At 40.4% G+C, this 576,716-nt stretch overlaps 13 protein-coding genes, 4 long non-coding RNA genes, 2 other non-coding genes, 2 pseudogenes and 9 gene segments (V, D, J or C); 15 read left to right on the top strand and 15 right to left on the bottom strand.

The window, feature by feature from the left end:
* Nucleotides 1-1,813: 1,813 nt before the first annotated feature.
* Nucleotides 1,814-3,667, bottom strand: LOC109255657 (T cell receptor alpha variable 13-1-like). The segment is given in 2 exon segments: nucleotides 1,814-3,197; nucleotides 3,360-3,667. Coding segments are annotated over 2 exon segments (387 nt in total).
* A 5,216-nt stretch (nucleotides 3,668-8,883) lies between these two features.
* LOC109255663 (T cell receptor alpha variable 22-like) lies at nucleotides 8,884-9,721 on the bottom strand. The segment is given in 2 exon segments: nucleotides 8,884-9,350; nucleotides 9,538-9,721. Coding segments are annotated over 2 exon segments (489 nt in total).
* An 8,586-nt stretch (nucleotides 9,722-18,307) lies between these two features.
* LOC109255649 (uncharacterized) lies at nucleotides 18,308-21,720 on the bottom strand. Of its 2 annotated transcripts, none has more exons than XR_008416937.1 (3): nucleotides 21,162-21,720; nucleotides 19,416-19,564; nucleotides 18,308-18,727 (listed from the first exon to the last, which is right to left on the bottom strand). It is a non-coding gene; the product is annotated as an uncharacterized LOC109255649 (long non-coding RNA). The 2 variants fall into 2 exon arrangements; XR_008416938.1 differs by lacking the exon at nucleotides 21,162-21,720 and adding an exon at nucleotides 19,770-19,882.
* Nucleotides 21,721-22,134: 414 nt separating this feature from the next.
* Nucleotides 22,135-23,245, bottom strand: LOC109255648 (T cell receptor alpha variable 8-3-like). The segment is given in 2 exon segments: nucleotides 22,135-22,883; nucleotides 22,992-23,245. Coding segments are annotated over 2 exon segments (387 nt in total).
* A 10,604-nt stretch (nucleotides 23,246-33,849) lies between these two features.
* On the bottom strand, nucleotides 33,850-34,733 carry LOC109255799 (T cell receptor alpha variable 8-3-like). The segment is given in 2 exon segments: nucleotides 33,850-34,339; nucleotides 34,464-34,733. Coding segments are annotated over 2 exon segments (441 nt in total).
* A 14,021-nt stretch (nucleotides 34,734-48,754) lies between these two features.
* LOC109255647 (T cell receptor alpha variable 6-like) lies at nucleotides 48,755-49,421 on the bottom strand. The segment is given in 2 exon segments: nucleotides 48,755-49,125; nucleotides 49,317-49,421. Coding segments are annotated over 2 exon segments (423 nt in total).
* Nucleotides 49,422-60,865: 11,444 nt separating this feature from the next.
* On the bottom strand, nucleotides 60,866-61,655 carry LOC109255646 (T cell receptor alpha variable 22-like). The segment is given in 2 exon segments: nucleotides 60,866-61,302; nucleotides 61,490-61,655. Coding segments are annotated over 2 exon segments (489 nt in total).
* On the bottom strand, nucleotides 61,563-63,769 carry LOC109255794 (T cell receptor alpha variable 4-like). The segment is given in 3 exon segments: nucleotides 61,563-61,784; nucleotides 62,744-63,035; nucleotides 63,491-63,769. Coding segments are annotated over 3 exon segments (435 nt in total).
* Nucleotides 63,770-66,799: 3,030 nt separating this feature from the next.
* LOC109255792 (T cell receptor alpha variable 8-3-like) lies at nucleotides 66,800-68,780 on the bottom strand. The segment is given in 2 exon segments: nucleotides 66,800-68,282; nucleotides 68,414-68,780. Coding segments are annotated over 2 exon segments (648 nt in total).
* A 2,105-nt stretch (nucleotides 68,781-70,885) lies between these two features.
* LOC109255795 (uncharacterized) lies at nucleotides 70,886-79,023 on the top strand. Its single transcript, XR_002075353.2, has 4 exons — nucleotides 70,886-71,075; nucleotides 73,050-73,383; nucleotides 75,487-75,674; nucleotides 78,760-79,023. It is a non-coding gene; the product is annotated as an uncharacterized LOC109255795 (long non-coding RNA).
* On the bottom strand, nucleotides 78,283-79,451 carry LOC109255793 (T cell receptor alpha variable 2-like). The segment is given in 2 exon segments: nucleotides 78,283-78,940; nucleotides 79,339-79,451. Coding segments are annotated over 2 exon segments (360 nt in total).
* Nucleotides 79,452-116,003: 36,552 nt separating this feature from the next.
* On the top strand, nucleotides 116,004-116,951 carry LOC109255728 (olfactory receptor 4E1). Its single transcript, XM_019430514.2, has one exon. It carries the CDS (start codon nucleotides 116,004-116,006, stop codon nucleotides 116,949-116,951), a length of 948 nt encoding a protein of 315 aa, XP_019286059.2.
* Nucleotides 116,952-121,681: 4,730 nt separating this feature from the next.
* Nucleotides 121,682-122,821, bottom strand: LOC109255662 (olfactory receptor 1509). The gene has a single exon (XM_019430476.2). It carries the CDS (start codon nucleotides 122,804-122,806, stop codon nucleotides 121,868-121,870), a length of 939 nt encoding a protein of 312 aa, XP_019286021.1. The 5' UTR covers nucleotides 122,807-122,821; the 3' UTR covers nucleotides 121,682-121,867.
* A 13,192-nt stretch (nucleotides 122,822-136,013) lies between these two features.
* Nucleotides 136,014-137,029, top strand: LOC109255645 (Y-box-binding protein 1-like; annotated as a pseudogene).
* A 7,017-nt stretch (nucleotides 137,030-144,046) lies between these two features.
* On the top strand, nucleotides 144,047-170,483 carry LOC109255801 (olfactory receptor 10G2). The gene is made up of 4 exons (XM_019430654.2): nucleotides 144,047-144,148; nucleotides 159,942-160,035; nucleotides 167,001-167,058; nucleotides 168,947-170,483. The coding sequence occupies exon 4, from the start codon at nucleotides 168,961-168,963 to the stop codon at nucleotides 169,996-169,998; it is 1,038 nt and encodes a 345-aa protein (XP_019286199.2). The 5' UTR covers nucleotides 144,047-144,148; nucleotides 159,942-160,035; nucleotides 167,001-167,058; nucleotides 168,947-168,960; the 3' UTR covers nucleotides 169,999-170,483.
* Nucleotides 144,049-149,620, top strand: LOC109255802 (olfactory receptor 10G2). Its single transcript, XM_019430656.2, has 2 exons — nucleotides 144,049-144,148; nucleotides 148,381-149,620. Exon 2 carries the CDS (start codon nucleotides 148,399-148,401, stop codon nucleotides 149,434-149,436), a length of 1,038 nt encoding a protein of 345 aa, XP_019286201.2. The 5' UTR covers nucleotides 144,049-144,148; nucleotides 148,381-148,398; the 3' UTR covers nucleotides 149,437-149,620.
* Nucleotides 170,484-188,327: 17,844 nt separating the features above from the next.
* Nucleotides 188,328-189,269, top strand: LOC109255735 (olfactory receptor 10G3). The gene has a single exon (XM_019430519.2). It carries the CDS (start codon nucleotides 188,328-188,330, stop codon nucleotides 189,267-189,269), a length of 942 nt encoding a protein of 313 aa, XP_019286064.2.
* Nucleotides 189,270-224,374: 35,105 nt separating this feature from the next.
* SALL2 (spalt like transcription factor 2) lies at nucleotides 224,375-240,190 on the top strand. Of its 3 annotated transcripts, XM_019430634.2 has the most exons (4): nucleotides 224,375-224,481; nucleotides 235,346-235,663; nucleotides 235,784-238,173; nucleotides 238,622-240,190. In XM_019430634.2, the coding sequence occupies exons 1-4, from the start codon at nucleotides 224,409-224,411 to the stop codon at nucleotides 239,027-239,029; spliced, it is 3,189 nt and encodes a 1,062-aa protein (XP_019286179.2). In that variant the 5' UTR covers nucleotides 224,375-224,408; the 3' UTR covers nucleotides 239,030-240,190. The 3 variants fall into 3 exon arrangements, with proteins under 3 accessions (XP_019286179.2, XP_019286177.2, XP_019286178.2); XM_019430632.2 differs by having other exon boundaries at nucleotides 235,346-238,173; XM_019430633.2 differs by lacking the exon at nucleotides 224,375-224,481 and adding an exon at nucleotides 234,542-234,957 and having other exon boundaries at nucleotides 235,346-238,173.
* Nucleotides 240,191-248,746: 8,556 nt separating this feature from the next.
* METTL3 (methyltransferase 3, N6-adenosine-methyltransferase complex catalytic subunit) lies at nucleotides 248,747-263,176 on the top strand. Its single transcript, XM_019430539.2, has 11 exons — nucleotides 248,747-248,994; nucleotides 257,287-257,504; nucleotides 257,599-258,003; nucleotides 259,127-259,302; nucleotides 260,294-260,510; nucleotides 260,736-260,923; nucleotides 261,297-261,335; nucleotides 261,517-261,625; nucleotides 261,749-261,814; nucleotides 261,954-262,066; nucleotides 262,946-263,176. The coding sequence occupies exons 1-11, from the start codon at nucleotides 248,895-248,897 to the stop codon at nucleotides 263,055-263,057; spliced, it is 1,743 nt and encodes a 580-aa protein (XP_019286084.1). The 5' UTR covers nucleotides 248,747-248,894; the 3' UTR covers nucleotides 263,058-263,176.
* A 519-nt stretch (nucleotides 263,177-263,695) lies between these two features.
* TOX4 (TOX high mobility group box family member 4) lies at nucleotides 263,696-277,132 on the bottom strand. Its single transcript, XM_019430536.2, has 9 exons — nucleotides 277,018-277,132; nucleotides 276,738-276,806; nucleotides 270,729-270,971; nucleotides 269,628-269,888; nucleotides 269,044-269,274; nucleotides 267,430-267,510; nucleotides 266,293-267,036; nucleotides 265,150-265,313; nucleotides 263,696-264,409 (listed from the first exon to the last, which is right to left on the bottom strand). The coding sequence occupies exons 1-9, from the start codon at nucleotides 277,021-277,023 to the stop codon at nucleotides 264,349-264,351; spliced, it is 1,860 nt and encodes a 619-aa protein (XP_019286081.1). The 5' UTR covers nucleotides 277,024-277,132; the 3' UTR covers nucleotides 263,696-264,348.
* Nucleotides 277,133-277,264: 132 nt separating this feature from the next.
* On the top strand, nucleotides 277,265-293,388 carry RAB2B (RAB2B, member RAS oncogene family). Of its 2 annotated transcripts, none has more exons than XM_019430542.2 (8): nucleotides 277,265-277,473; nucleotides 277,700-277,771; nucleotides 280,570-280,637; nucleotides 285,784-285,866; nucleotides 286,077-286,169; nucleotides 290,155-290,266; nucleotides 290,828-290,896; nucleotides 291,745-293,388. In XM_019430542.2, exons 1-8 carry the CDS (start codon nucleotides 277,428-277,430, stop codon nucleotides 291,850-291,852), a joined length of 651 nt encoding a protein of 216 aa, XP_019286087.1. In that variant the 5' UTR covers nucleotides 277,265-277,427; the 3' UTR covers nucleotides 291,853-293,388. The 2 variants fall into 2 exon arrangements, with proteins under 2 accessions (XP_019286087.1, XP_019286088.1); XM_019430543.1 differs by lacking the exon at nucleotides 277,265-277,473 and adding an exon at nucleotides 278,125-278,204 and having other exon boundaries at nucleotides 277,694-277,771.
* A 3,413-nt stretch (nucleotides 293,389-296,801) lies between these two features.
* CHD8 (chromodomain helicase DNA binding protein 8) lies at nucleotides 296,802-358,066 on the top strand. Of its 6 annotated transcripts, none has more exons than XM_019430562.2 (38): nucleotides 296,804-296,903; nucleotides 316,587-317,646; nucleotides 318,499-318,870; nucleotides 319,594-319,979; nucleotides 321,380-321,494; nucleotides 329,000-329,182; nucleotides 329,263-329,331; nucleotides 329,692-329,747; nucleotides 330,260-330,377; nucleotides 333,962-334,045; nucleotides 337,474-337,611; nucleotides 339,151-339,272; nucleotides 339,428-339,671; nucleotides 340,506-340,682; nucleotides 341,698-341,841; nucleotides 342,073-342,328; nucleotides 342,911-343,121; nucleotides 343,371-343,566; nucleotides 344,041-344,208; nucleotides 344,405-344,584; nucleotides 344,731-344,841; nucleotides 345,162-345,358; nucleotides 345,559-345,758; nucleotides 345,863-346,019; nucleotides 346,110-346,199; nucleotides 346,469-346,572; nucleotides 347,796-347,925; nucleotides 349,024-349,099; nucleotides 349,568-349,622; nucleotides 349,790-349,997; nucleotides 350,903-351,111; nucleotides 351,203-351,922; nucleotides 352,158-352,309; nucleotides 352,592-352,894; nucleotides 353,705-353,818; nucleotides 354,008-354,187; nucleotides 354,585-354,701; nucleotides 357,087-358,066. In XM_019430562.2, exons 2-38 carry the CDS (start codon nucleotides 316,804-316,806, stop codon nucleotides 357,651-357,653), a joined length of 7,752 nt encoding a protein of 2,583 aa, XP_019286107.2. In that variant the 5' UTR covers nucleotides 296,804-296,903; nucleotides 316,587-316,803; the 3' UTR covers nucleotides 357,654-358,066. The 6 variants fall into 6 exon arrangements, with proteins under 6 accessions (XP_019286108.2, XP_019286107.2, XP_019286105.2 ...); XM_019430560.2 differs by having other exon boundaries at nucleotides 345,839-346,019; XM_019430564.2 differs by having other exon boundaries at nucleotides 296,805-296,903; nucleotides 316,587-316,634; nucleotides 345,839-346,019.
* LOC128773334 (small nucleolar RNA U6-53/MBII-28) lies at nucleotides 348,377-348,486 on the top strand. The gene has a single exon (XR_008417601.1). It is a non-coding gene; the product is annotated as a small nucleolar RNA U6-53/MBII-28 (small nucleolar RNA).
* On the top strand, nucleotides 353,419-353,504 carry LOC128773335 (small nucleolar RNA U6-53/MBII-28). The gene has a single exon (XR_008417602.1). It is a non-coding gene; the product is annotated as a small nucleolar RNA U6-53/MBII-28 (small nucleolar RNA).
* On the bottom strand, nucleotides 353,824-358,873 carry LOC109255749 (uncharacterized). The gene is made up of 2 exons (XR_002075336.2): nucleotides 358,183-358,873; nucleotides 353,824-354,240 (listed from the first exon to the last, which is right to left on the bottom strand). It is a non-coding gene; the product is annotated as an uncharacterized LOC109255749 (long non-coding RNA).
* A 324-nt stretch (nucleotides 358,874-359,197) lies between these two features.
* On the top strand, nucleotides 359,198-398,543 carry SUPT16H (SPT16 homolog, facilitates chromatin remodeling subunit). The gene is made up of 26 exons (XM_019430588.2): nucleotides 359,198-359,383; nucleotides 372,668-372,760; nucleotides 373,873-374,043; nucleotides 374,824-374,976; nucleotides 375,771-375,917; nucleotides 376,347-376,498; nucleotides 377,690-377,862; nucleotides 379,646-379,736; nucleotides 380,915-380,988; nucleotides 381,126-381,238; nucleotides 383,199-383,264; nucleotides 383,379-383,474; nucleotides 383,583-383,698; nucleotides 383,788-383,941; nucleotides 384,645-384,772; nucleotides 385,234-385,369; nucleotides 385,475-385,601; nucleotides 385,856-385,974; nucleotides 386,668-386,793; nucleotides 387,123-387,235; nucleotides 387,551-387,626; nucleotides 387,968-388,137; nucleotides 395,432-395,561; nucleotides 396,221-396,350; nucleotides 396,473-396,550; nucleotides 397,211-398,543. The coding sequence occupies exons 1-26, from the start codon at nucleotides 359,318-359,320 to the stop codon at nucleotides 397,354-397,356; spliced, it is 3,144 nt and encodes a 1,047-aa protein (XP_019286133.1). The 5' UTR covers nucleotides 359,198-359,317; the 3' UTR covers nucleotides 397,357-398,543.
* Nucleotides 397,432-486,551, bottom strand: RPGRIP1 (RPGR interacting protein 1). Of its 6 annotated transcripts, none has more exons than XM_019430580.2 (25): nucleotides 486,452-486,551; nucleotides 480,179-480,298; nucleotides 461,287-461,419; nucleotides 458,565-458,830; nucleotides 457,189-457,288; nucleotides 456,544-456,675; nucleotides 454,049-454,154; nucleotides 451,054-451,077; nucleotides 448,760-448,906; nucleotides 448,210-448,283; nucleotides 446,218-446,363; nucleotides 444,201-444,361; nucleotides 443,602-443,745; nucleotides 443,020-443,137; nucleotides 440,511-440,963; nucleotides 440,198-440,349; nucleotides 439,378-439,720; nucleotides 437,734-437,918; nucleotides 437,223-437,426; nucleotides 436,263-436,401; nucleotides 423,361-423,458; nucleotides 413,993-414,185; nucleotides 405,389-405,473; nucleotides 402,374-402,504; nucleotides 397,432-398,930 (listed from the first exon to the last, which is right to left on the bottom strand). In XM_019430580.2, the coding sequence occupies exons 2-25, from the start codon at nucleotides 480,195-480,197 to the stop codon at nucleotides 398,818-398,820; spliced, it is 3,666 nt and encodes a 1,221-aa protein (XP_019286125.2). In that variant the 5' UTR covers nucleotides 480,198-480,298; nucleotides 486,452-486,551; the 3' UTR covers nucleotides 397,432-398,817. The 6 variants fall into 6 exon arrangements, with proteins under 6 accessions (XP_019286125.2, XP_019286126.2, XP_019286128.2 ...); XM_019430581.2 differs by having other exon boundaries at nucleotides 436,263-436,398; XM_019430583.2 differs by having other exon boundaries at nucleotides 440,511-440,630.
* Nucleotides 417,337-423,280, top strand: LOC109255757 (uncharacterized). The gene is made up of 2 exons (XR_002075339.2): nucleotides 417,337-417,475; nucleotides 423,006-423,280. It is a non-coding gene; the product is annotated as an uncharacterized LOC109255757 (long non-coding RNA).
* A 19,022-nt stretch (nucleotides 486,552-505,573) lies between the features above and the next one.
* On the top strand, nucleotides 505,574-561,500 carry HNRNPC (heterogeneous nuclear ribonucleoprotein C). Of its 10 annotated transcripts, XM_053889248.1 has the most exons (11): nucleotides 505,576-505,719; nucleotides 506,343-506,388; nucleotides 510,000-510,163; nucleotides 510,494-510,519; nucleotides 532,518-532,795; nucleotides 539,058-539,172; nucleotides 539,771-539,818; nucleotides 559,815-559,975; nucleotides 560,515-560,628; nucleotides 560,871-561,031; nucleotides 561,131-561,500. In XM_053889248.1, the coding sequence occupies exons 5-11, from the start codon at nucleotides 532,555-532,557 to the stop codon at nucleotides 561,212-561,214; spliced, it is 924 nt and encodes a 307-aa protein (XP_053745223.1). In that variant the 5' UTR covers nucleotides 505,576-505,719; nucleotides 506,343-506,388; nucleotides 510,000-510,163; nucleotides 510,494-510,519; nucleotides 532,518-532,554; the 3' UTR covers nucleotides 561,215-561,500. The 10 variants fall into 10 exon arrangements, with proteins under 10 accessions (XP_053745230.1, XP_053745228.1, XP_053745227.1 ...); XM_053889255.1 differs by lacking the exon at nucleotides 510,000-510,163 and having other exon boundaries at nucleotides 505,574-505,719; nucleotides 539,058-539,133; nucleotides 560,874-561,031; XM_053889253.1 differs by lacking the exon at nucleotides 510,000-510,163 and having other exon boundaries at nucleotides 505,574-505,719; nucleotides 560,874-561,031.
* Nucleotides 561,501-575,381: 13,881 nt separating this feature from the next.
* On the bottom strand, nucleotides 575,382-575,649 carry LOC109255733 (small nuclear ribonucleoprotein G-like; annotated as a pseudogene).
* Nucleotides 575,650-576,716: the final 1,067 nt, after the last annotated feature.

The following is a 576,716-nucleotide window of genomic DNA, read 5'->3' as shown; positions in this document are numbered from 1 at the left end:
ATGGGAGAGAGTGTGATTAGAAAGTTACAGAACAAGGGATTTGGCTGGAGCAATGAAGTCATTCTGTATCATGATTGTATGATGCTTAGATGAATCTAACATATACTTTAAAATTAGGAGGCACCTGGGTGGCACAGTCGGTTACATGTCTGACTCTTGATCTCGGCTCAGGTCATGATCTCACACGGTGTGAGTCTGAGCCCTGCATTGGGCTGAGCACTGATGGTGCAGAGCCTGCTTGGGATTCTGTCTCTCCTTCTCACTGCTCTTCCCCTACTTGTACTCACTGTCTCTCAAAGTAAGTAAACAAACTTTAAAAAACATTTAATTCAATATTCACAGATATAACTGTACCCCAAAGAGTAACTTTTTATATAATTTCTATAATAAAATTTTTAAATACTAAAAAAATAAAATAACTGCAGTGGTTTCTATTTTCATGATTGGAGTCTGCCTAACTTGTGAATTATTTTCTCAGTTGGCAAAGAAAGCACTAGCTTTGCCAACTGTGATAGGCAAAATAAGGAACAATAAATTTTAAAATTTCAGGTGAAAAAGGAGGGGACAAAAACAAAAAATATACCAAAACCTTGAAGATATGATTAAGAGTCCACAGATGAAGAGATAATCCTGGTTTATATGGGCTTAAATGTAGTCACACGTGTACTTTTAAGAGGAAGCAGAGGGAGGCTTGAAGACAGGAAAAAGAGAAATCAACAAAACCATGGAAGCAGAGGTTAGAGTGAAGTGGTCACAGGCCAAAAATGCAGGCAGCAACCAAAGCTGTAAGAGGCAAGGAAAAATGTCTCCCCTAGAGCATCTGGAGAGGGTACAGCTTATTGGCATCATGATATCATTCTGGAGAAATTAATTCAACTTCTGGTCTTCAGAACAATGGCAGAAAGAATTTCTGTTGTTTTAGGCCACTGAGCCTGTGATAATTGTCCAGAAGCAGTACGAAACAAATCTGCCAACCATGATGAAGGTTTAAAGCCTGAATATATTTAAATCTAAGCTATGTACTGACTCTGAACTCTGACTAGCTTTTTCTTTTCTTCTGTTGAATACATTCTCGCCTAAGTATGAGAAAGCAGTTGAGCTAAGAATAACTGCGCCCCTTCTCTCTTCTAACTCGGTTTAAGAAGAAAGAAAACAGTAAAATATAAACTGCCCTTCCCTCTGACTCCTTATCAGGCTTGGAGGAAATGGACCAATCAAGAGTCGCCTTCCTTCTGCACAGGAGCTGGTGTATAACCATATAATCAAATAATCCAAGCTGACTGAGGTGTTGGGCTACAATACTGACCTTTCTTATTCAGATATTTTAAACCTAATTTAACCTAATGACTTTCCCTACAACAACAAACCAGTTAGCTTATAACTGACCACCATAACTCAGCCAAGAGGGATCATTCTCACCATACCAAATCACCAATTATATCCATCTTTAGGAAGAATATGAGATATCTTGAAAATACCCTGCCCTTGAGCAGGGTTGGGAGAATTAGGGAATTAACTATTTATGCAAATTCTTTCCTTACATTGATTCTATCCTCAACACTAAAAGAATTACCTTAAAAACACCTGCACAAATAATGTTTAATTCCATCAAAACATGAAGCAAGTTATCTACACAATAAATGTTAATCTAAATGCCTTCCTTCTGCAATCCACTAGTAAGACTTAAGTAAGGTGCATGATGAATGTATATGACAAAAATTCCCACATATCCCACAAAGAAAGATTTGAGTCATGAGGAACAATAAAAATTAAGTGTCTAGGAATAAGTTCTTTTCCTTAAAACAATGGAATTTTATTGAAAAAGACATAGATAAACAGGTAAATACTATATTCTTCAATAACCAAAGACTTTTAGTTTATTCTTCACAAGTTATAAATTTAATGTAATCACAAAGCTTAAATAAAAATTCTAAATAAATAGCAGAATTCACCTTTTCCTTCTTTCATTAATAAACATCTACTGATGATCAACTATGTAAAAAAGTTTGTGCTATATAAAAATTATTAAAAGATACAACTTTCCCTTCTAAATTATTTGTGTATAGATATAAACACATACTAACAAAATTTTGAAGAGTCTAATTCTCCACTCAAATTCTTGACTAAAACACTTCTGCTTTTAATTTCCCTCAAACACACATAAAATGCATACCATCACTGGGCTCTCAAGAAAATCCCAAGTCACATTATCTCAACAAGCAAATAATCAGAACACACAGAAAGGACTGTCAAATATGCCAGAAAGAGAGAAGAGTAAGGAAGTTAAAATTATAAGTGTGACCCTTGAAAATCTCTCGTGGAGCTATTAAAACTCAGGTGTTAGAGGAGAATGCTCAATTCAGGATATAACATTGAGTGGAAAAAATCAGAATCCAAATTACATTAGGATTTAAGAACAGAGTAAATGAAACATTGATAATAAATTAGCTGGGTACACAATCAATTTCACACTTTGCTTTTTACATATTTTCTATATTTAGCACACAATGTTTTATAACAGAACAAAAGCAACATCTGCAGTACTGGAAAGATAAGAGTTGAAAGCTAATGCATGACAGGAATGTGACAATTTACCAAGAAGTTGTTTGTATGACAGGAGTCTGAACAGCAAATGTAAATCAGCTTTAAACCTGAATTGCAAAATAAAACCTTACTAACTCCCTTCAAAAATCCAATAAGCAGCAATGATTCAACAAAATGTTCTAACCCTGTCTGGGTCATCTCGATCCCAGTTGTCTTAAGTTATGCTTTAATGTCTAACACATTAGCTTCCGCCTGCAGACAAACAATAGCACAAACGATCTACTTGAAGTTCTGTGTCAAAGGACAGGGGTTGCCCAGTCACAGGTTTGGGTGCAGGCAGCAGGTGTCTGGGACGCAATGTGCACTTGCTGCACAGAAGTAGACAGCTGAGTCTGCAGGCTGGGCGGCTGCGATGTGCAGGGACAGATGCTTGGCCGTCTTATTCAGTAAAACAGTGAGTCTTTGGTCTTCTTTTTTGGCCACACTTGAACGAATGTCTATAATGAGCTGGGGACCTTTTCCAAGTTCTTGCTTATACCAAGGGAAGTAGTCTGAGACACTGTCTGAGTAACTACAGGTGATAACAGAGCTGTTTCCCTCCTGGACACTCAGGGTGGAAGGACTCTGCTCCACATTCTCTCCTCGGCTGAGCCCTGTGCAGAAAGAAAAGGTCAGAGAAAGGAGAGCAGTTCCCGGGTTATTATGCTTCAGAATTCCCCTTTTCTCCACTACCTGGAGGCAACCTGAGTAAAGCCAGTCTTGACTTCTCAAGACTATCCACTAATTACTCTGTTTCTCATAAACACTCAACTCACAGTGCAGTGGCAGCCACAAGAGCGTGATGAAAGCCCCCTCGGATGTCCTCATGGTTCCTCCCAATTACAATTACAATCACTTTCAGAATTGCCACCTCCAGCCAGCACAGCTACTTCTAGTACCGGCCCGCCCTTCTTTCCTGCATCAGTCAGAGTGGTTTCCCACGTGTCCACCAGCCAATAAGAAGACGACTGTGCTTCTGCCAGACCTGCTCATGCAGATGCTCTACCATGGACCCTCCGCCTGGTCTGCGGCAGCTCAGGTGCACCCTCCTGTGGTCACATCTGTACTGAACTCACTGGGGAAAACTTTCTTCCCCTACCCCGTGCCTCTGAGGGACTCAGACGCATAATGGCAGCAATACGTCAAACAAATTACATCCTAGACCAGAGACTAGATGCACAGGAAGAATGTAAACATTAAGATTTATACCTCTGCACACTACTGAGTCACTGCTAAGTTCAAAAGAGTAGATCCTGTTGCTGTTTATTCAATGATGGGCCTCATGTACATGTTTGAAACGAGGAAGGAATCATGATTCACTGTCTTAAACAAAGAACATAGAAAAACTTCCCTTTCTGCCAAATCTACCAGCCTCATTTGTCTGTTATGGAGAAAAAGTTTCCTAAAAGGAACATGTAAGCCAAAGAATAAATATTTCAAATGTCTCAAATGTCTCTTATCTCTGACTCTGCTCCTCTGAGCTGGTCTTGCTTGTGACCTGGCAATCTCCAGACAAGTGACATTACCAGCAGTCAAAATGCGGAATCTTCGTCAGTTAATATGACTGTCATAAAAATGTCAATGATAAAAGAGCAGGGGGACAAGTCCATGAGTTAGGAAGCAATTTGACCCATAGACTTGGTTGATTTGTCATGGGAAATCTGACATGCCATAAGAAATCTACTCCTATTGCTACGTGGATTATATACTGCAAAGTATTGGGGGAAAGAATAGAAATTCTCACAATACATGGGGCTTCAGTTTCAAAACATGGGGCGCCTGGGTGGCGCAGTCGGTTAAGCGTCCGACTTCAGCCAGGTCACGATCTCGCGGTCTGTGAGTTCGAGCCCCGCGTCAGGCTCTGGGCTGATGGCTCGGAGCCTGGAGCCTGTTTCCAATTCTGTGTCTCCTTCTCTCTCTGCCCCTCCCCCGTTCATGCTCTGTCTCTCTCTGTCCCAAAAATAAATAAAAAACGTTGAAAACATGTAGCTATATGTAAATTTATTCTACAGATGTTTTTATTTTCTGATATCAAAAGGGTTTCCAGGTCCTAAATGCAGTAAGTGACTCAAATCCTTAGTGGAGGTTCCTCTAAAGTTTAAGCCAACTCTGCTGGCATAGATTTCTGCTGCCTTGGCCAAGCTGAACCACTGCTGGTTCAGATTCCATACTCTGTCATTTTTCTCTCAAACTCCACTGCCATGGAGAATTTCCCCCAAGATATTGATAAAGTTTTTAGTCCTGTAGATTTTCTGTAAGAAAGACAATCTACAGAAGCCTAAATATTGCCATGGCTGCCCAGAGGCGGAGTACAATTAGCCTACTGATCCTGAGAACTGATCCCTGAGAAATCAAGACTGCCTCACCTACATTAAGTGGAAGCCCTTTTCCTGAAATGGTACTCACTAGTCCTCTGGAGTTTTTCAGGATAAATATAATCCTCATCCACATTTGACACCCTTAAAACTTTAGGGACAACTCCCATGAAGAATCAAAATCAACATGTTAGTTTCTTTGTAAATATATTTGTGTGTGTTTTCATATGTAAATTTTCTCTATGTTAAGAATCCTCCTCTATTTACTCATCCATCCTCCATAGAAATAATTCCCAAATCCTTCTTTGGGTGAATTTCTCTCTTCTTGGAGACATATACTTTAAGTCAATATTTTCCCTTTTGAGTTATGTTATCCAGAACTGAACGTTATAGTATAAGTATGCTCTATTTAGCACAATGTCCTATATATGAGCTGTAGCACAAGAATAATCATCCCCTGGGCAAAATTCATAGCCCCATGATTATTTCATTGAATATTGCCTGACTCATCATCAAAAAGTGTTGACCGGGAAAGGCTTTTTCTAATACCTTCATGGACGGCCAGCTGCATGAGGACAATATTCCCCCGTAGTCTCCCGATAGCAGTGATTACAGTTCATAACAATGTATTAGTAATGCTCTATATTCACATCTTGCCTTCAAGAGATGTCCACCTGGGATATACATATATCTGCTGTTTTTAGGAAAGTCCTTAGAATTACATGTAGATGTTAACATGACACCAACACCTTTGGCTTCCTCTTCCAGAAACCAGTGAGTGGGAGATGAGTTTGCTGGTAGAATAACAGTGGTTCAGCCTGAGTCTTCTTTCCTGCCCAAGGTGTCAGATATTTACACAAATTGCAACTCTCCATTAAGGCAATTAAACTGATTGGACTACAGCTCTCCCAGACCCAAACTGCAGAGATCTAAGTGGCTGGGCTTGCATTAGACACAATCTCTTTACCCAGCAGGATGGCCCTGCAGCATGGAGGCAGGGGCGAGAATGCCAAAGAGGAAGTGAGGAAACCCAGTTTCTTTCCCAGCTCATTGACCACCTAATTGTTCCATAGTGTCATCTTGGATACAGCCTCTGTTTTGTAAAATGAAGTGGACTAAAGCCTTTCTAAGGGCTCTGCCAGCTCTAAATTTCTTTTATACTATGTAACAAAGCAAATATTTTGAGGACTGGCTGCGAGCCATGTGGACTGGTGTGAGAATGGGGAGAAATGGCCTGCGTTGTGGAACCCCAAGCCCATTTCCACAACCACATGTGATCTTGTGGGTCTGAGGTTGCTCCTAACCAATCCTAGGGCCTCATCAGAAACAGAGACAGAGTCTTCAGAATAAGATCCTCTCTGGGTTTTCTTTTCTTCTGGGAGACCAAAGACAGTTCAGGGGGGATCTCAATCTGTAGGAAAAAATGGAATAAAATGGAACTTTACTCACTCTGTATAAAATTTACCACAGGCAGGGGCACCTGGGTGGATCAGTCGGTTGGGCGGCCTACTACAGCTCAGGTCATGATCTCGCAGTCTGTGAGTTTGAGCCCTGCATCAGGCTCTGTGCTGACAGCTCAGAGCCTGGAGCCTGCTTCCGATTCTTTGTCTTCCTCTCTCTCTGCCCCTTCCCTGCTTGCTCTCTGTCTCTCTCTCTCTCTCTCTCTAAAAAATAATAAACATTAAAAAAAAATTTTTTTTTTAATTTACCACAGACAGTGAGATGGTGTTGGCTCCATAGTGGATGAGCTTACTCACACGTATGTAAAGCAACAAATACTTTCTCATACAGCCTGATTGCTTTCTGGCTTCTAGTTCCCTTATTCCAGTTTAACTTGGGTGTTCAAACTTCCCAGGCAGAGCTGGCTATGTAATTGGTGGCACACAATGAAACAGAAAATTTGTGGCCCCATGTTTCAAAAACAGAAAGAAGTATTACATTATGTAATAAAATATAAAGAAAGCTCTCTTTAAAAAAATCTTCTTACTTATCAGGGTGCCTTGGTGGCTCAAGGGTGCCTGGGTAGCTGAGTCAGTTAAGCATTTTGATTTGGGCTCAGGTCATGACCTTATGGTTGAAGGATGCAGCCCCAAATTGCACCCTGATTGGGCTCCGTGCTGGTCATGGAGCCTGTTTGGGATTCTCTCTCTCTCTCTCTCTCTCTCTCTCTCTCTCTCCCTCTCCCTCTGCTCCTCCCCCCACTTATGCTCTCTTTCACTCTCTTCCAAAATAAATAAATATTTTTAAAAATCTTTCTACTTATAAAACACAATAGAACTTATAATAATACATAAGCAAAAACATAAATTTACAATATGCAAAAACATTGTTAGAAAATTTGCTAAATAAAAAAAGTTTCCAGGGGTGCCTGGGTGGCTCAGTGGGTTAAGCATCTGACTTCAGCTCAGGTCACGATCTCGCGGTCCATGAGTTCGAGCCCTGCGTGGGGCTCTGGGCTGATGGCTCAGAGCCTGGATCCTGTTTCGGATTCTGTGTCTCCCTCTCTCTCTGCCCCTCCCCTGTTCATGCTCTGTCTCAAAAATAAATAAACGTTAAAAAAAAGAAAAGAAAAAAAAAGTTTCCATAATACAATATACAATAATATTGTGGTAGTATATTTTTTTAATTTAAATAATATCAATCACATTTGTCATAAGATTAATATTTTCAGTTATATAAAGTAAATTGCAGGATTATCTTCACATCTTGGAAGTGGATCTGTGTAGTGGGATGGTATCCCAATACTTTTTCTTCCCCAATGAAACTACTCTTAACTGATATTTAAAAACGCAGTAAATGGTAGCTACGTATTGCTATAAAGTTATTTTGTCTTTTGTAATATAAAATGTATGAAAGTGTATTGTAAGATACCCAAAAAACCAAAAATGTTTCTATTTCTTAAGAATCAAATGCATGGGGAGCCTGGGTGGCTCAGTTGGTTAAGCCTCTGTCTCTTGATTTTGGCTCAAGTCATGATCTCACAGTGGTGAGATTGAGCCCCAGGTTAGGCTCAAAATTGAGCGTGGAGCCTGCCTGGGATTCTCTCTCATTCTTTCTCTCTCTCTCTGTCTATCCTTTTATCCATCTCCCATTCACTCTCAATATAAACATTAAAAAAAGAATCCAATGTATATTAATCTATTAAAATAGGTTAATATAATAAATATATCAAAACTATTAAATATATCAAACACTAAAAATAGAATAATACTTTGGTAGTGTAATATCTTGACAATAATAATATTTTTCTGCCTTGCTTTACTCCAAATTAATTTATTAGGTTCTCAAAATTTATACTCTTATTAACTTCACTTTAATCAATATAATTGAAAGCAGTATCATTGTTGGTAACTGTAATGCTACAGACAGAATTTCTGATAATTTTTAATTTTGAGAAGAATATTTCTGTCGTTGCAACTGATATTACAGACCTTAAAAAGTATTTTACATGCTATGACAAAAAAAGCATAGATATATGACAAATTAGTTGAAATATAAATAACGTAAATCTAGAGCTGATGCTTCTAGGGGAAAAATTTCTCTATATATGATTTAACTCTGAATACCATTCAGTTTCATGTAAATCTGAATTTAATTTTAAATGTAAATTTACACAGCAGCATTTTATTGTTTTCTCTAACGTTTTCTGTAACTTTTGAAAGGTGTATATGAAACTAAAAAGTGACTTCATGATTTGTATATAATTCAGAATGCTGGTCTATGCATCTTACTACATCTTAAGTTACAAGAAAAATTAATTTCATATTATCTTCTGTGTTAATAATGGGTTCATTGGATAAGTTCAAACTTCATATGAAAATGTTAGTCTTCTCCATTGAAGCTCTCCTCTTTATCTTAAATTTCTATTTCAAAGCCTACGGATCTTTGCTTTCCCATGTGGCAGCAAGTTCCAAAATCAGAGATTCTAAACATTTTAAGAACTAACATCCCTCCAATATGCTTTATGCAATGTGCACATACACACTTTAATTTTGAAACAATTTATTGGCAAGGTTTACCGCCACCAGCTTTGAGCCTGCAAAGCCCCAGATGGTCCCAAGCACGCTGTGCAAATGCGGCTGCACAAGGAAGGCTTCCTGGTGGAGGAGCCTGGGCTGGGAGCCCAGCTGCAGTTTGGGGACAGGCTGCAGAGCAGCAGGGAGCACTGTGCCTCCACAGCACACAGATAGGTGGCTGAGTCTTCCTGCTGGGAGGCCCTGATGTGCAGGCTGCTGTGCTGGTCCTTAGTGTTCACCGTGCAGTTCAACCTCCCATCCTGCTTCATCCCTGAAACTATGTAAAACAGCCGGGTGAGGCTGCCGCCTCCGGGGTTCTGTCGGAACCACTGCACGTTGGTCACCGAGCTGGAAAAATTGCACCTCAGGGTAGAGCTGGCTCCCTCCTGGAGGCTCAGGGCTGCAGGTGTCTGCTCCACGTCCATCCCTCTCACCCCTGCTTGGAAAGACAAAACCAAACACAAAAGAAGTCACTGCAGAGCCACTGAGGCAGTTTTCAAACCCATAGAGTATTCCCGGGAACACCCGCTGAGGGTGTAGACCCTGCAGGAGCTCTGTGCCAGCTCCCCCTCCACTGCGGGCTGTGAACCTCCCCCGCCCCCATCTGGGACGCCCCCACTCACAGCAAACCTGCACCCACAGAAGCCCCAGCAGGGCTCCCCGCTGTCTCTTCATGACTCCTTGTCTGGTCGCTGACGTGCCTTCACCCCTACTCTGAAGAGTGTAGAGTCTTGGGTCCAGAGAAGTTGTGTTGTCAACAGTCACCACGTCCCTCCAGAATCACTGAGCACCCATCACACCTGAACCCTGTCAGTCCCGGGACTGAGACTCCACCCACAGCGGCCCAGGGAGACTGCAGAGTAATCTGTCCAAAACTGTGCTTGCCAACGGTGCAGGGAGGTAGGGACGGTATTTCCAATATATGCACTCATAAGGGCTTTTTTTTTTTCTTAAAACATGTTATGTGAGAAATTTGTAGGTTAGTGACTGAGGAAAGGTGAATGATATTTCTAGAAGAGTCAGTGTCTCAGTGAGTTACACAGAACCTTGGAAATCATAGAGAAGAGTGACCCCATTTCCCAAATTGCATAGTTGGACAATGTGAGAATTCAGTTATAAGAAAATTCTGACAAAGGAAAACTAGCTGATAGCATGCATTTTGTTTTGTTTTGTTTTGTTTTAACGTTTATTTATTTTTGAGACAGAGAGAGACAGAGCATGAACGGGGGAGGGTCAGAGAGAGAGGTAGACACAGAATCCGAAACAGGCTCCAGGCTCTGAGCGGTAAGCACAGAGCCCGACGCGGGGCTCGAACTCACAGACCGTGAGATCATGACCTGAGCTGAAGTCGGACGCTTAACCGACCAAGCCACCCAGATGCCCCTGATAGCATGCAATTTGTATTGCAGAAGCAAATACAATTTCTTGAAATCAGAGAGATCTAGAATCCAATACATATAGTCACCACCTCCACGGAAAATGATTCCAAGGGGCACCTGGGTGGCTCAGTTGGTTAGGCATCTGACTCTTGATTTTGAGTCAGGTCATGATCTCATGATTTGTGAGTTCAAGACCAGTGTGGGGCTTCTCACTGAGCGTGGAGCCTGCTTGGTTGGGATTCTTTCTCTCCCTCTTCCTCTGCCCCTGTCCTGTTTCCTCTCCCTCTCTCTCTCTCAAAATAAATAAATAACCTTTTTTTAAAAAAAGACAATGATTCCAACCAGAATTTGGATGGTAAAAAATAGGATGTCTGCATAATGTCTACCCTGATTTAATTTCCACCTCTCTACCTCTCCTGTGCAACTCATGGGCACCTTGCTCACCCACAAAGCTGATTCTGGGCAGGCCACACAGTACTGGTCAGAGTAAATTCTGTCATCTCCCTTTCCTTTGATTTTTCTCCTTATTTTTATTCTGTTTTCTTCTCTCCATTCTTCTTCCTTCCATTCCCAGCCAAGATATATGAAAAGGTATAATACTGAAATAATTTCTAAGTCAGTGGTTTGGGAGGATTTTACTCAAAACAATTTGAAAATTGTAAACACATCATGGGACATTTTCTGTTGAGCTACCTCATGCGTGCCCAGAAATATTATTTCCATACTGTGCTCAGAGAATCACCCCCACAGTGGTGTATAGAGATATAGCCTACAACCTCTTGAAGTTTATATGGAATAGCAGAACTGAACACCTGAGGTCAACTTTACACAAGCACGTTTGCCCCTTCCCCCTCCCCACCTTTGCTATCTATAATTTGATTGACTTACATGTTTTCTGTTCTTGTCTCTTCTCCTACCATCAGAAAAAAAAAAAAAAAAAAAAAAAAAATCTTTTTTTTTTTTGTAAAGCCTAGAGTGCCCCCTAGTGGCCCAATACAGTCCACAAAGACCACTTCAGACCCCGCAATTCAGCAGGCACCCACCTCCAGCCCCATTCATTCTATGCTTCCTGATGAAGCAGATGATCAGAAAACAAAGTAACTGCTTAGACTGAGTGGCTATTAAAAGTGAACCAAATCCTACTTTTAAAATGGAATTTAATGGAGGTCAATGTCATAAAATAATTTGGCAATTCTCATCTTCTGTTATTTGATTTGTTTTACATGGCTCAAAAGACTTGCATAAACATTTGCTGAAGTTTTACCATAAATGAGGGAATTCACCAGGTGTTAGGAATATGTAAAAGGGATGAGACAGTAGATTTCAATCTACTGGGGAAGACAAAATACACATAACTAGGGTAGAGTCAAAGAATAGGACCCTAAGAGGAGTATGAACTAAAAAGAAATACTTACGTGTGGGGTGGTTGGACAAAGTTTATGAAGAAGGCGATTTTTCTCTATTTTCCTCCTTTTTGATGAGAGGAATGGAGGAAAATATAAACCTTTATAGGTTATTAGTTGTTACCTTATTGTTATTAATATTAAGGACAAGAATTCATGGGCACCTGGGTGGCTCAGTCATTAAGCATCTGACTTTGGCTCAGGTCGTGATCTCACAGTTTCTGAGTTCCAGCTCCGCATCAGGTAGCATTTGCCCCACTTTGAGCAGGCTCTGCTTCTCTCTCCCTCTCTGTCTCCCTCCTCTCTCTCTCCCTCTGTCTCTCTGTCTCTCTCTCTTTCTGCCCCCAGCTCACTTGCACCCTCTCCCTTTCTCAAAAAAGAGATTTCATGAATATGTAAATTACTACAGGAATGAAACACTACATAAAGACTAAAATCCCCTTTGACTACGACTCTCAATTCTTACCTTTTTATTATTCACCAATTTGACTTGATGCTTCCAGGTGTTTTACTATAGATTTACACACATGTACCAATACATGAATCCACAGAAAATATAAGTGTAGTTTTATTTACAGGCTTTTAATACAAAATGACATATATTGTGCATATCTTTCTATAACTTACTTTATAACCTCAATAATGGGGTGTCTGGATGGCTCAGTCGATTGAGCGTCCAACTCTATTTCAGCTCAGGTCATGATCTTAGGACCCATCCCCATTTCAGGCTCCATGCTGAGCATGGAGTCTGCCTAAGACTTTCTCTCTCACACACACACTCTGTCCTTCTCCCCGACTTTCTTGCTCTCTCTTAAAAACAGAAAGAACTGGGGCGCCTGGGTGGCTCAGTCAGTTAAGCATCCAACTTCGGCTCAGGTCAGGATCTCGCGGTCTGTGAGTTCAAGTCCCGCGTCAGGCTCTGTGCTGACAGCTTGGAGCCTGGAGCCTGCTTCGGATTCTGTGTCTCCCTCTCTCTCTGCCCCTCCCCTGTTCATGCCCTGTCTCTCTCTGTCTCAAAAATAAATAAAACATTTTTTAAAAATTTAAAAAAATAAAAATAAAAAATCAATAAAAAATAAACAGAAAGGACTTTGGGTACCTGGGTGTCTCAGTTGGTAGAGCATTCAGCTTCGGCTCAAGTCATGATCTTCAATTCATGAGTTCAAGCCCCACCTTGGGCTCACTGCTATCAGTGCAGAGCCCACTTCAGATCCTCTGCCCCTCTCCCACTTGCACTCTCTCAAAAATAAATAAACATTTTTTTCAAAAAGGAAGAAGGAAACTAAACTCAATAATAAATCTTGGATGTCTTATTATGTTAACACACATACATCCTTCTGTCGCATTGTTTTCCATGTTATGAATATACCACCATTTATACACCCCTTCTTCTACTGATGAAGTGTTAAGATGTTGACTTTTTTATTATGAAATATAATACAACAATAAGCCCTTCTGAGCATTCTTCTTTATTCACATGTTTCTCAAGGTGCTGAAACTAGGAAAAGTGAAGGAATAAACCATGAGGCTAGTAAATGAAAATGACTCCAGGCAGAGGGAAGGGCAGGGATGCTGTGCACGGGGACGGCGGCCACACACTCCCTTCTTCCCCACGTTGCTTAAGGGTCAAATGTATATCAAAGTGTTAGGATGTACCATTTACCTTAGAACTTTTTCAACACAGACAATAAGATATCATATATGTGTGCCACTTAAATTAAGCTTCAACTCTACGGAGAGGCAATGGCCCTCATCAAGAAAACAATTTGCAGAGGGGGTATCAGCTTGCATTGTGATGGAAAGCCATGGCACAGGAAACTACGATTCAGCTATCCACATCTTGAGCAATACCTGAAACATTGCTAAATAACAGAGCATGATGGATATTAGGTTTTTATTGGCAAAAGTAGTGGCATATTAAATACCAAAATGAATGTTAGACATGGGTCTTTTTTTTTAAGTAATCTGTACACCTAACACAGGCCTTGAACTTACAGCCCCACGATCAAGAGTTGCATACTCCACCAACTGAACCTGCCAGGTGCCCAGACATGGGTCTTTAAATAAAGGTATGTAAGATATATGTTTTGGCTAGAATATTTTTTTAATTTTTTAACATTTATTTATTTTTGAGAGACGGAGTGAGTCAGAGCACGAATGGGGGCTGGCAGAGAGGGGGACAGGGACACAGAATCCAAAGCAGGCTCCAGGCTCTGAGCTGTCAGCACAGAGCCTGACCCGAACCCACGGACCACAAGATCATGACCTGAGCCAAAGCTGATACTTAACCGACTGAGCCACCCAGGTGCTCCACTGGCTAAAATATTTTAGAGATACATCCTACTCTTTCACCAACAGAATATAAAATGTGAGGGTAGTCTGTTCCTTGAAACTTTATGAATGGAATTAAAGATTTCACCCTTAATAGATCTTGTGTCCAGCCAGTGGTGGATACAGTTGAATGGATAAACAAATTGTGATATATTCATATAATAGGATACTCAGAGTAGAAAGTATAGAATGACTATGACTGATACACACAAGAACATGGGTGAATCATGTTTAATGAAAGAAACCAGGTATAAAAGAGTCCCTACCATATGATTTCCCTGATTTAAAGTTCTAAACAGGTAAATTAATCTATGGTGATACCAATAGTAATCATTGTCTTCAGGAGGGGGGGTGACTGGAAAGGGACACATGAAATCCTGCTCAGGTAAATGGAGTATTCTGTCTTCAGACTGTTTTAAAACTATCTTTGCCTTCCCATCCTATTTTAAAGACAGAAAAAAATCAGAAATAAGGATATAATAAGGAAATTACACAGAAGAAGGTGATTTGGAATTACAAGCTGCAGACACATTCTCATTAGTGAATGAATACCCATTTGTGTTTTAAGCTAAAGTAAAACGTTGTCAAAAGTTGATTAGAATTCACTTCTGTGGTATAATGAAATTTTGTGTCAAATATGGACAAAATGTGAAAAACTGAAATTACGTTTACTGATAACTCACATAACTCATATGGTATTTCCAAATTCCTCTTTATATAATCCTTTATCATGGAAGGTTTCTCATATTTATATAATAATCATATAAAACAATAAAGAAGTCGAATCTGCTTTGACGTCTCAGGCAGAGTTGGGGAAGAGAAAATGGGGGATGCTCTCCAGCTGCTTGAGTGTCCTGGTGAATGAACAAAAGTGGTCCATTCAGGAGAGAGAAACTGCACAATAAATTGACTAGGGGAAACTTAAAAGAATTATTAACTACAACGGAATATTGGAGTAAAAAGGGAATGGCTAGTAGGAAGGAAAGAGGACTCCTACAGGAATAGGGGATGTAAAGTGTAGCCACTGCTCAGGGATACAATATGCAGGAAGAGGTTCCCATCCACTCCAGGGCTGAGACTCAAACTTTGGAGAAGACACACTTGTGGCTCACTGGATGGCAGAGAAGTCATTATGGTGCTCTAACAGTGGAACTTGCTGGATATCTACCCTTTAGGACATGCCAGAAAGCCATCCTTTGGAATGCTGGGAAAAGACGTTCACAAGAACATGTCTTATGGGAGGCACTCTTCTACAAACCCACCTAAAAATGGGGGTGCTAAGGGAAGCTGCTATCCCCTGGGTGCTGATGAACACTGACTTCCCTGCAGGAAGCTGGTGTGGGTGCTGGCATGGGCTGGTCCCTGGAGACTCCCCCATGCTGCAGGAGCTTGCCAGAGGGAACACAGACCAGGAGGCAAATCTCTCTCCCTGCACTCTCTACTGAAAAAATCTAACGTTGTGCCAACTGGCAAAGAAAATATTTGAAGGGCCCAACTCTATTTTTAAGAGCAAGCAAAAGATGAATTGAAGCTGAGAGTCAATAAATCAATCTCACACCTTTGACTACTCAGCTTCTATATGTAACCTTCTACACATATTTGAAACACATATAACAAGAAAACAACTCAATATTTTTACCTCCTTCAAGATACTGCTATCCTTCTTAGCAAGTGATAATTTCTCACCCCTTCCTCAAAATGAGATGCCTGGTTACAATTGTGCCACCACTGATGATATTAATAACTCTTCAGATTTAGAGCCCCTCTAAAATATTCTGTTACTGATACGCTAAAATGTAAAGTTAATTTCCAATAACTTGTATATAAAATGAAAGTGAGAAGGAGAGTAGAAGGAAAGGTTTCACACATACAAATAAGCCTACATAGACAACAAGCAAATACAAAATATGGAAAATACTATGACTTTGACTACACTTCACATGGTGAGCTTTGAATGACGTATAGAATTGTTGAATCCATATGTTGTACATATGAAACTAATCTAACATGTTAATTATACTTCCATTTTTCAAAGTACTAGAACTTTGCTTCTGTAATTAGTTACAAGGCTATAATTGATATCTGTGGCTTCTTTCATGAATCTCTACTCTATATTTCCCCCACCTCAGCCAATTTGGTTTGAGTGGCTGTAGTTTTCCATTAGGCTTTAACATTGGGCATGAAATTACTAAGAGGCTTCAAACATAGTTTTTCTTGCTTCCGTTGTGTAGAAGCAACCCAATATCTTCTTAATCAGGATAAACCACTTCAGCCAAGAGATACTTTTCTTCATGTTGGTTCAATGACTGAGCTCAAAATGTCCAGAAGTTACTTTTATCATCCATTGAGTAGAGCAATTTTTTTGTCTCCTGGCAGAAGAATTTGTCTGTTAAGACTAAGTTCTCCAAATATACATAGCATAAACTTGCCAAGATGGGAATATCAAAGTCTGATAGTGGGTTGTTAGCTGCAGTAGTGACAAAAGCCACTCCCACATCTACCTTTTGATTCCAGGACCCATGGATTCTGGCTATGTGAAAGACAGTAACACATAACACAAACTTCTCTGATTTGAAACACGTGTTAATTTCTACTAACAAAGTCTCATCAGTCAGGGTGTATCTCCCAACTGGCATTGTAACCCAGTCTTCAGTAAGATATTCTGTCTTTCAATTAGGTTAGCCACTTCTGAGTGGTGAGGTATGTGGTAAGACTAGCTAATTACATGAAAAGTCAGAATTATTAGCTTGATTGCTAAAATACCTCAGCATTCCCACTTTATTCTTAATATAATTCTTTATTGTAGAAAGTTCCTCATAACTATCATATACACTCATAAATAAATAACAAACTATTAATAAAAGGGAAAAAGGGAAGGAGGGAGGGAGGGAGGCAGGCTTTGATTTTTCTGGCAGAATTAGGGTTGGGGAGGTGGGGGTATGATCTCCCAACTGCTCAGGGTCCTTGGTGTGAAACCTATTTTTTTTTTCAAACTCAGCTTGAATTCAGAATCAAAAGAAATTGGTAATTCTTCTCCTACTAATCTGCATAAAGTGCCCACCACAGTCCCTTTGGGCAATGTAGTTGAGCTGATAACAGCGAGTCACCTGAAAATAGAGGTAGGAGAGATTATGGTCCAAAAATAAAAAGGGACAGAGAGAAGAAGGACATTAAATGAATACACTTTTTTTATTCCAGATTTTGTCTCTAACACCTCCATTTACATTCCTTATGACTTCAAGCAATCACTCAAACACATTTATTACATATAACCATATCACCAAGTCCTAAAAATTACTGTTGATCTCCTGATGTATCCTTGGTGACCATCTACTTAGTCTGTCTATATTTTGAGGGCTCCTGGGCACTTATCTTTCTCTACATGACAGAGTAAGCCAAGAAGCAGTCTGAAAGCTCCCTCTTTCTCCTTCTCCCCTCTCTGCAGAGTATTTGTTATCTCCAAGACTTCAAGAACACAAGGACCATAAAACCTTCTTACACAACTCTTTCCATCCTACACAAAACAGGCTTATACTGAGTTATAAGCTTATCCTGGGTCCAGCGACCCCTATCTTCTCTGCAATTCTTATCAATATTTCTAGCAGAGTTGGCATTGCTAAATTTACTACATAATTAATTAGAATGATGTTAACATGTAAGAATCAATCTGTAGGGGCGCCTGGGTGGCTTTAGTCAGTTAAGTGTTCGACTTCAGCTCAGGTCATGATCTCACAGTTCATGAGTTCAAGCTTTGCGTTGGGCTCTGTGCTGACAGCTCAGAGCCTGGAGTCTGCTTCGGATTCTCTGTCTCCCTCTCTCTCTGCCCCTCCCCTGCTCTCACTCTGTCTCTCTCTCTCAAAAATAAACATTAAAAAAGAATTAAAAAGGAATTAATTAAAATTTTAAAAAAAGAATCACTTTCTCATATTCCAACAATGAAATCAAACAAGAACAGACTGAAAGCATTGAGAAAAAAAAAAGGGTCCATTGCTGGACACAGCAAAAGAGATTATATCCACACCGTTCTGGTTGTAAATTTGTAGAATTTAACTTACAAAAGTTGAGGTGTCTGGGTGGCTCAGTTGGTAGAGCATCCAACTCTTGTTTTCCACTCAAGTCATGATCTCACAGTTCACAGGATGTAGCCCCATGTCTGGCTCCACGCTGACAGTGCAGAGCCTACTTAAGATTCATTCTCTCCCTCTCTCTCAGCACCTTCCCTGCTCGTGCTCTCTCTCTTTCAAAAATAAAAATAGGGGCACCTGGATGGCTCAGGCAGTTGAGTGTCTGAGTTCGGCTCAGGTCATTGTTAGAGTCAGGTGTAAGGCAGGGTAAAGATAGGAGTCAGAGGCTAAAAAATTTTAGCAGTCAAAGGCTTTATTTGGGAACTAAGCTCTCGGGCGAGGTTCCGTGACTCAGAGAGAGAGAGAGGAGTCAGGGAAGTCACACCCAGGTGTGGTGGGGTGGGGTTTTTAAGCTGCAGCGGTTCTGGGTTTAGGTCCGGGTGGGCCTTTTTCGCATCAGGTCATGCTGTCGCTCGGTGATTGGTTGACCTCCAATTCATTCTGGCGCGCTGTTCGGGGCTTTTCATTGGGTTGCCCTGGCAAGATGGCCGTCCCCTCTACTGTGGTTCCAAGGACATCCTAACATTCCAACCTCTTATTGGTGATAATGGGCGACGGATCTGATCTGGCTGCTTCCTGTGGGTGTAAGGGCAACGTCATGGTATGTGGGGTCTGAGGTTGGAATGCGGGAATATGGCTGGACCACCTGGGAAACTTCATGAATTCGTTTTTGTACAAAACAGAGAAAACAAGGTAAGAGCATAAGTATTATACAGATAGCAACTAGTGGGGTGACTATGGTGAGGAGCCAAGTTAGGAGGGGTGATTGCCACCAGGAAGTTAGGGGGTCTGAGGATCCTGGGAGGGCAGATAGAGTTTTTTGGATTTACTTTAGGTATTCTACATTGGTTTCAACTAAGCCTGATTCATTGAGGTAGTAGCAACATTCCTCCCTCAGGAACAGGCATGTTCCCCCTTTTTCTGCTGTCAGGAGATCTAGGGCTCGTCGGTTTTGTAGAGTGACCTGTGCTAGGGCGTTGATCTGCCTTTGTAAGGTGGATAGGGAGGTAGCTGAGGCTTCTAATTTATTGAGGATGTCTCGGCCCAACAGGGGGATGGGGCAGGAGGGGATGACTAGGAAGGAGTGGGAGAAGTGGAAGCCATCCAGGCAGCAGATGAGTACCGGTGTGCATGGGGGAACGGAGGGGGTGCCATTTATGCCCATGACCGAAACGGAGGACGGCGTGGTGGGGCCAGAGTAGCTCGGCAGGACGGAATAGGTAGCCCCCGTGTCCAAAAGAAAGGAGATGGACTTACCCGCTACCTGGAGTTTTACCCTGGGCTCAGCGTGGGTCACCGGAGTTACTGAGTCTGGGCCTCGTCAGTCGTCATCCTCCATCTCCAGCAGTTGGAAGGCAGAGTCCAATCGGGGTGAAGCCTCGCCATGTGGGGGCCTTGCGAGTCTGTCGTCCCCTGGGAGAGGACAATCGGATTTCCAATGGCCCATTTGCTGGCACAATGGGCATGGACTGGTAGGCTTTTGGGGATGGGGACACTGACGAGACCAATGGCCTTCTTGACCACATTTAAAGCATGGCCCCGGAGGGGGCCGTGGTCTGGAGGGCTTTATTGTGGCTGGCCTCAGGGCAGCTGCCAAGGCTTGGGTCTGTAATTGTACCTTTTGTTGGAGACTGGCCTGTCACTGTTGTTCTTGAGCTTCCTCTCGGCCATTAAAAACTTTAAAAGCCATCTTTACCAGGTCGGCCATAGGGGTTTGAGGACCATCTTTGGCCTTTTTTAGGTTTTTTTTGAGTATCAGGGGCTGATTGGGAAATAAAGTAGGTGGCCAATACTGTGGCCCCGGCGGGGGTGGTAAGGTCTAGTCTGGTATACTGGGTAAGTGCCTCTGTGAGCCGGCTAAGGAAGGCTGCGGGTTTTCATCGGGGTCCTGTATTATTTCTTGAAGTTTGTTAAAATTTAGTGATTTGGTTGAAGTTGCCCTCATGCCTGCTAGTAGGCACTGGATCATCTGGTCCCGGCGCCGGTGACCATTGCCCGCAAGTTGGTAGTTCCAGTTGGGGTCGGCCGCCGGGACAGCATCGGCCCCTACAGGCATAGTGAGGTCGGTCATGTGGGTTTGGTCTGCATGTTCCCTGGCTAAGGCCTGGATGTGCTCCCTCTCCTCAGGGGTGAGGGTAGAGGTGAGGATTACATGGATGTCGTGCCATGTGAGACTGTAGGCTTGGGCAAGGTATTGGAATTCCTTAGTGTATTGGGTGGGGTCAGCCGAGAATGACCCTAGCCGCTTTTCAATGGCGGATAAGTCTTGGAGGGAGAAGGGGACGTGAACTCAAACTAGACCTTCAGGTCCTGCCACCTCAGGGAGAGGAAAGATGTCCGCTGGGGTCTGTTCGCTGGGAGGGGCGTGAGCACCAGTTTGGGATGATATGGGAGGCGAGGGCGGGGCGGCTGGGGGTTGGGAGTACAGAGGGGGTCGAGGACCGGTGGGCAGCGTGGCTAGATCCTCTAACAGGTCGGAGATCGGAGATCAGGGAAGTTGGTGAGGTGAGGTCGTTGGGGTGGGGGGGGGGGTTGTGGGCGGGCAAGGAGCATGCATGCAGAGGGGCAGGAGGAACATAGGTTGGGGCGAGACCTGAGGTCCCAAAAGGCCATGACGTAGGGTATTTCTCCCCATTTTCCCAGCCGATAGCGGAAATTGTCCAGATCAGTTAAGATTTGGTATTGTAAAGACCCCTTGGGAGGCCATTGAGGATCATTATCTAATTTGTACTGAGGCCAGACTACAGTGCAAAGGCAGATGAGTCGGTTACAACAAGCCCAGGAGCCAGAAGTTTTTTAACAGACATTGGGGGAGGGTAAGAGATGGAGGAGGTTTAGACTCGTTACTTGCCATTGGTGTGGCAGGGCGAGGCGTCCCTCGTGCTGCAATAAGGGGCCTTTCGGCGTGTGGGCCTTGCAGCATGCAGAGGAAAGGAGACTGACTTGCCAGACGTCTCTCGTGGGTGTCAGCCATAGTTGGAGGAGGGAAGGAGGGGTCTGTCCTACTTACTGGCTCCTGTAGGTGCTTGAGAGTAGGGTGGTTGGCCTCTGTCTTGGCAAGGAGGGAGCTCAGCCAAGGGAGGCGAGCTACTACCTGCCCCTGGGTTTCGGCACCAAATGTTAGGGTCAGGCATAAGGCAGGGTAAAGATAGGAGTCAGAGGCTAAAAAATTTTAGCAGTCAAAGGCTTTATTTGGGAACTAAGGTCTTGGGCGAGGTTCCGTGACTCAGAGAGAGAGAGGGGAGTCAGGGAAGTCACACCCAGGTGTGGTGGGGTGGGGTTTTTAAGCTGCAGTGGTTCCAGGTTTAGGTCCGGGTGGGCCTTTTTCGCGTCAGGTCGTGCTGTCGCTCGGTGATTGGTTGACCTCCAATTCGTTCTGGCAACTACTAGGGGCTTTTCATTGGGTTGCGCTGGCAAGATGGCCGTCCCCTCTACTGTGGTTCCAAGGACATCCTAACAGTCATGATCTCACGGTTCGTTGGTTTGAGTCCCACATCAGGTTCTGTGCTGACAGCTCAGAGCCTGGAGCCTGTTTCAGATTCTGTGACTCCCTCTCTCTCTGCCCTCCCTCTCTTGTGCTCTGTCTCTCTCTGTCTCAAAAATAAACATTAAAAAATTAAAAAATTAAAAATAAAATAAATAAATAAATAAATAAAATTAAATAAATAAATAAGTAAGTAAGTAAATAAATAAATAACCAAATGAATAGGAGGCTACTTTTACAAGTGAGACAAAATCTTTGGGTAAACACTGATGGGCTAAAATCTTCAGCTTCCTGCACTATTTTAAATAGTTCCCAAAGTTAACATGACCATGACAGTTTTCTAAACCTTTCACAATTCTAATCAATCTCCAAAAACTGACCAATAATTTTCCAGAATCCCTTTTAAATGAGGAACTGACACGCAAAATATTCTGACACATTCTGACCAGCACAGTGAGATCTTTGAGGTGGGGGGTGGGGGGAAGAAGTTGAGGGGTCAAATTCCAAGAAAATGATCTGTGAATGAATAGAGAAACAAGCAGGCAAACTTTTCTGGGAAAGAACATGAGGAGTTCATGTTTTGTTTTCTGGGTTGGCTGACAGAAGAAATGATAAATGAAAACTCATATAGTTAACCTTGAGGTCAACCTCAAGGCCAGTCTTTGAGCATCTTGGTATTGTATGATCAGAACACTATCTTCTCCATCATTCTGTAATACTATTTATTATCATGTAGTTTCTACAAAGACCAAAAACCTGCTAAATTAAGTTTATCAGACATGGAGTTGTAGAATTATATAGAAATATCTGAGTCTGCTCAGCTCTATTTGCCTCATTTGGCATCATACAGCAAGAGATCTCTGATAATACCACAGGAAGAGACCATCAGTCTCCAAAAACTCCCCTACCATGGTGGTTTGTGTTCAGCTCCCCCTGCAGTCCCAGACACTGTGTCACGCACAGCACAGAAGTACTTGGCCTCATCGCTGCCAAGGGCTCGGGATTTCCTCAGGTGGAAGGTGGTTTCATGGTTCTTAAATTCAGCCTCAAAACCTTTGATGCCTTTAACCAGGGTGTCCCCTGAAAAGTACTTCAGTAGAACCTGGAGTCCTTGGTTGGGGTGCTGCATGTACCAGAAGAGATAAGGAGTTCCACTATAGGAATAGTTGCACCTCAGCTCCAGAGGGGCTCCTTCAGAGACAGTGACATGGACATCAGGCTGCGTCACTGACTGGGCTCCGGTGTCGCCTGCAAAATCAGTGTTGTATCAGTGAAAGCAGTGCACACTTCACAATGAAAAGTCAGTATTTCCAGCTGAATCTGTAGAACTATAGACTAATATGAAATTTTACTCACGCGGGGCAAATATCCCCAGTGTTGAGATAAGCAGCAGGAACATGGCCGAGCAGTAGAAAGGCAGTGGGCTCTTCTCAGGAAAATCTCCCCCTGAGCAGACAGGAAACTGGCTGAGGAAACCAAGCCCTCGGACATAAGAAGGGTGGAGAAAGTAAAGTTGGACAGGTTCCTTGCTGAGATAAAAATGCAAAAGCTGCTGCGATGAGCCTGGAGCTTTCTGACAGATGATTCTAGTCCCTGTCTCTGTCTGCAAAGAACTCAGCCAGCTGCAGGGGGGAGGGCGTGAGCAGATGATGTTGACAACAAGATCTCTAGTTTGTGCAGCATCGTCCCCTGGAGGCCCCTCCAAGAACTAGTTTATGTGTTCCTTCTGTTTTCTGAGGTATGAAAAGTTCTGCACAATATATTTCTTCCTTCCCAAACCTATGATGGTGTATTCTTCCTGGAGTCTGTTAGAAATGAGGTGTCATATAAAAGTAGACTAACAAGTAATTTCACTGAAAAATCAGTTTTTTTAAAAAATATATCAGACTCAGAATTCAAGTTACAACCCAACATTTAAAATGTTTAAGATGCATTCAACCCTTATCAAAATACCACCAGCATTTTTCACAGAGCTGGAACAAAAAATCCTGAAATTTGTATGGAACCACAAAAGACCCCAAATGGCCCAAGCAACCCTGGAAAAAGAACAAAACTGGAGGCATCACGATTTGGGATTTCAATTATGTTACAAAGCTATAGTCACCAAGACAGCTTGGTATTGGTATTGGTACAAAAATCAACATGCAGATCAATGGAACACAATAGAAAACCCAGAAATGGACTCACAACTATATGGTCAACTCATCTTCAACAAAGCAGGAAATAATATCCAACGGGAAAAAAAGACAGTCTCTTCAACATATGGTGTTGGGAAAACTGAATGGCGACATGCAGAAGAATGAAATAGACCACTTTCTTATACTACACACAAAAATAAATTCAAAATGGGTGAAAGACCTAAATGTGAGACAGGAAACCATCAAAATCCTAGAGGAGAACACAGGCAGCATCTCTCTGACCTCAGCCACAGCAACTTCTTACTAGACACATTGCCAAAGGCAAGGGAAACAAAAACAAACGTGAACTATTGGGACCTCATCAAGATAAAAACCTTCTGCACAGCAAAGGAAACAATCAACAAAACTAAAAACCTACAGAATGGAAGAAGATATTTGCAAACAACATATCTGATAAAGGGTTAGTATCCAAAATCTATAAAGAACTTATGAAACTTAACACCCAATAAACAATAACCCAGTTAAATGGGTCAAAGACATGAATAGACACGTTTCCAAAGAAGACATCCAATTGGCTAACAGATACATGAAAAGATGCTCAACATCACTAGTCATCAGAGAAATAGAAACCAAAACCACCGTGAGACATCACTTCATATCTGTCAGATGGCTAAAATGAACAGCTCAGGAGGGAGCAGATGTTGGCTAGGATATGGAGAAAGAGGAATGCTTTTGCACTGTGGTGGGAACACAAACTGGTATAGCCACTCTGAAGAACAGTATGGAGGTTCCTCAAAAAATTAAAAATAGAACTACCCTATGACCCAGCAATTGCACTACTAGGAATTTATCCAAAGGATACAAAAATGTTGATTTGCTGGGGGGAGGGTTCACATGCACCCAAATATTTATAGCAGCACTACCAACAATAACCAAATTCTGGAGACAGCCCAAATGTCTATCCTCTAAGGAGTGGATAAAGAAGACGTGGTATATATATACAATGGAATATTACTCAGCCATAAAAAAAAAAGAATGAAATCTTGTCATTTGCAATGACATGGATGGAGCTAGAATGCATTATGCTAAGTGAAATAAGTCCATCAGAGAAAGATAAATACCATATGATTTCACTCATATGTGGAATTTAAGAAACAAACAGACGAACATATGGGAGGAGGGGAAGAGAAGAGAGGGAAACAAACCACAAGAGACTCTTAAGGTTAGAGCACAAAGGGTTGATGGAGGGAGGGAGGTGGGGAGTAGGCTAAATGGGTGATGGGTATTTAAGGAGGGCACTTGTGATGAGCACTGGGTGTTGTATGTAAGTGATGAATCACTGAATTCTACTCCTGAAAGCAATATTGCACTGTATGTTAACTAACTAAAATTTAAATTTAAAAAAAGGGTGAAAAAAGATGCATTCCAAAATTATTCAGCATACAAAGAACCAGAAACATTGACCAATATCTAAGTGAAAGATAATCTACAACTGCAAATGTCAAGATGACTAAGATGCTGGAACCAGTAGACAAAGAAGTGAAAGCAACTTTTTAAACTGTATTCCCTGAAGTAAAAGGAAGCACATTTGAAATGAATGATAAAATGGGCATTCTCAACAAAGAAATAGAAATGACAAAAAGAAGCAAATGGGAATTTTAGGACTGGAAAATACAATACATGAAATAAAATCCCACGGTAAGGGCTCAATAGCAAAATGAAGAGGACAGTGAAAGAGTAAGTGAACTTGAAAACAGATCAGTAGAAATTATCTAACTCAATGATTACCAATGAAGGATGACTCTTCCTCCCCGAAGGAGACATTCCTTAAATCTGGGCACACTTTTGGTTGCCACAATTTGGGGGGTAGAGTACTAGTGGCACCTAGTGGGTGGAAGCTAGGCATATTTCTAGGAAGTCTGACAATTAGGGAGGACAGCCTCCTCCCACAATAAAAAGTTATTTGACCTAAAATGTTAATAGTGCCAAAGCCAAGAAACCCTGATCAAAACTTCAGAACAAGAAAAAAAAATTGAAATAAAAATGGACACAACCCTGAAGACCTGTGCAACAATATCAAAAAGTCTAAAATATACGTCAGTAGAGCCCCAGAAGGAGAGGATAAAGAGATTAGAGCAGAAAACATGCTTGAAAAGGGAATCGCCAAAAACTTGCCAAATTTGATGAAGAACATAAATATAAAAATTCAAGAATCTTGGCAAACTCTGAACAGGATAAAACCAAAGAAAATTGCACCTAAACACATCATAACTGAACTATTGACAAGCAAAAATTATATAATAATATATATAATATATGCAAAATAACATACATATAACATTGGCTAGAGAATATATATACATATATTATATATATATATATATATCAAGTATGTGCATTTTATTGAACTTCAATTATAGATTAGCAAAAGGCAAATGCCATACCTAAGATTGGTCATCCAGTCTTTATGTATATATGTGTATATATTGCAGCTAGAAAAGGAAGCAAGACATTGTACATTATATTGGAGAGCAATTATTTTAATGACCATGGATTTCTCATCACAAAACTCGCAGACAGTGAAACAGCATCTTGAAGGCACAGAACAACAACACCTATCAACACAAAATTACAGATCTGGTGGAAAAACCTTTCTGAAATAAAGGTGAAGTAAAGATGGTTTCAGTTGAAGAACAACCAAAAAATATAGATTTATTTTTTTTAAGTTTTAAAATGCATACAGCTATTTCAAGCAAATATTATAACATTCAGTGGTAAGGTTTTCAATGTGTATAAATGTGATAAATATGAACAACTATAACAAACTTCAGGACTGGTGGATAAAGAGCTATATAGTGCAAGATTTCAACATTTTACATGAAACAGTATATTATTAACTCTCAGTAGTCTCTGAATAATAGGTATATACATTGTAATCTCTAGAACCAACACTCAGAACATGCAAAGAGATATAGCCAACAGCCAATATATAAAACGGAATATTAGAAAGTATTCAAGTAATCCAAAAGAGTCAGGAAAAAAAAAGAGAAGAGAGAACCAAAAAATAAAGATAGGTCATGAAAAACAATAATAAAACAGAAAAACAGTAATAAAATAGTATGCATGCAGTACCTAAATCTATGAAAGTAATGCACAGCAACAGAGAGAAGATGATTTTCTGAGGTCACAGGTAGAGGGAGAGAGACACCCACTGGGGATGATGGAAAGGTTCATTACCTTGATTGTGGCATATACATAAATTGAAACTGATCAAATTGTACACTTCATATATGTACAGTTTATTGTACTTCAATTCTAGATTAGAAAAAGACAAATGCTGTACCTAAGAGATTGGTCATTCAGCCTTTACGCTTACCAATTTGTGTCCCTTCTACAATTCCCAACACGAATCCCGATGAACTAAAAATTAACTCTAGGAGGGCACTTGTGATGATCACTGGGCGTTGTATGTAAATGATGAATCATTGTTCTACTCCTGAAACCAATATCACACTGTAGGTTAACTAACTAGAATTTAAACACATTTTTTAAAGGAAAAAAAAAAAACTGTTTTCCCCCTTCTTCCTACTCCAGTCTCCCAAATCCTAAGGAAAATGTGTCTTGGGCTGTTTTGTATTAAACTCATTAAAACTCTCCACTATTTTGCAACAAAAATGAAGCCAGAAAACACTCAGGAGGTGCTCAGATGTGTCTCCATCTTTCCTCCAAGTATACTGCCCAAGCCTGCCTCCAAATCTAGCTTCTCTACCCTCCATCCTTTTCTGCCACATGATAGGGAGAATCCAGTCTACTACTGCCCTGCTCATCAGAGACCAGACTTGGCTCTGCTGCATATATTATATCTACTCAAAGAGTCAGGATGCATGTGTGAGGAGAAAAGCCAACAGGACTTTCTTCAGTCAGATCTACAGTTGCTCAAAACTTCTGATTAACTTCTTGTTCAATCTTCTCCTTACAACTGGCAATGTGATCTATGTACATCATTATATAATATAGAGTGATCTACGATCTATATATATAGAGATATATATCTATATATGTATATAGATATATAGATAGATCTCTCTCTCTATATATATATAACATAGTACATATATATGTACTACTATATATAATATAGTGTATATATAATATAGAGTACACATATATAATATATAGAGTACTATGTATGTAATACAGAGTACTATATATATACATATATATGTGTATATATATATAATATAATATATGTATGTATATATAGATAATATAGAGTACATAAGTATTTTATATTAAAACTTAAGACATATGCTTGGAGAACCTGCATTTGAGTTCTGGCTTTGCTACTAACAACCTTTGAGATTATGGATAAGTGACTTAAATTCTTTGTGCCTCAGGATCCTCATATATACAAGGAGCATAGTTATAGATATAACAATTTCTGAGAGAATTACATGGTATGATGCACATAAAGGGCTTAAAATAACGGTAAAAGGAGTGATCCCTCAGGATATAACCTAACAAAGGGCAGCAAATTTTGTCTGTTCTATGTATTATTCTTTGTTGAATAGATTTGATTAATGAAAAAAATCAGTAGCTTTTTTGTGGTAGCAGTAATGGGTTTTCCTACTCATTTGTTAATTTAGCAAATATTTGAAGAGATTTTACTATGGTGCAGGCACTATTCCAGTTGCAACAAATATAACAATTTGACTTTAATCTGCATGGAGAACATCAGTTTAAGTCTGCCATGTGAATTTCCCGAAAAGATAATGTAAGAAATGTTACAACTTTTCTTTCCACATGTGGGGTCATATGTAGGACTCTCTGCTCCTCCTTTATTTCTTATTTTTCTTTCTTCCTTTAAGAATCTATTGTTTCTCATAAAAGACTCTTAAATCTAGAGAACAAACAGTGGGTTGCTGGAGGGGTTGTGGGAGGGAGGATGGTGTAAATGGGTAAGGGGCATTAAGGAATCTACTTCTGAAATCATTGTTGCACCATATGCTAACTAACTTGGATGTAAATTAAACAGTAAATAAAAGGGGGGGGAAAGAATCTATTGTTTCTTGGGCTGCAGCTTCCCTAGAAATCATTCTTTTTTGCCCCAGCTTGTCAGGGAGACTTAAGGTATTTGCAACCTCATCTGTTATGGGTGTGTCTTTAAATATAATGTTTCCCTGGATGACCTGGAACAAGGTCGAAGGGCTAGAATTTCATGCAAGGATGAACACATAGACCATTACATTGATCCTAATTTTATACTTTCAAAAGCACAAATTTCAGCCATGATTGAAGAACTATGGTGACAGACTTGGTTTTGGCTCTCACCATTGAAGGCCTGTTTACTTCTTGTTTTTCCGCTGTGTTTGCAGAGTTAATTTGGATGACTGTCACACCAACAAAAGCACCTGGGGTGAACAGCGGGTGACAACAGAGTAGACTCTCTCCTGTTTCCTAAACCAGAGTGGACGATAAGCTCAGACGCTCAGCATCTGGGCCCCTGTTTTGCTCAGAGTTTACGCTTAGCTCCCTCTGCAGTCCCTGTCACTGTGTCCCTCAGGGCACAGTAGTACACAGCCGAATCTGACACTTGCACTGAGGATTTCTTCAAGTGGAAAGAATTTGGTTCTTTGTGGTAGGTGGCTTCAAAACCTTTGCTGCTTCCCTTCTCATTGGCTTTCGAGGCTTTCAGGAGGAGCTGTGGACCTTCTCCGGGATACTGGACACACCAGAAAAGGGCAGGGTACTGTGTGGTTTCATAAGAGCAGTTCACAGTCAGAGAAGCCCACTCTGAGAGGGTCATCTGGCCTTCCATCTGGGTCACTGAATCTCCCTTGCTTCCTCCTGAAACAAAAACAAAACAGTAGTTCTGGTCACCTCAGGCATGATCTGGGTTCTACCTCTTACAGAAAATTGTAGTTAAAGACGACACCAATATAATGGAACGAAAGCTTTTAGACTTTATGTGCCATCTTACCTACCAAACATTAATAACAGCACAAGCAGTGATCCTGGAGAAGAGCTCATTCTTAAGATCTGTGGTGTCCTTGCGTCTTGACTGCTTAGTGGGAGAAAAAGTTAAGTTTACAGAGGAGGATGAGTGTGAGCTCAGAATAGAAGCAGGAAATGTGTGTGTGTGTCTGAGGAAGATGCACCCCCCTTGTGGGCAAGGTAATAAACTCAGAGCCATGTTAACCTATGAACTTGTTCTCCTTTCAAGAGTCTTATATCTTCACCTCTGGCTCTATTTTTATGACACCTCTTAGCTATCAAGATGGTCCTTTGTAAATCTAAAGAATAGTTGGTATTTTTCATAAATCTGTTTTTTCCCAGCACACTGCCTAACATGGAAGCTCCAAACTGAGACATTTCCAAGAAAAATTCTATTTTACTTTTTCTCTTTTAGCCATTTTGAGCCTCTTAGTGATACACTGAAATATTATGTAAGTTTTAGGTTAAAGTCAGAGGAATGTCAATAACACATATTCAGTCGTTAATAGATTTGGGATGGAAGAACTTAAACTTTTTTTCACTACTCTATTCCCACACCTAGAACAATGTTGGACACTTAGCAGGTGGCCAACAAATTTCTTAAGTGCACAGATAAATGAATAGACAAATGGTTGAGGAATTCCTGCTACCCGAATTACAATATTGCTTCACATCTAAGACATCAATTATGAGACACACAATTTAACAAAAGCTTCCAAAAGGAAAAGGTAAATTTTATATTTATATACATTAAAAAGTAAAAAAATATATAACTCTGAATTGGAGAAATATGATTATTAAAGTTATGGAATATCCATAAAACTATCTGGCATTATTTTCTTCTCCCTTGGGATTTTAAGGATTCTCAGATAATCTGATTGGTCTGTGTACATCAGGAGAAATGCTCTGACACTAAACTTTAAGTGGAAATTTTGCCTCAAGCATGCTCTCTGCATATGTCCATCTACCAACATTATTGGCCAATATAATATATATAAGTTCAACAAAATTGCTTTTACCACAGGATAGGATATGCAGATAATATGGATTTGCCTCAGAAAACAAAAGGATGAGCTCAATCTCAGCTTCTAGTGTTGGTAGGGACATGTCTGATGATATACAGAAACATTTTATAGCAAGGGTGAGACTTCTCTGTAAATACAAGTCAGTCGGGGGACATCTGAGGGGCTCAGTCAGTTAAGCGGCCGACTCTTGATTTCAGCTCAGGTCATACTCATGGTTCCTGAGTTTAAGCCACAAGTTGGACTCTATGCTGACAGCATGGAGCCTGCTCAGGATTTTCTCTCTCTCTCTCTCTCTCTCTCTCTCTCTCTCTCTCTCTCAAAAATAAACATTTAAAAAATAAAAATTAAATTAAAATTTAAAAAAAACAGTTGGTCGTCAACTCAAAAGTACAAATTTGGAGAGCTCTCCACTTAAAAAAATCACAATCTCTAGAAGTTAGACTTGAGGAAGTTAAAAATCTCAAGTGGTTTGTGATGGAGCCAATATCAAACAAATTGACAACATAACCTTTAGGAACCCTGAACTAAGAGGACATTTGAGGTCTCTGTGAAGCATTTCTGGGGTCAGCAGGAGAAAACGCCTCCATTCTTCACAGAATTTTAAAACTGTTCTCTTTTCATGGTAGTATTGATGTCGCAGCTGCAAAAACAATTACTGCTTACTCTCACTATTATTGCCCATTCAACTTAGAACAAAAACTCCAGATGTTCCCAGGACAAACTTAGAGAAAAGGATGCCTTCTATCTGTCAAGTCCCGTTAATATTTATCATTGAACATGGAAGCCTTTTTTAGTGTACTTCCTGGAAAACTTCCCCTCCATGAATTCAGAGAAGGCAGCTACATGGTCCTGTATCAAGCTATATGTAGTAACAAGCTTCAGATTCGGGTAGAAAATTTAGATCTGGATATTGTTTCAGTTCATAATTTCTTCTCTCTCTTCCTTTTCCCATCGACTCCATGTCACATCTCTGTGAGCAAGCAGTGTCTCCCTCCTTTGTCCCTAGCCCTTTGTCTCATGCCTCTACCCTACTCCAGCTGGAGTCAAAGTAGAAATAACCCGCAAACAGTCTCGGCTTCCATCATTTCCTTCACTTATTCAAGTCAACCTTGCCCCTTGCTTTTGTTGTGTCGCAAAATGAGGGAATCTATCATCCATACCATGAGTTCGTCAGTAGAGGAATGTCATAGAGGAATTGTAGCAGTAGATTTGAGTGGAATGTGTCAGAACTGTGTGATCATAATGAAAATTGCTTAAAGCTAACTACTAGCTAATAACAGATTTTATTCAGACGTCCTGACTTCAAGAGCACAAGCTCTGCTTAAGGAACCTAGATTTACCCAAGTGTATTAGTCAAAAGTCAGTCAGGAAAACAGAAACAAATCCAAATATTTTAAGTAGAAAGAAATTTAACACAGTGCATTAGACATATAGACATTGGAAGATCTGATGAAGCAAAGATGGCAAGACTGATGACCTGAAACTCTGAAGTATAGTATTGCAGAAATGCTTCTCAATTACAGAACTTAAACTAGATGATAAAAGAAAGGGATTGTGGGAAATGTAGTTTGGGTTTCTCCTCAGCAAAGTGGGGAAGTGTATTATAAAGGGATAAGGAAGGGGCACCTGGGTGGCTCGGTCGGTTAAGTGACCAACTCTTGATTTCAGCTCAGGTCATGATCTCATGGTTCATGGGATCGAGCCCCACGTCAGACTTCGTGCTGACAGTGCAGAGCCTGCTTGGGATTCTCTCTCTCCCTCTCTCTCTCTCTGTCTCTGCCCCTTCCCTGCTCATGCTCTCTCTCTCTCTCTTTCACTCTCTCAAAATAAATAAACTTTAAAAAGATAAAATAAAAATAAAGGGATGAGAAAGATCTGATGGACAGCATACAGAGAAGTACTTCTGTTAACTCAGTCCTTATGTAAACCTAGAGGCACTAGCTGAACTGTGTTTTGGAATCAGAACTCTGCAGTAATTAGACCAGATAGCAGCTGAATGTGGAGTATGACCCCTATAACATTTCATAATTGTCATTTAGAATTTTTGTCACTTTTTTCAAAATAGGGGGGCTGAACATGAAAAGAACCACCACACATGAAGAGCAGGAGTTAAGCTAATGATAAATACATTGCCTTCTATTATTACATGAAAGTCTTAAGCCTTTATTTAAAAAACCTCACAGTGAGTTTAGAATTCTTCACTAATTGAAGCTCCTGAAGTTAAGTTTTTCTTGTCCTGTCAATTCCTCTCAGATTTATTGTCTATTTGCTAAAAACTCTAAATGTTGCCTGCCTTGGTCATTTCTTTAGATTTCAATTTCATTAGTAGGCCTCCATGGACAAGTAATAAAATTCTGGATTTTTTTCTCCTGTTAATGTCTCGTGTAAATTTAATTATCTGTCCAGCTGGAAGAAGCTTGGACCAGGAAAATTTCTTCCTCCCCTTCAAATGCCAAACGGTAAGAAACAGTTTTTAACATTCTAATGGTAAACTCATTTGAAAATAGAACAACAGTAAAAAAAAAAAAAAAAAAAAAAGAAAACAATGACATCATTTGTCAGAAAACTGGCCAAAGTTACTATCCCACCAATTTTGAAGATTTCTGATACAGATTTGTAGAATTTAAGATACCAAAACAATGGAAACCTGTCGTTATAATTGGTAAAAATAAACGATCTTAACTTTAAAATAAGTAGAATCTGGCATCTAGATTGTCTCCTGCACCCTTAACAGTCCTTGAAGAAATACTAAAAAATATGCGTTATTCACCATTCTTTCTGCAACATTCCCGGTAAGTTGCTAAAAATCTCCATAAGTACACTGTATTCTGAGCTACTCACCACCCCAATCAACTCCTCCCTCCTAGATGGGTGCCTAAAAATGAGGGGAAATACCAGCGCAGAGTGGATCCAGGAAGAAAGATTCCAACAAAATGATCTTAAAATTACCAAGTTGGGAAGGCAGTAAGTTTGTAAGAAGGAAATAAGCTACGAAAGGAGTTCACCTTGTTCAGTTTATTGAAAGATACAATTATGAATGAAAAGTAAAATGCTCCCGTGCTGTGTCCCAACTCTCATATCCAACAGGTTGGAGCAGATCTGCCCCACACTTGCTCAGCCAGTCCCTGAACGCCTCTGTACTGTGTGTCCTACTATGTCAGAATCCAAAACCTTTCAGATGCACTTAGCCTCCTTAGTGCCTCAAGAGGTTTGTGTTCAGCTCCCCCTGCAGTCCAAGGTACTGTGTCACTCGCAGCACAAAAGTACTTGGCCGAGTCACTCCAGTGGGCCGAGTGTTTCCTCAGGTGGAAGGAGGTTTCATTCTTCCTAAATTCAGCCTGAAAACCTTTGATGCCTTGAACCAGGACATTTGGTGGCCCTGAAAAGTACTTGAGGAGAAGCTGGAGTCCTTGGTTGGGGTACTGCACGTACCAGAAGAGATTAGGAGTTGCCCCATAGGAGTAGTTGCACCTCAGCTCCAGATGGGCTTTTTCAGAGACAGTGACATGGCCATCAAGCTGGGTCACTGACTGGGCACTGGTGTCTCCTGCAAAATCAATGCTGTATCAGTGAAAGCGGTGCAGATTCAGTTATGAAAAGTATTTCTACTAAAATTTGAGTAAGAAAAGTTACTTCTGTAGAACAAGGGACCATAATAGGATATTACTCACTCAGGGAAAAAAGCATCCCCAGTACTGGGATGAGCAACAGGAGCATGGCTGAGCAGTGAAGACACGGCAGGCTTCTTTCTGGAAGATCTCCCCTGAGCAAGCAGGAAAGCGGCCGTGGAACCCAGCTCTTGGAAATAGGAGATGTGAGTAAGGTTGAACTAGATAAGTCCCTTGTTTAGGTAAAAATACAAGAACTGCTTAGATGATCTTGAGTATTTTCTGACCTCTGAATATCTCACTTGTCTTAACCTCCAAGAACTCAAAAAGCGGGCTTCAGCCCCCTAGCTCCAGGGAGGAGGAGCGGAGGGGAAGGTGCTGAGAGCTTCAGCACCTCTAGTTTGTGCAACATCGCCCACTGGAGGCCAGACACAGGACAGAGGCTCCAGACAGCCTGCGAAGCTAATCTGTGCTTCCCTTCTATTTAGAGACACATCAAAAACTTCCACTGAACAGATTTTCTTTCTTCCCTAACATATAATATATTGTCTTCTGTAGTTGGTAATATTAATCCTTGTCTCTGTGAATAATAGGGCCTGTAAAATAGAGGAGTAATTTACAGAGAAACTGATTATACAGTAAGACTATCAGACTTCAGAATGCATCAGAGTTTTCATGTAGTAGCTGTGGAGTCATTCTTTTTTTTTTTAATATTTTTTTTTAATTTTTTTTTTTAACGTTTATTTATTTTTGAGACAGAGAGAGACAGAGCATGAACGGGGGAGGGTCAGAGAGAGGGAGACACAGAATCTGAAACAGGCTCCAGGCTCCGAGCTGTCAGCACAGAGCCCGACGCGGGGCTGGAACTCATGGACCGTGAGATCATGACCTGAGCCGCAGTCGGACGCTTAACTGAGTGAGCCACCCAGGTGCCCCTTTTTTAATTTTTTTAATGTTTATTTATTTTTGAGAGAGAGAGAGACAGAGCACGAGTTGGGGGGTTGGGGCCTGCAGAGAGAGAAGGAGACACAGAATCCAAAGCAGGCTCCAGGCTCGTAGCTGTCAGCACAGAGCCTGACGCTGGGCTGGAACTCACCAACTGTGAGATCATGACCTGAGTCTGAGTAACTGACTGAGTCATCCAGATGCCCTGGAGACATTCTGTAAGCAGAGATAATCAGATTAGTGTCCCCAGGCTGAGCTTTGGATAGCCTTACTGGCAGTAAGCCTCAGGCTGAGAAGCCAATATAGTAGGATGCTAGAATCAAGACATCCGCAGGACTGCTTCTTTTCTGAAACCTCTGGGGGTAAAATTGGTTTTTTACATTTCCCAGGTTCTAAAGGCTGCCCACATTCCTTCACTCATGGTCCCTTTTTCCATCTTCGAAGCCAGCAGTGCTTCATCTCTGATCATTCATCCAGAGTCCCATTTCCCTCTAACCAGTACAGGGAAGTTTCTCCAATTTTAACTACCCATGTGATTAGACTGGATCTACCTGAATAATCCAGAGTGATATTCCTATCTCAAAGTCCTTAACCGAACCCTCTCTGCAAAGCAATTGATTAAAAAACAGACCAATTTAGGGGCTCCTGAGCGGCTCAGTCTGTTAAGCTTCCAACTCTTGCTTTGGGCTCAGGTCATGATCTCACAGTTTGTGAGTTCAAGCCCCGCATCAGGCTCTGCGTGGACAGCTGTAAGCCTGCTGGGATTCTGTCTCCCTCTCTCTGAGCCTCGCCCTCTTGCTCTCTATCTCTCTCTCAAAATAAATAAAAATAAACTTAAAAAAAAAAAAACAGACCAACTTAAACAATGACACAAAAGGTACCTAATAGGTGCACAATCCTTCACTCATATGGTATGAAGGGACAGCAAAGAGGATTAGCCATAAGTAGATGTAGGGGCCACCAAGGGTAAGCTGCCTCAAAATGTACCATCTGAGCATGTTGATTATTTTAAATAAAGATTACTGAAGAGACAGCCTGTGCAAGAAGGACACTCTTGGGGTACCTGGCTGCCTCAGTTGGAGGAACGTGCTACTCTTGATCTTGGGGTTGAGTTCAAGCCCCACATTGGGTATAGAGATTATTTAAAAATAATATCTTTTAAAAAAATAAAACAGAAAAAAACAAAGGACACTCAGACCCTCCTCTGTCCCCCTGAAAGCTGGAAATAAATCTCCCATGTGAAAGGCGCCCTTCCTATACCAGGAGGTAAAGAGACATCTTATCACCAGAGATAGGAAATTAATGGACAAGGATGTTATATAAACAACGCTTGTTACTTTTTACTAATTTACTGCCCAGGCCAAATTCCATTTAGAATTCCTTACTAATGGAAGCTCCTAAGGTAAGGAGTTTCTCCTTTGTTGTCAATGCCTCACAGATTTATTGTCTCTTTGTCTAAAAAGGATATAAATGCCTCCCTTGGTCATTTCTTTCAGTCTCATTGTAACTGTTGGACCTCCATATGCATATAATAAAACTCTGGGGTTTTTCTCCTGCTAATCTGTCTCATGTAAATTTAATTCTTGGTCCAGCTGGAAGACTTTCAAGGGGAGAGAAAGAATTTTTCCTTCCTTCACAGTACAAATGATAAATATCAAAACAAAACCAAACAAAAAGTCGGAAAACCTGACACATAAGGAAACAAAATTCCAAGAATGAAAAAGACTGTTCAAAAACATCTAAATTAACTTGTCTTGAAAAAAATTCAACAGCAAAGTTTCAACAATCAGGAAGAGCTCCTGGAAACTAAAAATATTGTTGCCAACCCCTTTTTAAAAATCAGAAGTGCCTGGGTGGCTCAGTCAGTTAAGCGCTGGACGCTTGATCTTTGCTCAGGTCATGATCTCACGATTCATGAGTTTGAGCCCCCTGTTGGGCTCTGTACTGATAGGAGTCTGCTTAGGATCTCTCTCCCTCTCTCTCTGCCCTTCCCCTACTCGAGCGCGCTCTCTCTCTCTCTCTCAAAATAAATAAGCTTTAAAAAAAACTTAAAAAAAAAAAAAGAAAAGAAATACAGAATTGCACCAAAACCCCCCTGCCTTCTCTTTGTCACCCCCCTCCACCTTCAGATGTCTCTGAAATTCCCTAACCCAAAAGCTATCTGGTTCAAAGCAACCAGAGAGACTATCTTCAATTGTTTTCTATGTTTGAGGGTAGCTTGTAGTCTAGTCTTTCCAATCCTTCTGTTTCTTTCCCACCTGCCCTCTACACCTGGTACCATTTTCCCAGAGTGTAATTGGTGCTTCAATTTCTTGGGCATTACCAGAATGCTGCAGCATAAATAGAACTGCCTCCTGTTGGCTTTCCTACTGCAGCCAAATATTTTCTCTCTGCCAAACCCCTTATCTCTTCTCCACTTGCTTTCCATCCTTGAAACGTCATCTTGATGTCTCCTGTGCTGTCACCATCTTTCCTGGTTGCTTTGTGCTTGTGTGCTTATATATTTTGTGAAATTCTTTTTTTTATTATTTTTTATTTATTTGTTTATTTTAGAGAGAAAGAGAGAGAGAGTATGCAAACAGGGGAAAAGGGCAGAGCGGGGAAGAGAGACAGAATCTTAATCAGGCTACATGCTCAGCACAGAGCCCATTGTGAGACCATCACAGAGCTCAGTCCCACGACTCTGGGATCATAACCTGAACCAAAATCAAGAGTCGGGCACTCAACCAACTGAGCCACCCAGGCGCCCCTTGAAATTCTTTATTAACATTTTAGTAGACTTTCAGGAGGCTGCAGAGAGAAACGTGAATATTCAATCAACTGTGTTCAACCACAACTCTGAAACTTACTTATTTTTTTATTGTATATCTTCTTGCTGTCTTTCAGGTTTTTTGTTTACCAGGCACATAGATTGTTTTTTCTACAAAAAGGAATTTTAAACTGTAAACCAAGAAGGAAGAACTAATAATTTTAGAATTGAAATGAGAGAAGGGTTATTGCTTCAGCTCATTCATAACACTGACAGAGAGGGCCAGTGAGAAAAGGAAACATTAGAAAAGACTCCGGGAAGGGAACGGAGGAAAAGAGAAAGTGAAAGGGGAAAGGACCCTTCACTGCAATTGACATTTTCAGTATCTTTCACAGCTGCCTTCCACTGCACTTCCTGACTTACTGAGACACACTGAATGCCTCTGTCACTCTTCTAACAAGGCCCCTTCTCCCTGAAAATCAAATTCTTTTTATGGATCAAAATAAAATAATAAATAAGTAACTATTCACCCAGTGGCTGCAATATACGAGGAAGCGAGCCCCATATGTGAGGAGCCCCCAGAACTAGATGCAATACAATCCAAAGTTCCCTTTTCTTTCTTCTCCACTCTTTTCCTCTACCCACCCTGTGACCTTCCACTTCTTCATTAGTCTCCTTGAGGATAACAAAAAGAGTTATCCTCTTCTGGATAAGGAAAAGAGTTGAGGGAGCTACATGATTTCCCCCAACCACCATTCCTGAACTGTGATCTGATGAAGAATGTAAGCCTGACCGTTTTTTCTCTTCAGATGATACAGACACTGCCCCCTCTGTTTCGGGTTGCTTTAAGAAGCCGGCTAATCAAGATATAGTAGGGAGGAGAAAAAGAGGGCAGGGAGTGTGCACAGGATTTGGACATGAGCCATTTCTTCCAGTATGTGCTTGTGTCCACTTCTTTGGAGAGCAGCAGTCCATGACTGCTATTTTGTTTGCAACAAAAGAAACTATGATAAATATAATTTTCCTTCCATTCTTCTTGTACATGTGGGAACTGTTTCTCCCTCCTCCCTTTGGTTCTTTCCTTAAGAGCCAGTTGCTTTGGTATTTGGTATTTTCCTCTGTTCCCTAGGAAATAACCCTCTCTGTGTCAGGAGGACGTTATGCAGATGCAACCCCATCTATCTCACGCTGTGTCTCTAAAGAGAAAATCATATACATCTCTAATTGGGGGGATACCCTTGACCAAAGTCACAGGGTTTGACTTTGTCTGGAAGGAGGAGACAGAGATCACGTCATTGATTTTTTTTTTCTTTTTCAAGTTTTTATTAAAATTCCAGTTAGTTAACATAGAGTGTATATTAGTTTCAGGTGTAGAATTTAGTGATTCATCACGTACATCTAACACCCTGTGCTCATCACAACAAATACAATCCTTAATGTCCATCACCCATCTAGCCCATCCCCACCCACCTCTCCTCCAGCAACCCTGTTTGTTCTTTATCATTAAGAGTCTTTTTTCTGGTTTGCCTCTTTTTTCCCCCCATGTTCATCTGTTTTGTTCCTTAAATTCCACATCTGAGTGAAATCATATCGTATTTGTCTTTCTCTAACTGACTTATTTCGCTTAGCATGATACTCTAACTCCGTCCACCACTGATCCTTGATGAAAGATGTCAGACCCTGTTTCTCATTTCTACAAAGGGGTGTTAAGTTCAGGACCTGGTCAGTTCCTATTTTTCCGCTGTGTTCTTGAAGTCAATCTGGGTGATCTTCACACCTGCCAGGGTACCTGAGGGTCAAACCATAGTAGAATTTCCTGAAACCAGAATGAGTCATGAGCACCAGTCCTCAGCAGATGGGTCCTGACTGGTCCTCTGAGGGCTTGCGCTTGCCCCCCCCCCCACCCCCACCCCGCCAACAGCCTTTCCCTGTGGCATCACTCAGCACAGCCACACACTACCCTGTCTGACATATGGACTGAAAGTTTCTCCCAGTGAAAGGGGGTTTTTTCCTTCACTCGTGGCTTCAAAATCTTTGTTGCTTCCATCTCATTTTCCTTTGTGGCTCTCAAGAAAACTGCACAATTTCACCAGGACAATGAACGCACCAGAGAAGGGAACCGTACGTACACTGTGGCAGCACAGGAGTGCTTTACGGTAAGAAAAGCCTTTTCTGAGAGGGTCACTTGTCTTTCCATCTGGGTCCCTGAGTCTCCACTGGGGAATAAAAAGTATCGATATACTCCATAAGCCACCTTCTAACCCTGACACTGCACTTCTCTGAGCAATAGGCAGCAATTTGAATTGAGATGAGCGTTTCTCAAAATCTAACGATTGCAGTCTAAGGTTCGATGGCATGAAGAGCAGCCCACATCCTCTGGAGATCCCAACAAGTCCTGCACATGTGCCTTTGGTCATTAGTACAGTATGGAGATTCCTCAAAAAATAAAAATAGAACTGCCCTATGACCCAGTAATTACACTACCGGGGAGTAACCCAAAGGTAATGAAAACACTAATTCAAAAGGATATATGCACCTCTATGATTGTTGTAGCATTATTTACAATAGCCAAATTATGGAAACAGCCTAATTGTCCACTGATAGATGAGTGGATAAGGAAGATGTGGTACGTGTACACAAAGGAATATAACTCAGCCCTAAAGAAGAATGAAACCTTGTCATTTGAAAGAACGTGGATGGATCTAGAGTGTATAATGCTAAGTGAAACCAGTTAGTCAGAGACAGACAAATACCATATGATTTCACTCATATGTGGAATTGAAGGAAAAAACAAATGAACAAAGGGAAAAAAGTGAGAGAGACAAACCAAAAAACGGACTCTTAACTATAGAGAACAAACAAAGGGATCCCAGAGGGGAGGTGAGTGGGAGAAACAGGTAAGGGGATTAAGAATACACTCATCATCAGGAGCACTGAGTAATGTATACAACTGTTGAATCCCTATGTTGTACACCAGAAACGAATATCACATTGTGTTAACTACACTGGAATTAAAATTAAAAACAATAAAAATAGATTTAAAAATATGAGATCTTACTCACTGAGAATTACTAGCAGGACCGCCACATGCATTGAGCAAAAAGCAGAAAACATGGCTGTTTGAGCTGTGGAAAGAGAAAATGGCTTTGTACCCCTAAATATACCAAAGCTCATAAGGTGCTGCTCTATTCTGATTTTGGATTCTGGATAGGATCTTCTGGAGAGTCCTTCCTCCTTTGGAAAGAGAACAGAATATGCCCAGAGAAGTAGGGCTGAGGAGTGTCAAACCACCATCTGACTGTGGGAATAAACATCTGAGGAAAAGAGTGCCCCCTTGTGGTTTTCCCTGGACATTAAAGTGATGTCATTAATGTTGGGTATTTACAGTATAAAATTTGTATTCATGTTTATATTTAACTTACTAATTTTAATTTTGAGCATGATAGAAAATTGTTTGACTCATGGTCATTAATTTTGTCATATTTTTCCATTTTAAAAATAAATTCATTTTTAATTTTGGAGCCCTTATCAAGATGGCTCGTTCCAGGCAATGAAGCACCTCCAAAACACCATACTGAAAAAATTTTTAAGATTAACTAAATGCTAGGGGCGCCTGGGTGGCGCAGTCGGTTAAGCGTCCGACTTCAGCCAGGTCACGATCTCGCAGTCCGTGAGTTCGAGCCCCGCATCAGGCTCTGGGCTGATGGCTCGGAGCCTGGAGCCTGTTTCCCATTCTGTGTCTCCCTCTCTCTCTGCCCCTCCCCCGTTCATGCTCTGTCTCTCTCTGTCCCAAAAATAAATTTAAAAAAACGTTGAGAAAAAAAAAATTAAAAAAAAAAAAAAAAAGATTAACTAAATGCTAAAGTCTTCAGACTTCAGATGCAGAAAGTTCTCTTTCTGATAATAAACCATTGCAGGTAGTTATTAGAATATATGTCATAATAATTTATATTATATATATGCTAAAACTGCTTATGGCCATTGGAGCTACAACTACTTGATTTTTTCTGAATGTGATTTGCCTTTACTATCATATAACATATAATACCTCAACTTTCGTACCATTTTTCTCTGTTCTTACTACTGCAGAACATCTCTATGATGCAGTATGATAATATTTGGCCCTCAGTTGACATCACACAATTATACCCACATTAGGGTATTGAAATTGCATGACGGTACCCTAGTACACCATGGTCTTTCAAATGATCCAAAATATCCTCCTTGTGTGTGTGTGTGTGTGTGTGTGTGTGTTCCAATAAAGATTATTTATTTATTTACTTACTTATTTACTTATTTATCTTTAATTTTTTTATTATTCTTTTTAATTTGCAAGTTAGTTAACATACAGTGTAGTCTTGGCTTCAGGATTAGAACCCAGTGATTCATCACTTATATATAACACCCAGTGCTCATCTCAAAAAACACCCTCCTAATGCCTATCACCCATTTACCCAGCCCCTCCCACCTTACCCCCAGCAACCCTCAGTTTGTTCTCTGTATTTAAGTGTTTCTTATGGTTTGCCTGCCTCTCTGTTTTTATCTTATTTTTCCTTCCCTTCCCTTATGATTATCTGTTAAGTTTCTCAAATTCCACATATAAGTAAAATCATATGATATCTGTCTTTCTCTGACTGACTTATTTTGCTTAGCATAGTAACTTCCAGTTCCATCCACCTTGTAGCAAATGGCAAGATTTCATTCTTTTCCATCTCCCAGTAGTATTCCATTGTGTATACATACCATATCTTCTTAATCCATTCATCAGTTGACAGACATTTGAGCTCTTGCCATAATTCAGCTGCTATATATAATTGTTGATAGTGCTGCTATCAACATTGGGGTACAAGTGTCCCTTCAAATCAGCATTTTTATATGCTTTGGATAAATACCTAGTAGTGCAATTGCTGGTTCACAGAGTAGTTCAAAATGATATTTTTCAGGATGCCTGGGTGGCTCAGTCAGTTAAGTGTGCAACTCTTGATTTCAGCTCAGGTCATGATCTCACAGTCATGAGATCAAGCCCCAAATAGGTCTCTGTGCTGGGCATGGAGCCTGCTTGAGATCCTCTCTCTCTCTGTCTCCCCTGCTTATGCTCTCTGTCTCTGAAAATAAAATATTTTTTGTCAAGTGTTATCCCAATCAAAACAGAAATGTTTCAGTGTTTCTAGAACTCTGATACCCATAGGCTCGTGTCTGCTACCACCCGCAGACTGATGACTTTCAATTTTGTATCTTTAGCCTGGCCCTCTCTCCCGAGGTCGAGACTTGTATTTCCAAAAGGCAACTACTCAAACTTTGCACGTCACGGCTGAACTGATCTTCCTCTCCCTGTGGCCTAGTGCCCACAAGCCTACTCAATCTTCCTCATCTCTCTTAATGGCAAGCCCTTCTTTCTATTTGTTTAGGTCAAAAAGTTTGGAGGCATCCTTGATTTTTTTTTCACATACCCACACAATATGTCCGCAAATGTTGGGTCTACCTTCAAAACATAGTCAGAGTTTGTTGACTTCTCAGCACCACCACTGCTACCACCTTGGTCCAAACCACCATCATCTGGCCTAGATTATGGCAATAGGTTAACTTTTGCTCTGAACTCCCAAGAGTTTATTCTCAGCACAGCATAGCCTGAAGCCCTACCTGGTCTGGCCCTTGCTACTTTTTTTTTCTTTTTTTTTTTTTTTTTTGGGACAGAGAGCGACAGAGCATGAACGGGGGAGGGGCAGACAGAGAGGGAGACACAGAATCAGAAACAGGCTCCAGGCTCCGAGCCATCAGCCCAGAGCCTGACGCGGGGCTCGAACTCACGGACCATGAGATCGTGACCTGGCTGAAGTCAGAGGCTTAACTGACTGCGCCACCCAGGCGCCCCTGGCCCTTGCTACTTTTGTGATCCAATCTCTTATTCCTCTCCCACTGGCGGCCCTCCCTCCAGCCACACTGGCCTGCTTGCTATGTCTGGGACAGCTCCTGCCTCAAGTGCTTCACACTAGTTGTTTCATCTGCCTGAACTGCTCTCCTGAATGACTGTATGGCTTCCTTCTCACTTCCTTCTGTTATGCCCAGAATTCGTGATTCCCAAAGACCACCAGGGAGCCGAGTCCGATGCAAAAGCAAAAGAGCCTTTATTCGAGCTAGCTCGAGCTCAATCCCCCATCTGCACCGAGGCAGCGGTGAGATACCAGGGAGAGAGAGCGAGTTTCAAAAGGACAAAGGTTTTATTGGGGCCAGGGGCAGTTGGTGAGGTAATGGCTATGGCCTCAGCCAATTGGCTGGGGAAGGGTCTGAGTCCTGTTAGGCAGGTGAGAGGGAGGGGTTACTCAAGGGGAAGAGGTGTGGTCAAGGTGAAGGACACAGAACAAGATGGAGTCGGCCGGCGTAGGCCCGCCCTTTCACTTCATATATTTATTCATAGAGGACAACAATGGTCCCTTCTTCCTATTTAAAATTACAACCGGAGTCAACTCCAGCTCAATGTTGCCAATTTCCAATTCCCTGCATTATTCTTTCCATAGCACTTAGTATCTTCTAATATACTATGTGATTTATTATTTATCACTTTTTAAAAATTATCTGTCTGCCTTGATAGAATGTCAAGTCCACTAGGGCAGAAATTTTTACCTGATTTATTCACTGGTGAATATTTATTGTGTATAGATATCTATATTGTATATGCATGGGACATAGCACGTACTCAATAATATTTGTTAAAGATTCTAGGTCATGAAATACAGATTTACATACTGGCTTATTTTAAATAGATTTTGAGGTGATTTGCAATAAGATTAATGAAATAGAAATACGAAAGGGTAAATTTAACATCCATAGCAGAGAGTTTAAGTCTGGACTTCCTGGAGGAAATGAGAAAAACAACCATAAAAAATGAGTATCTGTTGAATACCTAATCTACTAGTGTACTTGCTACTATCAGAGTCGATTGGAACATAAATTAAGCAATAAATCAGGACCTTAATAAATGTCTGTATGTTTATTTTTGGAATTTTGCTAAATCCTAACAATAATCTTATTAAATCCTTCTAATTACTAGCCTTTTACAGAAGAGGACATTGATGCTCAGAGAGCTTGAGACACTTGTCCAAGACTAACTACATAGCTGGTCCATTAGGATTTGAACAGTGATGTGTTAGACTCCCGCGCCCATCTTTTTTTTTTTTTTTAATGTTTATTTTATTTTTGAGAGAGAGAGAGACAGAGCGTGATCGGGGGAGGGGCAGAGAGACTGAGACACAGAATTGAAGTGAGCTCCAGGCTCAGAGCTGTCAGCACAGAGCCCAATGAGGGGCTTGAATTCACAAGCTGTGAGATCGTGACCTGAGCCGAAGTTGGCACTTAACCAACTGAGCCACCCAGGCACCCCAACCGTGCCCATCTTTTTAAATACTGTACTGCCAATTATAACTTAACCTCCCATGTATTACAAACTGGAAAGTATGCCAGTTCCTCGTGGGAGAAAACAATTTACTCAATTCTAATGTAATTCTTTTACATTCAATAATTTCTTAGTTCCCTCCCCATCCCTGTCCTGAGCTGCTGGCTGATTCTCCATCCTTCTCTCAACCTCCTTTCCTGACATGACTCTTACTCTTATCCAAATTCTCTGGATCTTTTATGTCTCATCAACACCTTTCAAAAATGCAGTGAAAATTCCTTCCAAATAACACTTATGCCTCAATAACACACACCTATGTTCAATTTCAGGAGGCTCATGAATCTTCAATAAGTCTAACCATGGTTAACAATCCAGTGTTAGGTCTCTTCTCTCTAAAAAATCCCGGATGCCAGCCCTCAGATCCAATTATTTCCTAGCTTCCTAATGTTCCTAGCTTTTTCTATTATATTGATTGTGATTAAAATTAAGGATTTGGACAGTAGGACTACTAATGTACATTCTAACTCTCAAATTCTACTTTTATCATTTTATCATTTTCTTCCTCTGTTCTTTTAGCGTCTCTTCCCTACACTCACACGCAAACAACATAATGATAGCACCATGATGGCAATGCTCCATGTGGCTCCGAGTAGACTGAGATATCAACCATAACCCCAAACTGAGTCAGCCAAAAAACCCACAATTCTGCCATCATTAGTATTAAAAAGAGTCACAGGCCCAAGGTGGAGTCAGCTGCATCCAGGACAGCAAACTTAAGACTTAACTGCAGTTTCAACCTCTCCATGGGTGGAATTTTAAGCCAATCAATCTAGAATTTTGTGGTCAGCACCAATGAGATAATCTGTCACGTGGGCCCTCTTTATCCCCCACCTGTCCCCCCCAAGAAAGATGACGTAATCTGCATAAAACCCCTGCCCCCCCCGTAGGTGATTTTGCCTGAAACTATCCTTTTTTTATGCTAATAACTTTCTGCCCCACCCTCCTTCCTCTTAAAACATTCCATTGTATACAATTCCTGGGAAGTCTCCTTTACTTGCTAGATGGAATGCTGCCAGATTCATGAATCACTTCATAAAGCCCACTAGATCTTCAAAGTTACTTGGCTGAATTTTCTTTATTTAATATTAGTAACTGAATATGCCATGACATCTAGAGTCTGTCCTTTTGCTAATTAATAAACTGAAAATGGATCAAGAAAGGAGGTAATATATGGATGAAAGGGGGGGAGGAAAAATAATTTTCCTTCTAATCTTCTAGGTTCTTGACTGAGACAACCTCCCCTCCCTTCCCTGTAACAAAAGATAGATCAACAGAAGAAAAACAAACAGCAGTTTGATGGTATGTACATTTCCCGTATTCCTGAGAGAGACCCAGGAAAACTGAGTAACTCCCAGAAAAGACCCAAACCATCACCTTCAATACCATCTTCAGCTAAAGACCAAAGAAAGATGTTGGGGGGTGAGGGATATGCCAATTATGGAAGGTTTTCAGCCAAAGCACAGTAAACAAAGGGTATGGTGGTTGTGCATATTTAAGGTGCTATCTTCTTGGGCTGCCTGGGGGGCTCAGTCGGTTAGGCATCCAACTCTTGATTTCAACTCAGTGATGATCTCACAGTTCATGAGTTCAAGCCCCGAATCAGGCTCTGTGCTGACAGCTCAGAGCCTGTTTGTGATTCTCTCTCTCCCTCTGTCTCTGTCCCTCCCCCACTCGTACTCTCTCCCTCTCTCTCTCTTCCTCTGTCTCTCAAAATATATAAACTTAAAAAAAAAATCTAGAGCGTTTTTCTGCTCCCTTTCAATAGAAATGGCAGTGCAGCGTTCAAAAAAAATAGAGAAGTCCTCAACTCAGAACCCGTGCCCAGCATGATAAGGTGCAAGTTACTTGTATTAAAAAGTTAAACATAAGGGCACCTGGGTGGCTCAGTTAGTTAAGTATCCAACTCTTGATTTTGGCTCACGTCATGACCTCACAGTGTGAGTTCAAGCCATGCATCAGGTTCTGTGCTGACAGTGCAAAGCCTGCTTAGGATTCTCTGTCTCCCTCACTTGCTGCCCCTCCCCAGCTCTCTCTCCCTCTCTCAAAAATGAAAATAAATAAACATGAAAAAAATTCTTTATATAAAAAAAAGTTATACATAGACACACTCACTGATACCACACACACAGTAAACAAAGGTTCTAAACCCATCTTTACGAGACTCATGACTTAATGGCCTATTGCCCAGTATGGTATGGTCCTCCATTCACAAAATGAATAACAAACAACATAGGTATGAAAAAGAAAACTGCATGACCATAATGGAGCCACTTGTGGCTCTAAATCAATAAATCAAGATTTAATAACTAACCTAACTGCAGTTTCAACCCCTTCAGGAATGTACCTTTAACCAGCCAAACTGGAATTTCAGGCAATCCCCTGGAAGACCCCTTGCCCCTTAGGAGGGGACCTTACCTAAACATCGCATTCCTTGCTAATAAATTCTTTTTTTTTTTTAATGCCTTCTCTCTGCCTTTAAAACCCTTTCCGTTCCTGCAGCTCTGTGGAGCTTTCTCTTCTGCATGCTGGATGGAATGCTTCTCTGGATTCACAAATCATTTAATAAAGCCAGTTAGATCTTCAATTTTACTTGGCTCAGTTTTGTTATTTAACACAGGTCAATTTTTTTATCCTTACCATCATCATCATCATCACTTGGAGTTCAGTTTAGAAGGGTCTCAGAAATATTTAGACAGGGGTATTTTGTTTGTTTTTGTTCTTTATGGAGAGGAAACTACAGTCTCTGTTTAAAAGGAATGTGTTTAACCCTGTCTACGTCTCATGCTGTTCTGGCCTAGTCACAAAAATTGGGCAGAATCAATTGTCCTTAAGCTCATACACACACACACACACACACACACACACACACACACACGCACATGTGTGTGTGCACGCGCATGCATGCAAATTCTCTTTTCTTGCTCTCTGGCACTCTTCAGGGCATATTCATTTTTCCTGAAAAATTAGGCTCTGAATTTCAGAACTGAGACAAACTTGAGAATCCTGTGGTAAGCCCTTCATGGTCCGATGAGGAAACTGAGAACTGCAAATCTCACCAGTTGCTTAAAGTCACACAGTGGTATCAGCAGTGCTCAGGCTGGGAGATGGATCCCCCACTCCCTCATGGTCAGTCCAGTGCTCCTTCTCACACCCTTTAATCTTTTCAAGTACCCCCATTTAATATGCCAGGAGCATATTAAACCCTTGGGGTCAGCGCAGCCAGCAGCTCTGTTGACTGCGAGAGTTGTTAGCAGAGTTTGGGTACAGGAAGCAGGTGATAGGACCCTGCTGTGTGTTTGCAGCACAGAGGTAGGTGGCTGAGTCTGCAGACTGCGGTTCTGTTATGTAAAAGGAACTCTGTTTGATGGTCTTATCAAAGGTGGCCTTCAGTCTTCCTGTCTGTTTTTTACTCTCATTTTCACGTATTAGTAGCAAGAAGACAAGGCCTCTTCCCGGATCTTGTCGGTACCACTGGAAGACCACTGGAGAAAAATTTATGCAGTTACAGGTCAGAACAGCCTTCTCACCCTCCTGGATGTTCAGGGACCGAGGACTTTGTTCCATCTTTTGGCTGCTTACCCCTAGGCAGAAACACAATACCAGAAACAGGAGGTTTAGTCACTACACTATACTCTTAAGAGTCATATTTTCTTTCCACAACCCCAGATATAACCAAAGATGAATCAGAATGGACCCTAGCTCTTCCCTCTCCATCCCATGGCCTGGATCTCTGAATCTCTTTGTTCTCATCACCAGGAAGCCTCCAACTCACAGTCCACTGGAAGCCACAAAATCACCAAAATAACTCCCAGGAACAGTTCCATCCTTCTCCCCAACTATAGCCTGATATGTGGACTCAGTCTCCTCAATCAAAAAGCCATTCTCTTTAGTCTGGTGGGTGTTACTGGGGTTCTTCTATGGGAGGAAGTCTCTTTCCTACCCAATCAGTGACAAGCTTGTTCAGCCCTCTGCAGACACACACTGGTCTAATCCAACTTTAAAGAGAACTTGTTTCATGGGGCGCCTGGGTGGCTTGGTCGGTTAAGCATCTGACTTCGGCTCAGGTCATGATCTCACGGTCCGTGAGTTCGAGCCCTGCGTCAGGCTCTGTGCTGACAGCTCAGAGCCTGGAGCCTGTTTCAGATTCTGTGTCTCCCTCTCTCTCTGCCCCTCCCCCTGTTCATGCTCTGTCTCTCTCTGTCTCAAAAATAAATAAATAAATAAGTAAGTAAGTAAGTAAATAAATAAATAAATAAATAGAACTTGTTTCAAATCTGAGAAAGGATCCCAATAAGATAGTAAACACCGCCATCTCGTGTTCAGAAGCTTTTTGACAATAATAAAATGTGCTCCAGACAAGTGCTTCTCACGTGCATACCAATTACCTAAGGATTTTGCTAAACTACAGATTCTTTTTCATTACGTAGGGGAGCAAGAATATCCTGTTCCCTTCAAGGTCTTTCTAGCCAGAGTAGGAATCAAATGGTGATGAAACAGATTAACAGGAGAAAATCAAATATGATCTTGTACTTAAGGGGAATCCACACAGACATGGAAATTCCAAAGACAAGCAAAATGAGGTGTATATCTCATTCTGAACTAAGGAGAAGGAGGCAGGGGTCCAGAACTTCAAAGGGAAGGAAAGCAATTCACAGGAAGATGAAAAGGTACATATTTAGTAAGCAATTTGAGCCACAATGGACACAGAGGACTTTGACAAACAGGCTTTGTTAAGTTTCTCCCCATCTATCACACTTAGTTCATAGTATAATATAGTTATTTATGGTGGAAACTCTCTTCCTGGAGCAGGTGCTCTATCTAAATTCTTTTTAAGCAATTATTGGGTAGGGGGGGAGGTAAAAAGCTTTTCCTGAATCTGCTGGGTTTTGATTGCCTTTTAACTCAAAATAATCTTGGTGCCAAAGTGGCCTGTCTTGGGGCAGCCAGCCCAGGGTCTCGACCATTAGGTCCCTGGTAGGACTGGATAGTCTATATTTCTTTTTTTTTTTTTTTTTTTTTTATTTATTTTTGAGACAGAGAGAGACAGAGCGTGAGTGGGGGAAGGGCAGAGAGAGAGGGAAACACAGAATCCGAAGCAGGCTCCAGGCTCTGAGCCATCAGCACTGAGCCCTACACAGGGCTCGAACCCACAAACTGTGAGATCATGACCTGAGCCGAAGTTGGACGCCCAACCAACTGAGCCACCCAGGCACCCCTGGATAGTCTATATTTCTAACAGGTTTCCTGGCGATGTCGATGCTGCTCATTCTCAGCTCACACTTTAAGTCATAAGTCTAGAAGAATGCTTTTTGAGTCTCAATCCAGAAAAGGGAATTTGAGCATTAAGGTTTGATACAGGACAAATGATCACGTTTCCCCAGGTGTCCATTCCACTGCCCAGTCAGGCTATTCTGATGTTCCCACAACAATTGCCAGAGGCTGCCACCGGCTGTAGATAATGTAAGGCACAAGACAATGCATGGCTGAATTCTAGGGAACTTTCTCAGAACCGGGAGTGAACCTCCTCTCTTCATCCTGACTGGCCTCCCTGAGGCAGGGAAATTATTGCTTTGACTTCAAAAGGTTTTCTTCTTGATCTTGTTGGGCTAATGTAAGTAAACACTCACTTTAAACCCAACAGGAACTCAGGGTGCCTGGGTCGGTCAGTCAGTTAAGTGTCTGACTTTGGCTCAGGTCAGGTCATGATCTCACAGTTCATGGGTTCAAGCCCCACTTTGGGTTCTGTGCTGACAGCTCAGAGCCTGGAGCCTGTTTTGGATTCTGTGTCTCCCTCTCTCTCTGACCCTCCCCTGCTCACGCTCTGTCTCTGTCTCAAAAATAAATAAACATTAAAAAAAAAATTTTTAACCCAACAGGAATTCAAATCAGGGAAGTTTCCTGGTTCATGAAGAACCAAGCTCTCTGAAAGGTAAATTGTTATTTTTAAATACAACAGTACTTTGATTGCATACATCAGAATTTCTTTCTTTTCTACTTTGCTAATGCTAAGGTGGGTGTATTGTAGTCACTTTCTCAGATACATTTAGGCCATTCTGTAGCCTAAATGATGGATAGATAAATGGACAGCCAGATAGGCAAATGAATGCATGGAAAGAAGAAAGAAGAAAATGGGCTAGGGGATGCTGAGAAATGAAGCTGGAAGGAAAATTTGGGTCAAGAAGACAGAAGATTTTGAATGTTTGGATTTGTTTGTAGGTTATTTATTAGCAAAACACCTACTGAGGCTTTTCGCCAAGTAAGTAATATTATGGAAATTCTGTACATTTAACCTGGCTGCTTGCCCACAAGAGTAATTTGGAGACTGAGGTTGATAGGCATTGTAGAGTATGTTCCAAACTCAAGCCATTCCAGCTCTGAAACCTACCCTTACATTTAATCTCTGACGGAGCTTGAGCAAGCTACTTAACATCTTCAAGCACCAATTTCTTTGTCTTTGAAACAAGAATATCATCAGGATGTTATGAGGAGACATAGATAAACTGACGTCCATAAAACACTTTGTACATACATCATGCACAATGAGAACTCAGTAAATGTGAACTCTTAACTCTAAGAGAAGGAACTCAGGGATGCCTGGTTGGCTCAGTCCCTTAAGCATCTGACTTTGGCTCAAGTCATGATCTCTTGGCTCATGAATTTGAGCCCCACGTCGGGCTCTGTGGTGACAGCTCAGAGCCTGGAGCCTGCTTCAGATTCTGTCTCCTTCTCTCTCTGCCCCTCTCCACCCCAAAAAATAAATAAACATTTAAAAAAAAAATTTTAAGAGAATGAATACAATGCAGGCTGCACAACCAGCCTTCTCGCTGTGAAGTATAGTGACTGAACCAGGGTTCACTGCACTTCAGAGCTGGGAGGAATTTTAGAGAATTTGCAGAAAATGATGGATTAGAGATACCTTAAATCAAATAAGACTTATACTTTAGAAAATATGAAAAAGAGAAGAATCACTACTTATCCTATTAAGCAAGGATATACATTACCAATATCTTGGTGTCTTACTTTCCAACCTTTGTGCTGCTCAGATTTTCACTAAGTAGCAATATTAAGTAATAATCACACCAGTAATATCTTGATTCTTTTCAGTGATCACTTTTAAATAACCATTATAGATTCTCTTTCATAAATACCATTTATTCACTATCTAATATTCCATTTGGGTGGTTAAGCCCCTCCCTTTAAGATTAGACATTTTGGGTTTCAATTTTGGGATACTATAAATAATTTCCCAAATAGTTTTGTAAATAATAATTTTCATATGCATGGAGGATTTTCCGGAAGACAAATTTTCTAGGAAAAAAATTACAAGGAAATTAATCTGTTTTTAGACCAGGAAGTCATGCTTTTTAAATTACTTTCCAAAATAGCTTACAAAGTTACTATCCCACTAGTCTGTTTATTTCACAGCATCCTGCTCAAGTTCTCTATTCTTTAAATCACTATTAAATTATTCCTACAACTCCCTAATGGTTTTTTTTAAGTTATTTTTCTACATTTCTATGAATACCAGTGAGCTTAAACATTTTCCATGTGTTTGTGAAGCATGGTAATTTTTCCTGTGTAAGCTCCCTCAGCGTACCTGCTGAATATTTACCTATTTCAATATCAATGTGTTCCTTTTTACACATGTAGAAATTATTCAGAGATATTATTAATCTATTGTCACATTAGCAGCAAAGTAATAGTAAGCTGTGGTTTTAATATAATTTCTGTCATGTTTTTCATATAATAAATTAGCTTTTAATATTTATGTAATCAAATCTATTTTTCCCTTGATTTCTTCCATTGCTCTTAAGTTTAGAGAATTCTTCTCCCTTCAGTTTCTTGATTAACAAATGCATTTGCATTTTTTACTAATAACTGTGACTTAATTCTTAATACTTCTGGAATTTATTTCATCATGTGAGGTACTTCATTTATTTGTTCAACCAACATTTACTGATTGCCTCATGATTTTGCAACACTTTTGTTTTCAAATAGTCAACTCTGTGCTTCTCAAATTAGAGGACTCTTGTCCTCAAGACAAAACATGTAGTAAATATAATGCATCATCTGGGAGCACTAATATTACTGAAAAATTGGAGAATAGGTAAACTGGTAAGTGATTTACAATTATTAAGCTCTAAAATTAATATGGGTACATAATGCATTAAAATAAAAATGATCACCCATAAATTTTAAAGTAAACATGCAACTGTCTGCACTTTCACCAGACTGCTTTGGGCTATAGTGCCCTCACCTCACATCCAGATTTCAAAAAGGAAAGTCACGTTTGTTCTCCCTGCTCTATAGGGATGCTTTGGGGAAGGTCTGAGAACCTCTGACCTGAACAATTGATACAACATAATTTGAGGATAATCCTGTTCTTCCCCATTAATTTAAAATTCTCCTTTTGTTTTTTTCAAAGTCTTTCATATTCTAGTCCATTTCTTGTTTTTCCATTGTCTTTATACTAATTATTACTATTATTGTTGTTGTTATTTTAGCTACTACACTTAAAAAACTGTTTTAAGGGTAAGGTCTGAGTTAAGAAAAATATTGTTTTTCACCAAAATATAAGGGAATGATTACAGAAACAAAATGGTGACACTGGGGTGCCTGGGTGGCTCAGTTGGTTGAGCGTCCAGCTTCGGCTCAGGTCGTGATCTCGTGGTTTGTGAGCATCAGGATCTGTGCTGACAGCTCGGAGTCTGGAGCCTGCTTTGGATTCTGTGTGTCCCTTTCTCCCTCTCTCTCTCCTGCTCAAAATAAATAAAAATTTAAACAAAAATAAACATTTAAAAAAAGAAAAAAAATGATGACATAAAATCACTAATAAAAGCATTAAAAGTTCAATTTCATAAGATTTGGCAAATGTGAAATGCTCAGATTATGATATAACATTGAGTGGAAGTAAGTCAAAATAGTAGTCTGTGTGTTTCTAGGTTTTTTTTCAGTTTCTTTTTATTTATTTTTGAGAGAGACAGCGTGAGCGGGGGAGGGGCAGAGAGAGAGAAAACCCCCAAGCAGGCTCCACGCTGCCACCACGGAGCCCAATGCAGGGCTTGAACCCACAAAACTGTGACATGCTCAACCAACTGAGCCACCGAGGTGCCCCTAGTGTGCTTCTAATTTTTAACAAGAGTTTAATGAAGAAGGTATACCAGATGTTAGCCGTGATTTATCTGTATAATAGCATTATATTTTGACTCTATATTTTATATATCTTTTTGGTTTTCTTCTTATAACATAGAGTTAATATTTTTATAATAACAAAAAGTTAATAAATGCTATTATTAAAAGATAAAAATCTTCCCATCAAAAAGAACACTCTCTGACATTGACACCAAGATGTCCTTGGTAGAGGAGAACTCTGAATGATACTCATAAAGTCAATCTTAAAGTCTAGATATTTAACTAAGAAATCACTAACTCCCTTCAGTATTCATTCCAAATGTTCTGACACTTATCGGGTCACTTGAAACTGGCTCTTCAAATCATTTAGAATGTTTATATGTTTAAAATTCAATACAGCAAAATCTCTAACTTGAAGGCTTGTGGCAAAATAAAAAGAGTGAGGCTTCCACCCCAGTTTTAGGTTTGGAGACAGGCTGCAGGTGCTTGGGGACCACTGTGCTCTTACTGCACAGAAGTAGGTGGCTGAGTCCCCAGGATGGGTGCGTGTGACTTGCAGGGAGAGATGTTTGTCCTTCTTATTCAATAGGACAGTGAGCCTTTGTTCTTGTTTCTTGTCCATACTTGAAAGAGTATATATAAGCGACTGGAGGCCTTTTCCAGGCTCTTGTTTATACCAAAAGAAGTAGGTGGAGGCACTGTTAGTGTAAGTGCAGTTGATAACAAAGCTGTCTCCCTCCCAGACACTCAGGAAAGAAGGGTGCTGCTTTACCTCTTCTCCTCTACTCATACCTGTGCAAAAAGAAAAGCCAGGCAAGAGCATCAGGTCGCCATTCTCAGAGTTTGCTTTTTTTTTTTTTTTTTTAATATTTATTTATTTATTTTGAGACAGAAAGATAGCGGAGGGGTGGAGGGTCACGCAGAGAGACAGAGAGAGAGAGAGACAGAATCCCAAGCAGGCTCCACGCTGTCAGTGCAGAGCCCGACACAGACTCAAATTCACAAACCATGAGATGAAACCAAGGGTCGGACGCTTAACCAACTGAGCCACCCCAGGTGCCCCTGCATTTCTTTTTTGCTGCAGCAACTTCAGGAAATTTGGAAGAGGCCAGTCTCCCATATAGACTTCTAACGAATATTTACTAAGACACCCTGTTCCCAAAAGCTTTCCACTCACAGTCCAGCTGCAGCCACAAGAACAGGAACAAAGGTCCAATGAGTGTCTTCATGCTTCTTCCAATTGGGACCGGCAGTCTCCAGCCAGGAGAGCTACTTCTGTTACAAGTTATCTCTTGATTTCCTCCAAAGCACAGTGGTTTCTTAAACTGTCTACACAGGCATCTGCTTCTGTCTTTAGCCAACTCTTACAGAGTCAACCAAAAGGACCCTTTCACATATCTACATTAGCAGAGATGCTCTGCCATCTGGTGGTCGGGTCCCCATCTGCTAAACCAGCTGGTCAAATCCTCTCATCCTGTATCTATGGGAGACTGACACACAAAACAATAGGTTGAATAAATTAAGTTCTTAGTGTGTCTCCAGTCAGAAGTTACTGGATTCACAGAAAGAAAACGTAGTGTAAATGTAGATTTCAGAATTCCATCTCATCTCAGCACAGCATTGAGTCATTTTAAATAAATTTGAAGAAGTTACATGTTTTCCACGTTTTTTCAACAGGTTTAGTCTACTTGAAATCGGACACATGTCAACATATAAACACATAAGGAAGATGTGGTGTATATTATATAATGGAATATCATTCACTCACGAGATGGAAGGACAGCTTGCCATTTGCTACATGGATGGACCCTGAAGCATTATGCCAAGTGTAATATGTCAGACAGAGAAAGACAAATGCTGTATAATATCACTTATATGTAGAATCTTAAAAAACCAAACTCATATAAAGACAGTTGAATGGTGCTTATCAGGAGCTGGGGGTTAGGGAGAGATTGTTTAAGGCTACAAACTTAGAACTAGTAGATACGTAAGTCATGGAGATCTAATGCAGAGCACAGTGATTATAATAAAAAATACAGTATGATTAACTTCAAAATTGCTAAGAGACTAGATCTTCATTGTTCTCACCATAGAAAAAGAAATGATACATGACATGACATGGTGGTAATCACATTGCAATATATAAACATATGAAACCAAACTCTTGTACATCTTAAACTTACACAATGCTATATGTCAATTATATCTCAATTTTTTAAAAAACCTGATGGCAGAAATAAATACATCTTCTTTATTAACTGTTTTTATTTGTGTGTAGTTGACACACAATGTTACATTAGTTGCAGGTGCACAACATAGTGATTTGGCAAGTTTAAGCATTACGCTGCACTCACCACGACTGTAGATCCCTCTGTCACCATGCAACTCTACTACAGTATCATTGACATATTCGTTGTGCCATGTTTTATTCCCGGTGACTTACTCATTCCATAACTGGAATCCTGTATCTCCCACTACCCTTCTGCCATGTTGCCCCTTCCTTACCCACCACCCCTCTGGCAACATTTGGCAAATACATCTTTTTTTTTTTTTTAAGCTTTTATTTATTTGAGAGGGAGCACGTGTGCACAAGCCTGAGAGGGGCAGAGAAAAGGAGAGACAGAATCCCAAGCACACTGTGCACCATCAGAGCAGAGCCCAGTGAAGCGTGAGATCATGACCTGGGCTGAGGTCAAGAGTCAGATGCTCAACCAACTACACCACCCAGGTGCCCCTTGATAAATACATCTTGAATGCAGTCACAAATTCCAATACTCACCACCATAACCTTAATCCAGGCTATTACCCCCCTCACCCGAACCACTGCAATAGTCTTCTCAGTAGTCTCCTTTCTGTTTTTGCTCTCTACAACCCATTCCCTCCATAGCAGCAAGAGTGACAGCACTAAAACACTAATTAGATCATATCATTATGGAGCTTTTATTCAGTCAATGGCTTTGACATTACACTTAGAATAAAATCTACACTCCTTATAAGGAAGGATCTGCACAGTCTGCCCCAGACTACTTCTCCTATCTTTTCTTATACTCCAGATCCTCACTCCCATGAATTAACTAGCTTTGCCTAATTCTTTCTTATTCTTCAAGGCTCTGATTAAAAATCGTATTTTTACAAACTTGTACACAAATGTTCATAACAGCGTTATTCATAATAGCCCAATAGCAGAAATGACCCAAATGCCTATCAACTGACAAATGGATAAAAAAAATGTGGTATACCTATGTAACAGAATATTACTGAGGCTTAAAAAGGAATGAAATTCTGACACATGCTACAACATGGATGAACCTGGAAGACAGGCTGCAGTGAAATAAACCAGACACAAAAGGATAATTATTGTAGGCTTCCTTCCACTTACAGGAGGTACCTAGAACAGGCAAGTTACAATGTACATCTCTGTATATTTCAAACCTTGATTCTCTTCTTCTACCCACATACTTAAGTACTGAGGGTCATAGCCCATGTCCAAGCCACTTTTGTGCCATTTCACGTCTTAATGCTTGGAGAGTGGACACAGTAGGCAGAAGAAATATTCCTAAAAGCAATTCTTACACTAGGAATGATTAGCAGAAATTTAACTCTACACAGAAATCACTACAAATCACATAAATATATCTCACCTAATGTGAACTAAATGTGTCCTCAACTCCATCTCACCTTAGCCAGAGTCCCAAAAATGTCTGAAGCCACTCCAACACCACCTAAAACAAGGGAAGGCCTGATATAAGGGTAGTTAGCATGGGAAATTGGTTTTAACCAATTGCTATTAAAATAACTTCCTTTTGAAATCTTCACAAAAAGAAAATGTGACTATATTATAGGACCCCTCCCAGAACTTGGCCTCCACCAGGTTTCATTGGGTCTAGGAAGCTCTTTTTGTCTTTGTGCCATAGTCTTGCCACACGCTTCCCCCATGAGCCATTCCTCAGAGCATGGACTGTGATCCTTCTGAAATATAAATTAGAACACCTATTTAAAACCCTTCAGGGGTGCCTGGGTGGTTTAGTCCGACTTCAGCTCAGGTCATGATCTCGAGGTTCGTGAGTCGGAGCCCCATGTCAGGCTCTGTGCTGACAGCTCAGCAGAGCCTGATTCAGAATCTGTGTCTCCCTCTCTCTGCCCCTCCCCTACTTGTGCTCTGTCTCTCTGTGTCTCTCAAAAAATAAATAAATGTTTAAAAAAAATTTTTAATAAAATAAAACCTTTCAAATGCTTCCCATTACATATAGAATAATAGGCGAACCTAACCATAATGGTATAAGGCCACATAACGACTGGACCCCTAACTCCCTTTTTGACACATCACCCACCAGTCTCCTTCTCACTGCCTTCTGGGAACATCAGCCTTCTTTCACAAATACACCAAATTTGCTTCTGCCTAATGGCAACTGTTGCATTTGAAAACTCTTCCTTACCCCAGGTTTTAACACCTTGTGTTTTGTCATTTTCATTACTGAAGGTTCAGTTCAAATGTCACCACTCCAGAAAGCTCCATGACCACTGCGATTCTCCTTCACGTTTTATTTTCTTAATATCACTTATATTTTGAAGTCATTTGTTCAGTTGTTTCCTTGCCCTATCTCCCCATCGTACAATAAAAATTCCATATGTATGGGAGGCTTGTCTGTAATGTGGAATCAGATATCTTCAACCTCCACATGAGTGCTTGTCACATCATGCTACAGAATAAATACTTGTTGAGTGAATGTATGATTTTTGTGCTTTTTAAAAATTTTTTTAATGTGTATTTATTTTTGAGAGAGAGAGGCAGAGCATGAGTGGGGAAGGGGCAGAGAGCAAGAAGGAGACACAGAATCTGAAACAGGCTCCAGGCTCCAAGCTGTCAACACAGAGCCCAATGTGGGGCTCAAACTAGGGAACAGCGAGATTATGACCCAGACTGAAGTCAGATGCTTAACCGACTGAGCCACCCAGGCGTCCAGAGTGAATGTATGTTTGAATGAACTCCAATGAAATAATTTTGACTACTTCTCTTTTGGGAGAAAGCAGATTCCCGATGGCTGATAGGGACAAGGTTTACTCATGGCATGAGTCTGGTCTCATTTGTCTACTGGCTTTTGCTGCCTGGGTCACTGAGACTTGCTAGAAATGGCAGTGGGTGCTTTTGTAGAACAGATAACAATAGGGGAGTCATCACTTCATAGAGGACCTCAACAACTAACTTTACCTTAGATGTCACTAATTAGAAATTGTCAAAATATGCTTCTTTATTCATTGACATGTATGAAAACATTCTGCATATTTATCAATATTAATAATATCAATATTAAATAATAATATTAAAAATCATATTAAATAATTTGATTTAGAGGTTCCTGAAAAGGTAGTAAGAATGTAGGGATTAAGAACATGGGATCTGAAAAAAAAAAAAAGAACATGGGATCTGAGGGGCACCCAGGTGGCTTGGTCAGTTAAGCGTCACACTCTTGATTTCAGCTCAGGTCATGATCTTGCAGTTCATGGGATTGAGCCCCACATCAGGCTCCTCTCCTCACTGACAGTGTGGAGGCTGCTTGGGATTCTCTCTCTCCCTCTCTCTCTCTCTCTGCCCCTCTCTCACTCATGTTCGTTCTCTCTCTGTCTCTCTCAAAATAAATAAATAAACATTTTAAAAAAGAACATGGGATGAAGTCACATTGCTTCTCTTCCAATAGTGGGTCAGCCAATTAGCAACTTGGCCTTTCGAAGTCATTTACCTTTTTACTTTTTAAGCTTCTTACCCTCGTTGTAAAACTGTAGGGGTGGGGACAACACAGTACCTGCATCATAAGGTGTTATGGAGGTGACATGGTAATAAAGGTGTTTGTGTGGTGCTCATTGCACATAATGTTCCCTAAACATTAGCTGCTTTGCTATTATATTTGTTATTCGGGACCTCTAGGCACTAAAAGTCATAAATACAAGCATGACCAAGTAAGACCAGGCACTTTTTTACCCTTCCTAAAAGCTGAGCTACGTGTTCACATTAACAGGTGAGTTGTAGCAGCAACACGTAACATGTGTGGACTTCACACCATAGTAACCTATCTAGTCTCTGCTCATTGAAGCTCTAGCTTTGACCCTGAGTTGGACATTTCCACTATTTACTTAAACGTGGCTTTGAACCTTGCCACTGTGTTTAGCATCTCTAAGAGCTCCATGTTAGCATTATAAGTTTATAATTATAGACAGAATTAAAAGACTGACAAAATGAATAACGAAACATAAGGCTGTGCAAATGAAACTGAGCCAGGAAGCCTTCCTGGTGGAGGAGGCTGGGCTGGGAGCCCAGCTGCAGTTTGGGGGCAGCAGGGAGCACTGTGCCTGCACCGCACACAGATAGGTGGCTGAGTCTTCCTGCTGGGAGGCCCTGATGTGCAGGCTGCTCTGCCGGTCCTTAGTGTTCACCGTGCAGTTCAACCTCCCATCCTGCTTCATCCCTGAAACTATGTAAAACAACCGGGTGAGGCTGCCGCCTACGGGGTTCTGTCGGAACCACTGCACGTTGGTCACCGAGCTGGAAAAATTGCACCTCAGGGTAGAGCTGGCTCCCTCCTGGAGGCTCAGGGCTGCAGGTGTCTGCTCCACGTCCATCCCTCTCACCCCTGCTTGGAAAGACAAAAACAAACACAAAAGAAGTTACTGCAGAGCCACTGAGGCAGTTTTCAAACCCATAGAGTATTCCCGGGAACACCCGCTGAGGGTGTAGACCCTGCAGGAGCTCTGTGCCAGCTCCCCCTCCACTGCGGGCTGTGAACCTCCCCCGCCCCCATCTGGGACGCCCCCACTCACAGCAAACCTGCACCCACAGAAGCCCCAGCAGGGCTCCCCGCTGTCTCTTCATGACTCCTTGTCTAGTCGCTGACTTGCCTTCACCCCTGCTCTGAAGAGTGTAGAGTCTTGGGTCCAGAGAAGTTGTGTTGTCAACAGTCACCACGTCCCTCCAGAATCACTGAGCACCAATCACACTCATGCTTCAGCTTCTCATTTTGCTTCTTTACAGGAAACTCCAGCAATGATGGCCCCACCTTGGCTGTGTGTGTAAGGTTTCTCAGGGGTGTCAATGTGTTGGGGGAGAGGATTCAGGCTGGAAGGGGTAGAGGAAGCAGTAAAGAGAGATATCCAACGTTCCCCACCTTTTTGTCTTGTTTTTCAAAACTGTTTTAGGTAGGAAAGATGGAAAGTTGGAATGGAGGGTAAGGAAAGTGACACGACAACTCAGACAGAAATAGGGACTTCAGGCCCTTGGGTGGCTCAGTCCGTTGAGCGTCCTACTCTTGATTTTGGCTCAGGTCATGATCTCCCAGTACTTGGGTTCAAGCCCCAAGTCAGGCTCCGTGCTGGCAGGGTGGAGCCTGCTTGGGATTCTCTCTGTATCCTTCTGCCCCTTGCTCCCACTCACACACTCTCTCTCTTTCTCTCTCTAAAAAAAAAAAAAAAAAAAAAAAAAAATGGGGCACCTGCGTAGCTCAGTCAGTTTAGCATCCCACTCTTGATCTCAGTTCAGGGCATGATCCCAGAGTTATGGGATGGAGCCCCATGTCAGACTCTGAGCAGACAGATCTGAGTCTGCTTGGGATTCTCTCTCTCCCTCTCTCTCTCTCTCTGGCCTTCCTCTGCAGGCATGTGTGCACTCTCTCTCTCTCTTTTAAAATAAATTAATTGGGGCACCTGGGTGACTCGATCGGTTGAGAGTCCAACTTCAGCTCAGGTCATGATCTCACAGTTTGTGAGTTTAAGCCCTGCATCAGGCTTCATGATTACAGCCAGAGCCTGCTTGGGACTCTCTTTCTCTCTTCCTCCCTCTCTCTCTGTCCCTCTCTTGCTTACTCTTTCTCTCTCTCCAAATAAATAAAAATAAACCTAACAAAAAAAGTAAGTTCAAATGTTTTTAAATACAAAAATGATACATGGATTTGCTAATGCCTTCTGGAAACAATAAAGTACAATAAACAGTTCAGAAGGCAAAACTCTTTGGGGCTTCCCCTGGGCTCTGCCTCCCACCCCACAGGGGATATCGTACAGGTGCAGCCCCATCTGACTCACTGTGAGTCACTCACGGTGCAGTAATACACAGCAGTGTCTCTCAGGGCAGCCTGGGGTAGGCTCAGGGTGCTGGATGTCCTGTCCGCAGAGATGAACAGGGATGCCACTTCATTTTCCACGTTTGTCTTAAATCCTTGAATAACAAACTGTGGTCCCTGGTTGAGGAACTGTCGGTACCAGTAGATATACTCACTTGTAGCAATGTTGGTATGGTTACAGGGTATGTTCACTTCTTGTCCTTCGTAGGACTCGATGAATACGGGCTGGGTGATCTTAGCGAGGCCCAAAGTACCTGTAAAAGGAGTCAACACACAATACTAGCTCCTATCCTGAAACTGGGTGAATTGAAGGTCCAACTCGGCACCCTCCAGGTTCTCTCTCACAGTCAAATCCACCCGCACATCCTCCTTCCCCACCATATGCAGACACATGCAATTTCCTTCCCATTTGTGTTTTAGGACACTTTTTAAAAATATTTATTTTGAGAACCCCAGGAACATGCATACAAAAGTAACAGGGGCAATATCTCCCATCCATGGAGGGGTAATATCTCCCAGGGCTCAGTTACCCAGAACATCTTTATTGCCCTGAGTCACCCCTTGCATGAATGGTGAGGTTCTACCTAGAGAAACACAGGACCCCACAGCCAGTCCTTGACATCTTAGGTAAAGAGCAATGATAACAGGCAAGAGTCCAGCATCTAGTCCCAGCCACACCCTAATTCCTTTTAATCCCAAAATAACTCACCCAAGAGCAAGAGCACAGTCACTCTTGTCACCTGCCTCATATCCTAGGTCTAAACCCAGCCCTGGGGTCACGGTCCTGTTGCAGAGTCTGAGACTGGCTTGGGACACAAACCAGAAAAGAGGCACAGCAGCAAAGCCAGAGCCACACTAGCAGCTGTCACCCAGGGCTGTCCCCAGCAGCTGTCATCTAGGGCTGTCCCCAGCAGGTGTCACCTGGGGCTGTCTCCAGCATAAGCCAATAGCACCGACAGCACCTCCCCAGATGAGCTTCCCCCTAAGGTTCAACTGAACACTCAGGAAGAAGAATAAAAGGTAAAAGCTTCCAGCACAACAGCACAGCAACCCCGATTTCCTTTTCGTTCTTTGAGAAGGTATAACCCCTTGTAGATTTGGTCTGAAGGAAGCTAATATATCAGAGGGTAGATTCCACCAGGCTCCTTATTCCCCATCACATCACTTTTCCCACAGTCCCAGAAGGCGGCCATTGATTGTAGTCAGTGTGATACTCATAAAGCTGAGAATGACCCCTGACCTGGTCCTATATGCCTGGAATCCTCTCCATTCGTCCTATGCAACCAGATGAACAGGAAATGCTAATCTTATTCCACAAAAGAGCCCATGAGCTTGTCTGAACTGGACCTTTCCTCTCCTGACACCCTGGTGTCCTTTTATAATCTCACTAAGTCCACATCTAACAACTGCATCTCAGACTTCACTTAACAATTGTTGCACAGAGGAGGAGACCCCTCACTGGTCCCTACTGACCAGATGGCCTAGGACATTTGATGCCGAATCATTCACCCAACCAGAGAGGAAGTGAGGTGATGAAGAAGAAAAGGCACTCAAATTCAGAGTCAGACAGACTTAATTTCAAGTCCTAGTTCTGCCATCTTTTGACCTTGAGCAACTTCCCTGGTCTGAACTTCAATTTCTTCAAGCCCTTCCTTCTCATCTGAATCAGTGAAAGTAGTTGTGCAGGATTATGTACATGTTTTTTAAAATTTTATTTAAATCCCAGTTTGTTAACTTATAGTGTAAGAATGGTTTCAGGAGTAGAACCCAGTGATTCATTACTTACATATAACACCCAGTGCTCATCCCAACAAGTGTCCTCCTTAATACCCGTCACCCATTTAACACATCCCTCCCACCCAACACCCCTCCAGCAACCCTCAGTTTGTCTCTGTATCTAAAAATCTCTTATTGGTTTGCCTCCCTCTGTTTTTATCTTACTTTTCCTTCCCTTCCCCTATGTTCATCTGTTTTATTTCTTAAATTCCACATATGAGTGAAATCATATGGTATTTGTCTTTCTCTAACTTTTTCACATATATCAAATCTTTATCCATTCATCAGTCAATGGACACTGGGTCTCTTTCCACACGTTAGCTATTGCTGACAGTGCTGCTATCAACATTGGGGTGCATGCACCCCTTCGAATCAGCATTTTTGTATCTTTTGAATAAATACCTAATAGCACAATTGCTGGGTTGTAAGGCAGCTTCATTTTTTTTTTTTTTTTTTTTTATTTTTGAGACAGAGAGAGACAGAGCATGAACGGGGGAGGGGCAGAGAGAGAGGGAGACACAGAATCGGAAGCAGGCTCCAGGCTCTGAGCCATCAGCCCAGAGCCCGACGCGGGGCTCGAACTCACGGACCGCGAGATCGTGACCTGAGCCGAAGTCGGACGCTTAACCGACTGAGCCACCCAGGCGCCCCGGCAGCTTCATTTTTAATTTTTTGAGGAATCTCAAAAAAATTTTGTTCAGAGTGGCTGCGCCAGTTTGCATCCCCGCCAATAGTGCCCAAGTGCTCCCCTTTCTCCACATCCTTGCCAACATCTGTTGTTTCCTGCGTTGTTAATTTTAGCCATTCTGATAGATGTGAGGTGAGAGCTCATTGTGGTTGTGATTTGTATTTAGCTGATGATGAGTGATGTCGAGCATCTTTTTATGTGTCTGTTAGCCATCCGCATGTCCTCTTTGGAGAAGTGTCTGTCCATGTGTTTCCCCCATTTCTACCCTGGATTATTTGGAGGGGGGGCGTTGAGTTTGATAAGTTATTTATAGATTTTGGATACTAACCTTTATCTGCTATGTCAGTGCAAATATCCTCTCCCATTCCATCGCTTGCCTTTTAGTTTTGTTGATTATTTCCTCTGCTGTGCACAAGCTTTTTATCTTCATGAGGTCCCAAGACTTCATTTTTGCTTTTATTACACATGATTTTTTAAAATAATGCCATTCACTCTTCCATCAAGATATATCCAATATAAATTCAATAATAGTAATAACTCATGCACATACAACACAAAAACAACAAACACCATTTAGGAAAAGAGACAAATCCCCAAAACACCTAATGTTAATGGAATCTGCCAACTACAATAATCAAAACATACTAGATACTCACATTGATGTGGTGTGATTCCTTGGCTCATATAATATGCGAATGGAAAATCACTAGAAAATATTTAGGAGGTGACTTTTAGGTCTAGAATTGCCCAATTTATTCTAAGTGAACAATTTTTCCATTTCCTCAAGTAAACATTAGTGAATGCGGATGACTTCTAGTAACATTTTAGATATCACAAGTCATGAATAAATAACCAACTTGCCTGCAGTAGCAAATGGAGGAGAAAAGAAGTATTTCAGGGGAAGCTAAAGACTCTAGAACACCTTGTACATAAATAAAGCAAAATAGAGTCAACTAATTACAACAGCGACCCCAAGTGGTCACTATACCTGGACAGAAGAAATGTTTCTCAAAAGTCAGTATGTCTCAGACCCAGCAATTTATGGAAATTATAATCTTTGTTAAACAGAGTAGCAAGTGGTTGGGCTTGGTCACATGGACTATGGAGTATATTTTTTACAAAGGAAAAAAAGACCCTGAATGAGGATTTAGACAAAGAGAATTGTAAGTGATTCTCAGGACTTGCTAGTTGTGTATTTAGTGTAAAGCATTTGTTCTCTTCATCTCTATGAGAGAGATTAAAAGATCAATTAAGTATGCATAAGAAAATTCTCTCTAAGCCTTAATGTTCTATACAAATGCAAACTATGTTTAACATAGGAAATCACAAGAAAAATGATCTTACTGTTCAGGTCAACAAATGTAACTTGATATCTCTGTGTTGCTATCTATTATCTTGCTCAGGGAGAACGTTACTGGATATCAAGCAAGTAGAGAAAGAAACACTAGTTTTCCCATGTATCAGTCTTTAGAATGAAAGTAATTTTTAATGGCTGTGGTGTTATGGGTTGAACTGTGCCCCCCCCCAAACACGCACCAACTGGGGCATGGGGGGGACTTGGAGTCTTAATCTCTAGCAAATTAGAATATGACCTTACCTAGACAAATTGTCTTTACAGAAATAATGAAGTTATATGAGGTTATTTGAATGGAATTTAATCCAACATGATTAGTATCTTTTAAAAAAGGGAAATTTGGGAACTCCAGGGTGGCTCAGGTTGGTTCAAGTGTCTGACTCTCTATTTCGGCTCAAATCATAATCTCATGGCCTTCAGATCAAGCCCTGCACCAGAATCTGCACTGACAACATGTAGCCTTCATGGAATTCTCTCTCTGCCTCTCTCTCTGCCACTCCCCTGCTCTCTGTCTCTATCTCTCCAGAAAAAGAAGAAGGAGGAGGAGGAGGAGGAGGAGGAGGAGGAGGAGGAGGAGGAGGAGAAGAGTGGGAATTCTTAGTTACAAAAGTTAGGTAAAGGAAAATATAAATATTCACTACTGGAGCCTCCAGCTGACTTGACCCTAACAGATTCCTACTCTCACTCCACTCTAGTAATCATCTCTGTCATATTAGCATAGCCCCTACCTTCCTCAACCTCATCCAGTGATGGATTGATGGAAATCTCAACTCCATCTTTTTGAGATGATGTTAAAATGAAAGAGCTGAGTAAATGACAGAAGCATTCACTAAAAATTCTCCCTGTGCTTGGTGATTTTATTTTATCACATTTTCCTCAGTCGCTTCCTCTAATATTAACCTTCCTCTTTCCATTCAGTTTTTCAAATAGGCACACACACAGATGGAATTATCTAGGATCTTAAGGAAAGTTCTTCAGTTAGGGGGAAGCTTAGCGTGTCCCTAGTGGATTACAACCATCGGCGTAGACTGTCATAGTACTCTCCTCTCTGGTCACAAGTCAAATGGCAATCACAGCACAAAACCCATCCCTGCCACTGTCCCATCCAAAGTGATTCTCTGAGCAAGTTCCAGTCTCCAGTCTGTTGGTGACATTGTGTTTGTTTGTTTGTTTTTTCATAAGTTGTCCTTTCCTCATGAATCCTGACTCTTGGAAGATTAGAACCATGTCTGCACAAGAACTAAGCAGTTTAGTCCCCTCTGTCCATCTTGTCACCATAGAACATAAGGTCTCACTGAAAGTGCCCCAGGTTGATCCCTTGAGTCACTGGAAGCCTCACATTCACCAGAAGTTGGTGTTCAGCTCCCCCTGCAGTCCCAGGCACTGTGTCACTCACAGCACAGAAGTACTTGGCCGCATCGCTCCACTGGACCGCGGGTTTCCTCATGTGGAAGGCCTTTTCACTCTTCCTAAATTCAGCCTCAAAACCTTTGGTGCCTTTCACCAGGATGTCCCCTGATATGTACTTCAAGAGAAGCCGGAGTCCTTGGTTGGGGTGCTGCACGTACCAGAAGAGATACACCTGAACAGAAGACGAATAGTTGCACCTCAGCTCCAGAGGGGCTCCTTCAGAGACAGTGATGTGGACATCAGGCTGGGTCACTGACTGGGCTCTGGTTCCTCCTGAAACATCAATATGCTGAGTCAGTGAGACCAGGAAAGACTTACCGATTAAGAAGAGGTGTCTCTCCTCAGAGTCCAGTTGTAATACTGTACCGGTAGGGAACAAGAAGATGAAATAGAATTTTACTCACTCGGGGCAAAAAGTATCATAAACACAAGCATGGGGACAGGAGCCAAGCTCATGGCTGAGGACTGAAGAAACTGTAGTCTCCTTTTTGAAGATCTTTCCTGAGCAAGAAGGAGTATGGTTGAGGAAACAGTACCCTTGGAACAAGGAAGAACGTGTATGGTGGGTGCCCTAGAATCTTCTGTAATTGTGTTCCAGAGACGTCTGGAAGAGTCTTTTCCTTGAAAATCTGGGTGTTTCCTGACTTCTAAATTCCTCATATGCCACCATCTATGAAGAGCTCCATCTGGACTCTTCAGTCAGCTCTGTGAAGAAGGAGCTAAAGGAAGGATGGTTGGGAGGGAGGGAGATCTTCAAGTATAATTCTAGTGTGTGCATCATTGCCCTCTGGAGGCCAAGCAGAAGTAGTTCTTCTGGTGAGCCGTGTGCCTTTACGCTGAGCAAACTTCTTTTTTTTTTTTTTTTAATTTTTTTTTGTTAACGTTTATTTATTTTTGAGACAGAGAGAGACAGAGCATGAACAGGGGAGGGGCAGAGAGAGAGGGAGACACAGAATCGGAAGCAGGCTCCAGGCTCTGAGCCATCAGCCCAGAGCCCGACGCGGGGCTCGAACTCGCGGACCGCAAGATCGTGACCTGAGCTGAAGTTGGACGCTTAACCGACTGAGCCACCCAGGCACCCCAGCAAACTTCTAACATCAGGTAACTCAGGAGCATTCTTCCCTTTCACCTGAAACCATGCATAATAACAATCCCCACAGATGCACAATTTTCTCATCCTTATGATTGCAGAGACGTGATGTGATTTGTGACTGTTCTGACATTTCCTCCTTCTGTAATATGTGAGTATGTGACCCTCCAAGGTCCATACTGTTCATCTCAGATATGAAGATACATAAGAAGAGAGAAACTAACAGCCTTCACGGAAAAATTGATTAGGCGAGAACAGTAGTCGTCTCAGTCATTGTCCATAACAGATTACATGGAAAACATCTAATAGTCCTTAGGGCAAAAGAATCAGGCCGATTGACCCAGGTTCAGTTTTGTTTATGGAGCTATTGGCAGGTTGAAATTGAGCATCGTGACAATTAAAACATACAAAAAATTACCTATCTGTTGCTAAAAGAAGAAAATAGGAAAGAAAAGTGCCAGGATTCCCCTTAACATCCCATAAAATCAATTCCCGAAAGGTAAGGCCATTTTAGCAGGATATGTAATAAAAACTGGGAGTTTTAAGCCAACAGGTGATAAAAAGTAAAAAAAGAAGGTAAGTTCTTCTCAGTAGATAAGAAATTAAAAGAATATAAACAATGAGAAAATGAAAGTATATTGCTCTGGCACACCTGGGTGGTTCAGTCAGTCAAGAGTCCAACTCTTGATCTCGGCTCAGGTCATGATCTCATGGCTCGTGAGATCAATCCCTGCATCGGGCTCTGCGCTGACAGCAGAGAGCCTGCTTGGGACTCTCTCTCTCTCTCTCTCGCTCTCTCCCTCTCTCTCTGCTCAAAATAAATAAATAAACTTAAAAGAGAGAGAGAGAGGCATCAAGTCCAGTCCCTCAAGGGTGTATGTAAGATGTGAGCAGAGGAGCCAAAAGCAGCCTGCATGTTTAAACTACATGTTTAAATTCTCCCTTGATTCAAATTCTCCTTGCACTATAGCTTCACCCTCTCCTTCCTTCACAGCAGAGCTAACCTGCCCCCTTCCCCATCGCACATCACATGTTGTGCCATCCTCTATCTTGGCACTTGCCAAACTGTTCTGAGTCACTGTTGGTTCACTCTACAGCCAACAGCACTCTTTTTGGCAGGAACCATCCCGGGAGTTTGGGCTGCCCCATCGCCGAAATCAGTCTCATGCCCTCAGAGATCCTTGAGGCTGGCAGAGCAGGGGAGCGGTTAGACCGGGCACCTGAGAGACAGACTGCCTGGGTTGCAACTCGCCGTTTCACGGTTTTGTGACTTGAGTGAGAACTTAAGTTCTCTGGGCCTTAGTCTCTTCACCGGCAAAGTAAACCTCATGCTAACAGTTGTGAGAATTACACTGGGTTCGTAAATGTTTGGAGATCACATGGGGCACATAGAAAGCAAGGATAGCTTCTTACATCTATTTGTCATCAGTGCTCAGTACAGTACCGAGCACATAAGGATTCATAAATATCTGTCCCATGAACAAATTCTGTGGCTTGAAATTGTAATTTAGTTATGATGAGTGACATATCCTAGAGCCACACCACCTTCTGTGGAGAGCCATACAGGCTTGGGGAAAACAGTTTCACTGTGGTACTCGGGGGTTTGTGCTCAGCTCCGCCTCCAGCCCCCACCACTGTGTCTGTTACAGCACAGAAATACACAGCAGACTCACTCCCAAGGACGGATGGTTTCCTCAGGTGGAAAGAGGTTTGGCTCTTATTAAATTCAGCCTCAAAACCGTAGTTGCCTTTGACCAGGTTGGCCCCTGTGATGTATTTCAGAAGGAACCGGAGACCTTGGTTGCGATGTTGGACGTACCAAAAGAGATACGGGATTCCAGAAACTCAATAGTTGCATTTCACAGTCACTGGATCCCCTTCGGCAACAGTGACCCGATCTGGCTGAGACACCGACTGAGCTCTCAGCCCACCTGTAAATGAATCCACACTCCATCAGTGAAGCTGCTGTAAAGCATGTGAGTGGGTAATACAAGTGGAAAATGGGGAAGGCATATTACTCACTCAGTGTGAAGACAATCGCAAGCATCGAGATGCATGCAGAGGCCATGGGTTAAGCCGCGCTGGCTGGGGACTCCTTTCCAGCCCACCCCAGCCGGAGATTGAGTCCCACCCCGGAGAACAGGCTCTCAAAGAGGGATCAGCACCCTTTTGTCAGGGCAGAGTTTTAATAAATGGCTCTGCTTTGGGGAACCTGTTGTTTCCTGGCACCTGTGTCTTTCTGTTGAGCAAGCTCTTGGCCCAGACTCTGCAAAGCTAGGTGAGGGAGCCAGACTGCTACTCCTCTTGCACCTGGAACAAGCCTCACACTACATCGCCCCCTAGCGCCCACACACAGACCCGGGTGACTTAAAAAAAATTTTTTTTTTAATGTTTATTTATTTTTGAGAGAGAGAAGGACAGAGCACAAGCTGGGGAGGGGCAGAAGAGAGAGGGAGACACAGAATCCGGAGCAGGCTCCAGGCTCTGAGCTGTCAGCACAGAGACTGATGTGGGGCTCAAACTCAGGAACCGTGAGATCATGACCTGAGCTGAAGTCCGATGCTTAACCCACTGAGCCACCTAGGCGCCCCAGAGCCTGGTAACTTTATCATCAAGTAGCTGGAGTTTCCAAGTCTTACCATCATAGGACCAGAATTCTGGATGTTTACACTTTCCATGAGCCACAAAGGGAGAATTTGCTGTTCAAGGAAAAGAAGCAGGAGTCTGTGAATCAAAGTGGAAAAAACACATGTCGAGTGGATCAAGCTTTCACTGGTTTGTGCTCTATTTAGATAACATAAAAGACAGAAGGGAAGTAGAATTTTTTAATAGGATGGGAAAATAAATAGAAAAGAGGAGGAAAAGCATAGCTTTGGGTGAAAAGGGAAAGAAAAAGAAAAATGAGAGATAAGAAAAGGCAAAATAGGAGAAGAAGGTAAGAGAAGAGAAATCAGAGAGGAAGAGAACCTTGTTCTCTTCAGAAATAAATTAGAGCCAGCTTCTATGTAAACCCTTTGGACTGAAAAATAATTGTTTTGTTTTCTAGGTTGGTCCTGTGGGAGAACCCTCCCCATAATGACCTTTAAGTAAAGATTCATACAAAATGAACTTGAACCCAGCCTTTAAATATTTTTAAGGAGAGAAAAGGAAGGGATGGTATTATATGCTCCTCCTGACACAGTTGTCCTGTTAAATAGTAGATTATAAAGACAAAAGGAAAAGCCCTCTGTGAAGGAGCTGAAAAATAGAGATTTTCCGCATGGGGAGGCTGTTTAGAACAAAGTTCAAAACTTGATGGTTAAGTAAGCTTGAGGTACTATGATGATAAAGGGCTCATTTCAAGGGGAGTAAAGTGTTGTACTTAAAAAATGCCACAATAGTAGCAGAGCAATTGTTCAATAAACTTTATTGAAATGAAACAAGTAAGTATCAATATAAAGACATCATTCCTCTGATATGCCTTATTTTTCCTTTAAATAATGTCCAGGAGCATTGGTGGCTCAGTTGGTTAAGCCTCTGACCTTGGCTCAGATCATGACCTCACAGCTCAGCTCGTGAGTTTGAGAGTTTGAGTCCCAAATCAGGCTCTGTGCTGACAGCTCAGAGACTGGAGCCTGCTTTGGATTCTGTGTCTCCCTCTCTCTCTCTGCCCCTCCCCTGCTCGCTCTCTCTCTTTCTCAAAAATAAACATTAAAAATAATAATGTCCAAATAAACCATATATTTGAGAAAGAGACTAGAAAATCTCTTTGCTTCGAATCAGAAGAAAAGCGGATCATAGCTGTTTCTGAAAGCTTTGCTAAGTATCTCGTACATAAATGGTTGAAACCTTAACACTATGATAATGTCTTTCTTTGGAATATGTAAATTAGCTTTAAGTACTCATCCTCAAACCGCAGGAGGCCTGTGATGAATAGGAACCTATAATAAATTCCTTCTCTTTCTGCCTAGCGCCTAAGAGGAGTGTTAGCCTTGCATCTTTGAGGGCCCTGGCAATCACCTCAAGAGGATATCTGGAACAAAGCTTAATGAAAAGGATATTTTAAACTTTTTGTGGGCAGATTTAAGGGAAACGTGGAAGAGAAGGTGAAGCACCCAGGGCCTAGCAACAGCCAGAAGACTGAACCACTTGTAGGCCTGAAGGGAAGGAGAAGGAAGAAATTACCGTGACCTGGGGACACCTGCGAATGAGGGCAACTACGACCCAGCAGGACCTACGGGCTGGAGTACAAGGAGGAAGATGTGGCCCACAGCAATGTCAAGGAGCTTCAGTCTGAGATCCCAGGTCCTTCTTTCAGACTGCCTACTGCCCTTCCCGTTGAACTATTTATAAACATCAGAATGCTGTAAATGTCACTGATTTCCCAGGAGACAACAAGAGAGGATTCATGTAAAATAATGAGAAAGCCCTTTGCAAACATCAGGCTCTGAAATGTAGGTTATATTCATGATAGAAGTATCAGAGAAAAATCAGCACAAGATAAAGTTACTGGAACAAAAAGGAAAATCAGTGGTTTTTTTCATATGAAACATGGGATTCAAGCCAACTAAGAAAATAATACTTATTTCACATAAATTAGGGAACTCTCAGAAGAAAAGGGGGAAACCCATGATTTAACTTCTCTCCTTCCAATAGAGGACACCATAAATCATTGACCCTCCTCATCTCCATAGACTGAAGAGATTTTCTACTTTCTTTGGGCCCAGTACTTTCCCTCACCTGGACCCAGTTTCCTTACTGATTCCTTTTAGTTTAATGATAGCTCAAGCTACGCTTGAGGTGTGTTGTAAGTTCTAGGAATTGTATTTTTAAAGAAATACAAGCCAACCAGAAACTGTTTGAGGTGTACAATAGAGAGAGAAATAAAAAATGTGGCATACCAGGCCCCTGGCTGGTTCAGTTGGTAGAGCATGTGACTCTTAATCTCAGGGTTGTGAGTTCAAGCCCCATGTTAGGTACAGAGATTACTTAAAAAGAAAATCTTTTTAAAAATGTTTTTTAAATAATTGGTTTTTTTAAATGTTGCATACATATAATAAACGGTTAGGAAAACAAATATTTACTATGGAAAGAAAAACTGCTCAGTGGCAATGTGAGATCTGGTAAAAAAATTATAAAGGAGACATGTGGGGGCACCTGGGTGGCTCTGTCAGTTGGACGTCCGACTTCGGCTCAGATCATGATCTCACAGTTTGTGAGTTCGAGCTCCTTGTCGGGCTCTGTGCTAACAGTGCAGACCCTGGAGCCTGCTTTGAGTTCTGTGTCTCCCTCTGCCCCACCCCCTGCTCATACTCTGTCTCTATCTCTCTCAAAAATAAATAAACATTGAGGTGCCTGGGTGGCTCAGTTGGTTGAGCGTCTGACTTTGGCTCAGGTCATAATCTCACAGTCTATGGGTTCAAGCCCCATGTCAGGCTCCGTGCTGACAGCTCAGAGCCTGGAGCCTGCTTCGCGTTCTGTGTCTCCCTCTCTCTCTGCCCCTCCCCCACCCATGCTCTGTGTCTCTCTCTGTCAAAAATAAATAAAACATTTTTAGAAATTTTTTTTATTTTTTAAAAATTTTTTAATGTTTTTATTTTATTTTATTTTATTTTTGAGACAGAGAGAGACAGCGTGTGAGTGGGGGAGGGGTAGAGAGAGAGGGAGACAGAATCTGAAGGAGGCTCCAGGCTCTGACCTGTCAGCACAGAGCCTGACGTGGGGCTTGAACTCACAGACTGAGAGATCATGACCTGAGCCAAAGGGATGCCCAACTGACTGAGCCAACCAGGCACCCCCCCAAAAATTTTTTTTAAATAAACATTAAAAAAAAAAAAGGAAACCTGTAAACTTTCCAGGTCCCCAAAAGTATAGAAGCCACAGGAGCACAGTGTGTTTGCTTCAAACTTCTGGTGTTTGCGGACCACTGTTGGTGTTCCTGGGCTCATAGATATATCACCGCAGTCACTTGGCCATGTCTCTATGTCTCTTCACATTGTCTCCCATCTGTACGTGTCTGTCTCTGTGTCCAAATTTCCCCTGATTCTAAAGACAGCAGTCATATTGGACTAAAGCCCAACCTAATGACTTCATTTTAACTCTACTGCCTCTAGACCCTATTTCTGAGTAAGGTCACATTCCGAGGTACAGGAAGCTACGACTTCAACATATCTTTTTTAGGGGGACACAGTTCAACCCATGACACTAACCCTTGGAAGAAAACGAAAGCTACTCAGCATTCCAATCTCCACTCATCCTCTTTGGTGCCCTGATCCTCAGACGTGCAGGAAAATCTCCCAGATAGGTCTGTGACCTTACCCACAAGAAGAATAGAAAACAGTGAGGTTAGAGAAGGCAGGGCCCATTGGAGGAAGGCAGGATAAGTCCTAATCTGAGAGTGATTTAAAGTCTTAGGTCTCTCATGGAACCAGTGGCAGACCCATACCCCTCTGAGGCAATCCTCACATATTGAAGAGCCGAGATACCGCCCCCAAGAAAAGTTTACCACTAGTGCCGACACAGCCAGCAGCTGACAGAGCAGACCAATCCAGAGAAAGGCTTCACACGGCTCCATGCCACCGGCATTGGCCTGTCAGGTAAGCTTTTCAGCTCTGCCCCCATGTTTATTCTCAGAATCCCCACAACAACTTTTTCACCTAGGAATTTTTTCTTTTGTTTTGTTTCTATGGGAAGTAAACAACATCAACAACAAAAGATGGCAATCTTTTACATGCATGCAAATCTCCAGAGTTTGAGAGTAAAGGGAATTGTACTCTCCTGTGGATTCTTCTGTTTTTTCCTCTTCACCATCAAACTGAATGAGAGCTTCATGATGTTATTCCTTTGGGGTTGAACTATCACTGCCATTGTCAAAGTAATTCCTCTCCCCTCAGCTGCATTTTCTTCTTCTTTTATTTCATTCTCTTCCCACTTTCCCCTTTGGGTAATAATGCCTCTGATGGTTTACAAGTGAGCTGGAAAAAATCCGTAGGAAGACTAGTTGTTGATGGTTTAAACACTAGAATCAAGGGGCGTCTGGGTGGTTCAGTCAGTTAAGCTTCCGACTCTTGATTTCAGCTCAGGTCATGATCTCACAGTTTATGAGTTCAAGCCCCAAATCAGGCTCTGTGCTGACAGCATGGAGTCTGCTTGGAATTCTGTCTCCCTCTCTTTCTGCCCCTACCCCACTTGTGCTCGCTCTCTCTCTCTCAAAATATGTAAGGATATAACTTTTAAAAACTAAAAAAAAAAAAAAATAGAGTCAAGACACCAATATAAAAGGTAGGGTTTTCAACACACCACACATATACTCTTCAGTGAACTGAAAAGAACCTCCTATATGACCAAAGGGAATTTTCTGTCTCTTTCCTTGTTTGCCAAAGCAATGAGAGGGCTATACACTTATTCACTATTTCCTGAGCAACAACAGTATACATGGCACTGTGCAGGACTCTTAAGAACACATGATTCTTCTTCCCAAATATTTTGTTTGGTTAAAAACATAAGACAACACCCTTTTAAACAAGCAATCACTGAAAATAGAATATGCCTAAAGAAGTGTTACTAACAATATGTTAGTAACAATATGTCAATTCATATTTGTATCCAATGGCGATATTTAGGTGTCATTAAGTTTTGGGGTTCAGATCCAAGCTATTTAAGACATCTTGGTAAAACTTTATGATATTTCGGGGCGCCTGGGTGGCTCAGTCGGTTGAGCGTCCGACTTCGGCTCAGGTCATGATCTCACAGTCTGTGAGTTCAAGCCCCGCATCGGGCTCTGTGCTGATGGCTCAGAGCCTGGAGCCTGCTTCGGATTCTGTGTCTCCCTCTCTCTCTGCCCCTTCCCTGCTCATTCTCTGTCTCTCTCTGTCTCAAAAATAAAATAAAAACATTAAAAAAAAAAAAAAAAAAAGAAAGACTATGCCACTAAAAAAAAAAAAAAAAAACAAAAAACTTTATGATATTTCCTATTACTAGAATGTTCCTTTCTTCTGTGGTCAGCAATCTGCCCTTTACTTTTTGTTCCATATAATATTCTGGTTTCTCTTCAAATCATATATCTTTCACTTTTTACTTTTTGTTCCATATGTAAACACCTGCTGAACACCTACTATGTAAGCAAACACTGGCACTGCAGGGACCACTTCCTGAAACACTTCCTTATTAATATAATTCCAAGTGCAAGGAAGTAGAGAATAGTGGTTAAAACCTCAAGACCTGGGGTCCAGAGTCCAGGATTCCCAGATCAAACTTGACTGAGCAGCAGAATTACCAGAGAGATCTTTATGGAAAATACAGACTCTGGGCCCCAGCCCTGAAAACAGATTCAATTAATCTGGAAAACAGCAAACCCCCCCTTTCCAAAAGTCCAGATACTTCTGATGAAAAGGTTTAGAAAACACTGGCCTACCCTCGGGCATCAGTCTATAAAGTGAGAGGGTCATATCTGGGGTAGTAAGACCAAGATAATTTAACAAGGATATGGGAAGAATAAATTACAACTTCCATTCATATCTATTTTTACATTAAATATCAGGAAAGAGATTGAGTTTTACAAATAGTTTATACACTGGGGCACCTAGGTGGCTCAGTCGGTTAAGCATCTGACTCTTGGTTTCAGCTCAGGTCATAATCTCACAGTTCCATGAGTTTGAACCACGCATCTGGCTCTGCACTGACAGCGTGGAGCCTGCTTGGGATTCTCTCTCTCTCTCTTTCTCTCTCTCTCTCTCTTTGCTTCTTCCCCACTTGCATGCTCTCTCTCTCAAAATAAACTTATAAAAAATAAAACTTAAAAAAGAGATAGTTTATACACTGATCAACACTGGCATCCTCACTGTGTCTGTATGTTAGATTCTAAGCAAGATACCCAGATGGCTGGATTAAGGTTCCACACTCTGGTCTGTTGGTAGAAACTACTCACTCATTTATTCCATTTCCACTTCTTATGATATTATCCAATGTCAACTAAACTATTCTTTTTTTTTTTTTAACGTTTATTTATCTTTGAGAGAGAGAGAGACAGAGAGCATGAGTGGGGGAGGAACAGAGAAGAGACACAGAATCTCAAGCAGGCTCCAGGCTCCGAGCTGTCAGCACAGAGCCCAATGCAAGGATCAAACTCACGAACTGTGAGATCATGACCTGAGCTGAAGTCAGATGCTTAACTGACTGAGCCACCCAGGCGCCCCTCAACTAAACTATTCTTTACAAGATGGACACATGTCTTAAAAATATTCCTGCAAAGAAGCAGAAGCTAGCAGATAACATTTAAAGGCAAAAATAATCTAGTGAGATCTCAAAAGAAAATCCTCAAAAGTGTTTCAGTTATCCAGAAAACTATTTGAAATACGGATCTGCAGCACCATTATTGAATCACCCCCTACAAGCATATTTTCCCATGTCCATCTGCTCTCACGTAGTGTGTCTGCACTCAAAATGTTTTCTGATAGTGCCAAGTGGACATGCTTGGGGCACGCTGAATCAGGGAGGAAAGCAGTTATGGCTCCCCTCTTTTCTGCCTCCTGCAAAGGCTATGCCCCTTCCTGTTTCTGCTCAGCTCTTCATAGGCTCCCTGCCTCTGTGCCCTCCAGAGCACAATAGTAAGTGGCAGCATCTTCCAGCTGCACATGGGGGATGAGCAGCAGTGAAGAGAATTGCTCATAAGTCATGTTGTAGCGTCCCTGCTGAGAAGACCTGGAACCCCGAACCAGGAGTCTCGGAGCGTGTCCTGGGATGTGAAGGTACCAGAAGAAGGTGTAAGCATTGGATATAGAGTGATTGCAGGAGATTTCCACCACAGCGCCCTCCGGAGAAGCCATGCCAGGAGGCTGAAACACTTGGTCCTTGCTCTCTGCAACTGCAGGAAACAAAGAAGGGCTGTGATTTTTGTGCTGCTATCGGGCTTGCTGATTGCCCCTGTGGCGCAGTGAGTATTAACAAGGCTGGTTTTTCTGTTTTCTTTTTTAAGCGAACCCAAATTGGGGCACCTGGGTGGCTCAGTCGGTTAAGTGTCTGACTCTTGGTTTCAGCTCAGGTCATGATCTCACGGTTTCATGAGTTCAAGCCCCACATCGAGCTCTGCTCTGACAGCATGGAGACTGCTTTGGATTCTCTCCCACCCGCCCCCCCGCCCCACCCCTCCCACATCTGCATGTCTGTCGAATATAAATAAAAACTTAAAAAAAAAAAGTGAGCCCAAATTTAAAACAGTGGCATGTGTTTTCCCAAGACCAGCTGGGGAAGGAGCCTACTCACCCTTCCAAGGAGAGCTGAGGAGGAGCCCCAGCCACACTGCCTCCAGAGCACTCTGCAAAACCATGGCCAGAGTGCAGCTGGTCTCACGCCCCAGCTGGAAGTGTGATCCTTGCCAGGAAGCTGATGTAAGGCTGCCTATTTTGCATTTTCTTCTTTGTGTCAATGACATCATCAGCTAGAATCTGCCAAGTGTAGAAGAGTGACTCCAGCTGTAAGGCTACCTAATAGCGACTTGAACGGAGCTCTTTTCTGAGACAGTGGTCTTATAGGGAAGGTATCCTTCTGGAGGTCACCATAGTTGGGCATATTCATTCTAGAACCTTGCTTTCCTTCTCTCAGGGTGTCAGAAGGACTCCCATAGTTGATGAAAGATGGCTTCATCATTCAAATTAAAGTGAAAGGGGTGCTTGGGCAGCTCAGTCAGTTAAGCATCCAAATTTTGATTTCGGCTCAGGTCATGATATCACCATTCATGGATTTGAGCCCTATGTTGGGCTCTGTGCTAAGGGAACAGCACCTGCTTGGGATTCTCTGTCTCACTCTGCCCCTCCCCTGCTCATGGGCTCGCTCTCTCTCGCTCGCTCTCTCTCTCAAAATAAATAAACATTTAAAAAACAAAACACAAATTAAAGTCATGTATTCCCACAACAAGTATGCTGAACTTATCGCACGGGGTACAATGACATGCGAGCATATTAAAATAATGATCAGGAGGGGTACCTGGGTGGCTCATCAGTTAAGCAGCTGACTTTGGTTCAGGTCATGATCTCACGGCTTGTGAGTTCGGGCCCCGCATCAGGCTCTGTGCTGACAGCTCAGAGCCTGGAGCCTGCTTCAGATTCTGTGTCTTCCTCTCTCTCTCTCTGCCCCTCCCCTGCTCTCTCTCTCTCTCTCTCTCTCAAAAAATTAAATTTTTTTTTAAATTTTGATCAGGAATTTTTAAAAATAATTTTAAATATTAAATTTAAATATTAAATTTAAAATTAAATTAAAAATTAAATATTAAATTTTAAATATTTTTTAAATAATGATCAGGAAATCCTAGTAACTGTGATGGATGAGAGTTGAATTTTTTAAGGCACAAAAATTCCTGTGCAAACATATTCATCAAAACATGATTTTGTGCATCCAAGTTTGTCTCTAAAAAAGTATGGAAAGAAATGCTCAGTTATACATTTCTGTAACCAAAAGAAATTGGATCAAGGAAACTCCAAAAGCTGCATTTCAAGATGACTCTTTCGGATGGTACCTATTCTCATTTTGTAGCATGAGACTGTGTCCTCTGTGATGAATGCAAGACTTAATAGCTCTCCTCCTGGTTTTTATTGTTTTATACAGATTTTCTTGGAGTTTTATTTTTAAAAGAAGAGTAAACAAGGTTTGTGGCAATACGAGTTTATACAGTAAAGAGTTTTATGTGCACAACCACCACCTAGTGGATGATGTGGGAACTGATGAAACATCATTTCCCACCCTGCGGCCTGTCTTTGTAGCTTCTCACATCTTGAGGTGATTTCATGCCCTTTGTTTTGTTCAAATTCTTCATCTTTATTCAATTTCCATAAAGATATAAAGGTTGACCAGAGGAAATACCTACCTTCTGGGAAGCTTTCTGGTTATTAAAAGATGTTCTCCATTCAGGTGAGTGGTTATTTAACACATACTTCCATGGAATGAAATATGTCTCTAAAGATGGTTGCTTTATTCATTTCCTTTCTTCTTCTTTTTTTTATAGTCTCCCTTTCAGGTCAGGGGAATCTGTTCCTTCCTTAATAGTATCTCATTTTTATACTGGGAGATTTTTTAATAATGATAAGATAATTATTTAGGCCCAACAGAGAAAATTTATTAATATTTTTGACCCCAAAAGGTTTCCAAATAAAACACAGAATTCCAATATGACTGTAGAATTAAGATGGGAAAATAAAACATAAGTGCAAGGACTAATATAGCTACTGGGTTTAATTTGAGCTCTGAAATTCCTGACAAGTGAAACATAAAAGGAAACACAAAGGGAATACAATTATACAAAGAAACTAATTAAGTGTTCAAGCAGCTTTTTCCTGAAGCCAAGTGACATATAGATATAGATAACTTAAAATTCTTTTTAGGTTACTGGTTACATACTCCCGATTCAAAGTTTCCCACAACTGCACAGTATTTTTGCGTGTGCTTCCTCCACATTTACTTATACAGTCCCTTAGTGGTGGACTCATAGGCTGCCTCCAAGTTCCACCAACACAGCAATGAACATATTTTGATATTTCCCCTTACGAAAGATGCAAGAATTTCTTTGGGGCATGTAACCAGCATGGATTGTGCAAACATATTATATACACACACTCAATTTCAGTAATTAATCATCCAAAGCAAGGGCACCCGGGTGGCTCAGTTGGCTAAGCATCCAACATTTGATTTTGGCTTGGGTCATGGTCTCACCTTTCGTGGGTTTGGGCCCCATGTCAGGCTCTGCACTGACAGTGTGGAGCCTGCTTGGGATTTTCTCTCTCCCTCTCTCTCTGCCTCTTGCCAACTTGCTCTCTCTCTCAAAATAAATAAAATAAACTATTGAAAAAAATCATTCAAAGCAGCAATAGCCATTTACACTTCCACCAGCAGTGCATGAGCATTCCAGTCTCTCTACATCCTCAACAGCATTTGGTATTTTTAAAATTATGAAAAAATATTATAAAACTCTAAATTTCGCCAATATGCTGAGTGTAGAGTCTCATTTTAATTACCATCACCCTTTACTAGTGAAACTAAGCCATTGGTCTTTTCCTTTCCAATATTTCCTATTCAAATGATTTGCCCATTTTTAAATTAAGTCTGTAGTTCTTTCCCAGTAAATTATAGGAGTTCCTCATAGATGAGTACCTTGATGTGTTCAACATACCAAGTACTTTCTTCTAATATACCCCTAATCTATTAACTTTGTGTATGATGTCCTTTTTTTAATGGAAATCCTTAACCTTGATGAAGTCAAAGTTATCACTTTTTTTCACTTATGATTTGAGGTTTAGGGACTTTGACTTAGAAATCATTCTCCACCCTAAGGCTGCAAATGTATTTTCCCCCATTTTATTTTACCATCATACACACACACACACACACACACACACACACACATATATATATATGTGTATATATATATATATATATATATATATATATACACACACACACACACACAGGTTATTTTATATTTTGGTTTTAATTCATCAGAAATTTTCATGTATATATAGTGTAAGAGGAAAGGCAACTTCATTTTTCTCCATAGAGCAAGTTTTCCCAACACTATCTACTAAATAATCCACGTTTCCCCCTCAGATTTGTGGTACCATCTTTATTAAATATTAAAGTTATCTATTAACTTGGTTTCTTCCTGAGGTTTATATTCTGTTTCATTAATCTAGTTGTTTCTTCAGCAACACTACCATACTGTGTTTATTATCTTAGCTTTATCAAGCAATGTGCTTTGTCAAGATTCCCTTTTCATCAGTCAGAATTCTAGATACATTTCAGTGAGATCTGCTCTAGCCATTTGAAACAGAAAAAGAATATATTAAGAGATATTACATAGATCACAGACTCTCCAGAAGAGGCAGAGTGTGAAATAGGGTTCAATGTTATACAGCCAGAAACAATGCTCAAACACACCACAGGGAACACTCTAATCAAGCAATCAGATATCATCACTGCTCAACACCAATACTACAGACTCACTCAACCAGCTACGAAGGCACTCAGTACTGAATATGCGAAGCTCTTAAATTGCTAGCCTGCTAGACACAGTCCCTGCTGCACACACCAAAGGATACATCTGCGCACCTATTACTAGAGGCTGATAATGAACAGAGGTAGTAGTGGCCCATCCTTGTCTTGCTTGTGACATAAAGAGAATGCATTTAAATATCCCCATGAGAGAGACTTCTTTCGTAGTTTAGGATATGCTCAATTTTGAGACTGTTCCATGTGGATTGGAAAAAAGTGCACTTTCTGCACATCTCACAAAGTTCCCTTTGAATATACCTCTATCAGCTTCTACTTCTAAACGCCTATCTCTACAGGGAGCTCAAAATCAGTACAAGAAGACTAGTGGAGGACAGATGCTATGCTTTCCCCCTCCACTCTTCTCTTTACTTTAGCCCCTTTACTCAGCAAAATTTTCTCTTTCCTCTCAAAACTAAAAACAAACAAACAAACAAAAAAGTCTCATGTTTATGAATGGAAAAAGAGGAATTCAGGTGTGGAAAGGAAGGAAAAAGAAAGGAGGAATAGGGAGATAGTGTTGATTTCATGGATAGTAGCCAGCCAGAATGCCTTGGTATAGACTCAACATATATTATGAAATGATCTATATATATCTCATCTAAGAATAACTTAAATATAATATTTATAACAAGATAAAATTATAGTCCTTTTGAATTCTTTCTAAGAGAATTTCAAGTGTTTAGGGTAGTGATTAAAGAAAATAAATAACACTAAGCAGGTTACAAAGAGGAAAGAATGTGCTTATTAGTTACAGAGAAGGGCACATGATGGTGGAGTGAGAGATAATAACTAAAGGAAAAAAGAGAAGGAAATAATGGTGAAGTCTTCAGATTGCAAAAGGCAGCATGCATGCAATGTGACCTTATCTGTGAATTCTTCAGATTCTTCAAATAGATTTTTATAAAGTCTATTAAAAATTAATTACTTATTGTAATTTTGTTTGGTAGAAAGTGCTGAAGAGACTGTGCTCTGTGACCCAGGTTGACTGAGTCACAACAAAACAGCATGAGCGAGGTTGGTGGAAATGGCAGGGTAAAGACCTCCAGAAAGTCACTCCTTAAACAATGAGAACATTGGTGAAAAAAAAAAAAAAATTGTCAAATTGAATTTTTTTGAACTCCGGAAGTAACCTAAGCCTGGCAACCATTGAAGGAGCATTTGTTAAAGAAAATTGGCTGAAATTTGGTAAGAACAGGGAAAAATTTAACAGCACTTTAACTTACCCTTCTCCCCAGCTCTGCAGTAGCCTTGAAAACCAAAAACCTCCCAACGTGGTGAAAAACAGCAGCCTAAAAGTCACTGGAGAAATTAACTGAAACTGGTTTGGAACTCTCCAAAAATGTATTCTCAGAGAATTGTCATTATTTGACCTGTTTGGCACATCCCTAAACTTCTAGTGGTAGGACTTGCATTTACTTGACCTGACTCAGAGTTCATTCATTTCAGACAAGTTTTTCCCCAGGGGCACTTATTGAAAATAATCAGTTCCAATTGTTTAATATTGCCATTGTCTGAGAAAATGACAACAGGGGGACAAACAAGAAGCTGACCAAAACACTTACAGAGAAAAAGTGAGAAATAAGATGTCTATGGGGGCCCTGAAAACTCCAACATATTCCTGGGAATCTACAAGGCCACACACAAGCATGGAGAAGGCCGTGTGAGTGCCAAGAACCATGTGAAGTCCCATGAAAGACCTAAGGAGGCCCTAATCTTTCACCTAGCACTGATCCGAAAGCTCCGTAAAAGCTAGAAGTGAAGGCTAAGAAAGAGTTGTACGCTACCCAAATATTGAAAGAGTGCCCAACCAGCACACAAAGCCCATTGGCAAATGGTAGGAAGCCTACTGGTTCCAGGCATTTAAGAATCTCTGTCCAGTCATTAGCTGACCCTTAAGCTTAGTTGGGCAGAAACGTCAGCAGCCACATACGACAAAAAATACAGACTTCACAAATTAGTTCAGAACAGTGAATAAACAAACCCATAACAAACACAAAAAATAACAACAAAATCTGGTTTCCAGTGTTGCTATATTACATTATTTTAAATGTTCTGTTTTCAATTTTAAAAAGTAATAGCACATGCAAAGAAACAAGGAGGTATGATTCATACAGAGAAAAAGAGGAGTCAAAGAAAAAAAGAGCTAGAGGAGGTTACACAGTAGACTTCCCAGACAAAGACTTTAAGTTAGCTACTTTAAATATCTTCAAAGAATTAGGAAAACCACGTACAAATAATTAAAGAAAACTCTAAGAATTATGCCACACCAAGTAGAGAATATCACTTAAAGAGAGGAAATTGTAACAAAAGAACCAAAAAAAAAAAAAACCCTAATAAATTTAAAAGGATTAAAATCATACAATTTCCTTTTATCACAATGGAATGAAATTAGAAATCAATAAGAGAAGGAAATTTGGGATATTCACAAATATGTCAATATTAAACAAGACACTCCGAAGTTAAACTGTCAAAAAAAATCACAAGGGAAATCAGAAAATAATTTGAGGGGCATGTGGGTGGCTCAGTTGGTTAAGCATCTGACTTCAGCTCAGGTCACAATCTTATGGTTCATAAGTTTGAGATTCCACATCAGATGAGCTCAAGCCCCACTTCAAATGAGCCCTGCTTCTCTCTCTGTCCCTCTCCCTCTGCCCCTCATGGGATTCTCTCTCTCTCTCTCTCTCTCTCTCTCTCTCTCCCTCCTTTCTCTCCCTCTCGCTCTTCTCCTCACTCACTTGCACTCTCTTTTTAAACTTAAAAGAAAGAAAGAAAGAAAGAAAGAAAGAAAGAAAGAAAGAAAGAAAAGAAAAGAAAAGAAAAGAAAAGAATTTGAGATGAGTAAAAATAAAAACATAATAAAATCCCACAACAAGGGGTGCCGGGGTCACTCAGTTGGGTAAGCAACTGACTCTTGATTTCAGCTTAGGTCATGATCTCACAGTTCATGAGTTCAAGCCCCAAATCAGCACTGTCAGCACAGAGCCTGTTTGGGATTCTCTCTCTCTCCCTCTCTCTCTACCCATCCCCCAGTCAAGTTGTCTCTCAATAAATAAATAAACAAACAAACAAACAAACGTTTTTTTAATCCCACGACAAAACGTATGGGATACAACTGAAGCAGAGTTGAGAAAAACTTATAACTAGAAACACCTATATTATAAAAAGAAAAAATCTCAACAATAACCTAACTTTCCACCATAAAAAAAAAAAAAACTAGAAAAAGAAGGGCAGACTAACCTTAAAACAAGCATAAGGGGGAAAAAACAAGTATAAGGAAGGAAATAATAGAGTATATAAATGAAATAGAGAATATAAAACAAAAGAGATTAACATACAAAACCAAAAGTTGGTTCTTTGTAAAAATGACCAAGAAAAAAGCAAAAGAACATTACAATTATTAAATTTTGGAATAGGAGCATTACTACCAACCTTACAAACATAAAAAGGACTGTAAGGGAATGTTATGAACAATTATATGCCAGTAAATAACCTATATGAAATGGACAAATTCCTAGGAAGATACAAACTACCAAAACCAACTCAAGCAGAAATAGAAAATCTGAATAGACCTATAACAAGTGAAAAGATCAAGTTAGTGGGGCTCCTGGGTGGCTCAGTCAGTTAAGCATCTGACTCTTGATTTCTGCTCAGTCATGATCTCACAGTTGGCGGGATCAAGCACTGCATCAGGCTCTCTGCTGACAGCGTGGAGCCTGCTTAGGATTCTCTCTCTCCCTTGTGTGCTTGCTCTCTCTCTCTCTCTCTTTCTCTCTCACTCAAAATAAATAAACTTAAAAAAAAGAAAAGATCAAATTAGCAATAAAAAAATATATCCCAGAAATAAAAACGCCAACCCAGATGGCTACTTAAAGAATCAATTCCAATCCTGCACAAACTCTTCTAAAAAACAAAACAGAAGGGAATGCTTTTTTCCACGTCATGATTATGAAGGAACAATGCTGAGCACTCTCATGATGCTGCCCAAAGCTAATTCTCCTAAAACTTCACAGACTATTCCTTTTTTACTCTCTTTCCCTGACTTTTCTTTCTTTTCCTGGGCATCTGATAAGATCCCATTCCCAGACCTTTACCTCCTGCCTTTATCTCTTAGCAGTATCTGTATGTCTGGTAGTTATTTCAAAGACAAAACTTTGGGGAAGTAGGTAAACTATTTTTTTTTAATGTTTATGTGTTTTTGAGAGAGAGAGAGAGACAGAGCACAAGCAGGGGAGGGGCAGAGAGAGAGGGAGACACAGAATCTGAAGCAGGCTTCAGGCTCTGAGCTGTCAGCACAGAGCCCCAAGCGGGGCTCGAACTCATGAACCGCGAGCTCATGACCTGAGCCGAATTCAGATGATTGACTGAGCAAGCCAGGCGACCCTATTTTATTTTTTTAATTGTTTAAATGTTTATTTATTTATTTTGAGAGAGAGAACAAGCACACACAAGTGGGTAAGGGCAGAGAGAGAGGGAGAGAGAGAATCCCAAGCAGGCTCCACACTGTCAGTGCACAGCCCAAATAGTGAGATCATGACCTGAGCTGAAATCAAGAGTCGGACACTTAACCGAGTGAGCCACCCAGGTGCCCCGATTTTTAAGTAACTGTCTAATCTGACAGGGCTCTGTATACGATCATGTAAGTGTGCACGGCCAACCCCCAGGAGAACTATTCACATCACAGACCTAGAGATGTGTGTCTCCATTACAATTTTTCAGCAAATGGGAGTAAAGCAGCTTGATTTCACAAAAATCAGTAATCTCAACCACCTTATAACTAATTGTAATTCACATGCAAAGGCCATGATGCCATGATTTTGATATTCCTAGTGAGTAAGGACCACAAAGGAAACTAATTATCTTTTAACAGAAAAACTTGATTCTCTTTACTTAAGACACATGATTATTTTTTTAATTAATTTAATTTGTAATTGACATCCAGGTTAGTTACCACATAGTGCAACAATGATTTCAGGAGTAGATTCCTTAACACCCCTTACCCAAGACACATGACTATTACTAAACAAGCCAAAATCTAACATCCTTTTCACGCAAAATCTGACTCCTTTCTGGACTTTCAATTTCTGTAATGGTTTCCTGAGCTGACCAGCCTCCCCTCACGGCAAGGAGTTTTACTTTTGCCCCAGTAATCTATTCTAAAGCATCACGTACAAATTCTACAAAGAGATTTTAATTGTCTGTCATTTCGTGTTGAGTGTTTTTGAAATCAAAGAAATAATTCTCAGGGTTCTTTTTTCATTTTTCTCCTGGAATTCATCTTTACACACTAACGGGTGTTCTCAGTGTGACGAGGCTTTATGATTCTCTGCCTCATGGATACATTCCGCGTGCATAGCTTGGTTCATTGGCCACACTGATTCATTTACATAAGTTAATCACCTTATAACCGCATCAGTTTTAATAAGGTCTACTGGGGAATCCAGCATGCCTTTGTTAACTACTTAGTCTTACCACAGAGAAACATTTAGAGACAGAGAGTAATCAGTGAGACAAGTGTTATAATGAATCGCCAGAGGCATCCTCTAGTCTTATCTGTGATATTGGCAGAAGCCATAGGAACACAGGAGATTAATTAAAAAGTTGGATTTTCCTCTGGGTCATCTTAAGAAGTGGTCCCTATTGACCTGTAATTTGTCAAAAGTAACCAAACTCTAGGCTTCTTCCTTGCCTGAACTTTGTGCGTGTTTGGATTATAAACGCCTAACCTCCTGAGTGCCATTTGACCCAGCAGAGCAGAAGCAAATTAGTACCCTACAACCATATTCCTTTGTGCACACCTCCCTTCATTATGAAGAGAAAACACAGTGTGCACAGAGAATTGTTCATCTCGATTAGAGTTGAATACTTCACCAGGGCCCTGTGTGGGTAGTTAGTCCATGCAATTCACTTACTCTTGTCATTTCCAGCTGAAATGATCTCTTGCCTTAGGTCCGGTGAGGGAGGAAATTCAAGATAATAAATTCTTATCATCTAAGAAATGTAGAACTGGAAGAAGTCATAGTACCTGCTTTGTCCATTCGTTTTACAGGAGAGAAAGCAGATGCTGCAGAAGTTTGTGATTGAACCAGGTCTAGACCTCAAGGCTTCTAGGTCAGCATTCTCCCAACGAAAATTGTAAGAGTGTCTGCTTCCTGAAGACAAGTCTGGAAAAGAAGTAAGAGATTGCTTTAACTGAACTGTGGTTAGGAAAATATGATGCCGTATTATTTCTTCCTTTGAAATTTTGAAATCTACTTCATAGTTTCCCTTTCTGTTCTATTCTCATTGCCATTGTTCTTATTAACTCATGCTCCTAATGCTACCACAGCCTCCTGCTTTGGCTTCTATATGGGAGTCATTCCTATTTCTAATCTAGCCTGCATATAAACTGCCAAATAATCTTCCTAAAAATAGATCATGTCCCAATGTATTTAATAAAATAAACTGTCTAAGAGTGCCTGGGGTGGCTCAGTCAGTTAAGCATCCGACTTGGTTTCAGGTCAGGTCATGATCTCACAGTTTGTGAGTTCAAGCCCCACATGGGACTCTGCATTGTCCCTGTGGAGCCTGCTTGGGATTCTTTCTCTCTCTCTCTCCCTCTCTCTCTCTCAAAATAAATAATAAAAATAAAGTGAAATAAAATAAAATAAAGTGTATAATCTTAAAGTCTTTGCTTTTTTTTCTGCTTCATTAATTTCCATAAGTTTGTCCCTATATCACTGATTTTTCTGCTCTGCCTCATCCATCCGAGATTGAAGCTCAGTTATAGCATTTTTTATTTCATCCTGACTAGCTTTTACTTCTTTTATCTCCACAGAAAGGGATTCTAATCTATTTTTGACCCTAGCTAGTGTTCTTATTATCGTGAATCTAAATTCTGGTTCAGACATCTTGCTTGTATCTGTGTTGATTAAGTCCCTGGCTGTCGTTTCTTCCTGCTCATTCTTTTGGGGTGAATTCCTTCATTTCATCATTTTGAAGGAAGAAAAGGAATTAATAAGGTAAAAAAATAAAATTAAAAAATTAAAAACACACACACACAAATCAAATAAATGATGCTAGATTCTAGGTGTGTTTTTGTCTGGGTGTTGAAAGGGGCTTGATAAATTAGAGAAAAAAGGGAAAAAAGAAAAAAAGAGAAAAACGTTTGAAAATTTGAAAAAAATGAATACAATGAAAATGAATAAAATGAAATGATGGAAGTAAAATAGAACTTGAAAAATTTACAAAAAAGTAAAATATATAGTAGAAAAAAAATTTTTTTAATATTTTTAATAAAAATTGAAAATGAAAATAATTTTTTTCTCTTTCTGTATTCAAGAAGAAGAAAAGAAATGAAAAAGAAAAGAAAAAGAAAATTGAATAGATGGACCAGCAAACAGACTGAAATACGATTGAAATTACATCGTTTTCCCCTAGAAGTCAAACTATGAAGCACTTTATAGTCTGTAAACTAAGCAGGCGGAGAGACTTGTGTTCCTGAAGAGCAAGGTTGGCCCATTTAGGCAGAGTTTAGTGTAATGGCTGTGTTCTCCACTAGATGGCGCTGCTTAGCTTACTGGGGTAGATTGTTGCTGTGCTTGTAGGTGCGTGTGCATATGCGCATGCGCGGGAGTGGGGAAAATGGCGTCACGCAGCTACCCGTTCTCTAGTATTGCAACTGTGCTCTCCCCGACCAGCAACCGAGCACCCGTCCTTTGTCTTCTGCTTCCGTCCACTTCCTGCTTTTACACAGTCCGTAACCAAGCACCAGGCAGCACCTCCCTCCTGAGTTTTGTCTCAGATGCAGCTGTTTTCCCCGGGCCCTTACTTCTGAGGGACTGCGGTTTTGACCCGTTCTGCCTCTGCGGGAGGGTCTCACCGAGAAATGGCCGGTTGCTCGCCACACCCAGGAACGTTCATGGGATTGTGCTGCTGCCGGTGCCCAGAGACTACAGCTGGGGGCCAGCCTGCCCAGAAAAATTTCATGCGATTGTGTAGCAGAAGGATTTCAGGGATTATGAAAAATCACAACACTCATCTGGCACCAGGCTTCATCCTTAACGACCTTGTTCCAGCACCAGCAAATGTGGTTCTTCTCTGGGGCCTGCTGGGGTGGCCATGGAGACTCTACCAAATGTCCCCCAGCAGGAGAACCGCCTCTCCCCATGTGGTCTGAGGACCTCCCCAGACTCCATTCTGCTCCTGGGGATTCACCCTTCCCACCAGAGCACCACCAGGTATTGGGCTGCAGAGTTTCAGACTCTGTGCTCTCCATTTATAGAGTCTTAATAGAATTTAAACCCCCTCCTTTCTCCTTTCTCCCTTTTTTGTTCAGTCCCTGCGGCTGTTTCCACTTTTCCACCTTCTCTCCAGGTGCTTTGGGGTGGTAGGTGCTTTTCCCATACTCTACCCTCCCCCCATCTCCATCCTCTCTCCACAAGCAAAAACAGCCTCCTGCCCTCCGCAGCTTCTCTCTCCCCCAGTTCACCTCTCTGTTCCGTGTACCTGCTGAGTTCTGTGGTTCAGGTTGTGCAGATTCTTGTGTTAATCTTCAAATCAGTTTTCTAGGTGTGCAGAATGGTTTAGTGTTTGTCTGGCTGTAGTTCATGGATGCAAGATGAAAAAAAACTTCCATGCTGTTCCACCATCTTGGCTCCTCCTGCAATGAAGTTTTTCATAACTGTTGCCATGAATGAAGTATCTTTTAATATATTTAAAAACCATTTTTATTTCTTTTCTTGAACTATTTAAACTTTCTCACTTCCCTTTATTCATTTGTACCTCATTTTCCTCGGAGGACCACTGTAAAGATAGCTTATCTGCATACAATGTCAAATACAGTGCCTGGAATGGAACCAGTACGATATATAAGTGGTCATCATCGTCATCATCATTTGTTTGTTTATATCCTCTACCCATGTCTCTACTGGGCTGTTGACCTGTCTTATTGCTTTTGAAAGAACTACTGAAGTGTAAGAAGGGTGAACATACACCCCACTTTGTCTGAAAAGTCCTAGAGTATGCCTATTACCCTATCATAATTAATAGTGCCGCTTTGCACTTCAAGTAGGTTGTGGTTTGAATGATATGTCCACTATCAGTTTGCCATTTGGTTCTCAGACTTTGTGGTGGTTTAGGCCATGAAGAACTTATTCTGTTTAAATGTCATTGCATTTGTCACTCTTTTCTTGCATAGCTTCTGAACTATGTGTCTTTTCTAGAAAAGCTTTAGGCTTCCAAGATTACAAGGATGGGTACTAAGGAGAGCACTTGTTGGGATGAGCACTGGGTGTTATATGTAAGTGATGGATCACTAAATTCTACTCCTGAAACCAATATTGTGCTGTATGTTAACTAACTAGAATTTAAATAAGAATTTGAAAAAAATAGTAATAATTGCAAAAATGGTCAGAACGAACTTTTTCAGAACTCCAGATATTAAACAAAGACTTGTAGTAACCCTAGGAGAAAAAAATATTACAAAGCAATTCTTCCATGTTTTCTTCCTGTACTTTTGAGGTTTAATTACCTACATTCTTTTATTCATTTGGGAATTTTTAATTAACAGTTTTATTGAGGTATGATTCACATGCTATACAGTTCACCCTTATAAGATCTAAAATGTGGTAGTTTTTACCATATTCACAGAATGATGCAACCATCATCACTTTCTAATTTAAGAACATTTCATCACCCCCTCAAAAAAACCCTGAACTCATTAGCAATCACTCCTCATTCTCTGCTTTCCCCAGATTCTGACAACCACTAATCTACTTCCTGTTTCTATCATTTGTTTGTTTCGGATGTGTTCATTGCTAGGGCTGTCATAACAAAGTACCACAGACTGAGTAGCTTAAACAACAGAAATTTATTTTCTCACTATTCAGGAGGCTAGAAGTCCAAGATTAAGGTGTTATCAGGGTTAGTTTCTTTTGAGGCTTGTTTCCTTGTCTTATAGATGGCTGTATTCTCCCCATGCCTTCACCTGGTCTTCCTTCTGTGCATGATTGTGTCCTATTCTCCTCTTCTTATAAGGACAATAGCCATAAGAGGCAAACCATAAGAGTCTCTTAAATACAGAAAACAAACATGGTTGCTGGAGAGGAGGTGGGTGGGGGAGATGGGCTAAATGGGTGATGGGTACTAAGGAGGGCACTTATTGGGATGAGCACTGGGTGTTACATGTAAGTGACGAATCACTGAATTCTACTACCGAAGCCATTATAACACTATATGTTAACGAACTTGGATTTAAATAAAAAAAAAAAAAAAAGGACACCAGTCATATTGGATTAGGGCTCACACTACTGGACTCATTTTAACTTAGTTGCTGCTTCAAAAACTCTGTCTCCAAATACAGCACTGGGAATTAGGATTTCAACATGTGAATTTTGAGAAGAGACAATTTAGCCCACAACATTGTACAATTCATTTAAATGAGATTGTACCATAAGTAACATTTCGTATGACTTCTTTCGCTTAGCATGATGTTTTCAAGGTTCATCTGTGCGGTAGCATATATCAGTACTTCACTCTTTTTTTTTGTATTTCATTATATGAGATATATTCCATTGTATGATATACTACATTTTGTGTATCTGTTCATCAGTTGAAGGGCATTTGTGTTATTTCCACTGTTTGGCTATTATCCATAATACCACTATGAATGTTTTACTTATAGGTTTTTGTTTAGACACATGATCTCAATTCTCGAGGACTAGAATTTCTGGATCATATAGTAATCCAATGTTTAAGTTTCTGAGGACTGCCAAATTATTTTCCAAAGTGGCTGCACCATTTTACATTCCCTCCAACAATGTATAAGAGTTCCAATTTCTCCACATCCTTGTCAATGCTATTACTGTCTGTCCTTTCTATTATAGCCATCCTAGTGAGTGTGAAGTGTTATCTTATGGTTTTCTTTTTTTTTTTTTTATCTTATGGTTTTCAAATGCATTTCTCTGATAACTAAATATGATGAGCATGTTTTATGTGCTTATTTGCCATTTGTATATCCTTGCTACAGAGCTGTCTATTCAGATTTAAAAAACTTTTAATTAGGTTGTCTTTTATTGTTGTGTTGTAAGAGTTCCTTATATACCCTGAGATACCAATTCCATACCATATATATGACTTGCAAATATTTTCTCCCATTCTGTGGGTTGTCTTTTTACTTTATTGGTGGTGTCTTTTGAAACACCAAGTTTTTCATCTTGAAGAAGTCCAATGTATCTATTTTTTTTTTCCTTGTGCTTTTTGGTGTCCTAAGAATCCATTGCCAAATCCAAAACTATAACGATTTATTCCTATATTTTCTTCTAGGAGTTTTATGGTTTCACCTCTTTCATTTGGGTCTTTGATCCATTTTGAGTTAATTTTATATTTATGGTATGAGGCTGTGGTCCAACAGCATTCTTTTTTTCTTAAAGTAGGCTTTACACCAAGTTCAGAGCCCAATGTAGGGCTTGAACTCACCACCCTGAAATCAAGACCTATGCTGAAATCAAGACTCGGATACTGAACCAACTCAGCCACCCAGGTGTCCCGAACAGCATTCTTTTGTATATGGATATCCAGTTGTTTCAGAACCATTTGCCAAAAAGACTATTCTTTTCCTCATTGAAAGACACTGGCACCTTTGTTGGAAATTAGTTTACTAAGGATGAATGGGCTTCTTTCTGGATTCTCAATTCTATTCTGTTGATCTTCATGTCTGTCTTTATGCCACCACCACCCCACCCCACTGTTTGGATTACTATAGCTTTGTAGTAGGTTTTTAAATCTGATAGTCTGAGTCTTCCAACTTTATTTTTCTTTTTCAAGGTTTTTTGGTCCTTCTGAGTCCCTTAAAATTCCATATAAATTTTAGGATCAGTTTTTGCATTTCTTCATAAAAGGTTGTTGGGATTTTAACAGAGATGGCTTTGAGTCTGTGAACGATTTTGAATAACATGGCCACCTTACGAATATTAAGTCTTTTAATCCATGAACATAAGATGTCTTCACATTTATTGAGATGCTAATTTCCTTCAGTGATGTTTTGTAGTTTTCTATGGTCAAGTCTTATACCTCTTGGGCTAAATATTTTCCTAAGTAATTTTTATGCTATTGTAAATGGAATTATTTTGTTAATTTCATTTTCAGATTGAAGTGTTTTATATAAATCCTGTGTTGATTCCTTTTTAATATTTATTTATTTTTGAGAGACATAGTGCAAGCAGGGGAGGAGCAGAGAGAGAAAGAGAGACACAGAATCCAAAATAGGCTCCAGGTTCTGAGATGTCAGCACAGAGCTCAATGCGGGGCTCAAACTCACAAACCATGAGATCATGACCTGAGCCAAAGTCAGATACTTAACCAACTGAGCCACCTAGGCACCCCTGTGTTGATTCCTTTTTAAATAATATTCCTCTTTAAATTAAGGGAGTTCTTCTTAGTCAAGCCATTTTTTGGAAGCTAGTGTGGGAAAGGCCTCCAAGAGTATTCTAAGCCATCAACACACAGTGCTGCCACAGTGATGCCATGGGTAGCACATACTTTCTGTCTGTAAAATTGCAAGGTGATCTGACCTTCCCTTGTGATTGGTTAATAAAGGAATAGCTGTAGAGCTGCTCGCCACACAAAATTCTCCTCCACAGGTGGCATGGTTGCAAAGATAGTACTTTAAGTTTTCTCATTCAACTCTGACTCTTCTGTCACATTGTGATGCCAACCAAGTAGGTTACAGAGATTCTTACAGCCATTTCTCATCATGTTCCCAAAGAGCAGGCAATTGTTAGCCTCTGTGGAGAAGTTTATGCCTTGCTGCCTCTGCCCCAACTCTGTAATGCTGTCATCCTGGCATCCTCCCTTACCCTGATCCAATTTCAAATGCACTGATTAGCATTTCTCTGTATGTTTTTGCATTTTGAGCGTTCCTTTTTTAATTAAAACAGATGATGTTCCCCCTTTTTTCTAATTGTCCTTGTATTCAGTTGATCTCAGAGAGAAAGACAATGAGCAAATAAGCCTTTAGCCTTCATCTTCCATTTCTAATTTTTCAAAGCTAACATTTGTTGAATGCATAAATATGTTCTATGGCTGTGCTAAGATTTTACATGCATTATTTATTGATCCTAATTACAACTCCATGAAATAGGCATTGTTATTACACCAACTTGGCAGATGAGGAAACTAAAGCTGAAAGACATTAAATAATTTGCTCAAGGTCACACTGATAGGAAATGGTGGAGTCAGGGCTTGACCCTGGATGCATTGAACTCCAAAGACATTCTTAATTACCATGTTTTTTACTCCCACATGTTGTTATCATCTCCCTCCTATGTCTGCCTTCTGGAGTTATCACTGAGGAAATCCAAATCCTACTTAGCAAGCTGTAGGACCAAAGGTCAGATTAAAACTACAGATGACTATTGCTTTCCTCAAACAATGGATTTTAAATGCTTTTAATCAATTAACAATATTTTTTAACTGGGCTATTTTTCAAGCAACTCGGGATTTCCACTCTTTGAAAAATCAGAAGATCTAGTAGGACAGGAACTACATATTCACACAGCAACAGTTAGTTTGTCCTGTGTAGTACCCATCCTTTTTAGAAGGTGCATTCACTGTCTGGTGAGCCATAGCTCCCACCCAGTTCCCTTGATTCATTTGTACTATCTGCCTGGCACCTGGTCATCTGAGTTTGTGACCCTTTGTCTCATTCCTCTTCCACAAGAGAAACCTCAAAATGTTTTTGAATCTCAAATTCTTCTCATCTTTGTAGGAAATGTCCCCTCTTCCTACAATCATTTTTCACATTGCCTCACTTCCAGACCCTTCATCTTGCTCATTTCCATCTACTGGAATTTCAAAATTTGTGAATATACTGGAGGCAAACTCATGGGGACAGAGTAACAGAATTTCTACCTCTCATTGGACTACGAAAGAGGACCATGCACATTCTCCACCAGAATTAGTTAAGCCCAACTCTGCCAAAACATCTTCCCAAAGAGACTTCCAGAAGCTATGGACAAATCGAAATTCAAATTCTACATTCTAACAAAATTCTTCTGAACCAGTTGTTCTGAAAGCGTGGTTCCCAGACCGGCATGAACATTACTTGGGAACTTGTTAGATACATGAATTCTCAGGCCCCACCTTAGACCTACTAAACCAGAACGTGGTGTTTTAGCAGGTCCTCCAAGCGATTCCAATGCATGCTAAAGTTTGGGAGCCACTGTTCCGGACTGCTGCTTTTGTTGTTGTTGTTTTCACCAATTTTTTAACATTTATTCATTTTTTGAGAGAGAGAGCACAAATGGGGAAGGGGCAGAGAGAAAGAGGGAGACACAGAACCCAAAGCAGGCTCCAGGCTTTGAGCTCTCAGCACAGAGCCCAATGCAGGGCTCGAACCCACAAATCGTGACATCACCACCCGAGCTGAAGTCGGACGGACGCTTAACCAACTGAGCCACCCAGGTGCCCCCTGGACTGCTGTTGTTTGAAGAAGCTGGTAACTAACAAAGCAAAGATTTGAACTCAGCTCCAGCATGAGCCCTGACCACAAACTTGCCTTCTCCTTTCCACTACTCCTTGCCAGCAGTCACTACTTTCTTATTAAATATCATAAGTCCTCATCTAGTAGATCCATATAGAAATGCAAAAGGGACTGATATCAAACCATGTGTGACTTTCTCATTAAAACTTCTGACATTTTTGAGTTTTGAGATATGTTTCCAATTCAAATCTTCTCACATTTCTCTTATTCTCCAGGATTTTTCAAAGATAAAAACAAAAGCCTCTTCCTCCTCAGAATCTCCCCTAGGCCTCCAGCGGCATGATCATCTGTGACCTGGCTCAGGAAGCTGACCAGCCACCAGACGGGACACCGGCCCAGCAAAGCCAATGCCAGACACCATCCTGAGTGGCTACCACCAGCTACCACACTTCCGAAGGTGCTCGGCTCTTCAGAGACCCTTCCCTCCCCACCCTACTGTGTCCCACCCCTTGGACTAGGAAGCAGCAAGGAGAGGAAGCGCTTGTGTTCTTTTACGTCAAAACAGCCAAACACCAAAAAGGAAATTTAGAGAACCCTGTTCTTTACTACCCAAGCCACAGATGAGCTTTCCTGATGTCCAGTTAACCATGTGCCTTGCATCAAATGGGAAATGAACTATCATCCAGGAAAACAAAAAACAAAAAACAAACAAACAAAAAAAACCCAAAAAACCAAAAAAGCAAAAACAAGCCAGAACAAAACAAATGTGCTTCTCTGCAAGCTAGCCCAGTACTCTGGGATCTATTTAATCTAGGCCTGGTGACATAGAACAATTTTCTCTTTTTTGTTGTTTATTTATTTTAAGAGAGACAGAGCATAAGCAGGGGAGGGTCAAGGACGGGGTGGGGGGCGGACAGAGGATCTGAAGGGGGTTCTGTAATGACAGCAGCAAGCCCCATGCAGGGCTGGAACTCAGGAACCGTGAGATCATGACCCAAGCTAAAGTCAGATGCTTAACCAACTGAGCCACCCAGGCATTGCAGGGCAATTTTCAATGGATAGGCAGTCTTAGAGTATCTCTCAACACAAGTGCCCTCCTTAATACCCATTCCCCACCCACATCCCTCCATCAACCCTTACTTGTTCTCTATAGTTAAGAGTCTCTTATGGTTTGTTTCCCTCTTTCCCCCCCCTTCCTATATGTTCATCTGTTTTGTTTCTTAAAGTCCACAAATGAGTGAAATCATATGATATTTGTCTTTCTCTGGTTGACTTATTTCACATAGCATAATACACTGTAACTCCATCCACATTGTTGCAAATGGAAAGGTTTCATTCCTTTTGGTGGCTTAGTAATATTCCACTGTATATATAGACCACTTCTTTTTTTGGGGGGGGGGGGGGACAGAGAGAGACAGAGCATGAACGGGGGAGGGGCAGAGAGAGAGGGAGACACAGAATCGGAAACAGGCTCCAGGCTCCGAGCCATCAGCCCAGAGCCTGACGCGGGGCTCAAACTCACGGACCGCGAGATCGTGACCTGGCTGAAGTCGGACGCTTAACCGACTGCGCCACCCAGGCGCCCCTATAGACCACATCTTTATCCATTCATCAGTCCATGGACACTTGGCTCTTTCCATAGTTTGGCTATTGTTGATAATGCTACTATAAACATGCATGAAGGGTGCATGTGCCCCTTTGAATCTGTATTTTTGTACCCTTTGGGTAAATACCTAGTAGTGCAATTGCTGGGTTGTAACATTTTACAATTTTCAGTTTTAGAAGGATACTCCTGATTTAGAGAAGTGTTTCCTAAATTTTTGTACATCATGTACATGGAGAAAATTATATTTGCACAGTGCACAGGAACAAACAGATACAACCAGGAATACCTGGTACAAGGATTCCACCCAGCCTGGACCTCACCCAGCTGCCCCTATGGCAAAGGGATCAATATTTCAGAACCCTTACAACACATTGAGGTTCTTCATGTGGGAGGGCACCTCAGGAGTACAGCTCTGACATAGAAGATGGAGCTCAGGCAAGATTAATAAATTATGCCAAAGCTTATCTCTTCCTATCTGTAATGAGTTTTACTTTGGTTTATTCTATATTAAACTTATTATTCTATTTTCACAGCTTCAGGAAATAACCCCATAGATACATTCTTGGTTACCTGTGACATCCTTCAAGTACACACACACACACACACACACACACACACACACATTTTGCCTTTTAAAACCTGATCTTAACAGGGGCTCAGTTAACCTGATCCTGGGTGGCTCAGTCAGTTAAGCATCCTACTTCAGCTCAGGTCATGGTCTCATGATTTGTGAGTTCAAGCCCCACATTGGGCTCTGGGCTGACAGCTCAGAGCCTGGGGCCTGCTTTGGATTCTGTCTCTGTCTGTCTGTCTGTCTGTCTCTCTCTCTCTCTTTGCCCTTTCCCTGCTTGTGCCCTCTCTCTCTCTCAAAAAATAAATAATATAAAAAAATTCTTTTTAAAATAAAAAATAAAATAAAATAAAACCTGATCTTAAAAGAGAAGCACTTACGCAATCATATGGTTGATATCTTTAGGTGTTTCTCCCTTTTCTTCCTTTATAAGACTGTCAAATTCTCATAATTTCTTACTACTTTCTTAATTTTTCAATTAGCTTTCCTCATTCCCAGGAAACTGTATCAACACCATAGGGGCCAAAGGCAGACTGCCCCAAAATGTTTGGCTTCTTTGGCATATTGATTATTTATTTTTATGATTTTTTCATTTTTTTAATGTTTATTTATTTTTGAGAGAGCGCAAGCAGGGAGGGGCAGAGAGAGGGGGACAGAAGATCCAAAGCAGGCTCTGTACTGACAGGTGACAGCAGCAAGCTTGATGAGGGGCTCAAACTCATGAACCACAAGGTCATGATCTGAGGCAAAGTTGGACACTCAACCAAGTCACCCAGGGCCCCTCGCATATTGATTCTTTAAAATAAGTTACTTAAGAGACAGTCTATTCAGGAAGAACACACAGACCCTCCTCTGTTCCCTGGAAAGCAGGAAATACACCTCCCATGTGAAAGGCACCCGCCCTGTTCCAGGAGGTAAGGAAACATCCTTATCACCAGAGATAAGAAATTAAGAGCCAAGAAGGCTGCATAAACAACCCTTGTTCCTTTTTACTAATCTACTACCCCAGCCCAAATTCTGTTTAGAATTCCTTACTAACTGAAGCTCCCAAAGTTAAGTTTTCTATGCCCTACCAATTCCTCACAGATTTATTGTCTTTTTGCCTAAAAAGTATAAAAACTGCCTGCCTTGGTCATTTCTTTAGGTCTCAATTTCACAATTTGGCCTCCATGTACTCCTAATAAAACTTTGCTTTTTTTTCCTCTGGCCAATCTATTTCATGTAAATTTAATTCTAAATCCAGCCAGAAGACCTTGGGGGTAGAGGAAGAATTTTTCCTTCCCTTCAACACATGATCTCTTCTAAGATTCTGACACTTTCCATAATGTGTAAGCTTCTGATTGCTGCTATAGCAAATTACCTTGATTAGTGGCTTAAAGCCATACAAATTTATTATCTTATAATTCTGTAGATCTGAAGTCAAAAACAGGTTTCATGAGGCTAAAATCAAGATGTCAATAGAACTATATTACTTCTGGAGACTCTAGGAGAAAATCTGTTTGCTTGAGTTTTCCAACTTCTAGAATGTACATAGCCTACATTCCTTGGCTTGTGGCCCCTAACCAGCAATCTTGTCATTCCTACCTCTGCTTCTGTCCTCACATCTCCTTCTCAGACTCTGCTACTCCTGCCTCCCTCTTTCCCTCAGGAAGACCCTTGTGATCACATTGGGCCCACCCCACTATTCCAGGACAATCTCCCCACCTCCAGGTCCGTTACCTAATCACATCTGCAAAGTCACTTTTGCTGTGTAAACTAGCATATTCACATGTTTCCCAGATTACAACATGAACATCTTTGGGGAGATTATTTTGCCCACTATACAAGACATTAAGTTCTTTCTTATCTATAAGAATTAAACACAGAGTAGCTTCTGGGTTTAATTTATTCTTCACTGTCTCTAAGACATTCTTGACAATAAAATGGTCAGTGAGTCAAAATTTATCAAATGTTTTATCACTCAGGATATAGGGATTTCAGTTATAGGGAACAGAAATCTCAACTCAGATTGAGGGGGATTTATTGACAAAACTTAACATGGCTGCTGCAAGAGGAGTAGGGCTTTCAGGGAAAGCGTAATGCAACAAAAGTCAATGACTGCACTTACTGACTTAGGTCAATTAGGCCTGTTACTGGAGCTGGGGAATGAGAGCGATCACTCAGTTCATTTATCCAAGCTTCATGATATAGCACAATAGCCCCAGACACCCTCCACCCCTCACCCAAGAGAAGCCTATGACTGCTTGCCTCTATTAGGGAACAAACTAGCCATACCTTCACAGAGCTAGTGACTCCCTTGGATAATTTTGATTCAAAACTATTTTTTAAGGGCCACCTGGGTGGCTCAATCGATTGAGGCTCCGGCTTCAGCTCAAGTCAGGATCTTGTGGGTTTGTGAGTTTGAGCCCTGCATAAGGGTCTCTGCCCACTATCACGTGGAGGCTGCTTCGGATCCTCTGTCTGTCTCTCTCTCTTTCTGCCTCTCCCATGTGCTCTCTCTCTCTCACTCAAAAATAGATATTTAACAAATATATTTGTTAATACTTCCTACTGTTTTTAAAAAACAAAATTGTTAAAGGTTATGCTATCTCAGCCTTGAATTTACTCTTAAAATGTCAACTTCTCCCAGAAATCAAATCATTTTTTAAAATGTTTATTTATTTTTGAGAGAGAGTGAGGTAGAGAGAGGGAGAGAGCAGGGTAGGGGCAGGGAGCAAGGGAGTCTGGGAATCCGAAGCCCAAAGCAGGCTCCACTCTGAGAGCTGAGAGCCCGACATGGGACTCAAACTCAAAAGCCAAGAGATCACAACCTGGGCCCAAGTCAGAGGGCCAACTGACTAAGACACCCAGGCGCCCCTCACCACTTGCTTTTAATTCTAGCCTTCTAAAGTAAAACAACTAAAGTTAATAGTTTCCCTTGTCTTTCCATTTCTTTCTCTAGATTCATACATACATACAGATTAACATATTATATTCCTTTAGATTAAATAAAAATATCTGATTGCTGGTAGTAAAATTCTCCCATCTCTTCCACAGTGCTGCAAACACCACCATCACCATCCCTACCCCCTCTCCCCCCCAACACACACACAATGTGCATAACCCATGTCTGATCACACCCCTGTTTCCATATTCTCCTGCCTTGGGAGAAGAGAAACTCTTATTATGGAGAAATGGACCACTTCTGCCTCTCCCTGTGTTATTCTTCCCACTTGTCATCTCTGTTCTTTACACACCATTCTACTATTCAATGTTCACAGAATCTCCTGGACTACAACCTATGGATTCACCAGAAGAAAATGTTCCTGCAAGGACACTGACTGCTCTAAGGGAACCCACAACTGCTTAAAGGAAGCTTAAAGTCACCTGTCAAGAAAGGAGCTTCCCACCCTGGTGTTTCTTCTGGGTTTTGCATCCAGATTGGGTTTTCCTCCCTCACCCCAGGGACCTTCTGCCGCCGGTTCCAGTGGCTCAGGCACCTGGGATGCGCGTACACATGCAAGCGCGCGCAAGCGGGCGCGCACACACACACACACACGTGCAAGCAGGGGAGGGGCAGAGAGAGTGGGAGACAGAGGATCCAAAGCTGGCTCTGCATTGACAGCAGAGAGCCCAACGCAGGGCTGGAACTAACGAACCCTCAAGATCGTGACCTGAGTCAAAGTCAGAGGGGCTCAACCAACTGAGCCACCCAAGCGCCCCCAGAAATCAAATCATTTTTAATGACTAGATTCATTGCCTTTGCCTGGACCTGCCAAATGACAAATGATAAAAGAATAAATATTTATAATGATAGTAGGTATGATTTTGACTTAGTATATGATTTCAAAATAATTTTAAAATGAAGAGATTCCTTGGCCACTATCAAATAAACAGAGAGGTGCCTGGATGGCTCAGTCATTAAGCTTCTGACTTCGGCTCGGGTCATTATCTCACAGTTGGTGGGTTCAAGCCCACCCCCCCCCCCCCCCATGTCGGGCTCTGTGCTGACAGTTCAGAGGCTGGACCCTGCTTCAGATTCTGTGTCTCCCTCTCTCTCTGCCCCTTCCTTGCTCAAGGTCTCTGCCTCTGTCTCTGTCTCTCTCTCTCCCTCTCTCAAAAAATGAAAAAAAAAAAAAAACATTAAAAAAAATTTTTAAGTGGACAGAGAGATATATGTTGCTATTTTATAAGAAGAGAGATGTAATAAAAGTGCATTTAGCAAAAATGCTTCACTATATTGTCCAAATAACAGGTAAATTGGCAAGGATATTTAACCAACATAGTGGAATACCTTTAAGGGTATAGCTAAAGATGTTTCCTATGCATGTTCTATATTGCAATGACATCATTCTGGCAAGATTATAAAAATAGGATGTGGAAAGAGTATGAACCAAGGCCTCAAGTTCCCTTTTGAACACCTCCAAATATTTTTTATATAAATGCCTACACATTTTATATAGATGGCCTATCAATATGTTCTGCTTATCGTTGTTTGTTCTCAGGATGAGTTGATGCTTTCCTTGCCATGTTAAAGAGCTGTGGTCCCAATTGTGGCCAAAGTTGCTTGGTTTTCTCTTCTCCTATCTGGGAAATTCCAACGTATCTTCCTAGTAACATAGTCACCTATTTCACTGGTACCATTATCAAAAAATTGTAATGCTTTTACTTTTACTCAAAACTCCACTATCCTTATCAACCACAAACTTCAGGAAAAGTAAAGAGAACCAATGAAATTATAAAACTAAAATTTGCACAGCTCTCAAACACACTGGAACTTCCATTAGCCTTGACAGCAATGAGATTGACCTCTACCTTCTCTGGTCACCTCCTGCTGAGCTAATAACAGGCTACTCCATTCATTTGAAAATCTTCCTTCTACACCTAGATCTTACCCTATTTCAGATTCATGTGACTAAAAGCCACAAAATATTCATTGAACAGTTTCTACCTGCATTCCTAAAACCCCCACTACAAGATCTGAAATCTGGAGATACAGTCTTCTGGAAAAGAAATCAGAGAAAACTGCCCTGGATCTTCGATGAAAAAAACCTTTGGCAGAGAATGTTAACTGACACAAGAGTAAAATCTTAAGGTGTTGGAGTCGTGCTTCCTAATGAAAAAAGACACATCTGTTTCTCGTGACCCTAGAAATACATTCAATTGAATGACCTCAAACTGAGGATTCTTATAAATGCTCCAGAAGCTGATTGCTATAGAAGTGGATAGCTGCTTCCCAAAACTAGGGAACAAGCCAGAAATAGTTTCCACCAAAGACAACAAAAATCAGATTAATTTTCTGATTCTTCACGCTTTTTCTTTCCCTTTCATCTACCATTAATCTTGCCTATTATTGTATTCTCACGCCCTCTATCAGCTGACTAAAATCTTCAATACGATCTCTCCTATCTTCACAGGATGGTCTTCTATCACTTAGGAAAAACAAATAAAATTCTTTGGTGTGTTTTTCTTAGACTATAGCTATCGCTCTGATTCAACTGATTGTCAGATTTATAATCCCTCACCTAATCCTACTGACAAAAATGTGTAAAGTGTGCCTTTAGACACCTCAGAGAGTAAATTTCCTTCTACACCTTTGCTCTGGTATAAGTTTTTCTCACACAAGTAACCTCAAATTTCAGCCTTTTAAAAATTGTAAAATTGTAAAAATTGGATTTTGATATTGTGTCAACAAAACGGTTCTTCTGAGGTCATTACAACAACAAAACCCAAACCAACAGAGATGGAAACTAATATTGGGGCTCTCTTTGCTACAATACTTGGTTTGTTCTCCTTAGAGACCCTCCAGCCTACTTTGCAGGAACTGTTTAACCACATTTTAAAAAATCTTCCTACCTGACGATAATACCAATGATTGTCTCATTCCTGTTGAGTTAAATAATACTTATATTCTCAACAGAGTCTGTGCTCCTCTAAATCAATACTGTTTATGAAAACATGACCTATGTTCTGGAATCGCAAAAGGCAGTTTCAATTTATATTCATTAGCCAGAGTTTTTATTCATAAACACATAACTCAACTTCCTCTTGGCTACACAAGGAAAATTTTATACTATAGCAAACACTTTTCATGCATCTATATAAATAGTACAAGTCAAGCAAAACAACTTGTGGCTATGCTAAAAGGAAAACCACTGGTTCTCTGGAAAAGACCAACTGGACTTTAAGTTATGTTCTCACTGCCTGAGTTTGAGCAGCTTCTGTCTTCAGGATTTATTACAAGTACTAATAACCATTTTGTTCTACGTAATTGGTTGCATTGCCATTAACCAGTGCACACTGTCTATATCCTTACATGCTACTGCAAATCCATTGTCATGTCAAAGAAGTCAACAACTTAGTATGCAACAGGAGTAAGAGAAACTAATCCTAGTCCAACTACAGAAAATATTCTCTGGACAACCTCTTGACGAACAAAGCAACAACTTCTTAGTGTGGCTAGGAACTAGTCCACACTCATAGTTAAGCCATAGTGATTTCATGTTAAGCATAAACAATTTCCCAAGACATCAATAGCCGATGAGGCCACTCTGCACCATAATGGAGCAAGATAAAAACAAGACCATTCCATAATCATGTCTGAACACAGACAAAAATGAAAATACATACCAACCACAAAATAACTAAATATTCCTCTACCTTGACTATATGAATAACTGTTGATTTTTAAACAATTAAAATTTTAGGTTTTCTCCATTCCTCCTGCTTTCCAGATGAGAATGATCAAGATACCCAATTAGAGAATTATCCCCATGTCTTGACAGCATTCATTTCCGAGGAAAGCCCTGCTTCCTTGAACCCTTCCCATTATCATCTAACCAAGGCCAAATCCTATAGTAAGTCCTTTCTAATCTCCTCTTACTCAGACTCCCCATGTTACCTATGATGTGTAGTCTCTCTCACTGAAAGGAATCAGTAAACCCAGCTTTGTTTGGTGGTCATCAGCTGAAGGTCATTGATGGCAGAATTAAGATTTGGAGAGTGTTCCTTTTTGGCAATGTGATCAAAGAAGTCTTCTCTCAAGAGCTGATTTTTTTTTTTTTTTCAACGTTTTTTATTTATTTTTGGGACAGAGAGAGACAGAGCATGAACGGGGGAGGGGCAGAGAGAGAGGGAGACACAGAATCTGAAACAGGCTCCAGGCTCCGAGCCATCAGCCCAGAGCCTGACGCGGGGCTCGAACTCACAGACCGCGAGATCGTGACCTGGCCGAAGTCGGACGCTTAACCGACTGCGCCACCCAGGCGCCCTGAGCTGATTTTTTTTTTTTTTTTTAATTGAAGGCTAACAAAAATGAAGCAGAGAGCCACAGAGGTAGAAAAGCATTCTAGGCAGAAAGAATAGCTAACGCAAAGGCCATGAGAAAAGATGTTTCTTGTGCTCAAGGAACACCAGGGAAGCCAGTGTAGCTAGAGTTGAGAGGGTATGAAAGAAGTATAGGGGTGGAGCACCTGGGTGGTTCAGTTGGTTGGGTGTCCGACTTTGGCTCAGGTCATGATCTCATGGTTCGTAAGTTTGAACCCCGCATCGGGTTCTGCGCTGACAGCACAGAGCCTGCTTTGGATCCTCTGTCCCCTTCCCTGTCTACCCCTCCCCCACTCTCTCTTGCATGTGCGCACTCATTCTCTCTTTCCATCTCTCAAAAAGAAACATTAAAAAATAAAAGGGATGCAGGAGCGGCTCAGTCTATTAAGCATATGATTTCCATTTAGGTCATAATCTCACAATTCGTGAGTTAGAGCCCCACATCAGGCTCTTTGCTCTCAGAGCCTCTCTCTCTGCTCCTCCCCTGCTCATTCTCTCTCTCTCTCTCTCTCTCTCTCTCTCTCTCTCTCTTTCTCTCTCCCTCCCTCTCTTTCAAAAATAAATAAACATTTTTTTAAAAAGAAAGAAGAGTAGAGGTAAGCAATGACATTAGGGAGAAAACATATATAATCTAAAACAAAGACTTTTTTTAACTTTTATTATGATGAAAGGAGGGTTTTGAGCAAAAGAGAAATGTGCTTTTAAAGAATGAATCTGGCTGCTGTGTGGAGAACAGGTTGTAGTGGGGCAAGAGTGGAAAAGAGATATAAATTAAGATGCAATCACAGTAATTATAGAGAGAAATGATGGTGTCTTACACTACAGCTGAGTAGTGATGTTCAGAATATGTTTGGAAGGCAGAAAGCATCTGTGTTTGCTCATGAATGAGTGGATGTGGGATATGAGAGAAAGAAAGAAGACAAGAACATATACAAAGTTAATTGCTTAAGCAATTGGGTGAAAGGTAATGCCAAGTTACTTAAAATGAAGAAAGATAATGACTGTATCACGTTGGAGTAGCATGAAATTAAGACTTTGGGTTTATGGTCTAGTTTTGTTTTGTTTTTAACTTTGGACACTCATTAAAAATCCCAGTAGACCACCGGGTATATAAAACTATAGCTCAAAGAAGTTGAGGCTACAAATAAACATTTGAGTTTTCAGCATAAATATGGTATTAAAACAATAAACTTGAATGAAGTCAATTAAAGCATAATCAGAGTAAAACAAAAGTCCAAGAACTGAGCTTGGGACACTTTATTTACAGGTCAGAAATGAAGGGGGTCCAGCAAAGGACATTTAGAAGGAGCAACTAGAAAGACAGCAGAAAAAATAGGAGAGTGTGCTGTCTTCTTTGAAAAAGAAGAAAGTAATTGACTATGTTAAATAATGCTGAAAGGTTAAATGAGACAAAGACCTAGAACTGCCCATTGAATTGGCAATATGACCATCGCTGCTGACCTTCATAAAAGCGGTTTTAGTGGAGCGATGGAGGCACAAAGACAGAGCTGGAGTAGGTTCAATAAAGAAATGATAAGGGGTGGAGTAGAGACAGTGAGTGTAGGTTATGCCTCTGAGGAATTTTATTATAAAGAACAGAGAAATCAGGTGGTGGTTGGAGAGGAATGTGGAGTCGAGGAAGGGCTCGTCAATACTGGAATCATTATTGCATGTTCGTGTGCTGTCGGGAATGATCCAACAATGGCAACATTTTGATGATGCAGGAGACAGAGAACTGCAGGAGCAAAGTCCTCGAGAGACATAAAGAATGGCATCCAAAATCCAAATGGTGGGGCTGGCCTTGGGAAGAAGAGGATATCCATTATAAGAGTGGGCAGAGTTTACAAGTTCAGATGCAAATCAGTGGATGGCTTTAGCAGGGGAATGGGGTGAAAGTTCTCTCTGCTTACTTCTATCTGTCACTGAAATAATAAGGTGAAATAATTACAGGTGAAATAATAAGCAAGTCTTTAGCTATTAAAAAAGTAGAAGGGGTTATTAAAGACAGTGTAAAATAGTCACCATGGAGTAAAAAAAAGTAACTTGACTCTGGAAAATGTAGTAAAATTGCCTATTTGAGGTAGTGGTCCAAACTTTAAGGTGAGACCATCTATACTGTCGTGTGGTTGAGGTGAGGCAGAGATCAAAGAACCGGGACAAGAGTACTGTATGGACCATCTCTGTACAAGATGACAAGTGCCAAAATGTTTGGAAATACAGAGGAATGGCCAAGATGGAAATTGAGGATACAACAAGAAAAAGTTACAGGTGGAATAGTCTGAAAAAATTTTCTTCAATGGATATGAATTGTCGCAAAGGAGAAAAGACAAATTATCTGAATCAACAACTGTAAAAAAAAGAGGGGGTGGGGGCACCTACTAAAACTTGAGGCCTGGCATAGGAGAAAAAATGTGCACTACTTAAGAAGGCTTAGAGCAGGAATACAAAGGTCATGTACAGAAAAGAGGTTGAGGATTCTACTTGTAAAATGCTAGCTAGAGAGCATAATGAAGTGTTTGCAGGGTCAGAGAAGGATATGAGCTTGATTCAGAAAAGTACCAAGTCCTAAAGAGATAAGGGTATGTAGGGTCGAGCAGAAGGTTCCAACATGCTGTGAATTGAAATGAGTAGGTAGACAAGAACTGATGAGATTAGACTGGCTGGTCTCTTTTGAGAGGGGGTAGATAGGTGATGAGTAGCTTCCTTCCAGGGTCTGATTTCTGCACAGTTGTGTGAAGGACAGAATGATGGTCTCACTCGGAATATGCACGTTCTGTTGATTTGAAGGTTGAGAAAGAAGTTCACTTTAAGGGCACCTGGGTGGCTCAGTTGGTTAAGCGTCCAACTTTGGCTCAGGTCCTGATCTTACAGTTCATGGGTTCAAGCCCCACATCAGCTCTGTGCTGACAGCTTGGAGCCAGGAGCCTGCTTCAGATTCTGTGTCTCCTTCTCTTGTGCTCTGTCTCTCTCTCTCTTTCAAAAATAAATTTTAAAACATTTAAAAAAAAAAGAAGTTCACTTTACATCACTAATTTTTATTTCATTTACTGACATCACTTCAATGTTTTTTTCAATGGGTTTCTTTGAATCCTAGGATAGAAGTCACCTTAATTCACTATATATATTGTAAATTCCTTATAGGAAAAAATCATTGTTCTTATGGATCTTTTTATCTCATACTATTGTAAGTATGATATTACATATACCCTGGGTTATTGACTGCTTATTGATTGCTTTTATCAGAGAGTCAGTGATCTTTTATAAGTGAGGACCATATCACTTTTCAAATGATCTTTTCCTTTTTAAAAAATTTTTTTTAATGTTTTTATTTATTTTTGAGACAGAGAGAGACAGAGCATGAGCAAGGGAGGAGCAGAGAGAGAGGGAGACACAGAATCCGAAGCAGGCTCCAGGCTCTGAGCTGTCAGCACAGGGCCCGACACGGGGCTCGAACTCACGGACTGTGAGATCATGACCTGAGCTGAAGTCAGATTCTCAACCGACTGAGACACCCAGGCGCCCCTCAAATGATCTTTTCAAATGAAGAGAATAAATAGAATGGGAAGAAGGAAAGAATCAGTAAGATCAAAGAATACCAAATAGTCCTCTTTCCCCTACACTGATGAAAAATCTCTATGTGATTCAACAAGCACATCTTTTAAGTGTTGCTGCTCTATGAGGTACAGTATCCAAGTGAGGTAATAGAGTAAGTTATCAAATTCAACAGCAGAAGACCTGAGCTCAAGCCCTGGTTCAGGTGCTTACCTAACATATAAACTCTGTGAAAATCACTCAATGCCAAGTCTAATTTTTCTATAACGCTCTTACCTCACGGGGATATTGTGAAGATCAAATAAATAAATGAGTGCAAAAGAGATTTGCAAGCTCTATAGTGCTAGGCAAGTGTAAACAATTCTTTTCATTTATTCTGCAGAGAGAATGGGAATACACAGTGTTGGAGCACTGAGGGACTTCCAGGGAGGAAAAGCCTGGGAGGGACACTTAAGTGGCAGAGAGGGAAACAGTGGGCCAGGGAGACAGGACTACCGAGAAAGGGGGAAAATACAGAAACTGTATGTTAGGAGGTCAAAAATTAATTTCTTAACCTTGCATGTTATCAATGACAGTGGCTAATGTAATTGCCCTATAATCAATTGAACATCATTTTCTATATTATCCTTGGTATATTTTACCTATGATAAAGTATCTCAGTTCCAAAAATACTTGAGAATTAGTACGGTAAGTATATCCTTCTTCCTAATGCATATCATAATTGTTAAAGTGACAGTATAATACAAGCCCCTCATTGACAAAGTAGCAATATCTGTAAGTTCTGGAAGCTCTGGGTTTTTCGATGCAGTCAAGTCTGGCCTCTGATCAATGGCAACAAATTCAACAAGAAAACTGGGGAAAAGTAGCCCAAGCCACAAGTCCTTAGGAATAAGAATTTTTGGTAATTTCTGACACTGTTCCTCCTATTTCCATTGTCTGTTCTACACACTGTTACATGAAGAGTCCACTATAAGGCTTACTTCTAACTCCACACCCTGGATTTCATATATCCTAACCATCCCACAAAAACTATACAATCCTGAAATTCAAACTCAGAGTATGGGGACACCCGGCTGGCTCAGTCAGAGGAGTGTGTGGCTCTTGATCCCAGGGTTGTGAGTTTGAGCCTCATGACGGGTATAGAGATTACTTAAATAAATAAAACTTAAAAAAAAAAAAAGACTCCAACTATGATCTTCATTCTTCTTCTTTGGATTCTTCTTTCACCAACTTAAACTACCAAGCTCTTATATCTAAACAGAGAAAGCCAAAGGGTAATTAGAGCAAGAGGTTCTACATTTTCATTGTATACAAAACAATGAATAAATGTTGCCAAAAGAGTTGGCTGTTAGTCAGTGGTGGCTTTTTTGTTTGATTGTTTGAATTGCATATTGCATAATTGTATTAACATAGGCAACATATTTGCCAAGTGCCACGTGCTTTGCAAAAACTTCAAGAGTTCTAAAAAAAAATTACCATTGCTATTCATGTTTTATGGATAAGACACTGAGGCCCAGAGAGGTTAAATAACTTGCCCAAATGCATACATCTAGGACATTGGAATCTGCACTCAGACAATCTGACTCTGAAGTTCAAACACTTGACCTCTCTGGCAGAGAGCCGATTAAAATCTCAACTCCATGGCCCATCCCTCATTTCTGTGTTTTTATATGGAGTAAATAAGAAAACACAAAAGCCCCTCACCTAATACTTAGCACATAGAAAGCAATCACTAAATAGTAGTTCATTTAATCATGTATAAACACATCCTAAAGATTTAGAGGTAGAAGTCTTGCTTTCCCATTAAATTCCCATAGTGACAATTGCAAGGTCTGTAACTTTTGTCCCCACAGAATTAACTTTTTCTAACTAGTGACTATAGCAGGCTGATGTCATTGCTTTAAAGGTCCCAAGGACATAAAACCTATATAATTCAGGTTAAAAAAAAACACCAACACTGCAGCTGCCAGCCCCAGCTGTTTTCTTCCTGGACAGATTTCCCTTCAGTCCTTGGTGGAATAATCCATCTGACGCTAGCAATATAAAACTTACACATAGAGCATGTGCTGCAAAGGAAACAGAATGCCTCAGTCACACTAGTTCTGAATAATTAGGTCCAGTTCTGTGCTAGAGGTCTCCTGGTAAATTAGCACGGCCCGCAAAAGTGGTTGGTAGCTACTTTTAATCATTCTGCCATCAATATCATCTGAAAAAGTGCAAAAAACATACCATGCTTACATCACATCTTCAGGTGACCAGAAACCAATTCTAGAAAATCTTAGGGCAGAGTTACATGCTCTACTTAACTGAAAAATATGATAATAATATAGGTACGAAGGGATGATTTTTGCACAAATATATTTACTGTGACTTACTAGCACTGAACAAAGCCCGAGGAAACTTTAAGGATTCTGGCCATCCTCATGGAAAAATCAGGGTAAATGGGGTTATTTGATTTGTCCAACTTTAAATTTGTGCTATTTCCACTAGAAAATAATTTGATATTGAAATTACAAGACCGTGACGATTCAGTTCTCTTTGGAGATGCTGGGAGCATTGGAAACAACCCAGGGTGAGTTTTTATAGACATTTTTGTGTTATTCTGTTTTTGCTCTTAATTGTTTTCCTCCATGTTTCTGAAATGTATGCAATAGACATTAGATTTTCCTTCTGTGCACTGTATTCTCGACCTAAACCAACACCAAATTTCTACTGCAGTTGGGCACATCTCCATTTTTCAAAGCATTTTTTTCCTATGGCTCCAAAGAAATAGAAAAACGATGATGATGATGATGATGATGATGATGATGATGATGGTGATGCTTTAAGGCTCTCAATCTGCACACCCTTTGCTATCTGTGCAGGTGAAATTCTCCATGTTGATTTTTTTTTTTTATGTATGAGCTTTAAATTTTTTTAATGTTTATTTATTTTTGTGAGAGAGAGACAGAGCTCGAGCAGGGGAGGGACAGAGAGAGAGGAGACACAGAATCTGAAGCAGGCTCCAGGCTCTGAGCTGTCAGCACAGAGCCCAACGCAGGGCTCAAACCCACAGACCGTGAAATCATGACCCGAGCCGAAGTCAGAGGCTTAACCAACATAGCCACCCCAGCGCCCCTCCATGTTGATTTAAAATAAACTCCTGGCTCCATTCTTGCTCAGTTCTTCAGCTTTCAATTTACAATCCTCCTTTTGGAACTTAATAAATTAAAAAGATAACAGATGTAAATCATTCAAAGTAGCTTTCTGGAGCAGAAGCTTTAAGTGAACACTCTAAGAAAAATTTCTAAATAGTAAAGTTAACCCATAACTACATTAAGATGTTACTATAAATATTATTCTAAGTTCTATACACCACGAATTTAATTTAAATGTTACCTGAAATACTTCTCCTGCCCCAAAAATGCTTTCTTTTCCCATGGCTCTACTTCGCTAGTTCCCTAATTTGATACTACCACAGTCTTTCCTCTGATATAGACAATGAAAAGGGCCACTGTCAGCAGACCAGCAGGATGAGTAATAGGAAATAATTGAGAAGAAAGATAATTAGAAGCAGAAGAGAAAGCGTTCTCTAGTTTTTTTCATAAGCAATGTGGAGTTGATTTATTTGTCTGGCAGAGAGCCTGGCCTTGAGGAATGAGGTAAAGCACCAGCAGTGATCAGTGATAGGAATAAGGTAGCACAGGATTACAGGGCCTAAGGAACCATGAGGGCGGCTTGCGTGGGTGGGCACCCTTGGCAGGCCATGCATGGAGGCAGCAGCATGAAGACAAGGGAGAGAAGAGAGACTCCCCACAGATGCCCAACCAAGCTGCCCTAGGGCACCAAGGAGAGGAAGAGGCAGGTCACCAAGACACATTCCACTTAGCACCCTAATTATCACATAAATGAGTCAGGTCAGAGTAGGGGCAGAGAGAGCCTGAGCTCCAGGCACAGCTCTTACTACAGTTCTCTGTGAACATGGGCCAGTTGCTTTACCTCTCTGTGCCTCATTTTCTCTACCTGAAAAATGAAAAAAAAAAGAAAAAGTGTCCATCGATTGATGAATGGATAAAGGAGATGTGGTATATATACACAGTGAACTGTTATTCAGCCACGAAAAAGAATGGAATTGTGCCATTTGCAACAACATTGGTAGAGCTGAAGAATATAAAGCTAAGTGAAAAGTCAGAGACAGACAATTACCATATAATTTCACTCATATGTGGAATTTAAGAAACAAAACAAAGGACCAAAGTGGGGAAGAAGAGAGAGGGGGGAGAGACCAACCAAGAAACAGACTCTTAACTATGGAGAACAAACTGATGGTTATTGTGGGGCAGGGAGGCAGGGGGAATGGTGAAATAGGTGATGGGGATGAAGGAGTGCACTTTTTGTGATAAGCATAGGATGATTACATTTTTAAAAATTCTAATGTTTATTTTTGAGAGAGAGAGATACAGAGCACAAGCAGGGGAGGGGTACAGAGAGAGGGAGACACAGAATCCAAAGTAGGCCCAGGCTCCCAGCTGTCAGCACAGAGCCCAACGCGGGGCTCAAACCCACGAACTGTGAGATCATGACCTGAGCCAAAGTCGGATGCTCAGCCTACTGAGCTACCCAGGTGCCGTCCTAAATTTTTTTAAATAGTGAAGCCTGGGTCAAAGGGAAACTAATTTAAAAGAAAATAAAAGAACCATGTTTTACTTGTGGGTCAGACAACAGAATTGAACTTTAAGAAGAGCTGAGGATAATCTAGTGAGGACGGTGAGGCTATTGGTCCCGGACCTTGATCTGCAGCTGAAGAATGAGCAAGTCTGCCCTCATCTGAGGGGTGGAGCAAAAGCAAGCCTCCATCACTCTCTCCAGATTCTCCAAGGTTTCCTGGGTTTTATCCAGCCTCCCCTAAAGAAATTGCCATATTGCTGGTTGTCCATCAGCTTGGTGAAAAGCCTCTGCCTTCTGAAAACCAGATCATTCCCATTACAGTCCCAGGGCGTCACGGCAGAAGCCAACAGAGGAGCAAGTAGTTTGCGGGAGTGAAAAATGCAGGCAACGGGCAATAAAGAAAACTGCTCAAAGCCAGGATTTGTATGAGTTTGAGCAAGTTATTCTCTTGGGGTAGAAAAATCTTAATTTTTTCTCCTGTAAAGATTTATAACTAAACATAAGCCCTCCCCTCTCCAAGGTTGTTTTATATCTCTTGGTGAATCATGATTCTACACACTATTATTCCAAAACGTGTGTGTAGCACCTACTATGTGTCCAGCATGATTTAAGGTGCTGAATAGGGATTTTAAAATAAGATACTGACGGAGGAAAAAGTCAAACACAGAAGAAATTAAGTGACCAAATGATTGATGCAGATGCTAAGTGTTATTTTTTTTTCCTAATTCTTGACAGGGTGTCCAACAAAGAGAATGGAAGAGGCCGGCCTACTCAATCAAACCTCTTCCATCACATATATACGACTTAGAGGCTTATCTGTAAATCAGAAGGTGCAGATGGCTGTGTTTGCCATGTTCCTCACTTTCTATGTCCTGACACTGATTGGGAACATCCTCATTGTCATAACGATTACCTATGACCGCCGGCTCCATACCCCTATGTATTTCTTCCTCAGCAACCTGTCTTTTATCGATGTCTGCCACTCCACTGTCACAGTCCCCAAGATGCTGATAGATACATGGTCAGAAGAGAAGCTCGTCTCCTTTGATGCCTGTGTCACTCAGATGTTTTTCCTGCACCTCTTTGCCTGCACAGAGATCTTTCTCCTCACCATCATGGCCTATGATCGGTATGTGGCCATTTGCAAACCCCTGCAGTACATGACAGTTATGAACTGGAAAGTATGTGTGCTTCTTGCTGTGGCCCTCTGGACAGGGGGAACCATCCACTCCATCGCACTGACCTCCCTCACCATCAAGCTGCCCTACTGTGGTCCCGATGAGATCGACAACTTCTTCTGCGACGTACCTCAGGTGATCAAATTGGCCTGCACGGATACCCACATCATTGAAATCCTCATCATCTCCAACAGTGGGCTGATCTCTGTGGTCTGTTTCGTGGTCCTCGTGGTGTCCTACGCAGTCATCCTGGTGAGCCTGCGGCAGCAGCTGTCCGAAGGCAGGCGGAAGGCCTTATCCACCTGTGCAGCCCACCTCACCGTGGTCACATTATTCCTGGGCCACTGCATCTTCATCTATTCCCGCCCATCCACCAGCCTCCCTGAGGACAAGGTGGTGGCTGTGTTTTTCACCGCTGTCACCCCCTTGCTGAACCCCATCATCTATACTCTTAGGAATGAAGACATGAAAAATGCCTTGAACAAGTTAATGGGAAGGTTGGAGGGGAGAGGGAAAAAATAACTATTTTTTTAAGTTTATTTATTTATTTTGAGAGAGATTGAGCAGAGGAGGGACAGAGAGAGAGAGGGAAAGAGAGAATACCAAGCAGGCTCTGCACTGTGAGCACAGAGCCCGGCATGGGGCTCAAACACACGAACCGTGAGATCATGACCTGAGCGAAAACCAAGAGTCAGATGCTTAACCAACTGAGCCTCCCAGACGCCCTTCAATGTCTAAGCTCTTAACATGCCTGGTGTTCCTAATCAAAGAAATGCCTTGCAAAGAATAAGGTACCTAACGTTCATCAGGCTAGATGTCTTATGAAATTGTCTTCTGGCCCAATATCTGACAACCATAGCAGTAGTTAGGATTTTTAATATCTTCCATATCCTGGAAATTGTTCTAGGCACTCTGCATTTACTCCATTCTCAGAACAACTTATGAGGTAGGTGTTATGCCTGTTTACAATGATGAAACTAAAGCTCAAAGGGAGCAGACAGCATGCCCTAGGTTACCCAGCTAGGAAATGATGGAAGCAGAATGGTAAGTCAAGTGTATCAACATGAACTCATGCTATTTTCATTACACCATGCCACTTTTCCTGCTTTTGTCTTAGGGTGATAAACAAAGTTTAAACAAACCTTCAGATTGCTGAGTAGCACTTGACCACACCATTCACTCAGAAGCTTGCCTAAATAGCTTGGCAAACACTAGTGAATCAGGCAAAGTGAGTTTGCTTATGACTTAGTGATGTAGAAAGATTGAGCCATTGAAGTTATTGATATCCTCAGGTGCTCAGGAAAAATCTGCCATCAGAGCAATTGAATGGGGATATCTTATTATTTATTCAATTGATAAATATTTACCAAGCACCAGGAAATGCAAGCTGGTGCAGCCACTCTGGAAAACAGGATGGAAGTTCCTCAAAAAACTAAAAATAGAACTACCCTACGACCCAGCAATTGCACTACTAGGCATTTATCCATGGAATACAGGTGTGCTGTTTCGAAGGGACACATGCACCCCCATGTTTATAGCAGCACTATCAACAATAGCCAAAGTATGGAAAGAGCCCAAATGTCCATCGATGGATGAATGGATAAAGATGTGGTATATATATACAATGGAGTATTACTCGGCAATCAAAAAGAATGAAATCTTGCCATTTGCAACTACGTGGCTGGAACTAGAGAGTATTATGCTAAGTGAAATTAGTCAGCCAGAGAAAGACAAAAATCATATGACTTCACTCATATGAGGACTTTAAGGGACAAAACAGATGAACGTAAGGGAAGGGAAACAAAAATAATACAAAAACAGGGAAGGGGGCAAAACAGAAGAGACTCATAAATATGGAGAACAAACTGAGGGTTACACGAGGGGTTATGGGAGGGGGGATGGGCTACATGGGTAAGGGGCATTAAGGAATCTATTCCTGAAATCATTGTTGCACTATATGCTAACTAACTTGGATGTAAATTCAAAAAAAATAAAAAGTAAAACAAGTTAAAAAAAATATTTACCAAGCACCTATTATGTGCTAAGGGCCTCTTTGACAAAATGACATTGAAGCTAAGATCTGAAAGATGAAAAAAAGCCAAGCATGAAAAAAAGAGAGTGATGAACATTCTAGGCAGAAGAAATGGCAGGTGTAAAGGCATATGTTGGAAAAAACTCTGGCGTGGTCCAAGAAATGATAGACCAATGGGGTTATAGTTTAGACTCTAAGGCAGAGAATGGTGACAGATGATAGTGAAGAGGTGAAAAGAATACTTTTATGTCCTCTCAAGGCTCAACTGACTTAAAAAGGTAACACAATGGGGAAACAAGTCTTTTTAAACGTACTGTATCAACTAGGTAGGTGGGAAAACAAATCTCAACCCTTATCTTGCATGATATATCAAAGTAAACTTACAATGGACCACAAACCTAAAATTTAAAGCTGAACTATAAAATTTCTAAAAGAAAACAGGAGAAAATCTTTGAGACTTTGGAGTAGGTGAAGATTTCTTAGGACACAAAAGGCATCAATCTTAAAAGTAAAAAATTGATAAATAAGAACTTAATCAAAATGTAAACTTCTGCTCTTCAAAATATATCATTTAGAAAATAAAACAGCAAGCCACGGAGTGAGAAAAAATATTGCCAGGACAAATGCAACAAAGGTCTTATATCCAGACTATATACAAAATACTGTTGTATACTCTTAAAACACAGTGACAAGAAGACAAAAAAATAATAAATGATCAAATATCTGAAGAGACACATCACAACAAAGATATATTAAAGGATAATAAGCAAACTGAAAGGTTCTCAGCATCATCAGTCATTAGGGAAATGACAAGTAAACCACACACTCACGAGAATGCCTAAAATTAAATATTGACAATACCAATTTGTTGGATGTTAAACTCGTATACTTCTGATGAGAGTATCAAATGATACAATCACTTTGGGGGCGCCTGGGTGGTTCAGTTTGTTAAGCATCTGACTCTGGATTTTGGCTCAGGTCATGATCTCACATTTTGAGATCAAGCTCCATATGGGGCTCCTCTCTGAGCATAGAGCCTGCTTGAGATTCTCTCCCTCCATCTCTCTCTGCCCCTCCCCTGACTCAAAAAAAATTTTTTTAATTAAAAAAATAAAAATTAGAAAATTCATACAACCACTTTGGGGGCACCTGGCTGGTACAGTCAGTGGAGCATGAGACTCTTGATCTCGGGTCATGAGTTCAAGCCCCATAGTGGGGGTAGTGTTTACTTAAAAATACATAAATAAAGAGGTGTCTGGGTGGCTCAGTTGGGCGTCTAACTTTGGCTCAGGTCATGATCTCACATTTGGGGAGTTCAAGCCCCATGTCAGGCTCTGTGCTGACAGCTTGGATCCTGGAGCCTTCTTCAGATTCTGTGTCTCCTTCTCTCTCTGTCCTTCCCCCGCTCATGCTCTGTCTATCTGTCTGTCTGTCTCTCTCTCTCAAAAAGTAAATACACATTAAAAAAATTAAAAATAGGGGTGCCTGGGTGGTTCAGTCGGTTAAGCATCCCACTTCAGCTCAGGTCATGATCTCACAGTCTGTGAGTTCAAGCCCCACGTCGGACTTTGTGCTGACAGCTCAGAGCCTGGAGCCTGCTTCAGATTCTGTGTCTCCCTCTCTCTCTGCCCCTCCCCTGCTCATGCTCTGTCTCCCTCTGTCTCAAAAATAAATAAAAACATTACAAATTTTTAAAAATAAAAACAAAATAAATAAAATTTAAAAATTAAAAATAAATAAATAATACATAAATACATAAATACTAAAAATATTTTTATTTTTTTAAGTTTACTTATTTTGAGAGTATGTATGCACATACATGAGCAGGGGGAGGGGCAGAGAGAGAGAGAGAGAGAGAGAATCCTAAGCAGGCTCCACACTCAGCACAGAGTCCAAAGTGGGGCTCATCTCACAACCATGAGATCATGACCTGAGCTGAAATCAAGAGTCGTTCACTTAACCGACTGAGTCACCCAGATGGCCCCTAAAATACTTTTAAAAGATCATACAACAGCTGTGGAAAACAGCGTTGTAGTTTCTTACAAGTTAAACATACACTTACTATATGATCCAATAACTCTACTCCTAGGTATTTACCCAGGAGAAACGAAGACATGAGGCCAAAGTAACTCGCAACTAAACATTTATATCTACTTTATTCACAATTGTCAGAAACAGACAACATCCAAATGTCCATCAATAAGTGAATGAATAAACAAAGTATGGCATACCATAAGGTATTACTCAACAATAATAAAACATAAGCTACTAACACCCACAAAAACATAGGTTAATCTCAGAAACAGCATGCGGAGCAAAAGAAGTCAGGCACAGAAAAAGTTCATACTGTATGATTCAATTTATATGAAGCTCTAAGAAAGACAAATCTAATTTATAGTGACAAAAATCAGATCTTTGGGTGCTTGGATGGGGATAGAAGGATTGGCTGGGAAGGGACTGCGGAAACTTTCTGAGGTGATGGAAATGTTCTACATCTTGATTGGAAAGATGGTTACATGGGTGTATATATATATATACCTTTGTGAAAATTTCTCAAACTGTACATTGAAAATGCATGCATTTTATGTAATTAAATTTTACCTCAAGAAAGCTTATTTTAAAATAAGTTTTTTATACATTTCCACCTTGATTTCATCAAATAAAAGTCCTATGAAAAATACAAAATAGATCCAGGAATAACGAGAGAATCACTTTCAAAGTAACAACTCAATTCAATATAAATCAGTGAAGGCTTAAATAAACACACTGAAAATAAATCTGAAAGCAAGCTTGAAACCACTATAATTTATAAAACATAGGTGTGATATATATTGCTTCCCAGAGGCAATAGCCCACAGAATCCACAAATCAAGAAAATGTGTTCTCTCACAACTGTACTTGTTCCTGAAACTGAATCCATGCCCCAACTTGTGTTCTTTTACTAGTGAAATCAGAAGCCTTCTTGGAACTTTTCCAGATTCTTTTTCCTTATTTGTTTCACCATCATCTTTTCCTTTATATAAGTAATAGTTAATAAATCCTTCTCTTTAATACAGAAGTCTGCCCTTCTCTGTGCCATTTTATTTATTTTTTAAAGCTATCATTATAAAACTTTGACACTTTCTTTTTTGTTGTTGTTGCTGTTTGTTTATTTATTTATTGGGGGGGGGGGCAGAGACAGAGGTAGAGGGAGAAAATCCCAATCAGGCTCTGCACTGCCAGAGCAGAGCCCAATGTGGGGCTCAACCCACGACTGTGAGATCATAATCTGAGCCGAAACCAAGAGTCCAATGCTTAACTGATTGAGCCACCTAGCCACCCCAACATGCCATTTTACCTATTAATTTTGTTCTTTACTTTTACTGTTAAAGATATGGCCATAATCATATTTGTAATTCCAAACCCATCATGTACCTGACTTCATGAAAAAACCTCTCTGTCTGAGATGCTTCATGGCACTTTTTACCTCCTCATTTCTCAAGGTGTAAATGAGAGGATTCAGCAAAGGAGTGACCACCGTGTAGAAGACAGATACCACCTTGTCAATGGAGAAGCTAGTGTCTGGCCGAGTGTAGATGAAGATACATGGTCCAAAAAAGAAGGCAACCACCATGAAGTGGGCTGAGCAGGTAGACAGGGCTTTCCGGCGCCCTTCAGCTGACTGTTTTCTAAGAGAAACCAGGATGACCGTGTAAGAGGTGACCAAAGCCAGGAAACAGGTGAGGGAGATGGTTCCACTATTAGACACAATTAGCATTCCCGTGAGGTATGTATCTGTGCAAGCCAGCTTGATGACAGGGGGCACATCACAGAAGTAGCTATCAATAATTTTGGGGCCACAGTAAGGTAGACGAATGGTCAAGAAGGTCTGCACCAGAGAGTGAACAGTAGCCCCCAACCAGAGAGCAAAGACAAGCTGTACACAGACCCTCATGTTCATCACATTAGAATAGTGCAATGGAGCACAGATGGCTACATAACGATCATAAGCCATAATGGTCAGCAGAAAGATCTCAGCACAAGCAAACAGATGTAGGAAGAAGAGCTGTGCAATGCAATTATCAAAGGAAATAGTCTTTATCTCTAAAAGCAAGCCCTCTAGCATCTTGGGCACAGTGACAGATGAGTGGCAGATGTCAATAAAGGACAGATTGCTCAGGAAGAAATACATGGGGGTATGGAGGCGTGGAGTAAAGACTATAGTAACTACAATGAGAGTGTTTCCCAAAAGGGTTAATACATATGTGACGGAGAATGCCAGAAAAAATAGTATCTCCAGCACCCACTTATCAGTGAGTCCCAAGAAGACAAATTCAGTCACTCTTGTTTGATTTAGAGCATCCATCCAATGAGTTTCAAAAGGACCTTGCAAGGGAAAAAAAAAGACATGAAAGCTAATTTAGCTTTAATAGTATACAAGTAGAATTAATTGAAGTGACTGCATTCCCATATGAGTTCTTTATTTATTATCAAGCCATATAAAATATAAGACCAACTTAAAAGCAATTGTTACAATATACCCATGATATATCAGGAGTCATTCCAGGCACTTTATATACACCATTCTATTTAATCACAACTGCACCATGGCATAGGCATTATTGTTTCTGGCTTGCAGATGAGATAAATGAACCTTACAGGAATAAGCAAGTTGCCCAAAATGCTTAGCCAGTAGTTAGCTGGCTTTTTCCATTTCAGTCTAATCCACAGATAATGCCAAATTAATCTTCCAAAATACGACTCCCAACTAAAATCATTCACCATTTCCCCCTTCCTATCAAATTAAAATGTACATGCAAAGCCTGCAACAGTCTGCAACCTATTTATTTTTCCAGTCTGGGATCCTCCTTTATCCCCCTATGTATTCATCTCTCCAGGCAAGCAGGTTACTACGCTTCGGCCATGCTACCTCCTCCTTTAAGAAAACTTTGCTGATACAACCAAATCCTATCTCTTCTCTTTCATACCTATTTCATGGTACTGAACTGTAAAAAAAAAAAGAAAATAATACATTTGTTTCTGTTCCCCCATTAAATTGAAATTTTCTTAAAAAGCAATAACTACATAAGAATTATCCTTTGTGGCACTTGGTACAGCTTCTTGCACACAGCAGGTGTTCGAAAAAAACACTTTTATTTGAACTGAACCTACCTTCTTAGATAACCTGGAAAAAAATACAATTCTTCCTTCACCATAAAGCTAAAAAATGACTTAAGAAACTTAATTTTTTTAATTCTGTAATATGATTTGTCCTCTAGGAGATATTGTTGTATAAATACTAAAGCTATTTTGCCCCTAATTTTCTATGTTGATTGGCCAGTCAAAAACTGTAACAGAGTTTAGGAAATAATTACCACAACCATAAAAAATATTTATATTCTTGATCCAACTACTTCACTTGTAGGAGTCTCCTAAGCATCCAAACTGTCAAAAAAGCTAAATGCAAGAAAGTATTAATTACAGCATTATTTAAAATAACAGTCACTGGATTTTTTTTGAAGCTTAAATGAATAGAGTGGAAGTTGAATAGAATTACATGCAGCCATTAAGAATGGTAGTAACAACAGATTGCCAATATGAAAAATTTTGAAATACTATGAAGAATAAGACATGAGAAAATTTGTTTATGCATTCTCAACAGTTTAAAATATATACAGCTTGGGTGGCTCAGTCGGTTAAGCGTCTGCCTCTTGATTTTGGTTCAGGTCATGATCTAACAGTCATGAGATCAAACCCCAAGTTGGGCTCCCTGCCGGGCAGGGAGCCTGTTTAAGATTCTCTCTCCCTCCCTCCCTTCCTCTCCCTTGCTTCAGTGTGTGTGTGTGTGTGTGTGTGTGTGTGTGTGTGTGTGTGTGTTCTCTCATGTGAGTGTCAGGTCACAGGGCACCTGGGTATCTCAGTCGGTTAAGCATCCAACTCTTGATCTCAGTTCAGGTCTTAATCTCAGGATCATGAGTTCAAGCCCTGTGTTGGGCTCCACACTGGGTGTGAAGCCTACTTTAAAATATTTTTTTTGCTAAAATATACTAGTGCCATATAAATTATCAAAATTCAAAGAGTAGATTAGAAGAAAATATTGTAACATATATGACCAAAAAAGGATAATATTCCTATTATTTAAAGAACTCTTAAAATATGACAAGAAAGAACAAATGACAATTAAATATGGGCAAAAAGTATGAAAGGGCACATCACAGAAAGAGAAATGCAAATGACAAATAAGTATGAATAAGAAAATACTCAACTTCAGCAGTGAGTTAAAAAAATGTTTTCTGTCTCTCTTCAGATTGGCAAAGGAATAAGAAGCTGAGTACGCTATAGACTGCTATTAGAAGTAGATATTATCAAGACCTTTTTGGAAAATGACCTGCCAGTACCTATCAAAATTCTAAATGCCCATACCTCTAACCAAGAAGCCCACTGCTAGGATTGTATTTCATAGAAATAAGGGAATAAGTAATTAAGGATAAATGTTAATTGAAGCATTTTTAGCCAAACAAGGAACTGGAAACAAATTGAATATTTATTAACAGAGATATAAGTAAATAAATTTTAGTACAGCCACAATTTGGAATATTATCTAGCCATTAAAAAGAAAGAATGAGTTGCATTGAACACACTGACTTAAAGCGGTGGTTGTCGATATGGCCATAGTTAGAACCACCTGAGGCGGGTGGAGCGGTGGGGGAGGAGGGGGGTGGAGCTTGAATTTTGCTGCACAGGCCTCACCTGAGACAATTAACGCAGGCTTTTTAAGGGTTGGACCTGTCAGTACTTTTAAAGCTCTTTGGCATTTCCAACATATAACCGAGATCACAAACTATTAACTTCAAGGTATGTCAACAATATATTTTTAAGTAAAATGGGTACATTATGAATATAATATGAACCAGGAGGGGAGGGAGGGAGGGAGAGAAGGAGGAAGGGAGAGAAAAAGGAAAGAAGGAGCAAACAAAGGAACAGAGGAAGGAGGGAATCAAGGGATGTGTGTGTGTGCGCATAGGCTCAAACATACACACACACACACACACACACACACATACACTTACATATTCATGAATTATGTGTGCATGTATTTATTCTTAAAAGAATAGAAAATAGGTGTGGAAGAATACACAGTTATTTTAACATTAGTTACTTGTGGAAGTATCAAATTGAAAGGAATAGTAAGATTTTATTAATTTTTATATTATACTCTATAACTGTTTAGGTTTGTGTAATAAGCACGGATTACTTTGTTGAAAAAGCAAAGTGGTAAAAGCATGTGTCTGGGAAAAAAGGAAAGGAAATGAAAATGCTCACTTCATGGGATCATGAGCACATTTTTCCTTCTCCACGTCTAAGAGTTGATAATCTGGTTATGTGTCTTCTAAGGCAGTATTCTTAAAATGGGGAGGATCTTTCCCATAAACTCCTGGTCAGCAATGCCCTAGCAGCAGAGAACCAAGAGCTGTTCTGCTTTCCGCTAGGAAAAAGAGGAAAGAGGCTTGTCACAACAGCACATTCAACGGATTCAAATAACTATGACCTTTGGCCTTCACCTCCCTAAACCTCAGTTTTCTGAGCTATAAAATAGGAACTAGGTGCATCTCTTATGTAGCAAATATACAGGTCTCCTGTTGAAAAGACTAAAAGAGAAGCAAGGAGATGGAAAGAATCTCTAGCTTCATTAGGGGCTCTGTAGCACAGAAAATGGTCGTTAAAAATTGAAGCTCATAGGCACATTTTGCTTTAGAAGAATCTAATGAGAGGCACTGAATCTTGGGATTGGCTGAAATTCGCAAAGCCAGGATAATTCCCTTGATGGCCTTAGTCTGTTTCCAGGGGCAACAGATGGTAGCTGCTACATTTTCAGACCAGAGTAATCTACACTGTGCTGGGAAAAAGAGTTTTTGCTCTTTTTTTTTTTTTTTTTTTTTTTAAAGGTGGGATAATGGGGCCCCTGGATGGCTCAATTGGTAGAGCTTGTGACTCCTGATCTCAGGGTTGTGAATTCAAGCCCCATGTTAGGTGTGGAGATTACTTAAAAATAAAATCTGGGGCGCCTAGGTGGCGCCTAGGTTGAGCGTCCGACTTCGGCTTGGGTCATGATCTCACAGCCTGTGGGTTCAAGTCCCACATCGGGCTCTGTGCTGACAGCTTAGAGCCTGGAGCCTGTTTCAGATTCTGTGTCTTCCTCTCTCTCTGACCCTCCCCCGTTCATGCTCTGTCTCTTTCTGTCTCAAAAATAAATAAAATGTAAAAAAATTTTTTTTAATAAATAAAATCTTTTTTAAAAATTAAGTAAATAGGGGCACCTGGGTGGCTCAGTTGGTTGAGCTTCCGACTTCGGCTCAGGTCAAAGATCTCACGGTCTGTGAATTCGAGCCCCGCGTCTGGCTCTGTGCTGACAGCTCAGAGCCTGGAGCCTGTGCAGATTCTGTGTCTCCCTCTCTCTCTGACCCTCCCCCACTCATGCTCTGTCTCTCTCTGTCTCAAAAATAAATAAACATTAAAAATAAATTTAAAAAAAAAATTAAGTAAATAAAAAGAGGTGGGTTGAGGTTTTAACTCTGGGATTAAGTCTCTTTAGAAAAATTGCTTAGCCTCCCTGAGCTTCAGTTTTCTCATTTGTGCAAACTCAAATTATGAACCTATTTCACAGAACTGTTACAAAAGTGTTACTACATATTGCCTGGCACTTAAAATGTATATATAAAAAGTCCATTCTTTTCACTGATACCTACCAATCTCTGTGAGAAAATATCCCAAAAAGACCAGAGAAAATGTAGATCATGTGTTTACACAACCTAAAACAAAGACCACAAAAAAGTTGATGAAAGAAAGTGAGGAGCCACTGATCAATCAAACACTATTTAGTGAATGCCCCAGCAGGATCTGTACCCAAGGAGCATTCTTCCCTCAGACCTTGTCATGACTTTTTCTGTCTCATTTTAAGTTTGTTTGTTTGTTTGTTTGCTTGTTTGTTTATCTATTTATTTTTTAGTAATCTTTACATCCAATGTGGGGCTTGAACTCACCACCTCCAGATCAAGAGTCACATGTTCCACTGACTGAGCCAGCCAGGCACCCTTATTATTCATTAATAAGATATTATCTCAAATATCACTCCCACGTGGAGGCTCTCCTGATGCTTATACCTAAAAGAACACTTTCTAATTACACAGTCTCCTAGTGCATCTCCTTTGTAGCACTTATAAATACCTGAAATCACCTGAATTATTTACATCTCTGTTTATCATCTGCCTTTCCAAATATAAACCTCTTGAGGGCAAGGACTAGATCTGCCTTGTTTACTGCTACATACCCAAAACTTGTGCTCAACAATGAATGAGATCCCAAAACCCAGCCCACACTACGTTGAGCCATGAGACTAAGACTTCCACGCTCCAAAACGACAGAGCCCCTCAAGAAATGCTAGGCAGTCTCTTCCCTAAAGGGTCCATAAAAACAGAAACATATGTGATTAAAACTAATAAGTATATTAAAAATAATAGTCATAAGTAATAATAATTAACTTTTTCTGAAAAGAAAAAGTATATAGTGCCTACTGGAAGTAGGAGATTTAGCACTCTCCTGATTTTTAAAGATTCCATTCTTTTCTCCTTCTGAAAAGAAGCAGAGAACCTCCTTCAACCTTCTCAATATGTCTTTCTCTACTCCTCTGAAGCCTTTCCCACTCCTTGCCCACCATCATGCTGGTCTATTGTGTCATATCTCTTTTCTTCTCTTTTTCCCATTCCCAAAAGGAAGAGGGCAAAAGTCTGGAGGGCTTAGGAAGCATAAGAAACAATGTGGACAAGTGAGGCACATTGTAATGGCCCAATAAACCTGAAGGAAAGAAATGTACACACAGAGATGTTATGAGTGATACCTGTGCAGTGCTCATTTGCTATAAACCCACCAAATTTCACTCATTCCCTGAATAATCCAGTAAACTCACAGATGGACTGATCCATGAATAATTTGGCAGATGGGGACTTTCAAGTGTAGAAAAAAGGACTCACGGCTTGCAAACTAAAGATGTCAAGTAGAAAATACTGAATTCAAATTATTGAGGTCAAATGAAAATTAGTTTTTAAATGCGTCTTTTATCGACTTAGTAGTGGGCTTTTTTAAAAAGAAAATTTCTTGGAAAAAAAAAAGAGCTTTTTTTTCTGTCGAATGTATCAAGATTTAAGCCTTGAGGTAAACTTTTATTTCTAATTCAAAGCTTTCATCATTTACTTTTTTTTTTAAGTGGGCTCCATGCCCAATGTGGGTGGGGCTTGAACTCATGACCCTGACATCAAGAGCCACATGCTCCACCAACTGACCCATCCAGGTGTCCCCAGGGCTTTCATCGTTTAGTCTACTAATAGATCAAAAGACTAGTTTCTTAATAAATGGAGTGTTGAGAAATTAATCACAGAGATAAGGTGGGAGTAAAGTGCCCACATTCTGTGAACACCAAAGAAAATTAGAGAAGAATGTCTACTTCCTCTGACATGATAACAGGTCCTTTTAGGGGTACATGCAACCTGTAACAAGAAGTACAGTGGTGGGAATAATTGTTTTCAGGCATCCCTTCTATACAAGCCCTGGACCAAAACCTCCACACAACCAGGAAGTTATGATGGTTGTACTTCTTTCTTACGCCAACACTGATTTGTCACGGAGTCTTTCCTAGAATTATGGAGATTTGATGGGATATTAGAGAAGTGTGGAAACCCACAAAGAAACCTAAATGATACCTCTCTGACCTTATCTACTACCACCCTCCCCTTCATTCACTCAGCTCCAATTACATGGACTCTTTGCTATTCCTCAAATGCTTGGAGCACATTCCCACCTGATGGCCTTTGCACTGGTTGCTTCCTCAGCTGGGAACCTCTTCCCCTAGATCCCATAGTCAATTCTCCCATTCCCTTAATGCCTCTCCTCAAATATCACCTTCTCACTAAGGCTTATGCTGATGACACTACAGAAAACTGGAACTCACCTAGAATCCCCAGCATGCCTGATCCCATTTACCCTGATCTACTTTTTTATTTTTTGAAAGCATTGATCACCTTCTAACATATATGATTGATCTACTTAATTAGTCTATTGTTTCTTATTGTCCATCTCCTGCTCCTAGAATGTCAACTCCATGAGGGCAGGAACTTTTTGTATGTTTTGTTCAATGAAGTATCCAAAGTATCTGGAAAATTACATAGGACATAGTATTAGTTCAATAAATACTTTTGAGTGATTATAACCTCTCCAGTATTTTAACTTAGTCCTTTAGGAATTGATCATTAGAAATGAACTTACTGGGGTACATGGGTAACTTAGTTGGTTAAGCAGCCAACTCTTGATTTTAGCTCAGGTCATGATCTCACAGTTCGTGAGTTCAAGCCCCATGTTGGGCTCTGTGTTCACTGTGTGGAGCCTACTCCAAATCTCCCTCATTCTGGCCCTCCCCCCACTCTATCTTTCAAAAATAAATACATGTTAACAAAAACGTTTTTAAAAAAAGAAGCGAATTTGCTAGCTTAAAGATTATGACTCAAAATAGTGTTGCCAAACTGCTTTCCGTAATGTTTGCAGGGTTAAGTAATTCACTCATGGTCACTCGGTTAGCAGTTGGTTGAAATGGGATTTGAACCTTTCAAGGCCTACACTCTCAACCACTGTGTCATGCTACGTAGAAGAGATTGAACCAATAAACATCAAGTGGTCTTTAAAGAACAAGAAATTACAACTATGTACCCCTTGAAGGGAGGGAAATATCTCATTCATTTTTGTATCCACATAGCAAAGTATCTGGCACAAAAGAGGAACTCACTAAATACTTGTTGAATCAATTGACAAAAAAATACTTTTAAAAAGCAACATTGCACATAATAAACATGAAAAGTCTCAAAATTTAGGGGGAAGTTGATCTGTGCATTAAAATCATTGCCCAGGTTTTTAAAGAAGTCAGTAGAAACCTTATCAACAAAGGGACAATTGAACTGAAAGGATCAGAATCCCCACTGGACATCAATAGTGTGTACATTAATGTGTATTGTGTACACTGGGATTCTTCATGAAAGACCAAAGGACATTGAAAATCTGTCCCTTTCTGCCCTTTGCTCTTTCCTCATACCTTTCACTCAAGGGCTGGGCAATGCCCATAGCAGCTTCACAAAGTAGACAGTAACAACTTGCCCCTTTTTGAAATCACTGCTCTGAAGAGTATAGTGATTTGCTGGGGATCCAACGTGATGAGCAGCAGAGTTGAATCCTTTACCTCCTAACTCCTTAATTTCAGCTTCGTCATCTCTGCCATTTCCTCAGAGACACCCCAAGTCTTTTCTCTCTGTTTCCACCTGACTGCTATTTCAGGACTGCAGGCTCAGACCTTGGCAAAGACATGCTTAGAAAAGGCTCCTTTCACTGAGAGGAACCTGAGTTTTCATCTTACTAGACCATCACCATTTCAGCCTCAAATGGATTTGATCTTGAGCTACCAAAATCTTTTTTTTTTAATGTTAATTTATTTTTGATAGAAAGAGCATGAGCAGGGAGGGGCAGAGAGAAAGAGGGAGACACAGAATCCGAAGCAGGCTCCAGGCTCTGCACTGTCAGCACAGAGCCCAATGCATGGCTCAAACTCATGAACCGTGAGATCATGACCTGAACCGAAGTTAGACACTTAACTGACTGAGTGACCCAGTTGCCCCCGAGCTGCCAAAATCTTGCTTAGAGGGATCTTGTAGGAGGGAACTCCTTGGCTGTGTCAACTGAATGCCAGGGGCTTAAACCCTAAAGAAGAGACAAGGTAGAAGCTCTTGGAACACACTGAAGTATGACAGCTTTATTTCTCTAATAAAATGGAATATGGTTAAGTTTCAAAGATATTTTATGGCTCGCCCTACCTTCGCATGGCAGAATCAGAATTCTGTCCCAAGTCTCCTGCCCTTAGATTTTTCCACTACTCGGCAGTTGCCTCTAGAGAGCTGAGGTAGATTAACTCCTAAATCTCTTTTAGTACATTGTACTTAGTTTTTATTTTTAAGATTTTGTTCTTTGGAGTTTATCATAGTATTTATTTTTTTTTAAGATTTGATTCTTCATAGTATATTATGATCTTATCTACTTGGTTGCCAACCAAAACAGGAAATAAACCTCTGAGAAAAAAAGTTGCTCTGAGGTTTTTAAAGGTGGAGAACCAAATGGTGTCTTCTCTGCATACAGAGAAAGCACTCAACAGCGCTTCCCCCATAGGTTACAGGTTTACACAATCTGTACACAGAGTTACGTCCCAGTGAGTGGCACTGGATTGGGAAGCCGAAGGGGAGCAGAGCTCTCATGCTTCAGCTGTACTCTTCCATTTCTTCTCCAGAACAGCCCAAATCTAATATGTATGCTGACTTTCAGAGCACCAGAAAGACAGGCTTTCTCTGGTGGTAATGAGGACTCTGTTGCTTACACAAACAAGCAAAGACTGAATGACCATCTGCCAGTAGAAGAGACTCATTCTTTCTTTGGAAGATTGTATCATATTCAACATTCATTCCACAAACATTTGTGAATGCCTAGCAGGCACTGTGCTAGGCAGAGGGAAGTGATGGTCTAAATCACTCTCAATCCCAATGGCTTTTTGATGACTAGAAAGAACAGGTGCTGTGGCAAAATCTAAAAGGTGACAAGTCATAATCCTAGACATTTTGAGGAACCTGGGAGGGTGTATGTATTTGTGGTGTGGAGGGTGCCTTTGTAGAAAGCAACACAATGAAAAAGTATACTGAGTCCTGAGACTGAAGAGAGATTAAAATAATTCTCATAAATTAAGAGTCCTTCTACTAGATGTATAAATACCACACCAAGTAAAGAGGTGGTAAAACTCACCAATTCTCTCCAATTACACAGGGGTGATTTGGCTGGCTCTTATAATGTTCTTTCTTCCATTTCTTCCATAATCCCTTCTGAAATGAAACAGAAAGAAAACAAACTGATTTGGTCATTAGCAGCTGGTTATCTGTTTAAATGGTCTCACCCTTTTAATGTTGGTCTCTGGATTTTTTTTTAATCTCTTTCCTTCTCTGTAAATTTTGCATTTGTCCGTTTCAATACTTCTTCCTTCTTCTAACCAAGTATGGTAGAACTAAGCCTACTTGACCTTGCCACTTTAATCAGTAACTACCATGGGCACCATTAGAACTATATTTGAACAGGTTCCAAAATCTGCCACTCAAAACCATTCCTTCATTCAACAAACAGTTTTATGGAAGGAAAGTACTTATTTTTTGTTAATATAAATAAATTGTATACTTTATGAGATATAAGCTAATATGAATTTAAAGCTTAAAATTTTTTATCAGGAAAATATAAGTGTTTTGATCATGGTACTCATGTCACAATGTACACATATATCAAATCATCACATTGTCACTTCAAGTGTATGTAATCTTTACTTGTCTGTCAATTACACCTCAATAAACCTGGGGGGCAGGAGAAAGAAAATAGAAATTTTCTGTGGAGTTGTGTCAAGTCAAAACCAGTTAGTCTTAGGTTCTATTGTTGTCCTGCTGAACTAACAAGCATTATTGAGTAAAGACCTATTTTGTGAAATAATATATCTAAAAATTTGAATTCTGGGGTGCCTGGTTGGCTCAGTCAGTAGAGTATGTGACTCTTGATGTCACGATCATGAATTCAAGCCCCGTGTTCCTCATGAAGCCTAAGAGAAAGAAAGAAAGAAAGAAAGAAAGAAAGAAAGAAAGAAAGAAAGAAAGAAAGAAAGAAAGAAAGAAAGAAAGAAAAAGAAAGAAAACTAATAATAGTTTTAAAAATTAGAATTCTGCTCTTTTTTTTCACTCCTTTAACAAACTGATCTATCATAATCCTGGGTACACTTACACAGGTCACTTGACTTTATTTTCGTTATCTGGAACATAGGTACTAATTTGATCCCTTTAATTATTGTGATAGTTAATTTTATATGTCAACTTGGCTAAACCATGGTACCCACTGTATGATCAAATACAGGTCTAGATGTTATTGAGACGGTGTATTTCAAATGTGGTTACCATTTAAATCAGTAGACTTTAAGTAGATTACCTTCCATAATTGGGTGTGCCTCATGCAATCAGTGGAAACCCTTTAAAGAAAAGACTGAAATCCCCAGAAAAAGGAATTCTGCTTCCAGACTCAAGACTGCAAGACTGACGCCTGCCATTTTCCAGCCTGCTGATCTGCCATGCACACTTCAGATTTGCCAGGTCCCACAGTCTCATGAGCCAATTCCTTAAAATAAATCTCTGTCTCTGTCTCTCTCTCATTCTATCTCTTTCTCTCTCTCTCCCTCTCTCTCTATATATATACATACAATTTAGTTTGATCATAGATGATAGATCAATTGATCAATAGATAAATAGGTAGGTAGGTAGATAGATAGATATCCTATTAGTTATGTTTTTCTGGACAACCCTGACTAATACAATGACCTCCCTTGCAATTGTCTTAAAGATGAGAATGTGGTTTAGGTTTAGGAAAGGTTACATATATAGGAAGACCATTATTCCTTTATCACTCCCAGGAGATAAACTTCTCCTGAAGATCTTATTATATTCTCTCTCCCTCCCTCAACATCTATCTTACCTAAACAACAATAGTCATTATTACTTTACAAAGGTGAGGCAGATAGAGGATAGGAAAACTCAGGGTCATCAAACCAAATCAATCAACCCACTTACTTTATGAAACTCTGACTCTCTTTAAAAGACCAAAGCAGGGGCGCCTGGGTGGCTCAGTCAGTTAAGCGTCCGACTTCAGCTCAGGTCACGATCTCACGGTCCGTGAGTTCGAGCCCTGCATCGGGCTCTGGGCTGATGGCTCAGAGCCGGGAGCCTGCTTCTGATTCTGTGTCTCCCTCTCTCTCTGCCCCTCCCCTGTTCATGCTCTGTCTCTCTCTGTCTCAAAAATAAATAAACGTTAAAAAAAAAAATAAAAAAAAAAAAGACCAAAGCAATATTCCTCAACGTATAATCAGTAACATTAATTCATAGTCTTATCTTGCTTGTTTGAAATAGATTTTCCACTAACATTAAACACTTACCACCTACTCCAAAACCTCCTCATTATTCAGTTGTCCTCTTATACCCTGTTACAGAAGCCCAGGATGGAAAATCCTATAGCACAAAATTTTACACAGGGTGGATTTCAGGCTTGAAAGCTTTGGGATTTTTATCTGTCAGACATAGGATTTTGAAGTGCTCATTGGATGACTATAATTGAACTTGCCATCAATGAATACTCAGGGGAACTATTAGAAGTTTTCCATTTCAATGAATTTCTTGTTATTAGTCTCATTCATTTAGCAGTTTAATAAGTGGACAATAAAACCAGCAGCCTCCAAATGTTGAAGAGTGCCAAACTTTTGGCAATTAGTATGACATCAGTTTGTTTAGCCACCGTACTAATGATTGCAATACACATCAGAGATTCAAAGTCCACTGACAAATGAACCTCACCCATGAATACTAAATAAATTAGTATCAATCCATGGGCTCCCAAAATACCCAATATGCAGTCTGGAACTCACTTAGTTTCCAGAAATAACTGACTCAACACGTCCTCATTTGTCTTTTCTATTGCTTGAGTAAAAAAGTCAAAGCAAAAAAATACAGTCGGCTCTGTACAGATTATCCACATAAGATAACCTCTTTATGTAAGGCAAAAATATCAAGATGTTTGGAACCAGCTAGTTTTTAAATCTCCTTAAAAGATTTTTGACTACCTAAAGGAAAAACAATAATGCATGGTGGAATTTATAATACGCAGAAATAAAATATACAAAAATAATAACAAAAAAGGCTGGGAGGAGGAAAATGGAAGTTTGGAAGATTCTTATGTTATACAGGCAGTGGTATAATATTATTTTATAATATACTGCTTTAAAGAGTATTCTCTAAATGCTAGAGAAACAGTAAAATAAAGTGGTATAGTTAATAATGTAATAGTAGAGATGAAATAAAATATTTTTAAAAACTGAGTTAATCCAGGGCACCCAGGTGGCTCAGTCAGTTAAGCATCTGACTTCGGCTCAGGGCATGATCTCGCTGTTCATGAGTTCGAGCCCCGTGTTGGGCTCTGTGCTGACGACTCAGAGCCTGGAGCCTGCTTCAGATTCTGTGTCCCCCTCTGTCTCCACCCCACTCCTGCCTGTTCTCTGTCTCTGTCTTTCAAAAATGAATAACCATTTAAAAAAATCTCACTTCATCTAAATGATAAAAAGAAAAAGAACATAAGAAAAATTAGGTTGGAAAACAAATAGCAAAACGGTAGATTTAAACCAAACCCCATCAATAATCACATTAAATGTAAACGGTCTACCTTATATCTAGAATATGTAAAGAACTCTTACAACTCAATGATAAAAAGACAAATAACCAACCTGAGAATGGGCAAAGGATTTAAACTGACATTTTCCCAAAGAAGATACACAAATGGCCAATAAGCCCATGAAAAATTTTTCAACATTATTATCCTTCGGGGAAATGCAAATCAAAGCCACAACAAGATACCACTTCACATGCACTAGGATGACTATAGTCAAGAGGCAGAAAATGACAAGTGTCACAAAGGATGTGGAGAAATTAGAACCCCCAATAATAATTGGTAGGACTATAAAATGATGCAGGCATTTTGGAAAATAATTCGGCAGCTCTTCAAAATGTTAAAGACAGACCTATCATAACCCAGCAGATCCACTCCTACACCCAAGAGAACTGAAAACATATGTCCACACAAAAATTTGTACATATTCATTGCAGCATCATTCATGCTATCCAAAAAGTGAGAACAACTAAAATGTCTATCAATTGACAGAAGGTTAAACAAAATGCGGTATGTTCATAAAATGGAATATTATTCAGTAATAAGAAAGGAATGAGGTACTGATACGTGATACAACATGTATCTACCTTTGCAGTGTAGGAGATGAAGAGACTATGAAGTTTGATGATGTTGAGGAGAAAAGAATACCGAGGCAACAAATGTCACGGGCCCTGGCAGAGTTCCATCATCGCAAAGTCAGTAAACACACAGCAGACTGTAACCATTTACAGATGCTTGGCCATTACCAGAATCACCAGAACAGTGAGAGTAGGAAAAAGAACAAGGGATGGGTGAGTGCTCCCGAAGTCCAGGCCCAGAAGCACCACCCCTACCTCAGGCCATGGGTGTCACCTTACTATATGTGTAGATTCCATGGGCCTTGACCGGACGATTCCAACGCTCTGGTGCAGGAAGTGATGGAGGATACTGACAACCAGGGTGCAGGACAGCAACGTGGACCAGTGAGACAGAATGTGAATCAGAGCTATAGACCATAATTCTTCAGGGCCTCTCTTCACCAAACACAGCCTAGTGAGGACAGCAACGAAAGGGAGATGAGAGCCAAGGTCAGCAGCCATATCGGGGTCGGTACCACAACTTCAGTTACCTCCTCAGATGCCCAGAAAACCCTAAACCACAACATGGCAAAGAGACAAAAGCAGTTGATCCACCAGCTGGAAATTCATCTGTTCCTGAGGCTGAGCAAGGTAGGGCTGAGTAAAAGCCAGCTTAGGACCTCTGCCAAAATCTAGTTTACTCATCCAACCAAAAGAAATGAATATAAAATTCCAGAAGAAGAAATTTATAAAATATTGGAGCTGATGCTGTAAGTGCTTGCTTTTTTGTCCATGGACTAGATAACTAGAACTATCTGCATTATCTGTGCAGCTTGGGGTTTTTAATATTTTTACCTAAAGCCCTTTACCCTATCTTTTGGGTAATGACAAACAAGTTTTTTTGTATTTTTTTTTTTAATGCCTGGTTTTTCTCAATACGTCTTTAAAGGTTTTTAAATTGTGGGGTGCCTGGGTGGCTCAGTCAGTTAAGCATCTGACTTCAGCTTGGGTCATGATCTCACCGCTTGTGGGTTCGAGCCCCGTGTCTGGCTCTGTGCTGACAGCTCAGAGCCTGGAGCCTGCTTCGGCTTCTGTGTCTCCCTCTCTCTCTCTCTGCCCCTCCCCTGCTCGCACTCTGTCTCTCTCTCTCTCTCTCTCTCTCAAAAAATAAATAAACATTAAAAAAAAATTTAAAGATTTTTAAATTGTTTCTTATCTGGCCAAGTTGAAATGACTAGGAATCTCACTTTGACTCTGTAACAAAAGTTTATAACTTGATTTTTTAAGTCAATTGTAATATTGTGATTTATATTAAGAAATACATATTTGGTCTTCATCCCCTTTCCAAGCACAGAGCTCCAAAAACCCTAGGAATTTCCTAAGTGATGAGAACGATAAAGGTGTCTTTTTTATGTTACTAAGATACCTTTGAAAACACCGGAGAGGGGAGCTGGTTGCCAGGAGAACCAACCTTGGTTTTTTTGTTTGTTTGTTTCTTAAAGTTTATTTATTTATTTTTGAGACAGAGAGAGAGAGAGAGAGAGAGAGAGCATGAGCTGGGGAGGGACAGAGAGAGAAAGAGAGAAAGAATCCCAAGCAGACTCCATACCGTCAGTGCAGAGCCTGACTCCAGGCTCAATCCCTTAAGATCGGGCCCTGAGCCAAAACCAGTCTGACACTTAACTGACTGAGCCACCCAGGTGCCCCAGAAAAACCGACTTTGTAATTAAAGATTTGAGACTTTCAGTACCACTCCCTGACCCCTGGGGAGTGGAGAGGGGCTGGAGGAGCAGGAGCAGGGAAGGGACAGAGAGAGAGGGAGACACAGAATCCAAAGCAGGCTCCAGGCTCTGAGCTGTCAGCACAGAGCCTAACACGGGCTCGAACTCGTGAACCATGAGATCATGACCTGACCCAAAGTCAGACACTTAGCCAACTGAGCCACTCAGTCACCCCTCTAGCTTGCCTTTTTTAAAATGAGAGCTCACAAATGGAATTATCAGGTAAAAGAAATATGAACATATTAATGGCCTTGATTTGTAATGTCAGATTATTTTCCAACAGGATTATGTCCATCCAAATTCCATCTCAAAAAAGTTCATTTTAGGCACCTGGGTGACTCAGTTGAGTGTCTGACTTCGATTCAGATCATGATCTCATGGTTCATGAGTTCAAGCCCCACATCATCAGGGAGCCCACTTCACATCCTCTGTCCCCCTCTTTCTCTCTGGCCCTCCCCCACTCATGCTTTCTCTCAAAAATAAAAGCATTTTTTTATAAAGTTCATTTTAGGGGCACCTGGGTGGCTCAGTTGGTTAAGTGTCTGACTTTGGCTCAGGTCATGATCTTACAGCTCATGAGTTCCAGCCCTGCATCAGGCTCTGTGCTGACAGCTCAGAGCCTGGAGCCTGCTTCTGATTCTGTTCTCCCACTCTCTGCCCCTCTCCCACTCATGCTCTGTCTCCCCCTCTCTCTCAAAAATAAGTAAACATTAAAAAGGTAATTGAAAACAAAGAAAAAAGTTCATTTTATTTATGTATTATATTTATTGGGGGTGGGGTAGAGAGTGCATGCATTCAAGTAGGGGAGGGGCAGAAGGAGAGGGAGAGAGAGAATCTCAAGCAGATTCCATGCCCAGCACAGAGCCCCATGTGGGGCTTGATCTCATGACCATGAATCACGATCTGAGCCAAAATCAAGCGTCAGATACTTAAATGACTGAGTCTCCCAGGTTCCCCTCAAAAGTTAATTTTAAAAATCACAATGAAAACTCACTTCTACCTCACCCAAAGACAATTCTGTTTAATCTTTGATTCCAAACAAATTGTATAATACATGGTTAACTATATCTTATATTAACTAGGAGCAGCCCTCACTTTTGATTTCCAAATAACCTACAATCTGAGCCTCAGAGCTCTGGTCAGCCTCATCGTGTGTGGGGACAAAGCTACATCAATAATCATTTATTTTCTACTCTAGCTAACAGGCTATAATGTTTAACAAACTTCATTGAAAATTTGAAGACAATACAAGGGAATTACAAAGCAGGAAAGGAAAATCTTAAAACTAACTAAAGATTTTTATGATTCTTAATGTCCAATGACCATGCCTTGCCATAGGAATCCCCTACTGGCTCTCTTTCCTCTCCTTGAATTGCAGCATATTGCCTATGCTTACTTTTCCCCCCATCTTCTATGGGTGATTATATCCCTGCATTCAAGTGCAAAGCCCTACACCTCATTTCTACCCTGCCTGATAAACTCCTAAAGTATATTAAGATTGTATCAATTTCTCAGGAAAGCATGTAATATCCTTGCAAAATCAATCAGAATATTTAACATCTCATTTTGAAGCATTTGGATCTGGATTTCCAAAGTTCAGGGTCTCCCCAAAAAGATTGACCACAGTGGTCTCTCCTGAGCAAATAATCTACCCCATATACAAACTCCATCTTGCAGCCTTTAATCCACAACCAAGAGTTGTCAGGATTTCACCTTCCACAAACCAGAGAAGAGAGAAACACTGAGATCCAGTCCCAGAACCCCTGGCACATAACATTTAGTGAAAGTTCAGGATTAGAAGTGAAATACCTAGGGACACCTGGGTGGCTCAGTCGGTTAAGCATCTGACTCTTGATTTTGGCTCAGGTCATGATCTCGCAGTGATGGGATTGAGCGCCCCATCGGGCTCAGTGCTGGGGGTGGGGCCTGCTTAAGATTCTCTCTCTCTTTCCTTCTCTCTCTCTCCCCTCTGGCCCTCTTTCGTGCTCTCTCTCTCAAACCAAAAACAAAAAGATGTGAAATAGCTAACACTTATATACCACTGAGTATGTAAGTTACATGTTACCTAGGTAGGTAGGTAGGTAGAAATAGAGATAAACATACATAGTTATAACTCACAACAACCCATGAGCCAGGGACTATTACTATTACTATTCTCATTGTATAAGTGAGGAAACTAAATCAAAGAGAAAGTGACTTACTCAAGACCACCCAGCTAGAAAAAAGCAAATTCAAATCCAGGCAGTCTACTCCCAAAGTCCCCAGTGGTAACTCACAGCAGGCATCCACTCAGCAAATACAGTTTCTCACTGCCAGGGTCACCTGTGAAGTTGGGTGCAGCTGAAGAGGCCTCGTAGCCACCGCTTGTCTCACGGCACAGAGGGCAGAGGCAGAGTCTGTCCTCTGCAGCTCGGCCCGGGAGGAGATAACTGGATGCATCAGAGCGACTAAGGAACGAAGGAAAACCACCTCTCCTCTCCCAACCATCCAGAACACTTCAGACACACGTGTGGGTGCTCCGCTGCCACGTTGCTGGTACCAATCCGGCCCGCCCAAACCAGACGTCCGGTTCGTGCGCTTGGCCCGCACCGAGGCTCCTTCCAGAGCCGTCCCCTCCGTGGGCTGCTGAACGCCTTGTCCCGCAGCGCCTGTGAGAACACGCGGGTCCTTGGCAGGGCAGCGCTCCTGGGAGCCACAGCGTTATTTAAAAGGAGAACACTGCCACCGCTGGAGGAGTTCCCTAGACAGACACAAGTGACAGTGAAGCGGCAACGGTAGTGATAGTGATCGTAGTGGTAGCAGCAGCCACGGTAGCAGTAGTAATACGGGGACGGTTAGCACCACTTCAGGAAAATGTGGATCAGAAAAGACTCCTTCATTACAAAGACCAGAGGTGGCAAACATCCAGCCGGTAGAAAATTATTTTGAAACCCCCCTGCAGAGTTCGCTACTGACTCGAGCCTTACTTCCCACCGTCAGGGAAACATAAAGAAGGAAATCTCCCCACATCTGCTGCGGGACACCCCGGGCCAGGCACTGCATCCCCGGTGCCTGAGCCGCTGGAACCGGCGGCAGAAGGTCCGTGCCCTCCCTGGGGCTGAGGGAGGAAAACCCAATCTGGATGCAAAACCCAGAAGAAACACCAGGGTGGGAAGCTCCTCTCTTGACAGGTGACTTTCAGCTTCCGCAGGAGCAGTTGAGGGTTCCCTTAGAGCAGTGTCCTCGCGGGAACGTTTTCTACTAGTGAATCCACAGGCTGTAGTCCAGGAGATTCTGTGAACACTGAACAGTAGAATGGTGTGTAAAGAACAGAGATGACAAGTGGGAAGAATAACACAGGGAGAGGCAGAAGTGGTCCATTTCTCCATAATAAGAGTTTCTCTTCTCCCAAGGCAGGAGAATATGGAAACAGGGGTGTGATCAGACATGGGTTATGCACATTGTGTGTGTTTGGGGAGGCGGGGGGAATAGGGATGGTGATGGTGGTGTTTGTAGCAGTGTGGAAGAGATGGGAGAATTTTACTACCAGCAATCAGATATTTTTATTTAATCTCAAGAAATACAATATGTTCATCTGTACATATGTATGAATCTAGAGAAAGAAACAGAAAGACAAAGGAAACTATTAACTTTAGTTGCTTTACTTTAGAAAGCTAGAATTAAAAGCAAGTGGTGAGGGGCACCTGGGTGTCTTAGTCAGTTGGGCCTCTGACTTGGGCCCAGGTCGTGATCTCTTGGCTTTTGAGTTTGAGTCCTGTGTCTGGCTCCCAGCTCTCAGCATGGCACCCACTTTGGGCTTTGGATCCTCTGTCTCCCTTGCTCTCTGCCCCTACCCTTCCTTCTCTCTTTCTCTCTCTCTGTCTCTCTGTCTCTCTCTCTCTTAGTAAATAAATAAATAAATAATCTTTTAAAAAATCATTCTTTTAAAAAAATTTTTTAAATGTTTATTTATTTTCTAGAGGGAGAGACACAGAGTACAAGCAGAGGAGGGGCAAAGAGAGAGGGAGACACAGAATCTGAAGCAGGCTCCAGACTGAGCTGTCAGCACAGAGCCTGACGCGGGGCTCAAACTCACAAACAATGGCAAAGACCTGAGCCAAATGAGCTCCCAAAAAATATTCTTTTAAGAAAAGATAATACTGTCATCTTGTGGCCAGATGTAACATTGCAACTTTATACACACGTGTGTGCGCACACACACACACACACACACGCACTAAACATTTTCTTCCCTATTAATTTAGAACTAAAAAGAATCTTAGAAATCATTCCGTCTCTGTTCAGACCCATCATTTTACAGTGAAGGCTCTTGAAGCTTATATCCCTCTCCAGGCTTCATTTCTTCACATTTAGCCAGTTGCCCAGTATTACTCAGATTAACATTAACTTTTATAAAATAAATACATAAATATCCAAAGTTATTCACACTGGCATATGCTGCCAATGCCTGCACCTGCATGTGAGAATCAATTTGATATCAAATCAACTTTTGGTAACTTTAAATCTGAGATTCATGTTTGAAAGCATGGCTTTTTTTCTCTGTCCATAGTATTTAATACGTGTGGGAGTTTCTCTTACTCCTTCATTTTTTAAGTTATTTATTTATTTTGAGAGAGAGCACATGCACAAGCAGGGGTGGGGGGCAGAGACAGAGAGACAGAGACAGAGAGACAGAGAGAGAGAGAGAGAAAGAGAATCCCAAGCAGGTTCCACTCTGTTAGAGCAGAGCCCAATGTGGGACTTGAACCCACGAACTGTGAGATCATGCCTGAGCCTAAAACAAGAGTCAGAGGCTTAACCGACTGAGCCACCCAGGCACCTCTCTTATTCATTCATTTAAAAGCATTCATTGAGAACCTACTATGTACCAGGCACTGTGCTAGTGTTAAGGATCGCACAGTGAGCAAAACTCTCACCTGTCATGGAGCCTACATTCTAGCGAAGGAAGACAAACAATAAATAAGCAAATGAAAAATACAACAGGAAACAGGTGGGGAGGATCAAGAGAGACCTCACTGATTAGATTACATCGGAACAGAAACCAGAAGACATGACATGGGTCCCCTGATGGATATTTGGGGGAGAGAGCTGATCAACTGAGACTTCATAACACCACTAAGAAATTGGAGGTCATTCAAAACTATACTGACAAGGTTATTCCCCACAGCTCCCTTTCCTGAGCTCTAAGAGAAAGGTTTCCTGCTCTCTCTCTCAAAATAACCTAATGAGGATTTGGGGAGGGAAGATCTCATTAGGGAAATACCTTAGAGCAAGATTTCCCCTGAGGTTGGAATTTTTTCTTCATATCTCTTAACAGCGTGCGGGGTTTTTTTTTTTTTTTTTTTTTTCCTTTTAATCAAAGCTGCAGAGCCAATAGCTGATGAAAACCAATGTAAAATATGACTCAAGAGGTATAGGAGTCACACTCATCAAAGAGCCCAGAAAGGCAGAGGCTCTCAGAGATTCTGAATACTCATTTGCCAGGAAAAACTCCTGAAAGATTCCTAAAGCCTTCCCCCAAACAGATGCAGAGCCCCTTACCACAAGCCAGACTGACTGTCTGAAGCACAACCCCCTGGCTGCTGGACCATTCGGCTCGAGGACAGCCAGCCTCCTCCACAACTTTGCAGCTCTGTCCAGTGAGTCCAAGCAGATGGAAAAGCAGTCCTAAAACCCGCTCCATTCAAACTACAGTCACCAACTAATCTTGGAACTTTAAGATTTTCTGTTATTTCACCAAGTGTTAAATCGATCAGTTTCTCCATCTGCGTCCTCAATTCTTTCCCAAACTGCTAGAATCAAGCTCCTTCTTTCCAAATGTAAGGAATTTCTTTTTGCGATGAGAAAAATACTCAGAAGAATCTTAACAACATTTTCTTTTCATTTTCTCTTTTTAGGGCACAGCTGGGCAGTGACAGAGTCACAGAGGTTGTGAAGAAGATTCTTTGGTAATTGTGCAAACATAAGCCAGATTCGTGACCTCTCTGTTCTTCGGGACACCAGGTACCTCGCCTTAAGCAAGGCTTGTTTTTAAAAATCTTTGGGAGGGGCGCCTGGGTGGCTCAGTCGGTTAAGCATCCGACTTCGGCTCAGGTCACGATCTCGCGATCCGTGAGTTCGAGCCCCGCGTCGGGCTCTGTGCTGACAACTCAGAGCCTGGAGCCTGTTTCAGATTCTGTGTCTCCCTCTCTCTGACCCTCCTCCATTCATGCTCTGTCTCTCTCTGTCTCAAAAATAAAATAAATGTTAAAAAAAAAATTAAAAAAAAAATCTTTGGGAGAACAGGATGCACTGCTGTGAGAATAGATAGAATATGCCAAGGCCACCCCAAACTCTCTGCAGTTCCCCTGCTCTGCTCTGGCTCTACCAGAATGTCTAACTTGTGCATGAGTATAAAGGAAGAGGAATCTTTTTTCCAGAAACAGATTCGGGTTGGGTCTTGTCCCAAGGGTAAAGGTCCTTTGATCCTAATTGTGTCTGACACAACACTACCAGTCTTCATTCCTCATCTTCAAGAGTTTCATAACTGTCCCCTCCTGACCCAAATCCCAGAGCTAGCTAGCTAGCTAGAGGCTTGCCCTCCCCTGAGCTGCTGCTCCAAATGGAAAGGCACTCACTGCAAGAGATGTGCTCACAATGGGGCGCCTGGGTGGCTCAGTCAGTTAAGCATCCGACTTCGGCTCATGATCTCACGGTGTGAGTTGAGCCACCAGTCAGGCTCTGTGCTGACAGCTCAGATTCAGACTGTCCCCTCTCTTTCTGCCCCTCCCCCTGCTCACGCTCTGTCTCTCTCTCAAAAATAAATAAATAAACATTTAAAAAATTAAAAAAAAAAAACAAACCAGAGAGAGAGATGTGCTCACACCAAACTGGCCTGATTTGGGGGCTAGGGGGAGGATACAGAAAGTAGCCCATCCCATGATCCCACAGCTCCATAGAATTCTTACCCCACCTGTCTTTATCTTCTCAGTGCCGCTCTTTCACCCCACGGCTTCTCCCTAGAGTTTTCAGGATAATTCCCTCTTAAACATGTATGGTTTATTCTCTAATACCCTGGCCCTTATTTTCAGATGCTTTTTATATTGATATTTAACCTTATGCTATTTGTATGTGTTTTTATATGGAAATTCCAACTATTTTGCAACATGATTTTAGCAGCATCAAATGGCCTAAAACCAGGGAAACTTTCTTTTTATGTAAGAGACAGAGACAGAGCACAAGCAGGGGAGGGGCAGAGACAGAGGGAGACACAGAATCCGAAGCAGGCTCCAGGCTCTGAGCTGACAGCACAGAGCCCAACCTGGGGCTTGAACTCACAAACAGTGAGGTGATGACCTGACCTGAAGTCAGACACTTAACCAACTGAGTCTCCCAGACGCCCCTAAAACTGGGGAAACTTTAAAATACTTTGCTTATCGGGCTCCTGGGTGGCTCAAGTCAGTCGAGGGTCCAACTCTTGGTTTCAGCTCAGGTCGTGATCTTGCCCTTTTGTGAGTTAGAGCCACTCACCCGGCTCTGTGCTGGCAGTGTAGAACTTGCTTGGGATTCTCTCTCCCCTTCTCTATCTGCCCCTCCTGCACTCTCGCTCTCTCTCGGAGAGAGTCTCCGTCTCTCTCAAAATAAATAAATAAACTTAAAAAAAGTAAAATAAAATACTTTGCTTATCTAATTAGCTAGGGTAGATACAGTGAAATTGTTTTTAATTTTTTGAAAAATTTTCAGTCCGCCCCTTCCCTTACTTTAAATATCCTAAATTTCCACAGCTGAAAACAGGAGTGGACCCAAAGCAAAATGACACAGAAAGAAAGCTGATGGGGTAGAGGGTGAACGGTGTGTGTGTGGGGGGGGGGGGGGGATGGAGTGTGGCCAGACTATTTTCCTCTCTCTCGGCAAGAGATCTGATCCTTCTTCAAACTTACTTCCTGTTTCTCCAAAAATCCACTGGAAATCTACTCTGCCAACCTCTCTGCACCACAGATTGCCCACCTCTGCAACCTCTGACCACCACACCCCAAGTCAAAACCACCATCCTCTGTCTTGTCTGCCTAGAAAAGTAACCCCCTTTCAAACCCACCAGCTGTAACACACCTCAGTTTCCTGATCTCACCAAGCAGAGCCCCCAGAATCTAGAGACTAAAAGGTTACAGCAGGGCACCTGGAAAAAGTGGAGCCTGGTTTATGCACAACAAATGAGAAAAATCAGACGAGCAAGGCAGATAAATTAGAGAGGATTTTTCACTATACATAAATATGCATTATAGAAATCCATTAAATAAATCCCCCAGTGGTACCATTCTATTAATTATTTATACAAAATTTTACTTTCCTTTAAAAAATCTCAGGATTACATCACTTGCCTAAGTGGCAGCACACTAATATTATGTCTGTATTGACAACAAAATTACTTTGGCTCATAATTACTGTTTTATGCGTAATCTTAATCCCAACTATTTCTATCTTTTCTGTATACTCTACCCAAAAAAAAAAACTAGTCTTCCCATCTATTTTCAAATAAATCAAGACGCCCTCCTAATACTCAGGCAGTAAAAATTTGATATTTCTTCTTTTTCTGTGGGCAGAGGGCACGCTTAACATTTTCTATGGACCCTGAACTGAAGAGCCAGGTATATTAAGTATTATTATTACTATTAATAGCTCCTAAATCTTAATATGTGAATTAAGTTACTTTTAAAAATAACCAAGATAAAATCTCTCGGGGAAATTTCCTGGTGGAGATTAAAGGATTAAACCTGTTCATACTCACATGTTATTTATAATTAATCTGTTACCATTTAAATTGCTCTCTGCAAATAGTCATTTAAATTACAAAGATACTATAGTTAAATGGCAGATGAATCCATCTCAAACCTGAGTGTGGGGAGAAAAATCTTTATCAAACAGTCTCTTCAACAAATACATGTCATGCCTCTATCTTTTCTTATCATCTGGACCAGGAACTTCAAATTCTCTCAAGGTCTTTAGAGAGAGTTACTGTACAGTTGACTTTATATATATATATATATATATATATATATATATATATATATACATACATACACACACATATACACATACACACACACAAATATATATGTATATATATGCATATAAAATATATATGTATATATATTATATATATATATGCCATGTATATATTCACACACATACACACTAAAGATCAAGTCCTGCATTAACCAATGCTATTATAATAAACAATAAAAATTGCTCTATAACCCCATACAAAAACATACAATTCCAAACCAATGGACCACATCAATCAACCAATAAATCTAAATAATATCCTAGAGCAATAAAAAACAAGAGTGGCCCTTGGAGTTTGTTATAATAAAACTAAACACATAAGAATGAGATGTTCGCTAGTCAGTGGGTGGGTCCAAGGATTAGACAAACAAGATACAGCAGAGAAAGAAACACTATGTCTGTTCGGTGGGGTTTGGCAACATCCATTCCCATTAGCCATTCAGTCATTCAGAAAATAAATGACCACGTTTACTGTGTTAGATGGGATGACTAATAGGGGAGACAAATAAGAAATTGGACAATAGTAGTAGAATGTGATACATGCTCTGAGAAATATAAGCATGGTCCTCAGGAATCGGGGAAGTCTTTTTGCAGATAAGGGTCTCCCAACTTAGTCCGGAAGGGAAAGTGAGCATTACCCAGGTGAAGGGAACAGAGAAGGTATGGTGTGCATAGGCTCCCAGCTGGAGTATGCCGTTGGGAGAGCCTCGAGGGGTCCTTTGAACTGAACACTAAGAAGGAATTGCAAGGGGTGTGACCTAGTGGCAAATAAGAGACATACAATGAACATGTTTGCATGCTATGGTGAGGAGATGGGATTCTAGCTGAGGCACTGCAATGATGGGAAGTGGAGGGAAAAATAAGTTTGGTCATTGTGGGAAATGTGTTGCACACTGCTCTGCCTTAACCTGACTCAGCCCCTCTTCAGTGGTTGGGCTTTTTGTTTGGAGTTATTGGTCCTTCTCTATCATTCACATGTCCCCTTGTGCTTTGATCTGCCGAATTCTGCTGGCAGTATTTCCCAATCGATCAAAGATTCCATCCATCTAGGAAACTAACCAGTCTCTGGACAGTTTCTCTTATAAAGTGAACCAAAATAGTTGATGGCAACACCACCTCTTCTTTAAAATAAAAATAAGTAAATAAAAATTGTTTAAAAGTTGTGGCAGTTTCCTGTTTATCTCATCACTCAGGCAGGCATTAACCATTAGATGAAACCATTCTCTCACCACCTCCTGTGGATATTTCCCTTGTCTGACTTCACCACTCATCCCGACACACTACAGAAAGACATGGGAGAGACCAAAAACACATCCCTGGACCCCGTCGTGACAGGCTTCGTTCTCCTGGGCTTACCTCACCCCCCCAGTCTGAGGACCCTCCTCTTCCTGGTCTTCTTCATCATTTACATCCTGACTCAGCTGGGGAACCTGCTCATTCTGCTCACCGTGTGGGCTGACCCAAAGCTCCACGCTCGCCCCATGTACATTCTTCTGGGCGTGCTCTCATTCCTGGACATGTGGCTCTCCTCAGTCATTGTCCCCCGGCTACTATTGGATTTTACTCCTGCCAGCAAGGCAATGCCCTTTGGTGGCTGTGTGGCTCAACTGTATTTCTTTCACTTCCTGGGCAGCACCCAGTGTTTCCTCTACACCTTGATGGCCTACGACAGGTACCTGGCAATATGCCAGCCCCTGCGCTACCCCGTGCTCATGAATGGGAGGTTATGCACCATCCTCGTGGCTGGGGCTTGGGTGGCCGGCTCCATCCATGGGTCTGTCCAGGCCACCCTGACCTTCCGTCTGCCATACTGTGGGCCCAACCAAGTGGATTACTTTATCTGTGACATCCCTGCAGTATTGAGACTGGCCTGTGCTGACACAACCGTCAATGAGCTTGTGACCTTTGTGGACATTGGGGTGGTGGCTGCCAGTTGCTTCATGTTAATTCTGCTCTCCTACGCCTGCATAGTCCGCGCCATCCTCAAGATACGCACTGCTGATGGGCGGCGCCGAGCCTTCTCCACCTGCGGCTCCCACCTAACCGTGGTCACAGTCTACTATGTCCCCTGCATTTTCACCTACCTCAGGGCTGGCTCCAAGAGTCCCCTGGATGGGGCAGTGGCTGTGTTTTACACTGTTGTCACTCCATTACTGAACCCCCTCATCTATACCCTGAGGAACCAGGAAGTGAAGTCCGCTCTGAAGAGAATAACAGCAGGTGGAAAGGCCACCAGAGAAAACAAGTAACTACAGGCCCAGGGACTTCCTGCCTCACCATTGCTACCACACCTCTCAGCTTCTGCTGTGTGTGGCAAACGTTACATAAACTGCTACCTTACACTGAAATGAATTTAATTCTATTGAGAAGAGGCCTCTGAACTCCTTGTATTCATAATCTTTTCTTCTCATTAAATTGGTTCAAATTGTTTGACATTATTTGTTTAGAAACAAATGGACGCATTACTTCTACACCTTGGCTACCTTGTGAGATATGAAAATGCCTTAGGAAAGGCTGAAGAGGATGAGAATGTGACAACAACTTTGGAAGTCTGTTCTGCCAGAAAATTTGACATTCTCTTTGCCCCTAAACCCTAGACTTCTATAGCTTCAATGTTTCTTTGCTTATGCATGGCATTAGCATTCCCCAGCACTTCAACTTGAAAATACTGGATCATGTATGAAGTTCCCTTCCTGTTCCTCACTTTCCCCGTGTGCTGAGACACCAAATTCTGTCCCCTCCACTTTTACAATGTCTCTCTTGATGTCCTGACTAGTCTTTTGTCTTCTTCCTCCTCATCCACACCATAGTGAAAATTACTCTTCTGAAATGTAGAAGCTATAGGACTCTCCAGTGAATGTAAAAATAAAGGCAGGTTCCTCAATCTGGAGTTCAAAGTGCAAAAAATCTGAACCCAACATACCTTATCTCCCAAGATGTCTCTACCCTCTCTTCCCTCTCCCATCCTGACTGATTTACTGCAGGCCTCAAGCATGCCCAGTGCTTGCCTGCCACAAGCTTCCCCTCTACCAAGAATACACACCCATCAAAATTCATATTGTCCAATCTTTTAAGGACTTTTTAGAGAGTGTGAAGCTATGTCATCCAAATTTTAAAACTCTTCTTTTTTTAATTAGAATATTTGTACGTTCTTTTTTTTTTTTGTATTTGAATGTAGTTGACACACAATGTTACATTAGTTTCAGGTGTACAGCATAGTGATTCAAGAAGTCTATACATTATTCTGTACTCACTGTGAGTATAGCTCCCATCTGTCACAATTCAGCACTATTTCAATATCATTGGCTATTCCCTGTGCTGTGTTTTTATTCTCATGACTCATTCATTCCAGATACTGGAAGCCTGTATCTCCCACTCCCCTTCACCCATGTTACCCATCCTCCCACCCCTTCCCTCTGGCAACCATTAGTGTGTTCTCTGTGTTTATAGGTCTGATTCTGCTTTTTGTCTGTTTGTGTACTCATGTGTAAAACTCCTCTTAATGAAGATCTTGGCCTTTATGGTTCTTCCAACCGACCTCCTTCACCACCCTGTACCCTTCAAAACACATGCAAAGAACTCTTAAGACATTTGGATGGATTATACCAATTTCCCAAAAGGAAATGGATGCCCCACTCAAAACAGGATAATTTGAGAAGGGTTTCTTGACATAGGAGCTATTTACAAAGATACGGGAGTAGAGGAACCACAAGGAAAAGCTGATGAACGTGGGGCTTAGTAACACTCCAACTATTTACCATCCTTAGGCGAGAAGGGACAAGGGAGGGAACAATTAGAAGAACCTGGAAAAAAAGGGTCACATAACTCACACATGCCTTCTCCTCTGGAGTATTAACACACTTGTAGATATCCCTGTAGACACTAGGTTTTCCTAACAATGTACTCTTATTGATGATACCATTTTACACCACCTGAGGTAGGGTGTACTCTTGTTGGTGAGAGCATTTTCCTCCACCACTCATTTGGTTTATTTTTCTTAGGAACTAAAACTAAAGAGAGGTTAACTGCCACCATGAGAACATACTCGAGACATCTGAGTATCAATGAGGTCCTAGAAACTCCACAAACATGAGGACTAAAAAATAACTGGACAATAGGATGTGGTATCTTGGGGTGCTTGGGTGGCTCAGTCAGTTGAGCATCTGACTCTTGATTTAGGCTGAAGTCATAATCCCAGGGTCATGGGATTGAACCCTGCATTGGGCTCCACAATGAGTATGGAGTCTGCTTGGGATTCTCTCTCCCCCTCTGCCCCTTCCCTGTGCTTGCTCTCTCTCTCTCTCAAATAAAAATAATAATAATAAAAAACTTAAAATTTTTTTAATTTTATTTTTTATTTTTTTTAATTTACATCCAAATTAGTTAACATATAGTGCAACAATGATTTCAGGAGTAGATTCCTTAGTGCCCCTTACCCATTTAGCCCATCCCCCCTCCCACAACTCCTCCTGTAACCCTCAGTTTGTTCTCCACATTTATGAGTCTCTTCTGTTTTGTCCCCCTCCCTGTTTTTATATTATTTTTGTTTCCCTTCCCTTATGTTCCCTTATGTTTTGTCTCTTAAAGTCCTCATATGAGTGAAGTCATATGCTTTTTGTCTTTCTCTGACTGACTAATTTCACTTAGCATAATACCCTCCAGTTCCATCCACATAGTTGCAAATGACAAGATTTCATTCTTTTTGATTGCCTAGTAATGCTCCATTGTATAAATATATACCACATCTCTTTATCCATTCATCTATCGATGGATACTTGGGCTCTTTCCACACTTTGGCTATTGTTGATGGTGCTGCTATAAACATGGGGTGCATGTGTCCCTTCGAAGCAGCACACCTGTATCCCGTGGATAAGTGCCTAGTAGTGCAATTGCTGGGTCATAGGGTAGTTCTATTTTTAGTTTTTTGAGGAACCTCCATACTGTTTTCCAGAGTGGCTGCACCAGCTTGCATTCCCACCTTTAAAAAAAAAATTTTTAAAGGAGCATTGTACCTTGTTCAACAAGGAGTATAGAAAGCACAAAAGTTCCAAAGCAAAGGACACAGAAGCTGGGTTCATCCTCAAGTACTTGACAAGGTCAAGAGATGCTCAAAATTCAGAGCTCAGGAAGCTTCACTCTAAACATCATGGAAGATACTCAGACAAGATGCACTCCAATTCTTCTCCACCCTGAAAACATGTTTTAGACTGTGAGATTGTATCAGAACATCCTGTGGAGCCAGGGTTTGAACTTGGAATTACCTGACTCCCAAGTCCATACAAAACTAGTGTTCTTTAAATGTGACAACTGAGCTGAGTTCCCAGTTGGACCCACAGTATAACATTTTCCTCTGGGACTGCAGGTCCAAGACCCCCAGTGGATGCCTGAAACCACAGATAGTACCAAACTCTATACATACATTTTTTCCTATGCAGACATACTATGATAAAGTTTAATTTATAAATTAAGCACAGTAAGAGATTAACAGCAATAATAAAATAGAATAACAACAATATGCTCTAATAAAAGTTATGTGAATGCATCTCTCTCCCTCTCAAAATATCTTACTGTACTGTGCTCACCCTTCTTCCTCTTGTGATGATGTGAGATGATAAAATGCCTACGTGATGACATGAAGTGAAGGGGATGAGGTAGGCATTGTGAGGTAGCATTAGGCTACGACTGATCTCCATACAATAAGTCAAAGGGAGGATCATCTGCTTCTGGACTACGGTTGGCTGTGGGCAACTGAAACTGTGGGAAGTGAAACTGTGGTTGGGGGGGCGGGGGGAAGAGTATAATTCTAAATACCTTGGTTCTCACCGTCTGGTAATGGCTTACTCTAACCTCTAGCACCCAACCTTCATCCAAGTGGAAATGGAAGCTGTTAGGTCAGATAGAGGATGGAAATCCTACTGGAAAAGATATAAAGTATAAGAGAAGTGATCAGGGAACCTATGTGGCTCAGTGGGTTAAGTGTCTGACTTCAGCTCCGGTCATGATCTCATGGTTCATGAGTTCAAGCCCCAAGTGGGGCTGTCTCCCGTCAATGTAGAGCCTGCTTTGGATCCTCTGTCCCCCTCTCCCTCTGCCCCTCCCTGACTTGTGCTCACTTTCTCTCTCTCTCTCTCTCTCTCTCTCTCTCTCTCTCTCTCTCTCTCTCTCTCTCTAAAAAATAAATAAACATTAGATCAGTGACTTTAAAAAGAAAAAGAGAAGCACTCTTTCGTCTTGACCATGGTGGGCTGCGGGCAAGCGTGGTAGAAAAATGTGTGGTTTAGAAACTTCTGACTTTTAGGGAAAAGTAGGTATAAAAACAAGGTCAGAATGAATAAACCCATAGAAGCCCTTATGCATACTCCTCATAGTCACTAAATACAAAAATACCATACTGAGTGAGGAAAGAATCGATAATTTACATGTCTTAAAATTTTAAATACTCATTTCTATTTACCAGTCACTATTTCCTAGTTTTTTTTAATTTTTTAATGTTTTAAACTAAAAGGTTTTTAGACTCTATCTCCCTCATATTTTCAATGAGGCACCTAAATTTTTATTTTTCATTTTTACGAACAATATACATATTAAAGGTCATTTACTTCAGTGTGAGATCCTGTATTTAAATGTCGGGTATCTTTGATTTTATGTGTTGGGACTCCACTATGAACCCAGATACATTTGAGTCATTTGAAAGATTGAGATTCTCTGTTTGTTTTTTAATATTAATGTTGATGAGTAGCGGTTTTAAATGTATTTTTGTTTATTTTTAATTTTTTTTTATGTTTATTTGAGAGAGAGAGAGAGACAGAGAGAGACAGAGAGCAGGGTAGGAGCAGAGAGGGGGAGACACAGAATCCAAAGCAGGCTCCAGGTTCTAAGCTGTCAGTACAGAGCCTGACATAGGGCTTGAACCCACAAACCCTAAGATCATGACCTAGCCGAAGTCAGCCATTCAACCAACTGAGCCACCCAGGCTCCCTGAAAGATTGAGATTCTTTGGATAACTTGACTTGTAGTTTTGTAGTCATCCAATGTTTTATAGCTCTTACTCATTTCATGACTGATTTATATTTAAAACATATAACAAGCACATGATATCAGCACTGCTTTCAAACATCATACATTTCTCCCTCTAAAAGGCAATGAAGTCCAGTTCTAAGGGTCACATTTATTTTCCCTTTATTTTCAAAGACATGTTTTATAAAAGGTCTACCCTTTCTCTGTCTTCACTAGAACATAAGCAGGACATGCAGGGAATCTTTTACTCACTGATGGCACCACAACAACTGAAAGAATGTCTAGCACATATTAGGTAGGCAGTAAAACATTTGTTGAGTGAAAACCATCCCTTTTTCCTTTATTTCATAGTCACCACTGCTAAGTCCCTCTTGTTCTGTGTATGCCAAAAGACTGACTCAAAATTAGCTGATAAAAGAACCTAAACATCCAATGCTAAGGAGAAAAAAAACATGGAAACAGATATATCTCCTAAAATGTAGAGAAAGAGGAACTCATATATGAGAAAAAACTTCTGCATTTCCCTCTGTACTCAAAATGAATAGGCTACAATGTTGAACAAATGTCAAAGACTTTGGGATAGCATACAAGAGTTACAATCCAAGGGGTGCCTGGGTGGCTCCATTGGATGAACCTCCAACTCTCAAATTCAGCTCAGGTTATGATCCCAGGGTCATGGGATCAAGCCCTGTGTCAGGTTCTGAGCTGAGTGTAGAGCCTGCTTAAGATTCTCTCTCTCTCCCTCTGCTCCTCTTCTCTGCTCACACACTCTCTCTCTCTTGAAATAAAAAAATTAAATTAAAAATTAAAAAATATGTTTAAAAAAAGAATTAGAATGCAAGACAAGAAAATCTTTAAACTGGATGTTAGATTTTACTGTCTGTGCCCATCATCCAGTGCTTTCCTGGGCATTCCCTGCTGTCTGTCTCCTTCCCCACCTGCCCTCAGCCTCATTGTATGACCTCACTCCTCCTTTCCAAATAGGGGGGTTCTCTGTGATCTTCCCTTCACTCCCTAAGTCCACAGACCTTGCACTCTCCAATGTGCTGGATAAGTCCACTTAAAAGTTAAATAATATCAAAATAAGCCCTCCGAGAAATACAAAAATGAGGACATATTTCACAGAATTAAAAGCAACATTAACATCTCAAGCTGAGACATTTGCATTTGCTTCACCAATTTCAGAACCTCCCAGGGATAAACAAATGAGTACATGACTTAATATTTTGCATAAACAAAAGTACTCACCAAGGGATCCTTGCTCTGAATAAAGAGCCTCCCCCAAAAGCAAATTCTATCTTCAACTCTTAGGGGGATCTTGGAAGTACAAATAAGCAGAAGGAGGAGGGAAAGCAGAAGAAAGAGAGAAAAAGAGAGTAGTCAGTGGTTCAGATATACTAGGATTCACTTTCGGAGTCCTCTGTTACATTCTTCCAAAGTTTAAAATTAGAGGTGTAAGCAGGCATCCACTCAGGAAATACAGTTTCTCACTGCCATGGTCACCTGTGAAGTTGGGTGCAGCTGAAGAGGCCTCGTAGCCACCGCTTGTCTCACGGCACAGAGGGCAGAGGCAGAGTCTGTCCTCTGCAGCTCGGCCCGGGAGGAGATAACTGGATGCATCAGAGCGACTAAGGAACGAAGGAAAACCACCTCTCCTCTCCCAACCATCCAGAACACTTCAGACACACGTGTGGGTGCTCCGCTGCCACGTTGCTGGTACCAATCCGGCCCGCCCAAACCAGACGTCCGGTTCGTGCGCTTGGCCCGCACCGAGGCTCCTTCCAGAGCCGTCCCCTCCGTGGGCTGCTGAACGCCTTGTCCCGCAGCGCCTGTGAGAACACGCGGGTCCTTGGCAGGGCAGCGCTCCTGGGAGCCACAGCGTTATTTAAAAGGAGAACACTGCCACCGCTGGAGGAGTTCCCTAGACAGACACAAGTGACAGTGAAGCGGCAACGGTAGTGATAGTGATCGTAGTGGTAGCAGCAGCCACGGTAGCAGTAGTAATACGGGGACGGTTAGCACCACTTCAGGAAAATGTGGATCAGAAAAGACTCCTTCATTACAAAGACCAGAGGTGGCAAACATCCAGCCGGTAGAAAATTATTTTGAAACCCCCCTGCAGAGTTCGCTACTGACTCGAGCCTTACTTCCCACCGTCAGGGAAACATAAAGAAGGAAATCTCCCCACATCTGCTGCGGGACACCCCGGGCCAGGCACTGCATCCCCGGTGCCTGAGCCGCTGGAACTGGCGGCAGAAGGTCCGTGCCCTCCCTGGGGCTGAGGGAGGAAAACCCAATCTGGATGCAAAACCCAGAAGAAACACCAGGGTGGGAGCTCCTCTCTTGACAGGTGACTTTCAGCTTCCGCAGGAGCAGTTGCGGGTTCCCTTAAAGCAGTGTCCTCGCGGGAACGTTTTCTACTGGTGAATCCACAGGCTGTAGTCCAGGAGATTCTGTGAACACTGAACAGTAGAATGGTGTGTAAAGAACAGGAGATGACAAGAATAGGAAGAATAACACAAGGCAAAGGCAAAAGGTAGTCAATTTGACAATGTTAACAGTTTCCCTTTTGCATGACACAATAAAATAGAAAGGAATCATCTTCAGGTGGAGTGCGTGTGTAAGCACATTGAACATGTGTTTGTGTGTCGTATATGTTTTGAAAGTTAAAGAGAGGGGCACCTGGGTGGCTCAGTCGGTTAAGCGTCCGACTTCAGCTCAGGTCACGATCTCGAGGTCCGTGAGTTCGAGCCCCGCGTCGGGCTCTGGGCTGATTGCTCAGAGCCTGGAGCCTGCTTCCGATTCTGTGTCTCCCTCTCTCTGCCCCTCCCCGGTTCATGCTCTGTCTCTCTCTGTCTCAAAAATAAATAAAACGTTAAAAAAAAAAAAAAAAGAAAGAAAGTTAAAGAGAGAAGGGGGGGCGCCTGGGTGGCTCAGTCGGGCGAGCATCCAACTTCGGCTTGGGTCATGATCTCACAGCTGGTGGGTTCGACCCCTGCATCAGGCTCTGTGCTGACAGCTCAGAGCCTGTAGCCTGCTTGGGATTCTGTGCTTCCTTCTCTCTCTGCCCCTAACCCACTTGCATTCTGTCTCTGTCTCTCTCAAAAATAAATAAACTTTTTTTTGAAATTTTTAAGAGAGAAGGGAATTTGGCTATGCTTTAAGTATTTTTGCAACAGCTAATATAGAAATAGTCTTCAAAAAATTCAAGAAGGGGACACCTGGGTGGCTCAGTCGACTGAGTGTCCAACTCTTGATTTCAGCTCAGGTCATGATCCCAGAGTCATGGGATCAAGCCCCATGTAGGGCTCTGTGCTGAGTCTGGAGACTGCCTAGGAATCTTTCTCTCTCCCTCTCTACCCCTCTGCCCCTCTGTCCCTTTGCCCCTATCCCCCTCTGCCCCTCTTCCCCACTCCGGTTTGTGCTCTCTCTCTCTAAAAAAAAAAAATTCAAAAGCCAGTTGCAGAGTGAGGGTGTTAACTGGTCTTATCTTTATCAATATATGTAGTATATACATGTTTTTAACTTTTATTGATTTAAGTGATCTCTTCACCCAACGTGGGGCTTGAACTCATGACCCTGTCAAGAGTCAGATGCTCTTCCCACTGAGCCAGTCAGGTGTCCCTTATACATGTATTTGTGTGTGTGTGTGTGTGTGTGTGTGTGTGTGTGTGTATAATACATATATATATATATATACACACACACACGTGTATTATATATGTATTATATATACATATATACGTATTATATATACATATATGTCACTATAATGTATATTACAATTATAATATATATTATATGTATTATATACATACATATATAATATAATATTATATATATACACTTTTTAAAGGTTTTATGTGTATATATACATATTATATATATATATATATACATAATATGTATATATATACATAAAACCTTTAAAAAGTGTAGGACACACTAATAGCATGGGTTACGTTAGGGGCTCCACTGAGAATGGAATGAGGAAAGATTTTTTTCCCTGCACACCTTTACTACTTAATGTGAAAATGAATAAGCTTCATTATTTAATTTAAAAGACAGATCTAGGGGTACTTGGCTGTCTGAGTCAGAAGAGCATGGGACTCTTGACCTTGGAATCGTGAGTTTGAGCCCCACATTACATACAGAGATTACTTAAAAAAAAAGAACAACAATTTTAAAAAAGAGAGAGAACTGAAAAGAAAGAAGAGAAGGGGGAAATAAGGGAGGAAGAAAATGAGAATTAAAGAAAAAAGAAAGGAAAAAGGAAAAACTTCAACCATATCTTAAACCATTTACCAAGATACCTCAGAAAGAAATTTCCTGTGATCTGATGATATTTTTCCAAACCTATTGGCCTCTCATGAATATCATTTACTGTCAAAGGCAGCAATAATAAAAAAGATGGATGGGTTGCCTGGGTGACTCAAACATCTGACTCTTGGTTTCTGCTGGGGTCTTGATCTCATGGTTCATGGGTTTGAGCCCCACATCAAGCTCTGTACTCACAGTGTGGAGCTTGCCTAGGATTCTCTTTCTCTGCCCTCCTTTCTCTCTCTCTCTCTCTCTCTAAAAAATAAGTAAATAAACACTTTAAAAAAGATGGGCAATAACAAGTGTTATTGAAGATGTAGAGAAATTGGACCCCTCGTACATTTCCAGTGGGAATGCAAAATAATACAGCCACTGAGAAAAATCTGACAGTCCCTCAAAATATTCAACATAGAGCATATGACCCAGGAATTACTGTCTTATGGATATTCCAAAAGAAATAAAACCACGTGTCCACACAAAAATGTGCATGTGAATGGTCATAGCAACATTATTCAAACAGCCAAAAAGTATAAAAACCAAAATGCCCATCAACTGATAAATGGATAAACAAATTACGGTATATCCATAAAATGGAATAGCATTCAGCCATAAAAATGAATGAAGTTCTGATACCTGCCACAACGTGGATGGAGTTTGAAAACATTATGCTAAGTAAAATGAGCCAGACACAAAAGGCCACATTTTATATGATCCATTTATATGAAATGTTCATAAAAGGCAAATCCATAGAGACAGAAAGTAGATTAGTGGTTCTCAGGGGTTGGGGTGCAGGAGGGGTAAGGAAGAAAGGTGAAGAGATATTACTAGGGGAGCCTGGGCGTCCCAGTTGGTTAAGTGTTCGACTTCGGCTCAGGTCATGATCTCACAGTTCGTGAGTTTGAGCCCTGCGTTGGGCTCCTTGCTGACAGCTCAGAGCCTGGAGCCTGCTGCGGATTCTGTGTCTCCCTCTCTCTCTCTCTCTCTGCCCTTCCCCCACTTGTATTCTCTCTGTCTCTCCGTCTCTCTCTCTCTCTCTCTCAAAAATGCATAAATAAGCATTTAAAAGAAAAAAGAGAAAGGCTGCTAATGAGTATGGGATTTCTTTTGGGAGCGGTGAAAATGTTCAGGAATTGGTGATCAACACACAGCCTTGTAAGCACACCAACAACTACTGAGTTGTACACTCTGAAAGGGTGGTGAACTGTATTTGAATTAACCTCAGTAAAGCTATTCTTTTTAAAATTTATTTAAACCTATGTTGATAGATGTTGGAGAATTTCACTACACTTAAGATCGATGTATTATGCAAAAAAGGGGGGGGTGTATTTATTGAGCCCTGCTGTGATCACAGTTTTGTTTTTGGAATCTCCTGTCTGACTGGGAATTTGAATCTTTGCTGCTCGTTCTTGTCACACAGGGTCAGAATCATCTTCCCTCATGGATGGCCTGTGGAATGAAGATTGTTAAAGCTACTGCTGAGTCCATGTTGACTACAGGCTTTCCTTGATTTCGTAAGTGTGCGTTAAAATTCCTGTGTACATGGAATTAAGTCTCTTGAACAACAGCAGGCTTTTGTGCAACAACAGATGGATAGCAAATGTGTAGGGGTTGCCGCCTGCCTCCTCACCTTACTCGACTTTGTCCAAACAGCATGTTTGTTCATTTTTCTCATGTTTTCTAAAACCTGGTAGAAAACGGGAAACAAATTATTAGTGTCAGTGATAAGAAAATTGTAATAAACTTCATGCAACTGGGATAAAGATGAAAATAAACAAGCTGAAAGCAAAAGAAAAAGTTAAAGGCAATTTGTTTCCCTTGTGAATGCTCTGGAATAATTATTTTCTACTTACTGCATGTGGGTGGAATATAGTGCCTAGTTATAATAGATATAATACTGCCATCTTGTGGCACCATAAAACATTGCCATTTTATTTACACACATTCTCACCTATGTCCCCAAATGATTAATATGGTTTTTCTCTATCAAACATATAGAAATTTAGGGGTGCCTGGATGGCTCAGTCAGAAAAACATATGACTCTTGATCTCGGGGTCATAAGTTTGAACCCCATGTTGGATATAGAGATTACTTAAATAAATAAAACTTTAAAAAATTTTTAATATAAAAATTTAGAAACAAAGAAAAGCTTTAAAAGCATCTAGTCCTCTTCAACTATCTCATTTTACAACTGACATCATGTAAAACTTGGCAAAGTGGCAAAATTCCTTATGAGATTCTGTTCCTCTATCTGAAACTAGCTTTCTTTCCAAACATTGCTCAATAAATTGCTAAATAAATAAAGCCCTGATACCATTCATCTAGGTCTATGCTTTATTAAGTGGTCCAGATGAGAAGGAGCAGGGGACGGGTAGAGAGAGAGGAAGAGAGAATCCGAAGTAGGCTCTGCACTGTCAGCACAGAGCCCCACACGGGGCTTGAAGTCACAAACCGTGAGATCATGACCCAAGCCGAAATCAAGAGTCAGATGTTCACCCACTGAGCCACCCAGGAGCCACAAAATTTTCAGGGTTTAAATACTCCTACTATAGTCAATTTCAAACTCCAACATGACACCATTGTGTATAAAGTTGGTAAGGGCAGTACACCATTGTATGGTGTTTCCCACCATAAAGATTGGATAGATGTGAATAACCTCACAGATACTAGTAAACATAGAAAAATAGGGAGCCTGACTGACTCAATTGGTAGAGCATGTGACTCTTGATCTAGGGGTTAAAATTCAAGCCCCATGTTGGGTGTAGAGATTATTTAAAAATAAAATCATTTTGGGGGGCGCCTGGGTGGCTCAGTCGGTTGAGCATCCAACTTCAGCTCAGGTCATGATCTCACGGTTCTCGAGTTCAAGCCCCACGCCGGGCTCGCTGCTATCAGCGCAGAGCCCGCTTTAGATCCTCTGTCTCCCTCTCTCTCTGCCCCTCCCCCACTTGTGCTCTCTCAAAAATAAATAAAACATTAAAGAAAATTTTAAATAAAAATAAAATATTTTTAGTGAAATCTTTTTTTTAAAATTTAAAGAAAAATAATTAGAAAGTGATCATTTGAGTATTATTTCATTTCTAATATATTTAATTGAAAATACATGTCCAATTGCAAGTTTATATTTAAATTTAATTGCAAACTTAACAAAGAGCTCATAAAATTTTTGAAAATTTAGCGGTAGGGTATTGGAAGCCAGTACAAACCAACTTCAGCACACAACTGATGCCAAATCAGTCTGAGGGGAACAAGTCACGCCACATGCAATTCCAGATGGGGACATCTTCACCTACGTGGTCCAAGGAGCCTACCAGAACTGCCACACCCCCACAAAGTCAAGAGCAAATATCCAAGGAGCACTCCAACAATTTAAAACCATCCTCTTTCTCCACGCCATAAGAAGAATGGGGTCATCCAAGATTTCAAACTGATGGTGACTAAACTGTACTTAACTGACCTAAATTTAAGGGATTTTTTTTTCTCTCAGTATCTAGAGAGGTGGGAACATGTAAGAAAAATCAGCTCAATCATTAAAAATTAAGTCCATTTTCTTTTTCTTGTTTTCTTTTTTTTTTTAATTTTTTTTAACGTTTATTTATTTTTGAGACAGAGAGAGACAGCATGAACAGGGGAGGTTCAGAGAGAGAGAGAGAGAGACAGAATCTGAAACAGGCTCCAGGCTCCAAGCTGTCAGCACAGAGCCCGATGCGGGGCTCGAACTCACAGACCGCGAGATAATGACCTGAGCCAAAGTCAGCCGCTTAACCGACTGAGCCAACCAGGCGCCCCTCTTTTTCTTATTTTCAAGTAGGCTTCCCACCCAGCACATAGCCCCACGCGTGGCTTGAAATCACGACCCTGAAATCAAGGCCTGAGCTGAGATCAAGAGTTGGACACTTAACTGACTGAGCCGTCCAGGCGTCCCAAAAGTTAGGTACATTTTCAATGCATTTCTGAGTATCATGTGGGCAAAAGTGTGATCCCAACACTTCAAAGAAAGGAATCACAGAAATTGGAGGTCACCCGAACAGATCACGTTCTTCACAGCTCACTTTCTACATGTAGAAATGATTCCTGTTTGCTGTCAAAACAAAAAATAATGAGGATCAGGGGAGTGTAGCTCTCATGGGGGCAATGTTTCAGGGTAGAACTCCCAAGAGATAAATAGTTCTCTACAAATCTCTTGATAGTGTTTTAAAAAAAAAAAAAGAAAGAAAGAAAGAAAGAAACCCTCAGTCAAGGAAGATCTAGCTCATAATGCAATTGATGTAAAGTTCAAGGCACTTGAGTAGAGAAGTCTCAATCTGTAAAGAGCGTCCAAGGGCAGAGGATCTCATAGGCTGTTAGAAGGGTCAATGTTTCATTCCCCTGGAAGATTTTAATTCCATTCCAAAGCAGAGACCTGGTTACCTATCATCGCAAGCCAAGGGGATGCTCTGAAGGACACCTTCCTCACACACTCATTCGACCAGAGAAAGACCAGCCTCCTCCAATGTTTTGTTGTTGTGTCCACGTGAGTCCAACAAGGGATGCATTCTAATAGCAGGCCAATTCACAATGGGAGCAAAGACTTAATTTCCACACATTAAGAGTTTCAGTAACTTTGTCAAAAACTGTATGTAATGTGTCTCTTTCCCCTACCCTTTCTTACCTCACCCTCTAGTCACAATGTTAACACATTAAGCATATTAATGTTGAATTAAATCAGCCTTTCTCCAAATTTGGGAGCTTTCTTCTCTAAATTGAGAAAAAGAGTTTTAAACATTTGTCTTTTCTATATTTGGGGAGAGATAATAAAGTAATATAAATGCTGTATCAGTGTTACTGAGCAAACGTAGTCAGGGATGGACATGTTAACCCTTTTTCTCCCAGTGGTGAGCACACACAGTCAACTTCCTCGAAGACTGGAAGGCCTTCCACTGCATACCTTTTCTTTTCTTTTCTTTTCTTTTCTTTTCTTTTCTTTCCTTTTCTTTTCTTTTCTTTCCTTTCCTTTCCTTTGCTTTTTAGGATAACACTTTTTTTATTTTTTATTTTTTATTTTTTTATTTTGGAGAGAGAGAGCACACAAGCAGGGTAGAGGGGCAGAGGGAAAAGGAGAGAGATAGAAAGAGAGAGAGAGAGTCTTAATCAGGCTCCACACTCAGCTTAGAACCCGACTTAGGGCTCCATCCCACAACCCTGTTTCACAAACTGAGCAGAAACCAAGAGTCAGGCACTCAACTCACTAAGCTACTCGGGTGCCCCGATACAAACTTGTTAAAGTTTCTTAACAAACACACTTGTTTTGTTTTTTGGTTGTTGTTTTTTGTTTCTTTGTTTGTTTTTTTCATTTACAGTGGAAGGATGCTGATGGGATAATTAGAATAAAATATGGGTTATGTCTCCCCACTGCACCCAAACTCTGTTCATTCTCCATGCTCTGCCTCTGCCCAGGCTGCCTCATGGCCTCAGAGGGCTGTGGTCTGAGTCTTGTCCTAAAGGCAAACAAGGATGAACAGCTCAAATCTGGGTCATTCCTCATGCCTCAGCCTTAGTGATGCGTATCTGCTCTGCTTGGAGAAGGTCCTCAACCCTAGGGTGCCCTATACAGAACCCCAGTTCAGTGTAGGCATGCCAGAAAGAGGCCAAACCTCTGAAATAATCTGATTTTTTACAAATGAAAGAGACACTGTCTGAAAAGGCCTCAAAGTGGGTTTGCTTCCTAACAACCTATGACTTCCTGTCTGATCCTGTAAGGAGGATGACTTCCACTTGACCCTGGAAAGAGGGTTGCACCCTCCCTGACTTGGCTCTCTTCATGCCGTCCTCTTCCATTCCATCCCTAGAAGCCTTTCCCTTGAATTTCCAGACCAAAGCCCCTGCACCTAATTATTTGCTGCTTTAAATATTGATTATATCAGTGATATCACTAGCTGCTTCTTTTCTTTAATTATATGTTTTTGATATTAGAGTGCAACTATGTTAGAGGTGCCTAGGTGGCTCAGTCAGTTGAGCATCTGAATCATGATTTCAGTGCAGGTCATGATCTCATGGTTCATGAGTTTGAGCCCTGCATCAGTCTCTATGCTGACAGCGCTTAACCTCTTGGGATTCTCTCTCTCCCTCTCCCCCCCGACCGCCCGCCCTTGCCTCCCCAGCTCTCTCTCTCTCTCTCCCTGTGTCTCTCAAAATAAATAAATAAATACTTGTTTAAAGTTTTAAAAGCAGCACCTGGGTGGCTCAGTCAGTTAAGCATCTGACTTCTGCTAAGGTCATGATCTCACAGTCCATGAGTTCGAGCTCCATGTCAGGCTCTATGTGGACAGCTCGGAGCCTGGAGCCTGCTTCGGATTCTGTGTCTCCATCTCTCTCTGCCCTTCCCTTGCTAGTGGTCTGTCTCTCTCTCTCTCAAAAGTAAACATTAAAAAAAAATTTTAAGTTTTAGAAAAATAAACATAAAAACTAAAGTGCAACTATTTTATATGATGGCCTTAACAATACCAAAAACTATTTAAAACAGGAAATGTTTTAATCTATATCACATTAGCCACCATGTGGATATTTAAAATGTTTTTTAATTGATGAATCTTAGCTTGCTTCACTCCTCAATTTAAATAGCTTAAGTGACACAACTTCAAAAAATTAACAGCTCTATGATAAAAAAATCACAGATAAATTAAGAGGAAAAATTACTCGGTTAGTTTTCTTCTTTTTTTTCTAGGCGGGCTCCTTTATCTCTAGAAAAGAGAAAAAAGGGGCACCTGGTTGGCTCAGTCCGTTAAGTGTCTGACTCTTGGTTTCAGCTCAGGTCATGATCTCATGGTTCATGAGTTCGAGCCTCACATCGGGCTCTGTGCTGACAGTGCGGAGCCTGCTTGGAATTCTCTCTCTCTTTCTCTTTCTGCCCCTCCCCTGCTTGTGCGCTCTCTCTCTCTCTCGCTCTCTCTCTCTCAAAATAAATAAATAGGCTTTAAAAAAAAAAAAAGAAGAGGCAGCTGAGTAAGCATCCTACTTCAGCTCAGGTCATGATCTCATGTCTTGTGAGTTCAAGCCCCACGTCAGGCTCTGTGCTGACAACTCAGAACTTGGAGCCTGCTTCAGATTCTGTGACTCCCTCTCTCTGTCCTTCCCCTGTTCGCATTCTGTCTCAGAAATAAACATTTTAAGTTTTAAAATTTTTTTTTAATGTTTATTTATTTTTGAGAGAGAGAGAGACAGAGTGTGAGCAGGGGAGGGACTGAGAAAGAGGGAGACACAGAATCCGAAGCAGCCTCCAGGCTCTCAGCTGTCAGCACAGAGCCAGACACGGGGCTGGAACCCAAGAACCGTGAGATCATGACCTGAGCCGAAGTCAGACACTTAACTGACTGAGCCGCTCAGGTGCCCCTAAAAAAGTTTTTAAAGGGGGGTTGCAACTGCGTGGCTCAGTTGGTTAGGCCTTCAACTTTGGCTCAGGTCATGGTCTCACAGTTTGTGAGTTTGAGCCCCGCATCAGTCTCTCTGCTGTCAGTGTGGAACCCACTTTGGATCCTCTGACTCCCTCTCTCTCCACCTCTCCCCCACCTGCTCCCTCTCTCTGTCTCTCTCAAAACTAACTAAGCATTAAAAAATAAAAATAAATGAAATTTAGGGGCGCCTAGGTGGCTCAGTCGGTTAAGCAGCCGACTTCAGCTCAGGTCACGATCTCGCGGTCCGTGAGTTCGAGCCCCGCGTCAGGCTCTGGGCTGATGGCTCAGAGCCTAGAGTCTGCTTCCGATTCTGTGTCTCCCTCTCTCTCTGCCCCTCCCCTGTTCATGCTCTGTCTCACTCTGTCTCAAAAATAAATAAAAACGTTAAAATAAATAAATAAATAAAAATAAAAATAAATGAAATTTGGACGGATCATTTGAAAAATAATAATAGTAATAAACACATAAATAATTAAAAAGAGAAAAGGCTGTTCTCTTTTCTAAAAGTCTCTCTTAGACTAGCAGCTTAGTGCTTCTGCAGGCAATCCCTGCCTCTCCAAGAGATTCTACCTTACACCACCTCAAATCAAAACCACTGTCTTCTGCTGACTCTGCCTGGAAAAGGAGCTTCTCCCTCAGACCCACCACTGCAGCCCCCCTGTTCCCATACAGGCCAGCCAGAACACCCAGAGCCACACAGAGAGAGGTATGCCTTCCAGCCTTCTCCCAGCAGGTCCTTTGGGAAAGTGCATCCAGATGTGTACACCACAGCTGGGAGAAGAAAGATGAACTAAGGTTTTTCTTTTTTTTTTTTTTTTTACTATCCATAGAGATTCATTATGGATGTTCTCCAAATAACTTTTTAGTATAATGCTAATATGAATTGATTTATGAAAATTTGATTTTCATAAAAAATTCTAGAAAGACATCATTTGCCTAAGATAGGAGCATATCTGTAATATGTATCTCCTCTAGCTGACACAAAATAAGGTTTCATAATTGGTATCATACACATGCTCTCAAATTTTGTCTTCCCTTTCTGTTCTAGCCATAGAAAGTACCATCCATCCTTCCTGAAAGAAATTATTCTTCCTTCTGAAAATCAGGTAATAGCGAATATATTTTTCTCTTTGTGGGCAAAGTCTATTATTAATATTTCTATGGATTCTATAGAACATGAGACATTGAGTAATATTTATCACTACCAGATATTATTATATCCACTTAGTTATTTTTAAATAATGATGAAGATAAAATATGTTTGAGACTGGGGGTGCCTGGTGGGGTCTGTCAGTAGAGCACGCAACTCTTGATCTCAGGGTTGTAAGTTCAAGCCCCATGTTGAGCTTAAAGCCTACTTAAAACAAATAAATAATAAATAAATAAATAAATAAATAAAGCCTTCAAAATAAATAAAATAAAATCTTTACATATATGTATGTATATGTTTGAGATTAATGTTTATAAAAGCATTTTTAAAATTTTTTTAATGTTTATTTATTTTTGAAACAGAGAGAGACAGAGCATGAACAGGGGAGGGTCAGAGAGAGAGGGAGACACAGAATCTGAAACAGGCTCCAGACTCTGAGCTGTCAGCACAGAGCCCGACGCGGGGCTCGAACTCACAGACCACGAGATCATGACCTGAGCTGAAGTTGGACGTTTAACTGACTGAGCCACCCAGACACCCCTACATTTTTAACAACATCCCAGCAGTTAGATCTGTTGATGTTCCCACCTCCGTATAACTAACCTCTTATCAGTTTAAATTTTTTTTTTTTGTTATTTCTTAAGAATTACAAGATCTTTTAGTTTAAGCCTAGGTAAAAATACCTAAAACACTATTTGGAGAAAAAAACTTTTTTTTCGAACAAACCATTCATCAAAGGGAGGTTTTAAATAATATGGTGCTCAGGTGTTTAATACCTTTAAAGTGTTTTTGAGAATCTCATTTGTTGAAAGTCAAATAAGATCTTAAAATAATAACACACCAAAGGTGAAGTCCTATAAAAATCAATCTGTTATAATCCAAATCACCAAAACCAATAAACTACTGAGGTCAATCAATAAAGTTAAATAACATTCTAAGGCAAACAGAAAACATGGGTGATGCCTTTGACTTTGTTTACGCTGGGGACAGACTCACACTGCTGAAGTATGTGGCCAGTCCCCTCACCCATCAGTGCTGACTTTGTGACACAAAGCAGGAGAGATGTGATCACACAGGGAAACAGGATGCAGGACTAACCCGAGTTGGCAAAAGCCATTCAGTCAGACAATCAGCCAACATTTATTAATTACCTTACTGTTGCCAAACACTGTGGCAGGTGCTGCAGATACAATAAAAGAACAAAAAAGACTTGGTCTTTGCTCTGAAGGAGCTTATAATCTAATAGAAGAAACCAGGGAGCATTTAGGCAAATAGCTCTCATCACACTGTGCTGCAACTGCCGTTTACAATATAAATTCGTATCTCCAAGAAGATTGTCTTCTAAGGGAGAAAAACTCTTCCCAAAGGAAGTGACAGCCAAGTGAGTCCTGAGGAATGAGACTGTGTTGAGATGAATCAGTATACTCCAGAAGTGGGGCCAGAAGGTCCTTGGTGCTCTGAGGGAGCCAAAGGAAAGAAGATTATAGAAATATATAAGGGCTAGATTTCAAAGAGTCTTATAGATCTACAAGAGACATTTTGAGAAGTCCATTCCAACAATAGGGATGGTAATTACGGAGTAACTGGTCCACATTGCTCCAAAATCCATTTCTCTGTGGTCCCCCTTGGGGTTACAGACCCATCATATTCACTAACACTGTTATTAAGACATAACCTTGTGCCTTGGCTTCCAATACTTGAAATAGTATCTCCCATAGAAGGAGCATGTCAGGACATCTAGAAATCAACCAGCCTCTGAGGGCTTGTCTTGCAGAGCAAAACCAGATGACTGATGGCAAATGCTTTCTACTTTAAAATAAAGAAGTCCTCTGTATCCCCCCTAGACTCTGGTCATGAGATGAAACCATTCTCTCACCACCTCCTGTGGATATTTCCCTTGTCTGACTTCACCACTCATCCCGACACACTACAGAAAGACATGGGAGAGACCAAAAACACATCCCTGGACCCCGTCGTGACAGGCTTCGTTCTCCTGGGCTTACCTCACCCCCCCAGTCTGAGGACCCTCCTCTTCCTGGTCTTCTTCATCATTTACATCCTGACTCAGCTGGGGAACCTGCTCATTCTGCTCACCGTGTGGGCTGACCCAAAGCTCCACGCTCGCCCCATGTACATTCTTCTGGGCGTGCTCTCATTCCTGGACATGTGGCTCTCCTCAGTCATTGTCCCCCGGCTACTATTGGATTTTACTCCTGCCAGCAAGGCAATGCCCTTTGGTGGCTGTGTGGCTCAACTGTATTTCTTTCACTTCCTGGGCAGCACCCAGTGTTTCCTCTACACCTTGATGGCCTACGACAGGTACCTGGCAATATGCCAGCCCCTGCGCTACCCCGTGCTCATGAATGGGAGGTTATGCACCATCCTCGTGGCTGGGGCTTGGGTGGCCGGCTCCATCCATGGGTCTGTCCAGGCCACCCTGACCTTCCGTCTGCCATACTGTGGGCCCAACCAAGTGGATTACTTTATCTGTGACATCCCTGCAGTATTGAGACTGGCCTGTGCTGACACAACCGTCAATGAGCTTGTGACCTTTGTGGACATTGGGGTGGTGGCTGCCAGTTGCTTCATGTTAATTCTGCTCTCCTACGCCTGCATAGTCCGCGCCATCCTCAAGATACGCACTGCTGATGGGCGGCGCCGAGCCTTCTCCACCTGCGGCTCCCACCTAACCGTGGTCACAGTCTACTATGTCCCCTGCATTTTCACCTACCTCAGGGCTGGCTCCAAGAGTCCCCTGGATGGGGCAGTGGCTGTGTTTTACACTGTTGTCACTCCATTACTGAACCCCCTCATCTATACCCTGAGGAACCAGGAAGTGAAGTCCGCTCTGAAGAGAATAACAGCAGGTGGAAAGGCCACCAGAGAAAACAAGTAACTACAGGCCCAGGGACTTCCTGCCTCACCATTGCTACCACACCTCTCAGCTTCTGCTACGTGTGGCAAACGTTCAAAAATATATGTTGGCTTAAGCTGAACTGGATGTAATTCTACTAAGAAGCTTCTAGTGCTATATTTAACCGCAATAAATTGGCCAGAGTTGTTTTATACTTTTCCGATCCACCTCTCAGGAGAAAGCACACTCTACACAAATGTTGAATATGAGGAGTAATGCCCTATCTAGGAGGAGGGGGATATTCCAGAAAAATTGGGGAATACCAGTATAATGCTACCCTACCACCCTCCATCCATTGCTTCAATCATAATTTCCCAAGCCTCTAGGCACTTGGATCGCTTTGCTCACATCAGGGAGATGAATCACCTACCAACCTGGAACGTTCACCTCAGAATTTTAAGTGAGAAGAAAATAAACCTCTAATCCTTTAAATCATGGATTTGTTAATGGATTACTTTATCGCAGGAGCCTTACCTCAGCCTTATTAATATTTCACTCAATCAGCAATTTTTTAAAAATTAAAACAGAACCAGGAAAGACTTTCAAACTACATCTAAATTGTATCCAGAAAAAACTCTTGGCCAATTATCATAATGCAAAATAGCCAAAGATCTGGAAGTCACCTGGTTAGTGATTCAGTGGACCAATCAGATAATCACACAATATCCCTCTGACCAGGCCAGGGTGATAGAAATGACCTTGACTTACCCACTGTGACCTGTCATGGTCTTATCTAGAAGAACAAGAAAATATGGAGACAGAGGACTCAGTTGCAATATAAGAGCAAGTGTCAATAGCTCTTTTAGAAAATGAGGGACCAGGTAAATGTGTTCTTTCATTTACTGACAGTTTTTTCACTCATTTAGATGTGCGAGGTCATGCTAGTCCAATTTTCTTTTGCATATATTTTTTATTGTGGTAAAATACACATAATAGTTACCATCTTAATCATTTTAAGTGTATCCTTGTGTGGTATTAAATCCATTCATATTGTTGGCAACCATCACCACGATCCATCTCCAGAACTCCTTTCATCTTTTAAAACTTAAAAGATATGCCCATTAAACAATAACCATCCATTGTCCCCTTCCCCCAGCCCTGACAACAGGGCTTTCTGTTCTTCTACTTTCTGTCTCTATGATTTTGACTCTTCTAAGTACTTTATATAAGTGGAATTATACAATAGCCATCTTATGTTATTTGCTTGTTTCACTTAGCTTAATGCCCCCAAGATTCATTCATGTCATAGCATACTGCAGAATCTCCTTCCTTCTTAAGGCTAACAGTCCACTGTATATATATGCATGTATACACACACACGCACACACACACATATATACATATATATACATATATATGTGTATATATCCCATTTTGTTTATCCATTTATCCATCAATGGACTCTGGGATTATTTCCATGTTTCGCTATTATGAATAATGCTACTGTGACTATGGGTGTTTCAACATCTCTTCAGCATCCTGCTTTCAGTTCTTTGGGTATATACCCAGAAGGGAAATTACTGGACCATGTGGTAATTCCATTTTTAATTTTTTGAGGAACTGTCATATTGTTTTCCACAGTGGCTATACCATTTTACATTCCCACCAAGAGTGGATGGGAGTTCCCTTTTTTCCACAGCATCAACAACACTGGTTGTTTTCTGGGTTTTTGATAGTAGCCATCCTAATGGGTGTGAGGTGGTACCTCATTGTAGTTTAGGTTTGCATTTCCTGAAAAATGAGTGATGTGGAGCATTCTTTCATGTGCTTGCTAGCCATTTGTATGTCTTCTTTAGAGAAATGTCCATTCAAGTCCTTTGCCCATTTTTAAATAAGGTTGTCCATTTTTGTTGTTGTTGAGTTTTAGGAGTTGTGGATATTAACTGTTTACCAGATATATAATTTGCAGATATATTCTCTCATTCTATGGATTGCCTTTTTATTCTGTTAATAGCATTTTTAATGCACATTTTTAATTTTCATTAAGTCAAATTTGTCTATTTTTTTTTTTGTTACCTCTGACTTTGGTGTCATATCCAAGAAATCATTGCCAAATCCAATGTTGTGAAGATTTTGTCCTAAGTTTCCTCCTGAGAGTTTTATTGGCTTAGGTCTTATGTTTAAGTCTTTGATCCATTTTGAGTTAATTTATGTATATGGTGTTAGGTAAGGGTCCAACTTCATTTTTTTGTATGTGAATATCCAGTTCTTCCAGCACCACTTGCTGAAAAGACTGTCCTTTTCCCCAGGGAATGGTCTTGACACCCTTGTCAAAAATGACGTGACTATATCTGCAAGGATTTATTTCTGGAATCTTTAAAAAAAAATGTTAGTGTTTTATTTATTTTTGAGAGAGAGAGAAAGAGAGAGAGAGACAGACAGCAAGCGGGGAGGGGAAGAGAGAGAGACACACACAGAATCTGAAGCAGGCTCTAGGCTCTGAGCTGTCAGAACAGAACCTGACACAGGGCTTGAACCTGCAAACCGTGAGATCATGACTTGAGCCCAAGTCAGAGGCTTAACCCACTGAACCACCCAGGTGCGCCTGGAATCCTCATTCTGTTTCATTGGTCCATGTGTCTGTCTTAACGCCAGTACCACACTTTTGAATACTGTAGCTTTGTAGTAAGTTTTAAAATCAGAAAGTGTGAGTCTTCCAGTTTTATTCCTTTTGGTAGGAGTGCTGATAACAGTAATTCCATCTTTTTCATGCTCAATGACCTCTTGGGGCTACATGTTCCAGGCCCCATAGAAGTTAATGTATGCCCTGACCAAAACTCAGGAAGGTTTGTTCTGATCTTTCCTAAAGTGGAAGACAGAAGACTCCACTTCAGGTAACTAGTAGAGATCCTCTTGCACACAGATGATGCCACTTTAGATAACTACGCTGTGATCTCACCACCATGCCCTTCTCCATAAAAGCTGGGAATTAAGGTCTGGACTGGGCAGGGAATCACAGCAGAATGAGGATGGAGAATGGCCTCGTACCATTGTTGAACTTACAGATCCCTCCCTGTCGGTAAGTTACCCTGAATAAAACTGTAACGGTATGAAGTGACTTACTTCGTTTTTCAGGTGTTTTTTTTTTTTTAACGTTTATTTATTTTTGAGAGAGAGGGAAAGAGAGAGCACGGGGGAGAGGCAAAAAGAGAAGGAGACAGAGACTCTGAAGCAGGCTCCACCCTGTCAGCACAGAGCCCAACGTGGGGCTCCAACTCACGATCCGTGACCTGAACCAAAATCAAGAGTTAGGCACTTAACTGGCTGAGCCCCAGTTTTTCTATTTGTGCCAAAAAAAACCCCAAAAACAAAAAAAAAAGTCATTGGGATTTTGATAGGGACTGCACTGAGTCAGTAGATCAGTTTGAATAGGACTGACTTTTTTTTGAGTATTGACATTTTAACAATATTATATCTTCCAATCCATGAACGTCAGATGTGTTTCCATTTATTTGTGAAATTAAATTGATTACGTTTCTGTAAAATTCACCAATTTCTTTAGACAATGTTTTGTAGTTTTCATTGTAAAAAACCTCTCACCTCCTTGGTTAAGTTCTAATTCCTAAACATTTATTCTTTTTGATGCTGTTATAAATGAAATTGTTTTTGTCATTTCCTTTTCACATTGTTCATTGTTCGTGTATAGAAATGTAACTGACTTTTATGTGCTGCCTATATTCTGCTAATTTGCTGAATTCATTTCTAACCATTTGTTTATGTGGAATCTTCAGGGTTTTCTATATATAAAATCATATTAGCAAACAGATAATTTTACTTCTTCCTTTCCAGTTTTGATGCCATTTATTTCTTTTTCTAGACTAATTATCCTGGCTAGAACTTCAAGTACTTTGTTGAATAAAAGTAGTGAAAACAGAGGCACCTTGGAGGCTCAGTCAGTTAAGTGCCTGACTTCAGCTCAGCTCAGGTTAAGCGCCTGAATTTGGTCTCACAATTTGAGAGTTCTAGCCCTGCATCAGGTTCTGTGCTGACAGCTCAGAACCTGGACCCTGCTTTGGATTCTGTGTGTGTGTGTGTCTCTCTCTCAAAAGTAAATAAACATTAAAAAAAATTTTTTTTAGTAGTGAAAACAGGAACCCTTGCCTTGTTTCTGACCTTAGAGGAAATGTTTTCAGCTTTTTACCATTGAGTATGTTTGCTGTGGATTTTTGATATATGGCTTTTATTAGTTTTTTTTTCTATTCCCAGTTTGCTAAGTGTTTTTCATCAAGAAAAAGTGTTGAATTTTGTCAAATGCTTTTTCTGCATCTATTGAGATGATCGTGTCCTTTTTTTTTTCTTTCATTTTCTTGATGTGGCATAATACATTGATCAATTTTCATATGTTGAATCATTCTTGCATTCCAGGAATAAATTCTATTTGGTCATGGTGTATAATCGGGTTTTTTTTAATTTACATTAAATTTACATGTGGGTCCATTTCTGGGTTCTCTATTCTGTTCCATTGATCTGAGTGTCTGTTTTTGTGCCAGTACCATACTGTCTTAATGATTATAGCTTTGTGAGACAGCTTGAAGTCCGGGATTGTGATGCCTCCTACTTTAGTTTTCCTTTTCAAGATTGCTTGGGCTACTCAGGGTCTTTTCTGTTTCCATAGAAGTTTTAGGGTTGTTTGCTCTAGCTCTGAAGAATTCTGGTGTTATTTTGATAGGGATTGCATTGAATACATAGATTGCTTTGGGTAGTATTGACATTTTAACAATATTTGTTCTTCCTATCCAGAAGCATGGAGTATTTTTCCATTTTTTTGTGTCTTCAATTTCTTTCATAAGCTTTCTATAGTTTTGAGTGTATAGATTTTTCCCCTCTTTGGTTACATTTATTCCTAGGTAGTTTATCGGTTTTGGTGCAATTGTAAATGGGATAGATTCCTTGATTTCTCTTTCTGTTGCTTCATTGTTGGTGTATAGGAATGCAACTGATTTCTATGCATTGATTTTATATCCTGCAACTTTGCTGAATCCATGGATCAGTTCTAGTAGTTTTTTGGTGGAATCTTTAGGGTTTCCCATATAGGGTATCGTGTCATCTGCGAAGAGTGAAAGTTTGACCTCCTCCTGGCCGATTTAGATGCCTTTTATTTCTTTGTGTTGTCTGATTGCTGAGGCTAAGACTTCCAATACTATGTTGAATAACAGTAGCAAGAATGGACATTCCTGTCTTGTTCCTGACCTTGGGGGGGAAGCTCTCAGTTTTTCCCCATTGAGGATGATATTAGCATTGGGTCTTTCATATGTGGCTTCTATGATCTCAAGCTATGATCCTTCTACCCCTACTTTCTTGAGGGTTTTTATCAAGAAAGGATGCTGTATTTTGTCAAATGCTTTCTCTGTATCTATTGAGAGGATCATGTGGTTCTTGTCCTTTCTTTTAATGATATGATGAATCACATTGATTGTTTTGTGGATATGGAACTGGCCCTGCATCCCAGGTATAATTCCACTTGGTCATGGTGAATTACTTTTTTAATGTGTTGTTGGAGCCGGTTGGCTAATATCTTATTCAGGATTTTTGCATCCATGTTCTTCAGGGAAATTGGTCTATAGTTCTCCTTTTTAGTGGGGTCTTTGTCTGGTTTTGGAATCAAGGTAATGCTGGCTTCATAGAAAGAGTTTGGAAGTTTTCCTTCCATTTCTATTTTTTGGAAGAGCTTCAACAGAATAGGTGTTAACTCTTCCTTAAATGTTTGGTAGAATTCCCCTGGAAAGCCATCTGACCCTGGACTCTTGTTGTTTTTTTTTTTTTTTTGGCAGATTTTTGATTACTAAGTCGATTTCTTTACTGGTTATGGATCTGTTCAAATTTTCTATTTCTTCCTGTTTCTGTTTTGGCAGTTTATATGTTTCTAGGAATTTGTCCACTTCTTTCAGGTTGCGCATTTTATTGGCATATAATTGCTCATAATATACTCTTGCTATTGTTTTTATTTATGTTGTGTTGGTCATGATCTCTGTTCTTTCATTCTTGATTTTATTACTTTGGGTCCTTTCCTTTTTCTTCTTGATCAAACTGGCTAGTGGTTTATCAATTTTGTTCATTCTTTCAAAGAACCAGTTTCTGGTTAATTGATCTGTTCTGCTTATTTGGTTTAGATAGCATTGATTTCTGCTCGAATCTTTATTTCCTGTCTTCTGGTAGTTTGGGTTTTATTTACTGTTCTTTTTCCAGCTCTTTAAGGTGTAGGGTTATGTTGTGTATCTGAGACCTTTCTTCCCTCTTTAGGAAGGTCTGTATTGACCTTATGACTGCTTTGGTGTGTCCCAGAGGTTTTGGGCTGTGGTGTTATCATTTTTATTGGCTTCCATGTACTTTTTAATTTCCTCTTTAACTTCTTGGTTAGCCCTTTCCTTCTTTAGTAGGATGTTCCTTAGTCTCCAAGTATTTGTTACCTTTCCAAATTTTTTCTTGTGGTTGATTTTGAGTTTCATAGCGTTGTGGTCTGAAAATATGCACAGTATGATCTCAATCTTTTTGTACTTTTTGAGGGCTGATTTTTGTCCTAGAGTGTGGTCTATTCTGGAGAACATTCCATGTGCAGTGGAGAAGAATGTATATTCCACTGCTTTAGGATGAAATGTTCTGAATATATCTGTTAAGTCCATCTGGTCCAGTGTGACATTCAAAGTCATCGTTTCCTTGTTGATTTTCTGTTTAGATGATCTGCCCATTGCTGTAAGTGGGATGTTGAAGTTCCCTACTATTATGGTATTATCAATGAGTTTCTTTATGTTGGTGATTAATTGATTTATATATTTGGGTGTTTCACATTTGGAGCATAAATGTTTACAATTGTTAGGTCTTCTTGGTGGATAGACCCCTTGATTATGATATAATGTCCTTCTTCATCTCTTGTTACAACCTTTATTTTAAAGTCTAGATTCACTGATATATGTATGGCTACTCTGACATTCTTTTGTTGACCATTAGCATGATAGATGCTTCTCCACCCCCTTACTTTCAATCTGAAAGTGTCTTTAGGTCTAAAGTTGGTCTGTTGCAAACAGCATATAGATGGGTCTTGTTTTCTTATCCATTCTGTTACCCTATGTCTTTTGATTGGAGCATTGAGTCCATTGACATTTAGAGTGAGTATTGAAAGATAGGAATTTATTTCCATTATGTTGCTTGTAGAGTTGGAGTTTCTGGTGGTGTTCTCTGGTCCTTTCTAATCTTTGTTGCTTTTGGTATGTGTGTATGTATGTATGTATGTATGTGTATTTTCATCTTTTCTCCCCTGAGAGAGTCCCCCTTAAAATTTCTCACAGGGCTGGTTTAGTGGTCACAAACTCCTTTAATTTTTGTTTGTCTGGGAAACTTTTTATCTCTCCTTCTATTTTGAATGACAGCCTTGCTGGATAAAGAATTCGTGGCTGCATATTTTTCTGATTCAGCACATTGACTATATCCTGCCACACTTGTCTGGCCTGCCAACTTTCTGTGGATAGGTCTGCTGCAAACCTGATTTGTCTTCCCTTGCTGGCTAAGGACTTTTTTTTCGCTTGCTGCTTTCATGATTCTTTTCTTGCCTGAGTATTTTTGAACTTGACTATGATATGCCTTGTTGATGGTTGGTTTTTGTTGAATCTAATGGGAGTCCTCTGTGCTTCCTGGATTTTGATGTCTGTGTTTCCCCAGGTTAGGAAAGTTTTCTGCTATGATTTGCTCACATTACCCTTCTACCCTTTTTCTCTCTCTTCATTTTCTGGGACACCTGTTGTTCCTTTTTAATGAGTCACTGATTTCTCTGATTCTTAAATCATGTTCTTTTGCCTTAGTCTCTTTATCTGCTTCATTATTCTCCATAAGTTTGTCCCCTATATCATTGATTTTCTTCTCTGCCTCATCCATCCTTGCTGCTGTGGCATCCATTCAAGATTGCAGCTCAGTTACAGCATTTTTTATTTCATCCTGACTAGCTTTTACTACTTTAATCTCCACAGAAAGGGATTCTGATCTATTTTTGGCCCCAGCTAGTATTCTTATTATCATGATTCTAAAATCTGGTTCAGACATCTTGTTTGTATCTATGTTGATTAAGTCCCTGGATGTCATTTCTACCTGCTCTTTCTTTTGGGGTGAATCCCTTCATTTCATCATTTTGACAGAAGAAAAGGAATTAATAAAGTAAAAAATTAAAATTAAAAAATTAAAAACAACACACACACAAAATCAAATACATGATGGTAGGTCCTAGGTAGTTTTGGTCTGGTTGTTGAAAGAAGCTTGATAGATTAGAGAAAAAAGGGGGTGGGGGAGAAAAAGGAAAAAAAAGGAAAACGTTTTGAAAATTTGAATAAATGAATACAATGAAATAGAATAAAACGAAATGATGGAAGCAAAATAGAATTTGAAAATTTTACACAAAAGTAAAAAATATAGTAGAAAAAAATTAAAGAAAAATATTTTTAATAAAAATTGAAAATAAAAACTTTTTTCTTTATTCAACAAAAAAAAGAAATGAAAAAAAAGAAAATTGAATAGATGGACTACTGAACAGACTGAAATATGATTGAAATTACATCGTTTTCCCCTAGAAGTCAAACTATGAAGCACTTTATAGTCTGTAAACTAAGCAGGTGGAAAGACTTGTGGTGTTCCTGAAGCATGAGGTTGGCCCAGATGGGCGGGGCTTAGTGTAACAGCTCCGTTCTCCACTGGATGGCGCTGCTTAGCTTACTGGGGTGGATTGTTGTGGCGCCTGTAGGTGTGTATGCGCATGCGCAGGAGAGGTGAAAATGGCATTACCCAACTACCCAGTCTCTAGTATCAGAACTCTGTTCTCCCTGACCAGCAATCACGCACCTGTCCTTTGTCTCCAGCTTCCATCCACTGCCCACTTTTACACTGTCCATAACCAAGCCGTCAGGTTGCCAGGCAGCACCTCCCTCCTGAGTTTTTTCTCAGATGCAGCTGTGTTTCCCAACCCCTCATTTCTGAGGAACTGCAGCTTTGACCCTCTCAGACCTTCTGGGGGAGGGTCTCACTGAGCAATGGCCAGGGACTGGCCCACCCCCAGGAACGTATGCAGGACCGTGTTGCTGCCGATGCCCAGAGACTGCAGCTGGGTGCTAGCCCGCCCCAGAAAAAGTTCACACGATCGTGTAGCAGCAAGATTTCAGGGGTTATGGAAAATCACAGCACACCTGGCATCATGGTGTATAATCTTTTAAAATGCTGCTGAATTCTGCTGCTAGTTTTTCATTGAGGATTTTGCATCAATGTATATATAGAGGACATTGGTTTGTAATTATCTTGTAGTCTTTTTCTGGCTTTGATATCAGGGTAGTGCTGGCCTCATACAGTGAGTTAGTGTTTCCTCCTCTTCAATTTTTTGGAAAAGTTTGAGAAGGATTGGTATTAGTTCTTCTTTAAAATGTTTGGTAGAATTTACCAGTGAAGCCATCTGGTCCAGAGCTTTTCTTTGTTGGAAGATTTTTTTCATTACTTACTTAATTTTTTTATTAGTTATGGGTCTTTTCAGATTCTCTATTTATTCACAAGTTAGTCTTAGCAAGTTTTGTATTTCTAGGAATTCGTTCATTTCATCTAGGTTATCCAATTTTTTGGTATACAATTATTCATAGTACTCCCTTATAATCTGTTTTATTTCTGTAGAAGTAATAGTAATGTCCCCACTTTCTTTACTGGCTTTATAATTTGAGTCTTTTCTCTTTGTTTTAGTCCATCTAGATAAAGTTTGTCCATTTCTTTTATCTTTTCTTTGGTTTCATTGACATTCTCTATTGTTTTTCTATTCTCCTTTTCATTCATCTGTGTTCTAATCTTTTATTATTCCTTTCCTTCTGCTAGGTCTGGGTTTAGTATGTTCTTCTTTTTCTAGATCCTTTAGTTTTAAAAGTACATTGTTGATTGAGATCTTTCTGGTTTTGTTTTGGTTCTGCTTGTTTGTTTAAGTAAACTCTATACCCAATATGGGGCTCCAGCTTGCAACCCTGGGATCAAGAGTTGCATGCTTCTGGTGCCTGGTGACTCAATCAGTTAAGCCCCCAACTCTTGATTTCAGCTCAGGTGATGATCTCATGGTTCATGAGATTGAGCCCTGCATCAAGCTCTGTGCTAGCCTAAGATTCTCTCTCTCTTTCTCTCTGTGTCTCTCTCTCTCTCTCTCTCTCTCTGCCCCTTCCCTGCTCACTCGGTCTCTCTCTCTCTCTCTCAAAATAAATAAATAAACATTAAAAAAAAAAAAGAGTTCCATGCTCTACCAACTGAGCTAGCTATCAGTACCCAGGGATTCTTTTTGTTTTTTAAAGTAAGCACTTATGGCTCTAAGTTTCCCCTTAGCACTACTTTCACTGTGTCCAAAAAGCTTTGGTATGTCATATTGTTTTCATCTTTAAATATTTTCTAAGTTCCTTTGCAATTTCTTCTTTTGTCCATTGGTTGTTTAAAAGTATATTATTTGGGAATGCCTGGCTGGCTCAGTTAGTAGAACATGTGACTCCTGGTCAGAGTCATTAATTCAAGCCACATATTGGGTGTAAAGCTTACTTTAAAAAAAATTGTGTTGGGTCTCAGCCAGTTAGGTGTCTGACTGGCTCAGGTCATGATCTCACAGTTTGTGATTTTGAGCTCTGCATCGGGCTCCCTGCTGTCAGTGCATATCCCACTTCAGATCCTCTGTACCCCCTCTCACTCTGTGCCTCCCCTGCTCATGTTCGCTCTCTCTCTCTCTCAAAAATAAACATTTTTTTAAAAGTGTGTTTAATTTCAACAATATTGTAGATTTTCCAGTTTTCCTTTTATTAACTTCTAACAATCTCATTATAGTCAGAGAACATATTTTGTAGCATGTCTATTTTTTGTTGTTGTTAATTTTTTTTTAACGTTTATTTATTTTTGAGACAGAGAGAGACAGAGCATGAATGGGGGAGGGTCACAGAGAGAAGGAGACACAGAATCCGAAACAGGCTCCAGGCTCTGAGCTGTCAGCACAGAGCCCGAAGCGGGGCTCGAACCCACGGACCGTGAGATCATGACCTGAGCCGAAGTCGGCCGCTTAACCGACTGAGCCACCCAGGCGCCCCGCATGTCTATTTTTTTAAATACATTGAGACTTAATCTGTGGCCTAATATGTGGTCTATCCTGAAAAATGTCCCATGTGCACTTAAGAATGTGTATTCTGTTTTTGGGTAGAATATTCTGTATATCTCTGTTAGGTCTAGTTGGCTTATTGTTGTTTAAGTCCTTTATTTCCTTATCTTTTGTTGTTCTATCCATTGTGGGTGGTATATTGAAGTCTCCAACTATTATTGTAGATCTATCTATCTCTCCTTTCAATCCATCAGGTTTTGCTTCATATATTTCGATCTGTCATTAGCTGTGTAAACACTAATCATTGTTATATCTTCTTGTTGTGTTGAATCTTTTACCATGTAATGTCCTTATTTGTCCCTTGTAACTTTTTTGTATTTAATCTGTTTGGTCTGGTGTTAGTATAGTTACTCCTGTTCTCTTTTGGCTACTATTTGCATGGAATATCTTTTTCTGTCCTTTCGCTTTCAGCCTGTTTGTGTCTTTGGATCTCAAGTGAGTCTCTTACAGACACATATAATTGGATCATGTGTTTTTTATCTGTTCTGCCAGTCTGTCTTTGATTGGGAAGTTTAACCATTTGCGTTTAAAGTAATTACTGATAAGGAAGGACTTCTGTCATTGAAATTTATGTGAAATTCAAATGTCAGTGTCCACAAATGAAGTTTTATGTAATACAGCCATGCCCATTTTATGTGTATCGTTTATGGCCACTTCTATGTACAATGGCAGACTTGAATAGTTACAACAGAGACTGTATGGTCCTCATGGCCAAAAATATGATCTGGCTTTTCCGGAAAAAGTTCACCAACCTCTACTCTAGACATTTCAATTCCAAGGCAACTTAGGAGCTATAGAGATCACCACAAAAGCCTGCAGGCAGGTGAAACAGATCACATTTAAGGTATTCTCTGAAGACCTAGACCATCTCTAGACATTTGAGGGGAAAAAAAATGGAAAGGGGGGTTCAGAGAATTCCAAAGATCAGACTAGCAGAAAATAAGTAAGACCAATCTCAAAGTATTCAAAAACACAGAACCAAGAAATATTAATAAAAATCATTGCTCAGTGAACATCACTTATGGTATTATATATGACAGCTAGATGACAGATTGGATGACTTTCCATGTTCCTCTACCCTGAGAGTCTGTTTCTCCTACACTATCAGATCTATGTTAGCACCTTAGTAATTCTAACATATGACTTTCATAAAGTGTGAATGTGCCAATAAGAAGATATCATTGACCAGTAACAACCACACTAGCTTTTTTTTCTCTCCAAATTTCTTTTTTTTTTGGAAGAGTAAAGAAATCACAGACATAAAATCAACAACAAGCCTTATTAAGCCCCACAGATTTTGTCCCTGCCAATGTTACAAAATTGGGAAAAGCTGGAAACTAAGGGGGTATCCCAGGAAACAAACCAAGATACTGGTCTTGGCTTATCATAGGGATCCCATTACAATAGTCCCCAAGCTGCAAGTCTCACACACTGTAATTGACTCTAGAGAAAATAAAAGAAGTAACAGAACACAAGAGAGACCAACCTTAGCAATTACTTTCAGTGGAGGCCAAAACTCTTCCCCCACTTAATAAGGCAACTGGAAGAGGACGTCTACAAATAAACGAGCAAATAAATCAGGTTTCAGTAATTTGGTCCTTCACTTTGTTCCAACCAGAACTGACTATTCAGGTCTTCTGTCATGGGCCCTTCACCACAAAATCTGCTGACTCTGTGGGATCCAAAGCCACTGAAATCTCTCTAGGAACAGATTTATATACCTTATCTCAGATTGAAAAAGGAGTTTCTGTGGATACTGGAACCACCAGGTGAAGCACCTGCCCCCAAGTAGCGCCTGCCATTGTTCTATCCCATTTTCCAGAATTAAACATCACTTACAAGATCACTGGTGCAAAGAAGTTCTTAAAAGAGAGGAAGATATTCTCAAATATAGATGAACACAAAGTTTCAGATATATATAAATGTTCAGTCCAAACACCATGCGAAGGATTTCTCCACACTCAGTCACTTCATCTCTCAATGTCTTCCCTTGTCTAATCATTCAATATATGTTTCTTTATGCTCTCACAGAAAGACTATGCAGCTACCATTTAGCTACTTTATATCAAGATAACACTATTTCCACAAGACTTGTATTGGCTACAATTCATCCAAAGCTACCTTTCTTAAGAGGTTCATTCACTGCCTGGATTGCATACCAACCAGAGAAGGTAAGAGTATCTTAGAGTTCTGTGGTGGTTCCATCTCTGCACCTTGCTGTTTGTTCCTTATCAGATCCCTCCCCCCACCCTTAAGGCAGTTTCTTTGCCCAAAATGTGAAGGATGGATATGAATAAAATTGTAATCTGATTTCTATGTTAGTGAGTATGTTACATGCTTCAAACTCATTACTCTAATAAGGGTTTTATGTTAATGGAAATGTTTTTGAGTTTTGGGTTTTTTAATATTTATTTTGAGAGAGAGAGAGAGAGAGAGAGGGAGAGAGAGGTGAGCAGGGGAGGGGAAGAGAGAAGGAGAGAGAGAATCCTAGGCAGGCTCCACATTCTCAATGCAGAGCCAGACATGGGGCTTGATATCATGAACCATGAGATCATGACCTTAGCTGAAATCAAAAGTTGGATGCTTAACCGACTGAGCCAGGTGCTCAGCATTAATAGAAATGCTTTATCTCCTTTCTCAGACTTAGTAATTCCAAATTTTCTCATGTCATTATATGTGTTCATTCCAATGTTATTCCTCTAAATAATTTTACAATTTATATGTCTTATTGTAAAATTCAGAAAATGGCAGCAGATCATCTAAATTTTCTAAATATTTGAGATGCTTTTTACAAACTAAAAGAAAGTCTAATCTGATTTAGTTGTATTAAAAAACTGTTTTTTAAATATGTATTTATTTCATGGCCATTTGAGAGATAGGTGACTAGAGTTAGGTATGTATTTGGGACCAGAATTAAGCAAAAGTCATCTGCTGAAATGGGGTCAAGACTGTGCCCTTTATCTCCTTAGAAAAGATACCTGATCCCCTGGGCAAATCAGTCACTAGCAAATTTTTAATGATCAAATTTATAGATGTGTAATCATTTTGTGATCTACTAATGATTCCCATATCTTTCTTATAACATGCATGTACTAAATAACTTTTCATATTTGGTATCATATCACAATTCAAAAACATACTGCATCAGGGCTCCTGGGTAGCTCAGTCTGTTAAGTATCCCACTCAGACTCAGGTCATGATCTCACAGTTCATGAGTTTGAGGTCTGCATCAGGCTATGTGCTGACAGATTCTCTGTCTCCCTCTCTGTCTGCCCCTCCCCTGCTTCCTCTCTCTCTTTCTCTCTCTCTCAAAAATAAATAAATAAACATAAAAGAAAAGCATCCTGCATCAATACCTTCACAGTCGAAATCTCTGTAAAATGAAAATACTGCTAAGCCCCCATGCAATGATCTACTTCCCAAAGACATGCTCAGTGCACTAGAGTCCCAGACAGAAAGGAGATGGTCCACTTCACAGATTCATAGTAAGAAATATTAACTCTTGTTTAACTTTAAAACTTGCACTTAATTCTACATCTAGGTTTAGAAATAGAGCAGCAGCTCCCATTTAGAGTCTTTGACAGAATAAACCATCAAACTCTTAAAATTGTTACTCAGATCACAGACAAAGCTATGGCCTCAGGACACCAGGATTAACATTGCCAGTGAATTTTGAAAACTTCTAATGATTTAAAATCCTGAAATAACCCAAAATAATTTAGTAAATCATATTATTTGTAGGAAAAAAATGTTAAGTAAAATGTAGAAAGAATACTGAACTGGAGGGGCGCCTGGGTGACTCAGTCAGTTGAGCATTCAACTTCAGCTCAGGTCATGATCTCGCAGTTTATGAGTTTGAGCCCCACGTTGGGCTCTGTGCTGATAGCTCAGAGCCTGGAGCCTGCTTCAGGTTCTGTGTCTCCCTCTCTCTCTGCCCCTCCCTGCTCATGCTTGCTTGCTCTCTCTCTCTCTCTCTCTCAAAAATAAACATTAAATTTTTTAAAGGAATACTGAACTTAAAACCATAAAATCTAGTTGGGGTCCTTACTCTTGCACCATACAGCTATAGGACTCCTCTGTCATTTATCTCCTCTGAGGATCATGACAGCACTACACAGATGTAAAATACCATTGTTCTGTGAGTTCATATCACCCTAGTCCATGGAGGTTTCATCCATGTCCTGTTCCTTTCTCCTTGTGCCATGTTCTTCTCTCTCTCCTTCCCTGCAGTTTTATTATTGAAATGATTGAATGTGTCTCAGAGCCACATCTGGGATATTAATGAATCAGAGCAAGCAGAAGTGTGTTCATCCAGTAAATACCAAGCTTCATTCTTGGAGACCTATGATAATGGCAGTACCACAAGGAAGACGGTCGTAACAGATCTGAGGCGAAAAGGAAATTGTCCCATTTATTATCTTTATAGCTAAATGAGGGAAAACTTGTTAAAGAAATGGAGGAAATTTTCATTGCAACTGGAATGAGAGCACACCTAATAAGGACAGTATTACAAATAAGACTACATCCCATCCCCTCATCGTTCCCATTAAGATGGGTCTAGGCACCTGGCTGGCTCAGTCAGTAGGGCATGCAACTCTTCATCTTGGCATCATGAGTTCAAGCCCCACATTGGGCATAGATCTTGCTTTAAAAAAATTAGGGAAAGAAAAAAAGATGGATCTAAAATCTAAGGGCAAGGTAATGAAATACTATTCTCTCTGAATGAAAACAAGAATCAGCATACCCTGTGTGGACTGGAATTCCCTATTTACAGCAAATTTCCCCAAAGAAATAACAGTTCCTAGAGAGTAACTCAAAGAACAGAGAACATTCCCTAATGCAAACAGGAAAACAGTATGGAAAACAAAAGAGAAAAAATGACTAGGGAAATTAAATTTAGGAAGAAAATTAATAAAGTAAAACTTTATCAATGTAACCCCACTACTTCCTGAAAAAAAATATTGTATCTGAAGGCAAGATTAAAGAATACTTCTAGATAAACGTACTGTGTAATTCACCAGGTATAACTCATTGAGTTATACCTATCACAGCCTCAATTAAGTGTGCCCCATCATAGTTTCTTTGCTCTGATTCAAAACTTAGAAATATGCATCCGATTCCTAACTTGATTTCCCGAGATCTTAATATTAGTAAGTGGTTGCCCTGGGTAGTAAATACACTATTTCAGTCATGGGAATGAGATCTCCCACTGTAAATTATCAAATTGGCTGTTTGGTTTACAAGTCATTCTCTCAGGTATTGAATAACATGAATTGGTTTCCCAGTGTTGATTCCTCTAAGGAGACCTGACCAAATCAGGCTTCTAAATCTGCAGAGTTTAACATCAGATTTCTGTGACCCCGGGGAACTATAGCATCCTACAACAAGCACCAGAGAAACTACCTGAACTCATTCAGGCCAGGGCTGCTGGGGGGCTGTTATGAATTTCTCAAGGAAACTTGTAACCCTCTGCAGTTCCTAAAACTGGGAAATGGAAGGAATGGGCCTGTTTTTGTAACTCTGACTTCCAGAAGAGCTCTGTAGTCAACTTTTGAAGTTCAGCCATCACTGTTTTTAAATATTTTTTTTGAAAAATCACAACTGCTGTTCCATTCACTTGCAAAAAAAAAAAAACCAAAACAACAATATGACGGGTAGAATGATTTACTGGTGCCTTTTTAAAATTCTATAAGAGATGGTAAAATAATGAGGGCTAAGCTTTGACAGGGCATGGATATAGCAGTTTTAAAATTAAGTGTTTTTTTTTTTTAAGTTAAGTGTTTAATGTAAGGGTTGAGTATAACTACCCACCCTTGGTCACTATGTGTCAGAATTGGGTCCAGAGTTTTGTTCCCCATCCTCATAACCTCAATAAGGAAATGAAAACCCAACAGAGCTGTGAAACTTTTCTCAGAGCCAAGAAGCAAGCTGATGACCCAGATTCATTACAATATTAACATTTAGGGTTTCCAGCCAGCAGCAGGACCATCTGTACATAATGTCTTTCTCAAAGGTTGTCACTTCCCTGCTCTTCACATTCATTTGAGCCAAAGCACAAGAGTGAAGCTGGAGGGAATTATTAATCAGAGAGTTCCTGACTTCTCTGTTAATCTCACTCTCTTCCTTCTGAGTGGATGTGAATCATTCCAGAGCAAAATCAATGAATCAATCCATTTCAATTTCTTGGACATACCACCTCAACCCATAAGCTTAGATATTAGCGAATTGTACAACTGGTGAGTTTTAAAAGCTCATTAATCAACCTTTTTCTTTAGGTGGGAAATGCCAATCAAGAGGTTGGACCAAAAACTTAAAATAACTCTTCCACACTGAGAGCCATTTGCCCTGCTCTTCTCTCATCCTCTCCAGTCATCCTTGCTTTTTCTCTCATCTCTGATGTCTCACTACAGACATCCCTCTTTGCTTCCTTTTCTCCTCTCTTTCTTTACTGTGTTCCAAGGCCACACTATTATATACAAAGAAACAAAATACATAGCAGCAAGTACCAACTGTAACTTTATTTACATGCTTACAGCCTCATGGACTTCCTTTCATTGTAAAGAACTTGGAGAGTAGACTCACACAGCATCAAGATATGTCACATACAACTAGCCATTTAATCACAATTGTGTTCCGTTCTTTCTACTACAAATGGGTACAAAGAATTTTCTCATTCCCTTTCTGCATACTCCCCACTCTACGTATAAGTTTATGTACTGGCACGATAAGAATGAGTCAGTGGATTCTGGAGGTTAAAGTGGCAGAGCATCTAACAAAACAAGTGTCTTTTCCCACACATGTTGCTTCCAGTAAACCCTTAATCTTTGGCAAAAGTGTTCCAGGTACAAACTCCTAGGAGCAAGCTTTTTCTGTAAAAGCCCGGAGAATAAATATTTTAGGCTTTTCAGGACAAATGCAACTACTTAACTCTGCCATCATAGCACCAAAGCAGCTACAGACAACACATAAGTAAATGAGCATGGCTGTGTTCCAATAAAACTGTATTTACTAAATAGGCCATCTCCTGCCATAAAGCATACTTCTCCCTATCTGTCATCTCCCCCACATAAAGAAACTTCTCCATCATTGTCCTTCATTTTTTACAAGCTCTTTCTCTAGTTTTTCCTCACTTCCATGCTAACTCTTCTCTTGTCCATTCTCTAGGTAAAATCTCCAGAGGATGGAAAGAGTCAACAGCACATCGTTGACTGAGTTCATTCTCACAGGAATTCCCTACCCACTCAGACTAAGGACATTTCTGTTTGTGTTCTTTTTGCTAATCTACATCCTGACTCAGCTGGGAAACCTGCTCATTCTAGTCACTGTCTGGGTAGACCCGCAGCTCCATGCCCGTCCCATGTACATCTTTCTTGGTGTTCTCTCCGTCATTGACATGGGCATCTCTACCATCATTGTCCCCCGCCTCATGATGAGCTTCACTCTAGGCATCAAACCCATCTCCTTTGGCGGCTGTGTTGCTCAACTCTATTTCTATCACTTTTTGGGCAGCACCCAGTGCTTCCTCTATACCCTGATGGCCTACGATAGGTACCTGGCAATATGCCAACCCCTGCGCTACCATATTCTCATGAATGCTAAGTTGAGTACCTTGCTTGTGACTGGAGCTTGGGTGGCAGGATCCATCCATGGGGCCCTCCAGGCTATCCTAACCTTCCGTCTGCCCTACTGTGGGCCAAACCAGGTAGATTACTTCTTCTGTGACATCCCTGCAGTTTTGAGGCTAGCCTGTACTGATACAACAGTCAACGAGCAGGTGACCTTTGTGGACATTGGGGTGGTGGTTGCCACTTGTTTCTCCCTGATCCTCCTCTCCTATGTACAGATCACTCAGGCCATCCTGAGAATCCGCACAACTGATGGGCGGCGCCGAGCTTTTTCAACCTGTGGGGCCCACGTAACCGTGGTAACCGTGTACTATGTGCCCTGTGCCTTCATCTACCTGAGGCCTGAAACCAACAGCCCCCTGGATGGGGCAGCTGCCTTATTTCCCACAGCTATCACTCCTTTCCTCAACCCCCTCATCTACACTCTGCGGAACCAAGAGGTAAAGCTGGCCCTGAAGAGAATGATAGGAGGCCCTGGGACTAAGAGTGAGGTTTGAAAGTGTCTGTCCCCCACTGGTGAAACCTTCAGTTTATCCTAATGCTTACATTTCAGTGAAGTTTTCTTTATTATTTTTCTCTTTTATGTAGCCATATAATATCAATACAATAAGATCAAACACAGTTTTAAGTAAAATACCATTTTCTAGCAGTTCCTTGGTATCCCCTTCAGACAAACAACCTCAGCTACTCCAACAGTAGAAAGTGAGACTAAAGTCACTCAAAAGCTGGCACACTTCCACATCCAGAGAACTGACAGAACAAAAGCACCTAATGGGCTTTTCAGCCTCTAGACTTACATTGGCCAAGCTTAAGAAGGACTATAGTTCTTTTGATGGAAGAATGTTCCTCTGTTCTGTTCCAATTGGATATTAACTTCAACAGCTAATGCTAGAAGAAAAACTATAGATGCCGTGCTACATGCATGTTAACAGGCCTGGCTCTTGGGACCTCCTGAGGTCATCATAGGATGTGGGGAGGAACTAAAGTGCTTCCTCTTCCTTGCCTGCTGAAGAAATAACACTCCTCTTAAACCGGTGTTTTCACAAACCAAACCAAATTAAACAATACCTCCTCAGCAAAAAGGCAATGAAGTCTTTTCAAATGTCTCAATAATAAATTCCCCCACGCCAAAAAGTAAAGCTCAATATGAAATTTCCCATTGAAAGAAAATAGGGCAGGCACCTGGCTGGCTCAGTTGGTAGAGTTCATGGCTCTTGATCTCAGGGGTTGTGAGTTTGAGCCCCCATTGGATGTAGCTATGGCTTAAATAAATAACACAATAGGACAATTAACCAGGGAACCGAAATACTTTTCCCAAATGAGTATTTCATATCCATTTAGATTTGTGAGCTTGACAAGCTTTCATTAAGTTAGCTGGGGCCTAATCAATGTGGGCAAACTTGGTGCGGTATCTGTTGTTTCAATCCCTTCACACCTCCAATCTTATTCTGTTGTGATTCTGCCTCATTCTCCAGCTTTTCATAGTGGATGGTTGCTTATCCATGTGATAAATGATATCATGTTATCTATAAAACAAAGTCTCTTGGGCATAGCCGAGAGCAGTTTGGGCATGTAAATGTTCATTTCCAAAGGAAATTAGGTTCACCTAATTGATATAGGAGACAAAAAAACTAACCATTCTCCTTTGGATGAAGCTGACTGACACAATTTTTCAGCATTTTGTTCACAAAACAAACAATATACTGGATATCAACTCCCTTACACTAAAACATTACTTCTGAAATCTTAGTCTTTCAAAATATTTAATAAATAAAATGACTAAACTGTGAATTACAAAAATAAACTTAGAGCTACAGCTGATAAACCAAAAATATTTCCAAAGGCTATTATACATCTTGCTCCTATTTTCCCAGGTGCCTAGCACAATGGTTATCATACCTGTTGTTTTAACAATTAATCAACATTAATAAATGAGAATAATAAAAAATTATTTTTTAAAAATCAAATAACATTAAAATGATCTGTAAGTGTATAATAAAAATACAGATCAAAATGGAGTAATTCTGAGGCAAATATTTGTGGGGTTTTTGAATTTCTTTTAACATTTATTTATGTTTGAGACAGAGACAGAGCACAAGTGGGGGAGGAGCAGAGAGAGAGAGGGAGACACAGAATTGGAAGCAGGCTCCAGGCTCTGAGCTGTCCGCACAGAGCCCACCACGGGACTCAAACTCACAAACTGTGAGATCATGACCTGAGCCAAAGTTGGATGCTCAACCAAATGAGCCACCCAGGTGCCCCACATTTGTTTAAAAAGTAGACTGGACTCTACTATGAATTTGTTAAATTAACCTGTATTAAGTGGAGCACAGGATGGTGGATGGTAATTTGTAGTACAACAGACTACAAGAGGATTGAAATAGAGAACTTTATCACTCACAGGTCCTGGAAGAATTACCCAGCATGCCTCAAGGAGTCACATGGGAGATCAAGGCAGAAAACAGAGGCAGGACCTGGGGCACATGTCTTTTTTCAGGTCAGTAGGTGGAATGTTTTGGGGTTCCTAGACTAAAGCCAGATTAATCAAACCAAAAGAGCAGGATTTTAGTAAGCCACAGAGGACTCTTATCTAAAGGATACATAAGGGGGAATTCCTGGGTGACTTAGGTAGTTGACCATTGGACTTTGGCTCAGGTCATGATCTCATGGTTCATGGATTCGAGTCCCATATCAGGCTCTTCACTGGTGGCACAGAGCCTCTGTCTCTCGGCCCCTCCCCAGCTCAAGTGCTCTCTCTCTCATTCTCTCTCTCCCTCTCTCTCCCTCTTAAAAATAAACATTTATTAAAACTTTAAAAAATAAATGACACATAAGAGGAAGCTGCTAGGAGACAGGGGAGACTGTCGATCACAAGGGCTGTTGGGAAAGTCATATCAGGAACTTACATTTCCTTGTGGCTCTGAGGCTGCTATCCAAGGCATGAGCTTGCAGGAAGGACTAACGTCAGTTTAAGATTCCTGTGGGCTTCTTGGCTGTTGTACAGTAGGATGAACAATGGTGCAGGCACTATGGAAAACAGTATGGGGGTTCCTAAAAAAATTAAAAGTAGAATTACCAAATGACTCAGAAATTCCATTTCTGGGTACATACCCAAAACAATTGAAATTTGGGTCTCCAAGAGATATTTGTACACCCATGTTCATCACTGCATTATTCTCAATAGCCAAAAGTGTCCATTGATGGATGACTGGATAAACAAAATGTGATATACACATACATTGGAATATTATACAGCCTTTTAAAAGGAGGTAATTCTGACACATGCTACAACATGGATAAATCTTTAAGATATTATGCTAGGTGAAATGAGCCAGTCACAAAAAGACAAATACTGTATGATTTCATTTAAATGAATTCCTAGAATAGTCAAATTCATAGAGATAGAAAGTAGAAAGTGGTTGCCGGGGGCTGAGGAGAGGGGAGAGTGGGGAGTTGTTGTTTAGTAGGTATTGAGGTTCAGTTCTGCAGGATGAAAGGAGTTCCAGAGATGGTTGCACAATAGTGTGAATATACTTAACACTACTGAACTGTATGTTTAAAAAATGGTTAACCTGGTAGGGGCACCTGGGTAGCTCAGTCGGTTAAGCATCTGACCTCAGTTCATGTCATGATTTCATGGCTAGTGGTTTTGAGCCCTGCACTGGGCTTTGGGCTCTGTGCTGACCACTCAGAGACTGGATCCTGCTTTGGGTTCTATGTCTCCATCTCTCTCTGCCCCTCTCCAGCTCGTTCTCTCTCGCGCTCTCTCTCTCTCAAAAATAAATAAATATTTTTTTAAAATGGTTAGGCTGGTAAATGTTACATGTATTTAACCACAGTTAAAAAATAAAAATACAATAAGGAACGGGGCTGGGGAAAGATTAAGGAGAAATATAGATGAAAAAGTTAAGCCATATGTTCATTGATGCTGACTTAACATGAGGTGTCATTCCGCTGCTCTCATTACTCAAGTATGTTTGTAAATGTCCATAATAAAAGATTTTTTGAAAGCCATAGCTATGAAATTCTCAGGAAAGAGTTTTCTGAATAGAGGGAAAGGCTAGTACAAGGCCCCGGGGTGGATAAGAGTTTGGCATGTTTGAAAGGAAAGGGATGTCATTGAAGTGTAGTGCATGGGGGAGAGAGTACACGGTTATAACACAGGTGCAGGCAAGGGTTGGAGCACAGAAAACCTTGGAAACTACGTAAGAAGTTTGGATTTAATCTATGATGGCCATTGTTAGTTTTCAATCGCTGTGTAACAAGTGATCACAAACTTAGCTGAAAACAAAGCCCATTTATTAGCTCACAGTTTTGTAGGTCAACAATCCAAATACCACATGACTTGGTTCTCTGCTCAGTATCTCACTAGGCTAAAATCAAGGTGTCCCTGAGCTGCATTCTCATCTGGAGGTCAAGGTTCTCTTCCAGGCTCACAAGGTTGTGGCAGAATTCAGTTCCTTGCAATTATAGGACTTAGGTCCCTGTTCCCTTGTGGGCTGTCAGCTAGAGGGCACTCTCAGCTTCAAGAAGCTACCCAAATTCCTTGCCACATGGCCTCTTCCATATTTTTTTCTAAGTTGTTTAAGTTTATTTGTTTTAAGTTTATTTTGACAGAGAGGGAGAGAGAGAATCCCAAGCAGGCTCCACACTGTCAGTACAGAACTCGATGTGGGGCTTAAACCCATGACCCATCAGACCATGACCTGAGTAGAAATCAAGAGTCAGATGCTTAACTGACTGAGCCACTCAGGCATCCCTGGCCTCTTCCATCTTTAAAGCCAAAAACAGAACTCTACCTCACCTAGAATCCTTCTTGCGTCTCAAATCTCTCTCCCAATGAAGAATTCAGTCCTTTTTAAGGACTCACCTGATTAATCTAGGCCCAGAAAGGATAATCTTCCTATTTTAAGATCAATTCATTTGGGACCTTTAATTACATTTGCAAAATTCCTTCACATTAGTACCTAGAAGAAATTTTGATTGTGTTTGAATAACTGGAAGTAAGTATATACACCAGAGGGCAAAAATCTAATCCTGGAAGTCATCTTAAGCAGATGCTTAAAAGCTTCTCAACTTTCAGGGCACCTGAGTGGTGCAGTCAGTTGAGTGTCTGACTTCAACTCAGGTCATGATCTCACTGTTCTTGGGTTTGAGCCCCACATCTGGCTCGCTGCTGTCAGCCTGTCAGCGCAGAGCCCACTTCCAATCCTCTGTCCCCTCTCTCTGCCCCTCACCTGCTTGCACTCTCCCAAAAATAAATAAATACTAAAAAAAAAAAAAAAAAAAAAAGCTTCTCAACTTTCATACGTGACCAAATGGATGCATTTCTAGAAATCAGCTGCAAGAGATGCCATTACCAGTCTTTGGGACACTTCAGCTTTGAAACCAGGCTGTCCCCCACCAGTGACTGAGGCAGCGGGGACAGTAAGATCAGGCTATAGCTGCTGGACTCCAAATTAGGCAGTCTCTGCCCCAGGGCTCCCACTGGGCTGCCTGAGACCTCAGAACTGCACACTGCAGTCTAAAGCTCTTCCTACCCACTCTTCTTCCTCATCTCTCTGGGCCTGCTGTTCTGATTCTTAGAGTCTACTTCCTGAAGAATCTGAATTAAAATACCTAGCCGTATAGAAACCTCAATGTCATCTTCCCTTTCCTGAGAGGTGAAAGTTTACTTTCTCACTGGTAGGTCTATACTAGCCTGTTTCCTTCTTTCTTTTTTATAAAGTTCATTGATTTTGAGAGACAGAAAGAGAACACAAGCAAGGGAAGGACAGAGAGGAAGAGAGAGAGGATTCCAAGCAGGCTCTTCACTGTCAGTGCAGAGCCCAACACAGGGTTTGAACTCAAACTGTGAGATCATGACCTGAGCTGAAACCAAGAAGGAGTCAGGTGCTTAATTGACTGTGCCACCCAGGCACACCTAGACTATTTCTTTCCTTTTTTTTTTTTTAATTTTTTTTTTAATTTTTGAAAGAGTGCACAAGTGAGAGGTAGAGAGAGAGAGGAAGAGAGAGTACAGAGCCAAAAGCAGGGCTTGAGCTCACACAGTGAAATCATGACCTGAGCCTAAGTTGGATGCTTAACAAACTGAGCCACCCAGGCACCTCTGGCCTACTTCTTGAAGAGAGATCCCAGTGGTACCCCTAGGACTGTCATACCAGGCATGTACTCCATTTTGCAATCTTGGGATGCCCTGCTTACCAATTTACCATCCATTATCCACACAAGACTAGAATTGTCAGTGTAACTCTCCTATCATTGCCTCTGTAAGTAGGCAGAGATTTGTCTGGTTTGTTCACCACTGAATCTCCAGCACTAGGAAGAATACCTACCTGGAGGGGCACCTGGCTGGCCCAGTCAGTATACCATATGACTCTTGATCTCAGAGTCTTGAGTTCAAGCCCCATGTTGGGCATTGGGCTTACTTCAGTAAGTACTTGTTGAATTAGCGAATGAATATAAGTAAATCTCTTGCCCCTTCACTTTATAAAAGGAGACAGCACCCCTGCCCTTCTTGCACCTCCCAACTTCTGTCATCTGTACTTTCTAAGTGTCAAAATCAATAATATTTCTATTTTATTCCATAACCATTAGTAGACTTGCCTTACTCTGTTTATGGTGATTCCAAATATAGAAAACCATTACAAATCATTTACCTAAAGGATGTTACATTATGACTGTGTAAATATTGTTCACACAGCCAGTTAAGAATGCTATGACTCTACACATTTTAATTACCTACCTTTCATGTTTTCTTGCTCTCCATTTCTTTATCCTCAAGTTTTGACAAACTCCTAATCATCATTTCTATTCTAAGGAATTCTGTTTTTCCTCTAGAGAACTCCCTTTGAGACCTCTGCCCTCCATCTCAGGCTGTACTGGTTGTTCTCATTGGCTGCCACAACTGTCATCCTGGGTATTTCTTATAGATTGGATCCTTTGTTATCTGACATCTGTGTCTTAATCTTTTTTGTTTGTTTGTTTTTCATGTTCATTTTTATAGAATGGATTTTTTTGAGGGGGAGAAAGAGCACAAGCGGGGGAAGGGGGTGGCAGAGAGAGAGGGAGAGAGGATCCCAAACAGGCTCCACACTGACGTCAGTGAGCCCAATGTGGGCCTTGAACTCATGAACCATGAGATTATGACCTGAGCCAAAGTCAGATGCTTAACCAACCAAGCCACCCAGGAGCCCCTATAGAATGAATCTTAAAATAACTTTCTAATAAACAGTACATGGACTGTAAAACTTCTGGATCCTAACATCTAAAAGTGTCCTCGGGGCACCTGGCTAGCTCAGTTGGTGAAGCCAGTGACTCTTGATCTCAGGGTGGTGAGTTCAAAACCCACGTTGGGTGAGACCTTACTTCAAAAAAAACCAAAAAATATCCTTCTTCTGCCCTTTCACTTAATTAAATATTTGGATAAGTATGGAATTCTTAGCTGAAAATCACTGCTGTCTTTGATGACCTTGTTTTAGCTGTCATCCAGCATCCACTCTTGCTAACCAAAACTCCGATGCTAGTCTAATTCTCGTTTCTTTGTTGGCAAACTCTCTGGAGGCTTTTACAATCTCTTTTATATCTTCAGTATTCTGAAATTTCACAGTGTGTCTAAACCTTATTTCATTCCTCCTGCTCTGACTTTCGTGAACACTGATTTTGAAATTTTGTCTCCCTTCAGCTCTGAGAAAGTGTATATTATTGTATCCTTGATAATTTCCTCCCCTCTAATTTTCTTATTCTCTCTAGAATGCCTATTAATCAAATGTTGGACTTCCAGGATTCATTCTCTCTTTCTTTTACACTCATTTCTCATCTGTGACTTTTTATTCTTTCTCCTGGGTGATTCGCTTGAGTTTATCTTCCCCTTCCAATAAAATTTTCATTTCACCAAGCATATTTTCATTTTCAAGAACTACCTCTTTTTAAAAAATATTTTATTTTATTTTATTTTATTAAGTTTATTTATTTATTTTTGAGAGAGAGTGCCTGCATACTTGTGACTGGTGGAGAGGCAGAGAGAGGGAGAGAAAGAATTCCAAGCAGGCACCTCACCATCAGCTCAGAGCCCAACTCAGTGCTTGAACTCACAAACCGTGAGACCGTGACCTAAGCCAAAACCAAGAGTCCAATGGTTAACAGACTGAGCCACTCAGGTGCCCCTAAATTGCCAATTATTTTTTAATACTTTTCTGTTTTATAGAATCTCTATTTCCTTCAGGGTCATGTTTTTCTATTTCATTAATCTTTTTCTGCATAACTTACTCTTTTTTTTTTAATGTTTGATTTGTTTTTGACAGAGCGCAAGCAGGGGAGGGACAGAGAGAGAGAGAGAAACAGAAGATCTGAAGCAGGCTATGCACTGAGAGTAGCAGGCCTAATGTGGGGCTCTAACTCACGAACTGCAAGATCATAACTTGAGCCGAAGTTGGAGGCTTATCCGACTGAGCCCCCCAGGCGCCCCATAACTTGCCCTTCTTTACCCCTGCCAACCTTACTTTGTCCCACAATCATGAACATATCCATCCTTTAGTTCTTCCCTCTTTTATTTTGCTTTTAGCAATGTCTCTCACATTTGTGCATATTAAATAACAAGAGTAGTACATGTTCATTGTAACATGTTTAAAAGCACAAAAGAGGGGGTTTTTTAAAATAAATTTAGCCCCTTTGGGGTGCCTGGATGGCTCAGTAGGTTAAGTGTCCGACTCTAGATCTCAGGCTTAGGTCATGATCTCACAGTTTGTGAGTTCAAGCCCTGCAACAGGCTCTGTGCCGGTAGCTCAGGGTCTGCTTGGGGTTCTGTCTCCTTCTCTCTGTCCGCCCCCCCCCGCCCCCCCACACACAACTTGTGCATGCATTCTCTCTCTGTGTCTCTCTCTTTCTCTTTCTCAAAATAAAAAATAAACTTTAAAAAAATAAAAATAAGGAGTGCCTGGGTGGCTCAGTCAGTTAGGCATTCGACTCTTGATTTCCACTCAGGCCATGATCTCATGGTTTGTGAGACAGAGTCCCGAGTCTGGCACTGCACTGACAGCAGGGTGCTTGCTTGGGATTCTCTTTCTCCCTTTCTCTGTACCCTTCAGCAGCTCGCTCTCTCTCTCTCTCTCTCTCTCTCTCTCAAATAAACAAGGATAAATAAATAAACATTTAAAAACAGTATTTACATTTTTTTCATAAATTAATTAAAAAATTAAAAATAGGGGCTCCTGGGTGGCTTATCCATTAAGTGTCCATCTTCAGCTCAGGTCACGATTTCATGGTTTGTGAATTCGAACCCCGCGTCGAGTTCTGCACTGACAATGCAGACCCTGCTTCAGATTCTCTGTCTCCCTCTCTCTCTCTGCCCCTCCCCCCTCAAAAATAAACGTCTTTTAAATAAGTAAATAAATAAATAAATAAATAAATAAATAAAACTTAACTAATTAATCCCCCTCTCATCTTATTCCCTGAGATAACTATGTTAAACGCTTGTGGTAGCCTTCCTTAACTTTATGTTTCTAGAAATGTATAGAAATACCAATAAGCATGTATAGATTTTTGTTTTCATTTTCAAATTTGCTATCAGACTATATACATTCTTCTACAGTTTGTTTTCCCCCTCTCCACATTACAATGTGTAATGCACCTTCCTTCAGGTCAATACATATAGATCCAACTCACTTTTTCTGAATAGCTGCACAAAATCCCTCTGAATGGGTTTCCATAATTTATTTAATCATTCATCTTTGGTGGGTATTTAGATTGCTTTGAGTTTTTGTCACTAAGAACAAAGCTAAAATCAATATCCAAATGCATTTATCTTTAGATATTAGTACTTTTTAAAAAAAATAGATTTTAGGGGTCCCTGGCAGGCTCAGTTGGTACAACATGCAACTCTTGATCTTGGGGATATGAGTCTGAGCCCCACGTTGGGTGTAGAGATTACTTAAAAATAAAACCTTAGGGGTGCCTGGGTGGCTCAAGCAGCTGAGCATCTGACTCTTGATTTCACTCAGCTCAGGTTCATGGGATGGAGCTGTATGTCAGGCTCTGCACTGACAGCTCAGAGCCTGCTTGGCATTCTCTCACTCCCTTTCTCTCAGCCCCTCCCCTGCATATTCTCTCTCTCTCTCTCTCTCTCTCTCTCTCTCTCTCAAAATAAATAAATAAACTTTAAAAAATAATAAATAAAATCTTTAAGAAATAGATTTTAGAAGTTTGAATTTTTAACATCAAAGAGGACACAAAGTTTTGATTTTCTTATAAACACCTTTATTATATTTGTTTTTAGCTACTCTTCTAATTACATCAGAGGAGAGCTGTTACGTTCATTCTCTAAAGTAACACTCTTGTCAAAGTAGCTTGCATAAAACACTCATATAACCATCGTTATATTGGTTTGGGTTATATATTGGGTTATATATTGGTTATATATTGGGTTATATTGGTTGGGTAATTGAAAGACATTTGGCATATATAACATTGTGTCAATTTTAGGTGTACAACATATTGATTTGAGGGGCACCTGGGTGGCTCAGTAGGAAAAGCGTGTGACTCTTGATCGCGGGGCTGTGAGTTCTAGCCCCACATTGGGTAGAGAGATTACTAAAAAATAACTTTTTAAAATATATTGATTTGACACATTTATATACTATATGACTGCCATTGCAGTGATAATTAGCACCTCTATCCTGTCACATAATTATCATTTCTTTTTAGTGGTTAGAATAATTAAGATCTAGTCTCTTAGCAAGTTTGATTATTATAATACAATATTGTTTGCGTACTGTTAATATTAGAAGATAGTAATGTGTTATTTCTCCAAAAGCTATACCAATTAATGCTCCTGATTCATTGTGTTGAATAAAGTTAATATAATATATATTCCACATTATATGTCAACTATATATATAATATAATCTGTGTGTTTGTATATGTATGTATGAATGCCCATTCTCACCTATACTAGATCATATCAACTAAGTTTTGCCAATCTGTTAGCTCATCTTTGTTTCAATTTCTCTGATTAGTAAAGAAATTGGGTATCCTTTATTAGATGTATTTACCGTTCAGAATTTTTCTTCTATCATTTGTCTGTTTATATCACTTACCTATTTTCTATTGAATTATTGACTTTTTCCTCGCAATTCATAAGAGATCTTTATATGTTAAAAAGTCATCTGCTGATATGAGTACACATATTTTCTTCCAACTGTACCATTTGTTTGTGTTTATTCTGTCTTTTCATTCCAAAATTTTTATTTAAGTGCAGTAATGTTTCTCCTTATGGATTCTGGGCTTCTGTTTTGCTTGAGAAGTTCACCGCAACCCCAAGATTTTCCAATATCCTAAATTTTCTTCTAACATTTTATAGTTTTGTTTTGTTTGTTTATATTTTTATTCCATCTGAAATTTATTTTCACATATAGTACAAGAATCTAGATTTATCTTTCCTCTAAAAGAAAATCATTTGCTACTCAAAGGACAACAGAAAGTGAGCCAAACCAACAGCAAAGACTCTGCCCTACTTAGCCTGAAATTTTCAAATGAACTCATGGGTCCTAAATTTTTCCTTACCAATTTCCTTGTGGGAACTCTAGTAACCAAAAGACCATACAATGTAGGGATGATAGAATAAACATTTTAAATATTACACTGAGGTACAAAGGAATTGATTCTAAAAGCTGAAAGCTCTTTGGAGGAGATAAAATACAGGGTGGCCATCTTCCTACCTCTCTTACCTTTTCCTTCCCCTTCCAGAGTATGGTCACCATCAAATGTTTCTGGAATGCTGGGGATGCTCAGTAGATGTATTGGGTATCTTTCCTCATCCTTCTGGACCAGAGTTTTAGTACCTTGCGGTGACAGGTAGAATGGAACAAGTTAGGGAATCTGCACTTTGTAAGATTTATGCTAAGTATGTCCTCTCTGGATTAATTTTCCTGTTCTCTCAGTACTCCGTGTGGTCTTTTCAACATGTCTTCACATCTTCTGCGAAGCCACAAAGACAGGTGTTCAAAGCAGCACAGCTAGAGGGGATGCGGCAGCTGGAGGGATATCAGAGAAGGGACTGTGCCACTTGGGGTAGGTCCACCCCAGGCCCCATCATTCCTGTCTCCTGACAGGGAGACTCCTACTCGCTGCTGGTATTGACACCTCTGGGATTTGTTTCTGTAAAGGAAAGTTTCCCCTGCAAACCCCTCTCTGTTAGCTGCCCTCCCTCAGATGAGAGGATGCTGGAAACCCAGACACTCAGAGTCATTCACGGCCATGCCCTTGAGAATTTTATTAAAGCAGCATGTGGGAAAATGGGCTCAGCACATCCCTGGGGGTGTAACTGCACGCACCAGGCTCACAAGCCTCCCTCTGACCTTCTCTTCCAACTTAGTAGCCTGAGCCAAAAAAGGGCCAAATCCCAGGAAAGTATTTAGCATCAGCTTGCTCTCCCAACAGGACAGGGCAATCAGGACAAGCACTAATGGTCCCAAAGGGAGCTCATGATAAGGCCACCTCCCCTCTCCCTCTAACAAATATCCAGGACAGATGGTGAGAATAAGGATCAGGGGCTAGGACCAAGGAACAATGAGGCACTCCAGGTTCTGAGGGAGAGAGGAGAGTCCAAACCAGCTAGATTGAGCAAGACCTCACAGTGGGAATCAGGAGAGGGGCGTGGGGCAGAACAAGCAGACACCCTCGATGAGAGGTTGCAGAGACTATTCTTCCAAGCAAATTGGATGTTTCCCCACACAGACCATGAGCACATCCCTCCAGAAGGTAATACCAAGAATAGTATCGGTGCGGGGGCAAACCTCTGGGTCGAGATGGTATTAAGAGACATAGAAGAAAGGGGGCTCCTGGGTGGCTCAATCAGTTGAGTGCCAGACTCCTGGTTTCGGCTCAGGTCATGAGATCATTGTTCGTGGGTTCGAGCCCCACGTCAGGCTCCATGCTGGCAGTGTGGGAGCCTGCTTGGGATTCTCCCTCTTTCCCTCTCCAACTGCCCCTCCCCCGCTTGCTCTCTGTCTCTCTCAAAATAAATAAACTTTTAAAAAAAAGAGAAAGAGAGAGACTTACAAGATGCTGAAGTAGCACTTGTAAAACTCACGCTTCCTTACCCATCTCACAGTTGGGTCCTCACAGAGGCCCCTTGTGCTGGGGCACACACTGTGGGTATAGGTCTTGTTCTTCTTACAGCTCTTCTCAGTGGGCAGCCCTGGAACCTTCTCCATCACATCACAGCAATATTTGTATTCACCAGAGACCTTTGCTTTGGGCCTGTCAGCATGATGACAGAGGAGGCTGTGGGCGCCAGAGAAGCCAGGATGGCCTAGCAAGAGGAACGTCCATGTCAGAAGCACGTTTTCTGTTAGAAAAAGGGGAAAGGTAGCGAAAGAGAAACCCGTCTCCTAAACCAGAAATCTAAATCTTCATGTGCTCAAAGCCCAACCCCTCCCTGCAGGATTACAGACGCTCTCTACTTGTCTCCAAGAACACTCCGTCCCCTGCACTTATCCCAGAAAATCATTTTAAGTAATCTTTCTCCCAACATGCAACTTTCTCTTCTCTCCAGTTCCTCCCATCCCACTGCTGGGGCCCAGTACATGCTTTTTTTTTTTTTTTTTTTTTAAGTTTGTTTATTTTGAGAGAGAAAGAGAGCAGGGGAGGGGCAGAAAGAGAGGGAGAGAGAGAATCCCAAGCAGACTCCATGCTGTCAGCACAGAGCTCAATTCCACAAACCTTGAGATCATGACCTGAGCTGAAATCAAGAGTCAGATGCGTAACCAACTGAGCTAACCACACACCCCTCTTAATTATCCTTCTTAAAACTACACTTATTAAAGAAATTGGGGTAGGGGGTTCTGTCACTCAAAGAGGTGGGCACCCCCCTGGTTCTTTACGGTCTTTTATAGGAGAGCAAAACTGAACCCCAAGTGATATTTGGTTCTCCCTCAAGCAGTAAACTAATTTATAGAGTGTTCTATAGTGATGCCTTTAAAAGTTTAATATGCATATAAATCTCTGGAGATCTTGTTAAAATGCAGGTTGCGGTTCAGTAACTTGGAATGGGACCTGAAATTTTCATTTCTAAAAAGCTACTGGGTAACTTTGATGCTGTTGGTCCAAAGGCCACACTTCAAATAACAGGGCTTTGGAGTTTACAAAGACCTCTTACTTATACAAGATCATTATCCTATCTGTGAGGTAAGACAGTTATTCTGGTAACCCAGTTTTTATTGACTGTTCAAAAAAGTTAAATTAATTGCCCAAATCATACAACATCATGGAGCCAAACTCAAACCTTAGAACTTTTTGGGCCAAGGAAAAGTGTCTGCTCTGCTCCAATTTAGTTTAACCTGCTGGCCCACTATATTATCTACAAATATAAAGCCCTTCCATTGGAAACCTGCTTCATATCTGTACATGAAGAAGAAGAAGAAGAAGAAGAAGAAGAAGAAGAAGAAGAAGAAGAAGAAGAAGAAGAAGAAGAGGAGGAGGAGGAGGAGGAGGAGGAGGAGGAGGAGGAGGAGGAGGAAGAAGAAAAAGAAGAAGAAGAAGAAGAAGAAGAAGAAGAAGAAGAAGAAGAAGAAGAAGAAGAAAGAAGAAAGAAGAAAGAAGAAACAGCAGCAGCTTCACCAGCCTCTCCTTTCTCTTGTGTTTATTTTGCCTTACTCATAAGAACCTCACTGGGGCTCCTGGGGGTCTCAGTTGGCTAAGCATCAACTTCAGTTCAGCTCAGGTCATGATCTCCCACTCTGTGAGTTTGAGCCCCGCATCAGGCTCCATGCTGACAGCTCAGAGCCTGGAGCCTGCTTCGGATTCTGTGTCTCCCTCTGTCTCTGCCCCTCCCCTGCTCATGCTCGCGCTCTCTCTCTCTCTCCCTCAAAAATGAATAAAGTTTTTTAAAAATTAAAAAACAAACAACAAAAAAAGGACCTCACTTGGTTACTCATGCACTCCTATTTTCCCACTTTTCTCTCTGGAGCCAACAAAGGGTCACCACAGCTACCTCCACCCCTCCAGTGAAATATGTCACATACCAGGTCTCCATCCTACACATGCTCCTTTACCCAGCCCCAGGCTGATGCTCCTGAAGAGTTAGGTCCTGAAGACTGTGGCTGGAGAGGTTCTGGAGCCTCTCTCCTCTTAGCCTGTGTTGTTACAGCACCTAACTCTAGGGGGTTGGGGTTGGATGGGATGGGATGAGTAACTTGGGTACTGACCGATCCCTTCTGGATGCTACAAGACGCTGAGACTTCCTGGCCTGACACCCAAAGCAGACCTTTTTCTCTGTTCCATTTAATGAATCCAAACATCAAGAGCAGAATTTTCCTGCCGAATCGCTATCCTCTACACCTGAAACTAGCTATACTGGAAAATAAATAAATAAATAAATAAATAAATAAATAAATAAATAAATAAATAAAATAATAATGATAAAGGACAGAATTTTTCTGTGGAAAGAAGACTTCACACAGTATGAAGTGCGAAGAGAAGCAAAGGGAAAGAGCCTGGATGGCTGGGCCCCCAAAGCCACTTTGTCTCCACTCTCTGGACCTCTCTTTGCCAAAAGGTATATCGAGAAGGGGTCCCTGTTCCCTCTAGGGAAAAGCGAGGCAGCTCTGAAGGACACAATACAGCTACGGCAGCAAAAATCCCTCCTTCAACTTTGACCCAGCACCAGCAAAAAGACAGCCTCTGCCACCTCAACTCTCCCCCAACCTCCAAGCCCCCTAGTAGCCTTGAGGTCCTCTGACTGGAGGATCTGGCAATCAGAGGGTCTGGGGAAAATATTGTTTATAGTTTTCCAGAAAAGGGAGGACAGCAAGAAAGAAGTGAGTGGGGGCTGAGAGACTCTTGGAGCAAAAGGGCAGGGCCTGAGGTCTGAGGGAAGAAAGAGGAGGCTGGTGATAGGCATAGCCTATCTTTACTAGCCTCCCGGCTACTATGACTTAAGATGCTGACCCTCAAAGACCTCTCTTCCCTCCATCCACAGCCATGGCTTTGTTTTCTGAATGTTTGCCCTGGAACCACACTCTAGAACTCTTTGCCTGACCTCTGCAGCCTTTGTCAACCTCCTGGGGTGGCCCACTGTCTTTGTTTCTCTGCTTGTTGGCTATTACAGCCTGACCTCTCAGCCCTTGTGGGCCTCCTTCTTCCATGTTCCAGAACTTCTCATGTGATACAGAGCCCACCTGATCTACCACAAGCCAATGGGCAGGGACCATTATTCCCAGACTAACTAAAGAGCTATTTACCTAGAAATGAAAAGGTATATGAAGTGGTGGAGGAAAACCAAGGCTTGAAATATGTACAATTGTGTCATATAATTAAATAATTTGCCCATTCTAGGTACCTCATGTAAGTAGAGTCCTACAATATTTGTCCTAAGTATTTTTCACTTAGCATGATGTCTTTAGGATTCATCCAAGTTGTAGCTGTATCAGAATTTCATTCCTTTTTAAGGTTGTATAATATTCCGTTGTATGGCTATGCCACATTTTGTTTACCCCTTCAGTTGATGACGATTTGTGTTGTCTCCACTCTCTGGCTGTTGTTAATAACACTGCTATCTCCTTAAAGGCCCTATGTCCAAATACAGTCATATTGGGGGTTAGAGCTTCCACATACGAATTTGGGTGGGATCCAGCTTAGCCCACAACAGGCCTGTTTACCCAGACCCAAGTGCAGCTTGGTGAGTAGTCACAGCTCCTCTCCGCAGAGAGTACTGGTTCAGCCTGAGAGTCTTCATCTCTGACCCCAGTTACCTAGGCTCTAAGACCACGCCCCCCATTATGTTTATGAAGTCTTTCTTAAGGCAGATAAGTGTGCAATCACATAATGTACATGTCTGTTTCCTTAATCACAAGCACATTCCAGCCTGCCTCCCCTTGCTATGCCCGGTTCTGTGATGCATTTATCTTTCCCAAGTCTCTTCAGATACATACTTCCAGTCTATATGGATCTACAGCTTATCCTACATCTAACTGTGTCCATAATGTGAACATTTTACTAGGTTAAAATTAACCTAGAACTTCATTTTTTTTAAGTTTATTTATTTGTTTTGAGAGAGGGAAAGCATGAGCAGGGGAGGAACAGAGAGAGAGTGAGAGAATCCCAAGCAGGCTCCACTGTTGGTGCAGAGCCCAACTCGGGACACAAACTCACGAACCCTGAGATCATGACCTGAGCTGAAATCAAGAGTGATGCTTAACTGACTGAGCCACCCAGGTGCCCCAACCTAGTACAGTGTAGGGGGGGCGCCTGGGTGGCTCATTTGGCTAAACGTCCGACTTTGGTCTAGGTCATGACCTCACTGTTCCCAAGTTTGAGCTCAGAGCCTGGAGCCTGTTTCAGCATCTGTGACTCCCTCTCTCTCTCTCTCTGCCCCTCCCCTACTTGTGCTCTGTCTCTATCTCTCAAAAATAAATAAACATTAAGAAAAAAATTTTTTTAATTGTTTAAACAAATAATAAAATAAGGTAAAATAAATGAATGAATGAATAAATGAATGAATGAATGAATAAAAGATAGTGTAGGGGACTAGTTAAGAGCAGATTCAGAGGATTCTAGGACAGCTGGGATTTGAATCCCAGTTCTGCCACTGACTACCTATGTGACCTTAGGCAAGTTAATCTCTCAGTGCCTCAGTTTACTCACTGGGAAAATGGATGTGAGTAATAACTTCATGAGCAGGGCCAGGAGTAAGGTGGAGCAAGAGAGGCACCCAGGGCGCAGAAGTATACCTGTGTGGCCCTGAGTCAGTGCCTCTTGAATGCTGCACCCCAGATGCCTCTCTCGCCTCATTCCTGGTCCCAGCCCTTTGTAAATGTTAAATGAGCATAACACTTAGTGCTTGGCATGGAGTAAGAGATACATAAATGTAATATAGGCATTAGCTGCCGGTAGTGGTGGTGGCTGTAGTAAGTAAAAGTATCGTTATTTTTAGAAGAGTATTCTAGAGGAAGAGCAACACCGGATCATGGCAAAATTGATTTCATTAAAAATTGTTGACCTTTTGCTTCATCGCACCTCTAAACGCAAGATGCATCACCAGCAGCTCGACTGGAACCACCCTTGGAAATTTAGCCCCGGTTCTCGCTCTTGCTACATCTGCTCAAACCGGATGGTCTGCTCCTGAAATACAGCCTCAGTATGTGCAGCCAGGGTTTACGATGGTAGCCAGGGTTGAGGACAGTAGCAGAAGTCCTAAAGGATTCGCCAAGGTGGACTGAGTGAATTTCCCTGAATGGATTATCCCCAACATCTACCCAATGGAAGAAACAATGCTACCTTTTTACACAAAATTTTTGAAAAGAAAAGACTTCAGGGGCATCTGGCTTGCTTAGTCAGTAGAGCATGTGCCCTTGATCTCGGGACTGTGAGTTCAAGCCCCACCTTGGGCGTGGAGCCTACTTAAAAAATATGTGGTTTGTTTTCCTTCAGTTATATAAAAGTATTCATGCTGGGGCCGGGGAGGGTGGGGGGAGTTGGGGGGAGGCATTGAGCGTCTTGCTATAGCACTCTGCTAAATTCTGTGAACAGAGCAAAACAAGCACAACGAGTTCTCTATGCCTGAGGAGCTACCAGTGCAGCCCAAGAAACAGGTATGGGCTCTACCCTTGATAAAAGGAAAACTATAGTGGGGGTGCCTGTGTTGTTCTGTCAGGTGAGTACCTGTCTCTTGATTTCAACTTGGGTCATGATCTCACAGTTTGTAAAATTGAGCCCCGAGTCAAGCTCTGCAATGACAGCACGGAGCCTTCTTGGGATTCTCTCTCTGCCGTTCCCCAGCTTGCTTGCGTGCGTACTCTCTCTCTCTCTCTCAAAACAAATAAACAAACTTAAAAAAAAAAAGTCCAGGGAAGCCCTGACCTCCCCTCTGACTGGAATGACTATTTAGAGTGACAAAGCTAATACACATTGTAAAGAGCAGCAAAAAATGTTACATGTTAGATTATGGCCAGAACGCTAAAGGTACTGCAGCCTTCCACAGAGGGTGGAGTAGTCAGGAAGGGACATTAGGAGGTACAGAGGTGGCAGGGAATGTGGGACCAGGAGGAGCCTGGCCAAAGAGGAAGGCAAGAGGCAGTGGGTGGTAAGGCGGAGGCCTCAGGGATAAGAGTGAATACTACTGATTGTAATAGCAATTTGAGACCACTAAGAGATGTGGGACAGATGAGGGATGTGATGCAAGTGACATTTAAGAAACAGTTTGCAGGATGGACTAGGGAGTGAAGGTGGTGGTGAAGGGTAGTCTGAAAGTGAGTAAATGGGGGTCGGAGGGTTAGAGGCGATTCTCCAGAGTGCAGTGCTAACGAGCTAGACTAGGGAGAACCTGTGGAAAACAGAATATTTCCACAGGATTTGATGAAATATAAATAAGAGAAGTATTTTAATAGAAGGATTGATCTTTTTTTGTTGTTTTGGTGTTTTTCCTGGGTTTTCTGCTTTTAAGAAGAAGGACAGTGGAAGTAAAGCCTAATTAATAGAACAGTAGGGGTGCCCGGGTGCCTCAGTTGGTTAAGTGTTTGACTTCACCTCAGGTCATGATCTCACGGTTCGAGTCCCATATGGGGGTGGGGGCCTCTGCTGTCAGCACAGAGCCCCCTTCAGATCCTCTGTCTCCCTCTCTCTTCCCCTCCCACCCCCCTCTCTCAAAAATTAAATAAACATATAATAGAACAGGTGTATCTTCTACTGAACAGGAGTATCTTCTACTTCTACCTTCTACTGGGAGGTAAAGTTGAGGGACAGAGCTACTTTAAGAAAGAAGATAATTAAGTGTGGCTTAGATATGCTGATATGTGGGCGGGAATCATTGTTTGAGATCAGTCCCCATCAGAGAGACTCTGAATCAAGACTTTTGTCCAGGTTGGCACCCATTATGACTAACACTGTTTCTAGAATGCCACCAGGCTCTTTCAGAAGAGTAAGAAAGCATCATACATTCCTTGACTCAAGATAATGCCCAGAGGGGTGCCTGGGTGGCTCAGTTAAGTATCCGACTTCTGCTCAGGTCAAGATCTCATGGTTCCTGGGTTCGAGCCCCACTTCAGGCTCTGTGCTGACAGGTCAGAGCCTGGAGCCTGCTTCCAATTCTGTGTCTCCCTCTCTCTCTGTCCCTCCTCTGCTCACACTCTGTCTCTCTGTCTCTGTCTCTGTCTCTCTCTCTCAAAAATAAATAAACATTAAAAACTTTTTTAAAAAACCAGAAAACATAGTACCTAGAGCTTTGCTAAAAGGGAAGTAGTGTCACCAACTAGACCCCAAGATCTGACCTTTGTTGCCCACCTGTTTTTACTCACCCACCGTTGTCCCACATTTTTCCTTAAGCTCTTCTTTTCAGCTTCTCTTAACTCAGGCAAATGGAAACAGAAGCCACCTCTCAAATGATAGCAACTGCCCTGGCAAGACCTCCAGCCAGCCCAAACCACCTAGACCAGTTTGACTGTAACCCCCAAAACTCCTGCTTATGCAGATGGACAGTGGAGTGACCCCTAGAATGACCAACATTCTACTACCGTTACTTTATGATAATACTAAAATCTCCACCCATGGAGAAGCACAAATCTCATTTACATACCATACAGTGTATATATAGACATGTTTCTGTAAGGCATATGCACAGCCTTATACCTTCCTCTACATAGGATGACAGGTTGATAAGTTTCCTTATCTGAATATTCATAAGGGCACCTGGGTGGCCTAATTGGTTGATTTACCAGCTCTTGGTTTTGACTCAGGTCCTGTTCTCACAGTTCATGGGATCAAGGTCCACTCTGGGCTCTGGGCTGAGCCTGGAGCCTACTTAAGATTCTCTTTTCCTCCCTCTCTCTCTGCCACCCCGCCACACATGTGTGTGCTTGTATGTGCACATGTGCTCTCTCTAAATAAATAAACATTTTAAAAACTCTCTCTCCCTCCCTCTGCCCCTCTCCCCTGCTCGCCCCCTCCCTCTCTCTCAAAAATAAAAATAAAAAATAAATAAATATTCATCCTAACCCTAAATAAAAGGAACCCCTTCACCCTTGCTCATGGAGTCATGGCTTTCGAATTTATTCCCCATGATCTCCTTATTTGCTGCAAATAAGGTTTTCTTTGTACAACAACTCCACCTGGTGTATCTGTGACTCACCAGGGAGTGAACTCATGTTGATTCAGTTGTAATCCTGTGTCTTCAGTATTGATTCAGATTACATTGACCTAACTAATTAATAATGATAATAATAAATTACCCTGAGAGATGTGCTTACTTAATGGGTCAACGTGCATAGGAACCAGCAAGCCCACAGCTCTTACTGGTGAAAAATTGGAGTTAAAGGGCTCAGAAGATGTTAACTAACTGGGATTTAAGGAAAATTAAAAGGAATAAGTAAATAAATGAATAAATAACAAACACAGAAAAAATAAATTAAGAGGAGCTGTGGAATTACACCAAGTGAAATTTGAATCTGAGAAACCCGCTCACTAATCACTATGTGACCTTGGGAAAATTACATGAATTCTCACAGTCTCTGCTATAAAGAGTAAATAAAATTTCTCAGAAAGAAGAAAGAAAGAAAGAAAGAAAGAAAGAAAGAAAGAAAGAAAGAAAGAAAGAAAGAAAGAAAAGAGAACGAAAGAAAAAGAAAAAAAGAAAAGAACCTCAGAAGGTTGGGCCACTCGGCCAGTAGAGCATGCCACTCTATCTCAGAGTTGTAAGTTTGAGCCCCACGTTGGGTGTAGAAATTACTTAAAAATAAAATCTTAAAAAAAAAAAAACCCTCAAGATTGAATTTTATTTTTTTTAATTTTTTTAATGATTATTTTTTGAGAGAGAGAGAGACAGAGTACGAGCAGGGGAGTGGCAGAGAGAGGGAGACACGGAATCCAAAGCAGGCTAACAGCAGAGAGCCCAACGTGGGGCTTGAATTTATGAACCATAAGATCATCACCTGAGCCAAAGTCAGACGCTTAATTGACTGAGCCACCCAGGTGCCATTTAAGATTGAATTTTAAAAATTCCAGGGGCACCTGGCTGGCTCAGTCAGTAGAGCAGGCGACTCTTGGTCTCAGGGTTGTGAATTCAGGCTCCACGTTTGAGTATAGAGATTACTTAAAAATAAAATATGTAAAAATAAAAAAATAATTTAACAAAATAAAAAATAAAAATAATCCAGAAACTGGAGCCTCGTTCAGTCCCCTGGCAGGTCAGGAATGGAGGGGAGGATCCATGAAGACCCAAGTCTTGAGGTACTTTCCCTTGCACAGTGAAAGGAAATATTCAGACTAACTAGAACTTCAATTTTTCTCTCTCTTACATCATAATTTCCTTCTGAAATTGCCCTGATTTTCCAGTTAAGAACATTACAGTTCCTCTGGTGTATTCGTCTTGGGAAGGCTGAGGGAAGCAAGAAGCAGGAGGAAAGAGGGATCTGCCCTTCTCTATTTCCTTCCAGCTCCTGAAGAGAAAGGGTAACAGCCTATTGGGGAAACAGGGTGGAGGATATCACTAGAGGCAGCAGAAAGAATCACTGCCTTGGAAGAAGGAGAGAAAATATATCAAAAAGACAGTAGAACAAACATTCTGGTTTCCCTGTGTAAGCTGGAAAAAGACTACCCTCTAGAAGGCAAAGGAAAAGAAAGAGAAGAGCACCGTCCAAATCCAGGATTATGCTGAATTTGTGTGTACAAGACACTTCCGGGAAGAAGTATCTGCTATGGAGTTGGGAGACATGAGACTACACCTGAGACTAGACCTGAAAAAAAAAAAAAAAAAAAAAAAAATCATCACTGTAAAGATGAAATTTAATTATTTTTAAAATATACGTGAGAAGGAGCAAGAACTAAATGCATCACAGCTAAAACCTTCTTAGGAGTGGCGCCTGCATGTTAGAACTTTGCATCGTCTTCCTTTTGCAGCTACTTAATAACCTGCATTGCGGGCTCTCACTCATTGCGCTCTTCTTGGCGGTAATTTGGCGCTTCTACCACCAGGTGGAGATGTCCCACCGCTTTTCACTTATCCACGAGAAGAGAGGCTCTCAAGAAACTGGGGGTTGGGGGGAGGGGTCAGGTTCTTTCGTTCCACTAGTTACACAAATAAGCACTTGCCTTCATGCCCAAGAGCGAAAAGAATTTGGAGGGTGAGCATAAAAGGTCAGGCAGTGGCTGCCTCTTCCTCTCTTTTTGTTTTCTTAGTTCTTTGGTTTCCATGGGGATCTGTGTTTGAGCAGCAACTCAGAAGCCATTGACTGCCCCTCAAGGCTTGGGGCTGAGCCCAGAGACAGCCTGGGACGAACGGCGGGAGCTGGAACGGGTGCAAAGGAAGAGAAGATTTATTTGGTAAATTTGGACAGCGACGGCAAAAGATGAGGACAGGTACAGGAGGAGCGATGAGGTGGAATGAGACGCTCAGAGGAATGTAAAAGGCAGTGTTTTCGTTGAAATAAAATTTGCAAACATTACTATCTTTTCAAAACCTCGTCTAAGTGTGCATTGTCTTCTCACCATAGATTGTTTCAGGACACACTCTCCGAGCCCTGGATATTACCAGGTCCTCTCCCGTCTCTATCCAAAAACATGACTGCAGACAAGTGCCAGAACCTGCCTCATGCCCTTCTCTTGTGTCCTATTCCCAAAGCCCTCTGGAGCAAGAGACGAGACCTCCGGGGAAAGACCACGCACAGTATTCCCCAGGCAGGGTATAGCATCAGGCACATAGTAGGTTCTCAAGAATATATTTGTTGAATGGATGATTAAATAAATGAGCAATGAAAACAGGATGACCTTGACTAATCTTTCTTAGTTCTAGCTGGAGAGAAGACAAAGGACAAAGAAAAAAAATATTGTCTTTTTTTCTCATCAAATTCGTGAGGATGTAAATGTCCTCACTCACAGATCAGTTCATTCAAAGATTGATGCGGGTGTTTTGTTGTTGTTCTGCTTAAATCAGAGGTTTTCCACATTTGCATTACTAACAGTCATTTCTAAGAGTATTTGCATTTCCGTCAGCTTGGGCCAATATCCAGTATCCATTCACAGATAGCAGTCAATCTACATATGAACAGCCTCTACGGAGAGATTGGATCTACTCTCCCCTGACCCCCCAGCCCCACCCTTCCTCCTCACTTTCTCTCCCATTACCCAGTCTAATTACCACTTTTTGTAATTTTATTTATTTGCTTGCCTTTCTATTGCTTGTCACCTCCCACCGGTAACACGAAGCTCCTTGCTGTGTGCCTCACAGAGACTTCTACTTTAAATTTTAGAGTCTAAATGTTCCAGTCTTACCTTTTTTTTGAAAACTCCAATTTAAATGAATTCTTCCTGCTCCTGCTTTTAATCTTCCACTCTCCCTTCCCTTCCGCTCTCCAATGGAAGTGACCTTTCCTTCTTCTGACTGTGGACAGGTGTGATCTGCAGCTCTCATAGAACTCATCACTCACTACCTATCCAGGCCAGCATAATAATATTAGCCATCAAATGTAGTGAGCTTGCAAGATTGGCCAGGCACCGGCACAAATGCTTTAACTGAGTTTTGTTACATCACTTCTATATGAGGAGACCGAGGCTCAGAGAAGTTAAGTAAAATGTCCAAAGTCATGCAGTTGATAAGGTGGTGAAGACACTTTAAACCCAAAGAGTCACACAGAATCCACAGATTCTTCGGAACACAGACTTTGTTATAAGACAAATGTGTTAGAGCCTCAGTTCCATAATTCACAACTGCATGCCTCTCACCAAATTACTAATCTCTCCAAACCTCAATTTCCTAACTGGTACAAGGAGGATAATAACATCCACCTCACAAGATTACTGTAAGAGAGCATCCAAGGAAAGAACCTCATGTAGCCTCTTCACAAAGAAGTGGCCCATAAAGAGTCTGTTAACGTTACGTGATTACCTGTTTCATCCCTTATGCCACATTAACACTCCCTCAAGAAAGGCCTGTTTTTATTTTCTTTGCATTTATAACCTCTAGCACAGTGCTTTATATGTAGTAACTAATCACAGACATTTGTTTAACTGATGGATGGATGGATGGATGGATGGATGGATGGATAGATTGCAGGATTTTTTACCTCAATACCAAGGGTTCATTGTCTTGCCGTTTTGAAGAATGAAGAGGTGGACACAAAATGAGCAGTAGGCAAAAGTTTATTGGAGTATAAGTTTAGAAAGTAAGAATAGTAGGAAAGCTCTCTTTGCAGAGAGGGGATATTCGAAAATGAATGCCCACGACTATAGGCAAGTGTCTTTGTTTTATAAGGTCTGGCCAGCCCCCCCTTCCCTTCCCCCTCCTTCCTTCTCAGGCTCTACCTTACTGGCTGGATAACTCTAGGTGCTGGGTTGTCTATTCTGATTGGCTCAACTCTGTCGTGTGAGGAGTCAGACTGGTCATACTGTCCCTCATATAACATAAGGTTTATGGTCTACTTTTGTTTAGTTAGGTATTTTGACTGTCAAATCAGGGGAACCTGAGGGGGAGTAGGTGGTATCTATTACATTCTTAAGAGGAACCTTACACCAGAGGGGGTTTGCTGTAGTCAAAAGCTCCCAGCATTGTTCCAAAATATGTGTTCTTCCCCACCCAGGGACCTCAGGTCCTAACCTTTCTCTCTCTGCCTATTTTAACCTATCTTTCCCTATCATCAGTGGATGGATGGATGGATGGTGGATGGATGGAAAGACAGAAGGAGGAAAGAATGGAGGAATGGATAATTTATTGCCTGTGGACAATCAGTCCAAATCTCCCTTCTTCTTCCCATGGAACTTTACGCAGGCTTCTACAAAATTTTCTCACATTGTATTCTATTTCTCTGTTTATCATTGTCCCTCTTCTCAAGGAGAGACAGGGTCCATGTCTTATTTACCTTTGTAACCCCAGCATCTCAATTCTCTTGTGCCTCTCTTGATGTGGTCATGAGTGTGACTTCGTGTTGAGAGAAGTATATATTTTTTATTCTACTTGCACACTTCAGGCCCAGTGTCTGAAATATGAAATGCAGTTGATAAATGTTTGTTGAGAGTATAATTAATTGAAAGACTTAGCTTGGTCCTATGTCCCAAAAGGATTTCTCTGGTCTGGGCTTGAATTTAAATCCTGAGGTGATTCTGCCATCTGGAGATAACAGAATCATAAACCTATAAGCTGCTTTGGTTTTTTACTGGACTTACTCCTGGAGGTCACAGAGATCAGCAGGTCTGAGGGTTGTTGATGGATTTTAATATTTTAAATTAATTTAATCCAATTAAATTTCAACACATAAATTCAATTATAATTACATTAAGGTCTACAAAAGAAAGAGACAAACAACAATGTAAAGAATGCAGTCATTCAAACTCTGGCATTCCACTCAATGAGCCCAGAGTGAGTCTCAGGTGTCTTGTCCCTTTCTAATATGAGTGTGATTTTATATTAAAAGTGCATATTGGGGGCGCCTGGATGGCTCAATCAGTTGAGTGTTAGGCTTCACCTCAAGTCATGATCTCAGAGTTCGTAAGTTAGCCCCGCATCGGGCTCTGTGCTAACAGCTCAGAACCTGGAGGCTGCTTCAGATTCTGTGTCTCCCTCTCTCTCTGCCCCTCCCCTGCTTGTGCTCTCTCTCTCTCTCAAAAATAAATAAACACTAAAAATTTTTAAATAATTAAATAAAAGTGCATATTAGGGACGCCTGGGTGGCTCAGTCGGTTGAGCGTCCAACTCTTGATTTCAGCTCAGGTCATGATCCCAGGGTCTTAGTATTGAGCCCCAAGTCAGGCTCCATGCTGAGTGTGAAGTCTGCTTAAGATTCCCTCTCTCTCTCTCACTCTCTCTCTCTCTCTCAAAAAAAAAAAAAAAATCTAAAAAAAAAAATAGAAGTGTAGGGACACCTGGCTGGCTTAGTCAGTAGAACATGCAACTCTTAATTTTGAGATGATGAGTTCAAGCTCCACGTTGGGCACAGAGATAGATAGATAGATAGATAGATAGATAGATAGATAGATAAAAAAATTTTTTAGGTGCATGTTTTTTATTCTACCTACCCCCTAAATGCAGGCCACCTACATCATTCTATAGTCAGCCACAGAAACCATCATCAGTCAAACTAGTCTCTGGTATATTCTTCCTCAGGGTTTTTTCAGCTTTGACTCTAAGTGATTTTTGTCCTAAGCAATGGCTTTAGGGGTGCCTGGTGGCTAAGTCATGGTTAAGTGTCCGACTTTTGGTTTCGGCTCAGGCCATGATCTCACGGTTCGTGGGTTCGAGCCCCATGTCAGGTTCTTCACTGACAGCACGGAGCCTGCTCGTGATTCTCTCTCCCTCTCTCTATGTGCCCCACCCCATCTCTCTCTCTCAAAATAAATAAATAAATAAACTTTTTTTAAAATGATGCTCTAGCAACTGACTCCCATTGATTATTTTATTGTAAAACTGTATGTAGAAATTGTTGCAATAGATACATTTTGTTGATTGATGTGGATCCATATAAAACAAAGAGGTTAAAGCTAGGTGAGAAAATCATCAGATTCCTCCAATAAAAATGGAAATGTCTGTCATATTAGCTCCAGAAGTGAAGTAGGCTTTCAAAAGAAGTTTCTGTAGGGCAGAAAGGACATGAAGGTATGTTCACATACATCATGCTCACCTAGCATAGAGTGGATAACCAGTGGGCATCAGAGAACAGCCAAACTATCATTTCATATAGGGGCACCTGGCTGACTCAGTCAGTAGAGCATGTGCCTCTTGATCTTAGGGTTGTGGGTTTGAGCCCCACACTGGCTGTAGAGATTACTTAAAGTATTTGAAAAAAAAATAAAAATAAATAATAAAAATAAATTAAAAATATTTTTAAAAATTCATATAAATGTTTTTAATAAAAATTGTATTATATTTATATGTATATATACACATATTTATATATAAATATTTAAAATATATATTATAAATATGTAAATATGTTTAGGCTCCACACCCAGCACAGAGCCCAACACAGGGCTTGAACTCATGACCCTGAGATTAAGACCGGAGCTGGGATCAAGAATTGGACACTTTAACCAACTAAGCCACCTAGGCACCCCTGTATTCTATATATTTTTAATGCTTTTATTTTAAATGGATATTAAATTTAAAAGGAGTTTCATAGTACCATAATGGTAATGACACATTTTTGTTTGTTTTCCAAGATATTTAATTATGTCATGTGACTTTATTGAGTTTATTCCTAAGGCCATTTTCAGATATCTTGGTGAGGAGGGAGGGATGTGTTCCTTCTTTCATTTCAAGAAAAAAGTCAATACTAGGATTTCAAGCTGACTAAATAAAGATGGACAACTTGGAAATGGTGTGTGCATGAGAACGATGGCAAGGTTTGTAGTATAAAGATAGGGATAGGTGATGGAAAAAATAACCCCTTGAGTAACAGGCCTATTGCTCCCAATCTCCCTCTTTACCCTCTCTTTCCTTTTAGACTTCTATCCAATTTTTTGGAAACACACACACACACACACACACACACACACACAGGTAACATTTATCTCTTGACCAAAAGATGGGAACAGAGGTCATTGAACCACATGGGGTAAAGTAATCTCATGGTGAAGAATTTGGTAATGAAATTCCTCCTCCATCATCCTCAATTTCTCCTCCAAATCCACTGACCCCTCTCTTCCTGGTCTTTGTGTATACATTTAAATATGTGTGTGTGTGTGTGTGTGTGTGTATATATATATATATATATATATATATATATATATAATATCCATATATTTTTACATCTCTCTCTCTCTCTCTCTACACACACACACACACACACACACACACACATATACACAAATAGATTCCATTGAATTAAGTGGAATGTGGAATGAAGAAATGTACCAACTGGGTGGCTGAGTCGGTAAGGTGTCCATCCAACTCTTGATTTTGGCTCCGGTCATGACCTCAGGGTTTGTGGATTCGAGCCCCACATTGGACTCTGTGCTGATAGTGCAGAGCCTGCTTGGGATTCTCTCTCTCTCTCTCTCTCTCTCTCTCTCTCTCTCTCTCTCTCTCTTTCTCTCTTTCTCTCCCCACCACCAGCCCCATGGTGCAGTGGAAAGGGAACTTCTCTGAGCTATGATCTGGTCTGGAGAACCTCTTGAAAAGTCACTTAACCTCCCTTGGTCTTAGTTTTCCCTATCTGAAAAGTTAGACATTTAGAGATGATCCCTCTGGCCCCTTCCATTCCCAAAGTCCTTGAGAGTCTACTAGCTCCTTTTCTTCAAGGTTCTTCCTGAAGGCTCTGAGCATGTTTCTATCACAGGTTGTCAATTCTCTGTATTTTCTGAGGTACTTTACTCCCTATGTGCTATTCTTCCAAAGACTGGCCTCTACAACTTAACTATTTCTTTCCCATCCATCTGATTTGTTTTCCTTTTTCACGGCCTGGGATTATCTTTTTTTTTTTTTTTTCTTTCTTTCTCATCATGTTCCCCCTTCATCCTACTGTTTTTACCTGATCTCCACCCTTTGTTGCTTTTCTTTCAAATGTTCAACCTCAACTTCAAAAAATTGTTCCTATAATTTCTCCCCTGCAAACACACATGCTCACACAATCTTCCCCACCCCCACCCTAGCCTTCTCCCACTGCTGGTCAGGCTCATGGCCCTTCCCCCACAACCTCCCTTTCCTGTTCCACTACCTCCTTCTCTTCACAAACTCCCATTTCCCCTTTATTTAACATGAGTAACATGGAGAAATGAAGGAAAGAATAAATCCTGTCCTTCCTCTTATGAATCTTTAAATTCCTGCCGTCCACTGCAGAATGAACTCTGAAAAGAAACACCAGACAAGCCTCAGTCTGAATGACCCTCCTTGATCTTCACTCCCTCCCTTTGCCCCTAAAACACCATGGCAACTGCCACCTGAAAGAGGCCAGGCGGAAATCATCTAATAAGACCAGGGATTGTTTGCCCATGCTTTCTTATTTAGTCAATTTTTGCAAAGGGCACTTTCCCCGTACTCTTTATTGCCTGACTCCCTGAATGCTAGCAAGACCAAAAAAAAAAAAAAAAAAAAATCTGGTAGTGTAGGTAGTTATGGGAACTGAAATTTGTTGTAGATATTTCCTTGTCGGTCTGGAAATCTTGTTTAGGAGTTAGACATTTGAGTCATCCCCCAGGTCTGCAGCTGGAAAGTGAGGTCTACAACAGAGGCAGAAATCAGTGGGATGGCAATAAAGTGTCACTGGGACCAAAAAACAGGCAATGCCAATCAGGCATTGCTGGGGGCAATTTCAACCTGCCATTTATCAGCTCTTTATGAGCTAAGCCTCAGTTTCCTCATGTGTAAATTGAGGTGTTCTGCATGCCTAAGATGATAATTACATAATGCTTTCTTTACAAAGTTATTTTAAGGGTTAAATGAGATTATATAGTCAAAGGGTATGGCACACAGAATGCGCCTAAACTATGATTACCCTCATCAATAGAAACGTCCCATGCCTTTGTAGATTCCGAAGTTAGTTCTCCTGCAATTAACATCAGATTCCTTCCTCCTCCTAGGACCCTAAGTCTTCTGGAGGGAGAGGAACTGCCTCCACGATGCCTCCTCTTCTACAAACTAGGAAAAAGGAGGGGTGCTCAGAGCAGCGTGTTGTCCTGACAGAAGAGGCCTTGAATAAAATGCCAAAAAAAAAATGTGCTGGGCCCCGATATGACTATAGTTGTATTTTTAGGACAAAAGCCACTCTGAGTTTAGAAACACTTTTTTCTCAACGTTTTTTTTTTGTTTTTTTGTTTTTTTTTTATTTATTTTTGGGACAGAGAGAGACAGAGCATGAACGGGGGAGGGGCAGAGAGAGAGGGAGACACAGAACCGGAAACAGGCTCCAGGCTCCGAGCCATCAGCCCAGAGCCTAACGCGGGGCTCGAACTCACGGACCGCGAGATCGTGACCTGGCTGAAGTCGGACGCTTAACCGACTGCGCCACCCAGGCGCCCCTAGAAACACTTTTAAATGACTTAAAAGCACATTAATCCCGGGGTGCCTGGGTGGCTCAGTTGGTTAAATGGCAGACTTTGGCTCAGGTCATAATCTCAAGGCTCATGAGTTCCAGCCCCAATGGGGCTCTCTGCTGTCAGCACAGAACCCACTTCAGATCTTCTGTCTCCCTCTTTCTCTGCCCCTCCCCTTTTTATTAAAAATTAAAAAATTAAAAATTAAAAAAAATCAGCAAACATTTGGCCACCAGGAGTCACTACATGTGAAAGGTATGTTATCTATTCTGGCCACAGGCTGGGCTCCCTTCCCATGTACATGGATTTCCTGCAACACTGTAGTTGCCTAGGAATCTAGAGCTCAAGGTTTAGAAACCACCAAACACAAATGCCTCTGCAAAAGAATCATTTAAGAGTTTATTGAAAACTCTTAGGCCCCACCCCTAGAGATTCAGTAGATCTAGGAGAGAGTGGAGGAATGTGAATTCGGTAACTCCCCATGTGACGGGTAAGCAAAAGGGACGGTGAATCCCGCGGGGTGTATAAAGCTATGGAAATTAGCATTCCTCACTGGCTCCTCGTCTTTCTCTTCCAAGGATCTCATTCCGATCACCTTTCCTTTGTTCCTCACAGTTCAGGGCTTCTTTAACGGGGGTGTCGTGCGGACATCACAAACCAAAACGTGTTGGAAAATCTCTGAGGGTCCAACATAATGACTGGTTTTCTTTAAAAAGCAACAACTCATCTTTGCTTTTTGAGGACTGAATTTTGATGCTAACAATACCTTCACATCTGTTTGTACTAAGTCAGAGGCAACCTGTGCTCACAAATGAAAGATGCAGGGATTAGGCTCAAGTGGTCTGGCTTGATAATTGGCTCTGGGATGTAAACACCGCAACAGTACTTTAAGCTATTCCTGAGGAGAGAAAAAAAATGTTAGGCTAACAGCCAATAGAAAAGCCAACACAGAAAATGTTGATAAAATTAGAAAATAGCATAAGAAGGAGCCACAGAGCCAAAAGAAAGAGCCCGTCTTCACCACCAGCTCGCCCCATCCAGAATACTCCCCCAGAGCCTCCCAGGCTCCTACACATGGGAAGGAACCGGGGGTAGAGTGCCAGAAGAAGTCCCTTTTTCCTATCCTTCTTTATCTTCAATGCCCTTGAGTGCCTCTTCAATTTCTTGGGAATGCAAGCGCTTAGTTTACAAGGTCAAAAGACCATGAAATGTTTTCCAAAAATCAAATCGTCATTTGAACAATGAAAAGTGTTTTAATATTCTCTTCTGCTATTAAGTCAGCCTCTCTGTCTCTGTGTGTGTCTCTCTCTCACTCTTTTTCTCTCTCTCATTTCTCTCTCCTCCTTTCATTTTCTCGCTCTTTCTCTCCCTCCCTGTCCCCCCTTCCCCTCCCCTCTCCACTTCACCACACACAGAAACCCCTTTTCAAAGGGGCTTTTTTCCAACTCAGTGAAGTAAAGTCTTTGCCCCTTTGTGGGGAAGGCTCATTAACATTCCCACAGCAGCATCTCTTCAAGGATTTTACTTTTGTAACTCTGTGGGGAGGTCAAGAGGCCACAGAGGAGAGGTAAAAGGAAAAAAATGGTAAATGGGGGAGGGCGGAAGAAAGGAGAGGAGGGGAAAGAGTCCTTCCTTTCACAATAAGGCCAGCAAAAAGGAGGGAGGGAAAAAACTAGGAAAAGACAAGACAGGCAAGACCCAGGAAGGACACAAATGTTGGACCCCCAATTCTGCCCTCAGACATCATAGACTCTTGAGAAGACCAGGAAGCTATATTATTTCTCTTGTTTCTTCCCCACCCCACCCCACCCCACCCCCCAAAATGGAAGTAAATGATGGAAACAGTAGGCTGAGAGAGACAGGATCCAATCTATTCCACTGAGGAATTAGAAGCTTCCCTAGTCTCAGGGTCCCCATTTCCCCTACAATAGCCTGGTGATAACTGCACCTGCTGCACAGAGAAGTTAACAGGATGAATTAGACAATGTCAGCAAGACTTCCAAGAGCGGAACATGAGGGAGCCACCCAGGGTCCTGACCCCGAAGAACCGGGAATATAATGGAGGTTCGGTGAACTCCAAAGCAGAGATCAGAGGGCTTCCCAAACCCCTTCAGATGTGGGTACCTGCCTCTTCATTTCTCACCAGCAACCTTCCAGCCATCTGTTGTCTCTCTCTCCCTTTCTTAGCATCGTCACCCAGCCTGGACCTGGGTAAGGGAGGCAATCGGGGGAATTTTGCACCAGACACTGTGAGTGAGCTTGGTTTTATTTTTCTCTGAAGACGCAGCCATCAGAGATTTATATCACTAAACTCCAAAAGGGAAAAGAATTCTCACTTTCCTAATGGATGGTGTTTCAGACGCTCTCTCATCTCAGCCAGGAGAGTAAAATGTAAATAAGATTAGGAGAGGACTTACTGCATCACAGGGAAGAGCTGGGACACAGCTGGATAGTCTATGCCCAGTAGCACAGTTTTACTCAGACACCATGGGACACCATGGCCAGAAATTAAAGAATAACTGAATCACCCTTAATGTGCAGGCTGAGAGCAGATACCTCGCTGGTTCCCAAATGATGTATTTTAGAGATGGAGAATTTTTCTTGATGTTTATTTTTGAGAGAGGGAGAGAGAGAGACAGCACAAGTGGGGGAGGGTCAGAGAGAGGGAGACACAGAATCCGAAGCAGGCTCCAGGCTCTGAGCTGTCAGCACGGAGCCCGACGTGGGGCTGGAACCCACAAACCATGAGATCATGACTTGAGCCAAAGTTGAACACTTAACCAACTGAGCCACCAGGCTCTCCTGTAGAATTTTTTTTTTAATTTAAATTCTAGTTAGTTAACGTACAGTACAATATTGGTTTCAGCAGTAGAATTCAGGGGTTCATCACCTCCACACAACAGCCAGTGTTCATCACAAGTACCCAACATCCATCTAACCCATCACCCTTCCTCCATCAACCCTCAGTTTGTTCTCTGTCTTTAAGAGTGTCTTGTGGTAAGTTTCCCTCTCGAGACAGAGACATTTTTCAAGGTCAAATATGATATCCACAAGGAAATTCTTTCCGCAGAACCCTTGTCAGTTTTCAGCCTCTGTGAGAGATTACTACAGAGAGCTTACCCATTTACTGGAAAGTCCATTACACTATTAGAAAGTTCCTTCATACTGAGCTGGAGGTGCCTCCTTGTAGATTCTACTCTGGAGTAGATAGAACTCATCTGTATCATCCTTTCAGATGTAGTATCCCTTCAGCACCAAGAGCTGTGATGTGGGAGAAACAAAAAAAGTCACTAGCTCTGTTGTTATTTTATTTTTTAATGTTTTTATTTTATTTTTGAGAGAGAGAGACAGAGAGAGAGAGAGAGTACAAGCAGGGGAGGGACATAGAGAGGGAGACACAGAATCTGAAGCAGGTCCCAGGCTCTGAATTGTCAGCACAGAGCCTGCCACAGGGCTCAAACTCACGGACTTTGAGATCATGACCCGAGCCGAAGTAGGACACTCAACTGACTGAGCCACCCAGGAGCCCCATTATTTTAAATGAGATTCCTTAAGACCAATCACTTTTTTTTTTCATGCTAGGAGCCTGGTACCTTTATTGTACCTTTAACAATATAGAGAAAAAAAATGCTAGCCTGCCATCAGATGTACCTGGCTTCCAGGCCTGCCTCTGTTACATGATGGCTGTGCAACCTTGGATAGATTACTTAACCTCGCTGAACCTCTTGCTTATCTTCAAAGAAAGTCATCTCTGGAATGCCTGGTTGGCTCAGTTGGTTGAGCGGCTGACTCTTGATTTGGGCTCAGGTCATGATCTCACAGTTTTGTGGGATCGAGCTCCACATAGGGCTCTGCACTGGCAGCTTGGGAGTGTCCCTCTCTCTCTCTCTCTCTCTCAAAATAAATAAATAAACATTAAAAAATGAAAATAAAGAGAATCATCTATAAATAGGAGTGGTCAGAGCTGTAATATTCAAAATATGTCACGTATATGAAAATATCCTTTAAATTATAAAGAGCCCTCTTTATATTTAGTTTTATTATAACGACTGTCCATCTACACTCAGTCTTTTTGCCAGCCTTTCATCTCCCCAGTTTCAACTGGTGGTAGCTGACTTCTTGGCCTCATAATCAGGATATACCAGAAAGTTCTTATTTCAGCTTTACACCCCAGAAGCAGTTGCATCATCAAACAAGGTGGCATCGAATCATGAGAGAACCAAAAAGCACTGTGGAGACCTGGGATGAAGAGTTAGAAAAACAAGCAGGGACATTTTCTGAACAGACAGCACAGGGAGAGGCCTGAGCCCTGGCAGTGAGGAGAGGGTTAAATCCTTCCCTCTGCAGTACAAAAGAAAAGAGTGTGCGGAAAGATTAGGATTTTTGCTTTTACAATGGGAGCTGCAGAAGCGTAGGGAAGAAGCTGAAGAAAAAAAAGGGGGCGTCTCCCCTTTAAAGACTTGCAGAGATTGAGAGAGAAAGAGAGAGAGAGAGAGAGTCAGGGACAGAGAATCAGAGGGAGCGCGGGCCAGTCTGTCTGTCTGTCTCTGGGAAGGGAGACCATCTCTGCTTCCCAGTGATTAGCACTGGGGGAGAGGCATCAGTTGGCTTCAGACCCAAGGGGAGACCAGACCAGGTCACCCCGGTTAGGACTAAGTGAGCTTTGCCCCTCCCTACCCCACCTCCACCCGGGAATGTCTCGGCGAAAGCAGCGGAAACCCCAACAGTTAATCTCGGACTGCGAAGGTCCCAGCGCGTCTGAGAACGGTGGGTGCCTGGGGAGGGGTGCGGGAGCCCTGAGTCCCAGCCCGTGTGGGTCAGGCCAGGGCAAGGGAGGGCACCCGGGCCACGGGTGAAGCCAGGGGAGGACTTGGTCATTGGGGGTTTGAAGAAGTTGGATGCAGAGAGTAGCCAGGCATTGACCTGTGCTGGGGGAGAAGCCCCGCTGCTTGGCTTTTCTCAGATTGGATTCTGTTTGTGTTTTCCTTGTTTTTCTCCGGATGAAATGGAGTTTTCAAACTGGCTCTGTCTCCCCACCCAAGAGTTTTCTCCTCAGGTCCCCCTTTGCTCACTGGTCTTTGTGTCGTTGCTAAGTAACCTCCTCAGACCTGGAGGCCAGTCTCTTAGGGGTGGGATTTTCCCCCCTTTTCTTTCTGGAGAGTTGGGTTGCAAGAGAATGAATTGGATAAACGTGAAGGTTACCCTGAGGGAGAAGAGAAAAAAGTTTCTCATTGTTGGGCTGAGCTGAGAACAGATCAGAGCTCCCAGAGGGAGAGAGCTAATGTCGGTCAGATGCAGCCTGGCTTGGGGTGCGGATCCGTGTCACCTAGGGTAGAGGCTGGAGGAGAGGTCTGGATGAGGGACTCAGGTTTGTGCTTCAAGGGAGGCCACGCTGAAACAAAACAAAACAAAAGTATGAATTAACGTACTTGCATCTGTTTTTAAAGTAACAGATTTTCTGGGGCGCCTGGCTGGCTCAGTAGGTAGAGCATGCAACTCTTGATCTTGGGGTCGTCAGTTCCGGCCCCGCATTGAGTGTAAAGATTACTAATGGAATTAAATAAACTTAAAATAATAAAGTAATAGATTTTCTTTGTGGGGGGGGGAGAACTTTATGTATTCCTATAATAGTCCAGTCAGAGGCAGATAGTAGAGTAACTTGGGATATTGAGAAGTGACATTGCCCAAAGTCTCAGAAACAGTTAGAGCACTTTGTCAGGACCAAAACAGGTTTCCTGATGCTCAGGGCTAGTGGGCTCACTCTACTAAATTAGAATTTTTCAAATTTGCTTGAACGTGGATCCAGGGTAGAGTCTGGGAATCTATATCTTTGCAAGTGTCCAGGTAATTCTTAGGCTCAGGCAAGTTTTGGATATACTGTATCAGTATATGTGGTACTAAGAACAAGGGTTCTATCAAAAAAAAAAAACAAACAAACAAGGGTTCTCAAGCCACACTTTCAGGATTCAAATCCTGGTTAGCTGTGCAACTTGGGTTCGTTTACTTTGCCTCTCTGTGCCTGTTTCCTCATCTGTAAAATACTAGCTACCTCATTAGGCTATCATGAGGATTGGAATGAGTTAATAGGTGTAAAGCACTTGGAAAGATAAATAGCATAAATAAGTGCTCAATTTATGTGATATAGTAGTCCCTAGCATAACTAAGTACTTAATGCATGTAAGTATTGTTATCATATGTGAGGACAGTGGCACTTCCTGCGAGGGCTGAAACCTGACCAAACTTCAGGCATCTCTTGGTGAACTTCAGTCCTTCTCTATGAGATGTGTGCATGAAAAGCTCTAGGATAATGTATTTGTAGTGACTAAAACTGAGTCATGGGTTAAATTTACCTTTCCACCTGTTGTTGTAAAAAAATGACCTGAGATGAAATCAGTGCTCCCCTGTGCTATGGAACAACTTTAACAGACATACTGTATTTTGGGTAGAACACATTCTCCTCAAGTCACTGCTTTGCTGGGATCCCACTGTGCCCATATTTAGAGGTTCATGATGGTGGCATCCTTCCCTCCTGGGACACATTAGCCTTCCTTAATGCTGCTGCAGGCCGGATGTTTCCTCCTCCGGCTCTACAGGAGACTTCCCGTAGAGCCTCGGAGTTGCCTCTCAGTCCTGCTCCCCTGCTGGCTGGATTGTGGAACAATGCCGAACCCCTGCCCCCTCCAAGAGACAACTTCTCCTCTCCCCACACTTCCCAAGTCTGCTCACCCACTCCCCGTAGTACCACTGTTGACAAAGAGCTTGTGCAGGCGTCAAAAGAAATCTTTCACCACTGCCCTGAGTGGATTCTTAAGCCCCTTGTGCTATGGCTCCCACTTGGGGCTGTGAACACTCTGGGGCATGGGGTTGCTGCTACAGAGTCATCCCCGCAGAAACAGTGCAGGCTCACATCCGATGGCAGCAGCAAATTCCGGCTGAATTTTGCCTTTGAGCCAGAAACGTCAGAAACACAAAGGTAAGGAGTAAGAAAGCAGTAGTAACCTCTGAAGGTCTGCCTAAAGAAAGCAAAGGGCTTTCTGATCAGAATTCTCCGGGGCTACTTCCACGCCCTGGAGTGTCACCAAGTCACATCTGGAAGATGAGGTGGCTGTACCAGAGCAAACCTAAAATTCCTTCATGCTCGTGTAAGACGGATAACTTTCCCATTCCCTCCTTTTCCATCGATACGGTTTCTATTTGCTTGTGTGATCTTCAGGCAGCTGACTTTTCCTTCTACCCCAGAAACATTTTTTTGTTCTGCATGCCCCCAAATTAGGGTAGGGAGGACTCTCTGTCCTCTGGTGTACTGTGAAACTACTGGCTTCCTCATGAGCATCAGCAGACATTTATTTAGCAGGCTAGGGTGCAACCGAAGTTTTCAGGAGGCTTTGCGTTCTTTTGGGCAACGTTTACCATACGTGACAAGTAAATGCTCAGCCTTTGTCGCACATGTCCAAAGCCTCATCTCTGCAGTGACCTGAGACGTCACCAAGAAACGGTCTGAAAAACCTGTTTTCTAGCCCTGTTTTTGTTCAGCTTCCCAGACCAGAACACCAAAACCTAACAGAATAGTTACTGCACATAAGTGATGAGAAGGAAATAGTCTTTTTACTTAAAAACTCTGGAGAGAGGAAAAAAAAAATCTCTCTCCCCTACAGAGTCTAGAAATCTGGATTAGGAACATATGAGATGCTAATAGGGAAAACGTAAACTAGTACATCTGGGAAATGAAGGAAACGATCAGAAACCCAGATATTTAGTGAGAAGGAGAAACCAGGACAACAGACAAACAGATCTAGAGGGAGAAATGGAAGCTGGCAGACAGCAACAGCAGCAAAAGGAGAAGGAAGGCAAAAAGAGTTCTGAGGGCTCTGATCTCTTTATATATGGATGTAGAGAGCATAATCCCTCAGGGTATTGAGCCTAAGCCTTTCAGCCCTAGGTACCCCTGGGTCAAAGAGAAAATATTTCTGAGTAGATAGAAAGTAACTCAGGCCAGGTACAATATGGAGCACTGGATCAGGAAGCAGGAAACCTGGGTTGTTTTTTTTTTAATTAAAAAAAATTTTAAGTTTATTTATTTTTGACAGAGACAGAGTGCGAGCATCAGCTGGGGAGGGGCAGAGAGAGAGGGAGACACAGAATCCGAAGCAGGCTCCAGGCTCTGAGCTGTCAGCACGGAGCCTGACACGGGGCTCAAACTCATGAACTGTGAGATCATGACCTGGCCCGAAGTCAGACGCCCAACCGACTGAGCCACCCAGGCACCCCGGAAACCTGGGTTTTAATCCAGCTTTGACCTTGAAGCTACATGACCTTGGATGAATCCATTCTTCCCCCGGGGCTTCAGTTATTGGTCTTTAAATAATAGCACTTCTAGGGGTGCACCTGGGTGACTCAGTCAGTTGAGCGTCCGACTTTGGCTCAGATCATGATCTCACAGTTCATGGGTTTGAGCCTGTGTCAGGTTCAGTACTGACAGCTCAGAGCCTGGAACCTGCTTCAGATTCTGTGTCTCCCTCTTTCTCTGCCCCTCCCCTGCTTGTGCACTGTCTCTCTTGCTCTCAAAAATAAACGTTAAAAAAATTTAAATAATCGAACTTCTTGCCAATATTTCGGGAACATTTACTATTTGGCAGGTACTATGCTAGCCCTGCACATATTTCCCCTTGATTCCTCCCAACTCTATTATTATCTCCATTCAATTTGTTTTAAGTTCATTTATCTATTTATTTGAAAGACATCGCGTGCAGGGGAGGGGCAGAGAGAGAAGGAGAGAGAATCCCAAGCGGGCTCCATACTGCCAACACAGAGCCCAACACAGAGCCCAACCCAGGGCTCAAACCCATGAACCATAAGATCATGACCTGAGGTAAAACCAAGAGTTGGAGGCCCAACTGACAGAGCCACCCAGGTGCATCTCCATTCATTTTTTTTTTTTTAATGTGTGGTAAAATATACATAACAAAATTTACCATTTTAACCACTTTTAAGCATATGACTCAGTGATTAAGTATATTCACAATGTTGTGCAACCATTACCACCATCCATCTCCAAAACTGTTTCATCTTTTAAAATTGAAATCCTTGGGGCGCCTGGGTGGCTCAGTCGGTTGAGCGCTGACTTCGGCTCAGGTCACGATCTCGCGGTCCGTGAGTTCGAGCCCTGCATCGGGCCCCTGTGCTGACAGCTCAGAGCCCGGAGCCTGTTTCGGATTCTGTGTCTCCCTCTCTCTGACCCTCCCCCATTCATGCTCTGTCTCTCTCTGTCTCAAAAATAAATAAAAACGTTAAAAAAAATTTTTTTTAAATTGAAATCCTTGGGGCGCCTGGGTGGCTCAGTCGGTTGAGCGTCCAACTTCAGCTCAGGTCATGATCTCACAGTCTGTGAGTTCTAGCCCCGTATTGGGCTCTGTGCTGACGGCTCAGAGCCTGGAGCCTGCTTCCGATTCTGTGTCTCCTCCTCTCTCTGCCCCTTCCCTGCTCATGCTCTGTCTCTCTCTGTCTCAAAAATAAATAAAAACATTACGAAAAAAAATTAAAAAAAAAATAAAATAAGTAAAATTGAAATCCTATACCCATTAAACAATAATTCCCCATTCCCTTCTCTCTGCAGCCCCTAGCAATCACCATCCTATTTTCTGTCTCTATAAGTTTACTAATTCTAGGTACCTCATATAAAGGAATTACACAATATTTGTCCTTTTGTGTCTTGCTTGTCTCATCATGTTTTCAAGGCTCATCCTTGTTGTAGCATCTATAAGAATTTCAGTCCCTTTTGAAGTTATACCCCCATTTTATTTTATTATTTTTTAATGTTTATTTATTTTTAGAGAGTGAGTGAGTGAGTAGGGGAGGAGGTGCAGAGACAGCAGGCTCCTCACTGTCGGTGCAGAGCCAAACGTGGGGCTCGAACCCACAAACTGTGAGATCATGACCTGAGCCAAAATCAAGAGTCAGATGCTTAACCGACTGAGCCACCCAAGCACACTATCCCCATTTTATTTTTTATTTTTTATTTTATTTTATTTTTTTAAATTTAAAAAAAAATGTTTTATTTATTTTTGAGACAGAGAGACAGAGCATGAGCAGGGGAGAGGCAGAGAGAGAGGGAGACACAGAATCAGAACCAGGCTCCAGGCTCTGAGCTGTCAGCACAGGGCCCAACGTGGGGCTCAAACTCACGAACTGTGAGATCATGACCTGAGCTGAAGTCGGATACTCAACCGACTGAGCCACCCAGGCGCCCCATATTTTATTTATTTTTTAAGTAGGCTTCCTGCACAGCACAGAGCCCAACATGGGGCTTGAACTCACGATTATCTTGAGATCAAGACCTGAGCTGAGATCCAGAGTCTGACACTTAACAGACTGAGCCACCCAGGTGCCCCTATGTCCCTCATTTTAAAATTTTTTTTTTCAACGTTTTTTATTTATTTTTGGGACAGAGAGAGACAGACCATGAACGGGGGAGGGGCAGAGAGAGAGGGAGACACAGAATCGGAAACAGGCTCCAGGCTCCGAGCCATCAGCCCAGAGCCTGACGCGGGGCTCGAACTCACGGACTGCGAGATCGTGACCTGGCTGAAGTCGGACGCCTAACCGACTGCGCCATCCAGGCGCCCCCCTATGTCCCTCATTTTAAAGAGAAATCCAAACCTTAGAGAAATAGAGAAACTTTCCCAAGATCACAAAGATCTTGAAAGTGCTGGGACGATAACTCAGTCCTTTTGATTCAGAGTTGGCACTGGTTGTTTTTTTTTTTAAGTTCATTTAATTTATTTTGAGAGAGAGATTGAGAGAGTCCCAAGCAGGGTCCGTGCTGTCAGCACAGAGCCCAATGCAGGGCTCACAAACTGTGAGATTGAGACCTGGCGCTGGGATCCAGAGTCGGACGCTTAACCACCTAAACCACCTAGGCACCCCAAAGCTGGCACTCTCAATCACTGTGCTCAGGGGTGGGGGTGGGGGGGGAAGGTCAGATCTCTGAAGTCCTTACCAGCAGCAAAAGAGTATGAATTCTTTGCTAAATGCTGAGTCCTTTGATGTGAGAAAAACGTCTCTTAAAAAACCTTTTCGGTGTTTGATCTAAGATATTTCTGTTTAGGAAACAAACATATTTTTCTCACTTAACATCCCATGTACAAATTATCATGCCTGTTTGCCTACGACATTGCACAGGTCACAGATGCATTACTAGGCGTAGGTGGCCTGGCAGAAGAGTGTGTGTGTGTATTTAGGAGAGAGAAGTGACAAAGAGGAGATAGGACATTCTCCCTTAGAAGTAGTCTATAGCAACAGTGCAGCAGTTACAGAATCCATTCATGTTAGCATTGGCCCAATGCTAACAGTAAGTTTAGGCAGGTGCTTACATAGTATACTTTGTTTCTTCAGTGGCTGGACGATGCTTGAACTGTGTGTAGAACAAAGCCTTTATCTTAAAATTAGAAATATAGCTCAAGGGGCGCCTGGGTGGCTCAGTCGGTTAAGCGTCTGACTTCAGCTCAGGTCACAATCTCACGGTTTGTGAGTTCGAGCCCCGAGTCAGGCTCTGGGCTGATGGCTCAGAGCCTGGAGCCTGCTTCGGATTCTGTGTCTCCCTCTCTCTCTACCCCTCCCCCATTCATGCTCTGTCTCTCTCTGTCTCAAAAATAAATAAAGATTAAAAAAATTAAAAAAAAAAAAGAAATATAGCTCAAGATGCACATACCCTGGGAAAGGCAACGCAGTCACTTAAATTCACAGTCAGGTGTAAATCGTTATCAAAATCTGTTCATGGAAGCTGGATACGAGGGAGCTGACCTCTCTCTGCCGGCAGAGCAGAGAGGGAGCCAGACAGGAAGATTTGGCCCTGGGCAGCTGGTTTTGCCTCTGTCCTAATTTGGGCCAGGTAAGATTTGTGAGCCGCAGGGTAGAAGGTTCCCTGGGAAGAGCAGTCCTCTGAAAGGTACCGTGGCTCTCATCCTTCCTGTACACTGGCATCGCCTGAGGAATTTTATAAACACACTGATACCTGGATGCCACCCTCAGGGATTCTGAATTAATTGATCTGGGGTGTGGCCTGGATATTGGATGTTTCAAAGCTCTCCCAGTCTTTTTAATGGGCAGCAAAGTTTGAGAACCGCTTTTTCAACTCTACCGTCCTGCTGTGTACTCCGCACCTAATTTTCTTTGTTCTCCCTAGCCATTCTCTCCCAAGCCTAGAGCCGCAGTTTAGAGAGCTACCTGGTTTCTCTTTTCATTGTTATTCTGGCTCTTTATAAATTTAAACAAGCGTGTCCAGGTCTTAGTCCCTACATCCATCCCAGACTTTGCCTGTGACCCAGGATAGCTTACCTACCCTTATCTGCTATCTAGGGACACCATAACCAGCTTAGTTTATTCCTGTGTTTATGACTTCATTCGTGTCTGCCTAAGAATCCTGCCCCCCTTTTCAGGATAGGCAGTGAGTGCAAAGTGCTGAGAAATAGAGGGTTCCTCTTACAGGTGGCTGTTGATCCGTCACCTTTCAGCAGGGACTAAATTTACCTTAAAGAAGAGTGCAGGTCAAATTACCCATCAGAAAGCAAGTTTCATTAAAGAGCAAGAAAGGGGACAGTGTTTCCCAGGAGAAGATGAAAAGAAAAGGATTTCTTTTCTTGTCGGAAGACTTGACAAAACAGCAACTTGATATCAAATGTTCAATGCTAATTAACAAATGCTGGGTAGAAAGCTTCCACCTGATTCCCTCTCCCTTACTGAGGCCAGACAGCAAATGGCAGGTAGGAGCTACACAGGGCCCTTTCTCTGGTGTTAGAGAAGCCACACAATGTTGGTGTGCTTGAGAAAGCACTGGACAGGAGTCAAAATTCTGAATGCTTGCTTCACTGAATTACTGTGTGAACTTGGGAAAGTCACTTATCCTCTCCAAGCTTCAATTTCCTGCTCTGTAAAAATAAACAGCACTGCATGAACCTGTGACTTTCCATAACTGAAATAGATCCCCCCCTCCCTCGTTGTAAGGGTCAGTCCTGAAAGCACAGAGCCCATCTTTTTCAGAGCTGTCGTTCGTAATATTTAGATACTCATGATTATGTAAAGTTTCAAAACATAATTCGGTAAAATGTTTTCGATTTAAAAAGAGAGCAAAATTCGTGTTGAACAGTGAAGTGGATGGTGCCAACATTAGGTCCAAAAAAGACTCCTCCAGAAAAGATTCCTTGCCATTGGCATATGCCAATATTAACCAATGTCTTACCTCAGAAATTAATAAGATGATGGGGCATCTGGGTGGCTCACTCAGTTAAGCGTCCGACTTCGGCCCAGGTCATGATCTCATGGTTCTTGAGTTCAAGCCCCACGTCAGGCTCAGAGCCTGGAGCCTGCTTTGGATTCTGTGTCTCCCTCTCTCTCTGCCCCTCACCCCACTCACACACACTCTCTCTCTCTCAAAAACAAATATTTTTAAAAATTAAGAAAAAGAAATTAATAAGATGAGTAAGTAACATGAAAAACTGATCTAATTTTAGCAAATGTGCATTTTAGGTTATTTTCATTGTTTTGCCACTGACAATGTAAATTCTCTAACCCATAATATTTGGGACTCCCCCCCCCCCAAATTTAAAGTCCCATGTGTTCATATTAACATGATTTGTCAAGAGTTTTCCAAGTTTTTGTCACCACAATATTTCTCTGAGAAAGACAGCACAGATACAATCTTACCACTTTACAAAATGAAAATGGTGGCATGATTAACCACTGTGCCTCAATTTACCAGCCAGGCAACGATAGAGCTGGGATTAGAACATCGTGGGTTTACTGATGCCGAGGCAAACCACAAAACTAAGGACTTGGGGGGGTCACTTCCTGTAAGTAAGATTAAACTCTTTCCCGAGGTGGAAACCCTATTAAGACGCATTTCAAGGTAGAAAGAGAACGCAGAGTATCTGGTCTAAGAGACATCATACCCCTACTTATCCCGTCTGACTACCAGGTGGCCTCTGTGGCGGTGAGCTAGTGTTATGTCCTTTCTAGGCATTCAAACCAGCTTGGGGCTGAAAGGGCTTTCCGCCCAGAGAGGCTGCCTCGTAGCTCCCACTGCATTTTCTCCATTGTTTCAGGAATTCCCCTCCCCCCAGGTTAGAGCTAGGTGGGCCTCTGTAGGCCCCTGCAGGCCAGCGTCTCCCTGGACCCAACTGTCCTTAACAGTGGCAGTGTGCCCTGTACTGCACGAGGAGGGCAATGGAGGAAGAAGACGGGCAGGGAAGAGCTATTAAAGAGGAGGTGCTACGGGAATAAGCACGAAGTCTATAAATCAGGTGTGAGCCCGGTGATCTGTGGAGTAACTTGCATTGGGCTAGTCTGGAGGGGGGGGGGAGGGAGTGAAGGGGCTCAATGTTCCGCAGAGAGGAGGGTCCTGAAATGACTTCCTTGGAAATTATGCCTTGCAGCCTCCCACCCTGAGAAACTTCTTTTGTGGAGGGGGATGGGGGTAGGGTGGGAATAAAGATGAGGAAGACTGGACAAAACTTGGGGTATTTAGGGGTGCGGGTTTTGATAAGGCGTGGATGTCCTGGGCTCCCCCTCCCACTCTGGCCCTCAGAACCTCTGAGATCAGACCACCCTCTCTGGAGTCCACGTTTTCCAGGCTCAGCGGATCCTTTATCCAAAGAAAAATAAGAGAAGCCTATCGCTTTGCTCTATTGAGCAGAGCTGTGTTTCCCACTGTGCCCCCTTGAGCCCGAGGGGGGTGGGGGCAGGTCTAGGCAAAGCCATCTGGAGAAGGGGGGGGAGCTGGCAGAGGGCGAGGGAAGGTGGACCCCACCACGCCCCACAAGCACCTGTCACTGAGCCTCCGGAAACCTGCTAGGCTCTGGGCTCCCGCCCCACACACCCACCTCCCACTCCCCGCTCCTGCCTGGCTCCCCAGCAGCTCCTCCCCCATCTCCCCTCTCCTAGCTTTCTCGCTCCAGCTCCTCCCCTCCTCCGCGCCTCCTCGCTCCCCTCCCCCTCCTCCGCGGCTCCCTGCCCCCGCCGCCGCCGCCGCCGCCGCCGCCGCGGATCTCCATCTCCGCAGTCTGGGCCGCTGGGTGCAGAGGCTGCCGCACCCCGGCGGCCACCGCCGCCTCCCCCCATCCCGATACCCATTGTCTCCCATTCTACCCTGCCCTCCACCCCCCCCCCCCCCCGTCCCTACAACCATGGCGCACGAAACCGGGAGGAGCTCTCGTCTCGGGGGGCCCTGCGGGGAGCCGGCGGAGCTTGGAGGTGCGGTAGGGCCCTGCCTGGGCAGGGGTGGGGGCGGAGGGCACGCGCGCGGGGTGAGGGACTTCTCGGCGGACGGGATAAAATGCACGATTCTCTGCGTAGGGCCTCCTGCTCACACCCATTCCTTGCGCCCGCGGGTGGCCCGGGGTTGGGGGGTGGGGGACCGGCAGGCGGAGGCAGGAGCTTGAGCGTGCCTGCTCCCCTGCCCCCATGCTGGGGTGTTTCGTGTCCGGACGGGTCACCACTGAGCTCTAGCCTTCGGCTTGGCCTGATGGTGAGCTCATCTCCCCACCCCCCACCAAGCGGTTACTGGGCTCGTTGTTAATTAGAGCCTTCGCCTGCCCATCCCAGCCGCACCACCCACGCTCTCTCCTTGTCTTCTCCCTAGGTGATGCTAGCGAGGAGGACCACCCCCAAGTCTGTGCCAAGTGCTGCGCACAATTCACTGACCCAACTGAATTCCTCGCCCACCAGAATGCGTGTTCTACTGACCCCCCTGTAATGGTGATAATTGGGGGCCAGGAGAACCCCAACAACTCTTCGACCTCTTCTGAACCCCGGGCTGAGGGCCAAACTAGCCCCCGGGTCATGGAGGCAGAGCACAACAACCCTCCGGATTCTGGGTCCTCTGTGCCCACAGATCCCACCTGGGGCCCTGAGCGGAGAGTAGAGGAGCCTGCCGGGCACTTCCTGGTCGCTGCCACAGGTACGGCAGCGGGGGGAGGCGGGGGCCTGATCTTGGCTAGTCCCAAGCTGGGAGCGACCCCATTACCTCCAGAGTCCACCCCCGCACCCCCCCCTCCTCCTCCTCCACCTCCACCCCCAGGTGCAGGCAGCGGCCACTTGAACATCCCTCTGATCTTGGAAGAGCTGCGGGTGCTGCAGCAGCGGCAGATCCATCAGATGCAGATGACTGAGCAAATCTGCCGCCAGGTGCTGCTGCTTGGCTCCTTAGGCCAGACAGTGGGCACCCCTGCCAGTCCCTCCGAGTTACCTGGGGCAGGGACTGCCTCCTCCACCAAGCCCCTGCTTCCCCTCTTCAGCCCCATCAAGCCTGTCCAGACCACCAAGACCCTGGCACCTTCCTCCTCCTCTTCCTCCTCCTCCTCCTCCTCGGGGGCAGAAACGCCCAAGCAGGCTTTCTTCCATCTTTACCATCCACTGGGGTCACAGCACCCTTTTTCTGCCGGAGGGGTTGGGCGCAGCCACAAACCCGCCCCCGCCCCCTCCCCAGCCCTGCCAGGCAGCACAGATCAGCTGATTGCCTCGCCTCACCTGGCGTTCCCAGGCACCACGGGACTCTTGGCAGCACAGTGTCTTGGGGCAGCTCGAGGCCTCGAGGCTGCTGCCTCCCCAGGGCTCCTGAAGCCAAAGAATGGAAGTGGTGAGCTGGGCTACGGGGAAGTGATGGGTCCCTTGGAGAAGCCTGGCGGACGGCACAAGTGCCGCTTCTGTGCCAAAGTATTTGGCAGTGACAGTGCCCTGCAGATCCACCTGCGCTCCCACACGGGTGAGAGGCCCTATAAGTGTAACGTCTGTGGCAACCGCTTCACCACCCGCGGCAACCTCAAAGTGCATTTTCACCGGCATCGCGAGAAGTACCCGCACGTGCAGATGAACCCTCACCCGGTGCCCGAGCACCTAGACTATGTCATCACCAGCAGCGGCCTGCCCTATGGTATGTCCGTGCCGCCGGAGAAGGCCGAGGAAGAGGTGGCGGTGCCAGGCGGGGGCGTGGAACGCAAGCCCCTGGTGGCCTCCACTACAGCACTTAGTGCCACCGAGAGCCTGACGCTGCTCTCCACCGGTGCGGGCACAGCCACGGCTCCCGCGCTCCCTGCTTTCAATAAGTTTGTGCTCATGAAGGCAGTAGAGCCAAAGAGTAAAGCCGATGAAAATACCCCTCCGGGGAGCGAGGGCTCAGCCATCGCCGGCGTGGCAGAAAGTGGCACGGCGACCCGAATGCAGCTGAGTAAGCTGGTGACTTCGCTACCCAGCTGGGCGCTGCTCACCAACCACTTTAAGTCCACAGGTAGCTTCCCCTTCCCCTATGTGCTAGAGCCCTTGGGGGCCTCCCCCTCTGAGACCTCAAAGCTGCAGCAACTGGTAGAAAAGATTGATCGGCAGGGAGCCGTGGCAGTGGCGTCTACTGCCTCGGGCGCCCCCACCACCTCGGCGCCCGCGACCTCAACCGCTGCGTCATCTGGGCCTAACCAGTGTGTCATCTGCCTCCGGGTGCTGAGCTGTCCTCGGGCCCTGCGCCTGCATTACGGCCAACACGGAGGTGAGCGGCCCTTCAAATGCAAAGTGTGTGGCAGAGCTTTCTCCACGCGGGGCAATCTGCGTGCACATTTCGTGGGCCACAAGGCCAGTCCGGCAGCCCGGGCCCAGAACTCCTGCCCCATCTGCCAGAAGAAGTTCACTAACGCCGTGACTCTGCAGCAGCATGTTCGGATGCACCTGGGGGGCCAGATCCCCAACGGTGGCACCACACTCTCGGAAGGCGGGGGAGCTGCCCAGGAGAATGGCTCCGAGCAGTCCACAGTCTCCGGGGTGGGGACCTTCCCCCAGCAGCCGTCCCAGCAGCCATCCCCAGAAGAGGAGCTGTCTGAAGAGGAGGAAGAGGACGAGGAAGAGGAAGAAGACGTGACTGATGAAGATTCCCTGGCAGGGAGGGGCTCAGAGAGCGGAGGTGAGAAGGCGATATCAGTGCGAGGTGATTCGGAAGAGGCGTCTGGGGCAGAGGAGGAAGTGGGGACAGCGGCGGCGGCGGCCACGTCTGGGAAGGAGATGGATAGCAGTGAGAAGGTGATTCAGCAGCCTTCCCTGCCGCCCCCGCCACCACCACCCGACAGCCTGGATCAAACACGGCCCATGGAGCAGGGAGGCAGCGATGCCACAGGAGGCATGGAAGAGGGGGGCAAACCAGAGAGGAGCTCGAGCCCACCGTCAGCACACACCCGGGAAGGGGAAGGCGGTGGCGGCACCTCGGCGGAGGAGCTGAGTACGCAGGAGGCGATGAGAAAGGAGCCGGGAGAGAGCAGCAGCAGAAAGGCCTGTGAGGTGTGTGGGCAGACCTTTCCCGCCCAGGCAGCCCTGGAGGAGCATCAGAAGACCCACCCCAAGGAGGGGCCGCTCTTCACTTGTGTGTTCTGCAGGCAGAGCTTTCTCGAGCGGGCTGTCCTCAAGAAGCATATGCTGCTGGCTCACCACCAGGTACAACCCTTTGCTCCCCACGGCCCTCAGAATATTGCTGCTCTTTCCTTGGTCCCAGGCTGCTCACCGTCCATCACATCCCCGGGGCTCTCCCCCTTTCCCCGAAAAGATGACCCCACCATCCCATGAGCCTGTTTTCCTGCTCATGACCCAGGAAGCAGAAACCGAGAGCTCTGTAGAAGCACCTCCACAGGATTTACGAGCCCTTATTTGTCTTTTTTCTCTGAGTCCTTCCCCCGTGGCTTCTCTCTAGTCCCTGAGCTTGGAAATGGCTGTGCTTGCCAGGGGGATGGCCCCCTGATGATTTTTTTCTTCCCTCTTCACTCACTGTACCTGAGGAAAATAGTTTCTCTGCAGCTTTCACATTCCCAAGGGGATCCCCCTCCAGCTTCCCTGGGGTGACCCCTCTCCCCCCTCTCCTTTCTTCCTCTCCCTTTCCCTTTGGCAGGTGCACCTGAGCACCCACATTTGGAACTGCAGCCCAGCCCGAAGGGGCCGGCAGCTGTCCCTGGAGGGCCCAGTGCCACTCCTCTCTGGTGACCAGGTCAACCTGCAGGACTTCCTGTCCCAGGATGTTCCTGCCCAACTGGTGAGGGTAGGTCCCCTGTCTTTCTGGAACCAGTACACAGCTTTCCTGTCAAGGGACCTGCCCACCAAGCCCCGGAGTTCCGGCTCCACCTCCACTACCAGTTTAGGTCTGGCACCACCAGTGCTGTTTGGCCCAGGAACTATGGCTGGGAACGTGCCTCCAGCAATGGGATCCAGAGAGGCCAAGGAGAAGAGAGCCCCCCTCTTCCTATTTCGGTCTCCTGCATCCAAGGCAGTGCCTGAGAAGCCCATCAGAGAAGAAAAGTAGCAAACTGTACATTTCTTCTTTTCCCTGCTCTGGAAGGTGCCAGCAATGAAGATACAACAATATCTGTATCTGGCGGCTCAGCCCTAAGGGGTAGGGAGAAACGAAGAGCATATAGGACATTCTTCCCAGTAAACTCCCATTCAGGCAAAGGTGTTGGCTGGTCAGTTTGCCAAGACACCTCCAGCTTCTCCTTTTCCTTCATCATGGCCTGTCAAAGTTAGGAAACGAGCAGATGTCTTAGCAGCAGGTCTCTCGTGGGATCTTTTGGGAAATGTGAAGTTCATGTCTTTAACAAGCATTATTGGTGAGGGTCATTGAAGGAGGAATGACGGAGAGTTGAAGAGCGTTGCTAAAGCATAGGGCTTGCTGGGAACACGTGAGGTTAAGAAAGGGGCATGATGTGAGGGAGGGGACCTCGAATTCTTGATTGGATGGGTCTCACGAATGTTCTTTTGGACTGTTAGTGACTTAGTGTGCAGCAATGCACCTCAGGTCATAGGGGATTTCCTAGCACTAGTGTGCTTCTAGTTTTAGATAACTCCCTACTTTGTACCCTGGCCCCTTGTATTTTCCTTGTCTTCCTTTCTCAAGGCCTGTTTCCTCCCCATTTTGCCTGTCTATGGACCAGGGCTTATGTCTTTGCCACCGTCTGGTTCTTAGAGTCCCAGACCTTGGGAGATGAGCTCTAGGTGGTTTTCTCCCTGCCTCTCTGTCTTGTAATGAGATGTAGTATTTACTCTTAACATAGGATCATTTGGAACAGGAGTCCTGAGGGGGAGAGAGTGAGGGTTCTGCTATTGATTGACTTGAATGATGGTTTCTCCTCCAAAGGTATAGGCTCCAGAGCTTCCTAACATAGTAAAATGTGAAGAGCAGACAAGGGAGATATTAGTGTCTTTCCCTTTTCATTAAAAGTGTTTTAACCAAATATTTGTGTGTTTTTCCTTATTTCATAACTAAATAGCCAGCTGGGGTGTGATACGGGCATTCCCTAACATTGAGATTCCCTTCCCACCTACATCTCCTGCCAAAGCTGAACATATGGTGTTGAAATATTTAATTTATTCAGTCTTGTCCTAAAACAACCTCCAGTGAATGTAATTTCCCTGTGGAAATGGAGTTTATGTTCTCAAAAAGTAAAGGATTTGTCCGTTGTGTGCAGTCATTGTCTAGATTCTTTTCTTTGCCTAGAACTTTCCACCACCAGGCTTTGTGGGGTTTTTGTTTTGTTTTGTTTTGTTTTGTTTTGTTTTGTTTTGTTTTGTTTGGAGGTTGGAAGCTGTTTCTTTATTGGTCCTTCCTGAGCCCCAGGGTAGCCTAGCTGACATCATTTAATCTGCAGAACCAAGATGAATTAATCTTTATGATCCTTGAGATCTGATGTTATAAACAGAAATAAAAAATGATTCAACACTAATAATTTTTACCGACGGGATAATTTAAAGCAGGATTCTCAGCAAAGGAAGTACATGGGGGGTGGGAGTGTGAAATGAAACATATATACATTCTTTACCTTATCTCTCCACAATGTGGTAGGGTTTAGATTTGACCCTAAGACCTTGGGTTTTGAAAGAGAACAGTCTCCAGACTTTTTTTGTGTTTGTAAGATTATAATATCACTGTATCTTAGTGCTAAGGGGATGGGGCTGGTAAAATGATTTGTCCAAAGTCACTCAGCCAATTAATGGCAGTGTTAGTGCTACTACCAGTGATCAGGGATGGTGCCTGTTTCTTGCTACATCATTTTAGACTCCCGATGTGAGGCTGGCTGGAAGACAGAAAGGAGGAGGTGAGTAAAACTTTTCTTGGCTCGATTCAAGGTAAAGAACCAACATTTGATTCCTCTTGCCCCCACCAGGGAAGTAATGGTCCTCTTTAAAAGGTCCTGGAATCTTGTGAAGTCAACTGGGGAAGAAACAGCTTCTGCCTCTTTAATTCCTAGCAAAGCTTTGTTAAGTCTTTGTCTCCTTTCAGCCTATGGAAGGAGGTAGGTCACCAATCGTATTCCATGTACCTCCCCTACCCCCATCAGACATAAGATAATGCCATTTAACTAATTAAACTAGACTTGCCCTCTCTTCACATGCCAGTTCCCATTATGGTAGCACCTGTCAGTAAGGCTTCTACTCATGGATACTTCCTCAGGCAGGTCAGCCCTGCACCTGACTGCCCACACCCCTCCTTCATCGCTCTCCTTTATTTTCCCTTCTGTCTCCTTTTTATTCTTCTTTTTACTCTCCTCTCCTGCTTTTTCTTCATTGACCTCTCTTACCTGCCAGCTTTTCTTTTTCCTTTTCTTTTTTCACCTTTAATTCATTCTGTCTCTTCTTAGAGCCTTTAGTTTCTTCATTCTTGTAGCCGCCTCCAACCCCCACCCTCAGAGGCCTCACCATTTCTCACTCTCAGTTGCTTTTCATTTGATCATCTTTTTGGAAGGTGAATTAACTCTAACCTGCTGGATTGAGAATGTAAATAAATGCAGCTTGAGAAAACACTTTATATGAAATAAACAATAGTAAGTCCAGTTCCAACTGGATGGATGAAAAGCATCACTATGAGAAGACCTAAGATGCAGCTTTGCTCCTCCATTCAGTTAATTTCTGAGGATTTATTTTGTTTCAGAGATCAAGTGTCCTAAAGTAAATAAGATACTTCTGCCCCTGTGGGAGCTCAGTCTAGGATAAAGAAAAATATGAACATATTTTTATACGGTGGTGGTAAATAGATGCAAACAATGGCCTACAGGTTCCCAGACGGGGAAATAACTCATGATGCAAAGATGGAGAAGGGGGAGGGGGTGTATAATTCTTTTGAATTCAGCTTTCATAATAGCCACTCTCAAATATATAAACAACCCATACAACAACCTAAGGACAAATGCAGTTACGTTTAAGAACCTATATAAAATACCCCAAGTCCCCTTTGGCTGATCCAGAGATGTGCTGCTTCAGAGGGTCCCCTCCAGGAAAGAACTGGCTAGCTACCTAGCTGCAGGAAGCCTGACTCATTGACACTCTTCAACCTCCCACCAAAGACTGAGCAAGATGGTGAATGATACAGGAGCTTAGCCATTTCCATGGAACATGGGACTCCAATGAACATTTTCAGTCTGATACTCCCCATTGGGCTGGCAGAGACTGTCAGGTCTGCTCCATAGTCTGACAGTTCTTCCTCCCCAATCCTGCTCTCCTCCCAACCCTCCCCGGCTTTTCCTTTTACAGGTATTACTCATTAAAGCTTTTGGAATCCTAATTCTGCCTCCGCATCTGCTTCTCAGAGATTCAACCTGTATTATCCATGAAAAAGGCCTAGATGCTATTGGCACATTTTCATCTTCCACAAACTGCTACTCCTGAGACTCTGGTTACCATCCCTGGAACTTAGTAAACCATGGAACATCTGTCTCCTGACCCTTAAGACAGACTTCACTAATATTACTCTCAAGTTGGCCCAACTCTGACTTTCCTTTTACTTGTTTTTTTATAACTGTTTAATATCTTATTTTTTAAAAATTTTTAATGCTTATTTTTGAGAGAGAGAGAGAGAGAGAGAGAGCAGGGGAGGGGCAGAGAGAGAGAGGGAGACACAGAATACTAAGTGGGCTCCAGGCTCTGAGGTGTCAGCACAGAGCCTGATGCAGGGCTCAAACCTACCAACCATGAGATCATGACCTGAGCCGAAGTCGGATGCTCAACCAACTGAGCCACCCAAGAGAGCCTCAAAACTTAGTGTCTTAAACAATAATTATATATTTGCCTGTAATTCCATGGATTGTCTGGGAAGACCTCAGATAGGTTGACTTGTCTATGTTCCATGTAGTGAGCGCTGAGCTCACTCAAGCAGCTTTGATTTGGGCTGGAGGGTCCAAGATGGCTTTATTCATTTCTGGCCCTTCAGCTGAGTGACATGAGTGTTGGAACCTCTTTCCTTATTGTATTTTCATCCTCCAGGGTCCCTTTCCCTTTAGTCTTCTGATCTCTAGGATCTCTCTCTCTCTCTCTCTCTCTCAATAAATGGACTTTCATGATATGCCCAGGTCTCCAAGAGGGTAAAAGCAGAAACTGTGAGCTTCAAGGCCTTTTTAGGCTTAGACTCCTAAACTCAAAGCATATCACTTCTGCCACATTCTGTGGCCAAAACTAGTCAGAAGTCTTTCTCGGATTCAAGAGGAGGGGCAATAGGCTTTACCTCTTAAAAGGGAGAGTGGCCAAGTCACTCTGCATAAGGGCAAGAGATGCGAGGCATTATGACTACCTCTGGAAGCAGGCTACCACAGTGAATATGAAGAAAAGTTAAGAAAGGTAGTGCATGCGGCACTCACCTGCTCACAACGAGGCTTATACTCTGTCTTGACAAGAAGAGTTCTGGGTGAGGTTCCTTCCACTGTGCACTGCTCAGGATGGTAGGCAGACTGGCTACGAGTGGGCAGAAAACTGGTCATGAGGAGTCTAGAAAGAATCCCTCTATAAGCATGTCATGCTGAGTGGCCCTCATATGTTCCTAAAATTTGCCTGATTTACTACTATAATAGTTTATCCAAAATGAATGTGAAAGCAAAGACTTCTGGAAGCCTCCCCTGATTTGGTTGACTTTCAGGAATACCTGTGCTACTTCTTTGGCTTCCTCTGTAAGAAGAGACAATCCAGGCCTTAGATATTGCGAATTCTACCAGGGATGGAATCTCTTCCACTAGAAAATCCTCCTTTTCTTAGACAAAAATGCTCATACTGTTTAGGGGTGAACCTGTGGAATCCCATCTTTGAGATGAATCAACTCCTTTTATCTTCTACAAGGCCATGTCCAGTACTCTCCCCCCACCAAGACTATTTAACTTCACAGCTATATAATTTCTGTATATTTTATTTCTGTGTGGTAAGGACCTTGAAAGAAAGTGATCTCATACCAAGTGAGGAATTCAGATTTGTGAACATGAAATCTTTTTTTTTTTAGTTTAATTTTTTTTTAATTTACATCCAAACTAGTTAGCATATTGCAACAATGATTTCAGGAGTAGATTCCTTAATGCCCCTTACCCATTTAGCCTATCCCCCCTCCCACGTCACCTCCAGTAACCCTCTGTTTGTTCTCCATATTTATGAGTCTCTTATGTTTTGTCCCCCTCCCTGTTTTTATTTTTTTAATTTTTTTATGTTTATTTATTTTTGAGATAGAGAGAGACAGAGCATGAATGGGGGAGGGTCAAAGAGAGAGGGAGACACAAAATCCACAGCAGTCTCCAGGCTCTGAGCTGTCAGCACAGAGCCTCCCTGTTTTTACATTATTATTGCTTCCCTTCCCTTATGTTCATCCATTTTGTCTTTTAAAGTCCTCACATGAGTGAAGTCATATGATATTTGTCTTTCTCTGACTGACAAATTTCACTTAGCATAATACCCTCCAGTTCCATTCACGTAGTTGCAAATGGCAAGATTTCATTCTTTTTGATTGCCTAGTAATACTCCATTATGTATGTATACCACATCTTTATCCATTCATCCATCAATGGACATTTGGGCTCTTTCCATACTTTGGCTATTGTTGATAGTGCTGCTATAAACATGGGGGTGCACGTGTCCCTTTGAAACAACACACCTGTATCCCGTGGATAAATGCCTAGTAGTGCAATTGCTGGGTCATAGGGTAGTTCTATTTTAGCTTTTTGAGGAATCTCCATACTGTTTTCCAGAGTGGCTGCACCAGCTTGCAATCCCAGTGAGCAATTAACTCTTAACCAATTCTGTAATGTAGCGATAATGGTATTATCTTACTTTAGTAATGATACATGCATCTAAACATAGGGCCACACAGGATACATCCCAAATGCAAGTACAGAAGCATCCCTTGTCAAATTTTTAAAAATATTTTTAATGTTTATTTATTTATTATTATTTTTAAAAATATTTATTTATTTTTGAAAGAGAGACAGATCATGAATGAGGGAGGAGCAGACAAAGAGAGAGGGAGACACAGAATCCGAAGCAGGCTCCAGGCTCTGAGCTGTCAGCACAGAGCCGGACGTGAGACTCGAACCCACCAGCCATGAGATTATGACCTGAGCTGAAAGTCGGACGCTTAACCCACTAAGCCACCCAGGCACCCCTAATGTTTATTTATTTATTTATTTATTTATGAGAGAGAGAGAGAGAGAGAGAGAGAGATCGTGGGGAGGGGCAGAAAGAGAGGGTCACAAAGGATCCAAAGTGAGCTCTGTGCTGACAGCAGACAGCCTGATGTGGGGCTGGAGCTCATGAACTGTGAGATCATGACCTGAACCAACGTCAGACACTCAACCCTCTGAGCTACTTAGGCGCGCCCCCCCCCCCATCAACATTCTGGAGGGCAGTTGTTAGACCCAGGTCACTAAAGGAAGCAAAAACCCTTAGGTAGAGCAGTCAGTCCCCTTGAATAGTCTTTCATGATCTCACATTAGACAACTTTCTAAGAGTATTTCACCTAAGGAAGATTGCATTTTTGCTTTTAATTAACTGTAATCATGTGAATTAAATGTCCAGGCATGCTCATGTGAGCCCATATTCATTTCTGCGTCCTCTACTTCAAGGTTCACATACAAAGTTACTCAGCTCAAAAGATGGTGTACATTGCCTACCAAGTAAGTTAAATTGAGAAAATGAGATGGAAATGAATATTTTGATCATTACTAAATCACCACAGTACCTAGCACATAGTACTCAGTCAATAAATATTTGTTGAGTAAATGGATGAAAATGCCACATACCAATACACATACATCTTTCTTCTCAATAGCCCGCCTTCATATCCACCCCTTCCTTTCCATTACTATCCATAACCACCTTCTGAGTTAATTAAAGTCCCTACCATCAAACACTAGTTAAAACAGGCTACTAACTGTGGTGCCTGGCTGGCTCCATTGATTGAGCATGTGACATTTTATCTAGGGTTTGTGAGTTCAAGCCCCATGTTGGGCATAGAGCCTACTTTATTTTTATTTTTATTTTTTTAACATTTTATTTATTTTTGAGACAGAGAGAGACAGAGCATGAACGGGGGAGGGGCAGAGAGAGAGGGAGACACAGAATTGGAAGCAGGCTCCAGGCTCTGAGCCATCAGCCCAGAGCCCGATGTGGGGCTCGAACTCACGGACCGCGAGATCGTGACCTGAGCCGAAGTCAGATGCTTAACCGACTGAGCCACCCAGGTGCCCCGAGCCTACTTTAAAAAAAAAAAAAAAAAAAAAAAAAAAAAAAAAGACTACTATTTTCCCTGTCTCTAAACTTTTCCTCCTTCCCATCTCAATCCAACTAGAACACTAGATGAATCTTTAAAGAGCTGCCTATTCACAAACCGTAAAATGTTCCCTGCTGTATTCTGAATAAATTGTATCTTCTTTACTAAGGTAACGTGTACATTTAACCATCTGGCCTCAAATTTGGAAACATAAATATCCTCCCAAGTTCTCTAGCGTAATTATGTTCTAACAAATTAATCTGGAATATCAAGACATACATCATGCTTTCCTAACTCTAGACCTTTGCTTTTTATCATGCTCTCAGGCTGGAATTCTCTCCTATAGCTTCACCTGTTGAAGCACTAGCTAGCAGTTATTCAAGCCTGAGCCTTTTTTATTTTTAAATTTTTTTTTTAAATTTTAAGTTGGCTCCACACCCAACATGGGACTTCAACTCGTGACTCCAAGATCAAGAGTCACATGCTTTACTGACTGAGCCAGCCAGGTGCCCCTCAAGCCTAAGCCCTGACACCACCTTCTTTCCAATGCCTCTCCCAGGTCACCTGGGCTTGGTGTCCTCCTCTTCTCTGCAATCACATTTATTTTTAGAGTTTATGCTCATACTGCCTTATGCTGTAAAGATGGTTCAATATTAATAAGCTGGATCTTAGCTCCTTCACCAGACTAGGAACTCTTTGAAAACAGGAGCCATGCCTTTTCAAGCTATTCTTTCTGACACAGTGTTTGGCATCATGTATAGTTGATCCTTGAACAATGCAGGTGTTAGGGGAGACAACCTCTTCCCTGCCCTGTGCAATTGGTTGAAAATTTGTGTATAACTTTTGACTCCTCCAAAACTGAACTACTAATAGCATGCTGTTGACCAGAAGCCTTACTGATGAGAAATAGTTGGTTAACACGTATTTTGTATGTTACATGTATTATATACCATATTCTTACAATAAAGTAAGCTAGAGAAAAGAAAATGTTATTAAAATCATGAGGAAGAGAAAACACAATTACAGTACTGTAGTATATATATATTTATATATTTATATATATATATATATATATATATATATATATATATATATAAATATATATATATATAAAATTCCACATATAAGTGGGCCCATGCAGTTCATGGGTCAACTGTAGACACTTGACAAATCAGTGGTTCCCAAATGCTTCCATTCACAAGACCCCCATTAAAAACAAACAAACAACAGGGTGCCTGGGTGGCTCAGTAGGTTAAGGGTCAGACTTAGGCTTAGGTCATGATCTCACTTGCTCCTGAGTTAGATCCCCACTTTGAGCTTTGTACTGACAGTGTGGAGCCTGCTTCGGATCCTCCGTCCCTCTCTCTCTCTGCCCCTCCCCTGCTCCTGCTCTTTCTCTCTCTCAAAAATAAACAAACAAACAACAAGGGCACCTGGATGGCTCAGTAGGTGGAGGGTGAGACTCTTGATCTCGGGGCTGTAAGTTCAAGCTCCATTTTTGGTGTAGAGATTGCTTAAAAGTAAAATCTTAAAAAAAAAAAAATTGTATTTAAGTTTATTACACTTACAGTAAAGTGCACATACCAAAATGTTTGGCTCATTCAATTTTCATAGACATACTCATGCAACTAGCCCCCAAAAGCCCCTCTAGTGCCCTCTTTTTGAGAACTGTATTTTAACGTATTGCACACAATATTGTAGACTAGGTATAACAATAGTGAGAACATGTATTTGTGGACTCCTTATAATATCTCTGCACCATCAGTCCTCCATTTCTTTCAAAGACACCTCCAGAAACACACTCATGGACTGGAAATCAATGTAATTAATAGCTCTATCTTTGTAAATGAATGCATGAAAACAGAAATCTGCAACACCTCCAGTATGTTAGTATCTAACCATCAAGAGGCTTTAGTTATTTTTCATTAAATTTTTTTTTAAATGTTTATTTATGAGGGGGGGGGGGGGCGCAGAGAGAGGGAGACACAGAATCCAGAGCAGGCTCCAGGCTCTGGGGTGTCAGCAGAAATTCACTAACTGGGAGATCATGATCTGAGCTTAAGTCTTAGCTTAACCGTCTGAGCCACCCAGGTGCCCCTAATTATTTCTCATTAACCTGGGGGCACCAGGCTGGCACAGTCAGTAGAGCATGTGACCCTTGATCTCCATTCAGGAGTTCAAGCCCCACACTGGGTGCAGAAATTACTTAAAAGTAAAATCTTCAAAAAGATAAAAATAAAAATCTGTACTACGCTTGCTGTTCTATTTGCGCTTTTTTACATTATCGCCGTCTTAACTGGAAGGGTCAACGCACAGGATTCACCCCTTTATATTCAACATGGCCGCATGCGCATCTATAAGCAACATGGCCGTTCTGCCAGACACTAATATGGCAGCCACAGCCTCACGGCACCCGGAAGAACGAGAGAGCTCCGATAGAAAATATTTCCGCCATCCTGCCAACACCTAAGGTGGCTCTTATTTCAGCTTCAAAACGAGCGGGAAACGGGCAATAACTTCCCGTCCAGCGTATTCCCCAGATCTCTTTCCGGTTAGCCTGGGGGTGTCCGCGTGAGAACAGGAGATTTCCTGCTGCCGGGGCTGGGAGGTGCTAGTCCGCCGCGCCTGATTCGAGACGTGTCTGGGCTGAGAAACTAGAATGTCGGACACGTGGAGCTCTATCCAAGCCCACAAAAAGCAGCTGGACTCGCTGCGAGAGAGGCTGCAGCGGAGGCGGAAGCAGGACTCGGGGCATTTGGGTGAGGCGCGGGGCTGTCCGGGCGGATACTTAGCCAGGGAGGGTGGGAGGGAACCCTGGTGAAAAAGAGCTCCCGAGTCGGTGCCCTTCCCCAGGAGGCCATTTATTTAATAATGCCTGGTACATCAGTACTCTCCTCGCCCTGAGCAGCACAGACGCTTCGTCCTCCTGGACATGGTCGCGGTTCCGTTCGCGGGCCTTGTTTCTTCCAGTTCACTTTCTTGGGATGGAAGCCTGGTCCCCACCCCCGTCCGCTTGGCCGACTCCTCTGAAGTCTGCGAGAACATTGGCTTTGCTAGGCCTCTCAGCCCCCTATCCCATGAAGCAGTAAGTCCCCCTTTTTTGTTGCTCCTATGGCGCTTTGTTCTTCCCTGCGTTACAGCGACTGCTTTGTCGAGGTCATTTCTTTGCCACTGTGGGCTCCGTGAGAGCAAGGTCCGAACCTTTGTACCCACAGTGCTTACCTCAGTGACCCTCACAGAGTTGCTAAATGAGTAGAGGAACTGGTATGGTCTTAGCCATTTACATCCCGAGCAGATATCTGGAAACATTTATTTTCGGGTTTTACACTTTTTCTCTCTTCCTGTTGCCCGCTGTGTCACAGTCCTAAAACTTGAAGGAACCTCCGATGATTGTCCGGTATCTACCCCCACCCCAGCACAAGCCCTGGCTTATTTAAGGCAACTCAGTTATCGAGATCTACAAGGATAGTCCATGTCATCCTTGTGGTACTTTGTTCCAGTGTTTATTTGTATACTGGAGTTGATCTCTAAATCTTGTCTTGGTACATATTAGGTCCCTGTACTCGTGTTCTGGCCCTTGGAACTAGAAGATGTCCTGTCAGGACACTCACACCATAATAAACAAACATCTATGGAGTATTTACAGTGTGCATAAGTCTAGTTAGACAAATATAAGTAACACATTGTTCCTGCCCTCAAGGGGTTTAAAATGTAGTTGGGGTTAAAGGATCGATACGTCTAAAAAGTCAGAACTTAAATGTGATATATGTAAAATGCTGAATGAATGAGTCCACAATAAGTACAGGGAAGGGAAGAGTAAGGAGTCGGGTTTAGTCAGTAAAGGCATGAAAGGAATTAGCACTTGAGATTTGATCTTGATGGTTATATAAGACTTAGATAATTAAAGAGAAATGAAGAGGGCCGGGCAAGTAGAGGAAGAAGTACAAGTCATATGATCAGGGATTAATTAGTAGTCAATTTTATTATTTCTTTCTTTATTTATTGATAAATGTTTATTTCTTTATTTATGAGAGAGACAGTGGGAATGAGCAGGGGAGGGGCAGAGGCAGAAAGGGAGAGAGAGATTCTGCACTGACATCATGGAGCCCCATGCAAGGCTCAAACTCACTAACTGAGATCATGACCTGAACTGAAACCAAGAGTCAGTAGCTAAACTGACTGAGCCACCCAGGCGCCCCTAATCGTCAATTTTAAATTCAACTTCACTTTTCCATGGTAATAACCATACTTTGGTATTAACCAAACTTTGTGCCATATGCAAACCTAACTACTAGAATGTCGATATTTCATACAGGTTCTTGCTAAACATGTTTAATAATTTTGACAAGAGTGTATTCTCTCTTGAATGTAAGTATTCTTTTTTTGGATGTAAATATCTCATACACCCACTTAATAATATATGATTAAGATTCCTAGTACATCTGCCTGATAATATGGTTAAGACTTCTATAAAAATATTTTTAAGTTTGTGCTTAAACATATATTGTCTTCTGGCCCAGAGCTCTGTTTGGCCCATTTGATATATTCCCATCTATTGTGGGAATAAATAGACATAAAACACAAAATATAGCAGCCTATCACTGTTCCTTCTTTGAATTATTTTGGTTATTCCAAAGAATTGATTTGAGCATTAAGATTCTTAGGAAAACATCATGAGACACACTCTATTTGTTTACTAATCAATTTTTCATGTAAGATATAACCAAAGTCTTGCTAAAAATTCAGATCATTCTGTTCTTTTCTCACAGGAAATAAAAATTTTCTTAACTACCTCTTGATTTTTATAGCATTGCTGAAATCTGGTACCTAATTGTTTACTACTAAGCTCAATGAGAAAAGGCAAGGATAACAATGACCTGAAATGTATCCATATCATTAACAAATACAAAATACCATGGACAAAGAATTACTGGGAGACCTTCCTGAGTTTGGCAGTTTTTTATGTTTATTTATTTTTTTGAGAGAGAGCAGGAGATAGAGATGGGCAGAGAAAGAGGGAGAGAGAATCCCCAGCAGACTCTGTGCTGTCCTCACCGAGCCTGATTCTGGGCTCACTCCCATGACTGTGAGATCATGACTTGAGCTGAAATCGAGTCAGATGCTTAACCGACTGAGCTACTCAGGTGTCCTAGTTTGGCATTTTTATTTTTATTTTAAAATTTTAAAAATGCTTATTTATTTTTGAGAGAGAGAGAGAGAGACAGGGTGCAAGTGGGGCGGGGGTAGAATGAAAGGGAGACACAGAATCTGAAGCAGGCTCCAGGCTCTGAGCTGTCAGCACAGAGCCCAATGTGGGGCTCCAACTCAGGAACCATGAGATCATGACATCATTGGAAGTCGATGCTTAACTAACTGAGCCACCCAGATGCCTCTAGTTTGGCATTTTTTAAGTACTTTTTTTTTTTTTTTCCAATTGTGGCATAAAACTTAAAATTTACTGTCTTGGGGTGCCTGGGTGGATCAGTCAGTTAAGCAGCCAACTTTGGCTCAGGTCATGATCTCATGGTCCGTGAGTTCGAGCCCCGCGTTGGGCTCTGTGCTGACAGCTCAGAGCCTGGAGCCTGTTTCAGATTCTGTGTCTCCCTCTCTCTGACCCACCCCTGTTCATGCTCTCTCTCTGTCTCAAAAATAAATAAACGTTAAAAAAAAAAAATTAAAAAAAAATAAAATTTACCGTCTTAACCGTTTTTAAGTGTACACTCAGTGGCTTGACATTTATTCACATTATGGTGCAACCAATCTCCAGAACTTTTTCATCTTGCAAAACTGAAATTCTGTACCCATTAAACAATCACTTTCTAGTTCTCCTTCTGCCCAGTCCCTGGCAACCATCATTCTACTTTTTGTTTCTGTGAGTTTGACTGCTCTAGACACCTCATGTAAACAGAATCATGAAATATGTGTCTTTCTGTGACTGGCTTATTTCATTTAGCATAATATCCATAAGGTTCATCCTATTGTAGCATGTGTCATAATTTCTTTTTAAAGCCAAAGAAAAGTCCATTGTATGTCTGTACAGTGTTTATTCATTTATCTGGTGGTGGATACTTGGGTTGCTTCTAACTTTTGGCTATTGTGAATAATGCTGTTGTGAGTATTGGTGTACAAATATCCCTTCAAGATCCAGCTTCAGATTTTTTGGGTATATCAAAAAAGTGGAGTTGCTGGATCATATGGTAATTATATTTTCAGTTTTTTGAGGAACCACCACATTGTTTTCCGTAGAAATAATGTACAGCTTTTGGAAATGAAGATTATTACCGTGAATACATTCTTATTATATTTTAATTGAAACAAAATGGACTTGGCCAGGCTTAGAACATGGTAAATATATGAACTGCTCAATATATTTCATCAGTGGAATTGAAGATGTGCATATAGATGTTAACATAGTTGAGCAAATTAGTAGACTGGCTATGTATAATTAATGACAGTATAATTTACATACAATGTTATATTACTAGACTGGCCATATTTTTAGGTCTTTGAGCTAATAGTATTTCGTTTACTGTCAGTGGAGCTTTTAACCCAAGAGTAAGCTCAAGTATTATGTATTACTTTGTTGAACACAGCACGAAGAAATTTTCATTGGATTGGAGGCAGAGTATTAACATACTTGCCAGCATAGTGGAAGCACTCAGTAAATGTACTGAAATAATAACTGAACAAATACTTTCTGAAGGAGTTGTAATCCAGGGGTTCTTAGTAATTTTCTGCCAGTACACCATTTTAAGAATGAAAAAACATTGGAGTCTTTTCCCCAAATGAGTATATACATGCAAGAATTTGCATGTGACTTCAGGAAATTCAATATTAAACATGAGCCTCTCCTCCCAATAACCTTAAAAGGTATTTTCAGCTCTAATGTCTTGAATGCCATGAAAAGAATACTGCCAGGAGGTGTTACTAACACAAGGATTCATAATCAGAATCATGTCACCAGCTTACTTTTTAGAGGAGCAAGTATTAGGGGTGCCTGGGTGGCTCAGTTGGTTAAGGGTCTGACTTCGGCTCAGGTCATGATCTTACAGTTGATGGGTTTGAGCCCTACTCACATGCTGTGAGTGCGCAGAGCGTGATTCAGGGCTTCATCTCACAAGCTGTGAGATCATCACCTGAGCTGAAATCAAGAGTTGGATGCTTAACCAACTGAGCCACCCAGGCTCCTCTTTAAACATTTTTTTAAAATGTTTATTTATTTTGAGAGAGAGAGAGAGAGAGAGAGAGAGAGAGAGAGAGAGAGAGACACCATGAGCAGGGGAGGGGCAGAGTGAGGGAAAGAGAGAATCTCAAGCAGGCTCCACGCCCAGCACAGAGCCTGACTAGGGGCTTGATGTGAGATCAAGACCTGAGTTGAAATCAACAAGAGTTGGACCCTTAACCAATGGAGCCACCCAGGAGCCCCTATTTTTTAATATCTTTCTTAAGGTGGTTTTAAAAAAAGGTGTAATAGGGATTATCTATAAGGAGCTTAGGCTTTTTAAATATTTCATTTATTTATTATTATTTTGTTACATCTTTTTTATTTTTTATGTTTATTTATTTGTTTTAATATTTATTTTTGAGGGGCACCTGGGTGGCTCAGTTGGTTGAGCATCCGACTTTGGCTCAGGTCATGATCTCGCAATCTGTGAGTTCAAGCCCCGCGTCCGGCTCTGTGCTGACAGCTCGGAGCCTGGAGCCTGCTTCAGATTCTGTGTCTCCCTCTCTCCCCCTTCCCCCACTCATGCTCTGTCTCTGAATCTGTCTGTGTCTCTCTGTTAAAAATAAATAAACATTAAAAAAAATTTAATATTTATTTTTTAGAGAGAGAGAGACAAAGTGTGAGCAGGGGAGGGGCAGAGAGAGGGAGACACAGAATCTGAAGCAGGCTTCAGGCTCTGAGCTGTCAGCACAAAGCCTGATGCAGGGCTTGAACCCATGGACCACGAGATTATGACCTGAGCTGAAGTTGGACACTTAACCAACTGAGCCACCCAGATGCCCTGTTAGGGCTTTTTTTAAAAAACAAATCTCTTACTAATGAAGCACCATATGTAAGGTACCTGGCACAAAGTTTGAATATGAATTAAGGGGGAGAGGTAAGGGATAATTTATGGCTTACCTAAAATATTCAACATTTCAGAGTTACATAACAAAGGACCTATATACTGAGTATTGTTTTAAAACTTAACTACATCTGGAGACTCACTGTCCTCTCGTTTCCTTTCTGAATCTCCTGGACACTCTATCTGCTCTCTCTCTGTGTCTTCAATAAACTCTGTTCTCACTTTCAGAAAAAAAAAAAAACCCAAAAAACTTACCTATATCTTCCTTTAGCCCCATGTTCTATAATCAGAGTTTTTGGTTTAGTAACTTATGTGATTTGCTCCCTTTGGCATACTCTGTGAGTTAAAAATGTATAATGGGTTATATTTGTATACAGTGTATAAAACAAAAATATGAGTTATATCAGTATATAATATATAAAACAATGTGTGGATGTAATGCCTGAAATCCTAATTTTAAAATACCTTGTGTGTCCTCTGCCTTAATATTTATCATTGATTGTGCTTAGTTAGGTTGCTTAATGAAAGAAATTTTTGGTTACTTCAAAAACTTTTAAAGCTTAACTGATTTTTTTGAAAAAAGTCTCAGTCTGTTAAGCATCTGACTTCAGTTCAGGCCATGATCTCACAGTTTGGGTCCTGTGTTTTGTTCATGAATTAGAGCCCCATGTCGGGATCTCTGCTGTCCGTTGAGGAGCCTGCTTCAGGTTCTCTGTCCCCCTCTCTCTGCCCCTTCCCTGCTCATGCTCTCTCTTTCTTTGTCAAAAATAAACATTAAAAAAGAAAAAGCTCAGCGTTTTATCCTAGTGTAAATTGTAATTGGGGTATTTTATTTCAAATTTACTGGATTCCTTGAATCGCTGAATCCCAAGGACTTCACTAGTTTAAAATCCTGTTCAGTGCAGAAATTTTGCCCTTAGGCTTCCAAGTAAGCTAATAATAATTGTCGCTTTTATTTCTTCTTTCTTTCATTTATTTTTTTTTGAATGTTTGTTTTTGTTTTTGAGAGAGGGGCTCGAATTCACAAACTATGAGATCATGACCTGAGCTGAAGTCAGACACTTCAATTGACAGCCACCGAGGTGCCCCTTTCTGAAGTATTTTTAGCTTAAGTTCCTTGCTCTTGAATTCTTTCTCATCTAGACCTTCAAAGTGCTTCAATGGTCCTTCCATGTATACATATCTCTTTGCCAAACAAAACAAAAGACTTGTATCAGTTTATCTGGCAAAAGTTCTACTCTCCAAGATTCAGCAGAACATAAAGGAATCATAAGCAAAGTAAGGAAAGTTCTGTGAGTTATTTAACATTTCCGGGTAGTATGGAATTGTGAAGTCTGTTTTCTAAATAGATTATAACTTATTTTTACATAAAATATATCCTAGCAAGGTGTTTGGTATAGTTCAGCTCCATTTACCTTGGAATTAAAAAAAATTTTTTTTTTTTTAATGTTTATTTATTTTTGAGAGAGAGAGAGAGCACATGTGGGGGAGGGGCAGAGAGAGATGGAAACAAAATCTGAAGCAGGCTCCAGGCTCCGTGCTATCAACACAGAGCCTAAAGTGGGGTTTGAACCCACAAACTGAGATCATGACCTGAGCCAAAGTCGCTTAACCGACTGTGCCACCCAGGCACCCCCCACCCTTGGAATTTCTGAGTCAAATTTTACTAAAAATTCCATTAGAGTAAAAATGTTTAAGTAACTTAAATATTTCTAAATGTAAAATAATGACCCACTTATATCTTATATTTAATTTAACAGAGTTCTGATACAGGTCCTGAGTTTGGTATTTCATCTGTTTTTTTTTTTTTTTTTCCTAAAGATTTTATTTTTAAATAATCTCTTCAGGGCGCCTGGGTGATCCAGTGGGTTGAGGTTCTGACGCTTGATTTCAGCCCAGATCGTGATCTCATGGTTCGTGGGTTGAAACCCTGCGTTGGGCTTTGTGCTGACAGTGTGGAGCCTGCTTGGGATCCTCTGTCTTCCTCTGGCTGTGCCCCTCTCCCACTTGCATGTGCACGTGCACACACTCTTTCTCAAAAATAAATTAATAAACTTAAAAAGGAAGTAATTTCTGCACCCATCGTGGGGCTTGAACTCACAACTCCCAGATCAAGAATTGCATGCTCTACTGGCTGAGCCAACCAGATGCTCCCATCTGTATTTTAACTAAATAATCATAGATTTTAAGCTTTCCTAAAGGTAATATTTTTGTCCTGATTTGAGTTCTTAAGCCCTACTAAGGTTATGATGGCTACCCAGCTTGTGAAGTAGTAAGGTAAGTGATAGAAATACGGTCAGGAAGTATCATTTGGTGACCAGGGTGTCACAAAATTTTATAAGATTTTTGTATTTGAGTGTTATAGGTCACATTCTAGGGGCGCCCGGCTGGCTTAGTCAGTAGAGCATGCAATTCTTGATCTCAAGGTTGTAGGTTTGAGCCCCATATTGCGTGTAGAAGTTAATTAATAAAATCTTTTAAAAAAAAAGTCACTTTCTTATCCTCAACACTGTCATTTTATATACCCTCTGATGACCAGTGGCCTTGATTCATTAAAATTCAAACTCCATTCCTCAAAAGATTGGATCACAGTTTTTAGGTTGTTGAAAATATTTCTGGCTTTTAAATTTGGGTTGATTATATCAGTTGTCATTTAGAGTGACTAAAGGGAGGTGGTATGGACAAAGAAATCTACCATGCTGCTAATTTTTTTTGAAACACAGCAGGGACAGGAATTAGGAAAACACCTCTCATTAGAGGAAAGGTAAGAGGTTCCCAGAAAATTCAGGATTATCTTGACAAAGCAGTGAACACTTGAGTATGATTGAGGAAAGGTTATCTAGTGCTAAATTTGGTCAGAGGATTTTCTACATGAAGTGAAATAACTGTGTGCTGTGACTATTGGAGCATTGGACTCCTGAGGAATGTATAGGCCTACCGTGGTTGCCCTTTTTCATGTTCTTCACTTTTCTTCATTCCCAGATCTACGAAATCCAGAGGCAGCACTGTCTCCCACCTTCCGCAGTGACAGTCCAGTGCCTGCTGCACCCACTTCTGGTGGCCCGAAGCCCAGCACAGCTTCAGCAGTTCCTGAACTAGCTACAGACCCTGAATTAGAGAAGAAATTGCTGCACCACCTCTCTGATCTGACCTTAACATTGCCCACTGATGCTGTGTCCATCCGTCTTGCCATCTCCACGGTAATGACCTGATAAGACAGGGTTGGGATGTACCACTTCTTTTCTTCAGTTCATGGTCAGTGTTTTATTGCCTGCCTTTCCCCTCCTTCCCTAGCCAGATGCCCCTGCCACTCAAGATGGGGTGGAAAGCCTGCTACAGAAGTTTGCAGCTCAGGAGTTGATTGAGGTAAAACGAGGTCTCTTACAAGATGATGCACATCCCACTCTTGTGACCTATGCTGATCATTCCAAGCTCTCTGCCATGATGGGCGCTGTGGCAGAAAAGAAGGGCCCTGGGGAAATAGCAGGAACTATCACAGGGCAGAAGCGGCGTGCAGAGCAGGACTCAACCACGGTAGCTGCTTTTGCCAGCTCTTTGGCCTCTGGTCTGGCCTCTTCAGCATCAGAAGCAACCAAGGAGCCAGCCAAGAAATCAAGGAAACATGCTGCCTCAGATGTTGATCTGGAGATAGAGAGCCTTCTGAACCAACAGTCTACTAAGGAACAACAGAGCAAGAAGGTAGGGGTGGATGGAAATGCTTTCACACATACATGTTTTTGTTTTTTAAGATTTTATTTTTAAGTAATCTTCACACCCATTATGGGGCTTGAACTTAAAACTGCAAGATCAAGAGTTTTATGCTCTACCGACTGAGCCAGCTACCACTCACACATACACTTTGAATTATAGTTTTCATTGGGAGGGTTTTACCCCTAGGGCAAGCAAGGTGCAGTTCTTACAGTTGAGGGTTTAGAATAGTGCTTCTCAACTGGGGATAATTTGCCCCCCAGCCTGCTCCCCCCAGAGAACATTTGACAATGTCTGGAGACATTTTGGTTGTCACAACACAGAGGAGTGCTACAGGCATTCTAGTGGGTAGAGACAAACTGTTGCTAAGCATCCTACAATCATAGTAGGATAATCCCCACACAACAAAGAATTACTTAGCCCCAAATGTCAGTAATGCCAGTGTTGAGAAACTGATTTAGAGGATGTTTGTCATTGGATCTGTTTGGAAGAATCATCAGATCAAGAGAAGAGGAATCCAAATTTAGAAATAGAGGGAGATGAATGGAGATGAATACTGGAAGGTAGTTACATGGACTATTAATAAATAGGGAAACAGATGATTAAAGAGTGTGACCACAGTTACTGTGGTTCTGATATAAATATCAGACCCAAATGAGTTCTTATCCATTTACTACTTCTAGCTGTGTGAATCTGAACAAGTTAACTTTTCTTGAGCCTTAGTCTTCATCTATAACGTAAGGATAACCAGAGTACCTCCCTTCTAGAATTGTTGCAAAGACTGAGCTAAACAGTAAAGTGCTTAGCACTGTGTGTTGATTATATAAATATAAGTGGTTTTGGTGGGAAGGATTGCTTTCCTGGAGAAGGGAGGTTAGCTTAATGCTTAGCAGTAGGAACCAGGCTTCTTATATTTTAATTTCATCCCAAATGTGGATTTGTGAGAAAGAACTGAACCCATGACAAATCTCTTCTCCTAGGATTCTAGTTTTCCCATTTTAGGTTAGCTCATTCACCCCTACAACAGGACATTTGTCAGGTAGAATTTGGAGAGGTGGTTTAGGGATCATTTTATCTGCAAACGCTTTTAAGTCCAAGGCTTCTTCTGTCACAGGTCAGTCAGGAGATCCTAGAGTTATTAAATACAACAACAGCGAAGGAACAATCCATTGTTGAAAAGTTTCGCTCACGAGGTCGGGCCCAAGTACAAGAGTTTTGTGACTATGGAACAAAGGAGGAGTGCATGAAAGCCAGTGATGCTGATCGACCCTGTCGCAAGCTGCACTTCAGGTCTCTTGGGAGGGGGAGAGGTGGGGTGGGTCTCCTGGAAGCAGTCATCCATTTTCAGGACGTTCCTTCCTGTTACTGGGATTCTGTCTTTAATCCTATTATTCAGTGTTTTTTTTTTTGTTTTTTTTTTTAATGTTTGTTTATATTGAGAGACAGTGGGGGAGGGGGACAGAGAGAGAGGGGGGTGGGGAGAGAATCCCAAGCAGGCTCCACACTGTCAGCATAGAGCTGCAATATCACCACCTGAGCTGAAATCAAGAGTCCGACACCTCACCAACTGAGCCATCCAGGTGCTCCTGTTATTAAATGGTTTTAATGATTTGTCTTAGACCCCCAGATTCTGAAGGTATGCTTTCAGAAGTAGTGTTCTGTGGGAGGGAACACAGACTGCACTCCCAAATAGATGTGAGATTTTTTAAAAATGCCCCTTTCTTGCAATAGGAAGGCAACTCTTGAGCCCCATTGAAAGTTCTCTGGGAGGAGGATGATCTTAGGAGAAATAGGAACCTGGGCTCTTAGGTCGGCATTTTATTCAGCTCTAATCAGCAAGCCCTTCCTATTGTAAGATAAGAAAGTTGTCTTTGCCCAGAGAGGAATTAAAACTCTTTAGTGTGAATTATGGATTTCCATATCACCTGCCTTTTTTCTCTGAAAACTTAGAGGAAGCTCTAAAAATAAAATTAGGAGAGGGTAATAAAAGACAAGAGTTTGAAACAATTTGGAACTTGATCTATGGGATCTAATTCTGGAACACCATCTTTTTTTTAATGTTTATTTTTGAGAGAGAGAGTATGAGCAGGAGAGGGGCAGAGAGAGGGAGACAGAGGATCTGAAGCGGGCTCTCCGCTGATAGCACAGAGCGTGATGCGGGGGCTTGAGCTCATGAACTGTGACATCGTGACCTGAGCTGAAGTCGGACACTTAATCAACAACCGTCCAAGTGCCCCTGGAACACTGTCTTGATTCTCATTCTCCCTTTCTGTTTTCCCAGACGAATCATCAATAAACACACTGATGAATCATTAGGTGACTGCTCTTTCCTTAACACGTGTTTCCACATGGATACCTGCAAATACGTTCACTATGAAATTGATGCTTGCATGGATTCTGAGGCTCCTGGGAGCAAAGACCATACACCTAGCCAGGAGCTTGCTCTTACACAGAGTGTCGGAGGTGACTCGAATGCAGATCGACTCTTCCCTCCTCAGGTACCTGTCTGCTCAGAAAACTATTTTCAACTTACGAACTTGTATGAGTAGGGCAGCCATCCATGTAGGAAAAGCAGGTATAATCAGCAGTCTATCTTGCTGATTGGGAATGGTGTGGGATATACATATTTATAAGGGAATAGGAAAATCAAATGGAAAAGAGGGACTGGGGCCATGAATCTCAGAGTGAAGGAAGGAAAGATGACCAAATACCACCTCATGCAGTGGATCTGTTGTGATATCCGCTACCTGGACGTCAGTATCTTGGGCAAGTTTGCAGTTGTGATGGCTGACCCACCCTGGGATATTCACATGGAGCTGCCCTATGGGACCCTGACAGATGATGAGATGCGCAGGCTCAACATACCAGTACTTCAGGATGATGGCTTTCTCTTCCTCTGGGTCACAGGCAGGTAATGCAGTTCAAAGATATGTAGGTATGGGCAGATGTAGTACAGAGTGAGTTCTGGGTGGGGATAAAATCCTGGGTTTTCCTAGCCTGGCTATTAAATGTATGACTAAGTTGGCCTCTTTTTCCTGAGACCCTAATTCCTGTTTAACACAAATGATACCTCGAATTCTGTTTAATTTTACATTTGTTCCTTGTGAAAGGTAAGGCCTTTGAGAGTAGATACTGTTTCATCTTTTCACTCTTCGATCCATCCTGTTGCCCTAATGGTGTCTTGCATGTAAATGTTCACTGAATATCTACTGAAAACACTTAAGATACCTTGAAGGGATGAATATATATGGGCATGGAAGTAGCTGTTTAACCTTTCTTTTTAGGGCCATGGAGTTGGGCAGAGAATGTCTGAACCTCTGGGGGTAAGTAGTGATCATTGTTGTGTTGCTTTCTTTTGAAGGAAATAAAAATGTAATTGCTGTAGTTGAGATGTGTTCCCTTCTCCAAGTGTTCCCTGTGAGTCTTTGCCTTTGTAGAGTAGATGGTACTACCCTAAACTGTGAAAGCCTGATTAAAGCCCTGGTTCTCTTTCGTATATTCCAGTTATGAACGGGTAGATGAAATTATCTGGGTGAAGACAAATCAACTGCAACGCATCATCCGGACAGGCCGTACGGGTCACTGGTTGAACCATGGGAAAGAACACTGCTTGGTGAGCGACAAGGGGGCCCAAGTACAAGAGGTGGAACAAAAAGGGAAATTGGTTGGACTTCTTATTGAGGAAAAGTTCAAATGCTGTGGTATCATTAGGTAATATGTTTTTTGTGGTGAGCAGGTTGGTGTCAAAGGAAATCCCCAAGGCTTCAACCAGGGTCTGGATTGTGATGTGATCGTAGCTGAGGTATGTGCTTCTCCAGGCATCCAGACCTTCCATGTTATTCAAGTCAGGGGTGTTCCAGGTTTTCTCATTTGATCATAAACGAAAAGGGCTAGAATTGGAATCTCTGGTAACCTAAAAGTAACTTGGGCCTTGTTCCTAGGTTCGTTCTACCAGTCATAAACCAGATGAAATCTATGGCATGATTGAGAGACTATCCCCTGGCACTCGCAAGATTGAGTTGTTTGGACGACCACACAACGTGCAGCCCAATTGGTAAGGCGACCAGAGACCTGCTAGCCCTCAAGGGCCAAAGTGTTTATGGTCAAGGACACATATTAGTAGAACTTCACCTCATATGCCACTTGTCTAAATATAGACTTCAGAGGATTCATAAGCCACCTAAGCTTGTATTTAAACTGTTTGGGTTTTTTATTAAAAAAAATTTTTTTTTTAATGTTTATTTTTGAGAGAGAGAGACAGAGCATGAGTGGGTAAGGGGCAGAGAAAGAGATACAGAATCTGAAGTAGGCTCCAGGTTCTGAGCTATCAGCACAGAACCCAACGTGGAGCTCAAACTCATGAAACAGGAGATCATGACGTGAACGCAGTCGGGCGCTTAACTAAGCGAGCCACCCAGGTGCTCCTGTATTTAAACTGTTTTATGGGGCTTCTGCAACATTCACTGGAAACCCATCAGGTTTTAGGACTCAAACCACTGCTCTCCAGGGTGCCCACTAAAGATCTTCCTCAATTATTCTACGAGATATATTGAACCTGCCCCCTGGTGGTTAAGAATCCATTTAATCTGTCAACAGTTTTAATATCTTTCATCTCGTTAGTAGAGCCTTGAAAGATATGCTGCTAGTGTTTTACTTATCCGAAGAATACTTACTGGCAGCAACTCTGTGAATTAGCTGTTCTCACTATTAACTCTTAAGTAATACAGATCCAGCCTGTTTTGACACCAGAATCTGTGCCCAATTCCTAACCAGTCATACTACCATATACTATTCTAGTATTAAAGTCTTAAAAGAATTGGCATGAGTATTTGATGAAATTATAGGCAGCCTTAATAAAAGGTATGCATCTTTTAACAATATTAAGCCTTTTAATTCCAGGATGTTTTGGTTTGCCCCTTTATCCTTGCTTCAGGATCACCCTTGGAAACCAACTGGATGGGATCCACCTACTAGATCCAGATGTGGTTGCCAGGTTCAAGCAAAGGTATCCAGATGGTATCATCTCTAAACCTAAAAATCTATAGACGCACTTCTTACAGAGCTGAGCATCTACAGCCATGGCTCTGCAGGCTGTACCTGAAGAGTAATATTTGTACAATAGCTTTTTTCCTTATTTAAATAAAAGTTTGTATTGTAGTTGGGATTTCAAGGTCAAAATCTGGCTGTTCAACTTAACAGTGTGTGATCTTGTGTAACTTACCTCAGTATTTCTTATAAGTAAGCTGGGAATACTACCTACCTCACTGGGTTGTTGTAAGGGTTCAAACTAAATCAATGTATGGATAGAAAACATTAAAATGTTGATTATACTGCATAGGATCAAAGTGATTAGCAGTTAGTACTACGTGAACATCGTAATCAAGAAGGGGGTTCTCTGGGACAGCATTTCTCAAGGTAAGATTTGATTTTACTTAAGGTTATCATTGTTAGGGCCTTCATGCTCTAAACATTTGTTTATTCTGTTATGACTATGGCTTTGCTCGTCCTTTTTTTTTTTTTTTAGCTTATTTCCAAGGAAAATGAGACAAGCACATCTTAGATTAGATTTAACTGAAAACCTAGGGTGTACAGATAATTAGCCTATGTATTATGTAAGTGAAAACATCTCTAACTTATCTTTTAAAAGATATTTTATCAAACACAAGTGAACACAACTTTAGACTTTAGTAAAACCTCTTATATTAAGGATATAGAGTTCTGCCTTTTACACTCAAACTGTGAGGAGGATCATGGACTACAGAAATAATATTTGTAAAGAGAAATAAATAAGAAACTCCTACACGATGGTATTTTCCCCACAGCCCAATGTGCCTGTTCTGTTGAGAACTTTTCTCAAAGTAATATATATAATAGATGTGACAGCAATATTCCTGTTTAAGAGGTAACTTCTAATGCAATTTTTTATCCCCTTTAAAATGGATTCTCCTAGGCTCAAAGCTGAGTGTGCTCCCATCATTTTAATAATTGTTTAGGCAAGTCCTATGACAATTACACCAAGTTTCCTCAAACAATCCTCCCCCCACCCCCCCACCAGCCCTCCCTATGTTCTGCTTGTTCATATACCCTTCACCCTTTGCTGTTATCACTGCTATGTGTGCTTGTACTTGAAAGTAAAAAGCAATTCCAGATTACAGCAAACTCAATGGCCTTGCTCCATAGTATGGCCCCGGCTGAAGAGACAGGAAAGGGGAGAAGCACGAATGACATCATGGGTTGAGATCAGGCACTACCAGAAGCCCAGCTTGTGTTTTAAAAAGAGGCTCTTAAACATGTTCCCAGCAGGTAAGTCTTCACTGGCTTGGAGAACAGGGAGGACTATTTGACAAATACCACTGTGTTTGAATTTCTAGAGGCTACCCAGGCCAAGAAGACATCCCTAAGAGAGAAAAAGAGACACATAAACTCAGAATTACAGCCTAGAGATATAGATATATATATATGTATATTTAAAGATACAGTCATTTTGAACTCTGTCATAAATAACTTCCTGGATAATTTCCTATAGCATTAAGAAGAGATGGTATCACCCAATAGGAATATAAGGGCAGTGGGCCTAAAAGATAGGTTCAGGCAATCCTAATTTACTGAACAGGATTTGACTCAGGAAATACCAATGCTTTGTTTCATGGGTATAGGTAAATCCCAGAAAACTAGGGAGACGGGCAAAATCTTCAGAACCTCTCCCCTGCTCCCACTCCTGCCACACTTAGCACTTTATTGTGCTACTTACCACTTATCATTCCTCCTCAAATTCTAATTCCCTGAGAGGTCGGATTTGATCTAAGGAGATACTAAGCTAATATTCACAGTCACTAACAGCTTATTGTGGCGTCATTTTTAAAAGGGCATATGTAACTAAATGTTAAAGAACATCTGTAACAATGTGATATAAGCAAAAAGCGAAAACTGTTAATTATATCATCTTTGTCTACATGGCAAATGTAAGTAAGCTCCTTAAGCAGGGGAACTTTTCCAGTAGCCTCTACAATCAGACATCGGTATAGCAGTCTTGTCTACTTAAGATCAGGTGATCCTGATCCCATGCTCGGGGTTACCGTGTCTAACACAGTTAACTTAGTCATATCTGAATTCTACAAAGGGGAACTATAAGCTCACCTGCAATGCTTCACCACACATTCATTGCTGCAGTACTCATTGTCCCAGTCCTTACTCACAACAGGAGGATTCTCACAACCGGACCTCACACAGCGAGGCTGGGGTGAGAGTGTCACAGGAGACCCACTCACCAATTCAACATCCATTTGAGATGGAGACTCCACCTGTGAGAGGAAGAGAGCACCAAAAATGAATTAGATTACTACTTACCTAACCAGCTAGTCAAATGCATTCTGGAACCCAGTGGAGCAGTAGGTATTACAGTCCTTCACATATGGAGGCAGAATTCTAATAGAGGAGTTCCTGGTCTCCCTTTCTTTATGCAGCTTTAGAACTTTGTCAAGCAGACGGACATGAAGATTCTTCCCATTAATGGAATGCTGGCCACATGCTAGTACTCTTTAATTTCATCTGTCACTGACTTTGTTCCACACTTGAATAATATTCCTTTGAAAATGTCAAAAGTACAATGTGCATAGTGTCTGGGTTACCTCAACTAAGATTGGGAGGACTAAGAAAAGACAAAATGTGGTGCCATTAGAAAAAGGGAGATTCACAGTTTCTGCTGATGGGGGGGGCGGATTTTTCTTTAAAATGATTGCTTCATTAATTGTGGAGCTAGAGTCTCAAAACAGACTCACATTTTATTTAAAGTGACTACTGGTGATGTACAAGTTAAAACTAGGGTAAGTGGCACCTGTCTGTGTCTCTTTGGAAAGACTCCATGATATGAACCAATTTTTTTCTAGCTATATCCCCTGTCCATCCTCCCACTTAAAACATCAAGCTAAGCAGGCGAAAGGCAAGAGATATGGAAGAACTTTTATCTCCAAAGTTTAGGATCCTTGGATAGACACCTGCTAACTCTATGCTTAGCCTGTGTTCCCTCTAGTAGAATGGCAGTATGACTTCAACTTAGTTAAGGAGTGGTCTGGGACAGCAGACCCTCCTAAATATTTCTCACAAGAACACTACAGACTGTTGTGGGTAGGACAAGTCACAGTCGCAGGGAACTGCTACAGGATGTCTGTACTCCTGGTTGCCAGGCATTAAATGCTAGCAGCAACCTCCACCTTTATTGGATCAACCGAAAAATTAAACTTTTATACTGGTCTAGAGAAAGACTTAAAAACAGAGGCTTACCTCGGGAACTACATCCGTGATCATCTCACAGATTGTCTCAGGGGAGGTTTCTTCCACTGTATGGGCCTCAGGGCTGTTGTTCATAGGCCGCTCAGGACTACTTTCCACAGCTGGTGGGACTAAGGTAGTCTGCATTTTCAAAGTGGGTGGAGGCACAATCTTGATCTGCAGAGGAGGTGGCTGCTGCTGTAAATTGATTCGAACTTTCTGAGGTGGAGGCTGTTGCATGGCCTGAAGTGGGGGAGGCTGTTGCAGAATGGTCACTTGCTGCTGAGTGGGGGGCTGAGGCATCTGTTGCAATGGAGGGGGTTGTAGTCGGGGTGGAGGCAGTTGCATAGAAGCTGCAGCTGCTGCCGCTGCCTGCAACACTGACCGAGTGACAATCTGGGCTTGTTGACTGGGCTGGATAGTGGCTGTACTGGTCTGGCCTAGTTGGATCCCCCGGGAGGTCACCACTGTGGCTGGGATAACAGTAACCATCCCTCCTTGAGACATAGTAATAGAAGAGGGCAACATCTGTTTGGTAATAATCAACTTGGTGATATTGGGCTGACCCCCAGCCCCAGAAGATGCCTGATTTGCTACATAGGAGGAAAGAGTGGAGTTAACAACAATGGAAGGGGATAGGGCAGGGGGCTCTGTTGAGGCTGGTGCTGGAGATGCTGGGTCAACAGTAGCCATAGGAGGTGGAGAAGGAGTCTGTGATGGTGGTACTGGATCCAATTCTACTGTCTCCACAGTGGCCTAAAAGACCCCCCCAGAAAAGAAAAAAAAAGTCATTTGGAGATTTACTTTGTTCCCTAGAACATATTCACTCTAATCATCTCCCACGAAAAGACACATCACAGAGTGATAAGAAAGAAAGAGAAAGAAAAAGAAAGAAGAGAAAAAAAAAAAGAAGAAAGAAAGAAAAAGAAAAAAGAGCAACTGTGGGGAGTAATAGTAAATAAGGGGGAGAAACTCAGAAAGATTTTGGCAAGGTTTATAATGGAAACAACAGGGAACCTGTTCTATACTTTTGAGCTTTTAATACTGCATAGTAGTAACAAGTCACACAAGTTTTTGGTGGTATTTACTTCTTATAACTACTAATAAATAGCTCCAAAAATCGTTTTATTGGTTATTTAACCCTCTTACCTGACACTCTTGATTGTCTTTATATGCAGCCAGAGCCTTCAGATACTCTTTCTTGGCAGCTTCAGTTTTCCTTTTATATACCTACAGGAAAGAGAGGCTGTTTAAAGACTCCCCATACTCCTAGAAAAGACCTATAATTCTATATTATTTATCAATGAGTGACAACTCATTTAAATATTTACAACTCTTTTTAGTGAATACACTTCTGGAAGCTAGTAATCAAAACAACCTCCACGGCAAACTTTCTAGTGACCATGCACCTGAAGGTCAGCCAATCAGCAAATCTTTCCAGAGCAACTATACTTCTAAAGCAACACCAAACCATGCCCAGTTTTATAATAAAATCCTGATCCAAAAATTATGTAAGATCAGGAGTATGCTTAGCCTAACAAGTACATTCTCCCTTAAGGAAAGTGGCAAATTATTTGCAATCATGGCCACAAGAATTCCTCCCATCTTGCATACTTCTTCCATCAAGGGCTGAAACCTACTTTCCCCTCCTTTGAATCTGGGATAGCCCTATGAATTGCTTTGACCATGAGAATGTGGCCTAAGTGAGAGAGACAGACTTTGCTCCTAAGTCAGCCATACTATAAACAAGCCAGCCTAGCCTTTTGAAGGATGAGAAGCTATGTGAATCAGGTTGTCTAAGCTAACAGGTAGCACCAAATTGTCAGATACAGGAGCAAGGTCACCTTGGCCAGCCACACTAGCTGTCATTTGGCTACAATCACAAGAATGAGCCCAGGCAAGAACATCAGGAAAACCATCTAACCAATTTACAGAATCACAACAAATAATAAACTGCCACTATTTAAAGCTATTAAATTTGTGGTTTATTGCGCAGCAATAGATAACTGTTATAAGTTATAATACATTTTAGCTTTTTGTTTCAATTAAGTAGCAGACTCACTTTGACATAAGACCTGGGGAATGTAGGGTAATGATAATTATAGCCATCTTCAATTTTAATTGTGTCTTATGTAGTATAATTTTCATTTATTTTTAAAATCCATATCAAATTTAGAGAGATTAACTATAGTTTTCAAGTTTATACTAAACCAATGTGAAAAATATAAACTAAACCCTAAATTCAAACTTAGGGTAGTAGATTTTAGAGCTGCAGGTTACCGAGGAATGGCCTAATTTGACAGAAAAAAAAAAAAAAAATGGGCTTTAGTAAAATTAGATTTGGTGTTTTTACAAAAATTATTAATTTTTAGATGGGTATTTTGGATTAAGCGGATGGCTGCAACTTCTAAGACAAAGTATGATCTATGAATGCTATAAACAAAGAGCTGATATGAAATAAGAGCTTTTAAAAAAGTTTAGAAAGGGGAACCTGGGTGGCTCAGTTGGTTAAGTGTCTGACTTCAGCTCTCAGCTCGAGTCATGATCTCACAGTTCGTGAGTTCGAGCCCCATGTCAGGCTTTGTGCTGACAGCTCAGCCTGGACCCTGCTTCAGATTCTGTATCTTCCTCTCTCTCTGCTCCTCCTCTGCTCATGCTTTCCCTCTCTCAAAAATAAACACACATTAAAAAATTTTAAAGATAAAAAGTTTAGAAGAAACTTCTAAAGCATTCACTATCCACTATCCTCCATGTTTTGCTCACCTGTTTTTGTTCCTCTCCCAGACTGTCCCACATGGAGGCCACAATTTTTGAAACCTCCCCAAAAGTGGCATTGGGATTCTGTCCCTTGATGGCAGCCTGTGTGTCACGAAAGAATAAAGCATATGCTGAAACTGGTTTCTGGGGTTCATTAGGATCTTTCTTTTTTCTCTTCTTTGGGGCCTTCTGCTTTTTCCCTGCTTCCACCACAACTGTCTTCTGGCTGGGAATTTGCTGTAGGGAAAAAAAAAGAGAGAATTACAAGGGGGAAGAAGGAAGAATCATGTCTGGAGAACTGTAAGAAAAGGACTTTTATACGGGGGAACTAACTAGACACATGGATGTAATTTTCAGAAATGCTAAAAAGAGGCAATAGGATTAAGACATTAGTAAAGTATGTGAGGACCAATTAGAATGGGGATTGGGAAAAGCATTATAAACTGTAGATTGAGAGGCAGGACCCCATACCCAGAAAAGAGCAGAGGAGATGGCAGGGCAGGAGCAAATAATACTGAGTAGGCTCTGTATGCCAAGAGTTTTATCCCAGAATATCATGGCAGATTTGATTTTGGCAGGGAATGCCTCACCCTCCGGAAATCCTCAACACCATCCTCATGAAGTGAACTAGTAGGTGAAGGGGTGGTTGAAAGACGATCCTCAGGTGACTGGGCAGGTGGCAGGATGGTGCCACCCCCTAAGCTCAAACCAAGTTGAGAACTCAGTTCTGACTGATCAATGGTGGTCAACTGGCTATGCCCCATCAAGCCAGATGTCATGTCTGTCATTGGTACATCAATTGTAACAGGTGGGTTGGCACTATACTGAGTTCCTATAGAATGGTCCAAGTCCTGAGAGAAGCAGAAGGACTAATTAAACACTAAATATAAAAAAACACCACTCTTTCCCCCCACTGAATTCAGGACAGTTTATACTCTTGCTTACCCAAACTGTATCATCGTTTAAACACTAAACAAATAATTTGTCTACATATAATAAAGTACAGAAATTATTAAAGTCACTTCTTTGTATTCAAAAGCCTGTTCCAAAATAAAAACTAATCAGAGAAGTCTTAATTTTGGATAATTTAAAGAACAAATAAGTTATTCAGTAATCTGGAGGTGGTGATGACACATAGGGTAAAGAAAAACTTCCTCCCTGTACTCTCCTACAATAGTGGCTTTTAAAGTTGCAATACACAGGCAATCAAGAGTAAATAAGGCCAATGTTAGAGATGTATGGCATCAAATATAGTGTGAAGATGTGCTACTGATGAAATGTGCTGGAAGCCCAATACACTGATTTTTAACACATACTAATCCACAATTAATACATTTGGTTCAGACTGTTTTGGAATAAATCTCTCAACATGCTAGCTACCACACTCACATTTTAATCCTGGGCTATGAAGGCAACAATAGAAGGAAAAAAACCTTTTCCCCCCAAAGCCACAATCCTTTTCATATTAGGGTGAACACAGGACCTTTTATAATTTAAAACTAGTTTTCAAGTAAAATTGATTCAAATGATAAATTCCGTTCAAGGGAAATTAAGTCTTTGTTGGTGAGCCTTTAACCACAGAATGAGAACCAAGTAATACCCAAGTGTAGTAGGGAAGAGAGAGTCACTTTTAACTCCCTCAACATCATGCCCATGAGCCTGGGTAAGCTTGATAATGTCTTGCCCCTTACCATGGTCAAGCCCCCACTCAGGAGCCCCCCGCCCTGCTCCATCAAGCCATGGGTCATGCCCACAGGCATGTCCAATGTCTGGACCCCATATTGGGCTGAAAAGCTGCCATCCTGAGAGGAGGAAGGGTCTGCCAGGTCATCAAAGTGGCCAACCACATCTGAGACAGCCAGTGAGGGATCAGAATCCAAGGAGATAGGTGGGATTTCAAATTCCTCATCTCCCAAGCTTGGTGTATGGAATGTCTGTAGGGGGAAAAAGGGAAAAAAAATTAGTGGGAAGAGGAGGAACTGCATACTGCTAAGTGAAGAACATGGCTGGGTACTGGAGTTTCTCAGTGTACCTCTTTTCAGCCTGGATCCTATTTTTTATCAGTTTCTTTGGACCTATTTAATTTTGCAAATAAACCTCTCTTCCTCATACCTTTGGTCATATGACATATACAAGGCTGCCAGTATAAATCACAGTTTTCAGTTTTTTAATCTGTTTTTATCAATTGTCCTATCATGCTTACGGTTCTAATGAGTGACTCTCTTGGCACCACTAGTCCAAGGACCCAGTCTTTATAAATTGTTTTGCCTATGACGCCTAAAAACTCTCAAAAGATTCTAATAGACAGCAGTTGTTTTGCAATTATACACCTGAACTATTAGACCACAGAAATTCATTGTCAACCAGTTATACTTTTGACTGTTGTTTTAGGTTCCTTTGAAGCAAACCCTAAAAGGTACTGTCATGGGAATGATATCCTCTTCTAAAATATCTACACTTAAGAGTTCCATCTTAGAGATCATGATGTTAACAACCAGTTAAGATTCCCATTTGTACAGCATTTTTAGAAAACCCAACAATGCCAAGGTAAAGCTAATACTCAGGAGAAAAACCTTCACAAGAGCTACAGCCAAAAGGCAAATTGGTTCTCTAATAGATTCTTAATCTGGCTCTGACAGCCTTTCTGTAAGAGAGGAAGAAAAAGAGTACTCCAGCTGGCTATAAAACCCAATCTCTTCATCTGAATTCAACTATAGTAATATACTCTTTTTATACTGAATGGATCCACCATTCAGGGAGCCGACAGGCTAATGTCTGAATGAAAATATATTAAATGCCATGGTTCCTTTTAGACATTAAAAAACTAAATTAGTGACATTTGCAGCAAGAGTATTATAATTGCAAGAGACTTTGGTGTCAGAGAAGGTCTAGGTTCAAGTTCCAGCTTTGCCACTTACTATATGATTTTGAAGGGGTTTTCCTCATCTATAAAATCAGAGTTGTAATGGTAATCTCCTTATATTGTTATTATGAGAATTAATGGGATTTAGTAACAAAACTTTTGTCACATTGCCTTATAATTGCTTAATAACTATTAACCATTGCTATTAACAATATTAATATCCTAATTATGATTAACTTGAGACCTACTAATCAGTTATCATAGATAAATGGAATTTTAGAAACTTTAAATTCTATCAGCCCACACATGGCATAGTAAATATCAACTGATTCTGATCAAATTCAATAGGTACCCACATTTTTTTCATGATTAAACAATGCATTCTTTAAGAGTTCCTCAAGGTTTTTATGGACCCACAAAGGGTCCCAGTAATATCACTATTTATTTTTTTAAGGTTTATTTAAGTAATCTCTACACCCATGTGGGGCTTGAGCTCCCAACCCTGAGATCAAGAGTTGCTTGCTCCTCTGACTGAGCCAGCCAGGTGCTACACCATTTTGATTTCAATGAAGACGTTGTTAGAAAAAATATTTCCAGCTAGTAGAAACTAGGGGGAAAAAAAGTATGTCTGTGAAATGCCTAATCTTTCTGAATCTTACTGGTAAACTGAAAACAGTCTCCTAAAAGACAAAAATATGTATATAGCTACATTTCTACATTTTCATTCTCTAAGATCCTTACTATTTTACTTAACATGGTAAAAATTTGGTAGTTGTCTAGGATATAACATGAGAGTGGCACAAGGAACATAGGAGCCGGCAGTTCTTAAGGAAAAACTTAAAATCGACCCCCAAAAACTAAACAGTTTTCAGTACACAGCTTACAATTCTTCTTACTGCGTGAAAGTTCTTAACTTACTCTTTCTGAAATTTTAGTTTACGTAGGTTCATGTGACATGTTTCAGGAAGAGAGTACAAAGATTTCTACCAAATTTTCATGTGAACAAAGTTATGGGGATCGGAAAAAGGATCCACAGAAACATATACTAGATTAATAGTTGTATAATGGTAGTTTTCAGTTTTTTATAAGATACAGATTGCTTTAGCAAAGCAAAAGATGCCTCTCTTTTTCTGCTTACCAGAACAAATAAAAAGGCAACTCTGCCAAGATGTGAAAATGATACTATTTGTTAAAAAGAACTAAAAAGAATAAAAATTGATATCCCAAACAAGAGACCAGTGTTCTGCAAAGGACTACCCTTCATAAACCATCTGGACTGCTCTCATGGATAACACTAAAAAACCAGACATGCAGAGATTCCACTGTATTAAATTAACAGGGCATTCTTTCTATGCACCACCCCCTGGAATGTGGAAACAGCTTTTCTATTCAGTATCCATAGCTTTAATGGGTTTTTTTTTTTGGGGGGGGGGGGGGGCTTTGTTTTGCTTATGTTTGTTTCTTCCCTAAATAAGAAAAGTAAAATAATAGCAATGATCAAGAATACAGAGGGGTAAACCACATGCTAGAATAAACACAAGAGATTCACTTTAAATCTCTTTTACTACCACAAATGACCTTTAACATTATGGGGAAAAAACCAATAATGGATATCTAGTTGTGGGTCTACTACATAACTCACATATAAAACAAAGATACAACTGTAGCAAATATTAAAATAAAAACAAATAATTTCGACACAAAAGGAGAAAACAGGAACATGATGTAGCTACCCTCTCATTCAGCTTTCTCCCTCTGTGTTAAATTTGTGGGTCTTTTTGAGGTAAGAATCAGTTTGGGAATTATAGTTTATAAACAAGGATCCTCAACTATTTAGAGAACCAAAAAATAAAAAAAAAATGATCTCTCTCTCTTTTCATATTTCCCCATGCCAAGACACACAACCCACTATTTCTTTAAGTAGTTTGTGTAGATTATTCATTTTAAAGAAACTTATTTTAATCCAACACCTATTTACTCTTAGATACACTGGCACTATGTATCATTAAAATAATTAATTGTTCTAAAAAGTGCTATAGTAGCGAAAATCTTAACTATTCAGCCTGAAATAATTAAGTGATTCTAATATTATAAGTACTTTTCCTAATTAAAAATAGGTATCTTTATATTATTTTTCTCTAAGTGCCCAAAGCCTAGTATCATTATGTAAGAGCCAACCTGAATGAGGGAAACAGACAGATTAAACTCTCTTCAGATAGTATAACTTTCCTGTCTCAAGCAATGCTGTAACAAATGCTAAGCCTTCCTCTCTGGATACTTACTCTTTAGAAATTTTTACTACTATTTCTTATTTTATTGAGGTATAATTTGCATTAAATACACAAATTTAAAGTATATAGCTCAAAGAATTTTTACACATGTAGACATCCAATTAACTACCACCCAGATAAAAATACAGAACATTTCTACCTAAAAGATTTTTTTATGCTCCTTCTGAGTCAATATTCTCTCCTTTCCACAACAGGTACCGTTATTCTGATTTCTATAAACATAGCATGACACTGTCTATTCTTTATTCATTAAAAAACAAACTTATGTAGTGTCTACTCTTTTATGTCAGGCTTTTTACTCAACAATATATTTTTCATATCACCCAAGGTTCATTTATTCGTAGTTGATGACCTTTTCTATTGCTGTGTAGTATTCCTTTTTACAAATGTATCCATTTATAGACATTTGGGTTGTTTCTGGTGCTTAGCTATTATGACTAAAGTTGCTGTAACCATACAAGTTTTTGGTTAATATATACACTCATTTCTCTCATGTATACCTCAAGGAGTAGAACTAAACTGGGTCACAGGGTAGGTATATGTTTATCTTTAATAGATACTGCTAGTTTTCCAAAGTGATTGAACCAATTTATACTTACATCAGTAATGATTAAGAGTTATCTACATACTTGCAAAGTCTTGTAATTGTCAGTCTTCTTAATTTTAACCATTCTAGTGGGTGTACAGTCATACTCATAATTTTAACTGGCATTTCCCTGGTGAGTGATGACGATGACACTCCTTCATATGCCTAATGGCAATTTGGATACCCTCTTTTGTGAAGTGTGTGTTCAGTCTTTTACCCATTTTTAGGTTGGATTCTTCCTTTTACTCTACATAAGCATTTGATATATTCTGAAAATGATGTGTATTAAAATATGTGTATTAAAATATCTTCTCCCATTCTGTGGTGTGTCTAGTTCATGTCTGAATGATGTCTTGATGAAAAGAAGTTCCTAGTTTCAATGAGGTCCAATTTTCCAGGTTTTTTTTATGGTTAGTATTTTTGTGGGCATCTATCTTTTTCTGGCAAGCAAACCATAAATATCACTTTTTCCAAAAAACGATTTGTTTAAGTATCACCTAAGTTATATTTGGGGTAGTTCAAAAAAAATTTAAAAGGGGAAGGGAAGGTGAATAAGTAATGAGAACAACTGTTAACAATGACAGAGACCTAAGCTAAAGGAAGATACTGAAATTTAATTATGAGCTTCTTGGCAAAATAGTTTTGTTTTCTTAGTTCTTAAAGTCATAGAAACAAAGGATACACTCAAACCTGGGAAGTTTCTGGAGGCCAGTGTGAAATTTACCACACTCTAAATTTAAATCTGATTCAGAAGAAATTGGCAATGATGCACTTTCATGAGGATGAGGCCAATGTGAGGTTTACAACACTCCAAATAATGAAATTAAACCACGGGGGTATCATTCAGAAGAAACTGGCAATGAGACTGGAAAGCACCAAGGAGATTTTAGTTTTTTAATTTTTTCTAAATTTGTCGCTCATTTGATTCACTTTCCCCTCCTTAAGAGAATAATAAGCAATAATAGCAATAAAGAAATTAAACTAGCAACTATGCCTTGTCAATCTAGTTCTCGTCCATGAAAATATTAAAGCTTACTACAGGATAAGCATATTCAACAGCAATCGAAAAAACTGATGGAAGTGATTGACTTCACTTTTGGGAAAAAAATATTAAAATCCTCAAAAAACATTCTGGAAAGCTCAAGACTGCCGTTTTTCAAAGACTGGAAAATTTATTTTTGTCTGTTCCAAATCTTTCTCTTTCACCCTGCCTAAACAAGTGATAGGAACTTATGACAGTATTTTAAGCAAAACTTTTTCAGTATTTTAAGCAAAACTTTTTCACAAATACTAAAAAGCACTTCACCATAACCATTATTTCTACATCACAACATCATAAACTATTACTACAGCCATTCGGCAGCTAGGAAATTTGTGACAAAGGAGTAGTAACCTGCCCGAACTCTGAGTCACTGGCAAACAAACACATGTTGTACTCAACCCCCTTCATGTTTTTCTGGCAATTATTTCCTTTCATCTTGTCACTAGCAAAACGAACTTGTAGGTAAACATAACTACTTAAAAAAAAAAAATCCCTGAGCAGGAAATTTAAGCGAAATAAACACCCTACAATAGATAGTTTCAAGAATGAATACATGTGCACCAGTTAAGTAAACTCCCTCACCCCGATTTATCTTATATATTTTCCTCCCGCTGCGATCCCCCCAAATTCTTATTTCTCCCCAATGAAAGGAAACAATTCTACCCTGTCTTCCAATCCAAAATCACTCTGAGATGGGTTAACTCTTTCCAAAGTCCTGCTTTTCTGATGACAGCAGCTTCCCGGGCCTTCCCCTTAGTCTTCATAGGCTCTAGAAGCAGCTGCCACTGTTCTCTGAACACCAATCGCGGTCCCTGGTTCCCAGCCCCCGAGGCACCCGCGTCCACGCACTCCTCCCCGCCGCCCTACCCCACCGCTGCCTCAGGCCCTCCCCCCACAGCGTCGGCAGCTCGTGCTCACCTCGGCCCCTGACAGGAAGGGGTGCGAGGGCCCGGTGATCGTCAGGTAATTGTCATTTCCTCCGGGAAACTGGAAACCAAAAGAAAGCCGCGGGGATAAGTTAGGGGGAGTAAGGAGTTAGCTTGGAGCGACGGATTCTGTCCCCGACATTCTGACAACACTCCCCAAACCCCGCTCTCTTCTCCCCTCCCGCCGGCCGCCTCTCCACCCGGCTTCCCGCCTCTGCTTCAACTCCGTCGGCCGCGCTCTCTCGCCAGCCTTCTTAATGCTAGGTTCCTACCTCCATCTTCACACAACGGCTACCACCGTCTCAGTCCCCTCATCGCTCCCACCGCCCCCACCGGACTCGGACTGCCGTCACTTCCGCAAGGACGTGCGTCGCTCTCCGTTGATTGGAAGGAGCGCCGTGGGGCTATTGCGAGTCGCGCCGGGAAGGCGGAGCGGACGGAAAGGATAGCTACCGCCCCCTGGACCTTGGTGGGATAATGGCAAGTAGAAGTTTTAGAGGCGTCCCTGGAGGTGCTGTATGGTTATTACAGTCGCACGGACCGAGAGAGGATTTCAGGGGAGGGCAATAGAGACGTGATCTGGGCTAGAGGGGCCAGAAATCGGTAGATTGAGCGGCTAGAGAGGCCGGAGGTAAGTGGCTGTAGAAGTCGGGCGGACCCGGAATCCAGAGGAAACGGGACCATGACTTATGCTTATCTCTTCAAGTACATCATCATCGGGGACACAGGTGAGCTGCGGGCGACTGCCCTCACGGCTGGGGCGGGGATCCGAAGCTCACAAACCGGGGCGTGGGGCGGGGCTCATTTAGTGGGCTGGGCGATTAAGTGAAGTGCGGGCGGGGGCGGGGCGGCCGGGGGCGGGGCTCGGAGCTCCCCTTCCCCAGCCCCGGACCGCCTGACTCGAGATTGTTCTTGGGACGCGTGAGTCTTAGAACGTGCGTCTTCCTCTTTTAGGTGTGGGGAAGTCATGTCTCCTCCTGCAGTTTACGGACAAGCGGTTCCAGCCTGTCCACGACCTCACAATAGGTAAGTCCATCTACTTGTCCCAGAAGAGAGAACTGAAACCTGACTAGCTGAAATGGAAAGTTAGCAGCCTTCAGTGTTCGAAGTAAAAAGTTACGTCTTCCTATTTTTAAGCTAGTCCAGAGTTACGTTAAATTAAGAATGACTAACCAAATGCTGATAAATGGGGAGTAGTGTAATGGGGAGTAAATAATTGAAAGGTAACTTAAGAGATGGGCATGAGGTATGGATTCATTGCTGTAGGATTCCCCCCACAAATATGTTTATGAAGAATTCCACGGAAACTTAACTACTTATTAAAAAACCGACCTTGTTTTGTGATAAACTAGTGCTAACCTCACGTATGTTTTTCAAAGTAATCACCAACATACAGATTTTTGTGTGTTGGAGAGGAAGAAGTAAATTTGAAGAACCATCCCAGACTTAGAGTTAAAAGGTAGGTGAAAACTAAAAACTTTTAAACAAAAGAGTGTGCTAGAGTTCCAGAATCACAGTGGTGATCATGGGAAGCATAAATGTTCGCTGCACATTTGTGTTAAGATAGGGCCCGCTGGAGCCCCGCTGGAGCCTTCACAGCCCCTTTGGCATAATCTACATTAACCCTACCCCAGATGAGGAATATATATAAAACTAACCTTCTTGCCATGGCAAATATAGTTTCTGAGTAAAATCCTTAACTCCCGTTTTTATCATATTGCTACGTTTCAAATCCCACCTTATTGACATCTGAAGCTACTTCTGCTCCCAAACGCCCTGTTCAGAGCCAAATAACTCATGGAGTCAGAAAAGGATTTAGAGGATAACATCAATAGGAAAATATCTTTGTAAGTTAATAAGAAGTGAACAGCCACACTGTAATAGGTGCTAATGATACAGTGCTTAACCAGGCAAACATTGTGCCTGCCCGTAAGTAGTTTATAGTCTTCTGATGTAGGAGGTGGGGCTGGGGACAGATACTGATAAGTAAATTCCTATGGCAAATGGGGGGAGGAGAATCTGCACTTTGTTTCTGGAAAGGCTGAAAATGGAATGAACAGAGTTAGCCAGGCAAAGGGCTTGTCAAGATGGAAAAGTGGTCAGAGCAAGAGGGAATATTATTTGCAAATGCTCAGGAATGACAGAGATCAGTCTATCTTTGGAAAACTGAAAGGAATTTAATATGGCTGCAGCATGAAGTTTAAAAGTGGACACTGGCAAAAAATAAAGCTAGAGAATATATTAAAGACCATGTTTTGAAACAGCTGAAGGTATTGACATTTTAAAATGGAGGAATGACATGATCAGGTTTTTGCTAGAGTCATACATAGGCTCTGTTTCTTTCCGAATTCAGTCTTGTATACCAAGGTAAGGCAGTTGGATAGAAAATATGTGCAAAATACAAGGATCTCTGAGTGCGTAACTGGGGGAAGTTGCATAAAAGTCAAGTTTTTATTTTTAAATTCTTCACCATTGAAATTCCATTCTATTGTACAGAAAGAAAAAAAATCTAGTGACTTTTTTCAGTAACTATCACTGTGCGTGATGAGACAGTCTAGAGTAGTAGGAAACATTTTTTACATCTTTTTTGTTTTAATGTTTATTTTTGGGAGATAGAGTGGTGGGAGGGGCAGAGAGAGAGGGAGACACAGAATCTGAAGCAGGCTCCAGGCTCTGAGCTGACAGCACAGAGCCGGACACATGGCTTGAACCCATGAAACGTGGGATCATGACCTGGGCTGAAGTCAACCGACTGAGTCATGCAGGCGACCCTATATCTTTCTTTTGATTGCAGCATCTTAGAGTTGAGAGAGATACTCCAGATAGTACTGTGCATGGGGCCAGTGAATAGACACCTATCAGCCTTTTAGCAGATCCTAAATTAGTGCTCTTTCTTACTTGGAAATCAGAATTCTCTAGTAAAGTACTATATAAAAATAGAAAATAGGACAAATTGTCTGACTTACAATCAAGTATTTTCAGTGTGAGCGACCTTCGATTTTAAGTTTTGTTCTGACATTACTTGAAAGAAGATGAATGCTGGGACACCTGGCTCAGTCAGTTAAGTGTCTGACTTCAGCTCAAGTCATGGTTTCACGGTTCGTGAGTTCGAGCCCTGTGTTGGGCTCTGTGCTGACAGCTCAGAGCCTAAAGCCTGCTTTGGATTCTGTGTGTTCCTCTCTCTGCCCCTCCCCCACTTACACTCTCTCAAAAATAAACACGGGGGGAGAAAAAAAAGGTGAATACCAGGTAAGCCAAAACCTTTATCCAGACTGTCGGTTTCCGTACTATGAGGAAAGCTATTATCTGGTGAACTTTGGGAATCATTGGAGATCTGAAATGTATCACTCTTGAGAACCTGTTTCTTAGGTGGGCTCTTTTCTCAAATAAAAAATTACAGAATTGCAAAAATACTGGAAATACTGGACTAGAGAGTGAGAAAATGTTAGGAAATATATATTTTTTTAATCTTAACATATTTGTTTTAAAAAGTCGGAAAATTAAACACTACTAATCAAATTTAAGTGTTCATATTACTAAAAATTTATTCACTGTTTCTACTTGATTTCTTAATTAGTGGTATCTCCACATCTGCTTTTTGGTTACATTCCTGAGGTCATTATCATCTGGAACACGGTTTTTAATTCTGAAAGGAAAATGGAAACTCAAGGAACACAAAATTAACTGTAGCAAATAGCGGTAATGGGTTTAGTGGTACTGAGGGCAGACAGAGGATGAGTCACCACACTGGGGAAGAACATGAACCTCTCAATGTGGGTGATGTTCATGAAAATCACATTCCTTCTTTTGCTCTTCACTGACAGGTGTGGAGTTTGGGGCCCGTATGGTCAACATTGATGGAAAACAAATCAAGCTGCAAATCTGGGATACGGTGAGAGAGAACAGGATAACTCAGTCCCTGACTAAGATCCAAACAACAGTAAAGGCTGCTGCCCCGGGGCAGAGGACTAGAGAGGGGCTGATGGTGGAGTTGAGAGTAGGAAAAGAGTTTTCACTTTCATTTGTTACAGTTATGAATTCTGAATGCCTGTCTTTGTGTTTTTGTTTTAAATAGCCCAAGTAATGTATTTGTCCTAGTAAAATTAAAAGCTGTAGAGTAAAATGTGAATGTCCCCTTTACACACACAAACCTCTTCTTCCTTCCAATCCTGGTTTCTGCCTAACCAGAATAAACCAGTATGAATGCTTCAGTGCTTGTACTTTCAGACTTGTTCTGTGTGTTCAGATACATAAACATACACAAATCTGTGGTGGTGGTTTTGTTTTTGTTGTACATGCATAAAATCACGGCAAAGTAGACCTAGCTGTGGGAATTAGGTTTGTTTTTTTTTTATTTTTTGGAGGGGGGGTAGGGGCAGAGGGAGGGTGGCTCAGAGGGGCAGAGGGCGCCTGGGTGGCTTAGTTGGTTAAGTGTCCGACTTCAGCTCAGGTCATGATCTCACAGTTGGTGGATTCGAGCCCCTCATTGGGCTCTGACAGCTCAGAGCCTGGAGCCTGCTTCAGATTCTGTGTCTCCCTCTCTCTCTGCCCCTCACCTACTCTATACTCTGTCTCTGTCTCAGAAATAAGTAAACATTGGAGCGCCTGGGTAGCCCAGTCGGTTGAGCATCTGACTTCTGCTCAGGTCGTGATCTCACAGCTCGTGAGTTTGAGCTCCATGTTGGGCTCTGTGCTGACAGCTTGGAGCCTGGAGCCTGCTTCAGATTCTGTGTCTCCCTCTCTCTCTGCCCCTAACCCACTCATATTCTGTCTCTGTCTCTCAAAAATAAATAAACATCAAAAAAAAATTTTTAAAAACCCAAACATTAAGAAAAAAATTAATACATATAACATACAAAGTATATGTTGATCAACATGTTATATATCGGGTGAGACTTCTGATCAACAGTAGGTTATTAGCAGTTAAGGTTTGGAGGAGTCAAAGTTGGAGGAATTTTAATTGCATGGGGGTTAGGCTTCCTAACTCTTGCATTGTTCCAGGGTCAACTGTCAGTTAACTTGCTGCTCTAGGCTCTTTATGCAGAGTCTTTTTCTGGTAGTCTCCAAGGTTGTTACCACTTTTGGATGCACTGATTTATTAGGTGTTTTCAACTAGGATGATGTTCTCTCATACATTATTTGGTTGTATTTGCAAGTATTTTAATAACCTTTTGCCTTTCTGAACAGACTTACATCTCCCCTTAGTGGCTTGCCCTAATTATAGGAACATGAATAACTTTACATCTCTATTAGTGGAAGAACTATCCACATAACTCTAAATCTTCCAAACTTGTTTTTTGGCTAGTTTGTCTCTAGTCTTTTCCTCCCAATTAAGCCTAAGAGATATTATTCTATGTTTTTTATTAAGGTTAAGTTCATATATTTCTTAAGCAGCTGTCACTTGTTCTCTGCTTTCTTTTATTGTTGTGACCCAGGGGTTTGTTGTCACTATTAACTGAAATGGGTATGTTGCAACTCTCCTTTTATTATCTCCTGGTTTTTATATTTCCCACAAAGATATGACCTCCTAAAGAAGCCACAGGACAAATTCTGAGGACGTCACAAAGAATGAAACCTATAGATGTCAAGACTGGTAGTCCTTTTAACTTAAACCTTTACCATTTCAAGAAATGGATGTTTTCGTGCCAGGAGACCCAATAGCTGACAGCGGTATGGTCACGGTTAAGAGAATGTCAAAGTGTTGGCTTGCTGGCTTTTGCTTTTTTTGCTTTTTTTTTTCCCTTACCTGGTATAACATGAGACGTATTGGATCATAAAATAAGAAAGTTGAGAGCCACTGCTCTGTTGACAGGCTCCTCAAGGACCATATGGCCTGATGATGCAACTGGCCTTTTTTCTGTTCCCTTTTAATAATTGTTTTGAGATTGAACTAATCTTTGTTGAATCATAAAAAGATACCAGGTTTCAGCATACTGGGGTTTTCTGTTTGAAATTTCTAAGAGATTCTTGCCTATAATGTGATGTGTTTCTTGTCTGCTACTCTGGGTAAGTCTGATCATTTCTCCCTTGTCAGCCCTGATCTTATCATTGCTTACCCACCTTGGTTTCCCACTTTGTTGACCTCATTCTCTCACTCCCAAAGCCATCCTACATGAAAATATTCAGGGATTACCATGAAGGGTGTTTTTTAAAGAGATCAGGTTATCCAGAGTTTTTTGTTGTCACTGTTCTGGTAATTGGTAAGGATTTAGAGAGCCATAGGACTTTTTTTTTTTTTTTTTTTTTTTTTTTTTTTGGTAGGCTCTACGCTCAACTTGGAGCTTGAACTCATGACCCTGAGATCAAGAGTTACATGTTACACCAAATAAATCAGCCAGATGCACCTAGAAAACCATATTACTTTTTATCTTCTTTCATTCTGTACATAGAGTTGCCCAAATAACTCATGCTAACTGAAGAGAGACATTGTACTGTAGTTAGTATAAAATACTCGTCAATCCTGAATTCACTTGTATTTTACTTTAGAATGTATTTTGATTTTTAGGAAATGGGCCTATCTGACTTTGTAGGAATTGATACTTCAAACTACAGTTGACCCTTAAACAACATGGGGGTTAGGGGTATTGACCCCCATATAGTCGAAAATCTGTGTATAACTTTTGACCCCCCCCCCCCAAAAAAACCACTTAAGTACTAAAAACATTTGACCAGAGGCTTACCCATAACGTAAATAGTTAATTAAACCATACTTCGTGTGTTAGATGTATTATATACTGTTCCTTTTAATAAAGTAAACTAGAGAAAAGAAAATGTTATTAAGAAAATTATAAGGGAGAAAAATGCATTTACAGTGCTGTGCTGGTAAAAACAAAAATTTAATTCTTTGCTGTTCTTTGCTCCATCTTAATTCTTTGCTCCTTTAGATGTTTTTAATGGGGTTGGACAAAGAGAACCTCAAACCAATGCAGACCAGCCCAAATTGAGCCACTCACTCTTTCTAGCTTATTGTCTCAACAAAGGTTCATAAACTGGACTGAGATGAAAAAGTAAAGGGATATGGTTTTAAACAGCATTTTCTGATGAGCCCCTGGAAGTATTTTTAGCTGCTAAAGTTAAACGCTGCCATGTGCTTCAATTATCACATAGGCCTGCCTCAAGCTTTCCCTTTTAGTTCCTAGAAGGCCACAGGGACGAAGGGGCCTTTCAGCAATAGCAGAAGAGGAGAAAAAGTAAGGTAAAATCAAAATGGGAATCAGTTTAAGACCTAAAACTATTAGGGACTAAATAAAACGTTAAGTGAGCTCTTGCAGAGAAAAAGTATGTTTTACATCTTAAAAGTATTGTTAATATTACCAACAAAACTCTTTAGAATTATTTTTGATTTGGGTGTTCTAACAGGCATACAACTCACTAAAACATTTGTATGATTCTTGTGAAAAGAGAGTTTCTTATTGTGGGAAACGTAACCTTAGAATTAACATACTGGAACTCTCTTCTCATGTTCAAACCCATGTGTTTAGATTGTATGATATAATGGCTAGGAGAGCAAAGTTTTATGCTAGGATGCACTAACATCCTAAGTTTAAATATGGATTCAGTATTTATAGATTTTATAACTTTTGACCAGTTACCGTTCTGAGCCTGAATTTCCCCATTTATATTATTATTAGCATTCCTTGTTATTGTTAGTATACTATGAGAAAGCCATTTTTTCCTCATCTCACATTTTAGTTTTCCCATCTTTAAAATATGAATAGTAGTCTTTCTTCCTAACCTTTATGTAGGGATATGAGGATAAATGATTTCAAGAATGTGAAAATTTTCTTTTTTAAGGATTTATTTATTTCAGTAATCTTTACACCCAGCATGAGGATTGAACTCACCACCCCAAGATCAAGAGTTGGATGCTCTACCGACTGAGCCAGCCCAAGAATGTGAAGACTTTTGTAATAGGACAGATTAAATACCAGGATATTATTAATAATAAAATAGTTATTTAATAGATGCTTTTGCTTTCTATGAGGGGAAAAAAATAAAACTATTCCATCAAGAAAGCAAAAGTACCCAGTATATGGGGGCATTAATAAATAGGTCAGTTACAAATATCTTGGCCCCTATTGGAAATGAAATTAGAGTGTGAATGTTGGGTTTTTTAAGGAAAACTGTCCTGGGCCCTAGGTTTCTTTCCCTGTTTCTGATTCTTATTTGCCCTGACAAGATCCCAGCAGGGGATGTCTTGGTAGTCCTGCCTTTAGTAGTGGAACAGTAAATGTCAATTAGGATATGCCAAATTTAAGTGCTTTGTATCTGACCACTTTTCTACACTGACCCATTGGAATGAAACTTTCATTAGACAGGGTGTTGGCGTTCTAAGATAAGTTTCTTTTTTACAGATAAAAGAATGCAAACAGAAAAGTTAATGTGGTGTGTTCAATGTCATGTTGCGATTGAAAATGCTCTTTGAGTTTCTAGTCCTGTTTCCAGTTGTTCTGTCCTATGGGACATTGGAAAATGTATGGGAATGTCTTTTGATGGTCATACTGACCATGGGGTGTTACTGGCATTGAGTGACTGGGAGCCAGGGAAGCTAAACATTCTTTTTTGATGGACAGTGTCACAGGAATAATTGACCCACCCCTAATGTCAACTGTGTTTTCATTGAAAAATGTTAATTTCCCACCTGGACATCCCCCTGGGAAGTCAGGTTTCCTTTCTCTACCTCTCTTAAGAGAAGTTGTTTTAAAAAAAAAATTTTTTTTAATGTTTATTTGTTTTTGAGAGAGAGAGAGCACAAGTGGGGGAGGGGCAGAGAAAGAGAGAGAGGGAGACACAGAATCCAAAGCAGGCTCCAGGCTCTGAGCTGTCAGCACAGAGCCCGGTGCAGGGCTCGAACTCACAAACCATTAGATCATGACCTGCGATCATGACACTTAACCGACTGAGCCACCCAGGCGCCCTAAGAGAAGTTCTTTCTTAAAATTTAGTCCTTTGTGGTTGACTGGCATGGGATCAAGTAATTTCTCTGGAAATAACCTGATTTTGTTGGGATTTTTTTTGTTGCTGTGTTGGTGGGAAAGGCCGGGCAAGAATCCTTCCGTTCCATCACCCGTTCCTACTACAGGGGCGCAGCTGGAGCCCTGCTAGTGTATGATATCACACGGTGAGTCAGGTCAAGTGGGCGGGAGGGACTTTCCCTGATGGCCTCGAAATCTTTTTCTTTTCTATAGACTGATTCTGTTAAGAATGCTAAAGAGGAATGGCTTTTCTAGTATTTTTCTTTACACATGTATTTCCCTCTTTTGCCAAGCGTTTCGGAATTACTTTGGCATTTTGAAATGGGCCTGTGACTTTCTAAACTTTTCTGCTGTAGGCGTGAAACCTTCAACCACCTGACCTCCTGGTTAGAGGATGCCCGGCAACACTCCAGCTCCAACATGGTTATCATGCTGATTGGGAATAAAAGGTGAAATTTTATTTGTAGAAATAATGAGCAGAAGTCATATAAGTGCTCTGTGGATATTAAATCACTTGGTCCCTAAACTTCTTTGGTTTGTAGCACTCTTAGTAAAAAAAAAAAAAAAAAAAAAATTATTGTAAAATGTACATAATGTAGAATTTACTATTTTAACCATTTTTAAGTATACAGTTTTGTGGCATTAAGCATATTCACATTGTTTTGTAGCCATCACCACCATTTGAGTCCAGAACCTTTCATCTTCCCATCTGAAACCCTGTACGCATTAAATGCTAACTGCATTCTCCATCTCACCAGGCCCTGGCAATCACCATTCTGCTTTCTGTCTCCATGAATTTGACTACTCTAGGCATCTCATTTCTGTGGAATCATAATATTTGTCCTTTTGTGACTGGCATATTTCATTTACCATGATGACCTCAAGGTTCATTCATAATGTAGCATGTGTCAGAATTTCCTTCCTTTTTTTTTCTCTTTTAATTTTATTTATCTTGAGAGAGGGAGAGAGTGGGGGAGAGGCAGAGAGAGAGGGAGAGAGAGAGAGAATCCCAGGCAGCTGTCTGCAACTGTCAGTGCAGGGCCCAACGTGGGGGGAACTCGTGAACTGTGAGATCATGACCTGAGCCAAAATTGGACGCTTAACCAACTGAGCCACCCAGGTGCCCCCCTCCTTCTTAAGGATGAGTGGTACTCTTTTGTGTGTTACTCGCCCCATTTTGTTATTTAGGTGTTGATAGACACTGGGGTTGCTTCTGTCTTGGCTATTGTGAATAATGCTGCCATCACCATCAGTATACACATACCTGTTTGGGTCCCTGCTTTCATTTCTTTGAATTACAGAAGTGGAATTGCTGGATCTTATCAAAATTATAGGTTTACTTTTTTGAGGCACTGCCATACTGTTTTTCCTACTTGCTGTACAATTTTATATTCCTACCAGCCACACCCTAGGGTTCCAATTTCTCCACAGCCTCAGCAACACTTTTTATTCGGAGTAAGTTTTCTGTGGCACCCATAGGCCAAAAGAAATGCCCAACAGTTTTGTTATTAAACACATCTAAACAACATAAGTCTTTTTGTCATTATGACGTGGTGACTTTGAAAATGGAAAACATGAAAGAAAAAATTTTAATTTCATCCTTAAATGTCCATAATTACTTACCAATGACTTGGGTGTGCCTGTCAGGACTGTACAACTTCTCAAAGTTGGAATCAAGATTGGTCATTGCCACTCTCATTTTCTGTTCCAAATTGATTTTGTACTTTTTATCAAGCGGCTGCCAAAAACTGAGGTTATACAAACACAGGCAAATGTTGAACGGGATCTATTGTGATGTGACAGCGACATCGCAAGTTGTCTTAGGCTTGTAATTCATGTGGTGTTCTGACGGCAAGTGTTAACTGTTTCCCAAGAAAATTTATTTGCTTCTTTAAGTTGTTTATTTTTGAGAAAGAGAGAGAGCATGAGCAGGGGAGGGGCGGCGGGGGGAGAAGATCCAAAGCAGGCTCTGCGCTGACAGCAGAGAGCCTGATGTGGGGCTCCAAATCACAAAACTTGAGATCAGGACCTGAGCCGAAGTCAGATGCTTACCAACCCAGGTGCCCCACCCTTGAAAATTCAAAGTATCCTGTGGCACCCTTATGAGTTCATAGTAATGCCTAGAGTGCAGCATTTGAGAACTGTGGCCACAGACTAATTGTGCTAATTTATTGGAACTATGTTTTAGATGTCTATTCGCCAGACCCTGAGTTTATAAGGTGAGAAAAAAGAGAGTCATGCCAGTGGTCTTTTGGAGCTTATAGTCTAGTGGAGACATAAATATTAAATATAGAAGGATTTGTATCTAATTACAAATTGTGAGAAATGCAGTGAAGGTAGAAAAAGGTGCTATAGAAGAGAATGACAGGGTACCTATTTTTAATTAAGGGTGACAAGCCAGAATCTGAAGAACAGGTAAGAGTTCAGTGGGCAAAGTTTAAAAAAAGAAAAAGGTATCAGGGAGAACAAACTTAAAGCCTTGAACTGGGAAGAACCTTAGCAAGGTTATGGTATTGAAAGAAATTAGGTATTGAAAGAAGTTAAGCGTCCAACTTCGGCTCAGGTCATGATCTCATAGTTCGTGGTTTTGGGCCCCACATCGGGCTCTGTGCTGACAGCTCGGAGCCTGGAGCCTGTTTCAGACTCTGTGTCTCCCTCTTTCTCTGCCCCTCCCCACTCCCTTCTGTCTGTCTCTCTCTCAAAAATAAACATTAAAAATTAAAAAAAAGTATGGTTGGGATGAATCAGGGGGAATGTTGCAAGGTGGGATTGGGAAGGTAGGCAGGAGCCAGGTCTTGTAGCTCTTTCAGGCCTTAGGAAGAAGTGTGGATTTTATTCTAAACACAGTAGGAAGCTTTTTTTTTTTTTTTTTTTTTATTTTATTATTTTTTTTTTTATTTATTTTTTTATTTTTTTTATTTTTATTTTTTTTTTTTAGTAGGAAGCTTTTAAGAGTTGTCAGGAGAGATGTGGCTTGATTAGATCTTAAGAGCTCCCTCGAGGGGTTGAAGTGGGAGGTCAGTTTCAGTAGTCCAAATGAGAATGGTGGCGGGAACTCAGGTGGTGACACCAGGATGGCGTTAAGGTGCAGTTTGGAAGTTCCTCACTTTGGGAAGGATTGGGTATTTGGAGTGAAGAAGGAAAAGCTGTTAAAATAACGTCTTGTGGGGTGCCCAGGTAGCTCGGTCAGCTAAGTCTCTGACTCTTGATTTCGGCTCAGGTCATGATCTCATGGTTGGTGGGATCGAGCCCCTCATTCAGGCTCCTCGCTGACGGCGGGGAGCCTGCTTGGGATTCTCTCTCTCTCTCCCTGTCTCTCCATTTCTCTCTACCCCTCCCCTGCTCTTGTGGGCGCGTGCTCTATCTCAAAATAAATAAGCATTAAAAAATAATAACAACATCTTGGTTTTAGCTTGTGCCCTGTATGGAGATGTGGAAGCCTGGGGCGGAAGCAGTTTGGGCAAAAAGAGGGAAAAGATCAAGTTCTATTTTGATTTATGTTTGAGGTGCCTTTTATACATCAGACTGGAAACGAAGAACTGACAAGTGGATAACAGGTCTGGAGTTTAGAGGGGTGTCTGGGCTAGAGGTGGACGTTTAGATGGATAGTTCTTCCCTGGTCTTCACACAGCTGGTGAATGATAAATACGCAGTTGGTAGATTTGTTGTTCTTCACTGGACTTACTCCTTGATTTCTTTTCATGGTTGGAAAACTGGAAACCTCCAAAATGCAAATTTCCAGTTAGAAAAATGACAGTCACACAATCCATCCTTACCTTTGTCTGCAGCCTTTGTCCTGTCTTGTCAGAAGGTCTTTCCATGCCACTTAATTGCTTTTCTCAGTCCATGGCTCCACCTTCTTACCCCTCATATCACCTAATTTTATACATCTCATTTTTCTCTGAATCTTTTATTTTTGTGGTGGTAAACTGCTATTACATATGTTAACAGTGAGACTAGTGAGAAGGCAACTGTGTTCTTAACTCCTGACACACTTTATTCTTGTGGGTTGATTCTAGTAAAAGAAAAAGACACTGCTATGGGATGGACATCTGTAACTTTACTTTCTAACAACTGCAAGTCCCTTTTCATCTTCTTCCCTTGGCTCTCACTGGATCTCATTCCAAAAAGAAGCATAGGGCACAAGAAGCCTTGAGGAACTATGGGGCTTGCCCTATCCATTTATAAACCTTTTTCTCTATAATAGAGTAAGGTATTAGTCTCAACCTTACAGTAGCTGTCATGAATTTGAAGAACCATTTTCCAGGAGGCTACAGAAATCATTAACCCTGTACAAGAGAATGTCCTATAGGATATGCGTTCGTGACGTATTAACTGGTGGTTGAAGGATTCTAACTAGGATTCTTTTAAAATAAGAGTTTCTTCTTTCACTTGGATCTTTTTTGAGTTTTCTCCTCAACTACTCTCTTGCAGTGACTTAGAGTCCCGTAGGGATGTGAAGAGAGAAGAAGGAGAGGCCTTTGCCCGGGAGCATGGACTTATCTTCATGGAAACTTCAGCCAAAACAGCCTGCAATGTTGAAGAGGTACTACTTGGGGAAAGTAGGGAAAACTTTTCAGAGATGACACCGTATCTTTATCCTTTTATTCAGAATTGTCTTTTAGAAGACATAAGTAAAGGAAGGATGTCTTGTGGTTACAGTGATCATGTATCTCCCTTTAAGGGAATTGTTGCATTTTTTGGGCCTTGATTCCTACGGTTTAACTTTTGCCTTGGGTAACATTAATAAGTGGATTAGATTCCACATTGCTTGTAAATATTTTAGTTGGAGGGTCTAATGGGTTCTATTGTAGTTATTCTGAAGCCTGCTACTGACTATCTTTAGTAACTAATTGAGAACAGAGCATGTTTTATTTGGAGAAGGTGCCAATCTAGGAACATCTTGGGTTAGTATCAAAATACCATATATTCAGTCCCTTTTTTCATTTTGAAACAGAGACTTTGGGGGACCTTCTGTATTTTTACTCTGGTCTCTTAATGGTTCCTAATTCACCTTAGAAATCCAAATAGGAATAATACTTGCATTTGTTTTTCTTAATTTTCTACCTAAACTTGACCCTAATAATACGATTTATGTTTCCTTTAGGCCTTCATTAACACAGCCAAAGAAATATATAGGAAGATCCAGCAGGGTTTATTTGATGTTCACAATGAGGTGAGAATGGGTGGGGAACCGACAGTTAACTTTGCTTCTGTTGAAGAGGACAAGAAACCCCCCTAGAATGTAAGCATTTCCTTTCTAACATCATGCTGTTTGAAGCTATGCCAGTTCATACTTTATCTTTTTTATATATGGACACAAAAACCTGTCATCATTTTCTCTTTTTTAAAGAGGTTATTAGTTGGCAATCTAAAAGGTTATATATACTATAGTACAGGAGGTTTTCTTTGCAACCTCAGTTTTTAGCATCTTAGAGTTTAGGGGTGGTGTATTTCCTAACTGCTCAACAGGGCCATTTCTATAAAGCAAATTCTGGGGCAAAACAAAAAGAATTCTATGCTAACATCATTCTTTGCCTCCTCCTACTCTTACCTGATCTCATCCTGATTCTGCACATGGCTATGAAACCCAAGTAGAACAGTCTCCTTAAAAATGGGCACAAGGGTCACTTGTTACCTGAGCTGGTCATCACATCTTTATTGTTGACAGTTATTGTTCCACAACAGTCTGCCTAGGGCATATGGTTAAGAGCCAAAGCCATATCTGCTTCTAGAAAATGTCATTAATGATTTTTCTTTTTGTGCCTCTTCTTTCTCCCATTTACTTTATTATTATTTTTTTTTGTTTCAAGTTTTTATTTAAATTTGAATTAACATACAGTGTAACATTGACTTCAAGAGTAGAATTTAGTGATTCATCACTTACATACAACACCCAGTGCTCATCAAAACAAGGTGCCCTCCTTAATGCCCATCACCCATTTAGCTCAACCCCCCCACCCACCTTTCTCTCCAATGTACTTTAGCACTGAGGTGGGAACTCTTGCCTCTTTTCTTTTCCAGGCAAATGGCATCAAGATTGGTCCTCAGCAGTGTATTTCAACGTCAGTGGGACCCAGCGCCTCCCAGCGGAGCTCTAGTGAAATAGGGTCCAATTCTGGCTGCTGCTGAATATCTGGCCTGGACTCTTTTTTTCCTTCCTGGAACAGCTTCAGATCAATAGGCTTAAAGAAAGAGGTCTTAACTTGCTTTGGCTGAGAAAAGCCTCTTTTCAAGGTGTGATGTTTTGCCTTTCCACTTAAAGACCAGGGAAGAATTTGGGCCCTTACTGACCTGTCCTTCTTCAGGGACGTGAGCATTCCCTATAGATTAGGGCTCTTCTCATCCTCCTATTTTAATTTCTAAAATCTTAGGATCAGAGTCGATTGTCATGGTAGCTGAAAAATAAATTCTTTTGTAAGCATATACAATTTGCTCCCCACCAAGAATTAGTAACAAGGGTTGAAGACATTCTGCTTGAGCACTTGATTTTCCTGGGATCTGACTGGCTGACCTTTGGATGGTGGATCCTCTAGGAATTTTATTGATTGTTTGTACTTGCCACTTTGTCTAAGAGTTCTTGTAGAGGGCACTTCCTTCTGCTTGAACTGCTCAAGGATGCTGAATACTTCACCATCCCATTGCTAGTTTCTCTGTCTCGGAGTTAACTACAAAACTTTGGGGAGAGCAGTGGAGTTGCTCCTGGACCTGTGGCTACTTATTATTATTACCTAAAGAAAACCTCTTTCCCCATTTGTTTTGTTTTAGGGACCAGACCTAACACTACAGTCTCTTTCACCAAATTAAACCCTTACTGTTTCATCACACTTCTTAATGAGACCTATTTAGACTTTCTACTCTAATCAAGCTAATCTGCTTACTGGACATGACATATATACTTCCACTTATATGCCTTTGCACATGCCCTACTCTCTGCTAACATACTCAGTCCAAAAATTTTTCCTTCAGAAAGCCTTCTTTGACCTAGGGACTTCTAAATAATTATTGACGCAGTACCCTATGAGCTTTCGTATGTTGTTTACTCATTTGTATATTTATTTATATTTATGTTACTTTGTAAATTTGTTTTGTAGTTGTTTTCTGTGTGGAATCTGTCTCCTATGTAGTTTGTAAGCTCCTTGAGAGCAGGAACCATGTTATCCCTTTACTTTTGTAAACCACACCCTCCACTATTCCTTCACAATGCCTAGTGCTATTCATTATGTGATCATTGGATTTGACTGACCTACTTAAAGACTTGGAACAGGTTTGTTGTAGACTGCAGAGGAAACAAAAGGTCTTACAGTATCTTTTTGTAACTATCTCAGTCTCTTCTGGTCTGCCCACCCTGGATTCCATATTGCTCTTCCCGCTTGTCTCTTTCTCCCTTTGCCTCCATTCTATGCAGCATATAGTAAGGCTGTCTGCTTCCACGCAGTCAAATAAGTGGGTACTTCTCTAGCCATTTTTCTTTTCAAGGGCATATAATACTAAGCTAATCTGCCTTTGCTTCACTCATCAAGCAGCCTTCTGGGTCAGTTTTTGTATCTTTTGCCTTGATGTCCCATTCTCTTCCACAGCACTAGGGTCTCATGACTTTTTCTAATTTTTTTTGTTGTTGACGAATTGTTTCATTATTAAATATATGCATGTATCCAACTGCTCATATTTCATGTGTTCTTTCTGATTTTATCCCAGACATACATAGATACTCTCCTTCTAGGAAATTGTGTCAAAAGTATTGGAAGAAGCCTCCGTGAGATAGACTTTTTATTTCTTTTTTTTTTTAGTTTAAGTTCCAGTTAATATTCAGTGTAAATTAGTTTCAGTGTGCAGTACAATGATTGAACACTTCCATATATGACCTGGTGCTCCTCACAATTTGCAGATACATTCATTTTATACTGTATTTTGCCCCCAGTGGTAGTAATAATAGTTAACACTACACCTCAGGAAGTTTGAAGACTTTTGACATTTGGGGTAATCTTTTTTTTTTTTTTAAGTTTACTTATTTATTTTGAGAGAAAGTGCCAGTGTGGGAAGGGTGGAGAGGGAGAGGGAGAATCCCAAGCAAGCTCCCGTGCTGTCAGCGTGAAGCCTGAAAGAGGGGCTCAATCCCATCAACCGTGGGATCATGACCTGACCTGACACCAAGAGTCTGAGGCTTACCAACTGAGACACCCAAGTGCCCCTAGGGTAGTGCTTTGCTTATGCTTTTGTTTTGTTTTGTTTTTAATCCTACCTTGTTCCAAAGGGATTTGAGGCTGTTGAGTTTGGGGCTAGCCTGTCCCCTCACAGTTGAGACAAAACTAAAACTGTGTAGTTTCTGTATAGGAGTTTTTCTTTCGCAGCCAAAAAAAAATCTTCAGTGACTGGGAGGCATCAGAGCATTGGTCAAAGAGCATTCTGTCTAGATCTGTGCTTTCAGAGTCATCAAAGTATACCATTTTGATAGTTTGGAGGTGTTTTTTTTTTTTGTTTTGTTTTGTTTTTTTTGAGAGCACGAGCTGGAGAGAGGGTCAGAAGAAGAGAGAAATTTTTTTTTTTAATGTATGTTTATTTTTTAATGTTTATTCATTTTTGAGAGACAGTGTGAATGGGGCAGGGGCAGAGAGAGAGGGAGACACAGAATCCAAAGCAGGCTCCAGGATCTGAGGTGTCAGCACAGAGCCTGACGCGGGGCTTGAACCCACGAACTGTGAGATCATGACCTGAGCCAAAGTTGGAAGCTCAATAGACTGAGCCACCCAGGTGTTCCAGAGAGAGAGAGAGAGAGAGAGAGAGAGAGAGAGAATCTTAAGCAGGCTAAATACTCCACACAGAGCCTGACACAGGGCTTGATCCCATGACTCTGGGATCTTGACCCGAGTCTATATCAAGAGTCACGTGCTCAACTGACTGAGCTGCCCAGGCTCCCCTGGAGCATATCTTTTTAGTTTGAAATCCCACATCCTATTCTGTTATTAAAACCACATGGGTGGGCGGGGTGGAGGGGAGGTGTGCCTGGCTGGTTCAGTGGGAAGAGCATGGGACTCTTGATCTTGGGGTTGTGAGTTCAAGTCCCATGTTGAGTAAAGAGATTACTAAAAAAAAATGAACTTAAGGGGCACCTGGGTGGCTCAGTCGGTTAAGCGTCCGACTTCAGCTCAGGTCGTGATCTCACGGTTCGTGGGTTTGAGCCCTGCATCGGGCTCTGTGCTGACAGCTCAGAGCCTGGAGCCTGCCTCTGATTCTGTGTCTCCCTCTCTCTCTGCCCTTCCCCTGCTCACGCTGTCTCTCTCTATCTCTCAAAAATAAATAAATGTAAAAAAAAAAAAAAAATAAAAAAAAAATGAACTTAAACCCACTCATAATCTTCTATACTTAGATATTTCACCAATGTAAGGAAAGCATGAGAAAACTACTTGGGCAACGTATTGATCATTGCTGATGTTCAGAGTGAAATGGTCTTGAAGAATTAAAGGAAGTAGATTCCCCAGCCCACCCCACCCCCAATGCAAAGAATAGTAGTTAAGAGATAATAAGGGTGTTGTTTGGTTCCTAAAGGCCAGCACCAGAGACACCTTTCTGACTCAGTCAGTAGAGGAAGGGACTCGACCTAGGGGTTCTGAGTTCAAATCCCCACCTTGAGGATAGAGCCTACTTAAAAAAAAGGGCAGGACCATGGTTAATGTTATTGCAAGCAGTAAATCAAACTACTAGATCATTGCAGATAGTAGAAATTAGTAGAGCAGGCACACCCGTTCCTTTCCATGCCTGTAACTAGTTTGATAGGTTTATTTTGTACCAAATAAGCAGAAGGAACCTATTGGTTTTTATTCCAGAAACATAAAAATTAAGATCATTGCTGTATATGCATTTACAGACACACACCAATGGCACGGCTGGTATATTGTTTTGGTAAATTCTAATACCTCAAATCGATAATGATAATGGCAGTAAGTAGCCAAGGGGAAATTTGGCCAACGGATTTTGCTCAATATACAGGGAAATGTTTTGGGCCAAGTCTTACCACTCCTGTGGCAAAAAGTATTGCTTTGATTCCTTACTGACCCTGAGTGCCTACTATGTTTGACTATGCAAATATATTATTCCCTGAGAAATTCCTTTTTATGATCTGGAAGGATTCACTTCACTCAATTTCAAAAAGCAAAACCTTCCTGTAGCAAGTTGTAATAGAAATTTAGACTAGGAAACACGGAAGTGTAAGGCTGTCCTCACTAATGGCCTTCCTCACACATAATCTCTTCTGGAAGACCTCTATCATGTGTTCTACTCATATTCACACATTGTTGGAGTCTAGTGATGAATTTGGGGCCCTTAAAAAAAATTCCTAAATCCTGTTCATTTATAAGAAACTCCCAGTCCCGGATACTGTCAAACTCAAACTGGAAAACTTGTAAGTGAAGCATTAGGATTGGAAGCACCTAGAATAGATACATAGCTTATGAGGAGTGAGGTGTCTATAAAGGATTTTCCTAGGACTGGGAAAATCCACTCTCATTCCAAAAAATTGACTTTTGTTGCTGCTGTCATTTTGGTAAGGTCTCTTCACTCCTATGAGAGGGGGGGTGGTGGTTGCCTCCAACTACACTGAGCCCTCTTCCAGCCCATGGTGACTGGGGACATTCTGGTTATATGAAGTATGTGAGGGCTGGACCTAAGTAGTTCGACAGAACTCCGGAAAGGGCTTCAAATTCCTTAAGCACTCCTTCCTCTTCCCCGTCCCCAAGGCACCGGCCCGATTCAAGATGGCTTCCCTGAGACAGGTAACTAAATGTTTTAGTTTAGAGCGCCCCCACCGGCGGGGGTCAAAAAAAAAAAAAAAAAAAGATACCGAGAGGCCTGAACGCCTGTGAACTGAGCAGTCAGAGGCAAGCTGCCGCCAGATTTTATTTTCAATCAGGCATATCTGTGGTTGCCTACGTACCCTTCTCAGCCTTTTAGGACCTCCCACCCTCCAGAGACTTCCTGGATGGCGCTCACACTACCTTGCTGGAAGAGGCCGGGCGTCAGCCCTACCATTGGTGGGTGGGAGCGGAGGTGGGAGGAGCCGAGGGAGAATGGACTACCAGCAAGCTAGATTGAGGCGAGGGCTGGCCATGCTCCGCCGGAAGGCGCCTTGTTCTCCGAAAGGGTGAGTTGAAACGCTGGCTGGAAAGGAAGCACCAGGACTTGTTCAGGTAGGCTTCCCGCTCATGCCTGCTCACCAGTGCTGGTCCAAGAGTCTTTGCAAAACTAAAGCTCTTAGAATTGGTTTCCATAACTCATTCTCCTCCTCGCTCCCCCGCTCCTTGCCCGTCCCCCAGTTGTGAGGGATCAGGTGCTGGGTGATGCTCTGGACTGAACCATTCTCCTTTGTGAAAGGCCGGGGGAGAGGGCGGCTGCTGGGCCGCGGGGCCCCAGCCGGGCCAAGCCGCGAAGGGGGCTGCCCCGCCGCTGTGGGGTTTTTAGGGCTTGTCATTGCATTACAGGGCGTGGTGTCGATTTGGGGCAGCTCCTTGTCCTGCTTGCCCCTTTAGCGGAGAGAAAACTCCCCGGCTCCGTTTGGTTATTCCATACTTTGGACTCAGAAGTGGGAGGTTAGGGTTTTTTGTGTGTTTTTTTTCTTTTTTGTCTGCTTTTTTGTATTTTAGTAACAAAAGTGGGTAGGAAAGCTTAGGGCGAGCGTGTGCATATTGTTATACATTATTAGGTGTAATTTCGTGGGTCTCTGGGAGGGCAGATCGGGTTTTTGGAGAGTATTTAGAGATGGTGGGAAGAGAGGAGCTCAAGCCTTGGCGTCTCCATTGACAGGTCTGCAGAGCTTACTGGTCTTCTGTTGCATTATGTAAACTCTTCACTAGCAGAAGACCCCTCCCCCTGCCTTGGAGCGAATGCAATTTCTTTATTTACCTGTCTCTAGTGTCGCAGGAAATTTTCCAGCCATTGCAGCAACTGTGCAAGTGCAGCGGCTCTTGCCCTTAAGGGACAGTCGTGAAGTGATTAAGGTCTTCAGAGAGGTGTATAGTGGGGGTGTCTAGATGGACCAATCTCTTTTCAATGACTGAGCATAGTGAGCTAGGGGTCGAAGACTTAGAACTCGATGTCTTGTCCTAGTGGAACGCCCCACGTTGAAGCCACAGGAGCTGCATTATTGGTAACTACTGCATCCTACTCTCACACTAGCATCCACAGATTACTTACTCTTCACGTTGTTCCGAGCCTTTGAGTTCAGTCAGGGATTCTCTAACAGGGTTATCCTTAGAATCGGCTGAGGCCCTATCTGGTGTGGGACACGGTGGATGGTAGAGGGGGAGTTTTGGATTTGAGTAAGTTCCTCTGTTAGTTAATTAGATCATGCCTCTGCTTAGGAATTTCTTTTGTAGTGGTCACCAAATAGCTTTCAGAACAAATTGTGGTGTTTTGGACTTACCCCACCTCTTAAAAGAGAGTTATGATAAAACATTTTCTACTTAAGAAGACCTGGGTTACAAGAGTGGCACACAAGTGGGTCTGCAAGGCATGATGAAGGACATTGGCCCAAAGAGAGGGTGGGCAAGTGTGACGGGACAGGCCTGGGGGAAGGGTTAAAACTGAAGTGGTGAAGGAGTAATGGATGGAATCAGGGATTTGATGGAGCAGTGTAGGGGTACTTGCACAGTTCACACACCTTCCCCATGTTTGATCTATCCTGTGCATCTGGCCTTTTGATTTTGTCAGTTTGGAAACTGACATGGATAGAAAATGATAGAAAGGGAGGGAAATCTACCGAGCTGATTGTGAATCACCAGGAAACAGGTCTTGTATTTTCTGGGACAGTCTTCTCTACAGCACCACCAGGTGATGAGGTGGAAGAATCTTGGCATTGTGGTCACCACCACTGCAGAGTTTAGTTATAACAGGAAAAAACTTGACATTTTATTTGAAGAATCTGATAGTGATAGGTAAGATAGAGTTCTGATAGGTTAGGTAGGATGGTGAGGGGGAATCAGTCTTTCAGAGAAACTAATGTAGCCATCTCCTTTGAAAAGGGTGAGATGTTTTTAACCTAAACTACCACTTAAGATTAATTTGTGGTGCCAAGAACTAACTGTATTTGCTTACTGAAAGAATGAGATTTGATATTCTCATCTGTGGAAGGACTGTAACATTTTAACGTAGCATGGAGATAAATGTTTATGCTTTGAAGATACTGTTTGTCCACTGCCTTGCAAGAGTTAAATTGTCTTCTAAGCCTGCATTGAGCCTGATACCTGGGGAATAAACAAGACAAATATTTTCTGGCTCCTCCGCCCTTACCCCTAGGAGTCACTCTACTTCTGGACTTGCATTTGGGCAAGTCCCTGATCTGTGGTCTTCACGTGACCTACCTTGCCCTGCTGTGACTCACCTGTATTTACTGTTTTACCTTAGCAGTCGATTCATTGATAACAGTATCATTTCATATTTTACTTGGTTGAACTTTTCATTATCTCTTCTTCAGTTGATTTTTTTAGTCTTTTCCTCACAAAGTTGGTAATCTTCCTTTCATCCTTCTATTATGATTTTGTTCACTTTGCTTTTTGTTTTAATTCACTGATATTGTGCCTTTTTTGCTTATGTCTTGTTGAGACCTTTATTAAAAAAATATTTATTTTTGAGAGAGAGTAAGCGAACAGGGGGGCGTGGGGAGGTGCAGAAATAGAGCGGGACAGAAGATCCGAAGCAGGCTCTGCGCTGACAGCAGCGAGCCTGATGCAGGGCTCAAACTCATGAACCATGAGGTCGTGATCTGATCTGAAGTCAGACATTCAACTGACTGAGTCACCCAGGTGCCCCATTGTTGAAGCCTTTTAAGATATGTAAAGAGACCCTAGTTCTTAAGATGTGTTCTTTCGGTACCTTGTACTCAGTTGTATATTTATAAAACAAAGCTGTTGTATCAACCGTTTATTTTGGCCTAAAGGTTTATTTAATCCTTTATTACATTCTGAATTTTATCCTGGATAACCTTTCCTCGCCTTAACCTCTGTTTTGTTTTGTTTGTGCAAGTGTATCAAGTTGTAATGTAGCTTTTTTTGTGTGTTCTTTCACTCTATTTCATATTGCCTTTAAGATTTTCATTGTATTTATGTTGCAAAGTAAGTCTATGTCTTTGTAGTTACTGGATGTTTTAAATTTAAACTACAAAGTGTGTTAGTCTCTAGATTTCTCATTAAGCTCTTCTGTAGGTAACGTTTCTTTTGCCCTTTTATGATCCATTACTTTCTATCCTTCACATAGGCTCTTGGTTGTTTAATGTCACATGTAGCATAAGTGGTCAACTTTAAAGTATCTTTTTTTTTAGACTGATATTCTATGCCTTTTATTCAGTTGTTTTTTTAGACTAACTTTAAAATAGTCTTAATCTTAATTGTTGCCTTAAGAGTGCAGCAGGAGACTTAAAAAAAAAAAAGCAAGTAATTTTTACCCACCCATGTATGATATAATATAATAAAAAAAAAAAAAAATCCAGCAGGCACAAACAGAAAGTAGACTGGCATAGATAATTGTTTTACATTTGTGTTCAGCAGCAATGGATATATTGGAATATATTCCAAGCAGTAGAGCAGCACAGGGAATCTAGACAATGTTCTAGCGCCTTCAAATTCTGACTATCCAAGTATATTCTCACTTGTTTGTTTGATAAGAATTTCCAGAGCATCACACTCACTCATAATCAAGTTAATGTACAAAAAGATTTCAAAGACAATTTTAAAAATTAGGGAGCCTGGGTGGCTCAGTCGGTTGAGTATTTGACTTCGGCCGAGGTCATGATCCTGTACTTCATGGGTTTGAGCCCCGTGTTGGGCTCTGTGCTGACAGCTCAGAGCTTGGAGCCTGCTTCAGATTCTGTGTCTCCCTCTCTCTCTCTCTGCTCCTCCCCTGCTTGCACTCTTTCTGTCTCCCCAAAATAAATCAACATTAAAAAAAAAAAAAAAAGAATTTTAAAAATTACTTATTCTTATGCATAGTTTTTAGGAAAAGATTGGCTTTATCATTGAAAGAATGGAAACATCCCTGAATTATCTCCTCTGTACATTTCCATAGAAATTTATTGTGTATGGCTTCATTTCATTTGGTCTTTTCAAAGTTTATTTCATTTTAAAAAGGTAATTAAATGACATACTACTGAAATTACTACAAAATAATAAGACTGCTTTTTTTTCTCCTCTGTATGTCAGCTACTTAATCCTTTTGTCAGTAGTTCTAATCCTTTTGGTAATGTCCCAATATTCTAGTAATTTGTAATTCCATAAAAACACCTTTTTGTTTTGAGAGTCTACATTTCTTCTAAAACTCTGTATCTTTCTGAGAAAGGATATATTAACTGAATTCTTAATTTCATCATTCAGGAGCTGTAAAGTGTTTCAGGTTTCTCAAGTTGTCTCTCATGGTCGTTATAGAAACCTTTGGAATATCCTGCTTTTCGTTTTTTTTTTTTTTCTTCCCACGACATACTTTAGGGATACACTACATCTTGGGGATTTATTCCTTTGGGACATGGGTATTCAGAGGTACATTGTCTATTAGTGACATGGGAATTTCATTTTGGTTGTTCTAGAAGAAATCAGTAGTTTCAGTAGTTTAGCTGTCTATTTAGAGCCCAAATCATAACAGAATTTCCTAATGGAATGTAATTTTCACTTTCTGTTACAGATATCAGATACACATAAGTAAAACATCTACCTAAGTAAACTGATAGGAAGATTTTTCTGGATTTTTATTTTTATTTATTTATTTTTAAATGTCTTTATTTTTTTTTTAATTTTTTTTAAGTGTTTTTATTTATTTTTGAGACAGAGAGAGACAGAGCATGAGCAGGGGAGGGGCAGAGAGAGAGGGAGACACAGAATCTAAAGCAGGCTCCAGGCTCTGAGCTGTCATCACAGAGCCCAACACGGGGCTCAAACTCAGGGACTGTGAGATCATGACCTGAGCCAAAGTCAGACGCTTAGCTGACTGAGCCCCCCAGGCGCCCCTATTTATTTATTTTTGAAAGAGACAGAGTGTGAGCGGGGAAGGGGCAGACAGAGAGAAAAAGAGAATTCCAAGCAGGCTCTGGGTTCCTAGCTGTCAGCACAGAGCCTGACGTGGGGCTTGAACTCTCAAACTGCGAGATCATGACCTGAGCTAAAGTTGGAATCTTAACTGACTGAGCCACCCGGATGCCCTGATTTTTCTGGATTTTTAAATAGGGGCTACCAAGTTGCATGAGCATGGACCTTTCATCCGTGTTACATTCTTCATTGCTTCTACTCAGTAAAGTTCTTTTTTCCTCTTGTCTGGGGAGTGGAGCATATGAGTCAGCTCTTTATTTATACATCAGTCCTCCTATAAAATGTGCCTGTTTTTCAGGTGTGCCTCCTACTGGGGGGCACCTTCTTCATGAGGCCTTAAGTGTGTGTGTGTGTGTGTGTGTGTGTGTGCGCGCGCGCGCACGCGCGCACATATATAATGGTTGTTTCCATTCACTGCTCTTCTGAAAGTCATGGGAGTCAAAAGTTGAGGCAGTTAAATGGAAGCATGTGAACTACCAAGGGGCAGCCTAGTCAATTGGAGGCTTCTATGTTCCCACCACAGGCATTGTGAAGTAAATGGAGTACTGTGAGAAAGACACTGGCATCATTCCTACAAACACAAAAAATGATTAATTGAATTACCTGAATGTTGCCCTAGACACCAGTGCTGGTTGAAGTCTGTTCCGTGGTTTTAAGGTTAAAGGGCTATACTGCTTTCTCAGAGTCTTTTCATCTTGCCCAGCAGTCCTGCTATTCTAATTGTGAAACTTTTACATCTATTTCAGTATCCTACCATTCTGCTTAGTAGACCAGCACAGCCAAGTCTCTAAGGAGTGATTTTGCTTTGAGAGAAACCTTTAATGGTACTCTTTCAAATTATTGCATAGGGAATAATAAACTCCTTTTCATTTGCCTACTATGTGCCAAACAGTGGACCTTATCTTTTAGTCTTCAGAGGAACCCTGAAATGTATGTGACGTTAGTAGCTTCATTTTACAGAAGAGGAAAAATGAGACTTAGCGAGGTTAGGTAACTTAGCCAGGAGTGGGACTCTGGTCTGTCCGACTTCAAAACCCCATTCATTAGCCAGCCTCCCCCCCATTGAAAAGTTCAGTGCTGACCCCTGTGAGAGAACTGTCTTTGACCATGACATTAGACAGGTAAGCATTCTGTAGCCTGTTAAAGCTGTACCTTAAGCAGTTGAAGAACCTTTCTTCAAAAATTGATTTTTGTCTTTGTATCTCTGTTAAAAGGGGGAAAAAAAGAATAATAGTTTGTTTCTTTTATTTAACTTATTTTAAAGATAAGATATATGAAATACTAAGCTCTACAGAGGAAATTCATTTGGTCAGTCTTCCAAATAACTCCATTTTTTAGCCAATGCAAGTCAAACTAGCTCACTAAATTTTCATCAGTCCCATGTCCCATGAGGTCATTTTTGTGCCTGGAAGCCCAAGTATGATAATAACAGTGGTTTATAATGTTTCTCCTCCCTTCGCCACATACACTTTTTTTAAACATAAATGTTGCAGTGAAAATAATATCTCATAAATAATTAAGTAAAAGTTTATATTTTTCTGTTAGGCTGAGCAAATGTATGTACACTTGGCTCAGTTAAAAAAGTGCCTGAAAGAGTGCTATGTGTGTGGGGATGGGGGGAGCATACGGAGGCCTAGGACTTTATTACCTAAATTGTATATATTGTTACTTATACCGGATGCCCAAAAGTGGCATCATACAAGGTAGATATGTTGATCCAGTTAGATATTCTTCAGCTGGAACCCAGAATGTTATTTTCACCTTGGTGACCATGTGCCAGCAAAGAAGTACTTTTCCAGATCAGTCTAACTCGACCTATGGGCCATGATCCTTAAAGATTAGGCTCTTATTTTCTGTCTTCAGACATAGGGAAAACTGTAGAGTTTTACTGGAAAAAAAAAAATCTACATTGAGGCTGACTTGAAAATGAATCCATGCCCTAGTTGGGTCATATGGGTATAGTGTCATCTATTTGCTTCTTGCCGCAGTTTTAAATTGGCTGCCACTGAGGCTTTATGGTCCCAAGCCCAAAGGAGGTAACTAAAATTTCATTATTTTCAATACTGATTATCACACTATAGAAAATAGTCTTTTATGTATATTGTATGTAACCCCTTTGACTCTATGTAAAAGCTCTGTCAACTCCACGTTCTCAAAAGTGAAGATTCTATAATGCGTCTTCTGAATGAATGTTTCTGGTAGGAAACATGCCTCTGCCCATTTATTATCTGCAGTCTGAGGGAAGCCCTTGCTCTTGCTCAGAAACCTCCCCATTACCTCTCCACAGCCCCACTCCCACACACCTTTGCTAGAAGTTGAAAATGCACTCCCTGGGCGCTCCCTGGCTCAGTTGGTGGAGCATGCGACTCTTGATATCTTGATGTCTGGGTTGTAAGTTCAGGTCCCACATTGGGTGTAGAGATTACTTAAAAATAAAATCTTAAAAAAAAAAAAAAAGGGAAAGAAAATGCAGTTCCTCAAGAAAAGTGCATTAAATGCCTATTACCACCTGAGAAGCAAAGGGAATAGTGTAATAAGTCATACACAGTTTTTGCCTTTGTGGAACTTACATTCTAATGGCGGAGGCAGTAACATCAAACAACTGATTCTATAATCAGTTATTTAATCTCACTACAAAAATAAAGTTATGGATATTACAGGAGAATTTATCATGGGGGCATCTAACCTAAAGCATACTACAGTAAGGTGATTAAGAATGTGACTTCTGAAGCCACACTGCCTAAATTTGAATGTGGTACTATTTTTCACTAGCTGTGGGATGTTGGCAAATCTCTTGGTACCTGTTTCCTTGTCTGTTAAAAAAAAGAGAGAGATTCCAGACTTAATAAAATTGAATATGTTAATGAATTTTAATTGTTTAGAAGAATGCTTGGCACATAATATACACTCAGTAAATTTGGCTGTTTTTGTTTGTGACATCAGGAAAAGCTTTTCTTTGAAATGATGATGTCGAAATGAGCTTTGAAGGGTAAGTTAGAGTTAAATAGGCAGAATGGAGGAAAAGCAGTTAGAAGGCACTTGCAATAATAGTTCAGGGAAGTGGGGATGGTAAGTTGATCTAGAATGGCAGTGGAGACAAGTGGATGCATTTGAGGGATATTTAGGAGGTAAAGGTAGGATTTTAAAATAATGGATATGATGGTAAGGAAGAGATTTTCTGGTCTCTGCAGCCGTGACTGTTGGAAGATGATTACCCTCTTTGTGTGTGTGCATGTGTGGTGGTGGAGATGAAGGAGACTAGGCAGACTACCAAGGAATCAGCCTCCTTGAGGTAATAAGCCTTTATAGGGAGAATTGAACAAGTGAGTAAGCCAAGGAGATTGGAGACACTACCAAGAAAAGCCATTGAGTAAGCAAGTAGATGTATGGGGTCCAGAGTCCAGGGTTGACCTCTTGCCCAGAGATATAAATGAGAAATATAAGCATATAGATCATTTGTTGAAGGAAATAATAATAGTTGAGGCCATGTATGTAAATTAGACATTCTTGAAAAGAAAGTACAGAAAGAATTAAAGAGGGCTTAGGACCAATCCTTGGTGAGCTTCAACAATGAAAGGCTGGTAGAGAAGAGTAGCAAGCAGAAGTGGCCAGAGAGGTAGAAAGAAAACCAGAAAAGTCATCCTGATGTCCTGGAAACTGTCTGAAAAAAGTGTGTGAGAGTGGGAATGGTTTTTCTAAAATTTATGTGATCCTTCTTGGATCCCTGAGATTCTTAATTTAGGTCTCTCACCACTTAAGGTTGGATACTAGTAACTTAGAACATCTATCTAGAGCAGGTTTAGGCTGACTAAAGCCAGTTAGTTGAACATAATCTTCAGACTCTAGAATCTAAACTGTAGTTGTTCCTTTTTGCCTTAAATTAGATATAATATAGAGGAAGAGAGCCTGAGTGTACATTCAAGTAATATAGATATTACCTGGCTGAAATTAACAAAGTATTTTGGAGGCCATTAATCTGGGTGGTGATCCCCTCTAAGACTGACTAGCATCTCCTAGGTAGGTAAATTTTTTTCCCGACAATATATCCAGCAACATTAGTTGAGTACCTCCTAGGACATGGTGTTTATGTGCCAAATACTGTGTTAGGTGTTTCATTAATCCTCATTAATGGCACTGTAACTTGATTCCCTTTTGTACGGAAGAATGAACTAGATTCAGAAAGGTTAATGTACTTGGTGGGACAGAAATTTGAATCCATGTCCCTCTGACTTCAATGTTCATTATACCTCCATGTACAAATATAACTAAAATAATAAAGTAGAAGATACTTATCCTAAAAGAATACTTAACAAAAAAAGCCGTGAAAGCTCAAAAGGGACTGATTACTTGGGTTTGACAGTGAAAAGTAGGAATTAAGAAGGCTTTCAATTATTATACCCAGTGGACATTTAAAAATTATTATATTGTCAGACATTTTTGCTTTATTTGATATAATTGGTCACTCTTTCCCCCTGCAGTTCTCTACTCTGTTTGCTTCTGTGACTTGCACTGTTTGCTTCTCTAGCTTTTCCTTCTCTACCTACTTAGGTGTAGCTTATTTGACTCTTTAAAAAAATTTTTTTTGAATTTTTGTTTAAATTCTAGTTAAAATAGTATAATATTAGTTTCAGGTGTATAATATAGTGATTCAACACTTCCATACAACACCTGGTACTTATCACACTAAATATACTCCTTAATCCCCATCACCTATTTTACCCATCCCTCCACCCACTGGTTGAGTAGGCTCTGTGCCCAACATGGGGCTTGAACTCACAACCTTAAGATCAAGAGTTGTATGCTGCCCGCTTATTCCAATTCTGTTTTTTTAATTTTTTTTAATTTTTTTTAACGTTTATTTATTTTTGAGATAGAGATAGGGCATGAACGGGGGAGGATCAGAGAGAGAGGGAGACACAGAATCTGAAACAGGCTCCAGGCTCTGAGCAGTCAGCACAGAGCCCGACGCGGGGCTCAAACTCACATACCGCGAGATCGTGACCTGAGCCGAAGTCGGACGCTTAACCGACTGAGCCACCCAGGCGCCCCCCCGCCCCCCGCCTCGCTTTTTCCAATTCTTAAATCCTGATGTTCTCCTGGGTTCCTCCTAACTTTTCTCACTCTGAATCAAAAATCTCAACTCTTGGGTTTCCAACTACATGTTTTGGTTAGCCTGCAGTGTTTAAAGTGTGTTTTTTAAAAATTAGTTGTCTACATTTAAAACCTAGATTTACATAAAACTCTATTTCTGGCATTTGAAAAATCTGAAGTTCTCTCTCAACCTTGGGTGTGCATTTCCATATGCCAACAATTAACTAGAGCTGACTAGCAGCTACACTCTCTTGGATTCTTCAGTCCTTCACAGACTCCAACATTCTCTGTTGTCTCTCAATGGTATTGATGCAGTTTTTTTGTATACTTGCTCTGCTTTACATACCCCCTGGGCAATCTCCACTCAGCACTTTTAGTTAGATACTGAGTACTTTAAATCTATCACCAAGCCAACTTTCCGATTTATACATCCAACCTCCTATCAAATTTTACTAACTTGAACTGCTCGAGGCAACTCAGATTCAACTTGGCTGGACTAAACATAGCTAAACTCCTCTTTCTCTAAACTTTAGGTTCTATGGATTTTTATTCCCTAAATATTACTCAGCTCTGTCCCTTCTTTCTTATCATTACCTTTTGACCCACATTGCTATGATCCAGGCACTAATCTCCTTGTTAGGGTTCTTGGTTACAAACAACAGAAATCATCTTTTGGCTAATTTAAGCAGAAAGGGGATTTATTGGAATGATACTGTGCAGCTCACAAAATCAATGGGAATGCTAGACAGTCTGGTTTAGAAAATGATCTGAAAACTAAGGGAGGTTAGAGACATAGAGAACATGTCCAGGGTTAACACCACTGAATAGTCTGTTCAGGATGCTATAGTAGAACTCAAGTGTCTTCCATTGCTGAGTATTGTTGAGTTGGTTCTGGGTCTTTGCATTACCTCTTCAAAGTCAAAATTCCCTATAGGACTGTCCACTTAAAGTAGTTTGGGTCACATGTGTACTTTGTCTTTGCCAGGAAAAGGAGGTGACCCCCCCACCATCCAATTTCCCATCTTCTCCAACAGGCCACCCCCCTATAGTGGGAGGTAAGATCCAGCCTCCCATTGAGACTCCTGCCTTGAGCTAGTCTGCCAATATAGAAAAGGGGCTTTTGGTTGCTGAGCAGAAAAAAAAAAAAATCAAATTGATACTATACAGCTTTTTTTTTCCTATATATATATATATATATATATATATATATATATGGAGAGGGTAGAAGAAAAAGGTTATCAAGGAAGTAATTTCTTAAAAGATGAGGAGGAGTTAACTAAGGAAGTAAAGTGGGTCACAAAAAAGGAGTATTCAGGCAGTAGGGATAAGAGGAAAGTCAAAACAAAGCACAGAAATGGCAAACAGCATGAGACATTAGAGGAAACTAAGGAACTTTGTAGTTCAGTATTGCCAAAGTGTAAATCACAACAAAATTAGAGGAGATTGAAAAAATAGGTTAAGGCCAGACCCTTTAAGGAAGGCCTTGAATGCCATGTTAAAGCATTTTCTGATGGGCGGATGAGGAGCCACTGAAACAGAATGACATGAGCAGAACTGCGTTTCAGTTAGCTAACTGGCTACTGAATAGAGAATACATCTGGGAAATGAGGGGTTAGGGACACCGAAACACTTTAGGAGGCTGCTGTGGTAGTCCAGAAAAAAGCTGTATAGTGGAAATTTGATTTTTTTTCTGCTCAGCAACCAAAAGCCCCTTTCCTATATTGGCAGAATAGCCCAAGGTAGGAGCCTTAATGGGAGTCTGTGTGTATATATTTGTGTGTGTGTGTGTGTGTGTGTGTGTGTGTGTGTGTGTGTGTACACACACACACACACACACATACACAAATATACTCCTACCTGTTGTGAGTTCTCTGAGGGTAGAAATTATGTCTTATTCACCTTTGATTCTCTAATATTTCCACATTAGTGTATTATACACTCAATAAATGTAGACATAATGAAGAGGTATTTTTTGATGTCCATCTTAAGGGATAAATAAGATTTTGATAAGGCAAATAAATGAAAGAAGGATGGAATATAATTTGAAGGCAGTAGCATTAGCTAGGATATGAGAAAAATATATGACAACAATAAATTGGGGTTTTTATTTTGTTTTTTGGCTAGTATATGTGTAGAATAATGGGAAATAAGATTGGAAAAGCAAGATGTAGTCTTAAGATTTATATCTTAAGTAACAGGGAACCTTCAAACACTTATAAGCAGGAGACTGATTTGACTTTACTGTGTTTTAGGAAATTAATCTGGTAGCAGAATGGATTCATAGGAAAAGGGATCAGTTATGAAGTTTCTTTTTTTTACACAAGCAACTGCATAAATAAAGAGGTGACAGCAGAGATAAGAGAGTCAGATAATGAATCCTAACTTTCTTCTTAGTTTAATAGTTGAATCACTTATCTCTGTAAGCCTCAGTTTTCTCATCTGTACAAGAGGGTTGACTTGATATGATATGCCAAAGGCCCTGCCAGCTCCAAAATCCGTGTGTGATATATTGCAAGAGTCAATGGGACCTGGCAAATGATTGGATGGTGGATACAGGAGGTTTCAGAGATATCTTTGAGGTTTTAAGTCTGAGCGAATGGGAAAACAGAATTGCTACTTACAGGAGTGTTATTGGGTGTTCCTAACAATACCAGTAATGCTAGGATCTTTAAAAGTAGGAAATCTAAGGCCAAGTTGATCTCTTTCCTCAGTTGTGTCTTAGAGTACTGAAAATAGGATTTCATTGTTGATGCTGGTTACATTTCAGGGGAAACTAGTGGTCAGGAGGTAAGCAGCTGTTCTTAGCAGTCGTTTACTTTTGAGGGATTTAAGCTTGGGCACCATCATTCTGGGGTTGACTAGGTTCATTGGGAATTAGAGTGGCCTCAAAGTGACATTGCAAAGTGGATACTGGCCAATATGTCAAACAGGCTGAATTTCAAAAGAAGTGATGTGGGGGTCAGAGATCAGGTTTAGGGGTGAGGAGTGGATGTGTGTTTTGGAAGGGAGGGGTCTGGGAATTGTTAGAGGGCACCTGGGATTACTTTCCAGAAAGTGATACTGCTGCCCAGAGGTTGGGGTATCAAGAATGCAAACCAGCATTATGTTTTTGGCAGAAAGAGTACTTATCTTTTAAAGGTAAAAGGCCCCATATTCCAGCAACTAGGCTGACTCATTCCCATTATGGTGTTAAGATTTGGCTCCTTTTAACGGGGAGTGGGATCCGGTATAGTCACTATAAGAGAGGGATAGACAGGGCTGCTAGAAGGTAGGGGATTCATTGGGAGGCGGAGTTGGCATAGTGTGGAACCCTCCCTCCCAAGTTTACGCTCTTTGGTGTGCAGAATACAGTGTAGGTGGTAGGGAATTTAATCCCCAGGACTAGTTTCCCGCAGCAGGAGATTGTGCTTCTGGCCAGGCCCCTTTTTTTTCAAGCAAGCTGCAGGCTTCGCCTCGGCCCTAGAAACCGGATAGGCCTCTCCGTGCGTTCTCAACCTAACCCGCGGTGGCGGGGGAGGGGGAAGCTCTCTCTAGTCCCGCCCTTTGCGCTGTTTTGCGTCCTTGCGCCTTTGGTGAGTGGCAGTAGGGTTTAGCCAGTGAGGACGTGGGGCGGGCGGGAGCATCAAGTTAGGTTGCGCAGGAGAAGGGGGGGAACTGGTGCTGGAGAGACAGCGAGAGGGGCGAACCGGCCCCCCACGGCCACTGCAGGTAAAGGCACCTCTCTTACCCCGCTGGGGTGAGGCACAGCTTCTTTTCTCCTTCAGGTTTTGTCGGGCCTCCCAGCCTGTAGCTTCCGCCCTAACATTGCTCCCACCCGGGCATCCACACCCCCCCTTCCCCCCCCCCCCCCCCGCATCTTCCCGTCTTGGCCATCCCCACCCTGGAGGGCACCCCGCTAGCTCCCTCCGTCAAGTGCATGTACCTCATTTCCATTTTGGAGGCGCCAGTTGCCTGAAATCTCCCCCCTTTGCTGTATGGGCCTTCCTGGCACCAACCCCGGCAGTATGAGCAGGTAATGTACCCGGGTCCCCGCCACCCCCACCTCCAGTAGCGTTTCCCTCTCAATCAAGCCCTCACTTCCTTACCTTTTTTCTTCTCTTCTTTTATATGAGTACATAATTTTTATAGTTTCTCTTTTAACCCCTGAATATACGTACATGCTTTTAGCTTTCACAGTTGCCTATTTTACTTTCTTTCCCTGTTTATTCAGAAAGGCTCACTTTACCAGCCATGTTTGCCCCCAAATGTCTATACCTCTGATTGAGGTGCGAGTGCTTTTTCCTTCAATAATTGGGAAAACAGAAACAGAGTAGCCACACATTTGGCATTGGGAATGGTGAAGATGTAGAAGATGGCCTAGGATCCTGATCTTCTTGAGGAAATCTTTTGAGTGGCTCCAAGTTGAGAGCTCCATTTCTTAGGGTCTGTGTCCTTCCATCCTGATCCCTTGCTGACCCTAAATTGTGATTACATTCACCTTGGATGCTTATTTCCCATTTCTTTATAAGATTTGAGACTCTTTGAGTCTTATAAATGTCTCCATGGTACAGTTTTTAAATTCTTCTTTTCAAAAATTACGTTGGTGATTTTCATTTTAGGCCTTCCGGTTATTTCAAGGGATTTCTCATTTAGATTGAGCTGCTTCTACCTATCTTGTGTTTCAATAACATGTGTATATGTCTGTCTTCAGCTGATCCTCTTGAAAGGATACAGTTTCCAATAACAAGATTTGTACTTTGAAGTAAAATAGTTCTTTTCCAAATCTTGGAGCAGTCAAAAGGTTAACTGGGCATGGGTGGTACTTTTTGGAAGTGCATATTACCCAAAAAAGTATTTTGGTAAATACTTTTTTGGTAAATACAGTATTTGTCACTGTGGCATTAGTTCATTATATTCTAAGAGGGTGGGCAGTACAGATAAGTCTGGAGAATGGATGTTTGTAGTTCATTTTATGTAATTTTATCTATTAGACAGCTAGACTAATCTCTGTTGCAGTGTTTCTCATCCATCATAAACAATAAATTATGATAAACTCCCTTTTGAGAGACCATAAGAAATCTTATCCTACCAGAGAGATGTTTGATAACCCTTCCTAAACCAGGCATGCTTCTCCCATCACCCTCCCCCATCTCCCCATCCCCCAGTTGCCTTTTACAGATCTTCAGTGGCCAAGATTTTGTTTGGTTTTACTTAGTATACCTAAACAATGAGATGTGTTTTCCTCTTCCATTTGATAAATATAAAATTATGACATTGAGTACACATTTCCAAACCGCACATACTTTTCAGCCCCTAGTTGAGAATCACTGCTTTGTTGAAAGGTATGGGGAGATTGCAATGAAAAGTAGATAATAGTATGAAACAAAGTCCTTTATGATCAGACAAGGTGTTTTTGAAATGGGCCAGGAGAAGGAGACCTGTAAAATAAAAACAGGAGAGTTGAGACTCTGTAGATTCCTTAAAAAACAAAAACAAAGCAAGAAGAGCTATAGTAAAGGTGATAAATCTGCAGAAGAACATCGGTTTATCCTTACTTCATGGAGGAGGAATAGTTGGAGGTGAAATGAAAGGCTATTGTATAAAGTATTTGTCTAGCATTAACTTGTTATATGGAGATTATAGATAGGTAGCCTTGGATTCTAACTTACTAGCATGTTCCATTTCTCCCCAACTCCTACCCACCCCACCAAGGTTTCTGTCATTAGTTTAAAATTATAGTAAGTGATCGGGCGCCTAGGTGGCTCAGTCAGTTAAGCGGCCGACTTTGGCTCAGGTCATGATCTCGCAGTCCGTGAGTTCAAGACCCGCGTCAGGCTCTGTGCTGACCGCTCAGAGCCTGGAGCCTGTTTCAGATTCTGTGTCTCCCTCTCTCTCTGACCCTCCCCCATTCATGCTCTGTCTCTCTCTGTCTCAAAAATAAATAAACGTTAAAAAAAAAATTAAAATTATAGTAAGTGATTAAGTGCAATCATCAAACTCTTGTCTTTCCTTTTGAGCATATACATATGTTTCTGTTTGGGGCAGTGATAGGCCAGCACCAGCTTTTCATTCTCGCTATGAAAAAAGGCTGATATGATTTCTTTATCTAGGCAGTTGTTTTACTGAGGGATATCTAAGTGCTTCGTGTATTTGAATGCTTAACATCTACTTATTGTTACTACCAGGATTTCAACCATAGAAAGAGAATTCATGTGATACATTGAGCTTGGTAGAAAAGACCAGATGTGGATATAGCCAGGATGACCCATGAAGTAGGAATAGATGGAGGGGTGAGAAAATTAGAGGTATGTTGGGAGAAGGTTTCATCTTTTGAGAGTCAAGGACAACTTAAACATGGGAGTTAGAAAAGAAGCAGGAGACTAGGATTAAAAACATACATACAAGATGAATTAGGTCAGTAGAGGTGAGTTGATGTGACGGGACTGAGAAGTGGTGAAACTTGGTGGTGTGGCATGAAGTCACTGGTGATGTTTTTATTTTTGATTTTTTTAATGTTTATTTTTATTTTATTTACTTATTTTTAGTGTTCTATTTATTTTTGAGAGAGAGAGCTCACAAGCTAAGAGAGGGGCAGAGGGAGAGGGGGACAGAGAATCCAAAGTGGGCTTTGCACTGATAGCAGCGAGCCCAGTGTAGAGCTGGAATCATGAGTTCTACAAACCATGAGTTCACTTTGGCTCATGACCTGAGCCAAAGTTGGTCGCTTAACTGACTAAGCCACCCAGGTGCCCCCTTTTTAAATTTTTTTAAAGTTTATTTATTTTGAAAGAGAGAGCATGAGCAGGGGGAGGGGCAGAGAGAGAGGAAGAGAGAGAGACCCAGGCAGGCTCCATGCTGTCAGTGCAGAGCCCGACACAGGACTCGATGTCACAAACTATGAGATGTTGGGGCGCCTGGGTGGCTCAGTCAGTTGAGCGTCCGACTTCAGCTCAGGTCACGATCTTGCGGTCCGCGAGTTCGAGCCCCGCGTCGGGCTCTGGGCTGATGGCTCAGAGCCTGGAGCCAGCTTCCGATTCTGTGTCTCCCTCTCTCTCGGCCCCTCCCCCGCTCATGCTGTGTCTCTCTCTGTCTCAAAAATAAATAAACGTTAAAAAAAAAAATTTTTTTTAAAAAACAAACTATGAGATGTTGACCCAAGCTAAAATCAAGAGTCAGACGCTTAACCATATGAGCCACCCAGGCGCCCCACTGGTGATGTTTTTAAACTATTGGGCCCAGACTGAACGAGGGGAAGAAGAAATTTGGCTCAAAAATTGGGGATGGGGATAAATGACAAATGCACTGATTGACCTTTGAAAACTTATACTTGAGTTGTATGAGGGTAAGGAAATATTTCAGAAACTGTTAGCCTACGTTTTTCCCATGAAAAAGGTGAGATTTCTGTCTGTGATTGAACTGCTGTGGAGGAAAGGAAGAGCATTGGGAGGAATAAATAGTAAGGAGTACTTCCTCTGCCCCAGTAAGGAGTACTGGAAAGGACAAAATTGCCCATGGAAGAAGAGGCAGTTTATAAACTTCTAAGTAGTGGAAACTTGTGTTATAGTTTTTATATGACACCTAACTGTTAGATTTTTTTTAGTGCAACATCTGTGACAGTGAATAGGAGATGAAAGCTAGCAGCAAAGTAGGGCATAACTAGAAAAAAGCTGATGTAGTTAAAACTATTGAGTAGATTTTTATTAAATCAAGAAATATGTATAACTTTTCTGATTGTCATTTTGAGCAACTTTGGGACAGGCATTAAATAGGAGAGGCTGGAGTGAGTTGGTGGAATAGTTTAGCCAGAAGTAGGAAGTGATATGAATCCTGGGGGAGATGTGAAGGGTATACAATTACTGAAGCAAGGGAGATCTTGTTTAACATTGGTGGAGATGCCCTGTGTACACTATGATCAGTCTATTCTCTTTGTATCTGGGTTTCGGGGATATTTAGCCACATTATATTGTTTTATAACAATAACTGGAATAAGTTGAGGGGAAAAATAGTTTGTGGGTTGTGTGGAAAATTCTTTAGTAAAGTCTACGTACTGTGCCACTGACAAGTTTCTTCTCTGGTGTCTTTTAAGACAGAAGGTCTTATCAAGCAAGGCTTTCCTGAATTGTCAAGTGTTGACATCATATACAAAGAACAAACGCTAGTTTTTCATGCATTTTAGCTATATGGTTGATGTACTTACAATACCTTGCTTTAGTTGTAACCTATTCTAACATTTTTATGAACTTAAATCCTCAGACTTGGATTTAATAAACATGCTTTCATTTATTTGTAGGACAGTTTTTCAAGACGGGAAACTACTGTCTCCTCTTAGAATAGGGAGTACTATCGAATTTTTGTAAGGACTGAATGGTTCATTCCATATACTGCAAGCAAATATATTAATTCGTTAACTATTTTTTTGAGTAGCTACCATGTATGTGATATCCTCCTGGTTCTTTCGGGATCTGCAGATAAATAAGATGTGGTTCCTACCATCCGGGAACTTTTTGTCTCTTGGGGAAAGAGCAGCTGGGCTACCATGCAGGATTGTGCAGGGTGTGCATTGCACATATTCATTATCATCATTGATAACATGTTTAGTATGACAATTTCCAGCAGATGGCAGACAAGCATCTTAAGGAGCAGGCAGCTTTTTATAATTTGCACAAAGGAACATTTGGGCCTTCGGAGGATATGGGCAAGAGACTGGTCATTTTAGTTAACTGTTAAATATAAGTGCTTTAAATCAGGTGCGAATAACACTGGTGGGTATTTAAGGAAGGTGGGAGGACCAAGTCATCACAGATTGCTTTGTGGTTAAAGGGGCGGAGGTTCAGGGTTCTTTTAGAGTAGAAGGAAGATCTTTGAAGGTGGGAAAGATTTCAGATGGGAGAGATGCTTGGGAGTGGGGGTGGGGTGTTCTAGGCAGAAGCTACAGCATAATAGGCAAAGTCATGCAGATAGGAATCACATTAGGGGAACTGTGTAGTCTAGTTGGCCTGGAATGTAGGGTGTATATAGGAAACGATGAGAGAGAAAGTTGGGAATATAAGTGGAACTAAAATGTACAATTCTTTGAATTTTTTGCCAAAGAAGTTTTTGATCTTAAATATGAGAAAGGGGGGAAGGGACTTGAGAACAGAAATAGTATGCATAGATTGATATGTTAATTAGCACAAAGTTTGGGAAACTTCCTGGGTAAAATTACACTATAACTATAGCAAGATTATACCGTGAGCTTTAGTTAAAAGCGGTTATTTTTGCCAGTAGTAAGTAAAAGCATATAAAATACAAGGGAAATTTATGAAATACAATATATTCAGAAACCTTTATCTACATTCAGAAGCGTTTATCTACATTCATTGAAATGTTGCTGGTATCTTGTAAAGCTCTGTCAACTTAACCTCAAATAGAAGGCGAATGAATGTTAAATTTCCTGATCTGTACCCAAGAATGATAATTATAAAGAAATGGACACAGACAGCAAAGCTCTTGACAGACAGAAACTTCAGAGTGTGTAGGTGTAAGCCCAAAAAGGGGGTTTTATTTCTTTTATAGATTTAGTTTGAAGCAAAAATGTGGGTATTCTCTCTGCTGTGTCTTTGTCCTCAGATTACCTCACGTTTCCCTCTTTTCTTGTTCTGATGCCAGTTGATATAAAGGGTAGTACCTAAGAAGGAGAGATTTTCTTTGAGGGCACCAACTTTGCTTATTTTTCATTTGTCTTCCTCACAACAGGAGTTTCACCATCTTCCTCTGAAGACCTAGCCATCTTGCTCCATGAAGGTCAGGACAATCTGACATGCACTTGTTTCTTGCCTCTTTTTACCTGAAGAGTAGTCCTCTTCCATTGTGTACATTTTTTTCTTAATAGGGGAGGGGAGGGGAGAGCCAGTACCCCCCCTCCCCTTCCCTCCCTAGACCTTGGGGAAGTACCCTCCATTGCTTTCCCAAGATGGCAGACCCCATCATGGATCTGTTTGATGACCCAAATTTATTTGGCCTGGACTCTCTGACTGATGACAGCTTCAACCAGGTCACACAAGACCCCATTGAGGAAGCCCTTGGACTGCCAAGCTCTCTGGACTCCTTGGATCAGATGAACCAGGAAGGTGGAGGTGGTGATGTGGGGAATTCATCAGCAAGTGACCTGGTCCCCCCACCAGATGAGACAGCCCCCACAGAACTTCCCAAAGAATCAACAGCTCCAGCTCCAGAATCTTTAACTTTGCATGATTATACCACTCAGCCCGTCAGCCAGGAGCAGCCAGCCCAACCTGTATTACAGACACCGACGCCAACATCAGGACTTTTGCAGGTCTCCAAGAGCCAGGAGATCCTGAGCCAAGGGAATCCTTTCATGGGTGTCTCTGCCACAGCTGTCTCTTCCAGTAGTGCTGGAGGGCAACCACCTCAGTCAGCCCCTAAGATTGTTATCCTTAAGGCCCCACCAAGCTCCTCAGTCACTGGTGCCCATGTGGCACAAATTCAGGCCCAAGGTATCACCAGCACAGCTCAGCCCCTGGTGGCTGGCACAGCCAATGGTGGAAAAGTTACTTTTACCAAAGTGCTAACCGGCACTCCCCTTCGACCAGGTGTTTCCATTGTCTCTGGTAATACAGTGTTGGCCGCCAAGGTCCCTGGGAACCAGGCTACTGTTCAGCGCATTGTCCAGCCCAGCCGACCAGTAAAGCAGCTGGTCCTACAGCCAGTTAAGGGTTCAGCTCCTGCTGGAAACCCTGGGGCCACAGGGCCCCCACTGAAGCCTGCAGTTACACTGACCTCTACACCTACCCAGGTGACTTGAGTGAAAGGGGGAGGTGAATTTTGGTTTAGTAGAGGGCCCAGCAACTGTGTGAGAAGAGAGCACATGAGACCAATCTCTAGAAAATCCTGTTTAAATTCTACCTTTGCTTTTTTTTTTTTTTTAAAGTTAATGTTGACAACCCCGTATTTACTACTTACTAGATGAAAGCAGTTAATGTTAACATTTTTTGAGCTCTTATTACATGTTTACACTGTGCCTCGCTGGTGCTGAACAAGACAGACACAGTCCCTGTCCTTACAGAGCTCACGGTCTGCCAGGAAGGCAGACATTAAACAAGAATTCATAGTACTGTATAATATAAAGTTTTATGAGAAATATTGGATGCTGTGGGAACAGTCATTATTTATATTTACAAGACTTACAGAAGCTATATGTTTTCCCTGTTCTTACTGAGATTGTCCTTTATCCAGTGAAAAGGCTAGTTTCTATTGTAAGAAAGTAGAGGTTCTAACTTCTGAATAAAGGGCCAGATGAGTTTGTGGGGGAGGGGGTAGTATTAAGATAAGTAGGATCAGAGGAAAGAAGGTATGAGGAGGCTGGTTATAAAGACTTCGGTTCTAACAGACTGCCAAAAAATGGAATGACTACCTTAGAAGATAGCCTTCTGTGAGGAGTTTGTCAAAAATAGGGCCTGACACCCACTGGGCAGAGGTGATAGAAGACTCAGTCAGGACAGCTAGGAGGATGGACAAAATAAAATGTACTCTGTCTTCTGACTCTCAGTTTTTATGGTTCTAGGATGAGGAAAATTGGTGTAAATATTTAAGAGTATACCATTCTTTAATGTCGTGCCTCTCTTGCAATTTCCTTTCTTCACTCTAGGGTGAATCGAAACGCATCACCCTGGTCCTCCAGCAGCCACAGTCTGGAGGTCCCCAAGGACACCGGCATGTCGTTCTAGGGAGTCTACCAGGCAAGATAGTGTTACAGGGCAACCAGCTGGCAGCCCTGACTCAAGCCAAGAATGCTCAGGGGCAGCCCGCCAAAGTAGTAACTATCCAGCTGCAGGTGCAACAGCCACAGCAGAAAATCCAGATCGTACCACAGCCTCCATCATCGCAGCCTCAGCCACCGCCACCACCCTCCACCCAGCCAGTGACACTCTCCTCTGTGCAGCAGGCTCAGATAATGGGGCCGGGACAGAGCCCAGGGCAAAGACTTTCAGTACCGCTCAAGGTGGTGCTGCAGCCACAGGTGAGACTTCCACAGGGAGCAGGGAGGACCAACCTGGCCCCTTGCTGTCACCCTCCACAACCACTCATTGTTGAATGTGGGGTCACTCTAGAGTCACGCCTCTGAACTGAAATGCAGTCTTTTATTCCTTTTACCAGTGGAAATTTTCTTTTAATTATGTCATGAAAAGATTTGAGGGTTATTGTTGGGTTTGGGTTAAGAGATGATTTGTCTAATATAAGTCTTTGAACTGTTTTATTTACAATCTTTTCCTACTATTGTGGAGTAAAAATGAATGGCAATATTCTTTCATTTAAAAGTTGTTTTAAAGAGGCCAGGTGATTGTCACTCCTCCCTCCCTCACCTCTCCCACCTCCCCTACCTCCAGACAGGTAAAGGTAGGCCAAGAGTAGAATTTGAATTTTTTTACTTTTGGTCTAGTGATTAGTATTGGTTATATTGTTGGAAAATTTTCTAGAATAATGGAGATGGGTATTGACATTAGAAGCATGTCTAAAGGATATTGAAGTTTGGCATAATTCTTGCCTTTTCTCATCTCTTTCCCACTAAAAAACACCTTTGTTTGTTTGTTTAAATGTGTCTAGGTTCAGTCAGACTTGGTCTGAATCTGGTTCTTGAGGAATTAGAGATCAAAAGTTTCTAGCCTATCTGCTTTAGAGCTGGATTTTATTTAGGCCATGTAGCTACAAGCATGTTGAAATTTTAGTGTCTTTATTTCTGTAGGCTGGTTCTTCCCAAGGGGCCTCTTCTGGGCTGTCCGTAGTTAAAGTTCTAAGTGCCAGTGAAGTGGCAGCTCTGTCTTCACCAGCAAGCTCTGCTCCTCATACGGGGGGCAAGATAGGAATGGAGGAAAACCGCAGGCTGGAGCACCAGAAGAAGCAAGAGAAGGCAAATCGGATTGTAGCAGAGGCTATTGCTAGGGCCCGTGCCCGGGGTGAGCAGAACATACCTCGAGTCCTAAATGAGGATGAGTTGCCCAGTGTTCGGCCTGAGGAAGAAGGTGAAAAGAAACGCAGGAAGAAGAGCAGTGGGGAGAGGCTCAAGGAAGAAAAGCCAAAGAAGAGCAAAACATCGGGTACCTCCAAAACTAAGGGCAAGAGTAAGCTGAAGTGAGTACAACCCTCTGCTTTTTTGTTGGGGCCTTTGAGGGCAGTGTACTTATTTTTAAATGAAAAGGTTTATGTGTATTATTGTTTATTTATTTTTGAAAGAGAGAGCGCAAGCTGGAGAGGGACAGAGAGAGAGGGAGACGCAGAATCCGAAGTAGGCTCCAGGCTCTGAGCTGTCAGCACAGAGCCTGATGTGGGGCTCGAACCCATGAACCGCGAGATCATGACCTGAGCCGAAGTGGGACGCTTAACCTACTGAGCCACCCAGGCACCCCCAGCACACTTGTTTTTAAATTAGTTGCTAGAGCATGTGACTCTTGATCTCGGGGTTATAAGTGTGAACCCCCGCATTGGGTGTAGAGATTACATTAAAGAAATCTTTAAAATAAACAAATAAGTAACTAAGTAAGTAAGTAAGTTACTGTTGAGAGGAACTACTTGTATTTAGCAGCTACATAGTTCAAGGTAATCTGTTTGTCATAGAGGATAATAAGGCCTTTCTTTTCTCTATCCCAATGCTTTTATGATTTGTTAAACAGAAATTTGCAAATTAGCGTATTTTGAAAGAGAAACACCAAGGCACAGGAAAGATAGCCAACTATTGTGTTGGGAGTTATGTTAAAAGTTGACTATGTTTGTATATGTCTTCCTGATTTTATATCGCTGTGGTGTGAGATTTCTCACTATCCCCCCTACCACCCACATCAGTAAAAGAGCTGCTGGAGATGTAGCTGCCCTGTTCTTGCATCTCATCTGTGAACTAGAGAAGATTTCAGCAACGAGTGTCAGCCTGAAGCAGTGTTGTCAGAACCAGGGCTTGTCACGTTTGAGCGTCCCCTCTTTCTCATCCACGTCTTGTAGCCTCATTCCTTTCTCCCTAACTTCTACCCCTGGGAGTCTTCAGGCTTTGTGGTGGAATTATAATAATGCTTTATATTTGCAGAAGATTTTTCAGCTTTTAAGAAAAAATTCATGTGTCCTATCTTAGTTCATCCTCAACAACTGTCAACCAGGTATTGTCATCAGTGTTTATTGTATAAATAAGGAAGCTAATGCCCAGCTAGTGACAGACCTGAAACTAAAAGTGAGGCCTTGCAGTTCTTGGCCCAGTATTTATTCCACTGTCTTAGCCACCTTTCTTCAGGTATTTGTGAGTACAGTAGTAGCAAGGATTTGTCAAATCTGATGTAAAGGTCAGCCCGTGGCTTAGATACCCCAGTATCTTCTTTTTTCAGACACCTTGCTGTATAGCTGTGTGTCCCCTCAACTCCTCAACTGAAGAGCTAGACACTTCTATCAGGAAGTTTCATTCATATACGATGGGTTAGGTTAATTATATTTTTTATCTCCTAAATGAATTTGGCCCTTACTGAAAATGAATTTGGTTTTTCCTTTTTTAGCACCATCACCCCTGTGGTGGGTAAAAAGAGAAAGCGTAATACTTCATCTGATAATTCAGATGTAGAAGTCATGCCTGCCCAGTCACCCCGGGAAGATGAAGAAAGCAGCATTCAGGTAAAAGGATCCCAAACGAACTTAGTAGATAAATCATGTTTAATTCTGGCAGACAAACCAGGAATAGATACGAGAGACTATGAGCCTATGTACATTTTAAGAATGTTTCTATAAGAGAGGTAGGCCTAAAAGGTAAAAGAGGTGGGGCCTGGTCATGGTTGTCTCTTTTAAATGTTGAGGTTTTTTTAGCTAAAAAGCAATTACTATACAAATAACAATACTCATTTCCAAAATTCTAGTGTTTCAAAAACTAAGCAAGTATGAAATAATGTGCATGGTTGTTGTTATGGCTCTGTCATTACTTTGGTTTCTCTTAGAACTGTCCATCTATCTATTTGCCTTACCTTTTCTACACTTCAGGGTTCTGACTCTCTGAACTGTGTGCTTAGGCACAGTGTTTTTTCCTACCTTTTGAAGATGAGAAACATTGAAAGAAAATAAAAGAAGCTGGACCAGAAGCTGGACTAAACTTAGTCCTCTGTCTCTCATTGTTGCTTTACGGTACCACCTTTGGCTCTAGTTTCTAACCATACAAAGAACCTGGTATTAAGATTTGGGAGACCCATGGTTCTTCTAAGTAGCACTGTGGGCCTGGCAGATTTACTTAGCTTCTATGTCTGTGTCTGAATTTTTCCTTAGTAAATGAAGGTTTGGACTAAACGAACCTTAAGTGCTTCTCTAGCTGTTAATATTTATAAATGCGTACCTTCTTTCTTGATACACGTTCAGTACATTGGCTAACTGATACCTGGGTTTTTCTGGGGAAATTAACATGTGAGAATAGCCAAGAAATTATTGAAAAGAAAATTGAGGCAAAAATTATCTTTAACAGACATTAGAGCATATTATGATATAATAATTACTAAGAGTTTGGAATCAGAGAAGAAATAACATTAATAAAGATAATAGAGGGGCACCTGGGTGGCTCAGTTGGTTAAGCTTTCCTGCTTCGGCTCAGGTGATGATCTCAGTGGTTGTTGAATTCGAGCCCTGCATCAGGCTCTGCACTCTCAGCACTGAGCGTGCTTCTGATTCTCTCTCTGCTCCTTGCTTGTGTGCTCGCTCTCTCTCTCTCTCTCTCTCTCTCCCCAAAATAAATAAATAAACATTTAAAATAAAGAGAATAGAGTCTAGGAATAGATTCAAATGGTTATGAGAATTTAGTATATGAATTTAAATGCCATTTTAAATCAGTGGAAAGAAAAAAATATTAAATTATGTTAGAACAACTGGAAAAAAAAAACTGGATTTCTTGTGTCATTCCTCAAATACTAGTTTAATCAAAGGTCCAAATGTAAAACTTGAAATCATGAACTTTCTATAAAACATGGATGGATTTTTAAAATAACTATCAAGTAAAGTAGATCTTTGTAAGGGGGCATTAAAATTCATAATTCATAAATGGAACATTTATTTGACTATATAAAAATTATACATGTATAACAAATAACTCTACAAATAATGTAGTGGCTAAGAGCATAAACTCTGGAGCAAGAATTCCTCGATTCTCATCTTAACTCTACTAATATCGTCACTTCAGGCAAGTTTATTTAACCTCTTGGTGCCCCGATTTCCTTATTTCTAAAATGCAAGTAATAATGCCTACCAAGTAGAGTTATTAGGAGTATTAAATGTAAGCATTTACGAAGGAGAGAGAACAGTGCTTAGCTCATGGTAAGAGAGCATAGAAAGAGTTATGTATGTATATGTTAAATAAAGGGCTAAATTAAAAAAGTAAAGGCAAATCGTTGTAATACAAGAAATACAAAATTTTAAAGGTGGTGGATTAGTTTGCTAGGGTTGCCATGATAACATACCACAGACTGTGTGGCTTAAACAGTAGAAATTTATCCTCTCACAATTCTGAAGGCTTAGAAGTCCAAGATCAAGGGGTCGGCAAGTTTGGTTACCTTTTAAGACCTCTTTCCTTGGCTTATAGATGGCTACTTTCTCACTGTGTTCTTACCTTGTCTTTTCTTCGTGCATAAATCCCTGGTGTCTTTCCATGTGTCCAGATTTCCTCTTCTGCGGATGTCAATCGAGTTGAACTAGGGCCCACCCTGTCAGTCTCATTTTAACTTACTTCTCTAAAACTCTTGTCTCCAAATACAGTCACATTCTGAGGTGTACTAGGGATTAGGTTTTCAACATAAGAATTTTGGGGGATATAATTTAGCCCATTATAAATGGTAATGCCAGTGTTGGCAGTGGATTTAAGGAACAGCAAGCAGCTGATGGGAGTGTTGAAACAATCTTTTTGGTGAGTCAGTGTTTCAGTATGTAACAATTTGAAATGTCAATGCCTTTTGACTCCGTGATTCTGCATCTAGGAAACTCAAAAGTATGTAATGATGTATGTGTATCATAGCAATATTTGCAATAGCAGAAATGGCCAAAAATTCACTGTCTGTGGTGGAGAAATAGTTAATAAAATTCTGAAAATCCATGCACTAGAACACTACGTGGCAGGGAGCCTGGGTGGCTCAGTCAGTTGAGCATCCGACTCTTGGTTTCGGCTCAGGTCATCATCTCGCAATTTCATGATATTGAGCCCCGTGTTGAGCCCACGCTGTGCGCTGCCCACATGGAACCTGCTTGGGATTCTCTGCCCCTCCCCCACTCAGGCTGTCTCTGTCTCTCTCTCTCAAAAAAAAAAAAAAAAAAGGAATACTACCTGGCAATTAAAAACAATGAAATAGAGGGGCGACTGGCTGGCTCAGTCAGTAGAGCATGTGACTCTTGATCTTGGGGTCTTGAGTTCAAGACCCACTTTGGATGTAGAGATTACTAAAAAGAAAGAAAGATAAAATAAAGCATTAAAAAAATAAAGGGGCACATGGGTGGTTCAGTCAGTTAAGCATCTGACTCTTCATTTCAGCTCAGGTCATGATCCCAGGATTGTTAGACTGAGCCCTGTGTCGGGCTCCGTGCTGAGCATAGAGCCTGTTTGGGATTCTCTCTCTCCTTCTCTTTCTGCCCCTCCACTGCTTGTGCGTGCACTTGGCTTCTCTCTCTCAAGATAAAATAAATATTTAAAAATAAAATGAAAACAATGAAGTAGAGTAGGTGTGCTTATTGTGGAAAACTCTCCATATTAAATGAAAAAAAAATCTAGGTGTAGAATAATATATATACTCTCTCTTTAATAACATTTAGAGAGTGTGTGTGTGTATGTGTGTGTGTATGTGTGTGTATACAAATAATACATGTTTATATATCCATTTTTTTTTCCTGGAAGGATGCACAAATATTTTTAGGAGAATGTTGAAGAGTAAGTGGGTCATGATTACCATGCTCTCATTTTTGTACTTTGGAACTTTTAAACCTCATGACCATTTGCCTTTTTGTTTTTTAGGTTAAAAAAATATATATGTGAGAAAAATTACAGTAGGGCACAGAAGTAGACACTATGAATATCTCCCAGTCTAGACCCCAGCCTCACAGTCCCCCAGTTCTCTTCCCCAGAGGTAACCTCTGTTACCAATATTTTGTGTATCCTTCCAGAAATATTCTTTACTTTCATGAACATTACTTCCACTAATAGGGAATATTGTATTTATATGTACTTTTCTATACAGTCCTTATTTTCTCCAATAATGTATCTTGGAGATTATTCTTTATCAGGAAAGATCAATCTAGCCCACCTTCTTTGTATTATGAAAATTTGAAATGTACACCAGAGAGGTAATTTAATGAAGTCCTGTGTTCCATCACCCCAAAAATTCTCTTGTACTCACTTCAGTTAGGCTACCCTCTTCCCATAGGCAACCGTTGTTCTGATTTCTCTTTACCATAGATTAAACTTAACCTATTCTTGAACTTCATGTAAACAGAATGACAGTATGATTCCATTCTTTCAGCATAATGTTTATCCATTCTTCTATTGATGGGCATTTGGGTTGTTTCCTGTTTGGACCTGTTGTGAATAAGGCTGCAGTGAACAGTCTTAGTCGTACTTTGTGGACACAGGTTTTCATTTTTCATAGCTAAATCTAAGGAATAGCATTGATAGACCAGAGGGTAGTTATACATATAAACGTATAACTTTGTAAGAATCTGTCAACTTTTTTAGTATTATTTTATTTTACATTTATTTTTGAGAGGCAGAGAGAGTGTGAGTGGGGGAGGAGCAGAGAGAGAAGGAGACACAGAATCCAAAGCAGGCTTCAGGCTCAGAGCAAGCTGTCAGCACAGAGCCCGACACAGGAGAGAGAAAATCCGAAGCAGGCTCAGCACTATAGGGCTCGAACCTATGAACCATGAGATCATGACCTGAGCTGAAGTCAGACCCTTAACTGACAGAGCCACCCAGGTGCCCCAAACATCTGCCAACTTCTAAAGTGATTGTGTCATTTTACATTTTCACCACTAATGAGAGTTCCAGTTCCACATCTTCAGTATTTGGTGTTGTCAACTACCCCATTTTTTTTTCTTTTTTTCTTTAAAACAGAGAATTGGGTGCAGTGTGAGAGTGGGGAGGGCAGAGGGAGAGAGAGAATCTTAAGCAGGCTCCATGCTTAGTGCAGAGCCCAACATGGGACTTGATCCCACAACCCTGGGATCATGACCTGACCTGAAATCAAGAGGACACTCAACTGACTGAGCCACCCAGGTGCCCCTACCCCATTCTTTTTCTTTTTCTTTTTCTTTTTCTTTTTCTTTTTCTTTTTCTTTTTCTTTTTCTTTTTTCCTTTTTCTTTTTTTCTTTTTCTTTTTCTTTTTCTTTTTCTTTTCCTTTTTCTTTTTTTTATTTTAAAACATATTTATTTATTTTGAGAGAGAGAGAAAACGTGCACATATGCATGCACGATTGTGTGAGCAGGGGAGATTTTTAAACATTTTATCTGGAGAGAAAGAGAGTGTGTGTGTGTGCTTGTGCGTGGGGGAGGAGCAAAGAGAGAGAGAGGAAGAGAGAATCCCAAGCAGGTTCTACGCTGTTGGCGTAGAGCCCAGTGCGGGGCTTGATCCCAGGAACTTCAAGATCGTGACCTAAGCTGAAATCAAGAGTCAGGCACTTAACCAACTGAGCCCATTCTTTTTAAATAGTTCTATAACAGTGGCGTCTAGGTGGCTCCGTTGATTTTGGATTTTGGCTCAGATCATGACCTCATGGTTTGTGAGTTCGAGCCCTATAGTGAGTGCTGATCCTGCTTGGGATTTTCTCTCTCCTCCTCTCTCTGCCCCTCCCCCCCCCTCAAAAAAAAAAAGAAGAAAGAAAAAACCTTAAAAACAGTAAATAGTTGTGTAGCATTCCAGTTTGTACTGTAATTTGTTTAACCAGTCCCCTATTGATGAGCATTTAGGTTTTCTCTGCTCTTCTACTACCACAAATAATGCTACAAAGATTTGTATACTTGTTCAGATTTATTTGTAGGCTAATACCTTTGAAGTGGAATTGCTGGACCAAAAGGTATTTTCAGATTTTCTTTTATAGAGGTTATGTCCATGTGCGTTCTCACGGAGTTCCTCTTTCAATATTTGATCAGACTTTCTGATTTTTGCCAGTCTGTTAGGTGAAAAAAAAAAAGTATCTCCGTTTAGTTTTCAGTTGTAATTGTTTTATTATTATGAGTGTGAGCATCTTTTTACATTTAAGACCTTTTTTTTCCACTGTATCCATGTTATTTGCCTATCTTTCTGTTGTGTTATGGATCTTTTTTTAGTCACTCAAAAGAACTCTGCTTAGGATATGTATCATGTGATGTTTTCCTCCTCAATTCATTATTTGTCTCAGCTTTGTTACGATATTATATAAATATCTTAAATTTGCAAGGTCAAATTTATCAATTTATTAGAAACACCTTCCCTACTACAGGATTATTAAAAAATTCTTCCTCATTTTCTTTCAGAAATGTTATGTCTTTTCTGGGGTGCCTAGGTGGTTCTGTCATTTAAGCATCCAACTCTTGATCTCAGCTCAGGTCTTGATCTCAGGGTCGTGAGTTCAAGTCCCATGTGGCGGGGGTGGGGGAGGAAGCTTGAACTTAAAGAGAAAAAGAAATGTTATATCTTTTCTTTATAAGATTTTTAAGATCTTTTAAATTTTTTATTTTTATGTAATTTAGTTTCACCCTCTAGATGGATGGCCATTTGTTTCCATTCCCATTTATAGAATAATCTACTTTTTCCTCACTCATTAGAGGTGCTATTTTTATTATGTTCTAAATCCACAAAAGTATTTTAGTCTATATTTGGACATTATTTCATTGACCTGTTTGTCTTGGAGAGGTACCAACCCTTGTTAATTAGTATAGCTCTGTATTGTCCTTAAAATCTGGTAAGGCCAAGCACACTTTTTTAATTTTTTCTGGTTATTCTTAGATGTCTTTTTCTTTCTTTGAATTTTGGGATCAGCTTATCTAATTAAGAAGTTTTATTTTGTCCAATTCATGTAATTAGAATTGATTCTTCTTATTCCAGAACAATGTATTTTACTATTTATTCAAGTCTTTTTTAAGTCCTCTGGGAGTGTTTTAAAGTTTTTTACATATAGATTTTATATATTTCTTACTAAATTTAATTGTTTAGATAAATAATCTTTTTGTTTTCATATATAGCATCTTTTCTTTTATATATTTTATGTCTCAGTCTATATAAGAATGGTATTGATTTTTTAAAATTGGTGTTATCTCCCAGGGAAGTTTACTCAATATCAGTAGTTCGACATCTGATAATTCATTTAATTCTTCTGGGTTTTTCAGGGATATAGTCATGATTGAAAAATAATAATTTTATCTCTCCATCCTTCCCAGTTTTTTATCATGAGCTATAAAGTATTACTTAAAAAATGTTTTGCTCAGCCACTTGAAAGAGTAAGGTAAATCTAAATGTATCGATACAGAAAACATCTTTAAGAAATATTATTAACAGAAAAGTGGCAGAACAATACTATAATCATCACATGGTATGATTCTATTTATTAAAACAAAAAAACCTAGAATGAAAAGAAACAAAAACCAGAAACAAAACATTCTTGCACCTTTGCACTTCAGGTTTGCTCCTTGTGGAAAGTACATTGCACCTTGCAGGTTGAGTCGTGTTGCAGTTTATTAGAGCTTCTTGCCAGTAGTACCCAGGTTACTTTCAGGTGGATTCTTGTTCTTTGATTTGACTTTGGCCTAGGTCATGATCTCGTGATTCGTGAGTTCGAGCCCCACAACTGGCTCGGTGCTGACAGCTCGGAGCCTGAAGCCTGCTTCCAGATTCTGTGTCTCACTCTGTCTCTGCCCTTCCCCTGCTCATGCTCTGTCTCTCTCTGTCTCTCAAAAATAAATGTTAAAAAAAAAAAAAAAAAAATTCAGCAAATGAATAGGAATTTGGTACATAAAATAAATTGCGTGATTTGACATCACATAAGTTGGTAAATAAGTTCTTTATCTTTTGGTTTGATTTTTCATAGGGATTTTAGAGTAAAGTCTAAGTATATGACTAAAGGCAAATAGTTTTTTAAAGGTTTTCTCTTCGAGAGATCTATACAGTTATTTTAACCATTCTTGCCTCTACAGAAGAGACGCTCAAACCGCCAAGTTAAGCGAAAAAAATACACAGAGGATCTGGATATAAAGATCACAGATGATGAAGAAGAAGAAGAAGTGGATGTAACTGGTCCAATAAAAACTGAGCCTATCCTCCCTGAACCAGTGCAGGAACCAGATGGCGAGACTTTGCCTTCCATGCAGTTCTTTGTGGTAAGCTGAGAACTTAAGCAATATGAGAGGTTGTCCTGCTCCTCAGAGTCTCTGTTGACTGACTGCATCTTTTGCTACAGGAGAATCCCAGTGAAGAAGATGCAGCCATAGTAGACAAAGTGCTTTCCATGCGGATTGTGAAGAAGGAGGTGAGGCCTTAACCTTTAATGTCAGCTCATAATGCTACATTCACAGACTTTATTTAATGAGCACCTTTGGATGTCAGGATAAATTACTGCAGTGTAATTATGAAATATGGTGGAGGTAAATTAGCTAGAAAATAAGAACTGTTTTCTTGCCTCCTCTTTTGCTTACCTGTTTAAAATGGATGAAGGCTTATTTTTTCCAACTATGAGACCTCTTATATTGAAGTACCAGATTAGTTCTTTAATCCCTCAGTCAGTAATATACTTGGGGCATTGGTATGAAGCTCTACTAGAAGTAGTGGAATTTAAGGGTTATTTCTTTGACAAATAAAGTATTAATAACTATAATGTTTTTCTTCTCAGCTTCCTTCTGGACAATATACTGAAGCAGAAGAATTCTTTGTCAAGTACAAGAACTAGTATGTGATCCGTGCAAAAAGCTTTTCACCCTAATCTCCACAGGGTTGTAAAAAGTTCTCCTGTATAGTCTTTCCTGGGTGGGAATATATCCCCTTTTTGTAGTCTCCTAGCCTAAATTGTTTTCATTGAGGAAAATGTCTATTCAGAGAGAAATTCAGGAATTGTCATGAATCTTACTATTCCTGGCAGGAAGGTAGGATAAAGGTGATTCCTGATAAAATCTTTTGTGATCCTCTATACCTTAGTCTGACACTAAGACCTTGCTGCTCAGACTGTGGTCCATCGACCAAAAGAATTAGCCTCATTTGGGTGCTTGTTAGAAATGTGTACTTTCAAGCCTGCCCCAGACCAGGTATTCGTGTGCAAAATCAAGTTTAAGAAGCACTAACCTAAGAGACTATCTCCCACTTAAACATGTTGTACTCATTGTGCCTGCTTCTGGCTAATCCCCAAACCTAGCCAACCACCTCTCCTTTCTCACACCATGACTGGCTGTTTCCATCCCCTTCAGCTCCTATCTGCACTGTGAATGGGCTACCATCTCCCAACTAGAGAAGGATAAGAGAATCCATCAAAAACTAAAGCGCTTCAAAACCAAAATGGCTCAGATGAGACACTTCTTCCATGAGGTAATTAGGAATAGGTATTGCCTATCATTTATTTCATAGAAGCATAAATTACTGGAGTCAGCAGTCTTGACTGATTCTTGAAGGTTTATAGTTGCTTTGTGTACGTGGGTATGAAGTCTTAATTTTGATCATTGAACCTTCCTTACTTTATAGCCCCATGCTTTGTTTACCAGGTCTAAATACAGTCTTTGTAAGTTACTAGAATATTTTAATTTTGACTTGTTCATTATCCATGGAGTATTTTCAAGATGGGTGATAAACTGACCTACAGTCTATTTGAGGCACTCCTAATGTCAGTCTGTGGCAGCCGATGGTATCTGTAGGCATAAGCAAACATGTCGTTAAGAGAGAACACTTATTTTCTATAATTTCTAATCCAGTATATCAAGAAATCGTGATAAAGGAGCTCTAATTTCCCATAGCCATTCTTACTACTGGTTAAACACTGGAGCATTCATAAGGGTCTCTTGAGCCATATTTTAACTCTCCACTTTCCTTTGAAAGCTTTGTGTACACATCCCATTGCCAAACTGCGATTTTTCATCTTTATTATACATACGGTACTAAGTGCCTTGAGAAGACCAATTCCTTTTCAAAGCTTCTTAGAGCTAAAGGGGAAAGGGTCCAGTAGGAAAGGTTGAGGGAAGGAATAATGCAGAGTTTCAGCAGAAAAAGTTCTGCCTGAATACATCTGATAAAGCTAATTTTATACTACCAGGTTTGCCAATAAATGAGTTATTTCTCACATCACCTAGAGATGGCAAGTAGGACCATTTAGGTTTTATAATTTCTTTTTATATGAAAATAATTGGGTTGTGTTTTTTGTCTTTTTTTTTTTTTTTATGTTTATTTTTTTATTTTGAGAGTGAGAGGGAGCAGGGGAGGGGCAGAGAGAGTGACAGAAAATCCTATGCAAGCTCTGCACCGTCAGTGCAAAGCCTGATGCAGGGCTCAAACTCACAAACCTTGAGATCATTACCTGACCCAAAATCAAGAGTCAGACACTTAATTAACTGAGCCACCCAGGTGTTCCTTCATCTTTGTTCTTTTAATGCCTAATTTGTGAAATGTACAATGAAATTGTAATCCCATTCCAGCTGTACATTAGTACAATTTGTGATTGTTGAACCAACTCTATGAACTTATATGCCAATTAAATCTCCATATGTAGGTAGGCTATTTAACCAAATCAGTCGTTCATTTATTCGTCATTTATTATGTGCCAGTCTCTATGGAGAACAAACCAGACATGGTTTGTGTTCTCATCCACCTCACTGTCTAATTGGGAGAGAGAGAGAGAGTAAAAAATAATTCAAATCATGATAAGTGCCAAAAAAGAGCACAAGGAGACGTAACGGGTGGGAAAACGCCTACTTTGGATAATTAGGGAAGACTTCTCTGAGAATTCAATTGTGAATAGGAGCAAGGACATGAACCCACGTAAATAGTATTGCTGGCATGGGAATCAGCATATGTGAAAGCCCTGAAACAAGCTGAGGAACTAAAAGGACAGTGGAGTTGATGAACAAAAGAGAATGAATGGCCCAAAATGAAATCAGAAATTTAGGCAAGCAGGTGCTTACAGATCTTCTAAGCACAGTTTGGTTTTAGTTTTGTTTACAAATGAAAATGATTAAATCATTTAAAGCAGGTCAAAGACATAATGCAATGTTCACTTTTATTTGTTTTTGAGAGAGAACACGAGCAGGGAAGGGACAGAGAGAGAGAGGGAAACACAGAATCCAAAGCAGGCTCCAAGCTCTGAGCTGTCAGCATAGAGCCTGATGCGGGGCTTGAACTCACGAACCAGGAGATCGTGACCTGAGCCGAAGTCGGACGCTTAACCGACTGAGCCACCCAGCTGCCCCCCAGTGTTCACTTTTACACAATCACTTACAACTTTGGAGAATGGATTGAAGAGAGTACAGTAAACAATATGGAAGCAGTTGAAGTTTTCTAGATAGGAAGTATCACAGCTTGGAATAGTGTGGTTTCACGTGGAGAGAATGGATAGATTAGAATTGACAGGGCTTGGTGTGATGGCAGGTTTGTGGTCTGAGCAAATGGGTTGAGGTGAGATCATTTATTGAATTATGGAAGATTTTAGAAGCAGCCAATTTGGGAGAAATCAGTTAGTTTAGATTATGTTAACCTTAAAATTCCTTAACACATCTGTAGTTAAGCAGAAAGATATTCAGATCTGAATTTTTTTAGGCTGCAATTAAAATTTTGAGTTTATCAGCATATAAAATAGTTATTAAAACCTTAATGATGATTAAAGTTCCCTCAGGGGCAGGGAGGATTTCTGTCCATAGTTCTGTATTTTCTTATAGAAAGTTCCTTCTCTAATAGAATGGGTGTGAGCTCAGAACCAGTGCTTAAAGAATTCCCCAAAATTTACTTATTTGTTTAAAAAAAATTTTTTTTTAATGTTTATTATTTTTGAGAGAGAGAGACAGAGAGCAAGCAGGGAAGGGGCAGAGAGAGAGGGAGACACAGAATCGGAAGCAGACTCCAAGCTGTGAGTTGTCAGCACAGAGCCTGATGTGGGGCTCGAACTCAGACCATGAGATCATGACCTGAGCTGTAGTCAGTCGCCCAACTGACTGAGCCACCCAGGTGCCCCTTATTTGTTTGTTTTTAGAGAAATTCCCCCAAATTTCAAGGTCTGGGTGAAGGAGAAGGAATTGTATGCCAGAGTTACAGGAGAAAGATTAGGAAAAGATATGTCACAAGAAGCACTGGCAACAAGTGTCTGAAGAAAGAAGAGTTTTTTCCTTAAAGTTTCTCTGAGATCTTTGGAGCCGTGGGTTATATATTTTCATATACCATCCAGAGTCGGATGCCAGTGACTTAGAAGAAAAAGAACCAAAGTGATTGAAAATTGGCCAAAACAAAAACCAGAACCAAAATAAAGGGCAGGTGGGGGGGTGCTACTGATGAGACTATGGTGTCTCAGCAAATCCCAGGGAAGGGAGTGCTTAATGGAGAGAATTAGGAATTGTGGAATGCTTTTCAGAGGTAAAGCGAACTGGGGACAAAACTATTTCATTATATTTGGCAATTTGGAGATCATTAATGACCTTGACAAAAATAAATAGTTCAGTTGTGTGAGGAAAGTGGACGGAAGAGTGGAATGGATGGGCAGGGAAGGTGATGACATGGAGATACCTTGTGTTTAAACCAGTTGGGAAAAATTGGCTATGAAGCAGAACAGAAAAATCATTACAGGGAGATGAAGAGTAATTTAAGATGTGCCTTAATAGAGAATATCCATGTGTTTGTGGGAATGATCCAGTAGAGAGGGATTAAGAAGGTGAGAAGGGATGGAATCCAGACCACATATGGAGAGAATGGCCGCTCTTAGGAGACTTGCTCTGGTAATAGGTGAGAGGATAGGTGCAGGCTCAGGTAAGTTTTTAGAATTTGATACTGTGAAATTTGGGATCTCCCTTCTGAAGACTTCTTTTAAAAAAAAAAAGGTTTTTTTTGGAATAGGATCATCAAAGTAAAGGTGGGGTGGAAGGTTGGGTCTATTGGACAATGATCTTTTGGTCTTACTGTTTGTTTGATAACTCCTTTAGGATGAAGAGCCCTTCAATCCTGACTATGTAGAGGTGGATAGGATATTGGATGAGTCTCACAGCATTGACAAAGATAATGGGGAGGTAAGTTGAGGCATGGAAGAACATGAAAGGTCTTAGATTTCTGCTGGTCTGCTTGCCCATCTTTTATTTTTCAGATATGGCTAAAAAAATCCCTGGGACAAAGAGGTATTTTTGAGTTTTTCTGAGAGCTCTTTGGAATGAAATTGGGAAGATTAAGGGAGTAGGGAGAGAGGCTAAAAGGAAAGCTTTCCATAAAATCAAACATTTGAGAGCTATATTTATAAGTACCAAGAGCTGTATGAACAAGTACTCATTCACCTTGATCTCATTTTCTCTCAGATTTTATATGGGAGACCCCTGACATTCAGTTGAGGGTGAGAGAAGGGGAGAGCAGTAGAGATACTTCACAAATCTTCATAGTTATAAATGTAAAAATACCTGTGCAGACTCTTAGCTTTCTTCATGTTGTTGAGAATTACTAAGTTTTTAAAAATTTTTTAATGTTTTTATTTATTTTTGAAGGAGAGAGAGAGCATGAGCAGGGGAGGAGCAGAGAGAGAGAGAGAGAGAGAGAGAGAGAGGGAGACACAGAATTCGAAGCAGGCTCCAGGCTCTGAGCTGTCAGCACAGAGCCCAATGCAGGACTCAAACTCACAAAATGTGAGATCATGACCTGAGCAGAAGTTAGACGCTTAACCAGCTGAGCCACCCAGTTGCCCCAGAGAATTACTGATTTTTTTTAAATGTTTATTTATTTATTTTGAGAGAGTGAGTGTGTGTGAGCAGGGGAAGGGCAGAAAGAAAGGGAGAGGGAGAGAATCCCAAGCAGGCTCCATTCTGGGAGCGCAGAGCCCCACACAGGGCTCTTTGTCCCATGAGCCAGTTGCGAGGGCTCAACATGGGGCTCAATATTACGAAACTGCGAGATCATGACCTGAGCCCAAATCAAGAGTCAGACACTTAACGGAGTCACCCAGACACCCCAGAGAATTACTTATTTGGTGAACTTACCATCAATTAATGCGTTTTGATTTATCATTAAAACTGATTTGAATCTGTACTTTTTTTTTAATGTTTACTTTTGAGAGAGAGAGAGCCGCAGGGGAGGGGCAGAGAGAGAGGGCAACAGAGGATCTGAAGCAGGCTCCACACTGACAGAGAACCCAGTGTGGGGCTCCAGCCTATGAACGATGAGATCATGACCTAAGCCAAAGTTGGACACTCAACCAGGTGCCCCTGAATCTATACTTTTAAACAGAATGTGGGATTCCCTTCCCACAGATTCAGATTCAGTAGGTCTAGGGTGGGACCCAGAGATCTGTATTTTTAAGTTTGTTCTCCAAGGGATTCTCAGGCATAGCTTCATTGGGAATCAGAGCACTAAAGCTCTGTTAGCAGATTTTACACATGCTAAAACACTTGCTAATACAGATTCATAAATTACTTTTTTCATTTTCCAAGGAAGAATTGTAAAGATCTAAGCCACCAGTGAATTGAACATCCTCTCTTAATTTTTTTGAAACTTACTTAGACTGTGAACAACCATTTCCTTAGAACTTAGTGCTTTCTTTTCACTTTAAGTAGCAGTTTTGGTTTGCTTTGTACGGCCATATTTCATAAAGTTTTTATCACGTCTGACAGTTACTGCTTACCCAGTGACGAGTACAGAACCACAGAACCTTGTTAAGATGTCAGTGCCAGGTGGTGAGCTGGGCCCACTCACAAGTTAAGTGACATGTTTCTATACACCACCCTTACAGGACCTAAAAACTAAAGTCTTCCCTCTGTAAAATTCCAAGTTTATTGTATAAGCCTTTAGAGTCACTCAGAACCTTAGATGTCCAAGACCTATTATAGTTCACTATGTCTTCATATCCTAATAGGCATCCTCAGATAACATAGTCTGCTTTTGGGGGTAGGGGTGGGAGTTACTGTTTGTTGTTCATTTGTGGGAGGTGAGTGGGAAACCAACCCAACTATTAGAAAGGACAGGTTAGCTGCTATTAAATTCTTCTCATCATTTTCAGGATCTCAGTCTTCTTAGCCTTGAAAATCTTGTGCTATCAACATACTTAACTCTTCCAGAAGTAATTGGTCTTTGGTCCCTTTGGACTGTGTTGGAAATGGCAAGACAGAAGAAAATGTTTTAGTTCCCTGGTAAAACTTTTGCTGCCAGTATTGGATATCATCCTATATACCCATTTCCCTCCATCCCCAAAATAAGTTTGCTTTGTCATCCTCTGTACATTACCTAATAGTGGAAATAAGTATTATAAATAATAAAGTATTTGGGACAGTAAATTATGATGCTGGAAATGTGTGAGCTGGACAAATGGCTTTATGTAGAAGGTGACCTGAGTCACTATAATAAAGGAAAGGAGCAACTAAATTAATTCTGGGGATCCCATGATCTGTGACTCTGTTGAGGTACTTAGATATAATCTTCAAATTTCTTGCTGTTTTGAGGGGTATTCTGTGAATTGATCATAGAGATTACTGTTGATTACATTAGGCCCAATATAAAGCTTTTTGTTTGTTTTGGTTTTTGTAGGGAGGGAGGGATGGAGGGAGGGAATCCCAAGCAAGCTCTCTGCCAACAGTGCAGAACCCGATGTAGGGCTCAAACTCATGTACCAGATCATGACCTGAGCTGAACTTGGATGCTTAACCGACTGAGCCACCCAGGTGTCCCAGCACTAGGCCCAATCTAATTCTTGTTTTATATAAGCCAGAAATGGAAATGCAGTCAGTGCAAAGATCATCTTGAGTAGTGAGAAGAGCCATTTTACCATAGGTCACTGCCCATCCCTTGCAGTAGAACACCTACATAGAGCACAGTACTGTAGGTGGAGCTTCAGCATTTGCCCTTCCTCTTCTCTCTTCTTACCTGTCCTCAGTGATAGCTCTTCTAGTTCTCTCCTAGCTCACAAGGGAATCTCTTTACCACCATATGACTACTCTTTGACGTAGCGTCTACACTCAGAGCTACAGAAGCTCCGAAGCCCAGTGATTTCAGCCCTGCTTTTCTCTTACGGGTTTAATATGTTCCTCGCTTAGAAAAGTAGCTTGGCTTCCACTCTTCCACTGTATTAAATTTGGTCCCAGGACACTAGTATGGAGCCAGAGGTCTATCTTTTAATTTCAACCTAAGTCAACATAATACAGGGGAGAGAAAAAAAAAAAAAAATATATATATATATATATATGTATATATATGTATATATTTGGCATTTGCTTGGTTGATGAGCATAATGTTTCAGTGCTTAGTGTTCTAGAAACTACTGGTAGAACTTTGCCTTTTAGAATAGATTCTGATAAATTGCTGCAAAAATCATCAAAGCCATGAATAGTACATGCATCTTTTTTTTTTTCTAGTACTTTTTAGTATTAACACCTTGTGATCTGACTCGATAGTCAAATTCTTATCCTTTGATTACAGCAGAGAACACAAAATCAGTTCATTAAGCCTTTAGCTTCTTCTCTCCTAGCCTGTAATTTACTACCTGGTGAAATGGTGCTCTCTGCCCTACGAGGATAGTACGTGGGAGCTGAAAGAGGATGTTGATGAGGGCAAGATTCGAGAATTTAAACGGATCCAATCAAGGCACCCAGAACTCAAAAGAGTGGTAAGTATATTTGCATTTAGAGTGTAAAGCCCACATAGGTAATGATGTAATTTTTTATTTATAGAAGCTTATGTTGTTGTTTAGCTTTTTATCATGGACACTTTCAAACATACAAAAGTTAAAGAAATGTTACAATGTACATTGTGAAGAAATGTTACAATGTACCCATCACCCAACTTTTAACAATTAATGATAGCTGATTTTTCATGTATTTCTCTATCTACTCATTTTCCTGTTTCCCAATTTATTTTAAAGAAAATCCCAGATTCCTTTATTTCATCCATAAATATTTTGGTGTTTATGTCTAAAGGATAAATAATACCATTTTTACACCTAAGAAAATTTAACCATTTCTCAATATCATCGAATAACCAATCGTTATATGAATTTCCCTGATTGTCTTCTAATGTTAAATTGTTTGAATTGGATTCAGAATAAAGGTCTATATATTACTGTCAGTTAATGTGTCTCAGATCTCTCTTAATTATAGTTCCTCCTGTCTCTCCTTTCCCATCTTTGCAGTTTCTCTTGAAGAAATCAGGTGGTTTGTTCTCTAGGGTTTCCATGGTCTGAAGTTTGCCGGTTGCATTTCCCTCGGTACCTTCTAACGTGTTCTCTGGCCCTTATATTTTACATAAATGGTTAGATACAGACCAGTGCTGTCCACTGGAACTTTTTAGCGCTGTGCTAACATAGTAACCACTAGCTACATTGCAAACTTTCAGTAGTCACAGGTGGCTAGTGGCAGATATAAAATATTATCATTATAGACAGTTCCATTACAAACTACTATTCTAGAAGCTTGATCAGGTGGGGAAGGGAGATGACCAGATCTACTTAATAGATGGTTCTATCAGGTTGTCTTTTGTGATATTATTAGCCATTTATGATCATTGCCTTGGTCTGGTTTTTTTTGTTTTGTTTTTTTAATGTTTATTTTTTTTGAGAGATGGAGTATAAGTGGGGAGGGGCAGAGAGAGGGAGACACAAAATCTGAAGCAGGCTCCAGAGTCTGAGCTGTCAGCACAGAGCCTGAAGTGGGGCTCAAACTCAAAAGCCACGTGATCATGACCTGAGCTGAATTCGGACACTTAAACCGACTGAGCCACCCAAGCGCCCCTGCCTCGGACTGTTCTTTAAGGATTCAGAATGATGATACTTTAATTGTACAATCTTCATTTATTAGCCAGAATTTTCTATAAAATACGACTCACCTACTGTTTGGTCACTCTGAGGTACAGATTGTATAAGAAAGGAGGATAAATGCTTTATTTTCTTTATTTTCCAGTTTTCAAAATAACAAGGTAGTTCTCTAGCATCCTTCAGAAGTGATCAATGGATTTTTTTCTCTTTTCGTTTTCCTTTTTTTTTTTTTTTTTAAGTTTTTTAAACTTACGTTATGAACTCATGAATTTGAATATATTTAAGATGCTTTTAATTCACATTTTTGAATTGATTTTAGGTACTAGAACTGCCTGGGACATTTGCCTAGTTTTGTTAATATCTTCACCCCACTAATTGAAATTTTCTCTTTTGTAGAATCGTCCACAGGCAAGTGCCTGGAAGAAGTTAGAGCTGTCACATGAGTATAAAAACAGAAACCAGTTACGGGAATATCAGTTGGAAGGGGTCAACTGGCTGCTCTTTAATTGGTATAACAGGTATAGAAAAGAGTGGGCCCATGAAATGTAGGCTTGGTCTGGGATGATTTTTATTAATTTTCTGTTGAAACAGTTTCTTTTTACTCTTTTGTTATGTACTTTTAAAAAGATGGTATCTTTTAACATGCTTTTCTTTTTCCATGGTGAATCTTCAGGCAAAACTGCATCCTGGCTGATGAGATGGGATTGGGCAAAACTATCCAGTCCATTGCCTTTTTGCAGGAGGTATATAATGTGGGCATTCACGGACCCTTCCTGGTCATTGCTCCACTGTCCACAATTACTAACTGGGAGCGAGAATTCAATACATGGACAGAAATGAACACTATTGTATACCATGGCAGTCTGGCTAGCCGTCAGATGATTCAGCAATATGAAATGTACTGCAAAGATTCACGGGTGAGTGGCATATCATGGGAATGTAATGGTTTGGAGAGAGTAGGCCAAGGTAGCTGGTATTTTAGAGGCTTTTCTATGAATAAAAGACTTTTAATGAGGTTTTCTTAGGTGATTTATGGCATTTTGTCTAGATTACATGAGGAATTTTTTTCACTTTTGCTCTTTTTATCCAGTGAACATTTTGATCCAGTGGGAGTTCTGGCTTCATTTATGAATACTTAGATTTTAAATAGAATTTTACCAGTATTGATAACTTTTAATTAAGAAAGAATGGAGGTGGTGAACTTAGGCCATTTCCTTTCTTTTTCTTAAGTCTACTAAAATTTTCATCAAGATCGATTCCTGTTTCTATATAAATTTTAAAATAAAAATTTGAGCTATTCATCCTTTCTTAGTTGTATTTTGCTGCTATTTTGTTAAACTGATTCTCCTGTCCATTTTTAGATAGTAACAGATATTACCTATTTCACTTTCAGTTTTGTCTTGTATGTTTCAACGGTGCCTGACCTTTGTGGATTTCATTGTTAACTATCAAAAGATCTAGGTTTTGAGATACATGAGCTAGGCATACAGCAGAGTCAAAAATGTCCAGCTTCATTCAGTGAGGTCTGTCATTTTCTCAAGAATCTGAATGTGTTGAAGAGACATTGTATCTTACATTCAGTGATTTGGCATTATTTATCATGAAGATAAACAGCAGCATAGGTGGGTGGTGGTGCAGTTTGTATTTCCTGTTGAGCCTGCCTAAATATAGAAAAGAGAATGTGTAATTCAGAAGAGGTCCCTGTTTAGGTTCATGGTAGGCCTTTTCTTAACTATTGCTTTCGTGCTTAGGGGCGCCTCATCCCAGGTGCATACAAGTTTGATGCCTTGATCACCACTTTCGAGATGATTTTGTCAGACTGTCCTGAGCTTCGTGAGATTGAATGGCGTTGTGTCATCATTGATGAGGCCCATCGGCTAAAGAACCGTAACTGCAAGCTGCTTGATAGCCTCAAGCACATGGACTTGGTGAGTTCTTCACATTGACTCATGGGCAAAAACACCTGAAATTAAAATAACCCTAATTCTCTGTGGAATTAATATAACTTTAATTACCAGAGAAGAAAAAAGAATCCCAATCCTGGTATTGGGTGGTGGGTATGACCTATGGGAGTGGACACCTGAAAGTCTTGTAAGAGTCCTGTATATTTTAGAATTGGAAGGTAATTGTATGTTAGTGGTTTTTAACCAGGTGGAGAGGCGGGATACTGTATTAGTTACCTCGTACTGCATAACAAATACCCTAAACGTTAGTGGCTAACAACTAATATTTTTTATGATTTTCTAGCCCAGCAACTTGGGCTGTGTTTGGCTAGACCATTACTTTGGTGATCTTGCCTGTAGTCAGTAATGTGGCTACAGCTGGCAATTGGTGGGCTCTTGGGTCATCTTCTATATGACCTGTTATCCTTCAGTAGACCAGATGTTGCTTCTTTACATGGTAGAGTCAGGGCAGTGTCCAGAGAGGGCAAAGGCAGAAGTTGCAAGGCCTTTGAGTTATAGGCTCTGAAACTCACACAATATCACTTCTGCTACATTCTCTTTGTCAGAGCAAGCCACAAGGCAAGCCCAGATTCAAGGGGTGAACCTTGATAGGAGGAACTACAAAGAATTAATGGCCATATTTAATCCAGCACAGGTACATTCCCTAGAGGGGGACATATTAGGATATCTGTGGGGATTTGAGCGTGGAAAGGCATATGTAATTGAAAAAATAAATATTTTGAATATTTCTTTGTTTGCTCATAATCATGTTTAAGTTAATTCTTGTTAAATATCAAGGTGTTTTTTTGTTTTTTTTTTAATGTTTTATGTTTATCAAAAGAGGGAGCAAGAGTGAAAGAAAAGTTAAGATAGTAATCTGGTCCATTCCCATAATTATACAGATAAAGAAATTAACGCTTAAGTTATATGCTTGATAGAAAACCCCAGATGTCCTTTGTGTTTTTGAGTTTTATCATTTTTTTGTTTTCTCCATTTCTAGGAACACAAAGTGTTACTCACAGGAACACCATTGCAAAATACCGTGGAGGAACTGTTTAGCTTGCTTCATTTCTTGGAACCTTCACAGTTTCCTTCAGAATCAGAGTTCCTCAAGGACTTTGGGGATCTCAAGACAGAGGAACAGGTAGGAAATGTATCTGGACAAAAAAGGTAAAGTGTGTAGTAGGCACGCATGTACTGTCATAGGCCGTGAGGGCCTTTTTGAACTTACAACCTCGTGCCTGCATCATTTGTGGCATTGTGCAAAATCTACATTTCTCATAGTGGAAAACTCATGTTTTTTTCATGTTTCCAAGTAACGTAAGCATGTTTGTCCTCATAGTTTTTATTTCTTTTCTCTCTGTATTGGGCACAGGTTCAAAAGCTACAGGCCATTCTCAAGCCAATGATGCTGAGAAGACTCAAGGAGGATGTTGAAAAAAACCTGGCACCCAAACAGGAAACTATTATTGAAGTAGAGCTGACCAACATCCAGAAGAAATACTACCGGGCTATTTTGGAGAAGAATTTCTCCTTCCTTTCCAAAGGGGCAGGTCACACTAACATGCCTAATCTGCTCAATACAATGATGGAGTTGCGCAAATGCTGCAACCACCCATATCTCATCAATGGTGAGAGAGCTCCTGGAGAATACTGCATTCCTCTGTCGCCTGTGTTTCCTTTCTAAGGATACTCCTCAGGAACTGTGGATACGTTGACTGACTCAGCCTAAGTTGGGGAGAGAGAGGGGTTCTTTTAAAGCAACTCTTATGTGAAATGTCTTTCGCTAGTTCTTCCCCCTTCATCCTGCATAATCTTAAATTATATGAAATTTGCTGTTTAGAATTTCATGAACAAGAACTCAAGTCATTCTGTCCTTTGGAGAAATGTCCCCGCTGGTACTCCATTTTGTAGTTTCTGATTTGGGTGCCAGTGGGATGGTAATAGTTGTTAGCATGTACTGTCCTAGTTCTAGTCCACATATTTATGTATGTTTTACCCAATTACAATCTTAAGTCCTGATTGATTTGCAGTATTTTGTATGACACAGTCGAAGATTATTTAGGATGTTTTGGGTGCTGAAATTCTCTGTGAGAAAAATGTTTATCTCAAGTCAGATAACTTTTCTTGGCTTCCTTATCTCAGTTAAGTAAACTACAGCCTTAGCATGTTTCTCTGGATCTCACCATCAAGTTTGATTTTTCTTTCGGCAGGTGCAGAAGAAAAAATCCTGACAGAATTTCGAGAAGCTTGCCATATTATACCTCATGACTTCCACTTGCAGGCCATGGTTCGTTCAGCTGGCAAATTGGTTCTTATTGACAAGTTGCTTCCAAAACTTAAAGCTGGTGGCCATAAGGTTCTGATCTTCTCCCAGATGGTACGCTGTCTAGATATCCTAGAGGATTATCTAATTCAGAGGAGGTGAGAAAAGAATCATACCTTGCCTTGTGTTTAGTGTAGCTTCGTAAAGCTGCAAAGAGTAGGAGGGTCTGGGTTTAATAAAGTCGGTTAGGACTGGGATAAAAGAAGTATTTAAGATTCCTACTCTCAACTCTCTGATAAAGTTTGGGTCAACTAGAGATACAGAGATACTGATATTGATCCTAGTCTGCTTTTTTGGTCTCTTTTTTCTGCTTACCAATTAAATTTTTTTCTGTGATTGTTGCACAGGTACTTATATGAGCGTATTGATGGGAGAGTCAGAGGTAACCTTCGACAGGCAGCTATTGACCGCTTCAGCAAGCCTGACTCAGACCGTTTTGTCTTTTTGCTATGCACCCGGGCTGGTGGACTTGGTATTAATCTCACAGCTGCTGATACCTGCATCATCTTTGATTCAGACTGGAATCCACAAAATGACCTGCAGGTAGAGGAAATCATTGTCTTAGGGACGAACCACCTAATGTAAGAGGTTTTCCAACAGGATCAAGATCTCATAGAAAGACTTTCTTTCAAAGAGTATGGCATTGTTTATTTGGTTTAAAGGTGGCAGTCTCCATCAGCAAACCGTCAGTAAATGTTTTGGGCTTTACAGACCATACGGTGTCTGTTGTAACTACTTAGCTCTGCTCTTGAAGCACAAAAGCAGCCATAGACAACATGGAAATGAGCGGGCGGGTTTGCGTTTCAGTAAAACTTTATTAACGGAAACAGGTGGCTGGGTAAACCATAGCTTGCTGACTCCTGTTGTGTTTGGTGGGGCAGTCATTTCATCTTGAAATTGACTTTTGGTTTTGAGTTGATCTCATGGCTGCATTATAGATGTGAATTGGTATTTTGAATTCTTCCCACCCCAATTTTATGTTATCTTTGCCCTTTCTTTCCATTTCTTTTTAACCAGGCGCAGGCACGATGTCATCGAATTGGGCAGAGCAAAGCTGTGAAGGTGTACCGTCTCATCACTCGTAATTCTTATGAGAGAGAGATGTTTGATAAGGCTAGCCTTAAGTTGGGATTGGATAAAGCTGTGCTTCAGTCCATGAGTGGTCGGGATGGCAACATTACTGGAGTGAGTCCTTTTAGTCTGTGGATACATTTGTAGCAGGTCATAGCAATAGAGGGAGGCAAAGCTATTTTGCACAGGAATCTGACCACCATGTTTGATTTCTCAATTCTTATTTCTTAAAATGTAATAAACTAAATTATTATGATATGGTTAGGTAATGCTCTTAGTAGTTTTTTCATCTTACTGTTGGGTTTTGCAGATCCAGCAGTTCTCCAAGAAAGAGATTGAAGATCTCTTAAGAAAAGGAGCATATGCAGCCATAATGGAAGAAGATGATGAGGGCTCCAAGTTTTGTGAAGAAGACATTGACCAGATCTTGTTAAGACGAACCACAACCATCACCATTGAGTCTGAAGGAAAGGGTTCTACCTTTGCCAAGGTATGTTCTGTCTGTGCCAAATGCTAGAGAAGCAGAGGTAGAGACAGGAATTTTTAGAATTTAAATATATTTTTTAAATACAGTTACTGGTTTCACTTGCTCAAAAAAGTGTTATGGTCAACTTTACTTTGTTCCTTCCTCACTAGGCAAGCTTTGTTGCTTCTGAAAATAGAACTGATATTTCTCTGGATGACCCCAACTTTTGGCAAAAGTGGGCCAAAAAGGCTGACCTGGACATGGATCTACTGAACAGCAAGGTAAGCTTCTTTTTCTTTACGGAAGCAGTGTTTCAGGAGCCTTTGTAGCTGCTCCGATTCTTTGATGCTGGCCTTCATTTATGATGGTGTATTGTATATAAGAGCCATTGTAAAAACTTTCTGCATATGAGGCCCCAGAAAACTACTTAGATATCTACCACTTACTTTTGCTTCCTGAGTCCCTATAGATTATTTTGCATGTCCTAAAAAAAAAATCTCTTTTTGAGTATCTATAGATGTTATATCCATAATTGTCTTAATTCCTTTCCCACAATCCTATCTTGAACAGAGTTACTCTTCTGCTTCTGTTCTCTGTATAGAATAACTTGGTGATTGACACACCTAGAGTACGAAAACAGACCCGGCACTTCAGCACCCTGAAAGATGATGACCTAGTGGAATTCTCTGATTTGGAAAGTGAAGATGATGAGCGGCCACGCTCTCGCCGACACGACCGTCATCATACCTATGGGCGCACTGACTGTTTTCGGGTGGAAAAGCACCTCTTGGTATATGGGTAAGAACCCGTCTTGCCATTAGAGGTAGTGGATTTTAATCCTGCTAGACACTCGGTTTGCCTTTCAGATTGGAAGCTCTGACCAAAGAGGGGATAATGGGAAAAACTTTATTCTGTTAAGATGTTTTCCCCAGATCTTTTCCTCTCCCATCTTTTGGAAGTTCCCAGGAAAATATTAACACAATTTTCTGTTTTTCTAGTTGGGGACGGTGGCGAGATATCTTGTCTCATGGACGCTTCAAGCGACGTATGACTGAACGAGATGTGGAGACAATTTGCCGGGCCATCCTTGTTTACTGTCTTCTACATTATCGTGGGGATGAAAATATCAAAGGCTTCATTTGGGACTTGATTAGCCCTGCTGAAAATGGCAAGACAAAAGAATTGCAGAATCATTCAGGTAATTATCAACTCTTTACTGTTTATCTTTCTATAGATCACCTAATCCTTTTCAGGTCCAAGGGTTTTTCTCAATCCAAGTCTTTAATGTCTCCCCTTTCCCAGGTCTGTCTATCCCTGTGCCACGTGGACGCAAGGGGAAAAAAGTAAAATCACAAAGCACTTTTGATATCCATAAGGCAGATTGGATCCGGAAATATAATCCTGATACCCTGTTCCAGGATGAGAGTTATAAGAAGCATTTGAAACATCAGTGTAACAAGTAAGGATGGAAATTAACAAAGACTAAAGCATTTTCCACCCCAAAGTTTCTGTGTTATTACTGACCTGGCTCTTCTTCCCTCACTTGTAGGGTGCTATTGCGGGTACGGATGCTCTATTATCTAAGGCAGGAGGTTATTGGAGACCAGGCAGAGAAGGTGTTAGGGGGTGCCATTGCCAGGTAAAGTTATGGTACATTTTTCTTTATGCCTTGCCTTATACCAGAAAAGATTGGTTTATTTATTTCATTCTGTGCTGTCTTTGGGATAACTGATAATTAAGAAAGTATGTCACTTCTTTAATCTTATGCTTGATACCAGTGGAAGGAAATAGGCAGATCCGTGAGCATTTAAGTTAATGGATAAAAGAAGATACCTATAATAATCTTCCCAAGGATTGTTATTTAATTCTCTGCATTGCTGTGTTGACTCTGCTGTCTTCTACCTTTAGTGAGATTGACATATGGTTCCCAGTAGTGGATCAGCTGGAGGTTCCAACAACATGGTGGGACAGTGAGGCTGACAAGTCCTTGCTCATTGGAGTCTTTAAGCATGGTAGGTACCTTTTTTTAGTCTGTTTATTTCCTTTTGTAGACTTACGTCCACAGATGGAACATGTAGCGTAAAATGCTTATGGCCAGTACCTGAGTTATCTGATTGGTTTTCAATAAAATTACGTTTGAATAAGAAACTAGTTCTTAAATATCCAGAGCAAAGCATTTCGTTCCTATAAATAGATGTTCAGAAAGACCAGATGGATAGTTAAATCCCAAGGTAGGGAGTCTCCCATCTGTTCCCTAATCAGTGTTATCAATTTGTACGTTGTGGTATCTTAGTTAAGCTTCCACAGTTCAGGGGAGGTAATATATGCCCACTCCTACTAATAATAAACACGTTTAATTTGTATGAAAGTGTTCTACTTATGTAACATCCTATTTGTCTAAATGTTCAACAGTCACTCTGATGAAGGTATGAGCTACAGTGAAACAAAATGGAGTACAAAAAGGAAGAGTACTCCCTTTTCAGTCTTGCCTAATAACAAATCCTAGGTATTAAAAGCAGTGAGTGCTAACTTCCAGCCCAGTGACTTAGTGAATTAGAATATCACTTTTTTTTTTTTAAAAAACTATTCTGGGGTCACCTGGGTGGCTCCAGAGGTTAAGCATCAGGCCCGTGGTTTTGGCTCAGATCATGATCTCATGGTTCGTGAGTTCAAGTCCTGCGTTGGGCTCTGTGATGACAGTGCAAAGCCTGCTTGGGATTCTCTCCTCTCTCCCTCTCTCCTTCCCTCCCTCCCTCCCTCCTTCCCTCTGCCCCTTACCCGCTCCTGTGCTCTTGCTCTCTTTCTCAAAATAAGTAAACCTAAAAGAAATTGAAAATGTTTTTCTGTTTATTTCTTTAACATAAAAGTAATGGCACTTAATCAACATGTTTTTGAGATGTTTTAAGGGATCAGAAAAACTGAACACTTTCTAATCGTAGATTTACTTGTGAGACAAAGAGGTTTAGATGAGTCCAAACATCCTGAAATATATTCATGGACTCATTCATTCATTCTCTGTTCATCAGACATTCAGTGCCTGTTTGTTTACAGGTGTTTCTTGTCCTTCATTCAAAAATGTGTGACCTAGCCCTAAATTATTTTACTTTTTCAGTTTCCCCATGTAGTTAGTATTTTCTATTATGAGCAAAGTAGCTCAGATAGTTCAATTATTTCAGCACCCTTTAGGCAAAATTAATCTCTTATTTTCTTCAGCTTAAGACCCTTTTTCTTCTAGGCTATGAGAAATACAATACTATGAGGGCAGATCCAGCCTTATGCTTCCTGGAAAAGGCTGGTCGACCAGATGACAAAGCCATTGCAGCAGAACATCGAGTATTGGATAATTTCTCTGACATAGTGGAAGGGTAAGCACTGGTGTTTAATTGTCTTGAAGTTCTGAATCTACCCCATGAAGCCTATTAGTTGCTTATGCTAAGAGACAACATAACTGTAGCCTTGACTGAACCCATTAGTATTCTTAATGATGGTTATACTCATTAACGATAAATTCTTAACAAAGAGTGGGATTAGCAGAAAGGACTCCATAAACTAGGCTAAAACCACACATTGCCATAAGATGCCACTAAGGGTGAAAATTAACGTTACTCCTAAACGGCTTATTTGACATTCTGTTCAGTTTTCTTGCAACACTTTTCTGTGTAGCCACAGCTGACAGGACAATTGATTCTCTTGAAAGATAATAGCCATGCAACTCTCCTACGCCACTTATGTGGTTAGCGCCTCAGGAGATTTTACCCCTGGTTCATCATCTCTCAGTGGTAGCTGACACATACAGGCATAGATTCTGGATACATGCCTCGATGATGAATTGCCATGCTAATACTGAGTCACCAGGTGGGGCAGTGTTGCCCTGGTTTGGGTGCCAGTGAGTTTAACAAAACTTCTCACATGGAGACCTGAGGGGCATGTTCAGTAGTTGGCTTAGTTCATGAATACCCATTCCATGTACTCTTCTGCAATTGAGAGATTTCTCTGATGATCACAACCTTAGTTTGTTTAGTGCAGAACACTCAAAGGAAATTGGGTCAGTTATTCATTGCAAATCATGTATTATGTCACCCTTCCACTCAGTAGAGCAAAGTAAAACAAGCAAACATGGACTATTCAAATGTAATAATTAAAGTAAATAGGAAGGATGGGAAGAATGGGTAAAGAATAAAAAAGGCTATCAAGAGAAAGGAAATATGCTGGTTAAAGTGTTTTGTTTCAGATGTGAGCAATTTAGAATGACACTTTGTCAGTTTCTCCCAGTTCTTTGTCCTGTTGGGTGTTGTACCTAACTTTCTCAGATCTTAGCACCTGGCTGCCATTCCTTTAAGCATGAAAGAAAAGACTGCTTCATGCTAGATTATACATTTGGCTAGGTCTTCATCCTAAATTGCTTGTAGTGAAGGAAGATACATTCTTGTGTTGTTTTTTTTCATGCATTTGAATAATTTTAGGGTTGACTTTGATAAGGATTGTGAAGATCCTGAATACAAACCACTCCAGGGTCCCCCAAAGGACCAAGATGATGAGGTGAGGAATTCTCCTTTGAGTCTAGCTTTTCTCTATTACTAAATAGTTAAGTATTCTCCCATTCCCTGGATCCTGAAGTGTATTGAGTAATTTATAATACAAAATGGAAAGTAACTACCATTTGAGAATATAAAGTAGTAATGGAAAGGATTGTGATACCAACTGGGGGAGACCAGGGATGGCTTTGTGTAGGAGGTGGGACCAAGCTGGATATTGAAGTATATTATGTGACTGCAAAATTCCTGAGTCCCTAATTTTTAAGCCATTAACAACAACTGATTTTTCAGGTTTTACTTTCTTATCCCTTTAGTTGGTTGCTTCCATTTCTTTGTGAGGGGTCATTAGAAATTTTTCTTGATCCCTTTGGTGCCATAGAAGGACTCACATAAGAAAGTGATTTCAGAGTGCCAACTTCCCCCCCTTTCCCTCCCCCCCCCTCCATCCTGTGGGGTGGATCTCCTTCTCTAGGGTGATCCCTTGATGATGATGGATGAGGAGATCTCAGTGATTGATGGAGATGAAGGTAAACTTCTAGGTCAACTAGTACAATTTTGTGTGGGGTGGTGGGTTGGGGAATTATTAACTGAATTCTGTCCTATCCTGGGATTTCTAAGAGCTTTGCTTTTGGGTGGCTTGATTATCTCACTGTCCTTCCTGTACTGCCTGTTCATTCTTCTTTGCTTCCCACAGCCCAGGTGACCCAGCAGCCAGGCCATCTATTCTGGCCTCCAGGCTCTGCTCTGACAGCTAGGCTTCGGCGCCTAGTAACAGCTTATCAGCGCAGCTACAAGAGAGAACAGATGAAGATAGAGGCTGCAGAACGAGGGGACCGGAGACGACGGCGTTGTGAGGCAGCCTTCAAGCTAAAAGAAATCGCGCGGCGGGAAAAACAGCAACGGTAGTGTGGCTGGGAATTTGGGCTTAGTTGTAGGCTTGCCTTCGGCTATGGGTCTTATTGAATTTTTTTTTTTTTAATGTTTATTTATTTTTGAGACAGGGAGAGACAGAGCATGAATGGGGGAGGGGAAGAGAGAGAGAGAGAGAGGGAGACACAGAATCCAAAGCAGGCTCCAGGCTCCGAGCTGTCAGCACAGAGCCTGACGCGGGGCTCAAACTCACAAACTGTGAGATTGTGACCTGAACTGAAGTCAGACGCTCAACTGACTGAGCCACCCAGGCGCCCCGGCTATGGGTCTTATTGAAAAACATCTTAGGAAGGATTTATTTGGAATTCCCTAGAGGGACCGCTTATTTTTGCCTTTAACTTTTATTCCTCTATGCCAGAAACTTTGGTTGTGTGCCTAACCACAACTCCTAAGGAGGTCTTTTATGTGACCGTTCTCATTTATTTGCCCACATCATTTTTTCCCTTAGTTTGCTATTCTTAAATTCTTATATGTTATAGAGTACCTCTTAACTCCCTCTTCTGCTGTCTTCTGGGCCCCCCCCCTTTTTTTTTGTCCCTACTTTCAATTTTTGTTTATTCAAATATTCTAAGCCACATTAAGAAATAACCAGTTTCCCTGTGTTTTGTTTTGTTTTTTTTAAGTTTTATTTATTTTGAGAGAGAGAATGAGAGCGGTGGTGATGGGCGGCGGGGGGTGGTGGTGAAGAGAGAGAGAGAGAATCCCAAGCAGGCTCCCACACTGTCAGTGCAGAGCCCATTGTGGGGCTCGAACTCACAAAGCGCGAGATCATGACCTGAGCCGAAATCAAGAGTTGGATGCTTAACCTACTGAGCCACCCAGGCACCCCTTCTCTGTGTTTTTCTGATCACTGTTGCCTGATTCCTCTTCCCTTTAGATGGACAAGGCGTGAACAAACTGATTTCTATCGGGTGGTGTCTACCTTTGGTGTGGAATACGACCCTGATACCATGCAGTTCCATTGGGATCGCTTCCGTACTTTTGCCCGTCTGGACAAAAAAACAGACGAAAGCCTTACCAAGTACTTCCATGGCTTTGTGGCCATGTGTCGCCAAGTGTGTCGCCTTCCCCCAGCAGCTGGAGATGGTAAGCAAGACTGGAGAGTCTTGGGTGAGTGGGGATGGAGGGCAACAGAGCCAAGTCGCTTCATTTCTCTGTCTGCCCCTATCTCTTGCAGAGCCCCCGGACCCTAATCTGTTCATTGAGCCCATCACGGAGGAGAGGGCCTCACGGACTCTTTACCGTATTGAGTTGCTTCGGCGCTTACGGGAACAAGTTTTATGCCATCCCCTTCTGGAAGATCGGCTGGCATTATGTCAGCCTCCAGGTCCTGAATTGCCCAAATGGTGGGAGCCTGTTCGGCATGATGGGGAGCTTCTGCGAGGGGCAGCCCGCCATGGGGTGAGCCAAACAGACTGCAACATCATGCAGGACCCAGACTTTTCTTTTCTGGCTGCCCGTATGAATTATATGCAGAACCATCAGGCAGGAGCACCAGCTCCACCCCTGTCACGCTGCTCTACTCCACTGCTCCACCAGCAGTATACCTCGCGCACTGCCTCACCACTGCCCCTGCGCCCAGATGCTCCTGTTGAAAAACCACCTGAGGAGACAGCCGCCCAGGTCCCCAGTCTGGAGAGTCTGACTTTAAAGCTAGAGCATGAGGTGGTGGCCAGGAGCCGACCAACCCCACAAGACTATGAGATGCGAGTAGCCCCCTCTGATACTACCCCTCTGGTTTCCCGGAATGTTCCACCAGTCAAACTGGAGGATGAGGATGATTCAGACTCTGAGCTGGACTTGAGCAAGCTGTCACCATCATCCTCTTCTTCCTCATCCTCATCCAGCTCCAGCTCCAGCACTGATGAGAGTGAGGACGAGAAGGAAGAAAAGCTAAGTGAGTGCATGTGACAGGCTGTTGGCCCTTTTCCCCATTTCCCACCTCTCCACCCCACTCACCTCACTCTTCCCCTTCTTTTCTACATGCATCCTCTGGGAGAGATTTGGATTTTGATTTGATAGGATACCAAAAGAGATCTGTTACTCTCTGGGCTTTTATTTAAGGCCCATGTAATTCCATTTCTATATAACTTCATTCTTCCATCTCTGCTCACATTCTGTATGGTCTCTAGCTGCTGACCAGTCCCGCTCAAAGCTCTATGATGAAGAGAGTCTCCTGTCCCTCACTATGTCCCAAGATGGATTCCCAAATGAAGATGGAGAACAAATGACCCCTGAGCTTCTGCTGCTACAAGAAAGACAAAGAGCCTCTGAGTGGCCCAAGGTAATAGCCTCATTCCTGAACACATAGTGTGGAAATATAATGTAACAGAAGCGGGAAACAAGGAACAGATGGTTCTGGTTTTCTTTAGTTGTATTTTGCGCTACACGGTTTTTTTCATGAAACTCTTGCCAGTTGACTTAGGGATCTGATACTATTACCTCCCTCCTCCTACCTTGTGATTTTTACCCATTCTGACAATGGTGGCAGTATTGTTTGTCACAGAATCACATAGCTGGTTCTCCGGCCCTAAAACCAGTATTGATTTCTTTTCCCCCCATTCAGGATCGTGTCCTTATAAACCGTATTGACCTCGTCTGCCAGGCTGTACTCTCAGGGAAGTGGCCTTCTAGCCGCCGGAGCCAGGAAATGGTAACAGGAGGAATTTTGGGGCCAGGCAACCACTTGCTAGATAGTCCCTCCTTGACTCCAGGAGAATATGGTGACTCTCCAGTCCCCACACCACGAAGCAGCAGCGCGGCTTCCATGGCAGAGGAGGAAGTGTCTGCAGTCACCACAGCAGCAGCTCAGTTCACAAAACTTCGCAGAGGCATGGATGAAAAGGAGTTTACGGTTCAGATCAAAGATGTAAGCTTAGCATTTAGGCACTGGGAAGTGGGGAATGAGGCTGTAGTTTTACTAACTACTTCACTAACATGATACTAAACTCATTTGGTTAGCTAACTTTAAAAATAAGAGGGTATAAAAATTAGAGCTCACACAGCTCCATTGAGGAGAAGTCATTGCAGTAAAGGAAGGGATCTTGACTTCTATCTCCTGGGGACTAGATTAAAAGAAACAATATTTTTGAAAGAAATTTAATTGATACAGGGTTCTCTTGGGAGGCTTGTTTCTAGATCCTAGAAACCTAGTTTTTAAAAATTGAATTCAAGTTGTAGGAAAGCTGTTAAAATGATACTGAAGTATTTATGGGCCTTATTAAGTCAAAAATAAGAAGTCATTCCTACTGAAATTAAATCAGTGTTACTTATTTTACAAATGGGAAGTTTAATTTCCTGATCCTCTTCCCTATTGAAACCCTATTAGTTGCTCATTAAGTACTCAACAAGAAAAATTTCTTAAAGTATGTGTTAGGAATTATCAGGATTTTGCTCCTGTGATGATTTGCCATGCTAATATTGAGACACCAGGTAGGGGGTGTTGTTGAAATTCTTCTCTTACTTCTTTTCTGAGGGGCACTAGGTCAAGAAACAAAATCTGTCTAAGGGAAAAGTATATAGGTTTTATCATATTTCTGATTTCTACCTTTTAGTCAGATGGCCTTCTTTCTCATCCTTGAGCCAGAGGATGACCCTTACCCCAAGATCCCCAAAGCTTAATATTTACTTTAAAAACATGTGCCATATGACATTTTGGGTGGGTGGGTTGTCTTCTTAGGAGGAAGGATTGAAGTTAACATTCCAGAAGCACAAGTTGATGGCTAATGGAGTAATGGGAGATGGACATCCTTTGTTTCATAAGAAGAAGGGAAACAGAAAGAAGCTAGTCGAGGTGAGTGACAGAAAAAGTCTTTAATGTGATGATTAGATTTTTTTTATTCCTACTAATTGATGAAGGCAGTTGGGATTAAGGGACTAGAAGATACTAGAATTATTTTATGGCTACCATTGGCTCTACTCCCCCTCCCTCCCTGCCCCAAAGAAGAGTATGTGCTCATGGGGGTGGATTCTGGGTTTGCAGCTGGAGGTGGAGTGCATGGAAGAGCCTAATCACCTTGATGTGGACCTGGAGACCCGGATCCCTGTCATCAATAAGGTGGATGGTACTTTGCTGGTGGGTGAGGATGCCCCTCGCCGGGCTGAACTGGAGATGTGGTTACAGGGTCATCCAGAGTTCGCTGTTGATCCCCGATTTCTAGCGGTGAGTGGCAGTTCCATCCAGCAAGATTTAAAGTCATTCCCTTGGTGTTTAAGCTGTGTGAGAGGGAGGAAGCATGCCGTATTATGTCATCATTTCTGTATCTGCCAAATCAGAATAATAATACCTCGTCTTCCCAACTCACAGAGTTGTAAGGATCAAAATAAAATAAGTTAAAGCACTTGCTAAACTAAATACTAGGCAGTTATTTACTGTTGAACTATTATCTGATCACCTGATTTTGGGGGGAGAGATCAGCTTAATGGCAGTTTCCCACCAGGACTAATCCTTTCCTTGCCATGCAATAAGCATGTATTGTCAAACTAGACACTAGTACCTTAATAATTACTCCAGGGAAGATTTTTATTCCTCTAGGATGACTGATCCTTTTCTATTTCAGTATATGGAGGATCGCAGAAAACAGAAGTGGCAGAGATGTAAAAAAAATAATAAGGCGGAATTGAACTGTTTGGGAGTGGAACCTGTCCAGACAGCTAACTCTAGGAATGGGAAAAAGGTGAGTGAGACTGAGGCGTTACCACTCTGTTCCCACACTAGATGTGACTGGAGAAATTATTTGATGCTATGTTACTTACCTTTTTAACAGTGTATGAAAAAAATTTATCTTCAGTCCACCAATCAGAAAACCAGAGTAATTTTATTGGTTTTAATACAGTCCTTTAGCATTGTTATCTCTACAATAGCATAAAGTTCTAAAAAGTAACTAGCACGTCAAGCATATTAAAACACAAGAATTAGTAAGATGTGTTGGAACATTCAAGGCCTTCTGCTCTTCTAGGGATTGACTAGGGAGTTTTGGCAAATCTTTAACCTTTCAGTTTGCACATCCTGAAAAGTTGAGGGTATTGGAGCAGATAATCTCTTAAAAGTTTTAGGATCCTGTTTATTTATTTATTTAAAAAAAATTTTTTTTTTTTAACGTTTATTTATTTTTGAGATAGAGAGAGACAGAGCATGAATGGGGGAGGGTCAGAGCGAGGGAGACACAGAATCTGAAACAGGCTCCAGGCTCTGAGCTGTCAGCACAGAGCCCGACGCGGGGCTCGAACTCCCAGATTGTGAGATCATGACCTGAGCCGAAGTCGACCGCTTAACTGACTGAGCCACCCAGGCGCCCCAGGATCCTGTTTATTTTAGAAGGGACTTGGGGGCTACTAAGGAAAATAGTCATAGCGTTTCCCAACATGGAGGAGTTTGAGAATCACTGATAATAACGCCAGTAATGGAAAAAGGAAAGGAAAACATGTTTTATAGTTTGAAACAACATTGGTTATTCCATTATTTTCAAATGTACTTATGCTTTTACCCCAGTTATAAGCCTTTTGGTAGATTAAGTGCTGATAATCCTTTCTACCAAAATATAACTGTAAAAGTTTCTCTTTGCTATGTTAGCCTTACTTTGGGCAGTAATTATATTTTTTAAACATATTAAATCATGGTTTGTTTGGGAAGCACTTAAAGTGATAAGTACTTGTATATACTCCCTTTATCTAATCATCCCCTTTCATGTACATCTTTACATATATATGTAATATGTATATAAAAATACAATGTATCTTTTAGCAAAGTCAGTTTCCAAATAAACATTATCTTTTGCATTTAACAAATTGAGATCATTATTTTGCACATTATAGTAATTTGTGAGGGGCATTTATGAAGCTTATTTTTTTTTATTGGTAAAAGTGGTTTCATATAAGGATTGTTGGCCATAGAAGAATAGTTTAATTTTTCCTCTTATCCTCCATGGGACCAAAAGTGTGATAATAAGCACAGTGGTTGATATGTGAGACTGATGGCTGAAGGCTGGATCCTTCTCTGTCTTGAATTTCACGTTACAGAGCAGCTTCATAAAAAAGGCTTTTCTCCAGTATTACCTATTTTTACCTCAAGTATTTTGTTATTTCTTTATAGTCAGTTGAAACAAAAGATCCTAGGGAGTCACAGAAAATCATAATATGACTAGTACAGAATTTTTGATGTAGACAGAATTGATCGTATATCTAGCACTGCATTATTACTTGTAACTGTGGGAGTTTAGGTGCTATTATAGTTATATTTTAAAAGTCTATACAAATACGGAGTATTGAGAGGTTTATCTCCAAATCAGAAAGGTATATTCCCGTGTCACGTGTTAGAGTTAGATTGGTAAATAGAGTGCAGAGATATAGGCACCAACTGTCTGAGTTTAATTCTAGGTTACCCAGTATTGTACTTAGGTCTAGCAAAGCAGAGGTACTAGTTCCAGCTTCGGTATACTTAATTAAAATTTACAGTCAGAACATCTAGAAGAAGTGACTTAAAATTCAGCAGATAGGTTCTTTTTATCAGTGTGAACAAAACTTAAATTTCACGAGGAGCTACCCACAGTCTTTTTGTTGTTCTAAACATCCAGGAGTCTTAACCTGACCTGTCTTTAGTTTACCACACTCTGATATTCTAATGAGTGATAACTTTGTGAATACCAATATAGTCGTTCTGCACTTCACATGATAAATTTCATGTGAACAACCTGCCATCAGTAAAGTATACTGTGCAAATACTGATTCACTCATTGGCTTACTCAGGCCCCTTTAATTTCTTAAAGGTAAGAAATGGGCGGATGGACTAAAGATACAATGTAGTCACGGAAAAAAGAAAACTCTGGTTCACATGAGTATCAGTATCAATTCCTTGATCTTAGCTTGGGCCTTGCAGTGCTTCCAGCAGCTACATCCAGCATTTCCTCCTCCTTATTACCATCAAGCCTTATCTGAATGTGCTTGTTTTGCTGCTCCTAAAGATAGAGTCAGTGAAAAAGAATTTGCAAGCTAGGGCTCTGTTGGCTTCTATTTTGCTTTTTGACTTTCTTACTTGTTTACCATCTTCTTTTCCTTTCTCCTAGGGTCACCATGCTGAAACTGTGTTCAACCGGGTTTTGCCAGGGCCTATTGCACCAGACAGCAGCAAGAAGCGGGCCCGTAGGATGCGACCAGACCTTTCTAAGATGATGGCCCTGATGCAGGGTGGAGGCACTGGGTCCCTGTCTCTGCATAATACCTTCCAACACAGCAGTAGTGGCCTGCAGTCTGTGTCATCTCTGGGTCACAGCAGTGCCGCTTCTGCATCTTTGCCTTTTATGCCGTTTGTGATGGGTGGTGCAGCATCATCCCCTCATGTAGACTCCAGCACCATGCTTCATCACCACCACCACCACCCCCACCCCCACCATCACCACCATCACCATCCAGGCCTGAGAGCCACTGGCTTCCCTTCTTCACCAGCCACTACCACCTCTGGTACTGCCTTGAGGTTGCCACCACTGCAGCCTGAGGAAGACGAGGACGATGAGGATGAAGATGATGATGATGATTTATCTCAGGGCTATGATAGCTCAGAAAGGGACTTCTCACTCATTGATGATCCTATGATGCCAGCCAACTCAGACTCGAGCGAAGATGCTGATGACTGAAGCCCCAGCATGGTCCCCATTGCTTGGGTGGCTGCTGTTATTTTCAATTACTCTGGCCCTTGGACTATGGAAAAGTGGGAGGGGCAGGGGAGATGTGGGGAAACCCAGGACTCCAGGAGGTGAAAAGGAAAAAGAAAACTTGTACCTGATTGCTTCCAAAATTGAGAGGATTGGGTGGGCAGGGGGAACTCCTAAAAAAATACATGACCACTTCCTCATTTCTGGGGAAGGAAAGGAGACTAGAGCAGCTGATGTGCTCACCCCTCCCTAAACCCCTCCATTAACCACAGACTATGTAGCGCTGGCCCTAGCCTCTGGCAGAGCCTGTTCCTGGCCGAACTGTGGATACAGCTGGAGGGTCAGGAACTGTTACCTTCCTTCCCCTTGGCATTAATAAATTTAAGTTAATCCTTTTCCACTCTTCCTTTGTTCTATATTTGCTCAAACCCAATATTAAGGTTAATTTTGAATTCATGATGGGTAATTTCAATACCATTTCCAAAGTTCATTATCTCTCATACAAAGTTACCTTGGACAGGACAGACAAGTTGTCTCCACTCCACCAAAGGGCATATGTTAAGTGTAGTCCAGCTTGCTAAAGGCAAGGCAATTATTTAATGTAAATAGTAGGCAAATGTTCAGATTCAAACTCCCAAGTTCTGAAATGAGGAGGAAGAATGTTGCCAAGGAACCATGTACATTTTACCTGGAATTAACTGAAATAACGGTGCTTTTGAGAAGCCTTAAGAATGGTGTCACTTCATGGACTGTGGCAAGGGGACAGGCTGACCGGAAGGAACGTTGTCAAGATTTGAGCCGGGTTGGGGGGGGGGGGGGCGGAGACTGGGTTGTGTTAAGCCCCTCAAGCCATTTGTTTCCTACAACTCTTCTCCCACCATCCCAGGGCTCAGATGAAGCCTGGGCATTTCATTTCCTTTTCTAAGGCAAGGTCCTTTCACCGTAATTTATTGGTAGGGTGCGTTTTTTTCTCCTCGGTTTGTTCTCTGTGTGTGTGCCCGGAGCCTCAGACCCAGCGTCCCACCACGAAGGATCCTTCTAGACCAGGAGCTGCAAAGGGTTTTGCTTCCCCACCCTTTCTAGGAGGGGAACGCACCCAGCCTTCCCTCTCCCGTCCCACGCCAGCTCCCGCTCTTTCCGCTTCCCCGGCATTTGTCGGTGGGTGGGGCCATTGCAGCGGCGCGCGGCAGCTCGTGTGGGGCGGGGCAGGCTCGGCAGGCCTCCCGCTTCCTTCGCGGTGCCCCGCCGCTGCCGCCTCCGCCAGAAGTTGGAGCTCCTGCAAACCGCAGCCCGACTGAGAGTGAGGGCGGGGCGGAGCGTCACGTGATGACGTCGCTTCGCGTGCGGCTGTTGCTAAGTTGACAAGAAAACCCCGCGAAAATCTAGACTCTTTTAGTGTTGCACATTTTGTTGATTTTCCACTGTCTTTCTTCCTCTCCTTCCGCTAACCTCCGGAGAGAGGATTAAAAGAAAAAAAAAAAAAAAAAAAATCCAAGCGCTGTCGGGACCCGGAAGCGGAAAGGGCATCTTTGAGGTCGATACTTCCGGGTCACTGGGAGAGTGCGGGATTCCGGGGCCGAGAGCGGGTGGCGGATCCGGGACCTCGCGTGATTCTCGGAACCCGAGCAGGAGCGGCGTCTGTGGCTATGGCTGTGACTCTGGACAAAGACGCTTATTACCGACGAGTGAAGAGACTGTACAGCAATTGGCGGGTGAGATAGATCCCGTAATTTTCCCTGGGGAGCCCCCCTCTGCCATCCCATAATAACCCCATTTCTCGGCGCCCTTTTTTCCCTTTCCGTCGGGAATTCCCGGGTTCAGTGTCGCGCCCCTTTAGTTGCTGCAGGACCATTCACCGCAGGCCGCCCCCAGCGCCGCCCCGGAACAGGGAATCCCCCGCAATCACCCTGCCCTGCATCCACCACCATCTTCCCCGCGTGCTGGCCCCCGTCATGCATAACAGCCTCCTCTCACAATTCCTTCCCGCCCTGGAAGAGGCATCATCCTTCCCTCCCACTCTGTGATCACGTCTTGCTGCCCCCCTCCTGCAGTGTTCATACACACCCACGCACTCGCTCTGTCCTTCCAGAATCCGAGTATTCCGCCCCAGGTCCCGTCAGAATTGGCAACCTTCTTCGTAAAGGGTGGATGGAGGGGCCAGCAAGATGTGAATCCGGCTTTTCGTGTTTATCGTTTGCGGGGCTTTTGCTGGAGTTCAAAAAACAAAAAAAAAAAAAACCGCTCACGCGCAGCCGTCTCATGTTCTAGGCCCTGCTGTGGGTAACACAGAAACCCTAATGCTGAAAACCTGCAAGCATTAGTAATGCAAAAACGATGTGATGCTTAAAACCTCACTAGTTTTCCTCTTTGGTAGAGTATCCGGGGCACGTGTTGAGAAAAAGCGCTGTTGCAGTCTCCAGTGTTTTAAAGGTTGGGTAATTTTGCCGCTTGAGAAACGTCCACGATTGAAATTTATTTTTATGAAAGTAATTTATCAATTCATACATTTGATTGCGTCCTGTGGTGCAGGCTGAGCTGTCGAGCTTAAGTCTGGCCTCTGAACTCTGTCATCCAGGGAAGCTAAAACTAATAAAGACTTTTTAAAACCTGAAAAATGTCCTGACAAAAGTGATCAGTTCTGATTTTCAGCATGTAAATTGCCGTTCAAAGAGACCCTCCACTAAAAACCAAGCTATTAAACTTGGTCAGTTACCTGCCAGTCATATTAAAGGTTCATGTGTCTTTAATTCTTTGAAGATAAATGTGTTAGATAATTGAAAGTAAAACGGATTCTTTGTTGCATTTTTATGAAAATAAGGACTTAATCCTAGAAAAATGCCGAACATAGTTTTATTTTTAAGATTTTGTATTGGTTAATTTCTATCAAATGTTTTCACAGTTTCTTTCACTGTTACATTTTTAAATAATGCACGTTACAAAAACTTTCTGGGGCACCTGGGTGACTCAGTCCGTTGAGCATTGAACTCTTGATTTCAGCTCAAGTCAAGATCCCAGGGTTGTGAAAGGCTCCTCCTCCCTGAGCTTGGAGCCTGCTTAAGAGTCTCTCACTCCCTTTGTCTGTCTCCCTTCCTGCTTGCTCACACATATGCGCTCAAGCTCACTCGCTCAAGCTCACTCCCTCTCTGGTGCTCGTGGGCTCTCTCTCTCTCCCTCCCCCTCTCCAATAAAAAAAAAGTTGAGCATTCGACTTTGGCTCAGGTGGTAATCTCATAGTTCTTGAGTTGGAGCCCCACACCAGGCTCTCTGCTGTCAGCACAGATCCTGCTTTGGGTCTCTGTCCCCCTCTCTCTCTGCCCCTCCCCCGCTCGCTGTCAAAAATAAACATTAAAAAAGCATGCTGTGAAAAAAAATAAAAATGTGTTTTTAAAAAGAAAAAAAAAACTTTCTGAAAGTTGCAGTATTTTCCAAAGATTGATGTACAAGGGTGCAGTATATAATAAATATAAATAAATCAGAAACTCTCTCTTCCACTCATATACCCTGAAATTATACAGCTTAGATGTGTAGGTTGTTCCTAGTCCCAGTAATTAAGAGTTTATCAGGTTATTCTTCATCTTCTCTAGATCATTCACAAAAGCTAAGATTCATTTAGTCAGTGTTCCATTACGTGATTGATAAATGCAAAGCATGAGACTGGGAAAAACTGGAGGCCTAAAGACAGATTGGCAAACTTAATAATATTAAGTAGCAGTGTTTAAATCAAGGAAAGTTAAATTATAGGCCCTTGTTTTTTGTTCCTCAAAAATATTTTTGAGAGAGAGACAGAGGGAGAGGGCGCAAGTGAGCAAGGGGCAGAGAGAGGGAGAGAGAGAAAAGTGGGGCACAAGTCCACCCAAAGCAGGGCTCCAGCTCATGATGTGGGACTTGAACTTACGAACCATGAGATCATGACCTGAGCCGGTCAGATGCTTAAGGACTGAGCCACCCAGGCACCCAGAAACCATTAAGGTTTATCCTGGCCCTTCTACTTACGTCATTTGAAGAGGTATGTTAAATGTTAATAAGAACTGGTATTGTATAAAGTTATGTGTCAAGTCCACATGAAAATGTACTCATTAGCAAAATTTGTGGCTAATTATTTTGAAAATCTTATTTGAATAAACTTTCTATTTTCTTATAACTGTGAATTTTAATAATTATGTCCAGAACCCACCTGTAGAATTCCTTTCTGCATCATAGTCTTTCCAGGTTACAGTACTTCATTCTGACCTGCTTAAACAAAGATCATGGTTGTCGGGTAAATTCTGGTTGCTTATTCTCTTAGCTGTAGCAGAAAGATAGTGAAGTATATAGGTGCGTGCTATATGTATTTTTTACACTTTTTCCTTTTTTAATAAGAAAACTAGCCTTGAGATGCAGGAATAGCTTGAACTATACAGATCCCAAGTCTTGTATTGTCCATACCCATCTTCAAAGAAATATCCATTATGAAAAAAATTCACAAGCTAGAAAATTTGTTAGTTGCCACATCCACTTTTTTGTTTTAAATACCTGCACACATAAGCTTTTCAGAACTGTGTGATTGTGTGTGGTAGCTCCAGCTCTCTTCAGCCATAGAGATTAGTGGAGAACCAAAAAGCTACTAACCTTATTTTGTTTTTTAGAGAGAGAGCATGAGCGGGGGAGAGGGTCAGAGGGAGAGAGAATCCCAGGCAGGCTCTGCACTGAGCTAACGTGGGGCTCAGTCTCACGACCTGGGATCATGACTTAAGCTGAAACCAAGAGTCCAGCACTCCACTGACTGAGCCAGCCAGGCTCCCCATGTTTTGTTTTGTTATTTTTAATAAGAACAGGAGCTAATGTGACTTCTAATCTCACTTATCTGCAAATTGAGTTTGGGTTAAATACATATTGTGAGGCTACTGCAAATAACATATTATTTTTTATTACAGTTTTCATTAATTTATGTCTAAAAACAGCAACATCACACACTTCTGTTTGAGTAGAAATTTCCAAAACATTAGTAAGTATATAGTGTCATTTTAAAAATGAGAAAATCGGCTCAGTCGAAAATCAAACAGGAGATCTTCGTGACAACTAGAACTTATTACTGTTTTGTGACTGTAGATGTTGGAGTCTAGTCCAGTCCTGCCTCTTCTATTTTAGATCAGAACTTGCGTGAGCAGCAAGCATTTGCAGCCCTTGTCTATTTCTGTGTTAGAAAACTCCGGGTAGTGGCAGTGGATCGTGAGAGTGGGCTCTGGGCTTCTCCTCTCCTCTTATACTTAACTGGGTCCTTATTTAGGGCTCCCAGCCTTTTCAGGATTGTGATCATTTTTAACCAGGTACTATGATTAGTACTGCATGGGGTAAGAGGTGAAGGAGGTTAGTCTCCATTCTGCAGTTCAGCTGCTTTGAGAACCGAGGGAAACAATATCCAGGCACACCTCGAACCCTACCTCTTAGGGCATCCTGCTATGTGTGAACCTTGACTTTAGTCATCTGCCTTTTATCCCAAAAGAATTATGTCACCGTTTTCAAAAGGAAAGCCAGTCCAGTGCGTTCACTCACGTGCCTGTATGCCACGGGTCAGGATGGAAATGATGGGTGGCTCTAACCCTAAAAAAGAAAGTTTGTGTCCATGGAGAAAACTTTATGCTATAGTGTCTGTGCCTCGCTCAATTGGTGCTTTCTGACTGCTGATTTTTGTGTTGCGGACGAGTGTCTTGTTCTGGATTGCTCTCCAAAAGTAGACAGTTACCTTTTATGGCTTAGGAAGGTTCTTTAAAATATAGGCAATTCCCATGTTTCTTTCATCAAGATATTGGGTTATTTGTATCCATTCCCATTCTTAATGGCTCTTTTATCTTGAGTGAGGTAGATAAAGGTTTAAGTAATGTGTGGGTCCCTTGACTTCAAGAAGAGGAGGCTAGATGGAAGTAAATGCCTGAGCAGGTTGGGGTACATTTATTCTTGCATGCTCAACTTTTATAGTCTACTCCCGTTACTAACTTTCTTACATTTTTATCCCTGGTTACCAATTCTCGTGCCTGGCATGTAGTAGCCACTCAATGAACGATGGTGACAGTTTCTGAGCTTTCATGCATCCTTGCTTGGTTCGAAGAGGCTTCTGTCCAGGCTACATATAGGTGACCATAAGTTCTTCCTTTCCTGGTACTATTCACCTGTTGTCTCTATGTAATTATTAATGGCACACCTTTTTATTCTCCAGATTGTCTTGGTATGAATGACAAATTATATCCTGGCTATAACCCGGTACTTCAAAAATGTTTCCTCTTTTTAGTGCAATACCCATTTGGTTCAAAGGGAGATAGTTGTTCCTCTGTCATGGTATTTCCCCAACTTTTATTATTCTGATACCACCTTCACAGTTTCTGCTTATTCATTTTATCTATATGTACTTTGTACTTTGTTACTTTTAATTAAGTAAGTAATAACATAGGTTTTTAAAAAAACAGGTAGTTCTGAAAACCTTAAAAACCAGTCAACTGCCTCAGAAGCAGTTACTTTTAGTTCTTCTGCTTCATATTTTGAAATGCTGTCTATACATTGTTATTTCTTGAATTGTCAGTCTTAGATATTAACTGTTGTCTTGTTTTGGTAGTTTAGGATTTAAATTTAACTTTTGTATTCTGTCACACTTCATTCCAGCTTCCTTACCTCCTGATACTTTTTAAATCTTTCCCTGACAGGGTTGCCTGGGTAGCTCAGTCGGTTAATAGGCTCAGGTCACGATCTCGTGGTTCATGAGCTCCAGCCGTGCGCATCGGGCTCTGTGGTGATAGCTCAGAACCTGGAGCCTGCTTTGGATTGATTCTGTGTCTCCTTCTCTCTCTGCCCCTCCCCCAGTCACACTTTGTTTCTCTCCCTCTCTCTCTCTCTCTCTCTCTCTCAAAAATAAATAAACATTAAAAAATTTAAAAAAATAAATTTCTCTGGGGTGCCTGGGTGGCTCAGTCGGTTAAGCGGCCGACTTTGGCTCAGGTCGTGATCTTGCGGTCTGTGAGTTCGAGCCCCGCGTTGGGCTCTGTGCTGACAGCTCAGAGCCTGGAGCCTGTTTCGGATTCTGTGTCTCCCTCTCTCTGACCCTCCCCCGTTCATGCTCTGTCTCTCTCTGTCTCAAAAATAAATAAACATTAAAAAAAATAAATAAATCTCTCCCTGACACATTGTTATGGAAAACTTCAAACAGAGAGAAAAGTCAAAGATTTTTACAGTGAACACCTGTGTACCCACCACCTACATTAATAATTGACATTTTATTATACTTGATTTATCACATATCCACCCCTCTTGATAAGTTTTTTTTTTTTTTCACAATTTTTATTAAAATCAGTAGTAAGTTTACATTTTTATGCTCATGTAGATACTTTCACTGCTGGGTGAAGTAATAAAGTACAATTACCTTTCCTATTCTCTACGATTCATTTTTCCTGACACTAGTGATTGCCTAAATTTCTCTCTTTTTTTAAATGCTCCTAGCCCTAATTATTTCCTTCAGGCCTGTCATAATCTTCTCAATCTTTTATTTTAAAATTGTCACACGTGGGGCATCTGGGTGTCTCAGTTGGTTGAGCATCTGACTCTTAATTTCAGCTCAGATCATGATCTCACTCTTTGTGGGATCAAGCCCTGCATCAGGCTCTGCACTGACAGCATGGAGTCTGCTTAGAATTCTCTGTCTCCTTCTCTGTCTCTGCCCCTCCCCCACTCGTGTTCTCTCTCCAAATAAATACACTTAAATTTTTCACACTTGTCAGATATTTTATTAATTCTGTGTTGGGTTTTTTTTTTTTTTTAAGTTTATTTATTTTGAGAGAGATGGACAGAGAATCCCAAGCAGGCACCACGCTGTCAGTGCCCAGTGTGGGGCTCCATCCCATGAACCGTGGGATCATGACCTGAGCTAAAATCAAGAGTCCAGATGCTTGACAGAGCCACCCAGGCGCCCCAATTCTGTGTTGTTTTTTTAGCTTCACCACCATTCCCCTCCCCCAACCTTACATTATATTGTTCTATCTGTACAGGTTGTTCTCCAAGCCTACTGAACTTGGGACTTTCCAATATTGGGTCCCCTATATCCTACAACCTTTGTGTTGATTTTTTTTTTCTTGTAAGAGCATTTTCTCTAAGCTTTTTAAAGGATATAGAGAATATATGTTTCTTAAGCGGTTGTGTGTCTTAAGTTTTATTCTGTCTTCACTTTTGGTTAATAATATAGTTAAGTGTGATTAAAATTCAAGGTTGAATTCAGCTCAGAATCTAAGCAGTCATTCGGTAGTCTTCAAACTTGCAGTATTTTCAGAAGGCAAATGTGTCTCTTTCCTGATTCAGTATATATGGCCTGTTCTCTCTGAAACATTTCAAATCCTCTCTTTATCCCTTGTGTTTTGAAATTTCACTGCCTTCATAGGAGCCTTTTTTTTTTTTTCCTTCCATGCATTGAATTGGGGGGGCGGGGGGGGGGGTTCTGTTCAGTCTCCAGGCTCAGTGCCCTTCAGTGTTAGATTCATTCACTGTTTGATTACTTTTTTCCCTCCATTTCCTCAGTGATCTTTTTTGTTGCCCCTGATATTCCCCTTCCAGAGCTTTAGACCGCTTGACTTAAGTTTGTTGGCTATCTTTCAGTTTTGTTTCCTATCTTTGTCCTCTATTTCCAATACTGCTTCTTAACTTTATTTTCCCACTTACAGATTTTTAAAATTTTCAGCTATTTTTAATTTCTTCTTAATCTCTACTCTCGTTGTTTCATGGATATACTATATTTATTTTATAGGAGGTGTTTTTATTTAATTTTTATCTTCTGTTCTCTGTGTTGTCTGTTTCCTCTGAGTTTCCTTGATTCCTCTTACATATTGGAGACCTCACAGACACCAAAGTAAGACTTGGCTACCCATCCGTATTAAGAATAAAATAATAAGACACTGGTTGGCAGCTCTGCATGGATGGGGCCTCTCAAAGAATAGGGGTAACTGTAGAGTGAATAGGCTCACTTATTCCATGGAGGACCCCCAAATGTCAGTATGTGAAGAGTTTTCTCTGAATTCAGTGAGGACATGCAAAGAAAAATCTTAATTCGTTCCTGATGGTCACTCAAAATACAGACTTTAACTTTCTAAAAATTAGTACTTGCTTCTGCTGTGCCTAATATCTGAAGCTAGAGCCTTTTTGAGCTCATTTTTCCAGAGATTTTTGCTAAAGGATTAGGTGTTGTCTCAGGACTTTCAAGAACTGGGGGGGGGCAAGAGGCAGGGGAGTCCCTCTCTTAAGCTTACTGACCAGACCTTCCGTTTTTAGCCCTGAACTCACCCAAGTGCAGTATACTCCGTTCCCTTTCCCTGATACTTGGTGCCTCCAGAGTTTAGCCCCCTGGGGCTCTTTGAGATCTGCATACCTTACCATTGAGAAAGCTTGTCAGGCACTTGGGGTGCAGCTACCATAGCTCTGCTTAGTTGTTTCCCACTCATGTCCTCTTTTATCTTCCAGAATCCTGTTGAATTCTTTAAATCTAACTATATTCAGAAAGGATCCTTTACATCACTATAAATGGAAAATTGTGTCACTTTCCAAAATTAAAAAGTAAAGATCATATAAGCACAACAGCATTATTAAATTCTACCAGCTGTTAAGGACTAGCATTGAACAGATATGTTCTTTTTTAAAAATTTTTTTATTAAGCTTTTATTTTAATTTCAATATAGTTAACATACAGTGTTATATTAGTTTCGGGTGTACAATATAGTGCTTTTATACGTTACTCAGTGCTCATCATGATAAGTGTACTCTTCATCCCCATCACTTATTTAACACACTTCCCCACCCACCTCCCTTCTGGTAACCATCAATTCTCTATAGTTACGAGTCTGTTTCTTGGTTTGTTTCTCTTTTTTTTTTCTTTGTTCATTTATTTTGTTTCTTACAATTCACATACTAGTGAAATTATGTGGTGTTTGTCTTTCTCTGACTTACAATGCTTAGCATCATACTCTAGTTCCATCCATGTCATTGCAAATGGCAAGATTTTGTTCTTTTTTATGGTTTAATAATATTCCATTATATATATATATGTGTGTGTGTGTATATATATATGTGTGTATGTATATATATATGTATATATGTGTGTGTGTATGCATATATGTGTGTGTGTGTATATATATATATATATATATATATATATATATGCCATTTCTTTATCCGTTCATGTATCAGTGGACACTTGGGCTGCTTCCATGATTGGGTTATTGTAAATAATGCTGCAATAAAACGTAAGGGTACATATATCCTTTCAGATTAGTATTTTTGTATTTTGGGTGTGTAAATACCCAGTAGCGTGATTACTGGATCAGAGGGTAGTTCCATTTTTAACATTTCTTAAAATTAAAAAAAAAAAAATTTTTTTTATCTTTATTTATTTTTGAGAGAGGGAGAGACAGAGCATGAGCAGGGGAGGAACAGAGAGAAGGAGACACAGAATCTGAAGCACGCTCTAGGCTTTGAGCTGTCAGCACAGAGCCGATGCAGGACCCGAACCCACGAACTGCGAGATCATGACCTGAGCCGAAGTCGGACGCTTAACCAACTGAGGCACCCAGGGGCCCCTATTTTTAACTTTTTGAGGAACCTTCTTACTCTTTTCCACAGTAGCTGTACCAGTTTGCATTCCCATCAACAGTGCACAAGGGTTCCTTTTCTCCACATCCTTGCCAACGCTTGCCGTTTCTTGTGTTTTGTTTTGTTTTGTTTTGTTTTGTTTTGTTTTAGAAACAGAGGGAGAGAGAGAATCCCAAGCAGCCTTGACACTCAGGGCAGAGCCCGACACAGGGCTTGATTCATGACCCTGGGATGATGACTTGAGCGAAAACCTAGAGTCAGATGCTCAACTGACTGAGCCACCTAGGCGCCCCTTGTGTTTTGGGAGTTTTGTTTGTTTTTAATGCTTATTTATTTTGAGAGAGGGAGAGAGAGAATCCCAAGCAGGCTCCACAGTGTCAGCACAGAGCCCATCTTTGGGCTTGAACCCACGAATTGTGAGGTCATGACCTGAGCCAAAATCAAGAATCAGACACTTAACTGACTGAGCCACCCAGGCACCCTAGTGTTTAAAAAAAATTTTTTTTTAATCTTTATTTCTTTTTGAGAGAGAGAGAGAGCAGGGGAGGAATGGAGAGAGAGGGAGACACAGAATCCAAAGCAGGCTCCAGGCTCTGAGCTGTCAGCACAGAGCCCAACAGTCTCTGATCTTTGCTTGAAAACTCAAATATTAAAAATAGATCTAACCTGTGACCCAGCAATAGCACTGTTAGGAATTTACCCAAAGGATACAGGAGTGCTGATGCATAGGGGCACATGTACCTCAATGTTTATAGCAGCACTTTTCAACAATAGCCAAATTATGGAAAGAGCCTAAATGTCCATCAACTGACGAATGGATAAAGAAGATGTGGTTTATATATACAATGGAATACTACTTTCCAATGAGAAAGAATGCAATCTGGCCATTTGCAGCAATGTGGATGGAACTGGAGAGTGTTATGCTAAGTTAAATAAGTCAGGCAGAGAATGACAGATACCGTATGTTTTCACTCATATGTGGGTCCTGAGAAACTTAACACAAGACCATGGGGGAGGGGAAGGGGAACCTTGATACAACCAATGCCAAGAAAGGCTCTTTAGGGTCTTGAATGATTTAAGAATGTAAAAGGGCCTGCTATCAGTCTGAGAACAACTGAGCTATATGATTCCGATGACATCACACATTAACACTAATTTTGGTATTAAACATTCTCTCCTCTCCCAATTTTTGCTACATATGCTCTAGTTCTTCATTAAACATGGATTTTGTGGCAGTAATATTGCCGCTACCTTGATAACCTCCCAAAATTAGGAACAAGAAACTGCCTATGTTTAATGCTTATGTGTTCTAGCTACAGATAAGTGTAATTTCCATGCCCATACATCTGTCTATAAAAACCACTGAAATTAATCAAAAAGCCTCTTTTAGTATTTTTTGATATTTGAAATCTTGCTCCAGTCAAAACCTTTCAACAAAGAAAAAGATATCAACATGTATAAAAATTCAGAATACATAGTAATACATTTTTAAAAAGTATACACAGTGTAATCATGTAACTTAGTCATTAATGATATGGGAAATTTATCCAAAGTGATCTCAATAAAACTGAAAATAGGGAGACAGAAAAAAAGGCCCACATATTCAGCTTTTTTATGCCAATGGGGAAGCAAACTCACCTATTCCAAGGATTTTAATTCCTATAAAATGCCTAGTTTTCCACTGCCCATCACAAAGGTGATAAACTCAAATTTTATCATTGACTACATAATACATTTTCATTTTCCTTGAACTGACAGGCTCACTTCACTCATTTTCAAGAAAATGTATGCCTGTTACCCAAGTCTGCTTAAATGGCTACTTCAACTTGTTATTCAAATAATTGTAAAGTTTTCCTTAAGATAACCATCATATTTCAATTTGCACACAGAACTGGTTTGTGTGTACTTCACGTTTCTTTATACAAAATATTAAAAAGACATGCTAGAGTGTTGGGATTACTTACTGTTGATCATTTTTATTGCATCAAGGACATTCTTAGAGAAATAGCCTCCCCTTCCACGAGTATGTGGTAATGAATTACTTTGGTGCCAATTACCTTGATTTGTGCTAAGGCACTAGCTGTTTTTGTTGTTGTTGTTTAATTTCTTTTTAATATTTTTAATGTTTTTATTTATTTTTGAGAGATAGTGCAGACAGAGAGGGAGACAGAATCGGAAGGGGCGCCTGGGTGGCTCAGTTGGTTCAGCGCTGGACTTCAGCTTAGGTCATGATCTCACAGTTTGTGGGTTCAAGCCCTGTGTCGGGCTCTGTGCTGGAAGCTCATAGCCTGGGGCCTCCTTTAGATTCTGTGTCTCCTCTCTTTGCCCCTCCCCCTGCTTGTTCTTTCTCTCTGTCTCAAAAACAAATATTAAAAAAATATATATTAGAATCCTTAGCAGGCTCCAGGCTCTGAGCTGTCAGGACAGAGCCCAGCGCAGGGCTCAAACCCATGAACCATGAGATCATGATCTGAGCCAAAGTCAGACACTTAACCGACTGAGCCACCCAGGGACCTGAAGGCACTAGCTGTTTTAACTACCGTTGCTTTTGCATTATCAGTGAGAACTAATGATAAACCTTCCCAACCTGAAGGAAAACATTTTCTTCCTGAAAATCAGTGGGGGAATGCATACAGTTTCTATGTGGTAATTTCTTTGGGTTATGTATTTTTTTGTGGTAGAGAAATTCAACAGAACCCTTAATTGTTGTACTATATTTGGATTCTTACCGGCAACCAGAAGCTTTGTTGTGTGGAAGAGTCTGATGTAGATGTTTTTCTTGACTTTATAGGGAAAGTTAGAGATTTGACCTGCTAGCCCACAATTTCCAGTCTTTTGGTCTTACGGAACCGTTGAAGAGTAGCTGATGGAGTGGTTGCAGGACTCACACTTCTCAATTGCAAAACTTAAGATAAAGCTGGAGTAATCAAAACGACATGATATTGGTATAAGGATGGATGCTTAGATAATGGAATAGAATTGAGAATCCAAAAATAAACCCTCACATTTGTGTCATTTGATTTTTTTTCTAATACATAATTTGATTTTTTTTCCCTAATACATAATTTGATTTTTTGACTGGGACAGTTCAGTGGGGGAAAGAATAGTCTTTTCAACAATGAGGTAACCATATGCAAAAAAATGAAGTTAGGCCTCTTCCCCACACCATACACAAAAATTAACTCAAAATGAATCCTAGATCTAAATATCAGAGCTAAAACTATAAAACTGCTATAGAAATACAGGTAAATCTTTTATGTCCTTGGATTAGACAAAGCCTTCTTAGATATGGCCTCAAAAGCACAAGAAAATAATTTGGACTCCTTCAGAATTAAAAACTATCATGTGTGAAAGGACAACATCATTAGGAAAGTGAAAAGAAGCCACTGAATGGAGTAAATTTGTAAGTCATATCTGATAAGAGACATATCTGGAATATAAAAGGAGCTCTTATAACTGAATAATAAAACAGTAATTCAGTTACACAATGGGCAAAGGATGTGAATAGGTGCTTCTCCAAAGAAGGTAGACAAATGGTCCGTAATCACATGAAAATGTGCTCAGTATCATTAGCTGTCAGAGAAATGCAGATCAAAACTACAGTGAGATACTACTTCACATGCAGTGGACAATGTCTCTAATAAAAAAAAGCCAATCATTATGTGTTAGTCAAGATATGGAGAATTTGGCATCCTGATAAATTGCTGTTTGAGAATATGAAATGGTGCGGTCACTCTGGAAAACAGTCTGGCTCCTCAAAAAGTTAAACACAGAGTTACCATATATATGACCTAGTAATTCTTCACGTAGGTATGTACTCAAGGGAAGTATGTCCACACAAAAACTGACATGAATCTTCATAGCACCATTATTCACAGTAGCCAAAATATGGCAATAACCCAGATGTCCAGCAGTTGATGAATAGATACAGTAGTAGATCCATACAGTGGGTCCTTAGTCACAGAAAGGACAAAGTACTGACACATGCTACAACATAGGTGAACCTTGAAAGCATGTTAAGTGAAAGAAGCCAGATGGAGAGGCCACATATGTTAGTCCATTTATACGAAATGTCCAGAATAGACAAATCCGTAGAGACCAGTTAGGTTAACAGTTGCCTAGACCTAGGTGGAGATGTAGGCCATCTTTTGGGAAAGAGGAAAATGTTCTAAAGTTAGATTGTGATGGTTGCAGAACTCTGAACACACTAAAAGCCGTTGAATTGTATGTAAGTTCTCTCTCAATAAAGCTGTTTAACAAAGAGAGTAATGACTGTGAGGCTGCCAAGCAAACTTGGCGTTACTATTAGGAAAAAATTCTATACCCTGAGTAAATACTGAACTTTGTATTCCAGTTTTACTAGGATAAAAAGATGACCAAATTACCTACTCTTTACTTTTCAGAAAGGAGAAGATGAATATGCCAACGTTGATGCCATTGTTGTATCAGTGGGTGTTGATGAAGAAATTGTTTATGCCAAATCAACTGCCTTACAGGTGAGAGGTTTATGGCAGTTTTAGGCCTGAGAATCCTCGAATCATCGATGGCACTGTTCAGTGTGGTATTCACTAGCCATATTAAAAATTAAATTCTTCAGTCCCAAGTCTCAAGTACTGAGTACCATATTGGAGCTGGTAGAGAATATTTCCATCATCATTAAAAGCTCAGTGGACCCCCCCCCCCACACACACACACAAAACAAGGAAGAAAAAATTTTAAAACATAAACACATCCTTATTTAAAAAGAAAGAAAGAAACAACCATACTTCAACTAAAGAAACACAAAAAAAGGTTTGGTGGACAGCCCCAAAAAAGAAGTATATAAATTGGGATAGATTTAATCGTATATAACAATAAAATCTAACAGTGGATTAAGTAGAACGGTTTTTTTCTCTTTTAGTTAGTCTTCAGGAACACAGGGTTTTTCTGGTCTGTCTTCTGCCATACATAGAGGCCAGCCCTTGGGCTCATGGTGCAAAAATTGCTAGAGCTCCAGCCATTACATCTGCATTCCAAGTAGAAAGAATGGAGAAAGGGAAGAAAATGAAGACATCTTTCCCTTTATGAAGATACTTGAAGTCCCACAGAATACTTCTATTTATAACTTATTGGCCAGAATTTAATGGCCATAAGCTGCAAGAAAGGACAGGAAGTAGTCTTCATGCTGAGTGTGCCCAGCTAACAATCCCAAGTCTTTCTGAGAGGGAAGAAATGAGTAATTGGTAGGCAGCTAGCAGTCTTTGGGGGAGGTAGAATGTGCATTTCCCTGATGTGCTACTTTGTCCCTTGTTTTATGCGTTTCTGTTCTAAATAACCGTATAGTTCATAGAAACACAAATTATCCGTATGATTTGGTGGTCTTTATTATGGAATATTTCAAACATCAAAGTAGATAAATAATAATGTGACACTCTAATGTACCCATTATCCAATATGTACCCATTATCCAATAAATTGTAAGCTCTTGGCCAGTTTCATTTCATTTGTATCCACATCTAGCTTATTTTGAAGTTAATTCCAGATACCTTATTTTATAAATATTTCTGAGTAAGTACATTAATTTTTTTTAATTTGTAAATACTGTTGTTACTTTTGTCTTTTCCTATAGACGTGGCTCTTTGGTTATGAACTGACTGATACTATCATGGTCTTCTGTGATGACAAAATTATCTTTATGGCCAGCAAGAAGAAAGTGGAGTTTTTAAAACAGATTGCTAACACTAAGGGCAATGAGAATGCAAATGGAGCCCCTGCCATCACACTGCTGATACGGGAAAAGGTCAGAACTAGTAAAGAATGTGTCATAAATGTGAAAGAATGTTTAAAAGTAATAAATGGAAATCCCTCTAGGAATTTAAAAATATACAGGAGAAGATTTTTGCTGGCTAACATTGTAATTACAAAGTTTTAGCACATCTTCGTTGTGTTGGTTAGGAAGAAAAAAGTTCAGTAACCCTGTCGGTTCTGTAGCAAAACACACAGGCTGTGAGATTCTGTCAAACATGGACTTTATGTGTCCATTCTCAAGGGTAATGTCAACTCGTTTGTTTTCATCTTAGTACTTCAATTGGCATAAATACCTGGGGGTTTTTTGTTTTAAGTCCTCTCCTAACATGGGGCTGGAGCTCACAAGCCTGAGATCAAGAGTTGCAGGCTCTCCCAGCTGGGCGCCCCTAGAACAAAAATAATTTTAAACATCCTTAAGAAAACAGATGTACCTCATACTCAGTGTTTATCATATGTGGTCTTTTTTGTCGTACTTTCCACCTGACACTTTTTCTCAGGATATTGTTCCCCTGTGTGCATGAGTGTTTTAGCTGTTCCTGAAGAAAAAGAATAGTCTTGTCAACTTATGTGGCACTTTAGTTTGTAAAAATATCCAAAGAAATTTTGTGTTAACTTTTAGAGTTAATTCTGCCATAAGGAAGTAAGTAGGTGAGGCATGGGGAGAAAATTTATTCTTTCTATCGTTCCAAATATTTGTGCCTGTTACTAGTAGAACATAGATGTCTAATTCTAAAACTAATTAACAAGAGTCTTTTCTTTGTGGCACTGATAGAATGAAAGCAATAAGAGCAGCTTTGACAAAATGATTGAAGCCATTAAAGAAAGCAAGAACGGCAAGAAGATTGGAGTGTTCAGCAAAGACAAGTTCCCTGGAGAGTTCATGAAGAACTGGAACGACTGCCTCAACAAAGAGGGCTTTGACAAAGTGAGAACACTCCCAGAAACATGCAGATTAGGAGTTTCAAAGATAGAAGTGTGACAGCTTTCCATAACAGATAGTGCAAAGAATATGTTTTGGGAAAAGTATATATTCCTTCAGATTTCCATTTTCCATTCTGTTTGGCTGAGCAGTAAGCCAGTTTGACTTTTCAGTCAGGAATGGCCCATTTGGAAGATAGTTTAGCTCTTGCAGGGGGAAACAGAAACCTCTCTCTCTCTCTCTCTCTCTCTCTCTCTCTCTTTTTTTTTTTTTGTTAAATATTTATTTTGGGAGAGCATTGAGGCACAAGCAGGGGAGAGGGAGAGAGAATCCCAAGCAGGCTCCTCACTTTCCTTACAGAGCCTCATGCAGGGCTTAAACTCACAAACCACAAGATCATGACCTGAGCTGCAATCAAGAGTCAGACTCTTAACTGAGCCATCCAGGTGACCCCAGAAAAATCTCTTATCCAGAAAAAATACATTTTTTCCCCTCCCTGCTCTCCTGCCTGTCTTCCTTTTCTGCCTTTATAAGATCCTCTAGAGAAGAGTGTTTACATTTACATTTAAATGGTATATTAGTTCAATGCCTTTTAGAATACACACAGTGAGCTGGTAATGAGCTATTTTAAATGTTTATTCAGTCCAAGAAAAGAGTATTTTTATATTCCGTAAACTACTGATGAATGGTGTGCTAAATAACCAGGTAACTTCACTGATGATACTCACATTGGGAGAGAGGCATTTTTTTTTAGCAGTTCTGTATTTACCTGTTAGAAATTCTTATCACTTTGACTGCAGATAGATATCAGTGCTGTTGTGGCTTATACCATTGCTGTAAAGGAGGATGGGGAGCTCAACCTAATGAAGAAAGCAGCTAGCATCACCTCTGAGGTCTTCAACAAATTCTTCAAGGAAAGAGTCATGGAAATAGTTGATGCAGATGAGGTAAATGGAGAGGGGAAAGTCTGTACTATTTTAATGAAGCAGAAGTAAGTCCCTACCGTGCAGTGTTTTTTGCTGCATGTTTGGCTTCCTTTGAAATTAGGCCTTTGATACAGAAGTTGCTGGTGTGTAATTTTGCCCGTTCTCTTTCTAAATAACTATAAACCTGTGCTAGTTTCCTGATGTTACCCAGTATTTTACTTGAGAATTCCTTGCATAGCTGTGGATTTCACATATTCTCAAAATCTGCTTTGCAGGTATACCAGTATATTACCTGACACGTAAGCCATTTCATAAGGCTTATATAACATCTTCAGTGATGTCAGGATATGTGTTGTCCTCAAATAATGTCCAAAAATTCAACAGTTTTAGACTCTTTGCCACCCTCTGGTGAATATTGTTAAACATTGTTTTATTTCTTTATGCTTACAGAAAGTTCGACACAGCAAACTGGCTGAGTCTGTGGAAAAGGCCATTGAAGAGAAAAAATACCTTGCTGGGGCAGACCCTTCTACTGTGGAGATGTGTTACCCTCCTATCATTCAGAGTGGTGGCAACTATAATCTCAAGTTCAGTGTGGTGAGGTAAGTATGAGAACTTCAGATTATAACAATCAGAGCATTTCAGCTTTCGGCCTGTTTTTTTCTTGGACTCATTTTGGAATTCAGAAAAGTTTAGTCTCTGTACCCTACGTGGAGCTCAAACTCACAGCTGAGAGATCAAGACTCAGACACTCCACTAACTGAGCCAGCCAGGCACCCCTGCATATTTTTATCTTATTTCACGTTGGTACTCCCTTTTACTTGAGCATTTATTTCATTTTGCTTTTCCAGATGATTAAAAATACCAAGAGGGCCACCTGGGTGGCTCAGTCGGTTAAGCGTCCGACTTCAGCTCAGGTCATGAGCTCACAGTTCATGTGTTCGAGCCCCACGTTGGGCTCCGTCCTGACAGCTCAGAGCCTGGAGCCTGCTTCAGATTCTGTATCTCCCTCTCACTCTGCTCCCCCACCCCCATTCATGCTCTTTCAAAAATAAATAAATGTTTAAAAAAATTGTTTTAAATATCAAGAAAAATGTAAAACATGTTGAGAAAAACCATTAAGGTATTATGAGATATGCCATAATGTAATTCCCCTTCTGAGTTTTTTCTTTGAATGAAAGGAAAACGTGCTATTTATTTATTTATTTATTTATTTATGAGCGAGCAAGCGAGCACATGCATGTGTGAGAGCAGGGAAGGGTCAGAGAGAGAGACAGAGTCAGAGAATCCCAAGCAGGCTCCAAGGCTCTTAGCTGTCAGCACAGAGCTCAGCGCGAGGCTCGATTCCGTGAACTATGAGATCATGACCTGAGCCAAAGTCGGCCCTGATCCAGCTGAGCCACCCAGGTGCCTGTAATTTTTAAAAATATTATGAAGAATGCTGTTTTTCCTGGTCAGGCTGAAGGAACTAATTCATAATGCATAGTACAGTTCATAGTGGCTGGTGGAAAAGTGATGGCTTACCCTTGAGCTTAAAACTATAATGAATAGAATTTGGTATATTTTTTGTCTATTTAGGAAACCACAAGTAAGCTTCTCACTGAATTTTTATCCTGTGAGCTTCAGTCAGTAATTTTACCTCTTTATAAGCTAATCTGTTTTTTAAAAAGAGTGTAGGTCCTTCTTCAGCTACGGGATATAACAGGGAAAGGTGATTATAGATGTTTTATGCCAGTGCTACTAAGGACTTTGCTAGTTTGCGTAATGAAATGCTTTCTTCTTTTGGTCTCTAGTGACAAGAATCACATGCATTTTGGGGCCATCACTTGTGCCATGGGTATTCGCTTCAAATCTTACTGCTCCAACCTTGTTCGCACTTTGATGGTTGACCCTTCTCAGGAAGTTCAAGAAAATTACAACTTTTTGCTCCAGCTTCAAGAGGAACTGCTAAAGGAATTAAGACATGGTGAGGTGCCTTAGAAAAGATTCGGAAATGAAGTCAACTAAAGTGTCTCTAGTGTTTAAGTGCATTTATATCCCTGAGGCGTTTATACTAAAAATAGAATTTGATTTTACTAGCTTTGAATCACCCTAGCATTTCACTCTTCAGTCTTTTAGCATGAGTGGTTGTTGTGGTTTTACATTGGTGTTTGCAGAAAACTTCTGTGACCAGTTAGGCCTCTGCATCCAAATCTTCATAAAATATCTGGCCTTGTTACTTTTCTTTGGTTCTGAGAACTAGTATCTCTAGCAACAGAATGTGTATTGTTAATTCTACATTGAATGGATACAAGGAATCTTAGTCTAAGGGCAAAACTAATAGCAACTCTGCTAAGCAAGCAATTGCATATCTCAGAAGGAAACAAAGTGCTTGACACCACACCTCTTTTGTCTTGAGACTCTACACTCCTAGTTGGCGAAATGGGACTTCAAGTTTTCTACTCTATAAGCCCACCCATGTGCCCATAGCTTCTAGATACAATTCCTCCGTGTTACCTCAAGTCGATCTTGAGAAATCCTATTGGAAGTAATAGTCCCAGGTAGTTTGATGAGGATAAGGACTCCTTTGAGTCCACCATATCTAGACTCCTCTGGCTTGAAGACTGTGTTCATACTATAGATCATGAAACATTAAGGCCAGAGTCCTCCTTTTTTTTTTTTTTTAATTTTTTTTCAAAAAAATTTTTTAATGTTTATTTTTGATAGAGACACAGAGCATGGGTAGGGGAGGGGCAGAGAGAGATGGAAACACAGAATCAGAAGCAGGCTCCAGGCTCCGAGCTGTCAGCACAGAGCCTGACATGGGGCTCGAACTCACGAACCATGAGATCATGACGTGAGCTGCAGTCAGACATTTAATCAACTCAGCCACCCAGGTGCCCCTTTTTTTTTAATTTTTAAAAAGTTTATTTTTTTAATTTAAATTTAAGTTAACGTACGGCGTAATAACAATTTCAGGAATAGAATTTAGAGATTTATCACTTACGTGTAACACCCAGTGCTCATCCCAACAGGTGCCCTCCTTAACACCTATTTAGCCCATTCCCCACCCAGCTCTCCTCCAGCAAACCTCAGTTTATTCTCTGTATTTAAGAGTCTCTTATGGTTTGTCTCCCTCAAGGCCAGAGTCTTTGTAATAGTAATTCACCCATTCAGTAGTCCTATTTTTCAAAATGTATGATAACTTGAATTATTACGCCATTTATCAACTCAAATTACTTCACTGAGACCTGGCATCCCATAGTCCTCCTGCGTCATTGATTCTCAAACAGTGTAACTAAGAGTGACTAGGTGAGTTGTTTATTTAAAAATGCAGAATTCTAAGCCCTACCACTCCTGCAGCTTCATTTCTTAGTTCACACTTTGAGAAACTCTGCTTTAGGGAACTTAATAGGTGAAAAAATGTTGATGGAAACGTAGTGGTCGTAGGGGCTCCTGGGTGACTCAGTCGGTTAAACGTCTGACTTTGGCTCGGGTCACGATCTCACAGTTTGTGAGTTCAAGCCCTGCGTCGGGCTCTGTGCTGACAGCTCAGAGCCTGGAGTCTGCTTCGGATTCCGTGTCTCCCTCTCTCACTGCCCCTCCCCTGCTTGCTCTTGTGCACTCTCTTTCTCTCTCTCTCTCTCTCTCTCTCTCTCAAAGATAAAGACATTAAAGAAAATTTTTTTTTTAACTTGTGGTCATTTTTGTTTTTGGGGGTTTTTCTCCACCTAAGATACTATAATGTTTCCTTTCTGTCTTGTCATTAGGTGTGAAGATATGTGACGTGTATAATGCTGTCATGGATGTGGTTAAAAAGCAGAAGCCAGAGTTGCTGAACAAAATAACCAAAAATCTAGGGTGAGATGTGATGAAGTTCATTGTCACTCTGAGACAGTTTTCATGACTGGCCGTGGTCAGGCAAAATATTCTTAGATCAATTCACCCAACATTTATGGACTCTTAAACTTACGGTCCAAACACATAGTGTTATCAGAGAATGTGGGAAAGATTTCATTTCTACTTCCTGGGAAGAGGTAGAGATTTTTGCAGACCAATGTAGTAGATGCCAATAGACCTTCTAGGCTTAATACTAGTGTTAGGAGTCGTTACTTAGTGTATGTCCTCTTTTAGAACACTTCAGCTCACATTTGCAAATGAAATACTCTTGAGATATCCTACAATTAAATTTTTTTTTTTCAATTTTTATTTAATCCAGTATTTCTCCAATGTATTTGACCATTCATCACCTAGAAATACTCAACATCTTATAGAACCAAAGACATTTTGGAAGACAGAGGCTCTGGGCAGTTTCCTTAGATGGAAACTAGTCTGGGATATATAGTTTCTTTCTGGAATTTTCTGATGGACAAGAGGAAATACATTGGCTGTACCAAGTCTTGGCCCAGGTGACTTAATCCTAGTTACCAACAGTCCACAAAAAATCACCTTGCTTGGGGCACCTGAGTGGCTTAGTCAAGCCGATTCTCGATTTCGGCTCAGGTCGTGATCCCAGGGTCGTGGGATCAAGTTCCACATCTGGCTCTGTGCTGAGTGTAGAACCATGTTTTAAGATTCTCTTCTCCCTCTTTCTCTTTCTCCCACCCTCCCCCCTCTTTGCCCCTCCACTTGTGCTCGCTTTCTAACTCCTAAATATAAAAAAAAGTTTTTAATTTTTATTAATTGCTGTGCTTAATCCACTTACTATGGTCTTGGTAATATTCCCCTTAACAGTCTACTAAGTTGTTTATAGGAAAACTGGTAGAATATTGAAATTTAAATATGGTGTATAAGCTAAAATAAAGAAGGCTTGATATAATAAATGTTACACGAGGTACTTAATTAGGAAATCTGTTTCAACATATTATTAGCCCAAAGACTGTCCTCGAATCCTCTTCCTTAACTGACTGAGCAGCAGGGCCAATCACTCAACATACTTATCTGCCTTATCCTGAAAATTGAAATAGAATATATTGTACTTGACCCATGTTAGAGATCTTTTAGCCTATTGCTGAAATTTCTCTTCATTTCCTTTTTAGGTTTGGAATGGGAATTGAATTCCGTGAAGGCTCTTTAGTAATTAATAGTAAAAATCAGTACAAACTAAAGAAAGGTGAGTTTTACAGGCGTGCAGTAGGAAAATACTTTTTTGAATAATTTCCTTTAGCTTCATCTTCCCCATTTTCTGTGTAAAATCTACACTTCTCCATTCTCTCACGGTTATAGACTGACTCCTGTTTGCTGTTTTAGGGATGGTTTTCAGCATCAATTTGGGATTCTCAGATCTTACTAACAAGGAAGGGAAGAAACCAGAAGAGAAAACCTATGCTCTGTTCATTGGTGACACAGTGCTTGTGGATGAGGTGTGTATTCTTCTTTGACCTTTGATTGTTCATGAACTAACATTGAAAATACATTTTATATTCTTTGGAGTTTTTTTCTTAAAGGTGTTTGTTAGGGGCACCTGGGTCAGTTAAGCGTCCGATGCTTGATTTCGGCTCAGGTCCTGATCTCATAGTTCATGGGATTGTGCCCCTCAGTGGTCTCTGTGCTGATAGCCCAGAGGCTGCTTGGGGTTGTCTCTGTCTTTGCCCCTCCCCCACACGCTTGGGCGTGCGCTCTCTCAAACTTTTTTTTTTTTTTTAAGTGTTAAATGCTAGCTGAAGGGAGAGGTCCATGTGACAGTGACCCAATACAGCTAGGAATAGAGATTGTCATCCAAATACAGAGAATAATTTATTAAAAAATTTTTTTAATGTTTATTTTTGACAGAGACAGAGCATGAGTGGGGGAGGGGCAGAGAGAGAGGAAGACACAGAATTGCAAAGCAGGCTCCAGGCTCTGAGCTGTCAGCACAGAGCCTGACGCAGGGCACAAACTCATAGACCGCAAGATCATGACCTGAGCCCAAAGTCAGACACTTAATCGACTGAGCCACCCAGGCACCCTCCTTTTTTGTTGTTGTTGTTTTTTACATTTATTTACTTTTGAGAGACAGAGTGTGAGCAGGGGTGGGGCAGAGAGAGAGGGAGACACAGAATCAGAAGCAGGCTCCAGGCTCCGAGCTGTCAGCAGAGAGCCTGACGTGGGGCTCAAACCCACGAACTGTGAGATCATGACCTGAGCCGAAGTCGGACGCTTAACCGACTGAGCCACCCAGGTGCCCCACAAATACAGAGAATAATTTAAACCACACAGTTCAACTTGTGACTTGAACCTGGATCATGATAATATTGGGAACTGATTCTTTTTTAAAATTTTTTTAACAGCTTTATTGAGTTACAGTTTACATACCATGCAGTTCACCTGCTGAAAGTGTTTAATTTAGTGATTTTTAGTATATTCCCAGCAATCAGCACCACAGTCTAATTTTAGAACATTTTTATCACCTCAGAAAGAAACCGTGTACCCTAGCAGTCACTCCTCATTTTCCCCCCAAACTCCCCAAACCTAGTCAATGACTAAACCACTGGTTCTGGGCAGTTGTGGTCTTTTATAATTCTTTTTTTCACTTAGCAGAACTGATCCTTAATGTTCATAATAGCAAATACTTCTGAGTTCTTATTATGTTAGCACTTTTATGCATTAATTCACTGAATTATGATACCCTGTGAAGTAGATACTTTATCCTCAGATAAACTGGGGCACAGAAGTAGAAGTAAGTTGCCACATATCACCACTAGAAAGTGATTGAGGCAAAGGGCGCCTGGGTGGCTCAGTGAGCATCTCTTATTTCGGCTCAAGTCATGATCTCCCAGTTTGTGGGATCGAGCCCCATGTCGGGCTTTGCACTGACAGTACGGAGTCTGCTTGGGATTCTCTCTCCCCCTTTCTCTCTGCCCTTTCCCCACTCGGGTGCACTTGCACTCTCTTTCTCAAATAAAACTTTTTTTAAAAAAACAAAACAAGGGAAGGAAAAAAAAAAAAGAGGCTAGAGTGGGAGAGAGCCAAAGCATAAGAGACTCTTAAAAACTGAGAACAAACTGAGGGTTGATGGGGGATGGGAGGGAGGGGAGGGTGGGTGATGGGTATTGAGGAGGGCACCTTTTGGGATGAGCACTGGGTGTTGTATGGAAACCAATTTGACAATAAACTTCATATATTGAACATAAAAAAAAAAAGAAGAAAATAAACATTGAAAAAACAAAACAAGAAAGTGATTGAGGGACGTTTCACATCAAGCCTGTATTCGTAATCATTATCCCAGAGATTTTAGTATCCACAAGTTTCGAAGCATTGGCCAACTGTATACTAGGCTAGAAAGTGAAAGTGCTTTATTTAAATGCTCTTGTAAATGTCTCTGACTTCTTCCTTTTATTCCAGGATGGCCCAGCTACTGTCCTCACTTCCGTGAAGAAAAAAGTGAAGAATGTGGGGATTTTTCTAAAGGTAGGAAGAAGAAAAGCAAGTGGTGTAGGAAGTTTGGTACTGTGGAAAGGCTAAAGTAATAACTGGCTAAAAAGGTTAAAACTGGAATTGCTGATTCTCATTTTTCCCCCATAGAATGAGGATGAAGAGGAGGAAGAGGAGGAGAAAGATGAGGCCGAGGACCTGTTGGGAAGAGGTTCTCGGGCAGCACTGCTTACTGAAAGAACACGAGTGAGTTTGTTGTTTTAATCCACATTGATCTCTCTCTCTGTCCTCTGGCTCCCATCTGGGGCACGTCTGTAAGACTGGCAGTTCTGCTGACTTGGGTGTGTCCTCTAGAACGAGATGACCGCAGAAGAGAAGCGGAGAGCGCATCAAAAGGAACTGGCAGCTCAACTCAACGAGGAAGCAAAGAGGCGACTGACTGAACAGAAAGGAGAGCAACAGATTCAAAAGTAAGAGTTTGTGTTGGGCAACGAGGTTGTCTTAGGTTTGTATTTGATTTGTAGAAATTCCTCAAAAAATGTTTTTATCCCCACTCCAGAGCTCGCAAATCTAACGTGTCCTATAAAAACCCATCTTTGATGCCTAAGGAACCACATATTCGGGAAATGAAGATCTATATCGACAAGAAGTACGAGACCGTGATAATGCCTGTGTTCGGTATCGCAACACCTTTTCACATTGCCACAATCAAGGTATGAGCATTGAGTCAGGATCCATCCAGACTGGTTCTGAAACTATGAGTTGTGCTTTCCATAGATTATTTTTCCGATTCCTCTACCCTCTGCTCATTCTCCACCCTTCTCACTTTGCTGACTCCCCCTCTCCTTGTCTCCTGCTGTTGTTCTCCTTCTTTTCCATTTTGCACTTGGTTAGAAAGTTCAGTGATCTCCTAGTCTAGAAATATAATTTGCATTAAGCATTTGTCTTATTTTGTTTTAGTTTTTTTTATAGGGAGAGAGCATGAGTTGGGGGAGGGTTGGAGAGAGAATGAATCCATAGCAGGCTCCATGCTGAGCGTGGAGCCTGACTTGGGGCTCAATCCCACCACCCTGGAATCATGACCTGAGGCAAAATCAAGAGTCGGACGCTCAACTGACTGAGCCACCCAAGCACCCCCACCCCGCCCCCCGCATTAAACATTTTTTAGCATGTTTTTGGACATGTGGTTCAGGGTACTCTGAGAAGCCAGTGATTCATTTGGAAGCACACATCTTGTCATACAAAAAAAATAAGCTAGGTGAAGGTAAAAAAAAATTAGACTTCGGTGAAGGTTTATAGGCTAGGTTTAGCAGTCAGGTTGTAACTCCTAATTTAATTTTAATGTCTCTAAGTACTAACCTTTACTTTGGAAAGAAACTTGTTTATTTTGTTAATGCTTTCCTTTTCTTTGAGCAGAATATAAGCATGTCTGTGGAAGGAGATTATACTTACTTGCGAATCAACTTCTATTGCCCAGGCAGTGCTCTTGGCAGGAATGAGGGCAACATCTTTCCTAACCCAGAAGCCACTTTTGTCAAGGAAATGTGAGTCCCCGGGAAAACAACCATCCCCCATCCCTGCTGGTTGGAGTGGTCTCTCAGGAACATCTCATTGTGCTTTGTACGGTTTTGATGATGGAAACCAGTTTAGAATCCTCATGAATATATGTTAAACTGATTACACATGTTTTGCAGTAGAATCATAAATAAGGAAATGTGTGCCTCATTGGAGTCTGTTCCTTCATGGTGTGGAATGGGATAATTGGCTATGCCAGATTTGAAAAATAAGTGTGATTTCCCACCCAGTGGATTAGCCATTTATAACATGCTCTATTTAAGAGAAAAGAAAGAGGGATGTTTTTCAGCTTTCCAGACACTGTCTTACCATTTACTGGTATCTTTATCTTCTGAAATACATTTAAGTCCGTTAAAAATACAGTGAAGAGTGCAGGTTACCTGACCTGATAAAGATACTTCTGTAAGTTCTGGCTTCTCCTTTTTCACAGCACATACCGAGCTTCAAATATGAAGGCACCTGGAGAACAGACTGTACCAGCCTTGAACCTCCAGAATGCTTTCCGAATTATAAAAGAAGTACAGAAGCGTTATAAGACCCGGGAAGCAGAAGAGAAGGAGAAGGAGGTGAGCCTGGACACCAACAGAGCACCATTGTGCAAAAGGATACGTGTGGGTTTGGAGGGGACACACAGTTACATGAGGATTCACAGTAATTCTCGTTCTACTTAGGGCATTGTGAAACAAGACTCCCTAGTGATCAATCTAAACCGGAGCAATCCCAAACTGAAAGATCTATACATTCGCCCAAACATTGCCCAGAAGAGGATGCAGGGTTCCCTGGAGGCCCACGTCAATGGTATGAACTCTCGTGTGTCTGGGCTTTGTCTCTGGGGCACATTTGTAGGAATGACAGATGTATAATCTGTATGTGAAGGAGCTGCTGGAAAGAATCTATATATATTGCTGTACGTGCACAAGGAAGGGAAAGAAGCTCTGTGTGGTTTGCGGCATTTTCTGTGACTCGGTTCCAATCAGCCAGAAAAGACGCAATGTCTTCTGGCCTCACCTCATGCTGCTTGATGGTTAGCTGCTTCCTTTGTTTTCCCCCAGGTTTCCGCTTCACATCTGTTCGAGGAGACAAAGTGGATATTCTGTATAATAACATCAAGCATGCTTTGTTTCAGCCATGTGATGGAGAAATGATTATTGTGTTGCACTTTCACCTCAAGGTACGCTTTTTGATTTACAAGCTGTCAGATCTTGGGCAAGATCTTTCTGTTACTCTTTTTCTTTTAAAATAGTGACGAATAGGGACACCTGGGTGGCTCAGTTGATTAAGCGTCCAACTCTTGATTTCGGATCAGATCATGATCTCACGGTTAGCCTGCTTGGGATGCGCTCTCTCCCTGTCTGTCCCTCTCCCTGTCGTGCACGCGCACACACTCTCTCTTAAAATATATAAACTTTAAATTAATAAATAAATGATGAATGATATCACCTATCACAAAAGGTAAAGGGGGTTGAATAAGATAATGTTTATAAAGTCCACAGTGTCTAAAATCTAGAAGGTGCTAATAAGTGTGTATGTTCCTTTGGTGTGCTGTATAATAACCACCAAAACCTAAGGTTTTCTCTAGATTCCTGTCTCTGAAATAGAAAAATGTTTCTTTAGACAGTTTATTTTCGGCAAAATCTCCCAAGTTCATTCTAATAAATAGGAATACTTTAAAAAATGTATACGCTCTCACATTCCCAAATGTCATGATGACACCAGGGACAGTTTGACTATTTTTACATAGATGCTGTGGTTTCCAGGGTAGATACTATTTATACTTCACGTTGTTTTGTTGTGATCTTGCCTCTTTGTTGTGTAGCCTGAGTTTTCTGACTGCTTTCTCGTTTTTTCCACTCCGTGCCCCCAGAATGCCATCATGTTCGGGAAGAAGCGGCACACGGATGTGCAATTCTACACAGAAGTGGGAGAGATCACCACGGACTTGGGGAAACATCAGCATATGCATGACCGAGATGACCTCTATGCTGAGCAGGTCTGTGAGATTGAGGATTTTATTTGCAGGGTATTGAGGTAGCTTGTGGTTCAGATCTGAGTTCGGTAGTTATATTTTGTAAATAACCCCCTCATCTTTCTGCAGAACAACTCAAGTATGTGCGGGGATGGTATAGTGCAGTGGCTTGTGGGGCAGACTTGAGTTGCAGACTCAGCTCTGCAGTTAATGGTGTAGTGGGCTGGGTTAAACTCTTCGTACTGGCGTCACAGGAATGAGAATTAAGGACCACAAAAGTACTTCAGGCTTTTTGAATGGATGTACGAGTGAAGTGATAACTGTAGCTAATTAGTTTTTTTTTCCTTCTACAGATGGAACGAGAAATGAGGCATAAACTGAAAACAGCCTTTAAAAATTTCATTGAGAAAGTAGAGGCTCTGACTAAGGAGGAACTGGAATTCGAAGTGCCTTTTAGGGACTTGGGGTAACATATCTCTTCTTTTTGACCTGAAGTGTCATCTGCCTATTAGAAAAATTGGTCATTCTTCCTTTATAATAATTTAACATCACAGATTGTGTCCTTTTTCCTTTGATTGAAAAACCTTTGAGACATCCATTCCCTCTTGAACATTTTTAGGCTGGGGTGAGTGGCTCAGACTGAGAGGCTTCCCCTGTAAATGACTCCAGTGAGTATGCTGGAGCTGGGTTTGGAATGGGGAAAGGCAAGAAGTGTATTGTGGCAGCACGTTTCTCTTGAGTGGGCCCAGTCCCTGTGAGCCTTTCTCTTACTCTCTTTCAGATTTAATGGAGCTCCTTACAGGAGTACCTGCCTCCTTCAGCCCACTAGTAGTGCGCTTGTAAACGCTACAGAGTGGGTGAGTATTTCTTCCCTTTTAGTAAGAAAATTGTTAGAGAAAAGAAAGGGTAGGTGTTTTGAAAACTAGGTCTTTACTATTCCTAAAGATTTTCTTAGACACGACTTACTGAACAAATGATTCTTTAAGTAGTTTTTTAAATAGTTTCTTCAGTTTCTTTAAATTTATTCTCCTTGAGGAAAGATTTTGATCTTGCAAATCCTTATACTGAGACTTGTCAGTACATTGCATTGCTTTTAGTCTTCCCGAAAAGCGGTAGTGATTTTTAGGCCCTGGAAGTATTTGAAAATGCTTGTGCTTTAGGGGACTTATGTGATAGTGATCTCATTTCTCCCTGACAGCCACCTTTTGTGGTGACCTTGGATGAAGTGGAGCTGATTCACTTTGAGCGGGTTCAGTTTCACCTGAAGAACTTTGATATGGTGATAGTCTACAAGGACTACAGCAAGAAAGTGACGATGATCAACGCCATTCCGGTAGCCTCCCTAGACCCCATCAAGGAATGGCTGAAGTAAGTCAGTCTGCCAGCACTCTCCCATTTACCCCTTGATCCCTCGATTACAGAATACAAGCATGGTATGTTGTATATAAAATCTGCTGGTGGACTTAAGGGAGAAACTGCCGTTGGGGAGTTATAGCCCAGGACTTAGAAATTTGGTATCTGTTAGATAGAGTTATTAACTTCTTCCTGAAATTCCAACAGTAGTTGATGAATATTTACACATACAAAATCAAAAAAAAGTCATCTTTGACTCTCCTTGATAGGTGTATAAAAATCTGAATACATGTATAATCAGTTAGTTATAAAAAGGGGATATCTCTTACTAGTTCTTTTACTTTTACTGAAAGATAATTTTTTCAATTTATTTTTTAAGTTTATTTATTTATTTATTTGAGAGAGACAGAGACAGTGCAAATAGGGGAAGGGTAGAGAGAGAATCCCCAGTAAGCTCTGCACTGCCAGCATAGAGCCTGACGCAGGGCTCAAACTCATGAAACTGAGACCTGAGCCGAAACCAAGAGTCGGATGCTTAACCAGCTGAGCCACTCAGATGCCCCATAAGATAAAACTTCTTGAATTTTAGCCTTTTACGTCCATGTATACACACTTCAGCTATAAAAGAATTTCTCACAGGAGTACCAAAACTCCAGTAAATAGGGAGATGTTATACTCTAGGTAAAGGGTGAAGCTTGGGTAGTGGTGAGTATAATTTGCTCTGCGCTCCACACACCCCTGCCTATTACCAGTGAAGGAGAAGTGCTGAGATGTGACTCTCTTCTTAAGAGGTGGGTTGAGAGAACTTAGAAATAGTGAGAAAGATACAAATTTATGGTTTTCCTGAGGATTTGCTTAAGACATAGGCAGGTAGGTGATAACAATATCCCATATATGTGTTGTAAAGGTGACTTTTTTTTATTCTTTTCAAATTTTTATTTAATTTCTAGTTAATTAACATACAGTGCAGTATTGGTGTCAGAATTCAGTGATTCATTACTTAATTCAACACCCAGTGCTCATCCCATCAAGTGCCCTCCTTAGAACCCATCACCCGTCTAGCCCATCCCTCACTCACCTCCCTCCATCAACCCTCTGTTTGTTCTCTAAGAGTCTTTTATGGATTGTTTCCCTCCTCCATACGTTCATCTGTTTTGTTTCTTAAACTCTACATGAGTGAAATTACATGGTATTTGTCTTTCTCTGACTTACTTTGCTTAACATAGTACACTCTACCTCTATCCATGTCGTTGCAAAATGGCAAGATTTCATCCTTTTTGATGACTGAGTGATATTCCATTGTGTGTGTGTGTGTGTGTGTGTGTGTGTGTGTGTGTGTACACACATATGCATCTTGATTCATCAGTCATTGGACATTTGGGCTCTCTCCATAGTTTGGCTGTTGTTGATAATGCTGCTGTAAACGTCTGGGTGCATGTACGCATTTGAATCTTATTCTTGTAGCCTTTGAGTAAATACGTAATGGTGTAATTGTTGGATTGTAGGGTACTTCTATTTTTAACTTTCTGAGGAACCTCCATTGTGTTCTCCAGACTGGCTGCACCAGTTTGCATTCCCACCAACAGTGTAAGAGGGTTCTCCTTTCTCTGCATCCTCACCAACATCCGTTTCCTGTGTTGTTAAGTTTCGCCATTCAGACAGATGTGAGGTGGTACCTCCTCATGATTTTGATTTGTATTTCCTTGATGAGTGATGTTGAGCATCTTTTCATGTGTCTTTTGGCCATCTGGATGTCATCTTTGGAAAAGTGTCTATTTATGTCTTCTGCCCATTTCTTAATGTATTTTTTTAAAAATCAGTTTTAAGGCAAAACTTACGTGTAATAAAATTCACCAATTTAAGTATATGGTCTGATGAGTTCTAATAAATGTGTACAGTCGCGAATCTACCATCATAATCAGGATGTAGAACACTTCTTCACTCCTAAAAGTTCTTCATACACTTTTATGTAAGTCGGTCCCCTCCCTGTAATCCTGTCCCTGGTTTCTATCAGTATGTGGTTTGTGTCTTCTAGAATTTCATGTAAATGGAATCATAAGTATCTTGGTACATAAGTATCTTGCATCTTTCACTTAGCATAATGCTTTTGAAATTTATCCAAGTTGTTGAGTGCATCAGTAGTGTATTCTTTTCTATTACTGAGGAGTGTTCCAATGCACGGATATCCCGTACTTCATTTACCTTAATAGAAATGTTAATTGTTTCCACTTGGGGGTTCTTAGGAATAGCTGCTATAAACCTTACATACAGGTCTTTGTGTAAACGTAAGTTTTCATTTCTTCAGTAGATGACCTAAGTGTGGCACTGCTGGGTCGCATGGTTTGTGATAAAGTCTCTACGTTTAACCTTGTAAGAAACTATCAAATCATTTTCTGGAAAAACTGCAGTACCTGAGAATTGTAATTGCTGTGCATCTTAACACGTGGCTTTGTCGGTCTTTTAATTTTTTTACTTTTTTGAGCGTGCATACATGAGGAAGGGGCAGAGGGCTTAAGAGAGAGAGAATCGTAAGCAGGCTCCACACCCAGCTCAGTGCCCGATGCGGGGCTTGATCTCACAATTGTGGGATCTTGACCTGAGCCGAAATCAAGAGTTGGTTTCTCAACTGACTGAACCATCCAGGCTCCCCTTGTCTCTTTTTAATGTTGGCCATTATAGTAGCTGTGGAGTGCTGTCTCATTGTGACTTCAGTTTGCATTTCCATGATGACTGATGATGTTGAGCTTATGTGTCATTCTGTATCCTAGAGGAAGTCTCTTCATATTTTTGTCCATGTTAAAAAGCAGATTGTTTGTCTGAGTTGTCAGAATTCTTTAGACTGGTTATAAATCCTTCATCAAATATAGGTTTTGTATATGTTTTCTTGCAGTAGATTCTATGCCTTTACATTTCTCAAGTATCTTAAAGACTAGAAGTGTAAAATTCTCATGAAGTCTGTTTGACCTATTTTTTTCTTTTGTAATTTGCGCTTTTTAGATCTTGTTTAATAAATTGACTAACCCGAAATCATCAAAGTTTTCTGATTTCTTCTAGAGTTTTATAGATTTAGTTCTTACATTTAGGTCTGTGATCCATTTTGAGTTAATTTTTTATTGTAGCATAAGGGTCAAGATTTGTATTTTGCCCAAATATAGCCAATTACTCTAGTATCATTTGTGAAGAGATTACCCCATAGTTAACTGAATTATCCTGGCATCTTGTTTAAAAAAAAAAAAAGCCAACAACCATTTGGAGAGGGTGTAGTTTTGGATGCTATTCTGTTGCATTGGCCTATGTGTGTCCTTATATCGCTGAAACAATTATTGTAGCTTTATAGAAAGTAAGTCTTAAAATCATGTAGTGTAAGTCTTCTGATTTTGTTCCTTTTCAGAATTGGCTATTCTACATAAAGGTTAGAATCTTCTTGTGTCTGTCAGCAAACTGGTCTTTTTAATCTAAGTTATCAACTTTCACATTTATACAATTTATAATGGTGTCCCCTTTTATTCCTGATAGTGATAATTTGTTTCCTCTTTTTGTTGGTCAGTCTGCCTAGTGGTTTAATTCTATTGATTTTTTTTTTCATCATTATGAAATGTCCTTCCTTATACCTGATAATAGTCCTTGTTTCAAAAATCAGCTTGGTACGATACTCTTACGGACTTCGAGCTTTATTTTGGTTAGTGCTTACATGACATGTCTTTTTTTCTGTTCTTAACTTACTTTATGTTTAAAGGGCCTTACCTGAAGACAATATCTATTTGGGTCTCACTTTTTTAAATCTGTTTTGAGAATTTTTACTTTTAATTGGATTGGTGAAAACAGACCGTTTGCATTTAATGCTAACTATCAATATGTTTGGGTTTAAATCTACCATCTTGCTGTTTGTTTTCCTCTATGTTCTCTGTTGCTTTTCTCCTTTTTATGCCTTATTTTGGATTTATTTTTATTTTTGAGAGAGAGAGCTCAAGGAGGGGGGAAGGGGCAGAGAAAGAGGGAGACACACAATCTGAAACAGGCTCCACGCTCCACGCTTGTCAGCACAGAGCCCCACATGGGGCTCAGACTCAGGAACCGTGAAATCATGACCTGAGCCAAAGTCAGATGCTAAACCGACTGAGCCACCCAGGCACCCTTGGATTAATTGTATGATTGTGTATTAAGTTTATGATGGGTTGGTTGGTTTGTTTGGTAATCTCTACACCCAGTATGGGGCTCCACCTCAGGACCCTGAGATCATCAAGAGTCACATGCCCTTCCAACTCAGCCAGCCAGGCGCCCCCAGGCAGTTACCTCTTAGTTTACAAAATGAGAACAAAAGTCTTGGATATTTGCTCACATATGTACATTCCTGGTGCTCTTCATTCCATGGTGTGGTTCCAACCTTCTAACTCCTTTAATTTTCCTTTGCCTCATAAACCTCCTCCTTTAGCATTTGAGATGCAGGCTTTCTGGTGACAAATTCTCCCAGCTTTTTTCTTAAGTCTTTATTTCCCTTTCACTTCAGAAAGATGTTTTTCCTGACTGTAGATAGAATTGTCTTTTTTTAATACTTACGTGATGTTGCTCCATTGTTTTCTGGCTTACTGGGTGTCTGCTGTCATCTTCGTACCTCTGAACAGGCTGACGTTTTTGTTTTGTATTTCTGTCATCGGTTTCTAGCATTTTATTATCTGCTTTATTGTGGGTTGTTTTGTTTTTTTAATGATTATTCTGCTTGGTGTGCATTGGGCTTCTTAGATCATCACATCCCCAAATGTTCTGGCCGTTATTCTTCAAATATTTTTGCTCTTTCCTCAATCCCCATCCCCCACCCCCGCTTTTTTTTTTTTTTTTTTCTGAGACTAATTACACAAATTTCATATCTTCACTTTTCAGCATCTTCAAGTTCCTGTCTTCCTTCTTGAACATTTGGAGCATGTTTATAATAGCTTTTTTTTAACGTCATTATCTGATACTTCCATCTACCATCTTTGTATTTTCTGGGTCTATTTCTATTGTCTGATTTTTTTCTTCTGCCCTTTTGCATGTCTGGTACTTTGTGATTGGCTGCCAAACATTGTGACTACACATTTTGGGGTGCTAGGTTTTATTTTTACTTTCAAACGTATTTATTTATTTTGAGAGAGCGTGCACAAGCAGGGGAGGGGCAGAAGAGAGTCCCAAGCAGGTTTTGTGCTGTCAGTGCAGAGCCTGATGCAGGGCTCAAACCCCCAAACCATGAGATCATGACCTGAGCCAAAACCAAGAGTCAGACACTCAGCCGACTGAGCCATCCAGGTACCCCAATTTTTTTTTTTAATTATTCATTTTGAGAGAGAGTGAGTGAATCCCAAACAGGCTCCACACACAGTGCAGAGCCCAGCATGAGGCTCCACCTCACGACCAGGAGATCATGACCTGAGCAAAATCAAGAGTCAGACACTTAACCACCAACTGAGCCACCCAGGCACGCTGGGTGCTAGGCTTTACAATTTTTTTCTAGACTTCATTCGATGATATAGTTAAGTGAGTTGGATACCACTTCATCTTTCAGAACTTGTTCTCAAATGTCATTAGTGCTGGTTCAGAACAGCTTTTAGTCTAGGACTAATCTGCCCACTGCTGAGGCAGTACTCTTCTAAGCACTCTGATTCCCTGTGTGTTTTAAGGTCTTTCTGTTAAAGCTGGTAGGACCAGGAACTATTTCCAGTTTGGTATGAGATCTGGGAATTGTGTGGCCAACTGCTTTCCAGTGCTTCTTTGCTGAGCTCCGGTTAATTTCCTCTCATGTATGTGCAGATTAGTTCTTGGCCACAGACTGAAAGGGATCCCTCTGCACATCTCCAGAGCTTTTTCTGTCATTCTCTTCTCCAGTACTCTCAGCTTCAAAAATTCTAGCTGTATCAGCATCCCCAAATACTTCTCTTTCTCTCAGGTTCTGATTGGGTTCCCCTCCCTACATAGCAGCCTGGGAACTGCCTCCAGGCAGAAAACTAGGGCAGTTATAAAACAAAACCCTGTGTGTTCCCTCCTTTTGGGGACTATAGTCCTATGCTTCTTTTTTTTTTTTTTTTTGAAAGGTTTATTTATTTTTAAGAGACAGAAACAGATCACAAATGGGGGAGGTACAGAGAGAGGAGGAGACACAGAATCTCAAGTAGGCCCCAGGCTCTGAGCCGTCAGCACAGAGCCCAATTCGGGGCTTGAACTCACAAAGCGCAAGATCATGATCTGAGCCAAAGTCGGATGCTTACCCAACTGAGCTACCCACGTGCCCCAGTCCTATGGTTCTTTTTATCCAGTGTTTGAAAGCTGTTTTATATTTTGTTTGGTTTTCTAGTAATTTAAATTGGAAAGGTAAATCTAGTTCTTGTTATTCCGTCCATCATGGCCCGATGTGCAAGTTATAGTGTATATGATGAGGCCTATAATGGATTTGTGGCAGTGGTTCTCAGGTTTTGTGAAGCTTTCTTCTAGTGATACTCACTATTGTCATTTCTTTTTGGGGTTTTTTGGTTGTGGTTTTTTGTTTTTTTCATTTCTCTCTTCCTTCCCACCCACTTGAATTGATTGAGCTTTCCTCAACAGAAGTGGACAAAAAGGAAGTCATTTGAGGGGTGCCTCGGTGGCCCAGTCAGTTAAGCATCTAACTTTGGCTCAGGTCACGATCTCACCCTTCATTAGTTCAGTGTCTGTGTCGGGCTCTGCACTGACAGCTCAGAGCCTGGAGCCTGCTTCAGATTCTGTGTCTCTCTCACTGCCTCTCCCCTGCTCTTTCTCAAACATTTAAAAAAAGAAAGTTACTTGCACATTTTCTTAGCACTTTAGGTACTAAACAAGAAACTTACTCCTACCTTCGAATATACCTTGCATCAAATGAACAATACATAAGAAAGCAGTGGAAGATTGAGGAGGGAAAGCTAGGGCCAGCTGCCTTTTCTTAACTGCAGTCATATGTGCAATCAGAGCTGAAAAGTAAGCGCAGAAGTGGTTATAAGTTGAGACTACTTGCAAATAAGGGTAGAATCAGGGGAAAGCATAGGTGAGGAGGAGAGGCCAAAAGGAGGAACAGGGAAATTGGTGCTTAAGAAAGAAAATGGAAAACTGGGAGAGGCTGACCTTTGTGGAGGGACAAAGCTTGCTTCCATCGGAATGCTGCTCTGTCATGAGGGCTGGTCTCTGGGAGTCCACATATCAGCCATTTGGGTCTATTCTGGTGGCCTAGTACAGAGAATGTCTGCTCTTCAGAGATACTAATGAGCAAGAGGACACAGTGCATTCTCGGAAAATACGGAGGATTGACTTTGACTCATGTCCTGTCTCTTAGTTCCTGTGACCTAAAGTACACAGAAGGAGTACAGTCCCTCAACTGGACTAAAATCATGAAGACCATTGTTGATGACCCTGAGGGCTTCTTCGAACAAGGTGGCTGGTCTTTCCTAGAACCTGAGGGTGAGGTGCGTGAGTGTGGGGTTTCTTTTCCGGTACATAGTGTTGCCCATTACCATCAGGCTGCTAGGAAATGCTACAGAAGTAGTACGTACAGGACCAGATCAAATGGGAGCTTAGTATTACTGTGCTGTTCTCCTAGTTAGTTTTACAGGTAGCTGATAAATTAATTGGAGACTGGTAGTACCACTGAGATTTCTTTGAAATTGCAAAATTGTTCTTTTAAGGAGACTCTTAGTATTGGGAAAAAATTCTTCAGGGCATTTTGAGTTCTTGGTTTTTTTGACTGAAGTATAATTAACATACAGTGTAATAATAGTTTCAGGTGTAAGTTTAGGGCATTTTGCAAAAATTGTTTTTCTAAAAAATGATTCTCCCACCTCTGCATAATGCATTATTTCCGTGAGTATCTCTGGTTAATTTTCCTGGGTGAGGAAGGATGAAGTGAATTTTTAAGAAATAACAAACTAGATATTTAGTAATCGCACCTTACTAGTAATTATAAATTAGTCCTATTTATCTTTTGGTCACTCAGGTTTTTTGGGTTTTTTTCATGTAATATGGAAATAATGCTGGGGTGCTAGGTGGGTTGAATTAGGTTAATAAAGTGAAGGTCAAAAAAAGAACCGAGTAAATAGTATTATGCTCTCCAACTGTAACTCACCAGGGGAGTGATGCTGAGGAAGGGGATTCAGAGTCTGAAATCGAAGATGAGACTTTCAATCCTTCAGAAGACGACTATGAAGAGGAGGAGGAGGATAGTGATGAAGATTATTCATCAGAAGCTGAAGAATCAGGTTAGTCTCTATAGGGAAAATGTTTCATGGCTTTCTAATCTATCATTTCTGGACCCCATAAAGGAGGGAAGAATTCTGTCATTCCATTCCTGTCTAATGACTAATGCTTAATTTTATTCCAGACTATTCCAAGGAATCATTAGGCAGTGAAGAAGAGAGTGGAAAGGATTGGGATGAACTGGAGGAAGAAGCCCGAAAAGGTAAACTTTGTTATTTTTGAAGCACAAATTTCTAATGGATTTTAGTATTTTGAGATTTTTTTTGGCCTAAGAAGAGTACCAAAAGAACACTGCGAAACTGATGGGGAGCTATAGCTCCAAGTTCATCAGCCAGACAAGCAAATGAGTTCTGGAATGTGTCCATACCCTCCAAGTGACGTGACTCTGTCATTCTTCATCTGCTCACAGCCGCAGTGGGCCTGTAGCTATGATAGCCACATAGTCTTGGAAGAATTAGGCTATTCAGTTTCCAAGTCTAAGTCCTATAATAGTCAAACTTTCTGGGCCTCTTCCAGGTTAGGGAGGTTTTTGTAATAGTGGTTTAGTTACTCTGAAACCAAATGCTAGATAGCAGTTAAAGGTGAAAGGGGAACACTATCTACTGGACCCCAAGCATCGGGATCCGTACTTTGCATAGGCTACCTTATTTAATCCTAGAACAATTTTCTGTTGTGTAAATAACATAAACCAAGGCTCAGGAAAGTTAAGTACTTGCCTGAGATCACACAACTAATACGTGACTGAGATTAAAACATACTTGACTCCAGAGGACATTCCCTGTGTTACTTCATGCTATTAAGTACTGTTAGGTACCAAAGTTACCCTGTAGCTAACTAGTAATGCCTCTTTTCTCCTGTTCAGCGGACCGTGAAAGTCGTTACGAGGAAGAAGAAGAACAGAGTCGAAGTATGAGCCGGAAGAGGAAGGCATCTGTGCACAGCTCAGGCCGTGGCTCTAACCGTGGTTCCAGACACAGCTCTGCACCCCCCAAGAAAAAGAGGAAGTAACTTCTGAACTCTGGTCCTCAGCTCCATTCTTTATCCAGCCAACCCCTACAAATTTTACATGACATAGAAACTGTATTTTTCCTTTTTTTTTTTTTTCCTTTTGAAGTTTTGCCATTTGTGTTTATGGGTTTAGGGGGCCATTTGTGTGGACCAATCTACTCGGGGAATTCCAGGCCCACCAGGACACGTGCCAGTGGCCCCATCCAGATGGCAAGGGAGGAGGTGTTCTTGAAGAAGGGCAGAGGCTTCCGCTGTTGATAAATACCGTTTCATTCCTCTCTCTTCCTGTCACCTTCCGCCAGGACATCGATGGCTTCTGACATCTTACTCTTTGATGTCTCAAAGCTATGTTTCCAAGACATTGGTACGAGGTGACCCCTAACTACCTGTACCATGGTTCTTGACCAGCAGATTCAGTCCTCCATCCTGCCCCACTGCCATGACCTTCCTCACATCTCTTTTAAGTTCCATCTTTGCAGTGCTCAAGAAAAGGTTCTTGGAATTTGCTGATAGTTGTGATAAACCATACCACTTGAGCTAGTGAGGGCAGATCGGGCCGGTACCTCCACCTGAGTTTTCCTGCCTGTTTGCCTCGTGCCGATAGAGGTGTTTCTGCTGCCTTGGAAGACAAGAAGCAGGGACACCCCCTGGCTCGGTTTCATCCTCCTTACAAATTCACACAGGGTACAATGGTAGAAGCAAAGTCACCACTGGTCCTTTTCTGATGTGTCTGAGGAAGAATGGTCGTGCCTCACAACACTGCTTCTAGTGAAATCTAGGAGGAGGCTCAGAGGAATCAACATTTAGATCTGGAAGGGGCAGGTCATGCCTTGGGCCTAGAATACCCTGATGAGAAAAGAGAAGAGGAAGGGAGGCCACGTCTACAACACAGCCTCTCGTCACTGCTGCTCCTTATTTTTACTTGTCTTGCATTGTCCTGTATTTATCACAGTTTCTGTCGAACAGCTTTTTAAGTATTCGGGGAGTTTATCTTGCCACCCTCCCCCTCCCGGTTCTCTGTACCCACCTGTCCCGCTGCAGTTCCTCCTGTGTTCTGTGACCTTAAGAGAAGAGGGGGGGAGGGGTCTCGGATTTTGTTTGTTTGTTTTTTTTCTCCTTAGCAGTAGGACTTGATATTTTCAATTTTGGAAGAACTAAAAGATAAATAAACTGTGGTTTTTTTTGTTGTTGTTTTGTTTTTGTAAAGTCACCTTTTGTGACCGTCCTTTCGCAGTTCCTGAGGGCAGGTCCTCTTCTCACCCGTGAGAGCGCTAAGACCTTGGAGAATAATGCGTTTATCCAGTGAGGGTCACAAAAAGTAACTTGGTTCTAAGCTTTCGTCATTAGGTGGAAAGACCAGACATCACAGTAAACCAAATTCACGGCATAGCAAGTTACTTTATAAGAGACTTTTTACTGCGGTTCCCTCAGAGAGTTTAGAACGGAATAGTACTTGCTCCATCACGAAAGTGTAACTTCTGTCATCTCCTTGTAAATGGCGTCGAGGGCGGCGGCAGCTTGAAGGGATACCTTCAGCCTTCCTATCCGGGTGGCCTGATCTTCAGGGCTGACAACTGTCGGGAAAAGAAAAGGAAGCCTGTCAGGCGGCAGCATCATTCAGTTAAAAAGCACTTACATACCTGCAGTGTGCCGTGGCAGGCGGCGGCGGCACTGAAGTTCCTCCTTGGGGCTCGACCTAGTGGAAGGGAAGGAGGGTGAGGCCCTCCCAGCACAGTACAGGGTGGGGGTGAGGGGGGCTGCGATGAAAACTCAAGGTGCTTTGTGGACGCACGGAAGCGGCACCCACCCTGGCCGGCGTGGAGGAAGTAGAAGAGGTGGTCTGGAGACGATCCCTGAACTGAATCTAGAAAGTAAGCTCTTCCGAGCGCGGGCCAAGACACGAGAACACAAGGAGTTCGGAAAGGTGCGAGAAGTGGTAGGAGCGAAGCCGCGTAGATAAGCAGGGGCCCAACCATAAAGGCCTGTCTTGTGAGGAACGTGATTTTAACTGGTGTCCTAGACGTAGTGATTTTTGAGTTCTAGTTCTCGCCGTTATTTGGAGACTATAACTGGGAGCATGAGTGTATCAGGGAGGGTAGTTATGAGGCTGCTGTAGCAATACAGGAGAGAAATGAAGGGGTCTGAAGTATAACAGGGTGGAGAGAGAAGGGCAGATTCAGAACGTTTAAGAGCTAAAAATAGGGGCTCCTGGGTGGCTCAGTGAAGTGTCCAACTCTTGATTTCAGCTCAGGTCATGATCTCATGGTTTGTGGATTCAAGCCGTGTTGGGCTCTGTGCTGGATGGTGTGGAGCCTGCTTGGGATTCTCTCTCTCTGCCTCTCCCCCACTCATGCTCTCTTGTGTGTGCTCACTCTCAAAACAATTTAATTGTTTTTAATGTTTGTTTATTCTTTGAGAGAGAGAGCACAAGCCAGGGAGGGCCAGAGAGAGAGGGAGACACAGAATCCCAAGCAGGCTCCAGGCTCTGAGCTGTCAGTGCAGAACCCAGGGTGGGGCTCGAACTCACGAGCCACGAGATCATGACCTGAGCTGAAGTCGAACACTTAACTGACTGAGCCACCTGGGCACCCCTATCTCAAACTAAATTAAAAAAAAAAGTAAAAAATAAAATTTTGTGATGAAATCCTGGGTGAGAGGAGTAGGTCCAAATCCAGGATGACCATTCTAACTTGGATAACTGGATGGTAGGTAAGAAGGAATGCAAGGTACAAAGTTGTATTCAAGGCAAATTTTGGGTACTATGAGAACAGAGAAGTAGTCACTTGGTCTACTAGATTTTAAATAAAATCTAGACTGGTAACCTAGATTTGAGATCATTTTTAGATTAAAACCCCAGGAGTGAATGCAAACCCCCAGGGGGAGGGTGTGTGGAGAAAAGGCCACAAATTGAACCAGGAGAATCCCAACATTCAAACCCAGGAAGAAGCTGTAAAGAAACAGAAGGATCCCCCACAGGACGATACAGAAAGTTGAAACGGCCTAAAACAAGGGAGAATGGAGTTTAAAAAGGAGAATGAGCAATAATAATAGAAATTTAGAAAGGTCAAGCAGGATGAATAAGGAAACCAACTGGATTTGACAATCGGAAAATTGGTAAGAACAGAGTCAATTAAGTGGATGAAAACTTGACCTTAATTGAACAGTGCAGGAGGTGCCAAAACAGCACTGCACTGACTTACCACTCAGGACAATTTGCACGGAGCCGAGTTTTAACGTGCTCAGAGGGAAGGGAGCTGCAGGGCTGGACAGCAATGTTTTGTTTTTAAAATCAGACCAATAGGATTAAAGCCTGAGTGGAAGGATAGCCATAACAAGGAAATTACTGTAAATTTTTCTGTCAAAATAATTGAGACACATTCATTGGCTTTAGAAATTCTCAGGTCACGACCAGGGGGATTTTCCTTACATGCAAAGGGCAGAGAAGTCAGGAAGAGCGCTGCATGTCAGGGAATGGGGACGGGAATAGAACTCAGAGGTCCAAGTTGGAAAACCGCTAAAAGACCCCACTCGCCATGTGCCCAGCAAGCTTCTGCTGTCCCGAACATTCTTCTCCCTTGACCCTTCCTTCTCCCTCGACCCTCAGAGAATTCCTTCCATCCTTGTGACATCCCTATGAGGACGCGACTGCTATTCTCATCTTATAGTTGAGGACACAGGCATAGACAGGTCACACCGCTTGCCCGGTACCTCAGTTGGAAAGGTACTAGAGGAATATAATGAAGAATCTTGTCTACCAGCTAGTTTGAACTTTGTAACCCCTGGTCTGAAGAGTATTCCTCAATTTTTTTATTATAATTAATAAAAATTTTAGATCATGATTCAATACATAACGTATGTAAGAAAGTGTCACAAAATACTTAATCTATATGCCATGCTCTCTGATATTTTCTACAGTCTCCCCGCTCCCAATTCTGGTCATGACTTACTCATTTAATATCACCACCCATTACTTGATTATGACTGGAAATTTGAAAACCACTGGTGTAGTGTGTGATTTTAAGTGCCCACTACAGCCTAGCAGATACGGTAAATGCGTGAAATCCCCAGGTATATACAGTAAGAGAGCAGTGGGGACTGGATGGAGTAGGGCCCACGTAAAGGCATTCAAATGAAAATATTTTTAAAACTGTGCCAGTCTTAACAGCAAACAATGTTGAAAATGGATTTAAGAAGAATGTGGTGTACAGAGAAGTTCTGTACAAACTTTTTGTACAGAAACGCTATAGCAGATGGAAATGGGGTGGAAGAAACCAGTGGCAGAGAGACCAGTTTAGAAAACTATTACGGGGACGCCTGGATGGTTCAGTCAGTTAAGTGTCCGGCTTTGGCTCAGGTCATGATCTCACGGTTTGAGTTCGAGCCCTACATCGGACATTCTGCTATCAGCAAGGAGCCCACTTCTCCTCTGTCTCCCTCTGTCTGGGCTCCCCGCCCCCCCAGCTTGTGCTCGTGCTCTCTCTCTCTCTCTCTCTCTCTCTCAAAACTACATAAACTTTAAAAAAAGAAAACTATTACAGTAGTGGGGATGCAGTCAAGACATTTCCAAAGCCGTATGGTCAAGACTTGGTAAGAAATACCATGAGGCATGAGGTAGCAGGAGAGTTGGTGTCTGCTGAAGAGACAGTGTGCAAGGTCACACATTAAAAGCGGAGGGTATCAGCTGCCTTTACAAACCTCACATGCTTAAGAGAAATCAGGCATTCTGATCTTTAAATTTGATGGAAATTGTACTTGTCTTTTCAAAATTCCCTCATTTCAAACACTGGGGATTCCTAATAGATTGTATTCTAATTGTCATGAGGTACATGGGCTAAAATACACAAGTGACTACTTTCATTTCTGGAAAAAGTAGAGCCATAGGGATTTGGATCCAGTTTGTATCATCCACTTCATAACGGTAATTACATACCGAAGGTAAATCAGGAAAAGTATTCATGATTAGGCTGATTTCCTTAGCAATAATTGAAGCTGAGAAGCATGACACGGTATTACTCACTGTCTAGCTCTTGCTCTACAAGGTCTCTTCCCGACTCCATGATCTGCCACAGTTCCAGAAACGCATATCCCACTTCTTGACATTCTTTCTTCTCCTCGTCCATAGGATCGCTTACCACTGTAAACTTTAAACTAAAGGAGAAAAAAATTCCATTTAACTCAGTACTACCGATACCCTAAGGCTTAAAATACATATATAAAGATAACCATAATCATAAATTATACAATGTTTTCCCTCAATCATTTTTCCCTTGCCTCCATTTTACAAGACTGTAATGGCAGAAGAGTAAGGAGTTGGTGTATTTTAAAGCAACAACAGGCCTGGAGAAGACAGAACTAAGACTCAAGATAATCTATATCAAGTTGACTCCAAACTGTTGGGATAGAATGCCTTTCAAGATAGTTTACAACTCTGATGAAAGATCTGATACGGGCAGTGCAGGTGTTTGCGCAAAAACCAACATTATAGGAGAAGAAGAGTTTTTAGGTTTTTAAATAAAAGTTGGGTATCAAGCCCGAATAAAGGAAAACAGAAAGAATACAGAATTACAAAACAATACATTTTGTGAAAGTGAAAGCATATTCCTTAAGAATTGCAAATCTGGGAACAGGACTCCAGAGGGCACACAGCCCTGCCTCGCAAGCAGTGAGTGGTCAACAGCAATCATTATTACCTTGACTTGGCCTAGTGAGGAAGGATGCTTAATTCTAGAAACTAGTACCTATTCAATTATTTGAGATAAAATTCATGCATAAATTCGCTGTTTTAACCACTTTGAAGTGTACAATTCAGTGTGTTCTCGTAAATTCATGTTGTTGCCCAACTGTCACCACTGTCTAATTCCAAACCGTGCTCATCCCCTCAAGAAGAAATCCGAGAGGCACCAAGCAGCTGTATCCCGTTCTCCCCTCAGCTCCAGGAAACCACAAATCCACTTTCCATCTCTCTGGGTTTGCCTATTCTGGACATTCTGTATCCCTATTAATTTTTTAAAAGCAAATACTGATGGCTAATAGTGCTAAGGGGCAAGACTAAGGCTAAAAATTCAAGCTCTTAAAATCACAGCTAAGCATGATTGAGCTAACAAAAAGAAATTCCAAAAATGACACATTCTTTTTATTTTTTTCTGAAGCTCTACTCCCAATGTGGGGCATGAACTCATGACCCCGAGATCAAGAGTTGTGAGATGCATGCCAGGCACCACCAAAATGATACATTCTTAGCCCTTTAAGCAACATTCATATGTGAGGATGTTTCTGGATCCTTACTGATATTCTGTACCCTTACTGATATACAGAAGAGATAATGCTGACTCCGGACCCCAATTTTCCCAGGAAAGGGATGTTAACCAGCATTACTACATACAGGCCACAATACCAAGTGCTTTAGATAAACTATGTTATTTCAATTGTATCCTCAAAGGAGCCTTCAAGTTAAATAAAATTCGACCATCAGAGAGCTAGTAAGCGGGAGAGTCAGGATTCAAAACCAAGTCTGTCTGGTTACAAAGCCAATGTTCTGTCCACTGCACGACACTGGCAAAAAGAAAGGTAAAATCAACTGAAATCTAAAATTGAGTAGAAAAGTTGAGTACAAAAAGAAAAGAAAGAGACTACCACTGTAAGGCAATGAAGGGAGGGAGTATTCTAAGAATGCTGAGAGAGAACAAAGAAATGAAATAGCTAAATTTAACACTGATGCAGAAGGGGAACAACCAAAATGCTTTCCATTCCCAAAAGTTACTAATAAGCTGCTGTTTAAGTCCACAATGACATTGAAGTCAGACTCACTGTTTATTTCAGTGGCTCCTTTGTCAATCCTTTCTATGACTAACTGGAGACAAAGTAAATGCAAATTAAACAAATTTATTGGGCTAAAACACCAGCCCTGTATTATTTCTTACCCACATACTTGAAAAGGAGGCAGCATTGCTGGGTCTTGCCAAAAAACAAACAAACAAACAAACAAAAACAGATGCCCACTTAAATTTGAATTTCAAATTTCAGCTAAACAATGCATAATTTTCTTAGAAGTATGTCCTGTGCATTTCATCTGGAACCTCTAAATGGAGGCCTCTTCATCTCATATGAATAAAAAGGACATCTTCCTAAAATTGGTAGTAGGCCTAAGATTGACTCCAGTTACATCAAAGTAATCCTGTAATGATTTTTAAAATATAAATATGAAATTAATATTATAAAGACATAATATTTGGTAAGCTAGCAATGGTACCGTGTTTGTGAGAAATAAATCAAATTTTCTGAGAATGTCAAAGTGTTTTTTTCCAGGGGCGCCTGGGTGGTTCAGCCGGTTGAGTGTCTGACTCTTGATCTCAGCTCAGGTTGTGATACCAGGGTAGTGGGATCAAGCCCCTCATCAGGTTCTGTGCTGAGCATGGAGCCTGCTTGAGATTCTGTCTTTATCTCCCTCTGCCCTTCTCCCTGCTCATGCTCCCTCTCTCTCTTTAAAAGAAAAAACAGGAGCACCTGGGTGGCTCAGTCGGTTAAGTGTCCGACTTCGGCTCAGGTCATGATCTCACAGTTCCTGAGTTCAAGCCCCCCATCGGCCTCTGTGCTGACAGCTCAGAGCCTAGAGCCTGCTTCGGATTCTGTGTCTCCCCCTCTCTCTCTACCTTTCCTCTGCCTGTTCTCTCTCTCTCTCTCTTAAAAATAAATAAATAAGCATTAAAAAAAAGAAAAAACATAAAACCAAAAAGGACAGTTCAAAAAAAAAGTGTTTTGGCCACTCCACATAGGGCACTGCTAGTATTCAAGTAGTTGCTGCCACAGAAATAGTGCTTCTCAGGGGCTGGCATGGGTGAGAAATGAATTAAACCTATGAGATTATATAATTTATCAGGTAGTCACAAACCTAAATTAGATCCAAGTAGATAAAAAATACACTGAGAAAATTAATATGAAGGAAGTTATTAAAATATGCAATATCAGCACAAAACTCCTGACTTCCTGAATGGATAATATCTCCCTTCTTTCAAAGTGGAAAGCAGATACTTACTGTCTTTGTTCGGGATCTTGTGCATTCAGCATGGTGAACAGAAATTGCCTTCGGCCTTTTTGCTCCAGTGGGTCCAGGTCTATCACTGTATTAAGGATAAGAGGGGAAAAAAGTCAAGAATCATGTACTGTTGCTATTTGGGCACTAAGACTTTCATTAAGTGGTATATGGAAAACTGAGATATAAAACAGAGGTTGGCTGGGGTTCCTGGGTGGCTCAGTTGGTTAAGCGTTCAACTTTGGCTCAGGTCATGATCTTGTGATTCGTGAGTTCAAGCCCTGTGTTGGGCTCTGTGCTGACAGCTCAGCACCTGGAGCCTGCTTCAGATTCTGTGTCTCCCTCTCTTTCTGCCCCTCCCCTGCTCTCTCTCTCTCTCAAAAAACAAAACAAAACAAAAAACAAACAAAAAAAAAATTAAAATTTTTTTTTTTTTTTTTTTTCAGTTAAAAAATAAGAGGTTGGCAAGGTGAGGCTCTTGGGCCAGCTACCTGTTTTGGTAAATAAAGTTTTACTGAATACAGCCAATGCCTATTTGTTTACATATTATCTGGGGAGGCTTTCCCACCACAATGATAGAGTTGAAAAGGTGTGACAGAGACCATTTGGCTCACAAAGCCTAAAACATTTACTATCTGGGCCTTCAAGAAAAAGTTTGTCAACCCTGGTATAAAGGACGCCTTATGATTTGCACTGAAAGCTGTTCTGCCATATGCCAAGGTAAATGTGCTCCCACCACTCTACAGCTGGGAGAATCCTAGAAACTGATTTTTTTTTAATGTTTGTTCATTTATTTTGAGAGAGACAGTGTGTATGTGTGTGGGTGTGTGTGTGTGCGCGCGTGCGTACACACACACACACACACACACACACACACACACACACACATGTGAGCAGGGGAGGGGCAGAGAGAGGAAGAGAGAATCCCAAGCAGATTCCATGCTGCCAGGACAGAGCCTGACACTAGGCTCAATCCCATGAAGTGTGAGATCATGACCTGAGCTGAAATCAAGAGTCAGACATTTAACTGACTGAGGCATGCAGGTGCCCCAAGGAGATTGATTTTTTAGGGCCACCTAGAGATTTGAGTTTTGTAGCAGGTTCAACTCAAGATGCCTGTCTCAACACCCATTCTCCCCTTCCTCCTCATTTTTATATGGGAATGCTACGGCATCAAATAAATTAGCTTATGTTTTCCAGCCTCTATTTTAGTGAGGTTTGGCTACACGATTCAGTGCTGGCTATTGTGTTGTGGGAAACATGCTTAACAGGCTCAAGTGTGAGGCATTCCTCCTTGCCCTGATGGCCATTAAGAGGGTCAGGGTCACCAAAAGGATGGAATACAGGCACGAGGATGATCAAAAGCAGGGTAGTAGTTTGGACCCTAAGAGTATCACATATCCTCAGCCCTGGACTGTGCCCCTCAGAATCCACTTTATACAAGAAATAAACTTCTACCTCATATAATATAAGGGCAGCATATACTTAGAGGAAGAAGAAGAAGAAGCAGAAGCAGCAGCAGCAGGAGGAGGAGGAGAAGGAATAGAGAACAACAGACAGCTGGCAGAAATTTAAAATAAATATTCAATGACTGGAAGATAAAATTAAGGAAATTTGAGGGGGCACCTAGCTGGCTCAGTTGGTAGAGACTCTTGATCTCAGGGTTGTGAGTTCGAGCCCCACATTGGGTGTAGAAATTACTAAAAATAAAATATTTTTAAAAATTAAAGAAATTTCCCAAGAATAGAAAGAAAAAGCAGAGGTAGAATTACAGGAAGAAAATGAGAAATTTAGAGGATCAAGTTGGAAGATCCAAAACTCTACTAGAAAAATGAGAAAATGCTGGGGTCAAAATTATCACAGAAATGCAATAAAATTTCCCAGAACTAAAAGCCACAAGCTTCCAGATTGAAAGAGCCCCTTGAATGGCCAGAATAATTAAAAGAAAAATATACACATTATTCTGAAATTTAAGAACACTAATGATAAAGATAAAATGTTAAAGTCTTATAGGCAGGTAGTGGTAGTTTTCATACAAAGGTTAGGCTCTTGGCCTGGATCTAGAAGACTATGGACCAACTGCTTTGAAATTCTGAATAAAAATGTTTTCGAAATAGATTTCTATACTTGGTCTAATTATCAATTGAATATACATGCAGAATAAAGAGATTTCATACATGATGTTCTCAGAATATTTCCTTCCAATGTACTCTTTCTTTAAAAGATACTGTAAAATATGATCCATTAAAATATAAAAGTGTGGGGTCCCTGGGTGACTCAGTCGGTTAAGCGTCTAACTGCAGCTCAGGTTATGATCTTGCGGTTCTTGAGTTTGAGCCCTGCATCAGGCTCTGTGCTGACAGCTTAGAGCCTGGAACCTGCTTCAATTCTGTGTCTCCGTCTCTCTCTGCCCCTCTCCCACTTGCACTCGGTCTCTCTCTCTCTCAAAAATAAACAAACATTTACAGAAATTATAAAAGTGAATCAGAGGACAAAACAGGACCCAGGAGACTGCTCCAAATGGCAGCAGTAGCATAATAGCTGAATGAACAGTGGGCTGAAGAGAGGTCTTCAAAGAAAAGAAAACTGATACATTGTTTGACAGGTTTGATTATTTGAAAACTTGGAAAGGCTGTTGGAGGATGTGAAAAGAATGAGAATAGGCACAATGAAAATAAAGCAAATGAAAAATTGGGACAAACAAAATAACAAACAAGAAAGGAAATATAACCATGGCAAACTACTTGGCTCTTCAAGAATTAATATCCATAATATTAAGACTGGATTAAATGAAAGTTATGATCCAAGTATATGGGAGGAAGGGGACATGGGTATAAGAGAGAAATTTGATGTGCCAAGATAGGAAGTCAGGAGATAATACCTAAAATTGGTGAGTCAGGAAATTGCAATAGAAACATTCCTAAGAAACATGGAATTAAATAACAAGAAATAGCAGAAAAAGTGAAAAGAGGTGTGGTGGACCAAAGAGGATGGGGTATGATAGGGAGTGGTTCGTGGAGAAGGGATAGAAAAAGGAACTGTTCCCTGTCTTCTCCTCTGGAAAAAAAAAAAAAAAAGAAAAGAAAAGAAAAAGGAACTGTTTAATTAAAAATCTCTGTAGGCCTATTTGTGGGGTGCCTGGGTGGCTCAGTCAATTAAGCGTCTGACTCTTGATTTCAGCTCAAGCCATGATCTCACATCTGTGAGAGGGAGCCTGGCTTGGTGCTGGGCATGGAGCCTGCTTAAGAGTCTTGCTCCCTTTGCCCCTCCCCAACTCATGTTCTCTTTCTCTCTTAAATAGATAGATAGATTTTTAAGAAGGCTCCATGCCCTGCACAGAGCCCAAAGTGGGGCTTGAACTCACAATCCTGAGATCAAGACCTGAGCTGAGATCAAGAGGTGGACACTTAACCAACTGGGTCACGCAGGCACCCCATTTGATATTTTAAAATCATATGCATAACCCCACTTATTTCAACGGATAGACCATCCAACAGAAAGTCAACAAAGAAACAGTGGCTTTGAATGACACATTGGACCAGATGGATTTAACAGATACATTCAGAACATTCTATCCTAAAACAACAGAATACACATTCTTTCCTAGTGCACATGGATCAGTCTCCATTGTAGGCCACAAAACAAGTCTAAACAAATTCAGACAGACTAAGTCATACCGTGCATCTTTTCTAATTTTTTTTTAACGTTTATTCACCTTTGAGAGATGGAGAGAGACAGAGCACAAGTGGGGGAGGGGCAGAGAGAGAGGGAGACACAAAATCCAAAGCAGGCTCCAGGCTCTGAGCTGTCAGCACAGAGCCCGATGAGGGGCTTGAATTCATGAACAGTGAGATCATGACCTGAGCCAAAGTTGGACACTTAACCAACTGAGCCACCCAGGTTCCCCCCCATGCATCTTTTCTGACCACAATACTATGAAACTAGAAATCAACCATGTGAAAAAAATCTGCAAAGAGCACAGATACATGGAAGTTAAATAACATGCTACTAAACAATGAATGGGTTAACCAAGAAATCAGAGAGGAAATAAAAAAATACATGTAGACAAATGAAAATACAATGGTCCAAAATCTTTGGGATACAGCAAAAGCTGTTCTAAGAGCAAAGTTTATAACACTACAGGCCTAACTCAAGAAACAAGAAAAATCTCAAAAAAAAACAAACAAACAAAAAAAACAAAAAAAAACAAAAACCGTCCTGGGGCACCTGGGTGGCTCAGTCGGTTGAGCCTCTGACTTCAGCGTAGGTCATGATCTCATGGTTCATGAGTTCGAGCCCCACATCAGGCTCTGTGCTGACAGCTCGGAACCTGAAGCCTGCTTCAGATTCTGTGTCTCTCTCTCTCTCTCTCTCTTTCTGTGGCTACCCTGTTTACGCTCTCTCTTTCTCTCTCAAAAATAAATAAACATAAAAAAATCCCTAACATTATACCTAAAGGAGCTAGAAAGAGAAGAACAAACAAAATTCAAAACCAGTAGAAGCAAGAAAATAATAAAGATTAAAGCAGAAATTAAAGAAATAGAAACTAAAAAAGCCAATAGAATGGATCAATAAACCAAGAGCTGGTTCTTTGAAAAGATGAACAAAATTGATAAATGTTAGCCAGACTCATAAAAAAAAGACTCAAATAAACAAAATCAGAAGTGAAAGAGGAGAAAAAATAACCAACACCACAGAAATACAAAGGATTGTAAGAGAATATTATGAAAGATTATATGCCAACCAATTGGACAACCTAGAAGAAATGGACAAATTCCTAGAAACGTAAGTTCCCAAAACTGATTCAAGAAGAACTTGAAAATTTGAAACAACTGATTACCAGCAATGAAATTGAATCAATAATAATAATTTAAAAACTCCCAACAAATAAAACTTCAGGTCAAGATGGCTTCACAGGTGAATTCTACCAAACATTTAAAGAAGAATTAATACCTATTCTTCTCAAACTATTCCAAAAAATAGAAGAGGAAGGAAAACTTCAAAACTTATTACACAAGGCCAGCATTACCCCAATACCAAAACCAGATAAAAACATTACAAAAAAGAGAACTACAGGCCAATATCTCTGATAAGCATAATTGCAAAAATCCCCAACAAAATATTGACAAACCAAATCCAACAATACATGTAAAAAATCACTCACCACCATCAAGTGGGATTTACTTCCAGGATACCAGCGTGGTTCAATATTTGCAAATCAATCGATGTGATATATCACATCAATAAAAGAAGGATAAAGATCATATGATCATTTTAATAGATGCAGAAAAAGCATTTGACAAAGTACAATATCCATTCATGATAAAACCCCTCAACAAAATAGGTTTAGAGGGAACATTCCTCAACATAATAAAGGCTGTATGTGGAAAGCCCACAGCTAACATCATATTCAATGGTGAAAAACTGAGAGCTTTCCCTTTAAGACCAGAAACAAGACAAGGATGTCCACTCCCACCACATTTATTCAACACAGTACTGGAAGTCCTAGCCACAGCAATCAGACAAGAAAAAGGAGTAAAAAGCATCCAAATTGATAAGGAAGAAGTAAACCTTTCACTATTTGCAGATGACATGATACATAACTAGAAAACACTAAAGACTCCATCAAAAAACTTACTAGAATTGATAAATGAATTTAGTAAGGTCACAGGAAACAAAATCAATGTGCAGAAATCTGTTGCATGTCTATCCATTAATAATGAAGCAAGAGAAAGAGAAATTAAGAAAGCAATCCCATTTACAATTGCACCAAAAATAATAAAATACTTAGGAATAAGTTTAACCAAGGAGATGAAAGACCTATACTCTGAAAACTATAAAACATTGATGAAAATAATTGAAGACCACACAAATAAATGGAAAGAATTGGAAAATATTCCATGTTCATGGACTGGAAGAACAAATATTGTTAAAATGTCCACACTACCCAAAGCAATCCACAGATTTAATGCAATACATATCAAAATACCAACAGCATTATTCACAGAAGTAGAACAAACAACCCTAAAATTTGTATGGAACCACAAAGACCCCAAATAGGCATAACGATCTTGAAAAAGAAAAACAAAGCTGGAGGCATCACAATCTCCTAGATGTCAAGATATACTACAAAGCTATAGTAATCAGATGAGTATGGTACTGGCATCAAAACAGACATATAGATCAATGGAACATAATAGAAAACCCAGAAACAAACATAAGATTATATGGTTGATTAATCTTTGACAAAGGAGGCAAGAATATGCAATTGGAAAAAAGACGGTCTCTTCAACAAATGGTGTTGGGAAAACTGGACGGCTACATGCAAAAGAATGAAACTGGACTTTCTTACATCATACTCAAAAACAAATTCAAAATGGATTAAGGACCTAAATGTGAGACCTGAAACTAAGTATCCTAGAAGAGAGCACAGGCAGTAATTTCTCTGACATCGGCCATAGTGACATTTTTCTAGATCGAGTCTCTTAAGGCGAGTGAAATAAAATTAAAAATTAGCTATTGGAAATACATCAAAATAAAAAGTCTCTGCACAGCAAAGGAAATAATCCACAAAACTAAAAGGCAACCTACCGAATGGGAGAAAACATTTGCAAATGACATATCCGGTAGAGGGTTAGTATCTGAAATTTATAAAGAACCGATATAACTCAACACCCAAAAAACAAATAATCTAATTAAAAAATGCGAAGACACGGACAAACATTTCTCCAGAGCAGAGATACAGATTGTCAACAGACTCATGAAAAGATGCTCAAAATCACTCATTATCAATGCGAATGAAAGCCACAGTGAGAGGGCACCTGGGTGGCTCAGTGAGTAAAGTGTCTGGCTTTGGCTCAGGTCATGATCTCACAGTTTGTGAGTTCGAGCCCCACGTCGGGCTCTCTGCTTTCACCGTGGAGCCTGCTTCAGATCCTCTGTCTTTCTCTCTCTGCCCCTCTTCCACTCGAGCACACATGCTCTCTCTCCCTCTCTCTCAAAAATAAACAAACATTAAAAAAAGAACCACAGTGAGATATCACCTCATACCTTTCGGAGTGGCTAAAATAAAAAACACAAGAAACAACAAGTGGTGGCAAGGATGTGGAGAAAAAGGAATCCTTGTGCACTGTTGGTGGGAATGCAAACTGGTGCAGCCACTGTGAATGGATCTAGAGAATATTATGCTAAGCCAAATATGTCAGTCAGAGAAATACAAATACCATGTGATTTCACTTATGTGTGGAATTTAAGAAGCAAAACAAAGGAAAAAACAGAGACAAACCAAAAAATCGGACTCTTAAGTATAAAAAACAAACTGATGGTTACCTGAGGGGAGGTGCGGGGTTGCGGGGGGGGATGAGTGAAACAAGTGAAGGGGATTAAGAGTACACCCATCCTGATGAGCACTGAGAGTAATGTATAGAATTGTTGAATCACTGTGCTGTACACCTAAAACTAATATAACACTGTATGTTAACTATACTGGAATTAAAATAGAAAACTTAAGGGGCACCTGGGTGGCTCAGTCAGTTAAGCGTCGGACTTCAGCTTGGGTCATGATCTCAAGGTTCATGGGTTCGAGCCCTGCGTCGGGCTCTGTGCTGACAGCTCAGAGCTTGGAGACTGCTTCAGATTCTGTGTCTCCCTCTCCCTCTCTCTGCCCCTCCCGCTCTTGTGCTCTCTCTCAAAAATAAACATTAAAAAAATTTTAATAGAAAACTTGATTAAAAATAGTAATAAAAGGGGTGCCTGGGTGGCTCAGTTGATTAAGCATCTGACTTTGGCTCATGATCTCATGAGGTCATGATCTCATGGTTCATGAGCTTGAGCCCTGCTTCAGATGAGCACAAGCCCCCGCTTCTGGTGAGCCTGAACCCTGCTTCTCTCTCTCTCTCTCTGTGCCTCATGGGATTCTCTCTGTCCTCTCTCTGCCCCTCACTCACTTGTGCCCTCTCTCTCTCTCAAAATAAATATTTAAAAACATAATAAAAAGGGGTACCTGCGTGGCTCAGTTAGTTGAGCATCCAACTCTTTTTTTTTTTTTTTTTTTTTTTTTTTTTTTAATTTTTTTTTAACATTTATTTATTTCGAGACAGAGAGAGACAGAGCATGAACGGGGGAGGGGCAGAGAGAGAGGGAGACACAGAACCGGAAGCAGGCTCCAGGATCTGAGCCATCAGCCCAGAGCCCGACGCGGGGCTCGAACTCACAGAACGTGAGATTGTGACCTGAGCCAAAGTCGGCCCCTTAACCGACTGAGCCACCCAGGCGCCCCAAGAGCATCCAACTCTTGATTTTGGCTCAAGTTATGGTCTCATGGTCCATGAGTTCAAGCCCCGTGTCAGGCTCTGCACTGACAGCATGGAGCCTGCTTGGAATTCTCTCTCTCCTCTATCTGCCCCCCACCCCACCCAACTTCAAAATAAATAAATATTTTTAAAAATTTTTTAAATAACAAAAACCGAAAAAATTAGTAAGCCTATATGCACGTATCACTTTGATAAATGAGAGAAAAGAGAACGGTTGCATGCACCCCATTGGAAGGGCAGAGTAGTTCTGGCCCCTCAGACTCCCCTTCCTGGCCAACCACGGGGGCTGCCTCACCTTTGCTGAAGTGGAAGTGGATCTCTTCTCCTGCCCTCGGTTTCCTCAGGGATACTGGAGTCTCCGTCTCTGACAAGGGGAGGTCGTAGAACTTGTACTCTACATACACCTGTTTCACATTTTCATCACTCATCACTTCGGCCTCTGGGTAGAAGGCCAGGGAGACAATTTCGATGCACATCTTCTCTGACCTCTGACAAGGAAGACATGTATTTCCTGTAGGTTAGTGATGCTCCAAGTGTTCACACTCCAAGTAACACGTTACTCTCTCAGACTCCATCCCAGACATATTCCATCTAACATAGCCTTGAGAATTGCGGTAAAGCTGCCGCCCAGAACTGCCTGCGCCCACCAAATACATGCCCCGGAACAGGCAGTCAGACCAGTGACCTCTCACGGTAACGCCAGTACTTTCAGCCCTACTTTAAAGTTGCTGCCACAGCCACCGTCCTCTCCTTTGATTGTCCGTGTGTCCATTTTTGCATTAGGGACACCAGGTACAGGGCTGACATCTCTCTAGTTTCAAGAAATAAGCCGAGGGCAACGTTAAGTCCTCCCTTTCCACGGTGTGGCCGCAAGTCATGTCATGACACTAGTGAGACGTCGACCCGGGATGGCCCGGACCAGCCACAGTTCTCCCTCGTCATCTGTGAGAACTCTCCTGTCTCTAGGTTGCCAGGCCAGTGCCCTCGTGTCCAAAGATCTACCCCCACTCTCATCTTTTCTCTTAGGAAGGAAGTGCAGCTTCTGGGCCTTCCCCAAGGAAGCTCAGAAGGCAATATTTCTTTCCTTGTTCTTTTTTTTTTTAACGTTTATTCATATTTGAGAGACAGAGAGAGACAGAGTGTAAGCAGGAGAGGGGAAGAGAGAGAGAGGGAAAGAGGGGTATTCTCAAGCAGGCTCTGCACCGTCAGCATGGAGCCCCACTCAGGGCTTGAACTCACAAACCATGAGATCATGACCATGAGATCATGATCATGAGCTGAAATCAAGACTCAGACGTCAAGAGCCATCCAAGCCCCCCTAGCATTTTTTTTAAAGGAAAGAATAAGATAAGATAGAATGGAATGGAATAGAACAGAAAATATGAGAGTGGTACAGGTAAGCCTTGTTTCTTAAAACTTTTGTGTATATGTGATCGGACTGGGCACAAAGTAGAAATGTGTTTCTTACAGTGTCTGTGATTAAAACAGCATAAAAGCCTTTAAGATACAGATGAACACAAGGGAAGGGAAGCAACAATAATATAAAAACAGGGAGGGGGACAAAACAGAAGAGACTCAAAGATATGGAGAACAAACTGAGGGTTATGGGAGGGGTTGTGGGGGGGGATGGGCTAAATGGGTAAGGGGCATTAAGGAAGCTACTCCTGAAATCATTGTTGCACTATATGCTAACTAACTTGGATGTAAATTTAAAAAATAAATCAAATATGAAAAAAAAGCATAAAAGCCACTCTTATATACCACCATCTAGGGTGGCTCCTGGCAATGTTTCACTTTTATACATTTACATATAATTTTAATTTACACACAGTAAAATACAAAACCTAAAGTGTACTGTTTAAAAAAATTTTTTTAAGTTTATTTATTTTGAGAGAGAGAGAGAGAGAGAGCACAAGTAGGGAAGGGTTAGAGAGAAAGAGACAGAATCCCAAGCAGGCTCTACAACATCAGTGCAGAGCCCGATGTAGGGCCTGAACTCACAAACTTTGAGATCATGACCTAAGCCGAGATCTAGAATCAGATGCTTAACTGACTGTGTCACCCAGATGCCCCAAGTGTACAGTTTTGATACGTATATACAAGTGTGTAATCAACATATTCAAGATACAGAACCATTACCCTAGAAAGTTCTCCCATGCCACTGTTGACATTATTGTTAAGCTGAGAACCCTATGTCCTGCAGTTTCAATAAAAATGTAGCAGAACTTGGGGCATCTGGTTGGCTCAGCTAGTTAAATGCCCAACTCTTGATTTCGGCTCAGGTAGTGATCTCACAGTTCATGGGATCGAGCCCAAAATCAGGCTCCATGCTGACAGCATAGAGACTGCTTGGGATTCTCTCTCTCCTTCTCTCTCTGCCCCTCCCCTCCCCATACTCACACTAATGGGCACCCACACTCTCTCCCTCTCTTTCAAAATAAATACTTAAAAAATAAAATTGTATCAATGTTAAACTTCTTTAAAAATAATGAAGCAGAACTTCTCAAAGGTGTGTCTGAGGAATAGGTATTTTATAAATGAATAGTTCTGTGAGAAAATAAATTTTGGAAAATCAAGATTAACAAACTTATCAGCATTCTTTAACTTGACCTATGGCCTTTAATATGCTAAGATGCTTCTGGACACTTTTAGAGGATGATACAAAGATAGTTTTTTCCAAACGTATTTGACTACACAATTGCTTTTTGTTTTTCCCTGGATACGGTTGGGTTTAATTTTCCAAAGAACACACTTTAGGAAACACTGAGATCTGGAAAAAAAAAAAAAATAGGTGTTCATAGTCATATAAGTACCCGAATCCCCAGCAACATCTTACCAAAAAAAGCCTCCCACGCCTAACAAGATGAACATTTTTCCTCATAGTTAAACATGAACAACCACCAGACCAGTGACTTTCAAACTGTAAAGCTCAGCCTATCCATATTCATATGTGTGTGTGTAAAAAAAAATCATTGAAATAAAAGTCTCCTGAAACAATTTTTAACCTTAATAAGTGCAATGAAAACTATTATTTTGTATTTTATTCTTTCTCAGTTTTTTGTTTGTTTTTGCTGGGAACCTCTATTTTTATTTCATTGCCTGGGGACATCAACTTACATTTGGAAAATATCGTGTCACAATTCTGCTCTATGACACAATGGCCATTAGCCACAGGTGGCTACTGAGCACTTGAAACATAGCTACTCTGAATTGGGATGCGTGGTCAGTGTAAAATTCACAGGATTTCGAAGACTTTGTAAGGTGTCTCAATAATGTTTTGCATTAATTTCATATTGAAATGATAGTGCTTTAATTTTTTTTAATGTATGTTTATTTTTGAGAGAGAGAGAGAGACAGAGCAGGGGAGGGGCAGAGAGAGCAGGGAGACACAGAATCCGAAGCAGGCTCCAGGCTCTGAGCTTTCAGCACAGAGCCCAACATGGGGCTCGAACTCACAACCTGAGATTGTGACCTGAGCCAAAGTCAGACGCTGAACTGACTGAGCCACCTAGGTGCCCTGAAATGATAATGCGTTAGATATATTAGGTTAAAGAAAATGTATTCTTTTTTTATTAAATTACTTTAAGTGTTTTATTTATTTATTATTATTATTATTATAATTTTTTTTTTGAGAGAGAGTGCACAAGCAGGGAAAGGGCAGAGAGCAAGGAGGACAGAGGATAAGCAGGCTCTGCCCTGAGAGCAGTGAACCCGATGTGGGGCTTGAACTCATGAACCGTGAGAGCATGACCGGAGCCAAAGTCGGACAATCAACCAAGTGAGCCACCCAGGCGCCCCTAAAATATATTATTAATTTTACTTGTTTCTTTTCACACTTTTCATATGGACACTAGAAAATTTTAAGTTACATTTGTATCATATTATAATTCTGGGGATAGCACCTCACAGACTTTAAGCTACCTAAGTTCTAGGACCACACACGTCTGCCTCACCAACCCCTGTAGTCCCAGCATCTAGCATACTCTTAATTTGTTTTGTTACTTCATCACACTACCTGGATCTTAATTTTTCAAAATTACTTTTGATTCCTTCCCTTACAAACACTCTCATTCCATTAAAGTCAGGAACTGAGAAAGCTGAGGAGAAGTGTTGGTAACACTGTGAGAAAAGGTGACCATAGGGTGACAGTGGTATAATTTGGGGGCTGATAATTTAGTGATATCCATCAAAAGTTCAAGTGCACATTCCTTTTAAAACCAGCAGTTTTGCTTCCAGGAATCTATCTCACAAAAACATCTGCCAAATACACAAAGATACATGTGAACAGAGACGTTTGCTGTGACATTAGTTTTTTTCCTCTCTTTTCCCTCTTTTAATTACCTGGTTGTACAAAAATTCAAGTGACAAGGTATGGTCATCAAACATTTGTTCCTTTCAAGGCTCATTTAAAAGTTTGGCTAGAGGAGGGTGCCTGGGTGGCTCAGTCAGTTAAACGTCTGACTTCGGCTTGGGTCACGATCTCACAGCTTGTGGGTTTGAGCCCTGCATTGGGCTCTGTGCTGACAGCTTGGAGCCTGGAGCCTGCTTCAGATTCTGTGTCTCCCTCTCTCTCTCTGCCCCTCCCCCATTCTCTCTCTCTCTCTCTCTCTCTCTCTCTCTCTCTCAAAAAATAAATAAACATTAAAAAAATTTGAAGTATGGCTAGAGGAATTTTCTTTCATACCTTCCTTTTCTTTCTCCTCCTCCTCCTCTTCCTTTTCTTTTTTGCCCCCAGTTTTACTGACATATAACCTCTTGATTTCCAGCACTTCAGATAAACCAAACTGTTCTACATCAGGGTCTTTACATTTGCCAGTTCCTCTGCCTGAGATGATTTCCCTCCATCTCTTCCCTTCTCTATCTTCAAATTTCAGTTTAAATGTCCCCTCTTCAGAGGCATGTGGATGGCTCCGTTGGTTAAGAGTCCAACTCTTGATTTCGGATCCCGTCATGATCTCACAGATGGTGAGATCGAGCCAGGCATCAAGCTCTGCACTGACAGCAAGTAGGCTACTTGGGATTCTCTCTTTCTCTCTGTCTGCCCCTACCCCTCCCTCCCTCCCTGTCTCAAAATAAATAAATAAACATAAAAAAATTTAAATGTCCCCTTCTCAGAGAAGTCTTTCCTTACACATGCCTAACTCAACCTCTCCCATTACTATTACTCAACTTATTTTCTTCATAGTATTTAGAATCAACAAGTATCTTACTTAGTTGCTCACTGATTTATATATGTTTTCCCTCAATAGAATGTAAGATTCAAGAGGGAAGAGACCAAGTCTGTCTTATTCACCTTTTTGTGTCCATACAGCCTGCCAAGTACTACGACAGGTACTCCATAATGATTTGTTGAAGGAGTAAACAACCCAAAGGGCTGTTGTGCGGCTTTAGTGAATTAATGAATATCAAGTTTATCAGTGTTGCCCACTGAGGTCTGTCTAAATAAAAGGTCATGTATTATCTTAACTAAAACTGATCAGCAGTTAAGAGAAAAGAACTAGAAAAAGCTCAACATATCAACATAGATGGACTCCCAAAATGTTACTGATGGCACATTTCTGAATACTGTGTAACAAAAAAGAAAAAAAATGCAAAAACCTGTGTGAATGATTCATGGCACCTCCCTGTACCTTTTTTGGCAACTGTTTACAAATCTTTAATTATCTCAAAATAAGTTTAAAGAAAGAAAAATACATAATGTTTGATGTCATTCATAAGAAAGCAAAAAAAGGGGTGCCTCAGTGACTCACTCAGTTAAGCACCCAAATCTTGGTTTCAGCTCAGGTCATGATCTCACAGTTTGTGGGTTTGAGTCCCATGTCGGGCTCTGCGCTGACAGCACAGAGCTTGCTTGGGACTCTCTGCCTCCCTCTCTCTCTGTCCCTCCCCTGCTCATGTGAGTGTGCTCTCTCTCTCTCAAAAGTAAATAAATAAACATTTTTTTAAAAAAGAGTATAACAAAAGAGAATAAACTTTGAGATTCTTGATACACACTATGGCAAATAAAAGACCATAACCTAAGGCCATAGAGCAAATGGAAATAATTGTTCTCCTCTAGTTAGTAGCTACTAAGAAGGAGATGGAAACGTTTTCTATGGTCTACTCATAGTGGAAGATTGATTCCTGGGACCAGGAATGTGGTTTGGGCTGTGATCATTTCCTGGGGATTCTTAGAGAGAAGTTAAGTATAGAGGGCCTTTAGGAACCCTGTGTTGATTAACAGACAGGGCCTCGTGGGAAGCAGCCCTGCATACCTCCTATGAACACAGGAACTGTCCTAATCCTGGACTCAAGGAGAGGCAAAGATTCTTTAGTATTGTAACCATTTCACTTTTTAGCAGTATAAGGGAAAGACATCTTGGAAGGGTCTTCTTTGAGTTGTACTCTTCAACCTACTCAATTGACCTGGGAGCCAGAAAGGAAATGACACCCCTCTGCTTCAATCCCCTCCCTTTATGGTCTAGTTCTTTTTGTGTGGTGGGGGGGGGGGGCACTACCAGATCACAGAAGCATGACCTTGAGAACTAGAATATTTCAAAGAGGATAGACTATTATCATCATCAATAGCATCATTATTGTCATTTAGTACTTAATTTGTCTTGGGCACTGTATTAAGCCCTTATCACACATTACCTTATTTAAATCTTGCCACATCACTAGAAGGTAAGCATACTTAATATTACCAGATAAGGAAAGCTCAATAGAAGCTAAATAACCCCTCCAAAGTTAGCAGAGCCAGGATCTAGACCACTTTTGCCTGAATCAAATCTTCATGCTCTTAACACTACACTCTCTTGCTTCTTCCATTATCCTGGCTGAATCCAAACAGAAGTGACAGAGCTCAAATATTATCTCTGGTCATTCAACCTCTTTGATCTTTTATGCCCAGCTATTCTGAAATACAATAATGATTTTGTACAGTCAACCCTCAAACAATAGAGGTTTGAATGACGTGGGTCCCCTTATATGTGGATGTTTTTCAATAAATACAGTGCAGTACTATAACCTTACTTTCTCTTATGATTTTTTCTTTTTTTTTTAAACGTTGATTTGTTTTTGAAAGAAAGAGAGCACACAAGAGCACTTGCACAGGCAAGGGGAGGGGCAGAGAGAGAGGGGCACAGAGGATCTGAAGCGGGCTCTGCACTGACAGCACAGTGCCCCATGCATGGCTTGAACTCATGAGCCATGAGATCATGACATGAGCTGAATGCTTAACAGACTGAGCCACCGAAATGCCCCTTCCTTATGATTTTTTTTAAGTTTATTTATTTAGAGAGAGAGACTGCAAGTGGGCGAGAGGCAAAGAGAAGGGGGGGGGTGGTAGAGAGAATCCCAAGCAGGCTACATACTGGCCAGCCTCGGGGGTTTATCCCACCAACAGTAAGATCATGGCCTGAGCCAAAACCTAGAGTCAGATGCTTAACCAACTGAGCCACACAGGTGTCCCCCTTAATGGCATTTTCTTTTCTCTAGCTTACTTTATCATAAGAATACATATGACATACAAAATATGTGTTGATCAACTATTTGTTATGGGTAAGCCTTCTGGCCAACAGTAGGCTGTTAGTAGTTAAGTTTTGGGGAAGTCAAAAGTTGTACGTGGATTCTCAACTGCACAGAGGGTTGAGTCCTTAACCCCCACATCATTCAAAGGTCAACTATATGTGCCTGTGTTATAAATTTAATTTGATGATAACACTAAGTTTTTGCTAAGTAAGCTCAGTTTTCATATTTAGCTTGTCAAATCATTTTTGGGTGCACAAAGATTTTCTAATAAGATCTTATTTAGGAGCCTTTAATTTTGAATAATATTTCATTTTTTATTTTTTTAAGTCTATTTATTTATTTTGAGAGAGAGAGAAGTGGGGAGGGGAAGAGGGAGGGGGTGGAGAGAATCCTGAGCAGGCTCTGCACTGTCAACACAGGGCCTGACACGGGGCTAGAAATCACGAACCATGAGACAATGATCTGAGTTGAAACCAAGAGTCAGATGCTTAACTGACTGAGCCACCCATGCGTCCCTTGAATAATACTTTAAATGTAGTATGTCTGACATGTAGTTCAAAAAACTTGCTGACCAGTTTTTAAGGTTGATCTGAGAGGTGGCTTAATTTAGAAACTTTGACTGGAGATCACCTCTTCTGCTAACCAGCCCTCTGTACTAGACATATTCATCTTCTTCACCTTTATGATCTCTAAGGAGTCACTGTCCAGTTGCAACATTCCCTGGTCTGATCTTACAAGTATTTCTCAAGATATGATTGTGTAATGGTTAAAGATATGGCAGATACAGCTTCAGAAGAAAATACTTAAAATTTTCTTTCTCAACTGTTTAAGTCTACTGATTTTGAGTTGTTTCTCTCCACACCAATATCCTTTAGTTGCCTGCAAACCATGGGTACAAGTTCTGACTCTCAAGGAAGAGTTTTCTGACCTCTACAAAAGCAGCAATGATATCCCTTTCCTGAATTCTTACAAACCTTAGAGGTTTTTTTTAAGTTTATTTATTTATTTAGAGAGAGAGCGTGTGCACACAAGTCAGGGTGGGGCAGAGAGAGAGGGAGAGAGAGAATCCCAAGCGAACCATGAGATCATGACCTGAGCCGAAACCAAGATTCAGACACTTAACCCACTGGGCCACCCAAGTGTCCCACAAACCTTGGAGTTTCTATCACATAATCTAACCACTTGATTTTAGGTCACACTATACTTATATTGTTTCTAATGAAGTTCATAATCCTCAATCAGATTTTAATCTTTCATTCAGTCACTCATTCAACACATATTTATTAAGTGATCACACATGTGTCAGGGAGCATTCCAATGGCTCAAGAGAGTGATTGTTTCCTATCTCACTTATAACCACACAAGATTCTAATACAATAATGGTTGAATATACCCATGAATATTTACTCATATATTTGTGTGTGTATATCCCCAATTAGTCCCACAAGTGATCTGAGGCTGAAATATTCAATAAAGAATTGCAATTACAGGGGTGCCTGGGTGGCTCAGTTGGTTAAGCATCCAACTTCAGCTCAGGTCATGACCTCATGGTTTGTGAGTTCAAGCCCCATGCCGGGCTCTGTGCTGACAGCTCAGAGCCTGGAGACTGCTTCAGATTCTGTGTCTCCTTCTCGCTCTGCCCCTCCCCCGTTCATGCTCTGTTTCTCTCTCAAAAATAAATAAACGTTGAAAAAATTAAAAAAAAAAATTGCATCTACAAGTTTTAAAACTTGGGTCAAAAACTTCAGAAACTGAATCTCTCTGGGCTTTCCCGCAAAGAACCCTTTCTTCTTTTCTAGCTTCCACCTCCCAAAGTACATCTGCTCTCCTTAGGTGGACTTCGGAAATGGGCATTACTCAGGCTGGAGATGAATCAGCGCACAATGAAGGAGACAGGCAGGGGATCCAGACAAAGGAGAGAAGTATTGAAAAAAAAATCCCCATTTATACCAAATCAAGAAAGTGATCCTTTCAGCAGAGCCTGTCTCAAGAAACTTCCACTCCTTCGCAATGCAAATTTAACTAAACAACTTGATTTTCCCATCAAGTTCATTAAAAATGGGATAATTTCACATATGTGGCCATTAAGCACAATGTCGTTGTTTATAAGCTTGGCTCACATTCACACGAGGATGATTACCCCAGCATACTTACCGCCTTAGGACATTTCTGAGATACTGGTGTCACTATGTCATCACTATCTGTAGTCTGTGCTTCACTGACTTCAGAAACTTGTTCACAGGATTCTTTATCTGTTATAGAAAAGGCTAGAATTACAGAACTATTTCCAAGCACCCTATCTAAACCCAGTACCTTCATCTTCAATCCCTTATCTGGCCACTAGTTCTGAGTACCTAGATTTTGGCTTCATTTACTGAGAATCAAACCCTCCTTTTCTTTTTTTTTTTTTTATTATAGGAAATTTATTGTCAAATTGGTTTCCATACAACACCCAGTGCTCATCCCAAAAGATGCCCTCTTCAATGCCCATCACCCACCCTCCCCTCCCTCCCACCCCCCATCAACCCTCAGTTTCTTCTCAGTTTTTAAGAGTCTCTTATGCTTTGGCTCTCTCCCACTCTAACCTCTTTTTTTTTTTTTTTCCCTTCCCCTCCCCCATGGGTTTCTGTTAAGTTTCTCAGGATCCACATAAGAGTGAAAACATACGGTATCTGTCTTTCTCTGTATGGCTTATTTCACTTAGCATCACACTCTCCAGTTCCATCCACGTTGCTACAAAAGGCCATATTTGATTCTTTCTCATTGCCACATAGTACTCCATTGTGTCTATAAACCACAATTTCTTTATCCATTCATCAGTTGATGGACATTTAGGCTTTTTCCACAATTTGGCTATTGTTGAGAGTGCTGCTATAAACATTGGGGTATAAGTGCCCCTGTGCATCAGTACTCCTGTATCCCTTGGGTAAATTCCTAGCAGTGCTACTGCTGGGTCATAGGGTAGGTCTATTTTTAATTTTTTGAGGAACCTCCACACTGTTTTCCAGAGTGGCTACACCAGTTTGCATTCCCACCAACAGTGCAAGGGCAAACCCTCCTTTTCAAAGATTCACTTATTCAGAAGTTTGCCAAATAAGGAGTTCACTTCTAGAAAAAAAAAAAGAAAAGAAAAAAGAAAAAAAGGGAAAGAAGGGAGAATGGAAGGAAGGAAACTAGAAAGAAAGCTGGTCCTTTTGTAGGGGCTGGAGAAAATGACCAAGCCAAGAAAAAGCAATGCAATTGGGGTGGCAGATTGTATTTCCCAAAAATAGCCTCAGACAATATCTCTCATTCCACATGCTCTCTTGTAATGTGACCTGTCATACATAATATTTTTTACTGAACATTTGAAATTCCCTTTTGTAAGATGCCTTTCATATCTTTGCTAATTTTTCTATTGGGCTGTCTTTTTCTTTCTTTTTTTAATGTTTATTTATTTTTGAGAAGAAGAGAGAGAGTGCAAGGGGGAGGGGGAGGGGCAGAGGGAGAGGAGGACTGAAGTAGGCTCTGTACTGATAGCAGAGAGCCTGATGTGGGGCTCAAACCCACAAACTGTGAGATCATGACATCAGCTGAAGTCGGATGTTTAATCGACTGAGCCACCCAGGTGCCCCTGTTTATTTGAGAGAGAGAGAGAGAGAGAGAGAGAGAGCACAAGTTGGGGAGAGGGCCAGAGGGAGAGGGTCAGAGGAGGGGGAGAGGGGGGGAGCAGAGAGAGAGAGAGAGAGAGAATATCTTAAGCAGGCTCCACACTCAGAGCAGAGCTCAATGCAGGATTCGATCTCAAGAACCGTGAGATCACAACCTGAGCCAAAATCAGAGTCTGACACTAAACTGATTGAGCCACTCAGGCACCCCAAGAAAATTCTACTAATGTTGATGAGGTTTTGAAATGATGGGGTTCAGAGCTGACGGCCAAGAAAGAATTCTTGAAGACGTCTTTGGTGCAGAAAGGTGATTTTTATTAAAGCACAGGGACAGGACCAGTGGGCAGAAAAAGCTGCGAGCTGTCTTTTTCTAATTGATTTGTAGGGGTTCTGCTTATTTTTTTAATTTGAGCCTTTTGATGGTCGCATGTTTTACAAATATCATTTCCATTCTTGCCCATTTAATCTTTTGCTACACAGAAATTCTTACTTTTAAAGTAGTCAACTTTATCAATATTTTCTTCATGACTACTACATTTTGTTTTTTATTTAAGACATCTTTCCTTATTCTGAATGATGAATAATGCTGCTCTGAGTATTTGTGTACAAGTCTTTGGATGGTCAAATGTTTCCAATTCTCTTGGACAGACCCTTAAGAAGAGAATTGCTGGATTGTAAACTGTATGTTTTATTTTTTAGGAAATAGCCAAATATTTTTCATAGTAGCTGTACTGTTTTCTATTCCCAACAGTAATGCATAAGGTTCCAATTTTTCCACATCTTCACTAACACTTGCTACAGTCAACCTCTAGAATGGAGTGTACTGGTATCTCATTGTGATATTATTTTGCTTTTTCCTAATGACTAATGCTGTTGAGCATCTTTTGTATGCTTAACTGCCATTCATATATGTTCTTTAGTGAATGTCTAGTCAAATTTATTGACCATTTTAAATTGAGTTGTCTTACTGAGTTGTAAGGATTCCTTACAGATTATGGATGCAAGTCCTTTATCAGAAATGTGATTTGCAACTAAAATTTAAATTTAAAAAAGGAAAAAAAATGTGATTTGCAAATATTTTCTCCTAATCTATAGCTGACCTTTTCATTTTCTTAACACTGTCCTTTGAAGACCATGCATTTTTTATTTTGCCTAAGTCCAATTTATCATTTTTTAAATTTTATGGACCATGCTTCTGATGTCATAGCTAAAGAATCTTTGTCTAATAAGGTCAAATAATTTATCCTATGTTTTCTTTTAGAAATGCTATAGTTTTGGTTCTAATATTTAGATTTATAACGTATTTTGGTTAATTTTTATGGGTGGTGTGAGGTAGTTGTTTAAGGTTTTTTCCCCCTCCTCCATGTGGATATCTAATTGTCCTAGCACCATTTGATGGAAAGATTAGATATCCCCATTGAATTGTCTTGGGACTTTTGTGGAAAAATCAATTCACCATAAAATGAAAGTTTATTTCTGGATTCACAATTCTGTCCCACTGATCTGTAAGTCTATCTTTATGCTAATACCACACTGTCTGAAATACTCTACCTTTATCTTAAGGAAGTTTTGAAATCAGGTAGTACAAAAATTTCAACTTTGTTCTTTCAAAATTGTTTTGGTTTTTCTAAATTCTTTGCATTCATGTATAAATTTTGGGGAGAGCTGCCATCTTAACAATTATGAGTGGTCCAATCCATAAACACGATACATTTCTTCATTTATTTTAAATTTATTTCCTCTCAGGAACTTTTGTAGTTTTCAGTATACAGGTCTTGCATTTCTTTTTTAAAATCTATTCCTAAATATTTTATTCTTTTGGATGATACTGTGAATGGAATTGTTTGCTTGATTTTATTTTAGAGTGTTCATGGATACTATATGGCAATACAATTGATTTTGGTATACTGATTTATAACCTATAATGTTGTTCACTTGCTTTTAGTTTTTAAAAATTTTTTGTAGATTTTTTATGATTTTCTAAAAAGGAGGTCAAAGATGTCAATTGCCAATAAAGGTAGTACTACTTCTCTATTTCCAATTGTTATGACTTCAATTTCTTTTTCTTGCATTATTGCAATGATTAAAATCTCCACTATAATGTTCAAACAGAGTGATAAAAGCAGAAATCCTTTCTTTTTTCTCAATCTTCAGGGAAAAACATTCAGTCTTTTACCACAAAATAAGATGTTAGTTACAGGTTTTATTATCCCTTGTTACTTTGAAATAATTTCCTTCTACCTAGTTTGGTGAGAGTTCTTATTGAGAATAGGAGTTGGATTTTGTAAAATGCTTTTTTCCCCCCTATCTATTGAGATGATCATAAAGCTTTTATTCCACTAATACAGTGTACTAAATAAATCAATTTTCTGCTATTAAACTAAACTTGCATTCTAGAAATAAATCTCAGTTGAACATGGTGAGCACAACCCTTTTAATATTTTTATATTTTGCTGGATTGGTTTGCTAATATTGCATTTAGGATATTGCATCTGTGTTCATGTTGAATATTGGTCTATAGTTGCCTTTCTTTTAATGTCTTTGGCTTGCTTTGGTATCTGGATAATGCTACTTTATAATCAAATCAGTTAGAAAGTTTCTCTGGATCTACTATTTTCAGAAAGAGATTCTGAAGGATCAGCATTTTTTCTTCCTTAAATATTAGTAGAATTCATCAGTGAGGCTATCTAGAACTGGACTTCTTCTTTTAAAAAGTACTTTTTAATGTTTATTTATTTACTTTGAGAGAAAGAGAGTACATGCAAGCAGGGGAAGGGCAGAGAGAGCGGGAGAGAGAGAATTCCAAGTAGGGTCTGTACTGACAGCAGGGCTTGATCCCACGAATTGTGAGATCATGACTTGAGTCAAAATCAAGAGTCAGACACTTAACCGACTGAGCCACCGAGGTGCCCCAGAACTGGATTGTTTATTTGGTAAGATTTTCAATTACTAATTTCCGTCTGTACTTTTTATAGGTCAATTCTGATCTTCTATTTCTTCTTGAGTCAGTTCTGCTAATTTGTATCTTTCTAAGAATTTGTCTTTTCCATCTAAGTTGTATAAAGTTGTTCATAATATTCTTTTATGATCCTTTTAATTATAGAGTTTGTAGTGATCTTACATTCATTCCTGATTTTGCTAACTCGTGTCTTTGCTTTTTTTTCCCCCTTAATCAGCAGGCCAGTTATTAATTAATTGTCTTTCAACTCAATATAACTGCCTGCTCTGCAATGATGGAGTTGCACCCTGTAAGTATTTCTTCTTTGCCAGATGGCACCATGTTAAGTTTAAGTGAGCACGGAGGATCACTGAAGGAGGAAAAGGTTTCTCTCCCTGGTTTTAGGCAGACTCCTGCAGAAGATAAGGACTCTGCAGACAAGGCTCATGCAACTTAATGCCTGGCTCCAGCAGCTCACATCATTTCCTGTAGAACACATTTCTAGTAGCACATGGCTTCTGCAACACCCAATTCTAGTAGTTTCCAGTGGCCTGTAGTATATGGCACCTCCCTGTGGGCAGTTTTCTTGGTACCCCACCCCACCCCCAAGTAGGTGAAATGCCACTGGCTTGGCAGCTCTCTGTGAATGGTTTACCTGCAATGTTCCAGAGGCCAAATTCACAGATTCTCTGAGGTTTGATGTGCAGCCACAGCCAAATTCTGTTCTATTCAATAAAACATGACTTCACTCCCTCCAGTGAGGTCTGGATTTCAGCCTGAAAGGGTTGTCTATCAGACCTATTTCTTCTTTGGGTACTTTATTTCAGTTCTAGGGATTAGTGGATATTCTTTCAATCTGAAATACCTGTATTATTTAGAGTTCTGTTTACTTCTTACTAGTCAATCCTCACCACCACCCCTAGTTCAATCTCCTGTTATAGTTAATAACTCTTTATATTAAACTTCTGTTCAAATTACTAAGTAGTTTCTGTTGGATCTTTACTATAGTCAGTCTAGATAAAGGCTTATCAAGTTTGCTGATCTATTCAAAGTTGGCTTCATTGATTTTCTCTATTCTTTTTCTGTTTCTATTTCATTGATTTCTACTCTGATCTTCATTATTATTTTCTTTGGGTTTAATATTATTTTCTTTTTCTAGCTTCCTTTTTCTTTTCTTTTCTAGCTTCTTAAAGTAAAAGCTTAGGGTATTGACTTCAGATCTTTTTTTCCCTAATCATAAGCATTTAAAGCTAAAATTTCCTTGTAAGAACTGCTCTAGCTGCATCCCATCAATTGTGATATGTTGTATTTTCATTTTCATTCAGTTCAATAAATTTCCTAATTTTCCTTAGCAGCTCTTCTTTGATGCAAGGGTTACTTAGAAGTATGTTGGTTAATTACCAAATATTTGCTATTGCTTGCATTAATTTTCTATGGCTGCTGTCACAAAACACCAAAAACTTAGTGGCTTAAAAGCAACTTTTGGCCTGGAGCTGGTGAAAACATCCATATTGTCCCAGAGATATGAGACACTGATCCCATTTTCTATAATCCTAAAATGCTTGCAGGACCATTTCTACACATGGCACAGTCCTGTGGACAATGGGAAATCCATACTGGCAAAGGAGTTGATGCTGGAATGGACACAGGTCAACCTCACAAAGATTCAATTCTGCCTTCTATCTCAACTACAAAGAACTCAAACACAATAGGTTGTACACTTTTTGGAACTGGTCTCCAAGGACTAGCCTGGATTGCAAGAGGTCATTCCAGGACTGTAGCCCAAGAGCAGAAAATCCTGTTAATCATCAATGACTTCAGCGACTGAGAGTCTCCTCAGGGGCACTTATCCATGACATAGGGCAACTGGAAGAAGTGGAAGCCAGTGCCCATCTTCTTGGGTAGTTTGCTGAAGAGAACAATGTTACCCAAGGCCACTTTACTCATCACCACATGACCCGGCACCTTGAGAGAGTGCAGACTCTTGGCTGATCAATCCCTCTTCATAGAAATGGAGGGATTCTTATACCTGGACAAGAAGGCATATTTACTGAAATACTTTGAGAATAAAAATCAAGTGCTGTGAGCTTGTGACTTGATGAGGAGCCATGCCACCTTGTTCCATATGAGCTTGTCTCCTGCCATGTGCTGGATCATCTGCACTTGTCTGAAACTGTAGATGGAGAAGGGGGAGGATCCTGTTCTGACTTGTCAAACCACCACATTTCTGTTTCTGTGTTTCCTTTGCAGCCAGTTCATACAGGTACCTGACAGTTGTCCCAGTCAGTACCTCCAAGCTCCAATAAAAGGTCTGTGTCTTCTAGCTGCTGAGGGCATGTGGACACAAACATCTTTGATGGGAAAGACCTTTGGAGACTTGCATCAAAAAAATCTAACCTCGGGGCGCCTGGGTGGCTCAGTCAGTTGAGCGTCCGACTTCGGCTCAGGTCATGATCTCGCGGTCCGTGAGTTCGAGCCCTGTGTCAGGCTCTGTGCTGACAGCTCAGAGCCTGGAGCCTGCTTCAGATTCTGTGTCTCCCTCTCTCTCTGACCCTCCCCTGTTCATGCTCTGTCTCTCTCTGTCTCAAAAATAAATAAACATTAAAAAATTTTTTTAAAAAATCTAACCTCTATCCTTTCCTGGAAAAGTATCTTCCAGGAGGGCAAAGACTGTAAGGGCTGCTACTCCTTCATTCAACTCAGTGTCCAAAAGTTTCTTGTCACCATGTTCTATGTACAGGAGAGCAAGGAGGAAGAAGACAGGGAAAGCCTCAGGTGGGACATTAGGAATGTGCAGAAGTTGGGGTGTGTGGGTGGCTCGGTCAGTTCAGCGTCTGACTCTTGATTATGGCTCAGGTCATGATCTCACAGTTTGTGAGTTCAAGCCCCACATCAGGCTCCACGCTGACAGTGTAGAGCCTGCTTGGGATTCTCCCCCACCCCCTCTTTCTGCCCTCCCCCACTTACTCTCTCAAAATAAATAAGTAAACTTTAAAAATTAAAAAAAAATGTAATGTGCAGAAGCTGTTCTTCAATAAAGACTAAAGAATGCCAACCTGACCCAAGTTGGGTAACTTTTTAGTCAGCCATTCAAACAAAAGAGAGGCATGGGACTGAAGACAGCTTTTGACTCCCGAATGTCAATGAAAGTCAAATGGAACTTACTGAAATGCAAAGCACAGTCAGATGAGAATAAACCCTTCTGCTCAAGGAAGGAGATGGTTTTGTACTGTCTTTTTGAATCTCAGGAAGAACAGCTTGTAAAGGATGCAACTGCCCACATCAAGGAAATGTCACTGCATTTGAAAAATAAAATGGACATCATGCTCACATTCCACCTTAAGCATTGCCAAAACTTGTAGAAAATTTTGCTGTAGAAGGTATTCCTGGAGAATGACACTGCATCAGAATCAGATGCTCAGGTTCAGAGGTCCCAGAATCATCGACAATTGCCTCCTTTCTGGATGGACTTTTGTTTCATGTATGGCTCAAGTGAGAATCTGATATTTCTGGACATCAGTCAGATCTTCCTTAGTACCTCATCAACAAGGATTCTCTGTGAAAAACGTATGCTACCTGTAATCTCCAGAAAGTGGTCCTCAAAAATATTTCTCTAGCTGCTGCTTATTGGAACTTCTGTCTTGCCTTTGCTGGCCATGAGATCCAATGCACCTGGTCACTCACAGAAATGACCAAAATGATATGCTTTCCTATTGTGTGTGGTCTTGAGACACCTAAAATGTAATCCATACTATATCAGGTTGGTTTCTTACTATTCCACCATTCATCAATGAGCTGGTTTCTCCTTCTTGAAATCAACCAGTCTACGGCATGCTTGAACCTCACAACAAATGAACTCTTGGATAAGCGTGTCAATTTGCTGTACACAATTTAGAGATACCTAAAGTGTTTCCTGCAGAGGTTGTCACAGGAGAACGTCACCTCACAGTAACCTGTGGCAAGAAGCTCTTTTGTGCTCTGAGCATCAACCAGAGGCTGACACACCTATGCTGGGACACCTATGGGATGAAACTTCTATGTGAGGGCTTGAGTTACCCCAACATAAACTACATACTCTGGTGCTATGGTGCTGCAACATATCCAGTGATGGCTGCAATCGCCTATCAAAGTTTCTCCAACAAAAATCAAGCTAACATACTTGCATCTGGGGCTGACTCACATAGTAACTACTACAGTTCTTTGTAAGGCTTTGAAGAAACCACCATGTAGCCTGAGATTTCTGTGGTTGTGGGGATGTGCCATCACTTCTTTCAGTTGTGAGACCTCTTGTCTACCCTCAAAAGCAACAGAACCTGATCATGCTGGACCTGGGCCAGAGTTCCCTGGGAGTATAGTGGAGTATAGATGCTGTGCGAAGCCTTGAAACTTCAAAATTGCCCCCTCTGGACACTCAGGTTGAAGACTGATGAATCCGATGCTCAAATCCAGAAGCTCCTGAAGGTCATTAAAGAAACCAATCCACAACTCACTATTGAAGGTGACAACTGAGAGGCCAGAAGAAATAGTCCTTCTTCTCATGATTTCATTTTCTGAATGCAGATGTGAATTTCACATATCACTTTAAACATTGCCTCTGTCTCCCTTCTTTATCTTCTCCTACGTTTGATTAAACATAGCTTAGATCCTCTCTTTTTATCCTTTAGGTCTCTTTTCTCTTTTCTGTAGAGTCATTCATTCTGTAATAAAGTGATTGATCTTTAAGGTGATGGTGAACTTTCTACGAGCTTTTTCAAGTGATATTAGTTGTTGCGCCAAATGTTATTTTAGCTTTGGTTTTGCCTCTGGCTTACATAAAACATGTACAAGTCATTTAAACTTGGTCTGGATGAAATGTCCATCTCTCCAGTATCATGAAAAAAAGTAAAAAAAAAAAAAAAAAAAGAAAAGAAAAGAAAGAAATAAAACTGGAAATCTATTCTCTCTTAGTGCTGGAGGTCAGAAGTTCAAAATCAAGGTATTGGGAAGTCTATGCTCACTCCAAAGGTTCTAGAGGACATTTTTCCTTTTCTTCCCTTGCCTTTTCTAGCTTCTGGTGGCTCCAGGCATTCTTTGGCTTGTGGCCACATCATTTCAATCTCTGCCTCTGTGGTTACACTGCCTTCTTTTCTGCATGTGTCTCTGTGTGTGCACTCACATAATCCAAGCTGATCTCTACATCTCAAGATCTTTAATTTAAGTACACCTGCAAAAAATCTTTTTTCAAATCAGGTAACAGTTACAAATTCTGGGGTTCAGGACATGGACATACCTTTTGTGGGGCTACCGTTGAACCTACTACATTATATATTTAAATTTAAATGTATTTTAACCCCCACAAGCTGATATTTTTGCTTTATATAGTAATGTAAACTAATTCATATTCTTTGCTTTTCCTGGTTTGTTACACCTTTGTGCTTCCTTCTGAGATAATTTTCCTTCAGCCTAAAGGACAACCTTAAAATGTAGCTTGAAAGCAAGCCATCCATTTTGGTTTGTCTTTAAATGTCTATTCTGTTTTCATTCTGGAAGAGCATTTTTGTTTTGTGGAGAATTCTTTGTTGGCAGTTATTTCCCTTTGGCATATTGAAGCCACTGGTTTCTGGCTATAGTTGTAGCTATTGACAAGTCAGTTGTCCATATTATCAATGGACCATGGCAATCTTTTTCTTTTAGATGGATGCACTTTTTTTTAAGTTCATTTATTTATTTTGAGAGAGATAGTGAGTGAGTGACTGAGAGTGTGGGGGAGGGGCAGAGAGAGAGAGAGAAGGCGAGAGAGAGAATCCCGAGTAGGCTCCACACTGTCAGCACAGAGCCCGACATGGGGTTCAAACTTATGAACCCATGAGATTATGACAAGAGCTGAAATCAAGAGTCAGATATTAAACTGACTGAGCTACCCAGGTGCCCCAAATGGATACTTTTAACATTTTCTATTTGATTTTATTTTTGCATTTTTACTATGTGGGATATGTTTAGATGTAGATTTTTTTAATTTTAATTTTTAAGTAATCTCTACACCCAATGTGGGGCTCAAACCCACAACCCCAAGATCAAGAGTCACATTTTCTACCAACTGAGCAGCCAGGTGCCCCAGATCTGGATTTTTTTTTTAAACTTATCCTACTTGAGTTTCATTTCATTCAATGCTAATATCTTTCACTAGTTCTAGAAAACTCTAAATCATTATCACTTTAAATATTACTTCTGCCTCCTTCCTCTTCCATATCTAATTGAACATTGCTTAGACCTCCTCATTTTATCCTTTATGTCTGTCTTCTCTTTTGTATTTTCCATCTTGTTGTCTCTCCTTGTTTTATTCTAGTTATCTTTACCAATTCTCACTTCAGTTGTATCTAATGTTTTCTTTTTTTAAAATCTAATCTATTTTCAACCCATCTATTCCTCCATAAATTTCTATATTGAGCAGTTCTATAATTTCTATTGATTCATTTCCAAATATGCAATGTATTTTGTAAACATTTTGTGATTCAGACAACCCCCCCCACAAATCAATACCAAAATTATTAAGTTAAATTTGATGAGGAATAACGTATTTATGTAGTCTCAAAATAACGTCTCACAGATTACTTAATAATTACAAAGGCAAAAATTATTAACTTTATGATTAAAAACCTGGCAGATGCTTTCTTAACCAAGTGATAAAAATTAACACAACATCACAATAATGGGACAGACATCATGTATCCCTTGATGTGATGCAGTGAGAAGGACATAATATCACTTTTGTGGTACTCTTGTAAAAAGTTCATAACCTGAATCTAATTACAAAGACATCAGACAAATCCAAATTGAGGAACACTCTACAGAACTGCTCATTTTTACTCTTCAAAAATGTCAGTATCAGGAAAGGTGAAGACGAGGAACCGTTCCAGATTAAAGGAAACCAAAGAGTAATGACTAAATGCAATGGATGATCCTGGGTTAGATAAAGGTTAAAAGAACTGTGATAATGGACCTTATTGGGACAACTGGAAAATTCTGAAAATGGACTGGACATGAGGTAATATGTGTCCATGTTAAGACTGCATGCTTGATAACTCTACTGTTCATATAACTTCCTTACTGAAATACACAGAAGTAAGGGAGCATGAAATGTACAACTTGTTCTCAAATGCTTCAGAAAAAATGACAAAGCAGTAAGTGGGAAAATGCTAAAAGTTGATGAATTTGTCATGCAGCTCTTATGTAAGTTTGAAATTATTTTATTTTTTAAAAATTTAATGTTTATTTATTTTTGAGAGAGAGAGAGAGAGAGAGAGAGAGAGAGAGAGCGCGCACAAGCGAGGGAGGGGCAGAGAGAGGGAGATACAGAATCCGAAGCAGGCTCCAGGCTCTAAGCTGTCAGCACAGAGCCCAATGCGGGGCTTGAACTCACAAGCTGCGAGATTATGACCTAAGCCAAAGTCGGTTGCCCAACCAACTGAGACACCCAGGAGTCCCGAAATTATTTTAAAACAAAATGTTTTTAAAAACTTACAACCTTAATGTTTTCATAGCTCCAGTTCTTTGTTACAATTTTAAAGTTCAGCTTTTATCTCCACGAAGCCGATAACCACAGCTCTTGCCCAGGCCATGTCTGATAATTCCAGTATCTGGAGTCCTGGTGGTCACTGATCAGCACTGTGTCTCTAGGCCTGCAAGTGCCCAAACCATAGTTCTTCCTCTCAGCCTCACCATTCAGAGGCTCAGAACAGTGCTGCCTTCTGGGTCCTAGACCAAAGTAGGAATTTCTGCCCTGAGCAGACATCTGCCTATGCTGGCAGACAGCAGACTGAGACTGCATCCCATTTCCCTGTCCCAAAAGTCCACCAAAAGCATGGTTCTGTCTGTCCACTGCTTTCTCTAGACTGACAACATCCCAGGGCTACAGGAGTTTCAGCTCATTTCCCTGAGCTTCAATCATCTCCCTCGTCAAGGCTAGGTAATTCTTCCCTCTCTTCTTATTGACTATATAATGCTTTTAAGAAACGTTAAGATCTTGAGAAAATATATTCACTTCAGCATTTTAGCTGTCATCAATGAGAGTTGGTCTGAATTATCTAGTTTGTCAATACTATAACCTGAAATCATGTCTACCTTGCATTGTAACACAAAAAAGCCTTGCCTTAATTTAAAACATTTTGGATCAACATCACAAATGAGCCAACCACACTCCTTCTATTTCTTTGTAACCATAATTCACAAGATATACTTGTTAGGTAACTAAACTGGCAAGCAAACTAGCTTTAAAAATTCCAGCCATCATTGGCCTAACCAGCACACTTGTAACATAAAACTAAGCTTAGAGTGTTCAATACTAATTTTCCATGAAAAGTTTAGCAATGCAAGATGGGGGGGGGGTAGTAAATAACAGGCTTGATAAAATAACCCAATGATTAAATAGGAAATTAGATTTTAAAAAGACAATGCCATTAAAACAAGCAAACAAACAAACAAATGGACAATACCATTTACAGGATTCAGGGCTTCTTTCTGGATTGGTACTGAATGGGATGATGTAATTTTCTCTTCCTTTTGCTGATTTTTCAAACCATCATCTATGGAGCTCTTGAGCCCTGAGAACTTCCATTCAGTGTACTTCACCTGCTTCAGAATAAAGACAATTATGATTACAGTTGGCCCTTGTACAACATGAGGGTTTGGGGCACCAAAAATCTGTGTATAACTTTTGACTGTCCCCCCCAAAATTAACTACTAATAGTCCACTGTCGACCAGAAAACTTGCCAATAACATAAATAGTCGACTAATACATCCTATATATATTATATACTATACTCTCACAATAAAGGAAGCTAGAGAAAAGAAAATGCTATTAAGAAAATCGTAAGAAAGAGAAAATACATTTGCAATACTGTGTTTACTGAAAAAAACAGGGATGTGTTACAGCTCAAGTCCATGTTGTTCAACGGTCAGTTGCGTATATAATAATAATTTCACAAAATTAGTAATTATATGTTAATACAATTACACAACTCATACAACATGATTGTAATATAACAATATATAATATTTAACCATATAATAATATATATTTACAATCTCCTATATATATTTTTAGGTGCTACATAGTAACTTTAATCCTGCTTCCTATGAAGAAAAGACAGTATCAAGCATATAGTAGGTGTTCAATAAATACTTGTTCTTTAGCTTACTTGCACTACAGTTAAGGTGGACTGCTAAAATTCTAAGCATAAATTGCAGAGTCCATAAGCTGCTGAACTAAATTACAATGAAATGAAGTGAACACTTCAGAGTTTTATTAAACTACTTGTGTTTGAGGAAACACATGTTAGCCACAAAAAGCCATGATAATTGCTTATCTTGGGTGTCTGCTTCTACTTGAGAATAGTATCTCTGGGGACACTACAACTCATATTTTAATTCTGCAGGGTTTCTAAGGCCTTACTTGTAGTGTATTTCCAGTTAAGATGTTACGACTAAGATACTCCATTCTGTTCTTTCCTTGGATGCTTGTTCTTTTGCCATGTTTTCTTCTTGAGTAGCTTGCAACCTGGTGTTCCCTTTCCTTTCTTTCTCCCACCTGTGGAGGTTTTCTTTTAGCTTGATACTGGCCAGCTTCAATGGGAATCTCACCAAATGCCATCAGGTCCTAAACAGAAGGATCAGAGACAGCCTTACTAGATGAGAGTTTAACAGCCTTGATACTCAAGAAAGGGATTTGTGAGCTAGCATTAGATTTCATTCCTCGCCTGCCACAGAGCTGAGAGATGCCATCTTTCTTTCCTCCCTGTAATAAAACCCAGGATCCTTCTCCATCAGTAGGCGGCTCACAACATTGTGAGGGATGCAGAATAAGTTTGCTGAACACCTGACATTCATGGAAGGCATTTCTTCTACTACAATTTTAATACCATCTTCTTCAAATATGTTTCACGAGATTGGTGGAGATCTGCTACCTGGGGGAGAAAGGAAGCCTTTTCCTCTTCAGATGAGATCTCTAAACTGTCCTTCGTGGTATTCTCCTCCGGCTGAGTTTCTGGTTTCAGGAAGCTCTCTGGGGGTAGGTAGAAGGATTTCCAGTCCAATTGCATCTCAACAAATCCATTGGGGTTCCCCGCAGGGTCTGTGAGGTTAAAATCACCTGAGACACACACAGACATTAATAAGATCTGATCATATGGAGTAGACAAGTATTTATCAGCACCTTATCCATTCCCCATTTTGAATTTTACCATAATTTGCTTGTCAAGAATTAACATCCATTACCTAAGCATGGTGATAATACACTCAGAAGTAACATAAAATAGCAGTGAATATTAATATTCACTTAGAATGTTTACTTCTAATATTCACTTAGAATATTTGTAGGGGAAGATGGGAGTCTCCAGGTTTCGGGAAGGGATAGTCAAAAGACGTATGGAAAGGTATAGCTTGCTTGTCCTCAGTCACCTAGCCAATAAACATGACTACATTATTACTATTACCAAATGCTTGCCAGGCCTTAAGCGTACCAAAGAAACCATTGTCTACACTCAAGTGGTCCCTATTTCTAAAGTAACAAAAGCCAAGAAAACTTCAGCAAAATTGCTATTTCCAAATGCCAGGCTTCTGATTTGTAACACTGATTAATTTAACAGATGGCTCATATTGCCTCTTCCTTTGGCAAACGATAAATTATAAGCAAAAGTATCAGCTCTTTCTTTCTTTCTTTCAGCTCTTGTAGTACTGGAAGGAGAGAGGACTCACACATTTTCTAGAATATCCAGAAGCTTGTTAAACATAGCTGGTACTAGCTATACCCATCCCTACTTCACAATGGGAGCACAGACATCCCTGCCTCATCCTCCCCCCACTACTGCAACCAGAGAGGTGACCTTTCCTAAGTTCACCTCAGCTCTGTATTGGGGGGAAAGAGATCCAAGAAATTTACCATTTCTATGGCATGGCATGAAAGTCTAACTTGTGTTTAAAAGAAGCAAGGGAATTACGAGAGAGTATTAAGGACACAGTTTATAATCTGATATCCACTCTCATGTGCTGAGAGACAACAGGCCTTAAGTAAACATAAATCCTGAGAAGCACGATCGAGTCAGAAAAGATTTGTTCAGAGACGGACTCATGGACTTCAGGTTGGTGGGTCTACCCACTTAAGAATCTTGCTTTTGTTGCTAAAAAGAAGCAGAAGAAGCAATGTTTCTATAGGATTAGTGGTGCTCTGAGTCTTCTGCTCTGTTGCTCTTGACAATACTCTAAAATCCTCTCAGCAGGTTGTTTTTTTATTTTTTTAATGTTTATTTATTTCTGAGACAGAGAGAGACAGAGAATGAGTGGGGGAGGGGCAGAGAGAGAGGGAGACACAGAATCTGAAGCAGGCTCCAGGCTCTGAGCTGTCAGCACAGAGCCCGACGCGGGGCTCGAACTCACAAACCATGAGATCATGACCTGAGCCGAAGTGTAGTCTCTCAATGGACTGAGCCACCCAGGTGCACCTCAGCAGATTTTTAAAGAGAGACTGTTCCAAGCAAGTAATCAAAGAAAAGTAGGACAGGAAGACAACACTGGGCAGAGAGCATAAAGATGCGATAGACTTGAACTCCCACCTTTAATGGATTTGTTTTGTGCGAGAGGAAGCAAGGGCACTTGGACTTGGCCAAGGTACGAGCCAGGCTCTGCATCTTCATCATCAAAAACGTAGACAGACAGGGCCTCCCGCCTCAGATATTTATCCAGGTCAGAGGTCACAAGCACTGGGAATCGAGCCTGGTCTCTAAAGTGCGGATTGTTACTGGCTGGAATGATGGCAGTGTCGTGGTCAGAGAAGGTGAAGAAGCGGTACATGACGTATGGACTGGGCTGGGTTCCCAGCCACCGACTCCGGAGGCCATAGCATCTGATGATTTCCACCCGCAGCTCATTCTGATGCTTCCAGGTCTCCAATCTGGACTGGAAAGATGTTGGTCTTGGATGAAGGAAAAGGGTGGCCTGAGAGAGTTGTTGTGGGTGAAGCCCAGCACCCTTGATGAGGAAGAGCTATGACCTAAACTGCTGTAGAATCCTGACTGGGTCCCAGAGAAACCTAATGACATTCACCTGCCTGTAAAGTGGCTCTGAAAGATAGTTATTTGAAAGAGGTGCTGGCACTCAAGCCTTATCTTAGAGAAAGGAACAGAGAAGCTATTTTGTTCACAGCAGGGAGAGGCAGCTAGCTCTGAGGGTATGATTTCATTTCAAACCCAAGCTTGACCAAGGGAAGAGTTGTGGCATCACAGCCACAAGAGTTGTGGATTAGTTGTGGCATCACAGTTTTTCTCCTTCATTCACATTCAACAAATACTTATTGAGAGCGGAAGACTGAGCTGTTCTCCTGAACTGCTTGGCTGAGGCTCCTCTGAGATACATGGGCACATCCTTTTTTCTCACCTTATCTTCCTGGGCCTCCAAGGCACCAAGCACATTGGCTGACAGGTAGGCCTGAGCCTTCTTTCGCTTATTGCATGCCTGTAGGCTGGATCCTATGGGGAAGCGCAGCCTCATCCAGTATTCTAGCACCCCGAAGTCTTCTCCACCAGCTCCTGGGTAGCAGAAAGTATGAAACGCATGGAAGACACAGATGGTGTGGTGAGGATTAAGAACAAGGCAGAGGAAGAAAATGGGAAATGACCAAAAGAGCAACTATAGGCTTTGGGAAACTCTGCATTAGTCCTGGGAGCTGTGGGAAGCCAACAGCACTTACCAGTAAGTATGGTACAGCCATGGACCCTCTCCACAGTCTCCAGCACCCTCTCAAAGTAAATCCATCCAGCTGCAAGCGTGTGGTGCTCACTGGCTACAGCCTGGTGTAGATCAAGCCGGACTGAAGCCCCATGAAGGTAGTTCAAAAAAAGGGAATCTGTTTCTACCACATACTGGGAGGTGAAGTCATAGAGGGGCTGTGGCCCCACAGCTAGTGGGGTACAATGGGTTTCAAAATCATAGAAGGAATAAGTACAGAAAGTGGTAGGTTGAGTGTCTCCAGCCTGATCCAGGGCAGCAGACTTCAGAAAGGCTTGGTGGATGTGCAGTTCAAAAAGATTCTCACTCTGATGCAGCAGAGAAATGTCTGCTTCATCATCATCTCCATGGGCTGGCAGTGTTTGCAGACATAATGACAACTGTCGGGTGCCGTAAGCCACATCTTTGAGCTGTTCTAGAGGGAAAAGAAAACTGCCTATCCATTAAAGCATAGAGAGCTCCTCCTCAGGGTAAAATAAGTTGGATGGAAGGAGAATAAACACCATGATGAAATTCCAAGTTGTGATTATTTCAAGACACCATGTGATTCAAAAGGCAAAGAAATAGAATGACAAGTAGGAGCTTTGAATTCTGACGGCTAAATAACCCAAGGCCTGCTTTGGAGATAAGGTACAGAACGAATGACTGGAGAGTAGATGCTAAGCTCAGGAAAACACTGGAGGCACAATTTCATCTGCAGATATCATTGTTTTATCTTACAGAAAGGTCCTCTGAGTTAATTGGTAATTCCAACAGAGAAGTACTTGAAACACAAAATATGAGTATTTCCAAAAATTTGGGATACAGGCCATCAAGAGAATACTGAATTATAGTCATAGCGCCTATTACATTACATTGGGTTCCACCAAGAAAGTATTCCCATTCTCCAGCCAGATCAGTCAAAGGAATTTTCATTCTGTTAAAAGTTTGTTTTCATAATAAGAAGCCAAAAAAAAAAATCCACTTAAAGTCAAAGAGTAATGCAGTAAAAAGGTGCAGAGGAAACTTACTGGAAAGAGGTTGAACTACTGTCAACAGGATGAAAAGATATGTAAGAGAGTCTACCAATTCTGTGCATTACCTCCTATGTCCAACCAATCAGAAAATTTGATACACAATCTGCTTCAAACTGGGGAGTATTTGAATCGTCACAGGGTATCAATGGTGAAAGTCCTATATTAAGAGTTAAAGTAGTAGAATAAAAATATTTTGAACACATCAGAATGTCTTCCTGCCCAAAATAAATGGAATACAAAAATTAGACTAATAGTTTCTTAATTGATAAGATTAACACAACTAAAATAAAATATATTTAAAGTTTTGTATTACATGACCCAGGGTTAATAATTTTAGCATATAAAGAAATTCTACAAATGAATAAAATACTATTAAGAAACAGGTAAAGGACAGAAACAGGCAATTCTCAGAAGAAACAATACGAATAACTGTTAAACATATGAAAAACTCTTTGATCTTATCAGTAATGAAAAAACTGTAAGTTAAAGCAAATGAATCTTTAGAAGTAGATAAGAGTATTTATCCTGAACTGTCCCAGGAGAAAGATCCTGAATCTGAAAGACATGAGGATTTCAACCCAAGGGGAGGATTTCCTTTGTTATATGGCAGTGACTTTTTAACAGACTCACCTGGCCTGGATAAATCATGCCCCAGCATGACCCACCTCCCTTTACTCTAGTTCCATGCTCATTAAGTAACATGCTTACTGATTTCCAGAGAGAGGGCTTCCCTGAACAGTAGTTCCAAATATTCTCATGGCAGCAATGAAATAGACTCTGTCATAAAATAATAAATGAACAATCTGGTTTAAATATCAATCTTTGGTGAATTTGGTTAGTGTGAATCAGGTCTCTCAAAATGGAGTATAATAACAAAGCCAATATTCTTGATATGTGAGGCTGAAGCCAGCTCCTGGTGAGCAGTGACTGTACTAAATATAGGAAGTATCACACTATGAAATTTGCCCAAGTGTCCAGCCAGCTGCCCTGTCATGTCGACATCCTCAAACTGCAACAAAGAATTTACAGACTTTTGGAGAGAAATCACAGAAAAGGATGATGCAAGATGAGTGATAAAGCTCTGGATAGGCCTGGGTTGTGGAAACACTCTTGAGAGAGGAAGTGTGTTATGCCACCGTGAGGGCCAACAGTGATGTGCTCTTAATTCTCAAAACAGATTCAGCAATTGCTGGGCCCAACTGAAACTCTTCAGAGAAATCAGAGGAAGGAACTGACATGATGGAGGAAAAGAAGCTGCTAACCATGTATTAAAACACCAAAGATGATGGGATAAAGAACAGGAGAGGTGGCATGCATTACATTCCAAGACACAAGAGGCAGCCTTCCAGGCAGGTGCACAGAGGGAGCACAGGCATTAGCTATGTGACAGGTCCGAGACAAGAACAAAGGACTAAGACTTGCCGGATATTGGAAGGCCATGGCTTCTCAAAATACCTTCCAGCTGATTGATACGATCGTTCTTGAGGTCTAGCAGTTGATTCAACCTCTCCAGCTTTTCCTCATGATCTTTATTTTCATTATCGGCTTTTGTCATCATTGCCTCCAGTTCCTCCTGAAACAAAGAAACAAAAAATGTCTGAACTTTTCTATCTCAGTGACCCAGCACCAAAGAGCCCAGATAAAAAGGTGGCACTTGCTGGGTAAAGGAGACTCCACTATCTCCTACACGGGGCAGACTGAACCACAAGAAAAAGTCTTGGGTTCATCACAGACCCCTTTAGGACCAGTTGTGCTAACAGTGTCATAGGATAATAGCTTCGCGATGCTGGGAAAATTTCACCCCAGAAGCTTCATACCTGCCATTTTCATTAGCTGGCCCCTTCACCGGTTTCTATTGCCAAGGTGCCATGGCGCTGGTGTGAGCCCTCAAGTACATCAAAGGACAGCACACTCTGTGTTGCACAGAGCAGCATATTCCCTTGCAACAGCTCTGGAAACTTGGGCCCCGCTTCATGCCCAGTGTGGTCCTCACGTGCCCATTTATCTAGCCCCTTCCTGTACCACCTTTTCTTGCACCTGATAACACACGTTGATTTTGCGCTGGAGAATAAGCATGTCTCTGGTCTTTTCTAGTTCCAGTGTGGTCTCTGCGTGTGACACTTGCAACTCACTCAACAGCTGGGACAGTTTCTTTTCTTCTTGGTTTTCTGGTTCACATGGCTATCATGAGAAAAGCATTGGTAAAAGGGAGTATAAATATTATGGGCACAGAAATAATGATTCTCATTAAAGCAGTTGTTGGTAATAGCAAAATACCAGCAGCGGAATCTACTCCCAAAAGTAAAAGAGGACTTATGTGACTTCAAATGGGCTTTCTCCTCTACTTCCGCATGCTCGGTAGCAGCAATAAGTTACACAACCTCTGATGGCTGTTTGCTTTTCAGCAGATCATTTCAAGTCCTCATTGGAAAAAGCATTCTAGATGTTATAAGCTGTAAAGGGTGGAGAAAATGTGCAGAGCTCATGAAGCTATCTGTGCTCTCAGCCTTCTCACGTCCTTCTCAATACTATCCTCAATCAGGACACGATTTTTCAGCTACTTTTCTGATCTCTTCTAGGGATATATGCCAGCCATCCATCTGTCCAGGGAACTTGCTTGATTAAACATTTCTTACCTCTACCTGAGTGGTCTCTTGCAATAGAGCTGGGTGAGTGGCTGGTTCAGACTGCCTGTCAGGAGACTGGGAAATTAGGTCTTGACTTTGGAGGATCTCTACGTCCTGCTTATGCTTCTGAAGCAGATGGGTGACTTTAAGACACAGATTCTTGTTTTGATCTGGGGGAGAAAAAAATCATCCAGAAAGGTGAAACCTGGTGGTTATCGGTAATCATGGTTAAAGTTGGACCAAGCTCTAATTAAATTTTCCCACTAATGTTTAATTCATTTTATAAATTTACCCTTAGAGGAGCAACTCTCTCTTATTTCTACAAAAGGGTTCTGGCTTATTGACCCAGTAAACTGAGCTGACACCCGGGACTCTAAAAACAAAACAAAAAACACCTGCAGAACTGTAGTGACCACCAGCAGCAGCAACAGCAGCAGCAAACAGAGCCACTTGACTGTCTTAAGAGAGAGCAAACTTCTTTTTTTTTTTTTTTCAAGTAAGCTCCACACCCAATGTGGGGCTTGAACTCACAACCATAAGATTAAGAGTTGCATTCTGGGACGCCTGGGTGGCTCAGTCAGTTAAGTGTCTGACTCTTGATTTTGGCTCAGGTCATGATCTCACACCTCCTGAGTTGGAGCCCTGCATTAGGCTCCATGCTGATGGTGCAGTGCCTGCTTGGGATTCTCTCTCTCTCCCTCTCTCTCTCTCTGCTCCTCTAAAAATAAATAAAGAAACTTAAAAGGAAGAAAAAAAAGAGTCACATGCTCTAACCACTGAGCCTGCCAGGCACCCCTCCAGTGCAAACTTTTGATAGCACCAGCCAAACCAGTATCTCTCCAACTCCTCCTCAACTCCATTCTGACTTCTCTGCTATGGGCTCCCTGTGGCACCCACCTCCACTTCTACCCCCACCCTGATGTGGAGGGAGGGAGAATGGGCATTTGGGTATTTCTATGTGTGTTTGTTTGGGTGGGTGGATGTGGGTGTTTTAGGGAAGGGAAGTGATCTGTGTTTAGCGTGATCATTTCATTATCATGCATTAGAGGGGGAAGATTATTAGATTACCCCAAAGCCTTTACAAGATTTTATTTGTACTTTGTACAAACTACAAGGTCCTTAGCATGACCTGAGCTTTATCTTTTTATGATTCCTGTCTCTATCTTTCTTGATGTCGTATTTTTTTTCCTTCACTCTCTTATGTGAATGTACTAGAATCTGATGAAATATAAATTTGATACTAAATGTCAAGGTCCAGCCTAGCAAAAAGAAGTGAGACAAAGGTCTCTTTGACAGTATTTAAAAATCTTCCCAGTAACTATCTACCATGACCTCAGAGTTAAAAGACAGGGGGAAATGGCAGTGGTAACCAAGAGCAGTAATTTGCTTCTCAATTTGAGCTATTAGGTACTAAACAAAATAAAAACAAGGCTCCCAATCACCTCTAAAATGACTGATAAGAATAAAAGGCAGAGAAATTCATTTTCAATACTTTCAATAAAGTGAATGTTTAAAAACGTGATAAATTTAAGAGTTTTCAGGGCACCTGGGTGGCTCAGTCGGCTGAGCATCTGACTTCAGCTCAGGTCATGATCTTGCGGTTTGTGGGTTCGAGCCCCGTGTCGAGCTCTGTGATGACAGCTCGGAGCCTGGAGCCTGCTTTGGATTCTGCATCTCCCTCTCTTTCTGTTCTTCCTCCACTTGCACTCTGTCTCTCTCTCTCTCTCTCTCTCTCTCTCTCTCTCTCTCTCTCTCAAAAATAAAGATTTAAAAAAAAATTTAAGAGTTTTCATCCTCCCAAATGAAAACGCATTACAACTGAAAATATATGCATGTGAGGCAGATGTCATGCTTTCTTGATTGTGAATCTGATCTGAGTGCCAGCGTTCGTATTCTAGTTATTCCTGACCCACACAAAAATACAGATCGAGTGAGGGGATACTAGAAATGCTGGTCCAAGCTCCCTTCTCCCACACCAGACATAGAGGATGCCTCATTTGAGAAAGGTCTTCACAGCCTGACCTACCTTTCTCTCTGGACAGCTGAAGTAAGACTCTTCTCTTCTCCTCCAGCTCAGCATCCAGCTGATCCTGCAACTGAGAGACTTTCTGCTGTAGCTGTTCTCCCACAAGCTCGTTGCTCCAGTGAGGCTGATTACTGCTGTCCAGCATGCTGAAAATGGGAAGCAAGAAGCGAGGGGAGAGTTGTCAGATAAATACTCAAAGGTGTGTGATGTGACGTCTTTAATACACAGTTTCAGCATCTCCTGGGCCTAGCACATCATTCATTCCCCTACATGTTTTTTCTGTCCCTGGTTTCTCTGTAACTGTCATTTACCAACTGCCTTGGAACTTTTGGGCCCTACTGAGGAGTTCCTTAGTATCACTTCTGTTTAGGTCTTGGATACCCCACTGAGCAAAGAACCCAAGTCACATCTATTTCCCAAGGAACTTCTCCAGCATGATGGCTTTCTTTAGGTGCAAAACTGTGTACTAAGACATTCTCAGGCCTGCTCAATTAAAAATGAGGAACAGGAGCGCATGGCTGGCTCAGCTGGAAGAGCATGGGACTCTTGGTTGCAGGGTTGTGAGTCTGAACCCCACATTGAGTGCAGAGATTACTTAAATAAATAAACTTTTTTAAAAAATGAGGACCAGAGTCTCCTCTTTTCCTTACTCCACTCCTCTATCTTCACCAATGGCTGGTCTAGAAAATACTGGTCTTTGAACTAGATTATAAATTACTATACTGAAGGGCAGGAATTAAACTTCCCAATGACTGTACCCTGCACACCCCTGTATCTAGCTGCCAAGGCAGACCCATTCTGAGTGTAAAACACACATGGTCAGTCTTTGATTGAAGAGATATTGATAATCAAGCTATTACTTCTTCATTTTTTTAAGTTTATCTATTTTGAAAGAGAGTTGTGTGCATGTGTGGAGGAGCGGCAGAGACAGAGAAGGAAAGAGAATCTTAAGCAGACTCTGCACTGTCAGCATGGAGTCCGATGTGGGGTTTCAACGCACAAACTGCGAGATCATGACCTGAGCTGAAACCAAGAGTCAGTCAGATGCATAACTGAGGCTCCCCCAAGCTATTATTTTTGCATATGTGTTTTTTCTATTTATCATTGCAATAAGTGTGGTCTAAAAACAACTTACTTAGGCTAGTATTAAGAGTTCTTGGCCCTTCCTATCCATACATTACATGATGATCCAAGAAGATAATGTTCTGAGTGATGAAGGGAAGAGGTCAGTAGTAATGTTTGCCATTTGTTTCACTACTTTGGTTCACTGAGTTGAAGAGCATCAGATGTTCCCAGGATGCTCCCATATTACCTCCCCAATCTACCTTCGGCTGCCTTACACTGAGTCAGAAGGCACATTTAACTTTTTTTTTTAACTTCCAGGTATTTTAAATTTCAAAATTAATAAATGAATATATGCTTGTTGTGGAAAATCAAGATGATACCGAAGTATATAGATTAAAAGTGAAGGTTCCTCTTTGCCCTACTCTAATCCTTTCATCTCATTAGAGGATTGCAGATTCACACACACATACACACACACACTCACACACAATAAATTAAGTCAGAGTTAACATAGTCTTTTGCAACTTGACTTCTAACAATATGTTTTAGGCATATAGGTCTACTTCATTTTTAACAGCTTCATAGTATTTTATTGTGGGGATGCAACATGATTTATTTAACCAATCCCTATCAAAGGAAATTTGGATGTTTCCACTTTTTTTTTCTATTACCAACAATGCAGTAATTAAAATTCTTATTATACATTATCTTTGCAAATACATGTATATGCATGTTTAACAGTTTGATAGATAGCATCAAATTCCCTTCCAAAAAGACTGTGCTGATTTATATTCTCACTAAGAGTATTGAGTGTAAGCTTCCTCATATCCTTATCAACACTGGGTAGTGTTTTTAGAATGTGAGGACCCTTTTCTATAACTGTCTTTTATAGCAAACAGTGCTCTGGGATCCAAACTTGGTACTTACTTTTCTAAGAGTTTGTCATAATTGTCATTCAGCAATTTTCGTTCTTTTTCCAAATCTTCAACTCTCTCCTGAAACTAAGAATGACAGAAAAGTGCCTGAGATAAAATCCAAACATCGATTTCCTTGCACAGGTCTTTCCTCTTCTGTGGCAGAGTGGGGCTTGGATAGGAGGCTTTCTATGTTCATCTCACATGTCTATGAGGAGCCATTCAACTACAAAGACTCAAACCAATTTTTAAAGTGTGATAAAAACTTTTATTGGAAATAATGAGGATTCTCTGAAGCAGATTTTCACAGTGTCTGGATTTCTACTGTTAAGGAAATAACGGAACATTATAATACAGCAAAAACTTCAGAGGACACAAGTACAAATCCAAGTTTCCCCCCTAATGGTGTAATCTTGAGCAAATTATTTAATCACTTGGAGCCTCATCTTACTCATTTGAAAAAAATAAACAGCCATATTATTGCTAAGAAGCACTTTTAACATCTCTGAAATTGAAATGTAACTTACAATTTATGCTATCTTTCAATTACTATTGTTATTTACCTCCTTCAGTGTTATCTGCAGGATGGACACATCTTCCAGTTGGCTCTTCAGACTCACAGCCTTCTTGCTCTCCTCCTTCAGTTCTGCCCTGAGCTCATTCACTTGCTTGAGAAGGGCATCATGGGCTGCACTCAGGATTCCCTGATTCTGGGGCAACAGGAAAGTTGCTCTGGGAATGGTCATATCACTCAGCAGAAATGGTCTCAAGATACCAGCAACCCTAGCATTCCCCAGTGGATGTCAAGAAGAATGATTTTGGTTAATAGCAGGGTCCCTTTGCACTGTAAATTGACCTTTTTTTTCACCCTAGTATTTCTCACGAAGTATCATTTCCCTGTTAGTGAAGATTTTCCACTCCAGGAACCTATAATTCTTAATTGGAGCATTAATTTTCCCAAGGGTCAAATTATACCCTGGTTCTAAGTGAAGTGCCACCTTTCACAGCTGCGTTTACTTTCTAAGCTATTTGAATGCTTTTTTTTTTTTAATGTTTATTTATTTATTTTGAAAGAGAGAGTGTGTGAGCGGGGGAGGGGCACAGAGATGGGGAGAGAGAGAATCCCAAGTAGGCTCTGTGCTGTCAGCACAGAGTCCGATGTGGGGCTCAATCTCACCAACTGTGAAATCATGACCTGAGTCAAAATCAAGAGCCAGATGCCCAACCAACTAAACAACCCACATGCCCCCAAAATAAATGTTTTAAAGACTGAATTTATACAATGTATATTCTCCAATAATAATAATACATTTAAGCTAGATCTCAACAACAGAAGGAAAACTGGAAAATTCACCAAAATGTAGAAATTAAATAAAGTACTGACATTAGAAAATGCATTGAGATAAGCGGGGGGAAAGTACAACATACCCAACTTATGAGATTCCATGAAGCAGTGCTCAGAGGGAAATTTACAACTGTAAATAGCACAAATCAATAACCTAACTTTACACCTTAAGGGATAAGAAAATGAAGAGAATGTGTTCTTTCCCTCTGGGTACATGATTCCATTTTAGCTTAGGAGAGATGTTTCTTTAAAAGTTCCTATCAGGCTTTGAATATCAATTTCCAATTTATTTGAATGCTTCTTATGTTGATATACTCTTCCCTTTGCACCCAGCAAGCAATGTTAACTCTAGAAGTTAAGTGTGCATTTTTCTGGTGGACATCTCTGGTAACGAACAGCTGTGGGTGTTCGTGCTGGGAACTCTGCCTTAGTAACTCTCTCTCTCTCTCTCTCTTTTTTTTTTTTAATACTAGAGAACCTGTATCTTTTTAAGTTTATTTTCATTTATTTTGAGGGAGAGATAGCAAGCGGGAAAGGAGCAGAGGAAGAGGGAGACAGAGTCTCAAGGAGGCTTTGGGATTTTGGATTTGGACCTGAGCCTAAATCAAGAGTTGGACACTTTTGGGGTGCCTAGGTGGCTTAGTCGGTTGAGCGCCCAACTTCAGCTCAGGTCATGATCTCACGGTCTGTGAGTTCGAGCCCTGCGTCGGGCTCTGTGCTGACAGCTCAGAGCCTGGAGCCTGCTTCAGATTCTGTGTCTCCCTCTCTCTGCCCCTCCCCTACTCATGTTCTGTCTCTCTCTCTCTCTGTGTGTGTCAAAAATTAATAAACGTTAAACAAATTAAAAAAAAAAAGAGTTGGACGCTTAACTGACTGAGCCACCAGGCACCCCTTAGTTACGCTTAATCATGGACATTCACCCAGCTTGATCTGTACTCCACTCACAGGAATGAATGGGGTTGAACATTTAAGAACTCAGAGAAGATATGCAACAAGTTTGCTATATTTCATCACCTTATACATGCTAGAGGAATACTCTTAGGAATTTCTGAACAGATGCTATATAATTCTCTCTAGCAATAGGCTGAAAAATACTATTCTAAATATTTCAGATCTTGTATTTCAGTTTTATGAAAATGGCACAATAAATATCTTCTGACAACAGTAATAGTACATTTGTCTTAATATAAATTATATGTCATAGGGGTGCCTGGGTGGCTAAGTCAATTAAGCGTCTGACTCTTGATTTTGGCTCAGGTCATGATCTCACAGTTTGTGAGTTCAAGTCCCACATAGGGCTCTGTGCTGACAGTTCAGAGTCTGGGTGAGATTCTCTCTCTGCCCCCCTACCCAAATAAATAAACATTAAAAAAAAAGAAATTATATGTCATAATAACTTTAATTTACTTGGCTAAATTCTGGTGTCATATTACTTGAAGATTAATACAAATTTCTTTGGGTTTTATTACTTTTACTACTAAGAAACAGAGATTCAAAGAATCTATTTAGTACCTTCTGGAGCAGAGCTTCATATGCCTGAAAGAAAGAAATACATATTATTCTACTGACATATCAGCTTGATGTTTGTTTTCATATTTATCTCTGTACTACAAACGTTTAAGTGGTTAGTTTAAGAGATATGAGAATTTTTTTAATGTTTTATTTTTTTTGAGAGAGAGGAGACAGAGAGTGAGTGGGGGAGAGACAGAGAGATAGAGGGAGACGCAGAATCTGAAGCAGGCTCCAGGCTCTGGATGTCAGCACAGAGCCTGATGCAGGGCCTGAATCCACAAATCATGAGATCATGACCTGAGCCGAAGTCGGATGCTCAACTGACTGAGCCACCCAGGTGCCCCTAAGAGATATTTAAAAATTCTCACAAATCAAGTCAGTTTGTGTACTTTTTAAAAAACTAATTGCTGCTACTTTTCCCCTGCCTTAGCTTGCCAGGAAGTCTGTGAATATAACAGATGATACAATTTCTTTAAGGAAGGGTCATATATTCACAATTGTATTGCATTTGGTAGATTATCCAAGAAAAACATTTATTTTCAAAGTAGGTGCTCTTACTCAGCATATTTCAGAAAGCTCTCTTCCCAGTTTCAGAAACAGAAAAAACAATAACCAAACTAACTACAACAGCTATTGTTGGTTGAGCAGTTACTATGTGTTTCATGATCTATTATCTTATGATCATTACAATTGTTTCACATATATCTCATTTAATTCTCACAGCGTATCTGAGAGGTAGACATTATTACCTGAACCTTAAAAATGAGAAACCCAAAGCTCCGAAGCTAAGTCACTTGCTCAGAGTCATATAGCTATCAAGAGGCAGAAGCAGAACTTTACATCATCTTGTCTAACTCCAGAGTCTGAGCTACTGACCACCATATTTTGCTAAGGGATTAAGAGAATGCATTTTTTTTTTTACTACATGTATAAGAAAGGATGACTAGAAAGGTAAACTGCTAGAGAAAAACAAATTGTAAAACCTACATTTTAAAAAAGTGTGGGAGATTACTCACCATTTTAGGCCATCTCCACCCCTCCCACTAACATGGGTAAGTATTTAGAATGGCTTTCTTCCTTTTTTCCTTCAATGTGATGGAGGAATAGATGGAGTTATAGAAAAAAAATGTAATCCTACAAATACTGCTATTTACCCATACAATTTTAAATTATCATCCATCTCATATTTCCATATTCTGTAGGTGCTACCAAAATTAACCAAATCAAAAGACTACAAGCAGATGTATAGGTCTCTCCAAAATACAGGTTGGGGGGTTGACCTTGTAAAGATCCCTTTGTCCCCATCAGAACAGAAGTAACCAGGGCAGTGCTAACTGAACCCAACCTAGATGAATGACACCACCACCATCTTCTTGCCCACACTAGATACCCAGGGGTCATCTTTATTTCCCCTTTTCCCCCAACCACTCCCTTTTGGTGATGATGTCATTCTTCTATTTCCTGCAAGTTGCCAATTCTCCGTGGGCCTCTCTCCGTGGGCCTCTCTCACTGTCTTGGTGGGAACCCTCATCCTATCTCCTTTGTACCACTGAACTCATTTCATACCTGATCACTTTACTTATACCAGCCAACCTGTATCATTCACTCCACTGCTAGATGATCCTTCCTTGTAGTTTTGTAATTTTTGATAAGTTGAAAATTTCAGAAAAATACTAGAACATATCAGTCACCTATAATTCTACTACCCAGAATTAAGAATTATTGCTTTATAATAGTTTTTAAGGTATTATTTCTTTATTAAAATGTATTTCAAAAAAAGTTCAAACATTAAAAACAAAAGCAAGGTGATCTCTTTGGGGAAAATTGATCACGTTATCAACTTATTTAAAGCCTTTCTGCAGCTCTCCACTGTCAATGGGATTAAGTCTAAAATCCTGATAAGGCCTCCATGATTTGGACCCTGATGTTTCTCACTTCCATGCCTTGGCCTACACCTCTCCTCCCCTAGAAAACCCTCCCCTCTCTTGCATACTCACTAGCACCTGCTAATCTTTCAGTATCCCAATATTTGGCTCAATAATATACTCTGTTATGAATCTTTTTTGGATCCCATACCCCATTCTCTGGTAGATCTGACTACTTTCTGTTGTGTCCCCAATACCCTGTATGCAGATAGCTGTACTTGTTTACATCTTGTTCTCTCTCTCTCTGGTAAGTTCCTTGAAGGCATGAGCTGTCTTACATTGTAATCTTTGTGTCAAATGCTTTGCACAGTTCCTGACACTCAATAAATATTTATCCAATAAAAGAATGGTGCTAATCTATCACTTAGACCCTTGATGCCCTATTTCCACCATTCAGATATGAGTTTCTATTGTGTGGTAATGAGAAAAGACCATGAGCCTTGGTGTCAGATAAACCTAGACTCAAAGTCTGCTCTGCCCCTTATTATTTTTATGACTTGAGCAATTTACTTAACTTTTTTGAGGCTCAGTTCCCCCATCCATTAAATGTTCTTACATTGAGGGTTGTTCTCAGGCTTAAACTCTGGGACTGAGTCTAGCACATACAGAGTGCTTAGTAAAGACTAGTCTCCTTCCCTTCCCCTGTGACTGCTCTTGGCTTCCCAACTTAATTACATTATCATTGTAGCCACTGGCTGGGAACTTAACCCTGAGCACAAGTTAACCCCACTTAATTCTACCTTAGAAGGCAGGGCTTGAGCTTTCTTCCTAATAGAGAGATAATGGGAATACTGGAAAGAGAATAGACTCTGAATTGCAAGGTGTGGATTTGAATATCCCCTATAAGTTTTGAGACGAGTAATTTAATTTCTCTCAGTTGTGGTCTTCCATGTGTATAATGGAGAAAATAATCTAACTGGCTCTTTTCCCCCCAACCTGGTGACAGACAGTTTCAGTTGGACCTGGATGCCCAATTGGACCCAGGGCTTCTCAAACAGCCAAGGATCCCAGGGTTCTATGATTTAAGGTACCCACAGACCATCCCACGCTAACTTGCCCTGGAAGCTCACCTCTTGAACTTCTGTTAATTGTGCTCTTGTTGCTACCAACGAGGTATTCCTTTCATGTAGAAGCTTCTTAAGACGAATCAGCTCTATATTCTCCTTAATGGAAGCTCTGGACAAAGAAGACAGTGCTGAAACATTCTCTCTGTGAATGGACAGAGTTAAACACCTTTCCCCCAACACTGCACCAAGAACATCTTCCTCATCCTCTTGCATTTTTATCTTGCCCACAACATAGCAGAAGTAGGAAGCAAATGTATACCCCAATAAATAACCTCTTTTCTCCCATTTCCCTTTCACACCAGCTGAGATTTGAGAGAGAGACTACCAACCTTAAAACTCTGTGTTCTGAGAAAACATAATAGCTATTTTGAAAATTATGGTGCTTACAGCTTCCCATAAACTTTGCAAAGTCCAACTGAATCTGAGTCTTGTTTCCTTTGAGAAACTGGAAAGGTATGGGTATGGAGAACACAAGGGAAGATTATTATTTCTGAACCTAGGAGATCATATTTTCATTATTATTTGAAAGGCATTCAGGAGGATTTGGGTTCATTAGACTCTATCTCAGGGATTCCCAGTCCCAACTGCTTATTAGAATCATCTGGAGAAATCTTTATAATTGTACTGCATGAACTCCACTCCCACATAATTGAAAGGGAATCTCTGGAATAGGGCCCAGACTTCTGTAGGGTTTTATCTATTTTTTAATTTTCAGAATCTGTTTACATGAAATAAATTATAAGATACACATGTTTTTTCTTTTATATAACTTATTTACCTGTTTATTTTTATGTGGTATGTTCCATATTGTATTATCTCATATATTATTTTCTGTTTTCTTAATCAATATTGTCTTTTTTTGATTAGAACATTTCTTTTTTTTCTCCAAATTTTTATTCAAATTCCAGTTAGTTAACATGCAGTGTAATATTGGTTTCTGGTGTAGAATTCAGTGATTCATCACTTACATACAACATCCAGTGCTCATCACAACAAGTACCATCCTTAATACCCATCGCCTATTTAACCCATCCCCTCACCCACCTCCTCTTCAGGCTTCTTTGGTTTTACTTATTTGTTTTTTAGATTTTTATTTTTGAGAGAGTGAGTGGGGGAGAGAGAGAGGGAAACAAAGGATCCCAAGTGTGCTCTGCACTGACAGCACAGAGCCTGATGTAGGGCTCGACCTTACAAGCCGTGAGATCATGACCTGAGCTAAAGTGGGATGCTTAACCAACTCAGACCCCCCCAGACACCACCCTCTGACTTCTGTGGTTTTAAAACATCTCCAGTTGAAAACTATGTTTGAACATGGATGTTTATAGCAATTTCATTCATAATTGCCAAAATTTGGAAGCAACCAAGATGTCCTTCAGTAGGTGAATGGATAAAAACACTGTGGTACATCCAGACAATGGAACATTATTCAGTGCTAAAAGAAATGAGCTATCAAGCCATGAAAAGACATGCAGGAGACCTAAATGCATACTGCTAATTGAAAGAAGCCAATATGAAAAGACTACATAGTGTATGATTCCAACTCTATGACATTCTGTCCAAAGGCAAAGTCAGAAAAACAGTAGAAAGATCAACGGTGCGGGGGGTGAGGGGGAAGGGAGGGATGAACAGGCAGGGAGCACAGAGGATGTTTAGGGCAGTGAATCTATTCTGTATAATACTGTACTGGTAGATACATGTCATTATACATTTGTCCAAACCCATAGAATGTGCAACACCCAGAGTGAACCCTAAGGTAAACTATGGACTCTGGGTGATAATGATATATCAGTGCGGGTTCATCCATGGTCACAAAAATACCACTCTGGTATGGGAGACTGATAGTAAGGGAGGCTGTGGGGGCGGGAAATGAGGGATATATGGGAAATCTCTGTACTTTCTGCTCAATTTTGCTATGAATCTAAAACTCATAAATCTAAAAAAATAAAGTCTACTTTTAAAAAAAAAAGTCTCCAGGGGCACCTGGGTTGTTCAGTCAGTTAGGCAACAGACTCTTGATTGCAGCTCAAGTCATGATCTCACAGTTCGTGAATTCGAGCCCCATATCAGGCTCTAGACTGACAGTGCCAAGCCTGCTTGGGATTCTCTCTCTCTCCTTCTCTCTCTGCCCCTCCCCCAATCATTCTCTCTCCCTGCCTCCCTCTCTCACTCTCTCTCCCCCTCTCACTCTCAAAAATAAATAAATCAAATCAAATAAAGTTCTCCAAAGACTGATGCACATTGAGAGCTGAGAACTCCTATCTGTGACGAGGATGAAACAGTTTTCCTTCTGTGAAGTAAAGCAGCAAATCTTCTAATTTACATAAACATTCTCTTTAGGTTAATCCATTTCTTAACCCACATAGGAATCCAGGTCTATTTCTCAGACTGAATTTAACCCCAGGCATTCTCCTTTCCTCTGAGACAGAGGAAAGATACCAGTAAGAATCTCTTACTTTTCCAGTTCATATGGCTTGAGGCATGGAATGCTGCACTCTTACCGAAGCTCTGTGGCCTTCTGAGCACACCCCAAAGACCTTCTCTGTTCACAATCTTCATCTTTGGACCACATTTTCTCAGGAGACTTGGGTGGTTCTTCCAACAGCATCGTATTGCTGGTCACAATATGAGCACTGTTAAGGCATGCACAGACCAATGAGTTTAGTCATAATTATGACTTTGCTGAAAGAAATTATACTGCTAGAATTAGGAACATTAAACACAAAAAGAAGACATAGAAATTGCTGTTCTAGGCATTTAGAACTGAGTTCTCACATGTATGAAAAGAAATTAGAGGAGTTAGTAATTTTGGTATATGTGATGGTTAATCTTACAAAATATAGCTTTCAAGTGTCAAACAGAAGTATAAATTAATTATGACCTAAGGGAGAAAAATATAAAGGGAAAGAGACAGAATACCTTCACTTAAGGAAAAGGCCTTTATTTGCCTTTTTTTCAAAGACAGACAGATGCTGATTTCCCATCTTTTAAGCAATGAAGTTGGAATTTGACCTAGAGTTGACTTTCAGCTTCTCTGATTATGCTGGAAAGATTTGAAAATGCCAACATTCACTTGTTCCCTAAATAATATATTTCCAATTAAAGCTGAAGGAGTAACAGTGCAGGATAAAGGAGTAAGAACTTACAGTTCACTGGATTCACTGTATATTTCACTTCTGATCTTTTCATTTGTCACGTGTTCCTTGAATGTAGGAGGGGCTGTGTAGCTCAGCCTGTCACTGGGCTCTGGAAGTTCAGACAGAAGATGCAGACTCTGCAATAGATTTCTCCAGAACACTAAGGGCTAAAAGTAGGGAGCTTTGAGACCTGGGGGGAAATCCTTATAATAACCGCTGATCTCAGGGGAGGGGGTCTCAGTCTTTACTCTTTTTTCTTTTTCCTCAATTCTTTTTTTTTTTTAATTTATTCATTTTTGAGAGAGAAAGAGAGAGAGAGCTGGGAGGGAGGGAGACAGACAGACACACACACAGAGAGAGAGAGAGAGAGAGAAAGAGAGAGAGAATACTAAGCAGGTTCCACGCTTGTCAGCACAGAGTCCAACTTGGGGGTTGAACTCACCAAACCATGAGATTGTGACCTGAGCCAAAATCAAAGAATTGTTTAACTGCCTGAGCTACCACAGGCATCCCTCTCAGTCTTTACTCTTGCATAGATATGCAAATACAGACTTAATAAATGAGTGGGACTACAGACTGTCAAGTAAGAGAGTATAAATGGGAAGAAGAAAGCTGCAAAGAAGAAAGGGACTATGTGTCTAAAACTCTAATGCATCTTTACCTCTGATGCTGGGTATATAACTCATACTCAATAATGCTGAAGTCAAACTGAACTTAAACTTAGACTTAACTAAAGACAACAAATTCCTATGGACCTAAATCAGGGATGAGGAGGCTAGGTGAAGGAAATTTACACAAAAAAATTTTATTTAATTCAATGTTGGGTTTCCTAGCAGCCATAGACTCTTAGCCATTTGGAATACAGGAAGAAAAGAAATCGCAACTTCTCACTTACAGCCTGATTTCTAAGCTTGGACTTCAGAATTTCCAGGTGCCCCTGCAAAGTTTTGATTATGTATATGTGTATTTTTCTTGGGAGGAGGCCTCGGTTTGATCATGGGCTCAAAGGCGTCCACTTTCCAAAAAAAACTAATAATCCCAGTTTTAGACGCACAGCATTAGTCCAGGGTCCCATAGTTCCCGTAGAGGGACCTGTCCTAAAATCACTCATCATCAAGGATAATTCTAATCTACTTTCTAGGCCCCCTGCATAACTTGGTCAGCAGAATTCCTGTTTCCCTTGTCTGCTTCTCTCCTCTCTGGTACTTCATGGTGAACTGAGAATTATGAACCTGACATCTCACCAGGAGAAAAAAGATTTTAGGAAGGTAGAAACTACTGGGAAAAAGAGCAGGTGGAATAAAGCAGTAAGGAGGAAAATGTGGCTGCCAAATCAATCCTTCCCAGTATTTCAGCCCTGTTGGAAACTTGGTCCTGAACCTTACCCCTCTTGGGTTTCTCGGGAACCGGCGCACCGGCCGTGCGGAGCTGTCTGTGTCCCACGTGGACCCGAGGCTGGCTGCGGCGGGGAGCTGGGGGGCCGACGCGCTGGAACTGCAGCTGCAGCCCATGCAGCAGGGGGTGCTGGTGCTTAGTGGGGGGCTGTCGCCACCCCGCCTTCCGCCGCCGCGGTGCAGGCTGTTGGGCTTCCACCACCTCTGCCCTCAGGTCCCGGCCAGAAGCCATCAGCCGACGCAACGCTGTCCTCATCCTAAGGGCAAAAGTAGAGCCGGTGGAAGGGGCCTTTCCAGTTCTGTGAGTTATTATTTCTACAGTTCATTTGGTGGCAAATCATCATGAACTGATCTCTGATATAAATTTATCTACTGTGGTCCATTACCGATACTTTAAAAAATTAATTTTCTATCCCCAATACACTGTAAGTTTTTGAGGACAGGGAGGTTGTGGTATCCATCTTTGTCCATTCTATTGCAATAAAAAAGTGGGGGGGGGGGGCGGGGTTCGTCAATGTATTTATTTATATATTTATTTTTAAATAATATACATTGGCTTCTGTCCTAATAAATTGTGATTATGTTACAACATAAACAAAAATACTAATTTTTAAAGAATTGGTAATTAAATATAAGCATAAATTTTAATATTTACTTCTCCCATCCCACTTGTCTGCACACCCCCATATATGTACCCAACTTTAAGGATTACTCTCCTACAGCCTCTAGTATACACCCCTATAGCACCTAGTATATATTGAGACTTACCTATGGTGGACAGTCAATCACTGTTTGTCATCTTTTTTTTTAAATTAATCTCTACACCCAATGTGGGGCTCGAACTCACAATCCTGAGATCAAGAGTCTCATGCTCCACAGACTGAGTCAGTCAGGTGCCCCCCACTATCTGTCATCTTGACCTAAAATCATGCTTTCAACCCTTATCATCCAATTCTGTGGTCCCCCTGCCTGCCAGTTCTGACATACTATGTGGCTTTGGGCACGTCATTAACCTTTTGTGATCAGTTTCCTCATCTATGAATAAAGATAAAAATAGTACCTGCCTCATTAGATTGTTAGGAGAAGTGAATTAAATAAATATACGTAAAGTGTTTAGAACAGTGCTGTGCAGGGGTGCCTGGGTGGCTCAGTCAGTTAAGTGTCTGACTCTTGGTTTCAATTCAGGTCATGATCTCACCCTTTGTGAGTTTGAGCCCAGCCTGTTTCAGATTCTGTCTCCCTCTCTTTCTGCCCCTACCCCACTCACACTGTCTCTATCTCAAAAATAAATAAAACATTAAAAAAATTTTTTTAAAGAAAATGAACAGTGCTGTGCATTGTGAGCACTGTAGAAGTTAGCTATTATTATTATTATTACATATCATGTCCAGATAAAGAAATCAAGTCATGAAACAGCCGGGTAAACTGCCCAAAGCCAAGGGTGATGGAATCTAATTTTTAGCCACTTAATATCTATAATCTCAAGTACTTTTTGGTTATCAACCAAGAAGCAATATTTTTTGGCCTATGCAACCTTCTGCTTTCACCAGATTCTCAAGTTCTCTGCAATATAAAAGAATCTCTCACTCTGAAGAGTGTTGGCATACAATGGAAGCCTGTATCCTGTAGATTCTACATGCAGCTTTGAACCACTCCTGGGGATTACCAGTGAGAAAGCAAAAAGATGCTCTTGACATTGGGGAGTAGGTCTAACCTAACTAGTTCCCGGTGTTGTGTGAAGCTGGCCTGTTGTTCACAGCTAGGTCATGTTATTATCCTGTTGGACACAATCGCACACAACACCAACATCAGACAAGGCCACTGAGACCATGATAGAGTGATACTGAACAAGGCCACCGTATAATTTCATCTAAACACAAACACAAGGTCACTGTGCTGCACACAAAATACCAAACATTCTCCTTTCCTGGTTAATAAGTGAGTGCTATTCTAACCAATTACAGCTTTAGCTTCACTCTAGTCTACCTTCCCTGCAGATAATGATTAACTGAGATATCCAAATGCGGAGTTGTCCCTGCTTTCTAACGGTATCACATCTGGAGCAAACTCCTGTTACCCTTGGACCCTCCCACAAATAACCCAACTGAAGCTCAAATCCTGTAATAGATTTTTTTTCTAACACATTCTTACTGAAATGACTGTATCATCTATGGTGTGCATTTCTCTAGCTGCAGTGAATAATAAACCCAACTTGCTCAACTATAGGTGTGTTCCTGCTAGTCTTTGGCTGGAAGGCATTGACACCAATATCTTTAAAATATGTCCTAGAGATAAACTCTGAACTTTCAGAACTTCTATTCTTCCCATCTGTTAATCTATCCACACTCCATCTCAGATTCCTCTCCAGGTCTCATCCCAAGAGATGCCCTTTTGAAAGCCAATAACTTAAGGTTACCGTACACGGTATATTTCGGAGGGCTTTTTAGCACAGTTACTCACTAGTTGTGACTTTAGGCAAGTTACTTAACCTTTTTATGTTTTCTTTTCCTCTTAATAGTACCTCCTCCCTCATAGTATTAAATAAGTTAATTGCATTTATAATAAGTTAGTTAATATACATAAAGCACTTCTAATATGCCTGATACAGGAAATGATCAATATGATTTTTGGTTTTGTTTTGCAAATAAAAACCTCCTTCTCTGACTTGCCCCTGTTCCCCTTTGTTCCCCAGCTTAAGGAGAACACAAGGTACCTTTTGATCTCATCCTGTTGCTTCCAATAAAGCTCCTTCACCAACATGTGCTCTTCACGAAGACGAAACAAGCTGTCCTCCAATTCTTCCCGGCTCATTCTGCTCAGGGGTGGTTGAGTTTTTATATTCTTACCTAAAGTCCCAGAAAAGGGTAAAGAGAGATTATTTTTACGTGTAATTTTTTTTAATCCATCAGGTCTCTCATCACATTTTGTCTAGAGGGCTTCAATCTATCTGAGTTGTGTGTCTGAAAGGAAATTCAGGAAGTATATGAAATGTGTGCTAATGGACCTCTTTATCAGTCCATAGCATTCCTGGATATGGAATATCATTCCGTATTGTTTCAGCACAAGGTATGACTCAATCTCCTGTCTAGAAAGTACATTCTCTTTATAAAAACATCAAATTGGGCTGTCAGTCTACTTAATTTTTTTTTAATTTACTCTTCTATTTTTTCTACTACTAGATAATTTGGACATAGACAAAGACTGTGCCCACAACCATCTTCAAACCCTTACTAAGGAAATGGATAGAAACCTTTCTTGATTACCAAAGAGTCATCTAATTTGTTTTTGTGGTCTGGAGAAACCGTTCCCAAAGTTGCCTCCTTGAAATACAGCATCTGCTTGTTCTAAGCAGAGGAAACTAGAGCACACTTTTCAGTGTGTTGATGTTCACTGGCCCAGACTCAGCTCTTGATTGCATGGGAAAGAACCTAAAACTCCAGCACTCAAAATATAGCTCTTTCCCTGAAAGAGAGCGCTCAGAACTTCAGTCTCAGAACCACCTCAGCCACCACTATCCCCTCTCTGGTCTATCCTTTGGAAAAGGTAAGTTTTTTAAAAAACAGGTTTATTAAAGTATAGTTAGCATGTAATATGCTGAATATATTTAAAGTGTAAAATTTGGTCAATTTTGACAAGTGTTAGAACTGTGAAGGCTTCACAGTTAAGATAACAAACATATCCATGATAGCCAAGTTTCCTTGGCCCCTTTGTGACCCATTCCTCTCTACTCCATCCTAACCCCAATTCTACTTTAGTTCCCAGGAAACCACTGATATGTTTTATGTCACTATAGATTCAATTCTTTAGAATTTGATATAGATCAAATCATCCATTATGTACCCATTTTATTTTTTAGTTTTTGGGGGGCTGTTTTGACCTTTTTCACTCAGTATAATTATTTTGAGATTCATCCATGGTGTTTCTTATATCAATAGTTCCTTTTGGTTGCTGGTAGTATTTCACTGTACAGATACACCATAATTTATCCATTTGGTGGACATTTGAATTATTTCCAGGTTTTGGCTATTACAAATAGAGCAGCTATGAAAATATATCTATAAGTCTTTATATAGACATTTTTTAATTTCTCTCGGGCAAATATGTAGGAATGAAATAGCTGGGTCATAAGATAGGTGTATATTTAACTTTTTAAAAATCTGCCAAATTGTTCTCCAAATATGCATATCTCACAATATATAATATTACATATATCTTTATTATTTCTTGGAACCACTTGAAAGTAAGTTGTACACATCATGTCCATTACTTTTTTTTTTTAAGTTTATTTATTTTTGACAGAGACAGAGACAGTGTGAGCAGGGGAAGGGCAGAGAGAGGGGGAAGACAGAATCCCAAGCAGGCTCCATGCTGTTAGTACAGAGCCCAATGCAAGCCTTTAACTACTAAATTGTAAGATCATGACCTGAGCCAAAACCAAGAGTGGGACGCTTAATCAACTGAGCCACCCAGACACCTCTGTCCCATTACTTTTAAACATGTTATTGTATATTTCCTAAAAACAAGGACATAGCCATAGAATAATTCTCATTCCATTACTCCTACATTTATTAGTTGGAATTGTACTATAAGGGAAAGATCTCCCTTCAATAAATTTATTTATTACTTAACATATTTATATACATATTTATATAACCTCATGGATTATACATGTTATACAATCTCATGTTATACAATTATAACATATTTATACACTTTCATGGATTCCTATTTTAGTCAATGGGTTATAATCCATTGATACCATACACTTTTCCCCCAGAATTTATTATTTTTTTATTAAAAATTATTTTTAATGTTTATTTATTTTTGAGAGAGACAGAGCATGAGCAGGAGAGGGGCAGAGAAAGAGGGAGACACAGAATCTGAAGCAGACTCCAGGGTCTGAGCTGTCAGCACAGAGCCTGGCACGGGGTTTGAATTCACGAACCATGAGATCATGACCTGAACTGAAGTAGGATGGTCAACCAACTGAGCCACCCAGGCACCTCTAATTTTTATTTCTTTTTAGAGAGAGAGAGCATACAAGCAGGGGAGGGACAGAGAAAGAGAGAGAGAGAGAATCCCAAGGAGGCTTTATGCCCAGCGTGTGGAGCCCAGTGTGGAGCTTGATCTCATGACTATGAGATCATGACCTGAGCCAAAATCAAGAGTTGGAGGCTTAACTGACTGAGCCACCCAGGCATCCCTATCATTATTCATCTTCACGCTCAAACTGTCCCAGATTCAGCCAGTGTGAGCCCTTCCAGCTGGTTCTGGTGTCCTTTTAAAATATCTTCATGGGGGGCACCTGGGTGGTTCAGTCGGTTAAGTGTCTGACTTCTGCTCAGGTCATGTTATCACAGTCTGTGAGTTCGAGCCCCGCATCAGGCTCTGTGCTGACAGCTCGGAGCCTGGAGCCTGCTTTGGATTCTGTGTCTCCCTCTCTCTCTGCTCCTCCCCTGCTCATGCTCTGTCTCTGTCTCAAAAACAAATAAAAACATTTTTTGGGGCGCCTGGATGGCTCAGTCGGTTAGGCGTCCGACTTCAGCTCAGGTCATGATCTCGTGGTCCGTGAGTTCGAGCCCCGCTCGGGCTCTGGGCTGATGGCTCAGAGCCTGGAGCCTGCTTCCGATTCTGGGTCTCCCTCTCTCTCTGCCCCTCCCCCATTCATGCTCTCTCTCTGTCTCAAAAATAAATAAATGTTAGGGGCGCCTGGGTGGCTCAGTCGGTTAAGCATCCGACTTCGGCTCAGGTCATGATCTCACGGTCTGTGAGTTCGAGCCTCGCGTCGGGCTCTGTGCTGACAGCTTGGAGCCTGGAGCCTGCTTCCGATTCTGTGTCTCCCTCTCTCTCTGCCCCTCCCCTGCTCATGCTCTGTCTCTCTCTGTCTCAAAAATAAATAAAACATAATTTATTAAATAAAAATAAATAAATAAATAAATAAACGTTAAAGATTTTAAAATAAAAATAAATAAAAACATTTTTTAAAAATTAAAAAAAATAAAATATCTTCATGGGAGCACTTCTTGATCTCAGGGTGTGAGTTCAAGCCCAATGTTCGGCATGGAGCCAACTTAAAAAAAAAAAAAAGACAAAAAAACCTATCGGGGGGACCTGGCTGTCTCAGTTGGTAGAACATGTGACTCTTGATCCTGGGTCTTGAGTTCAAGCCCCACATTGGGTGTAGAGATTACTTAAAAACAAACAAACAAACAAACAAACCAAAAACTAAGATCTGGGTGACATGAAAAGATATTCAACATCACTAATAATCAGGGAAATGCAAATTAAAGCCACAATGAGATATATCACCTTATATCTGTCAGAATGGCTAGTATCAAAAAGACAAGAAATATCAAATGTTGGTGTAGATGTGGAGAAAAAGGAACCCTCATGCAACGTTGGTGGGAACACAAATTGATGTAGACACTGTGGAAAACAGTATGGAGTTATCTCAAAAAATTAAAAATAGAATTACCATATGATCCAGTAATTCAGCTACTGGGTATTTACCATAAAAAAACCAAAAACACTAGTTTCAAAAGATATATGCACTTCTTATGTTTACTTCAGCATTATTTAGAATAGCCAAGATATGGGAACAATGCAGGGAGCCTGGGTAGCTCAGTCGGTTAAGTGTCCAACTCTTGATTTTGGCTCAGGTCATGATCCCAGGGTCATGGAATTGAGCCCCACATTGGGCTCTGTGCTGAGCGTGGAGCACACCGAGGATTCTTTCTCTCTCTCCCTCTGCCCCTTTTCCTAGCTCTAAAATTAAAAATAATAATAATAAGGAAACAACCCAAGATAGATGAATGGATAAAGGAGATGTGGTATGTATATAGGGGTGCCTGGGTGGCTCAGTCGGTTGACTGTCCAACTTCAGCTCAGGTCATGATCTTGTGGTTCATGAGTTCAGGCCCCATGTCGGGGCTCTGTGCTGACAGCTCAGAGCCTGGAGCCTGCTTTGAATTCTGTGTCTCTTCCTCTCTCTGCCCCTCCCTGTCTTGTGCTCTGTCTTTGTCTCTGTCTCTCTCTCAAAAAGAAATAAACATTAAAAAAAAAAAGATATGATATATACGTTGGAATATTACTCAGCCATAAAAATAAGATCTTGCCATTTGTAACAACTTGGATGAGCCTAGAAGGTATTATTAATGACATAAGTCAGGTAAAGACAAATACAATATGATTTTACTTATATGAGCAATCCAAAAAAAAAAAAAAAAAGCAGTAACAAACCCATAAATACAAAGAACCAACTGGTGAGTGGAAGGGGTAGAAGGATGGGCAAAATGGAGGAAGGAGAGTGGGAGTTATGGAATGAATAAGTCACAGGGATGAAAGGTACAACATAGGGAATACAGTGAATGGTGTTGAATAGTGACAGATGGTAGCTACACTTGTAATGAGCACAGATAGTGTAAGTAAAGAGATCATGAATCACTATGCTGTACACCTAAAACTAATGAAACATTGTATGTCAACTATACTTCAATTAAAAAAAAAGTTTCTCAGGGCACCTGGGTGGCTCAGTCAGTTGAGTGTCCGACTTTGGCTCAGGTTATGATCTCACGGTTTGTGAGTTCAAGACCCATGTTGGGCTCTGTTCTGACAGCTCAGAGCCTTGGGCCTGCTTTGGATTCTGTGTCTCCTTTCTCTCTCTACCCCTCCCCTGCTTGTGCACACACTCTCTCTCTCTCTCTCTCAGAAATAAACATTAAAAATTTTTTTAAAAAGTTTTTTTTCCTCCAAAGTATCTAAAATAAATTCAATATTGCTTAGAATGGAGGGAATAAAATAGATATAACTTCCAAACCAATGAACTTACAAAATAATGCAGCTGATTGCTAGGCCACTTAGCTTAATAGAAAAGAAAGTATGGTCACTAGGAAGAAAAAAATTTGTTAATGTTTATTTATTTTGAGAGAGAGTGTGTGTGAGCAAGAGAGGGGAAGAGAGGGAGAGAGAGAGAATCCCAAGCAGGCTCTACACTGTCAGCACAGAGCCCAATGTGGAGCTCAATCCCATGACACTGGGATCATGACCTGAGCCGAAAACAAGAGTAGGACACTTAATTCACTGAGCCACCCAGGAGCCCCCAAGGAAGACAATTTTTAACATGACCATAAGCCTTTATGAAAATCTACATTTATAACAAGCACGTTACTTCATTTACTTTTAACTATTACATAAATAACAGGAATAAAATTGGACACAGTTTGTAATAAAACTTATAAAAGTTTCTTTTTCCACAAAATCAATATGTAAATCCTTCATTCTGGCACCTTCTTCTGAATAAACATTAAGTTATTTTGGCTCTTTGGTCATGTGGATGGCCTCAAAATTGACTAGACTCTCTAGGTGGTTAATTCCTGCACAGGGTTTTCAGTCACTAATACTATGACTTTTCTGACTTTGAAAATTATTTCAGTCAGTTCGCATTTCAGTTCATGGAAGAGTTAAAGGTTTGAGAAGCACAAAATCCCCAGTTGTGCACTGCTAAAGAGCATTATGAACAAATAGATTTTTCCCTTATTAAAATATTATGATCCATTTAGCATCAGTAACTGAACAAGCTCTAGACATCTCTCATCTAGACATCTTTGTTACCTCCTGGCTTGACTAGGTCCTTTTTTTTTTTTTTTTTTTAATTGAACATGTTTTATTGCTAATGTCTTACACAAATGAAAACCCAACCCAAAATTTATTGGATGTAGTTAAACACAGAGCTAATGGGTAAATTTATAGCTGTAAATGTCTGCATTCAAAAAGAAGATCTCAAATCAAACCTTGAGAAATTAGAAAAAGAAGAGGAAGCTAAACCCAAAGCAAGCAGAAGGAAGGAAAAAACAAAGAGTAGAGCAAGTATAAATCAAACAAGAAGCAGAAAAATAGTGAAAATTAATAAAACAAATATTGGTTCTTGGAGAGATAAACAAAGTTAACAAAACTTTAGCTAGACTGACCAAGATTTAAGAGAGAAGACTCAAATTGCTAAAATCAGGAATGAACAAAGTGACATCATACTAACTTAAAGAATGAAAAGAACTATATGGAAATACTACAAACAATTGTATGTCAACAAATTAGATAACACAGGTGCAGAGGACAGTTTCCTAGAAAGACACAAATTACTAAAATTGACTCAAGAGGAAACAGAAAACCTGAACAGACATATGAGACTGAATTTTTAATAAAAAACATTCCACCAAGAAAATCTCAAGCCCAGATGACTTCACTGATGAATTCTACCAAATATTTAAAGAAGAGTTAACATCAATCCTTCACAAAGCCTTCCAAAAAATAGAACAAGCAACACTTCCCAACTTATTACGTGAGTTTGAAACCAAAGACATCACAAGAAAGAAAACATAGATCAGTATCTCTTAAAACCACAGACACAAAATCCTCAACAAAAAAATATCAAACTGAATCAACCAACACATAAAAAGTCTTTTAACCAGGGGCACCTGGGTTGCTCAGTCAGTTGAACATGTGGCTCAGGTCATGATCTCATGGTGTCTGAGTTTGAGTCCCACATCAGGCTCATTGCTGTCAGCATGGAGCCCAATTCAGATGCTCTGTTCACCCCTCTCCCAGCCCCTCCCCGACTTCTGCTCTCTCTCTTTCAAAAATAAATAAAACATTAAAAAACAAAAAATGGCTGTTAATCATACCAAAAAGAATTTATCCCAGGAATACAGCTTGGTTTAAAATATGAAAAATCAATCTAATATGCCATATTAATATACTAAAAGACAAAACGACATCATATCAATGGTCACAGAAAAAAAATTGACAAATCCAACATCCTTTCATGATAAAAACATTCAATCAACTACTAATAGAAAGAAACTTCCTCAAACTGATAAGGGCCATCTACAAAAGACTCAGGGCTAAAATCATGCTTAACAGATCTAAAGCTTGTCCCAATGGACAAGGATGTCCATTCTTGCCACTTTATTTAACATTTTACTGGAGGTTCTATCCATGGAAATTAGGCATGAAAAAGAAAATACACCTAAATTAGAAAAGACAAAGTAAAACTATGTGTATTAACAGATAACATGATGATGTATATAGAAAATCCTAAGGAATCCACTAAAAAAAAAAAAGTTATTAGATGGGCACCTGGCTGGCTCAGTTGAATAAGCCTCCAATTCCGGATTTTTGGCTCAGGTCATGATCTCACAGTTTGTGAGATTGAGCCCTGCCTTGGGCTCACAGTGTGGAGCCTGCTTGGGATTCTCTCTCTCTCTCCCTCCCTCTCTCTCTGCTCCTCCTCTGCTCATATGTGCACTCTCTCTGTCTCTCTGTGTCTCTCAAAATAAATAAACTTAAAAAAAAACTACTAGAAGTAATATACGAGGTGAGTAAAGTTTTCAGGTGTAGGATCAATGCACAAGATTAATGATATTCCTATCTACTAAACAATCTGAAGACTAAATTAAGATAACAAATCAATTTACAATAGCATAAAAAAATAAATGGGGATAAATGTAACAGGTATAAAATTTGTACACTGAAATATATAAAACATCATTTAAAGGAATTAAAAATGTTTAAATAATTAGGAAGACATCCCGTGTTCATGGATTTAAAGACCTAATATTGATAAGATGGCAATATTTCCACAATTCATGTACAAATTAATGCAGTCCCTATCAAAATCCCAGTTTGCTTTTTTTTCCCCCCCAGACATTGACGAGCTGATCCTAAAGTTCATATGGAAATTCAAGGAATACAGAATAGCTAAAATAACCTTGAAAAAGAACAAAGCTGTAGGATTCACACATCCTGATTTCAAAACTTACTACAAAGCTATAAGAATCAAGACAGCACAGGGGCACCTGGGTGGCTCAGTCAGTTAAGCATCTGACTTAGGCTCAGGTCGTGATCTCATGGTTCGTGAATTCAAGCCCTGCATTGGACTCTGTGCTGACAGCTCAGAGCCTGGAGCCTGCTTTGGATTCTGTGTGTCCCTCTTTCTCTCTGTCCCCCACCACTCCTGCCAGCCTGTTTGTTCTTTCTCTTTCTCTCTCTCTCTCTCAAAAATAAACAAACATTAAAAAATTGGATAAAGGATCTGAGGAGACATTCTTCCAAAGAAGCTAAACAAGTGAATGATAAATACATGAAAGATGTTCAGTGCGATTATTCATTAGGGAAGTGTAAATCAAAACCACAAAAGAATAAATTTTTAAAAACAACCTAAGAGGGGTGCCTGGATGGCTCAGTTGGCTAAGTGTCTGATTCTTGGTTTGGGCTCAGGTCATGATATTGCAGTCCCTGAGATCAAGCCCTGCATCAGGCTCTGTGCTGACAGTGTGGAGCCTGCTTGGGATTCTCTCCCTCCCCTACTTGCACTGTCTCTATCTCTCTCAAAATCAATAAATAAGCATTAAAACACACACACACACACACACACACACACACACACACACACACACACACACGAGATCACTTCAATAACAAGTGAGGATATGAAAAAATTGGAACTTTCATACATTGTTGGTAGGAACATAAAAGGGTACAACTGTTTTAAAAATAGTTTGGCAATTCTTCAAAACGTTAAACATAGAGCTACCATATGACCTAGCAATTCCACTTCTGGGTATATAAGAAAAATGAAAACATGTCCACCCAAAAATTTGTACACAAATGTTCATAGCAGCATTATTCATAACAGCCCCCAAGTGAAAATAATCCAAATGTTCATCAACCTATGAATATATAAACAAATGTGGTATGCCCATAAAATGAAATATTATTATGCAACAAAAAGGAATGGAGGTATTGATAAATGCTATAACATGGATGAACTTTGGAAACATGCTAAGTGAAAGAAGCCAGACACACAAAAAATATATGATTTCTTCTACACAAAATGTCCAGACCAGGCAAATGGATAGAGACTGAAAGCAGATGAGTGATTATGAGAGGCAGGCTGTGGGGACATGGGGACAGGGTTTCTTTTTTTTTAAGTTTATTTTGAGAAAGAGAGAGAGTACACAAGCACACAGGGGAGGAGCAGGGAGAGAGGGAGAGAGAGAATTCCAAGCAGGCCCTGTGCTGTTAGTGCAAAGCCTGAAGTGGGGCTTGAATTCATGAACTGTGAGACCATGATCTGAGCTGAAATCAAGAGTCTGACATAACCGCCTGAGCCACCCAGGTGCCCCAATAAAGGGTTTCTTTTTGGGGTAATTAAATGTTCTAAAATTAGTGGGTATGAATTCAAAACTATCAATATAGTAAAAATTACTGAATTGTACAATTTGAAAGAGTGAATTTTATGGCATGTAAATTATATCCCAATAAAACTGTAATGTGTAATACATACAACATACATTATATATGTATGATTATAAAAATGTTAATATATACATCTCACATATATAAATGAGGAAATAAATAGTTTGAAGAATAATGAAGTGTACACATACATACTAGCTGAAGAAACAGAACATTACTAATACACTAAGAACCCTCTGTAAGTTCCCACACATCCTATTCCCTTCTTCCCCCAGAGGTGACTATTATCATGAAGGCTATATCATTAGTAACTGCTGTATATTTCTTTTTTAATTAATTTTTTAATGTTTATGTTTATAAGGTTTATTTAATGTTTATTTATGTTTATAATAAATGTTTATTTATTTAATGTTTTTTAATATTTATTTTCAAAGAGAGAGAGAGAGAGAGAAAGAGCAAGCACATGGGCAAGGGAGGGACAGAGACAAAGAATCCCAAGCAGGCTCTAAACTGGCAGATGCAGGGCTCAATCTCATGACTGTAAGATCATGACCTGAGCTGAAATCAAGAGTTGGATGCTTAACTGACTAAGCCACCCAGGCACACATGCCTTACATATCTTTATAATTTTATAAAGGAAATTAGAGCCACGGGGCCAGCCTGGTGGGCCATAGATGCATGATTGTGAATTGGGAGAGATAAAATGGGCAACGTAGGCTTGGGTGGGAGGGATCCCCTTCTGTGAAGAGACAAAGGGAAGAGAAAGACAGGCTGGGGAAGTGTAGGACAGTATCTGGACAAGTGAAGAACCACAGACCAGGATGGACAAAGATCCAATCTCTAACTGCCGGGCTTTCTCCAGACTGGGGCCGGCTGCCCTGTTTGCACACCTGGGGAGGAAGGGAGCCAGCCCTGGGCTCAGTAACTAGTCCAGAGGAGTGGCCCGCAGTGGGGGAAAGCAATCCCCTCCTTGGAGTGCTGTAGGAAGAAGGTATATAACCTTTCAAAGTACAAAGACTGCCGGCGCCACCAGCCAGAGGCCATATATCTGCAGCGCAGAGCAGCACTTCCCCAGAACTAGGGCGCACAGAGCAGGACTCTTTAAGACATTGAGGTTTGAATCCCAGCTGAGCGCCAGGGAGGTGTGGGAGTGGGCGGAGCAAGACAAACTGCCTCATTCGCACCCCTGGCACTAGGAGGACGGCCTTAACACAGTGGCTTGGGACACCCGGTCCGTGGAGGAGAGACTTGGGTGTCGCTATTTTACTCCCCATCACCAACAAGGTGGGGCCTCAAGGAATGGACAGTGGGCCCACAGTGGAGGCAGACCCGCTTACACCAAACCACGCCCCTCCACGCCTGGTAATTGCGAATCTACTGGAGCAGGATTGATGATGACCAACCAGACAGCCCCTCCTCCAGGCCAGTGGTTTTACCAGTTCCAAGGCACCCAGCGGTTTTACATTTCCTGATTTAATTCTTGGACAATTCTTATTATATATACACATTTTTCTTTACCTTTCTTTCCTCCTTCTTATTTCTTCCCTCCTCTAGTCTGGTTATTCTGGTTGTTGGTTTGTTTAAGCAGACATATTTAATCTATTCTCTTTATACCTGTTCTGTATCTCCTTCTTTAATTCTCCGCTGCCCCCTCTCTCTGGATTAAGCTGTATAGTTTCTCTGCTGGATCAATTTTCTTTTCTTTTCTTTTTCCCTGCCCCTATCATTTCTCTCTTTGTATGGGAAAAGGCCTCTTCCATTAACAATGCTCCCACCCATTGTTTTGCTGTAGCTGGTGTTTTGGGGTTTTTTTTCTGTTTTTGTTTGTTTTCTTTTCCAGGGCTACTTCAACAGCAAGTCAAAGCGAACTGGTGGAGGGTCCAAAACAACACTACAAGTAAAGAGATAAAGGAACCAGAGTCACAACGACACAGAGCAAGTAACACACTCCGATAAACACCTAGTGAAAGGCCACACCTTAGACAATGTATGACCCCTCTTTAATATAGTAGTGCTTGCAGGTACAGGACACATAACAAGCTTTTAAAACACATAAGGGACAGAAAACTAGCCAAAATGACAAAATGGAAGAATTCTCATCAAAAGAAATTCCAGGAAGAAATGATAGCTAAATAATTGTTCAAAACAGATATAAACAATATAACTGAACAAGATTTTAGAATAATAGTCATAAGATTAATTGCTGGGCTTGAAAAAATCATAGAAGACAGCAGAGAATCTATTGCTACAGAGATCAAGGAACTAAAAATTAGTCATGGTGAATTAAAAAAATTTTTTTTTTAATGTTTATTTACTTTTGACAGAGAGAGCATGAGCAGGGGAGGGGCAGAGAGAGAGGGAAACACAGAATCGAAAGCAGGCTCCAGGCTCTGAGCTGCCAGCACAGAGCCCGACACAGGGCTCGAACTCACAGACCGCGAGATCATGACCTGAGCCGAAGTCAGACGCTCAACCGACTGAGCCACCCAGGTGCCCCAGTCATGATGAATTTAAAAATGTTGTCAATGAGGTGCAAAGTAAACTAGAGGTGGTGACAGTGAGGATTAAAGAGGAAAAAGAGAAAATAAGTGAAACAAAAGATAAAATTATGGAAAAAGAGGAAGCTGAGAAAAAGAGATAAAAAAATTCTGGAACATGAGGGGAGAATCAGAGAACTAAGTGATTCAATGAAATGTAATAATACCCACATCTTAGGAGTTTCAGAAGAAGAAGAGAGAGAGAAAGGGGCGGAAGGTGTACTTGAACAAATCATAGCTGAGAACTTCCCCAATCTGGGGAAGGAAACAGACATTGATATCTGCGAGGCACAGAGAACTCCCTTCAGACATAATAGGAATCATGCTTCTGCATGACATATCATAGTGAAACTGGTAAAATACAAATATAAAGGGAGAATTCTGAAAGCAGCTAGGAACAAATGGGCCTTAATCTACAAGGACAGACACATAAGGGTGGTAAGCAGACCTATCTACTGAAACTTGGCAGGCCAGAAGGGAGTGGCAGGAAAAATTCAATGTGCTGAATAGGAAAAATATGTAGCCAAGAATCTTTTATCCAACAAGCCTGTCATTCAAAATAGAAGGAGAGATAAAGATTTTCCCAGACAAAAACTGAAGGAGTTCATCACCACTAAACCAGCCCTACAAGAGATCCTAATGGGGGCTCTGTGGGTGGAATGTTGCAAAGACCACAAATGACCAGAGACATCACTACAAGCATGAAGCCTACAGATAACACAATGACTCTAAATCCACATCTTTCAATAATAACATCAAATGTAAATGAACTAAATGCTCCAATAAAAAGACACAGGGTATCAGAATGGACAAAAAACAAGACCCATCTATTTGCTCTCTACAAGAGGCCTATTTTAGACCTGAGGACACCTTCAGATTGAAAGTGAGGGGATGGAGAACCATCTATCATGCTACTGGAAGTCAAAAGAAAGCTAGAGTAGCCATACTTATATCGGATAAACTAGATTTTAAACTAAAGTCTGTAACAAGAGATGAAGAAAGGCATTATAGCATAATTATGGAGTCTATCTTTCAAGAAGAGCTAATAATTATAAATGTTTATGCACCCAATTCGGTGGCACCCAAATATATAAAACAATTAATCACACACATAAGCAGTCTTATTAGTAAGAATGTGGTAATTGCCGGAGACTTTAATACTCCATTTACAACAATAGATAATCTACACAGAAAATCAATAAGGAAACAATGGCCCTGAATGATACACTGGACCAGATGGACTTGATAGATATATTAAGAGCTTTTCATCCTAAAGCAGCAGAATACACATTCTTCTTGAGTGCACATGGAACATTCTCCAAGATATATCACATACTGGGTCACAAAACAGCCCTCAATAAATATAAAAGAATTGAGATTATGCCATGCACATTTTCAGATCACAGTGCAATGAAACTTGAAGTCAACCACAGGGAAAAATTTGGAAAACCTCCAAATGCATGGAGGTTAAAGAACATCCTACTAAAGAATGAATGGGTCAACCAGGCAATTAAAGAAGAAATTAAAAAATACATAGAAACAAATGAAAATGAAAACACAACAGTCCAAACCCTTTGGGATGCAGCAAAGGCAGTCCTAAGAGGAAAATACATTGCAACCCAGGCCTATTTCAAGAAACAAGAAAAATCCCAAATCCAAAGTCTAATAGTACACCTAAAGGAACTAGAAGCAGAACAACAAAGAAACCCCAAGACCAGCAGAAGAAGAGAAATAATAAAGATCAGAGCAGGAATAAACAATATAGAAAAAAAAAACAACAATAGTGGATCAGATCAATGAAACTAAGAGCTGTGTTTTGAAAAAATAAACAAAATTGATAAACCTCTAGCCAGGCTTCTCAAAAAGAAAAGAGAGAGGACCCAAATAGATAAATCACGAAAATTGAATTATTACAACAAATCCCTCAGAAATACAAGCAATTATCAGGGAATACTATGAAAAATTATATGCCAACAAAATGGACAACCTGGAAGTAATGGAAAAATTCCTAAACACCCACACACTTCCAAAACTCAAATAGTAAAAAATAGAAAATTTGAACAGACCCATAACTAATGAAGAAGAAATTGAATCAGTTATCAAAAATCTCCCAACAAATAAGAGTCCTGGACCAGATGGCTTCCCTGGGGAATTCTACCTGACATTTAAAGAGATAAATGTCTGGTAGATAATACCTTTCCTTCTCAAGCTGTTCCAAAAAATAGAAAGGGAAGGAAAATGTCCAGACTCGTTCTATGAAGCCAGCATTACTTTGATTTCCAAACCAGACAGAGACCCAGCAAAAAAAAAGAGAACTACAGACCAATATCCCTGATGAGTATGGGTGCAAAAATTCTCAACAAGATACTAGCAAATCGAATTCAACAGCATATAAAAAGAATTATTCACCGTGATCAAGTGGGATTCATTCCTGGGCTGCAGGGCTGGTTCAGTTTTCACAAATCAATCAGTGTGATACATCACATTAATAAAAGAAAGGATAAGAACCATATGATCCTGTCAGTAGACACAGAAAAAGCATTTAGCAAAATACAGCATCCTTTCTTAATAAAAACCCTCAAGAAAGTTGGGATAGAAGGAACATACCTAAACATCATAAAAGTCATATATGAAAAGCCCACAGCTAATATCATCCTCAGTGGGGAAAACTGAGAGCTTCCCCCCCAGATCAGGAACATGACAGGGATGTCCGCTGTCACCACTGTTGTTTAACATAGTTTTGGAAGTCCTAGCGTCAGCAATCAGACAACAAAATGAAATAAAAGGCATCAAAATTGGCAAAGAAGAAGTCAAACTTTCACTTTTCATGGACGACATGATATTCTAGATGGAAAACCCAAAAGACTCCACCAACAGGCTGCTAGAACTGATCCATGGATTCAGCAAAGTCGCAGGGTTCAAAATCAATGTACAGAAATTGGTTGCATTTCTATACACCAATAATGAAGCAACAGAAAAAGAAATCAAGAAATTGATCCCATTTACAATTGCACCAAGAACCATAAAATACCTAGGAATAAACCTAACCAAAGATGTAAAAGACCTGTATGCTGAAAACTATAGAAAACTTATGAAAGAAACTGAAGAAGATACAAAGAAATGGAAAAACATTCCATGCTCATGGATTTGAAGAATAAGTATTGTTAAAATGTCAATACTACCCAAAGCGATCTACACATTCAATGGAATCCCAATCAAAATTGTACCAGCATTCTTCTCAAAGCTAGAACAAGCAATCCTAAAATTTGTATGGAACCACAAAAGATCCCAAATAGCCAAAGTAATGTTGAAAAAGAAAACCAAAGTGTGAGGCATCACAATCCCAGACTTTTGTCTCTACTACAAAGCTGTAATCATCAAGACAGCATGGTATTGGCACAAAAACAGACACATAGACCAATGGAATAGAATAGAAAACATAGAATTAGACCCACAAATTTATGGCCAAGTAATCTTTGACAAAGCAGGAAAGAGTATCCAATGGAAAAAAGACAGTCTCTTTAGCAAATTGTGCTGGGAGAACTGGACAGCAACATGCAGAACAATGAAACTAGACCACTTTCTTACATCATACACAAAAATAAACTCAAAATGGATTAAAGACCTAAATGTGAGACAGGATACCATCAAAACCCTAGAGAAGAAAGCAGGTGACAACTTCTTTGACCTCAGCTGCAGCAATTTCTTGCCTGACACATCTCCAAAGGCAAAAGAATTAAAAGCAAAAATGAACTATTGGGACCTCATCAAGATACACATCTTCTGAACTGCAAAGGAAACAATCAACAAAACTAAAAGGCAACTGACGGAATGGGAAAAGGTATTTGCAAATGACATATCAGACAAAGGGCTAGAATCCAAAATCTATAAAGAACTCACCAACCTCCACGCCTGAAAAACAAATAATCCAGTGAAGAAATGGGCAAAAGATATGAATAGACACTTTTCCAAAGAAGACATCCAGTTGGCCAACAGATACATGAAAAGATGCTCAACATCACTCATGATCAGGGAAATACAAATCAAAATCACACTGAGATACCACCTCACGCCAGTCAGAGTGGCTAAAATGAACAAATCAGGAGACTATAGATGCTGGTGAGGATGTGGAGAAACAGGAACACTCTTGCGTTGCTGGTGGGAATGCAAACTGGTGCAGCCTCTCTGGAAAACAGTGTGGAGGTTCCCCCAAAAATTAAAAATAGAGCTATCCTATAACCCAGCAATAGCACTACTAGGAATTTATCCAAAGGATACAGGAGTGCTGATGCATAGGGGCACATGTACCCCAATGTTTACAGCAGCACTTTCAACAATAGACAAAATATGGAAAGAGCCTAAATGTCCATCAACTGATGAATGTGGCTTATATATACAAAGGAATACTACTTGGCAAGGAGAAAGAATGAAATCATGCCATTTGTAGCAACATGGATAGAGCTGGAAGGTATTATACTAAGTGAAATAAGTCAGTCAGATAAAGAGAGAGATCATATGTTTTCACTCATATGTGGATCTTGAGAAACAACAAAACCATGGGAGAGGGAAGGGGGAAAATAGTTACAAACAGAGAGGGAAGGAGGCAAACCATAAGAGACTCTTAAATACTGAGAACTGAGGGTGGATGGGGGGTGGGGGAGAGGGGAAGATGGGTGATGGGCATTGAGGAGGGCACTTGTTGGGATGAGCACTGTGTGTTTTATATAAGCGATGAACACGAGAATCTACCCCCAAAAACCAAGAGCACACTTTGCACACTGTATATTAGCCAATTTGACAATAAATTATATTAAAAAATAAATAAAATAAATATGGAGAACAAACTGAGGGTTACTGGAGGCGTTGTGGGAGGGGGGATGGGATAAATGGGTAAGGGGCACTAAGGAATCTACTCCTGAAATCGTTGTACTATACGCTAATTTGGATGTAAATTAAAAAAAAACAAAATGAGGGTTGATGGGGGGTAGGAGGGAGGGGAGGGTGCGTGATGGGTATTGAGGAGGGCACCTTTTGGGATGAGCACTGGGTGTTGTATGGAAACCAATTTGACAATAAATTTCATATATTGAAAAAAATAAAATAAAACCATTTCCAAGGCAAAAAAAAATTAAAAGGAAAGAAAGTTAAAATTAATAAATAAATAAAAATTTGGAAAAAAAATAAAAGTGGCACAAACAGGAAAAAAAAGAAAGTGAGACTTTTATTATACACATATGTATATTATACATATATATTATACATACATTATACATATGTGTGTTATACATATGTATACACATTATACATATATACATATTTTATTATACATATACATATTTTATTACACATATACGTATATATACATACACAAGGTGCACGGGCATGTGTGCATGCATACATACATACGTACAATGTATACATATATATACACATACATACGATGTACATATATATATCTTTATTTATTCTTTAGAGAGAGACAGGGCGTGAGCAGGGGAGGGGCAGAGAGAGAGGGAGACACAGAATCCGAAGCAGGCTCCAGGCTCTGAGCGATCAGCCCAGAGCCCGACGTGGGGCTCAAACCCACAAAGAGCAAGATCATGACCTGAGCTGAAGTTGGACGCTCAACCAACTGAGCCACCCAGGCACCCAAAGACTTATTTTATTATAAAAAATACATTTGTTATTTCATTTTATGAATGCATATCAATGTATATTCATTTTCTGAACTATGGACATTCATGTTGTTTCCATTTTTTTGTCTTATGAATAACACTGCTATGAACATTCTGGTATAGGTCTCCTGGTACACATATGCAAAATTTTCTGCAAATTTTTTATCCAGAAGTAAAGTCTTACGTTCAACTTTACTAGATAATGCCAAGCTTTCATCCAAAGTGACTGCATCATTCATACACCCATGGCAGTGGGTAAAGTGCCCTACCTTTGAAAAAAAAAAATTTTTTTTAAGCTGTCTTTCTTTCGAGAGAGACAGAGACAGCACGAGTGGGGAAGGAGCAGAGAGAGATGGGGAGAGAGTGAATCCCAAGCAGGTGCCATGTTGTCAATGCAGAGACTGATGTGGGGCTTGAACTCACGAATTGTGAGATCATGACCTGAGCTGAAACCAAGAGTCAGACACTTAACCAACTGAGCCACCCAGGCACCCCTTTTTCTTAATGTTTATTTATTTATCTTGAGAAAGACAGTGAGAGCATGAGTAAGGGAGGGGTAGAGACAGGGAGAGACAAAAAATCCCAAGCAGGCTCCACGCTGTCAGCGTAGAGCCCAATGAGGGGCTTGATCCCACAAACCACACCAACCATAAGATCATGACCTAAGCTGAAATCAAGAGTCAGACACTTAACTGACTGAGGTGCCCCTGAAAATTTTTTATAGAAGTAAAATCAAGTGAAAATAAAATCAATAGTAGCTATGATTAAGATTGAGGGGTGGGAGAGTAGGAACAAAGTTAACAAAAATATCTTAAGGTGTGTGTGTAAGCTCTTGTGGGCTGCGCTATTTCATCTCAAGTCGCCCACCTCTGCTCAGTGAGACTGAAGGACTAATTACATGGATAGAGGAATGAAACCATTCATTTGTTCTCAGCTTTTGTTGTGGTGGCATTTAGCTTTACCTCCTAAATCCACACAGTAAAACTTTTATTATAAGAATTAAGGAATAAAATTTTAAGAAGATTGAGGAAAAGAGTTAAGAGCAAAGCAGTCACTATGAAGGCTAGCCAGCTGCCCCACAATGACAGACTGAACATTGTTTTAACTCTAAAAGGTTTCCATCTTCAGGCACTGAATTTACCTTTTGATGCTGGTACCATCAGAGGTGTCCGTCTATGTCTGTACTAGGTCCTTTGATGTATTGTCCTCAGGAGATATGATGTCGTATCAGTTCCCAAGATATAGGACATCCCACAGGACACTGAAATAAAGGAAAAGTCCAGTCAATTATATGCAACTTTAGGATGTCTTCTGTAGGCTGTACTTAGGTTGTAGGAGGAATTTATCAACATCTTCATGATGGTACAAGACACACTAGCATTTTGCGGGGATGGTGTTGACCACTCTTTACTAAAGAGTAAGACTAAGTGGTGCCTGGCTGTTTCAGTCAGTAGAGCATGTGGCTCTTGATCTCAGGGTTGTGAGTTCAAGCCCCACATTGGGAATAGAGATTACTTAAAATAAGATAAAATGAAAAAAATACTTTGGGGTGCCTGGCTTGCTCAGTTGGTAAAGCATGCAACTATTGACCTCAGGGTTGTGAATTCAAGCCCCATGTTGGGTATGGAGTATATTAAAAAAAAAAAAAAGAGTAAGATTAAGCATTCAGTAATAATGATGTTACTTACTTAAAATGAAATCAATTTTTCTGATTATAGAATTGATGCATATCATTTAGGGTCATTTTTTTAAGTGTCTGCTCATCCTGCAAGCCAATGATCATTGCTTTCTCTAAGAAATAAGCCTCTGACCCCGGCCTCCTGACTCCATTTATAGGGATTGACCCTCCAGTAACCAGTTTATACTCTATGATCCAGTACCCATTGTCACTGTTCATTGGACTAGGGGTAGACAACTGACCAAACTGGGCCAATCAGATTCTCTTTCTCAGGTGGTTGGAAATGGGACCAAGAGAGTTAAATTAGCCTCTTTGGATGGCTAGAACTATTATGTCAACTTGCAAGTTCTGGTATAGCCATATTCTGCTCTGTAGCCTGAGACATAGCATGAGTGGGGGAGGGGCAGAGAGAGAGGGAGACCCAGAATTCCAAGCAGGCTCCAGGCTCTGAGCTGTCAGCACAGAGCCTGACGCAGGGCCAGAACTCACGGACTGCAAGATCATGACCTGAGCCGAAGTCTGATGCTCAACTGACTGAGCCACCCAGGTGCCCCCAGAGTGACCTTTATAAAACAATCCAGGTCATAGCATTTCCTGATTAAAATTCCCTAATGGATTTACCTTACAATTAAAATAAAATCTAAACTCCTTACCATGGCTGACACAGCCCTCCACTATCTGACCATCTTCCTATTTCTCAGATCCATACCTTGAACATGACCTCCTCTAGCAAACCACACTCCTGGACACTGGCCTCCCCTCTGCTCCCACAACTGTCCAGCTCCTTGCCCTAAGCCCTCTGTACTTTAGAGTAATGCTCTTTCCCTTGCTCTTTACATGGCTGTTTCCATCTCATCCTTTAGTCTCTCAGCATCTTTTCCTCTGCCAAGAGGACTTTCTATGACCTTCATAACTAAAGTGAGCACTTCCTCAGTTATAGTCTGTTGTGTGTCCCTGTTTATTTCCCTTGTAACACTTACCATACTCAAAACTACCTCCATCTTTTATATTTATTATCTGTCTCCTCTCACTAAAATAGGAGGACGTTGAAGGCAGAAAATTGGTTTATTTTGTTTACCTCTATTTCCCAGTGCTCAAATAGCTCCTGGAACATAGAACGTTTCTAATAAATATATGTTGAATAAATGAATAGATGAATGAGTAAACAGATCAAGAAAGAGAATGACACTGAGCGGCTGAGATAAGTCAAAAAGTCCTGGAAGCTTTCTGTTCTTGATTCTAGTCTTTTACAAGGCCAGTCTCTGTTCTTGCTCTTAGGTTCTGGAGGAGAGTCCAATGTCCTGTACAAAAAATACCCACTTTTTGCTGAAGCTAGCTTGACTTGTCAACTAAAGAGGCTTGTTACAAGCTTACTTTGAACAGAGAATTGTAATAGAGAAATTCTGTCACTGGGAGAGAATATTGATATTTGTTGATCTACTTTCCAAACAATTTAACTTGAACTGGATCATTCATATTCCATTCTGTAATGTTTCATTTTTTTAAAACCATAATAAGTGGAGAACATTTTTCTAATGACATATTTTTAAATGAATCTATACAGATTTTATAGCATGCCTATTTTAAAGAAACTAAACAATCACCCAAAAGTTGATGTGTTTTCACAAGTTAGACAATAATCCTAAGATCAGGACAGAATGGAAGCAATCAAGGAAACCATTTTGTTTTAAAGTAAATCTCACATTTAAGTAGCTTTTCAAGTTTGCTAAATTATCTCGTCTTCCCAGCCTCCTATTGTAGAGAAGTAACATGAAGGAAAAGGTGAGGTGACTGCATTAGAGCCCTTGTTCTCTGGACCTAAAGCCATTTGCAAAAATATAACTGTAGTGGAAGATGAAATGCTGTAGTTCTTGGGGCGACTGGGTGGCTCAGTCGGTTAAGCGGCCGACTTTGGCTCAGGTCATGATCTCGCGGTCCGTGAGTTCAAGCCCCATGTCGGGCTCTGTGCTGACAGCTCAGAGCCTGGAGCCTGTTTCAGATTCTGTGTCTCCCTCTCGCTGACCCTCCCCTGTTCATGCTCTGTCTCTCTCTGTCTCAAAAATAAATAAAAACGTTAAAAAAATTTTTTAAAAAATAAAAAAATTTAAAAAAATAATAAAAAAAAGAAATGCTGTAGTTCTTTACTGAGTTCAGAGAAGACTGTCCTCATTTATGATCATTCCAAAATACACCACCAAAGACTTATAGCATGGTGGATCAACTGAAAAGTACCAAAATTAAAGTAAAAGAAGCTCCAATAAAGAAACACGGGTTCTCAGAATGCAGTAAAGAAAACCCAGGAGAGATGGTCAGTAGAGGTGTGATTAAAGGAACATCCAAACCCAATGAAGTCACCAGAGTTAATCTCTCAGGAAAAATGGATTGGAGAGGAGATGTAAGTAAGGAGGGTTTATCAGTTGTTTGAACCCAATGGAATGAAAAACTAAAAGAATTCCCTTGAAGTAATATTCAGAATTGCAGTGCACTGGGACAAAGGTAGGGTGAGGGAGAACAAAGAATAACCCTTTAACAGTGATAGATGCATGAAGCCAGCTCGATGACGCCAGCAATTAAAATTAAACAGCCAGCTCCTCTACCTCTGATTTTATCCTCACCTCTGATTAAATTTGGAGGGAATGAACTGTAAATAGTGGCTATAATCAAAAGTGTAAGAATAAGAAAGACATGGATTCACATCTGTCCTTTATGTGTGACCAGGGACAAGTTAGTTAACCTCTTTCCTTAGCTTCCTTATCTATAAAACAGGGATGAAATACTAAACTCATGTGGTTACAAGGATCCACGAAGATGATACCTATAAAAAGGGAAGCATAATGGTTGGCATTTAGTACAGGTTCCGAATTAGTAAAATGCTAGCCATTTTGTTGTGTCCACTGAACTAATCTCTGGCCAATTGGTAAGTGCACATTGTATTTATCTGTATATGTTAATGATTTATATGATGGTATATGTAATTTTCTTGCGTGTTGACTAATAGGAGTCAGTTTTCTATAGGGCTTATATATCATGTCTCTCCTCACTAGTCCATAAGCTCTTTTGAGGACACCGCTGTATACAGAGTACTTAATACAGTGCCTGGTACATGCAAATGTATAATAATTTTTCAGCAGATATTATGACATTGGATTATAGCAGAAATTATTTCCCTTTCTGAAATTGTTTTTAATAATTTCACGAAGTTTTGTATTAATTCCCTTCCATACTCAAGAACATAGTGAAGTGAAAGCCACAGTGGTGTCTCCCACTTGAGTAGGAGAGGGGAGGGATAAGAAAAATTCAAAAATCAAGTGAAAAATCTGCTCCAAGGAAAAAAATAATCTGCTCAAAGGAATGCCAATATCATTTCAGTAGCAATAGGAAAAGATGCTGCAAAAACATTCCCCTCTTTTAAAAATTAATGCATTAACTAGGCCTACATGACAAAATATAGAAGTAGGATTTTAACTAGTTCAAATTGAATATGGATTGGGAATCCAAGTCTTCTCACATTATAAGGGACTAACTTTAGCAGGCCCCAAATAGTCAAGTCCCTGAAATGGGGGCTGCAGTTGGGCTCCTTTGAGTTGAAAGTCTGGAGGAAGGAAGAGACAAATTATGAAAATACCTTTATTTAAGTTTATTTATTTAAGTAATCCCTACACCAGGGGCGCATGGGTGGCTTAGTCGGTTAAGCATCTGACTTTGGCTCAGGTCATGATCTCATGGTTTGTGGGTTTGAGCCCCATGTCAGGTTCTGTGCTGACAGCTCAGAGCCTGGAGCCTGCTTCGGATTCTGTGTCTCCCTCTCTCTCTCTGCCCCTTCCCTACTTGCATTCTGTCTCTCTCTCTCTCTCTCTCTCTCTCTCTCAAAAATAAACATTAAAAAAAATGTTTAAGTAATCCCTACATCCAATGTGGGGCTTGAACTCACAATCCTGATACCAAGAGCCACATGCTCCTCTGACTGAGCCAGCCAGTGCCCCAATAGACTTTTATTTATTTTTTAATATTTATTTATTTTGAGAGAGAGAGAGAGAGCATGCATGCAAGAGCGGGAGAGACAGAAAAAGAGAGAATCCCGAGCCCAACTTGGAGCTCGATCTCACACACTGTGAGATGATGACCTGAGCTGAAATCAAGAGTTGGATGTTGGGGCACCTGGGTGGCTCAGTCAGTTAAGCGTCCAACTTCAGCTCAGGTCATGATCTCATGGTTTGTGAGTTCCAGCCCCACATCAGGCCCTGTGCTGACAGCTCCGAGCCTGGAGCCTGCTTCAGATTCTGTGTCTCCCTTTCTCTCTCCCCCTCCCCCACTCACACTTTGTCTCTCAAAAAGGAATAAATGTTTAAAAAAAATTTTAAAAAAAGAGTTGGATGCATAACCGACTGAGCCACATAGTCTCCACCACCTCCACAGACTCTTAAATACAATATTTTTACAGTGAGTGAGAGAACTCAGGAGGAGCTGATCTTTTACGTAAGAGGATAGAAACAAATGAGATGTGTAAGTATTGTGAAAGAAACTTGGAACAGAGATAAAGGGAGAAATGTACAGGCTCTGTAACTGTAGCATTTGTTGTATGAGTGCTCAGAAAAGATAACCAGAATTCCTGGAATTTGGATTGAACTTAATTTGACAAGTATTACCGTGTGCCCATTTTGTGTAGTTGCTACAGGGAGAAGAAAAATTGAGCTCTTGCTCTTAGGAGATGAATAATTGAGACAAAAAATGAGAAAAGTACACACTTAACTAAGGCAAAATATAAAAAGTCAATCAGAAGAACAAAGCAAAATGAGAATGTAAAGAAGATTGAGATTCCCATTTACTTGAAGGATCAGATAAAGCTTTGTGGAATGGGGATTGTTGGTGTCTGGGAGAGATTTTGGCAGGTAGAGATAGAGTATCCGACACACAGAGGGCACTCTGAATAGTGTCAGGGGCGAGCAAAGAGCAGGGTGGTCTTGGACAGTAGTGGGTAGCTGTGCTGAGCTGGAGAAAGAGAGCTGTGGGAATTTAAGTGAAAGGAGGCATAGTTTGGAAGACCTTGCATAGAAGTCAGAGGAGTTTTATTCATTCTGCAGACATTTGGCAGCAATTATATATTTTGAGCACAAGAGCAGTAGGGTTAGAGCTGTGGCAGAGCTTTAGGAAGATTTCTCTGGTATTAGTGACTTAGTGAGACTGGCAGAGGGGAGGAAAGGGATACTGCTGTGGTTCAGACAAGTGGCCTTGAAATAGGAAGGAGGATGGCAGGGGGATGGAAGAGTGGGATGGATCACAAAGACACTGAGGGAGGAGAAAGAAAAGTCTTGCCAACTAGTTAGATGTGGAATGGAGTCAAGAGGGTGATAGGATTAAAGATGACGTAGTGACATGATGCCTGCATGCCTGGGAGACTGGCAGGATAATATCCAATGAATAAACTTATTTTACTGTTCTCAAAACTACACTAGGCAAAGAAATGGGAGACTATGTGTATTACATATAAACTTACAGTTCTTGGGCGCCTGAGTGGCTCAGTCAGTTAAGCATTCGACTTCAGCTCAGGTCATAATCTCACAGTCTGTGGGTTTGAGCCCCACATCGGGCTCTGTGCTGACAGCTCAGAGCCTGGAGCCTGCTTTGGATTCTGTGTTTCCCTCTCTCTCTCTGCCCCTCCCTTGCTCACACTCTGTCTCTGTCTGTCTCTCTCTCTCAAAAATAAATAAACATTAAAAAAAATTTTTTTTAACTTACAGTTCTTGCTTCCTCCAGAGAGTTCACTCCAAATTCTTTTCTGACTGTTCTGGTGTCCTCTGGTCCTCTAGAATCCTCTTGTCCTCCTGGCTCGTTAAGAGAGGAATTAATACAGTTCTGTTCAGCTATTAAGATATTAACCCTTTGTAGAACAGAGCTTGAAGGCTGTGCTTTTTCTCTATGCATGCTGTAGCTGAAGAAAGTATAGCTACCAGATTCTTTAACGTACCAGTTTCTCAACTAAAACCAAAACTGAAAACATTTATCTGATTTGAGATTAAACAGAAATTTGTTGGTATTGGGAAAATGATCTTTAAATCTCTTCCTAAAGGGCAACCGCAGTGGGAGAATTTCTGAATCCCTGAGATCTCTTTGAAGAGAACAAACCCTGCTCCATTGGTGGAATCAGTATCTGCTCAATCCACATATGCCATAAAGTAAAAGAATGTATATCTCCCATTTCAGTGTGATGATAGTTTCCAAACCAAACATTGGGCTGTGATTATGCAACAGAACTTGATATTTGAAAATAGATGTTCTTAAAAATTCTGCATGGGCGGTCATTGCATTCATACCATATATTAAGTGGTATACAGTCCCAATTGTCACATGAAATCCTCTCCTTCATGTACACTGTGTGTAGGCAATGGGAAATTCCATTCTGGTTACTGTCATGAAGTACAGGGATTCCCGAAAGAGTGAACTCATGATTAGTGGTCCTTGTGTAACTTCCCCTATATCCTATGAAGTAATTAATAATAAATTAAATTAAATTAAATTAAATTAAATTAAATTAAATTAAATTAAATTAAATTAAAAACGAAAGTGAGGGAGGAGCACCTGGGTGGCTCAATCAGTTAAGCATCTGACTTTGGCTCAGGTCATGATCACACAGTTGATGAGTGTGAGCCCATATGAGGCTCTGTGCTAGCAGCTCGGAGCCTGGAGCCTGCTTTGGATTCTGTGTCTCCCTCTCTCTCTGCCCCTCCCCTGCTCACACTCTGTCTCTCTCAAAAATAAACAAACATTAAAAAAATTTTTAATGAAAATGAGGGAGATAAATAGTAAGTATAGAGATAATCTAGAACAGGCGTGCCTGGGTGGCTCAGTAGGTTCAGCATCCAGCTCTTGGTTTCTGCTCAGGTCATGATCTCACTGTTCCTGAGTTCAAACCCCAAACTGGACTCTATGCTGACAGTGCTGGAGCCTGCTTGGGACTCTTTCTCTCCCTCCCTCTTTCTCTGCCCCTGCTCTGCTCTGTCTCTCTCTCAAAATAAATAAATAAACTTAAAAAAAAAAAGAAATGATCTGGAACACACAAATTTCCCAGTGAAAATAAGAAAATCAACAATGTTTTCCCAGGTTTTAAGTGACAGAATTAAAAGCCGGCCTTTTCTGTACCTAAGATTGCTTCCTGCCCAAGCTATTTCACAATAAATCTTAGGTTTTCTCTCCTTTTTTGGATGATCTAACCAGAGATAATGCTGCGCAAAATTCTGAAGCAGGCCAAGTTTGTGTTTGGTGATTTTTCTCTTTTCTGTATCCCTGATTTTTGTTGTTTTTTAAAACATTTTCTCCTGCCCCTTTCAGGCAACCAGTTACCTCCTGCTTTTTTCCTTGATATCCTCATTACATCTTAGAGTGAATTTAGACCATTTGATATTTTTTTCACCAGGCTTAATGTACTTTTAAATGTGGAATGTGGGGCACATGGTGGCTCAGTCAGTTAAGCTTCTGACTTCAGCTCAGGTCATGATCTCGTGGGTCCTGAGTTTGAGCCCCGAATCGAGCTCTATGCTATGAGCTCACAGAGCTAAGCCCTCCTCAGATCCTCTGTCTCCCTCTCTCTTTGCCCCTCCCACACATGTTCTCTCTCTCTCTCTCTCTCTCTCTCAAAAATAAATAAATAAACATTAAAAAAAGTGGAATGTAAAGCCTTGTTGTTAAAGGAATCTCAGTCATCACAAAGGAGTTGGACAGACAACATTTTTCTCATTACAAAAGTACTGTGTCCATGGTAGACATGAACAGAAAAAGAAGAAACTGAAACATACTAATAATCCTATCACCCAAAGATAATCATTGTTATCACTTTAGTTTGTATATGTATAAAAGTATACATTATATTTAAAATAAAAATAGGATCTTTTTTAATATTTAAAAAATTCTAACTGCAATAAAATACACATAAAATTTACAGTCTTAACTGTTTTTAAAGGTACAGTTCAATAGTGTTAAATAATGTTAAAAAACAAAATTTGAGTAAATTTTGAAGATCTTACTTATGAGGCGCCTGGGTGGCTCAAGTCCATTGAGCATCCAACTTCAGCTCAGGTCAGGTCATGACCTCGCAGTTCATGGGTTTGAGCCCTGCGTCGGGCATGCTGCTGTCAGTGCAAAGCCTGCTTCATATCCTCTGTCTCCCTCTCTGCTCCTCTCCTGTGCTCTCTCTCAAAAAGAAATTTTTTAAAAAATATATCTATTTCATAGATGAAAATATGAACGCACTGTCCTGTTAATTTGCATTTCTTTGCTCTTTAATGTGAACTTTAAAAGTATTATTACTGTTTATTTCTTTTTTAAAATATTTTTTTGAGTATACCGACACACAATGTTACATTAGTTTCAACGATACAACATAGTGATTCAACATCTCTATACCTTATGTTTACAAGTATAGCTACCATCTGTCATCATGCAAGGCTATTACAATACCATTAACTACATTCCCTAATTCCCTATGTTGCACCTTCTTTTTATGTGACTTACTCATTCCATAACTGGAAACCTTCTTCTCAGAATTCCCTTCCCCCATTTAACCCATCCCTCCTATTTTATGTTTAAGAGTCCCTGATGTATTAAGGATACTAAATTTTTGCACGTTTCTGCTTGGGTTATTTATTTCTGTTTTAAGTGTAAGCATTTTGAAACAGATTTAAGAATGTATTCTTTAAAAGCACGGAGGGGCGCCTGGGTGGCTCAGTTAGTCAAGCGTTGGACTTTGGCTCAGGTCATGATTTCACAGTTCATGAGTTCCAGCCCCATTGGGGCTGTCTGCTGTCAGCACGGAACCTGCTTTGGATCCTCGGTCCCCTTCTCTCTCTGCCCCTCCCTTCTTTATTCTTTCTCTCTCACTCTCTCTCAAAAATAAACATTAATAAAAATAAAATCATGGAAAAGTTTTATGTACTAGATCTATGCTGTTCAAAACGGTACTCACTAAGCCACATGTGCTTATTAGGTACTTGGAAGTGTAGCTAATGTGACTAAGGGAATAAATCTTTAATGTTGTTTCCCTTTTTCCTTCCAGTTTCAAAAAATAACTTTATTGAGGTATAGTTTACACATGGCTACTTCATATGTAAAATACGATGTTTTTAAAACAATTTTTAAAAATATTTATTTTTGACAGAGAAAGAGTGCGAGTTGAGGAGGGAAAGAGAGAGAGGGAGACACAGAATCCAGAGCAGGCTCCAGAAGCTCTGAGCTGTCAGCACAGAGCCCGACGAGGGGCTCAAACGCATGGACTACGAGATTATGAGAAGTAAGATGCACAACCGACTGAGCCACCCAGGTGCCCCTACTTTATATTTAAATTCAAAGGGCACCTCACTGGCTCAGTCAGAAGAGCATGCAATTCTTGATCTCAGGATCTACTCCCCTGTCGGGAGTAGAGACTATTTACTTACATACATATATAAATAAGCTTTAATTTTAATTTTGAAAACTGATACATGATTCAGTTATCAGAAACCTTACTCACACAGGCTTTATTTTACTTTTTTAAAAAAAATCTTTTAAATTTTTTTGTCTTTTGAGAGAGAGTGAGTGTGAGCGCACAAGCAGGGGAAGAGCAGAGAGAGGACGAGAGGGAATCCTAAGCAGGCTCCAGGCTGTCAGCACAGAGCCTGATGCATGCCTTGATCTCATGAACTGTGAAAGTATGACCTGAGCTGAAATCAAGAGTTGGATGCTTAACCAACTGAACCACCCAGATGCCCCACTTACTCATTGTTTCTTTTAAGTAGGCTTCACACTCAACATGGGGCTCCAACTCACAACCCTGAGAATAAAAGTGGGATGCTCTACTGGCTAAGCCAGCCAGGCACCCCACGCACACCCTTTTAAGTCTTTCTTTTTCTTTCGAGGACTCAAATAAAAGGGAAGGGAGTTTTGCCAATTTAAAAATTGAATTACTTCATTTTTTGGTGTTGGGTTGTATAAATTGTTTATATATTTTGGACACTAACCCAAACCAGATATGTCATTTGCAAACATCTTCTCCCATTCAGGAGACTGTATTTTATTGATTGTTTCCTTCACTGTGAAGAAGCCTTTTATTTTGATATAGTCCTAATAGTTTATTTTTGCTTTTGTTTCCCTTGCCTCAGGAGACAGATCTAGAAAGAAGTTGGTATAGTCAATGTCAAAGAGGCAGTTGCCTATGTTCTCCTCTAGGATATTTATGGTTCGAGGTTTCACATTTAGGCCTTTAACCCATTTTGAGTTTATTTTTGTGTATGGTGTAAGGAAGTGGTCCAGTTGCATTCTTTTGCATTTAGCTGTCCAGTTTTCTCAACACCGTTTAAGAAACAGTCTTCTTCCCATTGCATATTCTTGCCTGCTTTGTTGAAGATTAATTGACCATATAATTGTGGGTTTATTTCTAGGCTTTCTACTCTGTTCTATTGATCTAAGTGTCTATTTTCGTGCCAGTACCATACTATTTTGATTACTACAGTTTTGTAATGTAACTTAAAGAATAAGATTGTGATACCTCCACTTTGTTTTTCTAGATTGCTTTTGTTACCACAAAAACAGACACTCAGATCAATAGAACAGAATAGAGAACCCAGAAATGGACCCACAAACATATGGCCAACTAATTGTTGACAAAGCAAGAAAGAACATCCAATGGAATAAAGACAGTCTCTTCAGCAAGTGGTTCTCGGAAAACTGGACAGTGACATCCAGAAAAATGAACCTGGACCACTTTCTTACACCATACACAAAAATAAACTCAAAATAGATGAAAGACCTAAATGTAAGACAGGAAGCCATAAAAATCCTCAAGGAGAAAGCAGGCAAAAACCTCTCTGACCTTGGCTGCAGCAACTTCTTACTCAACATGTCTCCAGAGGCAAGGGAAACAAAAGAAAAATGAACTATTGGGACCACATCAAAATAAAAAGCTTCTGCACAGTGAGGGAAACAATCAGCAAAACTAAAAGGCAACCGACAGAATGGGAGAAGATATTTGCAAACGGCATATCAGATAAAAGATTAGTAACCGAAAATCTGTAAAGAACCTATCAGACTCAACACCCAAAAAACAAATAATCCAGTGAAGAAATGGGCAAAATACATGAATAGACACTTCTCCAAAGAAGACATCCAGATGGCCAACCGACACATGAAAAAATGCTCAACATCACTCATCATCAGGGAAATACAAATCAAGACCACAATGAGATACCACCTCACACCTGCCAGAATGGCTAACATTAACAACTCAGGCAACAACAGATGTTGGTGAGGATGCAGAGAAAGAGGATCTCTTTTGCATTGCTGGTGGGAATGCAAGCTGGTGCAGCCACTCTGGAAAACAGTATGGAGGTTCTTCAAAAAATTAAAAATAGAACTACCTTACAACCCAGCAATTGCACTACTAGGCATTTATCCAAGGGATACATGTATGCTGTTTCAAAGGGGCATATGCACCCCAATATTTACAGCAGCACTATCAACAATAGCCAAAGTATGGAAAGAGCCCAATTGTCCATCAATGGATGAACAGATAAAGAAGATGTGGTATATATATACACTGGAGTATTACTCAGCAATCAAAAAGGATAAAATCTTGCCATTTGCAACGTGGATGGAACTAGAGGGTATTATGCTAAGTGAAATTAGTCAGAGAAAAGACAAATATCAGATGACTTCACTCATATGAAGACTGTAAGACACATAACATATGAACACAAGGGAAGGGAAGCAAAAGTAATATAAAAACAGGGAGGAGGACAAAACATAAGAGACTCTTAAATATGGAGAACAAACAGGGTTACTGAAGGAGTTGTGGGATGGGGGATGGGCTAAATGGGTAAGGGGCATTAAGGAATCTACTCCTGAAATCATTGTTGCACTATAGACTAACTTGGATGTAAATTTAAAAAATTAAATTAAAAAAAAGGTTGCTTTTGTTATTCGGGGGCTTTTGTGGTTCTATACAAATTTAAGGATTGTTTGTTCTTGTTCTGTGAAAAAAGCTGTTGGTATTTTTATAGGGGTTGCATTAAATGTGCAGATTGCTTTGGGTATTATGGACATTTTAACAATATTTGGTCTTCAAATTCATAAGCATGGAATGTCTTTCCATTTCTTGTTTCATCTTCAATTTATTTCATCTTTTTTTTTTAAGTTTATTTATTTATTTTTGAGAGAGTGTGTTTTGGGGAGGGGCAGAGAGAGTCCCAAGCAGGCTCTGTGATCTCAGTGCAGAGCCCAATGTGGGGCTCTATCTCATGGACATTGAGATCAGGACCAGAGCCTAAATCAAGAGTTGGATGTTTAACCAACTGAGACACCCAGGTGCCCCCATCATTGTTTTATAGCTTTCAGAGTATAGGTCTTTCATCTCTTTGGTTAAGTTTATTCCTAGGTATTTTAGAAAGACAAATACCATATGATTTCACTTTGTGAAATCTGTGAGATTTAAGAAAGAGCAAACAAAGGGGAAAAAAAAGAGACAAATCAAAAAACAGACTCTCAATTACAGAGAACAAACAGATGATTTCCAGAGGGGAGGTGGATGTGAGGGATGGGTGAAATAGTGAAGGGAATTAAGAGTACACTTATCTTAATGGGCACTAATACATGGAACTATTGAATCACTATTTGTGCATCTGAAACTAATATAACACTGTATGTTGACTACACTAGGATTAAATAAAAAATATTTTTAAAGGGAAGGAACTTTTTTTTTAAAATTTTTTTTTAGCATTTATTTATTTTTGAGACAGAGAGAGACAAAGCATGAACGGGGGAGGGTCAGAGAGAGGGAGACACAGAATCTGAAACAGGCTCCAGGCTCTGAGCTGTCAGCACAGAGCCCGACGCGGGGCTCGAACTCACAGACCTTGAGATCATGACCTGGGCCGAAGTCGGCCGCTTAACCGACTGAGCCACCCAGGCGCCCCAGGAACTTTTTTTTTTAATGTAGTTTTGAGAGAAAGAGAGACAGAACGTGAGCAGGGGAGGGGCAGAGAGAGAGGGAGACACAGAATTTGAAGCAGGCTTCAGGCTCTGAGCTGTCAGCACAGAGCCCAACATGGGGCTTGAACTCACAAACTCGTGAGATTATGACCTGAGACAAACCAAGAGTCAGACACCTAGGGCCAAAACCAAGAGTCAGATGCCTAACTAAGTGAGCCACCCAGGCACCAAAAAAGGGAAGGGACTTTAATGATCTCTCCTCCATTGCTCAGATCTGCCAATTCAAATTCATGCTACCTTAATGATATATATATATATATATATATATATATATATATATATATATATATAAATATAATAATAATTATATATATAATATATAATGCCAAATTCAGCATTTTTTTCATTTTAAAATTTACCATTTTTTAACTCCTACTATTCTATTTTCACCACTCTTTAGAAAAGAGCAGCAGTCAGGGTTCTTTGGACAATGAAGAAGTGAGCAGGGGAGTGTGTTCTGAGGTTTTAGGCATCTGAGCATAAATGGAAGTGATGAAAATGGCAGGATTCTGGGGGTGGAGTTGTGGAATAGGTAGTACTCAAAGATAAGAGTACACATTCTATTGGAAATGTTCCTCAGGCATTAAGAGACATCTCTCAAACTGTGTTTTAAAAAATCCCTGGGTAAACTTTAAAGTGGTCAGTAGTGTGAAAGATAATTACTATGTAAAATATAATTTCATAACTGAAAGGATCTGGGCCAGTTCACATGGTATTTTTATAACATTTTGATGGGTGCTTACAAGGTTAATTTCTACTTTAATAGTAAAATAAGTACTAATGATGAAATGTAAGGCTTGTCAACTGAAATGTACTCTGTACGCTGTATAAAGATTAGCCTAATGAAACATTACCAGAGGATAAAATCTTGTGCTTCAGAGCCAGAAGGAGAACAGATGGCGAGTGTGTTTAAAGAAGGCTTAACCTACAAGAAACCAGATTCAGGTCATTGCTGGGATGAAAATTACAAGAGAAGCAAAGACGACAAAGGAAAAGATGGAGAAAAACATTTGGTAGGAGGGGAAAAAAACAAATTGAGGAAACAAAGAAATATAAAGTTTTTTTTTAAGGAAGTTTTTTAAGTGAAAATATTTTCACAATATCTCCTTGAAGAGGCGAAGGGCCTATATTACACAGGTTCCAAAGTACCCCATACTTATCTTTAGTAGCACTTAATGCAATTTACTATAAGTAATTAATTATTCACGTAACACTTGACTCTGTTCTGTAGGTCAGGAACCACAGCTATTTATTTATTTCTGTGTTCTTATGACCTGGCATAGTACTTGGCACAATGCTTATTACATAGCATGTACTTCATAAACATTTGTTGAATAAATGGATAGGATTTTTCCACCTTGGCAAACTATGAATAACTGTATAATGGTTGTATGCACACACTCAAGAATCAGACTTGCTAGCATCAGAATCTTAGTTCCAACAAAAACTGGCTGTGCCACCTCAGGCAAATTACATAACCTCTCTTTAGTTTCCTCATCTTTAAAACGGGGATGAGATGGTGCACCTGGGTTCAGGTCATGATCTCACAGCTCATGAGTTCGAGCCCCAAGTTGGGCTCTGTACTGACAGCACAGAGCCTGGGGCCTGCTTTGGATTCTGTGTCTCCTTCTCTCTCTGCCCCTCCCTCACACACTGTCTCTCTCTCTCTCAAAAATAAATAAACATTATTATTTTTTTTTTAAAGAAGGGGTACCTGAGCGGCTCAGTCAGTTAAGCGTCTGACTTTGGCTCAGGTCAGTAGCTCGTGGTTCATGAGTTCTCGTGGTTCATGAGTTCAAGCCCTGCGGCGGGCTCTTTGCTCTGTGCAGAGCCTGGAGCCTGCTTCAGATCTGTCTCCCTCTCTTTGCCCCTCCCCCACTCCTTCTCTCTCTCTCTCTCTCTCTCTCTCTCTCTCTCTCTCCTCCTCCTCCTCCTCCTCTCTCTCAAAAATAAACAAACATTAAAAAATAAAAAAAATGGGGATAAGAAAATCACCAAATGAATTAATTTGTGTAAAACACTTAGAAAAGTACTTGACACATGGTATCTGTTCAATAAAAGTTATCTTTTATTATTTTAATTTGAAGTTGGCCAATGACACTCAAAATCAAATGCTACTCAACCTCAAAAACACTAAAGTGGATGTAATGATTCAAAATTTCTTTAACTTTTTCAAGCTTTATGAGTAAACACTTTTCCTTGTTTATTTTTTTAATTTTTAAGCTCAGGGTTTTGCCTGTTAAGAAAAAAGGTGAGGGTGCCTGGGTGGCTCAGTCAGTTAACCGTCTGACTTGGTTTCAGCTCAGGTCATAATCTCATAGTTTGTGAGTTCAAGCTCCACATTGGGCTCTGTGCTGAAAGCGTGGAGCCTGCTTGGGATTTCTTTCTTTCTCTCTCTCTCTCTCTCTCTCTAAATAAATAAATAAATAAAGCATTAATACATTTTAAAAAGGATAAAAACAAGTCCTTGATTACAGATTATGATAATATTTAGGTAAAAATAAATTCATACATACATTTTCTTTAATCTGTACAGAGACATACCAAATAATTAGGAATGGATGCTTTTAGAGGATGGATCAAATAGAAATTTTAACTTTTTCTGTATTTCAAAGTTTTACAAAAATTACATATTCTTAGAAAAAAGAAAAAAGCTTATTTCCATATGGAAAGCTTTAAAATAATAAGATAGGGGAGAAAACACTGGAAGCCTTAAGAAGGCATATATCCAACTAAAGTGACCAATAATTTTATCAGCATGCATGAAGTCTTTTTTGTAGAATTCAGAAGCCAGATCATCAATAATCTATTCACTGGAGTCTATATTCCAAATTCCCTTAGTATGATTTTACCCACTGCCAAAGGCATTTGCAATGAAAACAGAAATAGATATGACAAGATGCTATGACAGATAGTCAAGCCATCAATCTATAAAATTTTGTGATTCACACATACATACCAAGTACAAAATGAGGTCCATTAATAAAAGAATTACACAACAAAAGAGTGCTATCTTGTTATGGGGTAAATAATAACTGAAATGAGTTTGAGTAGGGGTACAAGGCTTGAGGACTAAAACTATGTTATATCTGGTTTTGTGATGTCAATACATTGAACACAGAAAACAAAAATACATGAAGTACTGGTTGATTGAATAAGCAATTGAATCAATCATCATATATTCTTTAAAAGCATTAATTGGGACTTGAGTTCTGTTTTAAAAAATAGTTGGGCAACTATGTGGATGCAACTGGAGGGTATTATGCTAAGTGAAATTAGTCAGAGAAAGACAAAAATCATAGGACTTCACTCATATGAGGATTCTAAGAGACAAAACAGATGAACATAAGGGAAGGGAAACAAAAATAATATAAAAACAGGGAGGGGGACAAAACAAAAGAGACTCATAAATATGGGGAACAAACTGAGGGTTGCAGGAGGGGTTGTGGGAGGGGGAATGGGCTAAATGGGTAAGGAGCACTAAAGAATCTACTGAAATCATTGCTGCACTATATACTAATTCAGATGTAAATTTTAAAAAAATAAAAAATAAAGTTAAATTACAAAGTTAAAAAAAATAGTTGGGACTATGGGGAAAGAGAATGGCAATGTGGCCTGTTGGAGAAAAAGGACTGCAGGGGCTGCCTAGGCGTAGGGTCTTGTGGAGGGGATAACATTGACAGGTAAGGCGGGCTCAGTCAGGGAAGAGCTGTGAATGAAACAATGAAAATGTAGGACTGAAATAGAGAGCTATTATAGGATTTTAGTGTGGGAGTCACACAAAAAAAGCAAATGCTTTTAGATGATTACCATGACAGTAATTTGCAGAATGAGCTTGGGGGACAGATTCAATGTGGGAGAAACAGAATGCAGCCAAAGAGGAAGGGTCTTGAAAGTGATGTGTAATATCTTTATCATATTTATTTTTCATATAGACTAAAGTTGCCTGTATAAGATACACTGTGAACAGTCAGAAAGGTTTCCAAATTAGTGTAAAGAATTATAAAGTAGTGTTAGGTAAATCAGGGAGCTCTGGAAGTTTAAACTTTTTTTTTAACGGTTATTTTTGAGAGACAGAAAGAGCATGAATGGGGGAGGAGCAGAAAGAGAGGGAGACACAGAATCCAAAGCAGGCTCCAGGCTTTGAGCTGTCAGCACAGAGCCTGACACAGGGCTCTAAACCACGAACCTGAGGTGAAGTCTCAACCAACTGAGCCACCAAGGCACCCCTCTGTGAAGTTTAAATTAAATGCTTTGTCTGGATTCTTCAGGACCATGTCCTCACTCTCCAGTGGGAAATGCTTATGACAACCTTGGATGATGGAGGATGCAGAGGAAGAGAAGCAATGATGATTGACTAGTAAATTCCTGTTTGACTTGTTGAATATAATAAGGTAGAGAAGTACAACGAGGGTATGTAATATGATAGACATAGAGTACAACATTCAGCTAATTACTTAGGTAAAAAGTAACTTAGGCATTTCACAGATGTTGCTGCTTTTCCTTTCTCCTCCTTCTTCTTGGCAGGTGGCTTGGAACTGGGAGGTGGGATGGTTGCAGGGGATATATTACTCTGATAATAACTCCAAGCCACATAAAGCCTTCCTCAAAGAGAATTACTTCTTGAATGGAAAACAAAAGTTCAGGGGCACCTGGGTGGCTCACTCGGTTAACTGTCCAACTTCACTTCAGGTCATGATCTCATGGCTCCTGGGTTTGACCCCCGTGTCAGGCTCTGTACTGACAGTTCAGAGCCTGGAGCCTGCATCAGGTTCTGTGTCTCCCTCTCTTTCTCTGCCCCTCTCCTGCTTGTACTCTGTCTCTCTCAAAAGTAAATAAACCAAAAAAAAAAAAAAAAAAAGAAAGAAAAAAGTTTAGTTTTGTTTTCTCTTTAGCCCAAGGTAAGGAGTTACTACTTTGTTTCCTTACCTCTTCCCCAACTCTTCCTCCACTACTGGAGTCTGGCTCCTGGCTTGCTTTCTACTATTCACCACTACCAACAGAAGCATTCAACTTTAGAACTGTAAGGTGTTTAGAGTAAGCAGAAGAGATCAAGGGCACTTCCTACTTTTCATCTCGCCTACCTAGGTTTACAAAGCTTTAAAACCAGAGTCATAAATATGTGTCTTCAGCAGAGTGCTTAGTAGTTTGCCTTGTATTATGCTATTTTTGCATTGTTTTCTCACCGTTAGTAAATTCTAAGTTACTTGGTGGAGGGACTGGTTGTCAATTCTTCCTGTATTTTCTAACTCTACCCCACCTAGCAAAGGGATGAACTCCTTGAAAACATAAATGGTCTCTTAAGTACTTCTCTTGCATCAAATAGAGTGGTTAATAAGTAGGTCGTGATAAAGATAATGCACTAAAACAGATTTCTGGTAAAATGAAAATAAGTAGGTTTTGTTAACATTTTATGGATGTATTTATTCTATGAGAACAATGAGTAATAAAACATGTTAGTGTTGTGAAAAAACAAAATTCAATTGAGTAAATTTGAAGATCTAATTGACTTCATTCAATGACTCATGAATCAGGCAGCACCATATCTAGCAAATAGAAAGGAGCTCCAAAGAATTATAGGAAGGAAAGGTTTTCCAAGGCAGAGAGAGGGTGAGATAAGGAAGACGTAATGGGGGGGGGGGGGGAGGATTATTTCAGACAAGGTCACCTTCCTATGGAGGACAAAAGGGTCTATTAGGCAGATTACCTCACTGGTGCTGATCAGGAAATTTCAGAGGGACTGGTTAAGATTACACTCCTGGAAGAGAATCAAACTGCAATTAGGTAAAGTATTAAGTTTCATTTTGGTAGTGTGGGCATAGCACAGGTGATTCCATCGGGGACTGTTGTTGCTTTTTAAACAGTGATTATTTTTATTTACTTAAATCAATAGTTACATGCATTGCAGACCAAGGAAGCCTCACAGCCTCTGGGTCCCTCTGAGTAAATGCTATATAAAATATATAATGAAGAAAAGACAGTCTACCTGTATGTCCTGGGAAAATAACAATTTCTCCTGATAAAGTTACTGATTAATACAAATTTCAAATACACTTTGTGTAAGATCCTGGAATATGCAGTAAGCCAGGGGAATACAGAGAGTAATATGAAACTCTGCTATCAAAAAAAAACTTACCAACCAAAAACAAAGCCCAAAGTTAATAAAAGGAAGGAAATAGCAAAGATCAAGGTGGAAATGAAATAGAGACTGAAAAAAAAAAAAAAGCAATGAAACCAAAGCTGGTTCTTTATCAATTTTGTTTATCTTTTCAAACAGCCAGGAAAAAAAGAAAACTTTTTTTTTCAAGAAAAAGAAAAGAACTCAAATAAAATCAGAAATGAAAGAGAAGAAGCAACAACCAACATCAAAGAACAACAAAGGATTACAGTGAATGCTACAAAAACTTATATGCAAAAAATTGTACAACCTAGAAGAAACAGATAAATTCCTTAAAATATATAATTTTGCAAAACTGAATCAGGAAAAAATAGGAAATCTGGGCAGACTGATTACTAGTAATGAAATTGAGTCAGTATTCAAAAACCTCCCCAGAGGCCCCTGGGTGGCTCAGTTAAGTATCTGACTCAATTTCAGCTCAGGCATGATCTCATGGCTTGTGAGTTTGAGTCCCACATTGGGCTCTGTGCTGACAGCGTGGAGCCTGCTTGGGATTCTCGCTCATATTCTCCTTCTCTCTCTCTCTCTCTCTCTCTCTCTCCCTCCCTCCCTCCCTTTCTTTCCCCTCCTCCCGTGCTCTCTCTCACAAAAAATAAAGAAAACAAAACCCTCCTCAAAACCAAATGTCCCTGACCCAGGGGCTTCACAGGTGAATTCTACAAAATGTTTAAAGAAGAGTTAATACCTATTTTTCTCAAGCTATTCCAAAAAAAAAAAAAAAAAAAAAAAAAGAAGAGGAAGGAAAACTTCCAAACTCAAGCCAGCATTACCCTGAGACCAAAACCAGAGAAAGACACCGCAAAAGAAAAAAAAAAAAAAAATACAGGCCAATATCCCTGATGAACATAGATGCAAAAATCATCCACAAAATATTAGCAATCCAAATTCAACCATACATTAAAAAAAAATCATTCACCACAATCAAGTAGGACTGTGGGCACAAGGATGGTGCAACATCCACAAATCAATCAACGTGATACATCACTATAACAACATGAAGGATTAAACCATATGATCATCTCAGTAGATGCAGAAAAAGCATTTGACAAAATTCAACATCCATTCATGACAAAAAATTCTCAACAAAATGGATTTAGAGGGAGCATACCTAAATATAATAAAGGACATATATGACGAAACCATAGCTAACATCATAAAGGACATATATGACAAAACCAGAGCTAACATCATATTTGATGCTGAAAAATTGAAAGCTTTTCCTCTAAGATTAGGAACAAGACAAGAATATCAATTCTCGGGGTGCCTGGGTGGCTCGGTCGGTTAAGTGTCCGACTTTGGCTCAGGTCATGATCTCGCGGTCCATGGGTTTGAGCCCCGCATCGGGCTCTGTGCTGACAGCTCAGAGCCTGGAGCCTGTTTCAGATTCTGTGTCTCTCTCTCTCTCCGACCCTCCCCCGTTCATGCTCTCTGTCTCAAAAATAAATAAATGTTAAAAAAAATTAAAGAATATCAATTCTCACCACTTTTATTCAACATTATACTGGAGTCCTAGCTGTGACAATCAGACAAGAGCTAAAAGGCATCCAAATTTGTGAGGAAGAAATAAAACTGTCCCTATTTGCAGATGACATGATACTACCTAGAGAAAACCCTAAAGACTCCACCAAAAAAGCTGTTAGAACAAATAAATTCAGCGATGCTGCAGGATACTAAGTTAAAAATACAGAAATCTGTCGCATTTCTACACACTAACAATGAACTAGCAGAAAGGAAATTAAGAAAACAATCCCATTTATAATTGCACCAAAAAGAATAAAAGACCTAGGAATGAACTTACACAAGGAGGTTAAAGACCTATACTCTGAAAACTGTAAGACATTGATGAAAGAAATTGAAGACATAAACAAGTGGAAAGATATGCCATGATCATGGATTGGAAGAATTACCATTATTAAAATGTCCAAACTAGCCAAAGCAAACTATAGATGTAATGCAATCCTTATCAAAATACTAATAGTATTTTTCATAGACCTAGAACAAATAATCCTAAAATTTGTATGGAACCACAAAAAACCCCAACTAGTCAAAGCAATCTTGAGAAAGAACAAAACTAGAGATATCACTATCCCAGATTTCAAGATATAGTACAAAGCTATAGCAATTGCAACAGTATAGTACTGACATAAAAACAGACACACAGATCAACGGAACAGAACAGAAAATTCCACAATGATCCCACGCGTATATGGTTGATTAGTCTATGACAAAGGAGGCAAGAATATACAATGGGAAAAAGACCATCTCTTTAATAAGTGGTACTGGGAAAACTGGACAGCAGTGTGCCAAAGAATGAAACTGGGCCATTTCCTTATACCGTACACAAAAATAAAATAAAAATGGATTAAAGACCTAAACATGAGACCTGAAACCATAAACCTCCTAAAAGAAAATACAAGCAGTAATCTTTTGGACACTGGCCTTAGCAACATATTTATGGATAATGTCTCCTCAGACAAGGGAAACAAAAGCAAAAGTAAACTATTTATACACCAAAATAAAAAACTTTTGCACAGCAAAGGAAACCATCAGCAAAAGAGGTAACCTATTGAATGGGAGGAGATATTTGTGCAATATATATCCAATAAGGAGTTAACATCTGAAATATAGAAAGAACTTATAGGGGTACCTGGCTGGCTCAGTCAATAGAACATGTGACTCTTGATCTCATGGTCTTGAGTTCAAGCCCTATGGTGGCCATGGAGTCTATTTAATTAAGAAAAAAAAAAAAAAGAACTTAGCTCAACACTAAAAAAAAATCCAATTAAAATTGGGCAGAGGACCTAAATATACATTTTTCCAAAGAAAACATACAGATGGCCAATGGACATGAAAAGATGTCCAACACACTAATCAGAGAAATGCAAATCAAAACCACAAAGAGATATCATTTCATACTTGTCAGAATGGCTAGTTTCAAAAGGACAAGAAGTAAGTGTTGGTGAGGATATGAAGAAAAGAAAACCCCCTGGGGTGCCTGGTCAGGGCAGGTCAAGATCTCAAGGATTCTGGGATCGAGCCTTGCCTTGTGTAGCACTCTGCTTTGTGCTGACAGTAAAGAACCTGCTTGGGATTTTCTCTCTGCCCCTCCCCCACTTGTGTGCGTGTTTTCTCTCTCTCTCTCTCTCTCTCTCAAAAATTAAACTTTTGTGATTTCACTACTGGGTATTTATCCCGAGAAAACAAAAACACTAATTGGAAAAGATCTATGCACCCCTATGTGTATTGCAGCATTATTTACAATGGCCAAGATATGGAAGTAACCTAAGTGTTCAATAGATGAATGGATGAAGGTATATGTATGCATATACACACACAATGGAATATTTATAAGACATTAAAAAGAATGAGATCTTGTCATTTGTGACAACATGGCTGGGCCTACAGAGTATTATGCTAAGGGAAATACATCAGACAGAGAAGGCAAATATCATATGATTGCACTTATGTGTGGAATCTAAAAAATAAAAAATAGAAAGAGAATGATAAATACAGAGAACTGGTGATTGTCAGAGGGGAGGGAGTAGGTGGGATAGGTGAAATAGGTGAATGGGATTAAGAGATACAAACTTCCAGTTATAAAAGAAATAAGCCAGAGACTTGAAAAGTACAGCATAGTGAATACAGGCTACCATAATGGAAAAACATTGTTTGGTAACTATACTTATTGTAGGTGGTGAGCACAGCATAATGTATGGCACTGTCAAATCTCTAGGTTGTGCACCTGAAATGAATACATTGTCAATTATACTTCAATAATAAAAATTAAGAAAAACAAAACAAAACAAAACAACTTACCATCCGGGACAAGACTGTAAAATTAACCACAGCACTATGAGAGAGTTTCAAATGCAACCTCAGCTTGAGCTGAGGCTTCAAGCACTTGTAGGATGTTTTCCTCTGGTTACTTGTTTAAAGTTGACAATTTGGAAAATACAGAAAAGAACAAGTAAAACAAACAAACAACCCAACAAATAAAACAAAAAGTGCCTGTAATTCTCCCACCAGGAAGAGAACTATGTTAATAATTGAGTATGTTTTTTTACATGCTTAGATTTTGTTTCCAAATTTGCTTAAAAGCATATAGCCAAAAAATTCAAGCAGTATAACAAGGCATACCACTGAAAAAGATAAAGTCTGCTCCCCAAGGGCATGCTGAAATAAATTTCTAGATCCAAGATGGAGTCCCTCCTTCCAGGTGTACCCTATAAATTCTGCTTGACCGGAAACGCTATATACCCTGTTAGCCAATCCCCAAACGTCAAGCCAGCTCTGGCCTCTAAACTTGTTTCTTTTTCCTTGACCTTTCTAAATAAGGTCAGATATGCAACCCCAATCCTGTTTCTGAGTTTCCTCTTCTAATGCTACGTAAAAGTCGCCGTTGCCCAAACGTCCCTGGTAGACATTGCTTGTGAGGCACCGTATTCTCCCAATCCGTGGATTGTTTTCTCTTGAAGGAAAGACATCAAGCTAGTTAATAAATTGTTTTGTCATTTGACAGGTTGACAGCTAGCTTCATTTTGAATCTCTCTGCAATTCAGAATTAATTCAAAACAAATGCATAAAACTGCATTCACTTATACATTTACCCCTTAAGATGGATACAGATGAAATCACATTATCAGGTGTTCTGCATCCTCCTTTCCTTAACTGTGTAAAGAAATCTCCCCCATTCTTAGTAGAGCTGGAGCTATTTTGATTGCGTTCATGGCTGCTATAATATAACCAGAGGGACTGGCAGGCGGTAACCCCAGGGAGTAGGTGGTAGGCCATTTCAGGATGAGGGGACTTGAGGGACCAGATTTGGACGGTGAGAGGAGATGGAGGGGTAAGCCAATTTGGTTGGCACTAGGGTATCAGCAGGATGACTTGAGGCCAGAGGGTGGGCCTAGTATTCCAGGCCAGCACTTTGGACTTCTTTACTTTTTGTAGTGGAAAGGAATAAGGAAGTTAGTTGGTTTGGCTGAGATATGGGTAGTCTGAAGCAAGGCTTGACAGGCTGACAAGTGGAGCTGTCCAGGAAAGGGCTGACATTCGGGTCTAGAACTGAGAAGGGACTTGGGTTGGAAAAACTGCAGGGCTGGTTTGTTTTCGGCAGCCTGGTCCTCATTGCTCCCTTTCCTCTCTAAGAAAAGTCCTCTCTTTACCCACATTCGGTGGAGGATTCAGTAGGTGCGTCACCTTTTTCCTTGACCCGAGGCTAGGGCAGTTCATTCCAGCCTGCTATCTAAAAAAATCCCTCAATCCTTCCCCGCCCCCACGCCGCGGGAATTCCGAGATCTGGGCGGGCCTTCTACTTGGAGATCTAAGGAGCAGAGATAGGAGAATGCGGCCGCCAATCAGACCTCCCGGATACCCGGATGTGAAGCGGTGCGCGATACAAAGACGAGTTTCCACCCAGCGCTTCGTCAGGTACAGTGACCAATAAGCACTTCTCAGGTGATAAATGACAGGAAAAGTAGCCATTTGCAAACTAGTTTCTCCCACGCATGTGGAAATTCTCCCCAATAGTCTAACCCACTACTGGTTGTGATTGGGCAGCGTTGTGAAGAGCAGTAGAACTGTCTAATTAGAAGCAGGAGCGAGAAAAGTCGCAGCCAATAGCAGGATTCTCGGGAGCGGGGCGGGGGCTAGGCCTTCGCCTCGGCGGCAGAGGAGACTCGGGGGCCATTTTGTGAAGAGACGAAGACTGAGCGGTTGCGGCCGCGTTGTCGACCTCGAGCAGCAGTTGGCTTCTCCACGTAGAACTCGGGAGTAGGAGATTCAGAATCGAATCCCTTCTCCCTCCCCCCTCCTGGTAAGTGGAGGGGGCGGAAGCAGGGCAGGCGCTGGGTTCCTCCCGGAGCGCGAAGGGGTGTGGGAGAGAAGAGGGAACCCTACCCTCGATAGAGTAACTAGGCCCCCATTTATTCAATTTGCGTTGGGCCATTAGGTTTTATGCAGGACAGAGTTTTATAGGCCTCAGCCCTTGCGTAGATTTAACCTGGTGTCCTCTGGGCCACGATCGGCAGGGGAAATGTCCTTTTTCTTTTTCGCTCTTTCTGTGTTAACGGCTGCTTCCTTTCATTTTCTACGACCATGAGGACTCCAGGAGAGATATGAAAGGGAAGATCGAGATGCTTCTTATTGCAGTGGAAGTTCCTGTAATGTCGATGCCTCCTGTTAAATTTAAAAATTGGGCGGGGGATGGGTAAGGGTTACCGAATAAATCTTGTACCGCAAGCCTTTAAATTCTGGAGCGTGCCGCAGGGTATGAGTAGTAAATATAACAATAGATTTAACGTTTTGCCGATTACTTTTTTACACCTCTCTGAGCAATGGCGGACCTCGAAGTAGTTACTTTCAATTCTATTTTTTAAAAATTGTGATCGTTTGCATATTAACAGTAATAATTAAAGCTGGCTTACTTTTTATCTGCAGGTTACAAATCACTTGAAATATATAAGTTAGTGGAACTTTGCTTGAGGTAGGTACTACTATCTTTCTCAGACAGAAACTGAGGCTCTAGAGTGTCGGTTACTAGGGTCATACTAAATCAGTAGCGGAACTAAGGAATTTGACCACTAGGTTGGTTAGTCAAGTGGCTTTACCTAGCTATTCGAATAGTAGGTATTAAAAGTACTATATTTGAATCTTTACAAGAAACTAATTACAGCAACCACTAGCGGTAACTGGAAATTTCCAAACTGCACTTGGGGAAAATATTAGTTACGAGAATTGCAGCTGTTATTAATTTAACATTCTAAAATAAACTTAAAATTTGATTTTCAGGATATTCTGGCATTAATTCTCCCGAAATATCTAAATCTTTTTTATTAAGAAACTATTATAGTGCCTACTTTTTAGATCCTGAAATTTACTAAAAATGTTCACGAAATTTATAAAAATTACATAGGTTTCTAGGTATCACATTCACTTATCCAAGAAACCACTTTTTCTTAATACTCTGGGAAGGGGAAGATTTAGTTGATTTTATTTTTTATGATGTGTTAGAAAAACTTACTAAGCAAAATTTAAACCAATACTGCAGGGTAAATTCATCCTTCAGGAAACAGAAGGTAAAAGTACTTTTACCAGGAATAATGATGCATTTGTTAATTCCCTCACTCTGTAGATACTGTAATAGGGATTAAAAGCATTGCCCATTAAAAATGTAAACGTATATTAAATGGGCTTAAAACTAAAGTTTATCACTGCAGAACTGTTAGAAATGAGATAAGGGTAGTGATTGGTTAAGTCGTTGGCAAATAGAGAAATGTGAAGAATTAATATTTAATAGCAGTTATTGGTAAGAATTGAAATTAATTGAAGGGCTCTTTTCTTGCCTCGAGGTGTTAGAAATAGGGGGTTTCTTAGGATCAGCATGTACCAAAGAAGCAATTACTTTAGTATCCAGCTGGAAAGATTTGACCCCAGAATTCATGTCTGAAACAATTTTAGAGGTGTTTTTAGATTCGTAGGATTTAGTAGCACTTTCATATGGCTAAAGAGGAAGGGTTTAAGAAGGGTGACTAAGTTGCAGGTCTCCTGACCTTCTGGTGTTTCCCATGCCCGTAACAGGGGAATGCTTGGTGGTGGTTGCTGTTTTCTTCTGTAGAGAATTTAAACATTCCTTGTTATTTGTAATGAGGTCTTCACTGGGTTTCATATAGCATGCGACTTTGTTTTGAATGGGACTGCTGTAAGAACAAAAGTATAAATCCAAAATAGTTCATTATTGTAATATTAAAGATCACATTAAGTGGTTATTGTCTAAGGTGTTAACTGGGGAGTGACATAGTTAAGAGAACTAGACTTTATTCCTTATCTCCCCCACCCTCTTTATTGCGTTAGCAAATCATTTAAACCTTATGGCTTTCAGTTTTATACTTAACAAGGGGGCTTAGACATCTTACCTATTTTCATGTCTGATTTCTACTCGTCATTTGTTGTACGGAGGCTGAAAAGTGTACAGAAAGTTTTATTAAAAGCAGTTTTTGTATATTAGTAATTGTTTTCTACCTTACTAACATTTTTTTTGTCTTGAAAGAGTTGTTAATTATCTGGAGTGCATTACTCATGCTTAATAAGTATACTCATAGGGATCAGGGAAGATGATGATTTTGTACATATTAGATATATTAGAGAATTGGTGAGAACTGCTAGTACTATTAGTTGTTAGATGTAGTATAACTGCATGTATTTTCTTAGATAATAGAAAGCTGGGGTGTGTTAAGGGGAAAAGGATTACTGTACAGTTTTTTAATTCTCTTGGTGCAATTACTATGATAGGTTATGATCTTAGATTTATTTTATAGTGCTCATACCTAAAGGGGTACCAGTTAAGCTCTCATAGTGGTTCTTAAATGTGAACTGACATTAGAATTAGCGGGGGGGAAGAACAGTTGAAATAGTTTTCAAGGCTCTCCACCACCAGAGTTTCTAATTAAGTCTGGTGTGGGCCCTGAGAATTTGCATTTCTAATAAGTGCCACTTGGTGCTGGTTCGCAACCCTCACTTTGAGAATAGTCCTTTAGAAGAAGGGATCCAAACCTCCCAGAGGTTGGACAAAGTATTCTCTAGGTATAATTAGGCACTAAAGTTATTTATTTATTTTTTTATGTGTTGATAGCTCATCTATTTAACATAACATTTTGGAAGACTTTCAGAATTGTGAATGCTTTTCATATTAACTTCTGTTTTCATAGTTTGTATAATTTTTTTTAAAAGATTTTATTTTTAATCTCTACACCCAATGTGGTGTTTTCAACCCACAGGCCTGAGATCGAGAGTCACATGCTCCTCTGACTGCGCCAGCCACACACCCCTGTAGTTTGTACAATTTAACACATCAGTCCAAGTATAAAAGTAACTTCCTTGTCATGCCTCAACTAGTCTGCTTTGAAAAAGTTAAAATTTTAGAGGTTTAGTACCTGTTCTGTTGCTGTAGTCATTGACACATAATTGATGTAAGGAACACTTTAAAAGCTCAGCATAGGGGCGCCTGGGTGGCGCAGTCGGTTAAGCGTCCGACTTCAGCCAGGTCACGATCTCGCGGTCCGTGAGTTCGAGCCCCGCGTCAGGCTCTGGGCTGATGGCTCGGAGCCTGGAGCCTGTTTCCGATTCTGTGTCTCCTTCTCTCTCTGCCCCTCCCCCGTTCATGCTCTGTCTCTCTCTGTCCCAAAAATAAATAAAAAACGTTGAAAAAAAAAAATTAAAAAAAAAAAAAAAAAAAAAGCTCAGCATAAGATGTTTTAGTTTACTGACATTTGGCCGAATACTGAAATGTGAAGGCACCCAGTTCCTTATTTGCTCAGAAGACCTACAATCTAATTTCAAATCTTACCTGATGAAACAGCCCAATCTGGTCATGTATGTTTCAGTGGGTGTTATGTATCAGATTCTTGGATTTCATATCTTGGAATTAGCCGTGTATACTGGCTTATAAACAGTGGGACCACAGAAACAAATTCCTCAAGGACCATAATTTATTTTTCACCTATTTTATGACATTAAATATTCAGTAGCTCTAATAATCTTGTCCGTCCTTTGTGGTTTTTCTATTGTCAGTGAGTGGAATGATGAGCTCCTTATTTATTTTTATGATGTGCTTCTTATTTAAAACATCTTTCCCCTTTTTGTAGAATCTACCAGGTCTTGTAGTTCGATCACTTACTAGTTTTGAGAATAGATACCATCTCTAGTATGTATCTTCGTGGTAGACCATTCCCCCTTCATAATCTTGATATTTGACTTATGCTCACTTCTTCATCTCTTTTGGCCTGGTTTTTCTATAATTTCCTTGCCCAAACTGCTGATGTTCAAGATGAACATTCAGTTGTAGATTTTTGTTTTTTTAGACCCTTTTGGGAATATAGGCATATATTTAGTAAATTTTAGTCACCTACTGATAATTGAAGAATTGTGAAGACAGTCACTGGAGGAGGGGATGGTTCTGTAGAGGCTTTCCCATCCCAGTGTAATGTTATGCTTTACCAAAATGTTTTAGATGCAGTGGACAGATGTTTCTGTCTTGGGGGTTTAGGGCACAACATTTCTGAGGAACTCTGACTCAATCTGTCCCTTCTCCTTTCACAGGGCAGCAAGGCGAACCCCATCCCTACTCACTGGAGCTCAGCTTTGATTTTTAACCTCCCTTCCCCACCCTTCCAGAACACACACATTCCCATTCCAAAACTGATTTTATAAAGACATTTTAAACATAATGATGCAACTTGGTGTGCACTACGGCAAATTTACAGGTGTTTTTTTTTTAATTGTTTCCAAAAACGGGCCTTGGATTTAAGATGTAATTTTTAAAATTTCTATTTCTATTTTTTCTGCAGCAGTTGGGTTAGAGGAGGAGGAGCCTTTTAGCCTCTCATAAACTGACCTCTCTACTTCCTCGTGTATTTTTAAGATTGATTGATGATGTGGAAAGGGCTTTGCTTGTCTGCTACTGAGAACTTTACCCTTGCGGTTTTTGTGGAAACTGCTTTTGGAGAAAGAAAAGAAATGAACTTTACTGACTTGACATTTTTGCACCTCCCGTTTTTCTAATCTGGGCTATTTTTATTTTTGTTTTTTTACAGTGAGATTTTTTTGATCTTCAGCTACAGTAAGTTATTCCAATTTTTTTTTTACATTTTTCCTGACTTTCCGCTGATTTCCTTTTTATTGTTGTTACTAGTTACTATTATTATTTATTATTATTATACTTATGATGGTGATGATGATGATGATGATGACACTGATGATTTTTAACCGGATTAAAATCGAGTTTTTCTGAATGTTCATAAGAATTTCTCCGGCCTCCTGATTGACTTTGGAGTTTTACATCTTGGGAGAGAAAGTGAAGGCATTAGCATTTTTAAGTGGATTGATCACATAAACCTTTTCTCTCCCAACCCCACCCTTGCCCTCATCCCCTTCCCCACGCTCGAAAGAATTTTACTGGCTGTTAAGTCTGTGACCTTATTTTTCCTGATCTTTAACTTAACTGTTTTAGAGCATCTCTGGACGTCTGTATTTTTAATTTTTTATTTTTGTTTTTTTATTTTTAATCTTTCATTTGTTAAATTTTTAAACTGTGCTGCAATAAAATGTGTGTGGTACTACTTAACACCTATAATGGTGATGGCATTTTCCCAGAAAGCCATCTTCCTCCTGTTTCCCTTGAAATCCCATCCTGCTTTTCCTGTACACTACTACCCCTCACAAACCACAAGCTGCAGCAACATGGATGCCCAGCCTGGAACAGCAGCAGCCAGGATGACCTGGAGCCAGGGGGGCCTTCGGAACAGATGCACACCCTTCCTGGGTGATGGTAAGAGGTGTGAGGTCCACTTGGTTTCATTGCAAAGACTAGGAAATACACCCCTTTAAGTCTAGTTGATACGGTGTAGGTGGTAGCTTCTGGAAATGTTTAGGTTGAGATTTTTGTGTATCTCAGATGTTTCCCAAGGGATGCCACCTCAGTTTTTTGTAAACTATGATGGAATTATGAGTTTGTAATTGGGCTGACTGAGAAATTTTGGTAATTGGAAAGAGCAGCTGAAGGTTATATATACTTTAGAATGAAAATGGCTTGTTTTTATTAGCAACAAGACGTGGACATACTACGTGTTTTTTTTCTTCCTTAGATTATTGCTAATTAGTGTCATTCGGAGTAATCTTCATTGCGTTGTGGATTGTATTCTGTTTATTCTTAATAAAATTTAACATGAATCAAGCTGTAAGAAACATCCTGTAATAATAAATGCTGTCTCACTGGGAGTTTTTTTAAAAAAGGATAGCTAGGCTTTTTAATCTCAGAAAGTGAAATCTAACCTGTATCCAAATTAGGAAAGATCTGGGGCTGACCTCTTTCAGTGATGACTTGGGACCCAGCTAAATGTTGGGGAATCTGGTGTGTTCCCAAGAGTACTAGGAAGGAATGAGAACCTAAAGACTTAAGAAATTTAGCATCGTCTAGTATTTTACTGACAACAGTGGAATATTTTGATAACTCACTTTAGAGTTGCTCTAGATTTTGAACTGAGGTTAAAAAGTAAAATGATTTTTAAACGCATTATTGAATGCTGTGTGGTACTAGGGTCATTAACATACATCCCTTGCTTGTACTAAAAGAATAAAGTCCGATTAAAGTGAACACTGAAGACATCCTCAAAGTAAACCAGAATGGGAGAAATTCTATGAACTGTACTGAGGTTATACGGAACAGGAATGGAAAATTTTAATAGGTCCAAGTACTATTGATGGCCTTTATTGTAGGAAAGCTATTTTTACCTGTTAACTCTCTGTCATTGTCATTGTGTGGTTTCTGTTCGCTATATGCTCTTTCCTGTTCATGCTACAAATTTATCTTGTGTTACAGTTTGGGAGATACAAAAAGGTGTAGTTCTTCAGGGACTCATAACCTTGTGAGGGAAATGGGTGAATGAGATGTCACCATGTGATTAAGAGGTAAACATAGATTCTATAAAAGGTATGCAAAAATGAGTACCTCATTGACTCTTAAAAGGTCAGGAAATGCTGCTTTAAAAAAAAATTTTTTTTTTAATGTTAGAGTGTGCAGGCAGGAGAGGGGCAGAGAGGGATAGAGATTCTGAAGCAGCCTCTTCCCTGATCGGGGCAGGGAGCCCGATATAGGGCTCGAAATCACAAACCATGAGATCATGACCTGAGCCAAAGTCAGGTGCTCAACCAATCTGAGCTACCCATGTGCCCCAGTCAGGAAATGCTTCTAAGAGAAGGAACTGAAGTGAACCTTAGAATTAATAATGCCAGATTATAAAAATTTTAATGCCATGCCAGGGAGTTTTTATTTTATCCAAAACCATTGGTGAGCTATTGAGGTTTTAAACTGGGGAGTGAGATCAGATTTTCATTTTAGAAATGTAATAGTGTGGAAATGGCTTAGAGGAGGGTGAGATTAGAAGTAGGTGATAAGATACTCAAATACACAGAAAAATAATGAGCTGGCCTCCTCAAAAGCAGTGTAATTGGGATTAGAGAGGAGCTGATAGATGTTGGGTAAACAAAAGGAGCAGATTAGAGTTAAGAGTAGGAGAAAGCAATTTAAATACTGCTTTGTGAGGTAGACATTTGAGTGCTTATTCTGAAAATCACTGTTAGGCTGGGGCATATAGGGATGAACAAAACATTGTTCCCTAGCCCTCTTTGTTATTATAGATCATTGAGCATTTTATAATCTAGAAGGAAAAGAACAGAGTGAGATGATAGGAAGAGAACCAAATTTAGAGTATGGAGGTGGGAGGGTGCTGCCAGTGAGAGACCTTAAAGGAATTAGTGTTGAAATTAAGATCTGGAAGTGGATTATCCTACCTAAAAGCACAGATGATTGGGAGAAAAAACTTGGCTTCAGAGCAAGAAATAATTGGAAAGATAGGCAAGTACCAAGCATAGTATATAGGTCCTTGTAGGGCCACATTTAATATCTAGATTATTCTGGGAAGAAAAGGGAGTCTTTTGAAGGAACTTGAGAATGCTGAGATCCTATTTCTTTGGAATTTCCTTCTGGCTATTGTATGGGGAATGTTAGTAATGAGGACAAAGTTCAAAGAGGACAATAAATTAGAAGTTACCAGAGTAGCCAATCAGAATGGTCACTATCTGGTTAATCTCTTAAAAAAAGCACATAATCCTTCTTGCCCAGGTTTTTCAAATGAGTTTTTTGGGGGCATGTATTACTGAGCAGATGTAAGTAGTTTGAAGAGGGCAGGTTGATCAGATTGTAGGAATTAACTGGTTACTTCTCTGACAACCCCTTTGGTTCAGACATGATAGGATTGCTTCCCTATTTGAAAAGAAAAATGAAGTAGACACACAGTTTTTTCCTTTTGGAAGCGATAATATGGACACTTTACCATGTTTGTGTTCATCAGTGTTAAAATTCTTGTAACTTTTCTTAATTTATTTTAGAGGGGGAGGGGGCAGAGAGAAACTTAAGCAGGCTCCATGCTCAGCACAGAGCAGGGCTAGATCCCACGACCTTGGGGTCACGACCTGAGCCAAAGTCAAGAGTGAGATGCCTAACCAACTGAGCCACCCAGGCACCCTTGTGTGAACTTTTTAAATCATGATCGTAATCTTTGTATAAGTATTCACATTTTGGAGATGAGAATATTGAAGCACAGAATTTTTAAAATTTGCCCAGTTAGACATACTTACTAAATGGTGACACATGGGTTTAACTCAGGCAGTTAGGCCTACAGATTTCAACTCTTAATCATACTAGGTTGACCTTTACTTGACATATTGAAGTATTTATGGAAAACAAATCTTTATTGGGTTAAAGTTACCCTCACCTAATTGTGTTGGACCTCCATTTTTAAAGAGTTTCCAGCTAAATATCGTTACATATTTTAACTTACGTTAAATGGCATAATGAAGTGTCCAAGGTAATGAATTACTTAGATGTAGCTTTGTGGTATAATCTTATAAAATATTTGGATGTGACAGTATTCTTTTGAGGAAGTAAATATACTTTAAAAGTGAGTTTTAGTCAAATAAATATTTGTATTTATGGTTTAAAAAAATACACATCCTAGAGGGTTGTGTTGCCAAATCCAGCAGTCTTTTTAAGTCCTCATCACTGTTGGTATGATTTAACCATTGGAGCCATTTTCCTCCTTGAAACGTTTTTTTACTTAGCTTTCTGGTTTTTGTTCTGTTTCTGGGTCATTTCATTCAGTCAGATGGTTTTCTATACCATTTATAAGCTAATTATTCCCATGGTTCCATCACCAGCCTCGACCTCTTTTGAATGACTTGCCAATCTGTTTAACTGCCTGGCTGACTACTCCCTTTAAGTGTATCAACTTAAAAGTCCAAAGCTGGGCTCTTGCAATTCTCTCAAACCAGTGTTGACTGTTTCAGTTAATGAAACTCCAGTTTTTATGTCAGTTTAGGTCAGATGTTGGTTAGCCATCCTTATCTGTTTTCTCTCATACCTTACCTTTGGCCTTGTGAAATATACTGTCATTGCTTCCTTTAAAATACAAGAATTGACCCATACTGCCGTTCCTTGGTCCAGTTTCAAGCTGTCATTGTCTGGTGCACCATTGGAATAGGTTTAGGTTTTTTTTGCCCCTCCCACCAGTTGTGGTAGCTGCATTGGTCCTACTGAAATGTAATGCTTGATAAATGTATTGCCTGAAGGAGTTTCTTCTTGAAACTCAACTAATAGCTCCCTATTTTCAGTGTTAAAAATTCACTGTGATTTAACAAAGTACATGATGTGTTGTGCTCCTTTTTACTGATAGTATACACACAGTATGCTCTAGCCACGTTGCCTCCTTACTGAGTCTTGAACACACTAGATGGTCCTGTCTCAGAGCCTTTCCTTGGAATGTTCTTCCCTGAGACATTCCTAAGATTAGGTTCCTCACTTCGCTCAAAGGTCATCTCCTCACTGGTGTTTTCCCTCTCTTGGCCCTTCAGGCTTTCCCCCCACTAAATACTCGAGCACTTTTTGACAGCACACGTATTAAGAACTTTGTCTTCTACGTAAAGGTGTGAGAGAAATATCTGGAAAGCTACATGTGAAAAAACATTGATTACCTCTGGGCAAGGAGGGATTTAGGGTTGGAAGGAAGCTTGCTGTGTGCCTAGACTGAGGACTATAATGAGCAACACTATTTCGTTTCTAATTTAAAAACTTAACTCCTTTTGTAGAAATGCTTCAATTCTTCAGATTCTGTGACTGAAGTTAAATAGCTAAGGCCTATGGTAGGGGTTTAGTAAACAGTTTTGTAGTTAAGTTGAAATGCAGTTTTAAGATAGGTTTGGCTGGAGGCAACTGGGTGGGTCATCCAGTTAGGGGACTTGGGCTCAGGTCACTATCTCCTGTGGTTCAAGAATTTGAGCCCTGCACTGGTCTCTGCGCTGACAGCTCAGAGCCTGGAGCCTGCTTCATTCAGAATCTGTCTCCCCCTCTCTGTACCCCTCCCCCACTTGCATTCTGTCTCTCTCAAAAATAAATAACATTAGAAAAAAACTAAAGAAATAGGTTTGGCTGTGGTGGAATGAGTTGAATTGTAATTTGAGGACATGGGTTGTGTGTTTCCTGGAATGGGGCTGTAGACAAAATTTGGAAGAACTTTGTCATTTTCTTAAAAAGTTACTCTCCAGGAGTATGCATACATAGGCTTTTCAGAAAGTCATGTCATACATACAGCACATAACATTCAAGTAGAAAAAATGTCTTAATGTGAATATAATATTAACATAAAATTAGGTAATCTAAGAATTTTAATAGCTGCATACATTGCATACTTAAACAATATTTTACTTAAAACTATTATTTGGGGCACTTAGGTTCTTGCCATTTTTCCCTTTTATACACAATTGAACCGTCCTAAAACTAAAATTTTATAAGTGCTTTATATTTTTATATACATGTATGTGGATATTTTATGCTGTTTCAATTTTGTGAAAAATTCTTGAACTTACACAAAGAGGGATATAATCAGTTTCCATGAACTTGTTCCAGTTTTAACAGTCCTTGTGTAATCTTGTTTCACCTATACCTGCATCTACTCCCTCTGCTTCACATTATTTTGAAGTAAATCAAGGATTTACTTTTTTGCTTGGTCTTTCTGGACTTAGAGAAGCTCTTTTATTAGAGAAAAGTTTTTTGTTAATTTGAGTGAATCTTGGCATGGTTTTTCTCATAGGTGATAAAATTGAGTTCAGAGTAACAGAAGATGGTCATCTTATTGTCAGTTCTCAAATTTAGGTATAATCCCATGTTCTAGCTGCTTAGGTCTGAGTGATGGAGAATGTTGTAACTTTAATTCATTTCCTTATTAAAAATTATTTCCTTATAAAAAATTAAAATTTTATGACAAATTTTATCATCAGTTTGACAAACTCATTTGGTGACAGCCTGACTTCGATTGACTTGATTATTTACAGTCTGTTACATTAAGTGACTGTGATTATGTATATCTATTACTGTATAAAAACTAATACATTTGATTTGACAGCTGAGTGGTTCCCCAGATCCAGCTGGGGTGTAACATAAAAAAAAGGCACAGTATTGGTAAATACTGAAAAATCCTGATTATCCAAACACCTCTCTCCATGGTAGACTTTAAAAAATATATTTTGGGCACGCCTGGGTGGCTCAGTCAGTTGAACATCCAATTCTTGATTTTGGCTCAGGTCATGATCCCAGAGTTGTGGGATTGAGCCCCGTGTGGGCTCTGCATTGAACATGAAGCCTTCCTTTCTCTCTCTGCCTCCCCCCTGCCCCGACACGCTCTTTCTGTTTCTCTCTAAAAAAAATAAGTAAAATAAAACAGTATAAATTTTATAACTGAAAAGTATAATTTGTTGGAACTCAATTGCAAGATAAAAAAGAAATGAAATCTTGTGAATAAGTATCACTTTCTATTTGCTATTCAGAATATGGTCTGTGCTCCAGCAGCAACATCATCATCATCATCATCATTGTCATCATCATCATCATCATAACCTGGAAGTTTCGTAGAAATACAGAATTTTATGCCCTATCCTAGAACTGATGGGCACATCAAAGAAAAGTACTGGTCTAGACCACTTGCATTCCCTTATTATTGCTTACTTGTGATGTAGACATTTTGATGGGCTTTGTGGCAAGAGGGTTTTTTGGTGTTTGAGGGGAAAGTTGGGGATCATGGTATGTGAATTTGCAGTAATACAATATAAAAAAAATGTAAAAATTGAAATAATGACTCATAAATAGGATTAAGAATCAAGTAATTCAGACGGGTAATTTGATAAATGGTAGATAATTAGTGGATACCACTGAAGCTAGTAATCAAATATTTGTTGGTGATAAATGATAGCTGAAAAGAGAAATGTTTGAAAAACATAATTTTGCCTATCAATGTGGATCCGTGACTATAATACTTAGGAACATTTTTACCTTTTCCCCACGTTTAAAGAGAATATTCAGACATACAAAACTACTGTATATTATATATATATACACATACACACATAGATTGCCATGCTACTGTTTTCTTTTGAGTGTTCCTTACTGAACCACTTAAGGGAAATTGCTGATTTAAGACAGATCCCTAATATATAAAGCATTAATCTCAAGTATAAAGATACTGTTCTCTTGATCAAGAGTTCATGTGCACCTTAACCATTTTGTCACTATTATGCACATAGGTTCTCAGTGATACTAGAAATAAGTACTTCCTGTATTTTTTTTTTTTTAATTATTTTATATATTGCATGTGTCCTTGATGTTTTAGTGTTTGGTCAAGGTTTATTGACTTTACTGAAGTAACTGTGAAATGTCGCTCTTATTTCTTTTCCTGTGAAAAGCATTCTTTTACATAATCCTAATACTTGTTTGATACTTTTAGATTTGGGAACCTCTTTTTTTGAAATGGGTTGAAACATCCCCAGAATGGCACCAGGGTGGCTCATTAGGTTAAGCGTCCAACTTCAGCTCAGGTCATGAACTGTACTGTGACTTCAAGCTCCCATTGGGCTCTGTGCTGACAGCTCAGATTCTGTCTCCCTCTCTCTGTTCCTCTCCCACTTGCGCGCGCGCTCGCTCTCTCGCTCGCTCGCTCTCTCTCTCTCTCTCTCTCTCTCTCTCTCAAGAATAAGATTTAAAAAAAAATTCCCAGAATGAGTAGATGTTTGTTGAAGGGGAGTTTTGCTATGTAGAAGCTAGTCTAGTTAATATGATAGGCTTATAACAGAGAAAGATACCATATGTTTTCACTCTTTTGTGGATCCTGAGAAACTTAACAGAAACCCATGGGGGAGGGGAAGGAAAAAAAAAAAAGGTTACAGTGGGAGAGAGCCAAAGCATAAGAGACTCTTAAAAACTGAGAACAAACTGAGGGTTGATGGGGGATGGGAGGGAGAGGAGGGTAGGTGATGAGTATTGAAGAGGGTATCTTTTGGGATGAGCACTGGGTGTTGTATGGAAACCAGTTTGACAATAAATTTCATATATTAAAAAAAAAGAATATGATAGGCTTTGGGGCACCTGGGTGGTTCAGTAGGTTAAGGGTCGGACTCTTGATTTTGGTTCATGTCGTGATCTCGTGGTTCATGGGATGAGCCTTACATCAGGCTCTGTACAGCATGGAACCTGCTTGAGATTCTCTCCCCCTCCTCTGTCTCTTTTTCTCTCTCTCTCTGCCCCTCCCCCACTCTTGGGTGCGCCCTCTCTCTCACTCTCTCTCTCCCTCAGATCATTTTTTGTTTATTTTTGTGAGAGAACAAGTGGGGATGGGGCAGAGAGAGAGAATCTCAAGCAGGCTCCACAGTGTCAGCACAGAGCTTGAAACCATGAACCAGATCATGACCTGAGCTGAAACCAAGAGCTAGACACTTAACCCACTGAGCCACCCAGGCACCCTTCTCTCAAAAATAAATGAAAGTAGCAGCCTTCCCTTTTTTAGGAAAAACAAACGGTATTGCCTGGGTGGCTCAGTTGGTTAAGCATCTGACTTCGGCTCAGGTCATGATTTCACATTTTGTGGGTTCAATCCCTGTGTCAGGCTCTGCTGACAAGCTCAGCCTGGAACCTGCTTTTGATTCTGTGTCTCCCTCTCTGCCCTTCCCCCACTCATGCTCTGGCTCTCCCAAAAATAAATGAAAAAACACTTAAAAACAAGAACAATACAATACGCTTCTAAAATGCTGAGGTTTGCTTTTTTTCTTCTTTTATTTTTAAGTAATCTCTGCACCCAGCATGGGGCTTGTATCCACAACTCAGATCAAGTCACATGCTCTACCCACTGAGCCAGCCAGGCATTACCTAACCCCCTTATTTCCTTAAGTCTGATGTAACTCTGACTGAAACTGACAGGTAACTATTTAATAATGCCAACAGTTGATAATGAAGGTTGAAATGTGGAAAGAAGTACCTGTCTCTGTTGGGACTACTAATGAGATACCTTGAATTTGTGAAACACAGTATCCAGTGAAAAATTTGGTTGAGAGATGCCCATTTTCTAAAATTGTATATAGTTTTGAATTGGTCTTTGTGGAAGGGAAGCACTCAACCATTACAACTGGTTTGTGGGGGGAGGGTGGGTTATAGAAATCTTTGCTTATTCTAGGCCAAGCTGTGCATTATAATCTTTGAATTGCAATGTTGCATTAAGCTATCTTTGCAGAACGACGAATTATGAAAGCAATATGGTTGTTGAAGAAAAATCAAGGAAAAAGTACTTAAAAAATTAAGAATATTATTACATCCTGAGATGTCTAACACTTAGTAATTTAGATAACTTCTACAGTTGACCTTTGAACAACATGGATTTGAATTGTATGGTTCGATTTACATGTGGGTTTTTAAAATATAAATGCAAGCATTTATAAAATATAAATGCATTATATTTATATATATTTATATATATTTTTATGTATTTATAACGCAAGGGATTATAAGATATAAATGTAAGCATTTTTCTTAGGATTTAAAAAAACTTTTTTTTTTAGGATTTAAAAAAACTTTTTTTTTTAGGATTTATTTTTGAGAGAGACAGAGACAGAATGCAAGTGGATTAGGGGCAGAGAGAGAGGGAGACACAGAATGGGAAGCAGGCTCCAGGCTCTGAGCTGTTAGCACAGAGCCTGACACGGGGCTCGAACTCACGAGCCGTGAAATCATGACCTGAGCCAAAGTCGGATGCTCAACTGACTGAGCCACACAGGCGCCCCTTTTCTTAGGATTTTAGTAACTTTTTTCCTTATTTTTAAGGAGCATGTGAGCGGGGGATGGGGGGAGGTAGAGAATCTCAATCTCTCTTAATTACAATTAATTCTTAATTGTAAGAATGCAGTATATAACATACACAGAATACGTGTTAATAAACTTATTGGTAAGGCTTCCAGTCAGCAGTTTTTGGGGAGTCCAGTTCCGTTTGGCTTTTTTATTGCACAGTGGGGACGTTGGTGCCCCTTGCCTCCTGTGTTGTTCATGGGACAGCTGTATATCATGTGTGCTCCTTAGCATCTTGAACATCTCTCAATGTCAGTACGTTGTCATTTTTAAATAATTGTTGCTGCTTGTATTAATCAGATTGATGTACTGAAATTCATTAATCCTGTCCTATATTGTCAGGCACTTATTTTCTAATTTTTCACTGTTAATATGTCCAAATCCTTGTTTGCTTCAGATGAGTTCTCAAAAGTGAGATTGAGCCAAAGAATGTGTACAGGTTTAAGGCTTTTGATAAAAAAAAGTCCCATTGTCCGCTGAAAATAATGGAACCAATTCATAGAAAAAATGTATAAATATGACCATTCCAAGTTTAAAATATTTTTGCTTATTTGGTAAATGAAGTATGGTAATTGATTTCATTTATGTTTTCATTTTAGTGATGTTGAATTAAAAAAAATCTCCTTAAACCTTTAGTAGTACTTGCTAATAACCTGTTTGTGTCCTTGGCCCATTTTTTTGTTGTTGTTGGTATTTACCAATAATAGTAAATGATGTAGTAGTAGCAGCAGCTGCAGCAGCAACACTTCCTGTGTGCCAAGCACCATGTCAATGTTTTCTGTACTTTGTTTATGCCTCCTATCTCACCAATGAGACAAATAACTATCAATGATACTGATTTTACTGTTGAAATAGCTGGTTTTTGGAGGAATTGGCTTCTCAAAGGGGTTGACCTTGAAAGTGAAACAAGTCTGTCTGACCCTAGTCTCAGAGCTCTTGATCATTAGGATGTATTCTTTTCATGCATTTTTGTGTATGTTACTAAGAACTTGAATTGTGGACAAATAGACATTATGGTTTTTTGTAACTTTTATTTTTCGTTATTTTTGTATTTTAGTGTGGGAATGTGTTGTATTTTTATGTTCTATTTAGGAAGTTTTCGTTAGTCACTATTGCAAGTGAAATTTGGTCATGGTGGCCATGGCTTGGACTTGTGGGGATACATATCTTCCATTTTGGTTTAAAAAAATTTTTTTTTTGAAAACAGTGTTTACCTAAACTTTTAATTTGCAATTTTTAAAGTTATTGACTCTGGTCCTGTTCAAAACTAAACCAGGATAGGGCTGATCAGAATACAGAAAATACGCAGAAGCACTTGTCAGTTGAGATTGACTTTTGGTTGTCATTGTTTTAAAACTAATGTGACATAGAAAAAATCTTGTGCTATCGAAGGAAAATTGTGTTAATCTTATTAAACTTCTCTAAATGATTTGGGCAAGATTCCTCAGGGTATGTTGAACAAATCAGTGAAGGATATGTAATTGTAAGTGACTGTTAATATTTTAATACTTAAAATCTGAATCTGACACTTCAGGCTGGAACAAGGGTCATTGAAATAGGTCTAAAAAGGATGAGGGGCGCCTGGGTGGCTCAGTCAGTTGAGCGTCCGACTTTAGCTCAGGTCATGATCTCGCGGTCCGTGAGTTCGAGCCCTGTGTCGGGCTCTCTGCTGACAGCTCAGAGCCTGGAGCCTGCTTCGAATTCTGTGTCTCCCTCTCTCTGACCCTCCCCCATTCATGCTCTGTCTCTCTCTGTCTCAAAAATAAATAAACGTTAAAAAAAAAAAATTTAAAAAAATGAAGAGGATGAAATGGTATTCGAAGTGTAAGATGTAAAGAGACCCAACTCTATAGTCGTACAAATAGGAAGTTAGCATTATATTAATGAGTAAGAATTAGGTTTTACTTTATGAATTCTGCATATGTTGACAAGACAAAAGTTAGCAGAAGCACTAGCATCTGGATAGCATCCAGAGTGTATTCCATTCTTGAAAGAGCAACCAAATTTGGGCTGCTACTGTGTTCAAAGGGACATTGACAGATTAAATTGTTGCATGGGACTTCTTTCTTATTTTCACAGATGGTGAGGATAGATAACACTTTGAATAAGATGATTTATGTTAAAAAGAAAATTTTAATGCTAATGAAGAGACAAGGGAAGAAGGAACTAAAGAAATTAGTTAAAAGCCAATTAGGTTTTAGAGTTGAGTATCTTTAAATTGTGGATTCCTTGACTTTGGTGGCAGTTCAAGAAGCTAGATAGATTATTAGTGAGTGAGCAAGGATGTTGTTAGGGGATTTTAACATGCTCTGAAGAATTGTGAAGCTGTTGAACTACATGATTTAGTTTTTTCATCTTAGAGATTCTGGGAATATTTTTAAAACCTACAGTTTAAAATTTGTTGTATTACGTTACCTATTTATACTTTGACAGGAACAATCTTATAAAAATGTTTATAAAATTTGAAGGAAACATGTAAGGAAAATACTTAAAGCATCAGCAAAGATAATCACTATTAATATTTGCTATCTTGGTCCATTTTTCTGTCTCTTAGCTATGGGTGTACCTGTACATCTCTATTTTTTTCGTATGTATTTTATATATTTATAGGTTTTTAGCAATGTGGAATTGTTACCATATGTATTTTTAGAGCATTTATATTGTAAGTGTTTTTCGCTTAGTTTTCTACAATATGCTTTTATTAGGGGGTTATCTAATGTTTTTTGTTATAGGGATCTATAAAAATTACAGGCGTCGAAGTTTCTCATTTTCAGTTCCAAATAGGATGGCCTGAAATTAATTTAACATTGTCACTTGGTTAATTAATGCAAGTATATAGACCTACCCGTTGCTTGGCACTTAACTTTAATTAAGAATTTTCAGGGGCGCCTGGGCGGCTCAGTCGGTTGAGCTTTCGACTTCGGCTCGGGTCATGATCTGGCGGCTCGTGAGTTCTAGCCCCGCATCGGGCTCTTTGCTGACAGTTCAGGGCCTGGAGCCTGCTTCATATTCTGGGTCTCACTCTCTCTCTGCCCCTCTCCGGCTCATGCTGTCTCTCTCTTTCAAAAATAAACATTAAAAAATTTTTTTAAAAATAATAAAGTATTTTCAAAGGAACCTATAGAAACATGTACTGGTTTACTTAGCTATAGCAGAGGAAATGCCATTTCTCTTCCAATTGGATGATCATTGATCATTGTTATATTAGTAAATCTAAGAAAAATGTAATTTTGCTATTTTCTGGGAACTTGTTAAAGTGTGTGACCCTGTATATATCATTTTCCCATTTGCCTAAACTAGCTTTAAGAAACTTTGGAACAGGTAATATTACACATGTAAAATACACCATCTGTGTTCCCGCCTTGTGCTTGGTTCTGGTAGCTGCTTCCTAGATTGCCATGTTTGTTCTCTATATGCGTTTTTTTCCCCCTCCTGAATAATTTTAAAATTCTAGGCATGATACTTCACTTAGGAACTTGAACGTGGCTGCACCTTGTAAGAAGAAAGATAGTATGTATCATCACATAATTATCAAAATAATATATAATATTCAATATTCTCTTGTGTACAGTCCATAATAAAATTCTCTAGTTGTCACCAAAAAATGTTCCCTATCCAGTCAAGGTTCATACATTGCTTTCTTAATCTAGGAAAGTCCTTCCTTTTCCCTATTTTGTATGTATGTATGTATTTTTGAGGAGTTTCAATCAGTTGTATTGTTGTATAATGTCTCTACAAACTTGAAATTGATTGTTTCCGTATGTATAGGTTCAAGTATTTTACCAAGAATATTGCATAGGTGATGGTGTTTGTTACATCAGCAGGCATATGTCAGATCAGTTGGTTTAAGTTGTGGCATTTATGTCTCCATTGTAAAAGTACATTTTTCTGTCAAAATAGTATTCTTTTTGGTAATACTTTGAGATCATGTAAATCCTGTTCTACTCAACAAGCTTTTGCCCAGTGATTTTAGCATACACCAGTAGTCGTCTGAATCAATTCTTAAATTGATGTAATCTTTACCACTCTAACAGTTTTAAGAAGTATCTTTAAAATTTTTCATTTCAGTATGTTTTTCTTTAAAACATTTGATTGATTTTAAATGATTTGTTTTGAGTTTCCTGCCTTTTATTTTCTCTTCATACTTTTTGGGACTGTTGCATGTTTTGTGTTGAGGTTTTGACAATTGCATATATAATTTTTTACATTTAAATTTTGACCCATTTATAATTTATTTTGGTGTACTGAGTTTGTTTTTAGATGGCTGTGTGCTACCATTTATTGAATTATCTATTTCTCCCTATAATTTATAATATCTTGAGTATTCTTAGTTTAATTCTTAGACATAGCAGTTAGAATAGCTTATCTAAAAATGGCTAGCGTCCCTTTTTGTGACCTGAAAATGCCCTAAAAATATACTGTTCTTTTTGCAGACAGATGGACAGTTCATTGTTGACCAGAGGGAAATAATTGAATGCAACAAAGATAACAGGCAGAGAACAAAGAAAAGGGGCCAGATTGGGTAAGAGGGAACCAAGAGGGACAAGTGATTTATAAAGGGGCAAAATAAGAGCTTAGAATTGTTAAAGGAGGACAATTTAGTACAGATGATGACACTCTAATTGGGCAGAGAAATTTATAGTATCGGAAAAAGAAACTTTGTCAAGAAGTTGTGAAAGGCGGTGTGAAGTAGAAAATCTTTACACTCCAGATTTAGTCATGTATTTTTAAAAATGCCAACTCATTGCTGCCATCTAGTGATACTTTGCTTTTTATATTGAAAGAAAGATGGGAAATAACATTAGTCATGTATCTAATTTGAATTGGATGTATAGGGTAGTTAAAGGGTAATAAAGAAAATTTTAAGGCAGAGTTCTGAATTTTCTAGTTTGAGGCAAGTTATTTTTCTTAGTATGATTTGACATCTGATAAGCCATACAGATGTTGTCTTTGATTTATTTTTTTTCTGGAGTAAAAGGTAATGTGCTATGAGCAAGTTTAAACGTGATTAGTCTAGGTGTATAGGGTAAGCAGGTAGAGGTTTAGCTGAAATTTTTTTTTTGAGCAGCTGGCAAAAGTTTTTTAGAATATAAGATGGGAAAGGAAGAAAATAGTATGAAAGCTCTCTTTACAGAGAGGGGACATTCAAAAGTGAGGATTGGCTGAAATCTTAAGTAGAAACCTTACGGCTTGTGTACTTAACTTTCTGCTGCTGGGATTTTTGTTTGTAGTAAACATGCCTAAATATTACTACTGTGATACTAAACACAGTCTGAATGAGTGGCACAGTTTTGTCAAGCATTTATCTTTCCAGTCCTTTTCCACTAAAGGTACATTTCTGGTGTCCCAGACATAAAAGCAAGGGAGCTAAAGTCTTGGTTCCAGTTATAAATTTGTTTTGGGCCAGCTCCCAGCAAAGTCAAGGACCTTCATAACCTATGTTTTTGGGCCATTTGAAACTCTTCATAATCAGAGAGTGTAATCTGAATCTCCCCTTGCTGCCCCTCTTCCCAGCAGAATTTACTTGACATTTAATGTGAACTTGAGAGATGGAGTAGTCATTAATAAACATCTCCCAAATTTTTAGATTGGCAGTCCCAAGTTAGGTTGGTCTCAAGAGGGCAAAGAATCGGGATAGTGCAAACCTGAGAATGAACAGTTGAAATAAAATTTGACAGGTTTGTTTGCATTCCAAACAGATGGAGATTTTATTTACCTTTTTTTTTGGTTTTAGGATATAATTGGAATGGCAAGAGTGTGAATAAAAACATTTCTATATCCACAAGTCTTAAATATTTGTCCATCACTGCCACTAAAATCTCTTGGTTTTATTGCTTTAGCATAAAGCCTATGATCAGACACATAGATCCTTTGGTGTAATGCAATAAAGGTAACTGAGTAGTCCTAGTTTAGATTTACTTACCAGATAAAACACACCTTAGATTCTTTGATGGGATAAAAATATATATGTAAAGTATGTAGTATGCAAACACCTGCGTGCATGTGCATCTGTGCTAGTTTTGAGTGCTACAACCCAGATAACCTTTAGGAAAATGTTCATTCTTTCCTTCCATTGTATTTACTGTGTTCGAATTCTGCTCTTCTGGAAACCAGATCTATTTAAATCTTCAGCAGTGAATTACACAGGATGCAGAGTATCCAGGGAACATAATCATTTCAGAAGTCTACCCTGTTCATTTTACTTTTTCTTTTTATATAAATTGTTTTAAATGTTTTTATTCATTTTTGACAGAGACAGCACGAGTGGGGGAGGGGCAGAGAGGGAGAGACAGAATGGGAAGCAGGCTCCAGGCTCGGAGCTGTCAGCAGAGCCCGATGTGGGGCTTAAGCTCACGGACTGTGAGATTGTGACCTGAGCCAAAGTCAGACACTCAACCAACTGAACCACCCAGGCGCCCCTCATTTTACTCTTTGAAACCAATTTTAGGAAAGAACCTTTTTTATTCTGTGTAATTTTTATTTACTTAGATGTTTAAGAAAGAATGAATTTGACTTAGAAATGAGTTCTGTGGGGCGCCTGGCTGGCTCAGTTGGAAGAACATGCGACTCTTGATTTTTGGATTGTCCGTTCAAGCCCCACATGGTGTATAGAGATTACTTACTTCCCTACCTACATACATAAACTTTAAAAAAAATTTTTTTTCTGGTAACGCCTGAAACTAATACAACACTATATGCTAACTAACTAGAAATAAAACTTTAAAAAAATGATTTCTCTGAGAACACTTTAAAAAAATTTTTTTTAAGTTTATTTTTGAGAGAAAGACAGGGCATGAGTGGGGCAGAGAGACAATTCAAAGCAGCCTCCTGGCTCTGAGCTGTCAGCACAGAACCCCATGTGGGGCTCGAACCCACAGGCCGTGAGATCATGACCTGAGCTGAAGTTGGGATGCCTAACTGACTGAGCCACCCAGGAGCCCCTCTCTGAGAAAACTTTAAGGATGTTACTAGACTAATTTCATCTGTGAGGAATTACGGAACATTTAGAATGTGCTAGCAACTTCTGGTTGTCAGAAAAATGGGAGAAGTTGTGGAATTTATAAACTAGCTTGAGGAACTAGACTATGAAGGTCATAAGCATTAACCGAAAGCAGAGTACCCACAGGACAACATTTTAAAATATTACTGCTTTATCTTTTGTAAGCATGTGACTTTTATGTGAATAGTTTATATGTGCTTCCTTTTACCATACAGTTATATATGCTGCTTTTCAACCTAAACATTTAATCATAATTCCCCACATTATTTAAAGTAATTGCCAGATTTTTCTCTTTAAGTTTTTTGTTTGTTTTTGTTGAATCTCTACACCCAATGAGGGGCTCAGGCTCAACCCTGGGATCCAGAGTTGCATGCTTTCCCCCACTGAGCCAGCCAGGCACACCTAAAGTGATGTGCAGATTAGTCTAAAGACTGCAATTGCTGGTAATTAGAATGCTGAGTTAAAAATTAAAAATCTGCTGTACAAAAATGCATGTAGAATATAACATGCTATAGATATTTGTAAGGTAAAAAAGCAAAAGTTAAATTGTTCTGCAACTGCTTTTATACTGAAATCTGATGTATGTCTTGAAGACTGTAGCATTTGGATCTGATTATTTAAGCTAGGCAGCACTTCCACCCATATCTTCTTGCCTAGCACTTATTTTTAAAAAGCTAGGAGAAATCTGCCCAATGAGGAAAAATTACTCAAGTGTAAACCTTTATGACCCATAATGTAGCCTCAAATAAATTCATTTACATCTGTTCCATTTGTTAGGCCGAGAAAAATAATTAGGAAGCAAAACCTCTAATGACTAAAGTCCATAAAAATACAACTCTGCCAACAAGGTTTACACCTTGGAATGACCTGTGACAGCTGAGAAGTAAATGAAACATATTTAAGGAAAGAAAATGCAGTGATAAAATTTCATACCCAGCAAAACTGACAAGTATAGACCGCATAGGCCAGCTGTTAGTAACATGTAAGAACTGAGAAACTATTCTCATGAATTCTGAGTAATACGTTAGAGATAAACCTGAGATACTATAATTTTAAGTCATGGTAGAATTTAAGCAGTAATGTCACAAAAAAGACGTGTGTGTGTGTAATTGCACTAAGAGTATGAAATTATGGGAAATCCAGACTGGGAAACTTGAGGTTGAATACCCTGTACTCTTCAAAGAAGTTGTTTTGAGTTAAAGGGATGGAAGGGGAACATATCTAAAAGAATTCATAAAAGACACACCAAATTCACTTTAATGGGTAAGACTACTAACTAGGGATATACATCAACATGATAGAACTATTTTGAAAAGAAAGTGATTATGGCACACCTGGGTAGCTCAGTCCTTTGAGCATCTGACTTTTGATCTCAGTTCAGGTCTTGATTTGAGGATTTTGAGTTCGGGCCCTGCTTAGGGCTCTGTGCTGGGCTTGAAGCCTTCTTCCCCCCAAAAAAAAAAAAAAAAGGCGATAGTTAACTTTTGGAGGTTGGAAAGAGATTGAGAATGGAATGGTGCACATAGAGGGCTTCTTAGTTTTGAGATTTTGTAGAGGCTCTGGTACCTAGAGATTTTTACAATAGTGCCTTGTACTCACCCACACTTGGAACAGGAAACACACTCTGTTTCAACTGCTTTTCTTAAAATTGGTTCCCTTGGCTATCCAGTAAATGGATATTTGGGGATTCTTCAATTCCTGAGTCTGTTTCCCCCATGTGGGCTGTTGCATGGGCCGTTGGCTTCCTTACCAGCCTGGCATTTTGGCATTTTCATTGGGGTACCTTGACACTAAAGCTCACTATCTAGTTGCTTTTATCTGGGGATTCAGAAAGATCAAAAACTATGCTCTGCTGTTGGTGCTTTCTTTTGAGAATCTGTTTTTTCCCAGTAGTTTCTTTGCATTTGGGATATTGGTCACTATCCACCCCTACCTCCCCAACAGAGATTTCAGGGGTAAGGTACCTTAAGGATTTAGAGGTAGGGTGAAAGGTGAACTGAGATAATTTGTATTTGTGAAATTTGTAAAATTTTGGGGAATCTGTTCCTCTCTTCAATTTTTTTTTTTTTTTAATGTTTGTTTATATCTGAGAGACAGACACAGAATCTGAAACAGGCTCTAGGCTCTAAGGTGTCAGCCTAGAGCCCTACATGGGGCTCAAACCCACGAGCTATGAGATCCTGACCCAAGCCAAAGTTGGATGCTTAACTGACTGAGCCACCGGGGCCCTTTCAATAAAATATTAAACAGTAGTATTACTAGAGTGTAAACTCTGAGGAATTATAGCTGTTGCTGTTTTTCCTCTGAAGTAGCCTTGGTAGCTCGTACTTCTCAGATACATGTTCAGTGAAAAAATGTATTTATTTGTACTAACCCTTTTTTTTTTTAGGAAGATGTGTTTCTCCTTGAACCAGGATTAATGAATCTTTGTGGGTTCATTTGTCTTTACTATTGCTCATAATTTGATTAAATCCTTACAGTGAGTATGGGCATTGAAAGCTATACCATTGACTTTAGCCAAGCCTTTGAAGTTGAGGTCAATATATTATTTTTCTGTTAACAATTCATGATTCTTGTAGCAAATTTAGAAACCATATATAATCACCTAAAAGATAAAATCATATTCTTAAATTCAGAGATGGCACCCAAATTTACCACCTTCTTATTTGTGTCTGGATGTTTCTTTACTGGCCTTTCCAAATGGAGTTGCTTAAGAATTAATCCGTAATGCCCAGTGGCATTCTTTATATATAATGAATTCTATATTTCTAGATTGGTACAAGCTATATACCTACCATCTTTGTGAAAATTGGAAAAACAGTTATATAAGTCCATTTGTTTTGTGGTTCCAAGGAGTATATTTGAAGCAGGCATTAATGTCCATTGTTTGGTGGTTTACCCTCTTGTTCAGTATACTGATAGCATGTAGAACCATCCTCTTTCCCCTTACAGGTAATTTCTAATTAAACCCAGGAAGATTTTTTCCTGTATTTATTATTATTTACCATAACATGTAGAATATATGTTTGTTTTTCATGAAAAACATTTGTAGAAACCTGGCTTAAGTTGTCCCCATTTACAATAATAGGAAACTTTAATAGCCAGCAGTAACATTTGAAACCAGTTACGCCTTTCATTTCATTTTTGTTTTTGGTGTTCTAAGGCTTTCTGGCACTCACACTTAGAGTTGAAAATGTGTTCACGACTCTCACGACTGCTGTTTGGTAAATTTTTATTGCTTAGTCTTAAAATTTAAGAACTGCTTAAAAAGCTATAATTTAGAAACCAAAATCAAATAAAGACAATTTCTTGAATTTTAGAATGGCTAGGAGGGAAAAATGGTTTTGGCAGCTTTAAAATCAGTACTGTTTGTGGGGCGCCTGGGTGGCTCAGTCGGTTAAGCGTCCGACTTTGGCTCAGGTCATGATCTCATGGTTTGTGAGTTCAAGCCCAGCATCAGGCTCTGTGCTGACAGCTCGAGGCCTGGAGCCTGCTTCCGATTCTGTGTCTCCTCCTCTCTCTGCCCCTCCCCCACCGGTGCTCTGTCTCTATCAAAAATAAATAAATGTAAAAAAAATTAAAACAGAAATCAGTACTGTTTGAAAAGACTAGGTGTTTTAAGGGTCAGAATATTAGTGGTCCAAAAAAAAATACCAGTGGTCTGTATAAATGATATTGTACTATTTTGTTAACATACATATATAGAATATATTTTTACATAATCCATGAGAACTAGTTTGTCATGATTTCTCCTGAGGATTAGAAAGACACTGATAACTGATTTGAGTTTCAAAAGGATGAATGGGGAAAAATTAATCTTAAGAATGTTACTCTAAATCTAAAGTGGGTTCATCTTCAGTTTGGTAGTTGGAGTGGGAAGGGGCAGCAGATAAAAAAGCTTAAAGAATGTCAAAACCTTTCTCACATAAAAAAAGACCTAAGATGGTAGTATCATGAATCTCCATGTAACTGTGATTGAACCTTTATAACATACATAAAGATAATTTTTGTTTTGAAAAAGTCTGAGGAAAGTAGTTTTCTTGGTCCCCTTTTGATTCATGCAGTGTTCTACTTACTAGTTTTATCATCATCATCATCTAGTAGTAAATGTCCCAACTGTATTTTGTAGATTATCACATAAAAAGTAAAGTAGGTCAAGAGTCAGTACATTGTGTAAAGTGTTAGTACTGATACTGGAGATAGCTCTGGCATATTATAAGTCAATTGAAGTACCTGGAAATAGTTCCAGAGTGAATAAGTTGGGTCTATATATTGCTTTAGTATAATAAGGTTAATTATACTTGAGGGTGTCAGCTGCCCACATTTATCTAGCTAAAGAATGGTTGTTTGTGGGCAGAATTCAGAGTTTTATATATCTTTGGAATAGTTGAGACTTGTTTTAGTAATAGCACTGTGCAAGAAGGTGGAGTTCTTTATACGTGGCAAGGAGTGGTTAGGTTAGTATGAGGGGTAAGGTTAGAAATCTGAGAAGTTTGTAGTAGAAGGCTTAAGGATTTCAAATTTGCTTCAGGACTTTAGAACAGAGATGGTCACTTATAATTAATAATGTCCGTGATTGTGTTACTAGTAGTCTCTGAAGAGGACCCCCCCCCCCCCAGCCCCTCATGGGATAGACTTGGGGAAGAGGGAGCTAAATTTTTATAAGAATACATATATTCAGGAGCTCTCCTCTCTAAAACAGTCAGATAACTTGCTGCTATGACAACCCTTTTGGTTGACTGATACTCTAGTCACAGTGGTTCAAAATAAAGCGTAGAAAGTTTCATCGAGGAGTATTTTGTTTTTATCTCCTTTTCACCTGAATGCATTTTTTTTTTCCTTCCAGCTTTTCGGCTTTGTGAACAACCATATCATCAAAGACCATGGCAAGCAATGTTACCAACAAGACAGATCCTCGCTCCATGAACTCCCGTGTATTCATCGGGAATCTCAACACTCTTGTGGTCAAGAAATCTGATGTGGAGGCAATCTTCTCAAAATATGGCAAAATTGTGGGTTGCTCTGTTCATAAGGGCTTTGCCTTCGTTCAGTATGTTAATGAGAGAAATGCCCGGGCTGCTGTGGCAGGAGAGGATGGAAGAATGATTGCTGGCCAGGTTTTAGGTAAGATCTGGGTTGAATTAATTTTTTCATTGATTGTATAATTCACATACCGGTCATTTTTTTTTTTTTAATGTTCATTAGTTTTGAGAGAGAAACAGAGACCCATGTGCATGTAGGGTACTGGTAGAGCGAATCCCAAGCAGGCTACATGCTGATAGTGTGGAGCCTGACACAAGGCTCAGTCTCACAAACTGATGTCATGACCTCATGAGCTGTAGTCAAGAGTTGGACTCAACCAACTGAGGCACCCAGGTGCCCCCAGATCTAGATTTTTCTATTCAAGCTTCTGTTTTTCTTTCCCTTTTCCACTAAGCTAACAGTCAAAAAATGTTAGGGTTGTAGGTATAATTGGCTAAGGATTTTATTCCATTTTGTGTAGCAGAGTTTGGATAAGCTTCAGTTGGCAGTCTTGAGTAAGATCAGGAGAGTAGGAATGACGTTAAATAAGGAACAGTTGCTGCCTAATGGCTGTGTCCTACCATTCACAGAAGGGATGAGGTGAAGACAATATAGCTTAGTCATTCTTGAGCTGTGGAGCCGGGTGCTTGGCTCTGCATTGGCGATTCATAACTGTGTATTGGGCAGTCTGCATAGCTTGGCTGAGCCTTAAATTTTCTTAGTTTTTAAAAACTGTACCTCAGAATTTATTATCTATTCTTACCTGAGGTAATAGTACTTTGGTGTTATCAGGAATTTGTCTTAGTTGAGATGATTCATGAGAAGCTTCAAGTATAGTCTAGCATGTTACACTTAATAAAAGGTACTTATTATTAAATATATTTCAGCATTAGCAGCACAAAGTGGTTTTGTCGTAGGTGTTAGTTTTCCCAATAAGTGTCTGCTCTGATCTAGCATGTTCAGATATTTTAGAATGAGATTTAAGCCCTATTTAATAATAGTTTATATTCTAAACTTCAGAAGATTTCATTACATATTAAGACTTAGCACATAAGTCTTACAGAATTTCATCTCCTTGAATAGTTTTCTAACAACTTACCAGTTGCTAAGATTTGCTGTCAGAATCATAGTAATTTTATATAGCTTATATTTTCTTGGGTGTGAATAATATTAGGGAAGTTGAAGGGTTCAGTAAGAGAAGTCAATTTCTCTCTTTTTTTTTTTTTATTAATAAAAAGGAATAAGCACATATATTTTGAATGCCACATAATGGCTAGTGGCATTGTTGATGATACTGTGGTTATCAATTTAACAATTATTTAGGTTTATAAAGTTTATAGCAATTCATAATTGAGAACTTAGTTTTCTGATGATTCCTGTAGAGGCTTATTTAAGTTTTCATTTTGTTTTCAGCATTTTCAGGACTTTGTATTCAGTTGTATAATGTGCAAATTTGAATTCCAATTTAAACATTTTAACTTCTAACTGCCTTCCTCTCCAGGTTGGAGTGGGTTCTTTCCTCCTTAAGTGTATTCATGTTGGTGATTTTCCCTCTAATACTAGATAAAACTTGAGCATTTCATAATGATTGTAGCATTTAATAAATACTTTATATCGTGATTTATTGTAAAGTTTCAACAGCTTTTTAGACTATTTTGGATGTTTATGGTTTTTCAGTGGCTATTTCATGAAAGCCCTTTGATTTTAGAATAAAAGTTTAGTGTAATTTGTATTTCATTTGTAAACCCTTTTCAAATGCTGTTTTAGAAATCTTAACCACATCCTCTCTCTCTGCCCCTCCCCTGTTCATGCTCTGTCTCTCTCTGTCCCAAAAATAAATAAAAAAAAAAAAAAATTGGGGCGCCTGGGTGGCGCAGTCGGTTAAGCGTCCGACTTCAGCCAGGTCACGATCTCACGGCCCGTGAGTTCGAGCCCCGCGTCAGGCTCTGGGCTGATGGCTCGGAGCCTGGAGCCTGTTTCCGATTCTGTGTCTCCCTCTCTCTCTGCCCCTCCCCTGTTCATGCTCTGTCTCTCTCTGTCCCAAAAATAAATAAAAAAAAAAAAAAAGAAAAGAAATCTTGACCACAATGGATTGGGAAGGAGAAATATTAGAAGTTAGAGAACCTTGTAATCCTTGCTATTGAAGATAAAAGTAACAGTTTTAATTGAGAATACATAAGAAATTTCCATACCCACTTGTCCTATATTCAAACTATAGGAAAACTCAAAGTATAGGAAAACTTTGATACCTGTAAAATGGGTGTGGTGGCAAAAGTGAACTAAAACAGTTTTCCATCATAAAATGAAGTCAGGTTTTTTTTATGATACTTGTTTATTTTTTAACGGTCATGGAAATTTACTAATACAAAAATAGAAGAGTTTAATGAGCATGTGTGTATGTCCATCTCACCTGTCTTACCAACCAGATACCAACATTTGACTAATCTTGTTTTCGTCTGTTGTTTCTTTTTTTTCCCTTTTTTCTCTTAAATTTTGTTAGAGTCGAGTCTCTTTTTAAGACTCCAACATATATTTAGCAGACTGGGACTTTTTTTTTTTTTTTTTTTAATTTTTTTTTTTTCAACGTTTTTATTTATTTTTGGGACAGAGAGAGACAGAGCATGAACGGGGGAGGGGCAGAGAGAGAGGGAGACACAGAATCGGAAACAGGCTCCAGGCTCCGAGCCATCAGCCCAGAGCCTGACGCGGGGCTCGAACTCACGGGCCGCGAGATCGTGACCTGGCTGAAGTCGGACGCTTAACCGACTGCGCCACCCAGGCGCCCCAGCAGACTGGGACTTTTAAACCACACTGCCCTTATCACATACCAAAATAAAGCCTCCTAGAAATTCCTTAATGCCATCAAATATTCATTCCATGTTTAGATTTCTTCCTTTAGAGTCTGAAACTTTTATTGTTATTATTTTTAATGTTTATTTTGAGAGAGAGAAACAGTGTGAGTGGGGTAAAAGGGCAGAGAGAGAGGGAGACACACAATTCAAAGCAGGCCCCAGGCTCTGAGCTGTCATGTCAGCAACAGAACCCCACTCAAACCCATGAACCTCGCGAGATCAGTGACCTGAGCCAAAGTTGGATGCTTAACTGACTGTGCTTTCCAAGCATCCCTGGTCCCCTGGTTGCAAACTTTTTTTTTTAAGTTTTTGTTTTGTGGTTTGTGTGTTTTTATTTTTTATTTATTTTTTGTTTACTTTTTATTTTTTTGAGAGAGAGCTAGGGGTAAGGGCAGAGAGAGGTGGGGACAGGATCTGAAGCAGGCTCCGCGCTGAAAGCAGAAAGCCTGATGTGGGACCAAACCCACGAACTGTGAGTTCATTAACTGAGCAGGGATAAAAGTCGGACATTTAACTGACTGAGCCATTCAGGTGCCCCTCAAACTTTTTTTTTAAATAACTTGATTAATTCAAATCAAGATCCAGTTCATGTCTGTATGTGTGTTTGATTAATTCCCTCTTAGATGTTTTTAAATCTGAGTTTTCCTGTCCTTCCAATTTAAAAAATGTATGACATTTAATTTGTTGAAGAAAATGTGTTCCACACTGTGTACTGATTGATTCTTTGTGGTGTCATTTAATTGTTTTCTACCTCTGTTTTGTGTAATACTGCTACATCTAGAGCAGTGCTGTCCAATAGATGTATAAGAGAATATATACTTAAAACACATCTGAATTCAGACTAGCAGCTTACTTCCTTAGACTGCAGATCTAGAGGCTTGATATTGATAAAATTCAGATACTATTTATTTTGGTGAAAATATTACACGGACCGTGTTCTGTGTTTTATATTATACCACATCAGGTGACCTAATATGGTCCCATTTTTAGTGATGTTAAGGATAATTTGTGGGTTCTGAGTTTACATCCTGACACATCAATGATAAGGTTTCCCATCAGTTTTTAACTTTAATGGTGATTATCCATTGATGATCATTGCCTACGTATTTCATTAGGGCTTGCAAAATAATTTTTCTAAACTGCTATGTAGCAATCATTAAATATAATCATTGCTTAATAATATAAACTCTTATATTTTAGCTTTTTTTATTTTTGTTTTTTTCATTTTTTTTAACATTTAGTTTTTGAGAGAGTGAGAACACGGGAGCAGGGAGGGGCAGAGAAAGAGGGAGACACAGAATCTGAACGAGGCTCCAGGCTCTGAACTCAAGAGCTGTGAGATCATGACCTGAACCAATGTCAGACACTTAACCCACTGACCCACACAGGCACCCCTAGCCTTTTTTTTTTTTTTAAAAAAGAAAGCTCTAGGGGTGCCTGGATGACTCTGTGAAACCTCCAACTCCTTAATTTCTGCTCAGGTCATGATCTCATGGTCGTGAGTTTGAGCCCTGTATTGGGCTCTGGGTTGACAGTGTGGAGTCTGCTTAGGATTCTTTCTCTGTTCTCTCAAAGTGGATAAATAAAAAAGTAAGCTCTGTTCTATGCCCAGCATGGGTTGAAGAACTCGCAACCCCAAGTACAAAAGTTGCATGCTCTACCAACTGAGCTAGCCAGGCATCCCCATAAACTTATAAATTGATACATTTTCGTGCATTGCAGATCATTCCTTAGAGCTTAAAATATTTCTTCTGTGGCCAGTGGATCACCTTCAAATTGGTTCCTATGTCCTTGAGATCTTACTCTTGTAATATTTTATTGCATCCTTAATTTTCTGGCATCACAAGATATTTCAGGTCATCTGATAGATTTCTTGACCTAAATCTCGATTTGCCCCTTTTTTCTAGGAGCCTTGGCTCCTTTATTTTATTTTTTTTTTAATTTTTTTTTTTTCAACATTTTTAAATTTATTTTTGGGACAGAGAGAGACATAGCATGAACGGGGGAGGGGCAGAGAGAGAGGGAGACACAGAATCGGAAACAGGCTCCAGGCTCCGAGCCGTTCATCAGCCCAGAGCCTGACGCGGGGCTCGAACTCACGGACCGCGAGATCGTGACCTGGCTGAAGTCGGACGCTTAACCGACTGCGCCACCCAGGCGCCCCTCCTTGGCTCCTTTAAATGGCACTTAACATAGAAACCATGATCTGTACACTGAGAGTGTTTATTATTGTTGAATTTTTAATAGCTTCTGTCTAGTTTCAGCGGGAAAAATAGGAGCACCTTGGTTTTTAGAAAACAAAACATAATTTTATGCATTGTGCCACAGTTTTAAAATAACTACGCCTATTAGGTTTTGTTTTCTGTTTTTTTTTTTTTTTTTTTACCAAAATTAAGATTATTAAATGCAATTTTAGCTTTTAGTTTCTTTTTATTAGTATATATCCTATTATGGATATCAACACAGTACTATAGTTTAAATCATCACTTGAAATAATTCTTCTATAAGGTTGTGTAATTAGCATGATACATAGTTTATTGTATTTGTTTTAGAAAATTTTTAAAAACTACATTCTCAACAACAAATGTTAAAAATTAAAAATGAGTTTAGTGAACTAAGAACTGAAGATTATTCATAAATGTAGTGGTGCTCAGCAGATAGTGTACTGAAATTCTGTTTTTCAATTGGTCATTTGATGAACTGAGTTTTGGAGAGCTGGTTTTTGGCAAATGTATTCTTAATTAGAATAAGAAAGCAATCATTAATTCTTTTGTTTGTTAGACAGTGGGTAACGGTAAACAGCTGGCCATGTTGGAATATGTGTTTTAAAAATGATGAGGCATATGGAAACTAGGGCTTTTCCTTTGTTCCCTTACTTCCCTTTTCTTTTTGTTCATGTAACAGTTGCTCAGCAGTTTAGTCTGCATAATATGTTTTTTTTTAATGTTTATTTTGAGAGAGAGAGAGTGCAAGCTGGGAAAGGGTAGAGAGAATCCCAGGCAGGCTCTACGCCCAGCACAGAGCCAAAGTAAAGAGTTCGACACTTACCCAGTTGAGCAACTCTACGTGCCCCTGCATAGTATTTCTTAACCAATTTTTATTCATCTTTACAGCTGATTCTGTTTGTAAGGGGAATGAAAATCTGAGGGCACCATACTCCATATTCATGAATTGCTGTATATTTTATGTCTCTGAGGTCACTCACTCATTCCTAATATATGCTCTGAATAGTGAGTTTCAGTGGCAGTTGAGGGTAGAAGGTACCAAAGACAAACCTAATGCTTTATGTATAATGAATACTTTGTTACAGAACAGAGGACAAAGGAATGAAAGACTAAGTCTTAGCCTTATAAAAATTCATGAGCCCCTTTTATCTAAGGAAAGATGAGATACAGTGTTAGTCCTTTGTTGACTTATATACTGTGTACGCATTTTAAAACTGTAGTTTAAGATATACCCTACCCCACCCAGAGTTGTCATTAAAGTTTTTGTCTTTGTTTTTGCTTTTTCAGATATTAATCTGGCTGCAGAGCCAAAAGTGAACCGAGGAAAAGCAGGTGTGAAACGATCTGCAGCGGAGATGTACGGGTCAGTACCAGAACACCCTTCTCCGTCCCCTCTACTCAGGTCCGGAACTTTATTATTTATAACTGCATTGTGTCCATCAGTGGGCATCTTCTCTATCTGTTTTCTGGATGTGGGGAGGGTTAACTGTAGTATGTTTTATCTGTGTAAAAGTGATGCTTTATTAATCTTGTATTAGTATACCTCCTTTTCGCCCATTTCCCAGAGAATTATTAGAATTCCCTGAGGTTTTTACTTACTAAAGTGCAGTTTGATATTTTTAACATAAAATGAAATCCTTCAAGAGGAATTGTTTAGTTTAAGAAGCTGGGAAATAAGAAAGGGAAGGAGGGTAGCATAAGAATGTTTGGTTTATTGTTGTATTTTTCAGTGTTCCTGTATTAGCTGTTAATGTTGTATGTTGAAATTGTAGCATACGTATGTGCCTAAATTTGCAAATTGGCTGCTGCATGTCCAGTGGCCTCTAAAATGATTGAAATTTTAGTGATTTGTTTGAATGATTGGATATTATTCCATGCTAATCTCTTGATCTGTTTGTTATGATTGGTTTTGCATGGTTTTTGTTTTTGTTTTTCCCATCTACTGTTGTAAATTTACATCAGCAGCTCCAAATTAATCCTTTTTGGTATTTGTTTTTCAGCTCCTCTTTTGACTTGGACTATGACTTTCAACGAGATTATTATGACAGGTATGTTAAAGGTGTTTTGTTTTGTCTATTCTGGTTAAAAGCCATTTAAGTAAGAATCATTTTATTTTTCAATTTTGTAACAAACATTCCCTTTTGTAGTAATGAGCAATAAGCAGGTTGTCAGAGTCCCCCCTTTATAAACAAAATGAAAAATACTTTCTTACAAATTGTCAGAGGTAGATGAGGGTGGTGTTTTTGTTAGTTTCAAAGAATCAGTTTATATATGGTCTGGGCATATGGGGACATGTCCAGTGTTTTGTTTGAATATGGTCTGGGCATATGGGGACATGTCCAGTGTTTTGTTTGAATATGTATGCCAGATAGAGAAGTAAGGATCCATTGACTGCTCAATGAGGAAATAGAACTTAATTAGCATTTCCATGCTCTCTTCATTTTGTCCCTGTCACATACTTGTCATTTGGCTTTGCTTTGTAGGGGATTACAACAATTTTTTTTTTTAATATCCCTAAGTCTCCCTTGAGTAAACCAACTAATACAAAACAGGATACAGTGAGCATACGTAAACGAATTAATAATATGCACTCCAGACACCTGTGTTGTTAGCTAAATCGGTTGAGCATTCGACTCTTGATCTCCACTCAGGTCATGACCTCATGGTTCATGGCATTGAGCCCTGTGTGATGCTCTTTGCTGACCGCTTAAACTTAAAAAAAAAAAATCCTCTCCTTGAAGGACATTTTAAGAATTTGTGTTAGGAGGTAAAAGGTGTTGAAGACTTGCAGACTGGGGATGGTGGTAACACCTTTCTAAAAGACAAGGAGGTTGGAATAATGGTTGGAGAGTGTGTGGGTGTGTGCGTGCACGTGCATGGGCACATACCTTTAGAAAAGCAATATTATTTTGTTGGAGCATGCTGAGAAATAAAATAGGAATATATGTGGATAGGCATAGGTTATGGAAGGTTATGAATGATTTAGACCTGCTGATACAGGAATTAGTTCTTGGAATGATATAATACACAAAAGATATCAGTATCATACTAGCATTCTGATAACAGTTTTCATTAACATTAAAAAAATATTAGTTTGGTTTCCTGCTTTTAAAATTATGTATCATATGGAAGTGTATGGTGTATGCTGATACATTGGGCTTGATCTAGTATAAATTTTTCTTTGGTGTTTTTCATCTTAGGATTTCAGTATTCCAATGATTAGTATAATGTTATTAATATATAAGAAAATTAATTAAATTTCTGCTTTGGGAGTAAAAGTAATAGCTTTATTGATTTGGGAATAGCTTTTTTTTCACACATGAAAAACTTTTGAACTGAGTTGATGAGTCATGCTAAGGCAGTTGGGTAAAGGATTATCAAGTCAGCCAGTAAACACCTGTGTAAAGATCTGAGCGTGTATGTTTTTTCTGTTTGAGAAATATATGGGCTGCGGTAAGCTAGTCATTAATAGGCCAAAAAGAATTAAGAATGGAAACATAGTTTGGGCCTACATTGTTAAAAGTGTTTGAATGCCATATTAAAATTGTGTGAGTATTCTTTGTGCATCATCAGTATGGCTATTTCATTTGTCCTTCGTGATTTCTTCATATTTTTATGTCTATTTATGTTTGAACACATGTTTTGAAAACCATGATTATTTTCATATTTTGGAAATACTAAAATACAAAAGATGGCAGTTGAGAGATCTGGGCATCTCTTTGCTCCTAAAAATGTGATCATTGGTTGGGTGACTTCAGGGGACAGAGAGAGACCTAATGAGTTTATCTGAAGCAGCTGCCCTTTACTCTCAAAAAAATACTCATGCCCAACTATACCTGTAGGGATTCTTATACATATGGTCTAGATAGATGCTTGAGTGTTGGTGTATTTTTCTTAATGCTTCTCAAGAGATTTTGATGTCAAAGGGTTGAGAATCCTTGATTAAAGAATGAGGAAGTAGTTTTGTTTCTTTGATTCTTAACCCTATTTCTTTGTCTATGAATCTCTTTAGAAAAATTCTAATATATTTATATATGTATGTATAATTTCTGGGGTATCCTGGACTCTGGCACAAAAAACTCCTGTTTTAAATTTAGTATATAGAGAATTAACGTGTACAATCCTAACTTCATGACAGTAGTCCTCTAAAGTTTTACTTTTAGTTGTCTTGGTGAGGCAGCAAAACATTGACCATTTCTATCATGCCACTGTAAGTATGTTTGGAAAAGATTTTTTTGAGTGAGGAATTTTGGATGAGTTAAGGTATCAACAGCAAGGAATAGTAAGGAAATTTAGATGTTTGCAGAAATACCTTCAAATTTCTTGCCACTGCTCTTTGATCCTAAAAATTAGTGGCGGTGCCACTGTTGACCTCATTCTTCAGTTTTTCAAGAGGCGAGAGAATACCTTTAATTACTCTGGTGTATTTGCCTGGTATTAATAGAGTGTCAGTGAAGAGTAATATTTTCTTCCATTCTAATCTCAGCCAATGGAAAAAGCCTTATGATGACTGATGGAGCAGCCAGGTAGTAGCTGGTAAAGAGCAGATTCAAGTATAGTACTGAGGTCTATAATGAGAAAATAAATTTAGTCAGGCATAGAGAAACTAGTCAGGAAAATTGCATTAGAAAATCTCACTGAGGGGCGCCTGGGTGGCTCAGTTGATTAAGCGTCCGACTTCTATTCAGGTTATGATCTTGCAGACCATGAGTTTGGGCCCCATGTCAAGCTGCGTTTTGACAGCTCAGAACCTAGAGCCTGCTTCAGATTCTCCCTCTCTCAAAACTTAAAATAAGGATTAAAAAAATTTTTTTTTTAAATCACACTGAGAAGTCATTTTGAAGATACTTATTTGGAAAGTTAAGATTTGTATTAATTGTCATAACAACATAGTGGTCCTAAATCAACTATGTTGGATTCTTTATTGAAATAGGTTATTGATAATGGCTCTGAGATGAGCTGAAAGCTCTGAATCTTCCTATGTAAATGGGTTAAATCAGTGTTTATTTAAACCTTTTAGTCATACCTTTAAGAACATAAGATTCACACAAATATTTCAAGACCTAAAATTGGCATTTCTTAATTATCTAGCTTTCTGGGATCTTGAGTTCTACTTATTTTTATGGTAGAGAGGTAGCTGATCTGGAGCCTATAAAAAAAGAACAATTGAAGAATCCAAAGACCTAATATTTAGCAAAGAAATTTTTGACTGAAGTCCTATGTAATCTCAAGTTTCTTATCCCTAATATGGAAATAATCTTACTAATAGAGTTGCTATGAAGACTAATGGAAACATGAAAGACTAGAAATTGCATTATAAATGTGATGATTCGCAAATATCATAACTGTTTACAACCAATCAATAGAATTCCCAGTCTTTAGAGCATGAGGATTCATTCCTGTTAATTATCAAGATCTTCACATTTCTTATATGCAAAGTTGCTGCAAGTTACACTTCTGGATTATCAGAACGAAGGGAATTGTGGATACCCCTCCAATCCTCTTCCCCAGAAAACTAACATCTCTAGCATACTCCAGTTCTCTTCAGGTGTGACAACCGTCTTCTCAACTTTAATGCATATTGAAATGCTTAGTATTTTCTAGTGTTTTCTGGACCTCTTTTTAATGGTTAAAAGATTGCTTTTATAAACATAATCACACCACCATACTTAAAATAATATTAATCTCATCAGTTTTTCATAGATCTCATTTTGTGGGTTATACTTTGTGTTAAGCATGTTTCAGTCCCACCTGTATTTGTGAATTGGTGGATAGATCTGCAGGCTTGATCAGATTTCAGGTTCTATCTTCTTTTTCTTTCTCACCCCCCGTTCCCCGCCCCCCCCCCCCCCCCCCCCCCCGAGGGAGTATGTTGGGAGTAGTGGGGAAGGAGCCCAGAATACTTCATAGAGGTATTGTGCACTTTAATCATTAACCTGATTTGGCAGAAATTTTAAGAATACAGGAGGCATTGGGTGTTTTATAAGAAGAAACACTTTAGATATCAGGAAATAGGTAATTAACACTTTTGTTAGAATTAGAGTCACTTGGTTTTTATTGTTTTGAGAGCCCTCTCCTACCTGTGTTGTATTTTGTTCGGGGATGCGTGATCAAGACCCAAGGATTGTAAAATACTCTTTATCTTTAAAACTGGAGGGCAATCAAACTTTAAAACTCAAACCAAGTTACTTATATTTTAGTATTTTGTCTCCTGAGGGAGACAACAGGATCAAATTCTGTAGCCTTAATGCTGCCACCTGCACTGCAGTAATATTACTGATTTTAATTCAGGGTGTGGGTGGAAAAATGCAAAACTGTTACCTGTGATCATTTTTTTTTTTTTTAACATTTATTTTTGAGAGACAAAGCACCAACGGGGGAGGGGCAGAGAGAGAGGGAGACACAGGCTTCAGGCACCGAGCTGTCAGCACAGAGCCCGATGTGGGGCTTGAACTCACGGACTGCGAGATCATGCCCTGAGCTGAAGTCGGACGCTGAACCGACTGAGCCACCCAGGCACCCCTACCTGTGATCATTAAAGCTTACTGTAGTGTGAATGAATTCTTAGTACATTTTTTGCTGTTGGCATAACAGGAATGCTGCTGTTCTTCCAACGTTAACTACATGTATTTTGTTAATATTTTAGCATTTTTACAGTTATCAGATTTTGCTTTTTTTTTTTTTTTTTGAGAGAGTGAGAGTACAAGTCGGGGAAATCAAGAGTTGGATGGTTTACTGAAGTGAGCCACTCAGGCACCCCCAGATTTTTCATCATTAAGATGAAATTATTATTATTATTATTATTAGTTTTTTTTCCCCAAAAGTTACCTCTTTCATTAGGTAGGTCTGAATATTCGGTCTGTCTTTTGTTCTTAAGACCATTCCTAATTTTATAGGTTTTGGAAGTTTGGGGATGAATTTTTAACATAAAATTACTGATATATGTGGAACTACCATTTTAGATAGATGTATTAATGTTTGACAGACACTGTCAACTGTTTCATGTATGCTGTAAACTCTATTATACATAGTTTAGAATTACCTAGAAATTCATTAACCAACACATTTTTCTGGTAGGATAGAAGCCCAAAAGTAGCTTTTTGTTTTAGGATGACTATTCGTGGGCTTCTATGTATAAAACAAAGGGAATTACATAAGGCTCGCCTGTGTGCAGAACATACTATTTGTTGATTTTGAAAGCCTGAAAACCTGGGGGTGCCTGGGTGACTCAGTTGAGTAAGCTTCTGACTTCAGGTCATGATCACACAGTCTATGAGTTCAAGCCCCACTCGGAGCCTGGACCCTGCTTCGGATTCTGTGTCTCTCTCCCTCCCTCTCTGCCCCTCCCCCCGTTGCATTTTGTCTCAAAAAAAAAAATCAACATTTAAAAAAAAAGTTTTTTTAATCCTGAGAACCTGTAAGATTCTAGCAGAGATCCAGTTTTTGTTGTGTCCTGTTGAGAATCATGTTGCTTCTAGGAAAATTGTTGCTAAAGGACTCCTTATGTGAGCAGTTGCTTTGAAATACTTAGAAGTGATTTTTCAAATTCTTTAAGTTTTATTTATTTACATAATCTCTACACCCAACATGGGGCTCGAACTCACAACTCTAGGATCAAGAGTTGCGTGCTCTTCCGACTGAGCCAGCCAGATGCCCTGCTTTTTTTAGTTTCTTAAAATTTATTTTTAATTTTAAGGTTTACATTTGTGTCACAAAGATTTAGTGTTTCCTTAAGTATAAAACTGTATCCATTTTTTGAAAAATTCTGGAATTCTTTAGATTTTCATCAGTTGTAGTCCCACTTTTCTTTCCCTTACAAGATCCCTGATGAAATTATTCTGGAATTACATAGTGGTAATGATTGCAGAAGTTTGTGTGTGGAGGGTGTTTTTTCTATGGTATGTGAATCATATGTTAATATAAATTGGAAAAAAAATTACTCCATTATGGACAGCCAAGTAATTCTTTCTCAGTCATTTCTTCTATAGAAACTTGGGAGCCCAGAAAGCAATAAGGGTTTATTAGGTTTGACAATAGGCTACAGTATAAAAGTGAAGACACAATAAACCTAGTAGCAAAAGATATGGTAATAAGTAACTTATCACACATTACGTATGGGCCATGAATAATAATGTAAATAGTGTATAAGTGACTGGACTGTAAAAGTTCTTACATGAGAGCTTTTTCAGAGTGCTAATACTGCTTCATATCTAAATATATTAAGTAAATATGCCATCGCACCATGAATAGAAAGAGGAATGGAGTATATCAACTCACATCAAATACAACACATGGATGACAAGCAGTATGTTATCCAATGAAGAAGCTATTGTAGGAAGCACAATATTATACAGTGAAGACAGTGATGTGGAATTAATATTGGCTGCTATGTGTCCTGCATTTGTATAGGATTGTGTCATAGAAAGACGAGTTGTGTTTCCGAGTTGTGTTTCCGAGTTGTGGAGCTCTGAGCTCTCTTCACATTTAAAGATCCCCAGGTAGTTTCACAAAGTGCTATTTTTGAACTTACCTTTGATACTAAGTATCAAAGGTTTTGAGGCAGATAGAGTAAAGGTACAGTGGTAAATATCCCTGGTTGTATTTGGAGAAATAGCCTGGTATAATTGGAAAGAGTGGTTGTTGTAAAAGCCTTTTATGGTCTATTAGGGAGTTGTGTCCTGCAGGTAGAGAGGTCTTAGAAACTGCTTCATGGATAGAAAAGAGAAAGTGGAGGGAAAAAAAAGATGTATTAAGTAGTTAACATTGTAAATGTTGGAATGGAGAAGGATGTACAGGAATTTCTGGGGTAGACTGGTCTTGGTATAATTTATTGAGTTTAAAGTTAAATGTTTTGTAGGGAGAAAAAATGATGTATAGCAGAGATCTTTTATGACTACAGTTATACCATTAAAGGTTACATGAAAGGGATGTTGGAGGGTTTGAGTTGTTTGAATTTTGGGGAACAATTTTACTGTTAATACTTATGTTAGAGCTCTTTTTTAGGAACGTATCCTGGTAGACTGTAGAACAGCAGTTGAGGTGAAGTACAGTTGTTAGGGGAGTTTCCTTTGAAATGCAAGACAGGTGAAAGCGGCTAACAATCATATTAAACTAATATTTACCCCTTTTTTGTTCTAAGCACCCAGTTTTAGGTTTTGGTTAGTAAGTTAAAGAAATACTGACTACAGGAGCACCCAGATGGCTCAGTAGGTTAAGCGGCAACTCCGCTCAAGTCATTATCTCCTGGTCTATGGGTACAAGCCCAGATTGGGCCCTGTGCTGACAGCTCAGCCTGGAGCCTGCTTCAGATTCTGTGCCTTTGTCCCTCTCTGCACCTCCTCTGCTGCTGCTCTGGGGTCTCTGTCTCTCTCAAAAATAAATCAACATTTAAAAAAAAGAAATACTACAGATTAAAGGATACTTCCACCCCCCATGTTCTTGGGATTAGTGGGGCTGTCATCCTGCCTCCCTCCCTTCCATTTTTCTGATATTCCTGAGTAACACTAGACCTGAAGGAAGAACTCCTGAAATATTTTAGGTTTTGAAGAACTGATTGAGACCATCTGCTTGGACAGGCATGTGATTCAGAGATAAGAGGGTTCTTAGCTACTTGGAAAAGCTAAGGGACACCTCTGTAGATGTGATTTTAAGCATAAGGTGAAATTTTGCATTTGCTAAGAGCCCTTCTGTTGGTTTTATCTTTTGCGTGGAAACCTCATTGCCAGGAAGATTTTAGTTGAGGACATCAATTAGTACAAGTATACTCTCAACATAAACCTGCTATTACTGACTTAAAATTTTGACAGTATATTCTTTATTTCACTTCACTTTCATTTCGGGTTGTTGATGTTTATTGTGTCTTGGACTCTTACTAACTAGGTGGGAGGTATTTCTTTTGCAGGGGAAGCATTTGACTTGGTCAGAGAATCTGCTATATGGCTCTGAATTAAGTGGTGTTCTGGTTATGACCTCTAATGCAAAATTAGCCACTGCTGTTTTAGGATTCTACTTCATGATATTCTTAATCCAGGTAGATTTTGTCAAGCTCCTTGACATCAGTTTTTTTTTCTTTTTTAAAATGTAGCTTTATTGAGACAGATGTATAATATATAACATTATAAAATTCATTTTAACGTGTATAATTCAATTTAGTATATTTAGAGTTGTGCAGTCACGATCATGATTTAATTTTAGAACATTGCATCACCCCAAAAATAAACACCTTACTTATTATCAGTCATATCTATTCTATCCCTAGGCCTGCCAACTACTAATCCATTTTCTATCTATAGATTTGCCTATTCTGCACATTTCATATCAATAGATTCATATAATATTTGTCTTTTATGGCTGGTTTCTTATATTTTATACTTCATAATTCATCTATATTTTACCATTTGTTAGTACATCATTCCTTTTTATATTCCATTTTTATGGGTGATAACCACATTTGGTTTACCCATTCATCAGTTGCTGAATAATTTGATATGTTTCTACATTTTGAATAATGCTTTTGTGGACATTTGTATGTACATTTTTGCATAGACATGTGTTTTCATCTGTCTTGGGTATATACTAAGAGTAGAATTGCTGGCTGTGATGGTATTTCGTTTTTAACCTTTTGAGGAACCTGCCATACTATCTTTTCAAAGCAGCTGTAACATTTTGCATTCCTGTCAGCCATGTATAAAGGTTGCACTTTTCACATCCTTGCCAACACTTACTTTATTACCTATCCTTGTTATTTAACTATAGTAGTTCAAGTTTGAATAATGTTATCCCGTTGTGGTTTTGATTTGCATTTTCTTAAAAACTAATGACGTTGAGGGGCACCTGGCTGGCTTGGTCAAAAGAAAGAGCACACAACTCTTGATCTCGGGTTGTGAGTCCATGCCTCACATTAGATGTAGTGTTTACTAAAAAAAATAAATAAAAAATTATGGTGAGTAATCATGGGCTTATTGGATATCTATTTTTAGAAAAATGTATTCAGATCTTTTGCTTATTTTTATATTGAGTTTACTGAGTTGTAAGGCTTCGTATATTAAAGATACAAGTCTTGATACAACATCCAATACTGACATTTTTGATATTTATTACTTTTTTTATAGTTTCACGATTCTGCTTTGTGATCACAGGAGATGTGTTAACTACGGTTTTATACAAAGAACCTTTAGGTTTATTTAGTTTGAGATAGAGCAGGAGAGGGACAGGAAGAGAGGGAGGTGTAGAGTATCCCAAACAGTCCCTGTGCTGTCAGCGCAGAGCCCAACACAGGGCTCGATCTCAAAAACGGTGAGATCGTGACCTGAGCTGAAATCAAGAGTCACTCTGGTACCCCACAAATGAATTTTGAGCAGTGTTTCAATATGAGAATTGTAATGACTGAGGACTGCTCTTCAGGCAGGAAGTTAGAGAACCCAGACTGCAGTTTTGAAATAAAGCTACAAGGAATTTGAAGGAATATCCAGGAAATCAGTCTTTCAGGGAAAGAAAGAGAGGGTACCCGTTGATACATAGGATAAGATGATAATTTAATCTCCTCTTAAAGACTGTAATCCCAGGAATAAGAGGAAAAGGTCCACCAAATATAGTTTGACTTATTCAGGCAGATCAACTTTTTTCCCAGGACTTTATTACTTTATAGTAATAAATGTGTTACTATTGTGAGATTGATGGGGCTTAAGAAGGGAAATAGGTTAATATTGTAAAAAACATATATAATTGCAAGACAAAGTTACCACTGGAATTTTTTTGCGGGTGAATTCCTTAACAGCAGGTATGACCTGATAGTCTCATCACATCCCATTATAGGCACAGGATCTGATATTTATTTTGGGGTAGATTATTTAGCTTTTCCAATAGTTTTCATACAGCTGGGGGAAAAGCAGATTAGTGCTTTTGGCTTTCCAGCTATAAAGATAGGTTTGATTTGTTGCGTGCTGATAGTGTGATTTGTGACAAATCTTTCCTAGAGTCTAGTTTAGGAGAGGCATTGTTGTGTTCACCAGGGATACTATAGTGGAAAATAAATCGTCTCAGAGAAGGTAGGTTGAACACATAAAAGCATGTTAAGGCATCTTTAGCTTTTATGAAATGAGATGAGAAGGCAGTGGGGAGAGTTGAACTGAGTGAGAGGATCTTACTTGTATTGTAACAGGATTAGTCTGATTATAGATAATAAGTGGCTGATAGAATTATCTAGATAAACAATCATTTGGGAAAGGACCCTGGGAGGTAGACTTGGAAATGGTAAGTAGTAGTTGAATTTTGAAGTTAATAAAGACCAATTCACTTACACATCACTGTGAAGGCTAAGAGAGGAATCAGATGTCACCAAAGTTTGGCCTGCACAACTAGGGACTTGGAATTTGCAGAAATCGTGATAGAAGAACATAGGGGAAACTAGGTTGAGGAGTGACTATCACAGATTGGCCAGTGACATGTTTATTATTGAGAGATGTTATATAGGCAGTTGTTTATGTGGAGACATAGTAGTTGTCTGCTCGTAGGTCACAAAACCACAATACTGGGTGAGTAGAGACAGAAAATAGAGATCATTAGAGCACTGCAACTATTAAAAACTAGGGAGATGAGGAGTGAGTACAAGTGATTGAAAAATGCCATAAAAAAAAGCTGGGGCGTCTGGGTGGCTCAGTTGGTTAAGTGTCCGACTGCAGCTCAGGTCATGATCTTGGGGTTTGTGGGTTCGAGCCCCACGTTGGGCTCTGTGCTGACAGCTCGGAGCCTGGAGCCTGCTTCGGATTCTGTGTCTCCGTCTCTGCCTCTCCCCCACTTGTGCTCTGTCTCTATCAAAAATAAAGAAAATGTAAAAAAAGAAAAAAATTTTAAAAAGCTGGACAAAAACCAGAAGCATGAAGTGTCCCAGCTGTGTGAATATGTATTAAAAGAGTAGAAGGATGAACTACAAATGTTAAGTAATATGAAGATTGAGAAATGCGGCGATCATTGGTGACTTGACAAGGGTAGGTTTGGGTAATGGTAGGGGCAGAAATTTTACAAAGAGGTTCGAGAATGGAAAGAAATTGAAGACCTCAATAGGATACCTTTTTATAATAGCAGAATTTACTCTTTCAGTGTATAATTTTTAACAAACATAGTATATTCAAGTTACAGTATCTACCAGGATATCAAGATACAGATAGGTCATGCTTCTCACAAATTCACCATGAAACTCTTTTTCTAGTCAGTTTCTCCACCCTATTCCTAGCAACCACAAGTCTGTTCTCAGACAACTCCTTAAAGGAAATTTCATTGTAAGCAAAAGAAGTGTACCCTTTGACCTGGATGTAAATTGAGAATATAGGAATGAGTGGTCTTACATGTTCTTAACATACAGTTTATAAACAATATTTGTCATAAATACTGTTTTGTAATTTCAGCTTTATTAAAAAAAAATTTGACAACACCTACAGTTTATTACCTTTGGGAAAGACCCAAAGTGATATGTGGGGAAGTATATGTGTTAACATTATGACAAATGAATAATGTTGTAATTTTGGCGGAAATTGTGTCAATTAAAGATGGTCACCTGGATATAAAGCTTCATAATCAGAAGCAAAGACAGATTAAAATTTTTTTTCTTAACATAGTCTTGGATCCAGTACTGTTTCTGGAAGGATTGATCAAAGCAACCTACATATTGCTCAGATTATTTTTCATTTAGAAAGTTTTGAGATGAATTTTCAAATTGTCTTTCCTGGAAACCTCTGGTTTTGTGTTAACAGCTTTCCAAATGAATTTGTCAAGACAAATCACTGTAATTTTAAGATGCAACTTTTTACTTTTTTTAATATATAAAACTGGATGCATCCTGAAATGAGTATGTGCAATTAATTTTTTTCCTTCTCTTTGAGAGATGCAAATAAATCAGTCAAGCAATTTTTAATCAAATGTATCTTTGAATTTACAAAAATACTCGTAAGTGTTAAAGCAACAATTCTTTGTGAAAGAAGGTTGTAGAGCCAGTTGTTCATTGACAACTTTGGTTCTACGTATACAGGGGCTGTCTATGTATATGTCTATATTGTAAGCAGGAATGCATGTGGTGGTCTCAACCTTGATCATTGTTCTTTGGGTAGTGTTCTTTAAAAAAAAAAAGGTAGTTAGGTAATCTTCGTTTTCCTTTAATTACAAAATTTTTTTTTTTTTTTTTAAGTTTTTAACGTTTATTTATTTTGAGAGAGAGCACATACCTGCGTGAGCAGGGGAAGGATAGAGAGGAGAATCCCAAGCAGGCTGATAGTGTCAGTGGGGAAACTGTTTGGGGATTGATCCCTTGGGGCTTGATTCCAGGACTAGGAGATCATGACCTGAGTACAAATCAAGAGTTGGACCCTTAACCCACTGAGCCACCCAGCCATTATATATGAAATGATCCTGCGCAGCATACTGGTTTGTCCTTCAGTCCCTTTACCATTCATATGAGTAGGGCTTGCTGTTTTTCCACTGTCCTACAAATCTGTATCCTTAATGGGCGCAACATGAAGAAAGTTAAGGAATACAAAGTACAACCATGCAAATTTATATTGGTAATTGGCACTCTAAACATAAATTGTATTAGGGAAACAAATTTAACAGTTGCATTCACTTCAGCCCTTCTCTGAAGAAGACTCAACTAAGGCAGCATATTTGTGGAGAAACTACTTGCTACTAAGGTTTAGAAATTGTCTCTTACTGGGCCTCCTGGGTGGCTCAGTTGGGTAAGCATCTGACTCTTGACTTTGGCTCAGGTAATGTTCTCACAGTTCGTTAGTTCAAGCCCCACATTAGGCTCTACACTGACAGTGCAGAAGAGCCTGCTTGAGATTTCATTCTCTCTCTCTCTCTCTCTCTCAAAATAAAGACACATAAAAATGATTGTAAAATTATCTTACTTTAGAAATAAAACAAGTTATAAAAATTTAGCTAGTTGATTTATTTTTAGGGACAAAAGCAAGTATTCTTACAACATGAAAGGTTTTTTGGGATCTGTTTTTGGTATGACATAGTTTCATATTTACATTTTAATGTAAATCTTAATTAAACACGTTACAGAGACATTTTTAAGCCCCCCCATTTCTTACATAAAGCAAAGTCAGTGGCATACTCATGTATTTATTTAAGTTTGTTTATTCTTGAGAGAGAGGGAGAGAGAAAGAGAATCCCTTGCAGGCTCCGCACTGTTAGCACGGGGCTCGAACCCACCAACTGTTGAGATCATGACATAAGCTGAAGTCCAATGCTTAACCAGCTAAGCCACCCAGGCGCCGTATCAGTAGCCTACTCATAAGTCTTTGAGATTTAAATAAACATATACTATTGAAATTACATTAGGATGAACTTAAAAAAGTTTTTTTTCCTAAATTCTTAAATTCTAGTTGGTTAAACACAGTGTAATACTGGTTTCCGGAGTAAAATTTAGTAATTCATTACTTACATATAACATCCAGTGCTCGTAACAAGTACCCTCGATACTCCTCACCCATTTAGCCTACCCCCCAAACTCTGCCTCCATTAGCCCTCAGTTTGTTCTCTATTGTTATAAAGTTTGCCTCCCTCTTTTTTCCCCCCTTTCCACGTGTTCATCTTTTTTCCCTAAATTCCACATGAGTGAAATCATATGATATTTCTCTTTCTCTGACAGTCTCTGTCCATGTCATTGAAATGATTTCATTTTTTTATTTTGAGAGAGAACACACGTGGATGAGGGGTAGAGAGAGGAAGAGAAAGAATCCCAGGCAGGCTTCCTGCTGTCAGTGTGGAGCCCAGCACGGGGCTCAGTCTCTTGGTTCGTGAGATCATGACCTGGGCCAAAATCAGAAGTCAGACACTTAAGGGCGCCTGGGTGGCTCAGTCGGTTAAGCGTCCAACTTCAGCTCAGGTCACCATCTCGCAGTCTGTGAGTTCGAGCCCCGCGTTGGGCTCTGGGCTGATGGCTCAGAGCCTGGAGCCTGTTTCAGATTCTGTGTCTCCCTCTCTCTCTGCCCCTCCCCTGTTCATGCTCTGTCTCTCTCTGTCCCAAAAATAAATAAACGTTAAAAAAAATTTTTTTTAATAAAAAAAAAGTCAGACACTTAACTGAGTGCTCACACCAAGACACCCCAGATTTTTTGATGGCTGAGTAATATTCCAGTGTGTATGTGTACCACATTTTTATTGATTCATCAGTCATTGGACACTTGGGCTCTTTCCATAGTTTGGCTATTGTTGATAATGCTACTATAAACATCAGGGTGCATGTACCCCTTCGAATTTGTATTTTTGCATTCTTTGGAAAAATACGTATTAGTGCAATTGCTGAATTTTAAGGTATTTCTATTTTTAACTTTTTGAGGAACGTCCTTACTGGTTTCTAGAGTGGCTGCACCAGTTTGCATTTCCACCAGCAGTGTAAAAGGGTTCCCCATTTTCCACATCTTCACCAACATCTTTCGTTTCCTGTGTAGTTAATTTTAGCCATTCTGACAGGTGTGAGTTTGTACCTCATTGTGGTTTTGATTTGTATTTCCCTGATGATGAGTGATGTTGAATATCTTTTCACGTGTTTGTTAGCCATTAGGATGTTGAGTAAAAATTTTGGTTTTTAGTTATTTGTGTACATGTAAAATGAATTTTATACTAGTGTTTAATTGTGCATTTAAGGTAGCTTGATTATGTTAATTCTAGCACATTAAAAATGAATAACATGATTTTATTTTATTTATTTTTTAATAACATGATTTTAAAAGTCTGAGGGGTTGCACTATCTGTAGTCAAGTGAAAAAGTTTTGGTAGTCTTAAAGATAATGGAAAATAGTTAATCTAAATCATTCAAATATGTTTTCATAGAAGCTCTTTTTTTTTTTTTAATTTTTTTTTTTTTTTTTTAATTTTTTTTATTTATTTTTGAGACAGAGAGACAGAGCATGAACGGGGGAGGGGCAGAGAGAGAGGGAGACACAGAATCGGAAGCAGGCTCCAGGCTCTGGGCCGTCAGCCCAGAGCCCGACGCGGGGCTCGAACTCGCGGACCGCGAGCTCGTGACCTGAGCCGAAGCCGGCCGCTTAACCGACTGAGCCACCCAGGCGCCCCTTTATTTTTTTTTTTTTTTTTTTTTAACGTTTATTTTTGAGACAGAGACAGAGCATGAACGGGGGAGGGGCAGAGAGAGAGGGAGACACAGAATCGGAAGCAGGCTCCAGTTTCTGAGCCATCAGCCCAGAGCCCGACGTGGGGCTCGAACTCACGGACCTTGAGATCATGACCTGAGCCGAAGTCGGACTCTCAACCGACTGAGCCACCCAGGTGCCCCCATAGAAGCTTTTATAAAAAGTGGGAAACAGAGGTGCCTGGATGGCTTAGTTGGTCAAGTGTCTAACTTATGCTCACTCAGGTCATGATCTTATGGTTCATGAGTTTGAGCCCTGGGTAGGTCTCTGCTGACATCTTGGAACCTGCTTCAGATTCTGTGTTTCCCTCTCTATCTGACCCTCCCCTGCTTGCTTGGGTGCTCTCAAAGTAAAACGTTTAAAAATTTTTAAGAAAAAAAGTGAGAAAGAAATATTCTTTTCTAATTCTCAAAGATACCAATTGCTGAAGGCTTTGGTTCTTGAATAGTTCTTAAGATTCTGGTATTCATTAGTATCAGTCGTCTTGTGTATTGCAACGCTTAGCTTCAGTCTACACAATCCAAAGATAAAGTAAAATTTGTAAAGTCCTTTTCTACAAAACCATACAGAATGTAATGTAAGGTGTGTATTCTGAAGGTTTACCCTGGATAAATCGTTGGGAAACCTGTAGTTAAAGTTGTAGATTGTCATAGGAGAGTACACTAACAAGAATCAAACTCAGGACAGTTAATAGGTCTTCACTTAGGGCTTTAGTTTAAAAAAATTAAGTGAATTGTTAGTGTGCTAGTTTCTGTGTAGAGTCATCGTGGGTACAGAGTTTGAGGTATCTGTCATCGACTAGTAATTACTGGAACTAGGATGGAAAAAATCTGCTCTTTTGGCTCTTAAACTCTATACATATTTGCTATTGTGTCACATTGATTTCTATGGTTTCATCTAGATCTATCCAATAGATTACTTCTATTTATTCATCAGGATTTTGTTCCTGTCACTTTCTTAAGATCATGCCTTTTGTATAACATGGATTGTACATAATTTCCCCTGTATTTCTCTAAATTAAAGCACGTTTTCAGGTGTCTGGCTAGCTTATTCAGTGGAGCGTTATGACTCTTGGGCTCATGATTTTGAGCTCCATGTGTGGTGTAGATTACCTAAAAAAAATTTTTTTTTTAGTGAATTAGAGCACATTTCTTAGAAATGAGCAGTCATTTTAGATTTGGTCCTGATTAGCTTAAATAGAATGGAAGATTCCTCTTGTTTCTGCCTCAGTGATTTTTCACCTTATTGGGAATAGGTACATTTGTAGAATTTCAGCAGTTTCAGAGATGCTTACACATTCCAAAGCCCAAACAACATGGTAGCCTATAAAATCAATCCTAGGAAAATCAAAGGTAAGCAGGAAGAAACACCATCTTGAAATCCCATTATAGATCATAATGAAGCAGAAGAAAATACCTAACACTTGAATGACTTTTTTAACATATTTGTGGGCCTAAGCTATCTGGCAGTTATTTCCAGAATTGATAATTTGATAATTAATATTAACCTAAACCATCATTTTTAATCTATCTAAATTTTTAAGACCTGAAGGCAGGTATGGTACATTAAACAAATAAATTCAGGAGAATATAGATATTTACTAATATATTCTAGTTGTTTCTGCTTTGATAGTGATTGAAATTTAATACTATTAATCAGGGTTTTTGAGACCCAAAGATCACTTTTACATCTAGACATTTAATAAGCTTGACTCTGTAAACTTTATTTATTTAAGATTTTTATTTTTAAGTAATCTCTACATCCAACGTGGGCTTGAACTTAACCCCAAAATCAAGAGTCACACGCTAGACTAAGCCAGCCAGGCGCCTCTATAAACTTTTATTTTTATTTTATTTCTTTAAAGTTTATTTATTTTGAAAGAGCAAGAGCGAGCAGGAGAGGGGCAGAGAGAGAGAGAATCCCAAACAGACTCTGTGCTGCCAGCACAGAGCTGGCTGGACCTGGGGCCATGCATGACCTGAGCCATGACCTGAGCCAAAACCAAAAGTCTGACGCTTAACCAACTGAGCCACCCAGGCACCTCTGTAAACTTCTAAAGTTTATTTATTTATTTTTGAGAGAGTAGGGAAGGCCGAAGAGAGAGAATCCCAGCCTAGAGCCCAATCCAGGGCTTGAACTCATGAAAGGAGATGATGGATGACCTGTGCCCAAATCAAGAGTCAAGACACTTAACTAACTGAGCCACCCAGGCATCCCTAAACTTTTATTTTTAATAAATGACTTGTTAGGCGTATGTTTTGCTTGGAGATTAGGACAGAGTTCCTTTGTCTTATCTGTTCAGATAATTAGCTGGCTCATGTGTGATCAGAAGTGATTTAGGGTTGTTTTTTTTTTTTTACGGTATTTTAATTACCTTTTTATTCTGGCTAGATTTTATACCAACACTTAATGTCCAGATTGCTGGTTTATGGGGCAGTCATAACCCGTTTAGGGTTTCTAGTGCTTTTTCCTTTGGTAATAGTGAAACTTGTGTGAAGGCTTTTTAAGGACGTGGGCTTTTATCAATTATCAGTAGGGGATCAGCACATGATGTTCATCTTAATAAGGTTTTCTTGTGGGGAAAATGGTTACTTAAATTTGTAGCTGGTTTTTGAAGGTGTCATACTCAGCTTTGTATTTCCTATCCCTTTGACCTTGAGGGTTATAGTAGGTATGGTTTTCTCCTCATGTTTTCAGTCATACACTTTGAGATTTTACAAGGAAGGTCTACTTAAACTTCTTCCTTAGAGGTTTTCAAGAGTTCATTTTTGTTTGAGTAGCAGTTAAGTTCCATGGCACTAAAAGCCATTCAGCACTAACAGTTTATCTTCCAAAATACACTTTTGTTCTGAAAATTGGAGCATTTGACTTGAAAACTGCATTTCTTGCCTTATTTTCATTATGACGATTTACCTGCGTTGAGTGAAATTGTGTATTTCCAGTGAGGTGAAGTATAAGGAATGTGAACTGGCAAGGTCATTGGTTTGGAGACTTGTGCCAATGACAGTGAGTGGGTTGGTTAGGAGGGGTAGGTTAGATCTCTAAATCCAACAGGATTGGGCCATGAGTTGTTCCATGCCCAAAGATATGGATTAACTCACCATCATTGACTGAAACTGCTTTTAAAGTATCTTCTTCCTCATTAACAAATTTGTCTACTGAGCAACAACCTCTGTAGAAGCACCAATACCTCCCTACCTTCTAAATCATACATTTTCTTATTTCCTGGAGCTCAAACATAAAAGTGATCCTTAAGGGGTGCCTGAGTGGCTCAATCAGTTGAGCATCCCACTCTTGGTTTCAGCTCAGGTCATGATCCCAGGGTCTTGGGATTGAGCCCTGCACTGGGCTCTGCACTAAGTGTGGAGCCTGCTTAAGATTCTCTCTCCCACTCGTCTTCTTTCACACTCACGTTCTCTCTCGAATAAAAAATTGTTTTTGATAGAGCTTAAAAACAAGAATTATGAGCACTTCAATAACTCTTAACATCATTTTTCACTTGGCAAATCAATAACTGCTGTGTTTCAAGGGTGGTCTTGACTGAAAACTGCTTAAGTGAAAATTTAGTTGTGCCCTCACTTGTTTGGCAATGTACATGTGCTCTTTCTTAATTTAGGAAAATGTTCCTGTGATAGCTACTCCTAGGAAAAACTAAAATACTACTATGTTAAAGTATAATGGAAACATTTTATATTAAATTGGGTTGAGGAGAAGAGAATTCTCTGAAAGACCATATAAAATCACTGTTTTCACTACCAGGAGGATTGAAACCTTAGAGATTTCAGAGATTAGCCACAAATGAAGTATATTAGAGGGAGAGTCCACATATATGAATTACATAATTTTAATACATCACATTTGCTCCTTAAAACTTTGGAAGTTAGGCAGAGCAGCACTTGGTGGGTAGTTTTCGTAGAAAACTGGGCCTTGAAATTAAGTTAGTTACTAAAAAGGTGCAGAACTAGAATTATAAGATTTTTTTTCCTACTGCTATGTCTTACCTTCTTATGCTGCCACAGTATTTTGTAAAAATGACATGGAATGTAGAGATTTTCTAAAACTGATACCCATGGAAGAAGCTTTTTGTTGTGCTTTGAATTTTCTCTTTACAAATTGTAGGGCCATACTTCCCCAGTGGAAGAACCAACTGAGCAACCAGTGTCTGTATTTGAGAGCTGAATGCATGCTGGGCATTGGATTTAGGCACTAGTGAATAGCAAATAAGACAGACAATATTCTCCATCTTGTTGTAACTATGAGTACATCTTATGTTTAAATGTTGTTAGAATTAATCATGGCTTTTTATACACAGCAAACACATTTGAGTGGCTCTTTTTTTTATAGTCCTAAGCTGGTTAATCTTGGCAGTTTTATGTGGTTCAGTCTGTTATCACAAACTAGTTAGCAGTAATGATTTATCTGTATAATTCTGTGGATAATAAAAATCAGGGATTTAGCTAACAGTAAATATACCACTGTTGGCAGACACCAGTAATTGCAATCCCTTCTTGTGAGAACTTTATTTGGGATTGTTTTTGTTTGTTTTTTGAGTTATATATTATGTGTTGTGTTACTGTGTATTGTAACACGTATAAAAAGAGATCAATATAGACTATTCATTATAAAAAGCAGTGCTTTATTGATACTGCCCTAGTACAAAGGAGGCTTTTATGTCCATCCCTTAAGATCAACCAACTATCCTTGGGTATGCATCTTCTTGAAGTAGCTGCAGTATTCAAAGCAGTAAAGAAGAAAGGTTTGAAGTGGACTTTTGAATGAAATTAGCCAAAAGAAACAAATAGACAGTGAATATTATTCTTGTATAAGATCACTGTTGGGTCTTGCTGACTTAATTTTAGTTGTGAAGGAATTCTGTTTTCTTTTTATCCAATAGGATGTATAGTTACCCGGCACGCGTTCCTCCTCCTCCTCCTATTGCTCGGGCTGTGGTTCCCTCAAAACGCCAGCGTGTATCAGGAAACACCTCACGAAGAGGCAAAAGTGGCTTTAATTCTAAGAGTGGACAGCGAGGATCTTCGTCCAAGTCTGGAAAGTGTATGTATTACTGCAGTTTTGTGATTCTGCTATTTTCTTGTGTTGAAATAGGGAAATTAGTGCAGCCAGTAGTCAATTTTTATACAAATAGCTCCGCATTATCAAAACAGTGGAAGAGGAGAAGGTAGTGGTTCAGGGGCCAATTTAGACTGCCTTCTATAAGTTACATAAATTACAAGGCCTTGGTAATTTGAAAAAAGTTGCTAGACTTTAGGGAGCTAACTAAGCATTTATAAATTTATGAAATGTGTAGGTCAGTAAAAACAGTACAAAAAATGCTTTCAAATATAATTGAGGTCTTTAGCGGGCCTACAAAAGTAAGATTCTACTGCTAAGTGAGCAGGCACATTAGATTTAGTTTTTAGCTACCAGCTATAAAACCGAGGGTCCCACATTACCGGGAGAATATGGTCCTGGCTCCATTTCTCTCCAGTGATCTTCTGTTGGCTACGGCCATATGGTTTAGCTGGGGATGAATTTGGCAACTGGCAGCTTTCTGGTATAGTTGATTCTAATCTAGAGTTTCGTTTGTATTAAAGTGAAAGGCGATGACCTTCAGACCATTAAGAAGGAGTTGACCCAGATAAAGCAAAAAGTGGATTCTCTACTGGAAAGCCTGGAAAAAATTGAGAAAGAACAGAGCAAACAAGGAGGTAAATGGTTTTCCTGCTTGTTGGGTATAAAGTTGGGTTAGCCACCTAAGATAGTTGAAGGTATATGTTGGAGTAGTGGGATATAAAGCAATTGAATATGAAACTTGGGGAGTTTGAATTGGGAAGGGCATTTGTGTGGGAGGATTTAGGTTTGTGCTGCAGTTCTGTGATCATTAGTGGGGATTGTCTACATCCTGTGGACATTACTTGCCCCTAGACAGACTTGTCCTTCTCATCCCCAGTAGAGATGAAGAATGATAAGTCAGAAGAGGAGCAGAGCAGCAGCTCCCTGAAGAAAGATGAGACTAATGTGAAGATGGAGTCTGAGGGGGGTGCAGATGACTCTGCTGAGGAGGGGGACCTACTGGATGATGATGATAATGAAGATCGGGGGGATGACCAGGTGAAAACCACGGGAAAGGAAAGAAAGAGGTGGTGGAGGGGGGATCAGGGACACATGGAGTGCCTCTAACTCCATCCTATTTGTGTCTGTTTCTCACAGCTGGAGTTGATCAAGGATGATGAAAAAGAGGCTGAGGAAGGAGAGGATGACAGAGACAGCGCCAATGGCGAGGATGACTCTTAAGCACATAGTGGGGTTTAGAAATCTTGTCCCATTATTTCTTTACCTAGGCGCTTGTCTAAGATCAAAATTTTCACCAGATCCTCTCCCCTAGTATCTTCAGCACATGCTCACTGTTCTCCCCATCCTTGTCCTTCCCATGTTCATTAATTCATATTGCCCTGCGCCTAGTCCCATTTTCACTTCCTTTGACGCTCCTAGTAGTTATGTTAAGTCTTACCCTGTAATTTTTGCTTTTAATTTTGATACCTCTTTATGACTTAACAATAAAAAGGATGTGTGGTTTTTATCAACTGTCTCCAAAATAATCTCTTGTTATGCAGGGAGTGCAGTTATTTCCATTCATACATGAGCTCAGTAGTTGCTTCCCTAACTGCAAAGGCAATCGCTTTAGTTGAGTAGCACCTGAGAGAGCTTTGAGTTAGAGGTATGTGTGTTATACCCCACATAAGAGTGCTTATGTGGGGATGTTCAACACAAATGTAACAATGTATTTTTGTGAATGAGAGTTGGCATGTCAAATGCATCCTCTAGAAAAATTAGTGTAATAGTCTTAAGATTTGTTTTCTAAAGTTGATACTGTGGGTTATTTTTGTGAACAGCCTGATGTTTGGGACCCTTTTTTCTCAAAATAAACAAGTCCTTATTAAACCAGGAATTTGGAGAAAAAAAAGAACCTGGTTTTTTATTTTTGTAGTTGATAATTGTTTACTTCCAATTCTTTGTTTCACAGCGGCTTCCACAAAACCCTTAAAATGTACTAAATATATTTTTCTTTGAGTCATAGTCATTATGCATACCAACATACACTACTCAAACGATGTATCATTGGGGTGGGTATTGTGTTAAGGAGACAAGTTACTTAAATTCTTTTGCAGAATGGCTCTTCTTTCCAAATGAAAAGGTTTGGGAACTACATTAAGCCTTTTCATCAATGTTTTGTGGTCCAGTTGGCACCCTTTTTGAGATTTTTGTTGTGTGCTAAATTGTTTTCTCCTTAAATAGATGAGGCTCAGACATGTCAAGATTTTTGGAAAATTGAAACAACTGGAGAACGAAGTTTCTTTTTTCTCCCATTTTATCCTTTTAATTGATATAGTCCCAGTTGCTTTCTGGATTGAGTCTATGCCTCACTGTTACTAAAAATAGGAAAGCTCTTTCTTTACTTCTCTTCTATAGTATATAATAACCTTGCAAGGTTGCTGAGAACATGTATTTTACTTTAAATTGGTTTAATCCCTGTAAGTAATTTTTGCGCCTTTGCCAATATGATTAATTGTTGTGATTTTTAGTCACGATACTAATTAGCACCCAGACTTCTAAGGACAGATTTATTAAACAGCTTCTAGATTTGTGATGTTTGCCTAATCCTGAAAGGTCCAGTTTATTTATGTTTTATACTTCAGTTTCCAGCCGAACAGGACAAAAACATCGTTAGTTTAGACTACTATCATTCACACAAACCTTGGGTTCCCCAGAAAAGTTGTTGCAACAAGGCATTTGTATCCAGCCTACTAGGAGAAGTCCTGTCCTATTTATTAGAATTCCATAAATCATTTTATGTAACAGGTGACAAAGCAGAAAAGAAGGAAGAGCTGAACTATGGACTACCTTTGGACCTCATGTCCACAGTATGAAAGTAGCTTTTTACCCACCCTGTTTCTGATCTGACATGATTTCATGTTACACAAACTCCCTTTCGGCACATAACTCCCAACAAGAAAATAAATTGGATGCTTAGAAGAAAGGGACACGGTTCTAAGATGTTAATAAAACCTGTTTAAGGTTATAATGTTAGCCATCAGTACTTAAAAGGTAATAGACTAGTCAGGCCAGGCCTAAAAATACCCACTTTTATAATTTCGTATGAAACCAAATATTGAAAGAAACTGCAGAAAGCTTAGAGAAATGATCATATGCTGTTAGAAAACATATACACATAGGGTTATTGATACAATGCCAAGAGACCTCTAGTTTATCTTGATGGGGAAGAATCATTTCATACTTGAAGATCCTCTTAGAACTAAGAACAATACTGTAGAATTCTATAGTCATAGGTGTACTCTTTTAATACTTTGAAATTGAGGCTCCAAGGCCAAAACTGTACAAAAGTAAAGGAAACATGATTGAAATAGCATATAGTTCTACATCTTGCAATCTGATGAAATGGATAGATGACAAACTTTTTTTTAAAAAAAGAGAGGCCATCGTCTTACCACCGATCTAATGAAGGTTTATAGTCACTGTTATGTTACTTAACTTTGGGCCCCAGGAAAGAGATTGGAGTAGTTTTAATAGAAATCTAGGCAGAGCAAGTGGTGGGCTTTGTTAGCAGTGCAGGTAAGGATGAAAAGCTTGAGTTTCAGACTCAGCTAATTGTTTAGAGGGAATTCTGGGTAACAACAATCTCAAATTCCAGGACCTTAAAGCTATTCAGTAGAAGATTTAAAACAGTAAAATATGGTGATGTATTTGTTGGGTATAAAATTCAGAATAATGTTTTCCTTTTTTCCCCCAATATGCCAAGAAATAGAAGAAAAAATAGCTTGGAAGCTTTTAAGAATGGTTTCCAGCCAGGAATTGATTAAGAAGGTAGATGACTTAAAATGAAATCTTTGAAACTTTTTTTTTTTAATGAGTTTTAATTTTTTTTAGAGAGAACAAGCAGGGGAAGGAAGAGGGTGAGAGAGGATCCCAAGCAGGCTCCACACCCAGTCTGGACCCCAGTGTGGGGCTCTATCTCATGACTAAAATCAAGAGTTAGATGATTAACTGAGCCCCCTAGGCTTTGAAACATACCTGATACCCAATTTTTAATGGAGAAACTTCTTTGGAGTTGACTGGCTAAGGTAGTTTCAAGTTTCATCTGAAAACTGCAAGGATTGTTAGTACTATTCAATACTTGTTTTAAAGCCTCTGTTTTACAGAGGGAACTAGGCATAACAAAATAGGAAAATGTAAACAAGAACAACAGGATTATGGTAAATTGGAACCAGGGAATAAACAAGTCAAATGAATATTAAAAATGTAATGGAAGGAATAGAAAAATAGGCATCATTCCAGCCATACAGTAACCAGAAGATCCAAAAAAGGAGTCTACTGGATGACTTCTAGCAATAGGTTTATTCAAAAGAATAAGTAGCTAGGAGAAGCAAAGCCCATGGATATGATATGCAAAGTAAAGAAACAGAACTGATGAGACATGGTTTTAGACTACCAAATGAGGTATGTTATGGAAGTAGTTGGGAAATAGGAAATAGCTGTGTATTTAATGAGATCAATTGAAAGCTATACTTAGTTCTGAGCACATGTAGCTGACCTGTGACAGCATTGACTAATGATGAACTAATGAATATTATTTTTAGGAAAACCAGAAAGCCTCATCATTGTGGCCTAGGAGAATGAAGGATTTAGCCATATCCGTTGACCTTTTTATTGAATGTGAGGGAAATTCAGCTGCACCAGTGTCAAATGGGGTTTGAGTTTCTGGACCCTGGTTCAGATCACACCAAAAATTGCAATTCAGTGGAGTTCTAGATAGATTTAAGGAAAAAAGACACTGTGATGAGTTGAAGCCAGTTAACAATAGTAGACACACAGATAAGACATAAAATGAGAGCGACCAGTAAATGAGCTACATATAATATGCAGAGTATGGGTTGGTAAGTAACTATAAAGAACTTCATTTGCCTTATCAATGCTGAATCTCATAGAGAACAGGTATCATTTACACTGTGTTTGACAAATGGGGCATTATGTTGGAGAATTTTTAGTGTTTGGAAAGACCTTAGGATAAAGTGAAAATCTGCCCAGCTAAACTGTACAGAAAAGGCTAGATTTTAGATATATATGTGACTGGGATGACAATTCCAAATATTTAGAGGGGTGACTAAAGTAGGAGTGTTGGAAAATACCTATTTGAATTTTAATCAAATTAGTCCTAATAAAGAAGGCCTCAAAACAATATATGGTTCATAAGTAACTTTCAAGTTAATCCAAAAACTTAAAATCCCAATTTGGAAAAGCAAAACCTGTTTAAAGCCCTGTTGAGAGCTAGTCAGCCTCCCCCACCCCGCACTTAAGTCAGAACTACAATAGAAAGAAGGGACAGTATAATGGAGTGCGAAAAGGCAAAGCAGTTACATAATAGAAGCCCAAGATTTGATTGTGCAAAATGACTCCTGCAGGCTGGCCTCTTCACAAACAGTTTTAAAATAATTATTAGTTGAGTGGATCTCAACCTTGGTTGTGCATTAAAATTACCAAGGGAGCTTTTAAAATCCTGACACCCAGGTGTACATTCCAGACCAATTAAATCTCTTCAGTTGGGACTTAAGTGGATTAAGAGAAGTGCTTACAGTAAGAAAGTATGGTGGCAACGCATTATTTTAAAAAATGAAAGTGTCAGGTGAAAGGGTGAGAGTGTACCTGCATTGAAATCTATGGCCAAAGTATAGAAAGCACTGAAGAGGGGGAGGTGTCTGGGTAGGGTTATAAGTTGAGAAAAGCTACGGCTGGAAGAGAGACACATGTTAAAGTAAGCCCAATTTTATCCATCCACCATTCTTAAAGCTATTGCACTGTCCAGTAGAGCTTTCTGTAATGGAATTATTTCATAATGCATTGACCAATATGCTAGCCCTGTGGCTGCCACCCTTGAAATGTAGGTAGTGTGACTAATTGGATTCTAATTTTTACTTTTATTTTTTATTAGCACAATGCAGGGGATGGGCAGAGGGAGAGAAAGCAAGAATCTTAAGGGGCTTGATCCCACAACCCTTGAGACCATGACCTGAGCTGAAGTCAGAGTCGGATGCTCAACCAACTGAGCCACCCAGGCGCCCCAAATTTTATTCATTTTTAATTTAAGTTTAAATAGCCACAGGTAGCATGTGGCCAGTTTATTGGATAGTGTAGTGCTAGAGAATACTGAGCAGTTTTCAAACAAGTACAGATGACTTAGTGAACAAATGTGACTTTACAAGTTGTTTCATGCCCTGAGTTCATTGAAGACATTTCTAGGCCCTAGGCCCTACAGTATTCAAGAGTATGAGGACATCCACAGCTACAAGTTTAGTCTGCCAACTTCATTAAGCAATGCTTCTCGCAAGATATAATCTTGTCAGGGGGGCCCAAGGCATCCATCCAAGCATGATGCTGGGCAAGCATTTAACACAGTCTTACTGATTTTCACACAATCCCATTGTATTAGATTATATAATCCAATATATATACAGGATTATATTCCATATATATATATATATATATATATGGAAGTAATTCTGTGTTTCAGAGAGTTTCGGATTAAGTGCCTTGTTGAATGCCCCATAATTATGTTAGCACCAACATTTCAACCTGTGATCTGACTTGACCAAGGATTTTGGACCTTAGGAGAGAAAATGGTATCTTTGAGCTTACATCCTGAATCCCAAAAACTGACACCTGTTACCAAACCAGGATATCAGACTTTAGGATCCCAGCACTCTCTTTCTTAAATTTAACAAAAGAAGAAAAACATCCTTACAATTTTTCTCTCGATTCTGTACACTGAATACTAGGAGGGATTCATAGACGTAACAATTATAACACATCTTATTGAAAAACACCTAAGAATATAGTCTCTCTCACCCGTTTTCCTTAGCTCTTCCTGGGTAACCCAGAGGCACTATTTTAAACTATTCTATCTCAAGCAACAAACTTAACAAATATCTTGTAAAAATTATTTTCTTCAGGATAACACTCTGATTATACAACTTTGACCCTGTATCTTTATGCCTGCAAGGTCCATTAGAAGCACCTGGCAGTGTCATTGCAAGAGTGTCCTTTAAAAAAGGCTTGATCTTTACCCCAAAAGATTTATTAATGTGAAAGGGTGTTCAGTGACACAGGTTGAGGTACTGCTGCAAACTTACAAGCCACAATAATGAGTTTCTGGTGTGAATTTGGGACATAAGGAGCCCCCCACCCCCACCCCAGGCAAAAGTTTGAGCCTGAGAATCTACCTGTCAAGTTCAATGACTCACAAACCCCGTGCCCATTTCCAGCTTGGTTAACAGCTTTACTAGTTCCCATCCAGACTTAAAAAATCTTCCTATGGATCATAAAGTCTTGGAGTCTGATAACCTTTTGCCTATTTTGTCCCTGCCCTAAAGGATACTTGCTTTAGAGAGAGATGAGACACTTAAAGACCCTCTTGGCCCTCCTGGAGGGATTTACCAGAGGGCTTGTAGTGGAGCCAGGTGGTCTGCTAGATGAGCTAGAGCCAGCTGCCAGCCCACCCTCTCTCACAGTATTCCTCTCCCTACTCAGAACCCATGCTACTACATTTTGTTAGTTTCCTCATCCAGTCAAACCTGCCCTTTCCCCAGAACTTTATGTGGACTCCACAGAAGCTGTTCTATAGTGGCAGCTAGGTCATTCACAGGGTCCTGGAAGCTGCCGGGGTGTAGTTGCCAGAAGGTTGTCTGCTTAACTGCTGGAAATACTGCAGTGGTCTGCTCTGTCCTTAGCAGGTCCTTCATCCTGGACTGACCCTCAGCGTTTTTCCAGCTAGATTCTCAGTGTCTTGGGAAGGAGGAGCAGCTCTTAGAATCTACTCCCTTGTAGGAAGTCTAGAAGCATCCTCACTTGCTCGCTGTTATTTGACCACCTGTGGAGATAGCTTCAGTGTTTGCTGTCAGTGTTTTCATTCCCTCTCACCTGGGCAAACAATCCTGATTCATTCCCCTGGTGGGACCCAGTAACTACCTGGCTACATACCCAGGGCCTTGCCATCTCCCTACCTCTCTGAAGCTTAACCTGTCTTGTCCTCTTAAGCACTCGCCTAAGTGTAAGGATACACATCTTCCCTTTTAAAATATTAACCCTCCAGCACAGTCCCTCACTTTGTGAAGGAGTCTGCAGTCTTCACACAAATGGCTCAAAGGTTTATTTTCCTTAGATCTCTACAGACCTTGGGAGGCTTTGTCTCAGCTTTGGTGTATCTGACGAGTCCTGTTTTAACTTTTCCCACACAAGACGGCAGCCTCCTGCCTGCCCTTTATACACTCGTTTTTCTTGCCTTCCTTGCAATGCCCGTTGGATGTCAGTGGTTTCATTACCACATTTCCCCACTCCTGCCCTCTTGCAACTTTGGTAGTCTTCAGTCCTCCCCCTGAGGAATAGTTGTACTTGACTTCAGAATAACAGCAGCTTCAGAATCTCCTAGGCACAATTCAGTTGCAACATGATCACATAACACTTTTCCTAAGAAGAAATAGGCTAGTGAAACAAAAATAACCAAGTTTAACAAAATGCATATCCCTGTATCCAGCTGAGGTAAACACATGGTTCTATTTGCTGTTTAGAAATAAACGCCATATTTTATTGCTACTGGTAAAACTCATGTGCCTCATAAATGTCTGTTCAATCCGTTTTACTTTCTCTCCACCTTCACCTACCATCATTCCAGTCCAAGCTACCATCACCTTGCCTCTGGTTTACTGCAGTACCCTCTTGTATACCCACAGCCACTGTGATCCTTTTCCAGTCACTTCCGCACAACAGCCATAGCGATCTTTTCAAAACACACCTATAATCATGGCACTTCTTGGTTTAAAAGCTCTTCTGGCTTCACTTGCCTTACGATAACGGTAAAACTTCTTACAGTCTACACAGGCATAAATGGTCTTCCCTTGACCATCTGTCCAGCCTCTCTACCGTGTGCTTCCTTACCTACCTTGTCCAAATTTTCTTTTGTGCCTCTTACTCCCCATGGTCACTCCCCACACCTTTGTCCATTTGGGTCCCTAGTTAACTTCTTTTCATCCTTAGAGTTCAACTCAAGTGTTGCTTCCTCCAGGAATCCTCCCCTGCCTTTCTTAAGTAGACCAGTAGTCTCTCAGAGAACCAGTAATCTCTTTGTAGCACAAATTACAGTCACACTCATCAATGTGTATGATTTCTTAATTAATACGGCTTTCTTATTAGAGTGGCACTCAGTGAGAGCAGGAACCACATCTGTTACTGTTCACCAATATATCTCAAGTGTTTCACTGTGTCTGAAACTTAGAAATAGGCTCAATGAATGAAAACGGAAAGTGAAAGGTGAAGTGGGGGAAGGTTAGCTCTGGTTAGGGAAGTATTGGAAACACAGCCTGAATGCCAAGCAAGGTTGAAGAACTGACTGTACAACACACCTGAAGGAATGTTGTAATGCCTTGGGCCTGTTCCAAGGAGATGCATTCTTGCAGGTGAATTTCAGTGCCCCTGCTTTCATTGTAATATTTCACAATCCTTTCCCTGTGCCTCCAGTAAATCCCTAATAATCCATATCTGGTTGCCAAGGATATGAGAGAGTGCATTATCCAAGAAAGATGCATATGCTCATTGAAATTAACCTCTTTTAATACCTGTAAGTCCAGTTTCCCTTACAAAGACCACTGTACCCTTAATGAGTTGCTCTCTGACCCCTCAACACCTGTATTCTTTAATTTTTTAAACTATACATATATAAAATGCATGCATTTTAAGCATACAGCTTCATGAGGATTTACAAAATGAACATGCCTGTTTAATTAAACACCACCTTGATCAGGATATGGAACATTACCAGCACCCCAGAAGCAACCTTCATGCCCCCTCCAACCATTACCCCACTAGGTAACCACTATTTTGACTTCTATCACCATAGATAGGTGTTGTTTGTGAACTATACATAGATGGAATAGTACTGTTGAAGTTTGGGCTCCCCTGGGAGAAACACTTGGATGTAGTTTGTGTGGGGAATGACTCCAGGAGACATGACTCCTGAGGAAGTGGAAGAGTGAGACAGTTAAGAAGAAAAAGCCAATATAAAGGTGTGTTACTGAGATCAGGTACATAATGTTCAGAGTTTTCTGAAGGATGGGGGAACAGGAGGCTGGAATATTTATCCACTGGCTCCTGTTCCCCATTGACAGAGGGATGCCACAGCAGGGGTTCACTTCTCTGCAATTTTGGGCTGTAACTGATCTTAATCAGCTCCAACAGCATTGAAGGACATTTGGATTGTTTTGGTTTGAGTAATATTGCCATGAACATTCTTGTACCTGTCTTATGAGAACACATGTACACATTTGTACATATTTCTGTTGGGTATATATATAATCGGGTGGTATTGGGGCATAGGTTATGTGTGTATGCAGCTTTAATAGATATTGCCAAACAGCTTTCCAATGTGATTGTACTAACTGATATTTTCACTAGCTGTAAATGAAATTTTTCGTTGCTCCACATCCTTATCAGCACTTGGTATTGTTAGTCCTTATTCTAGTTTTTTTTAATGAGTGTGAGTGTGCCTCAGTTTGCTCTTTGGTAAACTTTTTATTGTATAATTTACATACAGAAAAGTGCACAAATCATGTGTACAGCTGTTACTTGTCACACACTGAACACACTCACAAAAAATAGCAAGAAATCAAGAATTGAAAAATCACCAGCACTACAGAAGTCCCATGCATGCATGCCCTCTTCTGGCAACTTATCCCACCATCCCAAAGGACATCTATTATCCTGACACCATAGATTCTTTTTGGCTGTTTTTGAGCTTCAAATAAGTGAAATAATATATTATGTGGGGGTTTTTTTTTTGTCTATCTTCTTTGAGTCAACATTATGTCTTTTCAATTCATCTATATTGTTGCATGTTGTAGGTGGTTCGTTCATACTGTTGTATAATATTACATTATACAAATATACTGCAATTTATTCATTCTGTGAGTAGGCATTTAGACTGTTTTCAGTTTGGGCTATTATGAATAAAGCTGCTATGAACATCCTAGAGCATGTCTTTTTTTGAACAAATGTGTCTATTTCTGCTGGGTATAAAACTAAGAATGAAATCACTAGAATAAAGAATATTATCCCATACCCTTGCCTATCTGCTATTTTCCAATTTTAGCCATTCTAGTAGGTATCCTAGCAGTGTCACATTAATTTTTTTCCCCCTTGGGGCTCCTGGGTGGCTCAGTCTGTTAAGCATCCAACTCTTGATTTCAGTCTTGATCTCATGGTTCATGGGTTCAACCCTCGCATCGGGCTCTGCACTGACAGTGTAGAGGCTGCTTGGGATTCTGTCTCTCCTCTCTGCCTCTCTCCCACTCACACTCTCTCTCTAAATAAATAAACATTAAAAAATATTTAATTTTTTTTTCTTAATTTTTTTTTTCTTTCCTTTTTAAAAAATCAGCTTCTAGAGGCACCTGGCTAGCTCAGTCAGAAGAGCATGTGACTCTTGATCTCAGGGCCCAGAGTTCAGGACCCATGTTGGGTATAGAGATTATTTAAATAAATAAAGGTTTAAGAAAAAATAAGCTTCTAATGTTGGAGTAACATTTGGTTTACAGAAAAGTTGCAAAGAGTACAGAGAGCTTTTTGTCTACCCACCCTCCAGTTTTGCCTAATGTTAACATCTTAATGCTACTATGGTACATTTTTCAAAATTAAGAAACCAACACTGGCACATTACTATTAAACTCCAGACCTTATTCAGATTTCAGCAGTTACTACATTCACTCATGTTGGTGGTGGGGGGCGGTTCTGCACAATTTTATCACCTGTATGATTCATGTAATCACCACCACATTCAATATGCAGAACTGTCCCATCACCACAAAAGAACTCTTATACTATTTGTCATTGTACTGTGTCCCCCATCCTCCTACAACTGTTCCTATCCCTTGTAAACCACTAATCTGTTCTTCATCACTATAATTTTGCCATTTCAAGAAGTTCTATAAATGACATCATACTATGTAACCTTTTGAGAAGGGCTGTCCCACAGACACCCACAGCACAGTGCCCTCGAATTTCATCCAAGTTGTTACATGTAACAATAGTTTGTTCTTTTTTATTGCTGTGGATGTACCAATTTGTTTAACCCATTCATCTGTCGAAGGACATTTGCAATGCTTCCAGTTTGGGGCTATTACAAATAAAAGTTGCTATAAATATTTGTGTATCAGTTTTTGTGGACATAAGCTTTCATTTCTCTGGGATAAATGCCCAGGGGTGTGGTGATTGATGAGTGGCATGGTAAGTATATGTTTAATCTTATGAGATATTGCTAAACTATTTCCCGGAGTTGCTGTGTTATTTTACATTCCCACCAACAAGTACAAGAGATTTAGTTTCTCTGCATTCTTGGCAAGATTTGAGATTGTCACTACTTGCTTTTTTAAAAAAGTAATCTCTATACCCAATGTGGGCTTCAACTCAACCCTGAGAGTAAGAGTCACATGCTCCACTGACTCAGTCAGACGACCCAGGATTGTTGCTAGTTTTTATTTTCACTTTTTTTTCAGGCTTATTTACTTATTATGAAAGAGACAAAGACAGCATGAGCATGGGAGGGGGAGGGGGGGGAGAGAGAGAGAGAGAGAGAGAGAGAGAGAGAGAGACAGAATCCCAGGCAGGATCCGCACCTCAGTGCAGAGCCCAATGCGGGGCTCAAACTCACAAAACCTGAGCTGAAACCAAAATTTGGACGTTTCACCGACTGACCCACCCAGGTGCCCCTATTTTCACTTTTTCAATAGGTATGTAGTGGGGATTTGTTTTCATTTTTTTGTAGTTTTTGTTTACTTGTTTGCATTTCCCTAATGGCTATGATATTGACCATCTTTTCACGTGGTTTTCTGCCATCCACATACCCTCTTTGGTGAATTGTCTGTGAATGGCTTTTTTCTATGTTATAATTGTGTTTTTTTTTTTTTACACTGCTGAATCTTGAGGGGTGCCTGGTTGGCTCAGTCAGTAAAGCATGTGCCTCTTGATCTCAGTCATGAGTTCAAGCCCCACACTGGGTACAGAGCTTACTTAAAAAAAGAAACTTCTGAGGGGTGCCTCTGTGTCTCCCTCTCTATGCCCCTCCCCTACTTGTGTGTGTGCACTCTCTTGCTCTCTCTCTCTCTCTCTCTCTCTCTCAAAAATAAACTTAAAAAAAAGAAACTGCTGAGTTTGGGGAGTTATTTATATATTCTAGAGACAGATCCTTTGTCAAATGGTTTGCAAATATTTCCTCTCATTCTGTAATTTTTTTTATCTTTTTATTATTTTATTCTATATTATTTTATTTTAAGTTTACATCCAAGTTAGCTAATAGTGCAATAATGATTTCAGGAGTAGATTCCAGTGATTCATCCCCTATGTATAACAACCAGTGCTCATCCCAAGTGTCTTCCTTAATGCCCCTTACCCATTTAGCCCATTCTCCCACCCACAAGCCCTTCAGCAACCCTCAGTTTGTTCTCCATACTTAAGAGTCTCTTATGTTTTGTCCTCCTCCTTGTTTTTATATTATTTTTGCTTCCCTTCCCTTATGTTCATCTGTTTTGTCTCTTAAAGCCCTCATATGAGTGAAGTCATATGATATTTGTCTTTGACTATTTTCGCTTAGCACAATACCCTCTAGTTCCATCCACATAGCTGCAAACATCAAGATTTCATTCTTTTTGATTGCCGAGTAATACTCCATTGTATATATATATACCATGTCTTGTTTGACAGTGCTGCTCTCAACATTTGAGTGCATGTGTCCCTTTGAAACAGCATACCTGTATCCCTTGGATAAATACCTAGTAGTGCAATTGCTGGGTTATAGAGGAGTTCTATTTTTAATTTTCTGAGGAACCTCCATACTGTTTTCCAGAATGGCTGCACCAGTTTGCATTCCCACCAGCAGTGCAAAAGAGATCCTCCTTCTCCGCATCCTTGCCAACATCTGTTGTTGCCTGAGTTGTTAGTGTTAGCCATTCTGGCAGGTGTAAGGTGGTATCTCATTGTGGTTTTGATTTGTATTTCCCTGATGATGAGTGATGTTGAGCATTTTTCATGTGTCTGCTAGCCATCTGGATGTCTTCTTTGGAGAAGTGACTATACACGTCTTTTGTCCATTTCTTCACTGGATTATTTGTTTTTTTGGGTGTTGAGTTTGATCTTTATAGATTTTGGATACTAACGCTTTATCTGATATGTCGTTTGCAAATATCTTCTCCCATTCTGTCAGTTGCCTTTTAGTTTTGCTGATTGTTTCCTTTGCTGTGCAGAAGCTTTTTATTTTGATGAGGTCCCAATGATTCATTTTTGCTTTGGTTTCCCTTGCCTCTGGAGACGTGTTGAGTAAGAAGTTGCTGCGGTCTTTGCCTGTTTTTCCCCTCTAGGACTTCTAGGATTTTGATGGCTTCCTGTTTTACATTTAGGTCTTTCATCCATTTTGAGTTTATTTTTGTGTATGGTGTAAGAAAGTGGTCCAGGTTCATTTTTCTGCATGTCGCTGTCCAGTTTTCCGAGCACGATTTGCTGAAGAGACTGTCTTTATTCCATTGGATATTCTTTCTTGCTTTGTCAATAATTAGTTGGCCATATGTTTGTGGGTCCATTTCTGGGTTCTCTGTTCTGTTCCATTGATCTGAGTGTCTGTTTTTGTGCCAGTACTATACTGTCTCGATGATTACAGCTCTGTAATATATCTTGAGGTCTGGGATTGTGATGCCTCTTGCTTTGGTTTTCTTCTTTAGGATTGCTTTAGCTATTTGGGGTCTTTTCTGATTCCATACAAATTTTAGGATTGTTTGTTCTAGCTCTGTGAAGATTGCTGGTGTTTTTGTTTTGTTTTGTTTTGTTTTGTTTTGATAGAGGTTGTGTTTGTTTTTTCATCTTAACAGAGCCTTTTGTAGAGCAAATGTTTTTAAATTTGATGAAGTCCAGTTTATCAATTTTTGTCTTCTATGGATCATGCTTTTTTAAAAAAAATTTTTGAGAGAGAGAGAGCACTAGTAAGGGAGGGGCAGAAAGAGGGAGACACATAATCCAAAGCAAGCTCCAGGCTCTGAGCTGCCAGTAGAGCCCAACGTGAGGCTCGAACTCACCAACAGTGAAATCATGACCTGGGCTGAAGTTGGATACTTAACTGACTGAGCCACCCAGGCACCCCAATCATGCTTTTAAGTGTCATTTCTAATAACTCTTTACCAAGAACTAGGTCCTGATGATTTTCTCCTATGTTTTCTCTGATAAACTTTATAGTTTTATCATTTACATTTTTTGACTATTATGAACGTTTATTTAGCAAAAAAAAAAAAAAAAGTTCAATAAGAAAATGCATAGCCTGATTTGTATTTTGTAGTAAAACAGGTGCTAGGAGAGGGGACATGTGGAAGCAGTTGGTTTCTTCCGGTAAACACACCCATTGTTTATATTTGTCCCAAGACTTCTAACATGATAATACTATTTCTTTGAATTACCACCATTCCAATATTGTTCTGTTGCCCACTAGTGCCATCTCCACACACTGATCTATCACAAGATTCGTAAAGGGATCGAACCCCAGCAATATTCCTTGGACATCTGCCACCATTTAATTTCAATGATAATTTCTTGTCTATAAATTTTTCCAACACGGGAGCGTGAGCTTTGCTCATGGTGTCTACCTCAAAGATGCCTCCTCATTTACGTTTTTTAAGTTTATTTATATTGAGAGAGAGGGCACACGTGCGCGCACACATACATGAACGCGCAGCAGGAGAGGGACAAAGAGAGGGAGACAGGGAATCCCTAGCAGGCTCCATGCTGTCAGTGCAGACTCACAAACTGTGAGATCATTATCTGAGCCAAAACCCAGAGTCGGACACATAACCGACTGAACCATCCAGGCGCCCCTCTTTTACATTTATGATCCACTTTGTTATTTTTTGTATAAGATGTAGGGTTTAGATTGAAGTTTTTTTTTTAATTTATTTTTTACCTATGGTTATTCAATTGCTCCAGCACCATTTGTTGAAAAGACTATCATTCTACCAGTGACTTGCTTTTGCACCTTTGTCAAAAATCAATTGGGCATATTTGTGTAAGTTCCATTTCTGGGTTCTCTATTTTGTCCCATTGATCAATGTATTTATCCACCTGTCCATACCATGTTTTTGTTAACTGTAAAATTGGGTAAAACTGTCTTAAAATTGGTTAGAATGATTCCTTCCACTTTATTCTTTTATTTTTATATCTTGATCTTGTATCTTGCAGCCTCACTGAACTCTTATTCTAGGAGTTTTGTTGGTTAATTTGTTGGTAGCTTCTTTGAGAAAAGAAATTTCTCAGTTCACTGAGAATTTTGTGGATTCATCTGCCTAGATAGTCATGTCAACTGGAAAAAGGGATAGTTATAATTCTTCCTTTCCAGTACGGATGCCTTTGGTTTCCTTTTCTTTCATTCTTACACTGGCTAGGATTTCTAGTACAATGATGTATAAGGATGGTAAGAGCAGATATCCTGCCTTGTTCCTACTTTTAAAGGGAAAAGTATTCAGTCTTTTACCATAAGTATGATGTTAGCTGTAGGTTTTATTAGGCTAATTTTCCTCTACTCCTAACTTTTTGAGAAGTTGTTTTTTTCCTCCCATGAATGAGTGTTGAATTTTGTCAAGTGTTTTTTGTGTGTTAGATGATATTGTGTGACTTTCTTCTTTAGCCTATTAATATGGTGGATTTATTG

This window comes from Panthera pardus, unplaced genomic scaffold (genome assembly GCF_024362965.1).
Source record: "Panthera pardus isolate Hobbes unplaced genomic scaffold, ASM2436296v1 HiC_scaffold_24, whole genome shotgun sequence".
In the NCBI taxonomy this organism is placed as follows: Eukaryota; Metazoa; Chordata; class Mammalia; order Carnivora; family Felidae; genus Panthera; species Panthera pardus.
The sequence above is the reverse complement of the archived record's forward strand: the minus strand, read 5'-3'. Positions and strand labels throughout refer to the sequence as shown.

What these genes read in the sequence shown, in the direction of transcription:
- LOC109255728 (XM_019430514.2), top strand. Translation starts at nt 116,004, where the DNA reads ATGGAAGAGGCCGGCCTACTCAATCAAACCTCTTCCATCACATATATA.
- LOC109255662 (XM_019430476.2), bottom strand. Translation starts at nt 122,806, where the DNA reads ATGGATGCTCTAAATCAAACAAGAGTGACTGAATTTGTCTTCTTGGGA.
- LOC109255802 (XM_019430656.2), top strand. Translation starts at nt 148,399, where the DNA reads ATGAAACCATTCTCTCACCACCTCCTGTGGATATTTCCCTTGTCTGAC.
- LOC109255801 (XM_019430654.2), top strand. Translation starts at nt 168,961, where the DNA reads ATGAAACCATTCTCTCACCACCTCCTGTGGATATTTCCCTTGTCTGAC.
- LOC109255735 (XM_019430519.2), top strand. Translation starts at nt 188,328, where the DNA reads ATGGAAAGAGTCAACAGCACATCGTTGACTGAGTTCATTCTCACAGGA.
- SALL2 (XM_019430632.2), top strand. Translation starts at nt 224,409, where the DNA reads ATGTCTCGGCGAAAGCAGCGGAAACCCCAACAGTTAATCTCGGACTGC. An exon ending in TCCCAGCGCGTCTGAGAACG is followed by an intron (nt 224,482 to 235,345) that starts GTGGGTGCCTGG and finishes TCTTCTCCCTAG; the next exon opens with GTGATGCTAGCGAGGAGGAC. An exon ending in TGCTGCTGGCTCACCACCAG is followed by an intron (nt 238,174 to 238,621) that starts GTACAACCCTTT and finishes TCCCTTTGGCAG; the next exon opens with GTGCACCTGAGCACCCACAT.
- METTL3 (XM_019430539.2), top strand. Translation starts at nt 248,895, where the DNA reads ATGTCGGACACGTGGAGCTCTATCCAAGCCCACAAAAAGCAGCTGGAC. An exon ending in ATCGACTCTTCCCTCCTCAG is followed by an intron (nt 260,511 to 260,735) that starts GTACCTGTCTGC and finishes CACCTCATGCAG; the next exon opens with TGGATCTGTTGTGATATCCG. An exon ending in ATGGGAAAGAACACTGCTTG is followed by an intron (nt 261,626 to 261,748) that starts GTGAGCGACAAG and finishes TGTGGTGAGCAG; the next exon opens with GTTGGTGTCAAAGGAAATCC.
- TOX4 (XM_019430536.2), bottom strand. An exon ending in CCTTCCTGTCAGGGGCCGAG is followed by an intron (nt 270,972 to 276,737) that starts GTGAGCACGAGC and finishes TTCCCCCTACAG; the next exon opens with ACATTCCATACACCAAGCTT. An exon ending in TGAGTGGGGGCTTGACCATG is followed by an intron (nt 269,889 to 270,728) that starts GTAAGGGGCAAG and finishes TGCTTCTCTCAG; the next exon opens with GACTTGGACCATTCTATAGG.
- RAB2B (XM_019430542.2), top strand. Translation starts at nt 277,428, where the DNA reads ATGACTTATGCTTATCTCTTCAAGTACATCATCATCGGGGACACAG. An exon ending in CATCATCATCGGGGACACAG is followed by an intron (nt 277,474 to 277,699) that starts GTGAGCTGCGGG and finishes TTCCTCTTTTAG; the next exon opens with GTGTGGGGAAGTCATGTCTC. An exon ending in AGCTGCAAATCTGGGATACG is followed by an intron (nt 280,638 to 285,783) that starts GTGAGAGAGAAC and finishes TTGGTGGGAAAG; the next exon opens with GCCGGGCAAGAATCCTTCCG.
- CHD8 (XM_019430560.2), top strand. Translation starts at nt 316,804, where the DNA reads ATGGCAGACCCCATCATGGATCTGTTTGATGACCCAAATTTATTTGGC. An exon ending in CTTCCATGCAGTTCTTTGTG is followed by an intron (nt 329,183 to 329,262) that starts GTAAGCTGAGAA and finishes CTTTTGCTACAG; the next exon opens with GAGAATCCCAGTGAAGAAGA. An exon ending in TCCCCCAGCAGCTGGAGATG is followed by an intron (nt 351,112 to 351,202) that starts GTAAGCAAGACT and finishes TATCTCTTGCAG; the next exon opens with AGCCCCCGGACCCTAATCTG.
- SUPT16H (XM_019430588.2), top strand. Translation starts at nt 359,318, where the DNA reads ATGGCTGTGACTCTGGACAAAGACGCTTATTACCGACGAGTGAAGAGA. An exon ending in AAATAGTTGATGCAGATGAG is followed by an intron (nt 375,918 to 376,346) that starts GTAAATGGAGAG and finishes TTATGCTTACAG; the next exon opens with AAAGTTCGACACAGCAAACT. An exon ending in GTGCCTTTTAGGGACTTGGG is followed by an intron (nt 387,236 to 387,550) that starts GTAACATATCTC and finishes ACTCTCTTTCAG; the next exon opens with ATTTAATGGAGCTCCTTACA.
- RPGRIP1 (XM_019430580.2), bottom strand. An exon ending in AAGAGACCACTCAGGTAGAG is followed by an intron (nt 443,746 to 444,200) that starts GTAAGAAATGTT and finishes TTCTCATGATAG; the next exon opens with CCATGTGAACCAGAAAACCA. An exon ending in AGCCCTGAATCCTGTAAATG is followed by an intron (nt 423,459 to 436,262) that starts GTATTGTCCATT and finishes TTTCTATAACAG; the next exon opens with ATAAAGAATCCTGTGAACAA.
- HNRNPC (XM_053889252.1), top strand. Translation starts at nt 532,555, where the DNA reads ATGGCAAGCAATGTTACCAACAAGACAGATCCTCGCTCCATGAACTCC. An exon ending in TCTCCGTCCCCTCTACTCAG is followed by an intron (nt 539,173 to 539,770) that starts GTCCGGAACTTT and finishes TTTGTTTTTCAG; the next exon opens with CTCCTCTTTTGACTTGGACT. An exon ending in AGAACAGAGCAAACAAGGAG is followed by an intron (nt 560,629 to 560,870) that starts GTAAATGGTTTT and finishes TCTCATCCCCAG; the next exon opens with TAGAGATGAAGAATGATAAG.